This window comes from Microcaecilia unicolor, chromosome 2 (assembly GCF_901765095.1).
Source record: "Microcaecilia unicolor chromosome 2, aMicUni1.1, whole genome shotgun sequence".
In the NCBI taxonomy this organism is placed as follows: domain Eukaryota; kingdom Metazoa; phylum Chordata; class Amphibia; order Gymnophiona; family Siphonopidae; genus Microcaecilia; species Microcaecilia unicolor.
Window position 1 is genome coordinate 15,452,973 of NC_044032.1, and position 464,885 is coordinate 15,917,857.

At 45.9% G+C, this 464,885-nt stretch overlaps 2 protein-coding genes across 4 annotated transcripts; one reads left to right on the top strand and one right to left on the bottom strand.

Annotated features, from left to right (window-relative positions):
- Nucleotides 1-8,148: 8,148 nt before the first annotated feature.
- GBA2 (glucosylceramidase beta 2) lies at nucleotides 8,149-177,357 on the top strand. Its single transcript, XM_030192800.1, is given in 18 exon segments — nucleotides 8,149-9,743; nucleotides 65,278-65,369; nucleotides 65,936-66,051; nucleotides 75,678-75,896; nucleotides 94,493-94,648; nucleotides 94,650-94,733; nucleotides 96,907-97,009; nucleotides 98,539-98,692; nucleotides 113,485-113,610; nucleotides 119,921-120,105; nucleotides 136,057-136,161; nucleotides 141,804-141,911; nucleotides 157,643-157,794; nucleotides 163,105-163,211; nucleotides 165,036-165,178; nucleotides 169,311-169,426; nucleotides 171,419-171,610; nucleotides 176,130-177,357. Coding segments are annotated over 18 exon segments (2,649 nt in total). The 5' UTR covers nucleotides 8,149-9,558; the 3' UTR covers nucleotides 176,436-177,357.
- A 17,875-nt stretch (nucleotides 177,358-195,232) lies between these two features.
- On the bottom strand, nucleotides 195,233-452,418 carry LOC115462797 (long-chain-fatty-acid--CoA ligase ACSBG2-like). Of its 3 annotated transcripts, none has more exons than XM_030192807.1 (15): nucleotides 291,750-291,864; nucleotides 285,858-285,966; nucleotides 264,103-264,328; nucleotides 257,338-257,621; nucleotides 249,697-249,785; nucleotides 244,959-245,079; nucleotides 241,816-241,896; nucleotides 230,581-230,730; nucleotides 224,475-224,639; nucleotides 214,574-214,755; nucleotides 210,668-210,901; nucleotides 205,883-206,100; nucleotides 203,235-203,374; nucleotides 196,104-196,350; nucleotides 195,233-195,732 (listed from the first exon to the last, which is right to left on the bottom strand). In XM_030192807.1, the coding sequence occupies exons 2-15, from the start codon at nucleotides 285,921-285,923 to the stop codon at nucleotides 195,656-195,658; spliced, it is 2,280 nt and encodes a 759-aa protein (XP_030048667.1). In that variant the 5' UTR covers nucleotides 285,924-285,966; nucleotides 291,750-291,864; the 3' UTR covers nucleotides 195,233-195,655. The 3 variants fall into 3 exon arrangements, with proteins under 3 accessions (XP_030048667.1, XP_030048666.1, XP_030048665.1); XM_030192806.1 differs by lacking the exons at nucleotides 195,233-195,732; nucleotides 196,104-196,350; nucleotides 203,235-203,374; ... (10 more) ...; nucleotides 285,858-285,966; nucleotides 291,750-291,864 and adding exons at nucleotides 317,547-318,770; nucleotides 319,535-319,781; nucleotides 333,489-333,628; ... (10 more) ...; nucleotides 447,877-448,214; nucleotides 452,279-452,418; XM_030192805.1 differs by lacking the exons at nucleotides 195,233-195,732; nucleotides 196,104-196,350; nucleotides 203,235-203,374; ... (10 more) ...; nucleotides 285,858-285,966; nucleotides 291,750-291,864 and adding exons at nucleotides 318,777-319,164; nucleotides 319,535-319,781; nucleotides 333,489-333,628; ... (10 more) ...; nucleotides 447,877-447,979; nucleotides 452,279-452,418.
- Nucleotides 452,419-464,885: the final 12,467 nt, after the last annotated feature.

Below are 464,885 nucleotides of genomic sequence, written 5' to 3' on the forward strand. Positions count from 1 at the left end.
CAGTTGATGATCCACCCCAGGGAGCTCAAAAGAGCAATCACCCGGTCTACAGCTCTGCCGCACTCTGCATAAGAGGGGGCTCAGACCAACCAGTCGTCCAGATAAGGATGGACTTGTACTCCTTCCTTTCGTAGGAAGGCCGCGGTGACCACCATTACTTTGGAGAAGGTCCGCGGAGCAGTAGCCAACCCGAACGGGAGGGCTCTGAACTGGAAGTGTCGGCCCAGGACTGCAAAACGCAGAAAGCGTTGATGAGGAGGCCAGATGGGAATATGCAAGTAAGCTTCCTTGATGTCCAAGGATGCCAGGAACTCCCCTGCCTTCACTGCCGCTATAACAGAGCGGAGAGTCTCCATTCGGAAGTGCCGAACTTTCAAGGCCCGATTGACCCCTTTGAGGTAGAGGATAGGCTGTACAGAACCTCTTTTCTTTGGTACCACAAAGTAAATGGAGTAACGTCCCTTGCCAAGCTGATCTTCTGGCACTGGGACGACCGCACCCAGGCGGATCAGATTGTCCAAAGTCTGCTGCACTGCCACAGCTTTGACCGGAGACTTGCAGGGAGAGTGCACAAACCCGTCTCTTAAGGGTCAGCAGAACTCTAGCTTGTAGCCGTCTCTGATGACTTCCAGCACCCAAGCGTCTGAAGTTACCCTGGTCCACTCGCCCAGAAACGAGGACAGGTGTCCTCCAATCTGCTGTAGGCCATGGACCAGGGCCCCGTCATTGGGTACGAGACCCTGGGGGAGGACTGGAGGACGCACCTCCGGGACTGTGGTCTCTGTGAAAGGAATGCTGCTTGGGGGAGAAGTTCCTCTTGAAGGAAGAGGGGGCAGAGGAGCCCGACTTGCCCGGGCGATACCAATGGGCTTCCTGAAACCGTCCTTTGGAGGAACCGGGGCGGGCACCACTGGCCCAAGCCCTGACCTCTGGTAACCTCTTGCCCTTAGACGTGCCGAGATCGGTCACAATTTTGTCCAGCTTGACCCCAAAGAGCAGCTTGCCTTTAAAAGGCAACTTAGCCAGGCGAGACTTAGAGGCGTGGTCAACAGACCAATGCTTCAGCCAAAGCCAACGCCGTGCAGAGACTGTCTGAGCCATACCTTTAGCTGAGGCTCTCAAGACATCATACAGCAAGTCTGCCAAGTAGGCCAAGCCCGATTCCAGGGCCGGCCAATCAGCCGTCAAGGAAGGATCGGAGGGGGAAGCCCGCTGCACAATCGTCAGGCACGCCCTGGCCACATAGCAGCCGCAAACTGAGGCCTGCAAACTTAAAGCAGCCGCCTCGAAGGACGACCTTAAAGCTGCCTTCAATCTTCTGTCTTGGGCGTCCTTTAGGGCTGTGCCACCTTCCACCGGCAACACCGTTTTCTTAGTCACCGCAGTGATTAAAGAATCCACAGTAGGCCAAAGAAAGGTCTCCCGTTCACCTTCAGGCAGAGGATACTACTACTACTATTTAGCATTTCTATAGCGCTACAAGGCGTACGTAGCGCTGCACAAACATAGAAGAAAGACAGTCCCCGCTCAAGGAGCTTACAATCTAATAGACAAAAAATAAATAAAGTAAGCAAATCAAATCAATTAATGTGAACGGGAAGGAAGAGAGGAGGGTAGGTGGAGGCGTTGAGACATCCAGGCAGCAATGTCAGACAAGCACGCTGAAACTTTGGTTTGGATGCAAGGTGAGATATCATGGGTAGAAAGGTAGATTTGGGAGTCATCAGCATAGAGATGGTAGGAAAAGCCAGGGGATGAGATTAATGAACCAAGGGAAGAAGTGTAGATAGAAAAGAGGAGGGGACTAAGAACAGAACCCTGAGGTACGCCGACAGGCAGAGGGATAGAATTAGAAGACGATCCACCAGAGTGAACACTAAAGGTGCGGAGGGAGAGGTAGGAAGAGAACCAGGAAAGGACAGAGCCCTGGAATCCAAGTGAGGACAGGGTATCGAGAAGTATGCTGTGATCGACAGTGTCAAAAGCAGCGGAAAGATCAAGAAGAATGAGGATGGAATATTGACCTCTGGATTTAGCCAGTAGGTCATTGGAGACTTTAGTAAGCGCAGTTTCGGTTGAGTAGAGAGGGCGAAAACCAGATTGTAGTGGGTCAAGAATAGCATGTGAGGAGAGAAAATCAAGGCAGCGGCGGTGAACAGCACGCTCAAGTAATTTGGAGAGAAAAGGAAAGAGGGAGATGGGTCGGTAATTAGAGGGACAAGTAGGGTCGAGTGAAGGCTTCTTAAGGAGAGGTGTGACCACAGCATGTTTAAAGGCAGCAGGGACAGTCGCAGTGGAAAGTGAGAGGTTGAGAATGTGACAGATAAAAGGAATAAGAGCAGGAGAGATGGCATTAAGAAGGTGGGTGGGAATGGGATCAGAGGAACAGGTGGTACATTTTGAGGAAGAAAGGAGAAGTGTAGTTTCCTCAATAGTAACTTCAGGAAAGGAGGAAAGGGAATGAGGGGAAGGAGAGAGAGGGGAACGGACTAGTGGAGGGAGAGGTGGTCAGGTAGAGAAAGCAAGGTTTATCTTTTGAACCTTGTTGTGAAATTCAGCAAGGGTCTGAGGAGATAATGAAGGGGGAGTTGGGGGAGGGGGCACCTTGAGGAGAGAGTTCAATGTGGTGAAGAGAAGTCGAGGATTAGAGCCAAGAGAGTTGGTCAGTTGGATATAATAATCCTGTTTGGCACGTAAAAGAGCAGATTGGAAGGAGGTCAGCATGAACTTAAAGTGTAAGAAATCAGCAAGGGCCCGGGGGATAGAGGCGGGACATAGCCCTAGCCACTTTCAGGCTCGCTTCTGGGACATCCCATTGAGCCGAAATCAAGGTGTGCATGGCCTCATGCACGTGGAAGGTTCTAGGCGGGCGCTTCGTCCCCAGCATAATGGCAGAGCCCGCAGAGGCTGAGGGAGAGACGTCCTCCGGAGAGGAAATCTTCAAAATGCTCATGGCCTGCACTAACAGGTTGGGCAAATCCTCTGAGCGAAAGATCCACGCTGCAGAGGGGTCATCCGCTCCATCCGAGTGGGCATCCGTCTCCTCCAAGGAATCCCCAAAGGACCGTTGGGAGAACTCAGATACGCTGCCCTCATCTACATCAGAGGAGACAGAGTCCTCTAGAACCTGGAAATCCACCCAAGGGCGTTTGCTTCCGGAGGCCTCAACCCCTTTATCGGACAGGGGAGCAGGGGCAGCGTTTTGCATAAGGAAAGCCTGATGCAAAATGAACTCAGGGGAGAAACCCCCCAGACTGTGCACTTCTGCAGCCTGGGCCACGGCCCTAGACGCACCCTCAACCGGCGCTCGCAAGAACGGGGGAGAAACATGCTGCACATCCAAAATGGCGTCCGGCGCGAAACTCCGAGAAGGAGCCGTGCGGGAAAAACGGCGGTTAACTTTGGCCGCTTTCTTGCCATCGCCCGAATCAAGGGCGACCATAGCATTAACGTCTCCCACCTCGAGGGCGGCCCAAGAAGAAGCCGTCCGAGCAGAGTGGCCGGCCAAAATGGGGGGGGGGGGGGGGGGGGGGAGCAGCGGGGGATGGGCGTTTATGGCGGGAAAAACTGCCACACCGGAGGAAGAACCGGGACACTGACCGGCCTCCAAACTGACGCCCAAAAAAGGCGATTCAGGCTTTGAAACCCCCGCAGCCCCGCTAGACGCGCACACGCGGTCCGGGGAGCAATTCTTCGCGCCCTCCGATGCCATAGGCCACGTGGAGACCGATCGGCGAACCCCCTGCCCGCTAGAAAAGGTAAACATTACCTGCTTCTCACTCCGAGCTGTAATGAACTGGTGTCCCAGTGAGCAGCTGCAATAAACGCTGAAATAAACGCCCTTAAAGGACGTTCAAAATTTTTTTTTTTTTTTAATGGAGCCAGCGGGAGGGGGGAGAAAAGGAGGGACCTGGCGCCACCAGGTTTGCACTTGCTCAAGAAGAGCCCTCAACCCCAGGCACTCAACAAAACCTAAAAATTAGGCTTGGAGACCTAGCCAGAGCTGCTGCTGTGTGTGACCACCACCTGCTGAGATAGAGAACATACTGGGGAGTTTCCGGCAGCACATGACCACATATAGGGAGGCAAAAGGATTGCTCTCTATCTCCACCTGCTGGTAGATGGACACAACCCACCAGTCTATGGATTGATCAGCATGATGATATGGAACTAGGATTGTACAAAAAGGCATGTGGTGCCTTAACGGGAATAACTGAGCAAGAGAGGTGAATGGCGGCTACGAGAAAAATGCAGAGCTCATGGCTGCGGGGTCCGTAGTATCTGTGTTTTACCCAGACCCGTGAATGGCTCTGACCCCATTTAGCCAAGTAGCAGGAAAAAAACTGGAGAAACGTACTACTAATTAAGTTGTAGCATAATTACGTTTTGGTGCTTTGTGTGTGTAGGGGGGTACAGATGGTGAATGTGTGCCGTGTGTGGGGGGAGTTACAGGTGGCAAACGAGTGCCATGTGTACGTGTGGGGGGGGGGGGGGGGGTAGAGGTGGTGAATGTGTGCCGTGGGTGGGGAGGGGTAGAGGTGGTGAATGTGTGCCATGGGAGAAGGGGAGTACAGGTGGTGAATGTGTGCCGTGTGTGTGTGGGGGGGGGGGGGGGGGGGTACAGGTGGCAAAGGTGTGCTCTGTGTGTGTGGGGGGTGTAGGTGGTGAATCTTTGGCAGATCATGTTTTGAGAGTGCAACTCCTGTCCGTGCAAGACTGCACTGGCTCCCAATCAAAGAATGTATCAATTTTAAAGCACAGACTTTAATCTACAAGATAATACACGGAGAATCTCCGGACTATATGATAAACCTGATCGACCTCCCAGCAAGAAACATGTCTGTATCCTCGCGAAAGTACCTCAACCTGTACCCCAACTGTAAAGGTCTCAAGTACAAAACTTATTATGGATCCAATTTCTCCTTCCTGGGCAGCCAACTCTGGAACGCTCTCCCTAGACCTATCCGAGCAATCCATGACCACCTATCATTCAGGAAAGCACTAAAAACCCATTTATTCAAGCAAGCCTACCCTAAGGACCCAGATTAATCTCATGAACCCATCTACCTTACATATACTGAAGAGAAAATGACATTTACCCAGACTCTATCTCCCACCTTACCTTCCTCTCTATCACCTGTCTCTACCTACCCATCCATCCTATTACTATGTTATACTTAATTTCCTACTTCACATAACAAAATTCTGTGGTACCTATTACTATGTAAGCCGCATTGAGCCTGCTTTGAGTGGGAAAGTGCGGGATACAAATATAATAAATAAATAAATGTGTGTCATGGGAGGAGGGGGCACAAGTGGCGAATGTGTGCCGTGTGTGTATGGGGGGGGGGGGGGGCTTCAGGCAGGGGTGTGCTGGTAAATTTTTAACAACAGGCTCTTTCTCTGGATGTAGCCAGCTCTGCAGTTGGAAGGGCCAGGGGTGGGGGGGGGGGGAACAACACTTGCCTCTCTCTCCTCCCTCCCTTTGTGCGGGCACACTAGTGTTGCCAGATGAGTGGGTTTCCCATCCAATTGGGCTGGTTTTTAAGCCAGGGTGGTGGAAATTTTCGAAGGCTGCGGGAAATTGGGCTTCTTTTTCGTTGTAGCTGTGCGGGGTGGGTCAGGGGTGGGGCTAATGACATCAGAGGTGACATCAGGGGGCGGGGTTGGTGATGTTGGGGGCGGAGGCGGTGATGTTAGAGGCGGGGTTGGTGATGTTGGAGGCGGGGTTTGACTTTGGGTGGGTTTTGGGTTGGTTTAGGGCCAATTTGGGGTGGGGAAAATTTTTCCCATCTGCCCACGCTGCTAGGCATACCTTTGCTGGCAGCCAATAAATGGACTGCCACCACTCCCAACCAGTGTTGCCAGGTGGGCGGTTTTACCGCCCAATTGGGCGGTTTTCCGCGACCTGCCGCGGGAAATTTTTGCCCGCGGGGGGTTGCGGGTTTTTGGGTTTGTTTTGGGTCTTTTGGGCGGTTTTTAAAGTGGTTTTTTCGGCCGCGGGGGCGGGGTTAGTGACATTTTGGGTGGGGCTGATGATGGGGAGGTGGGGCAGATGACGGCAGGGGCGATGACGCGGGGGTGTCAGGGGTGGGGTTTGACTTTGGGTGGGTTTTGGGCTCGTTTGGGTGGGATAAAAATTTTCCACCTGGCAACCCTGCTCCCAATGTCTTGCCAGTGTTGTCAGGCGGCCGGTTTTACCGCCCAATTGAGCGGTTTTCCACGACCCGCCACGGGAAATTTGGGTGATGAATATGTGGTGTGGGGGGAGGGGAGGGGGGGGGGTACAGGTGATGAATATGTGGTGTGGGGGGAGGGGAGGGGGGGTACAGGTGATGAATATGTGGTGTGGGGGGAGGGGAGGGGGTACAGGTGATGAATATGTGGTGTGGGGGGAGGGGAGGGGAGGGGGGTACAGGTGATGAATATGTGGGGGGGGGAGGGGAGGGGAGGGGAGGGGGGGTACAGGTGATGAATATGTGGTGTGGGGGGAGGGGAGGGGGGGTACAGGTGATGAATATGTGGGGGGGGGAGGGGGGGTACAGGTGATGAATATGTGGTGTGGGGGGAGGGGAGGGGGGGTACAGGTGATGAATATGTGGTGTGGGGGGAGGGGAGGGGGGTACAGGTGATGAATATGTGGGGGGGGAGGGGAGGGGGGGTACAGGTGATGAATATGTGGGGGGGGAGGGGAGGGGGGGTACAGGTGATGAATATGTGGTGTGGGGGGAGGGGAGGGGGGGTACAGGTGATGAATATGTGGTGTGGGGGGAGGGGAGGGGGGTACAGGTGATGAATATGTGGGGGGGGAGGGGAGGGGGGGTACAGGTGATGAATATGTGGTGTGGGGGGAGGGGAGGGGGGGGGGGGTACAGGTGATGAATATGTGGGGGGGAGGGGAGGGGGGGTACAGGTGATGAATATGTGGTGTGGGGGGAGGGGAGGGGAGGGGGGGTACAGGTGATGAATATGTGGGGGGGGGAGGGGAGGGGGGGTACAGGTGATGAATATGTGGGGGGGGGAGGGGAGGGGGGTACAGGTGATGAATATGTGGTGTGGGGGGAGGGGAGGGGGGGTACAGGTGATGAATATGTGGGGGGGGAGGGGAGGTACAGGTGATGAATATGTGGTGTGGGGGGAGGGGAGGGGAGGGGGGGTACAGGTGATGAATATGTGGGGGGGGAGGGGGGGTACAGGTGATGAATATGTGGGGGGGGGAGGGGGGGTACAGGTGATGAATATGTGGGGGGGGGAGGGGGGGTACAGGTGATGAATATGTGGTGGGGGGGGGGCGGGGGTTGCCAGGTGGAAATTTTTTTTCCCACCCAATCCAGCCTAAAAACAGCCCAAACTCAAACCCCGCCCCTGACACCCCCACCCTCGCGTCATCACCCCCGCCCCCATCGGCCCCGCCTCCCTCGTCATCGGCCCCGCCCAGAACGTCACTAACCCCGCCCCCCCCCCCGCGGCCGAAAAAACCGCCCGAAAAACCACGGAAAAGAAAAAAAAGAAGCCCAAAAAACCGCGACCCGCCGCGGGCAAAAATTTCCCGCGGCGGGTCGCGGAAAACCGCCCATCTGGCAACACTGGGGGGGGGGGGGGGTGGGGTACAGGTGGTGAATGTGCCATGGGAGGAGGAGAGCAGATGTGGCGAATGTGTGTGTGTGTGGGGGGGGGGGGGCGGTGAAAGAGAAGCCGTTAAGAAAGAAAAAGCTCCTCCAAACTCCTTTCCCGCCCAATATATTCTACCTCCCTCCCTCTCTCCCTCCCCCCAAAATCCTGGCAACCTGCCTGTCCGTCTCTCCGTATCTTCACAGGAGCCGTCGCTTCACCTTCTCCTTTCGCGCGGGCCCCCCCCCCCCCGAGCGCTTCCTGCTTCTGTCTGTCGGCCCCGCCCCCTGCTCTGACTTCACTTCCTGTTTCCGGTGCGGGGGGGGCGGGACGCGCCAGAGCGGGGGTGGTGGAATGTGAAGGGACTGGCGTAAGGGGCGGGGAGATGCCTTCTTTGGGGGAGGGGCGTGGCCTGCAAGGGCGGGGCAGGGCTCGCGCCTCCGTTGGCTCCAGGCCGTCGCGGCTCGCGCGCGCTCCTCGTTGCATGGAGAGTCCTGGGACTGGGAGAGCGATGGGTCGCGCGCACTAAAGCTGCTGCTGCTGCTTCTATATCGTCCAAGCCGACACCCAGGGAAGACAGACTCGAGTGCGTCTGCAGGAAAGGGCAACGGCTGCCTCTGCAGCACGGGAGACACCCAGAGACGGAGAGAAAGACGGAAAGTGCAGAACAAAAGCTTCCTTAGCTGCTGGACACCTTCAGGGGAGGCAGAGACAGAAATAGGACAATGACAACACAGGATCTTTGCAGGAGGGACCCCTAGAAAGAGACTGAAAAGCTGCAGACAGAAAAGGTCCTGGGAGAGAGGCAGCCTTTCCAGTGCTTCAGACAGACAGAGAGAGATCAAAGAATGAAATGTGCATGGCTGGAGCAAAGGACGCAAGGGGAGAATCCGGACACTGACAAAGAGATGGTCCAGAGTTGCTTCTGATCTAAACTGGCAGACACTGCAGAGTAGCCCAGCCGAAGCCAGGTCAGTCATGTATGGCCACACTGCTCTGAGAGGGCCAGGTGACACTTGATGCTGGCTGCCAGGGACACCCAGTGACTGGATGACAGATACTGACTATGAGTGACACCTACAATTACACTGACCTTTTAAATGACATAAAGAGACCACTGCTTAGCAGATGCACTAGACAGTGTCTGCTGGGACACTGGGTGACAAAGACAATTATTTAAAGCAGGGACAGGAGGCAGGTGTGTGAGTGCTACACATTGACACCAAGCAAATAACAACAGCCTTGCAGCAGCCCTTAAAAGGGGCAGGGAATAGTGCTGGCTTTAGGATTCTCCTGCAGACGTGGAAGAGAGCAAAGCTTCCTCGGACTTCATGGTGGAATAGGCCTTACCTGAGGAGCTGACCCAGAGAAAAGCACCGCCAGACTATTGATTTGGGAAGTTTTACCCTGTTTTTACACAGCTCGACCTAGGGTGGCAGTGAAGTCAGATCATTTGTTAAATGTAAAGCGCTTAAAAGAAGTTAGAAGCGACGTTTGGTACTTAGACACCACCAAAGTATCCTGTCACTTCAGCTAAAGTAAAGTTCTCTGGATCAGCAGCTGTGGATTAGGGCCCTGCCTCTTGTCCATCTCCAGGGATTCCAGTCACTAGTTGTATGTTGCTTCTGTGTTGTGCACACAAAGGTGGAAGGCCTGGGCAGGTCGCTTTATAAGTGGGCACCTTGGATGAGCACCTTGACTCTGAATGGTTGGAATGCTGTGATTTAGCAACCTCTGTCTGTTGCTTCCAAGAACACCTCCTCCGCTCTCTTGCACACACCCCATCCAGCTCATTCTTTTATAACAGTATATCATGCCAAGACTTTCAGACCGTTTTTCTTATTTTGACTTGGGGCAAGCCGTGTTCTGAAGACTTTCCTGTTTTTCAGTTGCCGTTGATGGTTTAATTGGTCGTAGCTCCGACAGCTCTTGAACGGTGATCAAATCATGATGGAAACAGAAAACAGCCTTGGCCTGATGGACAAGTACCAGGGTCCGAGCTTTGGATGCAAGGTGCCAGAGTTTGGCTGGAGGATCTGCCTGGCTCATGAATTTGAGGAGAAACGCAAGCCCTTCAGTGCAGCCAATGTTTCCTTATCCAACATGATCGACCACTTCCGACTGGGGCTGCGGTAAGTTGTTCTTTTTGCTATTCACCAGCTTCTGCCTTGCACAGACCTGTCTGTTTCCATTTAGTAATGCAGTGGTTAGGCTGCGTTTTCAGTAGGAATTATGTTTGGTTATTATGGAGTAAGAGGGGCCAAGTGGTTGAGTCGTTTTTGAAGAGAAACTATTCTGTGTAGGCTGTGCTAATTTTTCTTGGAACATCAGTGTAACTCGGTCTAAGTACAGAAGTACATAAGCATTGCTATACTGGGACAGACGAAAGGTTCATCAAGCCCAGTGTCCTGTTACCAATAGTAGCTAACCCAACTCGTAAGTACCTGGCAGGATCCCAAGAGAGTAAAACATATTTTATGCTACCTATCCGAGGAGTAAGCAGTAGATTTTCCCAAGTCTGCCTTAATAATAACTTTGGACTTTTCCTCCAGGAATTCAACCAAATCTTTTTTTTTTAAACCCTGCTACATTAGCATTTGCCACATTCTCTAGTGCGAACTTCATAGCCTAATTGTACGTTGAGTGATAACATATTTTCTCCAGTTTTAAATGTTCTGATTAGTAACTTCATTGTGTTCCTCCTGGTTCTTGTACTTTTGGAAAGAGGGAACAAATGTATCTTGTTCCATACATATATACACACTGTTCCATTTAGTAACAGAGAGGCATGGTAATCTACACAGAACAGCGGGCTGTGTCCAAAGCAGCAGTGAAGTGATTAGAGAGTGCTGCCAGTGAGGCTTCTGGATATCTTGCATGGAACGGCAGTTACAACCCTTATCACTGCTTTTCTGTTCTGTCAGGTTTGTGTTGTATGTATATAAGAACATGAGAATAGCCAGACTGTATTAGACCGATGGACCATCTAGCCCAGTATCCTGCTTGCAACAGTGGCCAATTCAGGTTGCATTACCTGACAGATTCCCATTGAGTAGCAAGATTCCTTGCAGAATCCATATGGGTAGCAAGATTCCATGCACAGTCCCAAAGAGTAGCAAGATTCCATGCAGAATCCCAAAGGGTAGCAAAATTCCATTCTACGAGTCCCGGAGGGTTTCAAGATTCCATACAGAATCCCAGAGGGTAGCAAGATTCCATTCTACGAGTCCTGGAGGGTTTCAAGATTCCATACAGAATCCCAGAGGGTAGCAAGATTCCATTCTACGAGTCCTGGAGGGTTTCAAGATTCCATATAGAATCCCAAAGGGGTAGCAAGTTCCCACGTAATTTTCCTGGTCTTTCTACTGTTTGAAACAGTGAACAATTGATTCACGTTTGCCCATTCCACTCTAGATTTCTATCATATCCCTGCTCAGCTGTCTCTTCTGTTCTGTGGTATCTGCATTGTTGTGCTTTTACAGTTTGAAATTTGTATTGCAATTTCATGTTAATTATGACTTTGATATTTTAAACTGCTTTGGTATTAAACGACAGTGTGTCAACTACATTAAACCAAATGCGAAATTTAGAGGCTATATCAGGTGGGAGCAGAAATCTAAGGGGGGAGAGGAGCTGGGTGGGAGGAATGAAGTGGAGGGTGCTTGGTGGAGGTACACAGGAAGATGCGGGGTGCCTGGTGAAGGTAATTTACTATAAATTAGGTATCTGTGAAAAATTGATTATGGAATAATAATACTAAAACTTTATTTCTAAGCTGCTGAATGGGGAACAAAAATACATACATAATAATGAAAATCCAATAGAACATAGAGATAAGTAATTTTGGAGCTGATTTACATGAAGTGGTATGTTAATTGCCATGGCTCCAACAGACCTGTTATTGAAAGTAAGTTAATGCTTTTGACAGCAGGGGATGAAAGCATGATTTGCTTATTAGTGTATGTTCAGCTGCTTTGTGGATAGCATTTGCCTATTTAACCTGTCTAAAGAGCCAGATTTTTAACCTTGATAATGGGCTGGCCTTGGGGCACTGGCGTAGCCAAGGGTGGGCCCAGGCCCACCCAGTAGCAGCACACCTATGATGTGGCTGGCAGGGATCCCCAAGCCCCACCAGCCAACAACTGTACCTCCTGCATACCTTGTAAATAGCAGATCTTCGCCTGCAGCGACTGACACACACTGTTCATACCGGCTCCACAGCCTTCACTCTCATGTATTCCCGCCTATGCGGAAACAGGAAGTTGCATCAGACGGAAGACTGTGGGGCCAATGTGAGCAGTGTGTATTAGTTGCTGCTCGCTGGCAATGAAAATCTGCTAGTTTATGCCAGGGAGGGGGATGCTTGAGAGACCATATGGCATGCAAGCGAGAGAAGGAGAGACCAAATCATTTGTCGGACAGGGCAGAGTTCTTCTGCCCACCCATGTGGGGCCCAGGCCCACCCAAAACTGGGTGTCTGGCTACGCTCCTGCCTTGGGGAGGAGCGAAGGCGGATAGTAGCAATATTCAGTTCCTAAATTTGATAAGTTGTGCATTTACATGTAGGCCTACTCTCTGCTTATGCGTATATTCAGTGTGGTGCTGGTTAAACAGATTGTACCACTGATTATACATAGAGTGGTGTGAAAAAGCCCTGCATCATCTGTGCGATAATGATAACTTTCATCTCTGACCAGCTTTCTGCCCAAATGTAAGGTGGAAAATATCGCATATCATATGCCGTTTTCAGAATTCAAGTTTGCATTAGTTGTATCTGTTTTTCTGATGTTTTTTTGGCACCTGTAATGGTTTTTATCCCACCCATTGGTGTTCCATTAGGAGCTTCTAAATTTGATACGTTTTCGGATCGAAATGAACTGATGGTGATGAGAGCTTTCTGACCAATGAATATGCTTTAGTTTTTAGCCAAGTATTAAAGTTGATAAATTGTTTCAAATGGTCCTTTTCAGGGCCACAGAATTAATAAAAAAGTAAAACTAAATTGAACAGTGCTACTCTGACACTTGAACTTGTGGTATTTATTTGTTGCATTTGTATCCCACATTTTCCCACCTATTTGCAGGCTCAATGTGGCTTACATAGTACTGTCAAAGGCGTTTGCCCAGTCGGTTGATAACAAATACAGGTTGTATAGTGATCGAATGAGATATATGTGGACGATCGGAAGGGATGAAGATTGCGTGATGTCCAGTACGATCATTAGTCTACTACTACTACTTAGCATTTCTATAGCGCTGCCAGGGTTACGCAGCGCTGTACAAGTTTAAACACGGGGAGGGACAGTCCCTGCTCAAGAGAGCTTACAATCTAACGGTAACAGACTACGTAGTCAGTGTAGGTAACAGGAATGGGGAAGGTGGTTAGGCGCCAAAAGCAAGGGAGAAGAGATGGGCCTTGAGTAAGGACTTGAAGATGGACAGGGAGGGCGCATGGCGTATGGGCTCAGGAAGTCTGTTCCAGGCATAAGGTGCTGCGAGGCAGAAGGGGCGGAGTCTGGAGTTAGCGGTGGTGGAGAAAGAGTACAGATAGGAGTGATTTGTCCTGAGAGCAGAGGTTATGGGTGGGAACATACGGGGAGAGGAGGGTAGAGAGGTAATGGGGGGCAGCAGATTGAGTGCACTTGAAGGTCAATAGGAGAAGCTTAAACTGTATATGGTAGCGGATTGGGAGCCAGTGAAGCGACTTGAGGAGAGGGGTGATATGAGAGTATCGGTTCACGCACTAGATAAGACGTGCGGCGGAATTTTGGACAGATTGAAGGGGGGGGGGGGATAGGTGGCTAAGCGGGAGGCCAGCGAGGAGAAGGTTGCAATAGTCATGTTATGTTCCTGGGTGAAGAGGTTTACGTAGGGTTGTTGGGGTAGGCCTTTTTGAAGAGGTTGGTTTTTAGAGATTTCCTGAAGTTCAAGTGGTCGTGTGTTGTTTTCACAGCTTTTGGGAGGCCGTTCCATAGTTTTGCGCTTATGTAGGAGAAGCCGGATGCGTAGGTTGTTTTGTATTTCAATCCTTTGCAATTTGGGTAGTGTAGGCTTAGGTATGATCTAGCAGACCCGAATCTGTTTCTTGTTGGTAGATCTATGAGGTCTGTCATCTATCCTGGGCCTACACCATATATGATTTTGTGGACTAAGGTGCAGATTTTGAAGATGATCCGTTCTTTGATTGGGAGCCAATGCAGCTTTTCTCGAAGGGGTTTGGTACTTTCGAAGCGTGTTTTGCTGAATATGAACCTGGCTGCTGTATTTTGGGTGGTCTGGAGTTTTTTTGTTAGTTGTTCTTTACATCCCGCTTAGATTCCGTCTTAGGACCATTGATTGAATTAGGTTTCGAAAGGTTTCCCTTGGGAAGAAAGGTTTTAACCGTTTGAGCTTCCACATTGAATAGAACATTTTCCTTATTACAAAGTTTATTTGGCTCTCGAGAGTAACGTTACGGTCGAGTGTGATTCCGAGTATTTTCAAGCTGTCTGAGATAGGGAGGGTGTGTCCTGGGGTATTTATCATTGTGGGTTTCTACTTGTTATGTTGAGAAGAGAATGAGGCAGTGTGTTTTTTCAGTTTCAGTTGGAATGAGTTTGCCCAGGAGTCCATACTGTTCAGGCCATCGTTGATTTTATTCGTTATTTCTGTCAAGTCATGTCTGAAGGGGATGTAGATTGTAACATCATCTGCGTAAATGAACGGGTATACATAATACACTTAGCATCATAGTACACATGAATCAAAAATAGGATAGAGTGGAGGAGTGGCCTAGTGGTTAGGGTGGTGGACTTTGGTCCTGGGGAACTGGGTTCGATTCCCACTGCAGGCACAGGCAGCTCCTTGTGACTCTGGGCAAGTTACTTAACCCTCTATTACCCCACGTAAGCCGCATTGAGCCTGCCATGAGTGGGAAAGCGCAGGGTACAAATGTAACAAAAATAAAATAGATACTATTGGAGATTCTACATGGAATGTTGCTACTATTTGGAGATTCTACATGGAATGTTGCTACTATTTGAGATTCTATTCCACTAGCAACATTCCATGTAGAAGGCTGCGCAGGCTTCTGTTTCTGTGAGTCTGACGTCCTGCACGTACGTGCAGGACATCAGACTCGCAGAAGCCTGCGCGGCCACACTGGTGATCTGCAAGGGCCGACTTCTACATGGAATGTTGCTAGTGGAATAGCAACATTCCATGTAGAATCTCAAATAGTAGAAACAGTGGAGGAGTGGCCTAGTGGTTAGGGTGGTGGACTTTGGTCCTGGGGAACTGAAGAACTGAGTTGGATTCCCACTTCAGGTACAGGCAGCTCCTTGTGACTCTGGGCAAGTCACTTAACCCTCCATTGCCCCATGTAAGCCGCATTGAGCCTGCCATGAGTGGGAAAGCGCAGGGTACAAATGTAACAAAAATAAAATAGATACTATTGGAGATTCTACGTGGAATGTTGCTACTATTGTAGATTCTACATGGAATGTTGCTACTATTTGAGGTTCTACATGGAATGTTGCTACTATTTGAGGTTCTGTTGCTACTATTTGGAGATTCTACATGGAATGTTGCTACTATTTGAGATTCTATTCCACTAGCAACATTCCATGTAGAAGGCTGCGCAGGCTTCTGTTTCTGTGAGTCTGACGTCCTGCACGTACGTGCAGGACGTCAGACTCACAGAAGCAGAAGCCTGCACGGCCACATTGGTGATCGGCAAGGGCCGACTTCTACATGGAATGTTGCTAGTGGAATAGCAACATTCCATGTAGAATCTCAAATAGTAGCAACAGTGGAGGAGTGGCCTAGTGGTTAGGGTGGTGGACTTTGGTCCTGAGGAACTGAGTTGGATTCCCACTTCAGGCACAGGCAGCTCCTTGTGACTCTGGGCAAGTTACTTAACCCTCCATTGCCCCATGTAAGCCGCATTGAGCCTTGCATGAGTGGGAAAGCGCAGGGTGCAAATGTAACAAAAATAAAATAGATACTATTGGAGATTCTACATGGAATGTTGCTACTATTGGAGATTCTACATGGAATGTTGCTATTCCACTAGCAACATTCCATGTAGAAGGCTGCGGAGGCTTCTGTTTCTGTGAGTCTGACGTCCTGCACGTCAGACTCACAGAAACAGAAGCCTGCGCGGCCACATTGCTGATCTGCAAGGGCAGGCTTCTTCATGGAATGTTGCTAGTGGAATAGAATCTCAAATAGTAGCAACAGCGGTATATCAAGTCCTAGTTCCCCTTCCCTATTTGAGATTCTACATGGAATGTTGCTACTATTGGAGATTCTACATGGAATGTTGCTGTGCAGGACGTCAGACTCACAGAAGCAGAAGCCTGTGCACGGCCACATTGGTGATCTGCAAGGGCCGACTTCTACATGGAATGTTGCTACTATTGGACATTCTACATGGAATGTTGCTATTCCACTAGCAACATTCCATGTAGAAGCCTGCGCGGCCACATTGGTGATCTGCAAGGGCCGACTTCTACATGGAATGTTGCTAGTGGAATAGCAACATTCCATGTAGAATCTCAAATAGTAGCAACAGTGGAGGAGTGGCCGAGTGGTTAGGAAGGTGGACTTTGAGGAACTGAGTTGGATTCCCACTTCAGGCACAGGCAGCTCCTTGTGACTCTGGGCAAGTCACTTAACCCTCCATTGCCCATGTAAGCCGCATTGAGCCTGCCATGAGTGGGAAAGCGCAGGGTACAAATATAACAAAAATAAAATAGATACTATTGGAGATTCTACATGGAATGTTGCTATTCCACTAGCAACATTCCATGTAGAAGCCTGCGCAGGCTTCTGTTTCTGTGAGTCTGACGTCCTGCACGTACGTCAGACTCACAGAAGCAGAAGCCTGCGCGGCCACATTGGTGATCTGCAAGGGCCGACTTCTACATGGAATGTTGCTAGTGGAATAGCAACATTCCATGTAGAATTTCAAATAGTAGCAACAGTGGAGGAGTGGCCTAGTGGTTAGGGTGGTGGACTTTGGTCCTGGGGAACTGAGGAACTGAGTTCGATTCCCACTTCAGGCACAGGCAGCTCCTTGTGACTCTGGGCAAGTCACTTAACCCTCCATTGCCCCATGTAAGCCGCATTGAGCCTGCCATGAGTGGGAAAGCACAGGGTACAAATGTAACAAAAATAAAATAGATACTATTGGAGATTCTACATGGAATGTTGCTATTCCACTAGCAACATTCCATGTAGAAGCCTGCGCAGGCTTCTGTTTCTGTGAGTCTGACGTCCTGCACGTACGTCAGACTCACAGAAGCAGAAGCCTGCGCGGCCACATTGGTGATCTGCAAGGGCCGACTTCTACATGGAATGTTGCTAGTGGAATAGCAACATTCCATGTAGAATCTCAAATAGTAGCAACAGTGGAGGAGTGGCCTAGTGGTTAGGAAGGTGGACTTTGAGGAACTGAGTTGGATTCCCACTTCAGGCACAGGCAGCTCCTTGTGACTCTGGGCAAGTCACTTAACCCTCCATTGCCCCATGTAAGCCGCATTGAGCCTGCCATGAGTGGGAAAGCACATGGTACAAATGTAACAAAAATAAAATAGATACTATTGGAGATTCTACATGGAATGTTGCTATTCCACTAGCAAACGAATTCACAATATCAATGTCTCTGGTAACATTCAACTGCTTGTATACACAAACCAGGACTCAAAAGCCACCTACTTCAAAAAAGTGCTTTAACAAACAGTTGTTTCACCAGTATTTCACCAATATTCCACCAATATAATATATAATTTTTGTGTGTAGAGTACCCTCAGATATAAACCACTGTAACTGCAGTCAATAATGCTGCTAAAACGTGGCATAGCACCTCTTTCATTAGGTAACTCTCACTCTGTTTTTTGGGAGAGAGCAATCTCTGCTCACATTTTTTTATGCTTCCCAATCACCACAGTGCTATAAAATCATTTATTACTTTTAAAATATATACTAGGTGAAAAAACTGTGCACTTATCTCGTGAGTTCTTGCCTCCCTGGCAGAACTATATTGCCTTGTTGACACATTAAGCAATTGCCTTCCCCTGGAACCGCCCGACTCCGCGGGGTTTCAAATCAAAGTCAATTTAATAACGGTCTGTTGACTTTTCCTTTAGGAAGTCGTCCAGACCCTTTTTAAACCCTGTTAAGCCAACCGCCTTTACCACATTCTCTGGCAACGAATTTCAGAGTTTAATTACACGTTGACTGAAGAAAACATTTCTGAAATTTGTAATAAATTTACTACTTTGTAGCTTCATCACATGCCCCCTAGTCTTAGTATTTTTGGAAATACTAATCCGCGCCCCGATTTGCATCTCTAAATGATGCACCCTTTTAAAAGGTGATGGACTCAGTAACCTGAGCGTGTTCACCCACATCGTGATAACCTGAGTGGTCTCCGTTTATGTTAATTGCTGTGATCCCTCTGTTTTTAATATGGACGTATTCACGAGGTCGTTGATACATCTGGCTCTGTAGTAACTTTACATTTTTTTGAATCTGAATCTCTCTACTTGAGAGAGTACATTTTTGGAAGGTGATTTGAATGTTGTGTCAGTGGCATTTAAATTCTGTGAGTGGTAGAGGTAATAGAATGGGAGGAATGTACTTGACTGGTAATTACAGGTGAAGGCAGGTGAAACCTACGTTTGTCACCTAATTATGGAGGATGGAGGTTGCACTTTTACATTGGCATATGCTGTCTGTCCTGTGGTCATGACTCATTTCCTGAAACAGAAATGTTTGCTTTATTAATTTAATATGCAGATATTCTAAATTGTATACGATCTGAAACAGATAACAGGGAAAAGATATGAAGATGCGGGGCTGGTGGTTGGGAGGAGGGGATAGTGCTGGGCAGACTTATACGGTCTGTGTCAGAGCTGGTGGTGGGAGGCAGGGATAATGCTGGGCTGACTTATACGGTCTGTGTCAGAGCTGGTGGTGGGAGGCGGAGCTGGTGGTTGGGAGGAGGGGATAGTGCTGGGCAGACTTATACGGTCTGTGCCAGAGTCGGTGGTGAGAGGCAGGGATAGTGCTGGGCAGACTTATACGGTCTATGCCAGAGCCGGTGGTGGGAGGCAGGGCTGGTGGTTGGGAGGCAGGGATAGTGCTGGGCTGACTTATACGGTCTGTGTCAGAGCTGGTGGTGGGAGGCGGAGCTGGTGGTTGGGAGGAGGGGATAGTGCTGGGCTGACTTATACGGTCTGTGTCAGAGGTGGTGGTGGGAGGCAGGGATAATGCTGGGCTGACTTATACGGTCTGTGTCAGAGCTGGTGGTGGGAGGCGGAGCTGGTGGTTGGGAGGAGGGGATAGTGCTGGGCAGACTTATACGGTCTATGCCAGAGCCGGTGGTGGGAGGCATGGCTGGTGGTTGGGAGGCGGGGATAGTGCTGGGCAGACTTATACAGTCTGTCCCCTGAAAAGGACAGGTACAAATCAAGGTAAGGTATACACAAAAATAGCACATGTGAGTTTATCTTGTTGGACAGACTGGATGGACTGTGCAGGTCTTTTTCTGCCGTCATCTACTCTGTTACTATGTCTTAGTGTTGTGGAGGTGGGGAGAAGGAGCTTATGTAAAAGGAAGATGGTAAGGAGTGATGGGAAGTGGATGTGAGCTCAAAGAGAGGTGGAGTCGGTGGAGGGTTATGATATTGAAGAGTGCAGGGACTATCACGCAGAATAAAGTCCAAGATGGCTGATCTTGTCTGCTGTGTCTGCCGCTCGGTGCAGGTTACCCAGTGCTTTTTCTGTCCTCTTACTACTAGCTCTGTGTTGATCTACACTACCTCTTTTGGGAGGGCATAACGTAGGCAGCCGTGACCTATCCTTAGCCCTGCCAATTCTGCTTCTTACCTATCCCGACCGCTTCAACAGGCAACGGATAGGTTCCCAGGAGAAATAATTGGCCACACGATTGTATTGATGGTAAATATTAGGCCCGAGGCTTTTATTAAACGCATCAACATGTCATTTCAAACAATTCAGTACCCGAACCATCTAGGCCCGCCATGCTATCATGCAAGGTCCTCTGTTATGTTTTGCATGGTGAGGGGGTAGCACCAGCCATGAGGCAAGGTGGCCCTGTTCTGCACCGGCTCAAGTGTGAGCAGTCCACTGTTCTAGGAGTACGCCGTCCCTACGTACAAGGCACCTCTCTGTAGCAATATCCTTCTCTTAGGCCAGGGATTTCCTTTCTGGCTCAGGTACCCTTGCCATTAGCCCGGGGTAGTTCAGCAGACTTGCCCCGGGTCCCTTGAAGGAGTGGCGGTTGGTGGAGGAGATGCCAGCGGCGCTAGGGGTGGGGCGGAAAGTGCCGGCTTCCATCCCATGTGGGGTGCTGGAGTCGAGTTCTGTGTGGAAGGATGCAGCAAAGCTAGAGAAGCTATCCAACAGAGTGTGTTCTCCTGAAGACGCCGTCAAGGCGAAATGTGGCCCCACATTGGGAATAACGATCTTGGTTTTAAAAGCACTAATGTTACTTCGCCAGCAGCAGCACAAGACAGAACACTGGACCTGATCCAACCCATTATTAAGATAAGTGACTTTGTTTTAACAAACTGTTAATGTTAACTGGTTGGATAATCAAGCTGAGTTTAAACAGCTAGTTAGGAAGGTTAGGCAGACCCAGTGCTATGATGGTATAAGGGTTTTTCCTTAACGTCCCTCCAGACCAGACCAGAATGTGACTGATGGGTTGTGCACGCCTTCCAGCAGGTGGAGACTGAGAAAAAAAACCTGTGACTCTAGAGAGAGCCAATAAGAGCCCTTGGCAACAAGAGTAAGATCCAGTAATCTCAGTCTCCAGCAGGTGGAAGGTGGTGAGCCCTTCAGTCTCATTCTTTATATTATACTAGCCGTTAAGCCCGTAAAAACGGGCGAGTATTGCAGCCCTCCTCTCTCCCCTGGCCTCACCCCATCCACTGATCCTCCCCCCCATATCCAGCGACCCTCCTCTTTCCCTTGGCCTCCCCCCTCCCCCCATGTCCAGCAACCATCCTCTGTGCCCTGCTCTCACCCCAAGTCCAGCAACCATGGCCTCTCCCCCCCTGCCCTCCCCCCATGTCCAGCTACCCTCATCGCCACCGCTCCCTCCCCCCTCCGTGCCGGGCCCCCTGCACTGACCTGACAGCGCCCCTCACCTCCGTGTGAAAGCGCTACAGGCAGCAGCAGATCGCTGAGGTGTGAGGCGCTGTCAGGTCAGTGCAGGGGGCCCGATACGGAGGGAGGTGGGAGCGGCGGGGGGGGTAGGGTGGAGGTTGTTTCGCGTGTTGTTCCTTTCCAGGCGGCAGTGGCAGCGGCGTCCGACAATTCGACTCCGTTTCCCTCTCTGTTCCGCTCTCTGACGTCATGATGTCTTGACGCGAGGGCGGGACAGAGAGGGAAGTCTGTACTGCGCATTTGCAAGTGAGTACGGTCACTTGCCGTTTATATGTTTGGTTTATGTTCTATTATATTCTTTATATTTTTTCTATTTCTTGTTGTAATTCTTTTAGTTGGTTTTAATATCTTGGTTTGGGTGAATTTATTTCTTCTGTGGATATAAAAAAAAAAGCCTGTTATTTAGAGGCAGAGGCTCGTGGAGGTCTCTTAGCGCCTTGGGGGTGTCAAACTCGGGTGGCCCCTCCCCCCATGTCCTCCCTGATATTCTTTTAAGCTGTGCTTGAGTGAAAAAAAAAAAAAGAAATCTCAGCACAGAAAAGCAGAGGAAGAGCTTTTGAGGCAGGGAGTCCCTAGGTTGGGTAGTCAGTGTACAAAAGATCTGTCTGCAGCCATCCCAGTCATTGGAGTACCTGGGAGACAATTTCGACATGTTGCAGGGCCGTGTTTTTCTTCCACCGGCTCGTGTCACTGCAGTCTCAGATTTGTCACTTATTGCAGTCGCCGAGGCCAGCGGCCAAAGATTATCTTCAGGGCCTGGGTTCCATGGTGGCGGCGATCGAGGCAGTGCCCTGGGCCAGGGCTCACATGAGGCTGCATCAGAGGTAGCTTCTTTCTCGGTGGTTGTCACAGAAGGACTCTCTACATCAGAAATTGTCACTTCCGGCTCAGGTGAAGGGCAGCCTATGTTGGTATCTGCGAGATGCCAGTATGACCAAGGGAATGCCTCTGGATCAGCCCAACCTGGAGGGTGGTTACAACAGTTGCCAGTCTCCAGGGATGGCGAGCTCACTGTCAGGGACAGTATGCTCAAGGCCTGTGGTCTCCTTAGGAGAAATCTTGCTCAATAAATCTATTACAGACCAGGACAGTTAGAGTAGCAATCCAGACCTTTGTCCATCTGTTGAGGGGTGAGGCAGTCTGCGTGATGTCAGAAAATGCCACCGCAGTCACTTACATCAATTGGCAAGGAGGAAAGAGGAGTCGGCAGTTGGAGCAAGCAGCGTCACAGCTGTTACAGTGGTCAGAGGTGCATCTGGTGGCGCTGTCAGTGGCTCATGTGGCAGGAGTTCAAAATGTTCAGGCAGACTTTCTCAGTCGAAACATGCTAGATCCCGGGAAGTGGGCTCTAAGCGATGTGGCGTATCAGGTGGTGGTGAACCATTGGGGGTTCCCCAAGATGGACCTGTTTGTTCCCTGGCTGACCGGTCTTCTTTATGCCTTTCCTCCCTGGGCATTGATAGGGCGTCTACTTCAGACAGTCGAGATGCACAGGGGCTGTCTGATCTTGGTGGCGCTGGATTGGCCTCGCAGACCGTGGTACGCCGATCTTCAGCGGCTTCTAGAAGAGGATCCGTTCAAGCTCTCGGTCAGGCAAGGTTCCACGTTAGGAGTTACGGACCAAGAAAGGGATCTGGGTGTCGTCGTTGATAATATACTGAAACCTTCTGCTCAGTGTGCTGCTGTGGCTCGGAAAGCGAATAGAATGTTGGGTATTATTAGGAAAGGTATGGAAAACAGGTGTGAGGATGTTATAATGCCGTTGTATCGCTCCATGGTTCGACCGCACCTTGAGTATTGTGTTCAGTTCTGGTCGCCGCATCTCAAGAAAGATATAGTAGAATTGGAAAAGGTGCAGCGAAGGGCGACTAAAATGATAGCAGGGATGGGACGACTTCCCTAGAAAGAAAGACTAAGGAGGCTAGGGCTATACAGCTTGGAGAAGAGACGGCTGAGGGGAGACATGATAGAGGTATATAAAATAATGAGTGGAGTGGAACAGGTGGATGTGAAGCGTCTGTTCACACTTTCCAAAAATACTAGGACTAGGGGGCATGCGATGAAACTACAGTGTAGTAAATTTAAAACAAATCGGAGAAACAAATTTTTTAAAATCTTTATTTATAATTTTTCATTTTACAAGGGTCACTTGCAAACAGTAATACAGAAATGACTGTACATTAATACAATATTAGAGGAAAACAATCTCAACTAGGTAAATGGATTATATACAATCTTTCTCTTTCTTAGACCACAAAATAAATAGGGAGAGTGAAACAAGACAAGGAGATCAATTAAACAACAGTAAACCAAGAAAACGTGGTATTAACCTGATTATCCCCAGTTATTATTTAACTGAATCATTATTCCACATTGATCATCTGGTTGGCTTCTTCAAACCCAAGACAATGTATAGTCAATTTATTTCATTGGAAACATATTTATTGTCCAGTATTAGTGGAAATAATACACCTGATTTCATTTTTTTCTCTTTTAAAACCAGAAATTATTTAACAATACAAACACTTGAATCTCTAAACCAATTCCCACTGATTAAGGTAATCCCAGTTTCACAGGCTTCACTCCTTTTCAATTAATATACTAAGAGGAATCATTTCAGAGGAAAAAACTTTAGGAGTCGTACCCGGAACTCTGGGAAAACAACAATCTCGATATTAATCATCTGTAATAATATTTGTTTTGTTCAAATTTTTCTGGTCTGTTAACATTTTCAAAATCTTAACCGTTTCCTATTCCTGTAGAACTTCATTTGCTGTATCAATTTTTCATTCTCAAAGGATTTGATTAGATTATTCATGTGGCTCACTAATAAGATTATATCTGAAGCAAAATTATTTACTACCACCGTTAGGTCCTGGAGCGCCTTCCAGATGATATTCAATGTAACCTCCAAGGGAGCCAAAAATTCCAAGCTGATAGCTCTTACGGGTTTAGGAGTGGCACCACCGACATGGGTTCAGCTGTAAACAACTCCTAACTCACTCCTCCACTCCTTTGGACATGGTGGTTAAATGACTCGAGAGCGATTAAGCTGTTTCCAGGTCCAAGAGCATCGACGCTCCTTCGCCAACACTAATCAAAGGACTCATCAACCCGGTCATCTGTGGGCAGCTCATCACGCAGCAGTCCCACACTTGCTGCACAGGGGACAAAACGCTGGCCATCGGCGGCTGACCCCCCCCCCCCCCCCATTGTCCCCTTCCTCTCAGTTAAGGCAACTGCAAATGCAAAGAGAAAACTTCCAAGTAAACAAAGACAGAACTTCAGAGGACAGCTGGGCCGTTGAGCGTACGAGCTTCAGGTCGCCATCTTTCCACTCTCCCTAGTTTGGGACACTCTTTGTCTGGTTTCTCCTCAGAGGCCTGTCTGATATTGTCACGTCTGTGGCTGTAACCACCCTCAGACTTACCTTGTTCCTGGGGGTCAGCTTCCTAGCTGGCTCCTGTTTCTTCTGTCTGTCCTTTCTGAACTAGCTCTGGCTCCCTGTGCTGGCTGCATCCAGCAGCATGACACTAATTGCTTCACTATACTGCACCTGTGGGTGTTGCCTGGGTTAGCTCTCTCTCACTGTGTGTGCTGGCTGCTTCCAGCATGACTCTAATTGCTTCACTACACTACACCTGAGTGTGGGAAGCCTCTCTGTTTCACTGTGCTTTCTGCCTGCTCCTTGGTTTGTGCCTGAACAGCCTCCGTAGTTACTTAGAGATTGCTGCAGCTGCACCTCAGGTGTTGAAGGGCTTTATTAATCACTTAGAGACTGCAGCCTTAGCCTTTGCATTGTCTAAGGTCCCTGGTATGTTAGAGTGCTTTTGACACTGTCGATCACAGCATACTTCTCGATACCCTGTCCTCACTTGGATTCCAGGGCTCTGTCCTTTCCTGGTTCTCTTCCTACCTCTCCCTCCGCACCTTTAGTGTTCACTCAAGTGGATCCTCTTCTACTTCTATACCTCTGCCTGTCGGCGTACCTCAGGGTTCTGTTCTTGGTCCCCTCCTCTTTTCTATCTACACTTCTTCCCTTGGTTCATTAATCTCATCCCATGGCTTTTCCTACCATCTCTATGCTGATGACTCGCAAATCTACCTTTCTACCCCTGATATCTCACCTTGCATCCAAACCAAAGTTTCAGCGTGCTTGTCTGACATTGCTGTCTGGATGTCTCAACTCCACCTGAAATTAAATATGACCAAAGCCGAGCTTCTCATTTTCCCCCCCAAACCCACCTCTCCACTCCCCCCGTTTTCTATTTCTGTTGATGGCTCTCTCATTCTCCCTGTCTCCTCAGCTCGAAACCTTGGGGTCATCTTTGACTCTTCTCTCTCCTTCTCTGCTCATATCCAGCAGATTGCCAAGACCTGTCGTTTCTTTCTTTACAACATCCGTAAAATCCGCCCCTTTCTTTCCGAGCACTCTACCAAAACCCTCATCCACACCCTTGTTACCTCTCGTTTAGACTACTGCAATCTGCTTCTTGCTGGCCTCCCACTTAGTCACCTCTCCAGTCGGTTCAAAACTCTGCTGCCCGTCTCATCTTCCGCCAGGGTCGCTTTACTCATACTACCCCTCTCCTCAAGTCGCTTCACTGGCTCCCTATCCGTTTTCGCATCCTGTTCAAACTTCTTCTACTAACCTATAAATGTACTCACTCTGCTGCTCCCCAGTATCTCTCCACACTCGTCCTTCCCTACACCCCTTCCCGTGCACTCCGCTCCATGGATAAATCCTTTTTATCTGTTCCCTTCTCCACTACTGCCAACTCCAGACTTCGCGCCTTCTGTCTCGCTGCACCCTACGCCTGGAATAAACTTCCTGAGCCCCTACGTCTTGTCCCATCCTTGGCCACCTTTAAATCTAGACTGAAAGTCCACCTCTTTAACATTGCTTTTGACTCGTAACCACTTGTAACCACTCGCCTCCACCTACCCTCCTCTCTTCCTTCCCTTTCACATTAATTGATTTGCTTACTTTATTTATTTTTTGTCTATTAGATTGTAAGCTCTTTGAGCAGGGACTGTCTTTCTTCTATGTTTGTGCAGCGCTGCGTATGCCTTGTAGTGCTATAGAAATGCTAAATAGTAGTAGTAGTGCTCTGTGCACTGCTACCTTGTCCAGTTCAGTGTGAGATTCTAGCTTGTTACTAGTAGCTTGGGCATAGCCTTTCTTGTTGGCTTGTGTACAGCTTTACTAGTTCTCCTGTGTGTTGTGTTGTGTGAGTTCCTATAGTGTGAGTAGTTAGCTTGGACACAGCTTTGCATGTTAGCTTGTGTACAGCTTTCCTAGTTCTCCTGTTTTTGCTTAGTGTGAGTTTCTAGCTTGTGACTGGTTAGCTTGGGCATAGCTTCCCTGTAAGCTTGTGTACAGGTTTTCTAGTCTTCTTGTGTTTAGCTTTCTGGTTTTCCCGTGTGTGTTTTGCTTTGCTTCTGGAGCTTCAGCCCTAGTCCTGTCCGCTGCCAGTACTCCTTGCTACTGGAGCTCCAGCCATAGTCTTGCTGCCTGACCCGACTACTGCCTGAACCTCGATACTTGCTGCCTGAGCCGACTACTGCCGGAACCCGGATATTCTCTGCCTGCGGCCAGACCTGACTATTGCCGGACCCCGGACATTCCATGCCTGTCTGCCTTGCTTTTGCCTAGGTGCCTGGGGGCACTTCTGTATCCTGATTCCTGTTGTTCCTGCCTGCTAGTTCCAGTTCCGGTTTTCCTGTAAGCCCTGCCGGCTGCCCGAACCTGAGGGCTCAACCCTCGGGGAACGGTGGCTAAGCGTAGGTGAAGCCTTGGTCCAGTGTGTTCCTGTCCAGCGGGCTCCAGTCCCGTGGATTCCCTTCTTCCACTCCAGTGTGTTCCAGTCCAGTGGGCTCCACTCCAGTGTGTACCAGTCCAGTGGGTTCCAGTCCAGTGCGCACCCATCCGGTGCGTTCCAGTCTTGTGTATCCCTGTGCAGAACTCCAGTCCAGGGTTCCAGTCCAGCCTTGCCTCTGCTTTGAAGGTGACCTTGCCTGCCACTGCTGCTCCACGGTAGTGGTCCAAGGGCTCACAAACCCAGTGCTTCCAGGGAAGAAGCCTGACAGAATGCCAAGGCCCTCGAGAACACGACAGATATGGGTAACCCTTCAGCATAGCCCTCTGAGTCACTGAAACACAGAAGACCCTCCACCACTACAAGGTGGTGTCCCTTTGGAGGGGAAATCGGAGAAAAATTTTCTTCACCCAACGCATAATTAAACTCTGTAATTCGTTGCCGGAGAACGTGGTGAAGGCGGTTAGCTTAGCAGAGTTTAAAAAGGGGTTACACGGTTTCCTAAAGGACAAGTCCATAAACCACTACTAAACGGATTTAGGAAAAATCCACAATTCCAGGAATAACATGTATAGAATGTTTGTTCGTTTGGGAAGCTTGCCAGGTGCCCTTGGCCTAGATTGGCCGCTGTCGTGGACAGGATGCTGGGCTCGATGGACCCTTGGTCTTTTCCCAGTGTGGCATTACTTATGTACTTAGTGTTGATCATTGGGGTAGTTCTGCAGGAGGATCGTGCCTGGGCATGCACTCGAGGTACAGTCCTCCCGCAGAAGAGGTTTTACAGGTCTGAGCCTGTGGAAAAAAAAAAAAAAAGCCCGGACCTGTTAAACCTAAGCCCAAGCTTAGGAATTTTAATGGCCCTGTTTAACATGTGTCTGCATGCTATTAGCGTTCAGGGCATGCACGCTCGTTTCACGCGCTAGCCAGCTCTGATCCTCAGGCGGAAGCAAATGCGGGCACCAGGTCCAGCGCTAATGGCCTCTAGTTCCTGCGTTTGCTTTTGATCATCAGCACCTTAGCGCATAAGCTGTAAGGGTGTGTCACGGGCTGCATGCCACACTTAGGCATATGCCTACTTAGAACAGTGGCCCAGCAGTGCAGGTTTGTACTAATGTTTTGGGATGGTTTAGGTGCACCCTTAGGTCGTTATACTACAGGTGCTGAGTGCACCCCTCTGTGATGCCTAAAATGAGGTGTCAGGTTGTTGAATTTCCGCTCAAAACAAAACTTCAATGATTTTCAAGCTTTGAAAAATGATAGGGAGTAGCAGGGTAAGACTGGGTGGATCATGCTGGTCTTTATTTTACATAGTAACATAGTAGATGGCGGCAGAAAAAGATCTGCACGGTCCATCCAGTCTGCCCAAGAAATGTGCCACTCTTTTGTGTATACCTTACCTTGATTTGTACCTGTCTTTTTCAGGGCACAGACCGTACAAGTCTGCCCAGCAGTATCCCCGCCTCCCACCATCGGCTCTGGCACAGACCGTATAAGTCTGCCAGCACCATCCCCGCCTCCCACCACCGGCTCTGCCACCCAATCTCGGCTAAGCTCCTGAAGGTCCATTCCTTCTGAACAAGATTCTTTTATGTTTATCCCACGCATGTTTGAATTCCTTTACTGTTTTCATCTCCACCACCTCCCGCGGTAGGGCATTCCAAGCATCCACCACCCTCTCTGTGAAAAAATACTTCCTGACATTTTTCTTGAGTCTGCCCCCCTTCAATCTCATTTCATGTCCTCTAGTTCTACCGCCTTCGCACCTCCGGAAAAAGGTTCGTTTGTGGATTAATACCTTTCAAATATTTGAACGTCTGTATCATATCATATTTTCTATCTGTTGCTTTGTTACTTGCTGTCAGACTGGGTGGATCATGCTGGTCTTATTTTCTATCTGTTGCTTTGCTGTTTGCTGCCCTCCGAGCAGGAATGTGGTTGAACAGGATTTTGAAATGATGCCATACCTCAGTGGTGCACACTGCATGCAAAGGAGCTTAAATAGGTCAGGCTCCCTTAAAGAAGGGACAAGATCTGGGACAAGAAACAGGGACATGAGAAGAAACCAGATCCAAAAGAGAGAAATTTAGTAAGACTGAAGGGAGGAAGTTAAAGCATTGGGGCTGGGGGGAGGGTATAGATTTGTAAATATATAGCATGGAGTCTGATTTTTTTAGCGTTCACTGACAAAAGTTGCCATTCTCTTTGGCTCTGATTTTTATTTAGCGCAGTTTGATTTCACGTCTCCCCATCAAACGTCTGAGGCAAATTACAATATAAAATGTAAAAGAACAAGAAAGAGAAAGCAATCCAAGCCATTTTCACTCATTCACCTCTCCAGCTAGAGCACTATTAGGTTGTGAATGATCAGTCCTGGAGAATTCTAGGATAAGCGGGTACCCTGGCAGAAAATGCGACCACTTGCACCAGGTCCTACCAGCACCTAAGAACTTCCTTAAATTATGGATTACTGTAATTTGTCTTGGCATTTCTGCACTCTGCCTGTGTGTAAGTCCACCAACAAAACATGGCATGTACTTTGCCACAAGTTGCTGGGCAGACTTATGCGGTCTGTGCCAGAGCCGGTGGTGGGAGTCGGGGCTGGGGGTTGGGAGGCGGGGATAGTATATGGTCCATGCCAGAGCCAGTGGTGGGAGGCGGGGCTGGTGGTTGGGAGGCGGGGATAGTGCTGGGCAGACTTATACGGTCTGTGCCAGAGCCGGTGGTGGGAGTCGGGGCTGGTGGTTGGGAGGCGGGGATAGTATATGGTCCATGCCAGAGCCAGTGGTGGGAGGCGGGGCTGGTGGTTGGGAGGCGGGGATAGTGCTGGGCAGACTTATACGGTCTGTGCCAGAGCCGGTGATGAGAGGCGGGGCTGGTGGTTGGGAGGCGGGGATAGTGCTGGGCAGACTTATACAGTCTGTGCCAGAGCCGGTGGTGGGAATCGTAGCTGGTGGTTGGGAGGCGGGGATAGTGCTGGGCAGACTTATACGGTCTGTGCCAGAGCCGGTGGTGGGAGTCGGGGCTGGTGGTTGGGAGGCGGGGATAGTATATGGTCCATGCCAGAGCCAGTGGTGGGAGGCGGGGCTGGTGGTTGGGAGGAGGGGATAGTGCTGGGCAGACTTATACGGTCTGTGCCAGAGCCTGTGATGAGAGGCGGGGCTGATGGTTGGGAGGCAGGGATAGTATACGGTCCATGCCAGAGCCAGAGCCAGTGGTGGGAGGCGGGGCTGGTGGTTGGGAGGCGGGGATAGTATATGGTCCATGCCAGAGCCAGTGGTGGGAGGCGGGGCTGGTGGTTGGGAGGCGGGGATAGTGCTGGGCAGACTTATACGGTCTGTGCCAGAGCCGGTGGTGGGAGGCAGGGCTGGTGGTTGGGAGGAGGGGATAGTGCTGGGCAGACTTATACGGTCTGTGCCAGAGCCGGTGGTGGGAGGCGGGGCTGGTGGTTGGGAGGCGGGGATAGTGCTGGGCAGACTTATACAGTCTGTGCCAGAGCCGGTGGTGGGAATCGTGGCTGGTGGTTGGGAGGCGGGGATAGCGCTGGGCAGACTTATACGGTCTGTGCCAGAGCCGGTGGTGGGAGTCGGGGCTGGTGGTTGGGAGGCGGGGATAGTATACGGTCCATGCCAGAGCCAGTGGTGGGAGGCGGGGCTGGTGGTTGGGAGGCGGGGATAGTGCTGGGCAGACTTATACGGTCTGTGCCAGAGCCGGTGGTGGGAGTCGGGGCTGGTGGTTGGGAGGCGGGGATAGTATACGGTCCATGCCAGAGCCAGTGGTGGGAGGCGGGGCTGGTGGTTGGGAGGCGGGGATAGTGCTGGGCAGACTTATACGTCTGGTCTGTGCCAGAGCCGGTGGTGGGAGGCGGGGCTGGTGGTTGGGAGGCGGGGATAGTGCTGGGCAGACTTATACAGTCTGTGCCAGAGCCGGTGGTGGGAATCGTGGCTGGTGGTTGGGAGGCGGGGATAGCGCTGGGCAGACTTATACGGTCTGTGCCAGAGCCGGTGGTGGGAGTCGGGGCTGGTGGTTGGGAGGCGGGGATAGTATACGGTCCATGCCAGAGCCAGTGGTGGGAGGCGGGGCTGGTGGTTGGGAGGCGGGGATAGTGCTGGGCAGACTTATACGGTCTGTGCCAGAGCCGGTGGTGGGAGTCGGGGCTGGTGGTTGGGAGGCGGGGATAGTATACGGTCCATGCCAGAGCCAGTGTGGTGGGAGGCGGGGCTGGTGGTTGGGAGGCGGGGATAGTGCTGGGCAGACTTATACGGTCTGTGCCCTGAAAAGGACAGGTACAAATCAAGGTAGGGTATAAACAAAAAGGAGCACATATGAGTTTATCTTGTTGGGCAGACTGGATGGACCGTGTAGGTCTTTTTCTGCCGTAAACTACTATGTTACTATATATGAGCTCGTTTACCTGTATAAGTGGCTAGGACACCGCAATTGATGTGCTCTCCTGCCACTTAAAACTAAGCAGCTTCTTCATAGAATTATCTCTATGGAGTCCCCCCAAAAACAGACCTTTTCCTGCTTAGTAACTGAGATTATCTGGATAAAGGTACAAAGAAGGGTGTCCAAAATTATTGACGGGTTTGAATGACTCTCATATGAGGAAAGACTAAAGAAGTTAGGGCTCTTCAGCTTGGAAAAGAGACGGCTGAGGGAGGTACGATAGAGGTCTATAAAATCCTGAATGACGTGCAATGGGTAAACATGAATTGATTGTTTAGTCTTTCACAAAGTATAAAGACTAGGTGACACTCCATGAAGTTACATAGCAGCAGACTTTAAATATAGTTAAGCTCTAGAACTCATTACCAGAGGAAGTGGTAAAAGCAGTTAATGTAGCTGGATTTTAAAAAGGTTTAGGCAAATTCTTGGAGGAAAAATCCACAAACCGTTACTAAGGAAGACCTGGGGAAAACCACTGGTTATCCCTGCTACCATTTGGGACTCTACCATGACCTGGATTGGTCAGTCACTGTTAGAAACAAGATACTGGACTAGATGGACCCTTGGTCTGAACCAGTAGGGCAATTGTTATGCCCTGGAAGTTATGTAAAGCTTGGGTCTTCTTCTCTTTAGCTTTTAACTGTTTTTAGCTGCCGAAGAAGGACTCTCATGCTACTTAGCTCAATTTTCTTTCTGTCAAATGGTTCTATATATGTTGACTTTATACATCTGAGAGTACAAGTTTTCAGTCAACAGACAACGTATGTGTAGAAATTGTTCCTGGAGGGTATTGATTATTGTGAAGTCTTGAGTAGGTTTTTTGTGATGTGTTGCATATTGCCATCAACCACTTTGGGTTGTACCCAAAAAGAAAAAATGGCATGCTCTGAAAAATACAGCTCCTTGTCTTCACTCTGCCACTATTAGGCTTCATAAACCAGTGCCAAGTCTGAGATTGATGGATAACATCAACTTGAAATTCCAAGTTTCCATACAGTTAGAACTCTTTTTCATAGGTAACTATGGGGCTCATTTTCAAAGCACTTATGGGTTGCTATGTAACTTTATAAGTCCAAGTGCTTTGAAAATATGCCTCTGAGCCCCTTAGAGGCATATTTTCAAAGCACTTTGGGAGGCTAAGTTCCATAGGTTTCTATGGAACTTTGGGAGGCTAAGTGCTTTGAAAATATGCCTCTTAGTCTCCTTAGCCTTTGTTCATCTGCATTTCATGTGATCACAAACCACTGCCAAGTCTGAGAACGTGGATAAACATCTACTTGAAATTCCAAGTTTCCATACAGTTAGAACTCTTTTTCATAGGTAACTATCAAGGTGATAATCAAAGCACTTAGCCTTCCAAAGTTCCATAGAAACCTATGGAAATTTGGAAGGCTAAGTGCTTTGAAAATATGCCTATATGGGGCTCATTTTCAAAGCACTTATGGGTTGCTATGTAACTTTATAAGTCCAAGTGCTTTGAAAATATGCCTGTATGTAACTTTGAAACTGAGCCCCTTAGTCTCCTTAGCCTTTGTTCATCTGCATTTCATGTGATCACAAACCACTGCCAAGTCTGAGAACGTGGATAAACATCTACTTGAAATTCCAAGTTTTCATACAATTCATCTGCTTTTCAAGTGATTTGGCCCTAAAACACGGAACTCGTTGCCTTTAGACCTGTGTATAATTGAGTCTCTTATGTTATTTAGGAAACCACTTGAAGCCTATTCGTGATTAATTATTTGGTCATGTGGATTTGGTCTTGGCTGCAACGACCAGATAGAGCTCTCGTATTCTATTTGTCATGTTTTATGTTTTTTATTTTGCTTATATTAATGATGTAAGTTTTCCAGTTGTAATCTGCCATGAACTGTGGAATGAGCGGAATGTTAATTAATTTTAAAATAAAATAAATAATTGCAGGGATGGACCCTTTCACTGTCTCACTCCAGTGCAACTTCACCAGCTGCCTCCCCCCCCCCCCTCCGCCTCCCCCATATGTCTGCACACTGAACATACTCTAGGGAATTGTGTTCCAAAGAATCGAAATAATACATGTTGGTATTTTAGGTATTCTGGAAATTTAATGCAGGTACTTTAATACTTGGCGCTGAGTCAGCCCTGGCTCCTCAATCCAGCATCCTGTGTTGACCTTATAAACAGTGATATTGAGTTGCACTAACAGAAATTCTAGGATTATTGGCAACCATACAATGATTTGCCTATCTTTTTTTTTGGGAGGGGGGAGTGCAAAACTGACACCAGATATACCGGCCACTATTGGAACCAGGATTCTGGGCTTGATGGACCTTTGGTCTTTCCCAGTATGGCAATGCTTATAGTAACATAGTAAATGATGGCAGAAAAAGACCTGCACGGTCCATCCAGTCTGCCCAACAAGATAAACTCATATGTGCTACTTTTTGTGTATACCTTACCTTGATTTGTACCTGTCCTTTTCCGGGCACAGACCGTATAAGTCTGCCCAGCAATATCCCCGCCTCCCAACCACCAGCCCCGCCTCCCACCACCGGTTCTGGCACAGACCGTAGAAGTCTGCCCAGCACTATCCCCTCCTCCCAACCACCGGTTCTGGCATAGACCGTATAAGTCTGCCCTGCACTATCCCCTCCGCCCAACCACCAGAGCCGCCTCCCACCACCGGCTCTGGCACAGACCGTATAACTCTGCCCAGCACTATCCCCTCCTCCCATCCACCAGCCCCGCCTCCCACCACTGGCTCTGGCACAGACCGTATAAGTCTGCCCAGCACTATCCCTGCCTCCCACCACCGGCTCTGGCACAGACTGTATAAGTCTGCCCAGCACTATCTCCGCCTCCCACCCACCAGCCCCGGCACAGATCGTATAAGTCTGCCCAGCACTAGCCCCACCTCCCAACCACTGGCTCTGCCACCCATTCTTATGTTCAGATGCTAATGTACAAATATGATTGGAATATGTATTGGCTGTACCTAATGATTAGAGCAAAAGGCTGAGAATCAGGACACCCAGGGTTCAAATCCCACTACTGCTCCTTGAGCCTAACCTGACTCAGAAAATACCATTGACATTGTTTACATTTTGTTTCTGTTCTGAATTTACGCCATTGCCGTTCAGCTTTTATGCACCTGTTGTTTGCATAATTTCAGGCCGGGGCGATACCAGGGCCAGGGACCGTTGTGTCTTAGCTTTAATGATTTTCATAGAACGATGTTATCTAGTGCTTCCGTTAGGATGTGGTTCCAAACAGTCATCTGTTCCTCCAATGATTGATCTTTAAATTCTAAGGGAAAGATATCAAAGAGAATAAAGAGAGAGTGGGCCAAGGCGTCTCAGACATCTGGTCCGAATAATGGAAGGCGTAGCTATATGAACTGGTTTATAAAGTGATAATTTAAAATGAAGGAAATAATGATCAGACCAGGAAACTAGCACTGTCAGTGGATTAGTACAATTAAGCAGATTCGAAGAATTAATGAACAAATCCCTCCTTTCAGTTCCCTTCTCCACCACTGCCAACTCCAGGCTCCGCTCATTCTGCCTTGCCTCACCCTATGCCTGGAACAATCTTCCTCAACCCCTACGCCAAGCCCCCTCCCTACCCATCTTCAAATCTCTGCTTAAAACTCACCTCTTCAATGCTGCTTTCGGCACCTAACCTTTCGTGAAATATAGTATTCCCTATCAGACGGACTCCACACTTGTCTTTAGATTGTAAGCTCCTTGAGCAGGGACTGTCCTTCTGTGTTTGAATTGTACAGCGCTGCGTAACCCTGGTAGTGCTTTAGAAATGTTAAATAGTAGTAGTAGTAACATATCACCCACTCTTCAGCTCTATGATCCCTAATGTGACTTCTGCCACATGGACTTTATCATTCCACAAACCACATTGTGTTTGTTCACACCGGAGTCGGCAAACGCCTCTCCGGTACTATGTGAGCCACGTTGAGCCTGCAAATAGGTAGGAAAAAGTGGGGTACAAATGTAACAAATAAATAAATGAGTCATTACTAGATCCAGGGTATGAGCCACCATATCAATTGGCCCCTCTAACATATTGTGTTACCCCCAATATCGTCTAAGAACGTCGAGAATCTTAGGGATCATCAAGATGGATATTAAAGTCACCCCAAATTAAAAGGTTCGGAAATTTCAATACTTCATCTGCTATTGATTGATGTACATTCTCCCAATCTTCCATTGTTAAGGAAGGAGCAAAATAGAAGCGAAGAATTGGAAATGTGATTGTTGAATTTATTTCCAACTAGTAAAAAAGGCCGGTTTCTTAACGCAATGAAACGGGCGCTAGCAATGCAATGAGTTCCTGCCATTAATGTTTCCACGGTTGTATTCTGAATATAATTGTTGTTTACATGTGTAAGATTTCTTTATATACAATATTTTTTGTGTAAAAGTTTTCCTTGTTCAGGCCCTTCAATCAGTTTAACAATCACATCAGAAGAGCTCCTTACTCCTGAGAATGCAACATACAGTTGCCCATGTGAGAGACTGAGAGTGACAGTGTGTTTTACAGACAGTGGAAGAGAGAGATACACAGAGTGATTATGTGATGTCTGTGTGTGTATGTATGTGTGTATGTGTTAAAGTGACAAAGTGATTAAATGTTTGTCTTCCCTTCCGTTCTGTGCACTTGCCTCCACTGAGAGATACACAGAGTGATTGAGTGTGTGTGTGTGATCTGTGTGTGTGTGTGTGTGTGTGTGATGTGTGGGTGGGTGGGTGGGTGGGTGGGAGAGAGTGACAAAGTGATTAAATGTTTGTCTTCCCTTCCGTTCTGTGCACTTGCCTCCACTGAGAGATACACAGAGTGATTGAGTGTGTGTGTGTGATCTGTGTGTGTGTGTGTGTGTGTGTGATGTGTGTGTGTGTGGGTGTGGGTGGGTGGGTGGGTGGGTGGGAGAGAGTGACAAAGTGATTAAATGTTTGTCTTCCCTTCCGTTCTGTGCACTTGCCTCCACTGAGAGATACACAGAGTGATTGAGTGTGTGTGTGTGATCTGTGTGTGTGTGTGATGTGTGTGTGTGTGGGTGTGGGTGGGTGGGTGGTTGGGTGGGAGAGAGTGACAAAGTGATTAAATGTTTGTCTTCCCTTCCGTTCTGTGCACTTGCCTCCACTGAGAGATACACAGAGTGATTGAGTGTGTGTGTGTGATCTGTGTGTGTGTGTGTGTGTGTGATGTGTGGGTGGGTGGGTGGGTGGGTGGGAGAGAGTGACAAAGTGATTAAATGTTTGTCTTCCCTTCCGTTCTGTGCACTTGCCTCCACTGAGAGATACACAGAGTGATTGAGTGTGTGTGTGTGATCTGTGTGTGTGTGTGATGTGTGTGTGTGTGGGTGTGGGTGGGTGGGTGGGTGGGTGGGAGAGAGTGACAAAGTGATTAAATGTTTGTCTTCCCTTCCGTTCTGTGCACTTGCCTCCACTGAGAGATACACAGAGTGATTGAGTGTGTGTGTGTGATCTGTGTGTGTGTGTGTGTGTGTGTGTGTGTGGGTGGGTGGGTGGGAGAGAGTGACAAAGTGATTAAATGTTTGTCTTCCCTTCCGTTCTGTGCACTTGCCTCCACTGAGAGATACACAGAGTGATTGAGTGTGTGTGTGTGTGTGTGTGTGTGTGTGTGTGTGTGATGTGTGTGTGTGGGTGGGTGGGTGGGAGAGAGTGACAAAGTGATTAAATGTTTGTCTTCCCTTCCGTTCTGTGCACTTGCCTCCACTGAGAGATACACAGAGTGATTGAGTGTGTGTGTGTGTGATGTGTGTGTGTGTGTGTGATGTGTGTGAGTGACAAAGTGATTAAAAGCTTGTCTTCCCTTCCGTTCTGTTCACTTGCCTCCACTGAGAGATACACAGAGTGATTGAGTGTGTGTGTGTGTGGTGTGTGTGTGTGTGTGTGATGTGTGTGAGTGACAAAGTGATTAAATGTTTGTCTTTCCTTCCGTTCTGTGCATTTGCCTCCACTGATGTTGGTACCTCCCTGTATATGATTGTTTGTTAGAGATTCAATCCACTCCACTTCCCTCCTCCAAGTTCCGTTCTATCTGATTGGTTCTTCGTTCCATGAGGGCGGGGACAGTGAGAGCCAATGAAACGCTGAACTACAGACTTACGAACCCTACATTGCCACAGTGCCACGGAGTCAGCTTCAGAATGCTGGAGGTGCTTTTTATTATATAGGATAAGAGAAGCCCACCTCTTTACCACTGCTTTTGACTCCTAACCACTACTCACTTGCCCTGTCCTTTTATCCTCACCTCTTTATTCCCTTACCCTTAATTGTTCTGTCTGTTTACCTGTCTTATCTAGATTGTAAGCTCTTTGAGCAGGGACTGTCTTTTTGTGTATGGTGTACAGCGCTGCATATGCCCTTGTAGCGCTGTAGAAATGATAAATAGTAGTAGTAGTAATAGAAGCTCAGGATAGGGGAGACCATGAACAGGAATTTCCTTAACGTTAAGGGTGGAAGAATAAATGTATGCCAGTCCACTGCCCCCCCCCCCCCCCCCCCCCCCCCCCCCCCCCCGTTTATCGACACGAGAGGTGTAGCTCGCTGAGAAACCTGGGGGTAGACATTAAAACAGATAAAACTCCTCCCCTGGGAGAAGCCAAATCTCAGTAAGTGCAAATATATCCAGGTGATAATCATGAATAAAATGCAAAATATAGTGTTTTATGGATTGGCAATTTAGTAATGCTAGAGAGAGTGGAACGTCCTGCTTAAATTGTGTCTGAAGACTCACATGGAATTAGAACACGGGATGGAGAAAGTTTAGGGACATTTCGTATTGGACACCATCCCCATCTCACCGGAATCTGTGATACATCTGGTGTCATGGATGGAAAGGAATATGATAGCGAGAAAGCCCAATAGCAAAACAACGTTAAACAAAAAGCGATTACAATTTGCCAAGCGAGTTTCCTTAAGGTCAGTTTCACTTTCAGGAGTAACCAACGTCTTAAAACCACTAATCTAGTGACAAAACGCCCAGCTAAAATAAAAAGTATCAAACATCCCTCGTTGCCCACCCCAAGGAGCCCACCGCCAAACGGAACTTGGAAAGTTCAGAGAACCACTCAGGTATCCTAGAGTGAAAACAAGAAAAGCAGCAAATTCACACATAAGTACATAAGCATCGCCGTGCTGGGACAGACCAAGGGTCCATCGAGCCCAGCACCCTGTCACCGACAGTGGCCAAAAGAACAAGCAATTTGTCCCGCCCATCCTAGAAATACTGTATTATTCCCTCGTCCATTCAATAACATTATATGGCTTTTTCCTCTAGGCAGCCGTCCAACCCTTTTTTGAAGTCCGCTAAGTTAACCGCCTTAACCACCTTTTCCGGCAGCGAATTCCAGAGTTTAACTAAGCGTTGAGTGAAGAAAAATTTCCTCCGATTCGTTTTAAATTTACCACACTGCAGCTTCATCACATGCCCCCTTGTCCTAGTATTTTTGGAAAGCGTAAGCAGACGCTCCACATCGACCCGTTCCATTCCACTCATGATCTTATAGACCTCTAAGCACCAGTGGTAAGCAGTCTTAAATAGTGGTGGGAACTTGCTTTGTCGCTGGTGAATAATGATGCGTGGTGTCACGTGACCCCGCCCGAAAACAGGACTTGGAATGTTCAGAGAACCACTCGGGTATGCTAGAGTGAAAACAAGAAAAGCAGCAAATTCACACATCTATATATATAAAACTCACCCTCAACGTTCTATTGGCTGCTGACGTCACTGAAGCCAAGGCTCCTATGTTCGAAGCTCTGAAGCCTCGAAAATCACAGTCTCTGGGCCCCGCCCTCGCGTCAAACGTTATGACGTTGAGGGCGGAGGCGGAGCAATTCACCCACATCGACGACGGGGGGGGGGGGGGGGCCCACAGGAAAGCCTTGCTAGCGCCCGTTTCATTGGCTCCAGAAACGGGCCTTTTTTTACTAGTAAGTACATAAGCATCGCCGCGCTGGGACAGACCAAGGGTCCATTGAGCCCAGCACCCTGTCACCGACAGCGGCCAAAACAACAAGCAATTTGTCCCGCCCATCCTAGAAATACTGTATTATTCCCTCGTCCATTCAGTAACATTCTACGACTCTTTCCTCCAGGAAGCCGCCCAACCCTTTTCTAAAGTCCGCTAAGTTAACCGCCTTTTCCGGCAGCAAATTCCAGAGTTTAACCACGCGTTGAGTGAAGAAAAAGTTCCTCCGATTCGTTTTAAATTTACCACACTGCAGCTTCATCACATGCCCCCTTGTCCTAGTATTTTTGGAAAGCGTAAACAGACGCTCCACATCGACCCGTTCCATTCCACTCATTATCTTATAGACATCTAAGCACCAATGGTAAGCAGTCTTAAATAGTGGTGGGAACTTGCTTTGTCGCTGGTGAATAATGCCGAAAACAGGACTTGGAAAGTTCAGAGAACCACTCGGGTATCCTAGAATGAAAGCAAGAAAAGCAGCAAATTCACACATTGATACAATCTAGCAGCAAGCAAAATTTAGTAGCAGGCCTATTGTGAAGTAATACAAAACCCTGGAAAGTCACTCAGGACCTATAAAGCAAATCTAGCAGACCATAATAGCACTAGCTTACAGGAGTGGCACAAGGAAGGGCCTGCCTAGGAAAAGGCAGCACTGTAATCGTTGCAGTGGGTAGGTAGTATACTACTGACCTGAGGAAGAAAGTTATGGCCTCTGAAAACTAGTCAAAAATGTATTGTTAGTCCAATAGAAAAGTATTGCCTTATTTTCCATTTTTTGTTTTATGTAACAACTAGCCATTAAGCCCGTTAAAACGGGCGAGATTTCCAGCTACCCTCCTCGCTGCCGCTCCCTCCCCCCTCCGTGCGGGGCACCCTGCACTGACCTGACAGCGCCTCTCACCTCTGTGGTGAGAGGCGCTGTCAGGTCAGTGCAGGGGGCCCAATACGGAGGGGGGTGGGAGCGGGGATGGGGGGGGGAGGGTGGGAGGTTGGTGCGCGCGATGTTCGTTTCCAGGCTCCAGCGGCAGTGGCAACGTCCGACAGTCTGACTCCTTTTCCCTCTCTTCCGCCCTCTGACGTCATCACGTCTTGACGCGAGGGTGGGACAGAGAGGGAAGTCTTTACTGCGCATTTGCAGGTGAATCGGTCACTTGCCATTTATAGGTTTGATTTTTTTTAAAGTGGACTAAAGTAGGTACCATACTATTGCATCCTAAATTAACATTCTTTTTTTTTTTAAGTTTGTGGTCTGTTCACACTTTCCAAAAATACTAGGACTAGGGGGCATGCGATGAAACTACAGTGTAGTAAATTTAAAACAAATCGGAGAAAATTTTTCTTCACCCAACGCGTAATTAAACTCTGGAATTCGTTGCCGGAGAACGCGGTGAAGGCGGTTAGCTTGGCAGAGTTTAAAAAGGGGTTAGACGGTTTCCTAAAGGACAAGTCCATAAACCTCTACTAAATGGACTTGTGAAAAATCCACAATTCCAGGAATAACATGTCTAGAATGTTTGTACGTTTGGGAAGCTTGCCAGGTGCCCTTGGCCTGGATTGGCCGCTGTCGTGGACAGGATGCTGGGCTCGATGGACCCTTGGTCTTTTCCCAGTGTGGCATTACTTATGTACTTATGGTCATTTAATTTTTCAAATCATGTAGGACCTAGTCTCTGGTTACTGCTTTCGTGCCTTCTCTTTACCCTTTCCAGAATCTTTTGTCCATTTGCCATTTTTTGTTCTATCTTATCCCATATTCACCTTTTCCAGTTTGTCCATCTCTTTCATTTTTCTGCCTCTCTGTCCGCTTCGATTTAGTCTGTCTTTTATTGCATCTGCCTACAGCTTTCCATCTCTTTCCCTCACCTAGGTCCTCCCATTCCCCTTATTTCTCAGTCTTTTATTAACACTTCCCTGCTATCCAGCATCAAATTTGTCTCTCCCTCCCCCTCCCACCACCCAGTATTTCCTCTCTGTCCAATTAATGCCAAAGAGAGATAATGATGAAGTATTTTTTTTATCATATTCATTGTTGGCTTAATCACGACCTTGATAATGAATGTGACTATTGGGGCAAACTGGATGGACTGTTCAGGTCTTTATCTGATGTCATCTACTGTGTTGCTATGTCTCTCCCTACAACATATCCTCTGTTTCCCCCTCACCATGCAGAAACTCCCCTCTCTCCTGCCATGCATAATATCCTTTCTCTTTTCCGCTATGCAGAATATCCTTCTCTCTCTCTCTCTCCTCCTTCCTTCATCCTGCATCTGTGGTTTACCCCCTCCGCCTGCTCATTTGCTTGCTGGCATCTTTACCAGGTAACGCAGAGAAAAAGACGTGGGACCATTACCTGGTTCACAGAGCTAGCAGTGCCACAGACAGGCCAATGGTCTTTTGCCTCTTTTTTTTTTTTCCTTGATTGCCACCCCTGCTGACCCAAGTAGGCAGTGGGTATGGTTGGGGTGCCAACAAGCGAGCTTGCAGGTGAGAGCAGAGGGTTGTGGTTGGGGATGTGGAAGCTTAGCCTCCCCGATCCTCGGGCACCTTTGAGGAGAACTGCAGTAATATTGTAGGACAGTTTTTCTTCCAAAAAGCCATTTTTAGAAGACTTGCCTTTCTTTGCCACCCCATATCCAGTGTTAAATAGGGGATGACTCTTTGCAAGATGCATTTACAGGGGAATAGTGCACCAGAGTTATAAAGAGGTGAGCCTGAAAAAATATTCCAGGCAAGTCGGTCTCACTACATTTGACATCAGGAATGGAAAAATAGCAGGGAGCCTGGTTGCTTAGATTAGCTGAATTCCTCCTGGCAGCTGCTAAGCTGCAGTGAAGAGGTTATGCTATCCCGGGCCACTCTGATTTCTCCCTGGCCTTCCTTTTGCTGTTTGCTGCAGTGGGAGACTACTTGGCCACTGTTTGGAAAAACAGGATACGGGGCTAGCTGGACCATTGGTCTGACCCAGTATGGCTACTTGCGTTACAAGACGTATGAGGAGAGACTTGCTGACCTGAACATGTATACCCTGGAGGAAAGGAGAAACAGGGGTGATATGATACAGACGTTCAAATATTTGAAAGGTATTAATCCGCAAACGAATCTTTTCTGGAGACGCGAAGGCGGTAGAACGAGAGGACATGAAATGAGATTGAAGGGGGGCAGGCTCAAGAAAAATGTCAGGAAGTATTTTTTCACGGAGAGAGTAGTGGATTTTTGGAATGCCCTCCCGCGGGAGGTGGTGGAGATGAAAACGGTAACGGAATTCAAACATGCGTAGGATAAACATAAAGGAATCCTGTTCAGAAGGAATGGATCCTAAGCTAAGGAGCTTAGCCGAGATTGGGTGGCAGAGCCGGTGGTGGGAGGCAGGGCTGGTGGTTGGGAGGCGGGGATAGTGCTGGGCAGAGTTATACTGTCTGTGCCCTGAAGAGGACAGGTACAAATCCTAGTAGGGTATACACAAAAAGTAGCACATATGAGTTTATCTTGTTGGGCAGACTGGATGGACCGTGCAGGTCTTCTGCCGTCATCTACTATGTTACTAGCTAGGGGCTCATTTTCAAAGCACTTAGCCTTCCAAAGTTCCATAGGTTTCTATGGAACTTTGGAAGGCTAAGTGCTTTGAAAATATGCAATATGTTACTCTTATGTTCTTATGTCTAGCAGTGGGACTTTTTGAATATCAAACTAGTTTTATCAGAAAACTAGATGAAGAAACAGCCCCATGGTGAGCACATCAGGCTGAGAATTAGGGCAGCCAATTCTGAAATTCCACATGCCCTACTGATTGCCCTTGTGACCTGGGGTTGCCATAGATGAAACTTAAATCCTAAGTCCTCTTGGGTAAGTGCCGTACCTGAGTGTAACTTGTTGTGATTTGGAAAGGTCAGTCCTTAAAGCCTGAAGTCCAAAGTAGGTTGAGATGATCCACAGAAGAGCTTAAGCCGCTTAGTTCCATGGAATCTAATCCAGTGGCAGTGAACGGCAGGTAGGGGGATCAGCCAGATAGGGATCAATGAGGTGACTGTAGATATTTAGGCTTCTCAGATGGCTGCCAGCCAGGAGGAACCAACTGAGCTGCTCCAGCTTTGCTTTGCAGCTATAGTCAGTGCTTAGCCATCATTTTGGGGCCAAATAGAATTGTTACCCCCTGAAGGCACTGCTCCCTCTACAGTCCTGCCCAGTGGGAGGTGCTGTTTCATGATCACATTTTCAATAGTGAGGGACAGGAAAGCTGTGCAGGACTCCAGGGAACCTGCCCCTCTCCAGCAATTCAAAAGATAATATTGAAGCCCCCCCCCCACTGGGAGAGCAGTTGGAGGAGTCTGGCTTTCAATTAGAGAGAACAGTGCCTGGAGGGTCAGAATAAGGATGAACCTATGGAGAGCTCAGCTAGGTCATGACCCACAGTTTGGCACAAAAACCTTTTGCATTTGGCTGTCTCAGGCTACCTGGAATAGCAGGCAGCAGGAATAGATCCAGCATCTGGGGAGTGTCTGAATGTAAGGACTCACTGGTCTGTCCGGTTGGACCAGAATGTATGACATTCTTTGTAGTGCGTCTGTCCCAGGCATGTGCTGCTCTCTGGTCTGTCCAGCGCTGCTCTCTGGTCTGTCCAGCGCTGCTCTCTGGTCTGCCAGTGCTGTCTGTCCAGCGCTGCTCTCTGGTCGGTCCAGCGCTGCTCTCTGGTCTGTCCAGCGCTGCTCTCTGGTCTGTCCGGTCGGCCCAGAATGTATGACATTCTTTGTAGTGCGTCTGTCCCGGGCATGCGCTGCTCTCTGGTCTGTCCAGCGCAGCTCTCTGGTCTGTCCAGCGCTGCTCTCTGGTCTGCCAGTGCTGTCTGTCCAGCGCTGCTCTCTGGTCGGTCCAGCGCTGCTCTCTGGTCTGTCCAGCGCTGCTCTCTGGTCGGTCCAGCGCTGCTCTCTGGTCTGTCCGGTCGGCCCAGAATGTATGACATTCTTTGTAGTGCGTCTGTCCCGGGCATGCGCTGCTCTCTGGTCTGTCCAGCGCTGCTCTCTGGTCTGTCCAGCGCTGCTCTCTGGTCTGTCCAGCGCTGCTCTCTGGTCTGTCCGGTCGGCCCAGAATGTATGACATTCTTTGTAGTGCGTCTGTCCCGGGCATGCGCTGCTCTCTGGTCTGTCCAGCGCTGCTCTCTGGTCGGTCCAGCGCTGCTCTCTGGTCTGTCCAGCGCTGCTCTCTGGTCGGTCCAGCGCTGCTCTCTGGTCTGTCCGGTCGGCCCAGAATGTATGACATTCTTTGTAGTGCGTCTGTCCCGGGCATGCGCTGCTCTCTGGTCGGTCCAGCTTCTCTCTGGTCTGTCCAGCGCTGCTCTCTGGTCGGTCCAGCGCTGCTCTCTGGTCGGTCCAGCGCTGCTCTCTGGTCTGTCCAGCGCTGCTCTCTGGTCGGTCCAGCGCTGCTCTCTGGTCTGTCCGGTCGGCCCAGAATGTATGACATTCTTTGTAGTGCGTCTGTCCCGGGCATGCGCTGCTCTCTGGTCTGTCCAGCGCTGCTCTCTGGTCTGTCCAGCGCTGCTCTCTGGTCGGTCCAGCGCTGCTCTCTGGTCTGTCCGGTCAGCCCAGAATGTATGACATTCTTTGTAGTGCGTCTGTCCCGGGCATGCGCTGCTCTCTGGTCTGTCCAGCGCTGCTCTCTGGTCTGTCCAGCGCTGCTCTCTGGTCTGTCCGGTCGGCCCAGAATGTATGACATTCTTTGTAGTGCGTCTGTCCCGGGCATGCGCTGCTCTCTGGTCTGTCCAGCGCTGCTCTCTGGTCGGTCCAGCGCTGCTCTCTGGTCTGTCCGGTCGGCCCAGAATGTATGACATTCTTTGTAGTGCGTCTGTCCCGGGCATGCGCTGCTCTCTGGTCTGTCCAGCGCTGCTCTCTGGTCGGTCCAGCGCTGCTCTCTGGTCTGTCCGGTCGGCCCAGAATGTATGACATTCTTTGTAGTGCGTCTGTCCCGGGCATGCGCTGCTCTCTGGTCTGTCCAGCGCTGCTCTCTGGTCGGTCCAGCGCTGCTCTCTGGTCTGTCCGGTCGGCCCAGAATGTATGACATTCTTTGTAGTGCGTCTGTCCCGGGCATGCGCTGCTCTCTGGTCTGTCCAGCGCTGCTCTCTGGTCTGTCCAGCGCTGCTCTCTGGTCGGTCCAGCGCTGCTCTCTGGTCTGTCCGGTCGGCCCAGAATGTATGACATTCTTTGTAGTGCGTCTGTCCCGGGCATGCGCTGCTCTCTGGTCTGTCCAGCGCTGCTCTCTGGTCTGTCCAGCGCTGCTCTCTGGTCTGTCCAGCGCTGCTCTCTGGTCGGTCCAGCGCTGCTCTCTGGTCTGTCCAGCGCTGCTCTCTGGTCGGTCCAGCGCTGCTCTCTGGTCTGTCCGGTCGGCCCAGAATGTATGACATTCTTTGTAGTGCGTCTGTCCCGGGCATGCGCTGCTCTCTGGTCTGTCCAGCGCTGCTCTCCGGTCGGCCCAGAATGTATGACATTCTTTGTAGTGCGTCTGTCCCGGGCATGCGCTGCTCTCTGGTCTGTCCAGCGCTGCTCTCTGGTCTGTCCAGCGCTGCTCTCTGGTCGGTCCAGCGCTGCTCTCTGGTCTGTCCGGTCGGCCCAGAATGTATGACATTCTTTGTAGTGCGTCTGTCCCGGGCATGCGCTGCTCTCTGGTCACTGTTTCTTGTGCAGACTGAGAAGAGTAAGGCATTTGATTCAGATCAGTAGAGCTGGCTCCTGTTTCCAGGTTACAGAGGTTTTCACGTGCTGGAAAAACTATTATGTCCAGTTGGACCCTGTCCAGCTTTTATGGCCCTTTCTGTTTGAGAGAGGGCAGCTGTTAAGTTTGGAGTAAAGATTCTGTCTCTAATGAAGAGTCCTGAAGAGACCATAAGCGGCATAAAACGAAAAGCCTTGCACCTCTTGTTTTAATTCTTTTATTAAAGAATAGGCTTTTGTTTTCCCCTGTCTAAATAGCCAGCAACTTTAGTGTTTCCTGAACACCCAGCCTGCCAGAGAGATCCGGTTACGTAATCGCTTGAGTTTCCACTTGGACTGCGACTTGTGTAGAGCCTGCAGCCTGTCACACACCCAGATGCTGGTTTCATTCAGGCTAGAGGCAGGGTCCCCCCCCCTCCCTCCAGGATCGCTGCTGCCCGGTGCAACTGGAAATACCTTGGCTGGGGGGATCCCAAGGCCGTGCCAGCAGAAGTCTTCGCCTCCACTCCAGCGCTGCTCTTCACAGTTCTGCTGCTTTTTATCTCAAGTCATGCATGCTCAGTTTGAAAACCGATTCTTCAACAGGCAGTATCATCAAATTTCTTTACTAGGACCCTCTTGTCAAAATGATCTACACTTTAATAGGTCCAGATCTGGACCTATTAAAGTGTAGATCAGTTTCAAAACCGAGCACGCGCACCTGAAGGGAAAAGCAGCTGCTTGGAAGGCAATGCGGCAGTCGAATAGGAAGACAATCTCTTCTGCCTGCTGTATCTGCTGCTCCTCCGGGTCCTCTCCAGTCTCTGAGGGAGGCCTAGCGCCAGGACGTGACCAACCGGGTCCTGTCAGGAGCAGCAGAGAGAGAGCCCCCTGTGCCAGGCCCCCCCTTGGAGACCTGGGGAATTTTGCCCCCTCCCCCCTTGGCGGCCCTGGTTTCATTCTGTCATCACAGTCTGTTCTAATAAAATGCATGTTGTATGAATGAGCTAGATACCATTTTTTATTTTTTTTTTGGTACAAGAATTTTATATTCCTATGGGCTTCTTCGAATTTACCACCAGCGAAGGGCGACTAAAATGATAGTGGGGATGGGACGACTTCCCTATGAAGAAAGACTAAGGAAGCTAGGGCTTTTCAGCTTGGAGAAGAGACGGCTGAGGGGAGACATGATAGAGGTATATAAAATAATGAGTGGAGTGGAACAGGTGGATGTGAAGCGTCTGTTCACGCTTTCCAAAAATACTAGGACTAGGGGGCATGCGATGAAACTACAGTGTAGTAAATTTAAAACAAATCGGAGAAACTTTTTTTTCACCCAACGCATAATTAAACTCTGGAATTCGTTGCTGGAGAACGTGGTGAAGGTGGTTAGCTTGGCAGAGTTTAAAAAGGGGTTAGATGGTTTCCTAAAGGACAAGTCCATAAACCACTACTCAATGGACTTGGGAAAAATCCACAATTCCAGGAATAACATGTATAGAATGTTTGTACGTTTGGGAAGCTTGCCAGGTGTCCTTGACCTAGATTGGTTGCTGTCGTGGACAGCATGCTGGGCTCCTTGCCCAAGGGGCTCATTTTCAAAGCACTTAGCCTTCCAAAGTTCCATAGGTTTCTATGGAACTTTGGAAGGCTAAGTGCTTTGAAAATATGCCTCTCGGTCTTTTCCCAGTGTGGCATTACTTATGTACTTATGTACCATGAGCTAAAAATGCTACTGTGACTTTAGTAAAAGACCCCCTACAAGAGGAAGTACCAGTGATTCCCAACCCAGTCCTTGGGATGCACCTAGCCAGACAGGATACCCACAAGGAGTATGCATGAGATAGGATTTGCATACAAATCTGTCTGGTAGGTATCCTGAAAACCTGTGTCCCTAGGGCTGGGTTGAGAACCCCTGGCCTAGTGGTTAAGAGTGGGCTGAGAATCCAGGAAGCCAGTGATCAGACCCCACTTCTGCCGTTGACATTCTTTGTGACCTCAGGCAAATCACTTTATCTCCCACTGCCTCAGGTACCCACCCACTTAGCTAGTAAGCTCTTTAGGGCAGGAACATATTATACTGAACTAGCCGTTAAGCCGGTAAAAACAGGCGAGTATTGCAGTCCTCCTCTCTCCCCTGGCCTCACCCCATCCTCCCCTCCCATATCCAGCAACCCTCCTCTTTTCCTTGGCCTCCCCTCTCCCCCCATGTCCAGCAACTCTCCTCTCTGCCCTGCTCTCACCCTATGTCCAGCAACCATGGCCTCTCCCCCCTGTCCAGCTGCCCTCCTCGCTGCCGCTCCCTCCCCCCTCTGTATCGGGCCCCCTGCACTGACCTGACAGCGCCTCTCACCTCCGTGTGAAAGCGCTGCAGGCAGCAGCAGAGCGATCTGCTGCTGCCTGCAGTGCTTCCACACGGAGGTGAGAGGCGCTGTCAGGTCAGTGCAGGGGGCCCGATACAGAGGGGGGCGGGGATGGGGGGAGGGTGGAGGTTGGTTCGCGCGATGTTCTTTTCCAGGCGGCAGCGTCCGACAGTCCGACTCCGTTTCCCTCTCTGTTCCGCCCTCTGACGTCATGACGTCTTGACGCGAGGGCGGGACAGAGAGGGAAGTCTGTACTGCGCATTTGCAGGTGAGTCGGTCACTTGTCGTTTATATGTTTGATACTTATTACTAGTGCATATCACTGCATACATCCAATAGCATTGCAAAAAATGATTATTATCCACAATCCACAAATATTGTGTCACAGCCAGTGTTGGCCAGTTCCCTTCATGGTGATTCAAGCCCTACCCAAGGGCTTGGGAGTCCTGGAAGTACCACTTTCTAATGTATGAAGTGGCCGGTAGTTCTGCTATCTGTAATTGGACTCTTGTAATTCGTTCCAATTTTAGACAATTCAAATTTCTTCTGAGTCCTCATGATATTGCACCTGATGACACTCACAATACTTGTTGATTTTCTTTTTCCAAACTTTTGTAACTTCTATGTACAAATCTCAGTGTTATTCCTTCCACATTACTGTCTCAGAATGACTTTATGAATCAACCAAACATGGTTCTTTTCAAAGACACACAAGAGGCGCCGAAACACGGACTGTGTCGGGTCCATTTAAGCATTGTTTCATCAACGTACAGTGGTGGAAATAAGTATTTGATCCCTTGCTGATTTTGTAAGTTTGCCCACTGACAAAGACATGAGCAGCCCATAATTGAAGGGTAGGTTATTGGTAACAGTGAGAGATAGCACATCACAAATTAAATCCGGAAAATCACATTGTGGAAAGTATATGAATTTATTTGCATTCTGCAGAGGGAAATAAGTATTTGATCCCCCACCAACCAGTAAGAGATCTGGCCCCTACAGACCAGGTAGATGCTCCAAATCAACTCGTTACCTGCATGACAGACAGCTGTCGGCAATGGTCACCTGTATGAAAGACACCTGTCCACAGACTCAGTGAATCAGTCAGACTCTAACCTCTACAAAATGGCCAAGAGCAAGGAGCTGTCTAAGGATGTCAGGGACAAGATCATACACCTGCACAAGGCTGGAATGGGCTACAAAACCATCAGTAAGACGCTGGGCGAGAAGGAGACAACTGTTGGTGCCATAGTAAGAAAATGGAAGAAGTACAAAATGACTGTCAATCGACAAAGATCTGGGGCTCCACGCAAAATCTCACCTCGTGGGGTATCCTTGATCATGAGGAAGGTTAGAAATCAGCCTACAACTACAAGGGGGGAACTTGTCAATGATCTCAAGGCAGATGGGACCACTGTCACCACGAAAACCATTGGTAACACATTACGACATAACGGATTGCAATCCTGCAGTGCCCGCAAGGTCCCCCTGCTCCGGAAGGCACATGTGACGGCCCGTCTGAAGTTTGCCAGTGAACACCTGGATGATGCCGAGAGTGATTGGGAGAAGGTGCTGTGGTCAGATGAGACAAAAATTGAGCTCTTTGGCATGAACTCAACTCGCCGTGTTTGGAGGAAGAGAAATGCTGCCTATGACCCAAAGAACACCGTCCCCACTGTCAAGCATGGAGGTGGAAATGTTATGTTTTGGGGGTGTTTCTCTGCTAAGGGCACAGGACTACTTCACCGCATCAATGGGAGAATGGATGGGGCCATGTACCGTACAATTCTGAGTGACAACCTCCTTCCCTCCGCCAGGGCCTTAAAAATGGGTCGTGGCTGGGTCTTCCAGCACGACAATGACCCAAAACATACAGCCAAGGCAACAAAGGAGTGGCTCGGGAAGAAGCACATTAGGGTCATGGAGTGGCCTAGCCAGTCACCAGACCTTAATCCCATTGAAAACTTATGGAGGGAGCTGAAGCTGCGAGTTGCCAAGCGACAGCCCAGAACTCTTAATGATTTAGAGATGATCTGCAAAGAGGAGTGGACCAAAATTCCTCCTGACATGTGTGCAAACCTCATCATCAACTACAGAAGACGTCTGACCGCTGTGCTTGCCAACAAGGGTTTTGCCACCAAGTATTAGATCTTGTTTGCCAGAGGGATTAAATACTTATTTCCCTCTGCAGAATGCAAATAAATTCATATACTTTCCACAATGTGATTTTCCGGATTTAATTTGTGATGTGCTATCTCTCACTGTTACCAATAACCTACCCTTCAATTATGGGCTGCTCATGTCTTTGTCAGTGGGCAAACTTACAAAATCAGCAAGGGATCAAATACTTATTTCCCCCACTGTATATGAATAAAGACTTTTCTTTCCCCCTTTTTTTGAAGGCCTTTGGTGCTTTTTGTTTTGTTTCTTTTCAAAGACAGTAATGTCTGGAGTGTTACGTTCTAGGTATTGGTCAGTCTGGATTTTGACGTAGAGAGTTGCATGGGGACAGAAATCTTACCCATCCCCGCCCGTCCCTGCTGGAATCTTACCCATCCCCGCAAAAATTTAACCCATCCCAACCAGTCCCCACCTGTCCCCGCAAGAATTTAACCCATCCCCGTAAGAATTTAATGGTACATAAAATAAAATTCCAGTCAGCTCCCTCAGTCTGTCTCTGGATTTGAGCCACAGCACTGTAGGCAAGGAAGGAACGGAAGTTGGAACACTCTGGTGCGCACATGTAAGACTTGTCTCCAATTCACTTGCACTGTATGCTGAGAGGTCGCCACATGCACGCGCCAGTAGGTCAGGTGACATCTGATTCTTGTGCCTGTGTCAGAGCTGAGGTCTGTGCACCAGCCTGGTAGCAAAGAGGATTAATAGTAACATAGTAAGTGACAGCAAATAGACCTGAACGGTCCATCCACTCTGCCAATAGTCACACTCATGATCAATTCATCATTAAATCAACGAGTGTGATATTATATACTTGATTATGGTCTTTCTTTCGTGTTTCTGGAACAAAGGCCACAGAAGTCTATCTGGCCCTATCCTTATGTTCCAACTACTGGAGTTGCCGTTGAAGCCTACTCCAGTCTATTTGTCTTCTCATTTGTGGGACACAGCCCGTAAAAGTCTGTCCAGCACTGTCCTCATGTTCCAGCCACTGAAGTTGATGTCTAAGCCCTTTCCAGCCCATCCTAAACCAGATTGCCATGTATGAGAGACAGACCAAGAAAACAAAGGGGCAGACGATCTACAAACTCCAAAGTGGAAACTGTACAAAGCAGATCGTTGATAAACCAAAATATGTTTTATTAATATAGCAAAATTAAAATATGTATACAGAAACTCATATGCATATACATATCATAGCTATGATATGTATATGCATATGGGGCTATGATATGTATATGCATATGAGTTTCTGTATACATATTTTAATTTTGCTATATTAATAAAACATATTTTGGTTTATCAACGATCTGCTGAGACACAGACCATACAAGTCTGACAGGTATCAACCCTAGTTCATCACAGCCAGAGTCGCCATCTAAGCGTCACTTGACACATCCACACGCATGCAGCCATTTAAGGTTAGCTTTTATATAACTTCCATTTTCCAATTAGAGATCCTCTGTGTTTATCACACGCCTTTTTGAATTCCATCATCATTTGTGACTCTACCACCTCCTTAATGGAAGACTTTCCACATTTGTGCTGTTAAAGCAAGGAAGAAGAGGAGGAGGAGACAGCACTCAAATAAATTGGTATTCAGTAGATGAGAGGCTGGTGCAGGTGCAGCTTACACTTCCACGGGAAGACCACAGAACTGCTTCCATCCCCGCGGGAACCCCGCAGGAACTGCCTCTGTCCCCGCGGGACCCCCGCAGAGCAGCTTCCATCCCCGCGGGAACCCCACAGGAACTGTCTCCATCCCCGCGGGAACCCCACAGGAACTGTCTCTGTCCCCGCGGGACCCCCGCAGAGCAGCTTCCATCCCCGCGGGAACCCCACAGGAACTGTCTCTGTCCCCGCGGGACCCCCGCAGAGCAGCTTCCATCCCCGCAGGAACTGCCTCCATCCCCGCGGAAATCCCGTGGGTTCCGCGAACCCCGTTCCCGTGCAGCTCTCTATTTTGACGTCCCATAAAAGTTTTGCTTGATTATTTTCAGTAACTTTATGCATAATTTCATTCTTCCAGTTCTTTCATTATATCTCTCTATATAAAAGGCAACACCAACGTTCTATGAAGCCTCCAGCCGGAAGTGTGAAGGGGGAGAGATATCCGGTTTCCCCATGAGTGTCTGCCCCGCCCTCTCTGTAACACAAACAGTCAGTGAAGGAAAACACAGCAAAGCAGTGAAGGACTCGGGGGGGGGGAGGGGAGAGAGGGCAGAGGGCAGGGACACACACACTCCCACATGCACACAGAAGAAAACCTTGCTAGCCCCCGTTTCATTTGCATCAGAAACGGGGCTTTTTTACTAGTTATATTATATTACATATTCATTTCTTATATTTTGCTTATATCTTTAAAACTTCAGGATTTTCCATAATCGCTTGCAAGATTTGTTTTTTTTTTTATTGTGCAAAATATTTGGGCATCCCGGAAACACCAGACTTTTATAAGCTTCCTCAGGTGCTAGACCTTTGATTCTCGCACTGACAGATTGAATGCAATCTCGTGAAGCCCTTAGTGAGTTTACCTCTTTTTATTTCAATGATTGTACAATTTATCAAGTCCAAGATGCCAGAAATTTCTATATTTTTCATGATCAAGCTGTGTGGAAAGGAATCAAATGCTTTCCTGTAATCAGTCAGTCATTCATAGATTCACTTTTTTTTTTTTTATTAATGCTTCAGAATTGCTTTATCAATAAGTACCTGGTCTTTGGTTTCTTGTGAATTTTTACAATTTTGTTTTTGCTGAACTGGGCATAGGGTATTTTCTTTCAAATAAACATTGAGGGCCCTGTTTATTAAGCATACTAGTAAGAAAGTCCCGTTTCTGAGGCCAATGACGCGCGGGCGGGGCAAGCACTCATGGTGGAAAACTTGGGGGGAAGAGGGGTTGGTGGTTGAGAGGCTAGGATGGGGGAGGGCAGACTTATACGGGGTCTGTGCCAGAGCCGGTGATGGGAGGCGGGACTGGTGGTTGGGAGGCGGGAAATACTGCTGCACAGACTTATACGGTCTGTGCCCTGAAAGAGACAGGTACAAATCAAGGTAAGGTATACACATATGAGTTTATCGTGGGCAGACTAGATGGACCGTGCAGGTCTTTTTCTGCCGTCATCTACTATGTTACTATGTATGATCTGGACCATGACACCTTAACTTGGAATGCTGGGTAACTTTGCCTCATAGAACGTTGGCGGTGCGTTTTATATAGAGAGATGTTTACAGGCACTATTCAGTTACTTCTGAATCTGGGTGTTTTTCTTGCCATAATTCAGACATTCGTCTTAAGTAGGCCATGTTTGGATGGACCTGATATGTATTAGCAGGACGCCGTAATTTCCCTATGTTCAATAATCATGTATTTTTCTTTGGTTTGTGGCTATTATTGTCAGTATTATTATTTATCTATTTATTTATTGCATTTGTATCCCACATTTTCCCACCAATTTGCAGGCTCAATGTGGCTTACATTATGCCGTAATGGAGAAAATTTTTCTTCACCCAACGTGTAATTAAACTCTGGAATTCGTTGCCGGAGAAAGTGGTGAAGGCGGTTAGCTTAGCAGAGTTTAAAAAGAGGTTGGACGGTTTCCTAAAGGACAAGTCCATAAACCGCTACTAAACGGACTTGGAAAAATCCAAAATTCCAGGAATAACATGTATAGAATGTTTGTACGTTTGGGAAGCTTGCCAGGTGCCCTTGGCCTGGATTGGCCGCTGTCGTGGACAGGATGCTGGGCTCGATGGACCCTTGGTCTTTTCCCAGTGTGGCATTACTTATGTACTTATGTCCTCTACTTGGCTCACTTTTATTACATAGAGCAGTGATTTAACCTATTGTGATGTCATAGTGGCTCATTCCACCAATAAGAGCCAACCTCATTAGTGATGTCACAATGGCTTGATTGTATAGAATGTTTGTACGTTTGGGAAGCTTGCTAGGTGCCCTTGGCCTGGATTGGCCGCTGTCCGGTATGTGAAATAAAGTGGTATCATAGTAACATAGTAGATGACGGCAGAAAAAGACCTGCATGGTCCATCCAGTCTGCCCAACAAGATAAACTCATAAGTGCTACTTTTTGTGTATACCTTTCCTTGATTTGTACCTGTCCTTTTCAGGGCACAGACCGTATAAGTCTGCCCAGCACTATCCCCACCTCCCAACCACCAGTCCCGCCTCCCATCACTGGCTCTGGCACAGACCGTATAAGTCTGCCCTCCGCTTTCCTCGCCTCCCAACCACCAACCTCTTTTCCTTCACCTGCTCCACCACCCAATTTCGGCTAAGCTGCTGAGGATCCAATCCTACTGCACAGGATTCCTTTATGCATATCCCACACATGTTTGAATTCCGTTACCGTTTTCATCTCCACCACCTCCTGCGGGAGGGCATTCCAAGCATCCACCACCCTCTCCGTGAAGAAATACTTCCTGACATCTTTTTTGAGCCTGCCCCCCTTCAATCTCATTTCATGTCCTCTCGTTCTACCGCCTTCCCATCTCCGGAAAATATTTTTTTGCGGATTAATACCTTTCAAGTATTTGAACGTTTGTATCATATCACCCCTGTTCCTCCTATCCTACTACTACTACTATTTAGCATTTCTATAGCGCTACAAGGCATACGCAGCGCTGCACAAACATAGAAGAAAGACAGTCCCTGCTCAAAGAGCTTACAATCTAATAGACAAAAAATAATTAAAGTAATCAAATCAATTAATGTGAACGGGAAGGAAGAGAGGAGAGTAGGTGGAGGCGAGTGGTTACAAGTGGTTACGAGTCAAAAGCAATGTTAAAGAGGTGGGTTTTCAGTCCAGATTTAAAGGTGGCCAAAGATGGGGCAAGACGTAGGGGCTCAGGAAGTTTATACATGTTCAGGTCAGCAAGTCTCTGCTCATACGTCTTGGAACGCAAATCCCATACCATTCTCGTAGCTTTTCTTTGCACCGCTTCCATTTTTTTAACATCCTTCGCAAGGTACGGCCTCCAAAACTGAACACAATACTCCAGGTAGGGCCTCACCAAGGACTTGTACAGGGGCATCAACACTTCCTTTCTTCTGCTGATCACACCTCTCTCTATACAGCCTAGTAACCTTCTCGCTACGGCCACCGCCTTGTCACACTGTTTCGTCGCTTTCAGATCCTCGGATACTATCACCCCAAGATCCCTCTCCCCCTCAGTACCTATCAGACTCTCACCGCCTAACACATACGTCTCTCGTGGGTTTCTACTCCCTAAATGCATCACTTTGCATTTCTTCGCATTGAATTTTAATTGCCAAACCTTAGACCATTCTTCTAGCTTCCTCAGATCCCTTTTCATGCTTTCCACTCCCTCCCGGGTGTCCACTCTGATGCAAATCTTAGTATCATCCGCAAATAGGCAAACTTTACCTTCTAACCCTTCGGCAATGTCACTCACAAATATATTGAACAGAATCGGCCCCAGCACCGATCCCTGAGGCACTCCGCTACTCACCTTTCCCTCCTCCGAGTGAACTCTATTTACCACCACCCTCTGTCGTCTGTCCGTCAACCAGTTCCTAATCCAGTTCACCACTTCGGGACCTATCTTCAGCCCATCTAGTGTGGAGATTTCGGTTTTGTCTAGTTCATGTACAATCTAGTTGTCTGTGGGAAAGAAAGCCAGCAGATCAATATCGCAACAAAAAGATTTTATTGAAGATACCGTGTATGAACAAATCGCCCGACACAGGCCGTGTTTCGCCCACCTAGGGCTGCGTCACGGGCTACAATGAACAAATATATAATAATTATCATAGATCATAATAAATAAAATATAACACACATATGAGCATAATATATCAAATTTATAAATTGATATATATTGATCTGCTGGCTTTCTTTCCCATATTGGATTTTGCAGATCGTTTGCCTTGTTGTGTTTTTGGGACCCTCAGTCTAGTTGTCTAGTATTTAGCATGGATCATTATGGTGTGCCTTTTTGAACAGGTTGGTTTTCAGTAGTTTTCGGAAGATTGCTAGGTCGTGCATTGTTTTTATGTATGACAATGCTAACAAGACAAAACTGGTGACTGGGGCATGTTGAGAAAGATAAAGATTCTTTTGTGTACTGGGTAGAATGATATTACTCAGGTGATTAAACTGGGGGATGTCTGAATCATGCTTAAGCACCTGATTATTATGACATTCTTATGCCAATGACTAGACTCAATACACACTCATTAAATGTCGATGCATTCTGAAGTTAACAGTGCTGCAGAAATTAGGAACCTGGGTGGGTTTTCTCTAGGAGGGGCCCTTTTTACTAATGGGTAGGCGCAGGAGCCCGGTCGTAATTCTCACCTCCAGCTAGCACCATTTCTAGCGATTACCCAGCAGTGGCGCTTCCCGGTTACTGACAGGTTAGCACGGAAGCCCTTAGCACCACCTTAATGGGTGGCGGTAACTGTTCCTCCCCCTCCTCAAATTGGCTGCACGGCCATTTCTTTTTGAGAGCAAACGACAGCTTTTTACTCGCTGCAGTATGTACCGTATTTTTCGGACTATAAGACGCACTTTTTTCCCCCAAAATTTGGGAGGAAAATGGGGGGTGCGTCTTATAGTCCGAAGGTACCGATTTCCCTCCCTCCCGCCCTCCCCCCCGAGTTCGGGATCGCCCTCCCCCCGGCCCTGTCACCACTTCTCCCCTACTCACGTCACGCGATCTTCCCTGGTGGTCTAGTGACTTCAATTCTCGGCGGCCATTTTGAATCTCGCCGAGACCGTCAGGCAGCATACAGGAGGACGGAGAGCAGCGCGCTGGGCAGGAAAGAGGGGGCTCTTTCCTGCCCTGACGTCACTAGACCACCAGAGAACATCGCGTGATATGAGTAGGGGAGGGCGATCCCGAACTCGGAGAAGACGCACCAGAGCACCTAGGTTTTAGAGGAGGGAAAAAGGAAAAAAAAATTTTTTCCTATTTCCCTCCTCTAAAACCTAGGTGCGTCTTATGGTCCGGTGCGCCTTATAGTCCGAAAAATACGGTATATAATGAACCTAACCAGTCCCTTCCAAAAACAGGTTCAGAGGTCTGAAGCTGTCAGCCAGACCTAAAATTCATGTCCTCTGTGCGACCCAGATGCTCATGAGCTCTAGTGACAGGCTTGCTGAAAGGAGAACATGAAGCAATTTTCCATACAAGGTGTTTACTAAAGAATGTGGTGTAGGGAACTTTTTCTATTATTAGGACTGGAACATAGGTAAATGGTTGCTGGCAAAATGGAACATGCTGATCACTATGATGTAGCGTTAGCCCTGTCCAATAATCTTGATCAGTGTGGTTGAAACTAATAACTATCAACATTTGTGGTCGAAACTAATGCTAACGAACTGTTTGAGCTTGTATAATGTAGAAGAGTATAAAAAAATGATAGCTAGCAAGACAAAATTGGAGAAGTACTCGGAGATAGCACTCCTCTGCAGCTTTGTTGTAACTCTCTCGTGAGAAAAGAATCGTAGTCCGTTTTCTTGCTTGGTAAGTAATAAAGGGAATATTTTCTCATCTCTGCGTGGCCTTCGCTTATTCTCTCCCTAACTGTAGGAGTGTGTGGAACATTCTATTGGGGTGGGGAGGGCAGAAGAATTAACAAGTATAAGGGGACCTCAGCGCACGTGAAAAGAATGCTCTGATGCTTTTACCTGCTTAGTAAGAGCACCCCTTAGATTGTAAATCCACTTAACATCTTCCAAGTTGAACCTGAGACAATGGAGGGTGAGGAGTGGAGGAGTGGCCTAGTGGTTAGGGTGGTGGACTTTGGTCCTGGGGAACTGAGGAACTGAGTTGGATTCCCACTTCAGGCACAGGCAGCTCCTTGTGACTCTGGGCAAGTCACTTAACCCTCCATTGCCCCATGTAAGCCGCATTGAGCCTGCCATGAGTGGGAAAGCGCAGGGTACAAATGTAACAAAAATAAAATAGATACTATTGGAGATTCTACATGGAATGTTGCTACTATTGGAGATTCTACATGGAATGTTGCTACTACTGAGATTCTGTTGCTACTATTGGAGATTCTACATGGAATGTTGCTTCTATTGGAGATTCTACATGGAATGTTGCTATTCCACTAGCAACATTCCATGTAGAAGGCTGCGCAGGCTTCTGTTTCTGCGCGGCCACATTGGTGATCTGCAAGGGCCGACTTCTACATGGAATATTGCTAGTGGAATAGCAACATTCCATGTAGAATCTCAAATAGTAGCAACAGTGGAGGAGTGGCCTAGTGGTTAGGGTGGTGGACTCTGGTCCTGGGGAACTGAGGAACTGAGTTCGATTCCCGGCACAGGCAGCTCCTTGTGACTCTGGGCAAGTCACTTAACCCTCCATTGCCCCATGTAAGCCGCATTGAGCCTGCCATGAGTGGGAAAGCGCGGGGTACAAATGTAACAAAAATAAAAGTGCCTTGCCCAGTGTCAAAAGAAGAGTCGTTGGAAGAATCAGGATTCGAACCATGTCTTCTCTGGTTTCAGCCCGCTGCTCTAACCATGTGGCGGCAAGTTCACCAGTTCCTGGGATGTCCCAGTCAACATCCAGCACATTGAAACCATCTGGCAATGGTATCTCCGTTTTTATGTTCTTATAACAATTTGATGAATGGCTTCATCTAAATCTGTGATGGGATATCTGCTTAAAGATAATTAAGCTGTCTGGTTATCTTTAACTAGATAGTCAAAAATATATCTGATTAGAACATAAGAGTAATCATATTTGGTCAGACCAGTGGTTCATCTAGCCCAGTATTCTGTTTCCAACAGTGACCAAGCTAGGTCAGAAGTACTTGGCAGAAACCCAAATCGTGGCAACGTTCCATGCTACCAATCCCAGGACAAGCAGTAGCTTCCCCATGTCTTTTGCAATAGCAGACTATGGACTTTATCTCCAGGAACTTGTCCAAACCTTTTTTAAACGCAGATACGCTAACCGCTGTTACCACATCCTTCAGCAAAGAGTTCCAGAGCTTAACTATTCATTAATGAAAAAAATATTTCCTCCTATTTGGTTTAAAAGTATTTCCATGTAACTTCCTTGACTGTCCCTTAGTCTTTCTACTTTTGGAACGAGTAAAAAAAATCAGTTTACTTCTACTCGTTCTACATCACTCAGGATTTTGTAGACCTCAATCGTATCTCCGCTTATTTGTCTCTTTTCCAAGCTGAAGAGCCCTAACCTCTTTAGCCTTTCTTCATACAAGAGGAGTTCCACCCCCTTTATCCTTTTGGGTTCTCTTCTTTGAACCTTTTATAATTCTGCTGTATGTTTTTTGAGATATGGTGACCAGAACTGAACGCAGTACTCAAGGTTCGATCTCACCATGGAGCGATACAGATGCATTATAGTATTTTCGTTCTTATTCATCTTCCCTTTCCTAATAATTCCTAGCATCCTGTTTGTTTTGCCGCCACCACACATTACTACTACTACTACTATTTAGCATTTCTATAGCGCTACAAGGCGTACGCAGCGCTGCACAAACATAGAAGAAAGACAGTCCCTGCTCAAAGAGCTATGTAATAAAAGTGAGCCAAGTATAGGACAATCAAGCCATTGTGACATCACTGATGAGGTTGGCTCTTATTGGTGGCCTGAGGCATTATGACATCACAATATCACCTCTGATTACAAGAGACTACTACTACTACTACTATTTAGCATTTCTATAGCGCTACAAGGCATACGCAGCGCTGCACAAACATAGAAGAAAGACAGTCCCTGCTCAAAGAGCTTACAATGTAATAGACAAAAAATAAATAAAGTAAGCAAATCAAATCAATTAATGTGAACGGGAAGGAAGAGAGGAGGGTAGGTGGAGGCGAGTGGTTACAAGTGGTTACGAGTCAAAAGCAATGTTAAAGAGGTGGGCTTTCAGTCTAGATTTAAAGGTGGCCAAGGATGGGGCAAGACGTAGGGGCTCAGGAAGTTTATTCCATGCGTAGGGTGCAGCGAGACAGAAGGCGCGAAGTCTGGAGTTGGCAGTCTTCCAATCTCCTAAGGTCTTCCTGCAAAATTTCACAGTCCGCATGTGTTTCAACAAACTTGAATAGTTTTGTGTCCTCTGCAAATTAATCGCCTCGTTCATCATTCTGATATCTATATCATTTATAAATATGTTAAATGGCACCAGTCCCAGTACTAAATCCCTGCAACAGTCCACTGTTCACTCTCCTCCATTGAGAAAAATTACCTTTTAACTGTACCCTCTATTTTCTGTCCAGTTCCTAATCCTAATTCCTTGCCTCCTCTCCCATGACTCTAATTTTCTCAGGAGTCTCTCATGAAGAACTTTATCAAAATCTTTCTGAAAATCTAGATACCCTACATCAACTGGCTCACCTTTATCTATTATTATAATTATTAGCATTTGTATAGCGCTACCAGACGCACGCAGCGCTGAACACCTGACACAGAGAGACAGTCCCTGCTCAATAGAGCTTACAATGTAAAAATACAGACAGACAAGACAATTAAGGGCGAGGGAAGTACTGGGTGAGAAGGAACAAGGGGAGGGCAATTGAGTAGTAGCTAGGAGTCAAAAGCAGTAGTGAAAAGGTGGGTTTTCAGCATAGATTTGAAAACAGGTAGAGATGGAGCTAGATGTACAGGCTCAGGAAGTTTACTCCAGGCATAAGGTGCCGCGAGAGAAAAGGAACGAAGCCTGGAGTTAGCTGTAGAGGAGAAGGGGGACGATGAGAGATTTGTTCAGCTAGCAGAGGTCACGGGGAGGAATTTAGGGAGAGATGAGAGTGGAGCGGTAATGGGGGGCTGCAGAATGGATGCATTTAAAGGTCAGTAAGAGAAGTTTGAACTGTATATGGAAGCAGACAGGGAGCCAGTGAAGTGACTTGAGAAGTGGGCTAGTGTGGGTATAACGATTTTGGCGGAAAATAAGTCGTGCTGCAGAATTTTGGACAGACTGGAGAGGAGAGAGATGACTGAGCGGAAGACCAGTGAGAAGTAAATTGCAATAATCCAAGCGAGAGGTGACAAGGGTGTGGATGAGGTTTATTCACGCTTTGAAAAAATTGAAGCAAACTAGTGAGGCAAGACTTCCCTCGGCTAAACCCATGCTAACTCTGTCCCATTAAACCTTGTTTGTCTATGTGTTCTGTAATTTTATTCTTTATAATAGTTTCCTCTATTTTGCCTGGCACTGACATCAGGCTTACCAGTCTGTATTTTCCCAGGTCACCTTGGAACCCTTTTAAATAATCGGCGTCACATTGGCCACTCTTCAGTCTTCAGATACAACAAATTATTTTAATGATAGATTACATATTACTAACAGCAGATCAGCAGTTTCATGCTTGAGTTCTTTTAGTACCCTTGAATGTATGCCATCTGATCCAGGTGATTTACTACTCTTTAATTTGTCAGTTTGGCTCAGTACATCTTCACCCAGATTTCTTTCAGTTCCTCTGCGTCATCACCCTTGAAAGTCTTTTCCTACTTCACCAGGGTGATGCTCTCTTTCTAGGAGACTTCCCTCCTCTGTGGCAGCCCAGGGGCTGCCAGACTGGAAGTGGGACTTCTCTGCAAGGTCTCTGTAGGTCTCCTCTATGTACCTCTCTGTCTCTCTCAGCTCCTCCAAGTCTTCTACTCTAGCCTCAAGAGAACAAACCTGGTCTCTGAGAGCTAGGAGCTCTTTGCATCAGGCACACATACAACCACTAACCAGTTGCCTCTGGACTGTTGTCTCCATCTAAGTATTTTTGAGTTTTTCAATCATTTAAAACTTGCTAAGGTATTACCACAACAGCACTGATAAACGCAGAACTGTTCTGTGTCCTCAGAGAAACTCTAATGAGCTGGAAAGAGAAGCATCTAAACTTGCAACTTCTAATCACTCAAATATAGAAGCTTTAGCTGCATCCTTGGTTTGATCATGAACATGAGAACAATTTTGGGCAGAGTAGGAGGAGTAACTGGTCCCTTTTTTGCCTTTATTTGTGTTGGAATGACTCCTGGCACAGGAACGCAACAAGGTATATTATTATGGTATGTTGTATTTTCACTGTAGGGTGTGATCAGTGATGATGAATTCATTAGTTGTGTGTCTGGAGTAGATTTGGTCCTAGGAATGTGACTAGGTAATTTAGGTGTAGGGAATTGATTGTTATGACATTGAAATGCTTTATTGTAGGAGACAGTTCTAGTTATTGGGAAGGAAAAAAAAGGGAAGTGGTGTAACGGGTAGAACAACATTAACTTGTGAATCAAAAACATTCCAGGGATTAAAATTTTAATCCCTTCTTGTCTACTGACTGCATGATGTGCAGTAGAGCAGAGACGCTCAACCCAGCCTCCGGCACAGACATAGCCAATCAGTGCTTCAGGACATGCAAAATGAATATGAAAGCATGTTGAGAAAGGTGCTTTAGAAATTCAAATTATCATTTGTCAATCTCCGTTAAAAACGTCTACGGAGCTGAATCATCAGAGCAAAATTGTGATTTGAGTGGGCGTGAAATAGGGATATCTGTTTATTTCCGTAAAGTCTTATTCTGGAATTGGAAAGCAGTGATGTATAAAGCGATATCTGGTCACTGAGTTAGGACTGATCTATTTATACTAAAGGTTGGGCAGCTTTCAGTCCATTTTTTTTTGGCTGTCATAGTCTGTCAAGGCTTGCGACTCTGCAAAGACAGCAAATGTCATTGGCATTTGTAAAGCTGTCGTTCTGTTGCTTTGCGGGGAAGAACCATCACAAAGGTGGAGAGAAAAGCACAAAGCAGAGAGTAGGAAAAGTAGGGCTCTTCCAAGAAACCGGAGCAGACGTATGTTGAAAATCAAACCTTTATTCCAATAAACACACTTGACTCTGACTCGACACAGCTGTGTTTCGGTGCAGAAATGCTTTCTACTATAAATCACTTCTATAGCGCTACCAGTCGTACGCAGCGCTTTACAGTTGAGCATGAAGAAGACAGTCCCTGCTCAAAAGAGCTTACAATCTAAATCAGGACAAACAGACAGGACCAATAAGGATAAGGGAAGGACAGACAGAAGGACACATAAGGATAAGATAAAAGTTACAAGTTAATCTTGTGATGTTTGCTGTGCATTGAAGAAGAGACGGCCGAGGGAAGACACTGGTTGCCGGACAGAGTATGCAGTGGTGGTGTAAAATGAGTAGAAGTGAATCGATTGTTTTTTATCATTCGAAAAGTACAAAAGTCTGACCATTGGAAACCTCTGAATTAGCATCTCCTATAATAACCATTGGATCTGGTATCTGATCAAGTGGTTGATGTGATGGATTCATGAGTTTTATTTGTTTTCTTGGATTCTGGAAGCAGTGAGGAGGGCAAATGAGTATGACAATGCAGGGAAGTAGGACTTATTTACTTACACAAGTGCAAAGGAAATAGAGGCATAACGTTCAGTTTAGAAACAAAAGCATAAATTACATCTCTGTAGAGCAAAGACCATCCTGGAAGGATGTTATAATGCCGTTGTATCGCTCCATGGTGCGACCGCACCTTGAGTATTGTGTTCAATTCTGGTCGCCGCATCTCAAGAAAGATATAGTAGAATTGGAAAAGGTGCAGCGAAGGGCGACTAAAATGATAGCGGGGATGGGACGACTTCCCTATGAAGAAAGACTAAGGAGGCTAGGGCTATTCAGCTTGGAGAAGAGACGGCTGAGGGGAGACATGATAGAGGTATATAAAATAATGAGTGGAGTGGAACAGGTGGATGTGAAGCGTCTGTTCACGCTTTCCAAAAATACTAGGACTAGGGGGCATGCGATGAAACTACAGTGTAGTAAATTTAAAACAAATCGGAGAAAATTTTTCTTCACCCAACGTGTAATTAAACTCTGGAATTCGTTGCCAGAGAATGTGGTAAAGGCGGTTAGCTTAGCGGGGGGGGGGGGGGGGGGGGGGGTTAAAAAAGGTTTGGACGGCTTCCTAAAGGAAAAGTCCATAGACCGTTATTAAAATGGACTTGGGGGAAACTCCTCTGCTTATTTCTGGGATACACAACCAACTAGTGGTAGAACAAATAGTACTTGTAGCTTGGAGAAGAGACGGCTGAGGGGAGACATGATAGAGGTATATAAAATAATGAGTGGAGTGGAACAGGTGGATGTGAAGCGTCTGTTCACGCTTTCCAAAAATACTAGGACTAGGGGGCATGCGATGAAACTACAGTGTAGTAAATTTAAAACAAATCGGAGAAAATTTTTCTTCACCCAACGTGTAATTAAACTCTGGAATTCGTTGCCGGAGAAAGTGGTGAAGGCGGTTAGCTTAGCAGAGTTTAAAAAGGGGTTGGACGGTTTCCTAAAGGACAAGTCCATAAACCGCTACTAAACGGACTGGGAAAAATCCAAAATTCCAGGAATAACATGTATAGAATGTTTGTACGTTTGGGAAGCTTGCCAGGTGCCCTTGGCCTGGATTGGCCGCTGTCGTGGACAAGATGCTGGGCTCGATGGACCCTTGGTCTTTTCCCAGTATGGCATTACTTATGTACTTATGTACTCCCAGGTAACAGCATTCTGCTATAAATTCTCCAGTTTACAGGGATCTGTTTATTTGGGTTTAGCTGAAGACAGAGAGCGCTTACAATGTAAAATGCTGTACTGTTATTAACATGCATTATTAGGGATTTGGATTGAACTCGCACATTTTCACTAGAAGTTCAAGGTAGGTTATGTTCAGATACAGTAGGTATTTTTCTGTTTCTGGATGATGCAATGGAGGAGGGTTCAGTGAGTTGCCCATGCAGTAGGATTTGAATGTTGGCTTCCCTAGTTCTCAGCCTGCTGCTCTAATCACTAGGTTGCTCCTTCACTGTTAACCCTCTCAAAATTAGGCACATATTTTGCTGAGCAAATCAGGTTGGTCGTTAGTAGGAGCACAATGGAATTCTCTTGGTTGCTGTACATATGTGGAGGTGAGAAGGAGGTGATGGCGCAGTGCTGACGTTATTGGACCACTCACCAATGTCTTGTCCCTTTCGTTCTGGCAGGTATTTTCGGTTCTGGTGCAGGAAGACCTATGTAGAGAAGAAGGCTCCATTTATCGATATGCTGAACTCCATTCCACTGCGCCAGATTTACGGTATGTATTTTCAACAGAGTTGCTGTGCAGCTCCGTGCCTGAGCTATGGCTGGGATGGGTCTAGGGAACTACAGCCACAGGTGATGGAGGATTCTGAGCTACCCACAGCTGCCTCGCTTTGCAGCATGAAGATGAAACTTTATATTGACACTTTTGTTGCTCAAGCATTCCAGAAAATCGTGACCCAAGAGGCAGCAATCGCGTTGGCTATATGAGCGAGGTTCAGACTTGCCTTCACTAAAGTAGCAATAGTATGCATCTGTCCTAAACTGAATCCTGGTAGATTATGAATGAACAAGTTCCTCTGTCCAGATTTCTCAGCCCACAGATCCTGAATGTTGACCTGACTCGACCAACTTGACATTGGTATTGAGTCATGGTCCTCACCCATGACTCTTATCTCCTCCTTCCAGAGTAAGCAGGCACAATTCCTGGCTTCTCTGGGAGTAAGACAATATCCATCCTGTCCTTTTCCTGCAAAATGATGGGTAACTCAGTCTGTGTGCTCCCTGTGTCAGTAGTGCACACAAAATCTGAGGTATGTACACATTTCTGATTTGTTCTAGGAGCACCACTGGGTGGCTTTGGGGGAGGTACCATCACACGAGGCTGGCGAGGGGAATTCTGTCGGTGGCAGTTAAATCCAGGACTGTACCAATATAAAACAGTCATTGACGATCAGGTGAGTGAATAAATAAAGCCTCTTTGATGACTTTTGAATGGTGGCTTTAAAATTAAATAAAATACTTTTGACAAGCTGAGAGAATCTAATCAAGATGGCAGTGGGAAAGATGAGTTTTGGGTGAGAGACTGGGCAAGAGTGGGAAAATATTTCAGAGTTGGAATGAGGATTGAAGGGAGAGTCATTGGGCTGAAGCTGGAGAGACTACCGTGGGCAAGTCTCATCAAGGCCTAGAGAGATATTTAACAGTATGTGAGACTTTTACTTGAGGCCAGAAGAGACATCTGACTTTGGGTGAGATTCCGGCCAAGATCTGGAGAAAGTTTATGGTTGGAGTGAGGTCCACAACAGATGCTGGAGGACCTCTGCCAAGTCCAGTAGAGACTTCAGGCTCAGTGTCTCACTAGAAAAGAGACAGCTTTGAACTAGACTTGGAGTAAGACTAGGAAATATAACAGCATTAGAGGAAATCCGGGAGACACTAGGAGAAGCATTTGATTCTATCTAAGACTGAGAATGAAACTGGAAAAGATTTCAGAATTGGGGTTGTCAATTTTTATGACGGAGAAAAACCCTGAGCTCTGACCAGCTCTATCCCATGCCTTCCCCCAAACATAACCACAGCGACAGTAGCATTGCATTCTTTAGCCCATGCAGACCACATCAGACAATATATAAGTGAAACGTGAAAATTGTACTGCTTTGTCACCCTCCTGTCTCCATGCATATCTCCCTGTCCCTCATCCTCCCGACTCTTCCTGTCTCTCACCCATCCACCCCCATCCTGTTAGACTGTCACTGAAATGCTTTGATGGTTCACTTATATATACTGTCATCTACCAACATTTGCTTATTTCCGACCTGATGAAGTAGGGCAACCTTCGAAAGCTAATCAAGAAATTTATTAAGTTATGTCCAATAAAAAAGGTATCATCTTATCTTATTTTCTTTTCCATGTTTTATTTTTTAAATAAATGGTAAATCTCTCTCTCTCAGTCTCTCTCTCTGTATATATGTATATACAGTGGTGGAAATAAGTATTTGATCCCTTGCTGATTTTGTAAGTTTGCCCACTGACAAAGACATGAGCAGCCCATAATTGAAGGGTAGGTTATTGGTAACAGTGAGAGATAGCACATCACAAATTAAATCCGGAAAATCACATTGTGGAAAGTATATGAATTTATTTGCATTCTGCAGAGGGAAATAAGTATTTGATCCCCCACCAACCAGTAAGAGATCTGGCCCCTACAGACCAGGTAGATGCTCCAAATCAACTCGTTACCTGCATGACAGACAGCTGTCGGCAATGGTCACCTGTATGAAAGACACCTGTCCACAGACTCAGTGAATCAGTCAGACTCTAACCTCTACAAAATGGCCAAGAGCAAGGAGCTGTCTAAGGATGTCAGGGACAAGATCATACACCTGCACAAGGCTGGAATGGGCTACAAAACCATCAGTAAGACGCTGGGCGAGAAGGAGACAACTGTTGGTGCCATAGTAAGAAAATGGAAGAAGTACAAAATGACTGTCAATCGACAAAGATCTGGGGCTCCACGCAAAATCTCACCTCGTGGGGTATCCTTGATCATGAGGAAGGTTAGAAATCAGCCTACAACTACAAGGGGGGAACTTGTCAATGATCTCAAGGCAGCTGGGACCACTGTCACCACGAAAACCGTTGGTAACACATTACAACATAACGGATTGCAATCCTGCAGTGCCCGCAAGGTCCCCCTGCTCCGGAAGGCACATGTGACGGCCCGTCTGAAGTTTGCCAGTGAACACCTGGATGATGCCGAGAGTGATTGGGAGAAGGTGCTGTGGTCAGATGAGACAAAAATTGAGCTCTTTGGCATGAACTCAACTCGCCGTGTTTGGAGGAAGAGAAATGCTGCCTATGACCCAAAGAACACCGTCCCCACTGTCAAGCATGGAGGTGGAAATGTTATGTTTTGGGGGTGTTTCTCTGCTAAGGGCACAGGACTACTTCACCGCATCAATGGGAGAATGGATGGGGCCATGTACCGTACAATTCTGAGTGACAACCTCCTTCCCTCCGCCAGGGCCTTAAAAATGGGTCGTGGCTGGGTCTTCCAGCACGACAATGACCCAAAACATACAGCCAAGGCAACAAAGGAGTGGCTCAGGAAGAAGCACATTAGGGTCATGGAGTGGCCTAGCCAGTCACCAGACCTTAATCCCATTGAAAACTTATGGAGGGAGCTGAAGCTGCGAGTTGCCAAGCGACAGCCCAGAACTCTTAATGATTTAGAGATGATCTGCAAAGAGGAGTGGACCAAAATTCCTCCTGACATGTGTGCAAACCTCATCATCAACTACAGAAGACGTCTGACCGCTGTGCTTGCCAACAAGGGTTTTGCCACCAAGTATTAGGTCTTGTTTGCCAGAGGGATTAAATACTTATTTCCCTCTGCAGAATGCAAATAAATTCATATACTTTCCACAATGTGATTTTCCGGATTTAATTTGTGATGTGCTATCTCTCACTGTTACCAATAACCTACCCTTCAATTATGGGCTGCTCATGTCTTTGTCAGTGGGCAAACTTACAAAATCAGCAAGGGATCAAATACTTATTTCCACCACTGTATATATAATTTGTCCTGGATCTAAACTACTACTACTACTTAACATTTCTAGAGCGCTACTAGGGTTACGCAGCGCTGTACAAATTAAACAAAGAAGGACAGTCCCTGCTCAAAGGAGCTTACAATCTAAAGGACGAAATGTGCAGACAATCCAAGTGGGGCAGTCTAGATTTCCTGAATAGTGGTTAGGTGCCAAAGGCGACATTGAAGAGGTGGGCTTTAAGCAGTGATTTGAAGATGGGCAGGGAGGGGGCCTGGCTTATGAGCTCGGGAAGTTTGTTCCACGCGTGGGGTGAGGCAAGGCAGAAAGGGCGGAGCCTGGAGTTGGCGGTGGTGGAGAAAGGTACTGAAAGGAGGGATTTGTCTTGAGAGCGGAGGTTACGGGTAGGAACGTAAGGGGAGATGAGGGTTGAGAGGTAAGGAGGGGCTGCAGATCGAGTACATTTGTAGGTAAGTTATAATTACCAGTAGTTTAGATCCAGAACAAAAAATGTAAAGCCTAATATCCGTTGGAGTCAGAGTTGGACAGTAGAAAAATAGAGGAGTCGGAATTGAAGTCGAAGGTGTACCAATTCCGCAGCCCTGTGATATACACATACCTAATCTCTATCTTCCCCTGCCAATTTTGAGGTAAAGACCATAGAAATCTGCCTGGCACCAGTTCTACTTCCCAACTACTGAAATTTCTGTTGAAGCCTACTCCATCCAGCCTCGATCCTGAACTGTCTTTGCCATTTATGGGACCCAGACCATAGTAGTCGGCTCAACGTTGATCTTAACGTCTAAACCTCTGGAGTTGACCTCAAAGCATATTCCAGCAGTGAAGTCATTTAATTTGATCCCATCCCTTTTTCAATATAGGGATCCAGGTATATTGTGAAATAGTACAAACCTCTCCAAAAAGTCATTCAGGAGCTACCACTACAGCACTAATTTCCAAAACTCGCACAAGGACCCTACCTAGGAAAAGACAACACCGTAAATATTGCAGTGAGCCCCAGAAAATCAGTGCATCTAGTAGGAAAATTGAATAAACCAGATTACTGCACATTCTTTCATAGAAAGTCCATGTTTAGCCTTGATCACACATGCAAAACACAAACTCTCACCAAGGTGACCTGAAGCTGAAGAAAACACAGCCTGCTTTTTGGAGTCCACTGTCAAAAGTTTTGTCCCGAGAGCTCCTGCTATGTTTAACAACGGCCCTGGCAGATATACTTTCCAAAAGCTGATATATTCTAACCACTAATTATACAAAATTATTTTTTTTTTACTTTGATCATTTTGTTTTTCTAATTGTGTTCCTCCCAGGTTCTGATTTCTGTTTCCTTTGTCTTCCCAGCATTACCTGTCCATTGACAATGTTTCTCTCTTTCTCTCTTCACTTTTTCCTCCATATCCATCTTTAGTATCAATTTCTTCTTTTTGACTTTCTTCCATTCATTTTTCTGCTCCTCTATCCAGATTTTACTTCTCCTTCTTGTCAATAAGTCCTCAGTCTCCTTTTATTTACTGCATCGACCTTCAGCTTTCCATCTCTTTCGTTTACCCCCCTACTCCCATTCCCTATTGCTCTTTCCTTCCCATTCTCTCTGTATCTCTCCGTTCTCTCTCCTTTCCCCCATGCCCAGCATCTCCCCTCTGACCTCCTTCTCCTCCCCAGGTCCAGCATCCCATTTTTCTTTTTCCAACAACTGACTTACTTCCAGCATCCCTCCTTGCCAAGGTGGTCCAGTGTTTCCGATCTGTGTTTCTATTTTACCCTCTGTGGTCCATCATTGCCCCATCTTGTGTCCTTATTCTCACCCCCCCAACCTAACATGTCCAGTATCTCCTTTATGTTTCACAATTCCTTCCTCCCTAGGTGGTCTAGCATCTCCCCCATCTGTAGATGCTGTGGATGGTATTAAGCAAATACCTTAACTTTGTCCAAGGAGGGATAATTTTGTGATGAATTCAGCACCCCCAGTCATTCTGGAAAGTTGGGTTCTATGCCCTCATCTGTGTCCCTATTCTCCCCCTCCCTGCAAGTCCAACATCTGTGCATTCCCACAGCCTCATCATGTCTGGTATGCCTCTCTAATTCCCCCCCGCTCCCCTCACAAGTCCAGCATCTCTCTTCATGGCCCTGTCAAGACCATCATAGCCTTCCAAATCACTTTTCTCCCACCAAAGTCCTCCATGTCTCTTTCCAGAACCTCATCCTCTCTTCACCCCCCCCCCCCCCCACCCCTGTAGTCTAGAACTACTACTACTACTTATCATTTCTATAGCGCTACAAGGCATACGCAGCGCTGTACACCATAGACAAAAAGACGGTCTCTGCTCAAGAGCTTACAATCTAGATAACCTCACACCCTCTCTTGATGAACCTCTCTCTATGGTCCAGCTCCTCACTTTCTGTTCATGCTCTTGCCCTCTCTTCACTTCTCCATAGTCCTGAACCCTCACCCTCTCTTCATAACACCCACCCTCGGTCCTACACCTGTACCTCTATACCCCTTTGTAATTCTGCACATATCTTCAGCTCCCCACTCACCAGCCTCTTGCCCTCTCTTCATAATCCTTATGTTCCAACCCCTCATCCTCTCTTCACATCACTCCCCCCCTCCCACTGTGCTCCAGCCCCTCACCCTTTCTTCCCCACCATCAATCAATCAACAATATACCCATACTAATCAATAACCGAACATGGACCAGACACACCACATCACACCAAACCGACATAAACCAAAACAAAGGAAAAGAACCAACAAGCGTACAACCTCAACAAAATGAAAAGAAAGGTCATAAAAAATCCACACAAACCAAGAAACGACAACTAACAAAAGTCCACATAACACCGAACGTAGAAGATCCATACCAAAAAATTCAAATAGGCTACGTCAACGCCAGATCCGTAGTAAACAAAACAACAATAATAACAGACTGGATCACGTCAGCGAATCTTGATCTACTGTTCATCACTGAAACCTGGATCCATGATCAGAAGGACCCCTATCATCTTAATATGTCCTCCAGGATACAAAATCACTCACTGGACCAGAAAATAAGAGGAGGGAGCATAGCACTCATATACTGATCTCACCTCACGCTTGAAACCACTGCGGAATCTATTAACAACCCACCTCGAAATAGCCTCAATCAGAATCCACCATAAAACCCTGCTCGACCACCTAAATTGCGTCCTATTCTACAGACCACCATGTAACTGGAACAAAAGCCAGGCGGACTTCTTTTCAATGTGTATCTAACTCCAATACACTAGTATTAGGAGACATTAACCTTCACCTTGAAGACCCAAACTCTACCAACGCACGAAATTGCAAGGACTTCCTTCATCTATTCAACCTTACATGCAAACAACCCACGCGAAGGGCCACACACTCGACCTCAGCTCATACAAACTGTCCACTGATCAGAACCTAACCATAACACAAACTAGATGGACAGAAACACCATGGACCGACCATTACAAACTAAACCTATCCCTAAAATGGCGAAAAAGGGGTTCTCTCCACACACTAGAACACACAACTCATACCATGAGAGGCCAAATAGACCCGGTTATTTTCTGGCAACAGATATATAACAACGATTGGACAGCACAAACGGAATCCATATATTACCTCTCAGAATGGGACAAAAGATGCAGACACATACTAGACCAAATAGCACCCTTACAAATAAGAACTTCACGTAGACACAACTCGATACTGTGGTTCAACGAAGAACTGAAAAACTAAAAACACAATTTAGGAAACTGGAACGCGCATGGAAAAAAATAAAAGATGAACACACAACGCATGGAAACAACTACAAAGGAAATACAAATATGCAATAAGACAGACCAAAAGGTCGTACTACAAAACTAAAATTGGGCCAGACTACAAAAACACGAAGAAACTGTACCATCTCGTGAACAAACTACTAGACACAATGGCGGTCACCACAACCAACACTGACATCCTAACTTCAGACTTGCTAAATATTTCAATGAAAAAATCATAAACCTACGCAAAACACTACTTCAGAACAACATGGACATAAAAAACTTCATTAATGATCTAGACCCAACCCCTGGTGAATACCCTGCTGACAGAATATGGTCAAATTTTGCATACTTTGGAATCAGTGGTGGCACTCTCAGTTGGATTATGGGTTTTCTAACCACAAGAACATATCAAGTGAAATCAAAAACAAACATATCGTCACCGTGGAAACCAGGCTGTTTAGTACCGCAAGGATCACCACTATCACCGATCCTTTTCAACCTCATGATGACTCCACTAGCCAAAACCTTATCCACCCAAGGCCTTAACCCATTTATCTACGCTGATGACGTTACATTATACATCCCCTACAAGCACGATCTGGCGGAAATCACTAACAAAATCAAGATAAACTTAAACATCATGAACTCATGGACAAATACATTCCAACTAAAACTCAATACAGAAAAAACACACTGTCTCATCATCTCATCCCAACACAATACATACAAACCCACAAATATTAACACCCCAGGATACATCCTCCCTATCTCAGATAGCCTGAAAATTCTCAGAGTAACAATCGACCGTAACCTATCTCTAGAGACCCAAGGGAAATCCACCATAAAGAAAATGTTTTTCTCAATGTGGAAACTCAAACGCATGAAACCATTCTTCCCGAGGGAAATATTTCGTAACATGGTACAGTCAATGGTACTAAGCCACGCAGATTACTGTAATGGAATCTATGTGGGATGCAAGGATCAAATCATAAAGAAACTTTAGACCGCCCAAAACACAGCAGCCAGGCTTGTATTTGGAAAAACACGTTTTCACAGCGCCAAACCACTCCGAGAAAAATCAAAGAACGTATCACTTTCAAAATGTGCACGACTGTTCATAAAATTATTTACGGCAAGGCACCGAGATACACGACAGACCTCATCGGCCTGCCTACCAGAAACACCACAAAATGTGCACGATCATACCTAAACCTCCACTACCCAAGCTGCAAAGGACTCAAATACAAATCCATCTATGCAACCAGCTTTTCCTACCTAAGTACACAACTATGGAACGCATTGCCAAAAGCAGTAAAAACTACGCTCGACCACCTAAATTTTCAGAAAGCACTAAAGACAGACTTGTTCAGAAGAGCATACCCCACCGACCCCAACATAAAAATACCTGGACACTTGCGACACAATGTAACCAAAGACCGTAATGGGCATTACCTGAGTCTTCTTCCCCCTTTCCCTCTCTAAGTTCCCCCCAATTGTACCTACCATACATGCACCTCATTCTACCACAATATCACTTTGTATTCATTCATACCATGTATTTGTTCAGACTGGAATCGGCTAACGCCATTAACGGTTATATGTAAGCCACATTGAGCCTGCAAAAAGGTGGGAAAATGTGGGATACAAATGTAACAAATAATAAATAATAATCCCATGGACTTACTCCACCTTTCATGGAAGACACCATGACAGGAATCACCTGAACTGTAAATTCCTTGGAGCCTATTCAGCTGAAGTGTTCTTCCAGGCTCTTACTTGTTGTCCCCATGGCAATAGGAAATGTGTATCAGAAGGGACGGGATGATGCATCAGAGTCCATAAGAGCACTGGAGCTAAAGAGGCTGCACATCACATTGCAGTTCACGTTATTCCTGTCATCACGGTTGTGGCCATAGGCGGTCGGTGGCCCAACTGTTTGGGGAGGCGAAAGGGGGTGGGGTTAGGGGTGGGGCCAGGGGTGGAGCTTAAATCCATAATTGTCTGATAACACACAGAAAAAAATAAATAAATAAAAATAAAAGTCACAATTAATACCTTTTATTAAATTTAGATATTAGATAAGTATCGTATGTCAAAGAATAAAGTGGTTGCTCAAAGCATATTCTAAGCACAATCGCTCAACTACAAAACACTATGCACAACTTTGTGCAAAAACACACTCAGAACCTTACTGCACCATAAATATTACACTGGGCAGAACCTAATACACCAACATACCATGACCCATACGGAAAATGCAGACCGTCAACAATATGAAACGGGATCATATCATCACAATTCTCATGTAGAGCCACAAAACACCCTAATTAATGTGGGATAAAATGCCATAAATAAGTAAATAAATATAAACTTTTAATGTTGAGCACCTGATTCTCAAAGTGGACATATTCCAAACACTATAATGAAAATAAAATGATCTTTTCTACCTTTGTTGTCTGGTTGTCCGATTCTGCTGCTGTTCTCAGTGCAGGTCAGGAAGTCATCCTCCTTAAATATCTCCCTGGCAACCCAGCCAACCCCCGCTCTCCCAGCAGTAAGGTAAACAAACCATAAACCAATTTCTACAACTGGTTACACAAGGCTAGAGGGCTTTCACTGCAGCTCCTGCTGTGAGGATGGAGGTAAATCAACAATTTAAACCCCTCAGAGCACAGCAGGGGAGGCTTAGCCTGTCCAAGCCTCTTATACCGGGCGCCTATGGTTGTGGCTCACTAAAAGCGAGGAGCCCTAGCAGAAAGACATATATGAGGGGGGGGAGGGCTGAAAGAGGCAACAAACTGCGGTGGTAGCACGTGCCGCTGTCGCAGCTGCTACTTCAGGTCCCACAGAGGTTTGGCAGCAGTGGCTGAAGGAAGTGGGAGGTGGAGGGTAGAGGTCAGCAGAAAACTGGCACTACCATTGGCTGGTTTTCTATCCTACTGGCTGTTGGCCTGCATCTTTGAAAGCTGACTGGTCAGCAAAATAGAAGCTGATTGGCAACCCCATGTGGAATTAAAGCAAGTCTTGAGGAGACGTCAGGCTTTGAATGAGACAAATTCATGGTGAGGCCAGATTAAATTCACAGTTGAAGGACATGATGATTAATGGCAAAGCCAGAAGAGACTCTTGGGCTACAGACAAGGAAGATGGTCAGGGAAAGGCTAAGAGTGATGTTTTACCTTTGTCTGTCTCTTCTTGTGTAACTGACATTTTTTCTCCTTTTTGTAACTCTTCAGTTCATCGTTTGCTTGCGACGAAATGGACAGACCGTATATCAGCAGGTTCTGTCTATGGAGAAGCCATACACCCTCCTTAGCTGGAACTGGGGTTATTCTGGCCACCACGCCTTTTACCATGCACTGTATCCTCGCGCCTGGACTGTCTACCATCTTCCTGGCCAGCATGTGACCCTGACCTGCCGTCAGATCTCTCCCATCATCCCTCATGACTACAAGGTGAGAATGACATTTGGGGCTGGGGGGCACTGTTTCTGGCCAGTACACAGATTTTAAAGTGCTTCCTTGAATAGGAAGCTCTTACTGCTGCTGGGCACATCCTGCCAAAAGCAATAGAAAACGCATTGTCATGCTGTCAATCATTTGCTTCGGCCTACAGTTGTTGCCTCATAGTCTAAGCCAGTGGTTCTCACAATACGTTTCTGGTGGTTTTAGAGTGCGGTCACCAGACCTTCCTAGCGGTTTATTCACATTTGCTATAATGATTACTTGGAACTTCTCCTTCCTACCTTCAGTCCCTTGTCCTTTTCTATCTGCTTACCTTCCTCTTCTCTATCTCCCTTCTATTTCCTTGCTTTCTCTGCATCTCAATCCTATCCTCCTATCCTTGCTTTCTCTCCCCTCATTTAACTTTGGTTTATCTGGTTCTTAGCCCCTTACAAACCCTTTCCAGAGATGCGAAGGCGGTAGAAAGAGAGGACATGAAATGAGATTGAAGGGGGGCAGACTCAAGAAAAATATCAGGAAGTATTTCTTCACGGAGAGAGTGGTGGATGCTTGGAATGCCCTTCTGCGGGAGGTGGTGGAGAAGAAAACGGTAACGGAATTCAAACATGCGTGGGATAAACATAAAGGAATCCTGTTCAGAAGGAATGGATCCTCAGGAGCTTAACCGTGATTGGATAGCAGAGCCGGTAGTGGGAGGTGGGGCTGGTGGTTGGGAGGCAGGGATAGTGCTGGGCAGACTTATACGGTCTGTGCCAGAGCCAGTGGTGGGAGGCGGGACTGGAGATTTGGAGGCAGGGATAGTGCTGGGCAGACTTATACGGTCTGTGCCAGAGCCAGTGGTGGGATGCGGGGATGGTGCTTGGGAGGCGGGGATAGTGCTGGGCAGACTTATACGGTCTGTGCCAGAACCGGTGGTGGGAGGTGGGGCTGGTGGTTGGGGGGCGGGAATAGTGCTGGGCAGACTTATACGGTCTGTGCCAGAGCCGGTGGTGGGAGGCAGGGCTGGTGGTTGGAAGGCGGGGATAGTGCTGGGCAGACTTATACGGTCTGTGCCCTGAAAAGGACAGGTGCAAATCAAAGTAAGGTATACACAAAAAGTAGCACATATGAGTTTATCTTGTTGGGCAGACTGGATGGACCGTGCAGGTTTTTTTTCTGCCGTCATCTACTATGTTACTATGTTATGGTGACCACCAGGCCACTCTTCTTTCCAGCCACTCAAGTCACATCTTCGGAGCAGGCCTCCTTCTGGTCCAAACTGATGGACTGTGGTCAGTAAACATCGCCCTCTTTCTGGTTGCATCAGTGGAACCCTTCTCCGTGCCTTTTGAGAGCTGTCTGTACTAGTGCTGTCCGATTCACTCAAAAATTTTCGAAATAATGTATCCCAAAAGAGGCAGTTCAGAACGTTGAAATTCACATTTTTCTAGTTTCACAAAACATTAGTTCTCTCTCAACTGCTGCAATGCAGTCTTCACATGTTCATAATGTTCTTCAGCAGATCTGGAAAATATAAGAATATCATTTAGATAAATCATAACAAACTTATATACAAGAGGTCTCTAAAAAATATAATTCATGAAGGAATGAAACACAGCTGGGGCATTAGCCAGGCCAAAGGGTATCACTCAGTACTTGTAGTACCCGTCACGAGTGTTAAAAGCAGTCTTACACTCATCACCCTCTCTTATCCGAATGAGGTTGTAGGCCCCTCTGAGATCCAACTTGTAGAATATTTGGGCTCCTTGAAGGCAATCGAACATCTCCGAGATGAGTGGCAAGGGATATTTGTCCTTCACTGTAATAGCATTGAGACCTCCGTAGTCAACGCAAGGGCGCAAACTTCCATGTTTTTTCTCCACAAAGAAAAATCCCGCACTGGCTGGAGATTTCGAGGGACGAATGAACCCTCGGGCGAGGTTGTCCTGTATATAGTTAGTCATTGCTTCGGTTTCTGGGCGAGACACTCGACCCCGAGGAGGTTCTGTTCCTGGCATCAATTCAATAGCGTAATCGTAGGAGCAATGGGGAGCTAAGGTTTCAGCTCTTCGTTTAGAAAAGACATCTCTAAAGGGTTGATACATGGCTGGTAACATCACATCCGTTTGTGCCAAAGGAAGTAATGCTTGCACTGGCAAGACTTTATCCAGGCGAACTTCATGGTAGGCTGGTCCCCTTGTTGACAATTGACCCTGCTCCCAATCAATGCAGGGATTATGCAAACGAAGCCATGATAATCCTAAAATGATTGAATTAATAGCTGATGGAAGTACATAAAAGGAGATGATCTGCTTATGTAAGACCCCGACTCCTATTGTCATGGGCACAGTTCTGGTGCGCAAGATTCCTTGAACCAGACCAAACACCAATGACACGGAGATGGGGCACGGCAAGGTTTGGGTAGGAATTTGGTGGTCCTGTACTAGGTTTTCACTGTTGAAATTACCCCCAGCACCAGAGGCGATTAGGGCTTCCACACAGGGATCACCCTTCACCGACAACAAAACTGGTATCAAAACTTGCGTCAGGGGGGAAAAAGATTTCTGCCCAGATCCTGACTCCCCAGCTGGGATCAGGGCTGCTGGTTTCCCGATTTCACTTTATTCGGGCAACCATGAACAAAATATCCCTTTAATCCACAATAAAGGCAGAGACCCTGGGAGCGTCTTTGTTGCTTCTCCTGGGTCGAAGTAAATATACGTTCGACCTGCATAGGCTCTGACCCATCTCGCGAAGTATGAGGCTGGGATGGAGGTCTCTTATGTTGAAATTTCAGGTCAGTTCCCCCAAACCGCTGACTGGCAAGACGCTAACTGGTACGTTCTCTGAAACGAATGTCCACCTGGGTACAGAGACGAATGAGGTCATCCAAGTTGGAGGGTAGCTCCCGACCTACCAGTTCATCCTTAATAGTGGGGGAAACCCCATGCCAGAATACGGCAGTAAGACTCTGATTGTCCCATCCCAGTTCAGATGCCAGGGTTTGGAACTGAATGGCGTACTCGCCCAGGGAAAGCTGACCCTCTGGCACAAATTCAGTAGTTGGGTAGCCGCAGATGAAGCCTTCCCGGGTTCTTCAAAAATAAGACAAAATTATTCTATGAACGCCGTCAAACTATTTAATATGGGGTCCTTCTTCTCCCATAAAGGGGAGGCCCACGCAAGAGCAGATCCCGAGAGCAAGGAGATAATGTACGCTACCTTTGCTCGATCCGTAGGAAAGTCCCAGGCCTGTAACAATTTGGCACTGATTAAGAAAGCCCCAACAAGTCTTAGTATCACCATCATAATGAGGGGACTGGGCTACATGAATGCCTACGCCACCCATCACGGGTTTTTGTGGCCTAGGAGGCGAAGGATTCCCAATAGTTCCAGTAAACAAAAGAGTGTCAACTCGTTGATTCAACGCATCGACGGCTCCCATAACCTGTTCTACTTGAGCATGCAGTTGCTGGAGTAACTGCATAGCGGAGGGCTCGGTCAAGCTCGGTCAGAGCTTGGTCGAGCTCATGGCTCTAGCATTCTGTAAGGTTGATCGTGAGCCCTTGGGCCTAGGGTAGACCAAGCTCACGCTATACAGTAACAAGGGGGTATGAAGTCCAGCACATGCAGGCAGACCAGTGAGCACCATCAGAAAGGGAAATAGACCATTCATATGGGCCTCAAGGCCGAACTAGAACCCACACGTACAGAATCCAAGCGTATCGGACGCAAGGCCGAAGTGGAACCCAATCATACACAAGGGAATGGAAAAGAACAGAGAGAAGTCCCGGAAGGGACTGTCACTCGGGCCGCACACACAGCATCACACACAGACACGAACGAAAGGTCACCAGACCAAACACACAGATGCAGACAATAACTAGACTAAGGGAACACACGCAGAGAGGCAACCCAAGCGGTGACATACAGCTAAAGGAAGGAGTGACCTACACAGGATCCAAACGAGCTACAGCAAGAATAAGGAAAAGGGAAATCACACAAAAGACAACGAAAGCAACACAGCTAGATAAGGAGCAATCCACAGAGCCGGTGATGGGAGGCGGGACTGGTGGTTGGGAGGCGGGAAATACTGCTGGGCAGACTTATACGGTCTGTGCCCTGAAAAGGACAGGTACAAATTCAAGGTAAGGTATACACATATGAGTTTGTCTTGGGCAGACTGGATGGACCATGCAGGTCTTTTTCTGCCGTCATCTACTATGTTACTATGTAACAGCAGGTAAGGGTAAGGCAAACTACAGAGAGAGACTGCTGCTAGGTACACAGGTCAGACAAGGAGCAGTGCTCACAAGAACCAAGCAACAGATACAGCAGGTAAAGGGTTAATAGGGAAATCCAAACAAAGCAAGTAAGTTCTTATACATTAGTACATAAGTATTGCCACACTGAAACAGACCAAAGGTCCATGAAAGCCCAGCATCCTGTTTCCAACAGTGGCCAATCCAGGTCATAAATACCTGGCAAGATCCCAGAAAAGCTGAATACATTTTATGATGCTTTTCCCCAAGTCAATTTAATAATGGCCTATGGACTTTTCCTTTAGGAAGCTGTCCAGTCCTTTTTAAACCCCGCTAAACTAACTTCCTTTACCACATTCTCTGGCAGCGAATTCCAGAGTTTAATTACACGTTGAGTGACGTAATATTTTCTCCGATTCGTATTAAATTTACTACTTTGTAGCTTCATTACATACCTCTAGTCCTAGTATTTTTTGGAAAGCGTAAACAGATGCTTCACATCTACCCGTTCAACTCCACTCATTATTTTATAGACCTCTATCATATTTCCCCTCAGCTGTCTCTTCTCCAAGCTGAAGAGCCCTAGCCGCTTCAGCCTTTCCTCATAGGGAAGTCGTCCCATCCCCTTTATCATTTTTGTCGCCCTTCTCTGTACCTTTTCTAATTCCACTATATCTTTTTTGAGATGCAGCTACCAGAATTGAACTTAATATTCGAGGTGTGGTCGCACCATGGACCGATACAAAGGCATTATAACGTCCTCACTTGTGTTTTCCGTTAGTTTCCTAATAATACCTAAAATTCTAGTTGCTTTCTTAGCCGCCGCAGCACACTGAGCAGAAGGTTTCAACGTATCATCAACGACGACACCTAGATCCCTTTTTTGGTCCGTGACTTCTAATGTGGATTCTTGCATGACGTAGCTATAGTTCGGGTTCCTCTTTCCCACATGCATCACTTTGCACTTGCTCACATTAAACGTCATCTGCCATTTAGACTCCCAGTCTCGTAAGGTCCTCTTGTAATTTTCCACAATCCTCTTGCGATTTAACAACTTTGAATAACTTTGTGTCATCAGCAAATTTAATTACCTCACTAGTTACTCCCATCTCTATACCACAGACTCATCCAGCACACACAGCAGGGAAGGGAAAGGCAAGGCACACAGTGAAGCAACGAACACCGAGAAGCTGAACAAAGCTGCACAGCAGCTAAGTAATCAAAGAAGAAGCTGGCTGCTACAGACTCGCAGAACAAACACAGACAAAAGGAATAATGGCAGCCAAACAATATAGAATTTACCCTGTGCCACAGGTACAAAGTAAGTGGAAACAAGCTCACAGCTGAAGGAGATCACGCTAAATCCTCCTATTCGGGCAGAGGTATGTTTAAATAGGGTCTGGCATCTGACGTCAGTTGTCTTAGACGGCAGCCCAATCCCTAATATGGCCAATCAGGAGCGAGACCCAATTACTACTCTGCCTGTCCCAGTAGGATCATTACACCTAAGAGATTTCTTATTCCACACTTTCTTGAATTCAGACAGTCCACCGCTTCCAACAGGAGGCTATTGTTACGTTCCTCACCTGGTTCCAGGCCTGCGCGGCCGAGTCGCCGGCGAGGAGCAGTCCAGCAGACATAGCCGGCTATCTTGGTGGTGTTTCTCCAGGATAGGTCGGCCATCTTGGGATGGGCATCTCAGCTTATGGCGGCCATCTTGGGGTTGGCCGGCTGCAGGAAGGAAGCCCATTTTTGGGCGTTGTGCTTCTCTGCTGATGGGGGCAACCATCTTGCATCAGCTGCACATGCTTGAGACTGATTCCTACACTATTTAAAGCCCTACCTCCAGTCCTTCGTTGCTTCGGCCTCAATTGTCTCAGAGGTCCACGCTGGAGTTCTGTTCACCGGCTTTCCTCAGTTCCTGTATTCCTGTGTACCAGACCTCGGCTTGTTTTCCTGACCATGATTGTTTGCTGCCTGCCTAGACCTTGGACTGATTTGACTATTCTTTGCCCTACGAATTACTTGGCTATTGGACTGTGTCTGCTTGCCCGCCAGCCTGGTCAGCGGTTGTGCAACCCCGCCGGTTCCAGAAGTCCTGGTGGCCGCCTGCACCTGGGGGCTCAACTCCCAGGGAACGGTGGTCACTTCCCTGGTGAAGCTAGGGGTTGTCTGGCTGCCTGACCGAGTGCGGTGCCACTCCATCTCCGCCGTGCTCAGTCGGGGCACAAGGGCTCACATTCACCAGGTCATAACAGCTATTCCACGAATCCACCACTCTTTCTTTAAAAAAGTATTTTCTTACATTACTCCTGGACTGACTCAGGAGGCCCATGATGTCACAGTTCACATCGTCAGAGCCATGGTTACTTCATAGAGGATATTTGCAGAGCTGCAACGTGGTCTTCTGTCCATGTATTCAAATCACGCTACTGTTTAGAACAGGATTCCAGATGCGACAGCCGGTTCAGTCAGACAGCCCTTCATAATTTATTTAGGGGTCCAGAATTTAATTCCATCCCCCTAGGCCCATTTGTTTTTGTTCTAGGCTTTCCCCCCCCCCCCCCCCCCCCAAAAAAAAGAAAACCTATTGCAGGTTTGTATTTTGCCATTTATTTTGTTCAGCCTGGTTGCAAGGTTTTTCCAGTCGTAAGAATATCTCTATCCTGCCTATACTCTAAGAAAGTGAAGTTACTCACCTGTAGCAAGTGTTCTCTGAGGACAGCGAGATGAATATGCTTATTACTCTGCCTGCCTCCCCTTGTATTGTATCTGCTATTATATTAGACTGAGCTGGTCACGCGTGATGATGGTTCCAGAAGTTTCTGGAAAAGAACACTGGGGAGCATCTCTGTGCTGGGCTCCATCACTGATGTCACGCATTATTAAAAATATTCATGCTGCTGGCCTTGGAGAACACCTGCTACAGGTGAGTAATTTTGCTTTCTACCCACTTAGCATTGGCCAGTTCTTTGGCAGGTTTTAGTCTATAAAGGGTAGAGAAAGTGCTTTAAAATTAATTTAACTTAATTGAACATTTATATAAAAAAAACATTATCCTTGCCCTACAGAATAAGGAATCAATAATTCCATTTACAATTACATAGATCCAGCCCTAATTATCCAACTGTTTTATTGTAATTTATAATATTTCTTAAGACCTCGATGAACTTTCTCGAACATCTGCTGTGATCGTTAATGTAAAGGAAAGGAATTTCCTGATTGTATTTATGTAGGCTGCAAAGATCAAATCATAAGAAAACTACAGACAGCACAAAACACGGCTGCCAGACTCATCTTCGGAAAAACACGCTTCGAAAGCACGAAACCCCTCCTAAGAAGCTTACATTGGCTTCATATTAACGCTCGCATAACATTCAAAATATGCACAATAGTCCACAGAATCATCTACGGACTTGCACCAGATTACATGACAGAACTTATCGATCTACCAATAAGAAACGCGACGAGAACAGCAAGAACCTACCTAACCCTTCACTACCCCAATTGCAAAGGTATAAAATACAAATCTTCACATGCCGCCAGCCTCTCGTTTATAGGCACACAACTTTGGAACTCACGACCCAAAGACCTGAAACTCACAGAAAACTACCTACAAGTCAGAAAAAAAAACCCTGAAAACACATATTTTCAAGAAGTCTTTCCTACCACCTTACATCACGAAAAGTTCAGAAAAAGAAAACAATAATAATAACCTCTCTCACAATATGCTAATATATCAACCTAAGCGTTTTTATTGTACTTCTGTATTATGTACTAGACTTCTACAAATCTAGATTTTGTAACCGCCTTTTTAGCAATATGTAAGCCACATTGAACCTGCCATGCGGTGGGAAAATGTGGGATACAAACACAATAAATAAATAAATAGTACTATGTTCCCGGGAGATTAAACTGAATTTCTTAACTGGAGGGAGGGTGATTTTCACTCTGATCTGTTGAACGTAAATGTTGCCTAGTCTAGCTTTTTACTATGAAGCTTACTCTTTCTACTGAGGACTCTCTGCTAGAAAGGGGAATGGAAAATGGGACTTGATATACCGCCTTTCTGAGGTTTTTGCAACTACATTCAAAGCGGTTTACATATATTCAGGTACTTATTTTGTACCAGGGGCAATGGAGGGTTAAGTGACTTGCCCAGTGTCACAAGGAGCTGCAGTGGGAATCGAATCTAGTTCCCCAGGATCAAAGTCCACCGCACTAACCACTAGGCTACTCCTCCACTCATTCCACCAATAAGAACCAACCTCATCAGTGATGTCACAATGGCTTGATTGCCCAATACAGTTCCCCAGGATCAAAGTCCACCGCACTAACCACTAGGCTACTCCTCCACTCATTCCACCAATAAGAACCAACCTCATCAGTGATGTCACAATGGCTTGATTGCCCAATACAGTTCCCCAGGATCAATGTCCGCTGCACTAACCACTAGGCTACTCCTCCCTGTCTAATCATGAATCCAGCAATGGTAAACACAAGCCTTAGGCCTCTGTTGAAGAATTCAAACCTTGTCCCGGCTGTAGTATCACACCATAGTCCTCCCCATCATGTCAATGCTAATAGAAAAGGACATTTCATTCCAGTGAAATGAAGTTTTGTCTAAAGTTAATGCCCTCTTTTGGCCCTGCTCCCCAGGTACTAACAAACATTATCTCTGGCTATTTAGTTAAATATTTAATCCTTCTAGATACGAGTTCAACCTTTGATCTCATCGCAGTCTCCTACTCTGGCACTTACACATTCTGGTTACAATGGGAAAAGCCATGAACGTGATAACACCTTGTTCTAACACATCACTTCATGATAAAATACATGTTATTAGAATGAGACTTGCTTCCTCTCTCTTGCAGTCTTTTCAGTGTACTTTTTATTCCTCTGGCCACCCTAATAGTTTTGCTGTGAACGCATATTTTTAGGTTGACAGCATACACCTGCTGGCCTCCCTGGATGCCTGTACTCTGATGTCAGAAACTTCAGGCTGTGCCTGGATACTGTTGCCTCCCGGTTTTTGTCCCACAAATTAAAACCTTAATACCCCAAATTCAGAAGCCGTCTGGTTTTGTAAGTGGAAAACAGGACCAACCACGATTCCGCTTAAAGAATCGATTACATATACTAGGAATGACTTCAGATGCTCATAAATCCTGCAGTCGTCACATTTCACTGCTGGTAAGGAAGTTGTCTGTGGTATACAAAGCTTTTTACACAAGCGTTCAGTCAGTAACTTCCTCTCCATCTTTTCACGTGACTGTTTTTAAATCTTTATGACAAGGCTTTCTAGTTCTGCTTGTTCTCTTCTTTTGCAAAGTTTAGTTCAACTAATACTTTTGTGGGCTGTTCTCTAACATAGTAACATAGTAGATGATGGCAGAAAAAGACCTGCACGGTCCATCCAGTCTGCCCAACAAGACAACTCATATGTGCTACTTTTTGTGTATACCCTACTTTGATTTGTACCTGTGCTCTTCAGGGCACAGACTGTATAAGTCTGCCCAGCACTTTCCCCGCCTCCCAACCACCAGCCCCGCCTCCCACCTCCGGTTCTGGCACAGACTGTATAAGTCTGCCCAGCACTATCCCCGCCTCCCAACCACCAGCCCCGCCTCCCACCACCGGCTCTGGCACAGATCATATAAGTCTGCCCAGCACTATCCCCGCCTCCCAACCACCAGCCCCGCCTCCCACCACCGGCTCTGGCACAGTCCGTATAAATCTGCCCAGTACTATCCCTGCCTCCCAACCACCAGTCCTGCCTCCCACCACCGGATCTGGCACAGACCGTATAAGTCTGCCCAGCACTATCCCCGCCTCCCAACCACCAGCCACGATTCCCACCACCGGCTCTGGCACAGACCATATAAGTCTGCCCAGCACTATCCCCGCCTCCAAACCACCAGTCCCGCCTCCAAACCACCAGTCCCGCCTCCCACCACCGGCTCTGGCACAGACCATATAAGTCTGCCCAGCACTTTCCCCACCTCCCAACCACCAGCCCCGCCTCCCACCTCCGGCTCTGGCACTGACCATATAAGTCTGCCCAGCACTATCCCCGCCTCCCAACCACCAGCCACGATTCCCACCACCGGCTCTAGCACAGACCATATAAGTCTGCCCAGCACTATCCCCGCCTCCAAACCACCAGTCCCGCCTCCCACCACCGGTTCTGGCACAGACCGTATAAGTCTGCCCAGCACTTTCCCCGCCTCCCAACCACCAGTCCCGCCTCCCACCACCGGCTCTGGCACAGACCGTATAAGTCTGCCCAGCACTATCCCCGCCTCCCAACCACCAGCCCCGCCTCCCACCACCGGCTCTGGCACAGATCATATAAGTCTGCCCAGCACTATCCCCGCCTCCCAACCACCAGCCCCGCCTCCCACCACCGGCTCTGGCACAGTCCGTATAAATCTGCCCAGTACTATCCCTGCCTCCCAACCACCAGTCCCGCCTCCCACCACCGGCTCTGGCACAGACCGTATAAGTCTGCCCAGCACTATCCCCGCCTCCCAACCACCAGCCACGATTCCCACCACCGGCTCTGGCACAGACCATATAAGTCTGCCCAGCACTATCCCCGCCTCCAAACCACCAGTCCCGCCTCCAAACCACCAGTCCCGCCTCCCACCACCGGCTCTGGCACAGACCATATAAGTCTGCCCAGCACTTTCCCCACCTCCCAACCACCAGCCCCGCCTCCCAAATCCGGCTCTGGCACTGACCATATAAGTCTGCCCAGCACTATCCCCGCCTCCCAACCACCAGCCACGATTCCCACCACCGGCTCTAGCACAGACCATATAAGTCTGCCCAGCACTATCCCCGCCTCCAAACCACCAGTCCCGCCTCCCACCACCGGCTCTGGCACAGACCGTATAAGTCTGCCCAGCACTTTCCCCGCCTCCCAACCACCAGTCCCGCCTCCCACCACCGGCTCTGGCACAGACCGTATAAGTCTGCCCAGCACTATCCCCACCTCCCAACCACCAGCCCCGCCTCCCACCTCCGGCTCTGGCACTGACCATATAAGTCTGCCCAGCACTATCCCCGCCTCCCAACCACCAGCCACGATTCCCACCACCGGCTCTAGCACAGACCATATAAGTCTGCCCAGCACTATCCCCGCCTCCAAACCACCAGTCCCGCCTCCCACCACCGGCTCTGGCACAGACCGTATAAGTCTGCCCAGCACTATCCCCGCCTCCCAACCACCAGCCACGATTCCCACCACCGGCTCTAGCACAGACCATGTAAGTCTGCCCAGCACTATCCCCGCCTCCAAACCACCAGTCCCGCCTCCCACCACCTGCTCTGGCACAGACCGTATAAGTCTGCCCAGCACTTTCCCCGCCTCCCAACCACCAGTCCCGCCTCCCACCACCGGCTCTGGCACAGACCGTATAAGTCTGCCCAGCACTATCCCCGCCTCCCAACCACCAGCCCCGCCTCCCACCACCGGCTCTGGCACAGATCATATAAGTCTGCCCAGCACTATCCCCGCCTCCCAACCACCAGCCCCGCCTCCCACCACCGGCTCTGGCACAGTCCGTATAAATCTGCCCAGTACTATCCCTGCCTCCCAACCACCAGTCCTGCCTCCCACCACCGGATCTGGCACAGACCGTATAAGTCTGCCCAGCACTATCCCCGCCTCCCAACCACCAGCCACGATTCCCACCACCGGCTCTGGCACAGACCATATAAGTCTGCCCAGCACTATCCCCGCCTCCAAACCACCAGTCCCGCCTCCAAACCACCAGTCCCGCCTCCCACCACCGGCTCTGGCACAGACCATATAAGTCTGCCCAGCACTTTCCCCACCTCCCAACCACCAGCCCCGCCTCCCAAATCCGGCTCTGGCACTGACCATATAAGTCTGCCCAGCACTATCCCCGCCTCCCAACCACCAGCCACGATTCCCACCACCGGCTCTAGCACAGACCATATAAGTCTGCCCAGCACTATCCCCGCCTCCAAACCACCAGTCCCGCCTCCCACCACCGGTTCTGGCACAGACCGTATAAGTCTGCCCAGCACTTTCCCCGCCTCCCAACCACCAGTCCCGCCTCCCACCACCGGCTCTGGCACAGACCGTATAAGTCTGCCCAGCACTATCCCCACCTCCCAACCACCAGCCCCGCCTCCCACCTCCGGCTCTGGCACTGACCATATAAGTCTGCCCAGCACTATCCCCGCCTCCCAACCACCAGCCACGATTCCCACCACCGGCTCTAGCACAGACCATATAAGTCTGCCCAGCACTATCCCCGCCTCCAAACCACCAGTCCCGCCTCCCACCACCGGCTCTGGCACAGACCGTATAAGTCTGCCCAGCACTATCCCCGCCTCCCAACCACCAGCCACGATTCCCACCACCGGCTCTAGCACAGACCATGTAAGTCTGCCCAGCACTATCCCCGCCTCCAAACCACCAGTCCCGCCTCCCACCACCTGCTCTGGCACAGACCGTATAAGTCTGCCCAGCACTTTCCCCGCCTCCCAACCACTAGTCCCGCCTCCCACCACCGGCTCTGGCACAGACCGTATAAGTCTGCCCAGCACTATCCCTGCCTCCCAACCACCAGTCCCTAGTTTTTTTTTTTTTTTATAATTTTTTTATTTTAACTTTCTTCTTGGTCTGTCTCTGTTGTCTCATATATTTTCTTTTCATCCTTCTTTTCTGATACTTTTACTATTGTATATCACTTTGATGTACCCAAGAAAAGCGGTATATCAAATTTTTAAAACACACACACGCAAAGGAGATACAGACACCTTCACAGCTTTGATCACAGAGGTGTCAGTCCTATAGGTTTATTTTGTGAATTATGCAGAGAAAAGATCCTCAACTACTATAAAATAATGAGTGGAGTTGAACGGGTAGATGTGAAGCGTCTGTTCACGCTTTCCAAAAATACCAGGACTAGGGGGCATGCAATGAAGCTACAATGTAGTAAATGTAAAACGAATCAGAGAAAATTTTTCTTCACTCAACGTGTAATTAAACTCTGGAATTTGTTGCCAGAGAATGTGGTAAAGGCAGTTAGCTTAGCAGAGTTTAAAAAAGGTTTGGACAGCTTTCTAAAGGAAAAGTCCATAGACTGTATTAAATGGACTTGAGAAAATCCACTATTTCTGGGATAAGCAGTATAAAATGTTTTGTACATTTTTGGGATCTTGCCGGGTATTTGTGACCTGGATTGGCCACTGTTGGAAACAGGATGCTGGGCTCGATGGACCTCTGGTCTTTCCCAGTATGGCAATACTTGTGTACTTATGTCAGAAATGCTGTCTGAGGCCAAGACGATGTGGCAAAATATTTTCTATCATTTTGGATTCCACAGGTCTATTTATAAGGAACTTTCAAGCATAAGTTGCTTATAAAGCTCCAGAAGGAAATGTTCTTTGGCACAATGCAAGTATTACAGCGAGCATTAGCAGTAAATTTGAGAGACTAAGATCATACTCCACATACCCTGGCTTAGGAGTGAGGTTTATTCCTGTCATGGTTTGTGAAGAACTAACCCGTTTGGAGACATTACCCCCAATCAAAACAGGTACAAACGTCTGCACATAACATGCACACCACTGGGATGATGATCCTAAGAAAATTGTGATAAACGAAGAGGTTATGATCACTTGGGACTAGAGAATGACACTGGGGACAAAGTTTGTCTCTGTCCTCGCCTCGTCCCCACAAGCTCTGTCTGATTCCCATCCTCACAAGCCTCAAACAGTTATGATTTTATTTTTAAATCATTTTATTAAAGTATAAAAAGAAATAATATTCTATACAACTGTTGTTTTATAAATCACAAAAAGACAGAACAAGGATCAGCAAAACTCTTGTCTCTCCTATCAGAAAGCTACATAGAAAATTCATGTTCTCAGAATACCTCAGTCACACACACAGAACACAAATGCCAAATACATAATAGCTGACCGAAAATGATAAAAATAAATTAAACCAAAACCCCCAAAAGCTACACCTGCCAGGGATGGTGTTAGGGGAGTGCAACTAGGGCAACTGCCTCCTGGCCAGAGAGCCCTAAGCCTGCTGGAAGCTGAAGAAGGCATAGCATGGTAGTGGGCTTTGGAGTCCCCTCCCAAATTTCTGCCATGGGCCCCAGCCATATCTAAAAAAGGAAGCCACACGAAGTGTGGTGGTGCACTTAATCCCCACGAAACAATATAGAGAGAAAAGGAGAAGAGTGGGGGAAAATAGGCTCTTTCCAATCAATAGGAGAGGCGTATATTTGAAAAAAGTATAATATTTACTGTAACAGGTTGACTCAACACAGCCGTGTTTCGGCGCCGTAGCGCCTTCTTCAGGAGTCTACAAAGCGAAATATAAAACAAAAATAAATATAACTATAAATTGTGAACAACAATAATCGTAAAAGAATATTATAGATATATTAACGTAAAAGACATCTATAAAAGCATAGATTATAATTGAGAAAAAACATCAAATAAAATTGTAAATACAAAAATGCATGAAATATTCTCAAAAAGGAAACATAAATTAGCAAAATTAAGAACATGGATAAAACAGCCTTCTAGGTCCTTGCTCTTTTGTTGCATGGTGCCCTGCTGGCACAGACGTGGGGAGTGGTAGCCTCTGGGTGATAACTGTGCTGCTCCATGGCCCTGCAGTATCACTGGGTTGGGCTTTTTTTTCTCTGCCCTTTGTATGGCCTTTATTACCTCTCCCTGTTCCTCTACTGTGTGGAGGAGTGGCCTAGTGGTTAGGGTGGTGGACTTTGGTCCTGAGGAACTGAGTTCGATTCCCACTTCAGGCACAGGCAGCTCCATGTGACTCTGGGACTTAACCTTCCATTGCCCCATGTAAGCCGCATTGAGCCTGCCATGAGTGGGAAAGCGCAGGGTACAAATGTAACAAAAATAAAATAGATACTATTGGAGATTCTACATGGAATGTTGCTACTATTGGAGATTCTACATGGAATGTTGCTATTCCACTAGCAACATTCCATGTAGAAGGCTGCGCAGGCTTCTGTTTCTGTGAGTCTGACGTCCTGCACGTACGTGCAGAACGTCAGACTCACAGAAGCAGAAGCCTGGGCGGCCGCATTGGTGATCTGCAAGGGCCGACTTCTACATGGAATGTTGCTAGTGGAATAGCAACATTTCATGTAGAATCTCAAATAGTAGCAACAGTGGAGGAGTGGCCTAGAGGTTAGGGTGGTGGACTTTGGTCCTGAGGAACTGAGTTCCATTCCCACTTCAGGCACAGGCAGCTCCTTGTGACTCTGGGCAAGTCACTTAACCCTCCATTGCCCCATGTAAGCCGCATTGAGCCTGCCATGAGTGGGAAAGCGCAGGGTGCAAATGTAACAAAAATAAAATAGATACTCTTGGAGATTCTACATGGAATGTTGCTACTATTGGAAATTCTACATGGAATGTTGCTACTATTGGAGATGCTACATGGAATGTTGCTATTCCACTAGCGAAGGCTGCGCAGGCTTCTGTTTCTGTGAGTCTGACGTCCAGCACGTACGTGCAGGACGTCAGACTCACAGAAGCAGAAGCCTGTGCGGCCACATTGGTGATCTGCAAGGGCCGACTTCTACATGGAATGTTGCTACTATTGGACATTCTACATGGAATGTTGCTATTCCACTAGCAACATTCCATGTAGAAGCCTGCGCGGCCACATTGGTGATCTGCAAGGGCCGACTTCTACATGGAATGTTGCTAGTGGAATAGCAACATTCCATGTAGAATCTCAAATAGTAGCAACAGTGGAGGAGTGGCCTAGTGGTTAGGGTGGTGGACTTTGGTCCTGAGGAACTGAGGAACTGAGTTCCATTCCCACTTCAGGCACAGGCAGCTCCTTGTGACTCTGGGAAAGTCACTTAACCCTCCATTGCCCCATGTAAGCCGCATTGAGCCTGCCATGAGTGGGAAAGCGCAGGGTACAAATGTAACAAAAATAAAATAGATACTATTGGAGATTCTACATGGAATGTTGCTACTATTGGAGATTCTACATGGAATGTTGCTATTCCACTAGCAACATTCCATGTAGAAGGCTGCGCAGGCTTCTGTTTCTGTGAGTCTGACGTCCTGCACGTACGTGCAGAACGTCAGACTCACAGAAGCAGAAGCCTGCGCGGCCGCATTGGTGATCTGCAAGGGCCGACTTCTACATGGAATGTTGCTAGTGGAATAGCAACATTCCATGTAGAATCTCAAATAGTAGCAACAGTGGAGGAGTGGCCTAGAGGTTAGGGTGGTGGACTTTGGTCCTGGGGAACTGAGGAACTGAATTTGATTCCCACTTCATGCACAGGCAGCTCCTTGTGACTCTGAGCAAGTCACGTAACCCTCCATTGCCCCATGTAAGCCGCATTGAGCCTGCCATGAGTGGGAAAGCGCAGGGTACAAATGTAACAAAAATAAAATAGATACTATTGGAGATTCTACATGGAATGTTGCCACTATTTGAGATTCTACATGGAATGTTGGAGATTCTACATGGAATGTTGCTATTCCACTAGCAACATTCCATGTAGAAGGCTGCGCAGGCTTCTGTTTCTGTGAGTCTGACGTCCTGCAGGACGTCAGACTCACAGAAGCAGAAGCCTGCGCGGCCACATTGGTGATCTGCAAGGGCTGACTTCTACATGGAATGTTGCTAGTGGAATAGCAACATTCCATGTAGAATCTCAAATAGTAGCAACAGTGGAGGAGTGGCCTAGTGGTTAGGGTGGTGGACTTTGGTCCTGAGGAACTGAGTTCGATTCCCACTTCAGGCACAGGCAGCTCCTTGTGACTCTGGGCAAGTCACTTAACCCTCCATTGCCCCATGTAAGCCGCATTGAGCCTCCCATGAGTGGGAAAGCGCAGGGTACAAATGTAACAAAAATAAAATAGATACTACTGGAGATTCTACATGGAATGTTGCTACTATTGGAGATTCTACATGGAATGTTGCTATTCCACTAGCAACATTCCATGTAGAAGGCTCCGCAGGCTTCTGTTTCTGTGAATCTGACGTCCTGCACATACGTACATGCAGGACGTCAGACTCACAGAAGCAGAAGCCTGCGCGGCCACATTGGTGATCTGCAAGGGCCGACTTCTACATGGAATGTTGCTAGTGGAATAGCAACATTCCATGTAGAATCTCAAATAGTAGCAACAGTGGAGGAGTGGCCTAGTGGTTAGGGTGGTGGACTTTGGTCCTGAGGAACTGAGGAACTGAGTTCCATTCCCACTTCAGGCACAGGCAGCTCCTTGTGACTCTGGGAAAGTCACTTAACCCTCCATTGCCCCATGTAAGCCGCATTGAGCCTGCCATGAGTGGGAAAGCGCAGGGTACAAATGTAACAAAAATAAAATAGATACTATTGGAGATTCTACATGGAATGTTGCTACTATTGGAGATTCTACATGGAATGTTGCTATTCCACTAGCAACATTCCATGTAGAAGGCTGCGCAGGCTTCTGTTTCTGTGAGTCTGACGTCCTGCACGTACGTGCAGAACGTCAGACTCACAGAAGCAGAAGCCTGCGCGGCCGCATTGGTGATCTGCAAGGGCCGACTTCTACATGGAATGTTGCTAGTGGAATAGCAACATTCCATGTAGAATCTCAAATAGTAGCAACAGTGGAGGAGTGGCCTAGTGGTTAGGGTGGTGGACTTTGGTCCTGAGGAACTGAGGAACTGAGTTCCATTCCCACTTCAGGCACAGGCAGCTCCTTGTGACTCTGGGAAAGTCACTTAACCCTCCATTGCCCCATGTAAGCCGCATTGAGCCTGCCATGAGTGGGAAAGCGCAGGGTACAAATGTAACAAAAATAAAATAGATACTATTGGAGATTCTACATGGAATGTTGTTACTATTGGAGATTCTACATGGAATGTTGCTATTCCACTAGCAACATTCCATGTAGAAGGCTGCGCAGGCTTCTGTTTCTGTGAGTCTGACGTCCTGCACGTACGTGCAGAACGTCAGACTCACAGAAGCAGAAGCCTGCGCGGCCACATTGGTGATCTGCAAGGGCCGACTTCTACATGGAATGTTGCTAGAGGAATAGCAACATTCCATATAGAATCTCAAATAGTAGCAACAGTGGAGGAGTGGCCTAGTGGTTAGGGTGGTGGACTTTGGTCCTGAGGAACTGAGTTTGATTCCCGGCAAAGGCAGCTCCTTGTGACTCTGGGCAAGTCACTTAACCCTCCATTGCCCGCTGCATAGAGCCTGCCATGAGTGGGAAAGTGCGGGGTACAAATGTAACAAAAAAAAAAAAAGTATGCATAGATGGAATTTATAGCTGCTTTTTGATTTTCAGGACACGAGCTTACCTGTTGGAGTTTTTGTCTGGGAAGTGGAGAATGAAAGCAGCGAGGATGTTGAAGTTTCCATCGTGTTCACTATGAGGAATGGTACAGGCTCCCACAGTGACAAGGATGGAGGCCACTGGAATGAACCATTCTGCTTTCAGGAAGGGGGGGGAGCAGGTTTCCGGTGTTCTTCTACATCACTGTACATCCTGTAACCCCTACACTCTGGCAGTGTCTGCCAGAGCAAAGGTAAGGCACCAAATCACGAGGGTAAGGAAAGAGTTCAGGATGAGGAGGAGAAAGGGGTGAGGTGCAAGGAATGAGATTTATTTATTATTTATTAAACTTGTTAAACAGATTCGTCAAAGTGGTTTAACAATAAATGGTACAAAAAAACCCTGTTTAAAAAGATAACAACTCCTAGTTACATATACACATCAAGTTTACTGAGATAACATAAGAATCACAATCCATAACAAAACAGTATTTAACTATTTTTGTTAGATTCGAGATTTAGCCCTCAAAAAAAAAAAAAAAGGTTTTTAGTTTAGAGAGAAGTTGGAGGAATGAGATGAGGTAGGTTGGAGTTGGAGTTGGATAAGGTGGGGAAAGGAGAGGTGAGTGGAATAGGATGGGGTGGGGGAAGGAGATAAGTGGGAGGAATAAGGAGGCGAAATGAAGGGGGAACATAGAAACATGTAGGCAGATAAAGACCATATGGCCTCTCCAGCTATCTGCTCTCCCTTAGAGATCCTATGTTCGTGTTCCAAGCTCTCTTAAATTCAGGTACAATTTTTGTCTCCGCCAGTTCCACCAGGAAGGCCGTTCCACAAATTCACCACCCTTTCCATGAAGAAGCATTTCCTCAAGTTTATTTCTGAGTCTGACCCCTTCACCGTCATCCTATGCCCCTTCGTTCCAGAGCTTCCTTTCAATTGAAAGAGACTCACCTGTGCATTTATGCCATATAGGTGTTTAAATATCTCTATCATATCTCCCCTCTCCCACCTTTTTTCCAAAGTATGCATATTGAGATCTTAAATCTGTCCCCATATGCATTATGATGACGACCACTGACTATTTTAGTAGCCGTCCTCTGGATCGATTCCATCCTGTTTATACCTTTTTGAAGGTAAAGTTTCTAGAATTGTACACAGTATTTTAAATGAGGTCTCATCAGAGCGTTATACAGGCTGTTTGTCTCCCTGTGCTTCTCCCTATGCACCCCAAGCATCCTAGCTTTCCCCATCGCCTTTTCTACCTGTTTGGCCACCTGAAGATCATCACACCCAAGTCCCACTCCTCTTTGACCTGCCTCTAGTGAGATCATGTTGCCTCGGGTCCTGTAAATCTTTTGGATTCCAAAAACTCTCCTGTCAGACTGACCGGCCTGTGGTTCCCAACGTCTTCCCTACTTCCACTTTTGTGGCGTACCCTCGGATGTATGCCATGTGGCCCCATCGCTTTGTCCACCTTTATTTTAGCCAGCTCCTTATTAACACAGTCCTCTGAAAATCATTTAGGGACTGCAACCCTCCTGTTTCTGTTTGTCTTCTGCGGTCCTGCTCTCAGCCCTTCAGCTGTGAACGCAAAATATTTGTTAAGCAATTGTGCCTTATCTTTTTCAGCTTCTGTATATTCCTTCCCTTCACTTGTGAGTCTCACAAGGCCACTTTTGCACTTCCTCTTATCACTAACATATCTTAAAAAAAAAAAAAAAGTCTTGTCCCCCCCTCCTCATTTTATTGTATTAGACATTTTTTTAATTCCATTTGCATCTTTGCATTCCTGATTACTCTACGAGCTTCTCTTAGCTTTTCCAGGATAAGGTGGGGGAATAAGAGTGGCGGGAGGAACGGGATGAGGTTGTGAAGGAGAGAGGTGGGATTAATAGGGTACGGTAGGAGGAAAGGAGGAGAGAGGTGGGGAAGTGATACGTGGGAGGAACAGGACGAAGTGGGGGAAGGAGAGATGCAGTGGCGTACCAGGGGGGGGGGGCGGTGGGGGTGGTCCGCCCCGGGTGCACGCAGCTGTGTTCACTGCTCCCTCTGCCCCGGAACAGGAAGCAGTGAACCCATGCAAACTCGGAGCCGACAGGGCAACCGGCGCGCGCCGCGGCACCGCCCCCCCCCCCCCGAGCGGTGTGCATCCGGGGGAGGGGGGTGTCATTTCAATGGGGGGGGGCACCGCACCGGCGATCCGCCCCAGGTGTCAGCCAGTGTCGGAACGCCATGGGAAAGATGTGAATGGAATTGTGGGAGGAATGGAAAGAATGGGGTGATGGGAAATGAGGGAAGTGAGAGGAGCAGGGTGAGGTGGTAGGGGGAGGGAGAGAGATGAGTGAGGTTTGTGTTACTTAAGTTTGCTTCTGGATGACTGTGAAATCAGTACAGCTGAAACCCATTTACATGTTTGTTCTCAGTCTGGCACCGAAGTTACCCATCTGACAACTTTTAACCCAGCAGGACTGGGGAATGAGGTATGGAGGGACCTTCTGGATGATGGCCACCTGGAGTCCCCTTCAGGTAAGGCTGAACTCAACTCTGAGATCTGCAGTTCCTCAGCTGATAGGTAACTTTTTCTAGCCATTGACAGGCTGCTGACAGAGCTTCTCTCAAGGTGACAGCAGTGAAGATGTCATGCACCCTGATTTTTATCTTGGTTCATGCACTTGTTTCCCCACAGAAATACCAGTGAGTGGATAAAGCGGCTACAGGCGTGTGGTGTTTTCCTGACTCAAACAAAAGAGGTTACACAGAAACAGCAGCCGATTGCAGACTATTATTAGACTTGACAAAGAGTTTTTCTGATGCTGCCAGTACGCAGGTGGAACAGCAGCTAGGAAGGAGATAAATTATTTCTGGCACATGCCGGAGAAAAGCTGTGGAACTTTTTTCCTTTAGGGATTTGTTTGATAAGGAATTAACAAGTTTTCTGAAAAGCTCTCAAAACTTTTCTATTTCAAACATTCTTTGAATTATCAGATTACTGAGTTTTAAAAATGATATCCTGGATGTTACTACTGTTTTTATGTTTAAATCTGTTTATTGACATAACATGCAGGATAAAATACATTCACCACCTTTCAGCCAATAACATCAATAACATAACTAATACAACAGACAACTGTCGGTGTTTCTTCCGACGTCAAGTAGTTTTCGGTTTTCTCCCCAGACAACCCCCCCTTCCCCTTTCCTTCCCCAAAAGTTACTACTGTTTTTAATGTATTTTCTGGAGTTATGTCTCCTTCACTCCTTATTGTTATCCACAATGAGCTAAAATGCTGCTATTTGCGGACAAGAAGTCCTATGTAATGTAACATAATGTGTATTACTTTGGTTTTGCTGTGAAGATTTTTCCCTGAACTTTCTGACACATTTAGACACCCTTTGATGGGCTTTTCCTTTGGGGTGGGGTGGTAGCCGTGTTAGTCCACTCTTAAAGGTTATCAATAGAAATCAAACAAAATAAAACATGGAAAAGAAAATAAGATGATACCTTTTTTACTGGACATAACTTAATACATTTCTTGATTAGCTTTCGAAGGTTGCCCTTCTTCGTCAGATCGGAAATAAGCAAATGTGGTAGCAGATAGTATATATGAGTGAAACATCAAAGCATTACTTTGACTGTCTGACAGAGTATTTCTCTGTTTATTACCCTCCTCTCACCTACCAACACCCATCCTGTTAGAATATCAGTGATATGCTTTGATGTCCCCATGCATACCCCCACCCTCCCACTCTGTCAGACTGTCAAAGTAATGCTTTGATGTTTCTCTTATATATACTATCTGCTACCACATTTGCTTATTTCCCATCTGACCAAGAAGGGCAACCTTCGAAAGCTAATCAAGAAATGTATTAAGTTATGTCCAATAAAAACGGTATCATCTTATTTTCTTTTCCATGTTTTATTTTGTTTGATTTCTATTGATAACCTTTGGGGTGGAGGGGGGGGGGGGCTATTCTTTTAGTGGTCATCTTGAAATACTAACACGTCTGTCCTGCTTCACCAGTTGCACATAGATTGATTCTGGTTATGTTTCTCGTAGGTCAGAGCCCCCCCACCGAGAAGGGTCAGCTGACTGCTGCCGCTGTTGCTGCCAGTTGTGGTGTGCCCGCTGGAGGCAGCAACACACTGGAGTTCTGCCTGGCTTGGGACATGCCTTGCATTAGCTTTGGGACCGGTGAGAAGAAGTACAGGAGGTGAGTGCCACTGCAGTGTGGGTGGATGATCACTTGATAAGGGCAGGTCGCCACCTTAAAGAGACAGAAGACATGCTTGGAGAAACCCAGATTGTGTTTTCTGCTGCTTTTTATTGGTTTAACATAAATACTGTACTGAGATAATGCTGTACATGAACTATCAAGATCCCGTAGATCCCTTCTTCAGATGCCACATTAACACTGAAGGAAGGAGGAATGAATTTTGAATCCAGCGTCTTGATTTAGACCATTAATTTTGGAACCTAGTGCATAAAAGTATTCGGGGATAAACAAAAGCCACACACTCTTCAATCAACACCAAACACCTCCCCTTCTCCCCCATCAGCATCTGCAGTCCTCTCCTGCCTCCCAGTCAACATTGGCACCCCCTCCTTCCCCTGCCCGAGCCCTAGCATGCCGCTTAGGGCCTACCTATCATCCTTGACGGTCCATGGGTCAGCAGCAAAACTCGCTCACTCCTGCCCCATGGGCCGCTGGACCACCAGGGATGATAGGTAGGACCGGGGACCTGCTAGAGCTCAGGGTAGATGAGCCAGTGCTGATTCGGAGGGTGTGTGAGGGAGGGGCAATGATCCTCTGGCCATCGCTGACAGCTGTGCGGGCGCTGGCTGTTATTCAGTGCCGGCATCGGCATAGCTAAGGACCAAAGTTAGGGTTGATGTTTATGTGCTCTTGTTTGGGCATTTTAGTTCTTCGAGGACAAGCAGGCCTTCTATCTTCTCACAAGTGGGTGATGTCGATCCGTGTCGCCCAGTCCGACATTTTTCCAAAGCTAAAAAGAGAGCTTTGTGGTGCACAAGCCACACTCCACCACGCATGCTGGAGGGCCTTCCTGCACGTCACGCGAACGTGGTCTACTTAGTTTTCTTTTTTTCTGCATGAGGAGAAGGTACAGTTTCTTGTCCTCTCCTCACTCGCCTGGTTTTTTTAGAGCTTATTTTGTGCCTTCCAGCTGTTTTTCTACGTTTTTTCTTTGGCTCCTTGTATTGGAACCCTTTTTTACCCTTCCTTTAATTTCTTTATAATCATTTTGCCCGGTTTTAAGTTTTATTTTTTTTTCCCATTATCATCAGGCCGATTTTAGGCCCCGACTTCGATCAGGGCTCTTCCTTTGTTTTTCTCCGTGCCGTACCCTCTTTTCAGGCTCCATCGAGTTGCTTAACTTAGCCAACGAAGTTTTTCCACCCATGTCCATGAAGATTCCCAATGGTTTCAAGCTTTTTACTCGGTGCAGTCGGACTGTCTTAGGAAAAGACATGTGTTCTTGGTGTCTGCAGTGTCTTGGGCTCAACCATAGCCTTGCTAACTGTGTTTTCTGTCTTCACATGAAAAAGTGGACCCAGATTTCCCGAGAAGCTCAACGAGAGAGGATTTTTGGAGCCAAGTCTGGTTTCTCAACATCAGCATTGATGTCAAGCATTGCACCTGCATCGGGAGCATCGGTAAGCATGGCTGCTTCTTCACCCTTATACAATGGGAGCAGTGAAGCATCAAGTGGGCCTTCACCTATCTCAAGGCCTCCTGCTGTGCAGGCCCCCCCGTCGCTGTCCATCATCGGACCCGACACTGAGTCGACATGAGGATTCAACGTCGTCCTTGGCACCAAGGAGCCTTGGTGATGCACTTCGGGCGAAGGCCAAGAAACATTGTCATCGGTCACCCTTGATGCATGGCGCCGGGAGCTCTGGGGCGTTGAAGGATTCGGCACCCGAGAAGCGTCGGCACCGGGAGGATTGCTCCCCCTCCATACAGGAGGTGCCGATGAGCCTGTGGTTCTCCAACCTGCACCTCAACCGGCACCCCGGCTTTTCCCGGTATCAGCCCTCGATGAGCGCATCCGGGCCTTGCTCCCAGAGCTGCTGGAAGGCCTCATGCAGCGGTGTTCATCAGTATCGGGAGTGCTTGTGCTTGCCCTACCTCCCATTGCGGCCCAGTCTGGCCTTCATCCTGCGATGTGGCCTCCGACTTCGGCGCCTCTTACACCCCCGGTGTCAACTTCCACCCAAGCCGGCATTCCCTCAATGTCGGTGGAGGAAGCTTCTACGGAGTCGAGGTGGGAGTCAAACACTGCTCTTGAGGACATGGTTCCTCGGCATCGAGGTAGGTTCAGTCTCGGCAGTCCAATAGGGAGATGCTGGAGCGCGCATTGAATTCAGAGGAGGATCCCAGATACTTTTCTTCAGATGAGTTTTATGGGATTCTCTATGAACCGTCCCCTCCACCTGAAAGGAGAAGGTCTCCCCTGGAGAGCCTTTCATTTCTATCTTATGTAATGGAAATGGCTGATGCCATTCTATTTCCTTTAAAGGTGGAGAATGAGCTCAGATGCAAGATGCTCGAGGTCCTGAACTTAACATCTCCTAAGGAGGCTGTGACTGCACCTCTCCACAAGGTACTCCAGGAAGTCCTTGTCAGGAACTGGGAGTCCCCTCTCTCAGTCCCTGTCATGCCCAAGAAGATTGACACCCAGTATCGGATGCACAGTACGTCTGGTTTTGATAGGCCTCAGTTGCCTCACAATTCTATGGTGGTGGAGTCCACTCTCAAAAGATCCAGGACTACAAGGGGCTATGCCTTGGTGCCCACAGCCAGAGAAGCTAGAACCCTGGATTCTTTTGGGAGGAAGATGTACCTGGCTTCAATGCTTATCTCCCACATAGAATCCTACCAGCTCTTCACGAGCGTCTACTTACGAAACAGTGCGCCAGCTGTCGGACTTGGTGGATTCACTCCCTTCGGAGCACGCCGAGCCTTTCGCCAGTTGGTCAAGCCTCAGAAGGCGTGTCAAAAGTTCTTGGCCAGGGGCACTTACAGCACTTTTGATGTGGCATCCAGGATCTCTGTATAGCAATGCGTAGACTCACGGCTGCGTGTTTCTGACTTGGAACGCTCTGTTTAGCAGTGGTTGGCGGATGCCAGGGGACTAACTTTTTTGGAGAGAAGGTTGAGGAGATTGCTGACCAAATCAAGAAGCATACTGATACAATGTCTTTTCTCTCCCGCCGGGCACCTTCTGCATCCACCTCCTTAGCTAGGAGGATTTTTAGCAAGCCAAGGAGCAGTTCCTACTACTGTTCTAGGCGTAGGTACAATCCTTTGGCTTGACAGCCTACTCAGGCTCTGCTCCTGCATGCTCGTTTATGTCAACAGTGTGCTCATAAGGCCCCTGCTGCTTCCCAGGCAAATCAATGGACGAGCTTTTGACTAGCACCAGCAGAGCATAGACGCAGTAAAAGTGTCTGACCCAGATGACTTGCCGGTTAAGGGGAGACTAAAATTTTTTTCACCAAAGGTGGCCTCTTATAACCTTCAACCGGTGGGTTCTTCAAATAGTCCATCTCGAATATGCCCTCAATTGCATCTCAAACCTCCAAATTACCTACCAGCAGCTCATTCATTCATCTCTCTGCACAGGCAGATACTTGCAGAGGAACTCTCCACCCTTCTAAAGGCCCATGCTGTCAAACCCGTTCCACCAGGGAAAGAAGGGAAGGGATTCTATTCCAGGTACTTCCTTGTACATAAGAAAACCTTTTTGATGCAGCTTTTAACTCCTAACCCTTATTCACTTGTTCAGAACCCTTATTTTATCATCCTCACTTTAATATTCCCGTATCTCTTGTTTGTCCTGTTTGTCTGTCCTAATTAGATTGTAAGCTCTGTCGAGCAGGGACTGTCTCCTCATGTTCAAGTGTACAGCGCTTTGGAAATGATAAGTAGTAGTAGTAGTAATGTGTCCCATGCTAGACCTAAGGGCCCTGAACAAATTTCTAGTCCCGAGAAAAGTTCAGGATGGTTTCCCTGTGCACCCAGAGTCTCCATGCGTGGATGAGGCAATGGTACAGGGAGGAGGGTTTTAGATTTGTAAGGACTTCGGCAACATTCTGGGGAGGGGGGAGTCTATTCAGGAATGATGGGCTCTGCCTTAACCGAGTGGGACCAGGCTGCTGACATCGGCATTTAAAAAGGAGATAGAGCTGCTTTTAAACTAGAACCTGGGGGAAGGACGACAGTCTTTCAAAAACACATGGTTCGGAAGAAGGTATCTTTCAAAGATATCACCATAACAAGGATAGTAACATAGTAGATGACAGCAGAAAAAGACCTGCACGGTCCATCCAGTCTGCCCAAGAAGATAAATTCATGTGCTACTTTTTTATTTGTACTGTCCTCTTCAGGGCACAGACCGTATAAGTCTGGCCAGCCCTATCCCCGCCTCCCAACCACCAACCCCGCCTCCTGCCACCAGCTCTGGCACAGACTGTAGAAGTCTGCCCAGCACTATCCTCGCCTCCCAACTACCAGTCCCGCCTCCCACCACCAGCTCTGGCACAGACCGTATAAGTCTGCCCAGCACTATCCCTGCCTCCCACCACCGGCTCTGGCACAGACTGTATAAGTCTGCCCAGCACTATCCCCACCGCCCAACCACCAGCTGGGCAGATTTATACGGTCTGTGCCAGAGCCGGTGGTGGGAGGCTGGGATAGCGCTGGGCAGACTTATACAGTCTGTGCCAGAGCCGGTGGGAGGCAGGGATAGTGCTGGGCAGACTTATACGGTCTGTGCCAGAGCCGGTTGGGAGGCGGGGCTGGTGGTTGGGAGGCGGGGCTAGTGCTGGGCAGACTTATACGGTCTGTGTCCTGAAGAGCACAAGTACAAATCAAAGTAGGGTATACACAAAGTAGCACACATGAGTTGTCTTGTTGGGCAGACTGGATGGACCGTGCAGGTCTTTTTCTGCCGTCATCTACTATGTTCAGGGGGCGCTACCTTTATGTAAGTTCACCGGTTCACAATTGACCTTCACACTGTTTCAGTACATGAATCACAATTCACTGTCGTTAAGATTTTTTTCAGCACTGGTATAGTGGAGTGGGGTTGTGTTGTTTGAATCACACTTTACTCTTCTTTTGCCCCCAGCACAGCAGTGGCGTATCCACAGGTAGGCCTGGGTGGGCACAGGCCCACCCAATCTTGACTCAGGCCCACCCAGCTGCAGCACCACACTATTCTCTTCACCTCTCTCATCTGCGGCGTCCTGACATCTGCAGTCTGGTCTCTGAACCCCTTCCCTTCCTGGTGTCAGTACAGACATTCTCGGTGCCTGCAGCTATTCATTCTTGCTGTTTGTGCCGGCCCTGCAGGCTTCCATCCACGTTCCGCCAGACAGGAAACAGGCAATGACATCAGCGACAGCGAGACATGGCAGATGGAAGCCTGCGGGGCCAGCTCAAGCAGCAAGAATGAATCACTGCAGGCACCAAGGACGCCTGTACCGACACCAGGGAGGGAAGGGGTTCAGAGACAGAAGTGCAGATGCCGGGGACACCGCAGAGAAGGAGAAGGTGTGGGGTAGGTGAAAAAAAATACCTCTCATGTTCTTAAAAAATATCTACGGGAAGATATTTGTGGTGGGGGGGGGGGAGGGGCACGTGCGCATGGAAGGGCCCATCCAATTTACCTCTGGGCCCATCCAAAATACTGAGTCTGGCTACGCCTGTTCAGCACAGCTCTTGGCAGATTCACTGGCTTATCAAGCTTATAAATTGCTCTTTTTTTCTTAATTATAGTATTTCTGTTTGTGCCAAGTTCCTTTGGTGTAACCTAGGATCTCTCCATTATTGTGGCCTGTTTGATCCAATATTTTATTTTTATACTATGCATGTTTGATTTTTCCTTGTGCTTTCTGCAGTATCTTTCAAAGATTGTTATCTTTGTTTAAAATGAAATTAATAAAGAAATTAAATATAAAGCTTATAGGGGAGAGGGGGAGGTGCCAAGATGGCGGACGTGGCTTGCTGGAGCTCCTCGAGGCTCTCTGGATTTCCTTTTGTTTGATATATTTAAACATTTAAACATTTCTTCTTTACTATTTACCTTTTAAAATGCCACATACCAAACGAAAGGGGGTGGTCAAACGCTTGCCGTCCACAGCGGAGCCTGCCCGGTTAGTCCAGATGACTCTCGAGGGCTTCACTACAAGTACGCCAAGGGAAAAGGAGCAGAGGAGCCCTGCTACGGGAACGATCGGAGGAGCGACGATTCCTTTGGGGCACGATACCACCCTTTCCTCGCCCGATCTTAATCCCCCTCCGTGCCCTGCAGAGACCAGGGCTGAGGGGGAGTTTTCAACGATGTCCGAAGGTGGCGCCGAGAATTACTCGTTGGACGGCACCTCTCCTGGAATGGCTGCAGAGGAATTACATCAGGAGCTTTCGACTCCCACAGAGGTGACCCTGGGTAGTATCTGGGCAATGTTGCAGCATTTGAACAGAACTATTCTTAAAACTGCTTCAGAAACTACTTCCCTGGTGGCTAAAGTCGACTCCCTCAATGAATCAATAGAGAAAGTACGTCAAGAGGTAAACTCTCAAAGGAATGATTTTCAACGAGACATTAATACTTAAAAAAATACAACGGAGAGTTTGATTAAGGACAAAATTATTTTGCATAACAAATTAGATCAGTTAGAAAATTTCAATAGACGACTTAACTTGAGAATAATAAATTTTCCAAAGATCCAAGAATTGAGTGCTCTTGAACTCTTTAAAAAAATACTTGATCGAAATTCTCAATTTCTCCTCTGATATGATTCCTCCGATTAACAAGTTATATTATCTCCCAATACCGCAAACAGAGGAGCAAAAGAGAAAATTAGAGAAACAAGTTGTACAATCTACTGGATTACAAGATTTGACTTTATTCCTGGAACAGACTTTGACGGAAGTCCAAACACGTTCCACTCTGTTGGTATCCTTTGTTTTTGAAAGAGATGTTAACTCTATTTTCAAACTGTATTTTAGAAATGCCTTAAAAGAATTTTTGGGTGCCCGTGTCTGGATATACCCAGATGTAACAAGAGCGACTCAAGATAAGCGTAGGAAATTTCTAGCATTGAGGGAAGAGACTAAGTTACTAGGTGCTACTTTCCTTTTATGACCCGGAACAGCTTAAGAGTTTTGTTGATTTAAAGAAAATTGCCCAGTGATCCCCAGGTGGAAGTTTTGAGAGAAATGTATAATATACCGTGGCTTACGTCCAGGCCTTTTTCTTGTTTTTTTTGAATTATTATGATAATGTGTTCTTCTCAACTTTCTGGATTCTCCCCCGCTATTTAGTGGTCTAAGAAGAGAATTTAATTGCCTTTATTTCCTATAGTTATGCCTTAATTGATATTGTTCTTATGTTACTTATGCAAGTCTGTGCTTGTGTGTTAAATGCAAAATTACAAATAAATAAATTAAAAAAAAGATATATATAAAGCTTATAAATCGACTTGAATTATAGCCTCCTGGCTCGGGTTATCTGAAGGGCTCTAGGTCTCAGGCGAAGCCTGTCTGCGCTGCTTCATCCAAGCTCTGGCCAAGTTTCGGAAGTACAACAATGGGTTAAGGCAGCTCACATTTCACTGCTGCATCTTTTACCCACTTAATTGCCTTAACCTAAACTCATCTCTGCTATGGCCTGTTCCTGTTCTCATTTTACCACTGAAGCCCTCTGTTGTTTGTTTAAGAGAAGAAAAAGTTTTATTAGCGCAGGAAGTAATCAACCTTGTTTTTTTTCTCGGAACAGACTGTTTTTTATTTGACTGCTGACACACCTGTTCTTGTTTCAGTCCTCACCTGTATTTTTAAGTCACTGAATTTTCCCTGAGTCAGGTTACCTTTTTCTAATTTTAAACCTTGCAACTGTTTTTCTTCCCAGATACCTGATCAATTTTATTCTTAAGCATGGGATCTCATTAAATCTAGGGATTTCATCTGCTAAGGTTACTAAGCTGTGCCCCATGGATGCAACATTTGCCTCCAGAGGTGTTGCACACCCTCAGCCCACACCTTTTCTGCACCTTGCACGTCTGTAGCAACCAGCTGTGTTCCACCGTTCTAATGCCAACTTATTCAGTACCATGAATTATTGCAAGACTGTAAGATGTTTCTGTGAAGTAACATAGTCAATGTTGGCAAATAAAGACCTGCACAGTCCATCCAGTCTACCCAACAAGGTGGCCAGAGTTGAGTCTGGCACTCTGCATAAGTTCCACTTCTTCCTGCCACTTTTGGGGCACAGATTGTAGAAGTCTGCTCAGCCTCGGTCCTGCTTCCCAAATATTGGAGTTGCCATTGGAGCCCAGTCCAGCCTTGATCCTGATCTGTCTGCCATTTATTTATTTGTTGCATTTGTATCCCACATTTTCCCACCTATTTGCAGGCTCAATGTGGCTTACAATGTTCCGTCATGTCAATCGCCATTCCAGAGTAAAGGTACAATTGGAATTACCTAAAGAATATGGATGACATGATAGAATTAAGCAATCAGGTATAGAGAGAACATTCAGAATATCAGGTACGTAAGATGCGTTACAGTTCCAATTATGGATCATTGTGGTATGCCTTGTTGAAGAGATAAGTCTTCAGCGATTTACAAAAGTTGATTAGGTCGTAAATTGTTTTCAGGTCAAGTGGCAACTTCGTGCTCATGTAGGAAAAGCTGGACACGTGTAAATCTATATTTTAGTCCTTTACAGCTGGGGAAGTGAAGATTCAGGAATGTGCGTGCTGATCTTTTAGCGTTCCTGGGTGGCAAGTCAATAAGGTCTGACATGTAGGCCGGGGCATCTCCATGAATGATTTAATGAACCAGAGTGCAGACCTTGAACGTAATACTTTCTTTAAGTGGAAGCCAGTGTAGCTTTTCTCGTATTTTGTTTTTCCAAATATGAGTCTGGCTGCAGTGTTTTTGGGCTGTTTGAAGTTTCTTAATGAATTTATGGTTCCTAGACTGTAGAATCTAGGTATTGGTCTTGCTTCCCAACCTTTGAAACTGCTGTCAAAGCTCAGTCCAGCTATGACAACATTTAAGCTTTACTTTAATTGGATTCCACCTTTTTTCTATATAGTCGTCCTCTGTGTTTATCCCACACGTTCTTGAATTCCATCACTGTTTTTGTCTTCACAGCCTCTCGCAGAAGGGCATCCCAGGCATCCACTATCCTTTCTGTGAAAAAGGAGCAATGCCTGGAAATACTAAAAGGTGTATTTTCAAAGCACTTAGACTTTGGAGCGGAGGAGTAGCCTAGTGGTTAGAGCAGTGGTCTTGCAATCCAGAGGTGGCCAGTTCAATTCCCACTGCTGCTCTTAGTGATCTTGGGCAAGTCATTTAACCCTCCATTGCCTCAGGTACAAACTTAGATTGTGAGCCCTCCTGGGACAGAGAAATATCCAGAGTACCTGAATGTAACTCACCTTGAGCTGCTACTACTGAAGAAGGTCTGAGCAAAATATAAATACATAAAGATTCTAGAATTCTAATGAACAACAAGATTCCAATTCAGAATCTCAAAAGCAACATTCTACGTAGAACCCTAAAGAGTAACAAGATTCTTTGGAGCAAAGGAGTTGGCCTAGTGGTTAGAGAACCGGTCTTGCTATCCAGAGGTGGCTGGTTCAAATCCCACTGCCACTCCTTGTGATCTTGGGCAAGTCACTTAACCCTCCATTGCCTCAGGTACAAAATTAGATTGTGAGCTCTCCAGGGCCAGGGAAGTATCCAGTATACCTGAATGTAACTGACCTTGAACTACTACTGAAAAAGGTGTGAGCAAAATCCAAATAACTAACTAACTAACACCCTCATGATCAAAAGCAAACGCCGGCGCTAGAGGCTGTTAACACCATACTAGCGCTGGCGTTTGCTGCCGCCCCATGATCAGAGCCCTCGAGCGCGTGAAACAACGCACTTGAGGGCTCTTAGCGCAAGTAGCATGCTAATGCATGCTAATCAGCGCTTAACGCATTCATCCCCAATGATCAGCGACCAGCGCACCAAATATTGGGTCGCTGGCTGCGGCAAACCCTACGCCAGCTCCGAGCTGGCGTTAGGGTTTGCAGATCATTGGGGAGGAATGGTGAGCCCTGTCCAGCATGCATTTGCATGCTGGCAGCCCCCCATTCCCCCCAACGACGCAAACCACCCCCCCAGCGACAGGGGACTGGAGTTTCTCCTTTATATGGGCGCCACCATTTTTCAGCGTCGAAGGAAGAGGAGGGAGGCAGGCTGTGTCCCTCCTCCAACCAAGGTGGGAGGGTGGGCGTCGGATCGGATGGCAGAGCAGACCCTTGCCAATGCTGGGGGTTGGGGGGGGGGCGGCGGTGGCCACCGGACCACCAGGCAGGGACCATTTTCAGGGGGTTTGGGGGGCCTGGAGACCCACCGGATCTCCAGCCCTCCCTGAACCTGGGGGGGGGGGGGGGGATCGTCGGGGGGACCAGAGGTCCTCCAGACCTCCGGCCCCTGTTTTGCCTTGCTCGGGGCAGGGGTAGTCAGGGCCTGGTGGTCCCATGGACCTCCAGCCCCTGTGTTTGACAGGTTTAGGATTTTGACAGCCCCGACCTGTCAAACAAGTGCGGGAGGATTGTGCTGAGCGCACGCTCAGGCACAATCCGCCCGCACTTCTACCCCATGATCAGAGATAATTGCGCTGCTTAAGTTTGCATGCATTATTTCTGATCATCGGTGCGGTAAAGCCCCGCGCTGTTCCAGCGCTATTTTTAGAGCGCTGTTTGGAACAGCGCAAGGCTTTTGATCATCTGCCCCTAACTAACTAACTAAATTATGCTTTTCTGTATATTAGGTAGTTCCATTTGGAGTAATATCACTATTGGGATTAAAACTGTAATATCATCGGCATATGTATAAGCTCTAAAGCCATGTTCTTCCAGTTTGAATCCCAAAGAGTTCAGAAAAACGTTATAGCAGGGGTGACAGGGGTGACCCCGTGGGGCAACCCACACGGGTTTTGCCAAGCATCAGCTGGTTGTTGTTCATTTTAACCCTGTAAGATCTAACCTTCAAAAAACCTGAAACCACTTCAACACATTACCTAGAAAGGTTTCCAGTTCCTGCAATAAGATATCATAATCCAGTAGGTCAAAAGCACTAAGGAGATCAAATTGAAGTAAAAGTGCTTTATTACCTTTACTAATAATTGATCTAGCATGATCTAATATGGAACTAATCCTTACGAGAGAAACTACACTGGCTCCCACTAAAAGAACGCATCACGTTCAAACTTTGCACTTTAGTCCATAAAATCATCCATGGTAACGCCCCAGCCTACATGTCAGATCTAATAGAACTACCACCCAGGAACGCAAAAAAATCTTCCCGCACACCCCTCATTCTTCATCCTCCCAAATGTAAGGGTTTGAAATACAAATCAATGCATGCATCTACCTTTTCCTATATGAGCACGCAGCTCTGGAATGTGCTGCCACGCAACTTGAAAACGGCCTATGAAATGACCAATTTCCACAAACTATTAAAAACCTATCTCTTCGACAAGACAAAGATCAACATGTGTAACTGTACAATCTTGTGAACTTCTAGTACTGTCTTATAATGTCTTTTGCTTTAACACCATCATGTAATTCACCACCATGTAACGCAAACCCTCTGTAAACCTAATGTATATTCACTTCTATTTCCAGTATCCATGATGAATTGTAAGCCACATTGAGCCTGCAAAGTGGTGGGATAATGTGGGATACAAATGCAATAAATAAATAAAATAAATCACAGCTTCTGTGCTGAAGGTTGAATGAAAACCTGATAAAAATGAATATGAAATATTATGAAGATGAAGAAACCTTATCAATCGCAGAGTAACTAATCCTTCCGTAAGCTTTGCAAACAGAGGAATAGATGCAACCGGCCTATAGTTACTGGGTAACTAGATGTTTCTATATCATTCAATATCTCCCCAAGCTCTGAAAGAAAAGTGCCAGAATGGTGAACGTCTGAAAATATTAGTGACTTGTCTAATTGGCAATAGGATTTGGCTTAATCCTATATAATAATTTGCACCTCCAACGTTCCATCGCTGTCTGGCTGCCTGGGTTCGTAACATCTCATGACGTCAACCAGCCTCCAGCGTTCCATTCCCCCTCACTGCCCCGCCCTCACGTCAAAACGTAATGACATCAGAGGGCGGAACAGTGAGAGGGAAGGGAGCGCTGGAGGCGAGCTGACGTCAGGATGTTACCAACGGAAGGGAAGCCAGCCAGAAAACGATGAGGTACAAAGGAAGAGAGAATCACGGCACATCAAGGGGAGGGCAGGGCAGAATCGATGGACATGGGACGGGAGGAGAGGACAGGAGAGAAGAGAATCACGGGACACAGATGGGAGGGCAGGGAAGAGGAGAATCGCTGGACATGGAGGGGAGGGAAGGGAAGAATCGCTGGACATGGAGGGGATGGGAGGGAAGGGAAGAGAAGAATCACTGGATATGGAGGGGAGGGCAGGGGAGAGACAAAAAATTGCTTACAGGAGAGCCTTCCTAGGGCCCCTTTCATTGTTGAGGAAACAGACTGGGTTCCACTAGTTCTTTAATAATGTGTTAAATTCTTGCCATTTAGGAGAAACAAAATCCGACCAAAACCTATCCACCGGTAATACATTATTATTGTAGAGTTGAATACAATCTTTATCGATACTCTTGGTGTTAACAAACTGGTCCTTAATGGTTTTATTTTTTTCTTGAGTAAAGAGGTGTGGTAGCCGTGTTAGTCCACTCTTAAAGGTTATCAATAGAAATCAAACAAAATAAAACATGGAAAAGAAAATAAGATGATACCTTTTTTATTGGACATAACTTAATACATTTCTTGATTAGCTTTCGAAGGTTGCCCTTTTCTTGAAAATAGATCTCTAAATTCGATGCTGTGGGAGACACTTCTAAAGATGAATTTTGACAATAACATGTGTCTGTAAAGTTAGTAACTGTTTGAAACAGACATTTGGTATTCGTAACATCTGTTCCAGTCAGTTTTGAATAATCTATTTGACATTTATTCTTAAAAAGCTCTTTTGTATTCATGGATGGCCTCTTGCCAACATTGTTTAGAGAGAGCAGATTTCTGTTTAATCTATTTGCGTTCTAACCTCCTCTTTGCTATGAATGATCAAACAGTATCACTAGGTGACCTGATGTATGTTACAATCCAATTTATTACTCAGGAACCTTCATGCAATACCATAATGTACTCGTCTTCAGCATGTATGTATATGTATGTACGCACATGGTATATATATACACCATGATCTGTTCCATATATGTTACCTTGTATGTATGCACCTTAACGCAATACTATTTGTAATTCTGTTACCCGGAAATGGCAATCGCCATTACGGCAAATGTAAGTCACATTGAGCCTGCAAATTGGTGGGAAAATGTGGAAATGCTACAAATAAATAAATAAATACTATTTATTGGATTCCCTAATAATTCTATCTTTGATCTGCACAGGGACTATTGCATCTCAAATCTTGGCACTAGTTTTCTTCCATTCAGCACCCTTTAGGTTTGCTACCGTAGCTCTCTTTGCTGCCTGTTCAGGCTGGGTCAGTGTCTTTCCTCAACTTCTGTATTGTTTCTTCTGAGTTTCAGCTCTACTTCACCTTGCATTTTGAAGCCGTTATCTGTTTTTCTTTCATAAAAGCAAACAAGACAATATCTGTCTTAATTTTTTAATCCCACCCCTTTTGGGGAGCTGCTTTGCTATATCCCACTTGTTCTGGACTAGTCTGATAGGACTAAAGGAAAGGCAGTTATAATGCGAAACATAACGTTTCCTTCCTCCAGTAAAAGGTTTCTCAGTCTGAGCACTGGACGTGGACCAAACAGTCTTGCATGTGAATGTAAGCCAAAGGGATGAAAGACCAAAACCAGTAAGAGAGTTAGGCAGAAGCAAAAGACAGATCCTCATATGGGCTGAGTGGATTTGCCATTGTTTATTTATTTATTTGTAGCGTTTGTATCCCACATTTTCCCACCTATTTGCAGGCTCAGTGTGGCTTACATTATGCCGTGTGGCCATTTCCGGTACAGAATTTCAGATGGTAATTATAAGTATATAAGTAATGCCACACTGGGAAAAGACCAAGGGTCCATCGAGCCCAGCATCCTGTCCACGACAGCGGCCAATCCAAGCCAAGGGCACCTGGCGAGCTTCCCAAACGTACAAACATTCTATACATGTTATTCCTGGAATTGTGGATTTTTCCCAAGTCCATTTAATAGAGGTTTATGGACTTGTCCTTTAGGAAACCGTCCAACCCCTTTTTAAACTCTGCTAAGCTAACCGCCTTCACCACTTTCTCCGGCAACGAATTCCAGAGTTTAATTATACGTTGGGTGAAGAATCATTTTCTCGGTTTTGTTTTAAATTTACTACACTGTAGTTTCATCGCATGCCCCCTAGTCCTAGTATTTTTGGAAAGCGTGGACAGACGCTTCACATCCACTTGTTCCACTCCACTCATTATTTTATATACCTCTATCATGTGTTCCCTCAGCCGTCTCTTCTCCAAGCTGTATAGCCCTAGCCTCCTTAATCTTTCTTCATAGGGAAGTCGTCCTATCCCCACTATCATTTTAGTCGCCCTTCGCTGCATCTTTTCCAATTCTACTATATCTTTCTTTAGATGCGGCGACCAGAATTGAACACAATACTCAAGGTGCGGTCGCACCATGGAGCGATACAACGGCATTATAACATCCTCACACCTGTTTTCCATACCTTTCCTAATAATACCCAACATTCTAGGTGCATGCATACATGGTACAGAGGAATGCATTATGGCATTGCAAAGAGGTTTCTTAGTGATAAAATGAGTAGTAGCATAAGTTAGGTCATCGACTATAAAGACACCTTGTCAATCTAGGAAGTAGATTGTGAAGACTCATCTTGAGATTCTCTTTCTGTTACAGACGTTATACTCGTTTCTTCGGCAGTTCTGGAGATGCCGGCCCGGCTCTGTCTTTCTATGCACTGACTCACTACAAAGACTGGGAATGTAAGATAGAAGCGTGGCAGAAACCTATTCTGGAAAACAGGTAAGAGCAGCTCAGACAGCTTCTTCCAACATCTAAGCAAAACACACTGGAAAAAAACTGGGATCCCTTTCCCTCCAGGAACATAAGTATGGGAACAAGCAGAGGCCCCTTCCATCCAGAAGTACAAGGTCCAGAAAGGGACAGATAAGAGTCACTGTCCCCTAGAACTGCAGGGCCCAGTCACAAGGAGAGACACACCTGAAAGCCTCTGGGGTTGCAGGGCCCACACCAAGGACTGTGCAAGCAGCGCCACCACCGCACATGGTGCAAGGGAGGCAGGGTGCCAAACTTGTTCCCCAACCATTGTTTTCTCGTTTTGGCTGCAGTACAGTGGGTGGGGTGTAGGTGCTGGGGGCATGATTCCAGCTTGAAATACTGCTGCCCAGAGGCACAGACAGCCATGAGGAATAGGCATAGACGGGAGCCAGAGGGAGAAGCACAGGCTGAGGCCTCTTCTCACTAGAGCTTCAAGGGCCTTTTCTTTCTTGACCTGCCTATGCCAAGGAACCCTGGCACAGGCAGCTCCCAAAAGAATAAGCACAGGCTGGGGCCCCTCCACCTAAGGCTAAATGGATTTTTAGACTGTAGCACACAACACAGATAAGGGACCTTTCTCCCTAAGATTGCAGTACCCAGAGGCAAAACTCTAGGAATTGATGAGGCTTTAGTCATCAGTAGACAAGTTCATAAGCATTGCTAAACTGAAACAGACCAAAGGTCCATTAAGCCCAGTATCCTGTTTTCCAACAGTGGCCAATCCAGATCGCAAGTACCTGGCAAGATTCCAAAAGAGTAAATAGATTCCATGCTCTGTATCCCAGGAATAAATTTTGGATTTTCTCTAGTCCACCTTAATAAAGGTTTATGGACTTTTGGTCCAGGAACTTATCCAAATCTTTTTTTTTTTAAATCTTGCTTTCTAGCGTGAGGTTTCGGTCGATTGTAACTCCGAGAATTTTGAGGCTGTCTGAAACAGGAAGGGTGTAATCTGGGGTGTTTATATTGGTGGGTTTATTCGTGTTGTATTTGGATGAGAGGATGAGACAGCGTGTTTTTTCTACGTTGAGTTTTAGTTGAAATGCATCCGCCCATGAGTTCATGATTTGCTGGCTGAGTTTGATTTCGTTTGTGATTTCTGTTAGATTGTGTTTGAACGGGATGTATATCGTGACATCACCTGCATAGATGTAAGGGTTAAGGCCTTGGTTGGATAGGGATTTGGCTAGTGGGGTCATCATTAGGTTGAAAAGGGTCGGTGATAACGTTGATCCTTGGGGTACTCCACATTCTGGTTTCCATGGTGATGATATATTCGAATTTGATATCACTTGGTATGTTCTTGTGGTTAGGAGGTTAGGAAACCACAAATTATTATTCATTTTAATTTTATTGTATTTTTTCCTGTTTATTTCTTTTAGATTGTTATTTTTATATTGTGCTCTGTAATGACAATTTTAAAACCACTTAGGATCTTTATGGATTTTGTGATAGAAATCTTTGCATTAGATTAAAAAAAAGGTACGGAGAAGGGTGATGAAAATAATAAAGGGGATGGGACGACTTCCCTATGAGAAAAGGCTAATGTGGCTAGGGCTCTTCTGCTTGGAGAAGAGACAGTTGAGGGGAAATACGATAGAGATCTATAAAATAATCTGTGGAATGGAATGGATAGATGTGACTCACTTGTTTGCTCTTTCCAAAAATACTAGAACTAGGGAGCACACAATGAAGCTATAAACTAGTAAATTTAAAACAAATTGGAGAAAATGTTTCTTCACACAACATGTAATTAAACTGTGGAATTCGTTGGCAGAGAATGTGGTAAAAGCAGTTAGCAGGGTTTAAAAAAAGGTTTGGATAACTTCCTAAAAGAAAGGTCCATAAGCCTTTATTAAAATGGACTTGAGAAAATCCACAGCTTATTTCTAGGCTAAGTAGTAGTACTAGTAGTAGGGTAGACTGCTTGCTTGTTTGGCCTCAGTGAGGGGAGGTTGACATCCTAACGATCAACGGCAGGCTGGGTGGTCAGGCTACTGGAGATGAGGATGTGTGTGATGTGAATTGACCACTGTTGGAAACAGGATACTGGACTTAATGGACCTTCAGTCTGCCCCAGTATGGCAAACACATATGTTCATTTCATATACATATACGTATATATAGATAGATATATGTGTGTGTGTGTGTGTGTGTGTGTGTGTGTGTGTCTACATGCCGTCCGCGTGGAGGGACCGCCAAGAAGTACAAAGTCAGGGCACATCACAGATAGCTGCTACAAAGGAAGAGCCGACATCAGAGTGCTGTCAGGGCTCCGCAGAAAGGTTACTATAAGGACAACCAATAAGGTAGTGGCCAGAGCGCAGAAAATACGAGTTCCGCCACTGTTCCCCATGCATGGGCACTACCTCAACAGAACAGTCTATGCTGAGAAGCCAGGGAAGGAGTTAACAATAGGGACCAAGCCAAAAGGCAGTTTTGTCCTTGCACCGACCAGAGACAGAGAAATTATTATACACAATCCAACTTAGCCAAACCGAGACCTGGCCACTCTGGAGGTTGGCCTGCAAAGCGCAGAGTGCAGCACTGAGAGAAGCATGATGCACAGAATGCCCTGAATTCATGGGCCCTGAACCTTTACCTAGGCTCCGAGGGAGTTGTATCCTAACCCTAACCTTCCTGGGCAGCCAACTCTGGAACGCCCTCCCTAGGCATATCCAATCAATCTATTACCACCTACCTTTCAGGAAAGCATTAAAAACCCATTTATTCAAGCAAGCCTACCCTAAAGAACCTGATTAAACCTATGAACCGACCTACCTAACGAACACCGAAGAAACAACGACATTGACCCAGACTACATCTCCCACATCACCCCCCACATCACCTATCCCTACCAACCCATCCATTCTTCCACTTATCCATCCAATCACTACCCCATATCGCCTATATTTACCGACCCATCCAAGCTATTCCTATGCTACATTTAATTTTCCTACCTATTTATCAAAATTCTGTATAACCTAATACTACGTAAGCCACATTGAACCTGATTTTAGTGGGAAAGCGTGGGATACAAATGTATTAAATAAATAACCCAGGATGTCAGTCCTCACTCCGGCATAGAGAGACAGCAGGCATTAAAAAAAAAAACCCCAAAACACAGCCCCAAGACTGAAGCCACGTCAACCGGGAATCAGGAAAAAGCAGCATCTTCCCCAAGGAAGAGCGACGTACCACACTGGCTATAGTCCCGGTTAAGGAATAGGGAAAAACTGTAGGTGGAGGAGTGGCCTAGTGGTTAGGGTGGTGGACTTTGGTCCTGAGGAACTGAGTTTGATTCCCACTTCAGGCACAGGCAGCTCCTTGTGACTCTGGGCAAGTCACTTAACCCTCCATTGCCCCATGTAAGCCGCATTGAGCCTGCCATGAGTGGGAAAGTGCGGGGTACAAAAATAATAATTAAAAAAATATATATATATGGTTGAGGGCTGGCAGAACACCACCAACAGACCAGACACAACCTACTCAGTTCGGAACCAACACTCCAGGACAAGAGACGTGGCATTGCAGCTGCTGAATGAATTAAACAGCCTGCAGGGATCGAGAAAAGACAGGTCCCCGAGTTCAAGGTCTTCCCTCCACCCCCACCAGTTTTTTTTTTTTATTGTTTGAAGAAAATATTCCAGCGTCCAGCTTGAATTAGGAACAGGAGATGGCATGAATTGCACCCCACAGAGGCATTGTGCTCGACAGGAAGACGCTTCCCACCACTTCCAACTGCAGAAAGCCAGCCACAAACACTAAAGGTTCTTGGTCCCCACAGAAAAGCAAGGAAAGCTGTCTAGAAGACGGCATAAAATCCACTGTCCCACAACGTAAAATAGAAATATATACTTGCTGTTCAGGAGAGAGCCACAGTCGCAAGGTCAAATCACATATCCAGGGCTGGTCTCCTCCCAGCACTCCTTAAATGTGCCCCATAGGGAAGGAGTGGGGTTGGAGGGGAGGGGGAACCCAGCACCGCTGCCACCACCACCAGGTATCACCCGGGCGGGGGATGAGGGACCCGGGACCCTCAGGTGTGATCCAAACGTAGCAAATCAGCCAGCCAGAACACCTAGTTCCACCGACACAAGAGAATCCCGAGTCAGGAGCTGTAGGATCCGTCCACCATCCGCTTGGAGATAGAGGAAAATGCTGAATGATCCAGGCTGCACGATACCCTTAAGGCAGTGGTTCCAAAACGTTTTTGGTTCACGGCACCCTTAGTGTGCGAGCAATTTTTTGCGGCCTCTCCCCTCCCCCGATCACACAGCAGCCTTAGTGTCCGAGCAATTTTTCACGGCCTCTCTCCTCCCCCGATCACACAGCAGCCTTAGTGTCCGAGCAATTTTTGGCGGCCTCTCCCCTCCCCCGATCACACAGCAGCCTTAGTGTCCGAGCAATTTTTGGCGGCCTCTCCCCTCCCCGATCACACAGCAGCCTTAGTGTCCGAGCAATTTTTCACGGCCTCTCTCCTCCCCCAATCACACAGCAGCCTTAGTGTCCGAGCAATTTTTTGCGGTCTCTCCCATCCCCCGATCACACAGCAGCCTTAGTGTCCGAGCAATTTTTTGCGGTCTCTCCCATCCCCCGATCACACAGTAGCCTTAGTGTCCGAGCAATTTTTTGCGGCCTCTCCCCTCCCCCGATCACACAGCAGCCTTAGTGTCCGAGCAATTTTTTGCGGTCTCTCCCATCCCCCGATCACACAGTAGCCTTAGTGTCCAAGCAATTTTTTGTGGCCCCCCTCTCTCAGCCACACAGGTCTCCACCCCATCCCCCCCGCTCCGTCACACATCAATGACCAATATTTCTCCCTTTCTCCCCCATTCACCATCTTCCCCCCTCCATCCCATGCCCCCTTGTAATCCATTATTATCCATTTTTTACCATGTTCCTGGGGAGAAGATGAAGAAGAGCCCAAAGCTAAGCACAGGAGCCAGACAACATAATGTCCCACAGCCCCAGCCTCCCTCACCGACAGCTGAGTAATGAGCAGCCGGGGTCCCGGGGCGGGAGCAGGCCTCTGGCCTCCAAACTTCCAGGCTGTCTGCATAAGCAGCGATGTGTAAGTGCTGCCTTCAGCCTTCCCCGGAATCTTTCTTTGTTCAAGCACTTCCTGTTCCTGCCTAGGCGGGATGCTGTACAAAGAAGGCTTCAGGGGAAAGCCAAAGACAGCGTTTACATCACTGCTGGCAGCCTGCAGCGGGCGGACGGGCAGTGGAGAGAGGAAGGTGAACGACTGCAGCAATATTTGTTCCGGCGCTTGGCGTGTGAACTCCCTTCTGCCCTACGGCGCACTGGGGTGCTGCAACGCACAGTTTGGGAAATGCTGCCTTAAGTAGGGTTACCATATTTTGTCCTCTCAAAAAGAGGACACATGTCCCGCCCCCTGCCCACACCCCACCCCTTTTGCATCCTCGCCCCGCCCCTGTCACATATTCCCCTCCCCCCAGGTCACATATTCCCCCCCCCTGCCCCCCCCCCCCCCGTCACCTCCCCTCCCCCGGGTCACCACCCCTTACTTACTATCTATTGCCCTGGTGGTCTAGTGACCTCTTCAGGCCAGGAAAGAGTCCCCTCTTTTCTGCCCAGAGCTCTGTCCTTGCCCTGCATCCTGTTGCTGTGACGGTCTCAGGATTCAAAATGGCTACCGAGAGTTGAAGTCTCGCGAGGCTTCTTCAACTCTCGGTGGCCATTTTGAATCCCAAGACCATCACAGCAATAGGATGCAAGGCAAGGGCAGCGCTCCGGGCAGAAAAGAGGGGGCTCTTTCCTGCCCCGAAGAGGTCACTAGACCACCAGATTAGTAGATAGTAAGTAAGGGAAGGGGAGGCTAGGATAGGCCCACCGCCTGCCCGTTTGTCCAGAAATCCGGACAAATGGGCGGACTGGCAAAAACCCGTCCGGACGCCCGGACATATCCTCAAAAAGAGGACATGTCCGGGTAAATCCGGACATATGGTAACCCTAGCCTTAAGGGGTGAATTAGGAGCTGGGTTTTTTTCTCTGTCTCCTTCCACTGGTGGATGGACATAACCCATTAGTCTGGACTGAACTGGTATGGAAGCAAAGAAAGAGCCTTCTCTCTTTAGGACTGTATGTTCTAGAGACAGAATCAGCAGCACAAACGAGGCCTTTTCAGTGCCGCAAGGTTCTGTTAAAAGTTTTTGGTCTGTTCACTTTGCAATTCTTTCCTTGATGCTTTGCTTTACTGCTTCTGCTGCCTTTGTTCTTTTAGAGTTACTGAGTTTCTCTTTCTGCACAGAGACTTCCCAGCCTGGTACAAGTCAGCTCTCTTTAACGAGCTGTATTTTGTGGCCGACGGTGGAACAGTTTGGGTGGAAGTTGAGAACAACATTAGGAACATGGACCTAATGGGAGTGGAGAAGAGCAAGCTTTCCGAGCTCTCCAGAGTTCTGCAGGAGTTTGGACGCTTCGCTTACTTAGAAGGTAAAGGAGGTGACTTTACAATCATCTAAGGGGAGAAGGTGAGGCCAGACACAGAGGGGTGAGAGAGAGCGAATGGAAGCTGTGAGATTCCGAGGGAGGGGAGTGAAGGTGGATGGTGTGGGGACTTTGGGGAATATAAAAGGGTAGTTAATTTAATAAGGGAGGGGATGCTGGTGGAGTTTGTGAAATCTGGGTTGAGTACTGGGAAGCTCTGATAATGAGATAGGGGGAGCGTGTAAGAATGTTAGCTGCAGAGCATAGAGAAGTCTAGGTAATGGGAGGGATTGTAGAGTGTGGGGAGGGTAGGAGGAAGCAAAGAAGTAAGAGGGAAGCAGACTTTAGGAAGAGGATGTATGCTCTTGTTTGGTAGCAGGAGACTCGGTGAATGGAGCAGGTTAAATTGCCATGTTGGCACTTTGCGATAAATAATTAGATTTTGGGTTGCTGTTTGGGCACTCGGTCTCTGAAAGGTTCGCCATCACTGGTATAGGATCAATTGGCGCCGAGTAGCATCCAGGAAAACTGCAACCTCATAACATCCATAGCCAGCTGGATACCCAAATACGTAAATGAGCTTTCTGCCCACTTCAGAGGAAACCCGGGGCTGCAGGCTCTTCTCAACTGGGTAGAAGATGGCAAGGCCTCCGATTTGTGTAGGTCTCTAGAAAGGGAATGGGATTTGATATACTGCCTTTCTGTGGTATTTTGCAACTACATTCAAAGCGGTTTACATATATTCAGGTACTTATTTTGTACCAGGGGCAATGGAGGGTTAAGTGACTTGCCCAGAGTCACAAGGAGCTGCAGTGGGAATTGAACTCAGTTCCCCAGGATCAAAGTCCACTGCACTAACCACTAGGCTACTCCTCCACTCATTCCACCAATAAGAGCCAACCTCATCAGTGATGTCACAATGGCTTGATTGCCCAATACAGTTCCCCAGGATCAAAGTCCACTGCACTAACCACTAGGCTACTCCACCACTCATTCCACCAATAAGAGCCAACCTCATCAGTGATGTCACAATGGCTTGATTGCCCAATACAGTTCCCCAGGATCAAAGTCCACTGCACTAACCACTAGGCTACTCCTCCACTTATTCCACCAATAAGAGCCAACCTCATCAGTGATGTCACAATGGCTGCCCGATACTTGGCTCACTTCTGATATTGTGATGTCATAAGGGGAAGGGAAATGGGACTTGATATACTGCCTTTCTGAGGTTTTTGCAACTACATTCAAAGCGGTTTACATATATTCAGGTACTTATTTGTACCAGGGGCAATGGAGGGTTAAGTGACTTGCCCAGAGTCACAAGGAGCTGCAGTGGGAATCGAACTCAGTTCCCCAGGATCAAAGTCCACTGCACTAACCACTAGGCTACTCCTCCACTCATTCCACCAATAAGAGCCAACCTCATCAGTGATGTCACAATGGCTTGATTGCCCAATACAGTTCCCCAGGATCAAAGTCCACTGCACTAACCACTAGGCTACTCCACCACTCATTCCACCAATAAGAGCCAACCTCATCAGTGATGTCACAATGGCTTGATTGCCCAATACAGTTCCCCAGGATCAAAGTCCACTGCACTAACCACTAGGCTACTCCTCCACTTATTCCACCAATAAGAGCCAACCTCATCAGTGATGTCACAATGGCTGCCCGATACTTGGCTCACTTCTGATATTGTGATGTCATAAGGGGAAGGGAAATGGGACTTGATATACTGCCTTTCTGAGGTTTTTGCAACTACATTCAAAGCGGTTTACATATATTCAGGTACTTATTTGTACCAGGGGCAATGGAGGGTTAAGTGACTTGCCCAGAGTCACAAGGAGCTGCAGTGGGAATCGAACTCAGTTCCCCAGGATCAAAGTCCACTGCACTAACCACTAGGCTACTCCTCCACTCATTCCACCAATAAGAGCCAACCTCATCAGTGATGTCACAATGGCTTGATTGCCCAATACAGTTCCCCAGGATCAAAGTCCACTGCACTAACCACTAGGCTACTCCTCCACTCATTCCACCAATAAGAGCCAACCTCATCAGTGATGTCACAATGGCTTGATTGCCCAATACAGTTCCCCAGGATCAAAGTCCACTGCACTAACCACTAGGCTACTCCACCACTCATTCCACCAATAAGAGCCAACCTCATCAGTGATGTCACAATGGCTTGATTGCCCAATACAGTTCCCCAGGATCAAAGTCCACTGCACTAACCACTAGGCTACTCCTCCACTTATTCCACCAATAAGAGCCAACCTCATCAGTGATGTCACAATGGCTGCCCGATACTTGGCTCACTTCTGATATTGTGATGTCATAAGGGGAAGGGAAATGGGACTTGATATACTGCCTTTCTGAGGTTTTTGCAACTACATTCAAAGCGGTTTACATATATTCAGGTACTTATTTGTACCAGGGGCAATGGAGGGTTAAGTGACTTGCCCAGAGTCACAAGGAGCTGCAGTGGGAATCGAACTCAGTTCCCCAGGATCAAAGTCCACTGCACTAACCACTAGGCTACTCCTCCACTCATTCCACCAATAAGAGCCAACCTCATCAGTGATGTCACAATGGCTTGATTGCCCAATACAGTTCCCCAGGATCAAAGTCCACTGCACTAACCACTAGGCTACTCCTCCACTCATTCCACCAATAAGAGCCAACCTCATCAGTGATGTCACAATGGCTTAAAGTCCATTGCACTAACCACTAGGCTACTCCTCCACTCATTCCACCAATAAGAGCCAACCTCATCAGTGATGTCGCAATGGCTTAAAGTCCATTGCACTAACCACTAGGCTACTCCTCCACTTATTCCACCAATAAGAGCCAACCTCATCAGTGATGTCACAATGGCTTAAAGTCCATTGCACTAACCACTAGGCTACTCCTCCACTCATTCCACCAATAAGAGCCAACCTCATCAGTGATGTCACAATGGCTTGATTGCCCAATACAGTTCCCCAGGATCAAAGTCCACTGCACTAACCACTAGGCTACTCCTCCACTCATTCCACCAATAAGAGCCAACCTCATCAGTGATGTCACAATGGCTTAAAGTCCATTGCACTAACCACTAGGCTACTCCTCCACTCATTCCACCAATAAGAGCCAACCTCATCAGTGATGTCGCAATGGCTTAAAGTCCATTGCACTAACCACTAGGCTACTCCTCCACTTATTCCACCAATAAGAGCCAACCTCATCAGTGATGTCACAATGGCTTAAAGTCCATTGCACTAACCACTAGGCTACTCCTCCACTCATTCCACCAATAAGAGCCAACCTCATCAGTGATGTCACAATGGCTTGACTGCCCAATACAGTTCCCCGGGATCAAAGTCCACTGCACTAACCACTAGGCTACTCCTCCACTCCGGAAGGGACTCCCCAGGATTAGTGAGGTGATCATCAGCAAAAGCTGCCACCTTAAAGCAAACCGGTTCTACTGAAACTCCCTGAATGGCCGAGTTCGCCATAATATCCCATATCAATGGGTCCAATGTTAAGACATTCTTTTCTCCATCTATACTTCTTCCCTTGGTACTCTGATTTCATCCCATGGTTTTCAGTATCATCTTTACGCTGATGACTCCCAGATACCTCTCATTTAAGTTATCACCACAAAATGCCACCTCATCATCTAGAGAGTATCTCGTATTATATTTCCCAAGTTGTAAAAACTTAACCTACAAAACTATCCATAATGCTAATTTTTCTTACCACACTACCAAACTTTAGAACTCATCACCCAAGTATATCAGACACTGTCGATTATATGTTGTTTAGAAGTTTACTTAAAGCCCTCTTCTTTAGATCTGTGTTCAGCTAATATGAAAAGAGAATGTTTTTTTAATAGTTGGGAGGCGGAGATAGTGCTGGGCAGACTTATACGGTCTGTGCCAGAGCCAGTGGTTGGGAGGCGGGGCTGGTGGTTGGGAGGCGGGGATAGTGCTGGGCAGACTTATATGGTCTGTGCCCTGAAGAGCACAGGTACAAATCAAAGTAGGGTATACACAAAAAGTAGCACATATCAGTTATCTTGTTGGGCAGACTGGATGGACCATGCAGGTCTTTTTCTGCCGTCATCTACTATGTTACTATATGTTACTATGACTCCCAGATCTACCTCTCCACACCAGAAATCTCAGCCGAAATACAGGGCAAAGTATCAGCCTGCCTGTTTGACATTGCTGCCTGGATGTCTCAGCGCCGTCTGAAACTAAACATGACCAAGACTGAGCTTCTTATCTTTCCCCCTAAATCAACCTCTCCTCCTCCCCCATTCTCTATTTCTGTGGATAACACTCTCATCCTTCCTGTCTCATCAGCTCCTAACCTTGGGGTCATCTTCGACTCCTCCCTTTCCTTCTCTGCACATATTCAACAGACTGCTAAAACCTGTCGTTTCTCTGTCTATAATATCACCAAAATTCGCCCTTTCCTTTCTGAGCACACTACCAGAACCCTCATCCACACTCTTATCACCTCTCGCTTAGACTATTGCAACTTGCTTCTCACAGGTCTCCCACTTAGCCATCTCTCTCCTCTTCAATCTGTTCAAAATTCTGCTGCATGACTAATATTCTGCCAGGGTCGTTATGTTCATATTAGCCCTCTCCTCAAGTCACTTCACTGGCTTCCTATCCGTTTCCGCATACAGTTTAAACTCCTCTTATTGACTTATAAGTGCATTCACTCTGCAGCTCCTCAGTACCTCTCCACTCTCATCTCTTCCTACATTCCTCCCCGGGAACTCCATTCACTGGGTAAATCTCTCTTATCTACATCCTTCCCCTCCACTGCTAACTTCAGACTCCGTTCCTTTTATCTTGCTGCACCATGTGCCTGGAATAGACTTCCTGAGCCAGTACGTCAAGCTCCATCTCTGACCGTCTTCAAATCTAAGCTAAAAACCCACCTTTTTGATGCTGCTTTTAACTCCTAACCCTTATTCACTTGTTCAGAACCCGTATTTTATCATCTTCACTTTAATATTCCCTTATCTCTTGTCTGTCCTGTTTGTCTGTCCTAATTAGATTGTAAGCTCTGTCGAGCAGGGACTGTCTCTTCATGTTCAAGTGTACAGTGCTGCGTACGTCTAGTAGTGCTTTAGAAATGATAAGTAGTAGTAGTAAGACAAAAAGAAGTGAGGAGAGAGGACAACTCTGTCTTGTCCTTCGTGGAATGAGAAAATCTGGTGAAGCTAAGTCCTTGACCAACAGTCTAGCCCGTGGGGCCGCATATAAGGCCTGTAAACTTGACATAAAGGCACCAGCAAAACCATATTTATCTAGTAGGTCAAAAGGAAAACCCCCAATGGACCCGATCAAAGGCTTTCTCCGCGTCAAGTGAGGAGAGATCTGTCCTTGTTCGATACTCTAACTTTGCTAAAATTCTCCTAAGATTCTTAGCTACCAAATGCCCCTGAACAAGCCCTACCTGGGAGTCGTGGATAAGAGATGGAAGGAGCCGAGCCAAGTGGTTTGCCAAAATCTTGGCCAACAGCTTCACCTCGTAATTCAATAATGAGCTAGGGTGATACGATTCTGCAATGGTGGGATCCTGCCCCAGCTTCAGAAGAAGTATAATTTTGCTCTATATTGAGAGATGTTGGGAGGTCCTCCGAAGCCACCACTGCATGAAACGTATGCGTAATCAAGGGTACTATCTCCTCTCCCAGTAACTTATAAAATTTAGCCTTGAATCAGTCCACCCCAGGTGCTTTCCGTAGTGGGCTATGCTGAATTGCCAACCATTGCTCATCCTCCTGTATTGGCTCATTCGAGAAATCCATGTCCACTAGAGTAAGGACTGGCAAAGAGACATTATTTAGATAATAGCTGTTTAGTAGTCCCTCATCAGGCCGGGGCCTAGTAGAGCTTTTTATAGAATGAATAAAAAACATCACAGCCTCGTTTCCAGTAGTCTGACTACCCAGCACGTCGTTGATAAGTAGTAGTAGTTGACATAAGATCCTAACTATCAACGATGTGCTGGGTGGTCAGGCTACTGGAGACGTTTAAATTAGTTGGGTTCATAGATGTTACAAAAAAGCAGGGCTTGCTGTCCCATTACAGCCTAACATAGGATATATATGCCCACAGGATAAGCATATAGGGCAACGAAACAATATGACAGAAGGATGTTAGGCTGGTATATAGAGAGGTGTAACCAGCAGAAGAAAGACGGTGTTGATGCCCCTGTACAAGTCGTTGGTGAGGCCCCACCTGGAGTATTGTGTTCAGTTTTGGAGGCCGTATCTTGCTGAAGATGTAAGAAGACTTGAAGTGGTCCAAAGGAAGGCAACAAGAATGATATGGGGCTTGTGCTAAAGGACATATGAGAAGAGACTGGAAGACCTGAATATGTGTACCCTAGAGGAGAGGATGGACAGGGGAAATATGATACAGATGTTTAAATGCTTGAAAGGTATTAATATAGAAACAAGTATTTTCTAGAGAAGGGAACGTGGTAAAACTAGAAGACATGAATTGAGTTTGCATGGAGGTAGACTTCGGAGTAATGTCAGAAAATTCTTTTTCACGGAGATGGTGGTTGATGCCTGGAATGTCCTCCCAAGGGAGGTGGTGGAGAAAAAAAACTGTGGTGTAATTCAAAAAGGCATGGGATGAACACAGAGGATCCCTAATTAGAAAATGAATGATATAAAAAACAAAACTTAAAGGCTTGCATATGTGTTTGCATGTCAACTGGTGCTTAGATGGTGACTGGCAGCATCAACAAAGGCCAGTGCTGGGCCGGCTTGTACGGTCTGAGTTCCACCTATATCAATCCGGTTTAGGATGGTCTGGAGAGAGCTTCGACAGAAACTCTAGTAATTTGGAACATGAGGACAGGGCTGGGCAGACTTTTATGGGCTTTGTCTCGCAGATGACAAGACGGATTTGAATAGGCCAGAGTGGACTTTGATGGCAGCTCCAGTTGTTGGAACATAAGGACAGAGCCAGGAGGGCTTCTACGGTCTTTGTCCCAGAAGCACCAAAGAAAGACCATGATCAAGTATATAATATCACATGCATTATTGATTTAAATCTGTTGGGCAGACTGGATGGACCATTCAGGTCTTTATCTGCCGTCACTTACTATGTTACTATATAGAGTCTGGATTTACTTGGCTATCCCTTTCCAAAATAGAATAGCCACTTCTTCCTTCTTCCTCTGGGCCGCTGCAGCTTCACAGTCCCCCCACTATCCACGGTCCGAAGCTTAGCATGTTCAGAAGCATTGAGATGTGTTTCTTGCAATAGAGCTATATCAATTTTATGGCGTTGTAAATGTTGCAAGATTTTGGTGCGCTTAACTGGCGAGTTAATCCCCCCCCCTACATTCCAAGTTACAATTTTCACCTTATCGATATAATTCCCAGCTCTTTTCCCACAACAGTATTATAATCTATTATTGAGGAGAGCCGTCCCAGCCAGTGGTCTCCCCTCAGGGCCTTAAAAACCAACTCAAAAGAAGTATCCCCCAGGAGATGTAAGGAGTCTAGGGTGCAGCTATAGGTAGGTTGAAAAAAGGCGGATGAGAGAAATGGAGTAGGCCTGGATGAGAATGTTCTTAAGTTGACGGAAGCATTCACAAGCTGACTGATACCTTCATGTAGCAGAATATTTTATTTGTTGATTTATTTTTGGATTCAATAAAGAACCAACATAATTAAAAGCAGTCCTTAGGGCCCAAAAAGGTGATAGAGATATCCCCAGCTTAGGGGAAGGTTTTGTCCCTGTGGCCAGAGGGGGGCGCTCTGGCAATGGCGGTTTTGCAATAGCGGCCAGGATAATCACAATCCGATCTGAGGAAGAAGGGCAACCTTCGAAAGCTAATCAAGAAATGTATTAAGTTATGTCCAATAAAAAAGGTATCATCTTATTTTCTTTTCCATGTTTTAATTTGTTTGATTTCTATTGATAACCTTAAGAGTGGACTAACACGGCTACCACACTCCTCTACTTTAGTCTGTCAAAAAGTACAAAGACTAAGGGATGCTCCATGAACTTACTTAGCACATTTAAACATGCAGGAGAAAATGTTTTTTCATTCAACATATAGTTAAGTTCTGGAACTCATTGCTGGAGCATTTAATGTAGCTGGGTTTAAAAAAAAGTTTGGACAAATTTCTGAAAGAAAAGTCCAAAACTGTTGTTAAGGTAGACTTGGGAAAAGCTAGTGCTTATCCTAAGGATTTAAGTAACATGGAATCTTGACACTTTATGGGACTCTGCCAGGTACTTGTAACCTGGTCTGGCCACTGTTTTGAAACAGAATACTGGTCTAACCAGTAGGACAACTCTTATGTTCTTGTGAACTTCTGGGAATTTATATTATTGTTACGTAAGGCATTTTCATTAAAGCACACTCGGGGCATTCATGAGGTGCAGCCTCCAAAACCTTTCTGCTGCACCAGCAGAGAGTTTAGCTGCTAAGCGCAGGCGGATGGATTTGAAGAGCTGAATTCCCATTCTGAGATTTCAGCCCCACTCATCTCTTAGTCCTCTCTTAATGAGTTGGAGGGAAGGGAAGATGGATGGCCCCACTGTAGTTCAGCTTTTTCAGAGATGAGCTTCCTTCTTTAAGGCTTTTGTAAGCACTTAGTATTTCTGAAGTTCCTCTTCAGGAGCAGCCCTGCAGATAAGTAATTCCATTTTGGCAGATATTAGGCAGTCTTGAAAAGCTTTTCTGGTCCACCAAGCAGTGCAACTCATATTTTAGTGGAGTGGAATATTCTGGAACCAGGATTTAGAGTTGACAGATCAGTGTATTATCTCTGTCCATTCCTGGACTGCCCAAAGTAGATGCTTTGGAGGGGCATAATCGAACAGCGGCAGCCATCTCTGGGGCCGGCGCCGTAAGTGGGCGGAGTCAACCGTATTTTCGAAAAAGATGGCCGGCCATCTTTTTCTTCGCTAATACGGCTGGCCCAGCCAGATGTCAGAGCTCGCCGGGTTTGAAATGGCCGGCATCGGTTTTCAGCCATAATGGAAAATAATGCCGGCGATCTCAAACCCGGCCAAATCCAAGGCATTTAGTCGTGGGAGGAGCCAGCATTTGTAGTGCACTGGCCCCCCTCACATGCCAGGACACCAACCAGGCAACCTAGGGGGCACTTCTAAAAATTAAAAATAAAAATAGCTCCCAGGTGCATAGCTCCCTTCCCTTGGTTGTTTAGCCCCCCCCCCCCCCGAATCCCCTCCCCCCAAAACCCACTCCCCACAATTCTACACTATTACCATAGCCGTAAGGGGTGAAAGGGGGCACCTACATGTGGGTACAGTGGGTTTTGGGTGGGTTTTGGAGGGCTCCCATTTACCACCACAAGTGTAACAGGTAGGGGGGATGGGCCTGGGTCCACCTGTCTGAAGTGCACTGCACCCACTAAAAACTGCTCCAGGGACTTGCATACTGCTATCAGAGAGCTGGGTATGACATTTGAGGCTGGCATAGAGGCTGGCAAAAAAGTTTATTGTGTGTGGGATGGGGTTGTTGACCACTGGGGGGTAGTAAGGGGAGGTCATCCTCGATTCCCTCCGGTGGTCATTTGGTCAGTTGGGGCTCCTTTTTGAAGCTTGGTCGTGAAAAAAAAGGGACCAAGTAAAGGTGGCGAAATGCTCGTCAATCCTGGCTTTTTTTTTTTCCATTATCGGGTGAAGCCGGCCATCTCGTGAGCACGCCCCCGTCCCGCCTTCACTACCCTACCGACATGCCTCCTTGATGTTTCGCCGGCTCCGTGACGGAAAGCAGTTGAATCCGGCCAAAATCGGCTTTTGGTTATACCGATTTGGCCGGTTTCAGGAGATCGCCGGCCATCTCCCAATTTGTGTCGGAAGATGGCCGGCGATCACTTTCAAAAATGAGCTGGTTGGTTACTTAATTTATCAAAACGACAACTATCACAGTGGTGAGAGGCTCAGCTCTCAAAAATATGCAGGACTGTCAAATGGAGTTGCAGGCAATGTGCAATGCCTATGTTTACAAAACGTCTCTCCTTTCGGTTTAACAGGGACATAGTCCTGCTTACCTAGAGAAAGGTGATTAGTTGGAGGACATGAACCTGGAAGCTACTCTGGCATATTAAGATACCGTTTGGAGAGGATATTGATAAGTTGGTTAAGACTCGAGGGGTCCCAAGCCCCAGAGATAAAACCAAGATCTTCCTCTTGTCAGAAGTCTTCTAAAGCTAAATATCAGGATTTCAGAAGATACAGACTAGGATGTAGTGGGTCCTTTCAGTGGTCTCATTTTCGAAGCTCATCAATTTTCCTTTCACGAGGAATGGAAATGTACAAACCAAGTTTCTAGAGCCACCCACACAATACAGTGAGGTACTTTGAGTCCATTCTCACTGGACCAAATTGGAGGATGTCCATTTTTGTTTGTTGAGGAATTGACCCAGATCACATCTGACCAATAGGTCTTGGATATGATCGACCAAGGATACAAATTGGAATTCGCCTGCCCCCTCGTAGATTTTCTTAGTGTCTCCTCCTTGGGCTCCTGCCAAAGTTGTGGCAGTGCAGTCTATACTGAGAAATCTCTTGGACCTGGGTGTGGTTGTACCACTCAAAAGTCCGAGTGAGGACTAGGAAAGATATTTACTCTATTTCATTGTTAACAAGAAAGAAGGCACTTTTCTGCCGAGTCTAGATTTCAAAGTTGTGAATCGTTCTTTGCGCATACTGCACTTGAGAATGGAAACCTTGAGAGCGGTAATTGCAGCTGTTCATCCAGGAGAGTTTCTCACTGTTGTAGACCTTAAAAAGCATATCTGCTTACTCCAATTTGGTCACTCCTATTAGAGATTCCTAGGTCAGCACATCCAGTTCAAAACAGATCACCTTCAAAATCTGCACCTTAGTCCACAAAATCATATATGGCGTCGTCCCAGGATACATGACAGACCTCATAGATCTGCCAATAAGAAACAAAGTCAGATCGTCAAGATCCTACCTAAACCTACACTACCCAAATTGCAAAGGAGTGAAATACAAAACAACTTATGCAGCCGGCTTCTCCTACATAAGCGCAAAACTATGGAATGGGCTCCCAAAAGCTGTGAAAACAATGCACAACCACCTGAACTTCAGGAAATCACGAAAAACCAACCTCTTCAAAACGGCCTACCCCAACGACCCCCCATAAACCTCTTCACCCAGCAACACAGCAAGACTATAATCGTACTGGACAACACACAATCTTCATCCCTTCCGACCCTCCACTAATACCTCATACGATCACTATACAACCTTGTAGTTGTTATCAACCGACTGGGCAAACGCCTTTGACGGTACTATGTAAGCCACATTGAGCCTGCAAATAGGTGGGAAAATGTGGGGTACAAATGCAACAAATAAATAAATAAACCTGGCAACAGAGCCAACAACCTTTTCCAAAGTTTTATAGCTGTGATGGCGGTATAAAATCCAAATAGATGGAAAAAGAGAATAAAACATAGTAACAGTACTAACTCTTAAGATTCCTTTGTCAAAATCTTATCACCACATATATGGTTCTTTATAGTTGGGGACAGCATTGTGCACATATGCAGACAGAGTATGCGTATTACACTCAACTGTGATATTGTGGGCATCTATAAGAAATGCTGGTGATCAGCAGTCTTGTGGTTTTCCTGTCCGTATTATATAATGTGACAGTTTTTGCTCCAGATAAAGCCTTTGTGGTGAAGCGGATGGCTCCGTTGAGTTTTGAGTTTGTCTCATAAGATGTGTCTATGGTCTCTGTACCTCAATAGAGAAAAAATTTAAAAATTAAGAGTAATTGTGATTGTAATCGAGCACTATATGTTAGTAAGAATTTATGTATGTTCTATATGGGTTTATGTGAATAATATAAAAAAAAAAAAACTAGGAAAAAAGGCCGGTTTCTAACACAAATGAAGCGGGCGCTAGCAAGGTTTTCCTCAGAGTGTGTGTGAGAGTGAGTGTGTGATAGAGAGTGAATGTGTGAGTGTGTGTGACAGAGAGAGTGAATGTGTGAGTGTGTGTGACAGAGAGAGCGAGAGTGTGTGTGTGCGAATGAGAATGAGAGTGTGTGCCAGGGGCCCCCTCCCTCCCAGTTTCAGGGTCCACCCGCCCCCCTCCAAGTTCCAGGGTCCGCCCTCCCTCCCACCCACCCACCCAGTTCCAGGGTCGTTTTCCCTCCCTCCCAGTTTCAGGGTCACCCTCCCCCTCCCTCCCTCTCCCCGCCTGGGACCCCTCCAAGTTCCAAGGTCCGCCCTCCCTCCCTTCCACCCACCCAGTTCCAGGGTCGTTGCCCCCCCCCTCTCTCCCTTCCTCCCAGTTCCAGGGTAGTTGCCCCCTCTCTTTCCACCCCCCCCCCTCCAGCCACCTAACTGCAATGTTGTGAAGCTGACTCCGTGGCTTCATTGAAGTGAAGGGTTCGTAAGGTTTGTCAAATTCGTCAGTCTGTCACCATCTCTCGGCCCCGCCCTCGCTCCTCTGATAGGTCCACCGCCCTTGACGTCAAAACGTGATGATGCCGAGGGTGATGGACCTATCAGAGGCGCGAGGGCGGGGCAGAGAGAGATGGTTACAGAGCGACAAACCTTACGATCCTTACGAACCCTTCACTTCAGTGAAGCCACGGAGTCAGCTTCAGAACGTTGAAGGTGCCTTTTATTATAGTATAGAAAGGGGGGAGGGGGGTGTTGGACTGATGATGGTGGTATAACTGCGAGGTTCTTCCATGGTTTCCTCATTGAGATCCATGAGAGCCACTGAGGTCCCTTTCCCTTAATATAAATCAAGTGTCTTAGCCATATACAGTGGTGGAAATAAGTATTTGATCCCTTGCTGATTTTGTAAGTTTGCCCACTGACAAAGACATGAGCAGCCCATAATTGAAGGGTAGGTTATTGGTAACAGTGAGAGATAGCACATCACAAATTAAATCCGGAAAATCACATTGTGGAAAGTATATGAATTTATTTGCATTCTGCAGAGGGAAATAAGTATTTGATCCCCCACCAACCAGTAAGAGATCTGGCCCCTACAGACCAGGTAGATGCTCCAAATCAACTCGTTACCTGCATGACAGACAGCTGTCGGCAATGGTCACCTGTATGAAAGACACCTGTCCACAGACTCAGTGAATCAGTCAGACTCTAACCTCTACAAAATGGCCAAGAGCAAGGAGCTGTCTAAGGATGTCAGGGACAAGATCATACACCTGCACAAGGCTGGAATGGGCTACAAAACCATCAGTAAGACGCTGGGCGAGAAGGAGACAACTGTTGGTGCCATAGTAAGAAAATGGAAGAAGTACAAAATGACTGTCAATCGACAAAGATCTGGGGCTCCACGCAAAATCTCACCTCGTGGGGTATCCTTGATCATGAGGAAGGTTAGAAATCAGCCTACAACTACAAGGGGGGAACTTGTCATGATCTCAAGGCAGCTGGGACCACTGTCACCACGAAAACCATTGGTAACACATTACGACATAACGGATTGCAATCCTGCAGTGCCCGCAAGGTCCCCCTGCTCCGGAAGGCACATGTGACGGCCCGTCTGAAGTTTGCCAGTGAACACCTGGATGATGCCGAGAGTGATTGGGAGAAGGTGCTGTGGTCAGATGAGACAAAAATTGAGCTCTTTGGCATGAACTCAACTCGCCGTGTTTGGAGGAAGAGAAATGCTGCCTATGACCCAAAGAACACCGTCCCCACTGTCAAGCATGGAGGTGGAAATGTTATGTTTTGGGGGTGTTTCTCTGCTAAGGGCACAGGACTACTTCACCGCATCAATGGGAGAATGGATGGGGCCATGTACCGTACAATTCTGAGTGACAACCTCCTTCCCTCCGCCAGGGCCTTAAAAATGGGTCGTGGCTGGGTCTTCCAGCACGACAATGACCCAAAACATACAGCCAAGGCAACAAAGGAGTGGCTCAGGAAGAAGCACATTAGGGTCATGGAGTGGCCTAGCCAGTCACCAGACCTTAATCCCATTGAAAACTTATGGAGGGAGCTGAAGCTGCGAGTTGCCAAGCGACAGCCCAGAACTCTTAATGATTTAGAGATGATCTGCAAAGAGGAGTGGACCAAAATTCCTCCTGACATGTGTGCAAACCTCATCATCAACTACAGAAGACGTCTGACCGCTGTGCTTGCCAACAAGGGTTTTGCCACCAAGTATTAGGTCTTGTTTGCCAGAGGGATTAAATACTTATTTCCCTCTGCAGAATGCAAATAAATTCATATACTTTCCACAATGTGATTTTCCGGATTTAATTTGTGATGTGCTATCTCTCACTGTTACCAATAACCTACCCTTCAATTATGGGCTGCTCATGTCTTTGTCAGTGGGCAAACTTACAAAATCAGCAAGGGATCAAATACTTATTTCCACCACTGTATGTGGTAATAAGTTTTTGACAGATTGTTCAAAGGAATCTTAAGAGTTGACATTTCTGTGCTGACAGGATCAGAGCTAACCTTATCTGGACAACTGGTTGATCAATTCACAAACAGTAAACAAGCAAGTGACCTACACGGTATCTTGCTGTCCCTGAGGTAGGGGGATCAGTTTTGAGAAAGAAAACTGATTTCTGCACAGGATCTGGAGTATCTAGGAGTGAGATTCAACACCAGGTTTGAAGGGTTATTCTCGCATCTCAGAGAGTGGAGAAGTTTCAATCCCAAATCAAGTCGCTCCTTTCTCAGAAGGATCCTCAAAAGGCTCCGCAAATATGATATGCAAGTATTTGGACTGATGGCAGCAGCCAAAGATTTATTTATTTCATTTCATTTCATGCGTTTCATATACTATATAGGTAAGGAAATGGCATCCATAGTACCAAAACGTAGGGGTGGACCAAGAGTCTTATTATGAGGAGCCGGTGGTGGGAGGCGGGGCTGGTGGTTGGGAGGCGGGGATAGTGCTGGGCAGACATATATGGTCTATGCCAGAGCCGGTGGTGGGAGGCGGGGCTGGTGGTTGGGAGGCGGGGATAGTGCTGGGCAGACTTATACGGTCTGTGCCAGAGCCAGTGATGGGAGACAGGGATAGTGCTGGGCAGACTTATACGGTCTGTGCCAGAGCCGGTAGTGGGAGGCGGGGCTGGTGGTTGGGAGGCAGGGATAGTGCTGGGCAGACTTATACGGTCTGTGCCAGAGCTGGTGGTGGGAGGCAGGGCTGGTGGTTGGGAGGCGGGGATAGTGCTGGGCAGACTTATGCTCTCATTACCTCTCGCCTTGACTACTGCAACTTACTCCTCACCGGCCTCCCACTTAGCCATCTATCCCCCCTTCAATCTGTTCAGAACTCTGCAGCATGTCTCATATTCCGCCAAAACCGATTTACTCATATCACCCCTCTCCTCAGGTCACTTCACTGGCTTCCAATCAGATACCGCATTCAATGCAAGCTTCTCCTTCTTACCTACAAATGCATTCAGTCTGCTGCCCCTCACTACCTCTCCTCCCTCATCTCCCCCTATGTTCCCGCCCGTAACCTCCGTTCACAGGACAAATCCCTCCTCTCTGTACCCTTCTCCAACACCCCCAGCTCCAGGCTCCGCTCATTCTGCCTCGCCTCACCCTATGCTTGGAACAACCTTCCTGAGCCCATACGCCAAGCCCCCTCCCTGCCCATCTTCAAGTCTTTGCTTAAAACCCACCTCTTCAATGCTGCATTCGACACCTAACTCTTACCGTTCAGTAAATCCAGACTGCCCCAATTTGACCGCCCCTATCGGACTGTCCGTTCACTTGTCTCTTAGATTGTAAGCTCCTTGAGCAGGGACCGTCCCTCTATGTTAAATTGTACAGCGCTGCGTAACCCTGGTAATGCTTTAGAAATGTTAAGTAGTAGTAGTAGTAGCAGCAGTAAAGAGTCAGTAGATGATGGCTTGCCTGTGGGGGTTGCACTTGAAATGTCTGTGTTTTCTCTTTTTTAGGGCAGGAGTACCGTATGTACAATACATATGATGTTCATTTCTACGCCTCCTTCGCTCTGCTCATGCTCTGGCCAGAGCTGCAGATAAGCCTCCAATATGACATGGGTAAGAAATCTCTTCTCTCCTTTCTTTTCTGGTCCTATCAGTTGCCCTGTAATGCATTCATCCTGCACTGCAACAGGGCAAATGAAATCTCTCTCCTCTTGTGTCTTTTATCGTAGAAACAGAGAAGGTGACAGATAAGAGGACAATATCTCAATTCAAGAACATAAAAATTGCCATACTGGGTCAGTCCAGTAGTCCATCTAGCCCAGTATCCTGTTTCCAGCAGCCAATCCAGCTCACAAGTACCTGGCAAAAAACCCATATACTAGCAACGTTCCATGCAGTGGCTTCCCCATGTCTATCTCAATAGCAGACTATGGACTTTTCCTCCAAGAACTTGTCCAGTTTTTTTTAACCCAGATACACTATCCACTGTTACCACATCCTTTGGCAATGAGTTCCAGAGCTTAACTATTCTTTGATTGAAAAAATATTTCCTCCTTTTTCTTTTAAAAGTATTTCCATGTAACTTCCTTGAGAGTCCCCTAATCTTTGTATTTTTTTAAAAGTGTAAAAAATTGATTAACTTTTACCCATTCTACACCACTCAGGATTTTGTAGACCTCAATCATATCTCCCCTCAGTTGTCTCTTTTCCAAGCAGAAGAGCCCTAAGCTCATAAGTACATAAGTAATGCCATACTGGGAAAAGACCAAGGGTCCATCGAGCCCAGCATCTTGTCCACGACAGCAGCCAATCCAGGCCAAGGGCACCTGGCGAGCTTCCCAAACGTACAAACATTCTATACATGTTATTCCTGGGATTTAGCTCTTTAGCCTTTCCTCATATGAGAGAAGTTCAATCCCTTTATTATTTTGGTCACGCTTCGTTGAACCTTTTAACATAGTAAGATAGTAGATGACGGCAGAGAAAGACCTACACGGTCCATCCAGTCTGCCCAACAACATAACTCATATGTGCTACTTTATACCTGACCTTGATTTATCCTTGCCATTTTCGGGGCATAGACCGTAGAAGTCTACCCAGTACTTGCCCTGCTTCCCAACCACCGGTGCTGCCATCCAATCTCGGCTAAGCTCCTGAGGATCCATTCCTTCTGAACAGGATTCCTTTATATTTATCCCATGCATGTTTGAATTCTGTTACAGTTTTCATCTCCACCAACTCCCGCGGGAGGGCATTCCAAGCATCCACCACTCTCTAATCTTTTTTGAGCTACGGCAGACCAGAATTGAACACAGTAGTCAAGGTGAGGTCACACTGCAGTGATACAAGGGCATTATAGTGTTCATTGACTTATTTACGTTCCCCTTCCTAATAATTCCTAGCATACCAAAACTTAGATTGTGAGCCCCCTAGGGACAGAGAAAGTACCTGCATATAAAGTGTACAGCGCTGCATACGTCTAGTAGCGCTATAGAAATGATTAGTAGTAGTAATAATACCCAACACAACAGTCGGCTTGGCCAGACAGTCCCGCAGAATTGGTTTGGTGTCTAGAATCCAACTCCTCCCTCTAAGGCCCCCTTTTTATTCTGCTTCAGGCTGCACCTCCACGAACAGTTTGCATATCAATTAAGGTTAATCAGATTTGAGTTAAGTTTTGCCATTACGAGACTCTTTTGGTCTAATGGTGGTGTTTTTGGGGAGCCTGATGGCTAAGGATTCCCAAGTGTAAGGATACTACTGTCCTGCCATCTAACGGTCCAACAAAGACTCTTAAGAGCTTTTTGTGGCAAATGTATTTGAAAAAGTTTTTAGTATTTTTATCTCTATAGCAAACTTCAGAGTCTCTCTTGGCTTGCCTTATTACTTTTCTTTTTTTTTTTTTTTTACATCCATTGCTTGTTCTTATCCCTGTTCTCATCATTAGGGTCTGCTTTCCATTTTCTATAAGATTCTCTTTTGGCTTTTACTCATAGGCGCCAACTCTGTGGGTGCTCGAGCACCCCCAATATTTCACCCACCGGAAGTTCGTTCCCTCCCTCCCTCCCTCCGAGTTCCAGGGTGGTCGTCCCTCCCTCCCTCCCTCCAGGTTCCAGGCCCCCTCCCTCCGAATTTTAAAAGTCATCTTGACTTACCTCGTCGGGGTTACGGCGGCCGGCAGCAGCGATAAAAAGCGTGCAGGCTCGGCACTTACTTCAGTTCTCCTTTCTCTCTCTCAGCTCTGGTCCCACCCTTGCGGAAACAGGAAATGAGGGCGGGACCAGAGCTGAAAGAGAGAGAAGGGAGAACTGAAATAAGCACCAAGCCTGCATGTTTTTTATCACTGCTGCCGGCCGCTGTAACCCTGACGAGGTAAGTCAAGATGACTTTTAAAATTCGGAGGGAAGGGGCCTGGAACTCGAAGGGAGGACAACGACCCTGGAACTCGAAGGGAGGGAGGGAGGAAAGGAGGGACGACGACCCTGGAACTCGGAGGGGGGACAACGACCCTGGAACTCGGAGGGAGGGGAGGGGGACCCTGGAATTGGGAGGGAGACTGGAACTGGGAGGGAGGGAGGGAGACCCTGTGGAACTCGGAGAGAGGGAGGGAGGGGGTCGGGACCCTGGAACTCGGAGCGAGGTGGAGGGGGGACAAGGGAGGGGGGACGAGGGGACGGTGGGAGGGGGGAGTGCACTACCTGTATTAAAAAAAAAAAAATTTCAGCACCCCTAATCATTTTGAAAAGTTGGCTCCTATGCTTTCACTGCCTCTTCCACGTCACTGTTAAACCACATTGGCCATGTTTGGTCTTCTTTCAGCTTTCTATATGGGCTACCAAAATGATCTTTTAAAATAATGTCCATTCCTTATGCAACCTTTTGACCATGTCTAATACTCCTTTCATTAATTTCCTCATTTTATTACAGTCTTCTTTTTAAAAATTAAATGCTACAGCAATAATTTTTTTTTTTTTTTAGTTTCCTCCTTTAAGGTGGTGACAAATTTGATTGCAGTATGACTGTCAATTGCCAAACTGCCCTATCATCATTATTATAACATGAGGAAGGACTCAGTGAAGCTAGAGGAATGGTCTGGAATTTGGCCACTAAGATTTAATGCTAACAAATGCATTTGGGCTGCAAAAACATGAGACAACGGTACAGTTTAGGGAATGAAGAACTTTTGTGCAGAAAAGAGGAGGAGTGGGACTTCTGTGTGAGACAGTGGCGTTCCTGGGGGGGGCTGGCACCCGGGGCAGATCACCGATGCGCCCCCGCCACCCGAGTGCAGCGCCCCCCCCGATGCAGCGCGGACCCCCCCCCCCCGGCGAATGGACACCCCTGCGAAGGAAATTCCCCCCCCCCCCCCCCCCGCTGGGTGCACGCCGCTGGGGGGGGGGGGGGTGCCGCGTGCGCCTGCCCTCCGTTGGTCCATGCTTCTTTTCTGCCCCGGAACAGGAAGTAACCTGTTCCGGGGCAGAGAAGAAGCATGGACCAACGGAGGACAGGCGTGCGCGGCACCCCTCCCCCCCCCCCAGCGGCGTGCACCCGGGGCGGACTGCCCCCTCCACCCCCCCCCCCCCCCCCTAGGAACGCCACTGGTGTATGTGGTGATCTTAAGGTGGTCAAACAGCTAGAAAAAGTGACAGCAAAAGCTAGAAGGATTCTTAGGTGCATAGGGAGAGGAATGGCCAGTAGGAAAAAGGAAGACTGGTGAGACCTCATTTAGAATATTTTATTTGTTTATTTAAGCATTTATATACGGTTTACAGTTTCTTACAAGTACCGGCACTGTCCCAAATGGATTCACAATTGAAGTAGTACCTGGAACAATGGAGGTCTCAGGCCCAGATGATCAAAAGCCCTGCGCTGTTCCAAACAGCGCCCTAAAAATAGCGCCGGGACAGCGCAGGGCTTTTCTGCATCGATGATCAAAGATAATGCATACAAATCTAAGCAGCGCTATTATCTTTGATTATCATGTTTAAAGTGTGGGAGAATTGTGCCGAGCATGCGCTCAGCACAATCCTCCCGCACTTGTTTGACAGGTCTGGGCTGTCAAAAGCCCAAACCTGTCAAACAGCCTGCCCCGAGGCCCGAACAACGAGCCCCCCCCCCCCCAAACCCCCAGAAAATGTCGTGGCCGCCGGCGGCCAAACCCTCTCCCACCCAGCGACGGGAGTGGGGGTGGGGGCTGGAGGATCGGTGGGTCTCCAGCCCCCGAAACCCCCAGAAATCGTTGCTCCATCGACGGGGGGGGGGGGGGCTTCAAACCCTTACATGGTCTGTAGCCCCGCCCAGTGCATCCCAGGATGCAGTGGGTGGTGCTGGGCGCCGCCATTTTGAGCGTCAACTAGAAGAGGAGGGAGGCAGGCAGGCTGCGTCCCTCCTCCAACACAAGGTAGGGGGCCGGGACGGGGCCAGGGGGGTGTCACAACACCATGGACCACCAGGGAATTTAAGGACAATGCTGGGGGGAGGATTTGGGGTGGACCTCCAGCCCCCCCCCCCCCACCCCCCGTCGATGGAGCAACGATTTCTGGGGGTTTCGGGGGCTGGAGACCCACTGGACCTCCAGCCCCCCGTTCGCGTTTGCCTTGGGGGGGGGGGGGGAAGGGGGGCCTGCCAGCATGCAACTGCATGCTGGACAGGGCTCACCATTCCTCCCCAATGATCCGCAAAATCTAACGCCAGCTCGGAGTTGGCGTTGATTTTGCTGCAGCCAGCGACCCAATCTTTGGCGCACGTCGCTGATCATTGGGGATGAATGCGTTAAGCGCCAATTAGCATGCATTTGCAAGCTAATTGCGCTAGAAGCCCTGTTTAGCATGCTTTTGCATGCTACTTGTGCTGAGAGCCCTCGAGTGCGCTGTTTCAGGCGCTCGAGGGCTCTGATCATGGGTCAGCTGCAAACTCCGGCGTTAGTATGGCGTTAACAGCCTGTAGCACCAGAATTTGCTTTTGATCATGAGGGCCTCAGTGACTTAACCAGGGTCACATGGAGCTGCAGAGGGAAGGCTAAACCCAGATCCCCAGGATCTCAACCCACTGCCGACGGTTAGGCAGCAGTGGGAATCGAACCCATGTCTGCAACCCGCTGCACTAACCATTAGGCCATTCCTCCACTCCTGTGTACAATTCTGGAGACCCCAATCTTCAAAAAGATAGAAACAGGATAGAGCCGGTTCAGAGGGTGGCTACTAAAATGGTCAGTGGTCTTCGTCATAACGCGTATGTGGACAGACTTAAAGATCTCAGTATTATAGTTCGGAAGAAAAGCAGGATGTTTAAATACCTAAGTGGTATAAATACCCAGGTGCGAGGTCTCTTTCAATTGAAAGACCAATGGCCTACCCAGTCTGCCCATCCATGCCATCTGCTATCCTTTCCTGTCCCCTAGAGGTCCTGTCGCAGGCTTTCTTGAATTCTCCACCAGGAGGCCGTTCCACGAATTCACCACCCTTTCTGTGAAGAAGTATTTCCTCAGGTTACCTTTGAGTCTGTGCCCTTTTTCACCTTCATCCTGTGCTCCCTCATCTAGAGCTTCCTTTCAGTTGAAAGAGACTTTCCTCCTGTGCATTTATGGTGTATAGATATTTAAATGTCTGTATCGTATCTCCCCTCTCCCGCCTTTCTTCAGAGTACGAGATCTTTAACTCTGTCCCAGTATGCTTTACGATGAAGGCCACCGACTCCATCCTGTTTGTCATTTTGATCCTGTTTATATTCTTTCTTTTTTTTTGTTCTCTTTTTAGCTGCAGCAGTGCTGAGAGAAGACAGAGAGCAGAGAACCTATCTAATGAACGGAGAGATATGCTCTGTGAAAACCAAAAATGTCGTTCCTCATGACATTGGGGACCCAGGTAAGGACTGGGAAAGAAGAGCAAGGAGAGATCTTCTCCTTTGCCAGGATAATACCCAGGATCTGTTCACCACATTGAGCGAGTTGGGCCGGGAGAGAGCTTCTCCTCTGCCAGCAATATGCCCAGGGTCTATCATCATATTGAGGGAATCAGGCAGGGAGTGATTGTCTCCTCTGCCAGATTAATACCCCAGGGTCTCGCAGTGTGAAGTTTTCAAACAAAAAGCAGTGGTGATTGGAGTGAAAAACGGTGAATGAACAGGTAATTATAAAACAATTGAAAACCAGAAAGTCAAATAGTAATTCATAAATAATTTCTTAGAAAGGTAACACAGACAGTGGTGTGTGTAGTAGGTGTCTGAGAGTAGAAGTGTAGGATTGTCGGGGGGGGGGGGGATATGGGGTGTATGTATATGGATAGCTTGTATGTGGATTTGTTGAGGGCGTGGCTGAGTGGCTGTGGAAAATGTGTGTGGGTTGGGTGGCAGATGACTGGGGGCGGAGGGGGGGGGATTCTGGTGAATTGGGTTGTTTGACGACTTGTTTCAGCATGTTAGGTGGTATAGAGATGTGTGCCGTGCATGTGGGGGATGATTTTGGGGTTTGTAAGAATGCGTGGTGGAGTGTTTCAGTTGCTTGGAGGGGGGGGGCAGGTAATTGGAAGTTATATAGAGCTGTGTATAGGAAGGTGGTGGATGCAGATGGCTTGGGGGTATATGTGCAGTTGGGGTGTATGTGGTGGAATGGCCATGGATGTATATGTGTGTATGTGTGTGTGTGTGTGTGTGTATATATTGTCTATTAGATTGTAAGCTCTTTGAGCAGGGACTGTCTCTCTTTGTTAAATTGTACAGCGCTGCGTAACCCTAGTAGCGCTCTAGAAATGTTAAGTAGTAGTAGTAGTATTACATATAGCAGTGATTTAACCAGAGCTGAGATTGTGATGTCATAATGCCTCATTCCACCAATGCCTAAGAGCCAACCTCATCAGTGATGTCACAATGGCTCGACTGTCCTATACTTGGCCCACTTCCCCCCTTAGTGTGAAGAGTTTCAGTCTCTGGTATCCAGAGCTGAGATTGTGATGTCATAATGCCTCATTCCACCAATGCCTAAGAGCCAACCTCATCAGTGATGTCACAATGGCTTGATTGTCCTATATTTGTCTCACTCTTATCTATTAGGTTGTAAGCTCTTTGAGCAGGGACTGTCTCTCTTTGTTAAATTGTACAGCGCTGCGTAACCCTAGTAGCGCTCTAGAAATGTTAAGTAGTAGTAGTAGTACATATATATATACATATGAGGGGTGGGAGAAGGAGAGAGAGAGAGATGGGGTGGAGGGGGTGATTGTAGCAATATGCATGCATGTGTGTGTTTTTTTTTTGGGGGGGGGGAGCTTGGATGTATATGCTTATATGGGCTTTACGTTTGGAGGTTGTGACTTTTGAAATAAGGATGAGGAGATAGGGAGAAATCTTACAGGTCACTGGCAGCTGGGATGCAGCAGTGGGACAGGACAACTGGGCAGACTGGATGGGGACATTTTGGTCCTTCTCTGCTGTAATTTACTTTCCTTAGCGTTCTCACCAGTTAAGTCAGGTTGTGCCCATTGACCAGCAAATGGAGATACAGAATTGTGTGCTCAGTGTGAGTTTATCGCCTCTGATCTGGTCAGATCATTTTAAAATTGATTTTACTTTTCATCATAAGGATGAGTTGAGAATTTATCGAAAGGGATAAATTCTGACAAAGATTTATTTTGTGACCAGATTAGTGTATTTCAAGTCCAAACTTAAAGCCCACCTCTTTACCACTGCTTTTAACTCCTAATCACTGCTCACTTGCCCTGTCCTTTTAGCCTCACCTGTTTATTCCCTTACCCTTTTGTTCTGTCGACCAACGGTGGCCAGCGTTTCGTCACCTGCTTCAGGGTCATAAGGTCGGCATCAATCTACAACGGAGAGAATATGTAGTTAAAAGCCAAACTTAAAACTAGGCATAACTTCACAATACTTATCTCTCTTGAAAAGCATTTTTGCAGACACCTCAGGGAGCACCCAGCTCTAACAGACCATCTTGGAACAAAAATGGCCTCTCGGGTTTAAATGCTCTATTACGTCAGACGCCAAAGGTTGGCCTGACCAATCAGCTTGCGTTCATACAGGACTTTCATTTAAACATACCCCGGATGTCTCTACTACTTCCAATATCTTAACATCCATCACCAGATCATCCAAAATTAGAAAAAATGACCCCATTCAATTTTTCCATTCAGACCCATTGGGGTTAGTGAATTTAAACGGTGTATCCATTTCTGTTCACACTGGAACAAAATCCTCTTCCTATCAACCCCGATCCGTACCGGAGAAACTTCGATCTGTTGTAGAACAAAACATCTTAATTCGGCAAAAGAGTGTTGTGCTACAGCACAGTGATGAGCAAAAGGTGTAGCAACTTTCTTTGTGTTCAGCACGCTGCGGTGCTCAATCAACCGGACATATAGCATACGTGAAGTCTGCCCCACATATAGCAACTCACACGGACAGACTAAACAATAAACCACATAGTCAGACTTGCAATTGGTGTTCACTTTTAAAGTAAATTCTTGTGAAGATTGCGGATGGATAAAGACCCTTCTTTCCAGCGTTATCTCACACATACAGCAGCAGCCACATTTCTTATGTTCTTGAAAGATAGGGGACGTATCCCTATGTGCAGGTAATAAGGACAGACATAAAAGTTCCTTCAAATTCTTAGATCTACTGTAGGCAAAACGGATCCTTTTATCTGTGAACATCGGTAAGGTCTGTAAAATACCCCAGTGGTCTCTGAGGATCTTTGTAACCCTGTGTATATCGTTATTAAAACGTAGAACACAGGTAATGGATTCCTCTTCATCACCAGACTTTTGATTATTGTCCTTAGAACAAAGCAATAACTCTCGGTGATTATATTTTGCTCTACGGTAAGCTTGTCTCACAATCTGTTTGGGATAACCCCTTTGGTACATGCGCTTGCTAAGAGTCCTTGCCTGCTCTCGAAAATCTACAGTCTCAGAACATAAACGTCGGTATCTCAACATCTGAGAGAATGGGAGACTATTTTTCAGACACCTAGGATGACAACTAGTGTTCTGTAGCAGGCTATTAACATCAGTCTTCTTCCGATATACTGTGGTGTCAAAAGATGACTCGCCTTTTCTAACTTGCACATCCAAAAAATTGATCTCTCGATTTTCATGCTGTCCTGTAAATTTAATCGTTGGATGGCATTGGTTCAGGAACTGAATAAACAATTCCAAAGTCTGTACGTCAGCCTCCCACACAAAAAATATGTCGTCAATAAATCTACACCACGATTTTATGTGGGGCCAAAAAGAGCAGGTGTACACAAACGTTTCCTCGAAAAATGACATGAACAAATTGGCTACTGAGGGTGCTAGAGTTGCACCCATGGCAACTCCCGAAATCTGTTGAAAAATCTTATGATCGAATTGAAAATAATCTTTCTTCATAGCAAGAGTAGCCAATTTCAATATAAAGGAAGTAAGGCAACTCCATGTTTCTCCAATAGCGATAATTCTATTACCTCAAGGGCCTCATCCTGAGGAATGGAAGTATAGAGTGCAGCCACATCCAAAGTTACTAGCAGAGCGTCACCTAGCGAGGTGTCCCAAGTACTTAGCATCTGCATAAAATGCGTAGAGTCTTTGATGTAGGATTTGCCTGTAGGAACCAATGGGCGCAAAAAAGTATCTATGTAAATGGAAAGGGGTTCCAATAGAGAGCCCTTCCCAGAAACAATCGGACGTCCAGGTGGATTGCATAAGGTTTTATGCACCTTTGGTAGCGTGTAGAACACTGGTACATTGGGGGTAGTTGAATTGAGAAACTGAAATTCTTTTTGAGTAATTAGGTTGTCCGCATATGCAGCATCCGTCAGCTGGAAGATAACAGTCTTTAACATCTCCGTGGGATCTTCAATAAGGTGTATATAATCTCTCGTATTGTTCAATTGCCTATAAACTTCATTCTCTTAAGCAGAACGATCTTGAAGCACCACAGCTCCACCTTTGTCTGCCCTCCGTATCACCAGTTGAGTATTATTTTTCAGTTGACTTAAGGCTCTCTGTTCTTCCTTAGTCAAATTATGCCTTCGACCACCATTAATTTCCTCAACACTCTCAAGATCTTGTAAAACCACTTGACGAAAGATGGACAAAGCGGGAACCGGGGGACACCAGGTCGATTTCAATCTCACTCTCGATGTATCCACAATATTGGTTTCAGAGTCCGTTAACTGCGAGAAATAAATTCTTAGATGGAGTTTACGTAGGAATTTTTCTATATCCACTCTACATTGAAATGAGTCATGACGCTGTGAAGGAACAAAGGAGAGTCCTTTTGACAGCAGGGACATCTCTATTGCAGAAAGAGGGTGTTTGGAGAGATTTATTACTATACTTCCTGATTCCTCCGAGTTGCAATTACTTATCATGTCCCTTGTTGGTACTGATCTCCTCTCCGCATTCCTCTTCAACCTCTCCGTGTTCTTCCTCCGCGTCCTCTGCCTCTTCTCCCTCTGGGATCCCCTAAAAAAGGCTGTTCGTCCGAACCAGAGGAACTCCTATCCGAGAGATCGCTGTCCTCCCCACAAAATGGAGGGGGGACTTCCTGTTTATCTTTCTGTTGTAGCCAAGGATATACACGGTTCTTACCATAATCGTCTTCATCTCTTCGTAGTTTTTTAATTTTAGATTCTTGAAGAGAGCGCCGGAATGAGTCAATCTTGGCTTTTAATTCTTCATGTTGTTTAGGAAAAACATCAGCTGTACATTGGGTTCTCAACATATCTAAAGTCGTTCCGATTTCTTCTTTTATCGCAGCAGCTGTCGATGTTGTCTTATTTATGATCTGCACCATGAGGTCAAGTGAACATTTGTTCAGTATTCCTGCCCACTGGGTCAGAAATTCAGTGTCGTCAACTTCCTTTCAAATCTACCCTTCAAAAACTATGAATTAACATCACCAAAACTCTACAACTGAACACAAAAGCTTCCACTACCTTCTCCACTACCTTCTCCTCTTCAAATCTATCTCTTCAAAAATTCTATGAATAACCATACAAAATATTCCCTCTCCCATTGCACAACACTATTGTAACTCCACCAAAATCTAAATTGTATGCCCCTTTGAAACAAAGTTTGTTTTTGGATAATAGTGGGATACAAGAATGCATAAAGAAAGTTGCACATGAGGTCATAGAGATGGTTAACATATAGATAGGTAAGTGAGTAAGAGGAGTTAGAGAATAAGGTGACTACATAAGAACATAAGAGTAGCCATACTGGGGCAGACCAATGGTCCATCTAGCCCAGTATCCTTTTTTCCAAACAGTGGCCAAGCCAGGTCACAAGTACATGGCAGAATCCCAATTAGCAGCAACATTCTATGCTACCAATCCCGGGGCAAGCATTTGCTTCCCCATGTCTGTCTCAATAGCAGACTATGGACTTTTCCTCCAGGAATTTGTCCAAACCTTTTTTAAACCCAGATACGCTAACTGCATTTACTACATCCTCCGGCAAAGAGTTCCAGAGCTGAACTATTCGTAGAGTAAAAAAATATTTCCTCCTATTTGTTTTAAAAGTATTTCCATGTAACCTCCTCGAGTGTCCCCTAATCTGTGTATTTTTGGAACGAGTAAAAAATAGATTTACTTCTACTTGTTCTACACAACTCAGGAATTTGTAGACCTCAATCATATCTCCCCTCATCCATCTCTTTTCCAAGCTGAAGAGGCCTAGCCTTTCCTAATTCAGGAGGAGTTCCATCCCCTTTATCATTTTGGTCGCTCTTCTTTGAACCTTTTCTAATTCCACTTTATCTTTTGTGAGATACGGCGACCAGAACTGAATGCAATACTCAAGGTGCAGTTGCACCATGGAACAATACAAAGGCATATTTTCGGTCTTATTAACCATCCCTTTCCTAATAATTCCTAGCATCCTGTTTGCTTTTTTGGCCTCCGCCGCACACTGAGCAGAAGATATCAGAGTATTATCTACAACGACACCTAGATCTTTTTCTTGAGTGCTGACTCCCAAGGTGGACCCTAGCATCAGGTAACATGTTTATCCACTCCTACCCTCGCTAAGATAATATTTAACCTAGGTCAGAGAGAAGGGTAAATATTATCTTAGCTACGGTAGGAGTGGATAAACATGTCCCGCTGCAGTATGTGCAGCCCGAGTCAATCCTTGTGTGTGTGAGTGAGACTAACAAGTTTGTTACTTCTTCCATTAAAGGCCTGGTTGAAGAGCCAAGCTTTCACCTGCTTCCTGAAACAGAGGTAGTCTTGTGTTAAGCAGAGCATTTCAAGCAATGCATTCCATAGTGTGGGGGCTACTCCGGAGAAGGCTCACTTGCAGGTATCACATCGTGTAATGTTTTCCCGAGGTCTCAGAAATTAGAGTATTAGTTCTAACACTCTCATATTTTGAAAGATACCAAATTGTCAACAGAGATCTTTTCCAATTATAGACCTACTAGTAAGAGAGGCCCATTTCCAACAGAAAGGAAATGGGCGCTAGCAAGATTCCAGGGCTCCCCCCCCCCCCACCTCCCCTCCCCTCAGGACCCCGCCACCCTCTCGTTTGAGGACCCCCCTCTGATTTCTGCCGCCCAGCGCCTCCCTCCCTCTGTCTCTGTGGCCTCCGAGTGCAAGGAGGACGTGTGTGGGTGCCCCAGCCCTTCGTACGTGGCAGCTGCTGTTTAAAAAGTTTTACCTCCTGCTCGGCCGGCAACACTCCAGTTTACCAAGTACTGATGCCGCTTCAGACAGGCTGTGGTTCGCTGTTCCTGTGGTCCCGCCCTTCCGCAAACAGGAAATGAGGGCGAGACCAGAGGAACAGCGAACCACAGCCTGTCTGAAGCGGCGTCTGTACTTGGTGGACTTGAGTGTTGCCACGTACGAAGGGCTGGGGCACCCGCACACGTCCTCTTTGCACTCGGAGGCCACAGAGACAGAGGGAGGGAGGCGGTGGAAATGGGAGGGGGGGGCGGTAATCGGAGGAGAGGGGGGGCGTGGAACTCGAACGACAGTGGGGCCGTCGCAGCCCGTGGAAGGAGGGAGGGAGGGAGGGAGATTGGGGATCATGGAACTCGGGGCGGGGGGGGGGGGCGTTTGGTTACTCACCTCCAGTGGCTGCTGCTGGGTTCCCTTCCCTCTCATTTCCCATTGGTCCACCCTGTGATGTCATCCCCAGGGCGGACCAATAGGGACTCGGTTACGAACCCAGGCAGCCAGACGGAAGTGCAGAGGTCCAAATTATTATATAGGATAGCCCAGCATCCCCTTTTTGGCCAAAGTCTCTGAGACAATAGCAGCAGCCCATTTGCAAGAATTGTCTTCTAAATTTCTATGCAATCTGGGTTCCAGAAGCATCGTAGCACCGAGACCTGTCTTCTAGCATTGCAGTCTGAATTGAGATAGTTAACGGAGGGAGGAATTCCAGCTTTTCTGAGGCATTTCGATCTATCCGGTGCTTTTGACTTGGTAGATCATGGTATGTTGTTGCATCATTGGTAAGGTGTTTTCTTTGTTTTTTTCATGAACACAGGGTGAGGCAAACAGGTAACCTTGAGTTTTCTGTTGTTTTCTCAGCAACTGCTTTCAATTTCAACGAGAAATTTTATGTACTCATTTAGTTATCGTATGTTATTTATTTATTTTGGCATTTATGGCCCATATTTTCCAATTAGACATTGTTTCATTGTGGTTTACAGTTCAAACTTCTTCTACTAACCTATAAATGTACTCACTCTGCTGCTCCCCAGTATCTCTCCACACTCGTCCTTCCCTACACCCCTTCCCGTGCACTCCGCTCCATGGATAAATCCTTCTTATCTGTTCCCTTCTCCACTACTGCCAACTCCAGACTTCGCGCCTTCTGTCTCGCTGCACCCTACGCCTGGAATAAACTTCCTGAGCCCCTACGTCTTGCCCCATCCTTGGCCACCTTTAAATCTAGACTGAAAGCCCACCTCTTTAACATTGCTTTTGACTCGTAACAACTTGTAACCACTCGCCTCCACCTACCCTCCTCTCTTCCTTCCCGTTCACATTAATTGATTTGATTTGCTTACTTTGTTTTTTGTCTATTAGATTGAAAGCTCTTTGAGCAGGGACTGTCTTTCTTCTATGTTTGTGCAGCGCTGCGTACGCCTTGTAGCGCTATAGAAATGCTAAATAGTAGTAGTAGTAGTCTCTTGTAATCAGAGGTGATATTGTGATGTCATAATGCCTCAGGCCACCAATAAGAGCCAACCTCATCAGTGATGTCACAATGGCTTGATTGTCCTATACTTGACTCACTTTTATTACATAGCTCTTTGAGCAGGGACTGTCTTTCTTCTATGTTTGTGCAGCGCTGCGTACGCCTTGTAGCGCTATAGAAATGCTAAATAGTAGTAGTAGTAGTAGTAGTCTCTTGTAACCAGAGCTAATATTGTGATGTCATAATGCCTCAGGCCACCAATAAGAGCCAACCTCATCAGTGATGTCACAATGGCTTGATTGTCCTATACTTGGCTCACTTTTATTACATAGCTCTTTGAGCAGGGACTGTCTTTCTTCTATGTTTGTGCAGCGCTGCGTACGCCTTGTAGCGCTATAGAAATGCTAAATAGTAGTAGTAGTAGTAGTAGTCTCTTGTAACCAGAGCTAATATTGTGATGTCATAATGCCTCAGGCCACCAATAAGAGCCAACCTCATCAGTGATGTCACAATGGCTTGATTGTCCTATACTTGGCTCACTTTTATTACATAGCTCTTTGAGCAGGGACTGTCTTTCTTCTATGTTTGTGCAGCGCTGCGTACGCCTTGTAGCGCTATAGAAATGCTAAATAGTAGTAGTAGTAGTAGTCTCTTGTAATCAGAGGTGATATTGTGATGTCAAAATGCCTCAGTCCACCAATAAGAGCCAACCTCATCAGTGATGTCACAATGGCTTGATTGTCCTATACTTGGCTCACTTTTATTACATAGCTCTTTGAGCAGGGACTGTCTTTCTTCTATGTTTGTGCAGCGCTGCGTATGCCTTGTAGCGCTATAGAAATGCTAAATAGTAGTAGTAGTAGTCTCTTGTAATCAGAGCTAATATTGTGATGTCATAATGCCTCAGGCCACCAATAAGAGCCAACCTCATCAGTGATGTCACAATGGCTTGATTGTCCTATACTTGGCTCACTTTTATTACATAGCTCTTTGAGCAGGGACTGTCTTTCTTCTATGTTTGTGCAGCGCTGCGTACGCCTTGTAGCGCTATAGAAATGCTAAATAGTAGTAGTAGTAGTAGTAGTCTCTTGTAACCAGAGCTAATATTGTGATGTCATAATGCCTCAGGCCACCAATAAGAGCCAACCTCATCAGTGATGTCACAATGGCTTGATTGTCCTATACTTGGCTCACTTTTATTACATAGCTCTTTGAGCAGGGACTGTCTTTCTTCTATGTTTGTGCAGCGCTGCGTACGCCTTGTAGCGCAATAGAAATGCTAAATAGTAGTAGTAGTAGTCTCTTGTAATCAGAGGTGATATTGTGATGTCATAATGCCTCAGGCCACCAATAAGAGCCAACCTCATCAGTGATGTCACAATGGCTTGATTGTCCTATACTTGACTCACTTTTATTACATAGCTCTTTGAGCAGGGACTGTCTTTCTTCTATGTTTGTGCAGCGCTGCGTACGCCTTGTAGCGCTATAGAAATGCTAAATAGTAGTAGTAGTAGTAGTAGTCTCTTGTAACCAGAGCTAATATTGTGATGTCATAATGCCTCAGGCCACCAATAAGAGCCAACCTCATCAGTGATGTCACAATGGCTTGATTGTCCTATACTTGGCTCACTTTTATTACATAGCTCTTTGAGCAGGGACTGTCTTTCTTCTATGTTTGTGCAGCGCTGCGTACGCCTTGTAGCGCTATAGAAATGCTAAATAGTAGTAGTAGTAGTAGTAGTCTCTTGTAACCAGAGCTAATATTGTGATGTCATAATGCCTCAGGCCACCAATAAGAGCCAACCTCATCAGTGATGTCACAATGGCTTGATTGTCCTATACTTGACTCACTTTTATTACATAGCTCTTTGAGCAGGGACTGTCTTTCTTCTATGTTTGTGCAGCGCTGCGTACGCCTTGTAGCGCTATAGAAATGCTAAATAGTAGTAGTAGTAGTAGTAGTCTCTTGTAACCAGAGCTAATATTGTGATGTCATAATGCCTCAGGCCACCAATAAGAGCCAACCTCATCAGTGATGTCACAATGGCTTGATTGTCCTATACTTGGCTCACTTTTATTACATAGCTCTTTGAGCAGGGACTGTCTTTCTTCTATGTTTGTGCAGCGCTGCGTACGCCTTGTAGCGCTATAGAAATGCTAAATAGTAGTAGTAGTAGTCTCTTGTAACCAGAGCTAATATTGTGATGTCATAATGCCTCAGGCCACCAATAAGAGCCAACCTCATCAGTGATGTCACAATGGCTTGATTGTCCTATACTTGGCTCACTTTTATTACATAGCTCTTTGAGCAGGGACTGTCTTTCTTCTATGTTTGTGCAGCGCTGCGTACGCCTTGTAGCGCAATAGAAATGCTAAATAGTAGTAGTAGTAGTCTCTTGTAATCAGAGGTGATATTGTGATGTCATAATGCCTCAGGCCACCAATAAGAGCCAACCTCATCAGTGATGTCACAATGGCTTGATTGTCCTATACTTGACTCACTTTTATTACATAGCTCTTTGAGCAGGGACTGTCTTTCTTCTATGTTTGTGCAGCGCTGCGTACGCCTTGTAGCGCTATAGAAATGCTAAATAGTAGTAGTAGTAGTAGTAGTCTCTTGTAACCAGAGCTAATATTGTGATGTCATAATGCCTCAGGCCACCAATAAGAGCCAACCTCATCAGTGATGTCACAATGGCTTGATTGTCCTATACTTGGCTCACTTTTATTACATAGCTCTTTGAGCAGGGACTGTCTTTCTTCTATGTTTGTGCAGCGCTGCGTACGCCTTGTAGCGCTATAGAAATGCTAAATAGTAGTAGTAGTAGTAGTAGTCTCTTGTAACCAGAGCTAATATTGTGATGTCATAATGCCTCAGGCCACCAATAAGAGCCAACCTCATCAGTGATGTCACAATGGCTTGATTGTCCTATACTTGGCTCACTTTTATTACATAGCTCTTTGAGCAGGGACTGTCTTTCTTCTATGTTTGTGCAGCGCTGCGTACGCCTTGTAGCGCTATAGAAATGCTAAATAGTAGTAGTAGTAGTCTCTTGTAATCAGAGGTGATATTGTGATGTCATAATGCCTCAGGCCACCAATAAGAGCCAACCTCATCAGTGATGTCACAATGGCTTGATTGTCCTATACTTGACTCACTTTTATTACATAGCTCTTTGAGCAGGGACTGTCTTTCTTCTATGTTTGTGCAGCGCTGCGTATGCCTTGTAGCGCTATAGAAATGCTAAATAGTAGTAGTAATCTGTTCCCTTCTCCACTACTGCCAACTCCAGACTTTGCGCCTTCTGTCTCGCTGCACCTTACGCCTGGAATAAACTTCCTGAGCCTCTACGTCTTGCCCCATCCTTGGCCACCTTTAAATCTAGACTGAAAGCCCACCTCTTTAACATTGCTTTTGACTCGTAACCACTTGTAACCACTCGCCTCCACCTACCCTCCTCTCCTCTTTCCTCTACACATTAATTGATTTGGTTGCTTTATTTTTTGTCTATTAGATTGTAAGCTCTTTGAGCAGAGACTGTCTTTCTTTTATGTTTGTGCAGTGCTGCGTATGCCTTGTAGCGCTATAGAAATGCTAAATAGTAGTAGTAGTAGTAATAATAGATTAGTTACATATTTTGTGATAAGGTTTTGAGTGCAGACTAGTGGTAGCTGTGTTGATATTACTGACATTTTAGCGTTACTACCTAACAATTTTTGCACGTTTAAAACTGTTTGATCTAAAACACAGTAAAATAAATCATTCAAACGATACAATTAACAATGCGTCAGAATTTCACAATTATTGTGAGTTCTCTGTGTCCATCCTCTCTTTAGGTTTTAAATTTAAGGGCCAAGTCTAAGTTTTTTTGAGTACAAATAGGGAAAGCACAGGCCTTCAATCAGTCAGTCCTTGTGGCAGACTGTCTCGGATCATCTGCAGAGCTTGTTCGCGGCTTTGGGTGGAGCTTGTTATTTCCCATATCAAGCTTCAACAATATGGAATTCTCTTCCTTTTAATGTTCGCTCTCTATTTCATTTGTGGTCCTTCAGTAAACAACTGAAGACGGTTTTATTTTAAAAATATATGTGAAATGATTACATTGCTTTTAGGTTTTATAAATTCCCAGATGGTGGTTCAGGTTCATTTTTTAACTGTTATCCGCATGGAATTGATTAGGTTATTGCGGACGAAGTTCTTAATGTAATGTAATATGCTATAGAGGTTCGAATATTTGAAACGTATTGATTTACAAGCAAACCTTTTCCATAGATTGGAAGGTGGTAGAACTAGAGGACATGAATTGAGATGGGGGGGGGACTCAGGAATAATATCGGGAAGGTTTTTTTTCACAGAGAGGGTGGTAGATACCTGGAAATGGCCTCCTGTAGGAGGAGGTGGAGATGAAAACTAACATAATTCAAAAACACGTGAGATAAACACAAAGGAATACTGTATGGAAGGCATGGAACCAGTGGCATAGCTGCGTGGGGGCAGGGGGGGCCCGGGCCCCCCGTAGATTTGGCCCTGGACCCCTCTGCCAACGACCCTCTCGACCCCCCCCCCCCCCCCGCCATCGCCTGCCTTTGCTGGCGGGGGACCCCAACCCCCGCCAGCCGAGGTCCTCTTCTTCCCGCAAAAGGCTTCTTTCTGTTTCTGACGTCCTGCAAGTACAACGTGCAGGACGTCAGACTCACAGAACGAAGCCTTGCAGATCAGCTGATCTGCAAGCAGGGGCGTAGCCAGACCTCGCTGGGAGGGGGGGTCCAGAGCCCGAGGTGCAGGACGTAAGGCGTCAGAAACAGCTGATCACAGCAGGAACTTCCTAGAACGAAGGCGCTACTCAGGCGCTGAACTAAAGAAGACTCTCTTTGGCTGCAGCAAACGAGGTATCTGATGCGCCGACGGCGGCAGGGGAGGGTTGGCGGGAGGGGGGTTCAAGGGGATCGTTGCCAGGGGGCCAGGGCCAAATCTACGGGGGCCCAGGCCCCCTCAGGCCCCACGTAGCTACACCACTGTCTGCAAGGCTTCATTCTGTGAGTCTGAAACAGAAGGAAACCTTGTGCAGGAAGAAGAGGACTTTGGCTGGCAGGGGTTGGGGTCCCCCGCCAGCAAAGGTAGGTGACGGCGGGTTGGCGGTGGGGAGGGGGTCGAGAGGGTCGTCAGCAGGGGTGGGGGCAAAGTTGGTGTTGGCAGGGTCGGCAATGGCGGTGGGGGGGGGGGGGGGAGGGAGCTAAAATGTGCCCCCTCACCTCAGGCTCTGGACCCCCCTCCCGCCGAAGTCTAGCTACGCCCCTGCATGGAACCAAACAAAGTTAGTGGTGATTATATGGCAACACCAGTAATTGAGAAGTAAAGCCAGTGCTGGGCCTTGAAAGTGGCAAATCAAGATCAGATATAATATCACACCATACCTTATGCTATGAGTTTATCTGGTTGAGCAGACTAGGTGGGGCCGTACACGTCTCTATTTGCCATCATCTACTATGTTACTCTTTCTTGTAGGGTCCAAGAAATCAAAAGGGCAGACAATCTGCAAACTCCAAGGTGGAAAAATGACAAAGCAGATCGATATAAGACAAACAACAGTTTATTATTGTAAATCTAATGTACAGATGAGCCCGACACAGGTCGTGTTTCGCCCAACAGGGCTGCTTCAGGGGCTAAAAAACAAATAACATTTAAATTCCTAATATAAAAATCTATATAAAATAATGTTTGGTCTATAGATTTTTATATTAGGAATTTAAATGTTATGTTGTTTGTTTTTTAGCCCCTGAAGCAGCCCTGTTGGGCGAAACACGACCTGTGTCGGGCTGATCTGTACATTAGATTTACAGTAATAAACTGTTGTTTGTCTTATATCGATCTGCTTCGTCATTTTTCCACTCTTTCTTGTAGGTCAGTTTCCCTGCTTTATGGAAGTGGGAGTTCAATCCATACTTTATCTTCCTTTCTTCCAAAAGTGATTTTTTTTTCTTTTTGTATGAATCAAGTTTCCAGCCTTTTAGGGAAAAAAAACAGATTGTGGGTAATGACTTTAGACCCCTGAGATTCTTAGATGTGAATTAAATGTTGATCACATTTTTGAAAGTGACTAAGGATTTTTGAAAATGACAGGTTCGTTATTTTTGGAAGGCTGTAGAAAAGGTGATGCAGCCTGTAAGGCTACAGTTGTTCATTGGTTGAAGAATATGATTTTCTCAGCGTATGTTCGTGATGGCGGGCAGTCCCTTTCTGAACTGGGACTTCGTTCCATGGTACGGCTGCTTCTTGGGCAGAATTGTGAGCAGTTTCTTCCGCTGACGTTCGTAGAGCAATGATGTCATGGTCCTTGTTTCATAATTTTATGAAACACTATAGGTTGAATATGGCAGTAAGAATGTAAGTTTGCTTCTGAGTTTCGGTTCTCAGAGCAGCGGTCTCTGAATCTTGCCCATTGTAAAGACTGCTTTGCTAGACCCAGCGCGTTCTGGATTGGTCTGATGAGGATGCTAAGAAATGAGAAATTAGGTCTAACCTACTAAAAGTTTCTTTCTCTTGGTTCCACCAGACCAGTCCAGATTCCTGCCCTGTTTCAAAATAACTCAGCACTTCTGTGGGGTTTTGGCAGTTAGGATCTCTTCTTATCTGTTTGTTTAAACAATGAGTTTATCTTGTTGGGGCAGACTGGATGGACCGTAGAGGTCTTTATCTGCTCTGATTTACTATGTTACTATGTTTATTGAGATACTATCTTCTTAAAAAGTATTTGGTTTAACAGATTCATGAAAAAGGAGTGAAAATTTTACATCTATATTACTTTAGAGGAATTCCACTGTTTTGTTAGCAAAATACTGAACCCTTGAAACTGCACAGTGCCCTGATAGGGCAGAGCACACAGTTCTGTATATCTCCACCTGTTAGTCATCGGGCACAGTTCACAGGTTCTGGATTGGTCTGGTGGTCTAAAGGAAAGAAAATTAACAGGCAAGACCCAATATCTTCATGTTTCTTGGTGGGGAGTGAAACGGGAACACATGGGTGAGAGGGAGAGATGAAAAAGGATCACATGGCAGGGAGGTAAGAGACAGGATCAGGTAAGGGAGACAGAGGATTATGGGAAATTTGTTTTGCTGTGCCTCAAGGATTGAACAAGTATGAAAGTATTCCATGAAATACAAAAAATTGCCTCGTACTTCTCCTGTCCTGCCCACAGCCTGCCCTCTGTTTGATTTCTTCATGGCTCTGCCCTGCTGCTGCTTTTTTTCTGGTCGTTATATTAGTGCTTTCTCACGTAGATAGTCTTGGCACAAAGCATATCAGTGCACGGCATGTGGCTTAAAATGATTCCTTTGTCTGAGGAGAATTGCTGGATCATGAGGGAGATCTTGGCCTTGCCTGTCTCCCTACTCTGTTCCTCCTGACCCCCCTATGTCTCTGACCCTTTTTTTCTCTCTGTTTTTTTATACAGAAGATGAACCTTGGGAGAGACTCAATGCTTACCTGATCCATGATACAGCAGATTGGAAGGATCTTAATTTGAAATTTGTGCTTCAGGTGTATCGAGATTACTGTCTCACAAATAATTTTACATACCTGCTGGACATGTGGCCGATCTGTCAGGTAAAGTCTCTCTCTCTCTCTCTCTCTCTCTCTCTCTCTCTCTCCTTTGTGTATCCAGCTCCTGCACATCCTGTCTCCTCTTTTTGATTCTCTCTCCTCCTGCTGGTACTGTCTCCTGATGGCTTTGCACCAGTTTTCAAACAGAAAGTATTACATACTTCCCTGATTCACATCATCCTACTGTAACCATTAAGCTGCTGTTCCATTCCATTTCACATATGCAGTGGACCAAAAACTAAGTTTATGTGCATTAAACCCTGCTTAGTGTGGAGGAGTAGCCTAATGGTTAGTGCAGTGGACTGAGAAGCTAGGGAGCTGGGTTTGATTTCCTCTGAGGCTCCTGATGAAGACTGGCCAAGTCTAGGGTTACCATTTTTTGTCCTCATAAAAAGAGGACACTTGCCCCGCCCCTTTCACGTCCCCCTGCCCCGCCCCTTTCACGCCCCCTGTCCCGCCCCTTTCACACACTCGCCCCGCCCCTGACGCATATTCCCCTCCCCCGGTCACCCCCCTCCTCCCCCCATCACCTTCCCTCCCCCGTCATCTCCAAGAAGTATCACTTCTTTACTGGGTAACTTGGCAGCTTTGCAGTAACGGTGTTATTTTAGCAACAAAAAGGTGTCTTTTAATTTTCGTTTCTATGTTTTATTGCTGTTGATTACTGACGTTACCGACACCCCTCAGACAGTTCACCCTAACCCCGGAGCTCTCACACTGCCTGCCTCTCTGAAGCGTTTTAGAATGAACTGCTGCAGCCTTAAAGCGTCCAAAGTCCGGGAGTCGGACCCGCTAGCATCGCGACGACTACACAAACTTTACAGCAGCCGGCCAATCACACAACAGCTCCCGCCTTCCTCTCCTCTGATTGGACGCAATGTTCAAGGCCACCAATAGGAGCAGCTTCTCCAAGGTCCTGGGGGAATCATTGTAGGCTGTAGCTAAGTGGGCTGTTGGAGCGCGAGGCCTGCGCAGGCTCCTACTTGACGTTAGCGGCGTTCTCTACGACAGCGGTGGGGAGGACGGACTGGGGAGCGCTATTGCCGGTCTGTGCAGGCTGTGCACGCCCTCCCGCACGCACGTTTGTCCAGAAATCCGGACAAACGTGCGTGCGGCCAAAACCCGCCGGACGCCCCGGACATGCCCTCAAAAAGAGGACATGTCCGGGGAAATCCGGACGAATGGTAACCCTAGCCAAGTCACTTAACCCTCCATTGCCCCAGGTACAATATTTAGATTGTGAACCCACCAGGGACAGAGAAAGTACTTGAATATTTATTTTATTTTATTTTATTACATTTGTACCCCGCGCTTTCCCACTCATAGCAGGTTCAATGCGGCTTACATATTATATACAGGTACTTATTTGTACCTGGGGCAATGGAGGGTTAAGTGACTTGCCCATAGTCACAAGGAGCTGCCTGTGCCTGAAGTGGGAATCAAACTCAGTTCCCCAGGACCAAAGTCCACCACCCTAACCACTAGGCCACTCCTCCACTGTTGCTACTATTTGAGATTCTACATGGAATGTTGCTATTCCACTAGCAACATTCCATGTAGAAGTCGGCCCTTGCAGATCACCAATGTGGCCGCGCAGGCTTCTGCTTCTGTGAGTCTGACGTCCTGCACGTATGTGCAGGACGTCAGACTCACAGAAACAGAAGCCTGCGCAGCCTTCTACATGGAATGTTGCTAGTGGAATAGCAACATTCCATGTACAATCTCCAATAGTAGCAGCATTCCATGTAGAATCTCCAATAGTATCTATTTTATTTTTGTTACATTTGCACCCTGCGCTTTCCCACTCATGCAAGGCTCAATGCGGCTCACATGGGGCAATGGAGGGTTAAGTGACTTGCCCAGACTCACAAGGAGCTGCCTGTGTCTGAAGTGGGAATTGAACTCAGTTCTTCAGTTCCCCAGGACCAAAGTCCACCACCCTAACCACTAGGCCACTCCTCCACTGTTGCTACTATTTGAGATTCTACATGGAATGTTGCTATTCCACTAGCAACATTCCATGTAGAAGTCGGCCCTTACAGATCACCAATGTGGCCGCGCAGGCTTCTGCTTCTGTGAGTCTGACGTCCTGCAAGTCAATCTGTCTTTAAACTTTTTTCCTTGAAATCTTTTTTTTTTTTTTTTAATGTTTACATAGTTTTTATGATCATTTTCAAGTAAAAATAAATACAGTACAAACAATTCTACAACTCAGCAAGCAGTATGCCGGGACATAAAAGAGCTTTAACATTGCTTTCATACAAGAAAAATTGTGATCAATGAATAACAGCAGTCTAAGTAGAATAAAATTGAACTTTGGGACTCCATAGAGTATTCCATAGACCTTTAAGAAAGCACCTTTTCATGTTTATAGACGGAGCATACAGAATTCCACCAAAACATTAACTTTACTATTACCTTTCCAAGCAGGTGAGATATAATTTAAAGCAAGAACCATTAGGATATCCAGAGAGAGTGAATAAGGAAAACCCAAAAAGCGTAAAATCACTATTTTATAAGATATGGGTTCCAAAATTACTACTACTACTACTACTTAGCATTTCTATAGCGCTGCCAGGGTTACGCAGCGCTGTACAAGTTTAGCATGGGGAAGGACAGTCCCTGCTCAAGAGAGCTTACAATCTAAAGGTTACAAACTATGTAGTCAGTGTAGGTAACATGAGTGGGGAAGGTGGTTAGGCGCCAAAAGCAAGGGAGAAGAGATGGGCTTTGAGTAAGGACTTGAAAATGGGCAGGGAGGGCGCATGGCGTATGGGCTTGGGAAGTCTGTTCCAGGCATAAGGTGATGCGAGGCAGAAGGGGCGGAGTCTGGAGTTAACGGTGGTGGAGAAGGGTACAGATAGGAGTGATTTTTCCTGAGAGCGGAGGTTACGGGTGGGAACATATGGGGAGAGGAGGGTAGAGAGGTAGTGGGGGGCTGCAGATTGAGTGCACTTGAAGGTCAATAGGAGAAGCTTGAACTGTATACGGTAGCGGATTGGGAGCCAGTGAAGCGACTTGAGGAGAGGGGTGATATGAGAGTATCGGTTCATGCGGTAGATAAGACGTGCGGCGGAATTTTGGACAGATTGAAGGGGGGATGGTTAAGCGGGAGGCCAGCGAGAAGAAGGTTGCAATAGTCAAGATGAGAGGTAACGTATGGGACGTATTGAGGAAATATGAGTACAGACATCTTGCCAAAATGAACACAGACAAGGGCATGAAAAAATTAAATGTTCAAGTGTACCAAAATCTGCTTGGTAAGACCAGCAAATATTTGATAAGGACGCATTTATTCTATTTTGTCTCACAGGAGTCCATAAGAACATAAGAGTAGCCATATTGGGTCAGACCGAAGGTCCATCAAGCCCAGTATCCTGTTTTCCAAACAGTGGCCAAGCCAGGTCACAAGTACCTGGCAGAAACCCAAATTGTGGCAACACTCCATACTACATAGTAGATGACGGGAAAAAAAGACCTGCACGGTCCATCCAGTCTGCCCAACAAGATAAACTCATATGTGCTACTTTATGTGTATACCTTACCTTGGTTTCTATCTGCCATTTTCAGGGCACAAACCGTAGTAGCACTAGCCCCACCTCCCAACCACCAGCCCCACCTCCCACCACCGGCTCTGCCACCCAGGGCAAGCAGTTCCTTTCCATGTCTGTCTCAATAGCAGACTATGGACTTTTTCTCCAGGAATTTGTCCAAACCTTTATTAAACTCCTTCCATTTGATTTGGCCTTTAGATTTCGCTGTTTGCAGGATGTTTTGCACATGTTGGAATCTGAGACTCTTCATAATACCTAACTGAGTTGAAATGTGTCCTCTTGGTTGGGTTAACTGACTATGAGGCAGATGCAGCAACCAAACGTAAAAAAATCTAAATCGTTAAAGTCCCTAACGATTTTAAAATAACGAAAAATGCACCAAAAAAAAAAGTCACACATGCTGAGATCGGTATTGAAACGTACAATGTATCAAAGAATCACAATACACATCGTTAATCAGCCCCCAAATCATGCGCAGAGCAGCCAAGCGTTATGTTAGCTGCTCTGCGCATGCCACAAACAGTCAAAACACAGTCAAATCACAAGCAAATGGTTCCCAAATCAAAACAAAAATAAAAAAAAAAAGGTCGGGAGGGGGCAAAGGCGCTGGTCAGGAGCGTCCTGTATGGCCGTCCTTGCCCCCCCCCCCCCCACCCGTGGTCGCCGTTCCCCCCGCCCCACTTCCCCCTGCATTCTAAATTAAAAAGCAAGAATAAACGTAGGTTACTGACGTCAGACAGGGGCGGGCGCAGCAGGAGAGAGACGCGCGACCGAAGCTGGGCGAAGGCAGGCATCAGCTTTCTTCTTGCCCGTGCAGCGCCTTCGGACAGAGGAGAGAGGCGCTGCACGGGCCCGGTAAGAGGGAGGGGGGCCCGATGGAGGAGGGGAATGGCGGCGACGACCCCAAGAGGGGGCGGGGCACAGGGCGGAGGATGTCGGGAGGCGGAGCTGAGGTGAGACAGAGTAGTGAGGAAGGGAGGGGGGCCGGGGCTGCTAGAATTTTGCTTTTTCGGGGGGGGGGGGGAGCAGCGGGGGAGGGGGCAAGGCCGTCCGTACAGGACGCTCCTGATGAGCGCCCTTGCCCCCTCCCGATCCTTTTTTTATTTTTATTTTTTTATGTGTTTTCTGACGTCCTTTGGACCAATCACAGCGCTTTTAGCTCTGCTAATGCGCTGGGATTGGCTCAAAGTTTGTTTATTTTTTCTCTTAATGATTTTTCCTGGCACAGAGCTGTCCTAACGAGTGGTCCAGACCTCTCGTTAGATTTCCTGCCTTTTTTCTGCGTAAAGGCAATCGGAAAAGGTTAGTGCATGTCGTTTCAATGGGATTTTCACACTAATTGCTCATCTCCATTCCGTTTTCGTTAGCTGCTGGCTTCCTCGGTAAAAGCCCTTTGATGCATGCAACGGATCAAATTTTCCTCGTTGGAGAGTCATTAAAGGCTCATTTAGCTTTAGTGCATCTGCCTCTATAATACATCAAGGAATGTGCTTGGACTGGGTGGGCAAAAAGACACTGAAATAACCTAGCTTATTTTCTTTGAAGGCAGTTAAACAGAGGAATAACATTTCCTCCTTCTAAAGCAATTAAACACAAAATTAATTGATTTACTCCTAAGCTTTAAGACGTAAAAATGATCAGGAAAGCAGTTCTCACTCAGTTTGGTCACACAGCTTCCATGCTGAGGATTTCCTCAATTCATCATTCCCGAGAATTGTGAAACTGAGTACTGAAGAACTCTCTCTTTCTTTTCTTGTAGTTTGTGATGGATTCAGAATTAAAATTTGACAAAGATGGAGATGGACTGATTGAGAATTCAGGATTTGCTGATCAGACGTACGATGGATGGGTGATGACAGGGCCAAGGTAAGAGACTGCTATAGAATAAAAATGATTTCTTGTCCTTGACATCTAGAAATTTGTGTTATACTTAGGCAGCGGAGAGGCTAAAGGGAGAATTTGGTCTGTCTAATTTTTTTTCCCTCGTAGATGGAGCCATAGATTAAAGAACTATGAACTACACCTCACAGAGGCACCTTATAACCAGAGCTCATCAGTATTCCTTTAGCAAAGCAAATGTGAAATCAACAAAAGAAATACCCCTTATGCTAAGATGGGGTGTTTCGCTTAGACTATTGCAACTTGCTTCTTACAGGTCTCCCACTTAGCCATCTCTCTCCTCTTCAATCTGTTCAAAATTCTGCTGCATGACTAATATTCCGCCAGGGTCATTATGCTCATATTAGCCCTCTCCTCAAGTCACTTCACTGGATTCCTATCCATTCCGCATACAGTTCAAACTCCTCTTATTGATATATAAGTGCATTCACTCTGCAGCTCCTCAGTACCTACTACTACTACTACTACTTAACATTTCTAGAGCGCTACTAGGGTTACACAGCGCTGTACAAATTAACAATTAAGGACGGTCCCTGCTCGGAAGAGCTTACAATCTAAAGGACGAAATGTCAAGTTGGGATAGATAAGTTTTCTGAGAAGAGGTGTAGTGATTAGGAGCCAAAGGCGACATTGAAGAGGTGGGCTTTGAGCATTGATTTGAAGATGGGTAGGGAGGGGGCACCTCTCCAATCTCTCCCTACATTCCTCCCCGGGAACTCCGTTCACTGGGTAAATCTCTCTTATCTGCACCCTTCTCATCCACTGCTAACTCCAGAGTCCGTTCCTTTTATCTTGCTGCACCATATGCCTGGAATAGACTTCCTGAGCCAGTATGTCAAGCTCCATCTCTGGCTGTCTTCAAATCTAAGCTAAAAGCCCACCTTTTTGATGCTGCTTTTAACTCCTAACCCTTATTTTATCATCCTCACTTTAATATTCCCTTATCTCTTGTTTGTCCTGTTTGTCTGTCCTAATTAGAATTCTGTGGAGCAGGGACTGTCTCTTCATGTTCAAGTGTACAGCGCTGCGTACGTCTAGTAGCGCTTTAGAAATGATAAGTAGTAGTAGTCTTTGGGATTCCGGAATCTTGCTACTCTTTGTCCTTATCCCTTATTTGTCCTGTTTGTCTGTCCTGATTAGATTGTAAGCTCTGTGGAGCAGGGACTGTCTCTTCATGTTCAAGTGTACAGCGCTGCGTACGTCTAGTAGCGCTATAGAAATGATAAGTAGTAGTAGTCTTTGGGAATCTGGAATCTTGCTACTCTTTGGGATTCCGCACAGAATCTTGCTACTATGGGATTCTGCATGGAACCTTGTTACTCTTTGTCCTTTTCCCTTATTTGTCCTGTTTGTCTGGCCTAATTAGATTGTAAGCTCTGTCGAGCAGGGACTGTCTCTTCATGTTAATGTGTACAGCGCTGCGTACGTGTAGTAGCGCTTTAGAAATGATAAGTAGTAGTAGTAGGTTATGGCTGATTAGAGCTGTTGTTGAATGAGGCAGATGGCAGTTGAAGTTAACGCACCACTGGTTGGAGCGTGAGTCTAATGTACAGTTGAGTGGAATGAAGACTCCTTCCCAGCGATAGTTGCTTTTGTATAGAGCAGAGGTTAGAGCCTAATTAGCACCTGTATTGGTTAGAAGTTGAGCCTGGTTTGTTAGGTGTTGTAGTGGTTTCAAGCATCTTAGATCAAGCATAACAGGACTAAATTGTTTTACATTACCTGAGACCTGTGTCCACTGTTATAGCACAGCTCGATAACAGATACATGAATTGTTATGATGCATTGCAGCTCATACTGTGGTGGTCTGTGGCTGGCGTCTGTGTGTGTGATGTGCAAGATGGCTGAGATTCTGAAGGACAATTCAGTCTTACAAAAATATTCCACAATCCTGGAGAACGGAAAAACGGCTTATGAGAAGCTCCTCTGGAACGGTAAGTCTCAATTAAAGAGCAGAGCTTAAGGTTCTAACAGTAGCTGTGCAGTGCTTGGAGAAAGTTATGGTTCTCAATATGTATAACAGCTATCTTCAAATAAATTACTTCTTGCAATATCGATGAAATCACTATAAACTATTGTGTGTAAGATAATCACTGTATTGCTAAATTTAAAATTCAAAAAGGGAGCAAACAGGGCCGCCGAGAGAGGGGGGCGGGGGGGGGGCAAAATTCCCCTGGCCGTGCCTCCAAGGGGGGCCTGGCGCTGCAGTCCCCGGTCTCACCTTCCTGCCTCCTCGGCTCCGGGCCCCTTTCATTCAGAGCGGCAGTCATAGATCACGTCTCTTCTGGTCTTCCCTCCCTGTGTCCCGCCCTCGCGGAAACCGGAAGTTACATCAGACGAGGGCGGGACACAGGGAGGGAAGGCCAGAAGAGAGGTGATGTGCAACTGCTGCTTTGAATGAATGGGGCCCAGAGCCGTGGAGGCAGGCAGGTGAGACCACGGACTGCAGCGACGGGGGGAGGGAGGCGGGGTGGCCTTGCCCCAGGCCTGGCCTAGTCTCTCGGCGGCCCTGAGAGGAAAAAGGGTTTTAGCGATATCAGTGGATTTGTTGAATTAATACAGTCATATGAAAAAAATAAGAAAAAAACATGAAATCAAAAGATAATAATTATTGTTAACAGTGCATTTTTTCTAGCAAAATAGGTGCCGGTACTCAAATGCCAGGCCGCCCTTCAGGGGTGGGGTGATCACTGAGGGACCCACCCCATAATAGCCAGGCCCCCTGCAACCAGTCACAGAATCTATGACAAGGCAGAATTGGTGTGTAGAGCCTGAGCTCTTTCATTAAAACTTGGGGCCATGGGTCAATTTTAGCAGACAATGAAAAAGGTGCCAGTACTCAGTACCCCCAAGTACCCCCTCAAAAAAAGCCCTGATTGTTAAATATAAATTAAAGGTGTTTTTTTTTTTTTTGTGGGGGGGGGGGGGGGCTAGTGAAGAGATTGTCTAGTCATTAGTCTAAAGTTAATCTGAGATGTGACTGACTTCACTGAAGCCCTTTGTCCTCTCTTTTTGAATTTCTCAATATGTTTAGAAATTTCAGGCCTCATTCCTTTTTCTCCAGTCTAGTGTCCTGTGTTTGCACATCTCTCTTTCTTTGATATGTCTGTCTCTGTTCCTTTGGTACAGTGAGCAACGTTCCTTCTAAGTTGTGTGAGAGTCTTTCATCCATGTTCTTACCATGAGAGGTGGTGCTTCAGTTTCACAGATTGAGTTGTGTGGGCAAGCAGGTTCCGGATTGCAGGAATAGCCAAATACCTAGTACATTGGGCTTAGAACCAGGGAGGCCAGGGTTCAAATCCAGTTGCAACACCTTGTGATCTTGGGCAAGTCACTTTAACTCTCCATTGACTCAGGTACAAACTTAGATTGTAAACCCTCTAGGAACAGGGAAATACACATCTTCAAAAGGTGTGAGTTAGAAACAAATTTCTTCCATGGAGAGCTTCCAATCTATATAGAAAAGATTATTTATATTCATCTGGGCAAGACAGTGGCATAGGTACGTGGGGCCATGGGCTCCCCCAAATTTCCTCCGGGCCCCTGGTTTTGCTGACAGGGGTCCCCAACCCCCGCCAGCTGAAGCCTTGTCCAGCGCCGGTCTCCGGCACCGCTGCGTTGCCTGCTCTGCTCTGTCTTCCCCGTCACGTCCAGCACGCTTTTTTTTAGCGAAACCGAGTATGCTCAGTTTCACTAAAAGGAGCGCGCAGGACGTGAGGGGAAGAGAGAGCAGGGCAGGTAACGTGGCGGTGCCGGAGACCGTCGCTGGACAAGTCTTCAGCTAGCGGGGGTTGGGGATCCCCACTAGCCAAGGTATTTGCTGCGGCAGTGGGTGGGGAGCAGCAGGGCGATGGTGGGGCGGCAGACCAAAATGTGCCCCTGGGGCAAGGTACTGCAATCCTTAGCTGTTTCTACTACTACTACTACTATTTAGCATTTCTATAGCGCTACAAAGCATATGCAGCGCAGCGCTGTTTCAAACCAGAACTTAAACCAGTGGCATAGCCAAGGGTGGAGGCCCACCAGGGGTGTGCTGGTAAATTTTTAACAACAGGCTCTTTCTCCGGACGTAGCCAGCTCTGCAGTTGGAAGGGCCAGGGGTGGCCGGGGGGGGATGGGGTGGGGGAACAACACTTGCCTCTCTCTCCTCCCTCCCTTCGTGCGGGCTCGCTAGGCATACTATGCTGGCAGCCAATAAATGGACTGCTACCACTCCCAACACCTTGCTCTGAGCAGCATGCTGAAACATCTCACACATGCTGGAGAAGTCCCAGCCTGCTGCTCAGAGCTGGAAACAAGGAGCGGGGAGCAGCAGTAGTCTATTTACTTGGCTGGCGGGGCTCAGCATCCCCACCAGCAAAGTAAAAGAGAACTCAACAGGGGGCCCAAGCCCACATTTTGGGAGCCAGTTGTTAAAGTAGCCATGGAGGGCCCTACTTTAACAACCGGCTCCCAAAATTCTTAAAAACTTAACAACTGGCTCTTGCGAGCCTGTGAGAGCCTGCTCCAGCACACCACTGAGGCCCACCCAGTAGCAGCACACCTATGATGTGGCTGGCAGGAATCCCCAAGCCCCACCAGCCAAAAACTCCCAACTACTCTCCCTCCTGCATACCTTGTAAATAGCAGATCTTCGCCTGCAGTGAGCAGCGACTGATACATAGTGTTCGTACTGGCCCCACAGCCTTCCCTCTGATGTATCCCCGCCTATGTGGAAACAGGAAGTTGCATCAGTGGGAAGGCTGTGGGGCCAACATGAGCAGTGTGTATTAGTTGCTGCTCGGTGCCAGTGAAAATCTGCTATTTAAAAGGTTTGTTGGGGAGGGAGGATGCTTGAGAGACCATATAGCATGCAGGCGAGAGGGGGACAGACCAAATCGCTTGTGGGACAAGATGGTGTTCTTCCGCCCACCCATCTTGGGCCCAGGCCCACCCAGAATTGGGTGTCTGGCTACGCCTCTGATTTAAACTAAAAAAAAAAACTTGCATGCTTTAAACCAGGAAAGAGCCGACAAACCTACATTAAAGGACTATCGAAAGAGCCAGGGTATGACCCAGTCAGGAGCTTTCTCAGTGGCTTGTGGATGTGCTAAGGACCCCCTCTTCCCCTAGATATTTAAATAGAGGTCAGTTATTTGTCTGTTTGAAAAAAAAAACAAAACCAATTACAACTTCAGCATTCACATTACATTAAGGATTTAGGGAAATCGAACTAATACATGGACCACCATTGGAAGAACAACTTGGACATTGCAGACTCAAGTAGCTGCTTATAAAGTCACCTTAGCATAGCAGACATAAAGGTAAATAGAGGAGAACAGAGCAGAGAGATGTTCCTGGATCAGTTATGGATTAGTAAATAAGTGTCTGTTGTTACGGGCAGATACATGCACCGTGCAGCAGTTTTCGAGAAGGTAGGTAAGAGCATCTGTTGGCTTTAATTTAATTTCTCATATGTAGTGCAACTGTGTCCTTGCTGGATGGTACCCAGCCAAAGTTGATTTGGTTGTTTTTTTTCACGGTTCGGGAGGTACCAACCCAGCTACTCCATGACCTGTTCTTCCTCTGTCAGCCAGGGGGATACGCTGAAGTTCATCTCTGGCAGGGTCCTTCCTTTCTGCAGTGGCGTACCAAGGTGGGGGCGGGGGGCGGTGGGTGCGGTCCGCCCCGGTTGCACACCGCTGGGGGGGGTGTGCCGTGCACCTGTCCGCTACGTTCGTTCTGTGCTCCCTCTGCCCCGGAACAGGTTACTTCCTGTTCCGGGGCAGAGGGAGCATGGAAACAAACGAAGCGGACAGGCGTGCGGCCCTCCCCCCCCCCCCCCCTCCCAGCAGTGTGCACCGGGGGGGGGTGTCCTTTCGCCAGGGGGGGGGAGTTGCGCTGCACCTGGGGGGCGGGGCGCATCGGCGATCCACCCCGGGTGTCAGCCCCCCTAGGAACGCCACTGCCTTTCTGTTTCAGTCAGTACTGAGTTCCCTGGAACTGATGTGGTTTGCTGAAGTGACAGATTTGCCTTTACTGCTCTTATTTACCCCCTAAGTCTGTGTCTGTGTCTCTTCTTCGCAGGGCGGTACTATAATTACGACTGCAGTACTCATTCCTATTCTAACAGTGTGATGTCTGATCAGTGTGCTGGACAATGGTTCCTGAGAGCTTGCAACCTGGGGACCGGATGCTATGAGGTACCGACGATAAATTCAGTATCCCTCAGATTAGGGTTACCATATATCCAGATTTACTACTACTACTACTACTACTATTTAGCATTTCTATAGCGCTACAAGGCATACGCAACGCTGCACAAACATAGAAGAAAGACAGTCCCTGCTCAAAGAGCTTACAATCTAATAGACAAAAAATAAAGTAAGCAAATCAAATCAATTAATGTGTACAGGAAGGAGGAGAGGAGGGTAGGTGGAGGCGAATGGTTACAAGTGTTTACGAGTCAAAAGCAATGTTAAAGAGGTGGGCTTTCAGTCTAGATTAAAGGTGGCCAAGGATGGGGCAAGACGTAGGGGCTCAGGAAGTTTATTCCAGGCGTAGGGTGCAGCGAGACAGAAGGCGCGAAGTCTGGAGTTGGCAGTAGTGGAGAAGGGAACAGATAAGAAGGATTTATCCATGGAGCGGCGTGCACGGGAAGGGGTGTAGGGAAGGACGAGTGTGGAGAGATACTGGGGAGCAGCAGAGTGAGTACATTTATAGGTTAGTAGAAGAAGTTTGAACAGGATGCGAAAACGGATAGGGAGCCAGTGAAGGGTCTTGAGGAGAGGGGTAGTATGAGTAAAGCGACCCGGACATGTGCTCTTTTTGAGGACACGCCCGGGCAACCGGGCGGGTTTTGCCAATCTGCCCGTTTGTCCAGAAATCCGGACAAACGGGCAGATTGCTAGCCTCCCCTCCCCTTACTTACTACAGCCCTGGTGGTCTAGTGACCTCTTCTGCCTTCGGGGCAGGAAAGAGACCTCTCTTTCCTGCCCGGAGCGCTGCCCTACACGCATCTTTCCTGTTCGTGATCTCGGCGCCGATTCAAAATGGCCGCCGAGATTTGAAGTGACCCTGCAAGACTTCAACTCTCGGCGGCCATTTTGAATCACTGGACCACCAGGGCAGTAGTAAGGTAAGGGGAGGGGGAGTGACGGGGTGTATGACAGGGGGGAGGAGAAAATGTGACAGGGGGCGGAGGAGGGCGTGAAAGGGGGTGGGGTGGGTTGTGAAAGGGGGCGGGGTGGGCATGAAAGGGGGCGGGGCATGTTTCCTCCTTTTTGGGGAACAAAATATGGTAACCCTACTGTGTACGCACTCTTGAGATTCTACCTGAACAGTCCCTTGGGATTTGAGAATTGGCTGATCTGCATAGTCCTACTGGGATGTGTGGGGCCTGTATGTCATCCTTTTGATGCAGAGCTTCACTTGCTGTCTGCTTTTTGATGGTCTGGTCGTGAAACTTGTGTGTTATGTTCAAAGGTGGAATGCGCTGCCTGAAAGGCTCCGCTTAACACAAGACTATCTCTGCTTCAGGAAGCAGGTGACAGCTTGGCTGTTCACCCAGGCCTTTATGTTAACCATCTGTCTGACCTCATGTGCAACTTTCTTTAAATTAGTCCCCTTAGCTCTTACTCTCTTACCTATCTATATGTTTCATCTTTACTTATAACCTACGCTGTCAATTAAAATGTTCTATTACGTATTGTGTAATAGTAGTATAGTGTGCCATAGTTTGTATCATTATTTGAATATTTTCACTGCTGTAATTGTCTGTTGCTCATGTTTAAAACGAATTGGAGAAAAGTTTTCTTCACACAACGTGTAATTAAACTCTGGAATTCGTTGCCAGAGAATGTGGTAAAGGCGGTTAGCTTAGCGGAGTTTAAAAAAAGGTTTGGATGGCTTCCTAAAGGAAAAGTCCATAGACCATTATTAAATGGATTTGGGGAAAATCCACTATTTCTGGGATAAGCAGTATAGAATGTTTTGTACTTTTTTGGGATCTTGCCAGGTATTTGTGACCTGGATTGGCCACTGTTGGAAACAGGATGCTGGGCTCAATGGACCTTTGGTCTTTCCCAGTATGGCAATACTTATGTACACCACCTTGAGTGAATTCCTTCAAAAAGGTGGTTGGTAAATCATAATAAATAAAAAAGGTGAAATATCTGATTCACTTTCTCTTTCAGGTGTTCCCCAGGTCACATGTTGTCAGTGCTTTGAAGACCATCTTTGAGCTGAATGTGCAAAGGTTTGCGAACGGGACAATGGGAGCTGTGAATGGCATGAGGCCCAGCGGCCATGTAGACAACTCCAGCGTGCAGTCTAATGAAGTGTGGGTCGGTGTGGTGTATGGCCTTGCAGCAACAATGATCCATGAGGTACACAGAAGCCCTCCTCTCCCCGTGACAGCACAGCCCCCTTTATCTTCAGTATCTGTACACTGGTGCGTGCAGTGGTTCTGTCGCAATCGTCACTTAAACCATCAGCTCAAGGGCTTCATGGTGCAACACACAGCAGCTTACCTTGTTCTACAACTCAACCTGCCTAAGGAAATACACACCCAGGGGCTGAAAGTGTGCAACATAAAAGGACCCAAACTCTCACCTACCTCACATTCCCAAAGAATTATACACCCTCCACCCAGCAGCCGAAAGTGGGTAACATACAGGGGCCCACACTGCCATACTGTCATCTACCTCACACTACCCAAAAAATTATACACCCTCCACTCATCTACCGAAAGTGGATAACACACAGGGGCCCACGCTCTCATCTACTTTACACTACCCAAAAAATTATACACCCTCCACTCATCTACCGAAAGTGGGTAACATACAGGGGCCCACGCTCTCATCTACTTTACATTGCCCAAAAAATTATACGCCCTCCACCCGTTGTTTTTTGGGTCTTTTCACCACCTCCCCAGATTACCTGCCAAACCCAATTTGGAGAGACAAAAGACCCAAGTCCACGTGTAATTGAGAAACCAATTTCTTTTTATTAGTAACTTACCAAATACAGGTACAATTGGTAATTGCTTTGGGGAGGGAGAGCAGTTGCTATACAAAAGTATTTTCTACCTAGATCTCCGCAGAAGTAGGAAATACAATCATTTTTATACCTTCATTATGCCAACAAATTATTCATAGGAAACACGACAATAATCACACTTATTGGCTATGATAATATTGTGGTTAGCACTTATTGGATATCAATATATATAAATGGCGAGTGTCGTACTCACTCGCAAATGCGCAGTAGAGACCCTCTCTGCCCCGCCTCTGCGTCAATACGTGATAACGGGGGCGGAACAGAGAGGGTCTCTACTGCGCATTTGCAAGGGACACCGCCATCGCTAACGCTCCCCCCCACCCGGAGTCGCCGCCGCCACCCGCCTTCCACCCGGTCGGGCCCTCGCTCCGCTATTGAAACAGCGAGGGCACGCAGCACACAGCTCTGCTGAGCTGCAGTCGGCCTTCCTTCCTTCTTCTCTGCCTGTGTCCCGCCCTCGACGACATTACGTCACAAGAGGGCGGGACAGGCAGAGAAGAAGGAAGGCCGACGGCAGCTCAGCAGAGCTGTGTGCTGCGTGCCCTCGCTGTTTCAATAGCGGAGCGAGGTCCCGACCAGGTGGAAGGTGGGTGGCGACAGCTCCAGGGGGGGGGGCGAACACGGAGGGGGAGCGGCAGCGGCGAACTCGGCGGCGGGGGGGGGGGGGAGCCTTTCACCCCCCCCCCCCCCTTCCTATACTAGCCCGTTTTTACGGGCTCAATGGCTAGTATTATAATAACTTGGTTAGTACTCAGGCTAATAATAATTCTTACCTAGAAAGGCTAATAATAACGCTGGTTCTTCTAAGAATACAAAGTCACCTTCCTCTGGAGTTATCTGGCTCTGCAACTGCAGAACATCTGTAACCACCATGTTGCTCCACCATTTCTTTCTTTATTTATTTGTAGCATTTGTATCCCACATTTTCCCACCTATTTGCAGGCTCAATGTGGCTTACATTATGCCGTAGTGGCGATCGCCGTTTCCGGGATGAGAAATACAAAGTGGTATTGCATTAAAGTTCATACATGATAGAGGTTATCAATAGAAATCAAACAAAATAAAACATGGAAAAGAAAATAAGATGATACCTTTTTTATTGGACGTAACTTAATACATTTCTTGATTAGCTTTCGAAGGTTGCCCTTCTTGGTCAGATGGGAAATAAGCAAATGTGTTAGCAGATAGTATATATAAGAGAAACATCAAAGCATTACTTTGACAGTCTGACAGAGTGGGAGGGTGGGGGTATGCATGGGGACATCAAAGCATTTCATTGATATTCTAACAGAATGGGTGTTGGTAGGTGAGAGGAGGGTAATAAACAGAGAAATACTCTGTCAGACTGTCAAAGTAATGCTTTGATGTTTCTCTTATATATACTATCTGCTACCACATTTGCTTATTTACGATCTGACGAAGAAGGGCAACCTTCGAAAGCTAATCAAGAAATGTATTAAGTTATGTCCAATAAAAAAGGTATCATCTTATTTTCTTTTCTATGTTTTATTTTGTTTGATTTCTATTGATTACCTTTAAGAGTGGACTAACATGGCTACCACACCTCTCTACATGATAGAGTAAATTAAGCAGTCAAGTATAGAGAGTTCGTTTCCGGCACGAGAGAGAGAGTGGTGGTGCGTTAGAGTTCATTAGTGACAGAGTGAATGAAGCAGTCAAGTGTAAAGAATTCGGTTATTGTCTGATTTTGGTGGAGTTTCGTTGTCTAGTATTTAGGATGGATCATGGTGGTATGCCTTTTTGAACAGGTTGTTTTTTAGTGATTTTCGGAAGATTGTTAGGTCATGCATTGTTTTTATGACGTTTCGCAGTGCATTCCATAATTGCGTGCTTATGTAGGAGAAGCTGGATGCATATGTTGATTTGTATTTAAATCCTTTGCAGCTGGGGTAGTGGAGATTCAGGAATGTGTGTGCTGATCTTTTTGTGTTCCTGGTTGGTAGGTCTATTAGGTCTGACATATAGACCGGGGCCTCGCCGTGAATGATTTTATGGACCAGGGTGCAGATTTTGAACGCAATTCGTTCTTTTAGTGGGAGCCAGTGTAATTTTTCTCTTAGGGGTTTGGCGCTTTCGTATTTCATTCTTCCAAATACGAGTCTGGCTGCTGTGTTTTGAGCGGTTTGAAGGTTCTTAATGATTTGTTCTTTGCATCCTGCATAGATGGCATTGCAGTAGTCTAGATGACTGAGCACCATTGATTGTACCAGGCTGCGGAATATTTCCCTTGGGAAGAAAGGTTTGATTCTTTTAAGTTTCCACATTCCAGCTAGTTGGGCCTCTGTTGTTTTTTTTTTTTTTTTTAAATGACTAAGTCAAGCTTTTGTCTCAAAATCATGTGCATAGAGTGATCTTACATGAATAAAAGTTGGCAAAAAGGAGGCAGTTTCTTTTTTCCAGGTAAATCACAATGTTTTCTGGTGCAGGTATCACATGTGGGAACTGCCAGGGTTACAGAGTGGGAGGTTATTCTTTTATTTTTTATTTTATTTTTGTTACATTTGTACCCTGCGTACGTGCAGGATGTCAGACTCACAGAAACAGAAGCCTGCGCAGCCTTCTACATGGAATGTTGCTAGTGGAATAGCAACATTCCATGTAGAATCTCAAATAGTAGCAACATTCCATGTAGAATCTCCAATAGTAGCAACAGAATCTCCAATAGTAGCAACATTCCATGTAGAATCTCCAATCGTAGCAACATTCCATGTAGAATCTCCAATAGTAGCAACAGAATCTCCAATAGTAGCAACATTCCATGTAGAATCTCCAATAGTATCTATTTTATTTTTGTTACATTTGTACCCTGCGCTTTCCCACTCATGGCAGGCTCAATGCGGCTTACATGGGGCAATGGAGGGTTAAGTGACTTGCCCAGAGTCACAAGGAGCTGCCTGTGCCTGAAGTGGGAATTGAACTCAGTTCCTTCCATCTACCCTAAACATAGTGTTACCAAACCGCAGCATTCCCCTACAGGTATTTTCCTTGCACCCAAGACCTACTGATGTCACCAATTCAAAGAGAAAATAAGAAGCCATTACTCCTCTAATTCAAGCCACAAATGTAATCCAGTAAACTAACATGCCCGTATACAGAGAAACCCCCTAACGTTCTCCTTCAGATTAAGATAGCTGCTTCTGCCCCTCAGACATTGTAGCCATCTCATTCTCCCCTTCTCCAGTTCCTGGGCCTTCTGGAGCCCTGAAGAGGTGGGTATAAGGCAAAAGGGAAACTGTCCCGCATAACATGGCTTGAGGAGTCCGTCTGTAGGCAGGAGAAGCAACCCAAGATGGTGGATTCTTGCAACAGGATAGGCATAAAGGAATCCTGTGCAGAAGGAATGGATCCACAGAAGCTTAGCTGAAATTGGGTGGCGGGGGGAAGAGGGGTTGGTGGTTGAGAGGCTAGGATGGGGGAGGGCAGACTTATACGGGGTCTGTGCCGGAGCCGGTGATGGGAGGCGGGACTGGTGGTTGGGAGGCGGGAAATACTGCTGGACAGACTTATACGGTCTGTGCCCTGAAAAAGACAGGTACAAATCAAGGTAAGGTATACACATATGAGTTTATCGTGGGCAGACTAGATGGACCGGGCAGGTCTTTTTCTGCCGTCATCTACTATGTTACTATGTAACAGTGGCACAGGAGAGAGAGAATCATAGCAGCAGTAGGTGTCCAGTGTTGAGGGCAAATGGGGGAAGAATTCATGAGTTTAGTTTAGTGGTAGTAACAGTAGCTAAGATGAGAGATTTGGGCAGCTCGCATGTGTGGTTCCTGTTCTGCTGCTTAAATCCTAACCTTGTATCCCTTTCTCTTTGCCTGACAGGGTTTGGTGAAGGAGGGCTTTGAAACTGCAGAGGGCTGCTACAGGACCGTGTGGGAACGTCTGGGTATGGGTTTTCAGACCCCAGAGGCCTACTGTGAGAAAAATATTTACCGTTCCTTGGCATACATGCGTCCCCTCAGTATCTGGGCTATGCAACTTGCACTGGATCGTCAAGCTACTTCTAGGACCGTGGAGGCGGGAGAAGGACGTGTCTCAGAAACCGCAGCCTGGCACGCAGAGACTCTGAAGGTAGAACCAAGAGAATCTGCAGAAGCTCCAGGAGTGGGTAGGCTTCACGGACCCTAAATGCGGAAAGGAGAGCACTCGAGACCCCGTGTTCGGACATGAGAAAGGTCTCCAAAGAATCAAGTTTCATGAACAGGAGAGACATCTGAGACTCAGAGTTGGATTGATCTAAGAAAATATTCGGACAAAAGAGTGATGGAACTCTCAAGTGTTAAAGGTTTATTTATGTGTATTGAAACTTTAGCATTTCTCCAGTCCCTTAGTGTCGCCCAGCACGCACTCCAGAGAGGTGGTAGCAAAGTACTGCAGAGACCTCGGGGTTATCATTGATGAATAGTTGCCCTTTTTAAGATGCAATTTTCACTTTTTGTTTTCTTTCTCCATCTTCTCCTCACTGTGGGTGAAGCAGTTCTCCCAGTGAAATAAGGGTTATCAGAGGCCAGTGAGGGCCATGTAGCAGTCGATATCCACTCCAGTGTGTGTAGGTACCAAGATGGTGGAATCCTCCCAGTGTAACTTAACCCTGGGGATTTGTTCCCTCCCCCAGCCTAGCTTGCAATAAGTTTAACCAATGAAAAAGCAAAGATGTATTGAAACGAAAGTTCCTTCCCTTCTGCTAATCTTTCTATCTTCAGTCGCTCTCTTTTTTTTTTTTTTTTTTTTTTTTTTTCTTTTATTTAACCAGAATGCCCTCCGTACCTTTGTAATGTACTTGGACTTCGATAACTGTTGCACAGGGTGCCCTGCAAAAGCAAACTGCTCACATTGTTCACAGTACAAAAGATGGGGCTTTATTTAGGATCCATAACTGTGAGCAATATCAACCACCCTAGCGAAGAAGGGGAGAGATGGTGGCATCTCTAGTCACTGAGTTGTGACTGCTAAATAAAGAGGTTCCCTTCTCTGTGACTCATAAGTACACAAGTAATGCCTTACTGGGAAAAGACCAAAGGTCCATCGAACCCAGCATCCTGTCCCCGACAGCGGCAAATCCAGGCCAAGGGCACCTGGCAAGCTTCCCAAACGTACAAACATTCTATACATGTTATTCCTGGAATTGTGGAGTTTTCTAAGTCCGTTTAGTAGCAGTTTATGGACTTGTCCTTTAGGAAACCGTCCAACCCCTTTTTAAACTCTGCTAAGCTAACCGCCTTCACCACTTTCTCCGGCAATGAATTCCAGAGTTTAATTACACGTTGGGTGAAGAAACATTTTCTCCGATTTGTTTTAAATTTACTACACTGTAGTTTAATCGCATGCCCCCTAGTCCTAGTATTTTTGGAAAGCATGAACAGACGCTTCACATCCACCTGTTCCACTCCACTCATTATTTTATATACCTCTATCATGTCTCCCCTCAGCCATCTCTTCTCCTTTTTTGTTGAACTGTGAAGGTGCTTTGCTGATTCATGTGGGCAGTTTGCAGCTTTTTGATCATTTCTGTCAGTGATTTTTTTTTGTAGGTACCTCATGGTCAATTTCAGTGACTGCAATCACTTTTGGACTCAGGAATGAGGAAGGATAATCAACAAGAAACAAAACAGCAAAGATGACCAACAAAACAAAAAATATAAAAATAAAAATAAAAAAAATATATATAAAAAACGTCAAAATTTAAAATTAATCATAAAATATGTATTTAAAAGATGAATCCATCAAAATCAAAAAATTACATAAAAAAGACGACACTTTGGATGTGAAAATGAAGAATCAACTTTATTAGCCAAACTGTAGCAGGGAGAAAGTGACTCGACACAGCTGTGTTTCGGCCGTACTGGCCTGCGTCAGGAGTCTTCTCTGCCGTCTGTTGTACTGGAAACAAAGTTGTTGAGCGGAGAAGATCAGAGCAGCGTCTCTGATCTATGCAATCAAACCGAACTTTGTTTCCAGTACAATTGAGCACTATAGCTTCAGTTTATTGGTAAGACACACATATTCTTTTTATATTTGGATAGAATTAATAATCAACAGACGGCAGAGAAGACTCCTGACGCAGGCCAGTACGGCCGAAACACAGCTGTGTCGAGTCCCTTTCTCCCTGCTACAGTTTGGCTAATAAAGTTGATTCTTCATTTTTACATCCAAAGTGTCGTCTTTTTTATGTAATTTTTTGATTGTGATGGATTCATCTTTTAAATACATATTTTATGATTAATTTTAAATTTTGACGTTTTTTATATATATTTTTTTTATTTTTATATTTTTTGTTTTTTGCTTTTGATGGTTATCTTTGCTGTTTTGTTTCTTGAGCAAGGATAATGACATGAAGGTGACTGAACTTGGGAGGCTAAATCCCAGATGTACTTCCTGATTCTTTTCAGCCCCCCCCCCCCCCCCCCAAACACACACACATATCAGTCTAAAGTTACTGGAACCAGCTGACGCTGAGATTTCACTGTGAAAACTGTACATTATCACTTCTGTTAATGCACTAATGCAGACTATAAAGAAAAATCAAATTGCCTCCCCAGTAAATTGCCACTGTAGAGGGGTTTTCTTTCCTTCCATTTTTGTAACGGTGTCTTTCTTACTCCCAGCCACCCATATGAGGGCTGTGAGATCCTGCCTTAATCATGTCCCAAGAAATTCTGTGCGGAGGCCGGTTGTCCGGCTGATGTCACGGTTCAGGCACCGTCCTTAATCAGTGAAAATGCAGCATTTTTGCACTGTATTAGAAATCAAGGCCTTCCTCGTGTTGTCATTTCTATATGGTTCATGTGTGTAATTTCTGTGCACAAGTCACAAACAATCCACATTCACGTGTATACAGGCTCCCTAACCTTGTACAGGTGGACCATGGAAAGAGGGGAGAACATTTCCCAAAGCTGAGTTCTTTTCCGACTGGTTCATCTTCTGTTTTATCCTTCGTCCACTTCAATGTGATAATCAAGGAATAGGTAATTTTATCTAAAGCTAAAGGACAATCACTAATCATTGCCATTTTTTTCTGCTTGTGATTTATGACCAATAATCAAGGTTGTACTGCATCGTCTGAGTCCCATTGTGTTCACAGATTTTGCCCTGGCAGCTCATGGGAGCCCCTGCAGACATCTCACAGGGTTTCCAGCCAGACTCAGGGGCTTTGTTTCGTGCCCTGGGAATCCTCAAGGGCACTGAAAAGGACAGTCAAGTCTTGAGGTCCTGGAGGCACAGTCCTTCCTGCTCTGAGGTCTCCTTGCCTTGTTCTGGATTCCTCGGAGAACTGTGAAGGGCCCCTGTGGTCATCTGAGATCTTTCAAATAGTCCAGACTGGTCTGTGATTCTCAATGCACACCAGAATTTGCACAGTATTACGATGTTATCTGTATTATATATTGTTTTCATTTGATCTATTTTAGTTATTGAGTCATTTTAATTTAACATAAATTATAATTTATTATTCAGATTGTGAGTTTCCTTTTTGCTTATGATGAATGGGGAGAGGGAGCGTTCATGAGACTGCTGTGTGTGTACTTAAAAGCAAAGAAAAGCCGTACTGAATCAGACCAGAGCCTATCGTCCTGTTTCCAACATGTACCCAACAGATCCCAAAAAATATTTTCTCATCATTTCTTTCCTCGGATGGGCAGTGGCTCCCCCACTCCCCCCCATTCAACCAGGCTAATAATTTTCATAGCACAACTAAAAGCACATAAAAGATTGCCCCTGCGCCTTGAAGCTGATAATCCAGTCAAGACAGAGAGAGAAGATGCTGGCAAAAAAAAAACAATAAAAAACTTTGAGTTAAAACAGAAGGGCTTGATTGGGAAGAACTAAACAGGTGGGATTAGAAGCAGGGAAGGGCTGTAACTCCCACCTCATATGGAATTACTCGTTTCCTATGGAACCACCATGGGCACAGCTGGGAAGCGGAGATGCCCCCTTCTTTCCTGAACTGGCCGCAGAAAAAGGAGTTGGACCAAGCAGCGGCGCAGCCGCAGGTAGGCCGGGGCCCACCCAATTAAGGCTCAGGCCCACCCAACAGTAGCACACGTTTAGCAGTAGCTGGTGGGGATCCCAAGCTCTGCCAGCTGAAGACTTCCCCTTTGATGGTAATGAAAACGCTACTCTCCATGATACTGGCACCTGCGCAAGCTCAGTTTTCAGCGCATGCCTGCTGCAGACTACTAAGGTGGAAAGAAGCATTTCCCACCAGCTGAGATTTTTTTTTTGGTGGTGAGCGAAGGGGAGAACACTTGATGCCCACCCACTTCTTGCCTAGGCCCACCCAAAATCTGTTGTCTGGCTACGCCCCTGGGACCAAGCCAGCACATCGAGCCACGTCGTCTTCCGCTCCTGCCCAGGATGACTGCTGCTTTGAATCCTGCAGTTCACAGATGAAGAGGAAGTAACCCAGCTGCTCTCTTCCTGCTGCCTAATTAACATAGTGGGCTAGAAGGATGATTGTGAATGAGAGGAGAGCAGTTCAGAAATTGGAGCTTTGTCCGTGGGGGGGGGGAGATTTGAGAAACCGGTTCATAAGGAGTTGTGAATGATGAGGGGTTGAGGAAAGAGGGGCTGGGGCTGTGTGAGTAGATGAAGCAAGTTTCTGTGAAAGAGGAGTTGAGGGGTTGTAGACATGTGCACGTGTGTGTTGGAGCATCTGAAACGGGGACAAGAAGCTACAGAAAGTCTGGAATGGAGAGAGAATGAGGTCCAGGGTGGAAAGGAGGGAGAGAATATTAAGCAGAGCAAAAAGGATGACACCACCTACTCTTTCTGGATCCTTCCAAGATCCCAAAACCTTTCCTCCTTTTCCACACCATCCCAATCATCCCTCCTTTTCATCCCCTCGATCTTCCGTCCTCTTCCTGTTTTGCCTGTCCTTGATCTTCCCTCATTCTGTTATTTATATTCATTGAGTTGAGGATTAGCCTAGTGGTCAGCGTAGTGGACTTTGATCCTGGGGAAGTGGGTTTGATTTGCCATTGCAGCTCCTTGTGACTCTGTATAAGTCACTTAACCCTCCATTGCCCCTGGTATAAAATAAGTACCTGTATATACTATGTAAACTGCTTTGAATGTAGTTATAGTATATCAAGTCTCACTTCCCTTTCCCTATTTGAGATTCTACAGTGAGCGTTACAGTGGAGGAGTAGCCTAGTGGTTAGTGCAGCGGACTTTGATCCTGGGGAACTGGGTTTGATTCCCACTGTAGTCCCTTGTGCAAGTCACTCAACCCTCCATTGCCCCAGGTACAAATAAGTACCTGTATATACTATGTAAACCACTCTGAAATGTAGTTACAAAAACCACAGAAAGGCAGTAAATCAAGTCCCATTTCCCTTTCTCTATTTGAGATTCTACTACTACTACTACTTAACATTTCTAGAGCGCTACTAGGGTTACGCAGCGCTGTACAATTTAACAAAGAGAGACAGTCCCTGCTCAAAGAGCTTACAATCTAATAGACAAGTGAACGGTCGGTCCGATAGGGGCAGTCAAATTGGGGCATTCTGGATTCACTGAACGGTAAGGGTTAGGTGCCGAACGCAGCATTGAAGAGGTGGGCTTTAAGCAAAGACTTGAAGACGGGCAGGGAGGGGGCTTGGCGTAAGGGTTCAGGAAGGTTGTTCCAAGCATAGGGTGAGGCGAGGCAGAATGAGCGGAGCCTGGAGTTGGCGGTGGTGGAGAAGGGTACTGAGAGGAGGGATTTATCCTGTGAACGGAGGTTACGGGCGGGAACGTAAGGGGAGATGAGGGTAGAGAGGTAGTGAGGGGCAGCAGACTGAGTGCATTTGTAGGTAAGAAGGAGAAGCTTGAATTGAATGCGGTATCTGATCGGAAGCCAGTGAAGTGACCTGAGGAGAGGGGTGATATGAGTATATTCTACATGGAATGTTGCTAGTGGAGGAGAAGCCTAGTGGTTAGTGCAGCAGAGTTTGATCCTGGGGAAGTGGGTTCAATTCCCACTGCAGCTCCTTGTGACCTTGGGCAAGTCACTTAACCCTCCATTACCTCAGGTACCAAAACTTAGACTGTGAGCTCTTTAGAGATGGACAAAGTACCTGCATATAATGTGTACAGCACTGCATACATCTAGTAGAATTATCGAAATGTTTAGTAGTATTTGATAGTCCATTTCTGGTAAAGGTAAGACACAAAGATAGATTACATAAAATGCAAAATACTATTAGTACATAAAAACAAAAATAACATTAAGCACAAAAGAGATGCAAAACCGATCACCTCTTCTTTCTTCCTCCCCCAACCCCATTCCTCCCTTTCCTTGCCTCCCTGTCTCCTATTCTTCCTTGCATCTCTGATTGCTACTCTTTCTCTCCTCCTCCATCCTGCCCCCAAAAAAACTCCCAAAAGGACGAAATTAATTGTTCAGACACAAAACAAGGCTTGCAAACTCTTTGTGATGAAAAATAATTCTGCATTATTTAATATACACACTAATTCAAAATTATGCAAATGCACCGCACAATTGTAAAATAATCTTGAAACATCTGCCCAAGGAATTGGGTGTTCTGATTATAGCTGAGGAAGAGCAAGTTTAATTTTGGAAAGCCAAAAAGGAACGAAGCCTCTTAAGAGTCTGTGCAAGTAAAAGAATCATTAAGATGGGTGAGTGGGAAATCAAGTCAGATAAATTAATACTTCAAGTCCTAATTCTTACACAGAAATGCAAAGAATTTCAGAGAAACCTGCAGTTCTAGGCATGGTTGGTTCCTTTTTTTACTTCTCTCCAAGGACCAGCCTAATAAAGGGATTAACATAGTAGATGACGTCAGAATTAAGGCATGCTTGCAAGAGAGACACCAAGGGTAAGTTTGGACAGATGAAATGAGATGTACCTGCTGAGAGTCTACAGTAAGTACTTAAGGCTCCAACAGCCTGCGACTCTGCGAAAGACTCCAGCAATCTGCTATGCTGCTCAGCAGGTTGTCCTCAGTTACTACTACTACTACTATTTAGCATTTCTATAGCGCTACAAGGCGTACGCAGTGCTGCACAAACATAGAAGAAAGACAGTCCCTGCTCAAAGACCTTACAATCTAATAGACAAAAAATTAATAAAGTAATCAAATCAATTAATGTGAACGTGGAAGGAAGAGAGGAGGGTAGGTGGAGGCGAGTGGTTACGAGTCAAAAGCAATGTTAAAGAGGTGGGCTTTCAGTCTAGATTTAAAGGTGGCCAAGGATGGGGCAAGACGTAGGGGCTCAGGAAGTTTATTCCAGGCGTAGGGTGCAGCGAGACAGAAGGCGCGAAGTCTGGAGTTGGCAGTAGTGGAGAAGAGAACAGATAAGAAGGATTTATCCATGGAGCGGAGTGCACGGGAAGGGGTGTAGGGAAGGACGAGTGTGGAGAGATACTGGGGAGCAGCAGAGTGAATACATTTATAGGTTAGTAGAAGTAGTTTGAACAGGATGCGAAAACGGATAGGGAGCCAGTGAAGGGTCTTGAGGAGAGGGGTAGTACGAGTAAAGCGACCCTGGCGGAAGATGAGACGGGCAGCAGAGTTTTGAACCAACTGGAGAGGGGAGAGGTGACTAAGTGGGAGGCCAGCAAGAAGCAGATTGCAGTAGTCTAAACGAGAGGTGACAAGGGTGTGGATGAGGGTTTTGGTAGAGTGCTCGGAAAGAAAGGGGCGGATTTTACGGATGTTGTAAAGAAAGAAACGACAGGTCTTGGCGGTCTGCTGGATATGAGCAGAGAAGGAGAGAGAAGAGTCAAAGATGACCCCAAGGTTTCGAGCTGAGGAGACAGGGAGCATTTAATCACACAGTGCCACTAAAGATCCACTGGGACCCGCTGCAGCACTGTGCGCTTAAAGCCAGGGTAGAGTGGGGGAGGAATTTTCAGTGCCCGTGTCTGCATAACTGACCAGGCAGAGAGGACTGTACGGGAACTTCCACTGAATACTGACCCAAAGCACACAACTCCACTGAAAATGGGTCAGATTAAATCAAATGCACAAGCTTCACTGCCGTTGTTATAACATTAGCACATTGGTTGTCATGTAATTCCTGTAAAGCGTGTCATAAGCTCTGGACCGGCAACACGGGACCGCGTTATACACACTTGTGAAAATATAAGGCCTGCAGTCCTCAGAGAATACCTGCTACAGCTAAGTATCTTTGCTTAATTACATCTAGAAATTTTACCTCTCTAGCAATCCCTGATGTATAACAGTTATCCAGTCAGGCCCGTGCCGATGCGGTAAGCGGGGTAAGCACCGCAGGAGGGCGCCCACCTCTGGAGGGCGCCGCTGCAGTGCTTACCCTCGCCCCGCGACGCCGAGGCCTTTAAATCTTTTACTTGCAGTTGCAGCAGCGTCTGTGAAAACGGAGCGCTGCCGACGTCTCCCTTCCCTTCGCGCTCTTGGTTCCCTCAGTGTCCCGCCTTCTTCTGATGTCAGAAGAAGGCGGGACACTGAGGGAACCAACGAGTACAAGGGAAGGGAGACGTCGGCAGCGCTCTGTTTTCACAGACGCTGCTGCGACTGCAAGTAAAAGATTTAAAGGCCCCCAGGGCGCGCAGCGATCATCTTCACGGGGGGAAGGGGGGGAGAGGGGCGCACGCGCCAACTGTTCTTCTGCGGGGGGGGGGGGGGCCCAACATTTCGTCTGCAGGGGGGCGGCATAGACCCTTGGCACGGGCCTGTATCCAGTCACTATTAGAATAATTGAAATCACCCATTTTTATAATGTTCCCAATTTGCCAGCTTTCCTATTCTCCTTCCCTTCACACATGGAATTTCTGTCCATAAAGATTTCACATGGTTGGTGTCCTGGCATGTCAGGGGGACCAGTGCATTGCAAATGCTGGCTCCTCCCACAACCAAATGAGTTGGATTTGGTCGTTTTTGAGATGGGCGTCCTCGGTTTCCATTATCGCTGAAAGCTGGGGACGACTATCTCTAAGGTCGACCTAAATGTTGAGATTTGGGCGTCCCCAACTGTATTATCGAAACGAAAGATGAACGCCCATCTTGTTTCAATAATACGGGTTTCACCGCCCCTTCGCGGGGACGTCCTGCGAGGACACCCTCAGGAAAACTTGGGCGCCCCATTCGATTATGCCCCTCCACGTATATTTGAAAATGTATGTTGTTTTATCACTATTACTACTAAAGGATCATGGAGTCAATGTATTGCCTTTCTGTTGTACAACCAAAGTGATTTACATTTATTATATGGAGGTTCCTCTCTCTGTCCCTAGTGGGCTCACAATGTACATTTTTCTACCTGGGCAATGGGGGTATTAAGAAGCTGCAGTGGGAATTGAAACCAATCTTCCAGGTTCTCAGCCCACTGCACTAGCCATTAGATTAATCCTCTACTCTACTACTTATACTTTCTAGAGCACTGCTAGATGTACTCCTCTGATCTCAACAGGGTGGCAGAGCCGGTGATGGGAAGCGGGGCTGGTGGTTGGGAGGTGGGGCTAGTGCTGGGCAGACTTCTACGGTCTGTGCTCTGAAAATGGCAGGTACAAATCAAGGTAAGTTATACACAAAAAGTAGCACGTATGAGTTTATCTTGTTGGGCAGACTGGATGGACCGTGCAGGTCTTTTTCTGCCGTCATCTACTATGTTACTATCCAGCTCATTTTCGAAAGTGATCGCCAACCATCTTCCGACACAAATCGGGAGATGGCAGGCGATCTCCTGAAACCGTCCAAATCGGTATAATCGAAAGCCGATTTTGGCTGGCGCCAACTGCTTTCCGTTGCGGAGCCGGCGAAACATCAAGGGGGCGTGTCAGAAGGGTAGTGAAGGCGGGACGGAGGCGTGCTCATGAGATGGCCGGCTTCACCCGATAATGGGAAAAAAAAGCCAGGCTTGACAAGCATTTCACCGGCTTTACTTGGTCCCTTTTTTTTCACGACCAAGCTTCACAAAGGAGCCCCAACTGACCAAATGACCACCGGAGGGAATCAGGGATGACCTCCCCTTACTCCCCCAGTGGTCACCAACCCCCTCCCACCCAAAAAAACCAAAAAAAACCTTTTTTGCCAGCTTCAAATGTCATACCCAGCTCCCTGATAGCAGTATGCAGGTCTCTGGAGCAGTTTTTAGTGGATGCAGTGCACTTCAGACAGGTGGACCCAGGCCCATGCCCCCCCACCTGTTACACTTGTGGTGGTAAATGGGAGCCCTCCAAAACCCACTGTACCCACATGTAGGTGCCCCTTTCACCCCTTAGGGCTATGGTAATGGTGTAGAGTTGTGGGGAGTGGGTTTGGGGGGCTAAACAACCAAGGGAAGGTAGCTATGCACCTGGGAGCTATTTTTTTTTTAAATTTTTAGAAGTGCCTCCTAGGGTGCCCGGTTGGTGTCCTGGCATGTGAGGGGGGCCAGTGCACTACAAATGCTGGCTGCTCCCACGACCAAATGCCTTGGATTTGGCCGGGTTTGTGATCGCCGGCATTATTTTCCATTATGGCTGAAAACCAATGTCGGCCATCTCAAACCTGGCGAGCTCTGACATTTGGCCGGGCCCAACCGTATCCTCCCCATCCCTCCCCCTCCCTGTAGCTGATTTCTCTGACAACAAATCAGCCATCCCACGAGGAATCCCACACCTCCCCCAAACCTAAACCTCTCCCACCCTAATCCCTATCCCTCCCGACGCCCTACTTCACCCACATCCCTTACCTTCTTGGAACCCGCCTTCCTCAACCCAACCTCCCCAATGCTAAGAGCAATGCACCACCTGTCACATACAAGTCTGTAGTCCCTCACGACGCTTGTTTATTAGAGGTCTTTCCCTGCGCCACCACTTTTTGCCACGCCGAATCCGCTCTGGGTTCCCCTGAAGGCTCCCATAGCTCCTCCTGAATTGGAACATCCCTGCACCCCAACGAGTGCAGTGTTGCCCAAGCCACTTCCGGTGTCTTGACCTTGCGCGATTTACCATCCACTGTTAGCCACATCCCGAATGGAAATAGCCACTTATATCTAATCCCTTTGGATCTCATATATTTCGTGACTTCTTTAAAGGATAGACTTTTGTAATGTAGTCCAGGCCAAGTCTTGGAACACTGCAATCTTACAATTCTTTCATATGATTTCTTTCTGCTGACTTGCTTTGGTCAATATCTTCTCCTTCATAGGGAAGTCAGCAAAACACACCACAATGTCCCTCTGGCGAGAGCCCCGCTGCAGGCCATTCACTCTATGTGCTCTCTGGATTCCCAGGTCTGGCAATGGTCCCCCATCTTCTCCATTCAAAATGAACCCGCACAGTTCTCGAATCACCACTTCGCAATTATTAAATATATCAGAGTCAGGGATTCCCTTAAATCGCAGATTATTATGGCACGACCTATTCTCGAGGTCCTCCTCCTGCTCCTTAAGCTGTAGTAAGTCCCGCGTGTCTTCATTCACCACTTTTTGAAGTTTTTCCACATCTTGCTTGCAAGTCTCCATCCCCTCCTCCACCTCTCCAACACACGTTCCCAAATCACGAATTTCATCCCGGATTTCTCTCCAGGCATTTTGTATATCCTGTCTGACTCCTGCAAAATCAGCCTTCAGGTCCTGGAACCAATCTCCCGTTTCTCATTTTCACCGGGTTCAGAGCCCTCCTCAGCCAGCTCATCTCCGGCCCCCGCAGAGCTCGCCGCCATCTTTGTTCCGTTCCGTTCTGTCCCTGCTGTCGCCACCAAGGTCTTTTTACCTTGCTCTGTTGTATAATGAAACCTCTCTAACCCCCTCTTGGGTGGCATTCTTCAGGGATTCTTCCCCCTCAAGATATCTTTCAAGACACCACTTAAGTCTCTAGGCTTCCCTCACTCGAGTGCAAGCTCCTGTAAATTTCTGCACTTAATCTGTCCTTCCAATCCACAACCCGCAAATTCCCACGGGTCTATTTCTGTCCGTTCCAAATCTTTTTTCTCTTTTTCTCTATCTGCAGATGCTCTTCCTCAGAAACTCAGTCCTTTCTAGAGTAAAGAAGCCAAGCGCAGCTCCATCCAATCAAACTCTCAACTGCAAACAGCCTTACTTGTGCCTCCTTGATATCAATGTTGAAGTCCAGATAATAAACTGCACTACCTTCTAAGCGCCTATAATTCACAGCCCTGCTCACCAGCAGTGTTCCAGCTGACTTCTCCTCGCGATCGCCAACTTTCCTCCACTCTCCGCCGGCCACTCACATGGGGTCCCCGCCTCCACCCGAACCAGGTCGCTGACAACAGCCTTCCGGTGCCTCTGTGGTTCACAAGTTTCTCTGCCGCTTCCCTCCTCCTTTCCGGTCTGCCGCTCACTAATATTGCTTTAGTCTCCCGTCTGCTGTGACTGCTCCTCATTCCCAAAACCGCCGGTCCACCGCACCAGCCGTGCGGCGACCAGAGTACACTCTCTCCTACCCTCCTCCACACCTCGATTTCGTCACCTCCGTTCCTCCTCCTTGTTTCCGCTATCGCTGCCCTTAATCCCCAACGAACTTAGCCCTCACATCGGGCAGGCATGAGTATTCTCCCTTTACCTTTTGGGTGCAGCGCCGCGAAGGAACCCAGGTGACGTCCACCTACTCTGCCGCCATGTTGGATTCACCTCCTGTCTGTCAAAATTACCTAGTTTCATATTGCAATAATTCACCTTTTTACATTTTCACATCTTCCTCCGTCCACTGTAATGTAAATTGTAATTGTTTATAATCAGACCAAACTACTGCTTCCTTTCATAATGTAAGTAGTTATGATCATCACAATTTATAATACTGTTCCTACATTGCCTTGTTTTTACTGTATTCTTTACCATGTAAGATGCTTTCTTTTACTATGTAAGCCGCACTGGACCTGCTGTATGTGGGGAAGAGCGGGGTACAGATGTAATAAATAAATAAACAAGTTATTGGCAGAAAGATGATCTAGTAGTTTTAATCTATGGGTACAAAGGATCCAGCTGATGACCCTTAAAATGAGTAGGGAAGAGGGGTGATAATATATAACCCATAGCCTTTAGCAAGGTTATCATACTAGGTCAGACCAAAGGTCCATCGAGCCTAGTATCCTGTTGGCCAATCCAGGTCACAAGTACCTGGCAAGTAGAGAGTTGCACGGGGACAGAAATCTCACCCATCCCCACCCGTCCCCACTGGAATATTACCCATCCCCACCCGTCCCCGCAAAAATGTAATCCATCCCCACCCATCCCCGCAAGAATTTAATGGTTGGTACATAAAAGAAAATTCTGGTCAGCTCCCTCAGTCTCTCTCTGGATTTGAGCCACATCACTTTAGGCAAGGAAGGAATGGAAGCTGAAACTTAGAACACTCTGGTGTGCACATGTAAGATTTGTCTTTGATTTCTGGCACTGTGTGCTGAGAGGTCAATACATGCACGCGCCAGTAGGTCAGGTGACATCCGATGCTCTTGCCTGTGTCAGAGCTGAGGTCTGCGCATCAGCCCGGGAGCAAAGAGGATTAATTGTAACATAGTAAGTGACAGCAAATAAACACCTGAACGGTCCATCCAGTCTGCCCAATAGTCACACTCATTATCAATTCATGATTAAATCAACAAGTGTGATATTATATACTTTCTTTCGTGTTTCTGGAGCATAGACCATAGAAGTCTATCTGGCCCTATACTTATGTTCCAACTGCTGGAGTTGTCGTTGAAGCCCACTCCAGTCTATTCGTCTTTTCATTTGTGGGATACAGACCGTAAAAATCTGACCAGCACTGTCCTTATGTTCCAGCCACTGAAGTTGCTGTTTAAGCCCTTTCTAGCCCATCCTAAACCAGACTGCCATATATTAGACACAGACCATACAAGTCTGCCCGGTATCGGCCCTAGTCAATCACAGCCAGAGTCGCCATCTAAGCGTCACTTGACACATCCACACACATGCCGCCATTTAAGGTTAGGATTTTTATAACTTCCATTTTCTAATTAGAGATCCTCTGTGTTGATCCCATGCCTTTTTGAATTCCATCATCATTTGTGTCTCTACCACCTCCTTAATGGAAGACTTTCCACATTTGTGCTGTTTAAAGCAAGGAGGAAAAGGAGGAGGAGGAGACAGCAGTCAAGGTACTCGGTAGATGAGAGGCTGATGCAGTGCAGCTTACACTTCCACGGGAACCCCGCAGAACTGCTTCCGTCCCCACGGGAACCCCGCAGAACTGCTTCCGTCCCCACGGGAACCCCGCAGGACCTGCTTCCGTCCCCGCGGGAACCCTGCAGAACTGCTTCCGTCCCCACGGGAACCCCGCAGAACTGCTTCCGTCCCCACGGGAACCCCGCAGAACTGCTTCCGTCCCCACAGGAATCCCAGGGGTTCTGCGGGATTCCCGTGAACCCCATTCCCGTGCAGCTCTCTACTGGCAAGATCCCAAGAGAGTAAAAATGAATTTCTGCTGCTTATCCTAGAAATACTGCTAAATGACACTCTACGTGTGTAAACAGCTGAAAACGCAAAGTAGTAGAGGTAAGTAAATATGATCACTCAATGAATGTGTTCAAGGGAAGTCTCATACTGTCGCTTCAAATGACAAACTGAACTGTCAATTTCATGCGACTATAGACGACCCCCCCTACCATCCATATATACTTTTTCTTTTCTTTTTTTGTCCTTAATGTGCTCAAAATCATCAAAACATAATCACAAAAAGCCCAAACAATTGAGTGACCCTCTTCAAATCAGTGGAAGTCTTCTTGGATAAGTGTATACATCTACATCTGAAAAACTTTCGAACCACTTATCTGTGTATGTATGCCTCGAGCGGTTCCAGGAGCTCTAACTATCCCTTATCCTAGAAATAAGCAGCAGATTTTCCACGTCCATCTTAATAATAGCTTATGGACTTTTAGGAAATTATGCAAACCTTTTTTAAACCCTACTAAGCTAGCTGCTTTTACCACATTCTCTGGCAACAAATTCCAGAGTTTAATTACACGTTGAGTGAAGAAATATTTTCTCTGATTTTGTTCTAAATTTACTAGTACAAAGTAGCTTCATTGCGTTCCCCCTAGTCCTAGTATTTTTGGAAAGAGTAAACAAGCGATTCACGTCCACCCGTTGCACTCATTATCTTATAGACCTCTATCATATCTCCCCTCTGCTGTCTCTTCTCCAAGCAGAAGTTCCCTAGCTGCTGTAGCCTTTCCTCATAGGGAAGTTGTCCCATCCCCTTTATCATTTTCATCGCCTTTCTCTGTATCTTTTCTAATTCCAGAATATAGTTTTTGAGATCTGGTGATCAGACTTGCACACAGTATTTGAGGTGCGGTCGCACCATGGACCGATACAGAAACATTCTCCGTTTTGTTTAGTGGTTAGTGCAGTGGACTTTGATCCTGGGGAACTGAGTTTGATTCCCACTGCAGCTCGTGACTGTGGGCAAGTCACTTAACCCTCCGTTGCCCCTGGTACAAAATAAGTACCTGAATATATGTAAAATGTAGTTGCAAAAAAACCTCAGAAAGGCGGTATATCAAGTCCCAGTTCCCTTTCCCTATTTGAGATTCTACATTGAATGTTGCTACTATTGAGATTCTACATGGAATGTTAATGTTGCTATTCCACTAGCAACATTCCATGTAAAAGCCTGCCCTTGCTGATCAGCAACGCGGCCGCGCAGGCTTCTCTTTCTGTGAGTCTGACATACGTGCAGGACGTCAGACTCACAGAAACAGAAGCCTGTGCGGCCGCATTGCTGATCTGCAAGGGCAGGCTTCTACATGAAATGTTGCTAGTGGAGGAGTAGCCTAGTGGTTAGTACAGTGGACTTTGATCCTGGGGAACTGGGGTCAATTCCCACTGCAGCTCCTTGTGACTCTGGGCAAGTCACTTAACCCTCCATTGCCCCTGGTACAAAATAAGTACCTGAATATACGTAAACCGCTTTGAATGTAGTTGCAAAAACCTCAGAAAGGCAGTATATCAAGTCCCATTTCCCTTTTCCTATCCCCTTTCTTAGCTGCCACCACACACTGAGCAGAGGGTTTCAATGTATCATCAACGATGACACTTAGATCCTTTTCCTGGGCGGTGACTCCTAAATTTCTTGCTCTGCTGTATAGGACACTCCACAAGGGTATCCCAGATTATCTATTATCTTTGATTGTTCCCCATGTCCTTGGAAAGTAATTCGGATGCTATATGATCGATAGATTGGTTATTCTTCCTCCTGCAAGGGCACATCTGGGGTCTAGCACAGAGGGTGCATTTTTTTTTGTCAGGCTGCCCTACTTTGGAACAGTTTTGCTTGTTTCTGGACGCGCAGAATTGTCCATTAAAAAATATAGGGCTGCTTTACTAAAGTGCGCTGAAAAATGGCCTGCAGGTAGTGGAAGTGCGTGTTTTGGGTGCGTGCAGATCCATTTTTCAGCGCGCCTGCAAAAAAAAAATGCCTTTTTAAAAGTTTTGACAAAAATGGACATGCGGCAAAATCAAAATTGCCGCGCATCCATTTTGGGTCTGAGACCTTACCACCAGCCATTGACCTAGCGGTAAAGTCTCATGCGCTAATGACCTACACACGTCAAATGCCACCTGGCACGTGTCTGATACATGTGTCCAAAAGCTTGGATGCGTGTATCGGATGTGCGCCCAAAACTAAATTACTGCAAGAGCTACACGGTAGCCGGGCAGTAACTCCATTTTGGCATTCGTTGGGCACACATAGATGCTTACGAGGCTTAGTAAAAGGGCCCCATAAAATCCTGTTGAAAACTTAACATTTGGGATCAGAGTTGGGACTATTGAGTGAGGGATCTTCAACATCTTCTGTCCTTCTGTGACTGTTCTCTTGTGCTTGACTGCTTAAATATTTTAAATTTAAATGCTTTACTTTTTGTCTATTAGATTGTAAGCTCTTTGAGCAGGGACTGTCTTTCTTCTGTGTTTGTACAGCGCTGCGTACACTTTGTAGCGCTCTAGAAATGTTAAATAGTAGTAGTAGTAGTAGTAGGATGACACCATGTGTTGAGCTGGACTGATCTTGAGTGAGTGTTTAGGGCATTATATCAAAGTTTGTAGTTCTTTTTCTATCTTGTTAATTGTCAACTGCCTAGACCTGTGCTCAGATGTGACTGTTTATCAAATTCTAATAAAGTATCAACTATTTGCCAGTGACCCTGTATGTATTTTACAAAACAACTTCACATTCAGCCCATATTTGTATATAAAATACTCAGGAATCCTAAACTACCTCAAAGTCCCATGCAAAATAGGGCTTAAAATCATACAGAAACCTCGTTGTCCTGATCACTGTCATCCAAATGTTTGCAAGAGATTCTTTCTCAGACTAATATACCAACCTCTTTTAGAGTTCATCTCAGGATGTATCAGTATTCCTACCATCCACCACCTCAGTGAGGTGATCACTATTGGAACGGACAGCCGCCTCAAATAGATAATGTAACCTGGATGTTGGAATCAGCAGCCTGTTCAATTGCACGTTTTATTTTGCATTTTGGAATTCTCCCCGACTTCTCGTCTTAGTGGAGTCATTAGAGCCCTCATTTCAACAGATCTGACATCATTTCCCTGCACTAATTCCAAATTGCCATTGGCTGTGCTTTGTATTGTCAGATGAGGTGTGGGAACCTGCTGCCTAGCTCAAAGATGTACTAGGGTCCATGGGGGATCGACACATAAGTACATAAGTAATGCCACACTGGGAAAAGACCAAGGGTCCATCGAGCCCAGCATCCTGTCCACGACAGCGGCCAATCCAGGCCAAGGGCACCTGGCAAGCTTCCCAAACGTACAAACATTCTATACATGTTATTCCTGGGATTTTGGATTTTTCCAAGTCCGTTTAGTAGCGGTTTATGGACTTGTCCTTTAGGAAACCGTCCACAAACCCCCCCCCCCCCAACAGTGGACATCTGTTCCTATGTGTTGATCCGTAGGACCTCAAACCTCCAAAGTAGAACCACTGCTTGGCTTTTCTCATCCCCAGCAGATGATAGGTAATAAAACAAAATACAAATCATCAAGGCCAGGAGCAGGCGTGATATGAAACCTATTCAAGGCCTCATCCTGACTTGAGAATACGGCCTAACGTAATTTGTTTAAATGAAGCTTTCCTTGTTAAAGGACTGTCTTTGTGTGTGATCTACAACAAGTGTCTGCACAAGCGGAGGTGCTAGTAAAGCTTCTTGCAATTATGACATCAACGGCTTCTTGAAAAACCCATAAGGGCAAAATCATTGACCAAGTTGAAGCTGTGGAGGCCATGAAGGGAAACCGCAAAGCTAAGCAGCCATCGAGTACTGAAGCTTTTTAGCTGTGGAGCCATTTCTACATTCTTGAACGACTCTGAAGATTTGGTGAAGAATTTTGTGGAAATTTGGAAAATAGCTCATTTTCCACACCTGCAGATAAGATAAGATAAATCGTATTTTGTTTTCACTTGATTACATTTTATTATTGTGAGGAAAGGTTTACATTTCTTACAAGCATTTTCATAAATTTAGAAAAAGTATGATTAATTATGGAGCCCTTTTACAAAGGCATGCTGAGAAATGGCCTGCGGTAGTGTAGACGCATGTCTTGGGCGCACGCAGAATCATTTTTCAGTGCACCTGTAAAAAAATGCCTTTTAAAATTTTTTTCCGAAAGTGGACGCGGCAAAATGAAAATTGCCATGCGTCCATTTTGGGTCTGAGATCTTACCGCCAGCCATTGACCTAGTGGTAAAGTCTCAAGCGGTAACCGAGTGGTAATGACCTATGTGCATCAAATACCATTTGGCACGTGCCCAATACGCGTGTCCGAAAATGAAATTATTGGGTGCGCACCAAAAATGAAATTACTGCAAGAGCCATGCGGTAGCCGGGTGGTAATTCCATTTTGGTGTGCGTTGAGCACACATACATAAGTACATAAGTAATGCCACACTGGGAAAAGACCAAAGGTCCATCGAGCCCAGCATCCTGTCCACAACAGCGGCCAATCCAGGCCAAGGGCACCCGTCGAGCTTCCCAAACATACAAACATTCTATACATGTTATTCCTGGATGCATACAATATGTACACCACAAAGAATCGAATTTAAACCATAGAGTCTGACTTTAGTGAGCCAGGTCTAGTATGCTGGCATGAGATTCTAGAGCCAGGTCAAGTGTCCTTCATTGGCCAAGCCATGGAGGTATGAAGTGACCATGCATCTATTCCAAGAATATTCTGGCTTTTCAGATTTACAACAATTGCCTTTTTCTGAACATGATTTATGGTAATCGATAATATAAGAAAGCTAAAGTGTTGGAGTAGAAGAGCATCACTGAAGATCAATGGGCTTCAATATGCCCAAGAACCATCATATTGCAAAAAACTCTCAAATTCTTCATATTCATAGATCTAACTTCACTTCACCGAATAATGTATCACAACTTGTAGAAGGCATCAATCTTATCCTGGTAGATCTGTAACACAACAGGACGTCTCAGTTTCATAGTTGGACCTGGAGAGAAGTGAAGAGACAAAATCAGAAATGGGAAGAGCTCTAGGACGTCAGTTTATTACTCTGATCCTCTCTTCCCACAGTGATACCAACTTATTCTTCTAGTGTCTTTCCTAATCACTTTCTCCTCACAGTCCAAATCCCTGTCCCAAGAGATGAAGAAACAGCAGAAACAGACTCTAATCACATAAACTCCCTTCCCTCCTCCTAGCTAAGGAGGGCCATTGGCAACGCAACATACACTTACCCATACTGTATATAGTCAGAGGCAAATTCAGAACCCACCTGGCTTCCCTGTGACCTAGCAGAGTCCCTGGGACAAAAGGAGCACTCAACCAACCCCCCATCCATGAAGCACAGCGAGTACAGACCTATTTCTCCCCCCAGAATGGAGAAATCTTTGTCCAAGATGGTCCATTTTTGTACCCTCTGGGCATTCGACCTAGCTGTTTCATTCACTCGCTCTATCCCCTCCTGGATGGCTTTGTAGATGGCTGGGTCCTTTGAGCTGATCACCTCAGACACACGTGTGGCCCCGCTGCCCAACGTCTGGCAGAACTGGATAGCTTCTAGGGTTAAATCATCCTGGGGTGCCCCAGTTTTTGGATCTACGTTGCACTGAGAAGAAAGAAAAGAGTACTGTTGAATTACTCAGCATCCTCTTGAAATGCATTCAGAAGAAGCAAGTAGATCATGTAGCAATAAGGAAGCATCCTCGCCACCCCCCCCCCCCCTCCCCAAGAACTGGCATTACCAAAACATTTATCTTTCAGTAAAAGGTGAAAGTAGGGCACGAGATAAACATATGCCTGTTTTTATGGTGTGTTTATCTGAGTGGTGCTGATTTACCACCTAGGAATGCTAAAAGATCAACACGCACATTCCTAAATCTTCACTTCCCCAGCTGTAAAGGTCTAAAATATAGATTAATACATGCGTCCAGCTTTTCATACTTGAGTTCGCAAATGTGGAATGCTCTACCACTTGACCTGAAAATAATTCATAACATAATTAACTTCCGCAAAGCACTGAAGACACATCTCTTTAATATGATATACCATAAAGACTCATGACTGACCCATAATTCACCATCATTTACTTAACAATCGGAGCATTTTCTCCCTATACTCTATTGGTTAATTTTATTATGTCATTCATGTGAAGCGTCTGTTCACGCTTTCCAAAAATACTAGGACTAGGGGGCATGCGATGAAACTACAGTGTAGTAAATTTAAAACAAATCGGAGAAAATGTTTCTTCACCCAATGCATAATTAAACTCTGGAATTCGTTGCCGGAGAACATGGTGAAGGCGGTTAGCTTGGCAGAGTTTAAAAAGGGGTTAGACGGTTTCCTAAAGGACAAGTCCATAAACCACTACTAAATGGACTTGGGAAAAATCCACAATTCCAGGAATAACATGTATAGAATGTTTGTACGTTTGGGAAGCTCGCCAGGTGCCCTTGGCCTGGATTGGCCGCTGTCGTGGACAGGATGCTGGGCTCGATGGTCTTTTCCCAGTATGGCATTACTTATGTACTTATGTAATATGTGATACCTATTGTATGTTCTTCCCTTTGTTACTTGACTGTTCACTTTATCATCCATGTTATATATCTATTACCAATTGCATCTTTACTCTGAAATGGCATAAGTCATGACAGAAAATTGTAAGCCACATTGAGCCTGCAAATAGGTGGGAAAATGTGGGATATAAATGCAATAAATAAATAATAGAGTTTTGGATCATGGTATTCAAAGAAGGAGTTCTGTTGACTAGAGAGAGGATACATCTTCTTGTGACCTGGATTGGCCACTGTTGGAAGCAGGATACTGGGCTAGACGGACCATTGATCTGAGTCAACATGGCTATTCTTCTGTCTTTTTGTGGATGACAGAAAAATATCCAAAAGAGTGGACACTACAGAGGGAGTAGAAAATATGAGACATGATCTACAAAAATGAGAAGTTTGGTGTAAGGTTTGACAGTTAAAAACTGAATACAGAAAAGTGTAGAGTGATGCACTTGGGGTATTGAAATCCAAAGGAAACATACTAGTTAGGGGGTGAAAGATAGTGCCTGAGGATCTGAAGGTAGTAGAGGGATGCTGGGCTGCATAGATATTATTATTATTATTATTATTTATTGCATTTGTATCCCACATTATCCCACCTTTTTGCAGGCTCAATGTGGCTTACAGAGTGTTGTTATGATGCAGTCATTAAATGATCTTAAATACAGTCGATAATAAGCTAAGGTAGGTAATTTAGATGCATCTTCAAATCATTGCTCAAAGCCCACCTTTTCAATGTCACTTTCGGCACCTAATCACAACACCTCTACTCAGGAAATCTAGACTACCCCAACTTGACATTTCGTCCTTTAGATTGTAAGCTCTTCTGAGCAGGGACTGTCCTTAGTTATTAATTTGTACAGTGCTGCGTAACCCTAGTAGCGCTCTAGAAATGTTAAGTAGTAGTAGTAATAGTAGTAAGGTGCTAGGTAAGGTGTTGTGAGAGGTGTTTTAGATGCATCTGAGTAATTTGGGGAATAGTTAGTGAGGATGTCCTTAGTAGGCTTTTTTGAAGAGATGTGTCTTCAAAGATTTGCGAAAGCTGGTTAGGTTGTCCATTTTTTTCAGGGCCATGGGTAGTGCGTTCCAGATCTGTGTGCTTGTCTACTCAAAAGTAGTAGCGTATGACTGTTTGTATTTAATTCCTTTGCAGCTGGGGAAGTTCAAATTGAGGAATTTGTGGGCCGATCTTTTGGCGTTTCTAGGTGGTAGGTCCACTAGGTTTAACATATAAAGAGGGGCGTCTGCGTGGATGATTTTGTGGACGGTTGTGCAGATCTTGAACTCAATTCATTCCTTGAGTGGTAGCCAGTGTAGTTTCTCTCTTAGCGGTTTTGCTCTTTCGAATTTAGCTTTGCCAAAGATGAGTCTGGCTGCAGTGTTTTGGGCTGTCTGGAGTTTTTTAATGGTCTGTTCTTTACAGCCTGCGTACAAAGTGTTACAGTAGTCCAGATGACTTATTACTAATGACTGTACTAGGGTACGGAAGATGTTTCTTGGGAAAAAAGGTTTTATTCTCTTGAGTTTCCACATCGAGTAGAACATTTTTTTCGTTGTATTCTTCGCGTGGGTATCGATCAATGGTGACTCCAAGAATTTTCAGATTTTCTGAGATAGGGAGTGTGCAGTATGGTGTGGTTATGGTAGGGTAGTTACAGTATTTGTGTTGTAAGGGGTATATCTAGCAGAAGTCCCTATCTGAGTTGTTGGTGAGGCCCCACTTGGACAACTGTGTTCAGTTTTGGAGGCTGTATCTAGCTAAGGACATAAAAAGACTTGAATCAGTTCAGATAGACAAAAGCCGTATGTGAAGAGCACAATAGGTATAGCTTAGAGGAGAGGAGGGATAGAGACATTTAAATACTTGAAAGGTATTAATATGCATTCAAATATTTTCCAGAGACAGGGAAGGAGTAGAACTAGAGGACATGGTAGACTTAGGAGTAACGTCAGGAAGTACTTTCTCATGGAGAGGGTTGTATATGCCCTCCCGGGGGAGATGCTGAAGACAAAAACACATGGGATAAGGATTCTTATGATGGATGGAGTCAAAGCAAAAACTTGTCCATGCTTAGACTGCAGTTCCAGTAGTAGGGAAGTATGGCCACTATTGGGGGAGCTTGTGCGGTCCGTGTCCCAAATATGGCAAAACAGGGCCATGAATGGCTGTCGTGAGCTTTGACAGCACCTCCAGCAATTGGGAAGTAGGACCAGTACTGGACCAACTTCTACAGTCTTTGACCCAAGGTTAATAGGGACAGATCAGGAACAAGTGTGCATTTCGTGTGTCACATTAGCCTAAAGGTTGATAGCAGGGGCGTATCTGTGTGGGGCCCCCGCAGATTTCGCCCTGGCCCCCCTCCCGCCGCCAACCCCGCTGACGTTGTTTACCTTTGCTGGCGGGGGACCCCAACCCCCACCAGCCGAGGTCCGCTTCCGCCTGCTTTTAAAAATAATTCTTCAGCTGGCGGGGGACCCCAACCCCCGCCAGCCGCCGAGGTCTTCAAAGTTCTTGTTCGTCCTCCTCTGTCCGTGGCCATGCTGTACGCTGTTGATTCTGAGTCTGTCGTCGCACCACGGGGGGGGGGGGGGGGGGGCTAAAATATGCCCCCTCCCTCTGGCCTGGCTGAATATTGCCGGCGCCCGCATAAGCCCTGGCTCCTCCCCAGCACCACCCCTTGGCCCGCTTATCTTTATGCAGGCCCCAGCTGAATATTGGGTCAAGACCCACATAAAAACAAGTTTATTTTCCCCCTCCCACGGCCCCCGACAAAGCCCACCCCTGGGACGCCCATCCCCAACAACATTCCGCTGCGCTCTACCCCCCCCCCCCCAGCAGCCCTCCCAACAACTTCCTCCCTCATCCCCCCAGCAGCAGCCCCATCCCATCTCGTCTCCCGGTCAGGATAGCACCCTCCCCTGGGGCCTACTTGACCTTCCTGATGATCCAGTGGGAGTCAGGGACAGGAGCAAATTCCACTTGCTCCTGCCCCTAGTGGCAGCTTCTTAAAAATGGCTGCCGTGACTTCTCGTGGTACTTGCAGTATCGCAATTTCAAGAAGCTGCCGCTAGAAGCAGGAATGAGGGGGATTCACTCCTGCCTCTGACATGCTGCTGGACCACAAGGGAGGTGAGGTAGGCCCCAGAGAAGGGTCCTATCCTGACAGGGAGGTAGGGTTGGGATGGGGCTGCTGCTGGGGGGATATTGGGGGGGGGGGGCTGCCAGGGGAGGAAGTGCATGGCTTGGTTGGAGCAAGAAAGCTGGAACAGAGCAGGGCTTGCCTGGAGCAGAGACGCTGGAAGCAAGGCTGGAGCTTGAGAGCAGAGCTGGAACTCGAAAGCAGAACAGAAGCATGAAAGCAGGACTGGAGGCAACAGGAACAACAGAAGCAAAGCAAGAGACAAGGCAGGAACAATCTGAGGTAAGGCTATAGGCACGGTTGGACACAAGGATAAAGACAAGGCAGGAACAAGCTGAAATGAAATAGACACACAAACGCTAGAACTCATTAGAAGACCTCTGTTGCAAAGGCAAAGTTTGAATGTCCCATCCTTAAGAGAGCCCTCACTGATGATGTCAGGCCCTTAGGAATGAGGTTTGAAGCACACTGAAATACCAGAGGCTTGGAAGCAGAAACATCAGAGTGAGGCTTGGATAATTTTTGGAATGAGGCTTGAGAACTAAGGAAACAGGCAACGGTGGCAATAATGCAGGGAGAAGGCAGTCCGGAGCTGCTGCTGAGGCTGACCACTGGAAGGCAAAGCAAGGCAAATCTGGACGCGGGGAGCTGGCCAGAGCCATGGCAGGTGCACAGTCTGCATTTGCAAGTCAAATACACAGCGATAGAAGGAGCTAGAAGAAAGGGAAAGGGGATATAGGACTGAAGCATTCAAACATCTAGCGAGCTTTAATAAGGTACTGGAAGGTAGCATTTTCTACAAAATGAAAAACTTGTGATCTTTATATGAGTTTGAAGATAAGGAGCTGCAAAATTTTTTTTTGAAAATCTTGACTACTAGCAAGGGTTACAGGAGCCAAAACAAGGACTGAGTTCATGCATGCATTCAACAGACATATTGAGACCTTAGTGGGAGAGAAAGAGAAGACGATAGATTAAGAAAGATCTGTGACCATCTAGAAGACGGCACAAAAGGGTTGACTGGGTGGATGAAGTGAACCTTATCTGACACCTGTGCAGCGCTGCGTACGCCTTGTAGCGCTTAGAAATGCTAAATAGTAGTAGTAGTAGTAGACACCTTCTGTATTTCTATGTATCACTGTTGACTTGGCTATGAGTAATATGTGAATGTTCTTATAATACCAACTGTACCCCCAGAGATTGTTCTGAAGCCCACAAATTTTAGGTGTCTATCAGGGGCATTTTTGAAAGAGAAGGGTGCCCATCTTTCGACACAAATTGGAAGATAGGCGTCCTTCTCTTATGGTCGCCTAAATCGGCATAATCAAAAGCCGATTTTGGGCGTCCTCAGCTGTAGTCTGTTGCGAGGACGACCAAAGTTCACGGGGGCATGTCGGAGGTGTAACGAAGGCGGGACTGGGGCATACTTAAGAGATGGGCGTCCTCAGCCAATAATTGAAAAAAAGAAGGGCGTCCCTGATGAGCATTTGATCGACTTTACTTGGTCCATTTTTTTTCACGACCAAGCCTCAAAAAGGGACCCAAACTGACCAGATGACCACCGGAGGGAATTGGGGATGACCTCCCCTTATTCCCCCAGTGGTCACCAACCCCCTCCCACCCTAAAAAAAAACTTTAAAAATATTTTGTGCCAGCCTCTATGCCAGCCTCAAATGTCATACTCAGGTTCATCGCAGCAGTATGCAGGTCCCTGGAGCAGTTTTAGTGGGTGCAGTGCACTTCAGGCATGCAGACCCATGCCCATCCCCCCTTACCTGTTAAACTTGTGGTGGTAAATGTGAGCCCTCCAAAACCCACCAGAAACCCACTGTACCCACATCTAGGTGCACCCCTTCATCCCTAAGGGCTATGGTAGTGGTGTACAGTTGTGGGGAGTGGGTTTTGGGAGGCTCAGCACACAAGGTAAGGGAGCTATGCACCTGGGAGCTTTTTCTGAAGTCCACTGCAGTGCCTCCCCTAGGGTGCCCGGTTGGTGTCCTGGCATGTGAGGGGGACCAGTGCACTACGAATTCTGGCTCCTCCCATGACCAAATGCTTTGGATTTGGTCGTTTTTGAGATGGGCGTCCTCGGTTTCCATTATGGCCGAAAACCAGGGACGACCATCTCTAAGGTCGACCTAAATGTTGAGATTTGGGTGTCCCCGACCGTATTATTGAAATGAAAGATGGACGCCCATCTTGTTTCGATAATAGCGGTTTCCCCACCCCTTCGCCGGGACGTCCTTAGAGATGGGCGTCCTTAGAGATGGTCGTCCCCGTTCGATTATGCCCCTCTGTGTATCCTGAAACAAATATTTTCTTCAAATGCCAGTTGTAACCCCTGCCTCATACTCCATGTTGACCTTGTGCCAGAGCTGCAAGTATAACGCTGACGTGAGTTGTACAGATCACATACTAAAGGTGGGGAGGGGAACTCACTTTTTAGTATCTCGAGTGAAAGGATGCTTTCTTTTGTATAAGGCTGGGGTTTTCAACAGTCCTTGGTTATTAGAAGGTCATCTCCTACTCAGAAATGCCTTGAGTTAGCAGAAAACAGGAAAAATGAGGAAGGCACAATTTTGATGTAGTAGACCAGAGGTTTTCAACCCAGCCAGTCGGGGTTTTCAGGATATTCCCATTGAATTCAGTGAGGATATTCTGAGAATCCTGACCAGTTGGGTGTGCCCTGAAGACTGGATTGAAAACCTCCGCACTAGACTATACAGAAGAAAAAGACTGGCCATTGTCTATGCACGCCAGGGTCATGTTGTTGCACTTTCTCCCCTCACCTTCAGAGTGATCAGCATAGATAGAAAACGTCTTTGATCTCCAATCAGCATGGCGTTGCTGATGATTGGCACTTCCTCCTTTACACTGTTCTCAATTGGGATTGGTGGAATGTTCTCACCTCCTGATGTAATAATTAGCTCTGCAACCAATCAGAAATAGGTATTAATGTTGTTTGCACAGTTGGATGCTTCACACCCCCTTCTAGTTATTTCCACAAACCTTTCACCCTTCTGACTGTCATATATATTCTCACCCATCATCAGATCAAGATTATCCCATAGAGGTAAGTGTTAGAATTCAATCTATTTCTGCAGTAGGAAAAAACGGCGATCAGAAGGCTCCTGATGGTACAGATTTCATTGCCACACAAAACCTCCCAACCTGGAAAATCATCAACAGATTTTTCTCCCAGCAATTTGACTTTGGCATATTAAGGATATAATTGAAATGTGTCAAAGGCTGATCCTTCTAGGTAAGTTTATTTTCCCACCTATTTGCAGACTCATAGTTGGGGCAAAGGACAGATTAGGTTAGGTTACAAGAGGAACGTTCGTCCTATGATAAGAGCTAAAGGTAACAGGTTAAACTTCAGTCATGACAAAAAAAAAATAGCTTGAACAATTAGGATCATTAAACTGGAAATCAAGTTCTCTTGATCAAGTACCCAGCAACGTCTTCCCCTTTCCACCGATGACGATGCTGGTGGTCACAGCTTGGTTCCACTAGGTAGACTTTCAAGTCAAAGGTCTTCTCCTTTCTAGGATGCTGGTGAACTATTTATGGGCTTTAGTTACACAGTTGGGTGGATGCTTCACTATAGGCTTCTAATCAATAGTTTTCACTGCTAACATACAGCCCCCCCCCTTGCACAACTTAATCCATAATGCACTTCCAACAGGCAATAAAGTTCCCACTCTGAGCTATTCTGACCTTCCATAAGACAGACCACAGTCTATGGCTTTTACAGTGGCATCAGCTTCCCAGGTGCTGACTACTATTTACTTAACTAAGCAATAAAATTCTCATTCTCAAGTGGTTTGACCCTACTTAGTATAGACCTACAGCCTATGGGTGTTTGATGTACAGCTCTTAGCAGGTCTAACTCTGTACTTCAGGCTTCATGTTAATCTCTTAGGATACTTCATGATGGATTCTGGGTCAGTAACTTTCACAGCAAACATACAATGCCTTTGCATAACATCACCTAAAGAACATTTCCCAGAAGCAAAAAACAGCACAACTTGTCTGAATTTCTGTAGTCCAGATTTCCTGCCCTGGTATTTTAGTCTACTAGGTTGATGCTTTACCGTGGCTTTTAATCAGCCCATGCACACATCCTCCTGCCCAATTGAATTTAGGCTATATTTCCAAAAGACATGAGAGCCTGATCTTCACCCCATGGTGGTCAACTGCTGTAAGTAGTAAATCGCCCAGATATTGAAGGCCTGGGCCTAATTCAAGCACGAACAGTGAAGATCTAGGTCTGGCCGGCCACCAGAAGTTATCCGTGTGCAGCCCGATATTCAGACCAGTCTGTAAATAACAGCCCATATATTGACAGCTGTTTAGCACACCAAATATCTCAACTAACCAGGTAAATCTTAGCATCTCTGACTCTGCCCCCAAACTCCCCTTGATCTAACTGAATAATGCCATGGTGGCCACACTGGATTTGCAGTGCTACTGCTCACTGCAGTTTAACCAAGGAGTCTCCTCTCCTGCCTAATTAAAAATAATTTTAAATATTTCTCTTAACTTTCCCTCTCTTAGCTGGACTGTCTCTCAATAGTATAGATTGGGGCTTTACTAGCCTAGTGGTTAGTGCAGCAGACTTTGATCCTGGAGAACTGGGTTCAATTCCCACTACAGCTCCTTGTGACTGTGAGCAAGTCACTTAACCCTCTATTGCCTCTGGTACAAAATAAGTACCTGAATATATGTAAACCGCTTTCAATGTAGTTGGAAAAAACCTCAGAAAGGCAGTATGTTTTTTTTTTTTGTTACATTTGTACCCCGCGCTTTCCCACTCATGGCAGGCTCAATGCGGCTTACATGGGGCAATGGAGGGTTAAGTGACTTGCCCAGAGTCACAAGGAGCTGCCTGTGCCTGCAGTGGGAATTGAACCCAGTTCCCCAGGACCAAAGTCCACCACACTAACCACTAGGCCACTCCCCTTTTCCTATTTGAGATTCTACATGAATACACTGAATACAGCCTGTGCTCATATAAGAGCTGACACTTTCATGACTCTGCCCCCAGACTGCCCATCCATTGCCTGATTGGTTAGAGCCAATATAAGGTCTTTGCCTGGTTAAGCGTCACTGAATTTCACCAGCCGGCCTGCTCAGCGTGGTTTAAGCCGGCAGGAGCCTTTCCTGCCTGTTTAAACCATGCTGAAAATCGACCCCTTCAATTTTTTAAATGAAAATTGGACATCTTAATCAGGAATACACAAATCCACAGCAGTACCTAAGAAAACTTGTTAGTTAACTAGCGATAATTCATCATAAGCTATGTTCACTGAAGAAACTGATGGGTAATTGAAGAACTGCCCAACTCAACCCAAGTCAAATCAACAAAGACTGTTCCAGTTGCCATATGTCTCTGATTAACTCTCCATTTTTGCCTGAACCAGGCGCTTCTTACCTTTAATTCTTCCAGTGATGTAGAGGAAGCCATGTTGGTCTAGTTTCCCAATATCCCCTGAGTGCAGCCAGCCTTCCTCATCCAAAGCCTCAAGAGTCTTTTCCTTCATGCTCAAGTATCCCATGAAAACATTTCGACCCCAGTAGCAAATCTCCCCATTACCATCTTTGTCTGACTTATCAATTCGAATCCTGCAGCCCAGGAGCTTCTTACCACAGCTATGGAAAGAGAAAGCAAAGAATCCTAAAATTTGAAAACTGCATTTTCAGTCTCTCAACTGGTTGTACACAAGCATTCAGTCAGGATCCTTCACTCTTCTGCCTCTCCTATATTTAAGCCCTATACCTTAATAACACTCCTTCATTTTGAGATTCCTGCTGGCCTCTGTCCTTTCTGTCCCCCTTGGTTCATTGACTTGATGAAAACTTAGGGAGACTGAGTCTACACAATAGAGTATATTCCTGCTTTTTCATTCTCCCAATAAAAAGAATAAGGGAAAGAAGAATTTGGATAGGAAAGTGAATTTTTCAGCACTTTCACCGTCATGGTGATGATAAGGAAGGAGAGATAACTGGATACAAGATTATTCTTGACTCTCCACAGTGATGAAGAAGGGTGTTTTCCCAATGACTTTATGACCACCTGGTGATAGGAAAGAAGGAAGGGATGAGTTTGTATAAGTAAATATCCTGCTTTATGACTGATCTTATCATGATAGGGAGGACTGAGCCTGTATAAGTTCTCCTGATGGCTCTTTGACCTTATGATGATAGGGGATATAGAAGCATGACGGCAGATAAGGGCTAATGGCCCATCCAGTCTGCCCTTCCTCAGTAACCACTAACTCCTCGTTTTCCTAAGGTATCCCACGTGCCTGTCCCATGCTTCCTTAAATTCTGATACGGTCCTCGTCTCCACTACCTCCACCAGGAGGCCGTTCTACGCATCCACCAACCTTTCCGTGAAGGAATATTTTCTTAAGATTGCTCTGAAGCCTGTTTCCTCTTAATTTCATCCTATGCCCTCTCATTCCAGAGTTTTCCTTCATTTGAAAAAGTCTCACCTCCTGTACATTGAGGCCATTGAGGTATTTATCCCCTCCCACCTCTCTTCCAGTGTATACATGTTAAGGTTCATAAGCCTGTCCCCATATATTTTATGATAGAGACCACTTACCAATTATGTAACCGCCCTCTGGACCAAGTTTATTACATTACATTTGGGCTTATATCCCACTAACACCTTTTCAGTTCTAAGTAGTTTATAGACATCTTAAAGGGATATAGAGATCAGAATATTCCTCTGAGAATTACAATGGTTGCTTTTGAGGCAAGCAGAAATCTGATGAGATATGATTGTGAAGGAGAAAACATTCCGGCAATATCTTTCCAAAGTCTGGCTGCTTGAACGGCAAGAGATTTGTCAAAGAGTGTTAGTCTCTTCTTACCCTCAGATGAGGGGAAAGTGAAACAATTAGCAGCTTCCTTTCTCCTAGTTCCGGTAGAGGTTGTGAAGCTTAAATGAACTAGCAAATAGCTAGGGATCAGTCCTTGCAGTGTTTTAAAAAGGAAGCATGCCAATTTGAAATACTCTCTCGCCTCATTGGGTAGCCAATATAGTTTGATATAAAAAGGGGAGACCCTGTCAAATTTTGATAGCCCAAAGATTAGTCTGATTGCCGTATTTTGAATGGTTTGAAGTCTCTTAAGTAAGGTCTTTGTACAGCCCAAGTATATTAAGTTACAGTAATGAAGAGATAATAGTAACAGTGCATCCACCCAGTGGCGTAGCAAGGGCGGGGCGGTGGTCCGCCCCGGGTGCACGCCGCTGGGGGGGGGGGGGGGGGTGTCGGCTCCATTGGTTCCCTGCTCCCTCTGCCCCGGAACAGGTTACTTCCTGTTCCGAGGCAGAGGGAGCAGGGAACCAGCGGAACCGACACCCCTCCCAGTGGCATGCACACAGCAGGCAAGAATGCGCTTGGGGGGGCTTAGTGATGCGCCGAGGGGGGGTGTCATGCTGCAGCCGGGGGGGGGGGGGGTGCACAGCGGTGAACCGCCCCGGGTGGCAGCCGCCCTCGCTACGCCACTGCATCCACCAACTGTTCATATTGACTGATTTCAAAGTACGTCCGGATCGTACAGAGCTTTCTCATTAGGAAGAAATATTTTTGGGACAAGGCATTAACTTGTGCCTCCAAGGAAAGAGCATTTGAGCGTCTAGTAGTTTAATGGTTGGAAAGATTGATGGTAATCATCTTAGGGATTTGTTCTGCACTGAGTTCAAACATAAACATGCCTATATTGTTGGAACCTAGATACGTCAGTTTTGAAAATTGGATGGGGATTAACACTGAGATGTCATCAGCGTAGATGTAGGAAAGCCATTTCTGTCTGTGAGGCAGTGAGTGACAACACAGTCGTCCCTACATATTCCCTGGCTGGAAATTGCAGTTCAGCCACCTGACAGCAGAGGGTGCTAACCCTGCTGGTCAGAGGCTGAACTGCAGAGCTAGACAGAAAATAGTGCATTGTGGGTAGGGTAGACTACCTGAACAGGGGGTGTGTGGCCCCACAATGCCCAAAAGATAGTTAAAAGAGGGGAGGCCCCAGTATATGCCCTGACTGAAGCTATCCCAGTGCTATGATTGAGCTGAGGCAGGCACTTGTTACTGTTTAAACTTTGTGGGTTATTGGAGGTCTGGCTGAGCCAGACCTGACAAGTAAGGTACCAACTGAAACCTGTGCTGGGGTGTGGTAACCCTGCAGCTGAGGACTGTGTTTGAGACTACCACCAGCGCCGGATTACTTCTGTTTGCCAAACCCACCGGGGTTTTCCTATTCTATACCTCCGCTCTGTGAAGGAACAAGCTGGGGATTTCTGTTCTTGTAAAGGAGTGTGGTAGCCGTGTTAGTCCACTCTTAAGGTTATCAATAGAAATCAAACAAAATAAAACATGGAAAAGAAAATAAGATGATACCTTTTTTATTGGACATAACTTAATACATTTCTTGATTAGCTTTCGAAGGTTGCCCTTCTTCCTCAGATCGGAAATAAGCAAATGTGCTAGCTGACAGTGTATATAAGTGAAAACATTCAAACATTACTATGACAGTCTGACAGGGTGGGAGGATGGGGGTGGGTCGGATCTGGGGTTCCTAGCCCATTATAAACCATAAAGCTGTATTTCTCTGTTGATCACCCCACCCCTCACCTATCCACACCCATCCTGTTAGAATATCAATGATATGCTTTGATGTCCCCATGCATACTTCCTACCCACCCCCCTCCTCCCACCCTGTCAGACTGTCATTTGTAGGTAAGAAGGAGAAGCTTGAATTGAATGTGGTATCTGATCGGAAGCCAGTGAAGTGACCTGAGGAGAGGGGTGATATGAGTATATCGGTTCTGGTGGAATATGAGATGTGCAGCAGAGTTCTGAACAGATTGAAGGGGGGATAGATGGCTAAGTGGGAGGCCGGTGAGGAGTAAGTTGCAGTAGTCCAGGCGAGAGGTAATGAGAGCGTGGACGAGAGTTCGGGTGGTGTGTTCAGAGAGGAAAGGGCGAATTTTGCTGATGTTAAAGAGGAAGAAGCGACAGGTCTTGGCTATCTGCTGGATATGCGCAGAGAAGGAGAGAGAGGAGTCAAAGATGACTCCGAGGTTGCGGGCAGATGAGACTGGGAGGATGAGGGTGTTATCAACTGAGATAGAAAGAGGAGAAGTGGGTTTTGGTGGAAAGACGATAAGCTCGGTCTTGGACATGTTCAGTTTCAGGTGGCGGTTGGACATCCAGGCAGCAATGTCGGATGTTTATTTTGTACCTCGCCCTGCATAACGGCGGGTTATCTAATATAATAATTCGCACCTCCAACGTTCTGAAGCTGACTCCGTGGCAGCATGGCAGTGAAGCCGTGTAGTGTTCGTAGGGTTCGTAATCACACTCCCGATCACTGCCCCACCCTAGAGGGAACTCTGTGGTTTCGCTTCTGTTTCAGCTGTTCCTCTGGTCCCACCCTTCTGCAAACAGGAAATGAGGGCGGGACCAGAGGAACAGCTGAAACAAGTGGTGTCTGTACTTGCTCCACTTCAGTGTTGCCGGATGAGCAGGAGGTAAAATTTTTTAAACAGCAGCTGCCACGTACGAAGGGGCACCTGTACACGTCCTCCTTGCTGTCGGAGGCCAGAGAGACAGAGGGAGGAAGGCGCTGGCCGACGGAAATGGGAGGAGGGGGTTGCAGACATCGGAGGAGAAGGGGGCCTGGATAAAGGGGGAGTCCTGAGACGAGGGAGAGGGGGTGCTGCAACGACAGGGGGGGAGGGGGGACAGGGGGTCCTGAGATGAGGGAGGAGGGGGGACGGGTTAGAGGAGGGGGGAGAACATTAATGGCAGAAGGTCATTACCTTGCTAGCGCCCGTTTCATTTCCATGAGAAACGGGCTTTTTTTTACTAGTAAATAATAAAATCTAAATCTGTAGTGATCAGACCATAATGATTCTTCCCAACAAACATCTGACCATCTAATAGTAAACTTCATGATTCCATTATCACTGGTGACCCTTACTATGGGTTGGCGAGGAGGAAGGTATCGCATAGTTCAGAGATCAATCCTATTATTATCTGACAAGTTTTTTTAATGAACATTAATGTCTCCCAGTAATAGATTGTAAGAATAGAGTTTTTTAAAACAAATTTGCAAAACTGAGGATGAGCGTTAGGCCATTTATTGTGTGTGTGTGTGGGGGGGGGGGGGGACTCTAACATATTTTCTCCAATGTCTCACTGACCTTGAGATGGAAAAGGAATTCCTTGTTGATAATGTGTGTGGACCTGAGCTCTCACTCATCCCATAGAGCTCATACAGCGGCAAGTTGATACTCATGAAGTACTCGAGCGTGTCCTTAGAGATAGGAGCAGCTCCAGTACTACACGTATGACAGCGATCAAGACCCACAACTGCCTGGATCTTCTTCAATACCAGGTAATGAGCCAGTGTGTAGCCGCAGGGTACAGAGTTATTCCTGAGAGAAAGCAGATAAATAACAGTATAATATGTGTCGGAATATTGCTTAGCATTCCCCCAACTCAGCTCTCTACTGTCTCAATAATGCCTCCGCTCTTTTTCTTTTTACAGCTAATCTTTCCCAGTTGCTAAAGTACTTCAGTCGTTCATGGCCCCTATTCACATTCTCTTCCTAGCCCTGTCCCTTCCTAATCTTTTCCCTCACCCCCTACCTCTCTCCGCTACAGGAACTCACTGTCCATCCATTGACTTCATCACCTCACCTTCTCTCCTACCCTCTTCCTCCCTCTTGGCTTCTAATCTCCGTCTCTTTCTTCCCTCCATTTTGCCTTCCCCATTCCACCTAAATACCTCTTGCCTTCGACGCCTTCGTGGCCACACCTCTCCTACTCTCCTCCGCTCTCTTTTACTCCTTCTCTTACTCTCAGCCGGTGACATCAATCCCAATCCTGGCCCAATCCTGGCCCACCAACTATTATCCCAACTCTACAGATCTCACTGTGACCTCTCTAACCTCATCTCTATTCCTCTACTCCCCTCCTCTTCTCTTGCGCCCTATGGAATGCCCGCTCTATCTGTAACAAACTCCCCTATATCCAGGACCTCTTTATCTCGCGTCACCTCCATCTGCTCGCCATAACAGAAACCTGGCTCTGCCCTGATGACTCTGCTTCAGTCGCAGCCCTCTGCCATGGCGGTTATCTTTTTTCACCTACTCCTCACCCTGCTGGTCGCGGGGGTGGTGTTGGACTACTTCTCTCTCCCTCCTCCAGATTTCAATCCCCTTCTTCCACCTCAATCTTACTGTTTTTCCTCCTTTGAAGTCCACTCTATCCGCCTTTTCTCTCCTCTGCCTCTTCGAATAGCGGTCATTTATCGTCCCCCTGATAAGTCCCTTTCATCCTTTCTCAGTGACTTTGATGCCTGGCTTGCCTTCTTCCATGATCCTTCCTCCCCCTCTCTCATCCTTTGTTACTTTAATATTCCTGCTAATGATCCTTCCAACTCTTATATTTCCAAGTTACTCGCTTTAACATCCTCCTTTAATCTCCAACTATGCTCCACCTCCCCCACTCATCAAAATGGTCACTGTCTTGATCTCATCTTCTCCTCCAACTATTCACCCTCTAGTTTCCTTGCCTCTGATCTTCCCCTCTCTGATCACCATCTTATAACCTTCACACTTAAATCTCCTCCCTCCCAGTCCCGTCCTATCTTATCTAATTTATCTAGGAATCTTCAGGATATTGACCCTTCATCTCTATCCTCCCATGTTTCAAACCTCTTCTCTACTGTGGCACAATCCACGTCTGTCAACGAGGCTGTTTCTTCTTACAACAATATTCTATCCTCTGCCTTATACACTCTTGCACCTTTGATGACCCGCCCTATAAGGCGTACAAAACCCCAACCTTGGCTGACTTCTAATATCCACTACCTACGTTCCTGTACCCACTCCGCCGAACACCTCTGGCGGAAATCTCGGGCCCTTGCTGATTTCTTACACTTTAAGTTCATGCTGACCTCCTTCCAATCTGCTCTTTTACGTGCCAAACAGGATTATTATATCCAACTGACCAACTCTCTTGGCTCTAACCCTCGACTTCTCTTCACCACATTGAACTCTCTCCTCAAGGTGCCCCCTCCCCCAACTCCCCCTTCATTATCTCCTCAGACCCTTGCTGAATTCTTTCACAACAAGGTTCAAAAGATAAACCTTGAATTCTCTACCTCGTCACCTCTCCCTCCACTAGTCCATTCTCCTCTCTCTCCTTCCCCTTCCCCTCATTCCTTTTCCTCCTTTCCTGAAGTTACTATAGAGGAAACTACACTTCTCCTTTCTTCCTCAAAATGTACCACCTGTTCCTCTGATCCCATTCCCACCCACCTTCTTAATGCCATCTCTCCTACTCTTATTCCTTTTATCTGTCACATTCTCAACCTCTCACTTTCCACTGCGACTGTCCCTGCTGCCTTTAAACATGCTGTGGTCACACCTCTCCTTAAGAAGCCTTCACTCGACCCTACTTGTCCCTCTAATTACCGACCCATCTCCCTCCTCCCTTTTCTCTCCAAATTACTTGAGCGTGCTGTTCACCACCGCTGCCTTGATTTTCTCTCCTCACATGCTATTCTTGACTCACTACAATCTGGTTTTCGCCCTCTCCACTCAACCGAAACTGCGCTTACTAAAGTCTCCAATGACCTATTACTGGCTAAATCCAGAGGTCTCTATTCCATCCTCATTCTTCTTGATCTTTCCGCTGCTTTTGACACTGTCGATCACAGCATACTCCTCGATACCCTGTCCTCACTTGGATTCCAGGGCTCTGTCCTTTCCTGGTTCTCTTCCTACCTCTCCCTCCGCACCTTCAGTGTTCACTCTGGTGGATCCTCTTCTACTTCTATCCCTCTGCCTGTCGGCATACCTCAGGGTTCTGTTCTTGGTCCCCTCCTCTTTTCTATCTACACTTCTTCCCTTGGTTCATTAATCTCATCCCATGGCTTTTCCTACCATCTCTATGCTGATGACTCCCAAATCTATCTTTCTACCCCTGATATCTCACCTTGCATCCAAACCAAAGTTTCAGCGTGCTTGTCTGACATTGCTGTCTGGATGTCTCAATGCCACCTGAAATTAAACATGACCAAAACCGAGCTTCTCATTTTCACCCTCAAAACCCACCTCCCCGCTCCCCCCGTTTTCTATTTCTGTTGATGGCTCTCTCATTCTCCCTGTCTCCTCAGCTCGAAACCTTGGGGTCATCTTTGACTCTTCTCTCTCCTTCTCTGCTCATATCCAGCAGATTGCCAAGACCTGTCGTTTCTTTCTTTACAACATCCGTAAAATCCGCCCCTTTCTTTCCGAGCACTCTACCAAAACCCTCATCCACACCCTTGTCACCTCTCGCTTAGACTACTGCAATCTGCTTCTTGCTGGCCTCCCATTTAGTCACCTCTCCCCTCTCCAATCAGTTCAAAACTCTGCTGCCCGTCTTGTCTTCCGCCAGGGTCGCTTTACTCATACTACCCCTCTCCTCAAGTCACTTCACTGGCTCCCTATCCGTTTTCGCATTCTGTTCAAACTTCTTCTACTAACCTATAAATGTACTCACTCTGCTGCTCCCCAATATCTCTCCACACTCGTCCTTCCCTACACCCCTTCCCATGCACTCCGCTCCATGGATAAATCCTTCTTATCTGTTCCCTTCTCCACTACTGCCAACTCCAGACTTCACACCTTCTGTCTCACTGCACCCTACACCTGGAATAAAGTTCCTGAGCCCCTATGTCTTGCCCCATCCTTGGCCACCTTTAAATCTAGACTGAAAGCCCACCTCTTTAACATTGCTTTTGACTCGTAACCACTTGTAACCACTCGCCTCCACCTACCTGTACACATTAATTGATTTGATTTGCTTACTTTATTTTTTGTCTATTAGATTGTAAGCTCTTTGAGCAGGGACTGTCTTTCTTTTATGTTTGTGCAGCGCTGCGTACGCCTTGTAGCGCTATAGAAATGCTGAATAGTAGTAGTAGTAGTAGTAGTGATTCCTCTTCCCCCTTCCTGCCTACAGAATGTCCCATTTTATCTCTCATGGGAAATTCTGCTCTAACCACACACCACCTGCCACATTAATGATGTAATTAGCAGCTCTGAGTCCTTTACCCATTCATACGGTTGTAGTTGACCCGCAGGCCAATGTCTCTAGCCCGAGCAGTTGTCTTCCTCTTGATGATGGATGATGTAGCATCCAGGATCTTCAACTTCTCCTGAATCTTCTCCCAGACTCGCGGCACCCCAAGGAATACTGTGGGACGCACTTCCTGCAGAGTGGTAATCAGAGAGCCCTAGACCAAGAGAGAAATGATTGATAGGGGTAAAAAGCACCAAAGGAAGTTCTTCAGTGTCAAAATATCATTTAGTTATCTGTACTTGTATTACATCATCTTCCTCACGTGTGCCTCAACTGATACATATTCATTTCCTTTAAAAAACAATGGTATTATGGTATTATCCAAATAGCCAATGTTACTCCGATTTTTAAGAAGGGTTCCAGAGGAGATCCGGGAAATTATAGACCGGTGAGTCTGACGTCGGTGCCGGGCAAGATGGTGGAGGCTATTATTAAGAATAAAATTGCAGAGCATATACAAAAACATGGACTGATGAGACAAAGTCAGCACGGATTTAGTGAAGGGAAGTCTTGCCTCACCAATCTAATGCATTTTTTTGAGGGGGTAAGCAAACATGTGGACAATGGGGAGCCGGTTGACATTGTATATCTGGATTTTCAGAAGGCGTTTGACAAAGTGCCGCACGAAAGACTCCTGAAGAAATTGCAGAGTCATGGAATCGGAGGTAGGGTATTATTATGGATTAAGAACTGGTTGAAAGATAGGAAGCAGAGAGTAGGATTGCGTGGCCAGTATTCTCAGTGGAGGAGGGTAGTTAGTGGGGTCCCGCAGGGGTCTGTGCTGGGTCCGTTGCTTTTTAATGTATTTATAAATGACCTAGAGATGGGAATAACTAGTGAGGTAATTAAATTCGCCGATGACACAAAATTATTCAGGGTCGTCAAGTCGCACGAGGAATGTGAACGATTACAGGAGGACCTTGCGAGACTCGGAGAATGGGCGTGCAAGTGGCAGATGAAGTTCAATGTTGACAAGTGCAAAGTGATGCATGTGGGTAAGAGGAACCCGAATTATAGCTACGTCTTGCAAGGTTCCGCGTTAGGAGTTACGGATCAAGAAAGGGATCTGGGTGTCGTCGTCGATGATACGCTGAAACCTTCTGCTCAGTGTGCTGCTGCGGCTAGGAAAGCGAATAGAATGTTGGGTGTTATTAGGAAGGGTATGGAGTCCAGGTGTGCGGATGTTATAATGCCGTTGTATCGCTCCATGGTGCGACCGCACCTGGAGTATTGTGTTCAGTACTGGTCTCCGTATCTCAAAAAAGATATAGTAGAATTGGAAAAGGTACAGCGAAGGGCGACGAAAATGATAGTGGGGATGGGACGACTTTCCTATGAAGAGAGGCTGAGAAGGCTAGGGCTTTTCAGCTTGGAGAAGAGACGGCTGAGGGGAGATATGATAGAAGTGTATAAAATAATGAGTGGAATGGATCGGGTGGATGTGAAGCGACTGTTCACGCTATCCAAAAATACTAGGACTAGAGGGCATGAGTTGAAGCTACAGTGTGGTAAATTTAAAATGAATCGGAGAAAATTTTTCTTCACCCAACGTGTAATTAGACTCTGGAATTCGTTGCCGGAGAACGTGGTACGGGCGGTTAGCTTGACGGAGTTTAAAAAGGGGTTAGATAGATTCCTAAAGGACAAGTCCATAGACCGCTATTAAATGGACTTGGAAAAATTCCGCATTTTTAGGTATAACTTGTCTGGAATGTTTTTACGTTTGGGGAGCGTGCCAGGTGCCCTTGACCTGGATTGGCCACTGTCGGTGACAGGATGCTGGGCTAGATGGACCTTTGGTCTTTCCCAGTATGGCACTACTTATGTACTTATGTACTTCTTAACTCTCTTTCCCATCTTTTGTGTCTTAATATACTTTCTAACATTTTTCCACAGGTTTGGGGAAAAAAAACGTTCAGAGGAGCATTCTCAATATATTTATTTATCTTTATTTATTTTATTGCATTTGTATCCCACATTTTCCCACCTATTTGCGGGCTCAGTGTGGCTTACAATACATTGTAAATGATGGAAATACAATGTGTTACAGTACAATTATGGGTTACATTATGAGGAGTTATGGGAAGACAAAGTCAAGTCAAAATAACATTTGGAGCGTAGAAACTATGGAATGTTACAATGGGGAAAAGATAGGGCGATAGAACAATAGCACGAAAACCTTAAGGTATAGCAATTTTATATGTGGGTGGAGTGTTCGGGGTAAGAGAATTTAGAAGAAAGTGTATTGGTGCATTTCTGTTAGTGTGTATGGACTTCATGTGTTTTGATACATCCAAAAATCCAGTAGCGAACATAGTGACATAGTAAGTGACGGCAGATAAAGACCTGAATGGTCCATCCAGTCTGCCCAACAGTCACATTCATTATCAATTCAAGATTTAAATCAACAATGAGTGTGATATTATATTCTTGATCAAAACATGGCCATTATCAAACCAGAAAAAGTCCAACTTTTTGTTTCAATAATGGCCATTTGCTAGTCGTTTTTGTGCTCAGTGCATCTATCATTTTGGACCATTTTTGAAGAATAAACATCCAAGGGAAAAATGCACAAAGACAAGCCATTGGGATGTATGGGGGGGGGGGGGGGGGGGGGGGGGGGGAGGGGCAGCATTCATAGTAGACTGGCCACACAGACATCCCAGCAGAGCAGTGGGACACCCTAGGGTCACTACAGTGGACTTCACATAAAAGATCCCAGGTACACATCTCACCATTACCCCCTTAGTGAGCCTCCAAAATCCGCCAAAAACCTACTGTACTCAACTGTATACCACTATACTAGTCCTTAGGTCTGCAAGTGTCATCTATTTGTGGGGACAGTAGGTTTTTGGAGGGTTTTGGAGGTTTCACAGTTTCCACCACAGGTACAACAGTTAGAGTAGAATAGAGGCCTGAGTCCCCTTCTCTACATTGCACTACCCTGACCACTAGGCTACTCCTGGGACCTGCTTACTGCTCTTCTAGGACCGACCATAACATCCAAAGCTGTCATAGAGACTGGTATGTACTGTTAAATTCTTTCACATCTTTGTGGGGTGGGAGGGGGTCAGTGACCGCTAGGGGAGCAAGGGAGAGTCATGCCTTAATCCCTCCAGTGGTCATTTGATCAGGGCACCTTTTTGTGACCTAGTCATGGTTGAATCAGGTCTAGACCTCAATGAGTGGCAGTAATGGCTCCTCCTGAAATGGCCGCACGGCAAGTGCTTTACATGCCCCCCATTTCCTGTAGGAAATCAAGGCTTCCTTTTTACCAGCTGAGGTAAAACATGTGCCAAAGCCACTGCCGGCCGAAGGAGCCCTGAATATCTAATCAGATACAAAATCCTCCAGTTGATACAAACGGTATTGCGTAATGAGGTTCCTGTTACTTTAGCCTCATTGTTAAGGTTCCATCGAGCTCCTCAATCTCTAAGAGCTGCAAGTTAGTGTTTGATGGATGTATCTAATTTGAAATATGCCACACCATGACGCTTAATTTCATGGCATATGGATTTACCACAGGTTAGAAAACGGGCCCCTAAAAGAGTTAAAGTTGAATTTGAACTTGGATCCCTTGGTTTATGTTCCACTGCATTAACCACTAGGTTGCCCTCTGCTCTGCATGGACATCTGTGTGGCCATTTTCTAAGAATGCTGCCATATGACATCCACGTCCCTTGTTTTCTCCAGTTCATAATTTGGATGTTCTAGTTTGTAATATGGTTGTTCATGCTTGACATCTCCAGCACACGGACGTCTATCTCATGTGTTCTTGAACAGGAAATCTCAACATATTTTCCTGTTCGAAAATATATGTGAGATGGATGCCTATTTGGGATGCTCTGACATGGACGTCCTTTCAAAAATGCCCCTCCACGTGATACTAGAAAAGAATATTCTCTATTGCAGCACTAATATTAAGGAATGCATTGCTGTTGAGGTTAAGATCTATTCTTAAGTACATAAGTACATAAGCATCGCCATGCCGGGACAGACCAAGGGTCCATCGAGCCCAGCACCCTGTCTCTGACAGCGGCCAAAAGAACAAACAATTTGTCCCGCCCATCCCAGAAATAGTGGATTTTTTCCACGTCCATTCAATAACATTCTATGGCCTTTTCCTCCAGGAAGCTGTCCAACCCTTTTTAAAATTCTGCTAAGTCAATCGCCTTAACCACTTTTTCCGGCAACGAATTCCAGAGTCCAGCTAAGCGTTGAGTAAAGAAAATTTTCCTCCGATTCGTTCTAAATTTACTGCACTGCAGCTTCATCGCATGCCCCCTTGTCCTAGTATTTTTGGAAAGCGTAAACAGACGCTTCACATCGACCCTTTCCATTCCACTCATTATCTTATAGACCTCTATCATATCTCCCCTCAGCCGCCTTTTCTCCAAGCTGAAGAGCCCTAGCCACTTTAGCCTTTCCTCATAGGGAAGTCGTCCCATCCCCTGTATCATGTTTGTTGCCCTTCTCTGCACCTTTTCTAATTCTACTATATCTTGAGTTTAGAAAATATTTAGGGGGTCTTTTACAAAGGTACTGTAGCGTTTTTAGTGTGTACTAAACGTTAGAGACGCCCGTAGGAATATATGGGCATCTCTAGCATTTAGCACACACTTATTTTTAGCACACCAGAGGCGTACACAGACAGCAGATTTTGGGTGGGCCTAGGCAAGAAGAAGTTGGTATGTTGCTGAAGTACAGCGATTTGTAAACAGCTCCTGAGGACACCAATGGCGAAACAGGGCACTGTGTAGAGCTGCAAGAACAGTTTTGTATACAGATTGGAAAAAGTTTGAGGATATTATTTACAGTTTCACCAAAATCTCTTATCGAATTTGGTTAATGAAGGATATACATGGATTGAAAGAACACGGTATAACGGGACTTGTAACTACTTTTTACCACATGAACTCTTGAATATGAGACAATGGTTTATACTATTTGAAGAGGATATGGACTATGTAGGCTATAAAGGACAAAAAACTTATTATTATCATTTATAATACTTAGTCGCCTACCATTAACCATTGTATTGTGGAAAATAATTTGTATGTATATAAGGACATGTTTGGTTACATCTATATGAGCAAGATAGTAGCACTATAATAATAAATAGAAATTTCAGATATAAAAATATAAATCTAATCTTATTTTTCTGCTATATAATTTCTGAAGAATAGTACTAAACAATTGTCCTTCCCTTTAGTTAATTTCTATCAAGAAGTAGGTGGGCACTAAGTGTTCTCCCCCTCCCCACAAAAAATATCTAAGCTGCTGGGAAAACGCTTCTCTCCACCTTGGCAGTCTGCAGCAGGCATACGCTGAAAACAGAGCATTCGCAGGTGCCAGTATCGTGGAGCAAACCATTTTCATTACCATCAGGAGGAAGGTCTTCAGCTGGTAGAGCCTGGAATCCCCATCAGCTACTGCTAAACATGTGCTACTGTTGGGTAGGCCTGAGCCCTAAGTGGGTGGGCCCCGGCCCACCTGTGGCTACGCCACTGTAGCACACACTAAAAACACTAGTGCACCTTTGTAAAAGGATCCCATAATAACTTACTTATTCTCATGGGGTTTATCATTGTAATGATTTTCTCTCCTCTCATGCCATCCTCGATCCGCTTCAATCCGGCTTTTGCCCCTTACACTCGACAGAAACGGCACTATCTAAAGTCTGCAATGACCTGTTCCTTGCCAAATCCAAAGGCCACTACTCCATCCTCATCCTCCTCGACCTATCCGTGGCTTTTGACACTGTCAATCACAATTTACTTCTTGCCACACTGTCCTCATTTGGGTTCCAGGGCTCTGTCCTCTCCTGGTTCTCCTCTTATCTCTCCCACCGTACCTTCAGAGTACATTCTCATGGTTCTTCCTCCACCCCCATCCCGCTCTCTGTTGGAGTTCCTCAGGGATCTGTCCTTGGTCCCCTTCTTTTTTCAATCTACACCTCTTCCCTGGGCTCCCTGATCTCATCTCACTGTTTCCAATATCATCTTTATGCTGACGACACCCAGCTTTACCTCTCCACACCAGACATCACTGCAGAAACCCAGGCCAAAGTATAAGCCTGCTTATCCAACATTGCTGCCTGGATGTCCAGCCGCCACCTGAAACTGAATATGGCCAAGACCAAGCTCATTGTCTTTCCACCCAAACCCACTTCTCCTCTCCCTCCACTCTCTTTTTCAGTCGACAACACCCTCATCCTCCCCGTCTCATCTGCCCGCAACCTCGGAGTCATCTTTGACTCCTCCCTCTCCTTCTCTGCCCATATCCAGCAGATAGCCAAGACCTGTCGCTTCTTCCTCTATAACATTAGCAAAATTCGTCCTTTCCTCTCCGAGCACACCACCCGAACTCTCATCCACTCTCTCATTACCTCTCGCCTTAACTACTGCAACCTACTCCTCACTGGCCTCCCACTTCAGTCCGTTCAGAACTCTGCTGCACGTCTTATCTTCTGCCTGGACCGATATACTCACATCACCCCTCTCCTCAAATCACTTCACTGGCTTCCAATGAAGTACCGCATACAGTTCAAGCTTCTCCTACTAACCTACAAATGCACTCGATCTGCAGCCCCTCCCTGCCTCTCTACCCTCATCTCCCCCTACGTTCCTACCCGTAACCTCCGCTCTCAAGACAAATCCCTCCCTTCTCCACCACCGCCAACTCCAGGCTCCGCCCTTTCTGCCTCGCCTCACCCCATGCTTGGAATAAACTCCCTGAGCCCATTCGCCAGGCCTCCTCCCTGCCCATCTTCAAATCCTTACTCAAAGCCCACCTCTTCAATGTCGCCTGCGGCACCTAACCACTTTACCTCTATTCAGGATACCTAGACTGCCCCATTTTGACTGCCCCTACTTGACTGACTGTACATTTGTCCTTTAGATTGTAAGCTCTTTGAGCAGGGACTGTCCTTCTTTGTTAAACTGTACAGCGCTGCGTAACCCTAGTAGCGCTCTAGAAATGTTAAGTAGTAGTAGTAGTAATGAAGAGTAATATGAAAAAAAAAAAAGATAATTTAAAGTTTGACAGGTCAATTCAGCAGTGGCAGTGTCTATATATTTATGCATCTAAAGACATATGCTCAACGCTGATAGGTCCTGATAACCTTTACTCTTGACTTCAGTGGTGACTCGTTTCACATGGGCCAACCGTCCATGGCAATCAATCAATCCCTTGTTTTTAATTCTGAAAACTATTTTTGTGTATGTTTTTATGTTTAAGTTTAAATAATTTACAATTCAACTCCTTTATAACACAAATCCGCTTATAACACAATGCAAGCGTGGCTCCCGGTTTGATTAACAGGAGACGCCGATAGGATGAAATCTGAAGTCCTGCAAACCTAAGTGGGTAGAGAAGTGTGTTGTCTCGCAGTAGTCACCCATCTGGTACCAACCAGCAGGAATAGACAGTGCCTAGACTATACTCTCTGTTCTGCATGCTCCCTTGCCCACATCTTGGAAGATGTGCAAACAGATGCTTCATATCTATATGTTTACATATAGTACAGCAATGGAGGGAAAGAAACTGTTATATGTCTGTTTAATCTGGGCTTTCACCATGTGAACATGACCTCTTTGCCTTTTCCCTATGAGTTCAGCAAAAATGTATGAATGACATTCCACCATTTTATAAAACTTATAGCAAGTTGTCACGTATGTGAATGTTTCCTTGTCTGTGCTCACCTTGCCCTCTGGTGGCCAGAACTGGTGGCTGCTATGGACTGTCACCCATTCCAGACTTCAGCCCAGTCCAGTCCGGATCTTCTGGGCTGCCAGACTTGCTTCTCTTGTTTGTGCCTGAACACCACCCGTAGCTGCCTTGTGATTCCTGCAGCTGAACTTCAGCAGCTGATGGGCTTTATTAGCCACCTGGAAGCTTCTGTGTTTGCCTTTGCATCGTATAAGGTCCCTGGTATGTGGGTGTGCTCTGTGCACTTCTGCCTAGTCGAGTTTTAGTCTGAGTTCTTGCCTGGTTCTAGTTTGTTTGTGTGTAGTTAGCTTTGGTTTTATTGCTTAGTTCCTTGTCTTGTGTCTGTGTTCCTTTTTAGTGGCTGCTTGGCAGCTTTTAGTCCTGACTCTGTTGTGTGTTTCCTGTTGGTATCCAGTTCTTGCCCAGTCCAGTAAGTCCTGCCGGCCACCTGCACCCAGGGGCTCAACTCCTGGGGAAGGGCGGTCAAGCGCAGGTGAAGTCTAGCTGTTTCTGTCAGAGTTCTGCCTTGTCTCTGGTGTGGGGTGGTTTTGCCTGCCACTGCCGCTCCTCGGCAGTGGCCCAAGGGCTCATGAACCTAGTTTCTGCCTTGAAAACCTGACACAAGTTGAACTTCTGAGAGAAGCTAATACTGTGAATAATCATGAGTGAGGATTCAATTGTTGCATTTTTAAAAGAAGCTAAACCTAAAATATTTTTTTTCACATTGCCTGGGATGGAACTGTTTGGAACTGGAATTCACGATTACACAGCATGGTTCTTTGATTTGGGTTTTTGACGCTGCAGTTCATTTTTGTTGTTGTTGTTGGGATTAGCTCTGACTGGTGGACTTTATTCATCCCTGTTGCACCCCAAGAGGAATCAGAGTTTGAGAATTCATCGTGGTCATTGCAAAGCTAAGTATATTGAGTTCTGGGATGTATATATATATGAACAGCTTACTAGAAATACTTGCTTGATTTACAAATTGTTCAAAAATTCAAGTTGAACTCTAACTTTGGCTGCAACGGGCAGTAGGTGCGATGCTTGGAAGGCGACAGCTACAACTACTACTTATCATTTCTATAGCACTACTAGACGTATGCTGCGCTGTACACTTGAACATGAAGAGACAGTCCCTGCTCGACAGAGCTTACAATCTAATTAGGACAAACAAACAGAACAAATAAAGGATAAGGACAAAGGGTAGCAAGATTCCGGAATCCCAAAGAGTAGCAAGATTCTAGAATCCCAAAGAGTGGCAAGATTCTAGAATCCCAATAGTAGCAAGATTTTGGAATCCCAAACACTATTACTACTACTTATGTACTTATCATTTCTATAGCACTACTAGACGTATGCTGCGCTGTACACTTGAACATGAAGAGACAATCCCTGCTCAACAGAGCTTACAATCTAATTAAAATAGACAAACAGGACAAATAAGGGATAAGGGAAATGCTTAAGGTGGAAATGATACAACAGACATGGGTACTAATACAGATTTTACTATTGTTCTTTAACAATACATGCACATGTTTATATACATTTTACATATAATTTTGAATATATTTTTTTATTTATGTATATGTTGCCAATTGGTTTTGTCACATGTTTTTAATCATATTGTATTTTTGAACAGTATTATATATGTTTTAATTATTTATCTCGATTCATAGAGTTTATTACTTGACCCCTGATGTAGGCGCTTACATGTGCCGAAACACGGACCCTGTCGGGTCCTTTCCTTATTTGCATCGATAAAGACTGTTGGACTATATCGCCAGTGGTGATTCGCCTTTGGTCAGCCTCTACGTTTGTTGTAGAGGGATCCCCTGCTTTGTTCGCTGGTAGCTAGGGAGGGCGCCAGGGGAGCGGCCGCTCCCCCAAACGAAGTTCTGCCGGTGCTTATTTTTTTCTCAACGTGTTGCATTGAAAATGTGCGCTGGCGGAAGACCGCTCTCGTACCGCTTTCGCTCCCCCCGTGCCGTCAACCTGGCTCCGCTTCTGACGGCACACTCTGCTTTAAAGTACAGCAGGGCTACACCTGTAGTTCTTGATACAAAAGTTTGCATTGGTTCTGTCTGTGTTTGGGAACTCACAATGTATAAAACTTTCTACCGACAAGGATAGACCAGTTGTAGAAAGAAGAAAAACATGTCATACCTTAAGGGCATCCGGCTCTGCAAAGTAAGTGGTTCCTCCAAAAGCCATGGTTAGCCAGATATCATAGGCTTGGGCTGCAATGTGACTTAATGGCAGATAACTGACCACCACCTCATCTTCTTCTAAATCCACCATGTTTCCAGCTGTCCTCATTGTCCAGGTCACCTGGACCCCCCCCCCCCCCCAAAAAAAAAAAAAGAAAAAAAAGAAGAAAGAGGTCACTTCTCATCGAGCAGTTACAGAGACCCTCATTACAGAATATAGATGAACGTTTTCCAGAATGAAACCCATCCAGAGCAATGATGGTACCATCACACCACCAAGACCAAGTACTGGTGGCTGTCCATGTGGACCAGTGGCAAGTAGTACAATGTATTTCCACATGGAAAGTCTCCAGTTTCATTCTCAGATCAGGTCCTCCATCCCTGGGATGAGCCAGAGTTCGGCATGCTGTGGAGGCAACGTTCACCACCCCTGGAGGAGGAGGAGGAGTGAAGGGCCAAACGAGGAATGGTGGAAAGGTCAATTAAAACAGGAGAAGACATTCTGAATCTTTTTAAAATGACTATTTATGTCACAGTCAGCACAGATACAACATAAAAAGCATTAATGAACAATAAATTTAACACAAAAATACTTTTTATTAAACAAGAGCGATAATTAAAGATACTTTTATCCATATACTACAGAGGGGATTTGAGGGTGAGGGGAGAGCGCAGAACAGAACAACTTTGATTATACAAAATTCCAAGCATTGTTTTCTTCTGGGCATCACGAGCAGAAAAAGCAGCTGAAAATCTCTGCAGGTAACTTTTACATAGGAAACCCAGAAGCAAAACTGCCAGCGTCCCCACAAAGTCCCACCAGCGCAGAGCACTTTTGACTGTCACCTTCTTAATATCCGTTAATTACCGTTTTCATCTCCACCACCTACCGCAGGAGGGCATTCCACGTATCCACCACCCTTTCTGTGGAAAAATACCTCCTGACATTACTCCTGAGTCTGCCCCCCTTCAACCTCAATTCATGTCCTCTAGTTCTACCACCTTCCCGTCTCCAAAAAAGGTTCATTTGTAGATTAATACCTTTCAAATATTTGAACGTCTGCATCATGTCACCCCTATTTCTCCTTTCCTTTAAGGTATACATGTTCAGGTGAGCAAGTCTCTCCTCCTACGGTTTGTAACGCAAATCCCATACCATCCTCGTAGCTTTACTTTGCACCGCTTCCAGTCTTTTTACATCTTTACCAAGATACGGCCTCCAAAACTGAACACAATACTCAAGTGGGGCCTCACCAACGACTTGTAGAGGGGCATCAACACCTCCTTTCTTCTGCCCCTCTCTATACAGCCTAACAACCTTCTGGCCACAGCCACTGCCTTGTTGCATTTTTTTCTTAACCTTCAGATCCTTGGACACTTAGGGTGATGGACTTTGGTCCTGAGGAACTGAGTTCGATTCCCGGCACAGGCAGCTCCTTGTGACTCTGGGCAAGTCACTTAACCCTCCATTGCCTGCCGCATTGAGCCTGCCATGAGTGGGAAAGCGCAGGGTACAAATGTAACAAAAAAAAACAAAAAAAACACCCCGAGGTCTCTCTCCTGAGTCGAGCTTACTAATCTCTCCCCTCCTATCTGGTATATCTCTTTTGGGTTTATGTACCCCAAGTGCATCACTCTGCACTTCTTGGCATTAAATTTTAACTATTATCTCTCAATTATACCAGTAGTTAAATTAAAAAAATGTTTTTTTAAAGAATTCTATTTACATTTTTTGGTGCGTAGTGTTTATGATACAGAAATTCAAACAACGAGGCTACCCCATGAAAATTATTCGAAAAGCATACAAAAGAGCTTGTAATGCACAACGAGAATGGTTGTTGCTTAATAAGTCAACTACATGGTGAGAGTACAATATTTTCAGATTAATACTAGTGTTACCAATGATGTGCCTAATGCACAAAAGGGAGATAATATGAATTTAACATCTTTCCTTGAATCGTCTCTGGATGTAATTACTCAGCGAACAACTGCGGTGGTAACATTTGCTCTGGAAATGGACAGAGATGTTGTTTTGAGACTTTTCTTTAGATTCAGAATTTTTGGGCTCAAAAGTTAGAATGTATCCGGATCTGTCGAGAGAGACACAGAAACGACGCAAGGCTTTTTTGACTTTGCGTCATAGAACTTTGGCTCTAGGTGCTAATTTTGTACTTAGATTTCCTTGCCTATGTAGAATACTATACCAATCTAAGACTTTTCAATTCTTTGAACCCAAACAATTGGAGGAATTTCTGATTGCAAAGGAATCAGTGAATGTAAATGTAGTAGTATGAGTATCAAATGCACACTGTTTAAGATAACTTGGGAAAAGCGATTGGGTTAAGAGCGTATCCCTTAATTTAATTATTATGTATAATTTGATTTCCTTTTTCTTGGATCTTTATTTCTAGCTCCATATTAAGGTCGATAGAAGAATATTTATTTCAACTTATGGAAATAAGGATAAATTTGTTTCTTTACTAATGTTTATTGCAAATTTCAATATTATCTCTTTTGAAGTGTATAATATAAATATTTAATAAAGATATTAAAATAGAAAAAAAAGTAAGTCGACTACAGGACAGCAGGAGAACAGAATACAATGTGTATTGCCTTATTCAGTGCATGGGAGAAGTATTGGTCAGATTATTACCCGGCATTGGCCAATTTTATCATTACACTCCCGATTGAAAGATAGACTTCGGATAGTTTATACCAGATCAAAAAGCCTGGGAGAGATGCTATCCATTTTTCATTCAACAAGTTGTACCCAAAAAAAAGGGGGGGCATACTAGTTTCCAAAAATGTGTATATAGAAACATAAAAACATGATGGCAGATAAAGGCCATATGACCCATCCAGTCTGTCCATCCTCTGTAACCCCTAATTCTTCCTGTTCCTAAGCGATCCCACATGCTTATCCCATGAACAGTCCTCGACTCCACCACCTCCACCGGGAGGCCATTCCACACCTCCACCACCCTTTCTGTGAAATAATACTTCCTTAGGCTACTCCTAAGCCTGTTCCCCCTTAACTTTGTCATATGCCCCCTCATTCCAGAGCTCTCCTTCATTTGAAAAAGGCTCTCTTCCTGTACATAAATGCCCTTGAGATATTTAAACGTTTCTATCATGTCTCCTTTCTCCCTCCTTTCTTCCAGCCTATACATGTTGAGGTTCATAAGTCTGTCCCTATAATTTTTGCATTCAAGACCGCTTACTAATTTCGTAGCCGCCCTCTGGACTGACTCCATCCTGTTCATATGTTTCCGTAGGTGCGGTCTCCAGAACTGCACGCAGTACTCCAAATGAGGCCTCACCAGAGACTTATACAATTGCACTATCGCCTCCTTTTTCCTGCTGGTCATGCCTCTCTTTATGCACCCAAGCATCCTTCTGGCTTTGGCCGTCGCTTTTTCTACCTGTTTCAAAGCTTTAAGGTCGTCAGACACAATCACCCCCAAGTCCCGCTCTTCCTTTGCACACTGAAGCACTACACCCCCTATACTGTACCGTTCCCTCGGATTTATGCGATTCAAGTGCATGACCCTGCATTTTTTTTGCAAGCATGCTATAACCACCAGAGCAGTAATCAACCCCAGAGCGGGGAAGGAGTTGCAATTAAGTTCACAAGCAGATTGTAATTCTGCTCAAGTTATTTACGCAATACAATGCCCTTGCCCAAAGTGGTATACTGGTCAAACTAAGAGAAAAGTAAAACAAAGGATAGCAGAAAACCTCATCAACTTAAGGATGTCAAACCGAGATGCGCCATTGGTTGATCATTGGGCAAACTGCAAACATACCGAATTGCATTTAAAGTATGTGGTCCTGTATCAAATAGAATTGGAGTGGGGAGGTGATGTTTCAGTATTACTTACACAGAGAGGAAGGAAAGGAAATTAAATCAGAGGAGGGCGGGACACTGAGAAGGAAGGGAAGGCTGGAGGTGAGGCTGCTGCTTTCACTGCCGTTGCGACTTGAGGTAAAATAAATTTTAAACGCTGGGCGGCAGGAAGGAGGGCTGTTGTGTGAGAAGAGGGTGGGCAGGTCAGGCTGGGGTTGGAACTGGAACTCGGGGACTGAAAAGGGGAGGCAGATGGGGCGAGTCACTAGACATGGATGGGAGGGGAGAGCAGAGGAGCATCACTGGACATGGATGGGAGGGTAGGGTTGGAGCTAGAACTTCCAATGCGTTCTGGGTGGGTGATGGGTCCCAAAATATTAGGGGTGCTCGAGCACCCACAGCACCCACGGAGTCGGCCCCTATGCCCCTACATAAGACTCTGGTGAGACCTCATTTAGATTATTGTGTATAATTCTGGAGACCAAACCTTCAAAAAATAAACAGGATGGAGTCGGTCTAGAGGACAGCTACTAAAATGGTCAGTAGTCTTCATCATAAAGTGTATGGGGACAGACTTAAAGATCTCAATAAGGAGAGAAGATATATTTTAGAGACATTTAAATACCTACATGGCATAAATGGACAGGAGGCAAGTCTCTTTCAATTGATAGGAAGCTCTGGAACGAGGGGGTGTGGGATGAAGGTGAAAGGGGACAGACTCAGGCTCCTCGTCTTTCCACCAAAACCCACTTCTCCTCTTCCTTATCTCAGTTGATAACACCCTCATCCTCCCCGTCTCATCTGCCCGCAACCTCCCTCTCCTTCTCTGCGCATATCCAGCAGATAGCCAAGACCTGTCACTTCTTCCTCTTTAACATCAGCAAAATTCGCCCTTTCCTCTCTGAACACACCACCCGAACTCTCGTCCACGCTCTCATTACCTCTCGCCTTGACTACTGCAACTTACTCCTCACCGGCCTCCCACTTAGCCATCTATCCCCCCTTCAATCTGTTCAGAACTCTGCTGCACGTCTCATATTCCGCCAGAACCGATATACTCATATCACCCCTCTCCTCAGGTCACTTCACTGGTTTCCAATCAGATACCGCATTCAGTTCAAGCTTCTCCTTCTTACCTACAAATGCACTCAGTCTGCTGCCCCTCACTACCTCTCTACCCTCATCTCCCCTTACGTTCCCGCCCAAAACCTCCGTTCTCAGGACAAATCCCTCCTCTCTGTACCCTTCTTCACCACCGCCAACTCCAGGCTCCGCTCATTCTGCCTCGCCTCACCCTATGCTTGGAACAACCTTCCTGAGCCCTTACGCCAAGCCCCCTCCCTGCCCATCTTCAAATCCTTGCTCAAAGTCCACCTCTTCAATGCTGCATTCGGCACCTAACTCTTACCGTTCAGTAAATCCAGACTGCCCCATTTTGACCGCCCCTATCGGACTGACCGTTCATTTGTCTCTTAGATTGTAAGCTCTTTGAGCAGGGACCTTCCCTCTATGTTAAATTGTACAGCACTGCGTAACTCTAGTAGCGCTTTAGAAATGTTAAGTAGTAGTAGTAGTAAGTATCCTGAGGAAATACTTCTCATGGAACGGCCTCCCGATGGAGGTGGTGAAGACGAAAATAGTATCTTAATTCAAGAGAGCTTGGGACAAGTACATAGGATCACTTAAGGAGTGACAGGGAGAACAGATGGCATGGATGGGCAGACTGGAGAGGCCATATAGTCTTTGCCTACATTTTTCTCTGTTTCTTTTCATTAAATGGTTATTAGTTAAATTTTACCTACATTTACTATCACATAACTATGGGCTTCTTTTGCAAAGCTGCACTAGCGATTCCCACATGGCAACTGAGAGGAAGCCCAGAGGAACCGAATGGGTTTTCCTCATTTGCCAGGCAGGAATCGCTAGCATGGCTTTGTAAAATAAGCCCTGTGTTTCCCCCACAAACGGAAAACTGTTGCAGACTTTGACGTGTTTTCTAGCAGGACACCTAGAGGGTGTGATTCAGTGCTCACATGCTAACATGCCTGAGACGCTAGTGGCTTATTACACTGTAACTGCGGGGAGCCTTGCGTGAAGCAGCCTCAGTGTGTCCTTCTGAAGAGAGTGATCATTCTGGGTTCTTCACACACCCTCAAGAAATATAGAACTGAGTTGTAGGAGGTGCTGGAAGATTCAAACTCATGCTTATACTCACATTGTCATGACTGAGCATCACCCCTTTTGGGTTCCCCGTGGTCCCTGATGTGTAGATCAAGGTACAGCACTGGTTGGCTTTCTGGGAGACGATTATTTCATCTAGCCATGAATCCAGAACATCTGAGCCCAGCTGAATGAACTCCTCCCACTGAACACAGAGAAAAAGAGACCATCACAGACAGATAATCAGAAGTCCATACACAGAATACAAACCAGTCAACCCATAAGTACATAAGTATTGCCACACTGGGACAGACCAAAGGTACATCAAGCCCAGCATCCTGTTTCCAACAGTGGCCAATCCAGGTCACAAGTACCTGGCAAGATCCCAAGACAGTACTATACATTTTATGCTACTTATTCTAGAAATACGAAGTGGATTTTCCCCAAGTCCATTTTAATAATGGTCTATGGACTTTTCCTTTAGGAAACCGTCCAAACCTTTTTTAAACCCTACTAAGATAACCGCCTTTACACATTCTCTGGCAAAGAAATTTCAGAATTTAATTACACATTGGGTGAAGAAAAATTTTCTCTGATTCGTTTTAAATTTACTACTTTGTAGCTTCATCGCATACCCCCTAGTCCTAGTATTTTTTGAAAGAGTAACAAACGATTCACATCTACCCATTCCACTCCATAAACTCCTTCCACTGAACACAGAGAAAGCATACAAGTATTACCATACTGGGACAGACCAAAGGTCCATCAAGCCCAGCATCCTGTTTCCAACAGTGGCCAATCCAAGTCACAAGTACCTGGCAAGATCCCAAAAAAGTACAAAACATTTTATATTGCTTATCCCAGAAATAGTGGATTTTCCCCATGTCCATTTAATAATGGTCTATGGACTTTTCCTTTAGGAAGCCATCACAGACAGATAATAGAAGTCCGTACACAGAATACAAACCAGTCATCCCACTGCATGAAGAGAATAAACAAAGACTGTCACAGAGAGACAAGGGTTAATACACATGGAGGGGCATAATCGAACGCGAACGCCCATCTCCATGGGCGTTTATCTCCGAGGATGGGTCCGCGAAGGGGCGGGCCAGACCATATTTTCGAAAAAGATGGGCGTCCATCTTTTGTTTCGATAATACGGTTTGTGCCGGGCAAATGCATCGCATTTGGGCGGATTTGAGCTGGGTGGTATCGGTTTTCAGCGATAATGGAAACTGAAGGCGCCCAGTTCAAAAACAAACAAATCCAAGGCATTTGGTCATGGGAGGGGCCAGGATTCGTAGTGCACTGGTCCCCCTCACATGCCAGGACACCAACCGGGCACCCTAGGGGGCACTTGTAACAATTAAAAAAAAAATGAAATACCTCTCAAGTCCATAGCTCCCTTCCCTTGGGTGCTGAGCCCCCCAAATCACCCCCCCCCAAAACCCACTCCCCACAACTCTACACCAGTACCATAGCACTTATGGCTGAAGGGGGGCACCTAGATGTGGGTACAGTGGATTTTGGGGGCGGTTTGCAGCGCTCCCATTTACCACCACAAGTGTAACAGGTAGGGGGGATGGGCCTGGGTCCACCTGCCTGAAGTCCACTGCACCCACTAACAACTGCTCCAGGGACCTGCATACTGCTGTGATGGAGCTGGGTATGACATTTGAGGCTGGCGTACAGGCTGGAAAAAAAAGTTTTTAAAGTTTTTTTTTTTTTGAGTGGGAGGGGGTTAGTGACCACTGGGGGAGTCAGGGGAGGTCATCCCCGATTCCCTCCGGTGATCATCTGGGCAGTTGGGGCACTTTTTGGGGACTTGTTCGTGAAAAAAAATGGTCCAAAAAAAGTGACCCAAATTCTCGCTTCTGGCGACCTTCTTTTTTCCATTATCGGCCGAGTGCGCTCATCTCTCCTCGGCCGATAAACACGCCCCAGTCCCGCCTTCACCACGCCTCTGACACACCCCCGTCAACTTTGTCCGTTCCCGCGACAGATTGCAGTTGGAGGCGCCCAAAATCGGCTTTCGATTATACCGATTTGGGCGCCCATGAGAGAAAGGCACCCATCTCCCGATTTGGGTCGAAATATGGGCGTCTTTCTCTTTCAAAAATAAGCTGGATGGAGTGCCTGTGTCATCTAGTCTCCTTTACAGAAGTGTGCATCTCTGTGTTTTGAACCTTCGAGGAAGCACCACAGAGAACGTTCTGAGCGGGCTACAGGGCTAAGGTGTCAGATGTTAGGCCTGCAGATCATCCCTAGCATGTCAAGTTCATTCAACCGGTCTGTTTTGGGAATGGTGATGTCTCGTTCTTCAAACCAGAGAGGGAGCAAAGCACAGATCAAGAAAACCCTCTGAGCCTGAGATTCAATGCATTGCCAGTCCTGAGTCATCCAAGTGAACGGAGAAGGGGGGAAGTTCCTTTTATCTTGCTGCACCATATGCCTGGAATAGACTTCCTGAGCCGGTACCTAAGCCCCATCTCTGGCCGTCTTCAAATCTAAGCTAAAAGCCTACCTTTTTGATGCTGCTTTTAACTCCTAACCCTTACTCACTTTGTTCAGAACCCTTATTTTATCATCCTCACCTTAGTAATTCCCTTATCCCTTATTTGTTCTGTTTGTCTGTCCTAGGGTTACCATATGGCTCCAGAAAAAGGAGGACGGATTGAGCCAGCCGGGTTTTACTTCCATTGCTTGAAAGCAATGGAAGTAAAACCTGGCTGGCTCTATTACTTCCATTGAAAGCAATGGAAGTAAAACCCAGCTGGCTCAATCCGTCCTCCTTTTTCTGGAGCCATATAGTAACCCTAGTCTGTCCTAATTAGATTGTAAGCTCTGTCGAGCAGGGACTGTCTCTTCATGTTCAAGTGTACAGCGCTGCGTACGTCTAGTAGCACTATAGAAATGATAAGTAGTAGTAAGTTCAAGCCCCCAAAATGTGTAATTCTACTAATAACATTCCGACTATCAGGAAAACTAATCCATTAAATTGGAGTGAAAATACAAAAAAATCCAATTAGGTATCCTAAACCTACAAAATCATCATACCAAAATATTGACAGTATAATTAAGTATTGCTATGATTGTGTATCGTGAGAATTCAATTTTTAAAAAGATGGGGGGGAGGGGATTTAAAAGGTGGAGGCAGATGCTGCTGGCAAGTGGGGGTAGGGGGGAGGCAGGACAGGATGCTGCCTGGCAGAGAGGGAGGGAGCAGATGTTGCTGGGCAGGAGGTGGAGGGGAGAGGGAGGGAATACTCTTTGGAAAGGAGGAGAAGAGAGAAATAAAGGGAAGGGTGGAACTGAAGAAGAAACAGTTAAAACATCTTGGACTGAAAAATGAGTCATTGAGAAATGCAAGCCTAGCAGATTCCACCAGACACAGTGAAAATGGCTAAAGAGACCATAGTACTTGTAAACAGATTAAGCAATGCTTGCAAAAAATAATGGACCCAGAATAAGGAAGCCAATAGAGTGAAACTAACAGAAGCTGAAGGTTGTAATAGTTACTAGCTGACTCTTTAACAGAACTAAACCACAAAGGCTGTGCTTAGCAGAATTTGAAAGCCCGATTGTTCCTCTTACAAAGACAGCTGAGAATTAATCCAGATGTCAGCATTATCAGTCAAGATTGCAGCTTCCTCATTGTGAAGATATAATGTGGCTGACTCTTGTCACTCCTCTCTGCGCCCCCCCCCCCCCCCCCCCCAAAGAGAGGTTGCTCCCAGGAACCCTGGTCTAACAGTCACAGCCCTGGCTGTCTTTTCCTCCTCCTTTTGTAAAAGAAAAATCACTACCCAGCCCAGATAAAGTTTATTTATTTATTTGTTGCATTTGTATCCCACATTTTCCCACCAATTTGCAGGCTTAATGTGGCTTACATTATGCCGTAATGGCGATCGCCATTTCCGGATAGAGAAATACAAGTGGTATTGCGTTAAGGTGCATAAATGGTAAAGTAAAATACACAGTGGTATTGCATTGAAGTTCCTAAATGATAAACTGAATCAAACATATAAACGGCGAGTGACCGTACTCACTCGCGAATGCGCAGTAGAGACTTCCCTCTCTGCCCCGCCCCCGCTTCAATACGTGATGATGGGGGCGAGACAGAGAGGGAAGTCTCTACCGGCATGCTGCAGACGTCGGAACCGCTCCCCCTCCCCCGGAGTTGCCGTCGCCCCTCCATCTGGCCCGAGCACTGTGAACTTACATCACCACATAGCAGCAGGCACATCAGCAAAGCTGCCGTCGGGCTTCCTTCTCTGCCTTTGTCCCGCCCTCGCCGACGTTACGTCACATGAGGGCGGGACACAGGCAGAGAAGGAAGCCCGCCCCGACGGCAGCTTTGCTGATGTGCCTGCTGCTACGTGGTGATGTAAGTTTACAGTGCTGCTCGGGCCAGGTGGAGGGGGGGTGGCGGTGGCAGCGACTCCAGGGGGGGGGGCTCGGAAACCCCCCATTCCAAAAGTAGCCCGTTTTCATGGGCTCAACGGCTAGTTATAGAATAAGTTAGACAAAAGTTCATTTCCAGTATGTGAAATAAAGTGGTAGTGCGTATTGCATAACTTTAGGTTATCAGTCTAGTGTGGAGATTTCGGTTTTGTCTAGTTCATGTAAAGTCTAGTATTTAGGATGGATCATTGTGGTATGCCCTTTTGGTTTTCAGTAGTTTTCGGAAGATTGCTAGGTCATGCGTTGTTTTTATGGCCTTTGGTAGTGCGTTCCACAGTTGCGCGCTTATGTAGGAGAAGCTGGATGCATGTTTGACCTCTTTATTCCTTATTTAAGAGAACAAAAGCATCCAGGCTCCTGCTTACATCTCACAGGCACCCTTCCGCGTAGAGCAATGCAAAAACAAACTCCCCTTCCCCCACAAGGTTCTGATTCAGTCCGCTGCCCCTTTTCCTCCTGAGAGAAAAAGGTAACTAGAATTCATTTCTCCTTATCCACAGGGGAGTAAACAACAAGGCCCAGGTTAGAACTCACTCTCTCATTTTTCCCAGGAGACCCCCCTCTACCCCTCCTTCCCTCCTTAGTGCTGCTGGCAACAGGCACCAATTTACTCCAGGGCTCCCTGAGATGGCCTAAGAGTGCAGTCCAAAAATCTTCTATTTTACCTCCTCCTTGTGTTAGGGCAGAAAGGTCCATTAACTCTCCTTCCCCTTCTGCCCCCTCTGCTCTTCCTCCTCCCTTTTTCCTGTCTCCCAGTCCATTAACTCCTCATCACCTTTGTTTTCCACCTGTTCCTCTTTCCCCTGAATAATTTCCATGCACCAATCCTCCCCCCCCCCCCCCCTCGGCCCTTTGGGACTTGTAGTTCTTGGACTCCTCCTTCTCCAGATCCCCCCTTTCCGCCGGGGCACTTGGGAATTGTAGTCCTCCCTTATCCCCACAGACCTGGCCTGACTCCTCCTCCCTGGGATCCTAACCGGTCTGCCTGGTGGATCCTGGGACTTGTGAGCCCTAAGGAACTGCCGGCTACTGCTGCCCTGCTTCTTCTTTCCGGTCTGCTCCCCTCCCTGTGACCCCCCCACATAGGGTTACCATATGGCTCCAGAAAAAGGAGGACGGATTGAGCCAGCCGGGTTTTACTTCCATTGCTTTCAATGGAAAGCAATTGCGCCAGCCGGGTTTTACTTCCATTGCTTTCAATGGAAAGCAATGGAAGTAAAACCCGGCTGGCTCAATCCGTTCTCCTTTTTCTGGAGCCATATGGTAACCCTACCCCACACTCTATTGATCGATTAGCTCATGTCTAGGTTGGGGTACCTAGTCAAAATAGCCCAGATAAAAAATCCCAAACACAAAACAGCCCCAACAAAAAGAAACAAAAAAAGGCCCCTGACAAATTAGCCCCCGGCAAATCAGCCCCTAACAAAAGGGCCTGCCCACAATTTGGCCCCAGATAAATGAGCCCCCTGACAAAAGAGCCTGCCCTGAATATTTTACCTGTTCTGCTCCTGCTGTGCGTCTGAGTCCCACTGCTACTTTGATGTCTCCCCTTTGCCACCTCAGTTTCAGTGCTCACTGTCCAGAATGCCTCCCTCTTCCTCCTGTCTGCCCTGCGTGGTCGGTTATCTCTCTCGCCCTTCCCCCTCCCTCAGCGATCCTCCAACATTCCTATGGGTCAGCAGCATCGTCAACAAGGAAAATAAGCTGCTTTGGCCACCCCAGGAAGCACTCCCTCTGTTGTGTCCCACCTCATCTGAAACAACTTCCTATGTCAAAGTAGGCGGGAGGGACACAACAGAGAGAACGCGTCTGGGGCCAGCCGAAGCAGCTTGTTGCCGCTGCCAGTGGCCCACAGGAATGTTGGAAGATTGCCGGAGGGGGGGAAGGTCAAGGGAGATACCAGACCGCGGAGGGTCGGCAGGAGGAAGAGGGAGATATGATGGACTATGTTGGGAGTTGAAGGAAGAGAGAGCTCAGATGAGGGAGTGGAGGAGAAGAGGGAGAGAGACAGAGTTTTTACTTCTTATTTTTGTGAAGGGCTAGGGGCTATTTTGATAGGCGTCATTTTGTCAAGGTCCAGTTTGTTACAAGGCTATTTTGTCCAGGCTATTATGTCGGGGTGCCCTAGCTTGGTTATACTGATCTGTGACTGTTAGGGCTATAAATAAAGGATTTGTGCTGCCTGACCTCGGAGGAATTCGGGTGGGAAAGGGTTTCTTCACGTCTCCCAATTCCTCTCCTTATACAGCTCTGAATAAAAGACTGGCTTTTACTAAGTCTAAGCTGCTGATCTTTAATTTGGTGTCCTGTGTGTGGAAATCTCATCTCCACAGCTGATGGGACCAAGCCGCACCGACCAGCAACCTGAGTAAGAGCTGGCGATAGAAGTACAGGCTAAGGCGATGTTCTCCCTTGGTTTTGTAAGCAAAGCGCTATCTCTCAGCGTAGCTGCTCCCAGGCTCATGGAATGGTCCATAGACCGTTATTAAATGGACTTGGGGAAAATCCAGTATAAAATGTTTTGTACATTTTGGGGATCTTGCCGGGTATTTGTGACTTGGATTGGCCACTGTTGGAAACAGGATGTTGGGCTTGATGGACCTTTGGTCTTTCCCAGTATGGTGATACTTATTGTACTCATGAATGTGGTAAAGGCGGTTAGCTTAGCGGAGCTTAAAAAAGGTTTGGACGGCTTCCTAAAGGAAAAGTCCAGAGACCGTTATTAAATGGACTTGGGGAAAATCCACTAATTCTGGGATAAGCAGCATAAAATGTATTGAGCTTTTCTGGGATCTTGCCAGGTATTTGTGACCTGGATTGGCCACTGTTGGAAACAGGATGCTGGGCTCGATGGACCTTTGGTCTGTCCCAGTGTGGCAATACTTATGTACTTATGCTTTTTGGAGTTGCCTAATGTTAAGGAATTTCTAAGTGTTGGTGATTACATTATGCTGATCTATAACCACAGGTTTTTCTTTTCTATTTGTATATTTCTGTCTGTTTTTGCCTGCTGTGTCTGGTTGCTCATCATTATTACATTACCAATCCAACACTGCCATCTAGTGGCTAAAGGGAACATTGCAGTTGGATAAAGATTTTTATGTGGATTTTTGTGGATGAAAATAGGATGGTTTATTTATTTATTTACAGCACTTCTATCCCACTTTCTCCACCCCAGTGTTGTTTCAATGTGGCTTGCATGCAATACAATAAGACAGGTGATCTGAATTACATAGAATCGGCTTGAAGAGGGATAGGGGTAGAAGTGAGGTAAGAGGAAATATGAGGGACAGTTGTTTTTACCTATCTTATAACTGATTCAGATTGGAAATAGCTGGATTACTCCTTATAATAGTGGAAATGTTTAAAATAAACACATTTTGCAAATTTATTGATTGAGTCACATAAAGTGAATCTGGGCTTCATGGACCTGGGTATCATAGGCGCCCGGTATAAGAGGCTTGGGGAGGCTTAGCCTCCCCAGCCACAAGCCCCAAGCGTCTCTCTCTCTCTCTCACTCAGTCATCTATCATATCTCGTGGTGTTAGAGCAGCAGTGAAAAGCATTGCAGGCTGCTGGGCTCCGTGCTTTGTTTTGCCTTCTCTCTCTCTCTCAGCTTTGGCTGCCCTCATTTCCTGAGGGCGGGCCAGAGCTGAGAGAGAGAGAGAAGGCAAAACAAAGCACGGAGCCCAGCTGCCTGCAATGCTTTTCACTGCTGCTCTAACACCACGAGATATGATAGATGACGTTTAAAATTTGGAGGAAGCCTGGAACTCGAAGGGAGCGAGGGGGGGGGGGGACCCTGGAACTGTCTGTGTTGGAGGGAGGGGGGGGACCCTGGAACTGTCTGTGAGGGAGGGAAGGGGGACCCTGGACCTGTTGGGGAGGGAGGGGGACCATGGAACTGTCTGCGATGAGTCTGACTTCTTGAGGTAACTTTCAAGTTCAGTATTTTGCTTTCATATCTGTTGTGTCATGTGTTTTTCATGTGTGATCAAGATGCAGTATTCTGCTAGCGTGTAGTATTTGCAGTGCATTTTTTCTAGCAAAAAAGGTGCCGGTACTCAAATGCTTGGCCACCCTTCAGGGGTGGGGAGATCACTGGGGAATCCACCCCACAATAGCCAAGCTCCCTGCAACCAGTCACAAAATGTATGACAAGGCAGAATTGGTGTGTAGAGCCTGAGCTCTTTCATTAAAACTTGAGGTCCATGGGTCAATTTTAGCAGATAATGGAAAAGGTGCCGGTACTCAGTACCCCCAAGTACCCCCTCTAAAAAAAGCCCTGAGTATTTGCAGCCCTTTTTGTTTTGTTTTTGTTTTGTTTCACTAGGTTGTGTACTGGTGTTTTAGAGCCCGGTGTAATTGCAGTTCTGCCTTTCCATGCATAAGGTTGTAGCTCATCCTGTCCTTGGAATTAGTGCTGTTATGGTTTGTTACGGTTATGAGTGTGTTTTCTGTGTAGTGTTTTGCAGTGGAGAGATTGTGTGTTGGCCTTACTGAGGTGGCACCAAAACATCAGAAAGGGTTTTAGAGCCTAAATCATGACACACTACCTTTTGAAGGATCTACATATGGTCGTTAATAAAAGGAGCTCATTGTGAACACTATCCACCCTAAAAGGATGTTCAATGGCTCTACATGAGAATTGTGATGATATGATCCCTTGTTTCATATTGTTGACGGTCTGCATTTTCCAATGGGTGGTATATTGGTGTATTAGGTTCTGCCCAGTGTAATATGTATGGTGCAGTAAGGTTCTGAGTGTGTTTTTGCACAAAGTTGTGCATAGTGTTTTGCAGTTGAGCGATTGTGCTTAGAATATGCTTTGAGCAACCACTTTATTCTTTGACATATGATATATATCTAATATCTAAATTTAATAAAAGGTATTAATTGTGATTATTTTATTTTTACTTATTTTTTTTCTGTGTGTTGCAGACAATTATGGATGTAAGCCCCGCCCCCACCCCCCGCCCCTTTAGCCTCCCCAGACAATTGGGCCACTGACCGCCTATGCTGGGTATGATTGACCATACCTTTTTCCATGCGTTCTTATATCTTCCCACATACTGGTAGGGGACACATTTTTCTAAAGGAGAATAAAAGAGTAAGGTTACTGGATTTTTGGTTTGCAAATCTGGGATACCTCGGTTGAGTCCGAAGGGGTGGGGCACATCCTCCCCAGGGCAATTTTCTACCATAAAATCATAATCTCCTAAGAATAAATATTATGTTAATCTCGATCGTAAAAGTACATTATTTAAGTTGCTTAATATAAGATATTTAGGGTCTGGTATCAAAGACTACTTAAAAGAGAATGAATTATGCAATGAAAAAGCCAAATCAGCTGTCCTACATGTAAACATAAAGGAGGAAGTCTGTAAAGGTTGCTCAAATTTCGACACAAAAATGCAGAACTGGTAGCGTGAATTCTATGGCAGCACCTCGGACCCACTTTCCACTTTGGAATAGAGAGTAAGTCGGAATTTAGGTTCTGTCACTTATGCTATGTAAAAGGCAGGGCGTAAATGAGAGCGTGTAAATGTTACGCTTTAGCGCAGAACGTACAGCATTTTATAAGTTACGTAAGTTAAGTGTGGCACCCATTAAAAACCCCTCCCATGCCCCACCCATATCTCTGCCCTCCATGCAGTTGAATGCTATGTGGGTTCCATTCTAAGTTTGCAGAATACCACTTAGAACCCAACCAACATTTGCACGCGTGAATATAACATTACAAGCATAACTGTTAGGTATCCTGTAATCTAAGGCCACTTACATTTAGAATGAGGGAGTATAAGAGCAATTCTCCAATCTAGGCCCCCATATTTACACACCCCTTAGAACACAAGTGCATAGGAACAGCCATACAGGGTCAGACCAATGGTCCATCTAGCCCAGTATCCTGTTTCTAACAGTGGCCAATCCAGGTCACAAGTACCTGCCAGAAACCCAAATAGTAGCAGCGTTCCATGCTACCAATCCCATGGCAAGCAGTGGCTTCCCCATGTCTGTCTCAATAACAGACTATGAACTTTTCCTCCAGGAACTTCTCCAAACCTTTTTTAAACCCAGATACACTAAGCACTGTTACTATGTCCTCCAGCAACAAATTCCAGAGCTTAACTATTCATTGAGTGAAAAAATATTTCCTCCTATTTGTTTTCAAAGTATTTCCATGTAACTTTCTCAAATGTCCCTAGTCTTTGTACTTTTTGAAGCAGCGAAAAATTGGTTCACTTCTACTCATTCTACACCCCTCAGGATTTTGTAGACCTCAATTGTATCTCCCCTCATCTGTCTCTTTTCCAAGCTGAAGAGCCCTAACCTCTTTAGCCTTTCCTCATATGAGAGGAGTTACAGCCCCTTTATCATTTTGGTCGCTCTTCTTTGAAACTTTTCTAATTCCACTATATCTTTTTTGAGATACAATGACCAGAACTGAACGCAATACTCGAGGTGCGGACGCACCATGGAGAGATATAGAAGCATTATAATATTCTTGGTCTTATTTACCATCCCGTTGCTGTTTGCTTTTTTGGCCGCTGCCACACACTGGGTAGAAGATTCCAGCGTATTGTCTAGAATGACACCTAGATCTCTTTCTTGGGTGCTGACTCCTAAGGTGGACATTAGTATCAAGTAAAGCCCAGACAAAGTGATTTAACCAGGCAGCAGCCTCTCCCACCTGGTTAAGTCTCTTTGAATATTGGCCCCCTTAATTTGGGTGGGATTTGTGGAGGACCAGGTCTGGAAGAAAAGGTTATATGGAGAGCAATGAAATCCAAGAGGAATAAGGTCAGAATCAGTGGCTTCCACTCACCGTGTAGAGGTTGGGTCTCTTCTCCTTTAGGTCTCCAGAATATTGGATAATGGCCTTGAGATGAGGCAGCTTGGATTGAACCTGAGAAGGAAACACAAGGTGTAGAATTTGAATCCTCCACCACCAGACAACTCTTTCTTGCTCGTTTGTTCCCCTTAGTCCAAGTGTTTTGAGCAGTTCTCAGTTGGATTGAATGTAAACCTGAGACACTCTCTCTGCTCATATTGTACATGGAATATGTAAAACTGATGATTGTTTTAAGCGTCCTTCAATTTCATAATGACACAGGAAGGGGAAAGCAGCATCAACAGTGACACGAGCACTCCAAAGCATCAGAATGGGGCAAAGCAGGGACACCTCAAGGCACTGGACCAAAAAAAACTATGTTTTAGGAGTGGGGCAAAGTAGCACCAACTTTGGCAGACAGCCCCCAAGGCATTGAGGTGCATTAGTGTTCAGTGGGTGGGGGTGGGAGGTTCTCCAAAAATTTGGCACTGGGGGTCATTGGGCAAGGCCGCATCTAAGTGGCATCAGTTCTCCAAGGTCTCCTGAGGAACTTCACTGCACTGGTTGTCTTTGAGGGTTGATGCTGGTCATCCCCCTCTTCCTCCTTTATCCCTTTTGTGGTGCCTTGGGATGTTCTTGCTGCACCAAGTGAGGCGAGCAACTTCTGGGATACTATCAGATACGTGAATTGCATGGTAGGGGTTCACCAACTTACACCAGGCGTTGACCTCTCATAGTTGGCTATGCTGTAGATCCCAACTTATCCTACTGTTCTACAATAGCGTAGGAGCACCCTGAAGCAGGTACACAATTGACACTAACCACGCCTCATTGTGCCACCTACATCTTAGCGCCAAATTATACGGAAGTGCTAGCTGATTAGTGGAGGGAGGAACCTCTCACTTCTTGCTGATCCTGTCCAAGGAACCCCTTATCTCAGGGCTTATGCCTACTACTACTACTATTTAGCATTTCTATAGTGCTACAAGGCATACGCAGCGCTGCACAAACATAGAAGAAAGACAGTCCCTGCTCAAAGAGCTTACAATCTAATAGACAAAAAATAAATAAAGTAAGCAAATCAAATCAATTAATGTGGACGGGAAGGAAGAGAGGAGGGTAGGTGGAGGCGAGTGGTTACAAGTGGTTACGAGTCAAAAGCAATGTTAAAGAGGTGGGCTTTCAGTCTAGATTTAAAGGTGGCCAAGGATGGGGCAAGACGTAGGGGCTCAGGAAGTTTATTCCAGGCGTAGGGTGCAGCGAGACAGAAGGCGCGAAGTCTGGAGTTGGCAGTAGTGGAGAAGGGAACAGATAAGAAGGATTTATCCATGGAGCGGAGTGCACGGGAAGGGGTGTAGGGAAGGATGAGTGTGGAGAGATACTGGGGAGCAGCAGAGTGAGTACATTTATAGGTTAGTAGAAGAAGTTTGAACAGGATGCGAAAACGGATAGGGAGCCAGTGAAGGGTCTTGAGGAGAGGGGTAGTATGAGTAAAGCGACCCTGGCGGAAGATGAGACGGGCAGCAGAGTTTTGAACCGACTGGAGAGGGGAGAGGTGACTAAGTGGGAGGCCAGCAAAAAGCAGATTGCAGTAGTCTAAACGAGAGGTGACAAGGGTGTGGATGAGGGTTTTGGTAGAGTGCTCGGAAAGAAAGGGGCGGATTTTACGGATGTTGTAAAGAAAGAAACGACAGGTCTTGGCAATCTGCTGGATATGAGCAGAGAAGGAGAGAGAAGAGTCAAAGATGACCCCAAGATTTCGAGCTGAGGAGACAGGGAGAATGAGAGAGCCATCAACAGAAATAGAAAACGGGGGGAGCGGGGAGGTGGGTTTGGGGGGGAAAATGAGAAGCTCGGTTTTGGTCATATTTAATTTCCAGACAGCAATGTCAGACAAGCACGCTGAAACTTTGGTTTGGATGCAAGGTGAGATATCAGGGGTAGAAAGATAGATTTGGGAGTCATCAGCATAGAGATGGTAGGAAAAGCCATGGGATGAGATTAATGAACCAAGGGAAGAAGTATAGATAGAAAAGAGGAGGGGACCAAGAACAGAACCCTGAGGTACGCCGACAGGCAGAGGGATAGAAGTAGAAGAGGATCCACCAGAATGACCACTAAAGGTGCGGAGGGAGAGGTAGGAAGAGAACCAGGAAAGGACAGAGCCCTGGAATCCAAGTGAGGATAGGGTATCGAGAAGTATGCTGTGATCGACAGTGTCAAAAGCAGCGGAAAGATCAAGAAGAATGAGGATGGAATATTGACCTCTGGATTTAGCCAGTAATAGGTCATTGGAGACTTTAGTAAGCGCAGTTTCGGTTGAGTGGAGAGGGCAAAACCAGATTGTAGTGGGTCAAGAATAGCATGTGAGGAGAGAAAATCAAGGCAGCGGCGGTGAACAGCACGCTCAAGTAATTTGGAGAGAAAAGGAAGGAGGGAGATGGGTCGGTAATTAGAGGGACAAGTAGGGTCAAGTGAAGGCTTCTTAAGGAGAGGTGTGACCACAGCATGTTTAAAGGCAGCAGGGACAGTCGCAGTGGAAAGTGAGAGGTTGAGAATGTGACAGATAAAAGGAATAAGAGCAGGAGAGATGGCATTAAGAAGGTGGGTGGGAATGGGATCAGAGGAACAGGTGGTACATTTTGAGGAAGAAAGGAGAAGTGTAGTTTCCTCAATAGTAACTTCAGGAAAGGAGGAAAGGGAATGAGGGGAAGGAGAGAGAGGGGAACGGACTAGTGGAGGGAGAGGTGGTGAGGTAGAGAAAGCAAGGTTTATCTTTTCAACCTTGTTGTGAAAGAATTCAGCAAGGGTCTGAGGAGATAATGAATGGGGAGTTGGGGGAGGGGGCACCTTGAGGAGAGAGTTCAATGTGGTGAAGAGAAGTCGAGGATTAGAGCCAAGAGAGTTGGTCAGTTGGATATAATAATCCTGTTTGGCACGTAAAAGAGCCTCAAGTGATAAGGGTGCTGCCTCCCCTGAAGGATGTACCTCTGACCTCCCTTCAGAAGGAGCTACCCAATAAGGGGCAACAGACCTAGGGGACTATAGAATTTTGCATTTTCCTGAGTCTATGGGAACATGGATCCATTAGCAGCAGAGGAGGGAGGTGAGGAGAGGGTAAATTGGCACAGGCTTACCTGTAGGATTTTGGTGAGCTGCTGGTGATTCTCCACCACGAGGATGTTTGCGGTACAGTTCTCAGCCACATATTGACATGCCTCTGGGGAACTTGTGGTGTAAATTCCAGCGGGAATGCCACTGAGAGAGAGAGAGACAGAGACAGAGAGAGCAAAAATATAATGCTGAGAATTGAGGCCCAGGGAAGAGAGGTCATGGGGAAGGGCCAGTGCTTTCTACTGCTAGGTTTGCAAGGTACCGTGTATTCATGGCTTTCCTTGTTTTAAACTGTAAGGACACAGGGTAGTTTTGGATGGGTTTCTTCACGCCTTTTTTAGAAGATGCTGCCAAGTTTCCAACTGGTAAATTTACTGCTTCATACATTTACGACTAGCATTTGACAGTCCTCAGCGGCTTGCAGTATCGTCATTGTTGCCACTAGTTAAGATCCCCTGATGAAGGCATATGTTGCTGAAACACGGTCTGTTCTTGGTGCCTTCCACTCTCTCTTTGCTGGTTTGGTGATCACCTGTGCAAGTGTTTTCTTTTGTTGTGTTGGTGTCACAACCAACATCAGTCAGCTGTGATTCACCACAGGGTTTAGACCTGGCTCCCCTATTGTTCAATCTTTATTGCAGCCCCTTGGTTCAAGTGGTGGAGCAATTTGGGTGTTATATTATTTATTCATTGACCACATCCAATTGGAGATAGAGTTTGGTAATGATCAAAGGTTACGAAATTGGAATCAATGCCTCTAGATGGTATTTGAATGGTTTCAGAAGGTGAAATTGAAGCTGAACCCAGATAAATCAGAATATTTATGGGTTAGAAGATGGAATAACCCTTTGCGGTTAAACTCCGCTGAGTGTCCCGGCACACACTATTCAGTGATACTTAACTGGTGAGTGCCACTGAATATTGCCACTAACTGGCCATCTCCTTAGGTTAGGGGGAGGCTGGGGGTGTAGCACCTACTTAACTGGTTATGATTTTCAAGAAAAAGATCTGGGTGTCGTTGTAGATAATACACTGAAATCGTCTGCACAGTGTGCGGCGGCAGCCAAAAGAGCAAACAAGATACTAGGAATTATTAGGAAAGGGATGGTGAATAAGACTGAAAATACTATAATGCCTTTGTATTGCTCCATGGTGCGTCTGCACCTTGAGTATTGCATTCAGTTCTGGTCATGGTATCTCAAAAAAGATCTAGCGGAATTAGAAAAGGTTCAAAGAATAGCGACTAAAATGATAAAGGGGATGGAACTCCTCTCGTATGAGGAAAGGCTAAAGAGGTTACGGCTCTTCAGCTTGGAAAAGAGATGGATGAGGAGAGATAGGACTGAGGTCTACAAACTCCTGAGTGGTGTAGAATGAGTAGAAGTGAATCGATACTTTTACTCGTTCCAAAAGACTAGGGGACAGACGAGGAAGTTACATGGAAATACTTTTAAAACAAATAGGAGAAAATATTTTTTCACTTAAAGAATAGTTAAGCTCTGGAACTCTTTGCTGGAGGATGTGGTAACAGCAGTTAGTGTAGCTTGGTTTTAAAAAGGTTTGGACAAATTCCTGGAGGAAAAGTCCATAGTCTGCTATTGAGACAGACATGGGAAGCAACTGCTTGCCCTGAGATTTGTAGCATGGAATGTTGCTACTCTGAGATTCTGCATGGAATCTTGTCGCTCTTTAGGATTCCAGAATCTTGCTATTCTTTGGGGTTCTACATGGAATGTTGCTACTCTTTGAGATTCCGCATGGAATCTTGTCGCTCTTTAGGATTCCAGAATCTTGCTATTCTTTGGGGTTCTACATGGAATGTTGCTACTCTTTGAGATTCTGCATGGAATCTTGTCACTCTTTAGGATTCCAGAATCTTGCTATTCTTTGGGGTTCTACATGAGGAGAGGTTAAGAAGGCTAGGACTCTTTAGCCTGGAGAAAAGGTGGATGAGGGGTGATATGATAGAGGTCTACAAAATAATGAGTGGGGTAGAGCGGACAGATGTGAAGCGTTTGTTTACGCTTTCTAACAATAATAGAACCAGGGGACACAAGATGAAATTAGAATGTAGTAGGTTTAAAACAAATCGGAGAAAGTTTTTCTTTACTCAGCTCGTAGTTAGACTCTGGAACTCATTGCCGGAGAAGGTAGTGACGGCAGCTGGCCTTGCTGAGTTTAAAGGGGGTCTGGACAGATTCCTGAAGGAAAAGTCCATTGATTGTTATTAAATTTTGGGGTTTTGCCAGGTTCTTGGGGCCTGAATTGGCCGCTGTCGGAGAGAGTGCTGGGCTTGATGGACCTACTACTACTACTACTATTTAGCATTTCTATAGCGCTACAAGGCATACACAGCGCTGCACAAACATAGAAGAAAGATGGTCCCCGCTCAAAGAGCTTACAATCTAATAGACAAAAAATAAAGTAAGCAAATCAAATCAATTAATGTGTACAGGAAGGAGGAGAGGAGGGTAGGTGGAGGCGAGTGGTTACGAGTCAAAAGCAATGTTAAAGAGGTGGGCTTTCAGTCTAGATTTAAAGGTGGCCAAGGATGGGGCAAGACGTAGGGGCTCAGGAAGTTTATTCCAGGCGTAGGGTAAGATTCATGGAATCTTGCTATTCGTTATAATTCTAGAATCTTGTTACTCTTTGGCGTTCTGGAGTGTTGCCATGAATTGGGTTTCTGCCATGTACTTATGACCTGGCTTGGCCACTGTTTAGTGGGCTAGATGGACCATTGGTCTGACCCAGTATGGCTACTCTTATGTTCTTAGAAGTCCAAGGAAACTGTAAGTGTTACCTATATCTCAGCTCAGGATAGTTAAGTTGAAATCAGTCAATGCCGGTAGTGGGTCTTGCTGGTTGATGAAAGAAACTGCCATTGTGATTTGAACTGTGATACTCAGAGGTATAACGCTGTCAAATCTCAGGACGGGCACGGAAAGCGTCTCTGGTCCGGAAAGATATTCAACAGCATTTTTGCATTCAAGACCGCTTACTAATTTCTTAGCCGCCCTCTGGACCGACTCCATCCTGTTTAAGATATAAATGCTCCAAACAAGTAAACAACTTTACTCTCCAAAGTGTGTAGGGTGCATGGACAATTTTGACCCAACACAGGCTGTGTTTCAGCTAAAAAGCCTTCTTCAGGGTCTTTACTGTCAACAGCACAATAAAAATATTGGAGCATAATGTGATAAAGGCAAACAGAAACTCAGCCACCGGCCGTGGAAAACAGCTGGCTACAGCAGTTGCAGTTCACATAAAAGTGGTGAATGCACATCGGTGAGGTGTCACAGCTTTCCTCTGTCTTCCCACATATGTGTAGCCCAGAATCTCCCTGTCCCCCTTCTCCCACACTGATAGACCAACATCCCTTTTCCCCTCCTCCCTCATTTGTAGCCTAGTATTTTCCTGCTCCCTTCTCTTTTTTCAAGCTCTGTGGTCCAGCATCGCCCTATCCACTCACTTGTTCTAGTTCTTTTCCACCCCTATGTTCCAGCATCTCCTTCTCCTCTTTCTCCCTCTCTCTTCCCCTCCACCTCTATGGTCCAGCACTTCCTTATCCCTTTTCCCTCCACTCTTACTGTCTAGCAACATCCTATCCCGTCTCTCTTCCCCTCCAACCTTATGGTCCAGCATTCCCCTGTCCTCTCTCCTCCCCTTCCCCAAAATGCAGCTTCTGACCCTCTTACTGTACATGCAGCAGCTGAGTGGCAGCAGGAAATGCAGCCACACTCCTTCCCCAGGTTCTCAGTAACAATCCACACTTACCAGGTTGTCATTTCTGGTGTGCAAAGTCACCAGATTCCTGCAAGTCTCTCCATGGAGCTGCTACCCTGTTCACACGGGCACCACAATACACCTCATAGATCCTCACGACACACTAGTGTATCGTGACAAACTGGTTGACAACTGCTTGTCTACTGGTTTGAGGCAATATGGTAGATCATAATTTCTTTGATTGAATGACCAGAGAATTAGATCAAGGGCATACACTAGATATGGTTTCTTAGATTTAGACAAAGCTCTTGATACTCCTCCGCACAAGTTGATTATTAATATCCTTGGGACGGATCTCAGTTGGTGGACTGGATTAGAAACTGGTTAAGCGATAGACAGAGAGTAGTCAAAAATGGAGGTCACACTGAGGGAAGAGTGGTGAATGCCTGAGGGATCCATTCTGTGGTCAGTTTATATTTATTAAAGTCTGATATATCGCCTTTCAAGTAAAAATCAAAGCGGTTCTGTTTAATGTCTCTTTGAGTGATATTGTGGAAGCGTTAGGAGGAAAAGATGGCCTTTTGGCTGATGACACCAGGATCTGCAACAGAGTGCACCCAAAATTTATGCCCACCCAACCTGGCAGAAACATGTGATCCTGGCTCATTGCACTAACTGCCAGAGGATGTGGTAACTGCGGTTAGTGTATTTCGGTTTAAAAAAGGTTTGGAGAAGTTCCTGGAGGAAAAGTCCATAGTCTGTATTGAGACAGACATGGGGAAGCCACTGCTTGTCCTGAGATTGGTAGCATGGAATCTTGTTACTCTTTGGGATTCCGGAATCTTGTTTTTGGGGGGTTCTACATGGAATGTTGCTACTCTTTGGGTTTCTGTGAGGCTCTTATGATCTGGGTTGGCCACTGCTAGAAGCAGGATACTGGGCTAGATGGACCATTGGTCTGACCCAGTATGGATGTTCATATGTTCCATGTTCTTATGTTCTGCCTGTGTAGAAAAGGAGACAGAGAAACAGTCTTACCCTGCCATAATGGCACCAATATCCGCAAAGAACCATTCTGGGCAGTTGAAGCCAAGGATCGCAACACCATTGAAACGCTCCAGGCCGAGCTACGGGAGGTAAAAGAGACGGAAGCATGACAGAACATCCTTTCAACCAGAAGTAAGAAATAACAGACAAGATAAATAATATAAGATGATTTTTTTATTGGATGATATGTGACTTCAGAGAATGTCAGTTCCTGAAAGCTGATGAAGAAATGTATTGTTAATTCAATGTAAAGATACCACCTTCTTGTAACACCCCAGGGGGACAAAGGAGACTCCCACTTCATGGTGCCGTGGGTCTCAGTTGGGAATAGATGATCCAAATTATCCCCACATGGCCTGGTGTACATATAAACTGAGGGGAAAGACCCTACCCCTCAATCCTACCCCTCTACTGGGACAAGGTCTCTTTCAGAAGAAGGTAGACTAAGGAGGCTAGGGCTTTTCAGCTTGGAGAAGAGACGGCTGAGGGGAGATATGATAGAGATATATAAAATAATGAGTGGAGTTGAACAGGTGGATGTGAAGCGTCTATTCACGCTTTCCAAAAATACTAGGACTAGGGGGCATGCGATGAAACTACAGTGTAGTAAATTTAAAACAAATTGGAGAAAAGTTTTCTTCACCCAACACATAATTAAACTCTGGAATTCGTTGCCGGAGAACGTGGTGAAGGAGGTTAGCTTGGCAGAGTTTAAAAAGGGACTCAAGCAGGGGTGTGCTGGTAAATTTTTAACAACAGGCTCTTTCTCTGGACGTAGCCAGCTCTGCAGTTGGAAGGGCCAGGGGTGGCCGGGTGGCCAGTGGGGGAAGCAACACTTGCCTCTCTCTTCTCCCTCCCTTCGTGCAGGCACGCTAGGCATGCCTTTGCTGGCAGCCAATAAATGGACTGCCACCACTCCCAACGTCTTGCTCTGAGCAGCATGCTGGAACTTCTCTCACATGCTCGAGAGGTCCCGGCCTGCTGCCCAGGGCTGGAAACAAGGAGCGGGGAGCAGCAGTAGTTTATTTACTTGGCAGGGCTCAGCATCCCCACCAGCAAAGTAAAAGATAATTCAGCAGGGGGCCCAAGCCCACATTTTGGGAGCCAGTTGTTAAAGTAGCCATGGAGGGCCCTACTTTAACAACTGGCTCCCAAAATTCTCAAAAACTTAACAACCGACTCTTGCGAGCCTGTGAGAGCCTGCTCCAGCACACCACTGGACTCAAGTCACTTCACTGGCTTCCAATCAGATACCGCATACAGTTCAAGCTTCTCCTACTAACCTACAAATGCACTCAATCTGCAGCCCCTCCTTACCTCTCTACCCTCATCTCCCCTTACGTCCCTACCCGTAACCTCCACTCTCAAGACAAATCCCTCCTTTCAGTACCCTTCTCCACCACCGCCAACTCCAGGCTCCGCCCTTTCTGCCTCACCTCACCCCATGCTTGGAATAAACTCCCTGAGCCCATACGCCAGGCCCCCTCCCTGCCCATCTTCAAATCATTGCTCAAAGCCCACCTCTTCAATGTCGCCTTCGGCACCTAACCACTACAACTCTACTCAGGAAATCTAGACTGCTCCAACTTGACATTTCGTCCTTTAGATTGTAAGCTCCTTGAGCTGCGTAACCCTAGTAGCGCTCTAGAAATGTTAAGTAGTAGTAGTAGACGGTTTCCTAAAGGACAAGTCCATAAACCGCTACTAAATGGACTTGGGAAAAATCCACAATTCCAGGAATAACATGTATAGAATGTTTGTACGTTTGGGAAGCTTGCCAGGTGCCCTTGGCCTGGATTGGCTGCTGTGGTAGACAGGATGCTGGGCTCGATGGACCCTTGGTGTCTTCCCAGTGTGGCATTAGTTATGTACTTATGTACTTATAATACTCCCGCTTTCAGGACCGTACCAATTTAGTGCAGACAGGAGGTCTATACCATTAAATACTCCTCCATTCAGGACCATACCTATTTAGTACAGGCCGGAGGTGTAAACCAAGTACATAAGTAATGCCACACTGGGAAAAGACCAAGGGTCCATCGAGCCCAGCATCCTGTCCACGACAGCGGCCAATCCAGGCCAAGGGCACCTGGCGAGCTTCCCAAACGTACAAACATTCTATACATGTTATTCCTGGAATTGTGGATTTTTCCCAAGTCCATTTAGTAGTGGTTTATGGACTTGTCCTTTAGGAAACCGTCTAACCCCTTTTTAAACTCTGCCAAGCTAACCGCCTTCACCACGTTCTCCGGCAACGAATTCCAGAGTTTAATTACATGTTGGGTGAAGAAACATTTTCTCCGATTTGTTTTAAATTTACTACACTGTAGTTTCATCGCATGCCCCCTAGTCCTAGTATTTTTGGAAAGCGTGAACAGACGCTTCACATCCACCTGTTCCACTCCACTCATTATTTTATATACCTCTATCATTTCTCCCCTCAGCCGTCTCTTCTCCAAGCTGAATAGCCCTAGCCTCCTTAGTCTTTCTTCATAGGGAAGTCGTCCCATCCCCGCTATCATTTTAGTCGCCCTTCGCTGCACCTTTTCCAATTCCACTATATCCTTCTTGTGATGCGGCGACCAGAATTGAACACAATACTCAAGGTGCGGTCGCACCATGGAGCGATACAACGGCATTATAACATCCTCACACCTGTTTTCCATACCTTTCCTAATAATACCCAACATTCTATTCACTTTCCGAGCCGCAGCAGCACACTGAGCAGAAGGTTTCAGTGTATTATAGACGACGACACCCAGATCCCTTGGTATTGTTATTTGAATATTTTTAATGCTGTAATTGCCTATTGCTTATGTTTAATCTAGTCTTACTGTACACTGCCTTGAGTGAATTCCTTCAAAAAGGCTTTAAATAAATCCTAATAAATAAATAAATAAATAAATGTCTAGGGTAAAGCCTCTATTGAGTACTAAATTTATATCTTGGGTGAAGTGTGTTTACAAGTCAAACCTACCATCAACAGTGGAATCAATTCCTATGATTCAAACAGAATGAACCCCACCTATGAATAAGCAGAACTACAAATATTACACCGAGGCCTAGAATACCAATACACCTACTACAGGTAAAACTGAACAAATGGAACTGCTACATAGCTCTGCACAGAAACTACATGCAAACAACATACCACACCTCAGTCACATGCAAAATAGAGACAGACCCTCGTCAAAAATACAGAACAAGGGATCACAAATTAGAAATATGAAGACAAGAATTGAACTGGGAACCCCAAGGAGTTAAACATGGCCTGTACTACAACAGTGGAGAAATAAAAACAGAAATGTATTTCCTAAAGCCAACATATTCCAGTTACTACATGTTTTTATCGTTATTGTCTACACATTTATTTTTCTGTCATGTTGGTTCTACTTTCTCTTTTCCTGTTTGGCCTCTGCTAACACTCTTTCCAGTGGCTGTTGTCCATTGGTTATTTCTCTTCTCCTGTCTTGTTCCATTTCCCTCACTATATCTGTCTCTGACATATCGATCTTTGCCTTTTAGATTCACTTTCTGCCTCTCTGTCCACTCAAATTTCACCCTCTTTCTCACTCTCCAGTGGAGGAGTAACCTAATGGTTGGTGCAGCAGCCTGAGAACCTGGGGAACTGGGTTGGATTCCCACTGCAGCTCCTTGTGACCCTGGGCAAGACACTTAACCCTCCATTGCCCCAAATATAAAAACTTAGATTATGAGCCCGTTGGGACAGAGAAAGTACCTGCATATAATGTCTAGAAATGATCAGTAGTGATCCTCTATCTCCTTTCACCTACCAACTTTCCATATCCTTCTCTCACCCCCTACTTCTCCCAATCCTGTTTCACTCCTTACCCAGTTCCCTACTTCCATCTTTTATATACTCCCATTAGCACATTTCTACTCTCTGTGTTCACTATTCCTCTCTCACTCATCTCTTTGACAAACCCCAGTGGCCTCTCCCATGAAGTTCTACCATTCCCAGCATCTCCTCTCTTTCTCTCTACTCCTTGTAGCCTGACATTTCCCTCTCTTCCCTACCCTTGATGCAGCATCTCTATTTCTCTCCGCACCCCCATGGTCCAGCATCTCTCTTCCTCCAACCATCCTTGCCCTCCCATGGTCCTACATCTCTCTCAAGGAGTGGAGGTATGGCTTATTGGTTTGTGCAGAATGTTGTGAGAAGGGTAGATGTGGTCCCTCTGCACAAGTATGGTAGTAAGGAGGAGGTTGGGAACTACAGACCTCTCAGTCTGACCTCAGTGGTGAGTAAACTAATGGAAAGGCTTCCAAAGCGGAGGATTGTGAAGTTTCTCAAATCGCATGGACTGCAGAACCTGAGGCAGCATGGCTTCACTAGAGGGAGGTTGTGTCAGACAAATCTGATTGGATTCTTTGACTGGGTGACCAAACAATTGGATGTGGGAGGGGCGCTTGATGGATTTTAGCAAAGCCTTCGACACGGTTCCGCACAGGTAACTGGTTAATAAACTAAATGCCCTTGGTATGGAACCTAAAGTGACTGACTGGGTTAAAAATTGGTTAAATGGAAGGAGACAGAGGGTAGTGGTAAATGGAGCTTGCTCCAAGGAAAAGGATGTTATCAGCAGTGTACTGCAGGGCCGGCTCTATTTAACATCTTCATGAGTGATATTGCAGAAGGACTGTCTGGTAAGGTTTGTCTCTTTGCAGATGATACCAAACTCTGTAATAGGATAGACACCCCGTAGGGTGTGGATAGCATGAGGTAGGATCTAGGGAAGCTTGAAGAATGATACACTAATTTGCAACTAAGAAATGCAGGGTCATGCACTTGGGTTACAAGAATCCAAGGGAACGGTACAGTATAGGGGGTGAAGTGCTTCTGTGTACAAAAGAAGAGTGGGACTCGGGGGGGGGGGGGGGGGGGGGGTGATTGTGTCTGATGACCTTAAGATAGCCAAATAGGTGGAAAAGACAACGGTCAAAGCCAGAAGGATGCTTGACTGCATAAGGAGAGGGATGAGCAGCAGGAAAAATAGAGGTAATAGTGCCCTTGTATCTGGTGAGGCCCCATTTAGAGACCGCACCTACGGAAAGATATACACAGGATGGAGTCTGTCTAGAGGGCGGTTACAAAATTGGTAAGCAGTCTCTGTCATAAAACATATGGGGACAGGTTTATAAGCTGTATACGCTGGAAGAGAGGAGAGAGAGAGAGAGAGACAGGGGATATGATAGAGACGTTTAAAAACCTCAGTGGCATCAATGTACAGGAGGTGAACCTTTTTCAAATGAAGAAAAACCCTGAAATGAGAGGGCATAGGAAGAAGTTGAGAGGAAATACGCTTAGGAGGAATCTATGAAAATACTCCTTCATGGAAAGGGTGGTGGATGCACGGAATGGCCTCCCGGTGGAGGTAACAGAGACAAAGACTATGTCAGAATTTAAGGAAGCGTGGGACAGGCATGTGGGTGGGATCCCTTAGGAAAAGGAGGAGTTAGTGGTTATTGAGGAGGGGCAGACTGGATGGGCCATTCAGCCCTTATCTGCCGTCATGCTTCTATGTTTCTAGGTGCAGAAGAGGGGGCTGTGGGTGAAGGTGAGGGAGTAGGGGGTTGAGAGGGGAGTTTGGGGGCAAGATGGGAAGAAACAGGGTAGAAACAGCAGGGGCAGACAGAGCAGAGTACCTATAAAGAGGTGAGAGGCAGAGAGAGAGAGCGAGATGGGGGAAGCTGTTGGGCAGAATGTGAAGGGGGAAAGGGTGGCAGATGAGTGGAATGGCCTACCGGTGGAGGTTGTGCAGACGAGGACTGTGTCAGAATTTAAGAAAGCGTGGGACAGGCATGTGGGATCCCTTAGGAAAAGGAGGAGTTTGTGGTTACTGAGGAGGGGCTGACTGGATGGGCCATTTGACCTTTATCGGCCATCATGTTTCTATGTTTCTTCTGCCAGGTTCAAGATCACTTCTGCTCTCTTCCCTACCATCTCTCTAGAGGGAAAGACATGTTTTAAGGTAAATTGGGGAGGTTGAGAGGGGGATAGCTGACTGTAGCAGAGAGTTGACAATGAAGGGAATGATACTGGACCATGGACAGAGAGGAAAGGGAGTGAAAGGAGAAATGTGTGTGTGAGGGGGGGGGGGGGGGGGGAGGTAGAAGAATAGAAAAGAGAGAGACGCCAGATTGCAGAGGGGATGTGAAGAGCAGTGCTAGTGTGTGGGCAGGCCTAATGCATATGCGACTCCCCCTCCCCCCCAAAATGCCTAAGATTTTCAGAGCGGTCACTGATGTTAGGAGTTGTTATTGACAGCCCCTTGGTAAAATCATGAAAGGGTCAGCCCAAGGAGTTTGGGCAGGAGAGGTGATAAAAGTTTTGGGTGTAGGGAGTTCTGGGTCTTTGGTAGCCCACTTTTGCCAGATGACCCATGGTACCGAGGGGGAATCCTGTTTAGGATGTGTCAGAGAACAAATTCAGTGAATAACATTGGGCTTAGACGGTTCTTTTGACTGGGACCCCTGCAGTAGTGGCTCAGATCTTAAACCAAGAGGGGACAGAGCAGGGTCCTCACCGTTGCTGAACCCAGGCCAGGGGGATTCAGTGCGGAGATTACCACGTAACTGATTCTTAGCAGAGGTGTAGATAGGTGGGTTGCCAGGGGAGCGGCCGCTCCCCCAAATGGACTTCCGATGGCAGCTATTTTTCACGTGATCTGTCGCATTTAAAGCATGTGCCAGTGCTGTCAACCTGGCTACTCTTCTGAATGGAATGGAAAGCTGATTCTGAGGACAATATGAAGCACCCTGTTTCAATTGCAAATGACGGGAAGCGTGTCTACAGGTACCAGCAACTCCACTCCAATCATTACATAAGTACATAAGTATTGCCATACTGGAAAAGACCAAAGGTCCATCGAGCCTAGCATCCTATTTCCAACAGTGGCCAATCCAGGTCACAAATACCCAGCAAGATCCCAAAAATGTACAAAACATTTTATACTGCTTATCCCAGAAATAGTGGATTTTCCCCAACTCCATTTAATAATGGTCTATGGACTTTTTCTTTAGGAAGCCGGCCAAACCTTTTTTAAACTCCGCTAAGCTAACCGCCTTTACCACATTTTCTGGCAACGAATTCCAGAGTTTAATTGCACGTTGAGTGAAGAAAACTTTTCTCCACTTCGTTTTAAATTTACTACATTGTAGCTTCATCTCATGCCCCCTAGTCCTAGTAATTTTGGAAAGCGTGAACAGACGCTTCACATCTACCCGTTCAACTCCACTCATTATTTTATAGACCTCTATCATATCTCCCCTCAGCCGCCTTTTCTCCAAGCTGAAGAGCCCTAGCCGCTTTAGCCTTTCCCCTGCTGCTTCCCTCTTCCCTGCCCACCTCTGATGACTTTTCCTGTTGTGTTAGGCCTTTCTTTAAATAATGGTGGTACAGCCAGGGATTTTGAACACAGGGTGTATGTCATGCTGCATCTCCCTTCTCCCTGTACCTTAAAATCACCTCCCTTTTCAGGGTAACACTGGCTGAAAAAGGGAAGAATAAGATGATGGACACCCTCAGGTAACTTTCTACCTCTCCCCTTCAGATACGAGCAGGAAATGGACTCACCTTCCCAGTTATAAACAGGAAAAACGGGGATTCACCTTTAGGAATCCTTTGGCGGCTGCCCGGCAGTTCTGGTAATACTGGAGGAATGTGATGGTTTTCCATTGTCCGTCTCTCTTTACCGCCAGTGCAGGCTTGTTGCTGTAACGCTGCAGGGTCTGCTGGAACAGCTGGTGTACGGTGATGGGAGGTTGTGACCCAGGTCCCGTCTGTTCCATGCGAAATCTCACTGCACCGTCCTTCTCTGTGGTCCACAGACTGTCTGCAGGTGCCAGCTTTGATGCTATGGAAAGGTCCCCTTGAGTAATGGAGGACAAACCACCTAGGAAGGAGGGGGGGGGGGGGGGAGAGAGAGAGAGAGTGTGAGTATCATTCTCCTCAAGTCTTATTAGGGACCCTTTTACTAAAGTACTTAAAGTTTGGGGTTTAATGTGTTATAACGCAGGATTTTAATGCATAAGAAGCCCAAAACTGACATTGCATTTAGAAGGTGCATTCCCAGTATTTTCACAATTAGGCCATGTGTTAATGTTTATTTATTTGTTACTTTTGTACCCCACATTTTCCCACCTATTTGCAGGCTCAATATGGCTTACATAATACCGTAAAGGCGATCGCCAACTCCGGTAGAGAACAAAGACAAAGTGATGTTATAGTCGGATACGGTTCATATGTTACAATCGCATTGGGAATCGTAGAGAAAAAGAGTTATATAGTGTTCATTACGAGCTTTGGTTTTGTTGTGTTGCAGGGTGCAGGCACTTAAGTTGGGTCGGTAGGGTAAGCCTTTCCGAAAAGGAAGGTCTTTAGTAATCCGGAAGTTAAGGTGGTTGTACGTTGTTTTCACAGCTTTTGGTAATGCATTCCATAATTGTGTGCTTATGTAGGAGAAGCTGGATGCATAAGTTGACTTGTATTTGAGTCCTTTACAGCTTGGGTAGTGGAGATTTAAGTATGTTTGTGTTGATCCGACTGTGTTTCTGGTTGGTAGGTGTATGAGGTCGGTCATGTATCCCGGTGCTTCGCCATAGATAATTTTATGGACCAGGGTGCAAATTTTGAAAGCAATACGTTCTTTGATTGGGAGCCACTGCAGTTTTTCTCGGAGGGGTTTGGCGCTTTCGAATCGCGTTTTTCCGAATATAAGTCTGGCTGCTGTGTTTTGAGCGGTCTGAAGTTTTTTTTAATGAGTTGCTCTTTGCATCCCACATAGATTCTATTGCAGTAGTCAGCTTGGCTTAGTACCATTGATTGTATCAGGTTGCGAAATGTTTCCCTCGGGAAGAATGGTTTCACGCGTTTGAGTTTCCATTAACGTGCCATTAACGTACTGCTCAACATGCTGTTAACATAGGAGCACTTACCCCTGGATTCTATATATGGTGCCCAAATTTGGTTCCGCTCCTGAGATGTAATTGCAACTTCACTGGCTAATGAGCCATTAACGAGCAATCACTGGATGCTAACCAATTATTGACGTTAATTGGCCTCAATTGGAATTTGCATGCGCATCTGCCTGAGCACTATTCTGTAACGCCAGGCATCCAAATCGCATACTGCAAAACCTAAAAGGGGACGTGGATATGAGAGTGGCAAGGGCATGTCAGAGGCATTCCAAAAAGTTGCATGCTTTGTTACTGAATAATGGGTCAATGCGCCCAACACGGGTGCCAGCATTTACAACAGGTTTCAGCAGGCATAAGTCTGACAACCAAAGTTCAGGAGCAGGAATCGGCACTAAGTGTAATTCTATAAACAAGCCCTTTATAGAATTTATTTATTTGTTGCATTTGTATCCCACATTTTCCCACCTTTTCGCAGGCTCAATGTGGCTTACATTATGCCGTAATGGCGATCGCCATTTCTGGAAAGAGAAATACAAAGTTGTATTACATTTAAAGTTCATAAATGTCAGAATAAATTATAAAGTAAATTAGATAAATAGTACATATCAGGCGTGAGAAATAAGGGGGTAATGCATTAACGTTCATTAGTGACAAATTGATTGAAGCAAACAGGTATAGAGAGTTCGATTTTGTCTGGTTCTGGTAGAGTTTTGATGTCAGGTCATTTATGAAAGATCATTATGGTATGTCTTTTTGAACAGGTTGGTCTTTAGTAATTTCCGAAAGGCTGTCAGGTCGTGCGTTGTTTTTATGGCATTTGGTAGTGCATTCCAAAGTTGCGTGCTGATGTAGGAGAAGCTTCATGCATATATTGATTTATATTTAAGACCTTTGCAACTAGGGTAATGGAGGTTCAAGAATGTGCGTGATGATCTTTTTTAGTTCCTGCTTGGTAAGTCTATGAGGTCCGACATATATACCGGGGCCTCGCCATAAATAATTTTATGAACCAGAGTACAGATTTTGAATGTAATTCGTTCTTTTAGTGGGAGCCAGTGTAGTTTTTCTCTTAGGGGTTTGGCGCTTTCACATTTTGCTTTTCCAAATATGAGTCTGGCTGCAGTGTTTTGGGCAGTTTGGAGTTTCTTAATGATTTGTTCTTTGCATCCGGTGTAAATGGCATTACAGTAATCCAAGTGGCTTAACACCATTGATTGTACCAGGTTGCGGAATATTTCCCGTGCATAGTGCTGATCGTTGTCCATTCTTGATTTATTTGAAGGAATCTGTTGACCACTGATGAAGGCAAAGCTGAAACTTCACCAAGTTGGGTTCCTCTTCAATGAAATCCATTTTGATGAACTCTTGCCTGTTCCTCATTCCCTGGATCACCTTTGCTGTTTGTGCCTGCCTGTGTCTTATTGCAGATGTAACCCGGGTCTCACTCCCACACCAGCGTCCTCAACACTGACTAGCTCTCAGGGTCAGGCAACCTTGACCCAGGCCACAAAGAGTTTTTAAAAATTTCCTCTTGAGCTGGGTGCAGTCCAGGGTAGACCATAGGGTTTTAAGCCACTTCATTCTTTGTTCTTTTATTCTCCAAGGTCTCTTGAGCAGATGTACTCCACTCACACCAATAAACAACTCAAGGGGTTTTATGAAAGAACAGCAACTTTACTTGATGCTGAAACATACAGACCTTTCTACTCCATACAGAGTCAATATTGGTTCATGAGGTTTCTATAGGTTAAAGTCCCATTCTCTTAATCAGGCTTCTGTATATGGTATTTACGTATTTACAGCTCCTCTAGCCTCATATCCATCCCTTTGAGTGAGATAATCCCAGGTTGTTCTTGCAGCAATTCCAAAACACCAGCCCTGCTACTCCATAACCCTAGCTTACGATAGCTTCTACTATTTTGCCCAACACCTGCATCAAATTCATTGGTCTGTAATTTTCTAGAGTCCTTTTTTTTTAATGATATTTGCTACTTTCTGATAAAGAGAAAGATTTTAATGATAGGTTACAAATTACTAGCATCAGATCTTCAGATGAATACTATCAGGACCTGGTGATTTGCTGCTAATACATCTAATTTCACAATGGTTTGTTTCAATTTCTCTGACTCATCCCATTGAAAGAGTTTTCCAGGCATGGGTATACCCCCAACATTCAAAGACCAAACCAAAGAATTAATTTCTTATTATTTGTAGTATTAGTAGTATATGTATGCAGACGATATCACGATCTACATCCCATTCAAACATGATTTAAATGAAATCACCAACGAGATCAACCAAAGCCTCCAAATCATGCACTCCTGGGCGGATGCGTTCAAACTGAAACTCAACGCAGAGAAAACACAATGTCTTGTACTAACCTCACAACACAACAAAAACAACTACTCCAAAACAACCACACCATACTGTTCTCTTCCCGTCACACAAAGCCTAAAAATTCTTGGAGTGACAATCGACCGAAACCTCACACTCGATACTCATGTGAAGAATACAACGAAGAAGATGTTCTACTCCTTGTGGAAACTCAAAAGAGTAAAACCTTTCTTCCCGAGATATATCATCCGCACCCTGGTACAGTTAATGGTAATAAGTCACCTGGACTACTGTAATGCACTATACGCCGGCTGCAAAGAACAAACTATCAAAAAACTCCAAACAGCCCAGAATACCGCCGCTAGACTCATATTTGGAAAAACTAAATGTGAAAGTGCAAAACCCTTAAGAGAGAAACTTCATTGGCTCCCACTCAAAGAACGCATTGCGTTCAACATTTGCACGATTGTACACAAAATCATTCACGCAGACACCCCAATCTACATGCTAAACCTTGTGGACTTGCCTCCCAGAAACGCTGTAAGATCATCCCGCAAATTTCTCAATCTGCACTTCCCCAGCTGTAAAGGACTAAAATACAAGCTGATACACGCCACCACCTTCTCCTACTTGAGCACGCAGCTGTGGAACGCTCTACCTACAGACCTGAAAGCTACTGATGAAATAACTAACTTCCACAAATCTCTGAAGACACATCTCTTCCAAAAAGCCTACAAAACTACCTCAACAATCCACACAGTTATCACAGTTCACCTCTATCCTACCTAACACCTTCCGTCTATCTTCCCTTACCTAACCTTCAAACATCATGAAATGATTCTGTTGATCTTCCCTTACCTAATCTTCAAACATTAAGCACTGTACTTGTTATCATGAAATTATTATTTCATAACCATACTCTGTAAGTGTTATGGGTCTGTTACACAGGAACTTTTACTCTTCCACAACACCACTCTGTATTTGATCATATCGGAACCGGCGATCGCTTTTACGATACTAGATACAGGCTCATTTTCAAAGCACTTAGCCTCCCAAAGTTCCATAGAAACCTATGGAACTTAGCCTCCCAAAGTGCTTTGAAAATATGCCTCTATGTAAGCCACATTGAGCCTGCAAATAAGTGGGAAAATGTGGGATACAAATGTAACAAATAAATAAATATTCTTATTTGCTATGGGTTATTCCCCCCCCCCCCCTTTCCTTTTTACTTCATGGTCCAATTCCTTCACTGGCTTCTTCCATTTGGTCCACATTGTGTTTCATTTATGTATGTGTGAAGAAACAGTGTGTTTTAAGCCTGTAAAATATATTGGATATTTTCCTGCATCGATTATGTTCTGAAGTGTATTTCTCCTATTTGGCCAGCAGAAGGTGCATGTTTATGCTTAAAACTGTTACAGAGGACTGACTTCTCTTTCTTTTAATTCGCCCACTGATAATAGGTAGTGCCTATAGTGATGTTGTTCTGGACTCTGATTGGTCTGGAGTTTTGAAATTACCCAGCAGTGGCTGGCTCTGTTGCTTCAGTTTCAGCCTGGGAGGAAAGACAGACAGATCTCTTTGCTGAGGTCCTGACCTTCCCAGGTACTGTTTAGACAGTATATAGATGTTTAATTAGTATTATAATAGATCCATATTTCAGTTACCTGTTATTGTTTGCTAATTGCACATTTTTTTGTTCATTGGTCCAGTGTGAGAATAAACACATTTGTTTGTTTATTTGTTCTGACTGTCTGGACTGATAAAGAATCCTGGTGGTTTGTGTGTTGGGTCTGTGAGCGCTTTCTGGGAAATGTAGAACCACTGGGAGTGTCGCTTCAGTAACCTAGAAATCACTGGGGATAATTTGGAAGCGGTGGACTCGCCCAGAGGTGGTTGTGCCCTGGTCAGTGGAAGGAAGGTGCTAGTGTAGAGCACAAGCTGCAGATACAGGTGGACCTGAGCTGTGCTAGGGATAAACCCTCTAAGTGACCACGGGGTAACCCCAGGCGGGTGGCTAGGCATTTCGTGACAGTATGTAAGCTCTTTAAATGAATAAATGTAACTTACAAATTCAAATAAACCAACTTAGATATATAAACACAGAATTTACAAAATAAAATTAAATAGGAGAAATTTATAGATGCATATTCCTAGGTTGAATTTTTAAAAGTATACATCTGTTTTTACTCACAAAAAGTACGCGTACAAATCTGTGTGGGTACTTTTCCTGAGAAAATTGTCAAAATGAACACGCACTCATCTTTTCACCTTGCAAGCAAGAAAATTCTCAGAGTGACTGTGGGGGAACATTATAAAATTATCTCCTATTTGAACAGGAGTGATGTATTCCCACTTCAGGCACAGGCAGCTCCTTGTGACTCTGGGCAAGTCACTTAACCCTCCATTGCCCCATGTAAGCCGCATTGAGCCTGCCATGAGTGGGAAAGCGCAGGGTACAAATGTAACAAAAATAAAATAGATACTATTGGAGATTCTACATGGAATGTTGCTACTATTGGAGATTCTACATGGAATGTTGCTACTATTGGAGATTCTACATGGAATGTTGCAACATTCCATGTAGAAGGCTGCGCAGGCTTCTGTTTCTGTGAGTCTGACGTCCTGCACGTACGTGCAGGACGTCAGACTCACAGAAGCAGAAGCCTGCGCGGCCACATTGGTGATCTGCAAGGGCCGACTTCTAGTGGAATAGCAACATTCCATGTAGAATCTCAAATAGTAGCAACAGTGGAGGAGTGGCCTAGTGGTTAGGGTGGTGGACTTTGGTCCTGGGGAACTGAGTTCAATTCCCACTTCAGGCACAGGCAGCTCCTTGTGACTCTGGGCAAGTCACTTAACCCTCCATTGCCCCATGTAAGCCGCATTGAGCCTGCCATGAGTGGGAAAGGAAAGCGTGGGGTACAAATGTAATAAAAAATAATAAAATATTCTTCAAATCTTGCGAAAAACAAAAGTAGGAGGAAAGCCCTCACGTACAACAAAAGCAATGGACAAAAAAAGTGAGGACATCTTAAGGAGGATATCAGGAAGTCTTTAATGTCAACAGCTAAAAAATGGACCAGAGATTTGCTGTTCCCCTCCTCCCACTCTCTATCTTACCCCTGAAGGTTGAGGTAGCATCCGATGGACCTGCCGGTTCCGTGCCACTCGGAATCTGTGCAGTTATAATCCTCCTCTGCTCTTGCTTGGAGGCCTGATCAATCTCTTTGTGCTCCTCTGAAGTGAGCCACTGCTTATATTTCTTTCCCATCGCTCCGCCTTGTTTTTTCTTCTGCTCCAGAACATCTTTGTCCTTGGTAGAGAGTAATGTGGTCAGATGGGAGGCCTGAGAAATTCAACAACACTCTATTGACAAGATGTAAAGTTAGTCCTTCCTTCTTCACGTAACCATTATGAAAGTTGAGGCATCTTGTGAGCCATGTTTCACAGGGAACTGGAGACATACCAAAATCTGTCACTGAAGTGGATTGAACTAGGGGAAATTTTATAGATTAAAAGATTAATTTGAATAGGTGGAGATTTAGCCCAGGAACCATATCCTATATAATAAAACTCACCCTCAACGTTCTGAGGACACTGACGTCACTGTCAGGTCCTCCGGGCACTTCCTTCCAGTTCGAAGCCTTCGTGGTGGTGAAGCCACCGAAAACACTGTGTTGGGGCCCCGCCCTCGTGTCAAACGTGATGACGTCGAGGGCGGAGCAATGGCGTCAGTGGCTTCACAACCAACGACGCTGCAGATTGAAGGTGGCGTGCCGAGGTCCGCAACAATGGCGGCCAGTGCCATCAGAACGCAGAAAGGGGTGAGTAGGGAGGGGGGGGAGGTTCGGAAGGAAACCGTGCTAGCGCCCGTTTCATTAATGCAAGAAACGGGCATGTTTTACTAGTCAGCTATATAGTGAAGGAGTAAAAAAACACCCAAACCAACACAGAGGTCTATCATGTTTAGGGTTACCATATTTGCGGAGACAAAAAAGAAGACAGAAAAAATAAAAATGGTTGCTACCTTAGCTAAAGAAATATTTATTCGTAACCTTTAGTTAACGAACATACACCAAACAGTGACTGACTTACAGTACAGCAGTAGACAATCTACTTTTCAAAAACTTCAGGATTTGAGTTTGACCCAGTCTAAGTCCCAAGCGCACTTATCAGAAGAGCTGATATCCCTCAACAACTTTGGCTGGCTTCTCAGATACATGTGAAGGTCTTTGCATGAGATATGCTTAAATTTGTGCTGCACAAACAAAATTCCTTTGACGGATTCAACCAGCAGGGAACAAAGAGGGGATCAGCAATGCCTTTCTCTCTCTTTAGCAATCCCATTGGTCATAGGCACATGAAAGAAAAAGAGGACATTTCCCTAAAAATTAAAAATCCTGGAGGACATATCTGAAGAAGTCCAAAAAGAGGACCCTAATCATGTTTAACTTTTCAACCTTACTCTCTCTGGGGCTCTTTCTGGTGGCTTAAAGAAAGACAAGAATGATCCATAAAGAGATATTTATGTAAAACATACTTAGGGCTCCTTTTACTAAGGCATGCTGAAAAATGGCCTGCGCGGTTGTAGGCGTGTGTATTGGACACGCACAGCTCCATTTATCACTGCGCCTGCAAAAAAGGCCTTTTTGGGGGGCTGAAAATGGACGTGCGACAAAATAAAAATTGGCGAGCGTCCATTTTGGGCCTGAGACTTTACTGCCACCCATTGACTTAGTGGTAAGGTCTTATGCGTTAACCAGGCGGTAATCGTCAACTCGTGTACACTGCCGATTACCAGCCGGTTAGCGCCACATGGTAGAAAATAAAAAATATCTTCAGCCACGCGTAAAAAATGAAATTACCGCCCAAGGCATGCGTTAGCTGGGTGGTAGTTTCAAATTCACGCATGTTGGATGGGCGTAGGCGCCTTCGTGCCCCTCATGGAGCTGTTTATGCTTCTTCTAAGAATGTGCCTTTAAGAGTATAATGAGGAAACTTCTAGTGAGTGGAGGAGTGGCCTAGTGGTTAGGGTGGTGGACTTTGGTCCTACGGAACTGAGGAACTGAGTTTGATTCCCACTTCAGGCACAGGCAGCTCCTTGTGACTCTGGGCAAGTCACTTAACCCTCCATTGCCCCATGTAAGCCGCATTGCGCCTGTCATGAGTGAGAAAGCGCAGGGTACAAATGTAACAAAAAAAATAGTGATGTAATGGACTGATGTGCCAGCCCATCCCTAAAGGTAGGTCCCAGTTAATGGAGGTCATAAAGATGACTCCAGGAGTGACATCATCTAAGTTTGCTGGGAAGGTAGCAAGAGTTCTGCAGGTCTTGCAAGCTCCAGCAAGTAGATCAGATCCAAGAGCTGTTTTCATCAAATCCACTGTTACCACTAAGGAAGTGAGGTACTGCCTGTAAGATTAGGGAACTCTCAAGAGGGAAGCAACCATCTAATTACACTTCCTGCCTCTAGGGCAGTGATGGCGAACCTTTCAGAAACCGAGTGCCCAAACAGCAACCCAAAATCTAATTATTTATCGCAAAGTGCCATTCCTCCTCCTCCTCCCCCTTGCCCCCCTTCCCCCTCGTTCCCCCTCCCCCAAGGAAAACCACAGGCGTCAAAGACAAAAGCTTTTCCTGAGCAGCCCACCCTCCCTCCGTCCGAGTACCAGGGCCCCCCTCCGAAATGTAAAAGTCATACCTGGTCGGGGTTAAGGCAGTGTCGGCGGCAGCAGCAGCACTGAAAAGCGTGCTGACTCGGCGCGCCTTCAGCCTCCCCTTCTGTCTCTCAAGCTCTTGCGGAAACAGGAAATGAGGGCGGGACCAGAGCTTGAGAGACAGAAGGGGAGGCTGAAGGCGCGCCGAGTCAGCACGCTTTTCACTACTGCTGCTGCTGCTGACTCCGCCTTAACCCCGACCAGGTATGACTTTTAAATTTCGGAGGTGGGCCCTGGTGCTCGGAGGGCAGGGCGGGGGGCTGGAACTGGCTGAGGCGACGGCGCGCGTGCCAACAGAGAGGGCTCTGCGTGCCCTCTCTGGCACGCGTGCCATAGATTCGCCATCACTGCTCTAGGGGCTGTATGTTCGATCTTATCCTAGGCTCCCTGTGTTGCCTGCCTCTAGGGGCTAGCCCCACCCTAAGGATAGGGCTCTTCCTGCTCAGCATTTAGGTTTCTCTGGTTAGCCTGAATAAATAGGTGTTGTGAGTGTCCGGACTAGCTTTCCCCCTTCCTCTCCTGCTGGGACCTGGGATTTTGCAGGTGGTGGCTAGGAACAGTAGACAATGAGCATGAGCTGGCTCCACCTTTCAGTTGTGCATCAGTTCTGTATTTCTGGCATCTCTTTGCACTCCATACGGATGCTGTTTGTGGATCCATAACTGACTTTTTTTTCCATTGGAACGTGGAACTAAGCAGGGTTTCCAGCAGTCCCATTCTTATATGCTGTAATATCTGATATAGCTATTCATGGGGTACTTGTGGATGACATTTTAATGGTGCACTGGAGGCCTTTAACCCCTAATTCTATAAAAGTCACCAAACATCACGCATGCAAATTTGCGTGCAGAGTTTAATTGGATAACAAGCTAATTAGTGCTGATAATTCGATTTACTTGGAATTTACATGTGCAGTGACGTGCCTAGGTCAGCTGCCACCCGGGGCGGATCGCCAATGCGCACCCCTCCCCGGGGGAAACCCAACCCCCCCCCCCCCCCAGGTGGCTCCCTGCTCCCTCTGCCCCGGAACAGGAAGTAACCTGTTCCGGGGCAGAGGGAGCAGGGAAACTGTGGAGCCAACAGGCGTGCGGCTGCTCTCTGCACCCCTCCAGCGGCGTGCACCTGGGGCGGACCGCCCCCACCGCCCCGCCCTTGCTATGCTGCTGTACATGTGTAAAGTTAGGCGGGACCTGGGCACAGAAACAGGAGGGTCATGGGCAGAACCGAGGCTTTCCTAGCTGTGAGTGACGTCAGCCTGGCTACGGAGCCTAGCTCAGCAACTCCAGAAGCCACGGACACAGGCAGCTACTTTAGAACGTTGGAGGTGAGAATTATTATATAGGATAACAGCCAGAAACCATCCTCACTATGAAAAATAGAGAACCAAATAACAACTTCGAAATAACTGCAACTTGATCCAGAAATCGGAATCCTTTCCGTGTTCCCATATCTGTCTGAACTCTGCAAAAGAGAACCCGGAAGGAAAAAATAGCCACACTGCACGGAAAATGAAAAAAAAAAACGTTGGTTGAACTAGGGAGGGATCCAGGATTCATCTGCTGCGTTAAAGGAAAGAAAATTATCAGGTAAGACATAAATTTATCTTCCTTGTCACTTACAGCAGATGAATCCAGGAACTAGTGGGATGTACCAAAGCATTCCTTAAGTAGGGTGGGAAGCCGACGCTCCCCATGCCAACACTCCCGCCCCAAAACTCACATCCTCCCGAGCAGACACGTCTAGCCTGTAATGCTTCGCAAAAGTATGATGGGACGCCCCAGTAGCTGCCCGACAAATCTCTTCCACAGATAAGGCCTCCGCCTCCGCCCAAGAAGCCGCCTGTGCCCGAGTAGAATGCGCCTTCAGGGCCACTGGAGACGCCCGCCCTTGTAGCAGATACGCCGCTCCAATGGTTTCCCTAATCCAGCGAGCAATGGAAGCCTTAGAAGTCGCCTCACCTCTTTTTGGCATGCGATAAAATTGTGGGATTGTTAAACATTAGAAACGCCTGGGCATCTCTAATGTTTAGCACAGCCACAGTTTTAGCAAGCACTAAAAACTTGAGCGTACTTTGGTAAAAGACACCCTCAGTGCCCTAGTGATCTCAGCCTGTGTGTGTTCCTCCCGTGCTCTGTCTTTAGTTTCTTCATATGTTGCTTCCAGCCTTCCCCTCTTTCCACTGCCAAATCAGCTAATGAGTAATCTGCCTCAGCTGGGGGAGAAACTGGCTCCTGGACTACCTGTCCCAAGAGGCTCTGCTCTCTGGCCCCAGCTGGCTGATGGATGCGCCTTCGGTGTGTTGCTTCCTGCTGCCGCCCTCCCCCGTGTATTCTGCTTTCCCTGATTACAGGGAGTTGTTTGGTAATAAACAGAAAGAAAACAAAACAGAGAAAAGAAAATAAGATGATACCTTTTTTTATTGGACTAACTGAATATATTTGTGATGAGCTTTCTTCAGATCAGAAATAAGCAAATCTTACAGGAGAAGGGTGGAGTGGATTAGGTGAGGAACAGGGAGAGATGACTGGCTGATAAGAGGGTGACAAAGCAGTACAATTTTATGGTTTATAATGGGACAGAGGAGTGTGGTAGCCGTGTTAGTCCACTCTTAAGGTTATCAATAGAAATCAAACAATATAAAACATGGAAAAGAAAATAAGATGATACCTTTTTTATCGGACAATACATTTCTTGATTAGCTTTCGAAGGTTGCCCTTCTTCCTCAGATCGGAAATAAGCAAATGTGCTAGCTGACAGTGTATATAAGTGAAAACATTCAAGCATTACTATGACAGTCTGACAGGGTGGGAGGATGGGGGTGGGTAGGAGGTATGCATGGGGACATCAAAGCATATCATTGATATTCACCCCTCACCCCTCACCTATCCACACCCATCCTGTTAGAATATCAATGATACATCACAGACTGAAAAGGAACAGAAGGGCACACTTCCCTGTAATTTATCCAGTTGCAAACTATGCCAAAATATTTCACAGGACCCCAAAGTCATCCACAAAGGAAAGATATTCAACATAAAGGGATCTTTCACTTGCTCATCTTCCAATGTGGTATATGTATCATTCAGTGTAAAAAATGTAACGAAGGATGCTATATTGGAGAAACAGGCCAGATGCTTAAGACAAGATTCAATTTACATAGACATCACATGAACAATACTGGTGCCAGTAGGGCTCCCACCCCTGTTGGTCAGCATTTTACAGGACCAGGACACTGTACCAGTGACTTCACAGTGAGAATCCTCAAAGGTAACTTTAAAACCATACAAGAACGTAAGACCTTTGAAGTCAGAATGATTGAATATTTTAACACCCAACAGAAAGGACTTAACAAGGATCTGGGGTTCCTAGCCCATTATAAACCATAAAGCTGTATGTCTCTGTTGATCACCCTCCCCTCACCTATCCACACCCATCCTGTTAGAATATCAATGATATGCTTTGATGTCTCCATGCATACCTCCGACCCACCCCCATCCTCCCACCCTGTCAGACTGTCATAGTAATGCTTGAATGTTTTCACTTATATACACTGTCAGCTAGCACATTTGCTTATTTCCGATCTGAGGAAGAAGGGCAACCTTCGAAAGCTAATCAAGAAATGTATTAAGTTATGTCCAATAAAAAAGGTATCATCTTATTTTCTTTTCCATGTTTTATTTTGTTTGATTTCTATTGATAATGGGACTGAGAACCCAGATCTTTGTTAAGGCCTGTCTGGTGGGTGCCAAAATATTTAATCATTCTGACTTCAAAGGTCTTTTCCTAGATTGTCTTAAAGTTTCTTTTTAGTATTCTCACCATAAAATCATCGATACTTTTGTAAAGTGCTGTCCCACAGAGGTAACATCCTGGTTGGCACTGGCATTTTTCATATGATGTCTATGTAAATTAAATCTCTTCTCCAATACAGCACCCTTCATCACATTTTTTACACTGGATGACATATACCACATTGGAAGATGAGCATGTGAAGGATCCCTTTATGCTGAATGTTTTCCCCATGTTATTGACTGTGGGATCCTGTGAAATGTGTTGGCACACTTTGCAGCATGGGCGTAGCCAGACCTTGCGGTGGGAGGGGGCCAGAGCCCGAGGTGGGGGGGGGGGGGCACATATTGGTCTGCCGCCCTGGAGCTCCTCACCCACTGCCGCAGCAAATACCTTGGCTGGCGTTGACCCCAACCTTCGCCAGCTGAAGTATTGTCCAGCCCCGATCTCCGGCGCTGCCGCATTGCCTACCCTGCTCTATCTTCCCCTCACGTCCTACACGCTCCTTTTAGTGAAATTGAGCATACTCAGTTTCACTAAAAGGAGCGTGCAGGACGCGAGGAGAAGACAGAACAGGGCAGGCAACGCAGTGGCGCTGGACAACACTTCAGCTGGAGGGGGTTGGGGATCCCCGCCAGCAAAACCAGGGGCCCAGTGGAGGCCCCCGTGGCCCCACGTAGCTACCCCACTGGTTTGCAGTTAGATATATTGCAAGGATATGTGCCACCCTCCAGTGACAATCCTAGGTCGGCTGGCACCCGGGGTGGATCGCCGATGCGCACCCCCCCCCCCCCCCCTCCGGGTGCATTTTTTTTTATTTTTTTATTGTAGTTTCAAAATTTTACATTACAAGAAAATCTTGCTTCAGAAAAGCAGACAAGAAAATGTTATGTAGAATTACATCTTCCACTTGAATAACATAATACAAAATTCCAATAATTGTCTTTTTTATATCACAAAAGAGAACTTTAAAGAAGGGGCATGCTTAAGATTAATGGGGTTAAATCTAAAAAAGAAAAATTTGTAACAGTAGATATGCTTAGCACGATTTTCCATCCATCTATGCTATAACTCAATCAGTTAGGGGATAACCAAAGGAATTTATACTTTCCTAGAATCAAGAAAAACTCTTAACTGCTCTGGCTGAATAAAGGTATATTTTAAACCCTGATGTTTAATAGTACATTTACTAGGATAATTCAGAAAGAAAGAGGCACCCAATTCTTGTGTCTCCTTTCTCATAGTCAAAAACAGCTTTCTAACTTCTTGAGTCTGTTTTGTAACATCTTGAAAAATGCGTACAGTTTTACCACAGAATAATTCATTCATTTTGCGAAAATATATTCTTTTAACTGCATCAACATCCTGCTGAAAAACAAATTGAACCACTAGAGTCATTCTTTCTGATTTTTCGGATAAGGTAGTTTCAAGCAGGTCGGATACATTTAGAGCTGTTTGCGCCTCATTGGTTGCTGGAATATCAATGTTTATTTCTTATATAGTAGATTTTATTTATTGGAGGTAACAAGTCTGAGGAAAATTGTAAAACTTCAACCAAGTATTTTTTAAATGCATCCAAAGGTGGAATTCCATTTTCTCTCGGGAAATTCAATATGCGCAAATTTAGTCTCCGATTATAATTTTCAATTTGGTTAATCTTTCTAGTTATTATATTTTTGTCTTTTATTAACTCTGAAGATAAATCTTGTAGCTTCTTCACATCCTGATTAAGCTTCGTTGTTTGAGTAGCAAATTCCTTTTTAATATCAGCCAAAGACACAGAAAAATTGTTCATCGTACTTACTAAAGAGGAAAGTTCCTTAGTAGATTTCTCAACGGTAACCGCCAACTGTTGGAGAACTATCCAGACGTTTTCCAACGACACTGTCCCAGGAGCAGTTCTTACTTGCTTCCAGTCAATGCTCGGGCCCTCTGGTCTTTGCATCTCGTCGGGTTGTGCCTTACCAGCGCCTTCGAACAGGGCCCCGGCAAAAGCCACTTCGGTCTCAAGGGGTCCCTTCTGGCTTTGGCGTCCTTCCGGATGGGGCGGTGGATCGAGTACCGGAGGAGATAGCGTGACATCTAGGCCCAAATCCTCCAGGGTTTCCCCTTCCTGGAGGACTGCTGGGCTCCTCTCGGTATTTTGGGTGGAAGTTCGCGAGATGAACCGCTCTATCGAGGCCTGATGCGGAGAGGAAGTCCGGGTTGTCGAGGCTTGCCCCCGGACTATACCCTTTCTTTTGATATGTGGCATAACTTAGAAGATACACTTTTTCCAAGCGCCGATTTTCCGAGCGGTGCAGAGCTCGGTCAGCTACGTGCCGCCATCTTGACACGCCCCCCCCTGAGTTAATTCCCATTCACCGGGTGCATTTTTAACTACTGGGAGCAGCCGCGCAGCTCTCAGCTCCTCTGGCTCCCTCTGCCCCAGAACAGGAAGTAACCTGCTCTGCGGCAGAGGGAGCAGGGAACCAGCAGAGCCGACAGGCGCGCGGCTGCTCACTGCAACCCTCCAGCAGCGTGCACCCAGGACAGACTGCCCCCACCGCCCCACCCTTGGTATGCCGCTGTCACCCTCTTCTTTTTGAATTTCTATCGAGAGTTTGTTTTTCACTAATTTGTGTTCTGAGTTGGGGTGGCTGTGAGAAGGTCAGCACTGGTAGCTCTGGGAATTTCTCTGTCAGTCGTTCAGCCTCCTGGAACAGTGGCTTTAGATCTCTTTTGATTCTTCTCAATTTTTCTAGCTCGGAGTTGTATGCCGCTACTAGTAGGTTTTCTCTGGGTATTTTAAGGGAAGAGGCAATATTCTTGGAGATTAATTTGGGGTTGTAGCCTTTTTGTTTGAAGGATTCAGTCAGGATTTTGAGGTTTTTATCTCTGTCTCTTGGGTCAGAGCAGATACGATGGTATCTTGTGACCTGGCAGTGAAGGGTGGAAGCTGGAGTTAAGAATATCAGCATTGCCATACTGGTACAGACCAAAGGTCCATCAAGCCCAGTATCCTGTTTCCAACAGTGGCCAATCCAGGTCACAAGTGCCTGGCAAGATGCCAGAACAGTACAACAGATTTTATGCTGCTTATCCTAGAAATAAGCAGTGGATTTTCCCAACTTAGTAATGGCTTACGGACTTTTAGGAAATTATCCAAACCTTTTTAAAACCCTGCCAAGCTGACTGCTTTTGCCATATTCTCTGACAATGAATTAATTCCAGAGTTTAATTACTCATTAAATGAAGAAAAAAAGCCCGTTTCTCATTGAAATGAAACGGGCGCTAGCAAGGTAATCACCTTCTGCCATTAATGTTTTTAAGGGAAGTTCCAGCGTCCCCCCCCCTCCCTCCCAATTCCAGGGTCCCCCCTCCCTCCCTCCCAGTTCCTCCAGCACCACCACATTGCCTGCCCTTCTCTCTCTTCCCCTCATGTCGGGCATGTGAGCATGCTCAATTTCACTAAAAGGAGTGTGCCCGACGTGAGGGGAAGAGAGAGCAGGGCAGGCGATTTGACGGTGCCGCTGCAGACCAGCGCTAGACAAAGTCTTCAGCTGGTGGGGGTTGGGGACCTCCGCCAGCCAACCAGGGGCCCAGAGCAAATTTGAGGGGGGCCCAGGCCCCTGTGGCCCCACCCACCTACCCCACTGTTTTGACACCCACCAGACAAGACTTAAAGATGTGGACTTTCTAGCCCACTATAAACCATAAGTCTACTGCTTTGTCACCCTCTTTTCAACCATCCAGCTCTCCCTTTCTCTCACCCCCACTCAGCTCTCCCTGTCCCTCACCTTACCTACCCCACCCTCTTCCTGTGAGACTGTCATTGGAATGCTTTGGTGTTTCACTTATATATACTGATATTTGCCAATATTTGCTCGTTTCTGATCAGAAGGGTGGTGAGGTCTTCAAAATCCTGAGTGGTGTAGAATGAGTAGAAGTAAATCGATTTTTTACTCGTTCCAAAAGTACAAAGACTAGGGGACACTCAAGGAAGTTACATGGGCATACTTTTAAAACAAATAGAAGGACATATTTTTTCATTCAACGAATAGTCAAGCTCTGGAACTCTTCCACAGGATGTGGTAACAGTGGTTAGCGTCTGTTCATGCTTTCCAAAAATACTAGGACTAGGGGGCATGCGATGAAACTACAGTGTAGTAAATTTAAAACAAATTGGAGAAACGTTTTCTTCACCCAACGCGTAATTAAACTCTGGAATTCCTTTCCGGAGAATGTGGTGAAGGCGGTTAGCTTAGCAGAGTTTAAAAAGGGGTTAGACGGTTTCCTAAAAAACAAGTCCATAAACCACTACTAAATGGACTTGGGAAAAATCCACAATTCCAGGAATAACATGTATAGAATGTTTGTACGTTTGGGAAGCTCGCAAGGTGCCCTTGGCCTGGATTGGCCGCTGTCGTGGATAGGATGCTGGGCTCGATGGACCCTTGGTCTTTTCCCACTGTGGCATTACTTATGTACTTAAGTCCTCTACTTGGCTCACTTTTATTACATAGAGCAGTGATTTAACTTATTGTGATGTCATAGTGGCTCATTCCACCAATAAGAGCCAACCTCATTAGTGATGTCACAATGGCTTGATTGTATAGAATGTTTGTACGTTTGGGAAGCTTGCCAGGTGCCCTTGGCCTGGATTGGCCGCTGTCGTGGACAGGATGCTGGGCTCGATGGACCCTTGGTCTTTTCCCAGTGTGGCATTTCTTATGCACTTATCTAGGTTTTAAAAAGGTTTGGACAAATTCCTGGAGGAAAAGTCCATAGTCTGCTGTTGAGACAGACATGGGAAGCAACTGCTTGCCCTGGGATCTGTAGTATTTTATTTATTTATTTGCATTTGTATCCCACATTTTCCCACCTATTTGCGGGCTCAGTGTGGCTTACAATACATTGTAAAAGATGGAAGTGCAGTTGGTTGCAGTACAATTGCCACGATTTGGGTTTCTGCCAGGTACTTGTGACGTGGCTTGGCCACTGTTTGGAAAACAGGATACTGGGCTAGATGGACTATTGGTCTGATCTAATATGGCTACCCTTATGTTCTTATGTTGTGTACCTTCAAAAGCTAATCAAAATGTATCGTTAGTCCAATAAAAATGGTATCATCTTATTTTTTTTTCTATTTATTACTCTTAAAAGTGGACTAACACGGCTACCACCTCGCTTTACTCAGGGAGTTGTTTGGAGGAAGACAGAGAAGAATGCAGGAAAGGATCTGGTAATGAAGTTTTTCCTTTTGACCTTCCTGGGAATACAGGACCTACTGCCTAATTTCTCTTTTCCCGGGGTTCCTGACACAACTTGAGGGTTACACAAGACACCATGGTTATCTGCTGTGGCAGGAACGCAATCTAGCTGCAGTCTGGAAAATCGGTCTGCAATTTCATATATCATTAACAGTGTGTGATTAATGTTAAGCACATCACCGAGAATGTGGTTTCTGGGAAATGCAGTGTAAACGTCTGGGCCAAATTGATCATGTTGGATGAATGCTCTAAATGTTACAATGCTGGGGCCGATCTAGGATATATGTTTTGGCATTGGCTGCAGGTGGGGGAAGAGAGGTTGGTAGTTGGGAGGCGAGGATAGTGGAGGGCAGACTTATACGGTCTGTGCCAGAGCCGGAGATGGGAGGTGGGACTGGTGGTTGGGAGGCGGGAAATACTGCTGGGCAGACTTGTACGGTCTGTGCCCTGAAAAAGGCAGGTACAAATCAAGGTAAGGTATACACATATGAGTTTATCTTGTTGGGCAGACTGGATGGACCGTGCAGGTCTTTTTCTGCCGTCATCTACTATGTTACTATGTTATTTAGCTTTTTTGGAGAGAGGTTTGCTAACATTTTAACTTTTTTTGCCTGTTGTGCCAAGTTCAACTAGTTACCATTTCCGTGGCATGCTCAACATATACATTTATCTAACAAAGGACTTATGGTCTCTGTCTCTAGATCAGCTCGATGTATTTTCAGAATATATAGAAACCTTTTTGGAATACATCGGTTACCTTTGTACGGAGCAGGATCTTAGATAGATAAAGCTGATATCTTAAGGAGCTTTTGTATAAGATCTATCAGCCTAGTTCAGCGTTTCCAAAACTATGCGCCGTAGCGACCTCTCTGGGGTGTCGCGGCAAATCTCGACCTCCCTCCCGCCCGAACCAATACTGCAGACAGCAGCGCAACAGCGGCAGAAAAACAACAAAAAAAGGAAGCGCAGCCTTCAAGCACGTGCTGTCAGCTCTGTCCCCCCGAAATGGAAGTTGACGTCAGCAGGGGACAGAGGACCAGCAGAGTCGACAGCACATGCCTTGAAGGCTGCTGCGGCCCCGCACTTTTTTATTTTTTTGTCGTGGCCAATGGGGACAGGGAGAAGATGTCGTTTGGGACTCAGAGGCGACTGCTATGGAGGTTGGATGAAAACAGGAGATGGGATGGTCAAAAAATTGAAGCCACTAGGTCAGTAGTCTCTGTTTCCCTCCCATTCAAAACAAAGCAAGCAAACCTATGAGCTGCTGCATCCGACTTGTCATTCTTTATTGTTGGTAGAATTTTTTACAGATGTACAAAGAGGAAGTATAATAATGGAATAACATCTCATAGGTAGAATAGTAATTTGTTATAAATCGTAATCAGTGTGTCACTTGGAGGGGCTGGTCATAGGGACACCCTAGCACTGCTATGTTTGTGCAGGGAAAAAGATGGAGACCTGTGTGGCTTGGTGGGGGGGGGGGGGGGGGGGGGGGGGGGGGAGGGGAGGGAGGGCAGAGACCTGGGGAGGGGCGGAGGTTGGGGTGTCGCAAAAAGTTGCTTGGACATGAAGAGTGCTGTGAACTGAAAAGGTTTGGGAACCACTGGCCTAGTTAATCTTTGGATATGTTAAATTAGAGGGGCGGGGGAGGGGGGTCATGTATCTGTCAAAGTCCCTTGGATTTGGAGGGGTAAACCACAGAGCAGCTGAGATATACAAGGTATTGTTTCTGTAGGTTGACTTTACTCTTAGGGGGAAAGGGGGATAGTTGGTATAGTTTTTTACAGGCTGAAAATCTGTTATGGTCGATGCAATTCATACGACCTGGCTATTTAGATGATCATTTTGTCACTTTGTGTTCAGTTGTTACACATTGACCGATAAAGAGAATTTCAAAAAATAAAGAAATTAAAAATAAAAAAAAGGTCCCGTCCCCCCTGCAAACACAAGGGCTGCTCCAACTGTTTTGGTTCATCTTGAAAATATCATCGGGTTGTTGGAGGATGTCCAGGTCAGTATAGCACCAGTGCCTGTTAATTTGTTCATTTCTTTTACAGTAATGCAAGGTTCCACATTAGGAGTCACGGACCAAGAAAGGTGTCGTCGTTGATGATGCGTTGAAACCTTCTGCTCAGTGTGCTGCTGTGGCTAAGAAAGCAAATAAAATGTCGGGTATTATTAGGAAAGGAATGGAAAACAAAAATGAGGATGTTATAATGCCTTTGTATCGCTCCATGGTGCGACCGCACCTCAAATATTGTGTTCAATTCTGGTCGCCTTATCTCAAAAATGATATAGAGGGGCATAATCGAAGGGGGCGCCCAATTTTCCTAAGGACGTCCTCGCAGGATGTCCCGGCGTAGAGGTGAGCAAACCCGTATTATCGAAACAAGATGGGCGTCCATCTTTTGTTTTGATAATATGGTCGGGGATGCCCAAATCGTGAAATTTAGGTCAACCTTAGAGATGGTCGTCCTTAGAGATGGTTGTCCCCGGTTTTTGGCGATAATGGAACCCGAGGACACCCATCTCAGAAACGACCAAATCCAAGCTATTTGGTCGTAGGAGGAGCCAGCATTCGTAGTGCACTGGTCCCCCTCATAAGCCAGGACACCAACCGGGCACCCTAGGGGGCATTGCAGTGGACTTCAGAAATTGCTCCCAGGTGCATAGCTCCCTTACCTTGGGTGCTGAGCCCCGCAACCCCCCCCCAAAACCCACTACCCACAACTGTACAACACTACCATAGCCCTAAGGGGTGAAGGGGGGCACCTACATGTGGGTACAGTAGGCTTCTGATGGGTTTTGAAGGGCTCACATTTACCACCACAAGTGTAACAGGTGTGGGGGGGATGGGCCTGGGTCCACCTGCGTGAAATGCACTGCAGTACCCACTAAAACTGCTCCAGGAACCTGCATACTGCTGTCATGGAGCTGGGTATGATATATGAGGCTGGCATAGAGGCTGGGAAAAATATTTTTAAAAAATTTTTTTGAGGGTGGGAGGGGGTTAGTGACCATCTTTTTGAGGCTTGGTCGTAACGAAAAATGGACCAAGTAAAGTCGCCCAAGTGCTCGTCAGAGATGCCCTTTATTTTTTCCATTATCGGTCGAGGACGCCCATGTATTAGGCACGCCCCAGACCCGCCTTCGCTATACTTTCGACATGCCTCCGGGAACTTAGGTCGTCCCTGCGACGGAAAGCAGTTGAGGATGCCCAAAATCGGCTTTCAATTATGCCAATTTGGGTGACCCCGGGAGGAAGCCCATATCCCGATTTGTGTCGAAAGATGGGCGCCCTTCTCTTTCAAACCTAAGCCTGTTAGTGGCATTAGAAAAGGTGCAGAGAAGGGTGACGAAAATGATAAAGGGGATGGGACGAGTTTCCTATGGGAAAAGGCTGAAACAGCTAGGGCTCTTCAGCTTGGAGAAAAGACGGCTGAGGGGAAATATGATAGATGTCTATAAAATAATGAGTGGAGTGGAAAGGGTAGACGTGAAGCGTCTGTTTACTCGTTCCAAAAATACTAGGACTAGGGGGCATTCAATGAAGCTATAAAGTGGTAAATTTAATACGAATCAGAGAAAATGTTTCTTTACTCAATGTGTAATTAAACTCTGGAATTTATTGCCAGAGAATGTGGTAAAGGCAATTAGCTTAGTGGGGTTTAAAAAAGGTTTGGACAACTTCCTAAAGGAAAAGTCCATACACCATTATTAAAATGGACTTAGGGAAAATCCACTGCTTATTTCTGGGATAAGCCGTATAAAATGTTTTGTACTTTTTTGGGATCTTGCCAGGTATTTGTGACCTGGATTGGCCACCGTTGGAAACAGGATGCTGGGCTTGATGGACCTTTGATCTGTCCCAGGCAATACTTATGTATTTATGTAATGTGAAGTGTTTGTGATTTCTTGGATAGGATCCTGTCTAATGGTTTTGAGGTTCTCTCAGGTTATGAGATCATCCTCTGGATAGAGCATTCCTGGCCCAGAAATTCCAGGAGAGTGAGGTAGAAGGAAGTCTTTTAATGTGGAGAAAGCTTGCATGACTCATGAAGTGCATTTGGGTGGAGTGTGGATGTTTCTCAGTGCTACTGTCGGTGGAACATGGCAATCGTAGGGTGTGGATTCTGGAGAATAACCCAAGGTTCCAGAGAAGAATCCGAGGCTTACTAAAGTGCATCCCCCTCACCTATTGCAGTCCAAAGAAAAGAAAATCAGGGAGTTCCTCTTGTAATGAGTTTGTAAAACTGAGAAAACTCATAAAAGATCTACAGTCACTACTTCTGAAAGGGATATTCCCAGCTCCACCAATGTTGGCCTTCCGACAATCGCCTAATCTGAAACAAGAAATCCGTGAAGAGCAAACTCCCAATAGAAACTGGAAAAGAAGAGAATGTCCCTGCAATACACCCAGCTGCAAACTGTGCTAACACATATCTCAGGATCCCACAGTCACTCACATGGGGAAAACATTCAGCTTAAGGGGATCCTTTATGTGCCGATCTTCAAATGTAGTATATACTATTCAATGGAAAAAGTGTGCAGAAGGATGCTATGTTGGAGAAACAGGCCAGATTGCTAAGGACAAGACTCAATTTACACAGGACCACATTAAATACCACAAAGCTAACTAGGGTGCCACTTCTGTGGGACAGAACTTTGCAGCACCAGAGCACTGCATCAATGACTTTGTGCTCAGAATACTAAAATAACATTTTAAAACAATCCAGGAACATAAGACCTTTGATGTTAAAAATGATAAAATACTTTGGAATCCACTAGACAGGACGTAAAAAAGAACTGGGTTTCTTATCACATTATAAACCATAAAATTATACCACTTTTTTACCTCTGATCACCCATCCCTTTCTCTTTTAATTTCCATTTTGCTCACACCTTTTTCAGTAGTAGCTCAAGGTGAGTTACATTCAGGTACTCTGGATATTTCTCTGTCCCAGGAGGGCTCACAATCTACGTTTGTACCTGAGGCAATGGAGGGTTAAGTGACTTGCCCAAGATCACAAGGAGCAGCAGTGGGATTTGAACTGGCCACCTCTGGCCACTTGGCCACTCTTCCACCCCAAAGAATCATGTTACTCTTTGGGGTTCTACATGGAATGTTGCTACTCTGAGATTCTGGATGGAATCATGTTACTCTTTAGGATTCTAGAATCTTTATTTATTTGGGATTTTGCTCACACCTTCTTCAGTAGTAGCTCAAGGTGAGTAGCATTCAGGTACTCTGGATATTTCTCTGTCCCAGGAGGGCTCACAATCTACGTTTGTACCTGAGGCAATGGAGGGTTAAGTGACTTGCCCAAGATCACAAGGAGCAGCAGTGGGATTTGAACTGGCCACCTCTGGCCACTTGGCCACTCTTCCACCCCAAAGAATCATGTTACTCTTTGGGGTTCTACATGGAATGTTGCTACTCTGAGATTCTGGATGGAATCATGTTACTCTTTAGGATTCTAGAATCTTTATTTATTTGGGATTTTGCTCACACCTTCTTCAGTAGTAGCTCAAGGTGAGTAACATTCAGGTACTCTGGATATTTCTCTGTCCCAGGAGGGCTCACAATCTTGGTTTGTACCTGAGGCAATGGAGGGTTAAGTGACTTGCCCAAGATCACCCAAGATCACAAGGAGCAGCAGCGTGATTTGAACTGGCCACCTCTGGATTGCAAGACTGGTGCTCTAGCCACCAGGCCACTCCTTGTATCTCTTTCCCCCCCCCCCCCCCCCCCCCCCCCCATCTACCCCTACCTTTTCCCCTGAGACTATTAGAATGCTTTTATGTTTCACTTATGTAGTGGGTAATGTCATAAGAAAAAGTTGGGACATAATACAATCCCACCCTTTGTCTGCAAAAAGTACCTTGCGTATTGCTTACTCAAGAGTAACTGAGTCCGGCACATCTGAAATCAGATATCGGGATTAAGGGGCCACTTTAAATGCAGTGGCTGCAGCATTTGCATTATCACTAAAGAATGCAGTGAATTCACTAATCCGGTGGATTCTAAGAGATATTGTATTAATTCTTACACTAATTGCCATTCTGATCATGTGATTTATGTGCTGCTGTGTCACTGTTATAAGCTACACATAGGGAAAACCACAAGGCAATTACATATTCGATTACTGAAACATAAATCTTGCCTAAAGCGGATGCAACCGGGGTCCCCCCTTGTAGCACACTCACTGTAACACCATTAAACACAAATTTGGACAATTCCGCTGCTTTGTAATTGATCAGATCATGAGAAGAGGTAATAGAGCGAGACACCTCCTCCAATTAGAGCAGCGGTGGATCTTCAGGTTAAAACTTACGCATCCAGCTTCTCCTACATAAGCACACAACTGTGGAACGCATTACCAAAAGCCTTGAAAACTATGAATGACCACCTAAACTTCCGGAAAACACTGAAAATGAACCTGTTTAAAAAGGCATACCCTACCAATCCAACATAAATGCATGATCTCTGTAACACAACAAAACTAAAGAGCGTAATGGACATAACACAACCCTTCCGTTGTACGATTCCCTAGTGTGGCTGTGCCACATGAACTTTATCTTACCACAACATCACTTTGTATTTGTTCACACCGGAGTCTGTAATGCCTCTTAGGGCCGCCGAGAGACTGGGCCAGGCCCGGGACAAGGCCGCCCCCGGGCCCCCCCCCGGGCCCCCCCCCACCTGAGATCGTCCCCTCACCCGTTGTCACCGGGCCCCCCTCCACCCGCCACCGGGCCCTCTCTCCACCCCCGGGCCATCTGCACTGACCTTAAGCGCCTCACCTTTGAAAGCACAGCAAGCAACGGCAGACCACTCTTTCCTTCTGTGTCCCGCCCTCGCGGAAGTTACGTCAGGCGAGGGCAGGACACGGAAGGAAGGAGTGGTCTGTTGCTGCTTGCTGCGCCTTCGAAGGTGAGGCGCTTAAATTCAATGCCAGGGAGCGACGGAGGGCGGGCGGGCCAGACTGCGGTGGCAGCGCCGGGCCCCTCCCCGGAGGCCCGGGCCCGGGGAATTTTGTCCCCCCTGCCCCCCCCCCTCTCTGTGGCCCTGATGCCTCTCTGGTACTATGTAAGCCACACTGAGCCTACAAACAGGTGGGAAAATGTGGGATATAAATGTAACAAATAAATAAAATCTCTAGAACCTGGAGGTCTTAACACCATCATTCAATGGGCAACATTTTTGAAGTGTGGGCTCTTTAAAGAAGTTTTTAATGAGGGCTTTTTTAAATTTTTCCACCAATAGAATGAGAGGTGTATTAATGAGCGTGATGAAAAGTGGGCGCCATTTTCGAACAGCTCACAGAACACAATGAAGACAAGTCACACTGGGGGAAAGAGTAAGTCTGTGTGTTTTAATACATAGGACGGGGGCGACACTTGGAGTGTTTAGTATTTTTGAACAGGTTGAGAATCACAGACGTGAACACCGGAGGACGGCATTTTTCAGTGGTTTACTTTTTGAATTACAGATACCAGAACAAGCAGCAGCACGAGGTCTATTTCCTTGAAAAAGCCGGATACGGCGAAACGGGACCCCGTCGGAAGACTGGAATACTAAGATAAGTGCTTATACGCTTTATGATCACAAACATAAAAGTAAAAATAACAAACATACAGGATATTGAAAAATTCAAACTGTAATTTTTATAACGGAGGTTTTTTAGCCGATGAAGATCTCACCCCGTGCGATCAGAATATAAGATTTTCTGGATCGGTGATACAGAGGCTTTTTCTTCCATTTGAGCTGAGAGAATTCTTGCCACGTTATTTACAACCATTCTTCGGAGATTAAGTAACATCACTTATATAGTCTGACATTCATCATCTTTTGCTCATTTCTAACCCCAAAAAGAAGGTATTGCCTTTGAAAGCTAGTCAAGAAATGTATTGTTAGTCCAATGAAAAAGATATAATCTTTTTTGATTTGTTTTGCCGTCCTGAAGTTGTACATCCTGTATCTCCTTCATCTGTGTCTGTGATCCCTTTCAGTGTTTGTTAGTTATTTAGGGTTTCTGGTTTCCCGAGTGCTGGGCAATAAACAGAAACAAAACATAGTAACATAGTAGATGACGGCAGAAAAAGACCTGCACGGTCCATCCAGTCTGCCCAACAAGATAACTCATATTTGCTGCTTTTTGTGTAAACCCTACTTTGATTTGTACCTATGCTCTTCAGGGCACAGACCGTATAAGTCTGCCCCGCACTATCCCCGCCTCCCAACCACCAGCCCCACCTCCCAACCACCGGCTCTGGCACAGGCACAGACTGTATAAGTCTGCCCAGCACTATCCTCACCTCCCCAGGGATAGTGCTGGGCAGACTTATACGGTCTGTGCCCTGAAGAGCATAGGTACAAATCAAAGTAGGGTTTACACAAAAAGCAGCAAATATGAGTTATCTTGTTGGGCAGACTGGATGGACCGTGCAGGTCTTTTTCTGCCGTCATCTACTTTGTTACTATGTTTTGTTTCTGTTTATTGCCCAGCACTCGGGAAACCAGAAACCCTAAATAACTAACAAACACTGAAAGGGATCACAGACACAGATGAAGGAGATACAGGATGTACAACTTCAGGACGGCAAGACTACCTCAAGTCATCAGCAAGGTTAGTTGGAGCACCCCCTATTAGTCTCTAAGTATTTGTGGGGAAGGGGAAATCCCTTCCTTTCCAGAGAGAACCTGATGCCTTAAAGAAGAGTGCGAATGAACTTAGTGAAGAGCGGACGACGAGGGCTGGCCTAAAAATAACTGTTTGGAGGACCTTGGGGCAAGAGTGGCCAGATTGGCTGCTGCAAGATAAGTTATTGTACACCCCCTTACATATGGTTTGGAACAGGGGTTCTCAAGCTAGTCAGATTTTTAGGAAGCCCACTCTAGATATCATGAGATAAACTTGTATGCATTACCTCCGTTGTATGCACATCTGTCTCATTCATATTGGTTGATATGCCACTTGCTGAGCTCTCTCTCTCTATCAAGGTTACACAATACTCTTAACTATTTTGCCACAAAGTAACTGCTCAATTTATTATATTATTTAATTAATTTTTATTTTCTATTTTCTTGTTCTTATGAGCCGATGGCTCAATCTTGTTCTACATCAATTAGCTCCATGAATACCTATTTTCTCCTGATCACACATGCATTCATATCATTCACTCATTACCTAACCTGATAACTGATGGGTTTGACGGTGTTGAAAGATGGATGCATAGCTGTGATTAAACCCATCAGCGGAGATACTACACAGTATTTGTGAAGTATGAACTATAAAGTTTTGAATTGAAGCACAACACGAGACCGGGATGAGATAAGTCATATTTATTCTAGGATGAAATGATTGGACAATATGGCATGTTTATGATTGAAGAACATTTACACCAAGCTACTGTTTAATCAGTTAAGATACTACAGAAGAGCAGATGATTCAGAAGATTCAAAGAGTGAATAGAAATTGGGATTGAAAAAAGAACTAATTTCATGCCTCGTTTGTGGACTTGTGTAATTGTGTGTATATTCATAGAACCAAGAAAGTTATTAGGTTAAGTAATGAGTGAATGACATGAATGCATGTGTGATCAGGAGAAAATAGGTATTCATGGTGCTAATTGATGTAGAACAAGATTGAGCCATCGGCTCATAAGAACAAGAAAATAGAAAATAGAAATTAATTAAATAATATAATAAATTGAGCGGTTACTTTGTGGCAAAATAATTCATGTTGATTGTGGATATCCTGAAAACCTGACACTATCCTGAGGACTAGGGTTGAGTTAATTTTTGATAGACTGAGTGAATAATGTCTTGGCCTTTCAGCTGAAGCCCCCCCCCCCCCCCCACTTTATCCCAGAATCCATCTTCTAGGTTCCATAATTGGTATTTCGCACTCTTCAGCCTCTGACCGTCCCCTTTGGGTTTGCAGGAAGTGCTCTGTAGACCCCAAAGTTACAAACTCAAAAAGGGGGACGGGATAAGGGATGAGGTGGAGGGCCTAGGGAGAGAAAGAGTTTCTGAATTTGAAATTAAAATATGCAAATGAAAAATCCATCTATTTCTGCTCTGTACAAAAGATGAAAGTCACAGCTTCTTACCAGAGTAGCTGCTGGTTGAAACGAGCATCTTTTAGAATACAGGAAGAAGGAGATCTTGGCGCTCATGGTCTTCTTCCCTCTGACCTCTCCTAGGCTGGTACCACTACAGCTTGAGAAGGAGAAAAGAGAGGAATGCAAGACCTCAAACTCTCCTCCTTTATTCTGAATTATAGAAAACAAGCTTTATATGTTCTTTCAACCTTCCTGGTTCCACAGTTTCCACCTGGCGAGACTGAGTCCAGTTCCACCTGCTCAATACAGGGGTTCCGGTGCTCCTTCCTTCTTCGCTTTCTACACACGTTTCTCCAGTGGTCCTCTAACCTATCACACATACATGTTGTGCTGTCTTTCATATAAAAACATACTTCTATAATAATGTATAACTCCACAGCTCCTTATCTCTCTTCCTCCAGTGGTCCTATAACATGAACACCGTGTGTCACCAGGGCCACCGAGAGACACAGCCTGGCCCGGGGTAGGACAGGACTGCCGCATGTGCATGTGCCCCCCCTCACCTGGACTGCCATGCCACAGCGCTGTCCCCCCCACCCCCCGAACCTTTCTGTCTCTGAGGACTCACTGCTCCTTCGCTCTGTTCTGTCCTGCTCCTGTGTGCCCGGAATCTGGAGGGACCCCGATGATCCCAAAAAACAACAAGGCAAACGATCTGCAAACTCCAACGTAGACAACAAAACAGCAGATACAAAACGGAAGAATATTCAAAAATGTATTGATGATGTCAAATACCAGACATTGCCATCATATTTGACATCATCAATAAATTTTTGAACACGGGACCACAATGATTACATTAATGCAACATTGCATTAATGTAATCATCCGGGTTATGGGTGGCACGCAAGAGCAGGAGAGGACAGACCCGGAAGCAGGCAGAAAGAAGCTTGCCAGTGCCGGACCCAGGGAATTTTGCCCTCCATCTCGGTGCCCGTCTGTCACATAAACCGAAAATATAAGTGCACAACTCACTTAGAACCAGTCTATACTGGTTTCCCCTATTTTTAATACTTTTTCGTGTGCTCTAGTGTAGCCACAGTACTTGGCCGAGTCTACAAACCTCAGCTCTGCCCGAGTCTGGTTACTCAGTGCAAGATTTTTGGGATGGGGGAACCTGGGAACTGGGTCATTCCTCACCCCTGGAAGACTCAGACAGCAGAAGGCAGGCTCGGGAACTGAACACAGGGTCCAGTATGGCAGTGTACAGCTTTTCATATGCTATTTTATCCCAGTATAAGCTCAGGTTCAATGTGCTTTACATTACAAACATTCTTTCGTTAATTCTCTTTTTGTGAACCACTTTGAATATCAGGCAACCCAATACACATAAACATTTCCAGTACTGAATTATGCAACCCTGGGTGAACTGAATTTGCAAATGAATTTGAAGATATAGGTATTGTTTACACGAATAAGAAAAATGCTCCTTCTCAGATCCCTGGCTGAATTATCTTTCCAGAGTTCCTTGCAGGTGCCTACACTGACTCTACTTAAATTCGGACCCGTGGTGTATTCAGGAATAGTGAGTGATTTCACATTACATACAGTTGGCTGTAAAGAGAAAAGTTTCCTGTATTTATCTGAAGGGCCAGTACATAAGTCAGAGAGATACAGAACCCCTCCGTCTTCAGAATGTACACATAAACTCTCTGATTAATAGGTTTTATCTAACGCTGTGGCTTTAAACAGGGCAGGGGTTCCACATACCAGGCCCACAATAGAAATTTGAAAGGTGGCTCCTGAGCCCACTGACAGGCTATATCTACTACTACTACTAATAGCATTTGTATAGCGCTACCAGACGCACGCAGCGCTGAACACTTGACATAGAGAGACAGTCCCTGTTCAAAAGAGCTTACAATCTAGGTAGAACAGACAGACAAGACATTATGGGCAAGGGAATTACAGGGTAAAGAGGAACAGGGGAGGAGGAGGGCAGATGAGTAGCGGTTAGGAGCCAAAGGCAGTAGTGAAAAGGTGAGCTTTCAGCATAGATTTAAAAACAGGTAGAGATGGAGCTAGACGTATGGGTTTGGGAAGACGGTTCCAGGCATAAGGTGCCGCAAGACAAAAGGAATGGTCTGGAGTTAGCGGTAGAGGAGAAGGGGGACGGCAAGAGAGATTTGTTCAGAGAGCGGAGTTCACGGGGAGGGATGTAGGAAGAGATGAGAGTGGAGAGGTAATGGGGGGGGCTGCAGAATGGATGCATTTAAAGGTCAGTAAGAGGAGTTTGAACTGTATACGGAAGCGGACAGGGAGCCAGTGAAGTGATATCTCCTTAAGATGTAAGTAGGAATTGGGCTTCCTGTAGCCTGGGGCACAGGGAACTGCCCTGTTTGCATCCCCTAATGCTGGCCCTGATTTTAAATGAATAGTGATGCAAGTCCACTCTTACATAAGGAAATTGATGCCAGGCTAGATCAGACCAAACCATGGTCAAACTGACTCAATAGGAAGTAACCAGCAGACCTCAAAGAGCAGATCCATTCCTTGCAAATCCAGTCTTAGGTTTATCCCATTACTACTACTACTACTTATCATTTCTATAGTGCTACAAGGCATATGCAGCGCTGTACACCATACACAAAAAGACAGTCCCTGCTCAAAGAGCTTACAATCTAGATAAGACAGGTAAACAGACAGAACAATTAAGGGTAAGGGAATAAAGAGGTGAGGATAAAGGACAAGGCAAGTGAGTAGTGGTTAGGGGTCAAAAGCAGTGGTAAAGAGGTGGGCTTTAAGTTTGGACTTGAAAATGGCTAAGGACGGGGCTAGATGCACAGGCTCGGGAAGTCTATTCCAGGCGTGAGGTGCAGCAAGATAAAAGGAACGGAGTCTGGAATTAGCAGTAGGGGAGAAGGGGATGGATAAGAGAGATTTATCTACAGAACAGAGTACCCAAGGGGGGGGGGGGCGTACGAAGAGACGAGAGTGGAGAGGTACTGGGGAGCGGCAGAGTACTACTACTACTTATCATTTCTATAGTGCTACAAGGCATACGCAGCGCTGCATTGCATGCAGGGATTCATAGTTCTGATTTACTAATTATGTTCCCAATGAAAAGCACCAAAAGTCCCTGCATGGAGTGTAGTAAACCCAGGACTGGAATCTGAAGCCAGTTCTGCTCCACTGCTTTCTCTATGTGAGCTCAGACCTTGGCTACCTGGGCAATGTTTGGAAACTCATTTCATAACCAAACATCAGGGGTTCTCCGTCCAGTCCTGGGGACACATCTACTGGGATCTGTATTGGGACCAGTGCTGATTAACATATTTATAAATGATCTGGAATTTGGACCAATGAGTGAGCTGATGACACAAAAATATTCAAAGTTGTCAAGGGATCTGGGTGTCGTCGTCGATAATACACTGAAACCTTCTGCTCAGTGTGCTGCTGCGGCTAGGAAAGCGAATAGAATGTTGGGTATTATTAGGAAAGGTATGGAGAACAGGTGTGAGGATGTTATAATGCCGTTGTATCGCTACATGGTGCGACCGCACCTTGAGTATTGTGTTCAATTCTGGTCGCCGCATCTCAAGAAAGATATAATGGAATTGGAAAAGGTGCAGCGAAGGGCAACTGAAATGATAGTGGGGATGGGATGACTTCCCTATGAAGAAAGACTAAGGAGGCTAGGGCTTTTCAGCTTGGAGAAGAGACGGCTGAGGGGAGACATGATAGAGGTATATAAAATAATGAGTGGAGTGGAACAGGTGGATGTGAAGCGTCTGTTCACGCTTTCAAAAAATACTAGGACTAGGGGGCATGCGATGAAACTACAGTGTAATAAATTTAAAACAAATCGGAGAAAATATTTCTTCACCCAACGCATAATTAAACTCTGGAATTCGTTGCTGGAGAACGTGGTGAAGGCGGTTAGTTTGGCAGAGTTTAAAAAAGGATTAGACAGTTTCCTAAAGGACAAGTCCATAAACCGCTACTAAATGCACTTGGGAAAAATCCACAATTCCGGGAAGAACATGTCACAATGGCTTGATTGTATAGAATGTTTGTACGTTTGGGAAGCTCGCCAGGTGCCCTTGGCCTGGATTGGCCGCTGTCGTGGACAGGATGCTGGGCTCAATGGACCCTTGGTCTTTTCCCAGTGTGGCATTACTTATGTACTTAAAACGCATGTGGACTGTGAAAAATTGCAGGAAGACCTTAGGAAATGGGAAGACGGGGCATCCAAATGGCAGATGAAATTTAATGTGGACAAATTCAAAGTGATGCATGATTATTGGGAAGAATAATCCAAATCATAGTTATCTGATGCTAGGTCAGAACCCAAGAAAAAGATCTAGGTGTCATTGTAAACAATATGCTGAAATCTTCTGCCCAGTGTGCAGCGGTGGCCAAAAGGCAAAAAGGATGCTAGGAATTGTTAGAAACGGGGAGCAAAATAAGACCAAGAATATTATAATGCCTCTGTATCGCTCCATGGTGCCACCTCACCTTGTGTTCAATTCTGGTTGCCGTATCTCAAAAAAGATATAGCAGAATTAGGAAAGGTTCAAAGAATAGCGACTAAAATGATAAAGGGGATGGAACTCCTCTCATACGAGGAGAGGCTAAAGAGGTTAGGGCTCTTCAGCTTGGAAAGGAGACGGATGAGGGGAGATATATTTGAGGTCTACAAAATCCTGAGTGGTGTAGAATGGGTAAAAGTGAATCGATTTTTCACTCTTTCAAAAGTACCAGGGGACACTCAGTGAAATTACGTGAAATACTTGTTGTGGAACTCGTTGCCGTAGGATGTAGTAACAGCAGTTAGCATATCTGGATTTATTCATTTATTTGTTGCATTTGTACCCCACATTTTCCCACCTATTTGCAGGCTCAATGTGGCTTACATAGTACCATCAAGGCAATCGCCAGGTTGGTTGATAACAAATACATGGATGCATAATGCTTGAATGAGGTAATTATAGAGGGTCGAAGGTAATGAAGATTGTATATTGTCCGGTACGATCATTGGTCATATTGTGTTGCTGGGTGAAGGGTTTACGTTGGATCATTGGGGTAGGCCTTTTTGAAAAAATGTTTTGGACAAGTTCCTGAAGGATAAGTTCATAGTCTGTTATTGAGATGGACAAGGGGGAAGCCACTGCTAGCCCTGGGATTGGTAGCATGGAATGTTGCCACTATTTGGGTTTCTACCAGGTACTTGTGACCTGGATTGGCCACTGTTGGAAGGAAGATACTGGGCTAGATGGACCATTGGTCTGACCCAGTATGGCTGTTCTTATGTTCTTCTGTACTAGCCAGGTTTTCAGGACAGCCACAGTGAATATGGATAAGGTAAAGCTGCATGCACGTATACTAATCTATCTCATGCATATTCATTGTGGGTATCCTGAAAACCTGATTGGCTGTGTGTGTGTCCCCAGGAATGGACTGAAGACCTCTGCTGTGGAGCAATGCATCTCAGTGCTTGCCTAGAGGCACATCCAACCAGTCAGATTTTCAGGATTACCACGATGAATATGCATGAGATAAAGCTCCATATATTGGACAGCAGATTTATGCAGATACATCATGCATATTCATTGTGGTAATTGTGAAAAACAAGCTTGCAAGAGAAAGGGTTGGAATCATTATTCTAGAGCAGGGTTTTTCAACGCTGTCATCGGGGGTACACCCAGCCAGTTGGGGTTTTCAGGTTGCTCTGCTCTAGAGGTCTATTTATTTATTTAATTAATATAACTTCTGAAAGATGAGATAAGACAGCTTCATTTATTAGTTCTTCAGTTTGTGCATGCAACTTGATGAATCAGTTATAAGAGGCACGTAAAGTTCAGAGAGAGAAAGATACACAGGAAAGAAGAAAATACTTTAAACACAGTAGGAAAATGAAAGGTTCGGGTTGCTACATACCTGTCACTCCTGAGTCTGTCCCAGAAACTCCAGACAGACGTATTTAGTGCAGAGATCAAAATGATCTGAAAACCTTCCCGGAACAATTTTATATCACAGAACCTGCTTCTCCACCTCCTCCTGAAGGGGTGGGCACGTCGCCTTGAAACCTGATTTCACCTTGCAATCTCTGCCTTCCTTTTCATCCTGCACAATGTGAGGCCATTTTCTCTCCCACTGTGGATACTGAGAATTCACCTGGATGGTCAGATGGAAGAAAATTAACAGAGGCAGGTACATAAGTACATAAGTATTGCCATACTGGGAAAGACCAAAGGTCCATCGAGCCCAGCATCCTGTTTCCAACAGTGGCCAATCCAGCTCACAAGTACCTGGCAAGATCCCAAAACAGTACAATACATTTTATACTGCTTATCCCAGAAATAGTGGATTTTCCCCAACTCCATTTAATAACGGTCTATGGACTTTTCCATTAGGAAGCCATCCAAACCTTTTTTTAAACTCCGCTAAGTACATAAGTACATAAGCTGTTGATAAAGTTCCTCATGAGAGCCTCCTGAAAAAAAATAGTCATTGGATAGGAGGCAAGGTTCTGGTGCGGATTAGGAATTGGTTGTTGGACAGAAAACAGAGGGAAGGGTTAAATGCTATTTCAATGGAGGAGGGTGAACAGTGGAGTGCCGCAGGGATCCGTATTGGGATTGGTGCTATTTAACATATTTATAAACGATCTGGAAATCGGAACGACAAGTGAGGTGATCAGATTTGAAGATAACACAAAACTATTCCAAGTTGGCAAAACGCATGCGGATTATGAAAAATTGCAGGAAGACCTTAAGAACCTGGAAGACTGGGCATCTAAATGACAGATGAAATTTAATGTGGACAAATGCAAATTGATGGATGTTGGAAAGAATAATCCGAATCATAGTTACCTGATGCTAGGGTCCACCTTGGGGGTCAGCACCCAAGAAAAAGATCTAGGTTTCATTGTAGACAATACACTGAAATCTTCTGCTTAGTGTGCGGCGGTGGCCAAAAAAGCAAACAGGATGATAGGAATTATTAGGAAAGGGATGGTGAATTAGACCAAAATACTATAATGCCTCTGGATCGCTCCATGGTGTGACCCTCACCTTGAGTATTGTGTTCAGTTCTGGCCACCGTATCTCAAAAAAAAATATAGCAGAATTAGAAAAGGTTCAAAGAAGAGAGACCAAAATGATAGAGAGGATGAAACTGAACCTCAATTTTTCACTCCTTCAAAAAGTACAAAGACCTAAACTACCTAATCCTAGTACTAAAGAAAGGGTTTGAAATTGATAATTAAACAATTAGATTTATTTCACGTGCTAAAGCTTTCACACACAGGTGGTTTTCCATAGTTGGAAATTACATGGAAATACTTTTAAAACAAATAGGAGGAAATATTTTTTTAATCAGAGAATAGTTATGCTCTAGAACTCATTGCTGGAGGATGTGGTAATGGTGGATAGTGTATCTGGGTTTAGAAAACGTTTGGACAAATTCCTGGAGGAAAAGTCCATAGTCTGCTATTGAGATGGATGTGGAGAAGCCACTGCTTGCCCTGGGATTGGTAGCATGGAATGGTGCTACTATCTGGGTTTCTGCCAGGTACTTGTGACCTGGATTGGCCACTGTTGGAAGCAGGATACTGGGCTAGATGGACCATTGGTCTGACCCAGTATGGCATGTTCTTATCTTCCCAGGAACTTACTGGCTAAAAGTCATATTGTGAACCGCATCAAAGTGTACACAAGTTATTATCTTGTATTGTATTGTAAGTAGATGTGCAGTCATATACTAGCTCTTTGGCTGGGATAGGCTCACATCTAAATGCATAGTCGTATTCCTACCCTTTCCAAAAAGTAACCTGAAGAAACACTTCTTCACGGCAAGGGTGGTGAATTTGTGGAACAGCCTCCCGGTGGAGGAAGGGTCTGATATTGAGTGTGTTTGCTGAAAGGGAAAGAACCCTCATAAATTGACTTCAACCTAACAGGATAACCCAGTTGCAATACACAAAGAAAATACAAACTTCTTCCTGAGGAAGGAATCTCAAGTACTTTCATAAGACCATCTGCATTTAGACCATAAATCAATTTATAAATCAAGCACGCTATTTTGAACTTACATAAGTGTCATGGTTTTGGCCATGCCCTTATTATGTTCAGACCTACTGTTTCTCTGTATCTAGCTCTGTGACCTCTACAGTCTGCCTTTTTCCCTATTGCTGTTCTTCCTGTAAGCCAAGCCTCGCTTTGGTCTCCCTACTTCTGCTTCATTTCCTGTTGTTCTTCTTCCTGTAAGCCAAGCCTCGCTTTGGTCTCCCTGCTTCTGCTTCATTTCCTGTTGTTCTTCTTCCTGTAAGCCAAGCCTCGCTTTGGTCTCCCTGCTTCTGTTTCATTTCCTGTTGTTCTTCTTCCTGTAAGCCAAGCCTCGCTTTGGTCTCCCTGCTTCTGCTTCATTTCCTGTTGTTCTTCTTCCTGTAAGCCAAGCCTCGCTTTGGTCTCCCTGCTTCTGCTTCATTTCCTGTTGTTCTTCTTCCTGTAAGCCAAGCCTCGCTTTGGTCTCCCTGCTTCTGCTTCATTTCCTGTTCTTCTTCTTCCTGTAAGCCAAGCCTCGCTTTGGTCTCCCTGCTTCTGTTTCATTTCCTGTTGTTCTTCTTCCTGTAAGCCAAGCCTCGCTTTGGTCTCCCTGCTTCTACTTCATTTCCTGTTGTTGTTCTTCCTGTAAGCCAAGCCTTGCTTTGGTCTCCCTGCTTCTGCTTCATTTCCTACTTGTATCATCAGCAAATCTTTATAAGTACCTGGGAACTATCATGCTTGGTCTTTACAAGAGGTCTCTTAATCTTGTGTTACCTGTTTAGATCGTAGCCATGCTTGGCGTTGTTCCTCAGTGTTTTGCTCCTGAAGGTCTGTGCTGTGTTTCAATGCTTTCCTTTGTTTCTGTGAGTTTGCTTTTGAACCTTGTTTCCTGAAAGCCTGGCTGTAGAGCCACACCCTGCCCTTGGTGTCTGTATCTGTTTGATTCTACCCTTGACTCCTGCTTTTAGTCTAGCCCTGCTTTTGACTCTTGTTATAGCTAAGCTCTGTTTCTGTATTCCCTGTTCTGTTTCCTGTGTGTGTGGTTCTTGTCTGTTTATTCTGAGTCTGTAGAAGCCAGCATCGTACCTGATTACTTCACTGCTATCCAGCTGTGGGTGCTAATAAGCACATTGCTTCTTTGTTTGTTTGTTTGTCTTCCCTTAGTCTGCTTAATCCTTTGCCTGCCATGCTTGCTTCCCAGCTCTTGAGCTCTGTTTCTGCCAAGTTCTGTTCCTGTTGTGTGTTTGAGCCAGGTTCTGCTCCTGCTCTATGTTTGAGCTAGTTCTGTCCCAGTTCCCTGCTAAGTCAAGTCCCTTTCAGTATCCTGTTGCAGCCAAGCCAAGCCAAGTCCCTTTCAGTATCCGGTTGCAGCCAAGCCAAGTCCCTTTCAGTATCCAGTTGCAGCCAAGCCAAGTCCCTTTCAGAATCCGGTTCCAGCCAAGCCACGTCCCTTTCAGTATCCTGTTGCAGCCAAGCCAAGTCCCTTTCAGAATCCGGTTCCAGCCAAGCCACGTCCCTTTCAGTATCCTGTTGCAGCCAAGCCAAGTCCCTTTCAGAATCCGGTTCCAGCCAAGCCACGTCCCTTTCAGTATCCTGTTGCAGCCAAGCCAAGCCAAGCCAAGTCCCTTTCAGTATCCGGTTGCAGCCAAGCCAAGTCCCTTTCAGAATCCAGTTCCAGCCAAGCCACGTCCCTTTCAGTATCCTGTTGCAGCCAAGCCAAGTCCCTTTCAGAATCCGGTTCCAGCCAAGCCACGTCCCTTTCAGTATCCTGTTGCAGCCAAGCCAAGCCAAGCCACGTCCCTTTCAGTATCCTGTTGCAGCCAAGCCAAGCCAAGCCAAGTCCCTTTCAGTATCCGGTTGCAGCCAAGCCAAGTCCCTTTCAGAATCCAGTTCCAGCCAAGCCACGTCCCTTTCAGTATCCTGTTGCAGCCAAGCCAAGTCCCTTTCAGAATCCGGTTCCAGCCAAGCCACGTCCCTTTCAGTATCCTGTTGCAGCCAAGCCAAGTCCCTTTCAGAATCCGGTTCCAGCCAAGCCACGTCCCTTTCAGTATCCTGTTGCAGCCAAGCCAAGCCAAGTCCCTTTCAGTATCTGGTTGCAGCCAAGCCAAGTCCCTTTCAGAATCCAGTTCCAGCCAAGCCACGTCCCTTTCAGTATCCTGTTGCAGCCAAGCCAAGTCCCTTTCAGAATCCGGTTCCAGCCAAGCCACGTCCCTTTCAGTATCCTGTTGCAGCCAAGCCAAGCCAAGTCCCTTTCAGTATCCGGTTGCAGCCAAGCCAAGTCCCTTTCAGAATCCAGTTCCAGCCAAGCCACGTCCCTTTCAGTATCCTGTTGCAGCCAAGCCAAGTCCCTTTCAGAATCCGGTTCCAGCCAAGCCACGTCCCTTTCAGTATCCTGTTGCAGCCAAGCCAAATCCCTTTCAGAATCTGGTTCCAGCCAAGCCAAGCCCGTTCCAGTCAAGCCAAGCCCATTCCAGAATCCGGTTCCAGCCAAGTCAAGCCTGTTCCAGAATCCGGTTCCAGCCAAGTCTGTTCCAGAATCCTGTTTCAGCCAAGCCTGTTCCAGAATCCTGAAACCTGTCCCTGCCTTGTTTATTGTCTTGCTTCTGTTATTCTTGTTGCCTAGCTCCTACCCTGTCTTGCCTGTCTAGTTGTGCTTTGTCTTGTCTCTTTCAGTCTAGTCCTGTCCAGATCCAGTCCTTGCCTTGTCCTTGTCTTGCCCTTTTCTGGACCCAGTTTTAATCTACTTCCGTGTTTTGCCTTGTCTTGCATTTCTGGGTCCGAGTTCTGGCCCTTGCATTCTTTTCCTTGCCTCATCTGGATCCGGTTCTTGTGTTCTCCCTTGTGTTTAGTTACCTCTGTCCTGCCTTGTTGAGTCTGTTAGTTTATCCTAGTCCAGTCTGTTCTGATTCCTGCCTGTGCCAGCCCTGGTGATTTGTCTGCCATAGCTCCGGCTTTGGTCCAAGGGCTCACCATTCCTGACAGTTGTGACATAAGTACATAAGTATTGCCACACTGGGACAGACCAAAGGTCCATGAAGCCCAGCATCCTGTGGCCAATCCAGGTCACAAATACCTGGCAAGATCCAAGAAAACTCAATACATTTTATGCTGCTTATCCCAGAAATAAGCAGTGGATTTTCTCAAGTCAATTTAATAATGGTCTATGGACTTTTCCTTTAGGAAGCCGTCCAAACCTTTTTTTAAGCTCCGCTAAGCTAACCGCCTTTACCACAGTCTCTGGCAACGGATTCCATTGTTTAATTACATGTTCAGTAGAGAAACATTTTCTCCAATTTGTATTAAATTTAGTACTTTGTATCTTCATCGCATGCCCCCTATTCCTAGTATTTTTGGAAAGAGTAAACAAACGATTCACATCTACCCGTTCCTCTCCTCTCATTATTTTATAGACCTCTATCATATCTTCCCTCAGCCATCTTTTATTTATTTATTTTGTTACATTTGTATCCCACATTTTCCCACCTATTTGCAGGCTCAATGTGGCTTACATAGTACCGTATCGGCATTTGCCATTTCCGGTATGAAAGGTGATATTGTGATAGAATAAGGTTCGTGTGTGAGAGACTCGTTAGGGGATCTTAGGGAGGAAGAGATAGGTTATGTCCATTCCGATCTTTGGTTTCATTGTGTTGTAGGTATTCAGTCTTTTATGTTGGATCGGTGAGGTATGCCTTTTTGAATAGGTTTGTTTTTAGTGATTTCTGGAAATTTAGGTGGTCATATGTTGATTTTACAACTTTTGGCAGTGTGTTCCATAGTTGTGCACTTAGGTAGGAAAAGCTGGATACATAAGTTAATTTGTACTTGAGACCTTTGCAATCTGAAGAGCCCTTGACAGGCTGATGACAACCACTGAAGATCTCTAATGGGCCCCTTTTATACAATTATCTGTACAAACACATTTACATTTTCTCTGAGAAGGTGTAAATTTGTAGGAGGGAATGTGTGAGCTATCAGGACAGGGTCTGAGAGGCCCCTGTGAGAGCAATGCGTGCAGTTAGGAGCTTAAAAACGAACACCTCTTACTATATAATAAATAACCAATTTCTCCACAAATACTAAGGCAGAACATTTCCAGACCCTACTGAGCAGCAGACACCTGCTCTGAGTTTAAGGCTATCTGAATAGCCTATCATTTTCTGGAGAAATGGCATTTATTACTGGCTGCAGTTACAAACAAGCTGTCCCTAAATTACCTAATCCTAGTACTAAAATTGATAATTAAACAATTAGATTTAATTCACGTGCTAAAGCTTTCAGACACAGGTGGTTTTTCCATTGTTGGTGCCTATTTATGGCTTAGGTAGATTTACAGGTGCTTAGGAAAACAATCAACCAATTCTTCTGGACAATTGAAAACTTAAAAACCTATAAAATGGATTAAACAGAACATGATGATTATACAAAGTCCTTTGACAAAAAAGAATGTTTGTTTGGAAAAGTATCATGGAGTTTCTGTTTCAACACAGCAATTTCACTAGCCAGAAAACAAAATATTTTGATCTCCCAGCTCCAGATATTAAGAGATGCCATTCCCCACACCCACCTGGGAAATAGGCTCTATGTTTAAATCTATTTATTGAATTTTCCAGCATACAATGCAGGATACGATTTAACACACCAAACTCCAAGTGCGAAAATTTCTCATACACGAGTCTCATGAACAGCCAACTTCACGATGAGTGTCCCAGTACCCAGCCCCCCTCAAAGAACTCCCTCCCCTTACCCAAATGACACCTCCATATTGTTCAGTGTTGCTGACCATACTCAGGGTGCCAGTGATCCCAGAAAGAGTTCTCATATTTTCATAAAATGCTTTGTACCTACCCTCCACGCTTTATCTATTCTCAACAATTTGTGCATTTATAGTGTGTGTGTGTAACATAGTAAATGACGGCAGAAAAAGACCTGCACGGTCCATCCAGTCTGCCCAACAAGATAACTCATATGTGCTACTTTTTGTGTATACCTTACCTTGATTTGTACCTGTCCTTTTCAGGGCACAGACCGTGTAAGTCTGCCCAGCACTATCCCCACCTCCCAACCACCAGCCCCGCCTCCCACCACCGGCTCTGGCACTGACCGTATAAGTCTGCCCAGCACTATCCCCACCTCCCACCACCGGCTCTGGCACAGACCGTATAAGTCTGCCCAGCACTATCCCCGCCTCCCAACCACCAGCCCCGCCTCCCACCACCGGCTCTGGCACAGACCGTATAAGTCTGCCCAGCACCATTCCCGCCACCGGCTCTGCCACCCAATCTCGGCTAAGCTCCTTAGGATCCATTCCTTCTGAATAGGATTCCTTTATGCTTATCCCAAGCGTGTTTGAATTCTGTTACCGTTTTCATTTCCACCACCTCCCGCGGGAGGGCATTCCAAGCATCCACTACTCTCTCCGTGAAAAAATACTTCCTGGCATTTTTCTTGTGTGTGTGTGTGTGTGTGTGAGGGTCTGTACTTATCCACTGGAGCAACAAATACCTCTTGGCAATTAGGCGAGCCTTTCGCACTAGCCATTCATTTGCCATAGAGCAAACTTACAAATCTCCAAACTTATTCAGCAAACATACTATTGGAGTTTTTCTTGCAATTTGCAGTCCCAGCATATCGCTGAGCTGGGCCAGTGCTGCACCTCAGACCCAACGCATCGGATGGACTAAAATATGACACATTACAGGCCTTGGAAGTGCTGTTGTCTTGGCATGCAATATAAATTGCAGAGGATATGTTTTATGTTTGTTACATTTGTACCCCGCGCTTTCCCACTCATGGCAAGCTCAATGCGTCTTACATGGGGCAATGGTGCACTGATTTGTTTCTCCCGCATTACATCACTGGAGAGGGACTTCGATGGCAACTTCAGTAGTTCAGAAGCAAAGCCAGTGCCGGGCAGACTTACATACGTACATAAGTGTTGCCATACGGGGACAGACCAAAGGTCCATCGAGGCCAGCATCCTGTTTCCAACAGTGGCCAATCCAGATCACAAATACCTGGCAAGATCCCCAAAAAAGTACAAAACATTTTATACTGCTTATCCCAGAATCATGCACTCCTGGGCAGATTCATTCCAGCTAAAACACAATGCCTAGTACTCACTTCCCAATACAACACAAACAACTACTCCACCATAACCACTCCATACTGCACTCTTCCCATTTCAGAAAATCTGAAGATTCTTGGAGTCACCAAAAGAGTAATTCTTCCCGAGAAACATTTTCCGTACCCTGGTACAGTCAATGGTAATAAGTCATCTGGACTACTGTAACACTTTGTACGCTGGCTGCAAAGAGCAGACTATTAAAAAAACTCCAAACAGCTCAGAATACCGCAGCCAGACTCATATTTGGAAAAACTAAATACGAAAGTGCGAAATCCTTAAGAGAGAAACTATATTGGCTCCCTCTCAAGGAACGTATTGAGTTTATGATCTGCATGACCGTACACAAAATCATTCACGCAGATGCCCCACTCTACATGTTAAACCTAGTGGACCTACCGGCCAGAAACGCCAAAAGATCAGCCCGCAAATTCCTCAATCTGAACTTCCACAACTGTAAAGGTCTTAAATATAAGCAGGCATACGCCACTACCTTATCGTACAGAAGTACACAGCTATGGAACGCACTACCCACAGCCTTGAAAACCATGGACAATCTAATCAACTTTCGCAAATCTTTGAAGACACATCTCTTCAACAAAGCCTACAAGAAGAACTCTTAATGACACAAATCACCACCCAACCCACCCAAGTATTAAAATACACCTCTTACACCACCCTATCTAACACCTCCTTCTCTAATCCCTTATACATCTTCTGCTTACTACCGATTGTATCTAAGATCCTGTCATGACTATGTCATAACAACACTCTGTAAGCCACATTGAGCCTGCAAATAGGTGGGATAATGTGGGGTACAAATGCAATAAATAAATAAATAGTGGATTTTCCCCAAGTCCATTTAATAACGGTCTATGGACTTTTTCTTTAGGAAGCCGTCCAAACCTTTTTTAAACTCCGCTAAGCTAACCGCCTTTACCACATTCTCTGGCAACGAATTCCAGAGTTTAATTACACGTTGAGTGAAGAAAACTTTTCTCCAATTCATTTTAAATTTACTACATTGTAGCTTCATCGCATGCCCCCTAGTCCTAGTATTTTTGGAAAGCATGAACAGATGCTTCATATCTACCCGTTCAACTTCACTCATTATTTTATAGACATCATATCTCCCCTCAGCCGCCTTTTCTCTAAGCTGAAGAGCCCTAGCCGCTTTAGCCTTTCCTCATAGGGAAGTCGTCCCATCCCCTTTATCATTTTCAGCGCCCTTCTCTGCATCTTTTCTAATTCCACTATATCTTTTATGAGATACGGCGACCAGAATTGAACACAATATTCGAGGTGCGGTCGCACCATGGAGCGATACAAAGGCATTATAACATCCTCATTTTTGTTTTCCATTCCTTTCCTAATAATACCTAACATTCTATTTGCTTTCTTAGCCGCAGCAGCACACTGAGCAGAAGGTTTCAACCTATCATCAACGACGACACCTAGATCCCTTTCTTGGTCCGTGACTCCTAACGTGGAACCTTGCATTACGTAGCTATTCGGGTTTCTCTTTCCCACATGCATCACTTTGCAGTTGCTCACATTAAACGTCATCTGCCATTTAGACGCCCAGTCTCCAAGTCTCGTAAGGTCCTCTTGTAATTTTTCACAATCCTTATACGATTTAACAATTAAATTTGCCGATGACGCAAAGTTATTCAAAGTCATTAACTCGCGAAAGAAGGTGAGATGGGAGGATGGGAGTATGTTTCAGGAGAGAGAAAGATGGAGAGTGGGTGTAGGTATGGTGGGAGAGGGGCATATGTGTGCGGGGGTTAGGACCTTGGGGTAAAGATAGAATTGGGGATCGTGTTGGGAGAGAGAACTGCAGTTGGAGTGAGAGAGAGTGAGCACTGGATGAAAAGTTGGTGCAGGGTTTTCAGGCATTAGGGCAGGAGTCAGGCTCTATGAAAGGGGAATACTGTATCAAAAATTACCAATAAACATGCAGAATATTGCACAATTTTAAAATATCGTGCACAGATAAAGTACCAGAGAACCAGCCTCTGCCAAGCACCCGTTAAAGACAGTGTCAGGTGAAAATGTTTCCTCTTATCCCAGGATCCAAGTTCCACACCAAAGGCTATTATGAAAATAAAGGGAAATGGAAGTGTCATGAAACAGCAGTGACTTTATCGTGAGAACAGCAGAAAGTGAACGCACATCCCCCTGGGGGCTCATAAATATAACCTGTTTCTGTAAACCCATCACACTACACAGAGGTACATGACACAACATACGGCCTCGGATGACGCAGACGTCCAGGAGATACCAGAATGTTCCTCCGTCAGGTCAGCAGAGGCAGACGCCGGCTACTCTTCAGACAGAATCCAACGGTTATTCCCCCGATCTTAGTTTGCAGCCTCTCGTCTAGTAATGAGAGACCAACTGCAGCTGGGTGATGACGCGACGCCTGTCCTTACACACGTTGTGGCTCAGGACCACAATATTGTGTCACTGGCACCGCACTGAAGAGCACTTTAACCACTAGGTCAGTGCTTCAGGTAAACAAGACGTGCCACCAAGTCCGGAACCTCCCGAGGCCGCTTCAGAGAACCAAAACATTACATCCCGTTCAGAACACAGCCCTTCTGAGCCGAGGATGCACTAATCACAGTGACAACATCTTGTTGCTTCAGCCATTAGGGTTGGCTCAGTTGCCAAGGCAATTTCCAGCAGTCCTTGGGGATTTAGTCCTGCAAGGCCCTGAGCAACAGGCTTCAGCGAGGAAAGACGAAATAGGCCAAAGTCTACAATTCTAAAGTTCAGGTTTAAAAGCTGAACAGTATCACGTAGGGCCGTTTTTGTCCCATTAAGGACACACCCAGCCAGGCAAGTTTTCAGGATACTGATAATAAATATGCATGAGATAGATTTGCATACAGTGATGGCAGTACATGTTGAATCATTGTAGCTGTGACCTGGGCCGCGGAAGGGGGGGGGGCAAAATTCACCTGGGCCCGGTGTCAGGGTCTCTCTCTCTCTCTCCTGCTCCTGATGGGACCTGGGTGATCACGTCTCGACAGTCTCAACAGGAGCAGGAGTGGCCTAGTGGAGGAGTGGCCTAGTGGTTAGTGTGATGGACTTTGGTCCTGGGGAACTGGGTTCAATTCCCACTTCAGGCACAGGCAGCTCCTTGTGACTCTGGGCAAGTCACTTAACCCTCCATTGCCCCAGGTACAAATAAGTACCTGTATATAATATGTAAGCTGCATTGAACCTGCTATGAGTGGGAAAGTGCGGGGTACAAATGTTAACAAAAAAAACTCCAGCACTGGGCTCCCCTTAGAGCCTGGAGAGGGGCAGACATAAGGCTTCAGGCCGGGGCCTCTGGTTTGGCTTAGTCATATGAAAATTCAGAAGACAAAGAGCTGTATTGCCACAAATAAAATTTCATTAGAAGCTGTGATCCTTTATTAAAAATTCAATATGGGCACATTTTGCCCTCAGGCTGCGTCATGGGCAGGGCCACCGAGAGACTGAGGAGCCAGGCCCGGATCAGGGCTGCCACCGCCATCTCTGCCCCCATCCCCAGATCATCACTACTGCCACCTCCCCCACCACCATAACTCCAAATACCTTGGCTGGCGGAGATCCCCAAGCCCTGCCCACAGAATCCTTCCTCCAGCACTGTTCTTCATTGCACTGCATTGCCTGCCCTGCGGCCTGCTTCTCCCCTCATGTTGCGCATGCTTGGTTTCCTCAAAACATGCAGGGCAGGCAATGCGGCAGAGTGAAGAACAGCGCTGGAAGAAGACTTTATTTATTTGTGACATTTATATCCCACATTATCCCAAAGAAGTTTGAGTTCAATGTGGCTTACAATAAACAGTATAGGATACATAACAAAGAATAATTTATTTAGATTTTGCTCACACCTTTTTCAGTGGTAGCTCAAGGTGAATTACATCCAGGTACTCTGGATACGTCTCTGTCCCAGGAGGGCTCACAATCTAAGTTTGTACCTGAGGCTGCTCCCCAGTATCTCTCCACACTCGTCCATCCCTACACCCCTTCCCGTGCACTCCGCTCCATGGATAAATCCTTCTTATCTGTTCCCTTCTCCACTACTGCCAACTCCAGACTTCGCGCCTTCTGTCTCGCTGCACCCTACGCCTGGAATAAACTTCCGGAGCCCCTACGTCTTGCCCCATCCTTGGCCACCTTTAAATCTAGACTGAAAACCCACCTCTTCAACATTGCTTTTGACTCATAACCACTTGTAACCACTCGCCTCCACCTACCCTCCTCTCTTCCTTCCCGTTCACATTAATTGATTTGATTACTTTATTTATTTTTTGTCTATTAGATTGTAAGCTCTTTGAGCAGGGACTCTTTCTTCTATGTTTGTGCAGCGCTGCGTATGCTTTGTAGCGCTATAGAAATGCTAAATAGTAGTAGTAGTAGTAGAGGCAATGGAGGGTTAAGTGACTTGCCCAAGATCACAAGGAGCAGCAGTGGGATTTGAACCAGCCACCTCTGGATTGCAAGACTGGTGCTCTAACCACTAGGCCATTCCTCCACTCCAAGCCATAATGCATAAGAAAGTAATTTGTTGTAAGAATCCAATGTTACAGTACAATATCATAAATGTACTGGGATAGCTACGGATGTTTAACATTTAGAAAATCTATTATGAATGAGAAATTGTACATAAAGAGAAGGTTAATGGTAAATAGAGTAACAACCCTTTCTAATTCTTCCTACTTTCTTACTCATCTATATGTTACAACTTTGCCTTACACTTCACTACCAATTATAATGTTCTAGTACATATTGTGTTGACGTTGTAAGTATTATACCATGCCATACTTTGTATTGTTGTTCAAATATTTTTACTGCTCTAATTGCCTCCTGCTCATGTTTGATCTATTCTTACTGTACTCCGCCTTGAGTGAATTCCTTCAAAAAGGCGGTAAATAAATCCTAATAAATAAATAAACCAATTCAGGTAATAATTAATTGTTTGAGATACGGTTGTTCTTTGTGAGGGTTTGTTTGAATAGGAACCAGTGGCGTACCAAGGGGTGGGCGATGGGGGTGGTCCACCCCGGGTGCACGCCGCTGAGGGGGTGCCGCGCGCCTGTCGGCTCTTCGTTTTCATGCTCTCTTTGCCCCGGAACAGGTTACTTCCTGTTCCGGGGCAGAGGGAGCATGAAAACGAAGAGCCGGCAGGCGCGCGGCACCCCCCCCCCCCAGCGGCATGCACCCGGGGGGTTCTTTTGCCAGGGGATCGGGGGGTTTTCGCCGGTGGGGGGGGCGTCGCGCTGTTCCGGGGGGGGGGCGCTGCGCATCGGCGATCCGCCCAGGGTGTCAGCCCCCCTAGGAACACCACTGATAGGAACGATTTGAGGATTTTACGAATTCTAGAATATTCTTCTTCTGCTGGTGGGGCTTGTGCTAATACTGATCTTCGTCTTCTGGATTTTCGTCTGACTAAGCCTCTGTGGTTTTCATTTACAGGTACTTTGTCTGCCCCTTTTGGGCTCACTAAGTTTTGTACCTGGGGCATTGATTGGCGTTCTTCCTCTCTCTCCCCCCCCTCCCCCCTCCCTCTCACACTTTCAGGCTCTTTTTCCCCAGACACCTTGTTCTTTCCTCATAGATTTGCTGCCGCCAGCCTCAGCCTTCCCACAGGACAACACCAGAACCAAACAAGAATCATCGGTAGCTCCTGCACGAACTGTAGCTTTTCTATGGATCTGGTTTGCCAGCTTCCAATCATTGAGTACCCCGTGAAGGGTCCTGGGGGTTTTAAATCCCACTGCTATACAATTGTACTAAAATATTTTTAGTGTTCTTTAATATCTGTTCTGTTACAGGGTCACAGAGCTCGAATTCTGTGATATACTGCCACCTTCTGATCGTATTTATTTCTGCAGTTGTAATCTTTACTTCATGAAAGCTGTGCATTATAAGATTTACCTTATTCTGTGAGAAATAAGCATGTTTTCAATGACCTAACTTAGGATCTAACCCTGACTCTGGGGTTAAATGGTCAGTATTCTCAAAAGAGAAGAGTAGTTAGTGGGGTTCCCCAGGGGTCTGTGCTGGGACCGCTGCTTTTTAACATATTTATAAATGACCTAGAGATGGGAGTAACTAGTGAAGTAATTAAATTTGCTGACGACACAAAGTTATTCAGAGTCGTTAAATTGCGGGAGGATTGTGAAAAATTACAGAATGACATTACGAGACTGGGAGAATGGGCTTCTAAATGGCAGATGACGTTTAATGCATGTGGGAAAGAGCAACCTGAATTATAGCTACGTCATGCAAGGTTCCATGTTAGGAGTCACGGACCAAGAAAGGAATCTAGGTGTCGTCGTTGATGATACGTTGAAACCTTCTGCTCAGTGTGCTGCTGTGGCTAAGAAAGTGAATAGAATGTTAGGTATTATTAGGAAAGGAATGGAAAATAAAAATGAGGATGTTATAATGCCTTGGTATCGCTCCATGGTGTGACTGCACCTCGAATGCTGTGTGCAGTTCTGGTCACTGCATCTCAAAAAAGAAATAGTGGAATTAGTGGCTTGATGTAACTTCTATTTTTGGGTCTGGCAGAGCAGAGGGTAACATCCCTGTGCCTGCCTTTTGCTGCTGCTGCCTTTGCCACAGCCACGGTGAAGACGAAGCAGTGGGCCACTGGATGAGCTTCAGACCATCTAAAATGAGTGAGCCAGCGGGAGGAGGACAGGACAGAGAGACAAGAAGGGGCAATGTAGAATATGGGAGAGGAGGGAAGAGATGGAGCAAAACTGGATACGGGGTTGGGAGTGAGGAGAGACAGAGCAGTGCAGGCTATGAGGAGGGAAAAGATGGGGCAATGGGGGTTATGGAGGCTGTGGAGAGATGGAGCAGTTCAGACCATGTTGGGGAGGGGGGTGAAGAGATAGGCAATGTGGGATACGAGGGTGGTGAAAGAGAGCAATGCTTAGTATGATGGAGAAGAGATGTAGCAATGCAGAATATGGGGGGAATGGGGCAATGTAGGATACAGGGGGAGGCAAGGCAATACATTGAGGGATGATGGTTTTGTTTTGTGGTAATGGTGGTAGGGAGAGGAAGAGAGACAGAATGTAACTAGATGGTTGGGAGCAGGGCCGAGACATGGGGCAATGCTGGATGGTGATGGTGTGTGAGGGAAGAGATGGGTAATACTGGATGGTGATGGGGAAGCGAGAGAGAGAGATGGGTCAATGGTGGGTGATGGAGAGAGAAGAGCAGTGCTGGATGGTTGGGGAAGAGAAAGGGATGATGTTGGATGGCAGGGGAAGAGAGAAACAGATGATGGAAATGGGGGATGGAAGAAAGAAAAAATAAAGAAAGAAAGAAAGAAGGGAGCTAGAGGGTAGGAGAAGGGAAGCAAGGGGAAATGCCCAAGATATCAGGGAATGGAGGAGAAGGGAGGAGATGCTGCCCATGGATGAAGGGAAAGAGAAGAGCTGGATAGATTTGAGGAGACAGAAAAATGGAAGAAAGTTGGACATGAAAGATGAATATAGGGTAGGGAGTGAAGAAGAAACGATGAGAGAAAAGAAATAGTGGATGGACAGGGGGCCATGGAAATAGAGCTCAGAGCATAGAAAGAGGGAAGCAGAATCAGAGAGAGGAAAAGAAGTGATTAGAAAAATAAAAATCACCAGACAACAAAGGTAAGAAAAATGAATTTATTTTCAGTTTAGTAACTAAAACGTGTCAATTTTGAAAATATACTTCTGCTGTCTATATTCTGCACTGTACAGGAGGAAATATGGTGGGGTGGGGAGGGGGGGGGGAGGACTCTTTGTGTAATTAATTGTGCAATTAAAAATTTTAATATGATTGCAACTGGCACTCCATGCAGTTTACCCCAGTACTTTCTTGCTGTTTTGGGTTGTAACTTGATTGTAGCCCAGTGCTTCCATTTCCTCCTCTCATGCTGTAATGCTGTTGTATTCTAAAATAACCTTGTGTTTAAGACTGGGATTTGCTCTATCATTGGACCCCTGATGTAGCCTGAGGGTGAAATGTGGCCATGTTGGGTTTTTAATAAAGAATCACATCTTCCAAAGAAGTTTTATTTGTGGCAATACTGTTCTTTGACTTCCATAAATGTAAACCAATTTGCTTGTACCACAGAAAGGCACTATGCAAATTCGTGACCCTTTGCTCTTTAATCTGATAGAAGTCTATAAAATACTGAGTGGAGTGGAATGGGTAGATGTGAATTGATTGTTTACTCTTTCCAAAAATACTAGGACTAGGGGGCATGCGATGATGCTACAAAGTAGTAAATTTAAAACAAGTCGGAGAAAATATTTCTTCACTTAACGTGTAATTAAACTTTGTAATTCGTTGCTAGGAAATGTGGTAAAGGTGGTTAGCTTAGCAGAGTTTAAAAAAGCTTCCTAAAAGAAAAGTCCATAAGCCACTATTAAGATGGACTTGTGGAAAATCCACTGCTTATTTCTAGGATAAGCAGCATAAAATGTATTGCAATGTTTTGGGAACTTGCCAGGTACTTGTGACCTGGATTGGCCACTGTTGGAAACAGGGTGCTGGGCTTGATGGACCTTTGGTCCATCCCAGTGTGGCAATACTTATGTACTTAATCAAAATTAAACTCTGGAATTCGTTGCCGGAGAACGTGGTGAAGGCGGTTAGCTTGGCAGAGTTTAAAAAGGGGTTACACGGTTTCCTAATGGACAAGTCCATAAGCCACTACTAAATAGACTTGGAAAAACCTCACAATTCCAGGAATAACATGTATAGAATGTTTGTACATTTGGGAAGCTTGCCAGGTGCCCTTGGCCTGGATTGGCCGCTGTCGTGGACAGGATGCTGGGCTCGATGGACCCTTGGTCTTTTCCCATTACTTATGTACTTATGTATTAAAATTTGCTATGTAATTTGACCGATGAAGAGGCAGGCGAGCCGCAGGTTTAGTGGCTCTTGTGAAACAAGTCGCCACTGAGGTCTTCAGTATGATTGAGTTTGCTGCTTTCTTAAAGTTTTGAAAGACTTGCTAGGGCTGGGTATTTATATAATGTAGATAGATTGTAAGGTCTTTGAGCAGGGACTGTCTTTCTTCTATGTTTGTGCAGCGCTGCGTACACCTTGTAGCGCTATAGAAATGCTAAATAGTAGTAGTAGTAGAGATGTGCCAATGCTTAAAGTATCCAACCAGTTTTCTGGATGTACGTGTAGCCCGGACTAGAGCCGAGTTCCACCGACCCGGGCTGACAGGGACAGTTCCTCTGGCTTACTCCGTTCTCTGGCTCAGGTTCAGTCCACTCTCCAGACAAGCTTTGGGAGTGGGTTCCATGTTCCGGAATTGTGATCCAGGGAGTTTGGGAGGCTACCACTCATATATACTCATATCACCCCTCTCCTCAAGTCACTTCACTGGCTTCCAATCAGATACCGCATACAATTCAAACTTCTCCTCCTTATGTACAAATGCACCCGGTCTGCGGCTCCTCACTACCTCTGTACCCTCATCTCCCCCTATGTTCCCGCCCATAACCTCCGCTCACAGGACAAATCCCTCCTTTCAGTACCCTTCTCCACCACTGCCAACTCCAGGCTCCGCTCATTCTGCCTTGCCTCACCCTATGCCTGGAACAATCTTCCTCAACCCCTACGCCAAGCCCCCTCCCTGCCCATCTTCAAGTCTCTGCTTAAAACCCACCTCTTCAATGCTGCTTTCGGCACCTAACCTTTTGAGAAATATAGTATGCCCTATCAGATTGACTCTACACTTGTCTTTTAGATTGTATACTTGTCTCTAGATTGTACACCTGTCTTTTAGATTGTAAACTCCTTGAGCAGGGACTGTCCTTCCATGTTAAAATTGTACAGCGCTGTGTAACCCTAGTAGCGCTTTAGAAATGTTAAGTAGTAGTAGTAGTAGTACCACCCTCAGTTGAGCCTGGAGAGGGTCCCAGCTTTTTCCCTCTCTCTTCAGAGCAACCACACTGCAGACAGTCGTCTGTACAATAAAGAGTTGGGTTTTTGCAAACTCTGCAACGGTAGTAACTCCAACGTTTTGCAAGGCCACGTCAACCAGTTTCAATTCTTCTGATATTCCTCTCAGGGAACTCTTGTACTGCTCTCCCTCTCGGGTTTATTTACAAGGGTCTTTCTGGGTTTCTGACTACATACAAATGTACAGGTCTGTTGTCCATGCCTATGCTCAGAAAAGGTGTCTGACCCAAAGGCTTTCCGTCCTCGAGCCCAGACCCCCTTTAGTCTGACCCTTCTTCAGTGGTGACCCCTCTTCTGGATTCCCCCTGGTTCTGGGGATGAGCTCTCCATAACTATGATCTCCTGGCTCCTGGGCTGGGATTATATAAGTCCATAAGTATTGGCACAACGGGACAGACCAAAGGTCCATCAAGCCCTGCATCTTGTTTCCAACAGTGGCCAATCCAGGTCACAAATACCTGGCAAGATCCCAAAAACCGTACAAAACATTTTAAGCTGCTTTTCCCAGAAATAGCACTGGATTTTCCCCAAGTCTATTTAATAATGGTCTATGGACTTTTCCTTTAGAAAGCTTTCTGGACCTTTTTAAACCCTGCTAAGCTAACTGCCTTTACCACATTCTCTGGCAACGAATTCCAGAGTTTAATTACATGTTGAGTGAAGAAACATTTTCTCAGATTTGTATTAAATTCTCCACTACCCACCTGTAGCACACTCATTACTGGTTGCTACAGTATGGAGTAGCCCCATCTCTTTGCAACCAGTGGTCACTCTTTCCCTTTCTTTTGGAACTCCCCTTTTCTGATTCCCCTCTTGGCATACCTCATATCCCTTTAGTAACTCCTCCCCCACTGTCAATCCTTCTCCCAGGAACCTCTCTTTCCTTGCCACCTACATCAACTACTCCCCATGAGCTGGGCCAAATCCCACATTGGGACGGCACAGTCACTCCCCACAGTGACTCTCTAGCAAACTTCTTTTCTAATAATCCTCAATCTGATAGGGGATTAATATGAATTAATGATGTGACAGAAGGCTGTGAGAATAAGGAATCGTGAATACATAACTGGAGTGTCTTTCAAAGCTGTAGTTATGTTGGCCCTATTATGTCGTAAGATAACATGGACTCAGCTTTTCTCAATGCTCCACTTTGTGAGCATTTCCAATACAGTTTCTGCTAGACGAGCTGCAGAGTGACCGCTGTGAAAATACTCACAATGCAAGACAGCAAACTATTGCTGAAAATCATCACGAACAAGCAAAGAAAACGAATCAGAGAGAGTCCGGAGCAGAGCAGAGAAGGGCTCAAGTTCAGGTACAAATGAAGTTTATTGGAAAATGACCCGACTAGGCCACGTCAGGGGTCAAATGCACAATTCTTCATTGGCTTAACAAAGCATAAAAATGCCAACAGCCGGGACTAGTGAAATTATAATGCGCATCCATTAAGCTGACAGCATTTTGTACAGTTCCAAAACCAGTTACATGCCCTCACATTATCTTTTTTCACATCTCGCCTGGACTATTGCGACATCATCTACATTGGCTTACCTCGATTTTTTTTTTACATCCTCTCCAAGCGAGAGAAAGTGCAAACCTTGCATAACACTGCAATGCATGTTCTTTTTCGTCTCACCATTATGCCCATACCACACCCTTACTTAAGCTACTTTATCAGCCCATTATTTATAAGATAGCTATCTTTTTTTTTTTAGTTCAATCAGTTTTTTATTGATTTTATAACATATAGTAAATTTAGTACCAATGACAATAACAGTTAACAGAAAGGTCAATGTACTCTGACTATATATATATACATATATGTATATTCGTATGAAGTATGCATGCATATCAGATGTTATAGTATTAATGCCAATGTTTGTAAAGTACCTGTACATTAATTACTTAGCTGGATGAATATTTAATCACCGGAGACCAAATTTTATTATATGCCATAAAGGAACCACATTTCTCTGCTGCTACGTTTTCGTATTTAGCTGTTAGACATACTGAGTTCCACCACATTTCGTAGGTTAACTTTGTAAAATCTTTCCAGTTTTGACATATCAATTTTATAGCCACTTGGATCAATATACGTAGTAGTTTAATTATATGTGGTGATAATGTATTGTTAATGCCGAAATCTCCTGCTATTATCGTTTTGTAAGTTAAAGAAATCTTTAAATTTAGTATAAGAGTATAATATATCATTGCCCATTACTGGATGAATATTGGTCTCAAATAGAGAAAACAATTTCTCTTATACTAAATTTAAAGATTTCTTTAACTTATAAGATAGCTATCTTAACTTTTAAGGCACTCGGGATCGGCTCTCCTGATTATCCCTTCCTCCCTGACGATTCCACACTCTCCAGCACAGGTTCTGCGTTCAATAAACAGTCATCGTTTGATACTTCTGAGCCCAACATTTGCACATTTAGATTCCACCAGAAACTGTGCTTTCTTCTTTTTTGGCACCATACGTTTGGAATAAGCTCCCATTATCCCTCCACAGTAACACATCGTTAAAGCAGTTCAAATCAGAACTCAAGACTTATCTCTTTATACAAGCATTTGGATCTCCAGATAACTAAGGTTTGCCTACAATTTGCTCCCCTCCTCTTTTCCTCCTTCCCTTTTTATACAATTTTCCATTACTCATCCCTCCAAATCTATTTGTATGTTTCCTGCATGTTGTGAATGTATTGCTTTTGCACTTTCCTATCATTGGCGTTCCTTATCCTTTTCCTTATATGTGCTGTAGCATGTAAACCACTTATTTATTCCATTTGTATCCCACATTTTCCCACCTATTTGCAGGCTCAATGTGGCTTACATAGTACCGTAAAGGCGTTCGCCAAGTCCGGTAGAGGAACAAATACAAGGTGATGTGGTCGAATAAGGTACGTGTGTTTCAGGCACAATAGGGGTCGACGAGAGGGAAGGTTATATAGTGTCCAATACGATCTTTGGTTTTGCTGTGTTGCAGAGTTTAGTCATTTATGTAGGGTCGGTAAGGTACGCCTTTTTGAACAGGTTGGTTTTTATTGATTTCCTGAAGTTTAGATGGTCGTAGATTATTTTCATGGCTTTTGGCAGTGTGTTCCATATTTGTGTGCTTATATAGGAGAAGCTGGATGCATAGGTTACTTTCCTGCTTATAATCGAATGAGAAAAACGCCCAAGTTCCGACCTTAATCGGGAGATGGACGTTTATCTCACAAAACCGAATAAAGCGGTATAATCGAAAGCCGATTTTTGGACGTTTTCAACTGCAATCCGTCGCGGATGCGGACAAAGTTGATGGGGGCGTGTCAGAGGTGTGGCGAAGGCGGAACTGGGGCGTGGTTATCACCCGAACAGAGATGGGCGCCTTTCGCCGATAATGGAAAAAAAGTATGCGTTTGTAGCTAGAATTTAGGGCACTTTTCCTGGACCCTGTTTTTTCACGAATAAGGCCCCAAAAAGTGCCCTAAATGACCAGATTACCACCAGAGGGAATCGGGGATGACCTCCCCTGACTCCCCCAGTGGTCACTAACCCCCTCCCACCACAAAAAATGATGTTTCACAACTTTTTATTTTCACCCTCAAATGTCATACCCACCTCCCTGGCAGCAGTATGCAGGTCACTGGAGGAGTTGTTAGGGGGTGCAGTGGACTTCAGGCAGGTGGACCTAGGCCCATCCCCCCTACCTGTTACAATTGTGCTGCTTAATGCTTATTAGTCGTCCAACCCCCCCAAACCCACTGTACCCACATGTAGGTGCCCCCCTTCACCCCTTAGGGCTATAGTAATGGTGTAGACTTGTGGGCAGTGGGTTTTGAGGGGGATTTGGGGGGCTCAACACACAAGGGAAGGGTGCTATGCACCTGGGAGCTCTTTTACCTTTTTTTTTGTTTTTGTAAAAGTGCCCCCTAGGGTGCCCGGTTGGTGTCCTGGCATGTGAGGGGGACCAGTGCACTACGAATCCTGGCCCCTCCCACGAACAAATGCCTTGGATTTATTCGTTTTTGAGCTGGGCGCTTTCATTTTCCATTATCACTGAAAAACAAAAATGCCCAGCTCACACATTGTTGAATAAAACATGGGCATCTATTTTTTCCCAAAATATGGTTCGGTCCGCCCCTTCACGGACCCGTTCTTGGAGATAAACGCCCATGGAGATAGGCGTTTTCGTTCAATTATGCCCCTCTTTGTATTTGAGTCCTTTGCTTAGTTCTGCCTAGTCAGTTAAAGCAGTATAGAAAGTACTAATGAACTATTCTGGTTTCCTCGGTGTTTGGGAGAACCCAGGAGCACCTCAAGGCTAGAGCGTTATCCCTATGCCTGAGAATAAGGGCCCTCCGTAGGGAGGCTAATGTCTTCTACATCCTCCAGACATCTGTACATCCAATCATTTTGGGTTTACCATGGCTAGAAAAGCATAATCCAGTAACAGACTGGGAGAACGGTGAAATTACTGCCTGGGGCAATGCCTGCTATCAACGCTGTTTGGATTTGGTGAAGCCTACTTTAGCTATTGCCACTGCTAAAATGAGTATCCCAGATGGTCTGCCCTGGGCTTATGCAGCCTATGCCAATATATTCTCCAAGAAACAAGCAGAAACACTTCCCCCCTCACCAGGAGTACGATTGTCCTATTGACCCTCCAGTTGGGTAAGGTTCCACCTTGGGGAAGGGTTTATCCGCTCTGTGTCCCCAAGGCCCAGGCCATGTCTGACTACATTGCAGAAAGCCTACAGAGAGGTTTTATCTGGCCTTCCACTTCTCCAGCAGCAGCTGGCTTTTTATTTTTAGGGAAGAAAGATGGTACCCTGTGCCCCTGTATTGATTAATGAGGTTTGAATGCCGCCATGGTCAAGAACAAGTATCCACTTCCAATATCTGAATTGTTCAACTGTCTTCAAGGTCCTGTATCTTCACCAAGTTAGACCTCAGGGGAGCATACAATCTGATTCGTAAGACTGTTGTGCCTAAAAGCCCCCGATATATTGTATTAAGATATGGTCATGATTCCAAGCTTGCTGGACACCTTGGAGTTCGTAGGACATTAGAATTCATATTTCATGCCAATTGGTGGCAGCAGATGAAAAAGGATGCACACAACATTGTGACCTCTTGCCCTATCTGTGCCCACCATAAGCCATGTCGCTGCTGTCCGTGGATACCAGAGGCTCCTTGGGTCCATGTAGCCATGGATTTTGTAACAGATCTCCCTGTGTTCAAAACTATAAGAGTGATTGTGAACTGATTTTCTAAAATGGCTCACTTCATTCCTTTACCAGGGTTACCCTTTGCACCCGCCTTGGCCCGAACCTTCTTTAAACAGGTCTTCCGTCTACATGGACTATCTGAAACCATTGTTCTCGACTGGGGAGTTCAGCTTACTTCGTGATTGTGGTGGAGTTTATGCAAGACTCTACAGATTAAGCTGGATTTGTCATTGGGCTATCACCTGCAAATCAGACAGACAGGGTCAAACACATTTTGAAGGCCTTCCTAAGCAGCTACATGTCCACCCAACAAGGTGATTGGTCTCAGCTATTATAGTGGGCATAATTCAGCTACAACAATCATGTAAAATGAAGCCTCTGGTTTTTCTCCCGTACAGACTGTGTTTGGATGACATCCTAGGGTACCTTTGCCCATACCTCAGAAGGCTGTTCTATCTGCTGTGGAGGCTGTAGCTGTGCCCCTTAGTAATCTTTGGAGAAAGACTTGGGAACACTTGGTCCAAGCCACTGAGAGATACAAGAAAAAAGTGGATAAACAGAGACGTGCAGTTCCAGCCCAGGGACTTGGTTTGGTTATCTACCCAGAACCTACATCTTTAAGAGTCCTTCTACCAAGTTTGCTCCTCACTTTATTGGACCGTATCTAATAGAACGCCAAGTTGGACCTGTGGCTTACCAGCTGAAGCTACTTCCTAATATGTGGGTCCATAATATATTCCACATATCCCTTCTCAAGCCTCTAGTCCTGAAATGGAAGGGGAAGAGACCACCTACTCCCTTCTTCTGTGGCCACAGACCCAGACCAGAAATGTGAGGTTGAGGACATCCTTGACTCTAGGAGGTTGTGGGGCAGTCTTCAGTACCTAGTTGCATGGAAAAGATATGGTTCTGAGGAAACGTTATGGGAGCCAGCAGCCCATATCCATGCCCCTCTACTTATCAGAAGATTCCATTGCAGGTTTCCCCATAAACCCAAACCTGGACTGCGGAAGAGGAGGTCCTTGGGGAGGAGGTGCTGTCACAGCCATGGCCATGCCCCACACCCCGGCTTACCTGTTGATGACAGGGGGCATCGGGGTCTGGTCCTGTGGAGTCTTCCCAGGTCCTGAGTGCCTTATGGTGTAGCAGGCTGTCTACAGTGCTGCTTCTGGCTCCCCAGAACAACTTGAGGGTTTGCAGCTCACTTGCTCCTGCAGGTGCTGACCTTAGGCGTGCACCTGTGGTGTTCTTTCCATCTTAAAGGGACAGCAACAGGAACTTCCTCTGGACAACTGCAGATGACATCAAGGAGCTGGGGCCTTATAGGGAGGTCTCAGATTCTCCCACTTTGCCTTTGCAATGGGTCTTCCAGCCTTGTTCCAGTTGTCTCCTGCTGTGCTCCTGTTGTCCACCTTCAGTCCTGTTCCTAGCTGTGTCTTTGTCTTGTTCTTGCCTGTGTCTGTTTGTGTCTTTTGTAGCTCCTGCTTCTCCTTGGCCCTGATGTTGTCAGGCCAGTCCCCAAAGACCCTCTTAAGGGCCATCCCCTGGTCCTGACTCTGTCAGAGAAAACAACAATGCAGACGATCCGCAAGATCCAACGTGGAGACAAACAGAGCAGATCAGACAATAATACCAATAATCTTTATTTATAGGGTAAACACCTAAATAAAAAGTGCCCGACACAGGCTGTGTTTCACCCAAAAGGGCTGCGTCAGGGGCTCTATAGGAATATCTTCATTCACAACAAATGTTAAAAAGTATACACCCTAATTTGCCACCAAATGTAATGAATGGACAAAAAGCTAAGGCACAATTGCAGGCAAAGACACCCAGCATATAACCAACGTCAAGATAAAATTGCACTCCAGAGAAGGACAGTGTGTAACCACACTCTTCAATATTCCTGGGATGTGCTGGGTGGGGCTTAACTTCCATATATGGGTTAAGCCCTGCCTGGCGCATCCCAGGATGCACTGGGCAGGGTGGGACGCCTCCATTTTAGGAAGATGCCCAAAGAGAAGGGAAAGAGTGCTAGTCCCTCTGTCCTCTCACTACCAAGACCACGAGATAGGCTGTTGAGAGGAGGGGGTGGATAGCAGTCTCACGGGACCACCAGGGCGTTTTTGTTTGGTGGGGTGGGGGGAAGCTAGCGTTCTCACTGGACCACCAGGGCATTTTTGTTCGTTGGGGTGGGGGGAAGCCAGTGGTTCCACTGGACCACCAGGGTTTTTGTGCTTTGGGGGTGGGAGGCCTGTCTTGTGTTTTTTTGGGGGGTGGGGGGGTGGGCTTAGGTTTGACAGGTCCAGGAGAAAATCCCAAAGCTCTCAAACTTCTTCAGTGGGTCTCCCTCAGCCCTCCCTTCTAGCAAACCCTAATGCCAGCTCCTAGCTGGCGTAAGGTTTGCAGCGGCAGCAGCACCCTTGTTTGCCTGCTGATCATGAGGGATGAATGTGGGAGACACTTGTTTGCCTGCATTTGCACGCAATTAGCGTTCAGAGCCGGCAAGCGCGTTATTACTTGCTCACCAGCTCTGATCATCGGGCAGGCGCAAACACAGGCGCTAGTATGGCGCTATTGGCCCCTAGCGCCCGTGTTTGCTTCTGATCATCGGCCTATGAGGGCTGTTTTACACTCAAAGGCAATAAGTAAGCTCATACTTTTTTGTGTGTGGACAGTCCGCTTTGAAACCAACTGCATTTACATATACACCTGTGTTTCTGGCACAGTGAAAGTATATGCAGACTTTAGAAAATTCCGAAGTATGTATTTAACTACAGTTCCCCCTTCCCATTTCATCTTCCTCAAAATGCACATAAACGTCACATGTACAGGCTATACTGGCATAAATTTAGGACGTATCAGAAAGGAAACATTTACCATTTCTGCAGGAAAGTTCTGCGTTACCCATGGTCTTCACTTTGAAAATTACCCTCTTCTTTGCAACAGTAACTGAGGTTCAAGTTTATTTTATTTCATTCAGATTTGTCTTTCTACACATCCAATTAATTCATGCAGGTGGTCATTCTCTAGGCCAGGAGCTACCCCTGCACTGATGTGGATCTTCTTCCAATGTAAGGGTGGGGGGTCTGATGTGTGCCCAGATAGTGATGCCATTCCCTATATAAACAGTATATATTGGATTGGGACTAGGGCTGGGAGGCTGTAAGCAGCTTCTCATCATCTCCCCACTGTCACAATGACTGAGCTCAAGCCAATGCTGCTCTTCTGAGCCAACTGTTTACTGAAACTAGTTCTTTAGTAGGCAAATACAATGTGGCAGAGACAGGCGATAACAACTAATTTATCTCTGGTGCTTTACGCCCCCGACTCCAGATCCCAGAGGAAGTGGGATTTACTACAATTGCCTTTGTCTTCTGAGTAAGATTTACAGTCATTGTCTTAATAATATAAGAAATTAAGTGTGTTGGTGTGCAGAGCAGCACTGAAGATAAATAGGTACCCAGTACCCATCATAGGGCTGTCTTGATGAATGGAATCAGATCCACAGAAATGCATCACAACTTGTAGAAGGCATCAATCTTATCCTGGTAGAGCTGTAACACAACAGTGCGTCTCAGTTTCATAGTTGGACCTATAAAGAAGGTAAGAGACAAAATCAGGAAGCAAATAACTAGAAACTGGAAGAGTTCTAGAACCACGAGAAGGGCATCCCTTCATTACTTTGATCCTGTCTTCCCACAGTGACAAAAATGGAGCAGCTTTGAAGGTCAATGAGCTCCAGCACACACAGGAGCCGTCATAGTTTGTCTTGATTGCTGGACGCTAGAGAAATGGATCCACAGAAAAGTTACAGCTCGCATGAAAGGTATAAATGCAGTAGATTATTGCAAAAAAAACCCTCAAATTCTTCATATTCACAGATAGAATTTCACTTCATAGAATAATGTATCACAACTTGTAGAAGGCATCAATCTTATCCTGGTAGATCTGTAACACAACAGGACGTCTCAGTTTCATAGTTGGACCTGGAGAGAAGTGAAGAGACAAAATCAGAAATGGGAAGAGCTCTAGGACGTCAGTTTATTACTCTGATCCTCTCTTCCCACAGTGATACCAACTTATTCTTCTAGTGTCTTTCCTAATCACTTTCTCCTCACAGTCCAAATCCCAGTCCCAAGAGATGAAGAAACAGCAGAAACAGACTCTAATCACATAACTCCCTTCCCTCCTCCTAGCCAAGGAGAGCCATTGGCAATGCAACATACACTTACCCATACTGTATATAGTCAGAGGCAAATTCAGAACCCACCTGGCTTCCCTGTGACCTAGCAGAGTCCCTGGGACAAAAGGAGCACTCAACCAACCCCCCATCCATGAAGCATAGAGAATACAGACCTATTTCTCCCCCCAGAATGGAGAAATCTTTGTCCAAGATGGTCCATTTTTGCACTCTGTGGGCGTTAGATTCAACTCTTTCATTCACTCGCTCTATCCCCTCTTGGATGGCTTTGTAGATGGCTGGGTCCTTTGAGCTGATCACCTCAGACACACGTGTGGCCCTGCTGCCCAGCTTCTGGCAGAACTGGATAGCTTCAAGGGTTAATTCATCTTGGGGTTCCGCAGTTTTTGGATCTATGTTGCACTGAGAAGAAAGGAAAGAGTACTGTTAAATTACTCAACATCCTCTTGAAATGCACTCAGAGGAAGCAAGCAGATAATGTTGTACTCAGGAAGCGTCATCACACCCCCCCCCCCCCCCCCCCAAGTGCTGGCATTACCGAGACATTTATCTTTCAGTCAAAGTTAGAAGTGGGGCAAGAGAGAGACACCCCATAAAGACGGGCATCTGTTTATCTGAGTGGTACTGATAACAGGGATTTGGATTCTGGTATTCAAAGAAGGAGTTCTGTTGAGTATCGAGAGGATACATCATCTTGGATTCCAATCAGCTGAAAGTATTTCTGGAGAGCTATTGACCAGTTGAGGTGGGATGGGAGTATAGGCTGTTATAGAATTCTTTATGCTGTTAGGGATGCCTGATTATTACTGATAGTGTTATTTTGCGTTGGACTTTATAGCCCATTTCCCAAATGATTTCCTCTACCTTTTTCCAGTCTTATAAGAAACTGACTGATGCTGTATTATTTTCTTGTATATCTTTTCTATCCTTTTCTAATATTGGTGACTGTTCCATGCCTAATTTATAGCTTGTAATTGTAAAGTTGAACATTTCAATAAATAACAAATTTTAATTTACTCACCACTGAGGTCAGACTACTAACTGACCTGTAGTTCCCATCCTCCTTTTATGGTTAGTTTTGGGGTAGTTTAGGACCTGTAAGCTACAGGAAAGTTAGGCCAGGCTAAAATTGCATTTATTTTTAAAGGACTGAGTTGTCAGCATTGCTGATTTACCAGAACATGCAGATATGGAGCTTGAATGTTTACTCGTTCATGGGACGTGCAAGAACCATGTATAAGGTTACCTGAGTACAGCTTAAGATCACAGTAACCCGATATGCCCTCCTACTTGGGTGATCAGAGGGTGGTTCTGTTGAGACTCCCCTCTAATGGGCTTATCATGAGTGAAGTGTTGTGTATGCTTAAGTTAACCCCTCTTTTCTCATGGTAGGTGACCATCAACACCTGGGGAAAGATGTCCACCCTCAATGTATAAGCTCAGGCATTAACATGTTCAAATCCACAGTGAGAGAGCCATATGGTTTTCTGGTAGGATCCTCACAAGGCCTGGATAAAGAAGCATGTCTTGTCTGGGTACTTTTGTCTGGCGAGAACCTCTATGTGATGTTTCTCTCTCAGATTTTTAAAAAGCACCATATATTTGGTATTTCAGATAGTGCTGCTTGTTTTGCCTTGGCAAACATGTTCTAAAGTAAAATGTATTAAAATTAGTCCAGTAAAAAGATTACCTTATTTCCATGTTCTATTTATAAACATTTATTAACACAGCTACAATACTATATCCTAAAGCAAAATAATAAAAATATATAAAGATGATAGAATACTGTATATTGAAATGAAATGGAAGTAGAATTAAACTCACCTTCCATTGGGGCACATGGAATCACAGTTTAATGCAGTGCTTTTTTTGTAGAAAAAAAGGTGCCGGTACTCATTATGGGCGGGGTCACCACATATGGCTCCACCCCTATGATAGCCACACCCACATTAACCACACCCCCTATACCAGCCATGGCGCATATAAACAGACATCATTGAAAATATTACAGTACTATAGGAGAAAAAAATAACGTGATTTGCTAACTAGTAGCAGTAGTATACCCAGTGCAAAATAAGACAGCCAATGTAATTTCTCAAATTGGACATATTACAAACACTAAAATGAAAATAAAATGATTTTTTTCTACCTTTGTTGTCTGGTGACTGTTTTTCTTTCCATATTGGTCCCAGTCTGTGATTCTCCTTTCCTTTGTTTTCACTTAACTCTTCTGTGCCATTTGTCATTTTTTGTCTCCTTTTTCTTTGCTTTCTTCAATATTTTTCAGGCTCTCTGTCCAGATTTAATTCATTCTTACTATCCATTCTTTAATTTCCTTCATCTACCTGTGGCTTTTCATCTTTTCCTCACCCTTGTTCTCCCCATGCCCCTTCCTCTTATTCTCCAGTCTTTCTCTATTTCCCTTTTCCATCCAGCAGCTCTGCTTTCTCTCCCCATCCTTCCAGTGTCTCCCCTATTTCTTTCTGCATTCTTCCATCCAGCGTCTTCCCTCTTTCTCTCCCTATCCTTCCGTTTTCCCTTTCTCTCTCCCCATCCTTCCATCTGTTTTTCCCTCTCTCTCTCTCCCCCCATCCTTCCGTTTTCCCCCTTTCTCTCCCCATCCTTCCATCTGTTTTCCCTCTCTCTTTCCCCATCCTTTCATCTGTTTTTCCCTCTCTCCCCAATCCTTCCATCTGTGTTTTTCCGTCTCTCTCCCCATCCTTCCATCTGTTTTCCCCTCTCTCTCCCCAATCCTTCCCTCTGTTGTTTTCCCTCTTTCTCTCTCTCCCCAATCCTTCCCTCTGTTGTTTTCCCTCTTTCTCTCTCTCCCCATCCTTCCATCTGTTTTCCCCTCTCTCCCCAATCCTTCCATGTTTTCCCCTCTCTCCCCAATCCTTCCATCTGTTTTTCCCTCTCTCTCCCCATCCTTCCATCTGTTTTTCCCTCTCTCTCCCGTTTTCCCTCTCTCTCCCCAATCCTTCCCTCTGTTGTTTTCCCTCTCTCTCCCCAATCCTTCCCTCTGTTGGTTTCCCTCTTTCTCTCTCTCCCCAATCCTTCCCTCTGTTGGTTTCCCTCTTTCTCTCTCTCCCCAATCCTTCCCTCTGTTGGTTTCCCTCTTTCTCTCTCTCCCCATCCTTCCATCTGTTTTCCCCTCTCTCCCCAATCCTTCCATCTGTTTTTCCCCTCTCTCCCCAATCCTTCCATCTGTTTTCCCTCTCTCTCCCCATCCTTCCATCTGTTTTTCCCTCTCTCTCCCGTTTTCCCTCTCTCTCCCCAATCCTTCCCTCTGTTGTTTTCCCTCTCTCTCCCCAATCCTTCCCTCTGTTGGTTTCCCTCTTTCTCTCTCTCCCCAATCCTTCCCTCTGTTGGTTTCCCTCTTTCTCTCTCTCCCCAATCCTTCCCTCTGTTGTTTTCCCTCTTTCTCCCCATCCTTCCATCTGTTTTCCCCTCTCTCCCCAATCCTTCCATCTGTTTTTCCCCTCTCTCCCCAATCCTTCCATCTGTTTTTCCCTCTCTCTCCCCATCCTTCCATCTGTTTTTCCCTCTCTCTCCCGTTTTCCCTCTCTCTCCCCAATCCTTCCCTCTGTTGTTTTCCCTCTCTCTCCCCAATCCTTCCCTCTGTTGGTTTCCCTCTTTCTCTCTCTCCCCAATCCTTCCCTCTGTTGGTTTCCCTCTTTTTCTCTTTCCCCAATCCTTCCCTCTGTTGGTTTCCTCTTTCTCTCTCCCCCCAATCCTTCCCTCTGTTGGTTTCCCTCTTTCTCTCTCTCCCCAATCCTTCCCTCTGTTGTTTTCCCTCTTTCTCTCTCTCCCCATCCTTCCATCTGTTTTCCCCTCTCTCCCCAATCCTTCCATCTGTTTTTCCCCTCTCTCCCCAATCCTTCCATCTGTTTTTCCCTCTTTCTCCTGTTTTCCCTCTCTCTCCCCAATCCTTCCCTCTGTTGTTTTCCCTCTCTCTCCCCAATCCTTCCCTCTGTTGGTTTCCCTCTTTCTCTCTCTCCCCAATCCTTCCCTCTGTTGGTTTCCCTCTTTCCCCAATCCTTCCCTCTGTTGTTTTCCCTCTCTCTCCCCAATCCTTCCCTCTGTTGGTTTCCCTCTTTCTCTCTCTCCCCAATCCTTCCCTCTGTTGGTTTCCCTCTTTTTCTCTTTCCCCAATCCTTCCCTCTGTTGGTTTCCTCTTTCTCTCTCCCCCCAATCCTTCCCTCTGTTGGTTTCCCTCTTTCTCTCTCTCCCCAATCCTTCCCTCTGTTGTTTTCCCTCTTTCTCTCTCTCCCCATCCTTCCATCTGTTTTCCCCTCTCTCCCCAATCCTTCCATCTGTTTTTCCCCTCTCTCCCCAATCCTTCCATCTGTTTTTCCCTCTTTCTCCTGTTTTCCCTCTCTCTCCCCAATCCTTCCCTCTGTTGTTTTCCCTCTCTCTCCCCAATCCTTCCCTCTGTTGGTTTCCCTCTTTCTCTCTCTCCCCAATCCTTCCCTCTGTTGGTTTCCCTCTTTCCCCAATCCTTCCCTCTGTTGGTTTCCCTCTTTCCCCAATCCTTCCCTCTGTTGTGTTCCCTCTTTCTCTCTCTCCCCACCCTTCCATCTGTTTTCCCCTCTCTCCCCAATCCTTCCATCTGTTTTTCCCCTCTCTCCCCAATCCTTCCATCTGTTTTTCCCTCTCTCTCCCATTTTCCCTCTCTCTCCCCAATCCTTCCCTCTGTTGTTTTCCCTCTCTCTCCCCAATCCTTCCCTCTGTTGTTTTCCTTCTTTCTCTCTCTCCCCAATCCTTCCCTCTGTTGGTTTCCCTCTTTCTCTCTCTCCCCAATCCTTCCCTCTGTTGTTTTCCCTCTTTCTCTCTCTCCCCATCCTTCCATCTGTTTTCCCCTCTCTCCCCAATCCTTCCATCTGTTTTTCCCCTCTCTCCCCAATCCTTCCATCTGTTTTTCCCTCTCTCTCCCCATCCTTCCATCTGTTTTTCCCTCTCTCTCCCGTTTTCCCTCTCTCTCCCCAATCCTTCCCTCTGTTGTTTTCCCTCTCTCTCCCCAATCCTTCCCTCTGTTGGTTTCCCTCTTTCTCTCTCTCCCCAATCCTTCCCTCTGTTGGTTTCCCTCTTTTTCTCTTTCCCCAATCCTTCCCTCTGTTGGTTTCCCTCTTTCTCTCTCTCCCCAATCCTTCCCTCTGTTGGTTTCCCTCTTTCCCCAATCCTTCCCTCTGTTGGTTTCCCTCTTTTTCTCTTTCCCCAATCCTTCCCTCTGTTGGTTTCCCTCTTTCTCTCTCTCCCCAATCCTTCCCTCTGTTGGTTTCCCTCTCTCTCTCTCCCCAATCCTTCCCTCTGTTGGTTTCCCTCTTTCCCCAATCCTTCCCTCTGTTGGTTTCCCTCTTTTTCTCTTTCCCCAATCCTTCCCTCTGTTGGTTTCCCTCTTTCTCTCTCTCCCCAATCCTTCCCTCTGTTGGTTTCCCTCTTTCCCCAATCCTTCCCTCTGTTGGTTTCCCTCTTTTTCTCTTTCCCCAATCCTTCCCTCTGTTGGTTTCCCTCTTTCTCTCTCTCCCCAATCCTTCCCTCTGTTGTTTCCCTCTTTCCCCAATCCTTCCCTCTGTTGGTTTCCCTCTTTCTCTCTCTCCCCAATCCTTCCCTCTGTTGGTTTCCCTCTCTCTCTCTCCCCAATCCTTCCCTCTGTTGGTTTCCCTCTTTCCCCAATCCTTCCCTCTGTTGGTTTCCCTCTTTTTCTCTTTCCCCAATCCTTCCCTCTGTTGGTTTCCCTCTTTCTCTCTCTCCCCAATCCTTCCCTCTGTTGGTTTCCCTCTTTCCCCAATCCTTCCCTCTGTTGGTTTCCCTCTTTTTCTCTTTCCCCAATCCTTCCCTCTGTTGGTTTCCCTCTTTCTCTCTCTCCCCAATCCTTCCCTCTGTTGGTTTCCCTCTTTCCCCAATCCTTCCCTCTGTTGGTTTCCCTCTTTTTCTCTTTCCCCAATCCTTCCCTCTGTTGGTTTCCCTCTTTCTCTCTCTCCCCAATCCTTCCCTCTGTTGGTTTCCCTCTCTCTCTCTCCCCAATCCTTCCCTCTGTTGGTTTCCCTCTCCCTGCCAAGTTTCCCGTGAACGGTGCGAAGTCGCGACGCACGCGGCACCAGCCCCTATTTCCGGCCGCTGCTGCTTCTCCTGTTGAGCAGCAGCGGCCGCTACACAAAGAAAAAGAAGATTTAAAAAAAAAATTGAAACCAGGCTGAAACGCGGCACCCCGGCACTGTAGACAGCCATTAGGCATTGGCTGTTGCCCCACAGCCGCTCCTCCTCTTGCCTCTACGTCACTGCCCCTGGAGGAAGACCCCGGAGGAGTGCAGTGACGTAGAGGCAAGAGGAGGAGTGGCTGCGGGGCAACAGCCAATGCCTAATGGCTGTCTACAGTGCCGGGGTGCCGCGTTTCAGCCAGGTTTGAAGTTTTTTTAAAATCTTTTTCTTTGTTTAGGGGCCGCTGCTGCTCAACAGGAGAAGCAGCAGCGGCCGGAAATGGGGGCTGGCACTGCGTCCGTCACGGGGCGGGGGGAGCAAAAAAAAAGGTGCCGGTACGCCGTACCGTTGCGTACCGGCACAAAAAAAGCACTGGTTTAATGTCATCTCATTTGTAGGAATTTGCATTTTAGATACACAACTGGATTATTCTGTTTTTAGGCATGTTTCAGGGTCAAAATAAAAATAAAATCAGATACAAACTAATACACTCCAAGCCTCTGAGGTTAAAAGGTTGTCAGAAAAAACTGAAAAACTTGAACTTTTGGGACAATCTTTAGTTAAAGACAAGAACTATACCTCACGACGCCTGGAGTACTTGGAAAATCAATCTAAAATACTGACTTTGCGTTTTATAAATTTTCCTCGGTCTCCTTTGGTGGTACCAATTCAAATGGTCAGAAAATATTTTATGGAAACTCTGGGACTGCCGGAGAATTCGTTGCCGCCTATAACACGTGCTTACTATATTCAAACTGGTGGGAAACCACCAGAAAATTTACAAGATGCAATGAACCTTACGGCATTCCTAGAATCTTCTCTTGAGGTTATCACTCAACGAACCACATTATTGGTAACTTTTGTGATGGAGATGGATAGGGACGCAGTCCTTAAGCTTTCTTTGAGGCATTTGGACTCCCTGTTTTTGGGTTCAAAAATTAGAGTTTTTCCTGACTTAGCTAGAGATACTCAACAGAGACCTAAGATATTTTTATCTTTACATCCTAGAGTTAATGCTATAGGCGCAGATTTTCTTTTAAGATTTCCATGTGTATGTAGGATAAAATTTCAGTCTAAGCAATACCAATTTTTTGACCCAAAACAGTTGGAGGATTTTTTATTAAGCAGAGAAGAGGTTAATGTACAAGTTTAGTCACATATGCAACACTGTATGGCAGAGCTGAGTTAGCCGCTCCGGAATCAAAAATGTTTAGCACTGTATCGTATTTCTTAATGTCTTGGATTGATTACCTAATTTGTGGGCGTTAGTCTGGAATATTATTGCGCAATGTTAATTTGCAGACTCTATTTGGGGGGTTTTTTCAGAGTTGTGTATTATCACTCACAAGTATAAATTATGAATGTTAAAATTGATAAATAAAGAATTAAAAAAAATAAAAATAAATATTTTTTTATGCAGATCTCTTTTGTTTAAACATAACTGAATGGGCTATTAGCCCCTAATGGTGTATAAGGTTCTGCCCAGTGTAATATTTTTGGTACAGTAAGGTTCTGAGTGTGTTTTTGCACAAAGTTGTGCATAGTGTTTTGCAGTTGAGCAACCACTTTATTCTTTGACATATGATACGTATCTAATATCTAAATTTAATAAAAGGTATTAATTGTGACTTTTATTTTTATTTATTTATTTTTCTGTGTGTTATCAGACAATTATGGATTTAAGCTCCACCCCTGGCCCCACCCCTAACCCCACCCCCTTTAGCCTCCCCAAACAGTTGGGCCACCGACCGCCTATGTCTTTTACTAAAGCTTAGCTGGAGTTATCTGCAGCAGGGTCCATTTTATTCCTATGGGCCCTGCTGGAGATCGAGCTAAGCTTTAGTAAACAACCCCCTAAGTAAGGACTGTGAGAACACAGAAGGCCGGCATTAAAGGCAGCTTGGGTGATGGTGGACCTTACATCTGACACCATCTGTATTGAGCCTGCATTATGTGGGAAAGCGCGGGGTACAAATGTAATATTATTATTATTATTATATTACTTGCCCCCCAAAGATTTGCTCTGAAGCTCACACATTATATAGTGCTGGGGAGGAGACGGCTGTCTTGGTACATGTGGGTACTAATGACATAGGAAAATGTGGGAGAGAGGTTCTGGAAGCAAAATTTAGGCTCTTAGGTAGAAAGCTGAAATCCAGATCCTCCAGGGTAGCATTTTCTGAAATGCTACCTGTGCCACTCGCAGGGCCCAAGAGACAGGCAGAGCTCCAGAGTCTCAATGCGTGGATGAGACGATGGTGCAGGGAGGAGGGCTTTAGATTTGTTAGGAACTGGGCAACATTCTGGGGAAGGGGGAGCCTATTCCGAAAGGATGGGCTCCATCTTAACCAGAGTGGGACCAGGCTGCTGGCATCGGCGTTTAAGAAGGAGATAGAGCAGCTTTTAAACTAGAAATGGGGGGAAGGCCGACAGTCGCTCAAAAGAGCATGGTATTAATAGAACTAAAAAATGAACTTGCGGAGCTACTGTTAGAAATATGCAATCTGTCCCTAAAATCGAGTGTAGTACCGGAAGACTGGAGGGTAGCCAATGTTACTCCGATTTTTAAGAAGGGTTCCAGAGGAGATCCGGGAAATTATAGACCGGTGAGTCTGACGTCGGTGCCGGGCAAGATGGTGGAGGCTATTATTAAGAATAAAATTGCAGAGCATATACAAAAACATGGACTGATGAGACAAAGTCAGCACGGATTTAGTGAAGGGAAGTCTTGCCTCACCAATCTAATGCATTTTTTTGAGGGGGTAAGCAAACATGTGGACAATGGGGAGCCGGTTGATATTGTATATCTGGATTTTCAGAAGGCGTTTGACAAAGTGCCGCACGAAAGACTCCTGAAGAAATTGCAGAGTCATGGAATCGGAGGTAGGGTATTATTATGGATTAAGAACTGGTTGAAAGATAGGAAGCAGAGAGTAGGATTGCGTGGCCAGTATTCTCAGTGGAGGAGGGTAGTTAGTGGGGTCCCGCAGGGGTCTGTGCTGGGTCCGTTGCTTTTTAATGTATTTATAAATGACCTAGAGATGGGAATAACTAGTGAGGTAATTAAATTCGCCGATGACACAAAATTATTCAGGGTCGTCAAGTCGCAGGAGGAATGTGAATGATTACAAGAGGACCTTGCGAGACTGGGAGAATGGGCGTGCAAGTGGCAGATGAAGTTCAATGTTGACAAGTGCAAAGTGATGCATGTGGGTAAGAGGAACCCGAATTATAGCTACGTCTTGCAAGGTTCCGCGTTAGGAGTTACGGATCAAGAAAGGGATCTGGGTGTCGTCGTCGATGATACGCTGAAACCTTCTGCTCAGTGTGCTGCTGCGGCTAGGAAAGCGAATAGAATGTTGGGTGTTATTAGGAAGGGTATGGAGTCCAGGTGTGCGGATGTTATAATGCCGTTGTATCGCTCCATGGTGCGACCGCACCTGGAGTATTGTGTTCAGTACTGGTCTCCGTATCTCAAAAAAGATATAGTAGAATTGGAAAAGGTACAGCGAAGGGCGACGAAAATGATAGTGGGGATGGGACGACTTTCCTATGAAGAGAGGCTGAGAAGGCTAGGGCTTTTCAGCTTGGAGAAGAGACGGCTGAGGGGAGATATGATAGAAGTGTATAAAATAATGAGTGGAATGGATCGGGTGGATGTGAAGCGACTGTTCACGCTATCCAAAAATACTAGGACTAGAGGGCATGAGTTGAAGCTACAGTGTGGTAAATTTAAAACGAATCGGAGAAAATGTTTCTTCACCCAACGTGTAATTAGACTCTGGAATTCGTTGCCGGAGAACGTGGTACGGGCGGTTAGCTTGACGGAGTTTAAAAAGGGGTTAGATAGATTCCTAAAGGACAAGTCCATAGACCGCTATTAAATGGACTTGGAAAAATTCCGCATTTTTAGGTATAACTTGTCTGGAATGTTTTTACGTTTGGGGAGCGTGCCAGGTGCCCTTGACCTGGATTGGCCACTGTCGGTGACAGGATGCTGGGCTAGATGGACCTTTGGTCTTTCCCAGTATGGCACTACTTATGTACTTATGTAGGTGACTCTATATCCAGGAAATATATATTACGTTCCCACCCAAAACCTCCGCTCATAGGACAAATCCCTCCTCTCAGTACCCTTCTCCACCACCGCCAACTCCAGGCTCCGCCCTTTCTGCCTCGCCGCACCCTATGCTTGGAATAAACTCCCTGAGCCCATACGCCAAGCCCCCTCCCTGCCCATCTTCAAATCCTTGCTCAAAGCCCACCTCTTCAATGTCGCCTTCAGCACCTAACCACTACACCTCGACCCAGGAAATCTAGACTGCCCCAACTTGACATTTCATCCTTTAGATTGTAAGCTCCTTTGAGCAGGGACTGTCCTTCTTTGTTAAACTGTACAGCGCTGCGTAACCCCAGTAGCGCTCTAGAAACGTTAAGTAGTAGTAGTAATATTTCTTCAAATGCAGTTGTAACCCTTGCCTCATACTCAATGTTGACCTTGTGCCAGAGCTGAAAGTTCAGCACCGACATGAGTTGGATAGATCCATGCTTTCCCAGTAAAGGGAAACTCACTTGAGTAACGCAAGTGAAAGGACACTGTCTTCTGTATAAGGCAGGGTTTTTCAGCAGTCCTTGGTATTAGAAGGTTATCTCCTACTTTAGAATGCCTAGAGTGGAGGAGTGAAGTGGCCTAATAATTTGATCCTGGCAATCTGGGTTCAGTTCCCACTGCAGCTCCTTGTGACCTTGGGCAAGTCACTTTACCCATAGGAGCCAACTTTTCAAAATTAATGGGGTTGCTAAGCCCAATGGAAATAACCCCTCCCTGGACAGATACAAGGAATGTTCTTAATATTGGGGGTGCTCAAGCACCTAGAGTTGGCTCCAATGACTTAACCCTCCATTGCCCCCGGTGCAAAAACTTAGATTGTGAGCCCTCTAGGGACAGAGAAAGTACCTGCATAGAATGTGTACAGTGCTGCCCTCTAGGGACAGAGAAAGTACCTGCATAGAATGTGTACAGCGCTGCCCTCTAAGGTCAGAGAAAATACCTGCATAGAATGTGTACAGCGCTGCCCTCTAAGGTCAGAGAAAATACCTGCATAGAATGTGTACAGGGCTGCCATCTAGGGACAGAGAAAGAACCTGCATAGAATGTGTACAGGGCTGCCCTCTAGGGACAGAGAAAGTACCTGCATAGAATGTGTACAGTGATGCCCTCTAGGGACAGAGAAAGTACCTGCATAGAATGTGTACAGCACTGCCCTCTAGGGACAGAGAAAGTACCTGCATAGAATGTGTACAGTGCTGCCCTCTAGGGACAGAGAAAGTACCTGCATAGAATGTGTACAGCGCTGCCCTCTAAGGTCAGAGAAAATACCTGCATAGAATGTGTACAGCGCTGCCCTCTAAGGTCAGAGAAAATACCTGCATAGAATGTGTACAGGGCTGCCATCTAGGGACAGAGAAAGAACCTGCATAGAATGTGTACAGGGCTGCCCTCTAGGGACAGAGAAAGTACCTGCATAGAATGTGTACAGTGATGCCCTCTAGGGACAGAGAAAGTACCTGCATAGAATGTGTACAGCACTGCCCTCTAGGGACAGAGAAAGTACCTGCAGAGAATGTGTACAGGACTGCCCTCTAGGGACAGAGAAAGTACCTGCATAGAATGTGTACAGGGCTGCCCTCTAGGGACAGAGAAAGTACCTGCATAGAATGTGTACAGCGCTGCCCTCTAAGGTCAGAGAAAATACCTGCACAGAATGTGTACAGCGCTGCCCTCTAAGGTCATAGAAAATACCTGCATAGAATGTGTACAGGGCTGCCATCTAGGGACAGAGAAAGAACCTGCATAGAATGTGTACAGGGCTGCCCTCTAGGGACAGAGAAAGTACCTGCATAGAATGTGTACAGTGATGCCCTCTAGGGACAGAGAAAGTACCTGCATAGAATGTGTACAGCACTGCCCTCTAGGGACAGAGAAAGTACCTGCAGAGAATGTGTACAGGGCTGCCCTCTAGGGACAGAGAAAGTACCTGCAGAGAATGTGTACAGTGCTGCCCTCTAGGGACAGAGAAAGTACCTGTATAGAATGTGTACAGGGCTGCCCTCTAGGGACAGAGAAAGTACCTGCATAGAATGTGTACAGGGCTGCCCTCTAGGGACAGAGAAAGTACCTGCATAGAATGTGTACAGTGCTGCTCTCTAGGGACAGAGAAAGTACCTGCATAGAATGTGTACAGGGCTGCCCTCTAAGGTCAGAGAAAATACCTGCACAGAATGTGTACAGCGCTGCCCTCTAAGGTCATAGAAAATACCTGCATAGAATGTGTACAGGGCTGCCCTCTAGGGACAGAGAAAGTACCTGCATAGAATGTGTACAGCGCTGCCCTCTAAGGTCAGAGAAAATACCTGCACAGAATGTGTACAGCGCTGCCCTCTAAGGTCATAGAAAATACCTGCATAGAATGTGTACAGGGCTGCCCTCTAGGGACAGAGAAAGTACCTGCATAGAATGTGTACAGCGCTGCCCTCTAAGGTCAGAGAAAATACCTGCATAGAATGTGTACAGGGCTGCCATCTAGGGACAGAGAAAGAACCTGCATAGAATGTGTACAGGGCTGCCCTCTAGGGACAGAGAAAGTACCTGCATAGAATGTGTACAGTGATGCCCTCTAGGGACAGAGAAAGTACCTGCATAGAATGTGTACAGCACTGCCCTCTAGGGACAGAGAAAGTACCTGCAGAGAATGTGTACAGGACTGCCCTCTAGGGACAGAGAAAGTACCTGCATAGAATGTGTACAGGGCTGCCCTCTAGGGACAGAGAAAGTACCTGCATAGAATGTGTACAGCGCTGCCCTCTAAGGTCAGAGAAAATACCTGCACAGAATGTGTACAGCGCTGCCCTCTAAGGTCATAGAAAATACCTGCATAGAATGTGTACAGGGCTGCCATCTAGGGACAGAGAAAGAACCTGCATAGAATGTGTACAGGGCTGCCCTCTAGGGACAGAGAAAGTACCTGCATAGAATGTGTACAGTGATGCCCTCTAGGGACAGAGAAAGTACCTGCATAGAATGTGTACAGCACTGCCCTCTAGGGACAGAGAAAGTACCTGCAGAGAATGTGTACAGGGCTGCCCTCTAGGGACAGAGAAAGTACCTGCAGAGAATGTGTACAGTGCTGCCCTCTAGGGACAGAGAAAGTACCTGTATAGAATGTGTACAGGGCTGCCCTCTAGGGACAGAGAAAGTACCTGCATAGAATGTGTACAGGGCTGCCCTCTAGGGACAGAGAAAGTACCTGCATAGAATGTGTACAGTGCTGCTCTCTAGGGACAGAGAAAGTACCTGCATAGAATGTGTACAGGGCTGCCCTCTAAGGTCAGAGAAAATACCTGCACAGAATGTGTACAGCGCTGCCCTCTAAGGTCATAGAAAATACCTGCATAGAATGTGTACAGGGCTGCCCTCTAGGGACAGAGAAAGTACCTGCATAGAATGTGTACAGCGCTGCCCTCTAAGGTCAGAGAAAATACCTGCACAGAATGTGTACAGCGCTGCCCTCTAAGGTCATAGAAAATACCTGCATAGAATGTGTACAGGGCTGCCATCTAGGGAAAGAGAAAGTACCTGCATAGAATGTGTACAGTGCTGCCCTCTAGGGACAGAGAAAGTACCTGCATAGAATGTGTACAGTGATGCCCTCTAGGGACAGAGAAAGTACCTGCATAGAATGTGTACAGTGCTGCCTAAGTCTAGTAGAATTATAGAAATGATTAATAGTAGTAGTTGACTTAGCAGAAAATGAGGAGTGGACATTTGTGATGCTCCAGAATGTTCAGAAAGAAAGACTGGGAATTTTCTATGTATTCCAGGGTCACATTATTACGCTTTTCTCCCCTCACCTTCAGGGTGATCAGCATAGACAGAAAATTCCTGTTGTCTCCGATCAGCATGGCATTGCTGATGATTGGCACCTCCTTCTTTACACTCTCCTCAATTGGGACAGGTGTAACATTTGTACCTCCTGATGTAATGATTAGCTCTGAAACCAATCAGAAATTACATTATCAACAGAAAGTTTTGTACTTCTAACACAGTGCTTAGTCCAGTAGATATTAATGCTTGGGCCTTGGGTAAGTCACTTACATAGTAACATAGTAGATGACGGCAAAAAAAGACCTGCACGGTCCATCCAGTCTGCCCAACAAGATCAACTCATATGTGCTACTTTTTGTGTATACCCTACCTTGATTTGTACCTGTCTTCTTCAGGGCACAGACCGTACAAGTCTGCCCAGCACTATCCCTGCCTCCCATCCACCAGCCCCGCCTCCCACCACCAGCTCTGGCACAGACCATATAAGGCTGCCCAGCACTATCCCCGCCTCCCAACCACCAGCCCCGCCTCCCACCACCAGCTCTGGCACAGACCATATAAGTCTGCCCAGCACTATCCCCGCCTCCCATCCACCAGCCCCGCCTCCCACCACCGGCTCTGGCACAGACTGTATAAGTCTGCCCAGCACTATCCCCGCCTCCCATCCACCAGCCCCGCCTCTCACCACAGGCTCTGGCACAGACCGTATAAGTCTGCCCAGCACTATCCCCGCCTCCCATCCACCAGCCCCGCCTCCCACCACCGGCTCTGGCACAGACCGTATAAGTCTGCCCAGCACTATCCCCGCCTCCCAACCACCAGCCCCTCCTCCCACCACTGGCTCTGCCACCCAATCTCGGCTAAGCTCCTGAGGAAGAAGGAAAGGGGATAGGATCTGATATATTGCCTTTCTGTGGTTACAATCAAAGCAGTTTATATATTATATACAGGTATTTATTTTGTACCTAAGGCAACAGAGGGTTAAGTGACGTGACCTTGGGCAAGTCAGTTACCCCTCCATTGCTCCAAGTACAAAAAAAACCTTAGATTGCGAGTCCCCTAGGGACAGAGAAAAGTACCTGTATATAATGTGTATAGTGCTGCATACATCTAGTAGCGCTATAGAAATGATTAGTAGTAGTAGTCAGTAGTAACGCTGCTTACAGAGTGGAGGAATAGCTTAATGGTTAGTGCAGTGGCCTGAGAGCCAGGGTAACTGGGTTCAATTTCCCCTGCAGCTCCTTGTGATTCTGGTCAAGTCACTTAACCCTCTGTTGCCCTAGGTACAAAATAAATACCTGTATATAATATATAAACTGCTTTGATTGTAACCACAGAAAGGCAATATATCAGATCCTATCCCCTTTCCTTCTTCCTTCTCCTAATTCTCACATATCTTTCACCCATCTGATTCTCATCTTAGGCAAATGAAACCTTCTTACATTTTTACATGACGTATATTCTCACCCATCATCAGATCAATAGACACATTATTTCAAGATTACCCTATATATATAAGTGTTTTATTCAGAATTCAACCCATTTGCACAGCAGGAAGACAGGTGATCAGAAGGCTCCTGATGATAAAGATTTCATTGGCTTTCAAAACCTGCTGACCTGGAGGACTCCATCTGGGGATTTTTTTGCCCTGAAACTTGAGTTTGGCATATCAAGAATACATTTGAAATGTGTCAAAGGCTGATCCTTCTAGGTAAGTTCTCTTGATCAAGTACCCAGCAATGTCTTCCCTTTTCCACCGATGAAGATGCTGGTGGTCACAGCTTGGTTCTACTAGGTAGACTTTCAAGTCAAAGGTCTTCTCCTTTCTAGGATGCTGGTGAACTATTTATGGGCTTTAGTTACACAGTTGGGTGGATGCTTCACCATAGGCTTCTAATCAATAGTTTTCACTGCTAACATACAGCCCCCCCCCCCCTCCTTGCACAACTTAATCCATAATGCACTTCTGCAGGAAACAAAACACTCCTTGGAATCACTGTGGATTGAAATTCCATGTGCAAAGGGGAAAAGGATAGTGATAGGAGTGTACTACCGTCCGCGTGGCCAGGACGAACAGACGGATGCGGAAATGTTAAAGGAAATCAGGGACGCAAACAAACTGGGCAACACAATAATAATGGGGGATTTCAATTACCCGCATATAGACTGGGTTAATGTAACATCTGTACACGCAAGGGACATAAGATTTCTTGATGAAATCAAGGACAGCTTCATGGAACAGCTAGTTCAGGAGCCGACAAGAGAAGGAAAAATACTAGACTTAGTCCTTAGTGGTGCTCATGATCTAGTGCAGGGGGTAACGATACGAGGGCCGCTTGATAACAGTGATCATAATATGATCGGTTTTGATATTGGCATTGAAGGAAGTGAAACTAGGAAATCAAGTACGCTAGCGTTTAACTATAGAAAAGGTGATTACGACAAAATGAGAAAAATGGTGAAAAAAAGACTGAAAGGAGCAGCTCGCAGAGTAAAAAACTTGCATCAGGCGTGGATGCTGTTTAAAAACACCATCCTGGAGGTTCAGGACAAATATATTCCACGTATTAGAAAAAAGGGAAAAAAGACTAAACGTCAGCCGACGTGGCTAAACAGTAAGATAAAGGAAATCATTAGAGCCAAAAAATAATCCTTCAGAAAGTGGAGAAGAGAACCAACTGAAAGTAACAGGATAGATCATAAGGAATGCCAAGCCAAATGCAAAGCGGAGATAAGGAGGGCAAAAAAGGACTTTGAGAAGAAATTAGCGTTGGAAGCAAAAATACATAGTAAAAATTTTTTTAGATACATTAAAAGCAGGAAACCGGCCAAAGAGTCGGTTGGGCCGCTGGACGAAAATGGTGTTAAAGGGGCGATCAAGGAGGACAAAGCCGTAGCGGAGAAATTAAATGAATTCTTTGCTTCGGTCTTCACCGAGGAGGATTTGGGGGGGACACCGGTGCCGGAAAGAATATTTGAAGCGGGGGAGTCGGAGAAACTAAACAAATTCTCTGTAACCTTGGAGGATGTAATGGGTCAGTTCAGCAAGCTGAAGAGTAGTAAATCACCGGGACCTGATGGTATTCATCCCAGAGTATTAATAGAACTAAAAAATGAACTTGCGGAGCTACTGTTAGAAATATGCAATCTGTCCCTAAAATCGAGTGTAGTACCGGAAGACTGGAGGGTAGCCAATGTTACTCCGATTTTTAAGAAGGGTTCCAGAGGAGATCTGGGAAATTATAGACCGGTGAGTCTGACGTCGGTGCCGGGCAAGATGGTGGAGGCTATTATTAAGAATAAAATTGCAGAGCATATACAAAAACATGGACTGATGAGACAAAGTCAGCACGGATTTAGTGAAGGGAAGTCTTGCCTCACCAATCTAATGCATTTTTTTGAGGGGGTAAGCAAACATGTGGACAATGGGGAGCCGGTTGATATTGTATATCTGGATTTTCAGAAGGCGTTTGACAAAGTGCCGCACGAAAGACTCCTGAAGAAATTGCAGAGTCATGGAATCGGAGGTAGGGTATTATTATGGATTAAGAACTGGTTGAAAGATAGGAAGCAGAGAGTAGGATTGCGTGGCCAGTATTCTCAGTGGAGGAGGGTAGTTAGTGGGGTCCCGCAGGGGTCTGTGCTGGGTCCGTTGCTTTTTAATGTATTTATAAATGACCTAGAGATGGGAATAACTAGTGAGGTAATTAAATTCGCCGATGACACAAAATTATTCAGGGTCGTCAAGTCGCAGGAGGAATGTGAACGATTACAGGAGGACCTTGCGAGACTGGGAGAATGGGCGTGCAAGTGGCAGATGAAGTTCAATGTTGACAAGTGCAAAGTGATGCATGTGGGTAAGAGGAACCCGAATTATAGCTACGTCTTGCAAGGTTCCGCGTTAGGAGTTACGGATCAAGAAAGGGATCTGGGTGTCGTCGTCGATGATACGCTGAAACCTTCTGCTCAGTGTGCTGCTGCGGCTAGGAAAGCGAATAGAATGTTGGGTGTTATTAGGAAGGGTATGGAGTCCAGGTGTGCGGATGTTATAATGCCGTTGTATCGCTCCATGGTGCGACCGCACCTGGAGTATTGTGTTCAGTACTGGTCTCCGTATCTCAAAAAAGATATAGTAGAATTGGAAAAGGTACAGCGAAGGGCGACGAAAATGATAGTGGGGATGGGACGACTTTCCTATGAAGAGAGGCTGAGAAGGCTAGGGCTTTTCAGCTTGGAGAAGAGACGGCTGAGGGGAGATATGATAGAAGTGTATAAAATAATGAGTGGAATGGATCGGGTGGATGTGAAGCGACTGTTCACGCTATCCAAAAATACTAGGACTAGAGGGCATGAGTTGAAGCTACAGTGTGGTAAATTTAAAACGAATCGGAGAAAATTTTTCTTCACCCAACGTGTAATTAGACTCTGGAATTCGTTGCCGGAGAACGTGGTACGGGCGGTTAGCTTGACGGAGTTTAAAAAGGGGTTAGATAGATTCCTAAAGGACAAGTCCATAGACCGCTATTAAATGGACTTGGAAAAATTTCGCATTTTTAGGTATAACTTGTCTGGAATGTTTTTACGTTTGGGGAGCGTGCCAGGTGCCCTTGACCTGGATTGGCCACTGTCGGTGACAGGATGCTGGGCTAGATGGACCTTTGGTCTTTCCCAGTATGGCACTACTTATGTACTAACAGGCAATAAAGTTCCCACTCTGAGCTATTCTGACCTTCCATAAGACAGACCACAGTCTATGGCTTTTACAGTGGCATCAGCTTCCCAGGTGTTGACTACTATTTACTTAACTAAGCAATAAAATTCTCATTCTCAAGTGGTTTGACCCTACTTAGTACAGACTACAGCCTATGAGTATTTGATGTACAGCTCTTAGTACTGTGACAAAGCTAGCACTTGGGGGCCCCACAGAGAACCAGCTAATCCCTGAACTATGGTTCCCAGAAGCCCTTGCAAGCAGGAGCGAGGAGGGTAGCCCCAAAAGGGTGGAACGGATTTCCAACCCCAGCAGGGGGAGCAGTGACTCAGTGCTAGGGGAGCCGGTTACTCTCTTCCCCACTAGAGGGAGAAGGGAAGGTGAAGCTCAGTCCCTTAGCTGAATCGCCAGGATATAATTCCCTCCAGCTGTGAGAGGGGGGAGAGATTTCTGGGTGGCTCCCAGCCACCAGGAAGGAGAGGAAACTGATGGAGGGAGAAGCTGCCATGGAGTAAGTGGAGGACAGGAAAGGCCTGCCACTGGAGCTTCCCTGGAGGGGTGGGGGGAAGAGTAAGCTGCCATGGAGTGTGAGAATGTAGATGTAACCCTGACCAGCACGTGAAGGCAGTGTGCGAGGCCACAGGGGTGTGGTGCTGTGAGGTAGGAGGAAAGCTGCCAGCCCTGTTTGGTACAGGGTCCTCCTGGGTGTTGTGAAGAGGACAGGGGCATTAAGTAGTGGTTTCATTTGAAGAGACTGTTTGTGAAAGGGTTGAATTACTGGGATGCATAGAACAGCAGGCTGAACTTTGATTGAGCCCTTCTGAGGGAGAGGGGAAGGTAGTGCAAAGGAAGTGGGCCTGAACTGTTAAGGAACTGAATGTTGGCTGGAGTTTGGAACCCGGCCTGAACCCTGTTTGTGAACTGCACTTCAATTTTGAGAGTGGAACTGAATTGAGAATAAAGCACTTTGGTCTTAAGTCCATATGGCAGTCTGGTTCTTTGCTGGAAACCTGTGAGCCTAACAGGGCTGCCGGCTCCAACCCAGAGTGGAGGAAGCGGATCCCTTTACAGTACGTCTAACCCTCTCTACTACAGGCTTCGTTATATTAATGATAATCTAGCAGGATACTTCATGACAGGCTCTGGGTCAGTAACTTTCCCAGCAGACATGCAATGCCCTTTCATAACGTCACTTAAGGTAGATCGCCAACAAGTAATAAAGTTATACCTCAACTTGTCTGTCTCCAGTTCAGATTTCCTGCCCTGGTATCTACTAGGCAGATGCTTTACCATGGCTTTTAATCAGGAGTTTTTACATCCCATACACACATTTATTTATTTGTTACATTGGTATCCCATATTTTCCCATATACTTGTAGGCTCAATTTGGTTTACATAATTCCAGAGAGCTGGTTACAACTCCAGTAAAACAGATACAAAGCTCTTGTTATTGATTAGTTAAGTGAAGCTAAAGTGGGTTAACCACGTAAAGGATCAAGAGACGGAAGTTATGAGTTATGTTCCTGTTGTCTTTCAGATATGTTATGTTGCAGTAATCAGCGATTATGTCGGATCAGTGGGATATGCTTTTTTGAACAGATGCGTTTTCGGGTTTCTGCGAAAGGTTAGGTGGTCGTTTGTGATGATTTTCAGGGCTGAATTTAGGCTATATTTCCAAAAGACGTAAGAGCCTGATCGTTACCCCATGGTGGTCAGCGAATTTAAAGGCACCGACTGCTGCAAGTAGTAAATCGGCCAGATATTGAAGGCCTGGGCCTAATTCAAGCATGAACAGTGACTATCTGGGCCTGGCCGGCCACCGGAAGGTATCCGTGTGCAGCCCGATATTCAGACCAGTCTCTAAATAACAGCCCATTTAAAGACGGAACAGCCTTTTTGCTGTCCCCCTTTATCTAGACTGAATATCTCTGCTAACCAGGTAAATCCTAGCATCACTCTGACACTGCCTCCAGAACACCTTGAAACCAACTGGATAATGGTGCGGTGGTCACACCGGATTTTCAGCGGCACTGTGCAGTTATGAGTCACTGAAACTCTGGAGACGGTCTGCTCTCTGTGGATTTAAGCAGAAAGGTCTCTGCTGCCTGGTTTATGTACCCTGAAATTTACCTCTCTTTGCTGGTCTGATCCTCAATAGTACAGGGCCCAGGGCTTTAATCTGCCATCTACACTTCAGGAGCTAACGTTCCTGAGAATAACCCTTGTACCCCACTTTTATGCGTCATTCCTGTCTTATAAGTTTCTACAGTCTCACTTTTCTTCCATTCCTGGCAGCTTTCCAAACTGGTTCCAAATGGTCAACTATCTTTGCCTGTGTTCTGAACCCCATCTACTTCGTTACATCTCCCAAACCGCCTTTCTCCAACATGGGTTCACTTGCTGACAGCCAAGGTCCTTGGGCCCGACATTGAGACAGCAGGAGGGAGCCCCACTAACTTCCCCGGTCGGCACTCGGCCCGGATATTCAATGCTGGGCTGTTTCCAGCAGCTAGCATTGAATATCTGGGTGTATTTTGGCCGGTTTAAATTTAACCGGCCAGCGCTGAATATCAGCTTGGCCGAAGATATTCTCCCAATTTCGGTGGCCTAATTTGGCCACCAAACGTAGCCGGTGATGTGCTGAATATTGGTGGATAGCTGGTCATTTCACGCAATATAACTGGCTATCCGCTAAGCGCTGACCGGCAATATTCAGCGGGAGATAAACAGCTGTCTCTCACTGAATATTGCCGGTTAGCCAGTTATGGGCCATTTAACTAGCCAGGAGCCATTCCTGGCTAATTAAATGGTTTTAAATATTGGGGGGGGGGGGGGGGGGCTTCTGAACTACATCTCATCATTACCTTGAACTCTCTTCCTTTAAGAGCTTATATATGCATTTAACCACTGACATTACAGAATAGCGTGGCACATAAGTGCAACGATGAGTGCATTTACATGTTCAGGCACACGTAAATAGATGCATCCAGTTATAGAACTGACCTTCACAAGAGCATCAAATCCTAGGAGAACTAGCAGCAGGGAATGGAGATTGTAGAGACTTGAGCACAAGCACAAACATGAGTAAACTTAGATTGTGAGCCCTCCCGGGACAGAGAAATATCCAGTGTTCCAGAATGTAACTCACCTTGAGCTACTACTGAAAAAGGTGTGAGCAAAATCTAAATAAATAAAGATTCTAGAATCCTAAAGAGTGACAAGATTCCATGCAGAATCTCAGAGTAGGAACATTCCATGTAGAACCCCAAAGACTAACAAGATTCTTTGGGGTGGAGGAGTGGCCTAGTGGTTAGAGCACCGGTCTTGCTGGTTCAAATCCCACTGCTGCTCCTTGTGATCTTGGGCAAATCACTTAACCCTCCATTGCCTCAGGTACAAACGTAGATTGTGAGCCCTCCTGGGACAGAGAAATATCCAGTGTACCTGAATGTAACTCACCTTGAGCTACTACTGAAAAAGGTGTGAGCAAAATCTAAATAAATAAATAACTTCAACTCAGCATTGTTAGAAATGAAGAAGTAAAGCCAATGTAGAGAATGTGGCCAAATTGATGTCTATTCATCATTGGAGGCTTCTACCTCAACATCAAATGTCAGGAGGTCTAATTTTTCAGGAGACCTATCCAATGCCTGTCTATCACAGATTATTAAAGATTTGCCCAGGCTGGAAGCCCCTTTAGACCCCATAATAACTAATGATGAAGTAATTGGTTGCAGATGAACAACATTTAGGCAACGGTGATCAAAAAGAAATAGAAACAGGAGATGCAAGATTTGGTCAAAGCAAGGACAATGAACGTGAGTCAAACAGCCAGTAATTAATCCCAGCTATTGGAGAAGGTATGCTCCAATCACCATTCTGGACTACATGCTACCCAATGCTACCCATGTGCAGAGTATATATATATATATATATATATATATATATATATATATATATATATATATATATATTTATTGCATTTGTACCCCACATTTTCCCACCGTTTTGCAGCTCAATGTGGCTTACAGAGTAAGGTTATGATAAAGTCAATACATGATTTAAATACAGTCGATCAAAAGCTGGGGTAGAATAGGATTTAGATGTTGGGTAGGTTGTGTGAGAGGTGATTTTGGTGTGCTTGGGTAGTTTAAGGGATGATATGTATCACTGAGGTTGACTTTTGTAAGCTTTGTTGAAGAGTATCATCCCAATACTAAAAACATTTCAATTTTTCAGAAGAAAATCGTATATTTTAATCACAAATGAACAGAAGTACCTAAAAAAACTTGCTAGCTAACTAGTGATAATTCATCATAACAAGCTATGTTCACTGAAGAAACTGATGGGTAATTGAGGAACTGCCAACTCAACCCAAGTCAAATCAACAAAGACTGTTCCGGTTGCCATATGTCTCTGATTAACTCTCCATTTTTGCCTGAACCAGGCGCTTCTTACCTTTAATTCTGCCAGTGATGTAAAGGAAGCCTTGTTGGTCTAGTTTCCCAATATCCCCTGAGTGCAGCCAGCCTTCCTCATCCAAAGCCTCAAGAGTCTTTTCCTTCATGTTCAAATATCCCATGAAAACATCTCGACCCCAGTAGCAAATCTCCCCATTACCATCTTTGTCTGGCTTATCAATTCGAATCCTGCAGCCCAGGAGCTTCTTACCACAGCTGTGGAAAGTGAAAACAAGGAATCTTAGAATTTAAAAACTGCCTCTTCCGTCTTTCAACTGGTTGCACACAAGCATTCGTCAGGATCCCTCACTCCTCTGCCTCTCCCTATATTTAAACCCTATATTTTTTTAACACATTCCACCTTGAGATATCTTCTGGTCTTTGTCCTTTCTGTCACTTCTCAGGTGATAGAACAGGAGAGACGAGGCAGTATAGGAGATGGAATGCCCCTTTGGTTCACTGATCTGAGGAAGACCTCGGGAGACCAAGTCTACAGAGTAGAGTATGTTCCTGCTTTCTCACTCTCCAAATGAAAACAATAAGGGATAAAAGAATTCACTTGATAATGACAAGGAAGGGAGATGACCGTGGATAAGATACACTCATGATAGTCCACAGTGATGGAGAAGGATGTGGTCCTGATGACTCGGCGATAGGAAGGAAGGTATGAGTCTACATAAGTAAATATCCTGAATTATGACTGATCTTCTCACGATAGGGAGGAACGAGTCAGTATAAGTGACTCACTGACCTTGGGGGTAAAATGGAATTTGGTGTTGACAAAGCATGTGGTCCTGAGCTCTCACTCATCCCATAGATCTCATACAGCGGCAAGTTGATACTCATGAAGTACTCGAATGTGTCCTTAGAGATAGAAGCAGCTCCAGTATTACATGTATGACAGCGATCAAGACCCACAGCTGCCTGGATCTTCTTCAATACCAGGTAATGAGCCAGTGTGTAGCCCCAGGGTACAGAGTTATTCCTGAGAGAAAGCAGATAAATAACAGTATAATATGTGTCGGAATATTGCTTAGCGTTCCCCCAACTCAGCTCTCTACTGTCTCAATAGTGATTCCTCTTCCCCCTTCCTGCCTACAGAATGTCCCATTTTATCTCTCATGGGAAATTCTGCTCTGACCACACACCACCTGCCACATTAATGATGTAATTAGCAGCTCTGAGTCCTTTACCCATTCATACGGTTGTAGTTGACCCGCAGGCCAATGTCTCTAGCCCGAGCAGTTGTCTTCCTCTTGATGATGGATGATGTAGCATCCAGGATCTTCAACTTCTCCTGAATCTTCTCCCAGACTCGCGGCACCCCAAGGAATACTGTGGGACGCACTTCCTGCAGAGTGGTAATCAGAGAGCCCTAGACCAAGAGAGAAATGATTGATAGGGGTAAAAAGCACCAAAGGAAGTTCTTCAGTGTCAAAATATCATTTAGTTATCTGTACTTGTATTACATCATCTTCCTCACGTGTGCCTCAACTGATACATACTCACTTCCTTTAAAAACAATGGTATCAATAGTTCAGAATATCAACTGACTTCATTTTTAGCTCTCTTTCCCATCCCACCCCGGCCCCTTCTTTGACATAACTTCCTGTTTCCACAGGGGTGCTGCAGAGGGAAGACGCAGGGGCTGATGCGGGTAGTGTCAGGTGAAAAGCTGTCGGTGTTCAGGAGAGGGAATCTGCCTTTAAAGGTAGGATGGAGGGGGGAGGAAGACCTGGAGGGGGCATGCTAATGAGAGGATGCCAAGCCTCAAGTTGGCTCAGGGTGCTACGGTCACTTGAACAAGCCATGCTTAGTGGATAACTACTACTACTACTACTACTTATCATTTCTATAGCGCTACTAGACGTACGCAGCGCTGTACACTTGAACATGAAGAGACAGTCCCTGCTCGACAGAGCTTACAATCTAATTAGTTACATGTGTAACTACAAATCAGGGCCAATTAGCGCCAATTAACGCACTTAGGGGCGCTTTTACTAAGTCACATAGGATAACTGGTGGTTCTTCACGAATATGCAGCACATGACTGGCTAAGTTTGGCAGCCACATTGTGCCGCCAAAATTTATAAATGATCTAGATATGGGAATAACTAGTGAGGTAATTAAATTTGCTGATGACACAAAGTTATTCAAAGTCGTTAAATCGCGGGACTGGGAGTCTAAATGGCAGATGACGTTTAATGTGAGCAAGTGCAAAGTGATGCCTGTGGGAAAGAGGAACCCGAATTATAGCTACGCAGGGCCGTGCCAACACGGTAAGCGAGGTAAGCATGGCAAGAGGGTGCCATCCTCTGGGGGGCGCCCCGCCGCACCATGCTTACCTCGCCCTCTTCTCCCCAGATCCTTTTCCTTTTTTTTTGTTTAAATTTACCTTTGTCCGGCGGCAGCGTAGCGTTGGTGAGGAGGCGGCGCTCCCCCGCCTCGACGTGTCATTCTTCCCTTCGCTCAGTTCCGCCTTCTTTTGACATCAGAAATGACATCAGAAGAAGGCAGGACACTGAGCGAAGGGAAGACTGACACGTCGGGGTAGGGAGCGCCGCCTCCTTCTCACTAACGCTACGCTGCCGCCGGACAGAGGTAAATTTAAACAAAAAAAAAGGAAAAGGATCTGGGGAGAAGAGGGTGGGTAGTGTAGCGATCGTTTTCGGGGGGCAAGGCCAACTGCAGGGGGGCGCCGGAGACCCTAGGCACGGCCCTGTAGCCACGTCATGCAAGATTCCACGTTAGGAGTCGCAGACCAAGAAAGGGATCTAGGTGTCGATGATACTTTGAAACCCTCTGCTCAGTGTGCGGCAGTGGCTAAGAAAGCTAATAGAAAGGTATTATTAGGAAAGGAATGGAAAACAAAAATGAGGATGTTATAATGCCTTTGTATCGCTCCATGGTGTGACCGCACCTCGAATATTGTGTTCAATTCTGGTCGCTGCATCTCAAAAAAGATATAGTGGAATGTTCAAAGTTACCTTAACAGCGTACTTACTGCTGCTCAGTTTTGCCGGTGGATGCAACAGAGACAACCCCAGGATCCATTTTTTATAAGATTAATGAATGTGAACGCTAATGATTTGCAATTGATTCACTAATTAGCTGATCACTGTTTTTCAGCGTGTGACGTCAGCTGGGCTTTAAAAACCACGCCATTTTTTTTCCAGGGGTTGTCTCTGTTGCATCCGCTGGAAAAACTGAGCGGCAGTAAGTACGCTGGTAAGATAACGTTGAACATATGAAAAAGTCTTACTACAAGTTGATTTTAGATTGTTTGTCCAGTGATCCTGAAGCAGAATATACGAATTCGAAAATTGGAGCCGACTCTGTGGGTGCTGTGGGTGCTTGAGCACCCCCAATATTGGAAACATTCCTTGTATGTGTCCAGGGAGGGATTATTTCCATTGGGCTTAGCACCCCCAATAATTTTGAAAATTTGGCTCCTATTCTCGGAAACGCTGGCCGCCGTTGATCACGGTCAAAGTCAACAAGAAAATACAGAGATCGACTATTAAGCTAAGTTCATTTAATCTTTGACTGGCTGAGTTTTAAAGTCTGAATTAAAACTACAGTAAAGTAAAATAGCATTCTATACGGAGGTTTTTCTGGCCGATGATGAGGAAGTCCAACTCCTTATTGACCTTTTTATAAGTCAAGGGGTTTCTCGAGGCCTTTTCCTCCGAAGACCTATAAGTGTATTTGCTACAAGCACTGAGAACCTTTTACTTATTTAGAGATCTTTATGTGCCATCATTTACTATGTTACTATAGAAATATAGAAACATGACGGCAGATAAAGGCCATATGACCCATCCAGTCTGCCCATCCTCTGTAACCCCTAACTCTTCCTTTTCCTAAGCGATCCCACATGCTTATCCCATGCCTTTTTAAATTCTGGAACCAGGGGCGTAGCCAGACCTGCGAGAGGGGGGGGTCCAGAGCCCGAGGTGAGGGGGCACATTTTAGTCCCCTCCCCAACGCTGCCGACCCCCCTGCCACTTTTGACCCCTCCCCCGGTGCCGCCACCAAGTTCCAAGCCTCCCCCGCCACCGCCAGGTACCTTTGCTGGTGGGGGTCCCCAACCCCCGCCAGCCGAAGTCCCCTTCAGCGCCGGTCTCCGAGTCCAGTGCGTTCACTGATCTGGATTCTGTTTCTGTGAGTTCTGACGTCCTGCACGTTCCTACATGCAGGACGTCAGGGCTCACAGAAACAGAATCCAGATCAGCAATGCACCGGAGACCGGCGCAGAAGAGGACTTCAGCTGGCAGGGGTTGGGGATCCCCGCCAGCAAAGGTACCTGACGGTGGCGGTGGGGGAGGGTTGGCGGCGGCGGGAGGGGAGGTCGAATGTGGCAGGGGGGTGAAAGCGGGGGGGGGGGGGGGGGCAGGGCTAAATCTGTGGGGGCCGATGCCCCCGTGGCCCCACCTGGTCCCTGTCTGGAACACTCCTCGACTCCACAACCTCCACCGGGAGGCCATTCCACCACCCTTTCTGTGAAATAGTACTTCCTTAGATTTCTCCAAAGCCTATTCCCTCTTAACTTCATCATATGCCCCCTCGTTCCAGAGTTTTCCTTCAGTTGAAAAAGGCTCATTTTCTGTACATATATATATATATATCACAACTCAACCCCAGCTTCACCCATACCACATCCGTGGGAACAATGACACAAGAGATACATATATGTATGCATGATCTTGTATGTGAACATACTTATATGTACATATTCGGATGCACAGTGAGAAAAAGATGCTTTATAAAATTCTCTCAAAAAGTTTTTATTTTATTCTTTAAAATACAGCAGGGCGACACTTGTAGTTCCTGATACTAAAGCTTTCAATGGTTGAATGTACTGTACACGTGATTCTGTCAGTGTTTGGGAGCTCAGGATATTTCTGCTGACAAAGGTGGTTCTTCCTTACCTTCAGGGCATCCGGTTCGGCGAAGTAAGTGGTCCCTCCAAAAATCATGGTCATCCAGAGATCATAGACCTGGGCTGCAATGTGACTTAATGGTAGGTAACTGACCACCACCTCATCTTCTCCTAAACCCATCATGTTTCCAAATGTCCTTATCGACCAGGTCAGCTGGTGCCCCCCCAAAAAGAAAGAGGTCACTTGTCATCAAGCAGTTCATGGCAGAATAAAGATGAGCATTTTTGCACAGCAATGACTGTATCAAGACCAGGATAAAGCATCTAATATCACAGATGCCGTCAGCACCATCACATCAAGGTAAAAGATCATTACCAAATACCTCAAGCACCAATGACAAGAACAGGGACCCCCGTGCCCTCCCACAAAGAGAAAGCACCTGTGGCTGTCCTTGTGGATCAGTGGCAAGTACTATCCGTTTCCACATGGACAGTCTCCAGTTTTATTCTTTTTTTTTAAATTTATAATTACAAATGTACATCAAAGTAAAACACTTGATATGGAAAGCATTATCTCTCTATATAAAAGGCACCTCCAACGTTCTAAATTTGTAGTTGCAAGATCGCATGAGTGACTGCCCCGTCCCCGTGTCACAACGTGATGATGTTGAGGGCGGAGCAATGACACTCAACAAATCGGATTGTCATTGGGCAATCTCTGTTTCCACTCCCCAATGCAGCCGTCATTCCCTTACACTCAAAACCAACCAAAATCGGCCCTGGACCCCATCTCCCCACCCACAGTCCCCCTCACCCACCCTCCCGCAGCCGCACGCTCACCGTTCCACCGCCCTCCCTCTCCTCTCCGACTCCGGCCATGGTGCACGACGATTACTACACACGAGCAAGGAAGCCCATTTGTTAATCTCTGTTTCCACTCCCCAACACAGCCGTCATTCCCATACACTCAAAACCAAGCACACTGAATCTTTTCCAGAGATGGGAAGGCGGTAGAACGAGAGGACATGAAATGAGATTGAAGGGGGGCAGACTCAGGAAAGATGTCAGGAAGTATTTTTTCACGGAGAGGGTGGTGGATGCTTGGAATGCCCTCCCGCGGGAGGTGGTGGCGATGAAAACAGTAACGGAATTCAAACATGCGTAGGATGTGCATAAAGGAATCCTGTGCAGAAGGAATGGATCCTCAGAAGCTTAGCTACAATTGGGTGGCAGAGCAGGTGGGGGGAAGAGGGGTTGGTGGTTGGAAGGCGGGACAGGTGGTTGGGAGGCAGGAAAAACTGCTGGGCAGACTTATACGGTCTGTGCCCTGAGAAAGACAGGTACAAATCAAGGTAAGGTATACACATGAGTTTATCTTGGGCAGACTGGATGGACCATGCAGGTCTTTTTCCTGGATCTCAGCCTGTTCAGAGCTTTGCCCCTCCACAATCTCTCCAGGGCCGCTTGTTCCGTGTAGCTCCAATGCTTCCACCGTATCTCGACCCTCCGGTAGATCACCAAACACTCCTCGTCCGTGATTACATTTAGATGTTACATGTCTAACGTCCGGGTACTCAGGAAGTTTATTATCCCTAATTCTAGATGTCAAATGGAAAGTTTAATGATTTAATAAATTGTACAAGTAAACAAAACTCTGAACATTTAAAAAAAGTTAAAAACCAGGCAAGATATTTCATACGCAATCCTGGCTTTAACTGGCAACCAATGTCGTTCATTCAATAATGGTGCAACTCTATATCTACGATATTCAAGAATCATCTTAGCAGCAGTATTTTCCATAGAGTGTGTGAGAGACAGTGTGGAGACAGAGAAAAAAAGAGTTTCTATGTGACTTTCCCCTTAAGAGTATTATGCAGCCCCCCTCCGAAGGGACACCACCTTGTAAGTGGTGGAGGGGCTTCCGTGTTTCAATGACTCAAGAGGGCTATGCTGTAGGGTTACCCATATCAGACAGGCCTCTGAGGAGAAACCAGACAAAGAGTGTCCCAACCTGGAGGTTCCAAGGTGGCATTGAGGGAGGATGTACGCTAGTTGAGTTCCCGTTTTACACCAGAATGCCTGAAGAAGAGGGCGCGCTCCCCAGAGAATGGGGAAGAGAAAAGGCAAAGCCATGGTGCTGTCCTCCTCGAACACGGCTGAGGTTCCCACCACTTCTCAGTCTATTTTGGAGAGATTTGGGGTCATAACGTTGGGGATATCGGTTCTTGCTTCGGGGAACAACAAGGCTTTATTGCCGAATCTCAGTGGAGGGAGTGACTTTGAGTCCCCCTGTTGGCACGACTCCTCCAAGACCCGGAAATAGTAATGCTTCGCTATGGAGGTCAATAATGGAAACGCCCGAAGTGGGTTAGGATTTTCACGTGACCCGAGGAGGTCCTGGCACAGCATTGACTCGGATAATAAACCAACTGGGGGATTGGAGAGTGAGCTCTTCCCCCCGAAGATATGTGGAGCGGTTTCTGTGGAGAAATTGGACTTGGTGAAGCCAATAATGTCATAATGGATGTACTATAGGAACTGCAGCAGAATGTGAATAGCTCTCTTCTTCAGATGTTTAAAATTTTTCACTATGTGAGTTAAAGAATTTATAGTAATACTTATCTAACAAAGTGGAAGTCCAAGATATAAAAATAGAGACTTTGATTACAGAAATGGCTTCTCTATGAAAATCAGACAATTTGGTAATGAAGAATAGTTATCTTTCTTGTAAAAATTGGAATTTCTGGAGAACCAATTAAGGGAAAAAAACTTGAGAATGATAAATTTACCTATAATATCCTATATATCAGCTACTGAATTCTTGAAGAAATATTTCTCTGATACTCTGATAGCCACCTTTTGGTGACTAAAATTATATTTCCTTTAAAATCTTCTTTCAGAGAAAAGAGATGTAAGTTTAACTGACATTTTGGAAAATTCAGAAGTTATAGATAGAGTTGTATTATTAGTGACTTTCGTCTTTGATTTAGATAGGAACAATGTTTTGAAATTGTATTTCCGATACATGGTTGATAGTTTTTTGGGTTCAAAGATGCATATATTTCCTGACACATCAAGGGAATCGCAGACTGGGAGGTGTGAGGTCTTGGCTTTTAAGCCAGGAATCATTGCCCTATGTGGGACCTTCCTAGCGCGATTCCCTTGTAAGTGTTTTATTTCCTTATTACTTATTTGTTTGAACCTAAGAAATTATAAGAGTTTGTGGAAACAGATGAAGAATCCTCTGCAGCAACTTCCTTCAGTTACCACTGTACCGGCTGCAATAACCGATTAACCTTCCTCCCTCAGAAAATGTGAAGTGTAAGATTAACCATTTTGAGTTTTTCTTATTTTCTTTAAGATTGTTTTCCTGATCTTGGATCTTCCAATTGTGGACAATTATGTAAATATATATTGTTGAGAGAAAATGTTTTCCTTTTTATATTTATTTCTGTATTTCCTTACATTTATGTGATAAATGTGAATGTAATTAAGTAAAATGATAAAAAAAAAGAGTATTATGCAGCCATAGAATGTTCAGTATTTCAAATAACCAACCAATGTCATACTGACACTCAATCCTGAATAGTTGACACAAATGTCACATTATCCAATACCTACACCAACATGGGAGGCATATATTCTGCTGAAATGCAGGTATTTCAACGAGTCAGGAAGCATATGAGAAGAGCACATTGAAAAAGTTTAAAAGCAGAAGCAATGAAATCTGCCAAGAAAAAAAATGAGCAGGAGGAAAAAAAACACTGCATAGCAGAAAATAAAATCAAACAGGGAGGGTTTCTGGACTGGTCTGGTGGGACTAAAGGAAAGAAAATTATCAGGTAAGATTTAATTGTTCTTTCCTTAGCATTCATAGCAGGCCAGTCCAGATATATTGGGATGTAGCAAAGAAGTACCTATAAAGGGTGGGACCTAGAAGTTTAAGAAAAAAATTGTCCTCTCTTTATGCCTGAAATACAAGTGACAGTTTCAAATTGCAAGCTGAAATGGAGCTGAAAACCAGAGAAACCAGATAACACAGCTGACCGGTTCAGCTTGACCAGACAGCTGACATAAGCACTTAAAATCAGAGAAACCAGATAACAGAGCTGATCAGTTCAGCTTGGCCAGGCAGCTGACAGAGGCATATTAGAAAGTCTAAGTGCTTTGAAAATGAGCCTCGTCAGCTTGATTGGATAGCTGAGTTATTCAGCCTGAGAATACAACTGATGTATTCAGCTTGAAACACAGCTGACATATTTAGCTTGAAACACAGCTGATACTTTCAGCTGGAGAATACAGCTGACTTATTCAGCCTGAGAAAACTGCTGAATGTGGTAGCCTGGAAACACAGCTGAAATTTCAGATTAATGAAACACTTGACCATTTCAGCTAGGGAAAACAGCTAACTATTGCAGCTTTGGTAAAATAGCTGACTGAATCAGCTTTAGGAAAATAGGTGATCAAATCACTCTGGCAAGAGAAGCCACTGAGTAAGCCTTGACAAGAGAGGTGACTGATTCAGCTTTTGTAAGACAGTTGACTGCTGAAAGGCTAGGAAGACAATCAACGCTTTTGTGCTGGTGAGAAAGATGAATCTTTTAGATTGACGAGACCACTGATTGTTAGCATGGCCAGACAGCTGACTGTCAGCTGAAACAGACAGAAAGACAGCTTACTCTTCCAGTTCAACAAACAGGCTAATTCTTTCAGCTTGGTAAAAAAAAAAATGATTTTTATAGCTTTATGAGAAAGCTGACTCTTTCAACTTGGCAATGCAGCTTGGTGATTCAGCTTGTAAAATAGTTGATTCTTGCAGCTTGAGCAGACCAGTGATCCTTTAAGCTTTATCAAGAGATCTGATCCCTTCAGCTTTGGAAAGTCAGACAATCCTTTCAATTTGCCAGGGTAGTTTTCTGTTCCAGTTTGGGAACAGAATTACATAGTAACATAGTAAATGACGGCAGATAAAGACCTGTATGGTCCATCCAGTCTGCCCAACAAGATAAACTCATTTCCATGGTATGTGATACTTTATACCTGAGTTTGACTTGTCCTTGCCATTCTCAGGGTACAAACTGTAGAAGTCCACCCAGCACTGTTCCTGTATTAAAAGTTCTGAAGATTCTGGAATCCTAAAGAGTTACAAGATTCCAGAATCCCAATTAGTAGCAACATTCCATGTAGAACCCCAAAGGGTAACATAGAAAATGATGGCAGATAAAGGTCCATCCAGTCTGTCCAACAAGATAAACTCATTTTACCTGGTATGTGATACTTTATATGTATACCCGAGTTTGATTTGTCCTTGCCTTTCTCAGGGCACAGACCATAGATGTCTGCCCAGCACTGTTCTTGTATTAAAAATTCTGAAGCTAACGTCGAAGCCCCTTAAAATTTACACTCAAGCCCATCCATATCCAGTTACGATCAGGGCGTAGACATTAGAAGTCTACCCAGCTCCCGTTTTGTTTCCCAATTACCGGCGTTGCCACCCAATCTCCGCTAAGATTCCACGGAACCATTTCTTCTAAACAGGATTCCTTTGTGTTTATCCCACGCATGTTTGAATTTCATTACCATTTTCATCTCCACCACCTCCCACTGGAGGGCATTCCACATATCCACCACCCTCTCCGTGAAAAAATACTTCCTGACATTACTCCTGAGTCTGCCCCCCTTCAACCTCAATTCATGTCCTCTAGTTCTACCACTCCATCTCCAGAAAAGATTCATTTGCGGATTAATACCTTTCAAATATTTGAACATCTGTATCATGTCACCCCTGTTTCTCCTTTCCTCCAAGGTATACATGTTCAGGTCAGCAAGTCTCTCCTTGTACAGTTTGCAACACAAATTCCATACCATTTTCGTAGCTTTTCTTTGCACCGCTTCCAGTCTTTTTACATCTTTAGCAAGTCATTGGTGAGGCCCCACTTGGAATTAACCTTTTCAGCTATAGAAGACATTCAAATCTTCAAGCTGAGGAAAGCAGCTGGCTCCTTGAGCTTGGAGAAATAGCTGACTACTTTGGTTTGAAAGTTTGGTTCAGCAGTCCAGGATAGTAATAGAACTGACCCTCTTGTTCTCCCAAGACAAATGAAACTTCCAGGAGTAGACTGTTACTGCAGTGACAACTGTTTTGCTATGTTTCACTGATACTCAAAGGCTGGGGCTTTTTGCACTGCCTGGGTTCCGTTGGTCTGCTACAAAATTCTCAATTTTAAAAATAGAATTGTATATTGTCAGCATAAATTCTATAGAAAAGACCTAATCCCTTCAGCAAAACACACAGGGAGAAGAAAAATGTTAAAACCAAATTTCTGATAAAACAGACCCTTGGGGCACTCCTGTTCTTAATCCTATTAAAAGGAGTTAAATTCAATATGTGTCAAGGGTACATTCATTTGATTGACCACCTAAAGCAATGCTATCAAGGTGGTTTACAATAAACAATTACAATAATACATGACAGGAGTAAAGAAATACAATATGAAAAATAAAAAAATAAAATAAAAATGGACAACTGACACCCAGATACTAACTGGTCAGGAGCTGCACGGTACATCCTCCATCCACTGAAGGCGGAGGAAAATTCTGAATATTCTATGGCTGCATGATACCCTTAAGGGGCAAGTCACAAAGAACTAGTTTCTTTCTCTGTCTCCATCTGCTGGTCTATAGATATAACCCGCTAGTTCTATACTAGTCTGGTATGGATGCTAAGGAAACACTATTTTACCTCTTAAAAACGAGTTCTGTATTTGAGTAAAAGAATGCACCTTCTTTTTATCTATATACTACAGAGGAGATTTAGGGGTGAAGTACTGCTTCCTCTAAGCTGAGAGGGAGTCCTCCACCTACAGTCCTGCCAGTGGGTGATGCTGTTTCACTATCACATTTTTAATAGTGAGCGACAAGTAAGCTCTGCAGGACTCCAGGTAACCTGCCTACCCCTAGCAATTAAAAACACAGTTGTAGGAGCACTATATACAGCACTATATGGTTCTATATAACAAAGGTATATAGGATTATAATACATGGCAATATCCAACATTAACAACTTGACTTTAAAATACAGACTTTCCTCTTAGTATATTAATTCAAAAGGAGTGAAGCCTGTGAAACTGGGATTACCTTAATCAGTGGGAATTGGATTAGAGATTCAAGTGTTTGTATTGTTAAATAATTTCTGGTTTTGAAAGAGAGAAAAAAATGAAACCAGGTGTATTATTTCCACTAATATTGGACAATAAGTATGTTTCCAATGAAATTAATTGACTATACACCATCTTGGGTTTGAAGAAGCCAACCAGACGATCAATGTGGAATAAAGATTCAGATAATTAATAACTGGGGATAATCAGGTTAACACCACGTTTTCTTTGTTTACTGTTGTTTAATTGATCTCCTTGTCTTGTTTCACTCTCCCTATTTATTTGTGGTCTAAGAAAGAGAAAGATTGTATATAATTCATTTATCTAGTTGAGATTGTTTTCCTCTAATATTGTATTAATGTACAGTCATTTCTGTATTACTGTTTGCAAGTGACCCTTGTAAAATGAAAAATTATAAATAAATGATTACATTAAAATACAGACTTAAACATGTTTCTTCTTTCACTGCTAAAGACTGTTGCCTAATGAGCCTCAGCCTTGGATACAGCCTTGGAACCTCCCTTAAAGCCATAGAAACACTGTGGCTGGCAAAATTGCACATTGTTTATGAAAACCCAGATCCTTATCACGGTGAAACCTTCAATGTGGTGCTAGTGAGACAGTCTTGTGGCCCTTGAAGTCACAATGTCAGGGATAAACAAATGTATCTGTGTGTCACCTACAAGGCCAGAATAAACATCAATAGACCTGCTGCAGCCTCTGATTTCTATATAAAAGGGTCTGCCATCTGAGGCAAAGGAAGCCGCGTTTGACATTTCATCCGAGGTGCAGCCTCTGCTTTCTGTCTGACTGACCATCTGAGGAGCAGATGCCATTTGCTGGATGTCAACATCAGGTTGTATAGTTGCCGTGCATAGATGTTTTATGTGCTGTGGGGGTAGAGTAGCTGACTGATTTATAAGTCTGCTTAAGATACCTTGCTTTTACTCTGAACTGTTGCTTTTCATTTTATATTTGCTGCTATTGTAAATAAATAAGCATTCTATTTTTATAATACTTGGTTGTGGAGTTAGTTCTGTTATTATTTGGGTGTTGTGAGCTTAAGTCTGAAGATAAGAGGGAACGCATTTGCTTCTGAGACTACATTGTCTAATGCTGGAATGTGGTAGATTTCTGTTGGTTTTTTTTTGTAATCTATACTGTGTCAGGTTCCCCAATAACACCCCAAAAGGTTGTTATCTGGTGTATGCCCTACACAGTGCTCAAGCCAGCCCCCTGCAATGCAGTTGGATGACTCCTGCTCAGCTTAGAGGGGAAACTGGGGTGAGGGGATAATGCAGAAAAGTACAGCTCTAATTATACAACATTTCAAGCATTGTTTTCTTCTGAATACTACTGATAGAAAAAAACAGCCATAAATATTTGTGGGTAACTTGTACATAGGAAACACTCAAAGCAAAACTGTCAGCATCCCTGCTTTTATACTCACATTATCATGACTGACCATCACTGCTTTGGAGCTTCCCGTGGTCCCTGAGGTGTAGATCAGGGTGCAGCACTGGTTGGCTTTCTGAGAGGCGATTATTTCATCCAGTTGTGAATCTGGAATATCTGAGCCCAGCTGCATGAACTCCTCCCACTGAACACAGAGAAAAATAGACCATCACAGAGAGATAACCAGAAGCCCATATGCAGAATAGAAACCATTCAACCCAAGATGCTTAAACCCCTTGTACAAGACACAGAGAATAAGCAAAGACTGTCCCGGAGAAGCAGGAGTTAATACACATGGAGTGCCTCTGCCATACAGTATGTTGTAGAGAAGTGTATATCTCTGTGTTGTGAACCCTAGAGGAAGCACCACAGAGAATGTTTTGAGCAGGCTCTAGAGCTAAGGAACCAAATATTTATTTATTTATTTGATACTTGTATCCCACATTATCCAAATACAATTATTCAGCTCTATGTGGCTGACATAAGTAATACAACACAAACAAAAAAAGCACCACTGGGCCTTCAAGACTGAGACAACAGGAGTATTTTATTGAAAAATGACCCGACACGGGCCGTGTTTCGGCGTCAAATGACGCCTGCCTCAGGGGTCTAAAAACAACAAAACATATATAATTCACCTTAAGAAATAATTAAATAATCAGAAAACAATGTTAAGAGAACATTCATAAAATGAATTATAAAACATAGATTAGGTAAAACAATATAATCTTAGAAATCAATCATAAGATAGAATATGAAACATAATAAAAGACATATTACAAGAACATCACTGTAAATGATATCCCATAATAAATCTAAAATAACAAAACAACTTTAACCAAATGATTAACAATAGAGAGAACACATATATTAAAAAATCATATTATTTTGAAATATATATTTTTCTTTCTAAAAAATTATATATACTGTAGTATCATCAACATACATTTGGAGTGTATACATATATATGAAAATATATTCAGCAGACTTCGCAATGCTATGTTGACTGGCAGCATTATAACAGACACTCTGATTGGTCCTTTAAATATCCCCTTTGAGAGTTCAAATGTCAAACGGAACTCCAGAACAGGAATCTACTAATCCAAACAAAAGTGTATATTAAATACTATGGTAACAATACTCAGTAGGGGAACTACCGCTCAAAAAAATCCAAAATATCAAACAAGAAAAGAGCGGGTTTATATGAGTGGGAAACCTGTTCAAAAACAGTGATAAGGAAAAGTGGAAAGGACCTCAGATAAGTGACATACAGCAATAATGCTGAACAAGTTGTGCTCTACATGAGCGTCACTGCCAATCAATCACTGGTCACTTTCTCACTATCCTCCTATGCAGTGGCGTAGCCACAGGTGGGCTTGGGTGGGCCAGGGCCCACCCATTTATGGCTGAGGCCCACACAACAGTAGCACATGTTTAGTGGTAACTGGTGGGGATCCCAAGCTCCGCCAGCTAAAGATTTCCCCCTGATGGTAATGAAAACGCTACTCTCCACGACACCTGCGCATGCTCAGTTTTCAGTGCATGCCTGCTGCCAAGGTGGAAAGAAGCGTTTTCCCACCAGCTGAGATCATCTTTTTTTTTGGGGGGGGGGGAGGAGAACACTTGGCGCCCACCCAATTCTTGCCTAGGCCCACCCAAAATCTGTTGTCTGGCTACGCCCCTGCTCCTATGTGCTCAAATTTTATAACAAACAAATCAAATGTTAAATATCAAATATTGAATATCAAAAGCTGCATTGCCCATAATGTTAAACATCATTTAGCTGCAAAGTGGTCGCCATTGGGCTTCCATGCCCAACGGACCCGTTTCACCACCACAGGGCTTCTTCAGGGGCAAACGGGGGGGACCCTCAGCAAGACCGTACTTTGACAACTGGACAATCTTGCAGACCACCATCCAAAACACTGAGTCTGTGTGTGGAAGCAAAGAGTAGCTATACTATGGTCATCCCAAAAACAGATGAGTGAAAATAAAAGTGAAAAAAACCTTATAATGTTGCCAGTCAACATAGCATTGCAAAGTCTGCTGAGTAAGCTTGGGAAGCACTTATGTAAGGTAGGATATTAGATACTCCATATGGAATTTAGATTGTGGTGTGTACTGTTTAAACAGCTTGGCTTGCTTTAAATATATATATGTTTTATCAGTGCAATTTCTAAGTCGGTTACTTTTTCTAAGCCAGTTGCTCTATGCTCCATGTCTGTCTTATCAGCCTACTACTACTACTACTTAGCACTTATATAGCGCTACAAAGCATACGCAGCACTGCACAAACATATAAGAAAGACAGTCCCTGCTCAAGGAGCTTACAATCTAATAGACAAAAATAAAGCAAACAAATCAATTAATGTGTAGAGGAAAGAGGAGAGGAGGGTAGGTAGAAGTGAGAGGTTACAGGTGGTTACGAGTCAAAAGCAATGTCAAAGAGGTGGGCTTTCAATCTAGATTTAAAGGTGGCCAAGGATGGGGCAAGACGTAGGGGCTCAGGAAGTTTATTCCAGGTGTAGGGTGCAGCGAGACAGAAGGCGCGAAGTCTGGAGTTGGCAGTAGTGGAGAAGGGAACAGATAAGAAGGATTTATCCAGGGAGCGGAGTGCACGGGAAGGGGTGTAGGGAAGGACGAGTGTGGAGAGATACTGGGGAGCAGCAGAGTGAGTACATTTATAGGTTAGTAGAAGAAGTTTAAACAGGATGCGAAAATGGATAGGGAGCCAGTGAAGTGACTTGAGGAATAGTGAGAATTGAACCCAGTTCCCCAGAATCAGAGTCCGCTGCACTAACCACTAGCAATGCTCCATGTAGAAGCCTGCCCTTGCAGATCAGCAAGGTGGCTGTGCAGGCTTCTGTTTCTGTGAGTCTCACAGAAACAGAAGCTTGCAGGACGTCAGACTCAAGAAACAGAAGCCTGCACAGCCGCATTGCTGTTCTGCAAGGGCAGGCTTCTACATGGACTGTTGCTAGTGGAGGAGTAGCTTAGTGGTTAGTGCAGCAGACTCTGATCCTGGGGAACTGAGTTCGATTCCCACTGCAGCTTCTTGTGACTCTGGGCAAGTCACTTAACCCTCCGTTGCCCCTGGTACAAAATAAGTACCTGAATATATGTAAACCACTTTGAATGTAGTTGGTATATCAAGTCCTTTCTCCCTTTCCCCCTCTCCTGTCTTTCATCCAAAATATATGAGATCTTTAAGTCTGTCCCTATATGTTTTATGATGAAGACCACTGACCATTTTACTAGCCTCCCTCTGGACCAATTCCATCCTGTTTATTTCTTTTTGAAGGTGCATCTCCAGAATTGTACACAATATTCTAAATGAGGTCTCACCAGAGTCTTATACAGGGGCATCATCACCTCCTTTTTCCTAACCATGGTTTCCACTTACTGTGTACAGGTTGGGTCTCTTCTCCTTCAGCTCTCCACGATATTGGATAATGGCCTTGAGATGAGGCAGCTTGGACTGAACCTGAATAGCAAACACAAGGAGTAGAATTTGAATTTTCCACTATCAGACAATTCTTTCATACTCAGCTATGTCCCTCGTAGTCTAAGTGTTTCGAGCTACACTCAGATTGGATAGGTAAAGTGACTAGTAAACCTGAGAAAAAATTCTTTTCTGCTTGTACTGTACATGGAATACATAAAAATAGTGATTACTTTAAGCATCCTTCAGTTTCATGATGACATAGGAAGGGCAATGCAGCATCAACAGTGGCCACGAGCACCTCAAAGCACCAGGAGGGGGGCAAAGCAGGAACACCTCAAAGTAGTGGGGACTTTAGTCATTAAGAAAAGTCAGATATCTCTTCCTGAGGTGCTTTTAAAAGACCAAGAAAACCAATTTTCTAGGAGTGGGAAATGACAGGAAGCTCCCAAGTCAATGCGACACATTGGTGTTCAGTGGGTGGGGTGTTGTCTCCAGAGATTTGGCACTGGGGGTCATTGGGCAGGGCATCAGTTCTCCAAGGTCTCCTGAGGAACTTCACTGCACAAACTGGTTATCTTTGAGGGTTGATGCTGGTCATCCCTCTCTTCCTCCTTTATCCCTTTTGTGGTGCCTTGGGATGTTCTTGCTGCACCTCAGTTCCCAGCTATTAAATGCCTACAAAGTATTACCCTGACAACACTTAGCAAGTGAAGACCAAGAGGTGCAGCTACAAGTTCCCAAGGCCCTGAATTTAGAAGCTCTATTCATGTGTTACATGTGGATGTTGTGGCACTTCCATGTAGAAATGCCATCAAACGTATAAATGGCAAGTGACCGACTCACCTGCAAATGCGCAGTAGAGACTTCCCTCTCTGTCCCGCCCTCGCGTCAAGACGTGATGACGTCAGAGGGCGAAACAGAGAGAGAAACGGAGTCGGACTGTCGGACGCTGCCGCCTGGAAACGAACATCGCGCGCACCAACCTCCCCCCTCCCCCCCATCCCCGCCGCTGCTCCCGCCCCCCTCCATATCGGGCCCCCTGCACTGACCTGACAGCGCCTCTCACCTCCATGTGGAAGCGCTACAGGCAGCAGCATAGCGATCTGCTGCTGCCTGCAGCGCTTTCACACGGAGGTGAGAGGCGCTATCAGGTCAGTGCAGGGGGCCCAGCACGGAGGGGGGGAGGGAGCGGCGGCAAGGAGGGTTGCTGGAAATCTCGCCCGTTTTTACGGGCTTAACGGCTAGTCCACGTATAAACTGCCATTTTCAAACAGCCACAAAATGCACGTGGATGCATTGATAAAGTGGAAACATCCTCATGTAGACAGAAGGTTTGGTGGGGGCACGGTGGAGTGTGGTATGGGCACGGTAACATCATCGCAGTGTAGCAGTGATTCCAGGTAGCATGTCAATGTGACAACCAAGGTGGTTTGATGAACAGGAGGCGGCAGTGTGCTTGGCCCATTATCTGACCTGAAGCGAGTAGGCAGAGCTTCTTGCCCTATCAATTACATTGTTTTGGGTGTATCAAGATGGTGGCAGCTGCATTAGGGAGAATGAAAACCTCCTTGGGTGGACCAGTTTCAGCTTTGCGACATCACGCCATCTCCTGTTCATCAAACCACCTTGATGTAGACAGTGAAAGGAAAATGTGAGGATTTACACCTGCTGTGCAGCTTGTCGTTTAGACTGCAGGAGAGGCACTTTGAGAGTCTGTGAGCCTGGCTGCTGTCTCTTCATCCAGATGTCAGTGTCTAACGTTTATTGTCACCATTGGACTACATTCAGTAAACGGAGCACACATTTGGGAACTGAAACAATACACATGGAGGCTGTTCTATAAACGGTGCTTCAAGTTGCCCTTAGTGCCGTCATCCACACCAACTTTGGGCATGAGGATATACATCAGCTGAAATCTGGTGTAAGTCCTGGTGTGTGAGTTAGGCGTTGATCCCCCCCCCCCCCAAATTCTGTAACACTGCACATAGCTTTAATGAATGTCCCTGATCCACCCATGCCCCTCCCATGGCCTTGCCTCGTTTTCAGTTGCGTTCTGAGATTTGCTAGTGGAGCTTAGCACGATGCACACAAATTCTAAGTACTACTACTACTACTACTATTTAGCATTTCTATAGCGCTACAAAGCATACGCAGCGCTGTACAAACATAGAAGAAAGACAGTCCCTGCTCAAAGAGCTTACAATCTAATAGACAAAAATAAAGTAAGCTTTAGTCTAGAATTACTTAAGACTATTGTATTTGCATTTATACACTCTGTGATTTTTGTTTGATATTTCAATATATGGGACAGAGTGACGGTCTCAACTAATTATTAGTTATCCTAGAAATAAGCAGTGGATTTTCCCCAAGTCATTTTAATAATGGCTTATGTTCTTTTAGGAAGCTATCCAAACCTTTTTTAAACCCTGCTAAGCTAACTGCTTTTACCACATTCTCTGGCAACGAATTCCAGAGTTTAATTACACATTGAGTAAAGAAACCTTTTCTCCAATTTGTTTTAAACTTACTACTTTGTAGTTTCATTGCATGCCCCCTGGTCCTAGTATTTTTGGAAACAATCGATTCATGTCTACCCATTCCACTTCACTCATTATTTTATAGACCTCTATCATATCTCTCTTCAGCCATCTTTTCTCCAAGCTGAAGAGCCCTAGACACTTGAGCCTTTCCTCAGAAGAAAGAGTTAGCTGATGAGGGTGACAGACCTGGGGGTTATAGAATATTGTATTTTCCTGAACCTAGTTCCATTAGCAGCAGATGAATAAGAATGATCTAGACTAGAGATGGGGCGAGGAGAGGGTGAAGTGGGCACAGACTTACCTGTAGGATTTTGGTGAGCTGATGGTGATTCTCCACAACAAGAATGTTTGCTGCACAGTTCTCAGCCACATACCAACATGCCTCTGGGGAACTTGTGAGGTAAATTCCAGCAGGAATGCCTCTGAGAGCAGGAAAGAGAGGGATAGAGAGAAAAAGCAAAAATATAATACTGAGAATCGTGGCCATGTGAAAGGGCCAGTGCTTTCTGCTGTTGTATTTAATGGTTGGCTTTGCAAGGTATTGTGTATTCTTAGCTTTCCTTGTTTTTAGCTATAAGGACATGTGCCCATGACTTCCTTACAAATGTTTAAGAAATAGTTTAAAACATATTAGTTTCATGAGGCATTCTCTTGAAAAGTTTAACTAATCCTCTTTGTGAGGTATATTTTTATATTTTGAAGCCATTGTATGGTCCTGAGGAACTGAGGAACTGAGTTCGATTCCTGGCACAGGCAGCTCCTTGTGACTCTGGGCAAGTCACTTAACCCTCCATTGCCTGCCGCATTGAGCCTGCCATGAGTGGGAAAAAGTGCGGGGTACAAATGTAACAAAAATAAATTGTATTATTGAATGTGATATTTTATTTATTTGGATTTGCTCACACCTTTTTCAATAGTAGCTCATGGTGAGTAACATTGGGTATTTCCCTGTCCCAGGAGGGCTTATAATCTAAGTTTGTAGTTGAGGTAATGGAGGGTTAAGTGACTTGCCCAAGATCACAAGGAGTAGCAGTAGGATTTGAACCAGGCAACTCTGGATATCAAGACCAGTGCTCTAACCTCTAGGCCACTCCTCATGTTTGTAACCTGCATCTCATCACACCACCACCACTACGGGTCACAGGGATAATATCTTTTTTCCACATCACCACACTCTTGCTCACTCTGCACTCTCCATTCAACATAGTCCTTCCAATGTGAGGTTGAGAGTGGGTTAAGGTCCAGAATACAGATCTGGGGCTTTCAGAATCTTCTTGATAATGTGTTACCAGTCCAGGGAGCGAGAGTCCTCACTTCCGCCTCAAAGACAAATCGCACAGCACTCCAATGGTTTCATCTGATGCAAACTCAACTTTACTCAACTTTCTGCAACTGGCAGGTAAATCAACTTTTATATTTCCATCTGTACAGCAGAACGCTTGTCCATGCAAAATTGTGTATTACAACCTCAATTCTTTTTTTTCCCCCCAAACTTGATCTTGGTAACTACAATATTTACACATTTACAAGACCTCCTGTCCTTTACCTATCCCAGAGGATGGTAATAAACCAAGGTTGCTCCTGAATTTCTTTGATCACAATCCACTTCCCTCAGGCACAAACCCTTTAGGTTGTCCTCCTTCCGGTGATGCACTTCCAGAGATGCAACCTGGCCTGGAACAGGCTTCTCCTGTCCTAGTTCCTTCTTTCGGGCTGGAGAGTGAGATTATGAGGCCTGCCCTGGGGAGGGGTTGGCAGAGAAGTTGCAGAGCTGAAGTGGTTCCCTGTGGTGAGTGACAGCAGGGGTGGAGTTGGGAAAATAACACAAGAGTCCAGAGTGAGGTACACAAGGTCTTTGGTTGCCTGTTCCCCCGGAGAGTTAAGGTATCGGTGGATAAGGGGAATCCAGCCTGGGAGCGGGATCCGGAGCAGGGGAGGCTTGGTCAATGCCGGGGTGTAGCCCTGTGAGGTGCATCGCTAGAAGAAGGACAGCCTCAAGGGTCTGTGCCTGAAGGAGTTGGATTGGTATCAGGAGTAACAGAAACAGCTTTCGGTTTATTGCTGGCACAACAGGATGGGTAAAGGACAAGAGTCTGTGTAAATATGTACAGTCTTGGAAATATTCAAAGAGTGGAGTGGACTGGCTAAGATTATCACCAATAGTCTTGGATGGAAAAGGTACATAAAGAGTTCTGAAGAGTTTACCTGCTGGTTCCAGAAGTTGCAGTAAAGTTATTTGCATTCTACAAAACTCCTGGAGTGCAGAGTGATTTCTGGCGAGAGAGTGAGCATGCTTGCTCAAGGAGTTGACAAACTGAGTCTCTCCAAGCTTCCCAATACCCTGGATCTCTATTCCAGACCATTGACCCACTCCCAAGCTCAACTGCAGGTGAATTGGGACTTCAGTGCTGTGTGTGTGTGATCCCCCGTGACACCGTGACCGGAGAGAGAGAAATTAAATTGTGTTTTCCCTGTGACCTGGGTCTGGGTTTCTGTGGGCCTGAGCTAGTAAGGGGCTAGACCTGGGCAACACAGACTTAGGGTGCTCTATTGTCAAATTAAATGCAGATGTATAACCCAGAAAGAATGAAGTATTAGTACACAAGAACAGCCATACTGGATTTAACGGGATGGTCTTAATGCTTTGGATGGAGAATATTGAATAGACAAAATAAAAAAATGAGGGTGACCTCTTGCGTTACTTTAACTAATTTAAGCTAAATCTTTGATGAAATGGGTGGCCAGTGCTCTGCTTTCATAAGTGGACTGAAATGATCAAATTTTTGTGAACCCATGAGAAATTTAACAGAAGCGTTTTGTATTATTTGTAAATGTCTTAAACCTAGGACATGGATTCCTTACATAATAGCATTACGATAATTCAACTTATAGAAACATAGAAACATGACGGCAGATAAAGGCCATATATAAGTACATAAGTACATAAGTAATGCCATACTGGGAAAAGAGCAAGGGTCCATCGAGCCCAGCATCCTGTCCACGACAGCGGCCAATCCAGGCCAAGGGCACCTGGCAAGCTTCCCAAACGTACAAACATTCTATACATGTTATTCCTGGAATTGTGGATTTTTCCAAGTCCGTTTAGTAGCGGTTTATGGACTTGTCCTTTAGGAATCCGTCCAACCCCTTTTTAAACTCTGCTAAGCTAACCGCCTTCACCATTTTCTCCGGCAACGAATTCCAGAGTTTAATTACACGTTGGGTGAAGAAAAATTTTCTCCAATTTGTTTTAAATTTACTATACTGTAGTTTCATCGCATGCCCCCTAGTCCTAGTATTTTTGGAAAGCGTGAACAGACACTTCACATCCACCTGTTCCACTCCACTCATTATTTTATATACCTCTATCATGTCTCCCCTCAGCCGTCTCTTCTCCAAGCTGTATAGCCCTAGCCTCCTTAGTCTTTCTTCATAGGGAAGTCGTCCCATCCCCGCTATCATCCAGTCTGCCCATCCTCTGTAACCCCTAATTCTTCCTGTTCCTAAGCGATCCCACATGCTTATCCCATGCCTTTTTAAATTCTGGAACAGTCTTCGACTCCACCACCTCCACCGGGAGGCCATTCCACGCCTCCACCAACCTTTCTTTGAAATAATACTTCCTTAGGTTACTCCTAAGCCTATTCCCTCTTAACTTTGTCGTATGCCCCCTCATTCCAGAGCTCTCCTTCATTTGGAAAAGGCTCTCTTCCTGTAGATAAATTCTTAACTAATGAATGAATAGTACAGTAGCTGACTTTTGTTATCAAAGGACATATTTAATGTATCATAGGTAAAGTAAAATCACACTTTTTGTTTAAGGCCAAAATATGGAGCTTAAAATCAGGCTTATCATCAACTATTACACCGAGGATCTTTGTAGAGTCCATCGAAACTGGGCATCTTGTAAGGAATCAGGTAAGAGTGGAAATAGATTCTTTAAATCTAGAGAAAAGAAGACCTGTAGATTTTAAAGCAGTCTGAAAATATCATTAGTTTTCTGAGTATCAACAGTCACCAAAATCAGGAAATCATTAGCATGTAAGAAGAAAGTAAGCTCTAAAGTCTGAATTAACAATGCCAGTGGGGCCAAAAAACAAAACAAAAAAATGAAATAGGAGCTAAGATTGAATCTGGTCAACCCCAGAGTTAAGAGGAAATGTAATAGATAAGGAATTTTGTCAGTGGTCACTCAGAGTTTGATAATCCAGCCAATAGAAGTTCATGGTCCACTAAGGGGGATTGTTATCAAGATGCGATAAAGCGTGAAAGTCAACAGCCTGTGGTATAACAGTCCTGTGGGTTGCTGACTCCCATGGTACAGCCCAATGTTTCTGGGTCTGAGCCTAAAGGGCTGGTGTTGTTTCTCCCCTTCCCTTTCCTGAAGACATCTCTTGACACCCAATGAAGCCCCTCCACCAAGTCCAGCACCTTCCCTCTTTTTTTCTTCAGCCGCCCCCACCCATCCAATACCTCTCCCTCTTTTTTCCTAAGCCCTCCATGTCCAGCACCTCTCCCTCTTCTTCCCTTAGTTCTTCCCTTTGAGTCCAGCACCTTCCCTCAGCCCTCCCTCAACACCTTCCCTCAGCCCTCCCTCCAGTCCAGTACCTTCTCTCTTATTCCATCAGCCTCCTCCCAAATCCAGCACCTTCTCTGTTATTCCATCAACATCCTCCCATCCAACTCCTTCTCTCTTATTCCCTCAGCCTCCCCCAGCACCTTCTCTCTTATTCCTTCAGCCCCCCCCCCCGAGTCCAGCACCTTTTCTCTTATTCTCTCAGCTCTTCCCTTTGAGTCCAGCACCTTCCCTCAGCCCTCCCTCCAGTCCAGTACCTTCTCTCTTATTCCATCAGCCTCCTCCCAAATCCAGCACCTTCTCTGTTATTCCATCAACATCCTCCCATCCAACTCCTTCTCTCTTATTCCCTCAGCCTCCCCCAGCACCTTCTCTCTTATTCTCTCAGTCCCCCCAGTCCAGCACCTTGGTCTTTTCCCAGTATGGCATTACTCATGTACTTATACGTTTGGGAAGATTGCCAGGTGCCCTTCCCGTTCACATTAATTGATTTGATTTGCTTACTTTTTTTTTTTTGTCTATTAGATTGTAAGCTCTTTGAGCAGGGACTGTCTTTCTTCTATGTTTGTGCAGCGCTGCGTACGCCTTGTAGTGCTATAGAAATGCTAAATAGTAGTAATAGTAGTAGTAGTAATCCACAGTGGGAGAACAAGGAAGGGAAGATGAGACAGAGAGAGAGAGAGAGAGACAGGGCCGTGCCAACACGGTAAGCGAGGTAAGCATGGCAGGAGGGCGCCATCCTCTGGGGGGTGCCCCGCCGCACCATGCTTACCTCGCCCTCTTCTCCCCAGATCCTTTTCCTTTTTTTTTTGTTTAAATTTACCTCTGTCCAGCGGCAGCGTAGCGTTAGTGAGAAGGAGGCGGCGCTCCCCCGCCCCGAAGTGTCAGTCTTCCCTTCGCTCAGTTCTGTCTTCTTCTGACATCAGAAATGACGTCAGAAGAAGGCGGGACACTGAGCGAAGGGAAGACTGTCTGACATGTCGGGGCAGGGGAGCGCCGCCTCCTTCTCACTAACGCTACTCTGCCGCCGGACAGAGGTAAATTTAAACAAAAAAAAAAAAGAAAAGGATCTGGGGAGAAGAGGGCGGGTAGTGTAGCGATCGTTTTCGGGGGGGGGGGGCAACTGCAGGGGGGGCGCCGGAGAGGGGGGGCGCCAACTGCAGGGGGGCACCGGAGACCCTAGGCACGGCCCTGGAGATAGACATGCTGCAACCTTAAAAAAACACACACTCTTGGGTGCTCGCGACACAGACCGGTTGAGAACTGCTGATGTAGAAGAAACCTCACAAAGAGCAAAGTGATTTCCAATCCCAAAGTACCCATACATATTGTGTTTGAAAATTGACTTGTAAGTTGGGTAAATGTGCATTCTGGTGAAATAAAATGAAAATTAAATTAGATGTATTAGTGGTTCTCAAATCTGGTCCTGGAGGATATCAAGTTTTGAGTTTATTGATGACTTGCTGATCTGCCCATCAGCAACACCAGCTAAACAGACTAATGGGCCGATGATCAAAACCCGGCGCTATTCAGGATAACGCTCTCAAAATACCGCCGTTCCACTGCCGTAGTAACGCAGAATAGCAGCACGGTGATGATCAGAGTTAATATAAGCAGATATAAGCGGTGCTGTAGTACTGCTAACCCCGTCTAAACAGCGTGATAAAATATGCTAAGCAGCCGGGGCGCTTGCGCATTAACCTGATGTGCTAAAAAGAAGCCAGGAACAATGCACATGTGCATAGGTGGGTTGCGCCATCGTGTGCATCCTTGCATAGGACAGCTCGTCGGTGTATTGTAAAGTGCACCCTGCCGTAAAGTGCGACAACAGATGCTGTCTGTAAAAGCGGTAAAAACATAGCTTGCCCTGTAGTTCTATCAGTGGCCCTAGTCTTTGCGTTCTTTGCATTGGCTTTTTACCTCGTTTGACTGTGCCTATAGTGTTTTTCTTCTGGCTTTTTTGTCACATGACAGACCAGTTTGAGGTAAGTGAATACACAAGTGCATTTGAGTAGCCCCATCGTTTGTGTTGGGGGGGAATTAACAGTAATGCTTTTTTGTTTTCTATTTTTTTCAGGTGCCTGTCCTTGCTCTCATTGGGGGTCCCCTTGCTTCTTGTGCTCTTTTTGAACTTTACAAGTCGGTGGTAATCGTGCTCAACTCCCAAAAGATGTACTGTAATGTAAGGGGTGGTGCATGGCTTTTTTTGAGGGGGTACTTGGGGGTCCTGAGTACCGGCACCTTTTCCATTGTCTGCTAAAATTGACCCATGGTCCCCAAGTTTTAATTAAAGAGCTCAGGCTCTACACACCAATTCTGCCTGGTCATAGATTCTGTGACTGGTTGCAGGGGGCCTGGCTATTGTGGGGTGGGTCCCTCAGTGATCACCCCACCCCTGAAGGGTGGCCTGGCATTTGAGTACCAGAACCTTTTTCGCTAGAAGAAGTGCACTGGTTGTGTGTGTAATCTAAAGGGGTGTGTATTTTTATTTAGCATTTTTCAGGATTCATAGCCGACTTGTATAGCATAGGCGGTCGTTGCTTCCTCCTATACCCATGTATTTTCAACCTTGTGCAGGTAAGCATGAGCGTTTGGCTTTCACAAAAGGCCTTCCAGCCAAAATGGGGTTCACACCCCCTCCCCCACCATCTCCCTCAACAATGTCCCTGGACCCCCGTTTTTGTGGACCTCCAGTGGACATTGCACGTTGATGCAAACAGTCAAATTACTCACCCAAGAGCCAGCCATCAACGTGTGTGCCATTTGCAAAATTGCGGCCTATCCCAGAGTTGGAAAAAATATATGAATCATGGCAGGGAACCTCACAACAGCGTCTAGGATCCTCAGCCTGGCGTCACAAACAGCCTGTACGTTGATGGAGTAGCCTGGCTTCCTGTTGCGGTAAGCCGCTTCAGCTTCTGATGGTGGGATCAATGGGACATGGGTGCAATTAATGGCACCCAAAACATTGGGAAAGCTGCCTATACTGAAGAATTTAACTCCAGCAATTCTGCCTTGCACTGTGGGAAGCGGATATAGCCCTTGTAACTCAACCAACACACACAAAAGGACACACACTTGACATCATTACACACAAATTCGACCCAGACTCAACTATCCTACTTACTGACACAAGATGGACACCTACACTATGGTCAGACCACCATAAAGCATACGTCTCCCTTTACTGGCGAAAAACACACATAAACGCAGTCAACAAACTTGAGTGAACAACATACACCACGAGAGGAAAAATAGACCCCACAATATTCTGGCAACAGATCTACCAGAACGAATGGTCAACAAATGCTGACACCATCCAATTCCTCAAAGAATGGGACGATATATGCACAACAACATTAGATAAAATCGCCCCAATCCAAACCAGAACATCACATAGGAAGAAATCAAATCCATGGTTCACCGAAGAGCTGAAAAAACTTAAAACACAAGTCAGGAAACTAGAACGCGCATGGAACAAAAAGAAAGATGAACAAACACTAAATGCCTGGAAACTACTTTGGAGGAGATACAAATATACCATAAAACAGACTAAAAGACTACATTACAAAACAATGATAGGACCAAACTACAAAGACACACACAAACTCTTCTACCTCGTGAATAAATTGTTAGACACCACACCAGTTACAACCAACAGCAAAGACATACCAGATGTCGACAACCTTGCGAAATACTTCAAGGAGAAAATTATACAATTACGACTTAAAATACCCGCCAGCCCTATTGAATACGCCACACTTCTAGACTGTCTAGACCCAGAAGATGGAATATACCCAGCAGACAGAACCTGGACCGATTTCGAATTACTATCAGAAGACCTCATCTCTGAAACACTCAAAAGATTTGCCAAATAAATAGTTATGGCATTCAAAACCACCTTTAGATGCTTTGAAAACATGGATTGCTCCACACCACAGCAAGCTTCAACCACATGCTGGAAAGAACCCGTAGCCAGGAACTACAGTGTACACAGTAGTTTAACCAGTCCAGAGATAGCATGTGATCATGCGATGTGGGACTCAGTAACAAATTTTATATTTTCATAAAGTTCCAAAATAGTCTCCCTATGCAGGCGGTACATGTCGACAACCTCCGTATCAAGCATTCCCTCCAAAGAGACCCTTATGCGGTATGCACACTGCCAGTATACATGCTGCCGAGGTAGAGGCCTGAAGGCATGGGATTCATCCCCCCCCCTCGCCGGGTCTCTATCCTGTACTCCGACCTGCGTTTTTGCACTTGTGCAATAGCAGGCAATCACTACTGAGAGACCTCCATCACACATCTCTGAAGAAAAGTAGACAAAAGCACTCAAAACTACTGAAAAACTCTTCAGAGCACACCTGGAAGAAGAAGCAGGCAAAATAAACTGTCTTCTGGGCTTGTCCTTCCAGCACTACTTCCGGCTCCCCAGCCTCCGGTCTCACCCACCCGCGCTCGGCTCCGTCAACCGTCTGCCACCGGGCCCCCTGCATTCAAATTGGCAGCACCGCGGCCTCACCTCCCAGTGTGAAAGTGGCAGATCGCCTCCCTTCGGGCCTTCCCTCCCTGTGTCCTGTCCTCGTCTGATGTAACTTCCTGTTTCCGCGAGGGCGGGACACAGGGAGGGAAGGCCCGAAGGGAGGAGATCTGCCACTTTCACAGGGAGGTGAGGCCGCGGCACTGACGATTTTGAATGCAGGGGGCCCGGTGGCAGACGGTCAACGGAGCCGAGGGCGGGCTGGTGAGACCGGGGACTGTAGCGCCGGGCGGCCTGAGTGGTGATTGGGGGGGGATGGGCGGCAGCAGCAGGGCCACGGGCCCGGCTCAGTCTCTCGGAGGCCCTGAGGATGCTGTCTGCCCGCAGCTAGTGATTCCTTCCAGGGTGAACCCTGCAAGGCTTGGGCAGTGAATGCTGATCCATTTCTCCACTGATGGTGATTTATACCTTGAAGAAGGTATACTCATTAAGCGTATTTTATAACATAGCCCGCCTAAATTCGACTGTGTGGATCCCAAAAGGGGGCTTGGCTATAGTAGGAGCATGGCCAGGTTGTGGGCATTCCAAAAATTTACGCGCAGTGTTATCGAATCACCTGCTGTGGGGGAGATTCTATATATGCCACCAATTACAGAATAAGCTTAGTTGATATCTCAGCCCCTAAAACTACATGTATCCATTTACACCAATAAAAACATGGCGTAAATCCCAGCGTGTAGATTTACCTGCACTGGACCATATTCTATAACGACGCACGTAAATTTTAGAACGCCCACAAAATGCCCATAACCACGCCCCTTTTTGCCTGCACATGTTAGATGTTTGGCGCACTTCATTACAGAATACGCTTAGTGAGTTGTACACCTAAATTCTAATCAGTGCCAATTAGTGCTCATTAGCTTGTTAAGCTTGTTAAGTAAAGCTCATTGTTATAGAATTTATTCCGATTTTGGCACAGATCTCTAGGCGCGCTATAGAGAATGTGGGGGTCTGTGTAGGGTAGGCAAAGGCATTTACAGCAGATTTTTATTGGCATAAATGGTTGCGCCTATATTCTAGTGGCCTGGAAGGATTTAGGCGTATTCTGTAAGCTGTGTCTAACTTTAGGCGCAGTTTAGAGAATATGCCTAAGTGTGTTTTCCTTCGGCGCCTTATACAGAATTTGGTCCTGTGTGCATTGTATGGGGGGGGGGGGGGTCTTAGACCTTCAACATAGAATCTTTTTAGAACTCATAAAATCAGTAACAGACAGTAGTGAAGAACTGTTTATATTTAAGAACTATTAAATATTGGTTGAGACATTTTATCAAGATATGCTATTCCAGATGTAACATAGTAGGTGACACCAGAGAAAGACCTGTATGGTCCATCCAGTCTGCCCTAAAAGATAAACTCATATGTGCTACTTTTTGTGTATACCTTACCTTGATTTGTATCTGCCATTTTCAGGACACAGACCGTAGAAGTCTGCCCAGCACTAGCCCCGCCTCCCAACCACCAGCCACGCCTCCCAACACCGGCTCTGCCACCCAATCTCGGCTAAGCTTCTGAGGATCCATTCCCTCGGAACAGGATTCCTTTATGTTTATCCCAAGCATTTTTGAATTCTGTTACCGTTTTCACCTCCACCACCTCCCGCGGGAGGGCATTCCAAGTATCCACCACTTTCTCTGTGAAAAAATACTTCCTGACATTTTTCTTGAGTCTGCCCTCCTTCAATCTCATTTTATGTCCTCTAGTTCTACCACCTTCCCATCTACGGAAAAGGTTCATTTGCGGATTAATACCTTTCAAATATTTGAACGTTTGTATCATATCACCCCTGTTCCTCCTTTCCTCCAGGGTATACATGTTCAGGTCCGCAAGTCTCTCCTCATACGTCTTGTAACGTAAATCCCATACCATTCTCACAGCTTTTCTCTGAACGGTTTCTATTTTTTTTTACATCCTTTGGAAGATACTGCCTCCAAAACTGAACACAGTACTCCAGGTGGGGCCTCACCAATGACTTATACAGGGGCATTAAAACCTCTTTTCTTCTGCTGGTCTCTCTCTATACAGCCTAGTAATCTTCTAGCTACTGCCACCGCCTTGTCGCACTGTTTCGTCGCCTTCAGGTCCTCAGATATTATCACCCCAAGATCCCTCTCCCCGTCCGTAACTATCAGACTCTCCCCGCCTAACACATACATCTCCCGTGGATTTCTATTCCCTAAGTTCATCACTTTGCATTTCTTCGCATTGAATTTTAATTGCCAAACCTTAGACCATTCTTCTAGCTTCCGCAGATCCTTTTTCATGTTTTCCACTCCCTCCCAGGTGTCCACTCTGTTACAAATCTTGGTATCATCCGCAAAAAGGCAAACTTTACCTTCTAACCCTTCAGCAATGTCACTCACAAATATATTGAACAGAATCGGCCCCAGCACCGATGTACCTGAATCCTTTTCAACCGATGGGTGTGAAATTAAAATTGTGAAGAAAATACATAGTTTAGATGTTGTTCTTGATCCGGTTTTGAAAGTACATAAGTACATAAGTAATGCCATACTGGGAAAAGACCAAGGGTCCATTGAGCCCAGCATCCTATCCACGACAGCGGCCAATCCAGGCCAAGGGCACCTGGCAAGCTTCCCAAACGTACAAACATCTATACATATTATTCCCAGAATTGTGGATTTTTCCCAAGTCCATTTAGTGTAGTGGTTTATGGACTTGTTCTTTAGGAAACCGTCTAACACCTTTTAACCATCTAACCGCCTTCACCACGTTCTCCGGCAACAAATTCCAGAGTTTAATTATGCGTTGGGTGAAGAAAACGTTTCTCAGATTTGTTTTAAATTTACTACACTGTAGTTTCATCGCATGCCCCCTAGTCCTAGTATTTTTGGAAAGCGTGAACAGACGCTTCACATACACCTGTTCCACTTCACTCATTATTTTATATACCTCTATCATGTCTCCTCTCAGCCATCTCTTCTCCAAGCTGAATAGCCCTAGCCTCCTTAGTCTTTCTTCATAGGGAAGTCGTCCCATCCCCGCTATCATTTTAGTCGCCCTTCGCTGCACCTTTTCTAATTCCACTATATCTTTCTTGAGATGCGGCGACCAGAATTGGACACAATACACAAGGTGCGGTCGCACCATGGAGCGATATAACGGCATTATAACATCCTCACACCTGTTTTCCTTACCTTTCCTAATAATACCCAACATTCTATTCGCTTTCCTAGCCGCAGCAGCACACTGAGCAGAAGGTTTCAGTGTATTATCGACGACGATGACACTCAGATCCCTTTCTTGGTCCGTAACTCCTAGCGTGGAACCTTGCATGACGTAACTATAATTCGGGTTCTTTTTTCCCACATGCATCACCTTGCACTTGCTCACATTAAACGTCCTCTGCCATTTAGCTGCCCAGTCTCCCAGTCTCATAAGGTCCTTCTGTAATTTTTCACAATCCTGTCATGAGTTAACGACTTTGAATAACTTTGTGTCATCAGCAAATTTAATTACCTCGCTAGTTACTCCCATCTCTAAATCATTTATAAATATATTAAAAAGCAGCGGTCCTAGCACAGACCCCTGAGGAACCCCACTAACTACCCTTCTCCATTGTGAATACTGCCCATTTAACCCCACTCTCTGTTTCCTATCCTTCAACATGTTTTTAATCCACAATAGGACATTTCCTCCTATCCCATGACCCTCCAATTTCCTCTATAGCCTTTCATGAGGTACCTTGTCAAACGCCTTTTGAAAATCCAGATACACAATATCAACCGGCTCCCCTTTGTCCACATGTTTGTTTACTCCTTCAAAGAATTGAAGTAAATTGGTCAGGCAAGATTTCCCCACACAAAAGCCGTGCTGACTCGGTGTCAGTAATCCATGTCCTCGGATGTGCTCTGTAATTTTGTTTTTAATAATAGCCTCTACCATTTTCCCCGGCACCGATGTCAGACTCACTGGTCTATAATTTCCCGGATCTCCCCTGGAACCTTTTTAAAAAATGGACGTTACATTGGCCACCCTCCAATCTTCTGGTACCACGCTCGATTTTAAGGATAAGTTGCATATCACTAGCAGTAGCTCCGCAAGCTCGTTTTTCAGTTCTATCAGTACTCTAGGATGAATACCATCCGGTCCAGGAGATTTGCTATGGCTAAATAGATGCTACCGTTGAAGTGCCCAATCCTATTATATAAATGAAGAGTGACCGACGTGGACTTCGAGCGAGGCCTAGGCGACAGAGGCCTGCTGTTGCTGCTGCACGCCTTGCTGCATGCCCTCACCCTGCTCCTTGTCCGCATGGCCATAATAACTGACTCTCTCACTCGTGCTCGCATAAATATCAGAGTTGCCAAACTGCCCCATTACGGCCTCCAGGTTTACCGTGAAGTCAGTAAGTTTCTCCGACTCATCCGCTTGAAATACCATTTCCGACACCGGTATCCCACCCAAATCTTCCTCGGTGAAGACTGAAGCAAAGAATTCATTCAATCTCTCCGCTACGTCTTTGTCTTCCTTGATCGCCCCTTTTACCCCTCGGTCATCCAGCGGCCCAACCGATTCTTTTGCCGGCTTCCTGCTTTTAATATACCGAAAAAAAATTTTACTATGTTTTTTTGCCTCTAATGCTATCTTTTTTTCGTAATCCCTCTTGGCCTTCTTTATCTGCGCCTTGTATTTGCTTTGACACTCCTTATGCTGCTTCTTGTTATTTTCAGACGGTTCCTTCTTCCATATTTTGAAGGCATTTCTTTTAGCCCTAATAGCTTCCTTCACCTCACTTTTCAACCAGGCCGGCTGTCTTTTGGAGTTCTGTCTTTCTTTTCTAATTAGTGGAATATGTTTGGCCTGGGCCTCCAGGATGGTATTTTTGAACAATGTCCATGCCTGTTGTACAGTTTTTACCCTCTCAGTTGTCCCCCTAAGTTTTTTTTTCCCACCGTTCTTCTCATTTTATCATAGTCTCCTTTTTTAAAGTTCAACGCTAACGTATTTGACTTCCTGTGTATAGTTACTCCAAGGTTGATATCAAAACTGATCATATTATGATCACTGTTATCAAGCGGCCCCAGTACCATAATGTCCCTCACCAGATCATGCGCTCCACTAAGGACCAAGTCTAGAATTTTTCCTTCTCTCGTCGGCTCCTGCACCAGTTGCGCCATAAAGCTGTCCTTGATTTCATCAAGGAATTGTACCTCTCTAGTGTGTCCCGATGTTACATTTATCCAGTCTATATTTGGATAATTGAAGTCACCCATTATTATCACATTGCCCATTTTGTTTGCGTCTCTGATTTCTTTTATCATTTCTGCGTCTACCTACTCATCCTGGTGAGGTGGATGGTAGTACACTCCTAACACCGTCCTTTTCCCTTTTATACATGGAATTTCAACCCACAATGATTCAAGGGTGTGATTTGTGTCCTGCTGAATTTGTAATCTATCTGAGTCAAGGCTCTTGTTAATTTACAATGCTACCCCTCCACCAGTCCGGTGACGCTATTTTTATGAAACTGAAATTGATCAGGCGACTGAGGCATTACTTGACTGTAGAGAATTTTAGGCTAGTAGTTCAAAGCATTATTATGCCAATTTTTGACTACTATAATAGTCTTTTGACTTGACCTCCTAAAACAGCACTGAGAATGTTGCACATAAAGCGAATGCTACATACCTGTAGAAGGTATTCTCCGAGGACAGCAGGCTGATTGTTCTCACTGATTGGTGACGTCCACGGCAGCCCCTCCAATCGGAATCTTCACTAGCAAAGTCCTTTGCTAGCCCTCGCGCGCCCGCGCGCACCGCGCATGCGCGGCCGTCTTCCCGCCCGAAACCGGCTCGAGCCGGCCAGTCCAGTATGTAGCAAGACAATACTCTTAAGGGAAGACACAACTCCAAAGGGGAGGCGGGTGGGTTTGTGAGAACAATCAGCCTGCTGTCCTCGGAGAATACCTTCTACAGGTATGTAGCATTCGCTTTCTCCGAGGACAAGCAGGCTGCTTGTTCTCACTGATGGGGTATCCCTAGCCCCCAGGCTCACTCAAAACAACAACCATGGTCAATTGGGTCTCGCAACGGCGAGGACATAAATGAGATTGACCTAAAAAAATTTACCAACTAACTGAGAGTGTAGCCTGGAACAGAACAAACAGGGCCCTCGGGGGGTGGAGTTGGATCCTAAAGCCCAAACAGGTTCTGAAGAACTGACTGCCCGAACCGACTGTCGCGTCGGGTATCCTGCTGCAGGCAGTAATGGGATGTGAATGTGTGGACAGAAGCCCACGTCGCAGCTTTGCAAATTTCTTCAATGGAGGCTGACTTCAAGTGGGCTACCGACGCAGCCATGGCTCTAACATTATGAGCCGTGACATGACCCTCAAGAGCCAGCCCCGCCTGGGCGTAAGTGAAGGAAATGCAATCTGCTAGCCAATTGGATATGGTGCGTTTCCCTACAGCCACTCCCCTCCTATTGGGGTCAAAAGAAACAAACAATTGGGCGGACTGTCTGTGGGGCTGTGTCCGCTCCAGGTAGAAGGCCAATGCTCTCTTGCAGTCCAATGTGTGCAGCTGACGTTCAGCAGGGCAGGAATGAGGACGGGGAAAGAATGTTGGCAAGACAATTGACTGGTTCAGATGGAACTCCGACACGACCTTTGGCAGGAACTTAGGGTGAGTGCGGAGGACTACTCTGTTGTGATGAAATTTGATGTAAGGGGCCTGGGCTACCAGGGCCTGAAGCTCACTGACTCTACGAGCTGAAGTAACTGCCACCAAGAAAATGACCTTCCAGGTCAAGTACTTCGGATGGCAGGAATTCAGTGGCTCAAAAGGAGGTTTCATCAGCTGGGTGAGAACGACATTGAGATCCCATGACACTGTAGGAGGCTTGACAGGGGGCTTTGACAAAAGCAAACCTCTCATGAAGCGAACAACTAAAGGCTGTCCTGAGATCGGCTTACCTTCCACATGGTAATGGTATGCACTGATTGCACTAAGATGAACCCTTACGGAGTTGGTCTTAAGACCAGACTCAGACAAGTGCAGAAGGTATTCAAGCAGGGTCTGTGTAGGACAAGAGCGAGGATCTAGGGCCTTGCTGTCACACCAGACGGCAAACCTCCTCCAATGAAAGAAGTAACTTCTCTTAGTGGAGTCTTTCCTGGAAGCAAGCAAGATGCGGGAGACACCCTCTGGCAGACCCAAAGAGGCAAAGTCTACGCCCTCAACATCCAGGCCGTGAGAGCCAGGGACCGGAGGTTGGGATGCAGAAGAGCCCCTTCGTCCTGCGTGATGAGGGTCGGAAAACACTCCAATCTCCACGGTTCTTCGGAGGATAACTCCAGAAGAAGAGGGAACCAGATCTGACGCGGCCAAAAAGGAGCAATCAGGATCATGGTGCCTCGGTCTTGCTTGAGTTTCAACAAAGTCTTCCCCACCAGAGGAATGGGAGGATAAGCATACAGCAGGCCCTCCCCCCAATCGAGGAGGAAGGCATCCGATGCCAGTCTGCCGGTGGCCTGAAGCCTGGAACAGAACTGAGGGACTTTGTGGTTTGCTCGAGATGCGAAGAGATCCACCAAGGGGGTGCCCCACGCTTGGAAGATCTGGCGCACCACTCGGGAGTTGAGCGACCACTCGTGAGGTTGCATAATCCTGCTCAACCTGTCGGCCAGACTGTTGTTTACGCCTGCCAGATGCTTGGAGCACCATGCCGTTCCGGCGAGCCCAGGTCCACATGCTGACGGCTTCCTGACACAGGGGGCGAGATCCGGTGCCCCCCTGCTTGTTTACATAGTACATGGCAACCTGGTTGTCTGTCTGAATTTGAATAATTTGGTGGGACAGCCGATCTCTGAAAGCCTTCAGAGCGTTCCAGATCGCTCGTAACTCCAGAAGATTGATCTGTAGATCGCGTTCTTGGAGGGACCAGCTTCCTTGGGTGTGAAGCCCATCGACATGAGCTCCCCATCCCAGGAGAGACGCATCCGTGGTCAGCACTTTTTGTGGCTGAGGAATTTGGAAGGGACGTCCCAGAGTCAAATTGGTCCAAATCGTCCACCAATACAGGGATTCGAGAAAACTCGTGGACAGGTGGATCACGTCCTCTAGACCCCCCGCGGCCTGATACCACTGGGAGGCTAGGGTCCATTGAGCAGATCTCATGTGAAGGCGGGCCATGGGAGTCACATGAACTGTGGAGGCCATATGGCCCAGCAATCTCAACATCTGCCGAGCTGTGATCTGCTGGGACGCCCGCACCCGGGAGACGAGGGACAACAAGTTGTTGGCTCTCGTCTCTGGGAGATAGGCGCGAGCCGTCCGAGAATCCAGCAGGGCTCCTATGAATTCGAGGTTCTGCACTGGAAGAAGATGGGACTTTGGGTAATTTATCACAAACCCCAGTAGCTCCAGAAGGCGAATAGTCATCTGCATGGACTGCAGGGCTCCTGCCTTGGACGTGTTCTTCACCGGCCAATCGTCGAGATATGGGAACACGTGTACTCCCAGCCTGCGAAGTGCCGCTGCTACCACAGCTAGACACTTTGTGAACACCCTGGGCGCAGAGGCGAGCCCAAAGGGTAGCACACAGTACTGGAAGTGGCGTGTGCCCAACTGAAATCGCAGATACTGTCTGTGAGCTGGCAGTATCGGGATATGTGTGTAGGCATCCTTCAAGTCCAGAGAGCATAGCCAATCGTTTTGCTGAATCATGGGGAGAAGGGTGCCCAGGGAAAGCATCCTGAACTTTTCTTTTACGAGATATTTGTTCAGGGCCCTTAGGTCTAGGATGGGACGCATCCCCCCTGTTTTCTTTTCCACAAGGAAGTACCTGGAATAGAATCCCAGCCCTTCTTGCCCGGACACTGATCGGAGGTTATGAGAGGCCACCTTTGGTGAAAAGCTTTCAACCTCCCTCCGACTGGCAGGTCGCCCGGCACGGACACTTGGATGTCGGCTATGCTCTGCTGGAGCCAGTCAAAAGCTCGCCCCTTGCTTTTGCTGGGGAGCCGCGGGGCCTTGCTGAGTCGCACGCTGCTGACGAGAGCGAGCGCGCTGGGGCTTAGCCTGGGCCGCAGGCTGTCGGGAAGGAGGATTGTACCTACGCTTGCCAGAAGAGTAGGGAACAGTCTTCCTTCCCCCGAAAAATCGTCTACCTGTAGAGGTAGAAGCTGAAGGCTGCCGGCGGGCGAATTTGTCGAATGCGGTGTCCCGCTGGTGGAGAGACTCTACCACCTGTTCGACTTTTTCGCCAAAAATGTTGTCCGCACGGCAAGGCGAGTCCGCAATCCGCTGCTGGATTCTATTCTCCAGGTCGGCGGCACGCAGCCATGAGAGCCTGCGCATCACCACACCTTGAGCAGCGGCCCTGGACGCAACATCAAAAGTGTCATAAACTCCTCTGGCCAGGAATTTTCTGCACGCCTTCAGCTGCCTGACCACCTCCTGAAAAGGCTTGGCTTGCTCAGGGGGAAGAGCAACAACCAAGCCCGCCAACTGCCGCACATTGTTCCGCATGTGTATGCTCGTGTAGAGCTGGTAAGACTGGATCTTGGACACGAGCATAGAGGAATGGTAGGCCTTCCTCCCAAAGGAGTCTAAGGTTCTAGCGTCCTTGCCCGGGGGCGCCGAAGCATGTTCCCTAGAACTCTTAGCCTTCTTTAGGGCCAAATCCACAACTCCAGAGTCGTGAGGCAACTGAGTGCGCATCAGCTCTGGGTCCCCATGGATCCGGTACTGGGACTCGATCTTCTTGGGAATGTGGGGATTAGTTAATGGTTTCGTCCAGTTCGCAAGCAATGTCTTTTTTAGGACATGGTGCAAGGGAACGGTGGACGCTTCCTTAGGTGGAGAAGGATAGTCCAGGAGCTCAAACATTTCAGCCCTGGGCTCGTCCTCCACAACCACCGGGAAGGGAATGGCCGTAGACATCTCCCGGACAAAGGAAGCAAAAGACAGACTCTCGGGAGGAGAAAGCTGTCTTTCAGGAGAGGGAGTGGGATCAGAAGGAAGACCCTCAGACTCCTCGTCAGAGAAATATCTAGGATCTTCCTCTTCCTCCCACGAGGCCTCACCCTCGGTGTCAGACACAAGTTCACGAACCTGTGTCTGCAACCTCGCCCTGCTCGACTCAGTGGAGCCACGTCCACGATGGGGGCGTCGAGAGGTAGACTCCCTCGCCCGCATCGGCGAAGCTCCCTCCGCCGACGTAGTCGGGGAGCCTTCCTGGGAGGTGGCCGCGGTCGGTACCGCACGCGGTACCGACGTCGGGGACCTCAACCTGGGCGATGGGCCAGCCGGCGCCACGCTCGACGGTACCGGAGGCGCAAGCACCGCCGGTACCGGAGGGGTAGGGCGCAACAGCTCTCCCAGAATCTCTGGGAGAACGGCCCGGAGGCTCTCGTTTAGAGCGGCTGCAGAGAAAGGCTGTGAGGTCGATGCAGGCGTCGACGTCAGGACCTGTTCCGGGCGAGGAGGCTGTTCCGGGCTGTCCAGAGTGGAGCGCATGGACACCTCTTGGACAGAGGGTGAGCGGTCCTCTCGGTGCCGATGCCTGCTGGGTGCCGAATCCCTCGGCGACCCAGAGCTCTCGGTGCCGACGCGGGGAGGAGACCGGTGTCGATGCTTTTTCGACTTCTTCCGAAGCATGTCACCGGAGCTCCCCGGCACCGACGAGGAGGACGTAGAATCCATCCGTCGCTTCCTCGGGGCCGAGGCCGAAGAAGGTCGGTCTCGGGGGGGCTGTACCGCAGGAGCCCTCAGGGTGGGAGGAGACCCACCCGAAGGCTCACCGCCACCAGCAGGGGAATGGACAGCCCTCACCTGCACTCCTGACGATGCACCACCGTCCGACGACATCAGCAGACGAGGTCCCGGTACCACCGACGTCGATGCAGCTATCCGATGTCTCGGCGCCGATGCAGGGGCCCGATGCCTCGATGCACTCGATGCAAGGGCGGCCGAGGAAGATGGTCTGGACGCTGACGACGTCGATGCACTCGAAGATCCCGGTGCCGATGCCGACGAAGAGCCCGAGAACAAAACGTTCCACTGGGCTAGTCTCGCTACCTGAGTCCGCCTTTGAAGCAGGGAACACAGACTACAGTTCTGAGGGCGGTGCTCGGCCCCCAGACACTGAAGACACGACGAGTGTCGATCAGTGAGCGAGATAACCCGGGCGCACTGGGTGCACTTCTTGAAGCCGCTGGAAGGCTTCGATGTCATGGGCGGAAAAATCACGCCGGCAAAATCAAAGTCCGAAATGACGGAAAAAGAGCACCAAAAACTGTAGAGGGAGAAAAATCTCGACCGAGGCCGAAAAGAGGCCTACCCCGACGACGAAAGAAAACTTATCGGGGCCAAAAGCTGGAAATACGGGGAGGATTGAAACGAAACCCGGTGGAGGGGTTCCGGAGCACTTCCCGAGTACAGGAAAACTTTTCCGAAGAAAAAACACGTTCACAATATGGACGCGCGAGGTCGACTCTCCGGGGCTCGACACGGCGAAAAATACGACCGTACCGAGTGCGGACAAAAGAAGACTGGCCGGCTCGAGCCGGTTTCGGGCGGGAAGACGGCCGCGCATGCGCGGTGCGCGCGGGCGCGCGAGGGCTAGCAAAGGACTTTGCTAGTGAAGATTCTGATTGGAGGGGCTGCCGTGGACGTCACCCATCAGTGAGAACAAGCAGCCTGCTTGTCCTCGGAGAACTACTACTACTACTAGTTAACATTTCTAGAGCGCTACCAGGGTTGCGCAGCGCTGTACAATTAACAAAGAAGGACAGTCCCTGCTCAAAGGAGCTTACAATCTAAAGGACAAAAAGTGCAGTCAATCAAGATTGAGGCAGTCTAGATTTCCTGGATAGAGGTACAATGGTTAGGTGCCGAAAGCGACATTGAAGAGGTGGGCTTTGAGCAAGGATTTGAAGATGGGTAGGGAGGGGGCTTGGCGTATGGGCTCAGGGAGCTTATTCCAAGCATAGGGTGAGGTGAGGCAGAAAGGGCGTAGTCTGGAGTTGGCGGTGGAGGAGAAGGGTACTGAGAGGAGGGATTTGTCCTGTGAGCGGAGGTTACGGGTAGGAGCGTAAGGGGAGATGAGGGTAGAGAGGTAGTGAGGGGCTGCAGATTGAGTGCATTTGTAGGTTAGTAGGAGAAGCTTGAACTGTATGCGGTACCTGATCGGAAGCCAGTGAAGTGACTTGAGGAGAGGGGTGATATGAGCATGTCGGTCTAGGCAGAAGATAAGACACACAGCAGAGTTCTGAACAGATTGAAGGGGGGATAGATGGTTAAGTGGGAGGCCAGTGAGGAGTAGGTTGCAGTAGTCAAGGCGAGAAGTAATGAGAGAGTGGATGAGAGTTTGGGTGGTGTGCTCAGGGAGGAAAGGGCGAATTTTGCTGATCTTATAGAGAAAGAAGCGACAGGTCTTGGCTGTCTGCTGGATATGGGCAGAGAAGGAGAGGGAGGAGTCGAAGATGACTCCGAGGTTGCTGGCAGATGAGACGGGGATAATGAGGGTGTTATCAACTGAAATAGAGAGTGGAGGGAGAGGAGAAGTGGGTTTGGGTGGAAAGACAATGAGCTCGGTCTTGGCCATGTTCAGTTTCAGGTGGCGGTTGGACATCAAGACAGCAGCGTCAGATAAGCAAGCCAGTGATGTCTGGTGTGGAGAGATAAAGCTGGGTGTCGCCAGCATAAAGATGATATTGGAAACCATGAGATGAGATCAGCGAGCCCAGGGAAGAGGTGTAGATTGAAAAAAGAAGGGGTCCAAGGACAGATCCCTGAGGAACTCCAACAGAGAGCAGGATGGGGGTGGAGGAAGATCCATGAGAATGCACTCTGAAGGTACGGTGGGAGAGATAAGAGGAGAACCAGGAGAGGACAGAGCCCTGGAACCCAAATGAGGACAGTGTGGCAAGAAGTAAATTATGATTGACAGTGTCAAAAGCGGCGGATAGGTCGAGGAGGATGAGGATGGAGTAGTGACCTTTGGATCTGGCAAGGAACAGGTCATTACAGACTTTAGTGAGTGCCGTTTCTGTCAAGTGTAGAGGGCGAAAACCGGATTGAAGCAGATCGAGGATGGCATGAGAGGAGAGAAAATCAAGGCAGCGGCTATGAACGGCATGTTCAAGTATCTTGGAAAGGAAGGGTAGGAGGGAGATGGGGCGGTACTTGGAAGGGCAGGTAGGGTCTAGTGATGGTTTTTTGAGGAGTGGTGTGAGTACAGCATGCTTGAAGGAGTCAGGGACAGTTGCAGTGGAGAAAGAGAGGTTGAGGATGCTCCCGGATTTTGTTTGTTTAAGTCATTTTAATCATATCTCTTCTACGTTGATGACGCTGTATTGTGGGTTATTTCTGATAATTTACATTTTTTTCAGCCAGTTAGTTCTTTTAGATCTGCAATATCTAATTCATTTGATGTTCCCTCTTTCCAGCTGGTACATCTTGAAGAATACAGAGCCTCAATCTTCTGTATTATAGGATCAAAACTCTGGAATAATTTACCTCCAACACTGAGAACGCTCAGATCTTTGAGTCAGTTTGTAAGAGTTTGTTCCAGTGTGCCTTCTTGGATGTTCCAGGTACTTAATGCTGAAGATGTTAGTTTGACTAATCCAGGTTTGTCATATCGATGCTATGGAATTTATGTAGAGATGATTTCATGTTTGCTTATCTGTGTTTTATGTTTTTATATATTTAATGATTTTGTATGTGGAGGAGTGGCCTAGTGGTTAGGGTGGTGGACTTTGGTCCTGGGGAACTGAGGAACTGAGTTCGATTCCCACTTCAGGCACAGGCAGCTCCTTGTGACTCTGGGCAAGTCACTTAAGCCGCATTGAGCCTGCAATGAGTGGGAAAGTGCGGGGTATAAATGTAATAAAAAAAAAAAATACTGTAGACTGACAACAATGGTAGATGGTGCGGTATAGAAATTTCTGAAATAAATAAACTCAAGATAAGAAACACAGAAACTTTGAGCCGATGGTGCCTGATGGTCTCATGTCAATAAAAGGACATCCTAAAGCAGTTGACAGAGCCAAAATGGTGCCGGCATGCCTAGGGAGCTGCCATTTCTCCTTACTTTAAGTGTCTAAAGTTGAAGTACCTATGTCTGACTCTCATTGAATATCCCTCTTATGTTTTGAACTCATTTTCATAGGACCCAAGACTTATACCCACCAACCTGAGAAAAGAGAAAGGAAAGGGAGAGAGAGAAAACAGTCTTACCCTGCCATAATGGCACCAATATCTGCAAAGAGCCACTCTGGGCAGTTGAAGCCAAGGATCGCAACACCATGGAAACGCTCCAGGCCGAGCTATGGGAGATCAAAGAGACAGAAACATTACAGAACATTCTTTCAACCAGAAATAAAGAGATAACAGACAAGACAAATAATATTAGATGATTTTTTATTGGATGATATGTGCCCTGAGAGAATGTCAGTTCCTGAAAGCTGATCAAGAAATGTATTGTTAGTTCCATGAAAAGATACCACCTTCTTGTAACACCCCAGGGGATCAAAGGAGTCTCCCACTTCATGGTGCCGTGGGTCTCAGTTGGGAATAGATGTTCCAAGTTATCCCCACATGACCTGGAGTGCACATAAGCTGATGGGAAAGACCCTACAACTCATCCTCACAATCCTACCCCTCTACTGGGATAAAGTGTCCTTCAGAAGTAGGTAGATGAGGACAGAAGATAAAGTTCTGAACAGTCCATCCAGTCTGTCCAACAGTCCCATTCATTATCAATTGAAGATTTAATCAACAATGAACGTGATATTATATACTTGGTCATGGTCTTTCTTTGTTGTTTCTGGGACATAGGCTATAGAAGTCTGCCTGGCTCTGTCCTTATGTTCCCAACTACTGGAGTTGCTGTCAAAGCCTATCAGAATCTGTTTTGTCATTTGCAGGATACACTAATTAAAAGTCTGCCCGGCACTGTCCTCACCTTCCAAATTACTGGAGCTTCCTTCTAAGCTGTCTCCAGCCCATACTAAACCAGATTGCTATATGCGGGACTCAGACCATACAAACCAGCTCAGCACTGGCCTTAGTTGATACAGCCAGAGTCACCATCTAAGCAGCACTTCACATGCAAACACATAACCACCCTTTAAGTTTTGTTTTGCATATCATTTATTTTCTAATTAGAGATCCTCTGTGTTCATCCCACGCCTTTTTGAATTCCACCACAGTTTTTTTTATTCCACCACCTCCCTCGGGAGGGCATTCCAGGCATCCACCACCCTCTCCATGAAAAAGAATTTTCTGACATGACTCCTAAGTCTACCACCCAGCAACCTTAATTCATGTCCTCTACTTTTACTGTTTCCCCTTCTGTGGAAAATATTAGTTTCTATATTAATACCTTTCAAGTATTTAAATGTCTGTATCATATCTCCCCTGTTCCTCCTCTCCTCTAGGATATACATATTCAGGTCTTCCAGTCTCTTCTCATATGTCTTTTGGTGCAAGCCCCATATCATTGTTGTCGCCTTCCTCTGGACCACTTCAAGTCTTCTTACATATTTAGGAAGATACAGCCTCCAAAGCTGAACACAGTAATCCAGATGGGGCCTCACCAACGTCTTGTACAGGGTGTAACCAGGTACCTCTCTTGTGCAGCCAAGGATAGAACAATCTCCTCCAGCCACAGGCTCCCGGCACAATGAAGAAATAGATGTCCACCAGTAACTTCAATCTTAAGGACTTTTATTCCATTCAGGTTTCTAGTACACAGTTCCAACAGCAGCATAGCACATACCAGGATTCAATACAGGCTTACAGGCTCCAGTCTGGGCTCTTTATCCAGTGCACAATAAACAGTACTTCAATTCCCAAGACAAACAGTTCTTTCAGTTCATCATCACAGTTCAGTCACCAAGCAGCTTTTGCTACCTTCTATCCTCTTTACCTTCAGGAGAGTTCAATATTTTAGGGACTCCTTCTACCCAAGGGTTTCCCCTGCATCAGCTTCACAGTGAATTCAATACTTTTGGGACTTCCTCTCACCCAAGGAATCTCAGCCTGCTTCAGTACTTTAGGGACCTCCATGCCCAAGGGTTTTCAGCCTGCAAAATGCTTCTCTCCTTCTGCTTCTCCTGAACTGAACTTCTGGGACTCCTTCCCACCTGCCTAATCAATCCTTGGCTTCAACTACCACAACCAATCATTCTCCTTCCATTAGCTTCCTCACACCCAAACCAGCTGAGTTAAGCATTAGACTAATGAGACCAATGATGAGCTCCTGCACACAGGGTTTCCCAACTCTCTTTCCACCTAGTGGTAGCCACTCTACAAAACCTGCCAGCTTACACCCATGTCTTCCTTCATTGCAGCTAGGAGTTCAGTCCGGGTTCTTCATTTCCCCCTCTGGCTCCTTGCCTGCAATGCCTTCTGGGACTTGTATTTCAGACTGAAACTGCCTTAACCCAACTATCCTGGAGGTGACTTTATCACAAGGGGCATCAACACCTCCTTTCTTCTGCTGGTCACACCTCTCTCTATACAGCCTAGCAACCTTCTGGCTATGGCCGCCGCCTTGTCACACTGTTTCGTCACCTTCAAATCCTCAGATACTATCACTGCAAGGTCCTTCTCCCTATCTATGTGTATCAGCCTCTCACCACCTAGCAGATCTCCTTTGGGTTTTTACTTCTGAAGTGCATCACTTTGCACTTCTTTGAAAGCGAATGCTACATACCTGTAGAAGGTATTCTCCGAGGACAGCAGGCTGATTGTTCTCACTGATGGGTGACGTCCACGGCAGCCCCTCCAATCGGAATCTTCACTAGCAAAGTCCTTTGCTAGCCCTCGCGCGCCGATGCGCATGCGCGGCCGTCTTCCCGCCCGAAACCGGCTTGAGCCGGCCAGTCTCATATGTAGCAAGACAAAGACCAGGGAAGACACAACTCCAAAGGGGAGGCGGGCGGGTTTGTGAGAACAAACAGCCTGCTGTCCTTGGAGAATACCTTCTACAGGTATGTAGCATTCGCTTTCTCCGAGGACAAGCAGGCTGCTTGTTCTCACTGATGGGGTATCCCTAGCCCCCAGGCTCACTCAAAACAACAACCATGGTCAATTGGGCCTCGCAACGGCGAGGACATAACTGAGATTGACCTAAAAAAAGTACCAACTAACTGAGAGTGCAGCCTGGAACAGAACAAACAGGGCCCTCGGGGGGTGGAGTTGGATCCTAAAGCCCAAACAGGTTCTGAAGAACTGACTGCCCGAACCGACTGTCGCGTCGAGTATCCTGCTGCAGGCAGTAATGAGATGTGAATGTGTGGACAGATGACCACGTCGCAGCTTTGCAAATTTCTTCAATAGAGGCTGACTTCAAGTGGGCTACCGACGCTGCCATGGCTCTAACATTATGAGCCGTGACATGACCCTCAAGAGCCAGCCCAGCCTGGGCGTAAGTGAAGGAAATGCAATCTGCTAGCCAATTGGATATGGTGCGTTTTCCTACAGCCACTCCCCTCCTATTGGGATCAAAAGAAACAAACAATTTGGCGGACTGTCTGTTGGGCTGTGTCCGCTCCAAATAGAAGGCCAATGCTCTCTTGCAGTCCAATGTGTGCAGCTGACATTCAGCAGGGCAGGAATGAGGACGGGGAAAGAATGTTGGCAAGACAATTGACTGGTTCAGATGGAACTCCGACACAACCTTTGGCAGAAACTTAGGGTGAGTGCGGAGGACTACTCTGTTATGGTGAAATTTGGTGTAAGGGGCCTGGGCTACCAGGGCCTGAAGCTCACTGACTCTACGAGCTGAAGTAACTGCCACCAAGAAAATGACCTTCCAGGTCAAGTACTTCAGATGGCAGGAATTCAGTGGCTCAAAAGGAGGTTTCATCAGCTGGGTGAGAACGACATTGAGATCCCATGACACTGTAGGAGGCTTGACAGGGGGATTTGACAAAAGCAAACCTCTCATGAAGCGAACAACTAAAGGCTGTCCTGAGATCGGCTTACCTTCCACACGGTAATGGTATGCACTGATTGCACTAAGGTGAACCCTTACAGAGTTGGTCTTGAGACCGGACTCAGACAAGTGCAGAAGGTACTCAAGCAGGGTCTGTGTAGGACAAGAGCGAGGATCTAGGGCCTTGCTGTCACACCAGACGGCAAACCTCCTCCACAGAAAGAAATAACTCCTCTTAGTGGAATCTTTCCTGGAAGCAAGCAAGATACGGGAGACACCCTCTGACAGACCCAAAGAGGCAAAATCTACGCTCTCAACATCCAGGCCGTGAGAGCCAGGGACCGGAGGCTGGGATGCAGAAGTGCCCCTTCGTCCTGTGTGATGAGGGTCGGAAAACACTCCAATCTCCACGGTTCTTCGGAGGACAACTCCAGAAGAAGAGGGAACCAGATCTGACGCGGCCAAAAAGGAGCAATCAGAATCATGGTGCCCCGGTCTTGCTTGAGTTTCAACAAAGTCTTCCCCACCAGAGGTATGGGAGGATAAGCATACAGCAGACCCTCCCCCCAGTCCAGGAGGAAGGCATCCGATGCCAGTCTGCCGTGGGCCTGAAGCCTGGAACAGAACTGAGGGACTTTGTGGTTGGCTCGAGATGCGAAGAGATCCACCAAGGAGGTGCCCCACACCTGGAAGATCTGTCGCACTACACGAGAATTGAGTGACCACTCGTGAGGTTGCATAATCCTGCTCAACCTGTCGGCCAGACTGTTGTTTACGCCTGCCAGATATGTGGCTTGGAGCACCATGCCGTGACGGCAAGCCCAGAGCCACATGCTGACGGCCTCCTGACACAGGGGGCGAGATCCGGTGCCCCCCTGCTTGTTGATGTAATACATGGCAACCTGGTTGTCTGTCTGAATTTGGATAATTTGGTGGGACAGCCAATCTCTGAAAGCCTTCAGAGCGTTCCAGATCGCTCGCAGCTCCAGAAGATTGATCTGCAGATCGCGTTCCTGGAGGGACCAGCTTCCTTGGGTGTGAAGCCCATCGACATGAGCTCCCCAGCCCAGGAGAGACGCATCCGTGGTCAGCACTTTTTGTGGCTGAGGAATTTGGAAAGGACGTCCCAGAGTCAAATTGGACCAAATCGTCCACCAATACAGGGATTTGAGAAAACTCGTGGACAGGTGGATCACGTCTTCTAGATCCCCAGCAGCCTGAAACCACTGGGAAGCTAGGGTCCATTGAGCAGATCTCATGTGAAGGCGGGCCATGGGAGTCACATGAACTGTGGAGGCCATGTGGCCCAGCAATCTCAACATCTGTCGAGCTGTGATCTGCTGTGACGCTCGTACCCGCGAGACGAGGGACAACAAGTTGCTGGCCCTCGCCTCTGGGAGGTAGGCGCGAGCTGTCTGAGAATCCAGCAGAGCTCCTATGAACTCGAGTTTCTGCACTGGGAGAAGATGGGACTTTGGGTAATTTATCACAAACCCCAGTAGCTCCAGGAGGCGAATAGTCATCTGCATGGACTGCAGGGCTCCTGCCTCGGATGTGTTCTTCACCAGCCAATCGTCGAGATATGGGAACACGTGTACCCCCAGTCTGCGAAGTGCCGCTGCTACTACAGCCAGGCACTTTGTGAACACCCTGGGCGCAGAGGCGAGCCCAAAGGGTAGCACACAGTACTGGAAGTGACGTGTGCCCAGCTGAAATCGCAGATACTGTCTGTGAGCTGGCAGTATCGGGATGTGTGTATAGGCGTCCTTCAAGTCCAGAGAGCATAGCCAATCGTTTTCCTGAATCATGGGAAGAAGGGTGCCCAGGGAAAGCATCCTGAACTTTTCTTTTACGAGATATTTGTTCAGGGCCCTTAGGTCTAGGATGGGACGCATCCCCCCTGTTTTCTTTTCCACAAGGAAGTACCTGGAATAGAATCCCAGCCCTTCCTGCCCGGATGGCACGGGCTCGACCGCATTGGCGCTGAGAAGGGCGGAGAGTTCCTCTGCAAGTACCTGCTTGTGCTGGAAGCTGTAAGACTGAGCTCCCGGTGGACAATTTGGAGGTTTGGAGGCCAAATTGAGGGTGTATCCTTGCCGGACTATTTGCAGAACCCACTGATCGGAGGTTATGAGAGGCCACCTTTGGTGAAAAGCTTTTAACCTCCCCCCGACTGGCAGGTCGCCCGGCACTGACACTTGGATGTCGGCTATGCTCTGCTGGAGCCAGTCAAAAGCCCGTCCCCTGCTTTTGCTGGGGAGCCGAGGGGCCTTGCTGAGTCGCACGCTGCTGACGAGAGCGAGCGCGCTGGGGCTTAGCCTGGGCCACAGGCTGTCGAGAAGGAGGATTGTATCTACGCTTGCCAGAAGAGTACGGACCAGTCTTCCTTCCCCCGAAAAATCTTCTACCTGTACAGGTAGATGCTGAAGGCTGCCGGCGGGAGAACTTGTCGAATGCGGTATCCCGCTGGTGGAGATGCTCTACCACCTGTTCGACCTTCTCTCCAAAAATATTGTCCGCACGGCAAGGCGAGTCCGCAATCCGCTGCTGGAGTCTGTTCTCCAGGTCGGAGGCACGCAGCCATGAGAGCCTGCGCATCACCACACCTTGAGCAGCGGCCCTGGACGCAACATCAAAGGTGTCATACACCCCTCTGGCCAGGAATTTTCTGCACGCCTTCAGCTGCCTGACCACCTCCTGAAATGGCTTGGCTTGCTCAGGGGGAAGCGCATCAACCAAGCCCGCCAACTGCCGCACATTGTTCCGCATGTGTATGCTCGTGTAGAGCTGGTAAGACTGGATTTTGGCCACGAGCATAGAAGAATGGTAGGCCTTCCTCCCAAAGGAGTCTAAGGTTCTAGAGTCTTTGCCCGGGGGCGCCGAAGCATGCTCCCTAGAACTCTTAGCCTTCTTTAGGGCCAAATCCACAACTCCAGAGTCATGAGGCAACTGGGTGCGCATCAGCTCTGGGTCCCCATGGATCCGGTACTGGGACTCGATCTTCTTGGGAATTTGGGGATTAGTTAGAGGTTTTGTCCAGTTCGCCAGCAATGTCTTCTTAAGAACATGGTGCATGGGTACTGTGGACGCTTCCTTAGGTGGAGAAGGATAGTCCAGGAGCTCAAACATTTCAGGCCTGGGCTCGTCCTCCACAACCACCGGGAAGGGGATGGCCGTAGACATCTCCCGGACAAAGGAAGCGAAAGACAGATTCTCAGGAGGAGAAAGCTGCCTTTCAGGAGAGGGAGTGGGATCAGAGGGAAGACCTTCAGACTCCTCGTCAGAGAAATACCTGATGTCTTCCTCTTCCTCCCACGAGGCCTCACCCTCGGTGTCAGACACAAGTTCACGAACCTGTGTCTGCAACCGCGCCCGACTCGACTCCGTGGAGCCACGTCCACGATGGGGGCGTCGAGAGGTAGACTCCCTCGCCCGCATCGGCGAAGCTCCCTCCGCCGACGTAGTCGGGGAGCCCTCCTGGGAGGCGACGGCAGTCGGTACCGCAGGCGGCACCGACGCCGGTGACCTCACCTCGGGCGATGGACCAGCCGGCGCCACGCTCGACGGTACCGGAGGCGCAAGCACCGCCGGTACCGGAGGGGTAGGGCGCAACAGCTCTCCCAGAATCTCTGGAAGAACGGCCCGGAGGCTCTCGTTCAGAGCGGCTGCAGAAAAAGGCATGGAAGTCGATGCAGGCGTCGACGTCAGAACCTGTTCCGGGCGTGGAGGCTGTTCCGGGCTGTCCAGAGTGGAGCGCATCGACACCTCTTGAACAGAGGGTGAGTGGTCCTCTCGGTGCCGATGCCTGCTGGGTGCCGACTCCCTCGGCGACCCAGAGCTCTCGGTGCCGACACGGGAAGGGGACCGGTGTCGATGCTTCTTAGGTTTTTTGCGAAGCACGTCACCGGCGCTTCCCGGCACCGACGAGGAGGACGTAGAATCCAGCCGTCTCTTCCTCGGGGCCCAGACCGAAGAGGGTCGATCTCGGGGGGGCTGTACCGCAGGAGCCCTCAGGGTAGGGGGAGACCCACCCGAAGGCTCACCGCCACCAGCAGGGGAGTGGACAGCCCTCACCTGCACTCCAGACGAAGCACCACCGTCCGACGACATCAGCAGACGAGGTCCCGGTACCACCGACGTCGATGCAGTCACCCGATGTCTCGGCGCCGATGCAGAGGGTCGATGCCTCGATGCACTCGATGCACTGGCCGCCGAGGATGAAGGTCTGGACGCTGCAGATGTCGATGCACTCGATACCCCCGGTGCCGATGCCGACGAAGAGCCCGAGAACAAAAAGTTCCACTGGGCCAACCTCGCTACCTGAGTCCGCTTCTGTAAAAGGGAACACAGACTACAGGCCTGAGGGCGGTGCTCGGCCCCCAGACACCGAAGACACGAAGCGTGCCTGTCAGTGAGCGAGATTACCCGGGCGCACTGGGTGCACTTCTTGAAGCCGCTGGAAGGCTTCGATGTCATGGGCGGAAAAATCACGCCGGCGAGATCGAAAGACGAAATGGCGAAATTTGGCACCAGCAGAAAAAAGCGGGAAGGAAATTTCGACCGGGGCCTAAGTAAGGCCTACCCCGACGACGAAAGAAAACTTACCGGGGTAAAAAAACTCGAACTAGAGGAAGGGAAAAAGCCAAAAGAGGTTTTTTCCAACACTTTTGAAGCAAAAACGAGTCGAAAACGACGCGCGAGGTCGACTTTTTCGGGGCACGAAACGGAAACACAACCGTCCCGAGCGCGGAGAAAAGAAGACTGGCCGGCTCAAGCCGGTTTCGGGCGGGAAGACGGCCGCGCATGCGCGGTGCGCATCGGCGCGCGAGGGCTAGCAAAGGACTTTGCTAGTGAAGATTCCGATTGGAGGGGCTGCCGTGGACGTCACCCATCAGTGAGAACAAGCAGCCTGCTTGTCCTCGGAGAATTGAATTTTAATTGCCAACATTAGACCATTCTTCTAACTTCTGCAGATCCTTTAACATGTTTTCCACTCCCTCTGGAGTGTCCACTCTGTTACAAATCTTTGTATCTCCACAAAAAGGCAGACCTTACCTTCTAAGCCTTTGGCAATATCGCTCACAAATATATTGAACAGAATTTGCCCTAGCACCGATCCTGGAGGCACTCCACTACTCACCTTTCCTTCCTCCGAGTGAATTCCATTAACCACCACCCTCTGGCGTCTGTCTATCAACCAGTTTCTAATCCAGTTCACCACTTTGGGTCCTAACTTCAGCCTGTCAAGTTTATTCAACAGCCTTCTGTGAGGAACTGTGTCAAAGTCTTTGCTGAAATTTAAGTAGATTACATCTAGCGCACATCCTCGATCCAATTCTCTAGTCACCCAGTCAAAGAGTTCAATCAAATTCATTTGGCACGATTTACCTTTAGTAAAACCATGTTGTCTTGGATCTTGTAATCTATTGGTTTCTAAGAAATTCACTATCATCTCCTTCTGTGTCGCTTCCATTACTTTTCCAATAACTGAAGTGAGGCTTATCGGCCTGTAGTTTCCTGCTTCTTCTCTGTCACCACTGTTGTGAAGAGGGACCACATCCGCTCTTCTCCAATCCCAAGGAACCTCCCCCATCTCCGAGGATTTGTTAAACAAATCTTTAAGAGGACCTGTCAGAAACTCTCTGAGCTCCCTCAATATCCTGGGATGGATCCCATCCAGTCCCATGGCTTGGTCTACCTTCAATGTTTCAGGTTGTTCATAAACACTTTCTTCCATGAACAGTGCTATATCCACTCCATTCTCATATGCCAGTCAATCATGGTTTTTCTCCAGGATTTTCTTCTGAAAAAATTCTTGTCGCCCCCCACCTCCTTACATTTCTAGCCATTTGTTCTTCTGTTTGTGCTATCACCAGATGTATCTCTCTCTTGGCTTCTTTCAGTTTCATCCGGTATTCCTCTCCATGTTCCTCTTCTTGAGGTTTTCTGTATTTCATAAACGCCAACTCTTTAGCCTTTATTTTCTCAGCCACTTGCTTGGAGAACCATATCGGTTTCCTTTTCCTCTTGCTTTTATTTACTCTCCTTACGTAAAGGTTTGTAGCCATATTTATAGCTCCTTTCAGCCTGGACCACTGCCTTTCCACTTCTTGTATGTCCTCCCAGCCTACCAGCTCTTTCTTCAGGTATTCCCTCATTTTGCTAAAGTCATGTTTGAAATACAAGACTTCGAGTTTTGAGTGGCTGCCTCCACTTTAGCTCTTATATCAAACCAAACTGTTTGATGGTCACTGCTGCCCAGGTGGGCACTCACTCGGACATTAGACATACTTTCCCCATTTGTGAGCTCCAGATCCAATGTCACTCCTCCCCTCATGGGTTCCATCACCATTTGTCCAAGCAGAGCACTTTGTAAGGCATCCACGATCTCTCTACTTCTTTCCGATTCCACAGATGGAGCTTTCCAATCCGCATCCGGCAGGTTGAAATCTCCCAGCAACAGCACCTCTCTTTTCTTTCCCAACTTTTGGATATCTGTAACCAGATCTTTATCTAGTTCCTCCAATTGTGTCAGAGGTCTGTAGACAACACCCATGTGGACAGAGGTTCTATCATCTCTTTTTAAGGTGATCCATATCAGTTCTTCCTTTCCCCAGTCCCCTGGCACTTCAGTTGCTGTGATATCGTTTCTCACACACAGAGCTACTCCTCCTTTTTGACCATCTCTATCCTTAAATAGATTGTAGCCTGGTATATTTGCATCCTATTCATGGGAATCATTGAACCACGTCTCCGTGATTGCAACAATGTCTAAGTCTGCCTCTAACATCAGGGCTTGCAGATCATGAACTTTGTTACTTAGACTGCGAGCATTTGTAGTCATCGCTTTCCATCTACATTTCAGTGGCATTTTTGTCTTCTGTTTAGTTTTTTGTTTAGTCTCACTTCCTGCTTTGTTGGTAAGACGTGATTTGCTAAGATTGTTGTTTTCATTGCTATCTTTACTGAGACCATGTTTTGTTCTCAGTTTTTTGGCTTGCATTGATTGTAACTCACCTTGTATCTATTATATTGAGAGTTGACGAGAGATAAATATTCAATAACATAACATCAAAACAAACTTCTTAAAAAGCATTGTCTTCAAATGCTTCTTAAATAAAGGGAATTACAGAAAATATTAAAACGTGGCTGCAATGTTTTCTAAATTCTGGGAGCTTGATAAGCAAGCAATTTCTCAAACAGTTTAAATCTTTTAACACCTCTTGAAATAGGAAAAGCAAAGGGAGAATTATGTAATGCATTAGGTGAGGTGAAACTTCAAACATTGTAAAGTTATAAATAGTTAAAAAGGGGATTCACCTTTAGGAAGCTTTATACTTTTCCTACCACCAAAAGAGAGAAAAATGGACACAGATTTACCTTCAGGAAGCTGTAGGGAAGGGAAGAAGAGAGAATAAATTCACCTTAGCAAGCTTTATACCCTTCCCACCAGTGAGAAAGAGGAAGCGAGACACGGATTTACCTTCAGGAAGCTATATATCTCTATTGAGAAAGGAAAGGGAGGAAGAGAAAATAGCTTCACCTTTAGGAATCCTTTGGCGGCTGCCCGGCAGTTCTGGTAATACTGGAGGAACGTGATGGTTTTCCATTGTCCGTCTCTCTTTACCGCCAGTGCAGGCTTGTTGCTGCAACGCTGCAGGGTCTGCTGGAAGAGCTGGTGTATGGTGATGGGAGGCTGTGACCCAGGTCCCGTCTGTTCCACACGTAATCTCACTGCACCATCCTTCTCTGTGGTCGACAGACTTTCTGCAGGTGCCAACTTTGATGCTATGGAAAGGTCTCCTCCAGCAACCAAGGACAAGCCACCTGGGAGAGAGAGAGAGGGGGATGACCATCCATTACAGAATCTTTCTTCTCAAGTTTTTGCTTTCTCCTTAACTCTCCCTAAGAATAATCATTTAGAGGTTCTCTTTGTACTAAAGCTTACAAAGAAAGCACTAGAATTCTAAAACAATGACCTTTAAGAAAACGGTCAATATTCAAAGGCACTGATACGGTTAACAGGTGCTGCTAACAGACAGGTGCCTGTGAGAGGAATATTCAATGGCTCTAATTGGATAGTGCTGTTAAAATATGCCCCTTGACCTCTTCAGGACTATTTGAACAGTGCAGGAACAGTTTGTGGGGGGACCGTGGGAGGAGCCAGAGGCTGCCCGGTTAGATGCCATATTCAGACTGCTAACCGGATACCGAAACGAAAAGTTCTCAGAAATATTTCTTCATGGAAAGGGTGGTGAATACATGGAAAGGCCTTCCACTGGACTTGATGAAGACTTTTCATGAATTCAAGATAGCTTGGGAGTATGAAGGAAGGACTGGTCCTCAAGTGTCATATCTGTCGTTAGTATATTTTCTTGCATTACAATTGACGATTTTACTGTGTACATGACCTTGTAATCCACTAGGAACTGTGGAATATAAATATTTTTAAATAAATCAATGAATAAGTACATAAGATCAGTAAGGGGGAGGAAAGGTTAGTGGATGGTATGGTTGGGCAGACTGGATAGGCCATAATGGTTTTTATCTGCCTTTATTTCTCTCTGTAAGCAAAATAATACATCCTGAGAGTCACACAAAGTCAGTGAATCACCAGAAGATCCTGTAGGAAGGATGGGGCAATGTTCAAATATCCCTTTCTCTGGATAAATGATTTTTGTAAACTGTCTTCATTACACACAAATATACATAGTCATACTTTTAAATATGCAACTTTGCTTAGTATGATATTCGATGATCTGTTTTACAAGATTGTTCTGGCAGGAGTGGTTTGGGAATGATCATTATTATTGAGTTAATTATCAAAACCTAAGGGTGTGGGGAGCCAAGGGCCTCAACGTTCAAGGGGAACTCACTCATCCGGCTTCTCCTACGTAAGCGCACAATTATGGAATGGCCTCCCAAAAGCCAGTGGCATTCCTAGGGGGGGCGGTGGGTGCGGTCCGCCCCGGGTGCACGCCGCTGGGGGGGTGCCACGCGCCTGTCGGTGCCGCTCATTCTGTGCTCCCTCTGCCCCGGAAAAGGTTACTTCCTGTTCCAGGGCAAAGAGAGCATGGAACGAGCGACGCCTACAGGCGCGTGGCACCCCCCCCCCCCCCAGCAGGTAAAAATGCACCCAGGAGGGGTGTCGCTTCACCGGGGGGAGGTGTCGTTTCACCGGGGGGGGGGGAGAAGGTATCGTTTCACCGGAGGGGGGCGCATTGCCGATCCACCCCGGGTGTCAGCCACCCTAGGAACGCCACTGCCAAAAGCGGTGAAAACAATCCATGATCACCTGAACTTCAGGAAATCACAAAAAAACAACCTCTTCAAAAAGGCCTACCCCAACGACCCCACGTAACCCTCTTCACCCAGGAACATAACATGACTAATGATCGTACTGGACATCACGCAATCTTCATCCCTTCCGATCCTCCACATATACCTCATTCGATCACTATACAACCTTGCATTTGTTATCAACCGACTGGGCAATTGCCTTTGACGGTACTATTTAAGCCACATTGAGCCTGCAAATAGGTGGGAAAATGTGGGGTACAAATGCAACAAATAAATAAAATAAAATAAATAAATATAGCTGAAGGGTTAACCTGAGGCATCTGCACTATAGTATCACTTTGGTTCTAAAGGAGACTAGCAATTAGCTTAATAACTACTACTACTACTACTATTTAGCATTTCTATAGCGCTACAAGGCATATGCAGCGCTGCACAAACATAGAAGAAAGACAGTCCCTGCTCAAAGAGCTTACAATCTAATAGACAAAAAATAAATAAAGTAATCAAATCAATTAATGTGAACGGGAAGGAAGAGAGGAGGGTAGGTGGAGGCGAGTGGTTATGAGTCAAAAGCAATGTTAAAGAGGTGGGCTTTCAGTCTAGATTTAAAGGTGGCCAAGGATGGGGCAAGACGTAGGGGCTCAGGAAGTTTATTCCAGGCGTAGGGTGCAGCGAGACAGAAGGCGCGAAGTCTGGAGTTGGCAGTAGTGGAGAAGGGAACAGATAAGAAGGATTTATCCATGGAGCGGAGTGCACGGGAAGGGGTGTAGGGAAGGACGAGTGTGGAGAGATACTGGGGAGCAGCAGAGTGAGTACATTTATAGGTTAGTAGAAGAAGTTTGAACAGGATGCGAAAATGGATAGGGAGCCAGTGAAGGGACTTGAGGAGAGGGGTAGTATGAGTAAAGCGACCCTGGCGGAAGACGAGACGGGCAGCAGAGTTTTGAACCGACTGGAGAGGGGAGAGGTGACTAAGTGGGAGGCCATGTGCTTCTAATCAAGTCTATGTTTTTTTCATTTAAAAATTACAATCCCTGTGGATATTCCCTGATGTTACAAACCAAACCCAACAAAAAAGGAAATTATTCTTAGCCATGAGGAAAAGAACTGTGGAGATAGGGGGTTCCTTCTTTTTAGCATATCCATGTAAATGCAGAGTAAAATCGGGTGAAACAAAATATATATTTTATTCACTGGAACAGCTGGAATCTTTTCTGGATTTGAAACCACTGTAAAATAACATCATTTAAAGTTAATCGAGGAATCGTCGCATTACTGACTATTAATTGTTTTTCCTATGTAACCTTCTTTATTCATTACGCCCCCCCCCCCCCTTTATTAGGGTCTAAGGAAGCAAAAAAAAATGAGCTTAAGGAAATTAATATGTTTTCTTTGATCTTGCCTTAATGACAGATGATAATTTTTTTTCAATCTTAATCAAAATTAAGCTGAATGTAAACATTTTTTCTTTATTGTGATATATGCTGTATTGCTTTGACAAGGTTACTCCTGTTAAATATTTTGAAAGGATAATAAAAAAAAACATTACAATCCCTAGTTAGACTTATTTAGAAGCACATGGTTATTACGCTAATGGCCAGTCTCCTTTAGAACCAAAGTGATACTATAGTGCAGATGGCTTTAATAATATGTCTGAACATACGTTCGTCTCCCCTAGCGTCATTCTCCTGTATATTATCCATGGGTGAGTTTTCCTTTTTCTTTCCCTTCATAGGGTTTTATTTGTTACCCATTTCATGTACAAAATTAGATAAGAATATCTTTTTTCAATATTGACATTACATCATAAGGTCAGTACATTTTATCAAATGTTGGTTTTACAAATCTTCATCTTATATATATTCTAGTAAAAAAGGCCCATTTCTGACACAAATGAAATGGGCGCTAGCAAGGTTTTCCTCAGAGTGTGTATGTTTGAGAGAGTGTGTGAGAAAGAGAGAGTGAATGTACGAGTGTGTGTGTGTGTGAGAGAGAGAGTGTGTCTGGGTGCGAGTGTGTCTGTGAGAGAGAGAGTGTATGTGTGAGAATGAGAGTGTGTGCAAGTGCGTATGTGAGATACAGTGTGAGAGAAAGAGAGTGTGTTTCACACAGATACAGTGTGTGCGAAAGAGAGAGTGTGTGTGAGACACAGACTCTCTGTGAGACTGAGTGTATGAGACCAAGAGAGTGTGTGAGTGACTGTGTGACACATAGAGAGTGAATGTGATACAGTGTGAGACAGAGTGTGTGAGAGACAGTGTGTGAGAGTGAGAGAGAGAGAAAGACATTGACTGTGAGAGAGAGTGCGTGAGAGAGAGAGAGAGTGTGTGTGTGACAGAGATACCTCCCCCCACCCCTCTCTGGTGTCAGCCCCCCCCCCCCCTCTCTCTCTGGTGTCTGAACGTTGCTGTGCAGGACACTGAGCTCTGGCTGTGCTTCAAGGAACTGACCAATCCTATTTAATAGAATGCACCTCCAAGATTCTGAAGCCGAGAAACCTCGTGTGGTTGGTCACTTCTGCTTGTGACGAACCCGGAAGTACGTGATGTCAATTCAGGAGATGGATACAGAGAGCAGGAATGCCTCAGCCATGCAGTCAGCTTCAGAATGCTGGAGGTGCCTTTTATTATATAGGATATATTTTTTCATATTTTTTATATATATTGTTTTACATATCGGTTTTATGTAGGTTTACATTACCATACTACTATTTTTATGTTCACATAATTTAATTACAAGAGATATTTTGTATGAGATAATGTTTACACTTTTTATACATAATTCATTTATATGTATTATTTTTAATATAGTTTTCCATTATGCAATTTTCGTTTCTCGATTTTCAATGCTTTACGGTTCTCATGTTTACATTTTATATGAAATGTTTTCCACCATTTTTATATGCAGTTCATTTATATGTGATATGTTGGAATATAGTTTTTATTGTGTTATTTTAGGTTTTACTCTCATAAGTTTTATTGTATATATATTTTTGTAGACTCCTGAGGCAGGTGCTTAGGCACCGAAACACAGCAGCTGTGTCGAGTCGCTTTTGATGATTTGTAATAAAGACTCTTATCCATCTACATGTCTCCTTCGGTATTTGAGAAGAGCCAACTCTCCCTACTCCCCCCTCCCCCCCTTCTTGCTATAGTGAATAAAATGTATCATACTGTTTTGGGATCTTGCCACCTGGATTGGCCACTGTTGGAAACAGGATGCTGGGCTTGATGGACCTTTGGTCTGTCCCAGTATGGCAACACTTATGTACTTAAGGTATGGGGGCCCTATTCACCCCATTTATTTATTTATTTAGATTTTGCTCACACCTTTTTCAGTAGTAGCTCAAGGTGAGTTACATTCAGGTACTCTAGATATTTCTCTGTTCCAGGAGGGCTCACAATCTAGGTTTGTACCTGAGGCAATGGAGGGTTAAGTGACTTGCAAAAGATCACAAGGAGCAGCAGTGGGATTTGAACTGGTCACCTCTGGATTGCAAGACCGGTGCTCTAACCACTAGGCCACTCCTAGTCTCTTATGGGAAGGAGAAAGGAGAGTTGTAGGACCATCCAGGCAGCTCATACACCACTTGTACAGGATACTACATCTATGGAAGAGTGGAAGAATGAGAAAATAAAGAAACATCTTTACCTGCACCAGGCTACAGCAGCTAAAGGATCATATTTGAGATAACCATCAACTTGTCTAATTGTAATATTTCACTGAACTGTAATCGCCATTTGTTTCAATACCCAGACATATGAGCAGGAGGAATTGGATATCCAGGTGCTGCCACACACTCAACAGAAGATATGAATGTGTTGTTCATGATGACACCTAGATCTTTTTCTTGGTTGGTGACTCCAAATTGCACTTGAAGGCAACAAGAAGGAGAACAAGAGCCTCATGGGTAACAAAAGAACAAAAAGTAAAGTGAGGTCCAAAATTAAAAAAAAAAAAAACAAGGAGTCAAAGTGATGGAACGGTCACTTCTGTTTTATCTATGGTTTAACATCATCTAGTGGAGTATAACCTTCACCTGGAGAACATTACTCGATATGGCCGTGTTTTGGCTCAAATGCCTGCATTAGGAGACCAATGAAGTAAAACAATACAGTAATACATGATGGCACTCCTTTTCGAAGCATATGGACGTCTCAACAGACCGAAAAGGACATCCATACGCTTGAAACTTTGAAGTCCCAATTTTGCAGTACATCCAAATAAGAACTTATGAACATAAGAGTAGCCATACTGGCTCAGACCAGAGGTCCATCTAGACCAGTATCCTGTTTTCCAAACAGTGGCCATCCGAGCGTACTACCATCGGCCATCGGAGCGTACTACCATAGCTGGTGGACTCCTATATTCAGAACTTTCTATATTCAGAACTTACCCAACTATGGAACGCCATAGAGATAGGGTTGGAGTTTGTAGCCCTATTTAACTGGTGTCCTTGGTCACCCTTCCTCTTCTCCTCAGGATCCAGAGAATGGCTAGTTTTTTGCTTATGCATTAACCGGTCATTTTCAGCAGTACTCTCTCTTCCGTTCTTTTATAGATCTAAGAGGATGTTCATTGCGCTCTTAGGGTCATTTCATTCTTACCTAGACGACTGCCTAATTGGAGAAAGTCTTATCAGCAGAGTTCTCAGGTCACGCACCGGGTGTTGCATTTCTTACAGTCTCTAGGTTGGGTGGTGATTGTAGCCAGGCCTCTCATTTGATCTCTCATTTGATCTCTCATCAGATATCTCTGATTTTCTCTTTGTTTAGTCAGGTTGGCGCACAGTCTTTTGTCTCCTCTGCAAACATCCCAGTTTATATTTTTCTTGGTGATCTTGGGCCTTCGGCCATTTCCTCGCTCTATTCTGCAGAATGCAATTTTACTTTCTAATTCCCAAGAAGGAATTTTCCTTCATCCTATTGCGAATCTCAGGGTCATCAATCGCGCTATTTAAGTGTCATCTAGTTTGTTTTTATCATGTTCTCAGAAGTGTTTGTGTCTCAAGTTACTTTATTTGTACTCAGTAATGCTGGTGGAGGGGCCAGGGTGTGGATAATAACATGTGAGGATGTCATGTGATTTTTGGAGGGAGTGATAAGGCCATGACATCACCTCAGGTCCTCTGAACACTGAGGACAGTATACACTGTGAGCTAATTGCTGAAGGACCTGTGATAAGATAAGCTGTTGAGAGGAAATCTGTTTCATTTTCTAACATCTAGTCAGCAATGGCACAGTCTTCCTCCAAGTGTCTGACTGACCAAGAGATTGAAGCGATTATGTTTCAAAGCGATGATGAAAGTGAACTATCTTTGTCTGATGAAGAATATCTGCAACCAGCTAATCAAACATCCTCATCCAGTAGGGGCCAGGTGACAGATGAGCATGGATGGGCATGTATTGGAAGGGCAGGACTCAGGGAGAGGGGAATTGCTGGATAGGGATGAATGGAGGGCACAGATGGCCATGGATGCATATGGATTGCAGGGCAGGCCTCAGGCAGAGAGGGGAAATGCTGGATAGGGAAAAATGGAGGGGCCAGGTGACAGATGAGCATGGATGGGCATGGATTGGAAGGGCAGGACTCAGGGACAGGGGAATTGCTGGATAGGGATGAATGGAGGGCACAGATGGCCATGGATGCATATGGATTGCAGGGCAGGCCTCAGGCAGAGAGGGGAAATGCTGGATAGGGAAAAATGGAGGGGCCAGGTGACAGATGAGCATGGATGGGCATGGATTGGAAGGGCAGGACTCAGGGACAGGGGAATTGCTGGATAGGGATGAATGGAGGGCACAGATGGCCATGGATGCATATGGATTGCAGGGCAGGCCTCAGGCAGAGAGGGGAATTGCTGGATAGGGATGAATGGAGGGGCCAGGTGACAGAGGAGCATGGATTGGAAGGGCAGGACTCAGGGAGAGGGGAATTGCTGGATAGGGATGAATGGAGGAGACAGATGGCCATGGATGGATATGGATTGCAGGACAGGCCTCAGGCAGAGAGGGGAAATGCTGGATACGGAAAAATGGAGGGGCCAGGTGACAGATGAGCATGGATGGGCATGGATTGGAAGGGCAGGACTCAGGGAGAAGGGAATTGCTGGATAGGGATGAATGGAGGGGACAGATGGGCATGGATGGATATGGATTGCAGAGCAGGCCTCAGGCAGAGAGGGGAAATGCTGGATAGGGAAAAATGGAGGGGCCAGGTGACAGATGAGCATGGATGGGCATGGATTGGAAGGGCAGGACTCAGGGAGAGGGGAATTGCTGGATAGGGATGAATGGAGGGGACAGATGGGCATGGATGGATATGGATTGCAGGGCAGGCCTCAGGCAGAGAGGGAAAATGCTGGATAGGGATGAATGGAGGGGGCAGGGGACAGAGGAGCATGGATGGGCACACACACACACTCTCTATCACACTGTGTCTCACATACACACTTGCACACACTCTCATTCTCACACACACACTCTCTCACAAACACACTCTCTCTCTCACACACTCACACTTTCACTCTGACTCTCAAACAGTCACTCTCACATACACTCTCCCAAACATACACACTCCGAGGAAAACCTTGCTAGCGCCCGTTTCATTTGTGTCAGAAACGGGCCTTTTTTACTAGTATATATATATAATTTCTTATCTCCACCTCTAACATTTAGTAATATGCTTATTCCTATAGATATACAATACCTGTAATGAAACAGAATCAGGGATCCTAGAGTTGATGTAAACAATGTCTATAATTCTTCTACAAGTCAGTGTACATAATCAAACTTGTTAAACTATTATTAAGTCTCTGGTACTTAATTTCCTTTCTTTTTGCTATTTAAAAATTAATAAAAATGATTGAACAAGTCGGAAGGCAGCCCGCTGAGTAGCGCCGGTGCGAGTGGAGGCCCGGAAGCTTCTCCTGGGCTTGAGCTGACGCTCAGCCCCGACTCGAGGGAACTGCCCCCGCAACCTGCAGGGTATAGCACACCAACCGAGGCATCTCTGGACTTGCTTTCCCGAAGTGGTGTAAGTCTACAGGGCCGGGAGGAAATAGATCCGGTTGGATGTGAACTGAGGTCTCGGACACAAACACCTATTCTATCGAAGGTGGAAGAAGCTGCTAGCTTGATATTGGAGAAAACTTCGGATAAAGAGGTACTACCCACACAATTTTCTTTTGAAATTAAAAAACCAGCGGAAGTAACGCTAGATTCGCTGTGGACCTTGATAGTTGGCCTAGGAAAATCTCTTGTCCCGCAAGTAAATAAATTGAATCAGGATTTTTTGGCTCTTGACCAAAAAACTAAAATTCTGGATACTAAAGTTGAAAAATTAGAGCAAACAGATAAAGATATGATCTTGGAAGTAAAAAAACTTCAAACTCAACAAGAGACTATGGTTAAAGACTTGATTTTCCTGCGAAAAAAAACGGAATTACTGGAAAATTCAGTTAGAAGTAACAATCTTCGTTTATTAAATTTTCCAAGACAGTTGTCTAAATCCCCAAAGGAAATGTTAAAGAAGTATTTAATGGAAATACTTGAAGTAAAAGAAGAGATGATTCCACCTTTCTCTCGGATATACTACCTTCCAATATTAAATCAAGAAAACCAGAAACAAGATCTTAATATTTCAGCTATACTTGAGTCTTCCGAAAATGATCCTGTCATTCCAACAACATTGATAGTGACGGTAGCATTACCACCAGATAAGGCATGGTTAATGAAAATGTATTTTAGAAATAAGGACAAAGTGTTCTTAGGCCAAAAAATTCAGATATTTCCTGATGTCTCTCGCGAGACACAAAAAAAGCGAAGACAATTTCTTTTAATGAAGCCAGCAGTGTTACAGCTGGGAGCTATTTTCTTTCTTAGATTTCCTTGTAAATGTGTGGTAAAATACCAATCCCTTAAATATGTATTTTTTGAACCAACTCAGCTAACAGCCTTTTTAGTGTCTAGACAAAATAAGGAAAATTGAAAATGTCATCTTCCCTTGGATATGGATAATTATGACACCGAATAGTGTAGCCTGTAAATTTCTCAAGTGAATCTTCCTAGAAAAGTATTCCTGTTAGAATAATTCCACTTTTCTTTTTCATTTTGAATCCCATATTGTGGACTTGAGTGGGGATTTCAATTTAAAATATATTTTTTTTCCTTTTTCTGTTAATTATTTCCTAAAATTGTATATGATACGAAATGTACCACTTTTCAAACAAGTTGAATACTTGATTCTATGTATAAAATTGTTATAAATAAAAAAAAAAAAAAAAAAAATGATTGAACAAAAAAAAAAAAGTATTTCCATGTAACTTCCTTGAGTGGATAAAGGTGAGCGGTTGATATTGTGTCTGGATTTTCAAAAGGCGTTTGACAAGGTACCTCATGAAAGACTCCAGAGGAAATTGGAGAGTCATGGGATAGGAGATAGTGTTCTCTTGTGCATTAAAAACTGGTTAAAGGATAGAAAACAGAGAGTAGAGTTAAATGGTCAGTATTCTCAATGGAGAAGGGTAGTTAGTGGGGTTCCCCAGGGGTCTGTGCTGGGACCGCTGCATTTTAACATATTTATAAATGACCTAGAGATGGGAGAAACTAGTGAGGTAATTAAATTTGATGATGACACAAAGTTATTCAAAGTTGTTAAATCACAAGAGGATTGTCTTATAATGTTTTTCTGTTATATTACAATCATGTTTCTTTCATTGTCATGTAACCCAAAATCCTTCTCTAATACCAAATGTCTTTTCTTCTTATTTCCACTATTCATGATGTATTGTAAGCCACATTGAGCCTGCAAAGAGGTGGGAAAATGTGGGATACAAATGCAATAAATAAATAAAAATTGTGAAAAATTACAAGAGGATCTTACGAGACTGGGAGACTGGGCGTCTAAATGGCAGATGGTGTTTAATGTGAGCAGGTGCAAAGTGATGCATGCGGGAAAGAAGAACCTGAATTATAGCTACGTCATGCAAGGTTCCATGTTAGGAATCACTGACCAAGAAAGGGATCTAGGTGTCGTCGTTGATGATATGTTGAAACCTTCCCGCTCAGTGTGCTGCTGCGGCTAAGAAAGCAAATAGAATGTTAGGTATTATTAGGAATGGAAAACAAATGAGGACATTATAATGCCTTTGTATCGCTTCATGTTGCGACCGCATCTTGAATATTGTGTTCAATTCTGGTCGCCGCATCTCAAAAAAGATATAGTGGAATTAGAAAAGGGCGATGAAAATGATAAACGGGACGGGATGAGTTCCCTATGAGGAAAGGCTAAAGTGGCTGGGGCTCTTCTGGAGAAAAGACGGCTGAGGGGAGATATGATACGCTTTCCAAAAATACTAGGACTAGGGGGCATGCAATGAGGCTAATTAAACTCTGGAATTCATTGCCAGAGAATGTGGTAAAAGCGGTTAACTTAGCAGGGTTTAAAAAAGGTTTGGATGGCTTGCTAAAGGAAAAGTCCATAGACCATTACTAAAATGGACTTGGGAAAATCCACTGCTTATTTATCTATTTTTATTACAGTTGTACCCGCACTTTCCCACTCATGGCAGGCTCAATGCTGCTTATATATTGTATACAGGTACTTATTTGTACCTGGGGCAATGGAGGGTTAAGTGACTTGCCCAGAGTCACAAGGAGCTGCCTGTGCCTGAAGTGGGAATTGAACTCAGTTCCTTCCTTCCCCAGGACCAAAGTCCACCACCCTAACCACTAGTCCACTCCACTATCTACAACGTTACTCTGTTAAACCAAAACCTCAAGAAGCCACACCAAAGAAATAGAAAGAGATGCATTTCCTCCTACACTGCGTGTAATACCCCGTGATATGGGTATAACTAGAATAGCAGTAATTGATTGTTCCAGAGGCCCTGGGGGGAGGGAGGTCCCTGCCAGTTTGCTGGAGAGAGAGTAGGAGGCCTGCCCTAGGGAGGGGTTGGCAGAAGAGTGGGTCCCTGACGTGAGTAACAGCAGGGGTGGAGTTGAGAAATTGTCCAGGGCGAGGTGCATGAGGTTTTAGTTGCATGTACCCCCGCCAGGACCCTTGGGAGTAATGGGGGATCCTGCAGTGAAAGAAATACATTTGGGCTGGGTAAAGTTGTAGTGGCAACTGAAAAGCAGTCAGAGCTTCAGCTAGATAAGGGGAATCCAGCCTGGAAGTGGGATCCAGAATAGGGGAAGCCTGTTCAAGGGCAGGGTGCAGCCAGTGGTGTTCATTGGTTGGCTGCACACCCCACTCCCTGGTGCAGCATTGTCCACCCTCCCCCCCCCCCCCCCCCCCCCCGGGTGTAGCATGACACCTCCCCTCCGGCTGCAGCATCCCCCCCCTGCGCATCACCTTAAAGCCTCCCCCGGGTGCATTCTTCCTACCTGCTAGGGTGCAGGGACGGCTGTCGGCTCCGCTGGTTCCCTGCTCCCTCTGTTGTTACTTCCTGTTCCGGGGCAGAGGGAGCAGGGAACCAGCGGAGCCGACAGCTGTGTGGCTGACTTCCTGCACCCCTCCTGCAGAGCGCCCCCACTGCCCCGCCCTCGGTACACCACTGGGTGCAGCCCTGGAAGATGCATCGCTGGAAGAAGGGAAGTGGATTGATATCAGGAGTAACAGGAGCAGCTTTGAGATTATTGCTGACACAACAATAGCATAGGAGTGGAGTGGCTGAGATTATCACGAATGGTCTCGGATGGACAATATCAATAAGGCGTTTCTGAAGTGTTCAACTGCCAGTTGCAGAAGTTCCAGTACGGTTATTGGTGTCAGCTCCATCTTCTACTGTAGGTTCTAATGTTGGCGATTCATCTCTCTCATTTTGGATTTAAGAATCTGCTTTATTTTTCCTAATTTGTTTCATTTTCCTACACTTTTCAAAAGCTCCATTTTATGCATTGTGGACTTCAGCTTAGTTTGCTTATATCAGGCTTGTCCAACAATTCAGATGGGTTTTCAGGATTTGCATGCGCTGTCTCCATTGTATGCCAATAGATCTCAAGCATATTCATTGGGGAAAATCCTGAAAACCCAACCTGGCGAGGGCCGAGGCTGGGCACCCCTGGCTTATATATTTCCTATATTCTAATTTATTTGTTGCTTTTCTATACAAGAAATGTTTCTTGACTGTATTTTTCAAATTGCTATAAAGAAAAATGTGTTAAAAAGATAATGTATCTTTAAACCAACATTATCAAATTAGTCCAAGTACAATGTTGAGATTAATCACCTGGGAACACAGTGAAACACTGACGAAACAACTTTCCAACTTCATGAAGCCGATGCCTCTTTAATTGTAGGTCACGGCAAGTTAACTCTTCCCTAGATGAAAGCAGCTCATCCCTGGTTGTTTAACCAGTTTCCCTGCTCCTGGCTGATTCTCTTTCTGGTCAGAGTTGGCAGCCTCTTTGGAAATAAAAGCTGTGTTAAGCAATTACTTAGGCAGAGTCAGAACCAGCTTTTCTGCACCTGGGGCAGTTCAGAATTTAACTCCCCCTCCCCCACCCTTTACCAAATCTGAGCTTTTGTTGAACTCTGTGCTTTGGTGATTTAAGGGGGTCTTTTATTAAGGTATGCTAGTGTTTTTTTAGCTCCTGCTAAATGCTGAGATGCCCGTAGGCATATAATGGGCATCTCAAAGGTTAGTGACTGGTTCAAATCCCACTGCCACTCCTTGTGATCTTGGGCAAGTCACTTAACCCTCCATTGCCTCAGGTACAGACTTAGATTGTGAGCCCTCCAGGGACAGGGAAAGACCCAGTGTGCTTGAATGTAGCTCACCTTGAGCTACTACTGAAAAAGGTGTGAGCAAAATCTAAATAAATAAATAAACATTCCATGTAGAACTCCAAAGAATAGCAAGATTCTTTGGGGTAGAGGAGTGGCCAGAGGTGGCAAGTTCAAATCCCACTGCTGCTCCTTGTGATCTTGGGCAACTCACTTAACTCTCCATTGCCTCAGGTACAAACGTAGATTGTGAGCCCTCCTGGGACAGAGAAATATCCAGTGTACCTGAATGTAACTCACCTTGAGCTACTACTGAAAAAGGTGTGAGCAAAATCTAAATATATAAATAAATAAAAGACCTCCTTAAAGATTGGAATTTAAAAGAAGAATTGTAGGTTTATTGATAAAGACAGCTTGAATTTAAAAAAAAAGCAAATTTTATTAGTCTCCATAGTCTATAACCCCTTTCTCCATAGTTTCAATAGAAATAAAACAAAAACATGGAAAAGAAAATAAGATGATACCTTTTTATTGGACATAACTTAATACATTTCTTGATTAGCTTTCGAAGGTTGCCCTTCTTCATCAGATCGGAAATAAGCAAATGTCGATAGATGACAGTATATATATAAGTGAGACCAAAGCATTTCAGTGACAGTCTAACAGGATGGGGGTGGATAGGTGAGAGGAGGGTGACAAACAGAGAAATACAACTTTATGGTTTATAATGGGTTAGAAAACCCAGATCTTTGTTAAGTCCTGTCTGTTGGGTGTCAAAATATTCAATCATTCTGACTTCAAAGGTCTTACGTTCCTGTATTGTTCTAAAGTTACCTTTCAGGAACTTTATCACTGTACCAGTGATTTCATAGTAAGAATCCTGAAAGGTAACTTTAGAACAAAGCAGATGAAGAAATGTTTACAGAAATTATGAAAGCTGGTAAATTGGCCAACAGTATAATAATGGGTGATTTCAAATACCCAGCCAAAATAATGATTCTACATAAGTGATGTGTGTCAGAAAGATTGCTTAACGATTTAACAGTGGAGAGAAAAGACCTCAGTAGAAAAGGAGACACACCTATCTATCTATTTATTTATTTATTTTTGTAGCATTTGTATCCCACATTTTCCCACCAATTTGCGGCTCAATGTGGCTTACATTTGCCGTAATGGCGGTTGCCATTTCCGGGTAGCAGAATTACAAATGGTCTTGCGTTAAGGTGCATACATACATGGTGAAGAGGAATACATTATGGTAGTGCTTAAGGTTCCTGAGTAATGAGTTGGTTTGTAACATACATTAGATCATCGACTATAAAGAGATCCTATTCGGCATAAGGTTTATAGTGGTAGTACTTGATCATTGAAAGCCGAGAGGTAAGCAGGCATACTATAGAAGTTCGGTTTTGTAAGGATCGTGTATAATGTTGTTATTTAGTGTTTAAGATGGATGTTTATTGTATGCCTTCTTGAAAAGAGCTGTTTTCTATATTTCTATAAGGCAAACCTTCAGAATACAGGTGGCTCACAATAATCATCAGTCATTAAAAAAAAACTCCACTATTTTTTCTGGATCAAAACCGTCCTTCTAGAGCAATACATTTACTGACACCACATCGTTGAAAATAGTACATAGTTACACGTTTCAAATATGCATAAACGTTTCTGCAACACTTATCATGGTACAGTCCATCAAAATGTCTCACAAATCCCGACAGGGGGTCCCTGTTTTGCAATCCAAGCTGCTTCAGGGGATTTTGCGAATGCTTGTGCCGCATTTATTTGCAGTTACAATTTTGTTAATATCTTGCACTGATGCAAGTTTTTTTCTCCTGAAGCAGCTTGGATTGCTAAACAGGGACCCCCTGTTGGGATTTGTGAGACTTTTTGATGGACTGTACCATGATAAGTGTTGCAGAAACGTTTATGCATATTTGAAACGTGTAAGTATGTAGTATTTTCAACGATGCGGTGTCAGTAAATGTATTGCTCTACAAGGACGGTTTTGATCCAGAAAAAATAGTGGAGTTTTTTTAATGACTGATGATTATTGTGAGCCACCTGTATTCTGAAGGTTAGCCTTATAGATAGGTGTGTCTCCTTTTCTACTGAGGTCTTTTCTTATTAAGATGGGCGTCTTTAGTTTCCATTATCGCCGAAAATCAGAAACAACCAAGTCTAAGGACGACCATCTCTAGGGACGACCTAAATGTCAAGATTTGGACGTCCCTGACCGTATTATCAAAACAAAAGACGGACGCCCCTCTTATTTGGATAACACAGGTTCCCCTCCCCTTCGAAGGGACGTCCTGCGAGGACGTCCTCAGGAAAACTTGGGCGTCCCTTTCGATTATGTCCCTCGTTGGCACCTACGAGCACCCAACGCCCACCAGCTTGGAACTGCCGCCCGGCTATCATGTGGCCCGGGCGGTAATTTCATATTTTACGCTCGTCCACTACACTATTTTCCGGCAAGTGGCACTAACTGGGCGGTAATCAGCATTGTACGTGCACTGCTGATTACCGCCTGGTTAACGTGTGAGACTTTACCACTAAGTGAATGGGTGGCGGGTAAGGTCTCAGACCCAAAATGGATGCAAGCCAGTTTTCATTTGCTGCATGTCCATTTTCGGCCAAAAAAAAAAAGAGGCGTTTTTTACAGGCGCGCTGAAAAATGGATCTGCCTGCGTCCAAAACACGTGACTACACTAGCACAGGCCATTTTTCAGCGCAACCTTAGTAAAAGGATCCCTCAGTTTAATTTCATTGTTTTGACTGGATAAAAGCAACTTCTTGTCTCCCTGCACTTTACAATCAAGAAACCTCTCTCTTTCCTGTGATGAGCCTGGATCTACAAGAACAGCAAAAGAAAAAGTCTCCAGTGATTGCATCGTCATCAGTTGGATCGTCAAACAACATCAGGTATTCAGGGAACTGCATAATGATGAAACCATAACTACAATTCTGTGAATTGAAGTGGAGGAGTGGCCTAGTGGTTAGAGTGGTAGACTTTGGTCCTGGGGAACTGGGTTCAATTCCCACTGCAGCTCCTTGTGACTCTGGGCAACTCACTTAACCCTCCATTGCCCAAGGTACAAATAAGTACCTGTATACAATATGTAAGCCACATTGAGCCTGCTGTGAGTGGGAAAGCATGGGGTACAAATATAATTAATAAAATATCTTTAACCTATATTATCTCTAAATTTCTAATATCCTGCTGAAGCTTCCTCTCAATTAAACTTCCAAATAATCTCACAGAAGTGAAATGCAGTCTTTAGATCAATGTGCCTGCTAGATATCAGGTAATGGACTTTCAAACTATTTTACCTTGTTTCAAGATATGAAAGTACAAAATATAAATAGAATAAGCAGATCTACTGAATGACTTGTTTTTTGGCGGTTTTCTTGACCGGTAGCAGAGTCAGCGATATAAAGAAGTATACATACTATTATTTCCCAGACGGGAAGTGGGACAGCGTTTACCGAATATTTTTCAGCTTTTGTTTCCCTGTCTGCTATTTAGAGGAATATACAGAAGGCTTCTTTCCTTTATTTAAGAGTTCTAAGTTCCCATTGACCCCTGATGCAGGCGCTTGGCCCATGTCAGGTCTTGCCAATAAAGTTCTTTTTGCTGTCCTGTTTCCGGAGGTCAATGTGTGCTTTTTTATTGTTGTACTATTTCTTTTGTTGTTGTTGTTGTCCTATCTTTTTGTTGTACTCTTTACCCTCTCTTCTTAGACTGCATATCTATCAGAGAATCTCAACTTTCCTACTTCAAAGAGACTCAGACCCAGGGCCGCTGAGAGGGGGGGGGGGGCAGAGGAGACAAAATTCCCCGGGCCCGGGCCTCCAAGGGGGGCCCTGCACCACAGTCCCTGGTGTCACCCGCCCTCTGCTCCGTCGATCGTCCGCCACCGGGCTGGGCCCCCACATTGAAATCATCACAGCACCTCACCTGTCACCTCCGTGACTGAAAGCGTAGCAGTGGCAGATCGTATTTGCCTCCCTTCGGACCTTCCCTCCCTGTGTTCCGCCCTCATGGAAGTTACATCAGACGAGGGTGGGACACAGGGAGAGAAGGCCCGAAGGGAGGCGAATCCGATCTGCCACTGCTGCTGCGCTTTCAGTCATGGAGGTGATAGGTGAGGCGCTGTGATGATTTGAATACAGGGGGCCTGGCCCGGTGGCGGATAGAGGGGGTGGGTGGGGACTGCGGCACGGAACCTGGGAGGGGCGGCGGCGATGACCTCGGGGGGGGGGGGGGCAGGGCCCTGGGAGCGGCCTTGCCCAGGGCCCGGCCCAGTCTCTCAGACCCTTATTGAGCACTGACTGTGAAATTAACACGCCCCTGTTAATTGCTTTCCTATATCTTGCCTCCCCCTTCCCTCTCCATTGCTTGAAGTAACTCCAAACCAGCAACTTGAAAACTAAAAATTAATACGGTTAAAACTACGTTTTTAATTATAACTAACCCTCACCATCCTATGAATCTTAGTAACTTTATTATTAAGAACAAAACCTACTCCCTTGAGTCATCAATGAAAATCTTGGGAGTCACAATACATCCTGACCCTTTAAAACCAAGTCTCTAAGTTGACATTGAGAGTCTTTCAATCACTTTGGAAGATAAAGAGACTGAGGCCATTTTTCTCTAAATCTGTCTTTCGTACTTTGGTTCAATCCCTTGTCCTCACCAAATTCGACTATTGCAATTCCATCTATGCTGGACTTAAAGGTGGTCTTCTCAAAAAAATTACAAACAGCTCAAAATACTGCTGCTCGTCTTATATGTAGATCTCCTCGCTTTGCTAAAGCCATTCCTCTTCTATATGAGCTACATTGGTTACCAGTAAGAGATAGAATATCTTTCAAATTATGTGTTTTCATTCATCATGGAGGAGTAGCCTAGTGGTTAGTGCAGTAGACTTTGATCCTGGGGAACTGTATTGGGCAATCAAGCCATTGTGACATCACTGATGAGGTTGGCTCTTATTGGTGGAATGAGTGGAGGAGTAGCCTAGTGGTTAGTGCAGTGGACTTTGATCCTGGGGAACTGTATTGGGCAATCAAGCCATTGTGACATCACTGATGAGGTTGGCTCTTATTGGTGGAATGAGTGGAGGAGTAGCCTAGTGGTTAGTGCAGCAGACTCTGATCCTGGGGAACTGTATTGGGCAATCAAGCCATTGTGACATCACTGATGAGGTTGGCTCTTATTGGTGGAATGAGTGGAGGAGTAGCCTAGTGGTTAGTGCAGTGGACTTTGATCCTGGGGAACTGTATTGGGCAATCAAGCCATTGTGACATCACTGATGAGGTTGGCTCTTATTGGTGGAATGAGTGGAGGAGTAGCCTAGTGGTTAGTGCAGTGGACTTTGATCCTGGGGAACTGTATTGGGCAATCAAGCCATTGTGACATCACTGATGAGGTTGGCTCTTATTGGTGGAATGAGTGGAGGAGTAGCCTAGTGGTTAGTGCAGTGGACTTTGATCCTGGGGAACTGTATTGGGCAATCAAGCCATTGTGACATCACTGATGAGGTTGGCTCTTATTGGTGGAATGAGTGGAGGAGTAGCCTAGTGGTTAGTGCAGTGGACTTTGATCCTGGGGAACTGTATTGGGCAATCAAGCCATTGTGACATCACTGATGAGGTTGGCTCTTATTGGTGGAATGAGTGGAGGAGTAGCCTAGTGGTTAGTGCAGTGGACTTTGATCCTGGGGAACTGTATTGGGCAATCAAGCCATTGTGACATCACTGATGAGGTTGGCTCTTATTGGTGGAATGAGTGGAGGAGTAGCCTAGTGGTTAGTGCAGTGGACTTTGATCCTGGGGAACTGTATTGGGCAATCAAGCCATTGTGACATCACTGATGAGGTTGGCTCTTATTGGTGGAATGAGTGGAGGAGTAGCCTAGTGGTTAGTGCAGTGGACTTTGATCCTGGGGAACTGTATTGGGCAATCAAGCCATTGTGACATCACTGATGAGGTTGGCTCTTATTGGTGGAATGAGTGGAGGAGTAGCCTAGTGGTTAGTGCAGTGGACTTTGATCCTGGGGAACTGTATTGGGCAATCAAGCCATTGTGACATCACTGATGAGGTTGGCTCTTATTGGTGGAATGAGTGGAGGAGTAGCCTAGTGGTTAGTGCAGTGGACTTTGATCCTGGGGAACTGTATTGGGCACTCAAGCCATTGTGACATCACTGATGAGGTTGGCTCTTATTGGTGGAATGAGTGGAGGAGTAGCCTAGTGGTTAGTGCAGTGGACTTTGATCCTGGGGAACTGTATTGGGCAATCAAGCCATTGTGACATCACTGATGAGGTTGGCTCTTATTGGTGGAATGAGTGGAGGAGTAGCCTAGTGGTTAGTGCAGTGGACTTTGATCCTGGGGAACTGTATTGGGCAATCAAGCCATTGTGACATCACTGATGAGGTTGGCTCTTATTGGTGGAATGAGTGGAGGAGTAGCCTAGTGGTTAGTGCAGTGGACTTTGATCCTGGGGAACTGTATTGGGCAATCAAGCCATTGTGACATCACTGATGAGGTTGGCTCTTATTGGTGGAATGAGTGGAGGAGTAGCCTAGTGGTTAGTGCAGTGGACTTTGATCCTGGGGAACTGTATTGGGCAATCAAGCCATTGTGACATCACTGATGAGGTTGGCTCTTATTGGTGGAATGAATGGAGGAGTAGCCTAGTGGTTAGTGCAGTGGACTTTGATCCTGGGGAACTGTATTGGGCAATCAAGCCATTGTGACATCACTGATGAGGTTGGCTCTTATTGGTGGAATGAGTGGAGGAGTAGCCTAGTGGTTAGTGCAGTGGACTTTGATCCTGGGGAACTGTATTGGGCAATCAAGCCATTGTGACATCACTGATGAGGTTGGCTCTTATTGGTGGAATGAGTGGAGGAGTAGCCTAGTGGTTAGTGCTGTGGACTTTGATCCTGGGGAACTGAGTTCGATTCCCACTGCAGCTCCTTGTGACTCTGGGCAAGGGTGGAGGAGTGGCCTAGTGGTTAGGGTGGTGGACTGTGGAACTGAGGAACTGAGTTCGATTCCCACTTCAGGCACAGGCAGCTCCTTGTGACTCTGGGCAAGTCACTTAACCCTCCATTGCCCCTGGTACAAAATAAGTACCTGAATATATGTAAACCGCTTTGAATGTAGTTGCAAAACCCTCAGAAAGGTGGTATATCAAGTCCCATTTCCCTTTCCCCCTTTCCCTTATGACATCACAATATCAGAAGTGAGCCAAGTATTGGGCAATCAAGCTATTGTGACATCACTGATGAGGTTGGCTCTTATTGGTGGAATGAGTGGAGGAGTAGCCTAGTGGTTAGTGCTGTGGACTTTGATCCTGGGGAACTGAGTTCGATTCCCACTGCAGCTCCTTGTGACTCTGGGCAAGGGTGGAGGAGTGGCCTTGTGGTTAGGGTGGTGGACTGTGGAACTGAGGAACTGAGTTCGATTCCCACTTCAGGCACAGGCAGCTCCTTGTGACTCTGGGCAAGTCACTTAACCCTCCATTGCCCCTGGTACAAAATAAGTACCTGAATATATGTAAACCGCTTTGAATGTAGTTGCAAAACCCTCAGAAAGGTGGTATATCAAGTCCCATTTCCCTTTCCCCCTTTCCCTTATGACATCACAATATCAGAAGTGAGCCAAGTATTGGGCAATCAAGCTATTGTGACATCACTGATGAGGTTGGCTCTTATTGGTGGAATGAGTGGAGGAGTAGCCTAGTGGTTAGTGCTGTGGACTTTGATCCTGGGGAACTGAGTTCGATTCCCACTGCAGCTCCTTGTGACTCTGGGCAAGGGTGGAGGAGTGGCCTAGTGGTTAGGGTGGTGGACTGTGGAACTGAGGAACTGAGTTCGATTCCCACTTCAGGCACAGGCAGCTCCTTGTGACTCTGGGCAAGTCACTTAACCCTCCTTTGCTCCTGGTACAAAATAAGTACCTGAATATATGTAAACCGCTTTGAATGTAGTTGCAAAACCCTCAGAAAGGTGGTATATCAAGTCCCATTTCCCTTTCCCCCTTTCCCTTATGACATCACAATATCAGAAGTGAGCCAAGTATTGGGCAATCAAGCTATTGTGACATCACTGATGAGGTTGGCTCTTATTGGTGGAATGAGTGGAGGAGTAGCCTAGTGGTTAGTGCTGTGGACTTTGATCCTGGGGAACTGAGTTCGATTCCCACTGCAGCTCCTTGTGACTCTGGGCAAGGGTGGAGGAGTGGCCTAGTGGTTAGGGTGGTGGACTGTGGAACTGAGGAACTGAGTTCGATTCCCACTTCAGGCACAGGCAGCTCCTTGTGACTCTGGGCAAGTCACTTAACCCTCCATTGCCCCTGGTACAAAATAAGTACCTGAATATATGTAAACCGCTTTGAATGTAGTTGCAAAACCCTCAGAAAGGTGGTATATCAAGTCCCATTTCCCTTTCCCCCTTTCCCTTATGACATCACAATATCAGAAGTGAGCCAAGTATTGGGCAATCAAGCTATTGTGACATCACTGATGAGGTTGGCTCTTATTGGTGGAATGAGTGGAGGAGTAGCCTAGTGGTTAGTGCTGTGGACTTTGATCCTGGGGAACTGAGTTCGATTCCCACTGCAGCTCCTTGTGACTCTGGGCAAGGGTGGAGGAGTGGCCTAGTGGTTAGGGTGGTGGACTGTGGAACTGAGGAACTGAGTTCGATTCCCACTTCAGGCACAGGCAGCTCCTTGTGACTCTGGGCAAGTCACTTAACCCTCCATTGCCCCTGGTACAAAATAAGTACCTGAATATATGTAAACCGCTTTGAATGTAGTTGCAAAACCCTCAGAAAGGTGGTATATCAAGTCCCATTTCCCTTTCCCCCTTTCCCTTATGACATCACAATATCAGAAGTGAGCCAAGTATTGGGCAATCAAGCTATTGTGACATCACTGATGAGGTTGGCTCTTATTGGTGGAATGAGTGGAGGAGTAGCCTAGTGGTTAGTGCTGTGGACTTTGATCCTGGGGAACTGAGTTCGATTCCCACTGCAGCTCCTTGTGACTCTGGGCAAGGGTGGAGGAGTGGCCTAGTGGTTAGGGTGGTGGACTGTGGAACTGAGGAACTGAGTTCGATTCCCACTTCAGGCACAGGCAGCTCCTTGTGACTCTGGGCAAGTCACTTAACCCTCCATTGCCCCTGGTACAAAATAAGTACCTGAATATATGTAAACCGCTTTGAATGTAGTTGCAAAACCCTCAGAAAGGTGGTATATCAAGTCCCATTTCCCTTTCCCCCTTTCCCTTATGACATCACAATATCAGAAGTGAGCCAAGTATTGGGCAATCAAGCTATTGTGACATCACTGATGAGGTTGGCTCTTATTGGTGGAATGAGTGGAGGAGTAGCCTAGTGGTTAGTGCTGTGGACTTTGATCCTGGGGAACTGAGTTCGATTCCCACTGCAGCTCCTTGTGACTCTGGGCAAGGGTGGAGGAGTGGCCTAGTGGTTAGGGTGGTGGACTGTGGAACTGAGGAACTGAGTTCGATTCCCACTTCAGGCACAGGCAGCTCCTTGTGACTCTGGGCAAGTCACTTAACCCTCCATTGCCCCTGGTACAAAATAAGTACCTGAATATATGTAAACCGCTTTGAATGTAGTTGCAAAACCCTCAGAAAGGTGGTATATCAAGTCCCATTTCCCTTTCCCCCTTTCCCTTATGACATCACAATATCAGAAGTGAGCCAAGTATTGGGCAATCAAGCTATTGTGACATCACTGATGAGGTTGGCTCTTATTGGTGGAATGAGTGGAGGAGTAGCCTAGTGGTTAGTGCTGTGGACTTTGATCCTGGGGAACTGAGTTCAATTCCCACTGCAGCTCCTTGTGACTCTGGGCAAGTCACTTAACCCTCCATTGTCCTAGGTACAAAATAAGTACCTGAATATATGTAAACCGCTTTGAATGTAGTTGCAAAAACCTCAGAAAGGCAGTATATCAAGTCCCATTTCCCTTTCCCTTATGACATCACAATATCAGAAGTGAGCCAAGTATTGGGCAATCAAGCTATTGTGACATCACTGATGAGGTTGGCTCTTATTGGTGGAATGAGTGGAGGAGTAGCCTAGTGGTTAGTGCAGTGGACTTTGATCCTGGGGAACTGAGTTCAATTCCCACTGCAGCTCCTTGTGACTCTGGGCAAGTCACTTAACCTTCCATTGCCCCAGGTACAAAATAAGTACCTGAATATATGTAAACCGCTTTGAATGTAGTTGCAAAAACCTCAGAAAGGCGGTATATCAAGTCCCATTTCCCTTTCCCTTATGACATCACAATATCAGAAGTGAGCCAAGTATTGGGCAATCAAGCCATTGTGACATCACTGATGAGGTTGGCTCTTATTGGTGGAATGAGTGGAGGAGTAGCCTAGTGGTTAGTGCAGTGGACTTTGATTCTGGGGAACTGTATTGGGCAATCAAGCCATTGTGACATCACTGATGAGGTTGGCTGTTATTGGTGGAATGAGTGGAGGAGTAGCCTAGTGGTTAGTGCTGTGGACTTTGATCCTGGGGAACTGAGTTTGATTCCCACTGCAGCTCCTTGTGACTCTGGGCAAGGGTGGAGGAGTGGCCTAGTGGTTAGGGTGGTGGACTGTGGAACTGAGGAACTGAGTTCGATTCCCACTTCAGGCACAGGCAGCTCCTTGTGACTCTGGGCAAGTCACTTAACCCTCCATTGCCCCTGGTACAAAATAAGTACCTGAATATATGTAAACCGCTTTGAATGTAGTTGCAAAACCCTCAGAAAGGTGGTATATCAAGTCCCATTTCCCTTTCCCCCTTTCCCTTATGACATCACAATATCAGAAGTGAGCCAAGTATTGGGCAATCAAGCTATTGTGACATCACTGATGAGGTTGGCTCTTATTGGTGGAATGAGTGGAGGAGTAGCCTAGTGGTTAGTGCTGTGGACTTTGATCCTGGGGAACTGAGTTCAATTCCCACTGCAGCTCCTTGTGACTCTGGGCAAGTCACTTAACCCTCCATTGTCCTAGGTACAAAATAAGTACCTGAATATATGTAAACCGCTTTGAATGTAGTTGCAAAAACCTCAGAAAGGCAGTATATCAAGTCCCATTTCCCTTTCCCTTATGACATCACAATATCAGAAGTGAGCCAAGTATTGGGCAATCAAGCTATTGTGACATCACTGATGAGGTTGGCTCTTATTGGTGGAATGAGTGGAGGAGTAGCCTAGTGGTTAGTGCTGTGGACTTTGATCCTGGGGAACTGAGTTCAATTCCCACTGCAGCTCCTTGTGACTCTGGGCAAGTCACTTAACCCTCCATTGCCCCTGGTACAAAATAAGTACCTGAATATATGTAAACCACTTTGAATGTAGTTGCAAAAACCTCAGAAAGGCAGTACATCAAGTCCCATTTCCCCCTTTCCCCCTTTCCCTTATGACATCACAATATCAGAAGTGAGCCAAGTATTGGGCAATCAAGCTATTGTGACATCACTGATGAGGTTGGCTCTTATTGGTGGAATGAGTGGAGGAATAGCCTAGTGGTTAGTGCAGTGGACTTTGATCCTGGGGAACTGAGTTCAATTCCCACTGCAGCTCCTTGTGACTCTGGGCAAGTCACTTAACCTTCCATTGCCCCAGGTACAAAATAAGTACCTGAATATATGTAAACCGCTTTGAATGTAGTTGCAAAAACCTCAGAAAGGTGGTATATCAAGTCCCATTTCCCTTTCCCTTATGACATCACAATATCAGAAGTGAGCCAAGTATTGGGCAATCAAGCCATTGTGACATCACTGATGAGGTTGGCTCTTATTGGTGGAATGAGTGGAGGAGTAGCCTAGTGGTTAGTGCAGTGGACTTTGATTCTGGGGAACTGTATTGGGCAATCAAGCCATTGTGACATCACTGATGAGGTTGGCTGTTATTGGTGGAATGAGTGGAGGAATAGCCTAGTGGTTAGTGCAGTGGACTTTGATCCTGGGGAACTGAGTTCAATTCCCACTGCAGCTCCTTGTGACTCTGGGCAAGTCACTTAACCTTCCATTGCCCCAGGTACAAAATAAGTACCTGAATATATGTAAACCGCTTTGAATGTAGTTGCAAAAACCTCAGAAAGGCGGTATATCAAGTCCCATTTCCCTTTCCCTTATGACATCACAATATCAGAAGTGAGCCAAGTATTGGGCAATCAAGCCATTGTGACATCACTGATGAGGTTGGCTCTTATTGGTGGAATGAGTGGAGGAGTAGCCTAGTGGTTAGTGCAGTGGACTTTGATTCTGGGGAACTGTATTGGGCAATCAAGCCATTGTGACATCACTGATGAGGTTGGCTGTTATTGGTGGAATGAGTGGAGGAATAGCCTAGTGGTTAGTGCAGTGGACTTTGATCCTGGGGAACTGAGTTCAATTCCCACTGCAGCTCCTTGTGACTCTGGGCAAGTCACTTAACCTTCCATTGCCCCAGGTACAAAATAAGTACCTGAATATATGTAAACCGCTTTGAATGTAGTTGCAAAAACCTCAGAAAGGCGGTATATCAAGTCCCATTTCCCTTTCCCTTATGACATCACAATATCAGAAGTGAGCCAAGTATTGGGCAATCAAGCCATTGTGACATCACTGATGAGGTTGGCTCTTATTGGTGGAATGAGTGGAGGAGTAGCCTAGTGGTTAGTGCAGTGGACTTTGATTCTGGGGAACTGTATTGGGCAATCAAGCCATTGTGACATCACTGATGAGGTTGGCTGTTATTGGTGGAATGAGTGGAGGAATAGCCTAGTGGTTAGTGCAGTGGACTTTGATCCTGGGGAACTGAGTTCAATTCCCACTGCAGCTCCTTGTGACTCTGGGCAAGTCACTTAACCTTCCATTGCCCCAGGTACAAAATAAGTACCTGAATATATGTAAACCGCTTTGAATGTAGTTGCAAAAACCTCAGAAAGGCGGTATATCAAGTCCCATTTCCCTTTCCCTTATGACATCACAATATCAGAAGTGAGCCAAGTATTGGGCAATCAAGCCATTGTGACATCACTGATGAGGTTGGCTCTTATTGGTGGAATGAGTGGAGGAGTAGCCTAGTGGTTAGTGCAGTGGACTTTGATTCTGGGGAACTGTATTGGGCAATCAAGCCATTGTGACATCACTGATGAGGTTGGCTGTTATTGGTGGAATGAGTGGAGGAATAGCCTAGTGGTTAGTGCAGTGGACTTTGATCCTGGGGAACTGAGTTCAATTCCCACTGCAGCTCCTTGTGACTCTGGGCAAGTCACTTAACCTTCCATTGCCCCAGGTACAAAATAAGTACCTGAATATATGTAAACCGCTTTGAATGTAGTTGCAAAAACCTCAGAAAGGCGGTATATCAAGTCCCATTTCCCTTTCCCTTATGACATCACAATATCAGAAGTGAGCCAAGTATTGGGCAATCAAGCCATTGTGACATCACTGATGAGGTTGGCTCTTATTGGTGGAATGAGTGGAGGAGTAGCCTAGTGGTTAGTGCAGTGGACTTTGATTCTGGGGAACTGTATTGGGCAATCAAGCCATTGTGACATCACTGATGAGGTTGGCTGTTATTGGTGGAATGAGTGGAGGAATAGCCTAGTGGTTAGTGCAGTGGACTTTGATCCTGGGGAACTGAGTTCAATTCCCACTGCAGCTCCTTGTGACTCTGGGCAAGTCACTTAACCTTCCATTGCCCCAGGTACAAAATAAGTACCTGAATATAGGTAAACCGCTTTGAATGTAGTTGCAAAAACCTCAGAAAGGCGGTATATCAAGTCCCATTTCCCTTTCCCTTATGACATCACAATATCAGAAGTGAGCCAAGTATTGGGCAATCAAGCCATTGTGACATCACTGATGAGGTTGGCTCTTATTGGTGGAATGAGTGGAGGAGTAGCCTAGTGGTTAGTGCAGTGGACTTTGATTCTGGGGAACTGTATTGGGCAATCAAGCCATTGTGACATCACTGATGAGGTTGGCTGTTATTGGTGGAATGAGTGGAGGAATAGCCTAGTGGTTAGTGCAGTGGACTTTGATCCTGGGGAACTGAGTTCAATTCCCACTGCAGCTCCTTGTGACTCTGGGCAAGTCACTTAACCTTCCATTGCCCCAGGTACAAAATAAGTACCTGAATATATGTAAAGCGCTTTGAATGTAGTTGCAAAAACCTCAGAAAGGCGGTATATCAAGTCCCATTTCCCTTTCCCTTATGACATCACAATATCAGAAGTGAGCCAAGTATTGGGCAATCAAGCCATTGTGACATCACTGATGAGGTTGGCTCTTATTGGTGGAATGAGTGGAGGAGTAGCCTAGTGGTTAGTGCAGTGGACTTTGATTCTGGGGAACTGTATTGGGCAATCAAGCCATTGTGACATCACTGATGAGGTTGGCTGTTATTGGTGGAATGAGTGGAGGAATAGCCTAGTGGTTAGTGCAGTGGACTTTGATCCTGGGGAACTGAGTTCAATTCCCACTGCAGCTCCTTGTGACTCTGGGCAAGTCACTTAACCTTCCATTGCCCCAGGTACAAAATAAGTACCTGAATATATGTAAACCGCTTTGAATGTAGTTGCAAAAACCTCAGAAAGGCGGTATATCAAGTCCCATTTCCCTTTCCCTTATGACATCACAATATCAGAAGTGAGCCAAGTATTGGGCAATCAAGCCATTGTGACATCACTGATGAGGTTGGCTCTTATTGGTGGAATGAGTGGAGGAGTAGCCTAGTGGTTAGTGCAGTGGACTTTGATTCTGGGGAACTGTATTGGGCAATCAAGCCATTATGACATCACTGATGAGGTTGGCTCTTATTGGTGGAATGAGTGGAGGAGTAGCCTAGTGGTTAGTGCAGTGGACTTTGATCCTGGGGAACTGAGCTCAATTCCCACTGCAGCTCCTTGTGACTCTGGGCAAGTCACTTAACCCTCCATTGCCCCTGGTACAAAATAAGTACCTGAATGTACCATGTAAACCGCTTTGAATGTAGTTGCAAAAACCTCAGAAAGGCAGTATATCAAGTCCCAGTTCCCTTTCCTCCTTTCCCTTATGACATCACAATATCAGAAGTGAGCCAAGTATTGGGCAATCAAGCTATTGTGACATCACTGATGAGGTTGGCTCTTATTGGTGGAATGAGTGGAGGAGTAGCCTAGTGGTTAGTGCAGTGGACTTTGATCCTGGGGAACTGTATTGGGCAGTCAAGCCATTGTGACATCACTGATGAAGCTGGCTCTTATTGGTGGAATGAGTGGAGGAGTAGCCTAGTGGTTAGTGCAGTGGACTTTTATCCTGGGGAACTGAGTTTGATTCCCACTGCAGCTCCTTGTGACTCTGGGCAAGTCACTTAACCCTCCATTGCCCCATGTAATAAGTACCTCATCTCCCCCTATGTTCCCGCCTGTAACCTCCGCTCACAGGACAAATCCCTCCTTTCAGTTCCCTTCTCCACCACTGCCAACTCCAGGCTCCGCTCATTCTGCCTTGCCTCACCCTATGCTTGGAACAATCTTCCTCAACCCCTACGCCAAGCCCCCTCCCTACCCATCTTCAAATCTCTGCTTAAAACTCACCTCTTCAATGCTGCTTTCGGCACCTAACCTTTCGTGAAATATAGTATGCCCTATCAGACGGACTCTACAATTGTCTTTAGATTGTTTAGATTGTACACCTGTCTCTTAGATTGTAAGTTCCTTGAGCAGGGACTGTCCTTCCATGTTAAATTGTACAGCACTGCGTAACCCTAGTAGCGCTTTAGAAATGTTAAGTAGTAGTAGTAATATATGTAAACCGCTTTGAATGTAGTTGCAAAAACCTCAGAAAGGCGGTATATCAAGTCCCATTTTCCTTTTCCTTCCCATCAAATTCTGTTTGGTCAAGCCCTATCATATATTAATAATCTGATTGAATTACCCCCTTGTAATGCTGTTTCATCATCTAGAGAATATCTTGTCTTACATTTTCTGTAAGAATGTGATATATAAAACAATTCACTCTGCTAATTTCTCCTATCTAGGCACCAAAATTTGGAATTCTCTTCCTAAATCATTCAAGTTTACAGATGATTACCTAACTTTTAGGAGTTTTTTCAAAACACATTTCTTCAGTCTGGCCTTTCTGAATACCAAGAACTCTAACTGAATTTTACCCACACCCTTTTCTTGATCTCGTTTCCCATCTAGTCTTGCCTAATTGTGCTCTCACCTATCCACCCTTAATTATTTGTTTGTTGTTGAGGGAGTCTAAATCCCTGGTTACTTACTGCACATGTATTAATTTGCTTCTTGAACTTATTGTAATTTCTGTTATATTCTGTACGTTATTATGTTTTATTCACTTTATTGTTTGTTTATATAAGCCACATTGAACTTTCTATTTCGGGCTAATGTGGGGTATAAAAGTCATGAATAAATAAATAAATTTAAAAAAAGAGAAGTGTCTGTATTTGTAATCTTCCTTCAAACAGCACACTAAGAAAATTGTCAAATCCATGAACATGAGAGCTACACTGTGGCCTGTAGCCCTCTCTAAACCCTCCCTTCATAGCTGCACGACTGACTATGAAAGAACAGCAGCCTTAAAGAGAAACCCTACCTAGTAACAGGGAGGCAAACACTCTTTTTTCATGGTCTCTGTGTCCAGCTCTGATTAACTGCGGAGCCCCCTAGATATATAGATATAGTGGAGGAGTGGCCTAGTGGTTAGGGTGGTGGACTTTGGTCCTGGGGAACTGAGGAACTGAGTTTGATTCCCACTTCAGGCACAGGCAGCTCCTTGTGACTCTGGGCAAGTCACTTAACCCTCCATTGCCCCATGTAAGCCGCATTGAGCCTGCCATGAGTGGGAAAGCGCAGGGAACAAATGTAACAAAAATAAAATAGATACTATTGGAGATTCTACATGGAATGTTGCTATTCCACTAGCAACATTCCATGTACAAGGCTGCGCAGGCTTCTGTTTCTGTGAGTCTGATGTCCTGCACGTACGTGCAGGACGTCAGACTCACAGAAGCAGAAGCCTGCGCGGCCACATTGGTGATCTGCAAAGGCCGACTTCTACATGGAATGTTGCTAGTGGAATAGCAACATTCCATGTAGAATCTCAAATAGTAGCAACAGTGGAGGAGTAGCCTAGTGGTTAGGGTGGTGGACTTTGGTCCTGGGGAACTGAGTTCAATTCCCACTGCAGGCACAGGCAGCTCCTTGTGACTCTGGGCAAGTCACTTAACCCTCCATTGCCCCAAGTAAGGTGCATTGAGCTTGCCATGAGTGGGAAAGCGCGGGGTACAAATGTAATAAAAAAAATATGATAGATTGAATTCCTATCACAAGTTTTTTGTTGCCTGTTCTGTCTCAGTCTTTATAATATACAATTTGCACCTTTGTGCATCAGGGAAAAACTGTACTGGCGCATATTAGACTCCAGCATCCACGCCTGATGTAAAATTTTGACCTTCACTGCTGCTCATCTAAGTTTTTTTTTTCACCGTTCTTCTCATTTTATCATAGTCTCCTTTTTGAAAGTTCAATGCTAATGTATTGGATTTCCTGTGTGTACTTACTCCAGAGCTGATATCTAGGACTAGGCCAAGAAATTTTATATCTGTCTCGACTGGAAAACAAGACCCATTAATAATTAAGCTTTGGAAAAAACATTGACTGACTAGGATTAAATGACAGGAAAAAAAACGTGGTTTTATCCAAATTCAATTTTAGCTTATGAGAAGCTACTCATTTTTCCATATTATTGGCATAGCGTTCAGCTTTAAAATTAATGTCAATTTATAGATCTTCAATTAGCATCAGCAATGTAATGTTGTCTGCATATATAAACTTTTTTGACAGAGGGAAGCCCTCAGGCACCCCACAACCAGCAATCCAGCTGATGTCAATTCATTATTCCTTTTTCCTCTATAAGTTCTACTGATTTATAAATGACCTAGAGATGGGAGTAACTAGTGAGGTAATTAAATTTGCTGATGACACAAAGTTATTCAAAGTCATTAAATCGCAGGAGGATTGTGAAAAATTACAAGAGGACCTTACGAGACTGGGAGACTGGGCATCTAAATGGCAGATGACGTTTAATGTGAGCAAGTGCAAAGTGATGCATGTGGGAAAGAGGAACCCAAATTATAGCTACGTCATGCAAGGTTCCACGTTAAGAGTCACGGACCAAGAAAGGGATCTAGGTGTCGTCGTTGATGATACGTTGAAACCTTCTGCTCAGTGTGCTGCTGAGGCTAAGAAAGCGAATAGAATGTTAGGTATTATTAGGAAAGGAATGGAAAACAAAAATGAGGATGTTATAATGCCTTTGTATCGCTCCATGGTGCGAGCGCACCTCGAATATTGTGTTCAATTCTGGTCGTCGCATCTCAAAAAAGATATAGTGGAATTAGAAAAGGTGCAGAGAAGGGCGACGAAAATGATAAGGGGGATGGGATGACTTCCCTATGAGGAAAGGCTAAAGCAGCTGGGGCTCTTCAGCTTGGAGAAAAGGCGGCTGAGGGGAGATATGATAGAGATTTATAAAATAATGAGTGGAGTTGAATGGATAGATGTGAAGCGTCTGTTCACGCTTTCCAAAAATACTAGGACTAGGGGGCATGCGATGAAGCTACAATGTAGTAAATTTAAAACGAATCAGAGAAAATTTTTCTTTACTCAACTTGTAATTAAACTCTGGAATTCGTTGCCAGAGAATGTGGTAAATGTGGTTAGCTTAGCGAAGTTTTTAAAAGGTTTGGATGGCTTCCTAAAGGAAAAGTCCATAGACCGTTATTAAATGGGGAAAATCCACAATTTGTGGGATAAGCAGTATAAAATGTTTTGTACATTTTTTGTACATTTTTTGTAAGCAGTATAAAATGTTTTGTACATTATTGCCAGGTATTTGTGACCTGGATTGGCCACTGTTGGAAACAGGATGCTGGGCTTGATGGACCTTTGGTCTTTCCCAGTATGGCAATACTTATGTGCTTATGTACTTATGATGAGAAAACTTCTAAACCATTCCAGCACTGAGCCAATCATCCCAATTTCATCCAGTAAAAACAGTAAAATATTGTGATCCACGGTATCAAATCAACAAAGAGTGGAGAAACAGGATCCGCTACGTGGATAAAAATAGAGGAACAGCAGAAATGTAGCGAGATCAACATGACACTCCCAAGACAATCTCCATGCTGCTCGTTTAGCGACGCTGTGGCTGTTTTCAGCTCCAGTTTTGAATGATTGTTTTTTTTTAAGCGCGTTCATCTGTCATTAGCCTTTTTAAAGGCTTGATTTGACTACCTCATTTACGGTGTTCCATTCATTGGTTTACACAACAAACAGAACTCCTGAAGCAGGCATTTTTCGCCGAAACACAGCTCCATGTTGAGTCTTTTTTAATTCTCATCTAATTAAACATTTTATTACTCGTACCCACGGTGTCTTGGGCGTGTCGTGTTGAACTCGCTACTTTTTTTGCTGCTCCATGGTATCAAATTCCGCTGCTGGATCAAATTGAATTAATTAAACTTGATATCCTCTACCTAGCCAAGTTTTCATTTCTGATACGGATTCTTCTAGTCCAGTACAGATTTCTTTTTATGTTGTAACCCTCTTCCTGATCAGCAGATTTTCTTCCTCCTTCCCCCCCCCCCCCTCATTTCTTACCTCTGAAGGTTGAGGTGGTGTCTGATGGACTTTCACCCCAGCTCCAGCCCCCTTTTGCCTGGGGATCTGATTCCTTGTGACTCAGTATCTGTGCGGTCACCGTAGCTGTAGTCCCTCTCTTCTCGTGCTTGGAAGTCCAGTCCATCCCTTTGTGCTCCTCTGCAGTCCACCACTGTGTATATCTCTTTCCCATAGCTCCTCCTTGTCTTTTGTTCTGATCCGGTGCATCCTTGTTCTTGATAGAGGATAATGCGGACAGGTGGGAGGCCTGAGAAATACAACAAGATGTAGTTATTCATTCAGTTAACATTATGAAAGTTGCTGGGTCTCATGAGCAACATTTCACAGGAAACTGGAGTCATACCAAAATTTGCTACTGAACTGGATTGGACTAGTGAACATTTGGGGAAGGACAGATAAAAATGATTTGTACTTTTCAATTAGAGAGGTGTGGTAGCCATGTTAATCCACTCTTAAAGGTTATCGATAGAAATCAAACAAAATAAAACATGGAAAAGAAAATAAGATGATACCTTTTTTATTGGACATAACTTAATACATTTCTTGATTAGCTTTCGAAGGTTGCCCTTCTTCCTCAGATCGGAAATAAGCAAATGAGGTGGCAGATAGTATATATGAGAGAAACATCAAAGCATTACTTTGACTGTCTGACAGAGTGGGAGGGTGGGGGTATGCATGGGGACATCAAAGCATTTCATTGATATTTAAAACAAAAGCTGATCAGAAGTAAACTCCCAACACAGACGGAAAAAGAAAAGGGCACGTTTCCCTGTAACACAGCCAGCTGCAAACTATGCCAAAACATTTCACAAGACCCCACAGTCATTCACAAAGGAAAAATATTCAACATAAAGGACTATTTTACATGCTCATCTTCCAATGTGTAAAAAATGTAACGAAGGATGCTATATTGGAGAAACAGGCCAGATGCCTAAGACAAGATTCAATCTGCACAGACATCACATGAAAATAGCCGGTGCCAGTCAGGCCCCCACCCCTGTGGGCCAACACTTTACAAGACCAGAACACTGCACCAGTGATTTCACAGTAAGAATACTGAAAGGTAATTTTAAAACAATACAGGAACGTAAGACCTTTGAAATAAGAATGATTGAATATTTTGACACCCAACAAACAGGACTTAATAAGGATCTGGGTTTTCTAACCCATTATAAACCATAAGCTGTATTTCTCTGTTTATTTCTCTGTTTATTACCCTCCTCTCACCTACCAACACCCATTCTGTTAGAATATCAATGAAATGCTTTGATGTCCCCATGCATACCCCCACCCTCCCACTCTGTCAGACTGTCAAAGTAATGCTTTGATGTTTCTGTCATATATACTATCTGCTACCTCATTTGCTTAATTCCGATTTGAGGAAGAAGGGCAACCTTCGAAAGCTAATCAAGAAATGTATTAAGTTATGTCCAATAAAAAAGGTATCATCTTATTTTCTTTTCCATGTTTTACTTTTCAATTTAAATAGGTGGAGACTTAGCTCTGGAGGCATATCAGCTGGATAGTGAAGGAGTCTTGTTAAAAACAAAACAAAAAAAACCCCACCTAAAATAACATGGAAGTCCACCATTTTCAACTTTCCTCTACTCTCTCTGGGGCCTTCTCCCGGTGACTCAAGGGAAGACAGGATGAGCCATAAAGAGATCTTTAAGTAAAAGAAATGTGTAGAACCCTCTAAGCTTCTACTAAGAAGAACACACCTATAAGAATATAACGTGGAAACCTCTAGTGAGGGAGCAGGGTTCACAGATACTGATGTAGCAAAGTAACATAGTAGATGACGGCAGTTAAAGACCTGTATGGTCCATCCAGTCTGCCTAACAAGATAAACTCATTACATAAGGTATGTGATCCTTTATATCTATACCTGGTCTTGATTTGTCCTTGCCATTTACAGGTCATAGACCATAGGAGTCTGCCCAGCACTGTCCTTGTTCTCCAACTTCTGAAGCTGAAACGGAATCTGTCCAGCTACGAACAGAGCACAGACCGTAAAAGTTCGCCCTGCTATAAGCTTTGCTTCCCAATTACCAGTGTTGCTTCCTAATCTCTGCTACATTTCTTTGCACCAATTCCTTCTAAATAAGATTCCTTTGAGTTTATCCCACGCAGTTTTGAATTCTGTTACCTTTTTCATCTCCATTCCCTCCCACGGGAGGGCATTCCAGGTATCGACCCCTCTGTCTCCGTGAAAAAATACTTCCTGACATTATTCCTGAGTCTTTCCCCTTCAACCTCAATTCATGTCCTCTAGTTCTACCACCTTCCCGTCTCTGGAAAAGGTTCATTTGCGGATTAATACCTTTCAAATATTTGAACGTCAGTATCACATCACCCTGTTTTCTCCTTTCCTCCGGGGTACATGTGTTGAGGTCAGTAAGTCTGATTGACGTGCCAATCCATCCCTAACGGTAGGTCCCAATCAAAAGAAGTCAAAAAGATGACTCGAGGAAATGTGACATCATCAAAAGAGCTGGGAAGGCAGCATGACTTTTAAAGTCTTCCGAGCTGCAGGGAATAGATGGAGATTCAAGGGCTATGCTCAGCAACTCTAAGGAAACAGGAAGCAATGAATCCATCGTTTCCAGTGAGGGAGTGACATGCTCACTCTCCATCGGAGCGACACAACAATGCAGTTTGCAAGACATTCTCCAGCATTCTAGGATAAAGAATCCATCCAAGAGGGTTCACTCTGTTTCAACTTGTGCTGTGCTGTATTTTTTTATAACTTGTCAATTGACTGTTGTTATTTGATATCTGTTAATCTGAACACTACATTTAAAAAGTGCTAAAAGTCTGCATTAGATCTTTTTTCCTATCAGGTTTTGAAATTATTCTTTAAACATTCCTCTAAATTGTTTCATGGTCTGAAAATATGGATTTATCCAGACGTTGCGAAGGCAACTCAGGAAAGAAGGAAACAATTCCTGGATTTAAGAAATGATACCAGAGCTTTAGGTGCAACATTTATGTTGGCTTATCCCTGCAAATGCAGGATTAACTTTCAAGGGAATAAATATATTTTTTATGATCCCTCTCAGCTGCGAACAACTAAACGGCCGTTTTAAAGAAACATCTGATATCAGCTAAAAGAATAATATGTGGGACAGGCAAAGCCGATTTATTCTTAATTATTGTGGTTAAAAGGTTCTCCTTATGTTTTCTACCGCCCCCTCTCTTGTTATTGAGGACTAAGGAAGAATGATAATTATTTATCAGTTTTGATAATAATGTTTTCCTCGTACTTATTACTTATGAAAAGTGTTTCTTTCTGTGTTTCTGTGCAAGTGTATGTAACTTGTAATTATAAAAATTAATAAACAAATTTAAATATTAAAATTTAAATATTAGATCTTTTTTCCTTATACTGTGTGGAGCCTTCCTCCTCCCCCACCTGCTTTCTTGTAGACAGCTTTGTATAGTGTAGGGTATGGTTAAAACTTCTGCTTTGAGGAAGCTGAGCACCACAAGCCTTGTTCTGCCATTTTCCTACCTTAGAGCTGTGGTTTTGGGCATCTCTTCCCCTTAATCCTTGTCTGTCCTTGTTTCCACGACATTTATATATTAAGAAAACAAAAACAAAAGTGTTTTATCTGCTCTGCACTGTTTTGATTTGTGCTTTGCTGTATTTTTATAACTTGTCTATTGACTGACAAGAGAAACCAGGTTGGGGGGGGGAGGGGAGGGCTCAACAACTTAGAATAACTTTGTGTCATCAACAGAATTAATCACCTCACTTGCTATTCCCGTTTCTAAACCATTTAGAAAATATATGTATTGCCTGAAAGTTCTTTGTATGAGAAGATGAATCCATTGGTTTTTGGAAAGGCTATAAGGAAATAGAGAACAACCTTTCCCTTTCTACTAACTCATTCAAGGTGCTTTAGACTCTTCAGATTTTCTTCTTTCTTTATATTTGGTTGACTTTGGTACTGTGCAACTCTATAGATGGATCCCTAAAAGGTTATTGTACGTATAGGTATAAGAATCCTTTCAGGACCCTTACTAGCCCAGTATGCTCCTGGTTTCAGGATCATACCATTAAAATGTACTGAAGGGGGGGGGGGGGATAGCATTCTGCTACAGCATGCTCTGCTAGGATGCCTGCAATGGTTCTGTTCTGTCAGAGATCCCGAGGGAGTATATGTGGTGAATTTATGGTTGGGCTAGGTTGAGAAGTAGTGCTTTTATTACCAGTGGTCTGCCTCAAGGATTGGTTCAAGGGCTGGTTTGTAAACAATAATGTGAAAGGGCTGTCTGGTAAGATTTGCCTCTTTTTGGATGATACCAAAATATGCAATAGGGTAGAGACCCCCAATGGTGTAGATAATATGAGGACAGATCTAGTAAAGCTTGAGGAATAGTACAGAAACTGGCAGCTAAGATTCAATGCTAAAATCATACAAGGTCATGAATTTGGGCTACAGAAACCAGAGGAAGAGGTACAGTATAGGAGGTGAAGTACTTCCATGCATGAAGGAAAAACGGGACTTATTTACCACTTTACCCAAGATTTTGAATTATTCAATGCAAAAATTAAATTAGTTGCCAGAGAATGTAGTAAAAGCGGTTAGCTGAGCGGAGTTTAAAAAAGGTTTGGGTGGCTTCCTAAAGGAAAAATCCATAGACCATTATTAAAATGGACTTGGGGAAAATCCACTGCTTATTTCTACGATAAGCAGCATAAAATGTATTGTACTGTTTTGGGATCTTGTCACTCATTAGATCCACAACAGCGTGGATTAATGAGACAAAGCCAACATGAATTTAGGGAAGGGAAATCTTGCCTCACCAATCTATTACATTCCTTTGAAGGGGTGAACAAACATGTGGATAAAGGTGAGCCGGTTGATATTGTGCATCTGGATTTTCAGAAGGCATTTGACAAAGTACCTCATGAAATACTCCAGAGGAAATTGGAGGGTCAAGGGATAGGAGGTAGTGTTCTATTGTGGATTAAAAACTGGTTAAAAGATAGAAAACAGAGAGTAGGGTTAAATGGTCAGTATTCTCAATGGAGAAGGGTAGTTAGTGGGGTTCCCCAGGGGTCTGTGCTGGGACTGCTGCTTTTTAACATATTTATAAATGACCTAAAGATGGGAGTAACTAGTGAGGTAATTAAATTTGCTGATGACACAAAGTTATTCAAAGTCATTAAATCGAGGGAGGATTGTGAAAAATTATAAGAGGACCTTATGAGACTGGGAGACTGGGCGTCTAAATGGCAGTGATGCATGTGGGAAAGAGGAACCCAAACTACAGCTATATAATGCAAGGTTCCACGTTAGGAGTTACCAACCAAGAAAGGGATCTAGGCGTCATTGTTGATGATACGTTGAAATCCTCTGCTCAGTATGCTGCCATGGCTGAGAAAGGAAATAGAATGTTAAGTATTATTAGGAAAGGAATAAAAAACAAAAGTGAGGATGTTATAATGCCTTTGTATCGGTCCATGGTGCGATTGCACCTCAAATATTGTGTTCAATTCTGGTCGCCACATCTCAAAAAATATATAGAGGGGCATAATCAAAAGGGATGCCCAAGTTTTGCTGAGGAAACCTGTATTATCAAAACAAGATAGATGTCCATCTTTCGTTTTGATAATACGGTCGGGGACGCCAAATCTTGAAATTTAGGTCGTCCTTAGAGATGGTCATCCCTACACTTGGTTGTTTCTGATTTTCGGCGATAATGGAAACCAAGGACGCCCATCTCAGAAACGACCAAATCCAAGCCCTTTGGTCATGGGAGGAGCCAGCATTCGTAGTGCACTGGTCCCCCTCACATGCCAGGACACCAACCAGGCACCCTAGGGGGCACTGCAGTGGACTTCACAAATTGCTCCCAGGAACATAGCTCCCTTACATTGTGTGCTGAGCCCCCCAAACGCCCCCAAAGCCCACTACCCACAACTGTACACCTCTACCATAGCCCTTAAGGGTGAAGGGGGCACCTAGATGTGGGTACAGTGAGTGTCTGGTGGGTTTTGGAGGGCTCACATTTACCACCACAAGTGTAACAGGTGGGGGGAGGATGGGCCTGGGTCCGCCTGTCTGAAGTGCACTGCACCCACTAAAACTACTCCAGGGACCTGCATACTGCTATGATGGACGTGAGTATGACATTTGAGGCTGGCACAAAATATTTTTAAAGATGTTTTTTTGAAAGTGGGAGGGGGTTAGTGACCACTGGGAGGAGTAAGGGGAGGTGATCCCCGATTCTCTCCAGTGCTCATCTGGTCATTTCAGGCACCTTTTTGTGGCTTGGTCGTAAGAAAAACAGGACCAGGTAAAGTCATTCAAGTGTTCATCAGGGACTCCCTTTTTTTTTCATTATGGGTTGAGGATGCCCATGTGTTAGGCACACCCAAGTCCCACCTTCGCTATGCCTCTGACATGCCTCCTTGAACTTTGGTCATCCCTGCGACGGAAAGCAGTTAGGGATGCCCAAAATTGGCTTTCGATTATGCAGACTTGGGCGACCCTGTGAAAAGGATGCCCATCTTCTGATTTGTGTTGGAAGATGAGCGTCCTTCTCTTTCGAAAATAAGCCTGATAGTGGACTTAGAAAAGGTACAGAGAAGGGCGACGAAAATGATAAAGAGGATGGGACGACTTCCCTATGAGGAAAGGCTGAAGTGTCTAGGGCTCTTTAGCCTGGAGAAGAGACGTCTGAGGGGATAAATGATAGAGGTTTATAAAATAATGAGTGGAGTGGAACAGGTAGACGTGAATTGTTTACTCTTTCCAAAAATACTAGGACTAGGGGGATGCGATGAAGCTACAAAGTAGTAAATTTAATACGAATCGGAGAAACTTTTTCTACACTCAACGTGTAATAAAACTCTGGAATTCGTTGCCAGAGAATGTGGTAAAGGCGGTTAGCTTAGCAGGGTTTTAAAAGGGTCTGGATGGCTTCCTAAAGGAAAATCCCATAGACCAATATTAAATTGACTCAGGAAAATCCACTGCTTATTTCTGGGATATGCAGCATAAAATGTATTGAGCTTTTCTGGGATCTTGCCAGGTATTTGTAACCTGGATTGGCCACTGTTGGAAACAGGATGCTGGGCTTGATGGACCTTTGGTCTGTCCCAGTGTGGCAATACTTAAGTACTTATGAACTTATATGTCTGTGAAATAGAAAGGCATTCCAATGGCATTCTCATGGGGAAGGTAGGAATGGGTGATCAGAAGGTGACAAACCAGTATAATTTTATGGTTTATAATTTACTGCCTTTACTTCAGACATTACAATATCAATTTAAAAATAAAGATAAAACGAAAAGAATGCCAGTACTTCCCTCCCCTTATTGTCGTGTCTGTTTGTATTATTTTTAGATTGTAAGTTCTATTGAGCAGGGACTGTCCCTCTATGTCAGGTGTTCAGCGCTGCGTGCGTCTGGTAGCGCTATATAAATGCTAATAATAATAATAATAAATAAATAAATATCATTCATTGAATACATAGGAGAAAAATTAGGTCAAGAGGAAGAAAGGTATAAAATACATAATAAAAGATGGAAGCCGACCACAGGAAACCAGTGCTATAGCTACGGGGGGCCAAAGGGGCCCCCCAACTGGATCTGTGCCCCTAGTTTGGCTGGTAGCGGTCCCTAACCCCCGCCAGCTGAAGCGTTTTTCCTGCGCTGGTCTCTCTTCACCTCACATCCAACACGCTCGTTTTAGTGAACCTGGGCATGCGCCTATGTCTTTTTTGTATTTATTATAGAGAGCTCTTATTTCCTTTTGCACCTTTAGGTTGCTTATGGCTTCAAATGGGTATTTTTCATATTCCAAGACCTATTGCATCCGATGTTCAGACAGAAACATGGACGCTAGAGGCCATTAGCGCTGGATTAGCACCGGCGTTTGCTAATGCACAATGCTTATAGGCGCTTCCCACAGGAATTAATGAGCTCATCCCAGGTCAATGCTAATTACATGGAAATATATTCAAAAGGAGGTAATTTCCTATTCTCCCCGGTGCTTAAAAAACAGCTCACAGAACAAGGGCGTCCTTACCATGACAAACTATACGCCAGCTCAGAGCTGCTGTTGGGGTATAAACAGGTACAGTGATCTTGCTCCAGAAACTGTGGACGTCCCTTTCCATGAAGTCCTCACTCAATCACGTCGTCCTCTGAGGGGAAATACTGCACCTTGCCATCCTGCGGCTTGCGCAAAGTCCTGAAGAAGCGCTGTAACCGCCACTGCCAGTCCCCAGCCTCTGCACCCCCATCCCCAGCAGCCAGAGGCTAGATCAAGTCCATGCAGTCCAGCGGCATCCCACCCCCCTATCTGGACATTCTCCAACACCTCCAAGTATGAGTCCATGTGCAGTACGTCCATTTCACAGTTGGGGTTGCTCAAACCTAGGCAGGCACTGAAGTGTGAGGGAATGGGAGCCGCTGCCTTCACTTCTTCCTCCTCCTTCCTGGTGTTCTGGGCATGTGCTCAAGAGCTTGCTTAATGCCCAACTCTTGAGCGCATATGCCAGCACCATCCTCCTGCCGAACTCCCAAATGCTGAACTCTGACCTATTTTGCATCTCATTAGCATTGAGCATTTGGGAGTTGTTTCTCTGCACTAATCCGGTAGTATTTCTCTGGCGCTGTTCAGTACAGCAGCTGAGTTTTGAGCATCTGGATGCATAGGTTTTAATTTTTTTTATCTCTGCTTTCACTCACAAAATAATGTACACTTCCAATAGTTCACCCCTTCCTAGTTGAGATGTGTTTTTCTTTGCATGTGCACCCCTTTTCTTGTTCATAATATGGACACAAGGCTTGGTGGGTCATTTTAAAGTGTTGACCACCTTGGTCTGCGACTTAGTGAAAGCGGTATAGCTGGTATTTGGAAAGAAGTAATATAAGATATGGTTGTTAGTGATGAGATCTGTATTCTGACTCTTTTTAGGAATATGCTCTATGCCTTATATTATTTGCGCTATCATAAATATACCATAATTTTTCTAAAACCTCTGAGAGATTCAGTTTCCATTATCAGCCTATACAGGAGGGATATTGAGCCTGGGGTTCAGGAAATGAGTGTGATCAGCACCCTGGACAGATCCATTTTACATCTTTTGATCTCCAGAAAGGAGCTCTTTTTGGTAAGTTCTATAATGATCAGTAGTAAATTTGAGAGACTGAGATCATACTTCACATGCCCCAGCGTAGCAGTAAGGTTCAACCTTGTCAGGGCAGTGGCGTAGCCACAGGTGGGCCTAGGTGGGCCGGGGCCCACCCACTTAGGGCTTCAGCCCACCCAACAGCAGCACACATTTAGCGGTAGCTGGTGGGGATCCCAAGCTCTGCCTTTCTGAAGACTCCCCCCTGATGGTAATGAAAATGCTACTCTCCATGATACTGGCACCTGAAAATGCTCAGTTTTCAGCGCATGCCTGCTGCAGACTGCCAAGATGGAAAGAAGCATTTGCTCACCAGCTGAGATATTTTTTGGGTGGTGGGTGGGGGGAGAACACTTAGTGCCCACCCACTTCTTGCCTAGGCCCACCCAAAATCTGTTGTCTGGCTACGCCCCTGTGTCAGGGTATGTGCCCCTGACACAAACAACATATGTTCACCCCGAAATGCCTCACACCACCAAATAAATTCTTTTTATGTCAGCCTCCGTCTGATAGATACCAGGAACAACAGGGATCAGGTTAGAAGGTAAACATAGTAGATGATGGCAGAAAAAGACCTGCACGGTCCATCCAGTCTGCCCAAGAAGATAAATTCATATGTGCTACTTTTTTATTTGTACTGTCCTCTTCAGTGCACAGACCGTATAAGTCTGGCCAGCCCTATCCCCACCTCCCAACCACCAACCCCGCCTCCCAACCACCACCTCTGGCACAGACCCTATAAGTCTGCCCAGCACTATCCCCGCCTCCCAACTACCAGTCCCGCCTCCCACCACCAGCTCTGGCACAGACCGTATAAGTCTGCCCAGCACTATCCCTGCCTCCCACCACTGGCTCTGGCACAGACCGTATGCCCAGCAATATCCCCGCCGCCCAACCACCAGCCCCGGCACAGACCGTATAAGTCTGCCCAGCACTAGCCCCGCCTCCCAACCACCAGCTCTGCCACCCATTCTAGGCTAAGCTCCTGAGGATCCCTTCCTTCTGCACAGGATTCCTTTATGTTTATCCCACACATGTTTGAAGGTAGCAGTAAGGTCCTGGTAGTAAGATCAGGGGAAGGTCTTGTCTACTTTTGTACTTTATTGGAATCTTGCCAGGTATTTGTGACCTGGATTGGCCACTGTTGGAAACAGGATGTTGGGCTCGATGGACCTTTGGTCTGTCCCAGTATAGCAATACCTATGTACTTATGTACAGATACATAAAGCTTTTAGTAGAAGATTTGCTGTTTTCTAAAGCTGTTCTTTATGACTGGATACATTCTATTGATGTACCCTATAGATCTGCCTGGTGAGATGGAAAAGTGATTTTCTGATGTATATTATCTGCTTGGAATTATACTTAATAATTTCTCTGTATAGAGAGAGGTGTGACCAGCAGAAGAAAGGAGGTGTTGATGCCCCTGTACAAGTCGTTGGTGAGGCCCCACCTGGAGTATTGTGTTCAGTTTTGGAGGCCGTACCTTGCTAAGAATGTAAAAAGAATTGAAGTGGTGCAAAGAAAAGCTATGAGAATGGTATGGGATTTGCGTTACAAGACATATGAGGAGAGACTTGATGACCTGAACATGTATACCCTGGAGGAAATGAGAAACAGGGTGATATGATACAGACATTCAAATATTTGAAAGTTATTAATCCGCAAACTAACCTTTTCCGGAGATGGGAAGGTGGTAAAACTAGAGGACATGAAATGAGATTGAAGGGGGGCAGACTCAAGAAAAATGTCAGGAAGTATTTTTTCACGGAGAGAGTGGTGGATACTTAGAATGCTCTCCCGTGGGAGGTGGTGGAGATGAAAACGGTAACGGAATTCAAAAATGCATGGGATAAACATAAAGGAATCCTGTTTAGAAGGAATGGATCCTCAGAAGCTTAGCCGAGATTGGGTGGCAGTACTGTGGTTGGGATGCGGGGCTAGTGGTTGGGAGGTGGGGCAAGTGCTGGGCAGACTTCTACGGTCTGTGCCCTGAAAATGGCAGATACAAATCAAGGTCAGGTATACACATAAAGTAGCACATCTGAGTTTATCTTGTTGGGCAGACTGGATGGACCGTACAGGTCTTTCTCTGCCGTTATCTACTATGTTATTATAATGCATTTTATTACAGGAAGAACAGAAAGAAGCAGCATTGACTCGTCTTTCATGTATGGCAGTGTGCTAATTGTAAACCTCCACTATGATGTAATAAGTGCGCTCACTTGAAGGAACAGGCTCTGGAAAATGTCACAGTGGTTCCCCACAGAAATAATGATCAGAGCCTTTACCAAACCAAGGAAATTGTTACAAATTAAAATTTATTTAAAATTAATTGAAAATTATTTCAGTATTTCAGTGGCTTTCATGTATTAACAGAAATTCTATTTCTTTTCTTTAACAGCAATCAATCCTAGCAACTTGGATCTACTTTCAATCAATACATCAGATAAGTATTCAACTTTTTTAACCTAAAATATTGAGCAATAATGTTAAGATTATTCTTCTATGTAAAGGACTGATTCTTTGTGTTGTTTGTTTTGGTTTTTTTTTCTAGGTCTCACAGTCAAAATCCCTTTTAATTGAATTAAATCTTTTGTCCAAAGCTCGAGCAAGTAAGTACTTAGCTGCAAGACTGCTGCAAAACTTCCTCGGCCGTCTTCTCTTTCTTGCGTTGGCGCTCTTTCAGTCAGGACGATTACAGTGTTGTCTGTACCTGAACTCTAATTAAATAAAAGGGAACAAAAAACCCTGCCTCCCTGACAAATATATGCAGAAATTCTGGGAATTTAAGATGAAACTGGTGGCCACGTCTCTAATTTCAAAACAACAGATAAGAATTATTATTCCCTTTCCCTACTATGATCTCACTATTTTTCCCTCACTACTAACGAGAAGGCTATTGTTGATTTGTAATTTCTCTCTCATAGCCAAGTCCACTCACTCTCAAAACCATACACCTTTCTCTCCCTTACACTACCCACATCTGCAGCTTCTCTCACCCTCTAGCACTCAGATTTTCCACACCCCTGCAGCACACCTGCCATGCAGTAACTCCTCTCACTCACTAGCACCCAAACGCCACACAACTGCAGCACCCCTTGCACACAGGTCTGTCTCCCTCTTCTCACTAACATTAAAGTTCTACACACACCTGCAGCACCCCTCGCACACAGGTCTGTCTCCCTCAGTGTCACAAGCTTTTCTCCCACACTAACACCCAGTTTTCCACACCCCTGCAGCACACCTGCCATGCAGTAACTCCTCTCACTCACTAGCACCCAAACGCCACACACCTGCAGCACCCCTCGCACACAGGTCTATCTTCCTCTTTTCACTAACATTAAAGTTCTACACACACCTGCAGCACCCCTCGCACACAGGTCTGTCTCCCTCAGTGTCACAAGCTTTTCTCCCACACTAACACCCAGTTTTCCACACCCCTGCAGCACACCTGCCATACAGTAACTCCTCTCACTCACTAGCACCCAAACGCCACACACCTGCAGCACCCCTCGCACACAGGTCTATCTCCCTCTTCTCACTAACATTAAAGTTCTACACACACCTGCAGCACCCCTCGCACACAGGTCTGTCTCCCTCAGTGTCACAAGCTTTTCTCCCACACTAACACCCAGTTTTCCACACCCCTGCAGCACACCTGCCATACAGTAACTCCTCTCACTCACTAGCACCCAAACGCCACACACCTGCAGCACCCCTCGCACACAGGTCTATCTCCCTCTTCTCACTAACATTAAAGTTCTACACACACCTGCAGCACCCCTCGCACACAGGTCTGTCTCCCTCAGTGTCACAAGCTTTTCTCCCACACTAACACCCAATTTTCCACACCCCTGCAGCACACCTGCCATGCAGTAACTCCTCTCACTCACTAGCACCCAAACGCCACACACCTGCAGCACCCCTCGCACACAGGTCTATCTCCCTCTTCTCACTAACATTAAAGTTCTACACACACCTGCAGCACCCCTCGCACACAGGTCTGTCTCCCTCAGTGTCACAAGCTTTTCTCCCACACTAACACCCAATTTTCCACACCCCTGCAGCACACCTGCCATGCAGTAACTCCTCTCACTCACTAGCACCCAAACGCCACACACCTGCAGCACCCCTCGCACACAGGTCTATCTTCCTCTTCTCACTAACATTAAAGTTCTACACACACCTGCAGCACCCCTCGCACACAGGTCTGTCTCCCTCAGTGTCACAAGCTTTTCTCCCACACTAACACCCAGTTTTCCACACCCCTGCAGCACACCTGCCATACAGTAACTCCTCTCACTCACTAGCACCCAAACGCCACACACCTGCAGCACCCCTCGCACACAGGTCTATCTCCCTCTTCTCACTAACATTAAAGTTCTACACACACCTGCAGCACCCCTCGCACACAGGTCTGTCTCCCTCAGTGTCACAAGCTTTTCTCCCACACTAACACCCAATTTTCCACACCCCTGCAGCACACCTGCCATGCAGTAACTCCTCTCACTCACTAGCACCCAAACGCCACACACCTGCAGCACCCCTCGCACACAGGTCTGTCTCCCTCAGTGTCACAAGCTTTTCTCCCACACTAACACCCAGTTTTCCACACCCCTGCAGCACACCTGCCATACAGGTCTGTCTCCCTCAGTGAAACAAGCTCTTCTCCCCTTCTTTCTCACTGACACCCAAATTCCTCACACACCTGCAGCACCCCTAGCACACAGATCTGTCTCCTTCCATGTCATAAGCACTTCTCCCCAGGGTTGCCGGGTTGAAAACATTCTCCCCACAAAAACGAGCCCAAAACCCGCCCAAAACCCACACAAAGTTAAACCCCACCCCCAACGTTGAAGACCTACTTCTTTGCCAAGACCTACTCCTCACTTTATACCGCTGCTTGATGCACCCTCCCTGGCTCCTGCCCTGCTAGTTCACCCTGTTAGATGCTTCTCCCCCTGCATACTCCTTGTATATTCTTCTAAGTTTTCCTATTCTGTAATTTTATTTCATGTTTTGTAAGCCACATTGTGCCTGCATGAGTGGGAAAATGTGGGATATAAGTGAACAATAAATAAATAAATAAACCCCCACCCCCGACGTAGCACCGACGTCACTAACCCCGCCCCCGATGTCACTAACCCCGCCCCCGACATCGTCAACCCAGCCTCTGCAGGGCTTCTATTGGACCAAATTGGACCAATAGAAGCCCCAGAAAACCGCCCAATCACCGCAACGCAGCTTTTTAAAAGCCATCCAATTTCCCGCAGCTGGCAAAAATTGCCCGCAAGGGGCCGCGGAAAGCCGCCCAATTGGGCGGGAAAACCGCAGACCTGGTAACCTTGCTTCTCCCCCTCTAAACAGCCTCGTCTCCCATAGCAACAGCATCCCAGCTTGGCCATCTGACCCGTAAGGACCAATCAGCTGCTGGCTGTCAGAACGTCAGCTCACTTTTGCAGTTTAGAATGTACAAGTCAGCCCCATCTTGGAACCCACTTTTCCCATTAAAATTAATGGAGAAAAAGGATTTTAGCACAAAAAATAATATAAATCACATCACATTCAGATAAAAATAATACCAACATCTATGTCACATTAGGCTGAATCCAGTCCATGTTTTCTTTTTCCAAAACCCTTAATAAACACCGTTTTACCCTATTTTCATCCAAAAATCCCATAAACATTTAACCAAAATTTACTAAAATTTCCACATGTATAAGGTAACATGTGCGGTCCCAAACCCCATCGTCGGATTTTTTTAAAAACGCTTCCAGAGCAGCGCACGACGCTCCGCACCAAAAATGCCCCACAAACCCACTAAAACCCCGGATGGGCCAAACACAGCACCAAAACTGCTGGACCCGCAAAGGGTTGAAAAACAATCACGGGGCACCTCAAAAACGGCCCCGAAATGCCCACAGACCTCGGAGCAGCCGCTGCCTTGATTTTCTCTCCTCACATGCTATTCTTGACCAATTACAATCTGGTTTTCGCCCTCTCCACTCAACCGAAACTGCGCTTACTAAAGTCTCCAATGACCTATTACTGGCTAAATCCAGAGGTCAATATTCCATCCTCATTCTTCTTGATCTTTCCGCTGCTTTTGACACTGTCGATCACAGCATACTTCTCGATACCCTGTCCTCACTTGGATTCCAGGGCTCTGTCCTTTCCTGGTTCTCTTCCTACCTCTCCCTCCGCACCTTTAGTGTTCACTCTGGTGGATCCTCTTCTACTTCTATCCCTCTGCCTGTCGGCGTACCTCAGGGTTCTGTTCTTGGTCCCCTCCTCTTTTCTATCTACACTTCTTCCCTTGGTTCATTAATCTCATCCCATGGCTTTTCCTACCACCTCTATGCTGATGACTCCCAAATCTACCTTTCTACCCCTGATATCTCACCTTGCATCCAAACCAAAGTTTCAGCGTGCTTGTCTGACATTGCTGCCTGGATGTCTCAACGCCACCTGAAATTAAATATGACCAAAACCGAGCTTCTCATTTTCCCCCCCAAACCCACCTCCCCGCTCCCCCCGTTTTCTATTTCTGTTGATGGCTCTCTCATTCTCCCTGTCTCCTCAGCTCGAAACCTTGGGGTCATCTTTGACTCTTCTCTCTCCTTCTCTGCTCATATCCAGCAGACCGCCAAGACCTGTCGTTTCTTTCTTTACAACATCCGTAAAATCCGCCCCTTTCTTTCCGAGCACGCTACCAAAACCCTCATCCACACCCTTGTCACCTCTCGTTTAGACTACTGCAATCTGCTTCTTGCTGGCCTCCCACTTAGTCACCTCTCCCCTCTCCAGTCGGTTCAAAACTCTGCTGCCCGTCTCATCTTCCGCCAGGGTCGCTTTACTCATACTACCCCTCTCCTCAAGACCCTTCACTGGCTCCCTATCCGTTTTCGCATCCTGTTCAAACTTCTTCTACTAACCTATAAATGTATTCACTCTGCTGCTCCCCAGTATCTCTCCACACTCGTCCTTCCCTACACCCCTTCCCGTGCACTCCGCTCCATGGATAAATCCTTCTTATCTGTTCCCTTCTCCACTACTGCCAACTCCAGACTTCGCGCCTTCTGTCTCGCTGCACCCTACGCCTGGAATAAACTTCCTGAGCCCCTACGTCTTGCCCCATCCTTGGCCACCTTTAAATCTAGACTGAAAACCCACCTCTTTAACATTGCTTTTGACTCGTAACCACTTGTAACCACTCGCCTCCACCTACCCTCCTCTCCTCTTTCCTCTACACATTAATTGATTTGTTTGCTTTATTTTTTGTCTACTAGATTGTAAGCTCTTTGAGCAGGGACTGTCTTTCTTCTATGTTTGTACAGCGCTGCGTATGCCTTGTAGCGCTATAGAAATGCTAAATAGTAGTAAATAGTAGTAGTAGTAGCCCAGGTAAAACCACTTTTAAAGGGGACACTCTTTTATTTCATTTTTTGTTGGCTTCCTTATAGGTTACAGATGGTGTGAGAGAGAATGGAGCAAACCACTTCAGTATTTTATTTTATTAGGAAAGGAAGTTTCCAGTGGCGTTCCTAGGGGGGCGGACACCCGGGGTGGCGCCCCGCCCCCCAGTTGCAGCACCCCCGCCCCCGATGCAGCGCGGACCCCCCCCCCGGTTGCAGCACCCCCCCTCCGATGCAGCGCGGACCCCCCCGGGTGCATGCCGCTGGGGGGGGGGTGCCGCAGCGCGCGCCTGCTCAGAGTTCCCTGACTTTGCGCGTTCACTGGAGCTCCCTCTGACCCGGAACAGGAAGTAACCTGTTCCAGGGCAGGGGGAGCTGCAGCGAACGCGCGAAGTCAGCGAACTCAGAGCAGGCGCGCGCCGCGGCACCCCCCAGCGGCGTGCACCCGGGGCGGACCGCCCCCCCCCCCCTTGGTACGCCACTGGAAGTTTCACATGTGAAAGATAGAACTGGTACCAGACGCTGAGCATGTTTGCTGTAGGAAAGGGATGGGAAATAACACCATGAATATTATTATGCCTCTGTATTGCTCCATAATGCAAACTCACCTTCAGTTTTGTGTTCAATTCTGATCACATTATCTCAAAATATATATATAGCGGAATTAGAAAAGGTTCAAAGAAGAGCGACCAAAATGATAAAGGGGATGGAACTCCTCTCGTATGAGGAGAGGCTAAAGAGGTTAGGGCTCTTCAGCTTGGAAAAGAGATGGATGAGGAGAGATAGGACTGAGGTCTACAAACTCCTGAGTATAGAACGGATAAAATTGATTTTTCACTCTTTCAAAAATTACAAAGACAAGGGGACACTAGATGAAATTGCATGGAAATACTTTGAAAAGAGACAGGAGGAAATATTTTTTCATTCAAAGAATAGTTAAGCTTTAGAACTCATTGCCAGAGGATGTGGTAACAGCAGTTTAAAAAAGGTTTGGACAAGTTCCTGGAGGAAAAGTCCATAGTCTGTTATTGAGACAAACATGGGGGAAGTCACTGCTTGCCCTGGGATTGGTAGCATGGAATGTTTCTACTAATTGGGTTTCTGCCAGGTACTTGTGACTTGGATTGGCCACTGCTGGGAACAGGATACTGGACTGGATGGACCATGGTCTGACCCAGTATGGTTATTCTTATGTAGTTGCCGCCATGAAGAGAAATAGGTAGACAACGTCCTCCAAGAAATGGTTGTGAATCATATGAAGTTACTGTAAATATATTGTAAGTTTTACTATAAATTTGTGACTTTACCCAAATTTGAAGAAAAAACCCTAAGACGAGTATCTAAGGTGCTCCTGGTGTATCATCTTAGTATAGAGAAGAAGTATAAAACAAAAGAGCATAAATCCACAGCTTCTTACCAGAGTAGCTGCTGGTTGAAACGAGCATCTTTTAGAATACAGGAAGGAGGAGATCTTGGCGCTCATGGTCTTCTTCCCTCTGACCTCTCCTAGGCTGGTACCACTTGAGAAGGAGAAAAGAGAGGAATGCAAGACCTCAAAATCACCTCCTTTATTCTGAATTATAGAAAACAAGCTTTATATGTTCTTTCAACCTTCCTGGTTCCAGAGTTTCCACCTGGCGAGACTGAGTCCAGTTCCACCTGCTCAATTACAGGGGTTCCGGTGCTCCTTCCTTCGCTTTCTACACACGTTTCTCCTGTGGTCCTCTAACCTATCACACATACATGTTGTGCTGTCTTTCATATAAACATACTCCTATAAGAAAATATAACTGCACAGCTTATCCTCTCTTCCTCCAGTTGTTCTTTACCCTATAACATATACACCTTGTGCTGTCTGTCACATAAACATTCTTCTATAAGAATATATAAGTTTAGGAATGACATGATGTGGTGAGAGGAAGCAGACGACATGCCTTTTTCCTCTCTGTGGACCCCATGCCCTGCAATACCTAATATAATCTAAATTTCCACATGAAATTGCTTCAATTCCCCTGAGTGGAGGAGTAGCCTAGTGGTTAGTGCAGTGGACTTTGATCCTGGGGAACTGAGTTCGATTCCCACTGCAGCTCCTTTTGACTCTGGGCAAGTCACTTAACCCTCAATGGCCCCTGGTACAAAATAAGTACCTGAATATATGTAAACTGCTTTGAATGTAGTTGCAAAAAAATCTTAGAAAGGCAGTATATCAAATCCCATTTCCCTTATTTGGCATTGGAGATCTTATGGACAAATATATTCAGAGATTGAGTGGAGAAATGACAAAAATGACAGAGAAAGGTCATAGTATGATGAAGGAGAAGCCACCAGATGGAAGACGCTGCGTTTCCCACCTCAAACATTTCAGAGCAGCAACTCACCTTGGCAATGGGTTAAGCTATGGATTCTATGCTTAACATCTGTTGGAACAACTGACAGGGCTAGAGACACTCTTGGCCGATACCACCCGAAGAGCGGGTGAGTTAGATCACTGCATATCATCGCTAGAAGACCCAGCCCCACAAACCAATGTGTCTCTTACTATAATGTGCAACAACTGAAGACGCATGAAGATAAATTAGAGGACCTTGAAAAGAGATCCAGATACAGCAATCTTTGTATCATTGAGAGTGTCTCGGAACGCATGCTCAGTAATGAACTAGAGAGGTGACTAGCATAGGAGTTTGCTCTGACAATATGGGGCCTTTGTGTCTAGAAAGGGCACATTGCATCGGCCGAGGGCAGGAAGGCCAGCGCAGACCACGGCCTGTGATTATAAAAATCCATAACTATATATATAAAGCAGAGATTCTCAGAGGTTATCGCCAAAAGAGAGAATCACTACAGTTCAAAGGCGAATGGATCAAAATCTTTCAGGACTATTCTCAGGCATTGCAAGAATGCAGGAGAAAATTCATGCTGATATACTACTTCTACTACTTATCATTTCTATAGTGCTACTAGACGTACGCAGCACTGTACACTTGAACATGAAGAGACAGTCCCTGCTCGACAGAGCTTACAATCTAATTAGGACAGACAAACAGGACAAATAAGAGATAAGGACAAAGAGTAGCAAGATTCCGGAACCCAAAGAATAGCAAGATTCCGGAACCCTAAAGACTACTACTACTACTACTACTACTTATCATTTCTATAGCGCTACTAGACATACGCAGCGCTGTACACTTGAACATGAAGAGACAGTCCCTGCTCGATAGAGCTTACAATCTAATTAGGACAGACAAACAGGACAAACAAGAGATAAGGGAATATTAAAGTGAGGATGATAAAATAAGGGTTCTGAACAAGAGAGTAAGGGTTAGGAGTTAAAAGCAGCATCAAAAAGATGGGCTTTTAGCTTAGATTTGAAGACAGCCAGAGATGGAGCTTGACGTACTGGCTCAGAAGTCTATTCCAGGCATATGGTGCAGCAAGATAAAAGGAACGGAGTCTGGAGTTAGCGGTGGAGGAGAAGGGTGCAGATAAGAGAGAACGGAGTTCCCGGGGAGGAATGTAGGGAGAGATGAGAGTGGAGAGGTACTGAGGAGCTGCAGAGTGAATGCACTTATAGGTCAATAAGAGGAATTTGAACTGTATTTGGAAATGGATAGGAAGCCAGTGTGACTTGAGGAGAGGGCTAATATGAGCATAACGACCCTGGCAGAATATTAGTTGTGCAGCAGAATTTTGAACAGATTGGAGAGAGATGGCTAAGTGGGAGACCTGTGAGAAGCAAGTTGCAATAGTCTAAGCGAGAGGTGATAAGAGTGTGGATGAGGGTTCTGGTAGTGTGCTCAGAAAGGAATATGCATCTCTCTTCATGAATGGAAGTGCAGATTTATGTTAGTATACCCAGCTGTCCTAAAACTTTTCGCTAAAGGATCATGGAATCCTTTGACTCAGTGGAAACAGCTCTGACCTTTATAGACGATGAAGGAGCATCCTAGTTGACTACCATGGGATCGTGATTTCTTCGCTGTTATCCTTCAAAATGTAGACAGTCCAACAAGTGGTAATGTCTGATTAGTGAATAGGCAGTTAAGTGTATAACCCAATTGTCTCTGTAACTATGTAATGAGGAGAAATATATGGACTTGCTAAAAAGGATCCTCTTGTGGGGCACTAGTTTAATGCACATAGAGAGGGGGACACAGGGTCCCAACACACCTGGCGTGATATTGGAGCCCATTGGAGCAGCAGTGGATGGGCTGCTATTGGTGGTTGTTGTTATATGGTTGGGGGGGAGGGGGTGGAGAGTGGAAGGGATATTGAGGGAGGGAAGGGGGATGGGGAAGGTTTCTGGGAGGGTTGCTACAGCTCTAGAATTAGTTTAACTTTACATTTATTGCAAAAATCTGTAACTTGACAGTTTTTCAGATCACTGCAAGTGTATTTCAGATGGAAAAGCTGAATTTCATTTCTGTTGTGGGTAGACAAACCCTTGTGCACTTTGGTGGAGGCTGGGACACCGAAGTGTATAGAAATGTGTGGAAGTATTGTGTATTACGTATCGCCATTGGAAGATATGTCTAATGGTAATTTAAATATTCTTTCCTGGAATGGATCTGGCATAACACCTCCAATTAAAAGATCCAAGATTTTAACATTATTGCAACATCATCATGCGGAGACAGATTGTTTACAAGAAAGTAGGTTTTCTGATCAAGAACACCTTACACTGAAGCGTGCATGGGGGGGGGGGGGGGGGGGGAGATATATTATTCTTCTGCCTCCCATAAAAAAGGTAGGGTTGTAATTCTAATCCAGAAGAATTTACCGTGCACGGTAAAAGAAATCTGTAAAGAAGCACTTGGTAGATATATATTATTGCAAATTACCATCCATGGAATTACTTTCTTTTTATTAGGGATATATTCACCCAATATATATCAATTGGGTGGCGGAGCAGGTGGGGGGAAGAGGGGTTGGTGGTTGGGAGGCGAGGATAGTGGAGGGCAGACTTATACGGTCTGTGCCGGAGCCAGTGATGGGAGGCGGGAAACACTGCTGCGCAGACTTGTACGGTCTGTGCCCTGAATAAGGCAGGTACAAATCAAGGTAAGGTTTACACATATGTTTGTCTTGTTGGGCAGACTGGATGGACCGTGCAGGTCTTTTTCTGCCGTCATCTACTATGTTACTATCAAGGTTTGCCTTTTTGCGGATGACACGATAATAACCAATAGATGTGGAACTCTCTTCCAAATCACCTAAGAACAATCAAAGAATTGACTGACTTCCGCAAATCCCTGAAGACCTACCTCTTTAATAAAGCCTACCACGAGAACCCTTAACTAACTACAACACAACACCTAACCAAAACGGCGCAGAATGTACTTTTCATTAATGACTTGTCCAAATTCTCCTGTATTTCTTTACCTCTATGTAATACCAATTGGTTTTTCTAACCTGGTATAGTTATGCTATAACAGGTCTCTGTAAGCCACATTGAGCCTGCAAATAGGTGGGAAAATGTGGGATACAAGTGCAACAAATAAATAAATACATAAATAATATTATTTTTTTTAGTTTATGCATGTGGCAATATGAATAAATTATAAGAGACGTGCAAATTTCAGAAAGAGAAAGATACAAAGAGAAGAAGAAATTTCTTTCAACACAGTAACAGAATTAGATTTTATTATTTATAAGCTGCTCTTATCCAGGGTGGAGAACAGTTAAAAACATACATAATAGCCACATAAATAAAACAGATTAAATCCTTCATAAAAACAGACCATAAGATTTAACAAATATAGTTCAATACTCAAAAGGGAAACAGGCAAACTCAGAAAAGAGTGTCCTTATTCAATTCATACCTGTCACTCCTAAGTCTGTCCCTGAAAATCCAGACACGCTTATACAGTGCAGAGATCAAAACAAACTGGAAACATTCCCAGGATCATTTTTTTTTATCAGACAACCTTTTTCTCCACCTCCTCCTGAAGGACTGGGCATGTCTCCTTGCCTATGAAGTGAAACCTGATTTCAAACTCAACTTTTCTCATCCCATACAATGTGAGGTGTGTCTTTTGACTATCTAACTTGCCATTTTCTTTTCCATTGTAGTTACAGAAAATTCACATTAGCTGTCAGATGTAACATTCTTTTTATTACAGGGCCCACATTTTTAATAAGCAAAGTGCAAATGTCTGGCAGCTACGCAAGCCTGATGCAAGGTTCCACATTAGGTGTCACCGACCAGGAAAGGGATCTAGGTGTCATCGTTAAGGATACGTTGAAACCCTGTGTGGCGGCAGCTAAGAAAGCAAATAGAACGTTAGATATTATTAGGAAAGGAATGGAAAACAAAAATGAGGACGTTATAATGCCTTTGTATCGCTCCATGGTGTGACCACACCTTGAATACAGCGTGCAATTCTGTTCACTGATCTCAAAAAAGATATAGAATAGAGAAAATGACACAGGGAAGGAGAACTGCCGTAACTGAGGGGATGGGGACAGCGACAGATCCCACGGGGACGGGGCGGGGATGGGGACAGAGCCCACAGGGATAACCTTTGTCCCCGTGTCATTTTCTAGTTGGAAGGGTAGAGGGTGGTGGTGGTGGGAGGATTATTATAGCTGGTCATTGTTATTATTGTTTTCTATTTGTGATTTATGAACAACAGTTGCATAGCATATTGTTCCTTTTAATACTTTAATAAAAAGATTTAAATATAAAATCATGTGTTCAAGGTTTATGTAGATGAGGACAGAGCCCACGGGGACAGTGCCAGAACCTGCGGGGATGGAGACAGGGCCTGCGGGGATGGGGCGGGGATGGAGACAGAACCTGTGGGCGCGGAGACAAACTTTGTCCCCGTGTCATTCTCTAATATAGAAGGTGACGAAAATGATAAAGGAATGGGACGGCTTCCCTATGAAGAAAAGCTGCACTGGGCAGGGCAGGGTGCTGCCATTTTGAAGGATCCAATGAAGAAGACCAATTCTTACTAATGTGGGGACTTTACTCACAAATTATCCTCTTCTGTCCCAATCATCACAATATCTAGCAAATACACAGTCCAACATTCAATAATGTATACTTCATTTACATTTCATTTATATCTTAACGGGAATCTTCAGAGTATTATCAGCCTCCCCATGCGGGGGCAGCGTCCCCTATATTAATGGTGCTGAATAGATCTTCATTGATTCACCCGTGACATACAATACTTTTATTTAACTAATTTTCTTCTTTCTTTTTCTTCTTTTGTCTAAAAATTACTTATTGCTTTTAAAATACATAACAACGCTACGTAGCTTGGCAGCGATCTTTCAACCAGATCAAACCTCTGCCAACTTGGCCAGGTTTCGTAAGACTTCTTCAGGGAAGAGGTTTGCTAGGAAAAACAAAATCTTCATTAGCTGCTGACAACTATACCACTCTCAATTGTATATTCCTATTCTGAACTAGGACTGAAGTATTTACCTTCTCCAAATATGCTCCTGCATCTGTCAAAAAATGGCCACGGCGTTTCCCACGGAATTAACCTATTAAATAGCTAACAGCTGTGTATACGTTCAATCTTCTGATTGGACAACCTAGTTTGATCAGCCGTCAATCAAACTAGTGACCACCACTCAATCTCGGAGTTCAACCCACCAGGTTGTAGGGTTTGTAACGAAAAAAATCCACCTTTGTTCTTCATAATTCAATAATTTACCAGCATTACCACCCTCCCACCCCAGCTGAACATGGTCTATAATGCGCCATTGAATCTTTTCCAATTGGTGCTGACAGTCCACCCAATGTTGTACAAGCGGGGCAGAAAGAACCCGATGCTTAATTCTAGATTTATGCTCATTCAGTCTATGCTTTATCGGGCGACTAGATCGCCCTACATATATCAATTGACATGGACAAATCGGCTCATAATGGTACGTGTAGATCTTGGAGGTTTCCAACTCACTCCTTCTATTGTGCACCCACACCATTGACATGAGCCACCGCTCTTATGACCTATCATCCCACCATTTTCCATAGCATAATCTGCTCGTTTATACGTCAGCATTTCACCAATGGTTTTAGATCTTTTCAATGCTCCAATAGGATGGTCCTGAAAACAAGAATGAATTTGTAACATTTTCCAATTAGAATGTATACTCTGATTGATCCTAGAACTTAATGAGGAATAAGGAATAACTATTGATAGTTTATCATCCTCTTGCATTTGTTTATATTGCAACAACCATTCTCGCTGAGAATATTTTGCTCGCAAATAGGCTTTTTTAATTATAGATTTCGGATACCCCCTATTTGAAAATCGCAGTGATAATTCAGATGCTTCCATCTCAAAGGTCTCATCTGTCGAGCATATCCTCCTCAATCTTAAGAACTGGCTAATGGGCAAACTGGCCTTCAGGTGGTACGGGTGGAAGCTGGAAAAATGCAGTAATGTATTACGTGCAGTAGATTTTTGAAACAAGGTGGTTTGCACACCTCCATTCACTTTGTATATCCAAACATCAAGAAATTCAATTTCCTGACTGCTATGATGAAATGTAAACTTTAAGTTGGTTTTAAAGGAATTCAATTTAGACATAAATCTATTCAGCGCCATTAATATAGGGGACCCTGCCCCCGCATGGTGAGGCTGATAATACTCTGAAGATTCCCGTTAAGATATAAATGAAATGTAAATGAAGTATACATTATTGGATGTTGGACTGTGTATTTGCTAGATATTGTGATGATTGGGACAGAAGAGGCCATTTTGAAGGAGGCACTGGAAGAGGAAGGAATGAGCTATTTCCTCCTCCATCACGGAGGAACGGGGGGAGGGACCACTAAACCACCAGGGTGGGGGTGGGGGGTTGTGGCCCATTGGAACACCAGGGATTTTTTTTTGGGGGGGTGTGAGTGGGGTTACGGGGCTGGAGATCCAGTAGATCGCTGTCTGGGGGGGAGCTTTGTGGGCACTAGGTCCACCAGTGCTGAAGCGATGGCAGGAGTCCAGGGCTCCAATGGATTCCCAGGACATGGTGGCAGCCCGGGCTGACAGTGACAGCCCAGTATGCCGGAGGGGGGGCAGAAACAGAGCCTTAACCCTAATGGCAGCTCTGAACTGGCATAGGGTTAAGGCATCCATGCAGAACAGAGAGTCAGCCTAGTGGTTAGTACAGTGGATTATAACCCAAGGGACCCAGGTTCAAATCCCACTTTAACCCTTTGTTTTGAAATTGTTGCCCTTCCAGGACCAGAAAAATACCTACTGTACCCGAATGTATATCAGGTGGCTTATATATGCAGTGCTTTTATTGTAGAAAAAAAGGTACCGGTACTCATTGTGGGCGGGGTCACCATCTATGGCTCTGCTCCTGATAGCCACACCCACAGTAGCCACACCCATTATACCAGCCGTGGTGCATAAAAGCAATATCACTGAAAATACTATACCAGTATAGGAGAAAAAAATAACTTGTGATTGTTTTTCATTATAAATAATTTCTGTAAGCTGCTACAGCTCCAGTATACCCAGTGCAAAATAAGACAGCAGATATAAATTCTCAAATTGGACATCTTCCAAACACTAAAATGAAAATAAAATGATTTTTTTCTACCTTTGTTGTCTGGTGACTTTGTTTTTCTGATCATGTTGGTCCCAGTCTCTGATTCTGCTGTTCTCTATCTGTTCCCTTAACTCCATATCCAGGGCTTCCTTTCCATTTATTTCTTTACTTTCCTCCTTTCTTCTTCATTTCTTGCCCTACATCCATAGGTAAAAGCTGGGTCCTCTGCAGACTTGACTGGAGGAGGTATAGAGTGGATCCAGCTTTTGCCTATTTTATTCATCCATGTGCAGTTTTTTCTCCTCTTTTCCCTTTCCCTCTTCTTGTCAGTATGCATCTCCTTCCTCTTTCCATCCACGTCCAGCATTTTTCCTCTCCCCCTCCAACCATGTCCAACATTTCTCCTCCCTCCTCCCCTCCATCCTACTACTACTACTACTTAACATTTCTAGAGTGCTACTAGGGTTACGCAGCGCTATACAAATTAACAACTAAGGATGGTCCCTGCTCAGAAGAGCTTACAATCTAAAGGACGAAATGTCAAGTTGGGGTAGTCTAGATTTCCTGAGTAGAGGTGTTGTGATTAGGTGCCGAAAACGACATTGAAGAGGTGGGCTTTGAGCAATGATTTGAAGATGGGTAGGGAGGGGGCCTGGCATATGGGCTCAGGGAGTTTGTTCCAAGCATGTTCATCTTCTCTCTTCCCTCCCCTATATCCATCCAGCATTTCAACTCTCTCCCCTCCCCTCATGTCCAGAATTTCTCCTCTCTCCCCTAAATCCATGTGCATCTCCTCCTCTGTCTCCCCTCCCTCCATCCATGTCCAGCATTTCTCCTCTCCCCCTCAACTCCATCCATGTGCATCTACTTCCTCTGTCTTACCTCCCCTCCATCCATGTCCAGTATTTCTCGTCTCTCCCTTCTCGTCCAACTGTGTGCATCTCCTTCCTCTGTCTTTCCTTCCCTCCAACATTTCTCCTCTCTTCCCTGCCCTCCACTCTATCCATGTCCAACATTTTTCCCCTCTCCCCTCCATCCATGTGTATCTCCTTCCTGTCTTCCCTCTCATCCATCCATGACCAGCATTTCTCCTTCCCTTCCCTCCATCCATCCATGTCCTGTTTTTAGGCTGCTTGTACCCCTCCCAAATTAGCATATACCAGCCATCCACAATTTGGGAGGATAAAAGAAACCAAGGCCACGTGCATAAGAGAAAGTATTTTTATTTGCTTACCAAGTACAGATACAATTAATAGTTTCTCATGAGAGATCAGTACAGTTACCTAAAGAGATATTCACTGAAATACCGTTCTGAAACTGCTGCTTATATCATTTGTTTCAGACAATGATTTACATGGCTTTTTCTCTGCAAATCATCCTTCTCACAGATTCTTATCTGGTTCCCAGCATCTGCTTTCCTAAACCTGTTTAGCCATTTTTGTTTACACTAGTTTCTTTCCCAAGGCCTGCCTTGCCCCTAAGGGTATCATAATAGACCATAAATTCCAGAGATCATAAATTCCAGAGTCCTGCAGGCTCGTCTGATAGATTCCAGAGTCATACAGATTTATCAATCTCTGGCCTTTTAACCCATTCCATAGTGCATGACTGTGCTCACAATTCTACAGTCCAGCAACTCTGCTCTGTTCCCTGCCTTCCCTTCCCATCCATGTTCAGATTCTGCTCTGCTCTGCCATCCCCTCCCGTCTGTGTCCAGCCATTCTCCTTTGCCCCTATCCTCCCTTCCCAATCATGTCCAGCAATTCTCCTCTCTCCTCTGCCCTCCATGTCCAGCGATTCTCCTCTGCAATCCCCTCCCATCTATGTCCAGTGATTCTCCTCTTCCCTCCCCTCCATGCCCAGCGATTCTCCTTTGCCCCCTATCCTCCCCTCCATGTCCAGCAACTCACCCCAGCCTCCACCTTTTTAAGTCCCCATCAAGTACCCCAGCCCCACCTGCATGCCCTTAGCTCCCCGACAGCCCTGCTTTCTGTTCCTGCAATCCCACGACACGTTTAAATCTTTTATTTTATTTTTTTACCTGAAGTCACAGCGCCGTTAGTGAAAGGACCAGGCTCTCCTCCTCCAGCCTTCCCTTCGTTCCCTCTGTGGTCCGCCTTCCTCTGATGTAGTTTCCTGTTTCCGCAAGGGTGGGACACTGAGTGGGAATGAAGGGAAGGCTGGAGGAGGCGAGCCTGGTCCTTTCAATAATGCTGGCACTGCGACTTCAGGTACAAAAAAAAAATAAAAGATTTAAATGCCTCACAGGGTGGTAGGAACAGAAAGCAGGGCCGGGGAGCTAAGGGCGGGCAGGTGAGCTGGCCCTAGGGAAAAAAAAGTACTGTATATATGTAACTCGGGTCTCACCCATGCTCTTGCTCTGGCCCCAGACCCCAAAAGAAAATCCTTTACACACAAACTTCACAGTCTGCTCACTCTCAGGCCACTCTTATCACACACCTCATTTCCAGTCCACTTACAGTCAAGCTATGGTGGGTCAATGGTCCAGAATAGCGATCCTGGGGTTTGGGAGACATTTTCCAGTTATGGGTTCCATTCAGCTCTTCAGTCCAGAAACCGCATGGCACTCCATGTCCTATTGTGGATTAATCCACAGTAAGACACTATCTCCGATCCCATGTCCCTCTAATTTCCTCTGTAGTATTTCATGAGGGACCTTATCAAACGCCTTCTGAAAATCCAGATACACAATATCAACCGGCTCACCTTTATCCTCGTTTGTTCACCCCTTCAAAGAAATGTGGTAGATTGGTGAGGCATGATTTCCATTCACTAAATCCATGTTGACTTTGTCTCAGTAATCCATGCTTTTGAATTTGCTCTGTAATTTTGTGCTTTATAATAGTCTCTACCATAGTGCCCAGCACCAACATCAAGCTCACTGGTCTGTAATTTCCTGGATCATCTCTGGAACCCTTTTTAAAAATCGGCCACCCTCCAAACTTCTGCTACCATGCTTGATTTTAAAGCTAAGTGAAGTGGAGGAGTGGCCTAGTGGTTAGGGTGGTGGACTGAGGAACTGAGTTCAATTCCCACTTCAGACACAGGCAGCTCCTTGTGACTCTGGGCAAGTCACTTAACCCTCCATGTAAGCCACATTGAGCCTGCCATGAGTGGGAAAGTGCGGGGTACAAATGTAATAAAAAAACAAAATTGCATATTACTAACAATAGCTCTGCAAGTTCATTTTTCAATTCTATCAGTACTCTGGGATGGATACCATATGATCCAGGTGATTTGCTACTCTTCAGTTTGTCATATTGCTCCATTACATCTTCCATGTTTACAGAGATTTGTTTCAGTTTCTCTGACTCTTCAACACTGAATACCATTTCTGGCACCGGTATGTCTCCCACATTTACCTCAGTGAAGACTAAAACAAAGAATTCATTTAACTTCTCCGGAATGACTTTGTCTTCCCCAAGTGCACCTTTTACTCCTCGGTCATCCAGCAGTCCAACTGATTCTTTTGCCAGCTTCTTTCTTCTAATATACCAAAAAAGTCTTTACTATGTGTTGTTTGTCTCCAGCACAATCTTTTTTCAAAGTTTCTTTTTGCCTTCCCCTTATCAGCACTTTGCATTTGACTTGCTATTCCTTATGCTGTTTGTTATTATTTTCAGTTGGATCATGTTTCAATTTTTTGAAGGATTTTCTTTTCGCTCTAATAGCTTCCTTCACCTCACTTTTTAACCATGTTGGCTGTCGTTTGCCCTCCCTTCCTCCTTTTTTAATACATGGAATATGTCTGGTCTGGGTTTCCAGGATAGTATTTTTGAACAGCATCTACGCCAGATGTAAATTTGTGACCTTTGCAGCTACTCCTCTGTTTATTTTTCACTGTTCTTCTCATATTATCATACATGGAAGCGTATTTTCAAAGCACTTAGACTTACAAAGTTACGTGGTAACCAATGGAACTTTGTAAGTCTAAGTGCTTTGAAAATGAGCCCCATAGTCTCCTTTTTGAAAGTTAAATGCTAACGTATTGGATTTCCTGTGTGTACTTACTCCAGAAGCAATATCAAATCTGATCATATAATGATCACTGTTATCAAGCAGCCCCATCACCATTACCTCCTGCACCAGATCATGCGCTCCACTAAGGACTAGGCCTAGAATTTTTCCTTCTCTCGTCAGCTCCTGTACCAGCTGCTCCATAAAGAAGTCCTTGATTTCATCAAGGAATTTTACCTCTCTAGCGTGCCCCGATGTTACATTTACCCAGTCAATATTGGGGTAATTGAAATCGCCCATTATTATTGTATTGCCCAGTTTGTTTGCTTCCCTAATTTCCTTTAACATTTCTACATCCGTTTGTTCATCCTGGCCAGGCAGATGGTAGTACACTCCTATCACTGTCCTTTTCCCCTTTACACATGGAATTTCTATCCATACGGATTCCAAGATGTGTTTTGTGTCCTCCAGAATTTTTAGTCTGTTCGATTCAAGGCCCTCCTTAACATACAATTCTACCCCTCCACCAATTTGTACCCTGGTATGACAGTGTCCCACTAGTTATCCTCCTTCCACCATGTCTCAGAGATGCCTATTATATCTATCGTTTCATTTAGTGCAATATATTCTAACTCTCCCATCTTATTTCTTAGGCTTCAGGCATTTGCATATAGACATTTCAAACAATGTCCTTATTATTTACAACTGGCTCACGTAAGGCCTTGGAACATTGTCCTGGGCCTATGTATTCCAGGACGATACTGCTAGGTATCCTACTGAACATATCAAAAGTGACTTCATGGCTCTGGGTCAGAGTTTGAAGCACCTAGGCGCAGAGGCCGTGGTCTCCTCAATCCTTCCTGTTGAAGGTAAAGGCCAAATGAAGGAAACTCACATCCTGGAGCTAAATGTATGGCTGCGTGGATGATCCCAACGCGAGCACTTCAGTTTCCTAGACCATGGGATGATTTTCCAAGAGCTACTGAACAGTGATGGTGTCTATCTTTCATGGATAGGACGGTGTCTTCACTACCAGACTGGGTAAAGTACTAATGAGAGCTTTAAACTAAATTTGCTGGGGATGGGTAAGGAAAGCCCCAATGGCATTAATAACCCTCAGGAAGGTAAGAACTCAAATACCCTTATAGAAAATGGAGAAAAAAGTAACACCTGGAGAGCTTTGTATATCAATCAATGCCCTTAGTATAGGAAACAAATTTCTAGATCTAGAGGCCGCAATGAGAGAAGCTGACTTGGATTTAGTGGCTAAATTTTACTCCTCAGACCTGACACTAAAACCCCTACACGTTCTAGCTTTTTCAAAAATTTAAGCCCCAGTATCCCACAGCTGATTGTTGAACTTATAACCCAGTATGCCATTACCCATTTCTTGAGTGGGGTTGGGAAAATGGAGTTGGAGATATAATCATTGTTGCATTTACCATGTTCTTTGTGCTGAATCTGTTGCTTATGTTTTATTGAACTAATAAAAATGATTTGAAACATAAATATCAAATAAATAATTAAAAAACCTTTATCTTCCACCTTTTAAGGCACTGCCTATCTGGAACAGCTTTATACTTTTTACAAATAGACCACAAATAGGCAGTTCCTTTTTTCTAATAAGTGTTTTTCATATTGTTTTAATAAGCACTTGCTATTGTTTAGGGTGACTCAATATGGCAGCAAGCTCTGCCTACTGGCTTCAGCCCACAGAATAGGCCTTGTTTTAGGTGACTCAGTATGGCAGCAAGCTCTGCCTACTGGCTTCAGCCCATAGAATAGGCCTTGTTTTGGGTGACTCAGTATGGCAGCAAGCTCTCTTTACTGGCTTCAGCCCACAGAATGGGCCTTGTTTTGGGTGACTCAATATGGCAGCAAGCTCTGCCTACTGGCTTCAGTCCACAGAATAGGCCTTGTTTTAGGTGACTCAGTATGGCAGCAAGCTCTCCTTACTGGCTTCAGCCCACAGAATGGACCTTGTTTTGGGTGACTCAGTATGGTAGCAAGCTCTGCCTACTGGCTTCAGCCCATAGAATGGGCCTTGTTTTGGGTGACTCAGTATGGCAGCAAGCTCTCCTTACTGACTTCAGCCCACAGAATGGGCCTTGTTTTGGGTGACTCAGTATGGCAGCAAGCTCTGCTTACTGGCTTCAGCCCACAGAATGGGCCTTGTTTTGGGTAACTCAGTATGGCAGCAAGCTCTGCCTACTGGCTTCAGCCCACAGAATGGGCCTTGTTTTGGGTGACTCAGTATGGCAGCAAGCTCTGCCTACACGCTTCAGCCCATAGAATGGGCCTTGTTTTGGGTGACTCAGTATGGCAGCAAGCTCTCCTTACTGGCTTCAGCCCACAGAATGGGCCTTGTTTTGGGTGACTCAGTATGGCAGCAAGCTCTGCTTACTGGCTTCAGCCCACAGAATGGGCCTTGTTTTGGGTGACTCAATATGGCAGCAAGCTCTGCCTACTGGCTTCAGCCCACAGAATGGGCCTTGTTTTGGGTGACTCAGTATGGCAGCAAGCTCTGCTTACTGGCTTCAGCCCACAGAATGGGCCTTGTTTTGGGTAACTCAGTATGGCAGCAAGCTCTGCCTACTGGCTTCAGCCCACAGAATGGGCCTTGTTTTGGGTGACTCAGTATGGCAGCAAGCTCTGCTTACTGGCTTCAGCCCACAGAATGGGCCTTGTTTTGGGTAACTCAGTATGGCAGCAAGCTCTGCCTACTGGCTTCAGCCCACAGAATGGGCCTTGTTTTAGGTGACTCAGTATGGCAGCAAGCTCTGCTTACTGGCTTCAGCCCACAGAATGGGCCTTGTTTTGGGTAACTCAGTATGGCAGCAAGCTCTGCCTACTGGCTTCAGCCCACAGAATAGACCTAGCATGCTCCTGACATCTCCTGTCCTTTTAAACTTCCTTGTTCATGCCTTTAGTCAGCCACAGAGAGGGGGAGAAATGCTGAATCTAAAAAAGAATAAGGAAAAGAACTGAGAAGATGATAGAGAAGAGTGTGATAGTGGTGCTAAGGGAAAGAGGGGCTGAGAGAAGAGACATGAGCTGTGAAAGGGAGAATGCAAGTCAGGATAGGGGTGCCATGAGATGAGATAGAAACAAGTGGGTGAGGGGTTAACTGGAGAAAGAGAAGTAGAAAGATGAAGAAGACTATGAGAAACTCTAGTGGACTTAGTGAGGTGGGGGAGGGGGGGGCTGAGAGGGGAGAGAGGCTGAGAAAAGGACACAGGATCAGGTTGGAGGGAAGAAGCACTAAGGGACGAAGAGAGGGATGCAAGAGGCAGAAGGTGTAAGACCAGGAAGAGAAAATTAGAGAAAGCACAAACATTTGAAAATTATCAGCTGCTCCCCACAATTGAGCAAGCTCAGGTATCACTGAGTGGGAGATATAATACTGGTAATTGGGCTGAGTCAGTACCAAATATTTGTATTCGATTCGACCCTGAATATTGCCCTGAATACATTATTTGTATTTGGCCAAACAGTGATTTAAAACTGAATACAAATAATCTGGGGCTCGACTGTGCTAAACCCTACTGAAATAAACACTCATCTTTGATTTCAACATTCCTTCTTTTATTATTTGTTATGCTAAAGTCATCTCCCATTATCCCCCGGATTCTATATAAGGTGCGGCGAGTAGCGCACATTAAATTGTGAGCGCAGCCAACTTACGTACGCTACTCAATTGAGTAATGAGCCAGTTGGTCATTCTCAAGCCTCTTAAGACTTGTTAACGGTAAAGTCTCAATATCTTGAAGTATAAACTTGGCACACCAGCACACACCTGAAGTCTCTTTATTTTTCTGAAGTTTTCTTTATTGAATAAACACAGATAATTTACTCACAGTCAGATGTTCAGAAGTGTTGCCCCAGGGCACAGAGACTCCGTAATTCTGAGAGCTGTATCAGTGGTTAGAGGTAGAAATCTCAAGAGAAGCAGCTTTATTGCAGAGGTGAGCGAATAGTTGAACAAGCAGAAGTAGCTCAGAGCTGGGTGACTGGAGAGTGCAATATCTCATTAGGAAGATATATTCAAGGTAAAAAAACAAGTTCGTTCCAAGAAGTTTAGCAGGACAACTGCTGTCTGAAGCAAGATGGAGAATGCCTCATGGAGAGAGAGAGAGGCCAAGAAGGGCTCACACAGGCCCAGGGAGGAGGCGATAAAGAGACCAATAGGGACACAGTCTGCCATCAGGTAGCAAGGGTGGTCCCAGAGGACAGCCCTCAATTGGAGGGAAAGGTCATACCTGGCTGACCTCTCAGGACAGCGATAATAAGAATGACCAGGAAATGATAGCAGGTAGACAAAGGAGCCAAGCTTGGCTGAGAAAAAGAAGAGGTCTTGGCAGCAGTACAAACCAATGGTAACAGTTCTTATACAGATAGGCAGGTGTGGCTGCATTACCTGTGAGACTACGTTACACACGATGCATTGCTCACATATCTTTGCAGTGAGAACTGCAGCAGTGAAAATCCTTAGAAGTTAGAATAACAATAAAGGCATTAAACACATTTTAGGGTCACATTATAAACTAGTGCAAGGCTGTCGGAGGACAGAACAGCCATAATTGGCTGATAATAAGCAATTGACATCACTAATTGACAATAACTGGAATTTACATGTGTTTCTTTTTAGGCGTATTCTAAAAAGAGGTGCAGCCATGAGAGGAGAGTGGACACGTTGGACACATTACTCAAATTTACGTGCATGGTTATAGAATTCGGGGGAATGAGCCTACATTTAGCCATGGGTATTTACACCAGGTTTTCAGTGGCATAAACAGCGCATTATAAAGGTGCGTTTCAGTGGTGCGTTATATAAAATAGCGTTACATGGGTTTTTTGGATGCATCTAGATTTTAGACACCATTTACAGAATTTGTCCCTATTCATATTCAGTATTTGGCCGAACAATATTTT

Excerpts from the sequence above, each read along its gene's own strand:
- LOC115462797 (XM_030192806.1), bottom strand. The coding sequence starts at position 447,942 with ATGAGCGCCAAGATCTCCTCCTTCCTGTATTCTAAAAGATGCTCGTTT. Across the intron at positions 362,535-385,438 it reads ATTGGTGCCATTATGGCAGG|AGGCATTCCTGCTGGAATTT; the intron begins GTAAGACTGTTT and ends TCCTGCTCTCAG. Across the intron at positions 343,619-343,826 it reads AACTACAACCGTATGAATGG|GAATAACTCTGTACCCTGGG; the intron begins GTAAAGGACTCA and ends GCTTTCTCTCAG.